This window comes from Aotus nancymaae, unplaced genomic scaffold (assembly GCF_030222135.1).
Source record: "Aotus nancymaae isolate 86718 unplaced genomic scaffold, 86718_ANA_hifiasm-v0.15.2.pri h1tg000003l, whole genome shotgun sequence".
Lineage (NCBI taxonomy): Eukaryota > Metazoa > Chordata > Mammalia > Primates > Aotidae > Aotus > Aotus nancymaae.
The window spans coordinates 54,213,792-54,790,507 of record NW_026988414.1 but is presented as its reverse complement, the minus strand read 5'-3'; the positions used below and the strand labels follow the sequence as shown (position 1 = coordinate 54,790,507).

The 576,716-nt window shown below is 36.6% G+C and overlaps 1 protein-coding gene, 1 long non-coding RNA gene and 1 pseudogene across 8 annotated transcripts; 2 read left to right on the top strand and 1 right to left on the bottom strand.

The window, feature by feature from the left end:
* The first annotated feature begins 143,414 nt into the window (after positions 1 to 143,414).
* CNTLN (centlein) lies at positions 143,415 to 518,037 on the top strand. Of its 7 annotated transcripts, none has more exons than XM_012449978.3 (26): positions 143,415 to 143,807; positions 151,386 to 151,474; positions 222,740 to 222,824; positions 232,164 to 232,298; positions 232,912 to 233,091; positions 279,469 to 279,602; positions 305,434 to 305,596; positions 317,052 to 317,246; positions 341,068 to 341,244; positions 343,030 to 343,155; positions 351,504 to 351,625; positions 352,972 to 353,091; positions 372,919 to 373,019; positions 404,153 to 404,244; positions 411,116 to 411,651; positions 422,959 to 423,136; positions 428,648 to 428,741; positions 428,845 to 429,068; positions 468,517 to 468,708; positions 473,781 to 473,878; positions 475,341 to 475,467; positions 477,068 to 477,205; positions 478,099 to 478,284; positions 499,076 to 499,261; positions 501,791 to 501,868; positions 517,325 to 518,037. In XM_012449978.3, exons 1-26 carry the CDS (start codon positions 143,448 to 143,450, stop codon positions 517,424 to 517,426), a joined length of 4,218 nt encoding a protein of 1,405 aa, XP_012305401.2. In that variant the 5' UTR covers positions 143,415 to 143,447; the 3' UTR covers positions 517,427 to 518,037. The 7 variants fall into 7 exon arrangements, with proteins under 7 accessions (XP_012305401.2, XP_012305400.2, XP_064237373.1 ...); XM_012449977.3 differs by having other exon boundaries at positions 422,956 to 423,136; XM_064381303.1 differs by lacking the exon at positions 517,325 to 518,037 and adding an exon at positions 503,215 to 504,654 and having other exon boundaries at positions 422,956 to 423,136.
* Positions 458,292 to 460,007, bottom strand: LOC105715561 (sorting and assembly machinery component 50 homolog; annotated as a pseudogene).
* A 7,506-nt stretch (positions 518,038 to 525,543) lies between the features above and the next one.
* Positions 525,544 to 573,910, top strand: LOC105715562 (uncharacterized). Its single transcript, XR_001107063.2, has 5 exons — positions 525,544 to 525,619; positions 561,468 to 561,610; positions 561,716 to 561,850; positions 569,955 to 570,055; positions 570,439 to 573,910. It is a non-coding gene; the product is annotated as an uncharacterized LOC105715562 (long non-coding RNA).
* Positions 573,911 to 576,716: the final 2,806 nt, after the last annotated feature.

The following is a 576,716-nucleotide window of genomic DNA, read 5'->3' as shown; positions in this document are numbered from 1 at the left end:
TGGGAAGGTTAGTGGAGGGCTGGTGGGGAAGTGGAGATTGTTAATGGGTACCAAAAAAAGAGAGAGAAAGAATGGATAAGACCTATTTGATAGCACAACAAGGTGACCATAGTCAATAACAACTTCATTGTATGTTTTAAAATAAAGAGTGTAAGTGGGTTGTTTGTAACTCAATGGATGAATGCCTGAGGGGATAGATTCCCCATTCTTCATGATGTACTTATTTTACTTTGCATTCTGTATCAAAACATCTCATGTACCCCATAAGCATATACACCTACTATGTATCCACACATTTTTTTTAAAAGACCTGTATTTAGGCCTTGCATCTTATATATACTAACAGCTAACACTGATTGAGTGCAAACTATGAGCCAGATACCTGTTTAAGCACTTTATAGTTATCACTTCCTGGAATTCTTACATTAATTCCATGGGGTAGGGCCAGTAGTATTATAGCTCAATAGGTTCTTCTTGCCTGCTTCACAGAAAAAGCCAATACACTGAAACAGCAGGCATTGTAGCAGAGAAGGAGTTTCATAATCACAAGGCATCTGAGTGATCTGATCTGATCTGAAATGCCAGTCTTAAGTTTCACAATAGCAATATTACCTATAGGAGGAACTGGGGAAGTTACATATCTTGTGATAACTGGCTATGTGACTTCTGAGCAGTAAGCAATTATAAAACAGCAAGTTAGGGAAAAATGACTGGTTACTGTTTAACTATGCCTATATCTTAGCAGAATTCAGACCTCTATTATAGTTCTAATATTATGATCTTACATTGATTCCACAAATATGGTTTCAGTCCCTAACAAGGGCAGGGTTAGTTTTGCTCTAAGGTTAAAACATAAACTAAATTATTCCCATAGTTATCCTGGCCTATGTAAAAGAATATGCAAAGGTGGTTAGCCTGTGAGATTAGAAGCAAAATGCAGTCAGCTAATTAGGTTTCTCTCATTCTTATAATTTTGCAAGGATTGTTTTAGTATTACCCTCATTATATGAGAAAGTTGAGGCATAGAAAAGCCAAATAACTTGCCTAAGATTTCCTACTTGATAGGGGTAATGGGGTGATGGAAACCTGGGAAGTCTGATACAGGACATTTAATTTTGACCATTTTGCACATTGCTTCTCATTCATTAGTCATGCATCAGACCTACAATGCTGAAAGGACTTTTACACACTTAGCTCAAAATATAAATTACATTTATGTTTAAAATTTACTAAAAGGTAGGAATGCAATATTTTAAAACTAACTTAGGGGAGGAATTTATGGTAGTTTTTTGGGATTTAGTTATTTGTAACCTGTGTTCATTATTCCTTCAATAGTCTTACTCCATCTCTTAATTTAATACAAAAGCTAATGCAACCCCTCCCTTTTTGTTCATAGAATAGGGCTCAAATTTCTTTTCAAAATAATACTTAACTTTTACTGAGCTCTGAACTAGTCAAGTGCTCTACTGAACATTCCATAAACATTATTTCATTTAATGCAGCAAACTTATGAAGGAGGTATTCCTGTTATCATTTTATTGATGAGGACATCTACTTCACATGCCCAAGTTCCAGAGATGGTTAATAGTGCTGTCAGAATCTGAAGCCTTGGTCTATCTCTAGAGCCTATGGTAGACAGAATTTTAGATGGCCCATCTGACCTTTGTTCCCTGGTGTTATTCCCATGATTATGATATATGACATGGCCAAAGAAATTTTGCAGATGTAATTAAAGTTTCTAATCAATTAACCTTAAGCGAGAAATTACTTGAGAGGGATGAACCTAATCACACAAGCCCTTTCAAGGCTGAGTTTTCTTTGGCTGTTGGCAGAAGTTGCAGAGATTCAGCGAGGCTGAAGGACTTTGTGGATTTCTGCTCTAAAGATGGAGGGGGTCACATGGGAAGAGATGTCAATGGCCTGGAAGAGCTATTGGTAACATCCAGCTGACAAGACAGCATAGAAACAGTGACCTCAGACCTGCAGTCCCAAGAAGGCAGATTCTGCCATCAACATGAAAGAAGAACTTGGAGGAAATTCTTCCCCAGCACTTCCCAGCTGATACCTTCATTCTGGTCTTGTGAGACCCTGAAAAAGAAAAAAACCAGTAGAGCCATGCTGGATTGATTGATTGACTGATTTATTCTCATTATCATCCTGTTCAGAATTCAAAACTGCAAACAATTTTCGGAATATTTATCTTTATATCCAGTTATTTGTTTTCCTTTGTATCATAGGCCTTCTCTAGTTAGACTCTTAAGTTTGTTGAGGAAAGGTACCATGTCTATGCGTCACCATTGCCAGCATTGAATAACTATGTTAACCAATGAATGAGGAAACAGAACTATGAAGTTTCTACTTGGCTGATAACTAATTTTCTCTCTCTCTGTCTCTCTTGTCCTCAACACTCTCCTCTACCCTCCCCACCTACACACACACAAAATTGCCAACTGCTACAGAGCCATCTATGAATTCATCTGTGCATTCACTCTTTGTTTTGAATCGTTTTTCTGCCAATTAAAAAAAAACTTGCAAAAGCGGTGGCTAAAATATCACTAAAAATAATAATGTATTGGATTACTAAAACCAACAGGTTAGTTTTAAAAACTTTTAGAAAAGAGTCTTAAATTATAATCATAGAGGAAGTCTTAAAGATTATAAAATATGTAGTAGGTTAGAAAGTAGGAAAACTGAGTTTGAACTTTGGATTAGCCAAAACCATTATTAACCTCTCAGGGTCCACTTGTCAAATTAGAGTTTGAGAATAGATGTATACGAGGTCCGTTTTTAAATCTAATTTCCCAAATTGTATACCTATGACTGCTTAATTTGGCAATACCACTTTGAAGTTATGATGTCGTGGAAGTAATTGTATATGTTTAACAAAAGAATCTATAAGACTAATAATTTGTTTAGATACAACTCCCCTAATAGTAAGGAATGGATGAGTTGTAGCAATGGGGGCATTATGAATTTTTATCAAGCAACTGCTTTTCCTTCATCTCTACTAGCAAATTACGGATAGGACTCACTAGAAATGCCATCTCAAATAATATGAATGATAATACTAAAATATTAATGCTATGTTGAAATAAAATAAAGTGAAAAATATGCAATACTATTTTTACATAAATGTTAATTCTTAGGGAATTTTCAATTCCTTAAGAAATTCTATCAATCCAGCCCATGTTTTTCATCAGTCTCAAATTACCTTATCTCCTATACTGCTTTCAACCAAAGTAATTCCCAACATTTTCCCACAGCAAATGTTTTCCCAGTCTCTTTTGCTCAACTTTTTCTAGTAATCCCAACACAGTTGGAGAATCTGTTTATTAGTTGCATATTCAACAGACATTTATTGATGTTCTACTTTTTGCCAGGTAGAAGAAGATAAGAACATATCAAAAGGAGCTACTTAGTCGTTTATTTATTTATTTTCAAAATAATTTTTTTTTTCTTACTGCCAATAATGGCTAGGTATGGGTCTGACACTCCAGTGTCATCCCTTATCAGGGCTAGTGGATTCTGACTTCCATGCAACTATCCTGGTTAATTTAGTCATAGTGAGCCTTCCTATAAAATATGCTCTGAGACTTGTAGCTGTCTCCCACCAAGCTATCTGACAGTCAGCAGGAAATGCATAGACTTAGAAATATTGTTGCATTTCTAGTATTAGCCAAACTCATGAAGTTTGGTGAGCTGGATGTTTCAGCCAATAATTGGATGTTGCTCATAAGATAGTGGAATAAACCCCTGCTCTCAGTTCAGGCGTATAGTTTAGGTTCCTTATGGTTTCAAAAAAGAAAAAAACTCTGTAAATTATCTTGAGGTAGTTTAAGCAAATAAAGAGGAATTTATTGGAAATAATGTGAAGGTGACGTTGGGCACGGTGGCTCATGCCTGTAATCCCAGCACTTTGGGAGACTGAGACAGGCGGATTACAAGGTCAGGAGATTGAGACCATCCTGGCCAACATGGTGAAACCCCATCTCCACTAAAATACAAAAAACTAGCTGGGCATGGTGTGGAGAGTGCCTGTAGTCTTAGCTACTTGGGAGGCTGAGGCAGGGGAATTGCTTGAACCTGGGAGGTGGAGGTTAAAGTGAGTCGAGATCATGCCACTGCACTCCAGCCTGGCGACAGAATGAGACTCTGTCTCAAAGAAATAATGTGAATATGGGTCATAGAATCCAAGAGCAGAAATGTAGCTAGGCCTAAATGTTTCTGGAACCAAAGTCTGGAAAGACCATCAGGACTCTTTCCTCCTTTGATCTCTGCTGCTTTCTGAGCATCTGTTTTACGATGAACTTTCCCTTCTTTACAATCCACAAGTTAGAGTAATGGCCTTTATGGCTAGCTCTTCAGTGCTGCATCACAGGTCAAGCCACAGGGGAAGAACCTAACAGATTTTATCCTGTTTTCAGTTCCACCTTCTCTGGGAGGGAAATTTGATTGGCTCAGCTTATGTCTGGTGTCTTCCTCCTGCCCAACTGATTGAGAACCATGAGGAAGCCATACTGCACCATATGGTTGCTAGGGGTAGACCTCAAATTTGTAGGGACTGTTATATGTAAAATTTTGATGCCACAAAAGAAATAGCACTCAAAGATAAATCCTCTCAGCAAGGCAGTTTACTTCTATAGAAGGGTGCCTTCTATGGATGGAGCAATGATAAGTGTACACCTGGACAAGGGAAGGAAAGGGGTACTTATTCCTGATGGAGGTTGCCCCTACTGCTGTGTCGTTCCCCTATTGGCTAGGGTTAGACCTCACAGTTTAGACTAATTTTGATTGGCTATTTTAAAGAGAGCAGGGGTACGAGCCTGAGTGGTGGAGTGGGTAGTTTGGTGGGAAAAATGGTTACAGGCAGGTCAATGCAGGTAGCCAGGGGTGACCTAGGTCAAAGCAGGTGACTGGAGCAGGTGACCAGGGCAGGTGACCAGGATGAGTCAAGATAGGCAGGGGACTTGGGTAACAGATGTGAACTACTGATTAGAACTGGTGGAGAAGGTTGTTTACTGAAACTACAAGGACGTTAAACTTTAAAATGGAGGACAAAGAACTGAACATACTGACGTATTGATTCTTTGAAAAGAAATTTAGAACTCATTGTATTCAACAGGACAAAGTGTAGGGAAGTCTAGGCAGACGTACAGTAGGTGTTGACAAGGGGACTCCATGGACTCTGAGTAAGAAACTCACAAATTTCATGGAGTTGGGGAGAGAGTCAGGAAGTGCCTTCTGTTAGCAAACATGCCTTGCTTAATATGCAGGCATTGCCTATAATTAGTGCTGTGATCATCCTGAGAGAGTAGGTGAGAACAAATGGGGAAGGAAAAGATGAAGAGAAGAGGTGTCCAGAGCCCTAATACGTGGGAGGATTTGGCTGACAGAGAGGAATGAACTTGATGTGGAGAATAGGGGTGGGAATAGGAAAAAAAGGACCTGCTGCATGATCTCTTCAGTGTTTCTCATGGGTTCTTCTACCTCTAGGTGAACAGCGGCCCTACATTTGAGCATTTCCTTTCTCAATAGTAATGTGAAAGAGTGTTTCCAGTTAAGTGTGTGTGTGTGTGTGCGCGCGCGCGCGCGCATGCAAGTATAAAAGTGACTATGTATTTTAAGGAATTGCAAATTGCATATTACAATCAGACTATATGCTATTTTAATTTTCTATATGACAACTTGCTTGCGAGCACTTTAAATTCAGTGGTTATTTTCTGTTTGTTCCCCTATCTCTATAGGTTTTTGGAGGAAATATTTTTTAAGTTAATATATATTTCCTTTTATACTTATATTTACTTATATGAAACCTGTTAAGTTTATTTGCATCCTATCTTACCTTCACTTCAGACCTCTTTCCTAGATAGTATGGAATTCTTTGGAAAGTGTTAAGCTTGTACTTAGCCTGTGAGAATTATTATCTCAAGTTTGCGAGGAGAAAAATGTAATTTTAAGAAGTTTAGAATGTTTCAACTCTTTGTTACAAATTAAAGAAACTGGAATTCAAGTGCATAATACATAAGAAAATAATGCTGATGTATGAACTGGAATAGTAACTGGGCTTATATTCTATAAGGAAGTAAGCCCCTATCAATGTTCACTGTGGCTTACTGAACATAATACTGAAAAATTATGGTTAACATTTGTTCTCTCTAAAGAGAATGTATGAAAGAATATGAATTTGTTGGTTGGAAACATTTTCAGTCCAATAATCTCCTGTACACTAAAATTACAATCTTTATTTGATATATAATATTTATTATAATATCTAATATTCATATCCAATATGTTTTTAAATAGAGATAATTCTACAGTAAAAACAGTGTATATGCACTGTTAAAATTTCTGAGAGTACAAGAAAATAAAAGGAAGAAGGGGGAAAAAAACCACATGGACTTTTTATGTTTGGGTTCAACCCAGCTAGCTCGTCACATCTGAAATTACATAAAGGCGACAGCAAAAGCCAAAGGGGGTGTGATTTGCATCATCTATGAATCACTTATTGCAAGAAACACTCCTTCAAGGAATTGTAAATTGCAGGATGTAGTCTTACATTCTGTTTTCATTTTCTATTTGACAAAGTGTTGTGGTCGTTCTTTTTTTCAGTGGCTGTTATTTTCTGTGTTGTTCCTGCCTCTCTATTGATTTTGGAGAAATGGTCCTTTAGACAGCTAAGTAAATACAAAGAAATATTTGTATAGTAAAATGCTATAGTATAATAGAATGTGAAGACACTGTGCCTGTAAGAAATACTTATGAGTACCCTCACTGGTGGCCAAGACGTGATTCACAGAGCTGGCTGAGCAGGCATGAGAGCTCTGGAAGTTGGTTAAAGAGAAAAGCCTGGTATTCTGGCACATTTCAAGTCATGTTCTTCTGTAAATTTCAGCTATATGGTGAGTCTCCACAGAAAGCCTATATGCAAATTTCTTTATATTTACTTATATTGTAACTTAGGAATAAAGTTGATATAAATCAAGCGTAAGTTACATATTTTTGTAGCAGTTAAGAGTTTAAAATTCTTGAAATTCAGCTTCTCCTTTTACGTTGATTTGGTAATAAAACCAAAACTCAGTAATTAACACACAACTTTAATAAATCCCATGTGTAGTCATCCTTTCAAATTCAAAGACATATCAAGATGAGTAAACTTTGGATTTTGGCATATCTATACCCAGAAAGTAGCTGAACTACAGATTTTTAAACTGTCTTTTGGAAATAATTGACTGTAAGCTAGAGATTTTCTTGGCTAAATTTTTCATACAGTCATTTTCTAAACCTCTGAGTTTATAACTGCCAGAAACAAAGAGTAATAAGAAAAGCACTGATGACAGAGTAATTTACAAGAGGAGTATATGGGAGCTGTTTAAACTACAACACCGAACTGGGAATTAGGAATCCTGGGTTTCTCATCAGTCTTGCCACTAATTCTCTTGGTAACCTTGGGTGAGTCACTTGACCTTTCTTGTGGCTTGACTGTCCATTGGTGCACTGAGAGAGAGAAAGAGAGAGGCTTTAAAATAACGAGATGGACGGTGTTAGGAAGGTGCAGAGTATCACCACCTTTCCACCACTCTCTGATTTTACTTTTCATGAAAATTATTAACATTTGGCAAAGAGTCATTACTTGACAATTTATCATCCTGTTCAAATCCAGGTAGGTTAAAAGTTTAAACTTTTTATACCAAAAGTCAAGCCTCTTGTGCTTTATAGAAACCCCAGATACCACATGGTTAAAAAAAAAAAAAAAATTAAAAAGCTCATGAAGTTCATTTGAAAAGCCTTTTTTCTGGCACATAGGCTCTACATTATAATGAAATATTCCATTGAAACGTCTGCTCTGGCATCATGAACGGAGAAAAGTCTTGTGTTTGTATACTCTGTGAAGTTGAACAACAATTTCCAACATATGTTAGGAGAGGCTGCCCTCTTTGGAGATGGGAAAATGGATAGCCCCAGAGGGAAAAGAAAACTGAGCGCCGAAAAGTTTTTGTTAATCTTTTACTGCTGAAACAGAGCTGGGAGCAGATCAGCCTGTTGGCTGCAGAGAAGGCTGGAGCCAAAAGGCCCAGCCCACAGGAAATGAACGCTGTCCTCCTCAGCAAGGCTACTTAAGCAGAGAGAAAACATTTACAGTACTTGTAATTACGATGGTTTTCGGCACCTAAATTGTCATAAATCACATTTATAAAAGCCATCTTCGTACCAGTCAAATTTTGAAAGCTGCAAAATATATTCAGCTGGTGGGTAGTTTGAAACGGTGGTACATATGTTTGGAATAAATACATGTTATAATTATGGTTTTTAATACTGGGAGCTTTCTTATGAGGATTTATACTCACATACTGATGATAGTGGAGTACATTGTGAACATAATAAAGTGGTGATGGGTGGTATTTGTTCCAGCATTTCTGCAAAATACTGCTTCCAACTCTAAGGGGTATGTTCCTATGTAAATCCCCATACATCAAGATAAAAATATACCTCTCAGTGTATTTCCTGGAGCAAACTACCTAGAGAGAAAATACCTGCATTTTCACAACCAATTCATGGATCTTAAAACATAATTATGTCTTATTGCATTGTTGATCCCAGAGCAGTATTTGAATTAAAAAGGAGTGCCAATAGAATTGGTAGAAAGTAAAAGAGCTCTGTTTTATAGCCAAGAGCATGGTGGAGCAAAATCTAGTTTTAATAAAAGACTAGTATCATAATAAACAGATGAATCTAACTGGTAATTAGAGTTTTTATTACATATGTATTACCTAACACCAAAGCCAATTCTACCAAGTAGAAAACGAAAGGGAGAGATGGGTAATGAATTATATAGTCTGGTATGGTCAAGGAGACGTCTGAATTAACTCTTTACACAATTCTGAAGCATTGGACAACTGTACTTTGGACTGGGGACCTGGTTTGAGATATCTTTCTCTATAATAATCTTTCATTCAATCATTTACACATTTGACAAATACTTGCTAAGCACCCCTTGTATGCCAGGCACTAGCCTAGATGCTGAGGGCAGAAATAAGAGTAAGTTAAGGTAGAACCTTTAAAAGTTTCTGCCTTTGAGAGAAATAGAGCCATAAACAAATACTTATGAGACAACATATTCTATCTACAGATAGAGATATAAAGAATAATTTTTGTCTTGGCATGCATTTTCACTGTAAACTCTACGATAGATGACATACATTATGGGTTTGTTGTTGCTGGGCACTGGTCAGAGATCATAGCAGTCTAGGCAAGGAACTTGTTTAAAACTGATCTTGGTCAGCAGATTCAGGATGATAGCCTACAGCTTTTGGTCTTGCTTCATTTCTATAAGCATTTTAAAAATGTGGATCTCTGCTTATTGCTAAGGTATGTATTCCACAAGATCCCTTTTCTGTTTTGAAAGTTTCTGTCTTAGTCCAGAAAATGTGATTAGATGGATGTGTTTACAGCCTACTGTGAGAATGCAGGGCCTTATCACAGGTAAAATAGGCAGTAATCGGGTACAATAGCAGAGTTTGCTTTTTCTCTAAGTACATGTCTGTTTCTACCCTCACGCTGCTACCATGTCAGAAAATTTAATGTAGAGGTTTCATTCCATTAGCTTAAATTTTTATTTTTGCTTTGCTGTAAGTAATTCACCTCCTAGTATAATTGAACAACAGATTCTTTCTTTAGAACAGATTCTAGAAATGAGATTAAGAAGACTATAGGAAGGGGCCGGGTGCAGTGGCTCATTCCTGTAATCCCAGCACTTTGGGAGGCAAAGGTGGCCAGATCACGAGGTCAAGAGATCGAGACCATATTGGCCAACATGGTGAAACCCCGTCTCTACTAAAAATATAAAAATTAGCTTGACATAATGGCACATGCCTGTAGTCCCAGCTACCTGGGAGGCTGAGGCAGGAGAATCACTTGAACCTAAGAGGCAGAGGTTACAGTGAGCTGAGATTGCACCACTGCACTCCACCCTGGTGACAGTGAGACTCCATCTCAAAAAAGAAAAAAAAAGGATACAGGAAGAGTGAAGGGGTTATGTTCAACGGGGATCCTGCAAAAGGACATCAACTGGGAGTTCTGGAGACAAGCCCCATGTTCACTGTTGGCTTGAAAGTGGCCTGTGGTTGAGCACACACACATGCCAGGTTGCTATGCCCAAGACACCCATAACCTTGATTCGGTTTAGGGTAATGGAATATCTTCTTTCTTGTTTTTTTAAGGAAAGTTACAAAGGTTATGTTTTGGAGTAGTACATCACTTCAACATTCATGAAAAAATAGTTGAGGATTAATATGCACCAGGCACTGTGCTAGGAGCTGAAAGTAAAATGGTGAGTAAAGCAGCCTGTGCTCTCATGAAGTTTAAAATCCAGCAGAGGTGACGGTGGCTAAATGCTCTGAAGGAAAGGAACACAATTTGATGATGTAACAGCCAGCAAAATGCATCATGCAGAAACCCTGTTAAGGGAAGCATAATTGACTGATAGCCCATTGCTGCCCTTCTGGACCCACCCCCACATTAGCCATAAGACGTCCCAAGCATTGCCCCCAGCCAGTGGATGAGCACAGTGAGATGCTAAGGCAAGCCTATTCCTATAGCATACACAACTTCTTTTACAGGTTACTTGTTAAAGCTTGAGGATTTGCATCAGCTTGACTGTAACTGTCTTAAAACATTTCTGAGATCTGAGGCTCTTTCTATTCAATCATCCTGGTCTGAAGCTACAGCTGCTTTCTCTAGCTTCCTTCTGCTTAGCCTTCAGAGGCATCTTGTGCACAATTCATTCTTTGGCTCTGCTTCTCAGAGGACCTGAATGAATAAGTGGTGTTCTGAGTCATCTGAGAAAGCAGGTAGTAAGATGAGGAATGGGGACTGCTCACTCACCTCCTGACAGGGAAAGGAATGCCATCTTGAGTGGTTGGTGGGGTATGGATAATCCCTAACGCAAGGTGGTGGCTTGGTTGCAAAAGGTGTGAGCTGCCCAATTTCACTGGTGGTGATCTCTTGCCAGTGGTGAAGGAGAGCATCCTGGAAGGTCCAGTGCCTTAGGCTTTTGACAAAAAATAGAAAGAGAACAATGTCTACAAGGACCATGGAACTGAGTGGTTACTGCTGAATTGTTTTTTTTTTTTTTTTTTTGAGACGGAGTTTCACTCTTGTTACCCAGGCTGGAGTGCTGAATTGTTTTAATACTTGCCAAAGATGATGAGAGAGTGAGGGTTGTTAATGAGGTTAAAGGCTAAATGTGAGAGCCAGAGGGCATCTTTTAGCAGCTTACAGAGAGGCCTTTGTCATTTTTCCAGTGGAAAAGTTGTCGTGGGTGAGAGGCAGATGTGGGATCTGGTAGTTAGGGTTGCAGAGCTCCTGAGCTATTCGATGTCTGAATGCTCCACCTAGGCAGTTCTGTTTTGCTAAAGTCAGATCCCTGGTCAGGAAAACTTGGGCCCCAAAACACCAGATGGGGACACTGGATGAGAACATCTAGATGAATACCCCTGAATATATTGGCTTAAAAACCTCCTTGTCCTTTCAGAGATTGCAGAGATGCCCCACACTTCCCTAGCAAAAGCCAACACTTCTCCTATCATAGGAGGTATGGTAAGACCTCTTCTCTGAAAGACAGCAGGTGTCTGCCTCGGGAGTTGCCTCTATCTCCTCTTCTGGTTAAAGCCAATGACTAAAGTTAAATTCCAGTATAACTGGCTAGAGAGATGTTGGACTTTGTAGGGAGGCAGGAGATTATGCTGAAGAAGCTATATGACCTAGCAAGCCTGCAGTGGCTAGGGAAGATTTTCGGGATTGGATTTTGAAGGCATTTGATCAAGGGAGCCAATATGTATGACTGAATAAGCAAGAATTCATGGACTTCAGGACACAGGATTTAACACTCTGGGGTGAACCCCAGGGAGTAAAACCAATTCACTGCAACTGTGGCTCTTAGAAGGGTAGAGAAAGTGATGGCTAATGCTGAGTGGAAAGAAAATGCCTAAATTGTGCCAGAAGATGATACAGGAAGGAGTAAAGAGCCTGGGGAAACTAGTCATGCTAGACTGGATATATTATGCCAGGTCAAAAGACTTACTAGAGGATTATACTCATCAAGAGGACCCAGAGGACACACCACTTACCAAGGTCATTAGGAATGAACTGGTGAGGCAACCAGCATCACTAAATGTTTAGCGGTGACAAGCCCCAGTGGGAGAATTCAGGACCTTGGGATTCTGGAACAGGCCATGCCATTTGCAGCAGCAGATAATTATATGCCTTCTGATAAACATCCCGTGGTGTGTTACTGTGCCCTGGTAGTGAAACACTTGACCGCAGGACACCAACTGACTATGCACTTAGAGCTGCCCAATATTGGCTGAGTTCTGTCAGACCCACCAAGTCAGGAAGTCAGATTGGCCTAGCTGCAGCCAATTGTCCATTTTAAGATGGAAATGGTATAGCCTGGATGGGCTGCATAGGCAAGTAGCCCAGATCCCTTGTCACTCACCACAGTTATAGTACTCACACCTATGGCTGTATGGGGGTGGGGGAGACGTCCTGTACAACCAGCTCAAGGAGGAGGAGAAAGCCATAGTTTGGTTTACAGATGAGCTGACTCAGTATGTGGGTGCAAGCCAAAAATGATTGGTAGCTGCTTTATAGCCATATTCAGTGGTGTTATCTAAAGACAAGGAAGAGTCGGTGTGTGTGTTCATCCAGGTAAATGCTTATCTGATGTTCAGTGAATAAATGAATCAGTCAATGAATGAACACAGAGCATAGGAGAAACGGAGCTCCATAGATCATTTCTGATCATGTTTCAGTTGGCAAGAAAAGGATCAAATTGTTGCAGAGGTTGGACCTCTAGAACTTCTGGTTTCTATTAGTTAGAACAGTTGAGTAAGAAAGGAAATTTTTGTCCAACCTCTATTATACTAATTCCAGAAAGAGAGGACTCTATCTGGACTATCAGAATGTTTCTTTGAACATGAAGTGCTTTTTGTTAGAATAAATTATATAATAAATATTAGACCAGTTAAAACAAAAGGCTACATTGAAAGCCAGAGTAGGATATACATTGTGTGGGAATCTACTTTCCCACAACTCAGGGCAAGTATTCTAGCAACAATAGAAAGGAGATGAGAGAAAGTCTTTTGGATTAAAAAAAAAATCTACCTTCCTGAGAAATACTTTGCAAAAGGAGTAAGCTATGCAATCAATGGCATTTATTTCAACAACACTTTAAATAATATTTTTGGTAAATAGGCACCATTTAAAAGTAGTTTACACTCAACATTAGTCAAATTCTATCCTCTTCCTTTAAAATGAATGCTGTTATAAGGAGAATGTTAACAAATGTGATCCTGTCTGATTCATTTGTAGGGAGTGAAAAGTCTGTCTTTAAATTGTACCAAACCAAAAAGCAAACAAACAAAAAACTAAGATTCAGACTTACATATGCCACATCATAAATAGCTATTATTATGCTATCTTTTTAAAATGTACTTTACCCATGTACTAGAATAAGAAATATATAAGAAATATGCTGCCAATGTATACTAAAGAAAAGTAGTATTATAAAGTGTATTTTTCTCTATTACAAAACCTGGTGACATTTCTGGTGGGATTATTGTCACAAATTTAAAAAACAGAAAACACTGGTTAGATTATTCCTGAGCTCTCAGAGCAAAAGCATTCTGTAGGAAGCCAAGAAATATAATTTTAGTTGCAATATAATTTTCCAGCTGTTGCAAGTAGGCATATTTTCATATTTTGGTATATTTCAGAACTAGCAAACTGTAAGGAAATGTTAACCAGATGATGGTTGAATCTGTTTTTATTTTTAACGGCTGGGAGACAAGATTTACAAGCCACTGATTCTTATCTTATTTCACAGTACCTTTGCCACAAATAAAGCCAATAACAGTGTCATAAAATCCTAATGACTCTCTAAGATCCTTGAGGCATGTGCATATGAAAATGACTCTCAGGGATCTGGACACATCTCCTGGTTTTTCATATTGCTTTATGAGATCAAGAAAAGATAAAATGTTTATAAGTGTTCATTTTCATTCCACATTTCAAGTAGAAATCTCATTAAACGGGCAAGAGCTGAATATGAACCAAAATCACCTACAAGTCCAAAAGTGATCATATTTGCAGAAAACAGCCCAAATTAGACCCATCTGAAAAATGGTCCCATCTATTCACAGCCCCAATCAATAGAACCTTCATCCATTTCATAATAGCTGAATATAACACCACTTGCGGAGGGTAGAGCAAACCCATTTGGCAGTTTGTTGAAGTTTCTAGTCCTCTTCTCAATGTTTTCAATTCCCATTTAAAATATGTTTATGAAGAATTAAAAAATTACATAGTATTGCAAAGGAAATCAATTACAAAAATATAGTCATCAAAATGTTAAAAAACAATTTTATACAGTAATAAATGTGCTTCCTTATTAATGCATTGAATAACAAGATCTAGCAGCAAGTCTCGTAACTACCGTAATTTCAAAATAGTGGTGAGTATAAACAGTATTTTAAAAATATCTATACTATGTTGTGTTATGAAAATATCTTTGATTTCTTTTAGTGTCAATATCACAGCTACTGTATATACTAACATTGCTTACCTGTACTATTTAATAAATGTGACTTTTCAGTTGGAGGTTAGTGAAAACGGTAGTCTGTTTCACTTTACCAATATTAGTCTGTTTCAGTTTACCGATACCCTGAATTTGAGCCCTGGTATAGAGAATGGACCCAATATTTCAATTATTGTCTCTGTGTTAGGTACTGTGTTAGGTCCTACGCATTCACTTACTTCATCTCACAGAAGCCCTTTGAGTTGGGTAACATTGACCCCATGTTACAACAAGGAATCTGAGATTCAGGTTTCTTGCCCAATGGCTGGAGTTGAAACTCAGGTGTGATTGGTTCCAAATCTGACTGGTCACATGATCTTTTTGTTTTACTATCCTATTTCCCAGTAGAAAATCTTTTTTTTCTGATTAATAACCTCAGGCAAAAAGCTTTAGCTCCTCTGCAGCAATTACCTAGCTCTTTGTTTTATTAAAATGAAGCATGTGTGTGTTTCTTCTAAATAACTGCAACACCTCTGTGGGAGTCTATAGACGATACATGATAAACTAGTCATGTGTTTATCAATATTCTAACTAACCGAGTTCCAGCTTCCTGGGCTACGGAATTTTATTTCCTTCTTCTCTAGTTCTACGTTATCTAAATGGAAATGAAGTTTGGCATTTCTGTTCCCCCAAATGATGAACTTCATTACATTATACTGACAAAAAGCTCTTTCATTTCATTCTCCTTCAACAACCAGCTCTCCATTTGCGATGTGAGTGGGCAGCTCCACCCCACAAAGACCTCCGCCTTCCCCAAGTCAGAAAGGGAGCCAAGAGCTGAAGCCCCATCCTCCAATGGTTTCCAACCTCAGCCTAGCCTGAAAGACTGTGCTCCTTCTAATAAGAGGTCATTCAGTCTCCCTGGGCTCATTGGGAGGCTCCTCCTGATCAGAGGCTGTGGGTTCTAAGCAGCGCCAAATTATGTGGGGTGGTTTTCCTTACTATGCACTACTGTCCACTGGGGACGGAACTGAGACCACTAAAATAATTCTATGTGGTAGTCTAGGTCTAACTCATTTTTAAGAGAAATATTTGGCTACTTGGTGTATTTAACTTTTGGATGGTACTCTTAGCAATTCCCTGATGAAGTAGTTTATGTAACTTAGAGGAATTCTAAACATGATAAATGTATCACACACACATCTTGATGTCAAGGATAGAATTTATCCAATATAAGAGCAGACAAGTTTAATAAACCACTTAAGTGTTATAAGGCATGCTTCATACTGCAATGAATTATGTCCCTATCTGTGGTTCAATGTATATGTTCTATCATTTTGAATATTGAATTAAAAAAAACCTTGTATAAATAATGTGAAAGGTCTGATTTAAAGCAACAAATGCCAATAAAATCAAATTGAAAGCTGACAGAGCTTCAGTAACTCACAGAGATTGCTTAGGAAAGGTATAATAGGAAGGTATTAAAGAGGGTATCTTGGTATTTTCCTTAATAAGTCTGTTCGAAATCATATTAAATATCCAAATTTGTCAAAGTCAAATTCATTCGATTTGCAGAACTTTAAACCTCCACCATAGAGTTCATGGTACCTGTTTTAATAACTAGATTTTACATTCCTGTTTTCCTTAAAATATGTATTTCTAAAAAATTGATCCTTTAATTGAATTTTCATATGACAGCTCTAGAGGTATTCTTTACACTTATAAAGAGTTACATTTCTGCTGGAAGTTCCTGTAAGAAAAATTATTTAAATCAAACCATTCTGATTATTTTTTCATATTGAATCAATAGCACAGCCATGTTATACTGGTTGAGAACACGAAGCCCAGCTTCTTAAAGAAACGACCTCAGGTAAAATTTCTTTGTTAGAATACCTTTAACAAATTGGGAGTTAAGAAAACGTCTAATCAGAGTAAGGATTTGAAAAAAAAAATCTTTCCTTGATCACAGGCAATTTTGAGAATGTTTTTGAGAGACCCAGGATCATTTGATAAATTTTCAGGAAATAGATTTAGCAACATCCGTTATGTTTCCTTCTTGTTACTATCACACATGTCACTGTGGCTACCACGGGACTTAGGGGACAAAGTGTCAGTCCTTTCACTGCCTTCAAGAATCAAAGTCTCTCTGCTCTCTGGAACTGCCACCTCAGCACTTGCTGCTTCATCTTTCACCCTGATGTTATATAAGGCATCACTACCTTTAAAATGCATGAACCAAGCCTTATTTGCATTGAACTTTTCAGCCTTTGATCCTTCATCACAATGTTGTTTCACCATGTAGAAAAGCTTCAAAGCTTTGGCTTGAGTAGTAGCCAAATTCAAAGCTAAATTAGATCCTGACTTCACAAAATCTTCAATCTTTTCCATCTTAGCCTCAAATCTTGCAACTTTATCTGAATTAATAATGGACAGTAACCATCGCTAAACTTTCAGTCATTTTAAGGACCAGGTCTGTAGTATGAATATGAGTTTGAACTAATGAGACTAATGTTTTCAAGGAACAAAACAGAATGGACACTTAGAGAAAGGAGTGTTACTCTGGAAAGTAATCTCTTTGGGAAGTCGTATGCTTAGTCTAATAATGATCTTATTTTTCAAAACACTTTTGGAGTTATTCTTTTGGCGTTCAGAGAGAGAGAGAGTAGTGGTTGCAAAGGTAAACAGGTTTTATTTCTTTATAGCCAAGCAGGTAAAAGTCAGGCTGCAAAATCAGCTGTGCAAAAAACAAATATAACATTATTCTCTAACTGATCATAATTTCAATCAATTCAACCCAGGCTACCTTCTTCGGTCAATAATTTATTAAGTCTGTTCAGGAGTTTTTTCCTTCACCCTTTTCTGCCTGGGTTGCCTCTAAGTTCTGAGGCCTTAAGTCATCATACTTTGGTATCTATAAGGAGGGGGGAACCTTTGTCCTCAGAAAATCTTGTTTATTTGTGATGGCTCTTATTGGCTTCCGGGCATAGTGATCTAACCTTGCTGGTATCCTCAAAATGGCCTTGTTCTCCTCTGAACTCCTGTTTCCGGTTCATACTCTTTGCAAGACTGCTAGGCTGCTTGAGGTCACCCCAGGCTTGTCTTTTGCACCCCTCTTGGGGTGAGAGGACAGGGAAGCACAGGAAACATTCGGATGCCTTCTTATGCTGCTCTGGAACTCTGGGAGACTTGATGGAGCTCTGCCATGCCCATTCCTCTCTGACGTGATCAGCAGGCCCTGCCTTTACTTTCCCTGCCGTTGTGACTGGTGGAGGTATAGGGAGAGAGCAAGGGGAGGCTTGTTGCCCCCTAGGGTTCCACTAAGGAAATGAGGCACAAGTCTCCCTTTGTGTGGATCCCCACACTCCCTGGGGAATTCAGCATTTCTTTGGGGGTATGACACACCTTCCACTGAGATCATGATGCATTGTTTTTCTTCCTTCCTTCCTTCCTTTTTTTTTTTTTTCGAGACAGAGTCTTGTTCTGTCACCCAGGCTGTAGTGCAGTGGCATGATCTCGGCTCACTGCAAACTCTGCCTCTTGGGTTCAAGCGATTCTCCTGCCTCAGCCTCCTGAGTACCTGGAACTACAGGTACCCGCCATCACACCTGGCTAATTTGTGTGTGTGTGTGTGTGTGTGTGTGTGTGTGTGTGTGTGTGTGTGTGTGTATATATATATATATTTTTTTTTTTTTTTTTGAGATGGAGTCTTCCTCTGTTGCCAGACTGGGGTGAAGTGGCGCGATCTCGGCTCACTGCAACCTCTGCCTCCTGGATTCAAATGATTCTCCTGCCTCAGCCTCCTGAGTAACTGGGACTACAGGTAAGTGCCACCACACCCAGCTAATTTTTGTATTTTTAGTAGAGACAGGGTTTCACCATGTTGGCCACGTTGGTCTTGAACTCCTGACCTCAGGTGATCTGCCTGCCTTGGCCTCCCAAAGTGCTGGGATTACAGGTATGAGCCACTGCGCCTGGCCCATTTTTCTAAATCTGTTGCTGTAGCATTAACTTTATGCTCAGAGTCTTTCAGGGTTTCTACTTTTGTCTCTCTGAAACCATTCTCTCAAACTCTTCTCTGCCATGAGTTTCAAGGCATCACAATGTAGTAGTTAGGAGCATGGACTCTGGTGCATGGACTCTGGTGCCCTGTGTGCTGGGTTTGAATGCTGGCTCTACCATGCACTGGTTTTAGGGACCTGGACATGAGTCTGTGCCTTGGTTTCTTCATCTGTAAAACAGGGGTGATGATAATAGTGCTGACGTCATGGAGCTGTTATGGGAATGAATGAGTCAATATTATAAAGCACTTAGAACAGTGCCTATGCACAGTCAACATTGCATATGATTAGCTGCATTTGTAAAATAAATTCATAAACCTCACAAGTGGAATATTAGCTCTCTTTTCCTTTGGTACCTAATGCTGTCTGAGTGGGAGAATGGCAAGGGGCAGGAGGAAAATTTGAAGATACTGTGATGGTTAATTTTATATGTCAACTTGACTAGGCCATGGGATGCCCAGATATTCGGTTAAACATTATTCTGGGTGTGTCTAAGGGTGCTTCAGGGTGAGGTTAACATTTGCAGCAGTCGACTGAGTAAAGAAGACTGCCCTCCCCAATGTGGGTGGGCTGCACTGAATCCATCGAAGGCCTGAATGGAACACAAAGGTGGAGTAAGAGAAATGTGCTCAGCATTACCATCTTCTCCTGCCCTTGCTTTCAGACTTGGACTGGAGCTTGCGTCATTGGCTCTCCTGGTTCTCAGGCCTTTAGACTTGGACCAGAACTGTACCATTGGCTCTGCTGGGTTTCCAGCTTGCCCACTGCAGAAAGTGGGACTTCTTGGCCTCTCTATCTCTCCATATATATGTATATATTCCTATGGGTTCTGTTTCTCTGGAGAGCCCAGATAGATGTATAAAATAACATTTCAAAATATTGACCAGCCTCAATCATTGAAAAATCTCTTTCTCTCTCCTACCCTGTTACCTCCTTATTCCTCTCCCCTACCCTCCTTTTGCTTCATTTCTTTCTTTGCTCAGCTTAGTTTAGCCAACTCAGGCTAAGAGGAGTAATAAATGAAGGAAAGACAGTTGGGCCAGACTAAGTTGGAAGTTTGAGATCACTCATGATACAGGTATCTGTAACTCATAATGGGCATGGCCTGACAGGATCTTAACCCTGAAAGCTGTGGATGTCATCGGTTTATTACCTAGGAGGCAATAGGCTGTGCCTATTCAGAGCTAGCACCATACCCAGCATGATAAGAATTGATTGAGTTAGGCATATTTTAATTGATTTTTGTATTATATATTTTTGACTAAATAGGAGATTTATTTTCAGCAGACACTTGAGATAAATTATGTGGTTTATTTAAAATAGACATTTATTATTGGCAATTTCAAAATTGCTCACATTACAAGTTTCAGGTTCATGAGATCCTATTTGTCAAAGAATATGTTATCATGTAGTTTATAGTGCTTCTGTAATTTACAATGAGGACTGAAATTTAGAATCTTCAGTGTCCTAACCCTCTTTCTAGCACTTTATCTTGTTACGGTCTTCGGCACGTCACTTAATCTCTCCTGGACTCATATTCCCTATTGGTAAAATGAAACCATTAATAATATTTGCTTCCTACAGAATGGTTGTGAAGATTAGTCAGTTAATGTTTGTAAAAATTCTTTAACCATGGAAAGAGCGCTATCACCGTGGACCATTAGAAAGGGCACTGCACACATTTTCCTTCTATTAGATGGTCACTCTTTAAAATATCCTTCAACTGAGTCTTGCAGACCAACAAAATCAGTGTCTGTGTACTATAAGTGGCTACTTTAAAAGCTTTTCTTAAAATGTTTATAAAAGGATTCTTGTGGAAAATATTTCAAAGAGCTCCAGTATATTGGTTCAATTATTCTCCTTTTAAAGATTTTTTTTGTGGTGCTACACACTTATACCCACATGTACACACACACTTACGCATTCATGTATTCTGTAGTTGAATGGTTTTCTGATAATATTTGTAATGTACACTGTGCCCTTGTGTAGATTAGAAATTTTAATTATTTGCCTTACATGTGTACCTGATTTTTCCAGAATCTAATAGGGGATTGTTAATTTGAACTTTTTTGCCTTTTTTTTTTAAAGACCAGGACTCATAGGAACAAAATAAAATAAAACATATGTTTAGGTCTTTGATACATGGAAAAAATGGCATGGGTGACCATTCATCTGTTCCACCTGGAATCATGTAAAAATAACAATATAGAGGAAACTCTCTAAGACAAATTTTGTACCTGATTATCACATTCCATTGGAAGATACTGCTAGATTTCAGTGGACATGTACAAGAGTGTTAATTTCCTTATTCCAAAGAGGTTTTTGAGTATCCAGGGGAGATTGAAATGACAAATAAGCCCAGTGTTTTCCCTAATTCCATTATTTACTGTTTTTCTAGTCCACTACATCGAAGCATCCCATTCAGCATGCTTCCATCTACATCAAATTAAATCAAGGAGGCAGCAGGGGCACATCATATTTTCCCAGTGATAAAAGTTATTATAATTGCCCAATGTTTATTGAAAGGAAAATTTTCAATAAAATGTCAAAATAATACTAGCAAGTGATTATAATATCTTGAGTTTGGAAATGAGGAAATCTGGATAGAATAAAGTACTGAGTAACCACTTTACTGCTAAGTATATTTTTTAAGATAAGACGGTAAGAAGGATTTTGAGTTTATAAATGATACTAAAAAAAGATTGGAAGACATCCACTGCTATAAATCCTCTGGATGGATGAGTTTGAAACAAGGAATGAGTGAAAAGAAGAGTCAGTGGCTTGGAATATGGATGTGGCCTAGGAGTGGAGTAAGTGACATTCTTTCCTAGGTGACTGGCAAAGTAAGAATTACTTATCTGAACATGGGAGTCTACAGGATCCCAGCTTTTTTGTGTTTTCCAGAAAGTTTAAGAGCTAACTGGATGAAATCCTTTCTTCATTCAGCTACAAGTCCCGGAGATACCAGGAAAGAATGAGGCAAGGAAAAGAAACGATATTTGAATTCTTTACTCTCTGGGAGATCACTGATCACCTTCTGAACACCCTTGCTCCTTTCCTCTCTGATTTTCCATCGTTCAGGTTAGAGACTTGGAGGATTGAGAACCATGAGTATTATTAAAAGGTCCTCTTCTGGCTGCTTATCCCACTTTTCTCACAAAGTTTCTCATCCTTCTTCCTTCCCTCCCTCCTGTTGCTGTAGGAAAATCCAGGTTCTTGTCACAGGATCAGGAAAGATTAGGCTTGCAGACGCTTTGAAGGGTGAGGGGGATGAAAATTTATTGGGTGAAAAGGAAAAAGGAAAAGCAATGCAGCAAAGTGAGAGAGGGATCCCAGGTTCCCACACAGGAGCAGGAGGGGCCAGGCTCCTCCCCGCTACAAACGCACAAACTTCCGTGCTTCCACCCTGTTCTCCCCGTGTGCAGGCCGGTTGGAGGTTCTCCAGGGACCTCATTATACGTGGGTGTCTCGCCTACCTGCCTGCCCTGCCTGCCTACCTTCCTCCTTCCCTTTTTCAAAAAATCATTATTATTAATTTGAGTACATACATACACATATCCCAGAACCTGCCAAAATGCAGCTTAAATGTTACCTAAATGTCCCACCTTGAAAGGAACTTTAGAGAATTAAAAACTTTAACATGATTTTCTATCAATTGTCGTTACCTTTTTAGAGATTAGCCTACTCTTCTTACCTGAAGTTTTCATGGTATTTTTTTAAACCGTGACCTTGGAAATTCTCATTTCTACCCTGCTTGAAATAATTTAAAACTTAAAAACCCACTCACAAGTTTTTGAAACTCAAAAAACGTGAATTTGGTCTAATTTAATTTTTCTACACTACAATAAATTTTTAGCTGAAAGGTTGCTAAGGAGAAAGATGTTGTTTCCAGGTTGGGCAGAACTTCAGGAGGATGTATTTACTGCACTTTTCTACCTATACTCCTACCAGGTAAACACATACATAGGGTTAGTGAGTGAGACCCGTCAGAACTCGGAGAAACAGAGTCGCCCTTCCCTTCAACGTGGTTTCTATCAGCCGTGATTTCCTTTTTAGAGATTAGTCTACTCTTCTTACCTGAAGTTTTAAAAACATAAACAGAAGACCACACTCCTGAAAACAATTGCCTGACACTGTGACTGTTGTTGATTTCCTGAAACATAAGTCTGTAGGGGGAGAAAAAAAAAAAACAAAAATAAATAAAAAAAAAAAAGCTCTCCTCATCTCAGTTCTAAAGAAAAGTCTCTGAGTTGGCTAGGAGTTCCATAAGCTTAGCGTCCTCCAGGCCAGACGGAAACATGCGGCTTCAAATGTTTCTAGAGCTGGCTTGGGTCTTAGCAGTCAAATACGTCTCTCAGAAGTGGAATAATTAAGAACAAGTACTTTGAGAGTGCATTCACATCTTTTATCACTTAAACGTAACTAACTGTTCCTTTACAGAGCCATCCTTTTTCTTCTCCCGAACGTGTAATCTGACATTCATTAGGATGAGAAAGCTTAAAATGTGTTCCTGAATGAATAGCGGTTCAGAATTCAGAAGAGGAGACAGGTTTTCACAGAAATGTACTGATTGTTTAGTTGTAAAATAATGAGTCAAGGGAACAGGGACGTATACTGTTCAGTCCAGCTCATAGTGTGTGGCTGCCCCTCACCAAAAGAGATCACATAGTTCGGCCCGGCAAAGGACCAGACCACAGCCAGGGACTGCAGGGGTAGTGAGGAGGGCATGCGGCTGAAACATACCAGCTCCATCTCTGCAGAGCCCAGCAGCTGAATCTGGGAGACTCCGCCGGACAAAGAGCGTTCATTACCTTCCAGCCAAACCACTCTGTGCTCCTCAGAGCCAGCCTGCTTCTGAGCAAGGCCCTTAACACCCCTTGTTGTTGAGCTGCCTCAGCTCTCTCTGGATCCTCTTGGCTTAGCACCTCTCCAGCCCCTCCCAACTGGACCACTCCTGGGACAGCATGTGCTCTGCATGGAATAACAAGGTTAAATGGACAAGGCTAAATGGCCCTGTGATGGGGAGTGCCTTCAAGCCACATGACAGAAATGAAACAGGAGCCATAATGGCCATGACTGGAGGAGAATCAGATTCTGGCCTGGCCTGGTTCTCTGAGATGCCTTGAATCATCCTTTCTGTAGCATCTCTTAAATGTGGGAAGAGAGAAGGAGAGAATTAAGTGTGGGTACAGTCATCTTCAGGATGGTTGATCTCTAAATCTATTCTCGGGCAAAAGTTTAGAGAAACGGTGAATCACTCAGCCCTGAGGAAGCCTGAGGAGGTATAAAGAAGTCTTGGAAATCCCCTAAAAAAAAGAATCAGGTAGACTTTGATTTTTGTCTTTGTTGTGAAATTTTTGGCTCAGTCAAGTTGCAGCAATATGAGAGGTTCCAGGCAGAAAGGAGCAGCCAGTGATGAGGAGGTGGAATTTTACACGTGGTAAAACCTGGTGAGGAAGCCAGAAAAAGGAGAGCAGGCAGGTCTAAGGAAGTGATCCGGTCAGGGAAATCAGAGGGGAGTCCCAACATGGGCCAGGAGGTCACAGTTCTCAGCAAACAGGGGTATGAAATGAAGAAGGTGGTTAGGTGTACAAAATCACCTTAGTGGAACCAGCCCAGGCAGCCTCAGTGAGGTTGCTGGAGAGCTTGAGTATTGGAAGGCAAGGCAAGGCAAAGCAGTTGCTCAAAGCAGACTCCAGGAGGTTATACATGATGCAGAAAAACAAAGCAGCAAGTCACAGACACTGCAAACTTTGCTAAAAGCTGGAAACTGATGTCAGGTCCAGATTTAGGAAGTGGCTGGGAGTGAGACCCAAGGCAAGCTAAAAAGAATTTTTTTTTTTTTTTTTGATATGGCGTCTCACTCTGTCACCAGGCTGGAGTGCAGTGGCGTGATCTCTGCTCACTGCAACCTCTGCCTCCTGGGTTCAAGTGATTCTCCTGCCTCAGCCTCCTGAGTAGCTGAGACTATAGGTGTGTGCCACCATGCCTAGCTAGTTTTTGTATTTTTGGTAGAGATGGGGTTTCACCATATTGGCCAGGATGGTCTCAATCTCTTGACCTCGTGATCTGCCTGCCTTGGCCTCCAAAAGTGCTGGGATTACAGGCACAAGCCCAGCCTAAGCAGCAGACTTTTGGTGATTCTTCCAAACAGGAAGATCTTGATCCCGAGGCAACTTTCACTCCAGCTGGGAAACCTCTTAGACAAGATAAGACTATTCCTTTTTTTTTTTTTAAACAACAAATATGCTACACAATTAAGTTCTGGGAAATGATACATTATTCTCCATAACCTCTTACCTTGACTGTTGCACCAGCCTCTTATCCTGTCTCCCTGCATTTGTTCTTTCTTCCTGACAACCCCTTGCTCATACGGCTGCCAAAGCCATTCTCCTAATACGCAAGTCTGGTCACGTCTCTCTGCCTAAATCTTTCCACTGGCTGACTATTGTCAAAATTTCCTAAAGTTCTTTGGTGAAGACAAGTTCTGTGAATATCGTGTGAGATAATTAGCCAAAGAAGGGTGTGTGGTCAAAAGTTGGGAACTCTACAGGTTATATTCCCTTTCTTAGAGATGTCCAATGGAGAGATGCATTTTAAAGGCTCTGAGAAGTCCTGCAACAACTTGTTGAATGGTAACTCTTTCAATAATTTGTTGAAGGTAATTAAAACCAAATATTTTCAGTTTTTTTTTTTTTTTTTTTTTTTTTTTTAGGTGGAGTTTTGCTCTTACTGCTCAGGCTGGAATGCAATGGTGCAATCTTTGCTCACTGCAACCTTCACCTCCCAGGTTCAAGTGATTCTCCTGCCTCAGCCCAGCTTCCCAAGTAGCTGGGGTTTCAGGCATGCACCACCACCCCAGCTAAGTTTTTAGTAGAGATGGGGGTTCACTATGTTGGTTAGGCTGGTCTCAAACTCCTGACCTCTGGTGATTCACCCACCTCGGCCTCCCAAAGTGCTGGGATTACAGGCGTGAACCACTGCACCCGACCGTACAAAGTTTTAACCATGTGACACCTTCTTTCTTTTTCTTTTTTTTCCCATAAAGTTTATTAACATTGATTGGAAATACTCCGAGAAATACTGAACTATGTTGGTGAGGGGATCCATCTTGCTTAGCATGAAGTATATACAGGTCTTTTTGATCTGGCCTCTCTCTGTGCTGCTCATCTCCCATCAATCTTCTTCTTGGGTTTTATACTCTGGAAAAACAAAGCAGACCATTGTTCTCACACACATCACTATGTTCCAAATGTTTATTCTTTTTAGCAAAAACATTCTCTTTGCATCTTCCCTAACCCCTATCAGTACAATGTTTCTTATTCTTCAAAAGCCTCTTCAGATATCACCTCCATAGGAAGCTGTCTCTCTGCTTTAGAGCAAGAGTCAACAAACTTTTTTTCTGTAAAGAGCCAGATAGAATTTTAAGCCTTGAGACTCACACAGTCTCTGTTGCAACCCTCAACTCTGCCATTGAAAGCTAGAGCAGCTATACACAATCCATACATAAACGGGCATGGCTATGTTCCAATAAAACTTTATTAATGCACATAGGCAGCAGGCTTGATTCGGGCATGGCCTGTAGGTTATTGACCCCTGCTTTAGGTTACACTTTATACATTTCTTGCTGAGGCAGAAGTTAAGTCTCTAGATGTGAAAATCCAAGGCCTCCAGGTGAGAGCAGTATATGGATGTATTTAGTTAGAATGGACACAACATTGGTGATACAGGTGAATCTGCCTAAGGAAGGATATGACACTGCTTAGAGTTATTTTCTTTTATTGATTTTATTTATTTTTGAGACAGGGTCTCACTCGGTCACCCCAGCTGGAATGCAGTAGCACGATGGTGGCTCACTGCAGCCTTGACCTCCTGGCTCAAGTGATCCTTCCACTTCAGTCTCCTGAGTAGCTAGGACTACAGGTGCACACCACCATACCCAGCTGATGTATTTTTGTGTGTCAATACAGGGTTTTGCCATGTAGTTTTGCTAGGAGTTTGAGATTAGCCCAGGTTTGGGCTAATCGCTTAAGCCCAGGCTAGTCTCAAACTCCTGGGCTTAAGAGATCCACCCAGCTGCGCCTCCCAAAGTGCTGGATTACAGGTGTGAGCCACGGCACCCAGCCTAGATTTGTTATTTTAGATTCTTGTCATCCCAGTTAATTGCAAGAACTGCCTGCAAAAAGTAATGTAAAATTAGAGACTCTTCTGTAATGTTGGTTTAGGAATCAGCCCTTGAAAAATATTGCCAAAGGCAAAAATGTCTATTGTAAGTTGGCTGAGATACTATTTTAAGGGAAAAATTATATCTAAAGTGCTAATTCTTCATTAGCTGCTTTAAAGAGAAACTCTTCTGAACTGTTGTCTGGAAAATAAAGTGAACTAGAACTGGTACATTAGCAAGAGAGAAATGTAATGGGCCCAGTGAAACTTACTGCGCCACCTGGACTACAACACAGGATTGGCTGATGGGGATTGTTAGTGTTTGGACAAAAACGGGTGAATCAGAAAGTTGGAAGAGAGGTGGATACCTGTCCTGGAATGGGAGTGACCAGAAAGCATGACCAGGGGCTTTTCCTGGGGAAATAGTAGGTAGGAATCTCTGGTTAATTAGATGCAGGAGGTGAAATTCATTAGATGTCTGAGATTAAAACTAACAGGAACAAACAGGTCACAGTAGGGTTTAGACAGAGGGGACTGCAAAGCATTGCACTGGAAAGCTGAATCTCTTTGAATGGCAAGAGCTTCAATGCCTCAAAATGCCCCCTTTTGCCTTATGTCCTAACTTTCTGTATTCAGCCTGGTAATGGTGAAAATTGTGAATGGCTAGCTATACATTAAATGTTCAGGCTCTCTGTCCATGGTATTGATGGTATAGCATTATTACAGAGACCTAATTTCCTAGCCTTTCTTGCTCATAGATGGAGACATGAAGAGTGAGTTCAGGCCAATGGAATGTAGGTGGAAATTATTTACATCTCTTCTGGGCCTGACCCATAAAAGCTCCCACTGGCTCCTCCACTTTTCTCTACCCCATCTGCTGACTAGATTTGGGCAACTTCAGATATCATGTGTTAAAGGCAGCAAAGCTTCTATAAAACTGAAGTCTCTGATGGATTCTGTAGAACAGAAAGTATCCCTTAACCATTCAAACATGTAAAACTACCAACATAAAGTTCTATTGTGTTAAGCCATTGAGATTTCAGAGTTTATCTGTTATAGGAAGTAGCATCTACTTGACAAGTACAAGCTGAAAAATGAACCTTGCTGTAATAATTAAAGGAACTCCACTCTATAAAGCAATTCTGGATAAGAACATAGAGTCCACAGAACCAGAAAACATAAGGAAGACATATTTCCAAATATGCCATTGTTTCCAATTTTCAGTAAATGTCACTTCCTTTAACAAACCACGTCTTTGGAAACAATTTTTTATGTGAAACACTTTCTCTATTGTCAAATGAATCAACTGAAATACTTCTTTTTGAAGTTTTAGGAAATAAACACCCAGAGGAATAAAAGTTTTAAAAGACACAAACCAAACAAACATGAGAAACATAGATGCTTCATTGCTGAAACCCAAAAAATGAAGTTAAGCCATTTATTTCCAGGTAGAAAATATCAGGAATAAGCCATTTGAACAATATGAGAACATAATTAGCCAGACCAATTATATTGTCTAAGGGACTGTTATCTGCAGGTTGATACAGAAAACTACTCAATTTGCTTATCTATCTGCCAAAAAAGTCATGGTGAAACTCATTGGAAAAGTAATTTAAAATTTTTTAATTAAAAAATTTCATCTCTATTTTTCTTCACAAAGGGGTCATTGGAACAGTGTGATTTTTGAGGAAAGGTTTCCCTGGGTGAGATTATGGTTGTATCTTTATCATGAAGAAAGAAAAATAGAATTGTTCATAGATAATCTATGTAATATAAAATTCAGTTTGATCATTAAAGATATGTTGTTCAGTTATAAATAATCAATCACAACTTATTAGGCCACTCTGGATAAATACAACTTTGAAATGCAATTAAAGAGAAGGTTTCCTAAGATATCCATTATTATAAAAAAGAAGGTTTCCTAAGATATCCATTATTATAATGACATTAAAAATTATGATCATTTTCCATGATTAAAACAGTGTAGTGTGGTGGTTAAGAATATAATCCCTTTTGGACGCTGTGACTCACACCTGTAATCTCAGCACTTTGGGAGGCCAGGGTGGGCCGATCACGAGGTCAGGAGTTAGAGACCAGCCTAAACAACATGGTGAAACCTTGTCTCTACTAAAAAATACAAAAATTAGCTGGGCATGGTGGTGCACACCTGTAATTTCAGCTACTCAGGAGGCTGAGGCAGGAGAATCGCTTGAACTCGAGAGGTGGAGTTTGCAGTGAGCCAAGATTATGCCACTGTACTCCAGCCTGGGTGACAGAGCAAGGCTCTATCTCAAAAAACAAAATAAAACAACAACAACAACTATATATATATATATATATATATATATATATATATATATATAATCACTTTTGTTCATCAAGACACCTTCACAGAAGTGAAAAGGCAAAAGAGAGTGAAAGATGATAATTACGGCAAAGGATTATTTAGGATATATATTTTCTTTTCTTTTCTTTTTTGAGATGATTTTGCTCTTGTCACCCAGGCTGGAGTGCAGTGGTCTGATGTTGGCCCACTGCAACCTCTGCCTCCCGAGTTCAAGTGATTCTCTTGCCTCACCCTCCTGAGTAGCTAGAATTACAGACATATCACCACACTCAGCTAATTTTTATATTTTTAGTAGAGATGGGGTTTTGCCATGCTGGCCAAGCTGGTTTTGAACTCCTGACCTCAGGCGATCCACCTGCCTTGACCTCTCAAAGTGCTGGGATTACAGGCATGAGCCACTGTGCCCAACCAGGATATATATTTTCTAATAAAGGATGTGTGATACATTTATTTAGGGTATATAAAGACTTTTAAAACTCAATAAGCGAAAGATGAACAACCCAGTAGAAAAATGGGCAAAAGATTAAAACAAGGCTGGATGCAGTGGCTGATGCCTATAATCTCAGCATTTTGGGAGGCTGAGGGCAGGAGGATCACTTGTGTCCAGGTGTTTGAGACTAGCCTGGGCAACACAATGAAACCCTGTCTCCACAAAAAAACCCACAAAAATTAACTGAGACTGGCGGTGTGTGCCTGAAGGTTGGTGAGGTTTAAGGATTGCTTGTGCATGAGAGGTCAGCTACTTGGGAGGCTGAGTTACCAGGATTGCTTGTGCCTAGGAAGCTGAGGTGGGAGGATTGCTTGTGCCTGGGAGGTCAAGGCTGCTGTGAGCCATGATTGTACCACTGCATTTAGCTTGGGTGACAGAATGAGACCCTGTCTTAAAAACAAAACAAAGTGATTTACTTAACATTGTTGTTTATCAGAGAAATGTAAATCTAAATCACAATATTATTATGCATCCAGCAATATGGCCAAAAATAAGAAGGCAAACAATACCAAGTGTTGGCAAGGATATGAAATAACTGGAACTCTCATATGCTGCTAGTAAAACTGTAAATTTGTATAAACACTTTGAAAACAATTTGATGTTTTCTAATAATATGAACACGCACATGCCCTATGACCCAGCAATTATACTTTAAAACATATGTAATATGCCCAACAGAAAAATGTGCATATGTGTACCAAAATACATGAATAAGAATCTTTATGGTAGAATTATTTTTCATAGCCCCAAACTGGAAACTACTCAAATTTTCCTCAACAGTAGAATGAATAAAATGTGGTCTAGTCATATATTAGAATACTATACAACACTAACAATAGCATGGCTATTTCTTTATACATGGCAGGCTAACTTTTATAAAAGCTCTTAAAGTTTGTGTATTTCCATCTTCCATGTAATATTAGTACTTGATTTAGAGCTCTTGAAATACTGGTGTCCATATTTAAAACTAGGAAATTTAGTGTTGTATTTCTGTAGTAACCTTGAGTTCCTTAGAGTAGAAGAAGCTCTTAGGCTTTGTGTACTTCCATCTTCCATCATTTGAGCTGTGTGATAATTGTGTTTGCTTTACGAGTTTGTTGTCTGTTACTATTTTTCACGTTCTGTTTACTCATAATGTTGAGTAAAAGAAGCCAGACTCAAAAGAAAAAATATTGTGTAATTCAATCTATTAAAAAAATGAAATTAATTTGTGGTGTTAGGAGTCAGGATAGAACTTTTTTTTCTGGGAGGGGGTAAAAACTAGCAGGGGCACAAACAGGGGGTTCTGGGGGCTGTCATTCTCCATTTCTTGATCTGGGTGCCAAGTGGGCTTTATGAAATTTATGAAAATTAACTTAGCCTCACACTTACGATTCGTGAACTTTTCTCCATGTTGATTGGAAAAGGAGGAGAGTGTAGATTCTGGTGTCGGATTTTCTGGTTTCATGTTATAGCTTTACTCCTTACAAGTCAATGTCCTTAGGAAATTTATTTCACCTTTCTTTGTCTCAGGTTACTAATCTGTGAAATGGGGATTATATGATTACCTTCCTTTGATACTATTAGGAGGATAAATGTGACCATGCACACAACGCTTGTAGAAAAGTTTTGGGCACGTGTTTAGAATGCAGTAAGTGTCAGTTGTTACAATAATTATTGTTAACTCTCAAGAAGACTCGTTGATAAATATTTTCTTACAATGGCACGTGTTCCAAGGTAAGAATAATTAGAGTAACACAGAAAACCATTCGACCATTCGTTATTTTTATTTTGCTTTATTGTTTTTTAACTCCTTGACCTTAAAAAATAGGGAGTTTCTTAAAACCAACATGGACAACTCCCAAAGCAAAAAAAAAAAATTCATTTGAAAACTATGGTACAGTCTCAACCAATACAAATATTATTGCCACAAAGGACATCTGTAAGTAGGTAAAGTGCCTGAGAAGAAAAAAAAGATCAGGTTTCGATTATGTAAGGCATGAATTCTTATTTTAAAAGGCTTAGTAATATAATGATCAGACCTCAAGATGGAAGGAATTAGTCAATTTGTCCTTGTGTGCAATGGGGCATGATTTTTTTTTATTATGTAGATTTTAATATTTATTAATAACATTTAAAATTCTTACCCTTCTGGTATACTTCTACTTCAGTATATAATCTAATGTTTATAAGATCTCTACTATACTTTTGTCTTAACTCTTGATCTCATTTATACACAAATTCATCCTGTGTTTGCTTTTATATAAAAAATTGGTTCAGAAAATTTGAAATTCAAACCACAACTTGGGCTTTTTGTAATATTAGTACTTTATTTAGATCTCTTGAAATTCTGGTGTCTGTATTTAAAATTAGGAAATTTAGTGTTACATTTCTATACTAACCATGGGCACCTTAGAGTAGAAAAAGCTCTTAGGCTTCGTGTACTTCCCTCTTCCATCATTTGGGCTGTGTGATAACTGTGTTTACTTCAAGAGTTTATTATCTGTTACCATTTTTCACTTTCTGTCAATTTCTATTTTCTAAGCGGAAAACCTCAAGAGGAAGGGATCATGTCTGTATTGTCAATTATTGCATTACCAGTGGTTAGCACAGTGCCTGGAACATAGTAAGCGTTGAGTAGATATTTCTTGTAAAAGTGAATTACTGTGAGAATGGGAACCACTCAGCCAAAAGTCTTAAACAGCACATGGCTCAAAAATAATAAATTGAAAATATAAAACTAAAATAATCAGGATTTTGAGTTAAGATTGATTTGTATAGTCTGGTGCTTTAATCGTAGGAAAAACAAGGAAATTACTTCAAACGGTTCACAGATGTGGGATTTTCTTCAAACTCTGAACACTTTATTGTGACCCAAATGAGAGACTTGATGTGAAATGATCCACCAAAGGACCTTGGCTCACCATAGAGAGGAGTGAAGCGCAGCTTTTGTCTTCTATTCCAAGTGTGGAGGTGTCAGTGTGGACAGACATAGAAAGGATGGCTTCACAAAGAGTGGTTCCCCAGGGTAGGCTGTGACAGTGTGGGGCAGAGAGTGGCCAGGAAGCCCTCAGTGAGGATCCTTCATAGCTGCCTGTCACTTCCTGTGTCAAGAAGATGTGGACATGCTTACCAGAAGAATTTTCTGAACAAGGGCCATAATAAAAGAAATTTTGTTTTTAAAATTATAATGTCTTGATATTATCCAATTCTGGGATATTTTGTCTGATCAAGAATTTCTGCTAGTAGATTTTTTTTCTTTTTTTTTATTATACTTTAAGTTCTGGGGTACATGTGTAGAATGTGCAGGTTTGTTACATATTTATACATGAGCAATGGTGGTTTGCTGTACCCATCGAGCTGTCACCTACATTAGGTATTTCTCCTGATGCTATCCCTCCCCTAGCCCCCCATCCCCTGACAGACCCCAGTGTGTGATGCTCCCCTCCCTGTGTCCATGTGTTCTCATTGTTCAACTCCCACTTATGAGTGAGAACATGCAGTGTTTGATTTTCTGTTCCTGTGTTAGTTTGCTGAGAAAGATGGTTTCCAGCTTCATCCATGTCCCCACAAAAGACATGAATTCATCCTTTTTTATGGCTGCATAGTAATCTATGGTGTATATGTGCCACATTTTCTTTATCCAGTCTGTCATTTGGGTTGGTTCCAAGTCTTTGTTACTGTGAATAGTGCCGCAGTAAACATATGTGTGCATGTGTCTTTATAGTAGAATGATTTATAATCCTTTAGGTATATACCCAGTCATGAGATTGCTGGGTCAAATGGTATTTCTGGTTCTAGATCCTTGAGGAATTGCCACACTGGCTTCCACAGTGGTCGAACTAATTTACGCTCCCACCAACACTGTAAAAGTGTTCCTATTTCTCCACACTCTCTTCAGCATCTGTTGTTTCCTGACTTTTTAATGATCTCCATTCTAACTGACATGAGATGGTATCTTATTGTGGTTTTGATTTGCATTTCTCTAATGACCAGTGATGATGAGCTTTTTTTTGTATGTTTGTTAACTGCATAAATGTCTCCTTCTGAGAAGTGTCTGTATCCTTCGCTCACTTTTTGATGTTTTTTTTTTTCTTGTAAATTTGTTTAAATTCTTTGTAGATTCTGGGTATTAGCCCTTTGTCAGATGGATAGATTGCAAAAATTTTCTCCCGTTCTGTAGGTTGCCTGTTTACTCTGATGATAGTTTCTTTTGCTGTGCAGAAGCTCTTTAGTTTAATTAGATCCCATTTGTGTATTTTGGCTCTGTTGCCATTGCTTTTCGTGTTTTAGTCATGAAGTCTTTGCCCATGCCTATGTCCTGAATGATATTGCCTAGGTTTTCTTCTAGGGTTTTTATGGTTTTAGGTTTTAAGTCTTTAATCCATCCTGTGTTAATTTTTGTATAAGATGTAAGAAAGGAGTTCAGTTTCAGTTTTCTGCATATGGTTAGCCGGTTTTCCCAACACCATTTATTAAATAAGGAATCTTTTCCCTGTTACCTGTTTTTGTCAGGTTTGTCAAAGATCAGATGGTTGTTAAAGTGTGGTGTTGTTTCTGAGGCCTCTGTTCTGTTCCATTGATCTATATATCTGTTTTGTTACCAGTACCATGCAGTTTTGCCTACTGTAGCCTTGTAGTTTAGTTTGAAGTCAGGTAGCACAATTCCTCCAGCTTTGTTCTTTTGGCTTAAAATTGTCTTGGCTATATGGGCTCTTTTTTGGTTCCATATGAAATTTAAAGTAGTTTTTTCTAATTCTGTGAATAAAGTAAATGGTAGCTTGATGGGGATAGCACTGAATCTATAAATTACCTTGGCTAGTATGGCCATTTTCATGATATTGATTCTTCCTAACCATGGGCATAGAATGTTTTTCCATCTGTTTGTGTCCTCTCTTATTTCCTTGAGCAGTGGTTTGTAGTTCGCCTTGAAGAGGTCCTTTACATTCTTTGTTAGTTGTATTCCTAGGTATTTTATTCTCTTTGTAGCAATTGTGAATGGCAGTTCATTCTTTATTTGGCTCTCTTTAAGTCTTTTATTGGTGTATAGGAATGCTTGTGATTCCTGCACATTGATTTTGTATCCTGAGACTTTGCTGAACTTGCTTATCAATTTCAGGAGATTTTGGGCTGAGACGATGGGGTCTTCTAAATATACAATCATGTCGTCTGCAAATAGAGACAATTTGACTTCCTCCTTTCCTAATGGAATACCCTTTATTTCTTTTTCTTGCCTGATTACTCTGGCTAAAACTTCCAATACTGTATTGAATAGGAGTGGTGAGAGAGGCATCCCTGTCTAGTGCCAGATTTCAAAGGGAATGCTTCCAGTTTTTGCCTATTCAGTATGATATTGGCTGTGGGTTTGTCATAAATAGCTTTTATTGTTTTGAGATACGTTCTGTTGTTACCTAATTTATTGAGAGTTTTTAGCATAAAGAGCTGTTGAATTTTGTCAAAGGCCTTCTCTGCATCTGTTGAGATAATCATGTGGTTTTTATCTTTGGCTCTGTTTATGTGGTGAATTATGTTTATAGACTTGTGTATGTTGAACCAGCCTTGCATACCTGGAATGAAGCCTACTTGATCTTGATGGATAAGCTTTTTGATGTGCTGTTGTAATCAGTTTGCCAGGATTTTATTGAAGATTTTTGCATCTGTGTTCGTCATGGATATTGGCCTGAAGTTTTCTTTTCTTTTTGAGTCTCTCCTGGGTTTTGATATCAGGATGATGTTGGTCTCATAAACTGATTTGGGAAGAATTCCCTCTTTTTGGATTGTTTGGAATAGTTTCAGAAGGAGTGGTACCAACTCCTCTTTGTAAGTCTGATAGAATTTGGCTGTGAACCCATCTGGACCTGGGCTCTTTCTGGTTGGTAGGCTATTAATTGCTGCCTCAACTTCAGCCCTTGTTATTGGTCTATTCAGGGTTTCGACTTCTTCCTGTTTTAGGCCTGGGAGGGTGCAAGTGTCCAGGAATTTATCTATTTCTTCCAGGTTTACTGGTTTATGTGCATAGAGTGGTTTGTAGTAGTCTCTGATGATAGTTTGTATTTTTGTGGAATTGGTAGTGATATCCCCTTTATCATTTTTTATTGCATCTATTTGATTCTTCTCTCTTTTCTTTCTTATTAATCTGGCTAGTGGTCTATTTTGTTGATATTTTCAAAAAACCAGCTCCTGGATTTAGTAATTTTTTTTGGAAGGATTTTTTATGTCTGTATCTCTTTCAGTTCTGCTCTGATCTTAGTTATTTCTTGTCTTCTGCTAGCTTTTGAGTTTTTTTTTTTTTTTTATCTTGCTTCTCTAGCTCTTTCAATTTTGATGATAGGGTGTTGATTTTAGACACCCTTGCTTCTCATATGGGCATTTCCTTGCTTCTCATGTGGGCATTTATTACTATAAATTTCCCTCTAGACACTGCTTTAAATGTGTCCCAGAGATTCTGGTACGTTGTGTGTTCATTCTTGTTGGTTTCAAAGAACATCTTTATTTCTGCCTTCATTTTATTGTTTATCCAGTCAACATTCAAGAGCCAGTTCTTCAGTTTCCATGAAGTTGTGTGGTTCTGAGTTAGTTTCTTAGTCCAGAGTTCTAATTTGATTGCACTGTGGTCTGAGAGACTGTTTGTTATGATTTCTGTTCTTTTGCATTTGCTTAGTAGTGATTTACTTCCAATTATGTGGTCAATTTTAGAGTAGGTGTGACGTGGTGCTGAGAAGAATGTATATTCTGTGGATTTGGGGTGGAGAGTTCTGTAGATGTCTATAAGGTTTGCTTGGTCCAGATCTGAGTTCAAGTCCTGGATATCCTTGTTAATTTTCTGTCTCATTGATCTGTCTAATATTGACAATGGAGTGCTAAAGCCTCCCACTATTATTGTGTGGTAGTCTAACTCTCTTTGCAGGTCATTAAGAACTTTCTTTATGTAACTGGGTGCTCCTGTATTGGGTGCGTATATATTTAGGATCATTAGCTCTTCTTGTTGCATTGATCCTTTTACCATTATGTAATGCCCTTCTTTGTTTCTTTTAATCTTTGTTGGTTTAAAGTCTAATTTATCAGAGACTAGGAATGCAGCTCCTGCTTTTTTTTTGCTCTGCATTTTCTTGGTAGATCTTCCTCCATCCCTTTATTTTGAGCCTTTGTGTATCCTTGCATGTGAGATGGGTTTCCTGGATTCAGCACGCCCATGGGTTTTGACTTTTTATCCAATTTGCCAGTCTGTGCCTTTTGATTGGGGCATTTAGCCCATTTACATTTAGGGTTAATATTGTTATGTGTGAATTTGATCCTGCCATTTTGATGCTATCTGGTTGTTTTGCCCATTAGTTGATGCAGTTTCTTCATTGTGTCGGTGTTCTTTACCATTTGGTATGTTTTTGAAGTAGCTGGTACTAGTTGTTCCTTTCTATGTTTAGTGCTTCTTTCAGGAGCTCTTGTAAGGCAGGCCTGATGGTGACAAAATCTCTGAGCAATTGCTTGTTCATAAAGGATTTTATTTCTCCTTCGCTTATGAAGCTTAGTTTGGCTGGATATGAAATTCTAGTTTGAAAGTTCTTTTCTTTAACAATGTTGAATATTGGCCCCCATTCTCTTCTGGCTTCTGGGGTGTCTCCCAAGAGATCCACTGTGAATCTGATGGTCTTCTCTTTGTGGGTAACCCGACCTTTCTCTCTGGCTGCCCTTAGCAATTTTCCTTCATTTCAACCCTGGTGAATCTGATGATTTTGTGCCTTGGGGTTGCTCTGCTTGAGGAATATCTTTGTGGTGTTCTCTGTATTTCCTGGATTTGAATATTGGCCTGCCTTGCTAGGTTGGGGAAGTTTCCTGGATAATATCCTCAAGAGTGTTTTCCAGCTTGGATTCATTGTCTCCGTCACATTCAGGTACTCCTATCAAACGTAGATTAGGTCTTTTCACGTAATCCCATATTTCTTGGAGACTTTGTTCATTTCTTTTTACTCTTTTTTCTCTAATCTTGCCTTCTCATTTTATTTCGTTGAGTTGATCTTCAAACTCTGATATCCTTTCTTCTGCTTGGTCGATTTGGCTATTGAAACTTGTGTATGCTTTGCGAAGTTCTCTTGTTGTGTTTTTCAGCTCCATCAATTCACTTATATTCTTCTCTAAGCTGTTTATTCTTGTTAGCATTTCTTCAAACCTTTTTTCAAGGTTCTTAGTTTCTTTGCATTGGGTTAGAACATGTTCTTTTACCTCTGAGAAGTTTGTTAGTACCCACCTTCTGAAGCCTGTTTCTGTCAATTCATCAGACTTCCTTGCTGGTGAGGAGTTGTGATCCCTTGGAGGAGGAGAGACATTCTGGTTTTGGATATTTTTATCCTTTTTATGCTGATTTCTTCCCATCTTTGTGAATTTATCTACCTGTGGTCTTTGTAGTTGGTGACTTTCAGATGGGGTCTCTTGAGTGGATGTCCTTTTTGTTGATGATGATGTTATTTCTTTCTGTTTTTTAGTTTTCCTTCTAACCGTCAAGCCCCTTTGCTGTAGGACTGCTGGAGGTCCACTCCAGACCCTGCTTGCCTGGGGATCACCTGCAGTGGCTGCAGAACACTAAGGGTTGCTGCCAGTTTCTTCTTCTGTTATCTTTGTCCCAGAAGGATATCCACCAGATGTCAGTCTGAGCTCTCCTTTATGAGGTGTCTCTTTGGATAAACAGGGGTTGGGGAGCTACTTGAGGAGACAGGCTGTCCCTTATAGGATCTCAAGTGCTGAGCTGTGAGCTCTGTTGTTATGTTCACAGCTTCTGGGCAGGTGCGTTTATGTCTGCTGCAGTGGAACTAATAACCACCTTTTTTTCCCCAGTGCTCTGTCCTGGGAAGATGGGACTTTATTTATAAGTTCCTGACATGCTCCTGCCTTTTTTCAGAGATGCCCTGCCCAGCGAGGAGGTAGCCACTTACATTCTGCCAGCAGAGGCATTGCTGAGCTTCCATGGGCTCTGCCCAGGTGCTGTGCTGTGTGAACTTCCTTGCAGTTTTGTTTATAGAGGTATAGGTAGAACTGCCTCCGTAATGGCAGTCTGCCTCAGTAATGGTGGACTGTCTCTGTAATAGTGGACTGCCTCAGTAATGGCAAATTGCCTCGGTAATGGCGGACTGCCCTTTGTAATGGTGGACTGGCTCGGTAATGGTGGCCTGCCTCAGTAGTGGCAGACTGCCTCAGTAATGGCGGACACCCTTGCCCCCACAGAGCTGGACCGTCCTGGGTCCAGCTGTGCTTACTGTGAAACTCTCAATCCAGAGTGTTTCAGATTGCTGGTCTTTGTCGGGGTGGGACCTGCCAAGCCAGATCACCTGGCTCCCTGTTTCAGCCCTCTTTTTTTCAGTTGAATGGGCGACTCTGTCTCCCAGGTGTTCCAGGTGCCTGTTGAAACAGTGCCCAGATTTGTCTGAGTTTTTGTGTGGAGACCCACTGTGCCAGCTGAAATAGCCATGCTGGAGACTCGTGATACTTTTCTGCCTGGGAATCTCCTAGTTTGTGGGCAGTAAAAATTCATCTGGAAATGCAGTGATAACTCACCTTCTGCATTTCACTGGGAACTGCACTCCAGAGCGGTTCCAATTTGGCCATCTTGGATCATCTCTCTCTCTCTCTCTCTCTCTCTCTCTCTCTCTCTTTTTAAGAGACAAAATCTCACACTGTTGCCTGGGCTGGAGTGCGATGGCACGATCTCAGCTCACTGCCACCTCTGCCTCCCAGGTTCAAGCAATTTTCCTACCTCAGCCTCCCAAGTAGCTGGGATTACAGGCACCACCCATGCTGGTGCCACGGCCGACTAATGTGTATATATATATATATATTTTGTATTGTTAGTAGAGACTGGGTTTCACTGTTTTGGCCAGGCTGGTCTCAAACTTCTGACCTTGTGATCAGCCTGCCTTGGCCTCCCAAAGTGCTGGGATTATAGGCATGAGTCACTGTACCTGGTTGACAAATGGTAACTTCTTAAAGGCTAGATACATTGCAGAATTTGAAATCATATGAACAAGCATTTATACTGTTTTACATTAAAATCCATTGATCTGTCTTGTACTTTGAGTGAACATTTTACCCATGCTTGATTTCATAACATCATATATTAACTGAGTTAACTGAGTACTTAGGCACTTCTTCTTAATGTTGATGTATTTTATTATACAATATCAAAAACCACATTTATTAATGTTACTGCCAATCTCAATAGCAGGGCCAGGACTAGGGGGAGGCAAGTGAAGCTGGAAAATTAAGGAGGAACACAATCTCAGGGTCGTATATGTACTAACTCTGTGCTTGCGTGACCCTGTAAGTGACCCCTCTTTTAGAATGACCTTCCTCCCAGAGAGTGAAACATCTTTAAATTTCGTGCCCAGGCATCTCTCTTGTTTTACTCCTAGGCCTGGCCTCACTCAGCAGAAAAGTCTTTAAGAATAGTGAAGCTATCAGGGTCACTGTGGTACACATTTCCAAAATTCTAAAATTTTCTTAAATACTTGAATTTTATTGTTGACAACAAATAGTTGTTTACCTTGAAATGACAGGTTCACTTTGTTCATTTTTGAGAAAATGTCTGCTAAATACCCAAGTCTAAAGATAATAGTTTTTCTGTGAGTCAGATTTTCAAGAAAAAAAAGGTGTAATATGAAAACAAAACAAAACAAAGCAAAAAGTGGCTAGTTCAGCTTGCAACTCAAATACTTTCACAAGTGTTTTTCCTGGAGATGATCTTCATGCTTCTTCTTTATACATATGCTGAGGAAGTATTTTACGCATATTTTCCATCTTGTCACACAGACTATTAAAAGACCTACTCAAAGGTCAAGTTTAAAAACATTAATATATTTACTTTTTCATCAAGGGTATTCTTATGTGAAATTGCCTTTGATTTTTAACCTTAAGCATGAGGTTGATGAAGAATACAATAACTGCTAGTAGAATTTTGTGGCACTGCAAATGTTAATGTAGTTGTTCCAGGCTAGATGAAGAGATTTTGAAAGTTATTTGACACTTTGGGTATTTGAGCACAACTGGTCTCTACTCCCTAACATGCACATAAAATAAGATGTTTAATGTTTAGTTGGTGCCAATACTGGACAGATACAAAGAAAACAGTCACATTTGTAAATTCATCCATTTATATGATGAAAGTACAATTTGAAAAAGGTAACTCAATCTTCATATTTCTAACCGAATCATTAATTCAGTGGGTTACTGTTCAAGGAGAAGGTTGCAGTGTCATTAATTAATTTACAATTTTTCATCCAGCAGGCATTCAGCAATTCAACTATTTAAGGCTTTATTGGTTCTCAGTTACTGTGTGTACTCCATCTCAGGTCACAGGATGACTTTCCCTCAGGGGCTTTTTCATTTCTGGTTCAAAAAGCTTTAGCAAACAATTTTTGGCATTCAAAATGTTCCATTTCTTTTTCTTTTTTTTTTTTTTTTGAGACGGAGTTTCACTCTTGTTACCCAGGCTGGAGTGCAATGGTGCGATCTCGGCTCACCGCAACCTCCGCCTCCTGGGTTCAGGCAATTCTTCCTGCCTCAGCCTCCTGAGTAGCTGGGATTACAGGCACGCGCCACCGTGCCCAGCTAATTTTTTGTATTTTTAGTAGAGATGGGGTTTCACCATGTTGACCAGAATGGTCTCGATCTCTTGACCTCATGATCCACCCGCCTTGGCCTCCCAAAGTGCTGGGATTACAGGTGTGAGCCACCGCGCCCGGCCCCCATTTCTTTTTCTTTACACTCTGATAGATTGATCTTAAAATGAGGCTGCACCCTAAGCTGCATCAAAATAATATTTTAAAATACTCTGTTGCCTAAGACATAATAAGGTAAACAATGGTCACCTGTACAGTGGAAGGAAGATAGCTTCATTATATTTTTATTTCTTTTTTTTTCCAGTTTCTCTGTTTCTTTGGTGTAGATGTTCTCCTTTCTATGAGGAAGGAAGCTCTCTGATTTGATAGTCTCATAATTTTCAGCATTTCAAGTCATAGATGGTGCAAATGTGGATTAAATAAGCAAATCCTTTAATTTCTGTTTAAAAAAAATGGCGGTAAAATACACATAACACACAGTTTACCATCTGAACCATTTTTAAGCATTTGCTTTAGTAGCATTAAGTAAATTCACATTGTTGTGCAACCATCACCACCATCTGTTTTCAGAACTCTTTTCATTTTGTGAAGCTGAAACCTGTTAAGCGATCATTTCCTCCTCCCAGCCCATAGTAAACCACCATTCCACTTTCTGTCTCTATGAATTTGACTACTGTACATATTTCATAAGTGGAATTATACAGTATTTGTACTTTTGTGACTGGCTTATTTTAGCATAATGTCCTTAAGTTTCATTCTGACATGTCAGAATCTTTTTCTTTTGAAAGCGTAATAGTCTTCTGTTGTATGTATATACTGCATTTGTTTGTTCATTTATCTGTCGATGGATATTTTGGTTGCTTCCATCTTTTGGCCATCCTGAATAATGTTGCTCTGAACATAGGTGTAGGAGTATCTCTTTGAGCTCCTCCTTTCAATTCTTTTGGGCATATATCCAGAAGTGGAATTGCTGCCTCAAATGATATTTATAGTTTTAAGTTTTTGAGAAACCACAATACTGTTTTCCGTAGTAGCTGCAGTACTTTACATTCTCATCAGCAGTGTGCAGTCTCTTCACACCATTGCCAACGTTGCTTTGTCGTCTTCTTTTTTTTTTTTTTTTGATAATAACCATCCTAAAGGGTGTGGGGTGATATCTCATTGTGGTTTTGATTATCATTTTCTTGATGATTGGTAATTTTGAGTATTCAAGTGCTTGTTGGTCTGTCTACTTTGGAGAAATATCTATTCAATTCCTTTCAATTGAACAGATAGTGAAATTGACAATATTTCATTGACAATGAAAAACATCACTTTATTAACTGAATTATTTATTATTGTTGAGTAATTTCCCTTTGTAAAGCCAGTGACCCATTGTAAGTATTATAACATTTAAAATGGTAACACTTTTACATAAAATTAAAACCTACAAAAAAACTTTGAAAAACAATTTTACATGCTTTTATGAAACAAAACAACAAAATATCCTTGTTCTTATTGTGTGTCTGCACAGGCACTATGATAATTTTGGAAATTAAAAATAACAATTTATTGGATGATAGAGGAAAGCAAGGTTTTAGAGATTATAACAGATATAACTGAAGCTAGCTGGTAAGAGTGTGGTAGAATTTCAGACATGAAATTGAGTTAATCTCTGAAACTCTACACTTTTATATCCTAACTGGCTACATTAGAAAAATTAGAACACACATAAATATCCAAGCACAAATTCCATTCGTTGTGAAAACAAGTTTGTTTTTACATATCATGAAGCCACTCAAAACAGCAATGTATATTTGGTGAGAAAATGACAGTGAAAAATAGTATTATTATAAAAATAGTTCTGACTTTATAGACCCCTTAAAAGTGGCCTAGTGACCTTCAGATTTCCCTGGAACACATCATGAAAACTACTTTTCTAGGTTATCTACTTAGAAATGGAATTTCTGTGTTGTTATGTTATATACCTCTTCAGCATCATTACAAGATGCCAACCTTTTTTCCAAAGTAGTTTTACCAATTTATAATCTCAGGATCAGCCTAATATTGTTTATATTTCCTTATATTGTAATTTAGTGCTATTCTGTGTTAGTTTGGATCTTCTCAGAAGCAGATGTCAAGACAAGATTATAAATTCAGGATACATTGAGTAACGTCTGTGAAACATAATGGAGAAGGAAGAGGAGAAAGCAGGGAGAACTTTTTTGCACCATGATGCAGGTCTGGCACCTCAGAAGGAGAGTGGGAAGGAAAGAGGATTGAGTAGGAAAGCCTCAGAGCTCAGTACCATTCTAAGAAAGCTTCAGCAAGACTAAAATCCTTGAGCCAGTGACCAGTTAAGAGTTCTGCACATCACAGGAATGAACTTGAATTAGTGCCTCTGTGGCACTAATTTAATCATTGACTGGCTGCCACCTGGGAAACTTGGGCTTTGTGGATCCAGAGGGTCACCAATTGGCGTCATCAATCATTTATGCTTCCTACAGATGAGATCTGACTATTTCATGGCCTCCAACCCTTGGTCAAGTTGAGGATCAGATTATATGATATTGTCTGTTTACACTTTGTATTCTCTAATTTCCCATGTATTTTATTTTCCCAGATTTCCATTAGATTGACTTTTTTATTCTTTCAGATTCATAAGGACTTTGTTTGTGTATAAAAACACAAACTCCATATTTTGTCGTATATACCACAAATATTTTCTCAGCTTACCGTTTAGATTTTGTATGTGTGGTATACTTGTCATACAAATAATTTTAATTTCAATATAAATAAATCTATTAACTTTTTGTTTTACAACTTCTTAGCATTTTGAGCTGTTTAAAAATGTTTCCCCAACTTTTCCTCCCAAATCATGCATTATACAAAATATAATTTTGTTTACATTTATGTCTGTAATTCATTTGGATTTTTTTTTTTTTTTTTGGTGTATGTGTACTCAATAAAGTAGGAATTTGAATTTGTTTTATTTTAGCTGGATAGCCAATATATGAGTATTATTCATTAAAGTATCCCTCTTTTCCTATGGTATTGGAATTCCATCTTTATTCTGGTTAAGCTGAGATTCTCTAGAAACATGTAGTTTTGATATCCTTTAGTACAAATATTCACTTTGGTGCCTGGAAGAGAGAAAAACATTCAGCTCTTGCTGAGAAAACAAATGATATTAAGTTGATACTTGTGTGAAGCAAATGCCAATTCAAGTGTTAGTATAAGATTACCAGGCTTATTATAGGTACTGTATTTTTTTTTACAGGCAAAGGAAAAAGTAAGTAAAAGTTCTGCCTCCTAGTGATGTCACAATGATGATTTTAATGTTAAATTTCACTATAGTTTTTTTAGTAAAGAAAAGAAGAATTATAAGCAAAATATATGGGATGATATAAGTTCTCAGCTAAAGAAAATGTTTAATGTATTTGCTACTTCAAAAATGTAAATATTCAAATTGTTTATGAAATATTAGGTAAATATAGTAATATATATAAATTCCCTCCCCAATGAAACAATGATCTGAGTTCTGATCCTGGGTTTATTATTTATTAGTCATATAACTTCATGCAAATTTTAGCTTTTCTTTTTCTTTTTTTTAAATTGCGACAGAGTCTTGCTGTGTCGCCAGGCTAGAGTTCAGTGGTGTGATCTCAGCTCAGTGTAACCTCTACCTCCTGGGTTCAAGTGATTTTCCTGCCTTAGCCTCCCGAGTAGCTGGGACTACAGGCATATACCACCACGCCCAGCTAATTATTCTATTTTTAGTAGGGACGGGGTTTCACCATGTTGGCCAGGATGATCTCAATCTTTTGATTTTGTGATCCACCTACCTTGGCCTCCTAAAGTGCTGGGATTACAGACGTGGCCACTGTGCTGGGCCAGATTTTAGCTTTTCTAAAACTCAAATTCAAATAGTCAGTTGTGATGAATGTTCATTGCAATGTCATCAATAAAACCTCCCTATGCTAAATCTTTTGATCGTAAGTGATTAGGTGATATACTTAATTATGCCATTTATAAATTCTTAGACTTTTGACCCAATGATAAGTTAACTATGCTACCTCCTATATCAATCTGCAGAGACAAGTAAATGCTGAATTAGTGTCCAATATTAATTTTGGAAATTGGTCTCTAAATGTTTTCCCCAATTGTTTGGCTACTACTGGAGAAGCAATTGTCTCACCAGTGGAATGATCACTCTTGAAAAGCAATGCACACTTAATTGACTGAGTATGAAAGGAGCAACCTTTTCAAGGAAATCCCTAGGGATGGATTATTTTCCTAACAAGTAGAGATCAAGTAATGGTGGTTTCTCAACTGACTGGGAGACACTTGGCCAAATGGAACTTGAAAGTTGTGGTTTGCAAGGATGTGTGCAAATCTCAGCATAATGGGTCCTTGTCTGGGTATCTGAACATAACATGACAACCAGTATAATTGTTTTGTGGGTGAAAATACAAAGATGTATATCTTAGCAACAAACAGGAGCTTGGGGAAAATTGGGCTAAACCTTGAATGTTGATGTCATTCTTAAAATACATTTTGATATTCTCTTTAAAGCTACACACAAATGCTGCCTGAAAGTTTCATGAATGCAACTCTCTCTCATGTGCTTCTGGCCTGATATTGAACTAATGCCACAGCTTAGGAGCCTAAGTACCTTTGAATGTTTGAAGAAAATAGGGATTTTCTAGTATTAGAAAGGAGAACTTAGCCCTTTGAAAGTGGTAATGACTATCATTTCAAACTTAATTATTTCCATGCTTTATTCACTGTTAAGTTTCAGTCCAAACCATGCCATGGTAAATGGAGATCAAAATTCAAAATCAGTCTCTTTTAGGGCTATGTTTTTTGGGGATCTAACGCAAAATGATATTTACATATTATGCCAGTGACATACGTTGTCTCACAGGGATCATTTTTCCTGGCTATTCTTTTCGTTTTTGGTGTTTCTTACAAAATTTTTAGGGTAAAGATCATTTATGTATAGAAACTTGACTGTGTTTACATAGCCGCCTCAATTTTAGGTAGAGTAAATGTATATTTCTGCCAATCAAAACACTAGCTTCTCATCACTTAAATACTTTTCAATTTTCTATAAGCAGCTTCATATGTACCCTTACTTTGTGATTTAGCAAAATTTGCACGTAGCAATTAGACCTGACAGGCCATATTTATATAATAAAGTGTTACTTAGCACTTATAATAATATCAGAGAGTAGGAGAGAGGAGTGTTAAACTAACCTCTGAAAAAATAGGGTTGGCAAAATATTAGAGAATTTTATTGTTAATATGTTTGGCTGGTCCATTATTTGTAATAGAGGTTCCATTGGAGCTCCTATTTTTCCTACACTTTAAGGAAAGCACAAAGAACTCCAGGCATTCTCACCTCTGTTGGAATTTTATTGAGAGGACTCACCAAAGTCAGGAATGGTCAATGCCTTCTGTTCCATACCATTCAGAGGACTATGCACAGAGATTAGTCAATATGTTTTCTCCTTTACTCTAGATCTGCTTTCAATCACCACCTCTGTTTTTAACATGGAGAATTTTTTTGTCTGGCCTTAGAAAAGAAGACTGGCTCAGGTGTGGACAGTCATTCTTCCACAGGTTTATTAATCTCAGACTAGAGTGTAACTATGCTAGGCCCTGATGTTATATGCTATATGAGATTATATGCTCATGAGGTTATATGTTGTAGCTGACATAAAGAAGAAAGAAGGGCTTTCTATCTCTTGTCCTAAGGCCTTTTTTTTCTTTTAGTAAAGTACCCCTTCCAAAGGAAATACAATGCTGAATCCTCTAAAGCCTTGCAAAATAATGTGTTTCCACTAAAGTAGTTTTAAAAGATTCTGCAAAGGAACAGAATTACATCTCACAGCACTAAGTAATGTAAAACTTCCTAAAAATTCGTATTATATTGTTGTATTCTTAAAGATTCATTGTCTTAGCGGTAGCTTGTTAGCTCTTTTCCTTATTTTTCTCAAAACTCTGGCTAGTACATAGTCTCTGTTGATTCTCTTTGCAGATTTTTCCTTTCTGGGGTGGCTTGATGCCCTTTCCTATGAGCATTACTCTGCAAATATGCTCCCTGCTTCTCGTGGCTTCAATTCTGCAGCTCTACCCATTACTACAATTATTAAAACAGGGGCCCCAGCCCTGTAGCATGTCAAACAACAAAGAATATTTTCTTCTTGGTAACAGAGAGGGGCAAATTATCATTTTAATAGTTTTGTCCTTGTTATATATGTTGCTGGATGTGTGTGTGTGTGTATAGATGTGTGTGTGTGTATATATATACACACACACACACACACACACACATATATATATATATATATATACGCATATATATATATATATATAAACCCACAGTAGGTGGTACCTTCTGGAAGATGACCTCTTAAGTACTCAAGATAGCCCAGCAGATCAGGAATGAACCAGCACTAGGAAAGTTAATACCTAAAGTTTATCAATCATGATCATAATTTATACAGAAGTGTAGCAAGTTAACAGAAAACCCTGATATTATCTGGAAATACTTAAATCTATACCAGATTTTCAGATGTATAATGAAAGCATTACAATTTGGGAGAAACCAGAGAAAAATGTACACTTTAGGTAAAAATTAGGCAATAATTGGAATTTCGCACTTGGCTTCTTTGGCTGCCAACACTCTGAATGGTGCACAATGAAATCTATAAAACGTGCTGCCAAATCTCTGGTCAGTAAAAACTGCTTCATTTCATTCTTCTCTGGTACAAATGTCTTAATTTTGGTCATGTGATGTTATTTGTCTCATCTGGTTTCTTGGAGACTGAAGGTCTCTTGTTAACTGTAGCAATAAATAGAGAAGGCAGCAAAGGCACTGGGGAAACGATCCAGCAACAACACCCACTGAGGTCACCATGGAGGTGATGACTGGCAACTGGAGGCCCTACTAAAGGTTGGAGAATAAGGAATGTGGAGCTGTTTTAAGGTTGAAAACTAACCGGGAGACTGGCTGGGAAGGAGGGGTATGTGATGCAGTAGAGGGTGCTTTGGAATCACATGGGACAATGTGGCCTTTTCCTGATCCTCCCTGAGCTAGTTTCTTCCACTTTTTTTTTAAATTATTATACTTTAAGTTCTGGGGTACATGTGCAGAACATGCAGGTTTATTACATCATTATACACGTGCCATGGTGGTTAGCTGCATCCATCACCCCGTCATCTACATTAGGTATTTCTCCTAATGCTATCCCTCCCCTGTGCCCCACCCCCTGACAGGTCCTGGTATGTAGTGTTCCCCTCCCTGTGTCTATGTGTTCTCATTGTTCAATTCCCACTTACGAGTGAGAACATGCACTGTTGGGTTTTCTGTTCTTGTGTTAGTTTGCTGAGAATGATGCTTTCTAGCTTCATCCATGTCCCTGCAAAAGACATGAACTTATCATTTTTTATGGCTGCATAGTATTCCATGGTGTATATGTGCCACATTTTCTTTATCCAATCTATCATTGATGGAAATTTGGGTTGGTTCCAAGTCTTTGCTATTGTGAACAGTGCCACAGTAAACATATGTGTGCATGTGTCTTTATAATAGAATGATTTATAATCCTTCCTTTGGGTATATACCCAGTAATGGGATTGATGGTCTTATTCTAGATCCTTGAGGAATTGCCACACTGGCTTCCACAATGGTTGAAGTAATTTACACTCCCACCAACAGTGTAAAAGTGTTCCTATTTCTCCACATCCTCTCCAGCATCTGTTGTTTCCTGACTTTTTAATGATCTCCATTTTAACTGATGTGAGATGGTATCTCATTGAGGTTTTGATTTGCATTTCTCTAATGACCGGTGATGATAAGCTTTTTTTCATATGTTTGTTGGCTGCATAAATGTCTCCCTTTGAGAAGTGTCTGTTCATATCCTTTGCATACTTTTTGATGGGGTTGTTTCTTTTCTTGTACATTTGTTTAAGTTCTTTGTAGATTCTGGATATTAGCCATTTGTCAGACGGGTAGATTGAAAAAATTTTCTCCCATTCTATAGGTTGCCTGTTCACTCTGATGATACTTTCTTTTGCTGTGCAGAACCTCTTTAGTTTAATTAAATCCCATTTGTCAATTTTAGCTTTTGTTGCCATTGCTTTTGGTATTTTAGTCATGAAGTCCTGGCCCATGCCTATGTCCTGAATGGTATTGCCTAGGTTTTCTTCTAAGGTTTTTATGGTTTTAGGTCTTAAGTTTAAATCTTTGATATATCCTGAGTTAATTTTTGTATAAGATGTAAGGAAGGGATCCAGTTTCAGCTTTCTGCATATGGCTAGCCAATCCTTTCCCCATTGCTAATTTTTGTCAGGTTTGTCAAAGATCAGATGGTTATAGATGTGTGACATTATTTCTGAGGCCTTTGTTCTGTTCCATTGGTCTATATATCTGGTTTAGTATCAGTACCATGCTGTTTTGGTTACTGTAGCCTTGAAGTCAGGTAGCGTGATCCCTCCAGCTTTTGTTGTTGTTGTTGTTGTTTTTTAGGATTGTCTTGGCTATGCAGGCTCTTTTTTTGGTTCCATATGAAATTTAAGGTGATTTTTTCCAATTCTGTGAAGAAAGTCAATGGTAGCTTGATGGGGATAGCACTGAATCTATAAATTGCTTTGGGAAGTATGGCCATTTTCAAGATATTGATTCTTCCTAATCATGAGCATGGAATTTTTTTTCCATCTGTTTGTGTCCTTTCTTATGTTCTTGAGCAGTGGTTTGTAGTTCTCCTTGAAAAGGTTCTTCACATCCCTTGTGAGTTGTATTTCTAGGTATTTATTCTCTTTGTAGCAATTGTAAATGGGAGTTCACTCATGATTTGGCTCTCTGTTTGTCTGTTATTGGTGTATAGAAATGCTTGTGATTTTTGCACATTGATTTTGTTTCTTGAGACTTTGCTGAAGTGGCTTATCAGCTTAAGGAGATTTTGGACTGAGACTATGGGGTCTTTTAAATAAACAATCATGTAATCTGCAAGTAGAAACAATTTGACTCCCTCTTTTCCTAACTGAATACGCTTTATTTCTTTTTCTTGCCTGATTGCCCTGGCCAAAATTTCCAATACTATGTTGAATAGGAGTGATGAGAGAGGGCATCCTTGTCTACTGCCAGATTTTAAAGGGAATGCTTCCAGCTTTTGTCTGTTCTGTATGATATTGGGTGTGGGTTTGTCATAAATAGCTTTTATTATTTTGAGATACGTTTCATCAATACTTAGTTTATGGAGAATTTTTAGCATGAAGGGGTGTTGAATTTTATTGAAGGTGTTTTCTGCATCTATTCAGATAATCATGTGGTTTCTGTCATTGGTTCTGTTTATGTGACAGATTATGTCTATTGATTTTTGTATGTTGAACCAGCCTTGCATCCCAGGGATGAAGCTGACTTGATTGTAGAGGATAAGCTTTTTGATGTACTGCTGTATTTGGTTTGCCAGAATAATATTGAGGATTTTCACATTGATATTCATCAGGGATATTGGCCTGAAATTTTCTTTTTTAATTGTGTCTCTGCCAGATTTTGGTATTAGGATGATGCTGGCCTCATAAAATGAGTTAGAGAGGAGTGTCTCTTTTTCAACTATTTGGAATAGTTTCAGAAGGAATGGCACCAGCTCCTTTTTGTACCTCTGGTAGAATTCATCTGTGAAATTGTCTGATCCTGGACTTTGGTTGGTTGGTAGGCTATTAATTGCTGCCTCAATTTCAGAACTTGTTATTGGTCTGTTCATAGATTTGACTTACTTCTTCCTGGTTTAGTCTCGGGAGGGTGTAAGTGTCCAGGAATTTAACTGTTTCTTCTAGATTTTCTAGTTTATTTGTGTATAGGTATTTATAGCATCCTCTGATGGTAGTTTGTTTTTCTGTTGGATCTGTGGTGATATCCCCTTTATCATTTTTTGTTGTGTCTATTTGATTCTTCTCTCTTTTCTTCTTTATTAGTCTGGCTAGCAATATATTTATTTTGTTGATCTTTTTTAAAAAAACCAGCTCCTGGGTTCATTGATTGTTTGAAGGGTTTTCATGTCTCTATCTCCTTCAGTTCTGCTCTGATCTTTGTTAGTTCTTGTCTTCTGCTAGCTTTTGAATTTGTTTGTACTTGTTTCTCTAGTTTTTTTAAAATTGTGATGTTAGGGTATCAGTTTTAGATCTTTTCTGCTTTCTATTCTGGGCCTTTAGTGCTATAAAATTCCCTCTACACACTGCTTTAAATGTGTCTCAGAGATTCCAGTATGTTGTGTTTTTGTTTCTCACTGGTTTCAAAGAACATCTTTATTTCTGCCTTCATTTCATTATTTATCCTGTAGTCATTCAGGAGCAGGTTGTTCAGTTTCTATGTAGTTGTGCAGTTTTGAGTGAGTTTCTTAATCATGAGTCCTAATTTGATTGCACTGTGACCTGACAGATGGTTTGTTATCATTTCCATTCTTTTGCATTTGCTGAGGAGTGTTTTACTTCCAATTATGTGGTCAATCTTAGAATAAGTGAGATGTGGTGCTGAGAAGATTGTATATTCTGTTGATTTGGGGTGGAGAGTTCTGTAGATTAGATATCTATTAGGTCAGATTGGTCCAGAGCTGAGTTCAAGTCCTAGATATCCATGTTAATTTTCTGTCTTGTCGTTCTATCTAATATTGCCAGTGGGGTGTTAAAGACTCCCACTATTAGTATGTGGGAGTCTAAGTCTCTTTGTAGGTCTATAAGAACTTGCTTTATGAATATGGGTGCTCCTGTATTGGGTGCATATATATTTAGGATTCTTAGCTCTTCTTGTTGCATTTATCCCCTTACCATTATGTAATGCCCTTCTTTGTCTCTTTTGATCTTTGCTGGTTTAAGATCTGTTTCATTAGAAACTAGGATTGCAACCAGTGCTTTTTTTTTTTGCTTTCCATTTGCTTAGTAAATATTCTTCCATCCCTTTATTTTGAGCCTATGTGTGTCTTTGCACATGAGATGGGTCTCCTGAATACAGCACACTGATGGGTCTTGACTCTTTATCCAATTTGCCAGTCTGTGTCTTTTAATTGGGGCATTTAGTCCATTTACATTTAAGGTTAATATGATTATGGGTGAATCTGATCTTGCCATTATGATGCTAGCTGGTTATTTTGCCCATTAGTTGATGAAGTATCTTCATAGCATCGATGGTCTTTACAATTTGGCATGTTTTTGGAGTGGCTGGTACTGGTTATTCCTTTCCATGTTTAGTGCTGCTTTCAGGAGCTCTTGTAAAGGCAGGCCTGGTGGTGACAAAATCTCTCAACAGTTGCTTGTCCATAAAGGATTTTATTTCTCCTTTACTTATGAAGTTTAGTTTGGCTGGATATGAAATTCTGGGTTGAAAATTCGTTTCTTTAAGAATGTTGAATATTGGCCCCCACTCTTTTCTGGCTTGTAGGGTTTATGCTGAGAGATCTGCTGTGAGTCTGATGAACTTCCCTTTGTGGGTAACCTGACCTTCTTCTCTGGCTGCCCTGAGCATTTTTTTCTTCATTTCAACCCTGGTGAATCTGACAATTATGTGTCTTGGGGTTGCTCTTCTTGAGGAGTGTCTTCGTAGTATTCTCTGTATTTCCTGAATTTGAATATTGGCCTGCCTTCTAGGTTGTGGATGTTCTCCTGGATCATCTCCTGAAGAGTGTTTTTCAACTTGGTTGCATTCTTCCCATCACTTTCAGGTACACCAATCAAACATAGATTTGGTCTTTTCACATAATCCCATATTTCTTGGAGGTGTTGTTCATTTCTTTTCACTCTTTTTTCTCTAATCTTGTCTTTTCCTTTATTTCATTGAGTTGATCTTCAATCTCTGAAATCCTTTTTTCTGCTTGATCTATTCAGCTATTGAAACTTGTGTGTGCTTCACAAAGTTCTTGTGCTGTGTTTTTCAGCTCCATCAGGTCATTTATGTTCTTCTCTAAACTGATTATTCTAGTTAGCATTTCATCTAACCTTTTATCGATGTTCTTAGCTCCATTGCCTTGGGTTAGAACATGCTCTTTTAGCTCAGGGAAGTTTGTTATTACTCACCTTCTGAAGCCTGCTTCTGTCAGTTTGTCAAACTCATTCTCTGTCCAGTTTTGTTCTTTTGCTTACAAGGAGTGACAAGGAATTGTGATCCCTTGGAGGAGAAGAGGCATTCTGGTTTTTGGAATTTTCAGCCTTTTTGCACTGGTTTTTTCCCATCTTGATGGATTTATCTACTTTTGGTCTTTAAAGTTGGTGACCTTTGGTAGGGCTCTCTGAGTGGACGTCCTTTTTGTTGATGGTGAAGCTATTTATTTTTGTGTGTTAGTTTTCCTTCTAACAGTCAGGCCCCTATGCTGCAGTTCTGCTGGAGTTAGCTAGAGGTCTACTTCAGACCTTGCTTGCCTGGGATTACCAGTGGGGGCTGCAGAACAGCAAAGACTGCTGCCTGTTCTTTCCTCTGGTAGCTTTGTTCCAGAAGGGTACTCTCCAGATGCCAGTCAGAGCTCTCCTGTATGAGGTGTCTGTCAGCCCCTGCTGGGCGGTGTCTCCCAGTCAGAATACACAGCAGTCAGGGAGCCACTTGAGGAGGCAGTTTGTCCCTTATCAGAGCTCAAATGCTGTGCTGGGAGATCCGCTGCTCTCTTCAGAGCTGCCAGGCAGGGACGTTTAAGTCTGCTGAAGCTGTGCCCACAACTACTCCTTTTCCCATGTGCTCTGTTCAGGAAGGTGGGGGCTTTATTTATAATTCCCTGACGGGCTGCTGCCTTTTTTTCACAGATGCCCTGCCAGTGAGGAGGGAATCTAGTGACATAGTTTGTTTGCAGAGGCCTTGTTGAGCTGCTGTGGGCTCCACCCAGTTTGAACTTCCTGGGGGCTTTGTTTACACTGTGATTTTGAATCCCCCAACTCAAGCCTAGGCAATGACGGACACCCCACCCCCACCAAACTCAAAAGTCCCAGGTGGAGCTCAGACTGCTGTTCTGGCTGTGAGAATCTCAAGCCAGTGGATCTTAGCTTGCTGGTCTTCATTGGGGTGGGACCCACCAAGCCTGATCACTTGGTTCCCTGGCTTCAGCACCGTTTTCAGGGGAGTGAATGGTTCTGTCTCGCTGGCATTCCAGGTGCCACTGGGGTATGAAAAAAAAAAAACTGCTGCAGCTAGCTCAGTGTTTTTCCTAATGACCACCCAGTTTTGTGCTGAAAACCAAGGCCCTGGTGGTGTAGGCACTGGAGGGAACCTCCTGGTCCATGGGTTGTGAAGACAGTGGGAAAAGCACTGTATCTGGGCCGGAGTGCAGGGTACAGTCCCTAATGGCTTCCCTTGGCTAGGAAGGGGAGTTCCCTGGCCCCTTGTGCTTCCTAGGTGAGGCTACCCACCACCCTGCTTCGGCTTGCCTTCCTTGGGCTATACCCACTGTCTAACCAGTCCCAATGAGATGAACCAGGTACCTCAGTTGGAAATGTGGAGATTGGCCTCCTTCTGTGTCCATCTCGCTGGGAGCTGCACACTGGAGCTCTTCCTAATGGGTCATCTTGACAGCAATCCTCTTTTTATTTTATTTTATTTTTTGTTTTTTTGAAATAGTCTCACTCTGCTGCCCCAGCTGGAGTGCAGTAGCGTGATCTTGGCTCACTGCAACCTCTGCCTCCCAGATTCAACTGATTCTCCTGCCTCAGCTCCCCAAATAGCTGTGATTACAGGTGTGTACCAGCATGTCTGGCCAATTTTTGTATTTTTAGTAGAGATGGGATTTTGCCATGTTAGCCAGGATGATTTTGATCTCCTGACCTCATGATCCACCTGCCTGTGCTGGTATTACAGGTGTGAGCCACTGTGTGCAGCTATTTTATTTTTAAGAGATAGATTTTTGGTCTGTCACCCTGGCTGGAGTTCAGTGGCGCAATTATAACTCACTGCAGTCTTGAACTTCTGGGAAAAAGCAATACTCCTGCCACAGGTTTCTAAGTAGCTCCGTCTACAGACGTGCAACACAATGCCTGGCTAACTTTTTAAATAATGTTTTTGTAAAAATAGAGTCTGTTATGTTGCCCAGGCTGTCCTGAAACTCTTGGCCTCAAGTGATCCTCCCACCTTGGCCTCCCAAAGTGCTGGGATTATAGGCGTAAGCCACTGTGCCTGGCCCTGTTTCCTCCTCTCTAAACTTGGAATTTTAATGTCAAAGCTCCTCTGCCTGTGAACTTGCAATTGAACACATTTTATTGCTTCTAAGATGTCCCCACTTTCCCCCTTCATTTTAACATCTCTGAAATGGAGTGTGTGTATGTATTTTTTGAGATGGAGTCTCACCTGGTCACCAGGATAAAGTGTGGTGGCACGCTCTTGGCTCACTGCAACTTCTTCCTTCTGGGTTCAAGCAATTCTCCTCCCTCAGCCTCCCAAGTAGCTGGGACTACAGGTGCGTGCCACCACACCCAGCTAATTTCTGTATTTTTAGTAGAGATGGGGTTTCACCATGTTGGTCAGGATGGTCTCGATCTCATGACCTCGTGCTCTGCCCACCTCAGCCTCCCAAAGTGCTGGGATTACAGGCTTGAACCACTGCACCCAGCCACTGGAGTGTGTTTTGTAGGCAATAGTCACCTATAATATCTGTTGTTTCAATGCAGTTATCATTGCTTATATGTGTGTGAACAATGAAACTGTAAAATTGCTGAAGGAGGCTTGGCAGGATATTGCAAATGTAGAGAATAGTGAACATTCTTTTAACTTTTACAAACTAAATGATTTAGAAACTAACATTTAGAAACTAAATGATAATAGGGAGTGGGTGAAGAGGTAACAGCTCAGATGTACGTAGCAGTATCTCCAAAGCTGAAGTCAAAGTCAGCTAACTCTACATAATTGCAAAGCAGACTTAAGAACTCAAACCCAGTGGTTTGATTCTTTATGGGTTCTTTTAAGAAATGCTATATCACCAACACTATTAATGAACAGAGGACAGTATTGCATTGAAAAACATGGGTAACAACAATTCTGAGTGAGTAATTCAGAAAACTCAGCCTCTGAATGTGCAGCAGGTTTAGGACACTTTAACCAATCTATTTTACTTATATTGTCCTCTGTGTGCAGAAGAGTGATATACGGTTTAAAAAGATTGTCTAAGACTGAAGGAGTTTTTCAGTAAGTATAAGATGAACATTATAAGTGACAAGAAAGCACAGTGTTTCTATTTAATTAGAAATACTTTTTGCTGGCCGGGCATGGTGGCTTATGCCTGTAATCCCAGCGCTTTGGGAGGCTGAGGCGGGCAGATCACAAGGTCAAGAGATTGAGACCATCCTGGCCAACATAGTGAAACCTCATCTGTACTAAGAATACAAAACTTAGCCAGGTGTGCTGTTGGGCGCCTGTAATCCCAGCTACTCGGGAAGTTGAGACAGAAGAATCGCTTGAACCCAGGAGGCAGAAGTTGTAGTGAGCTGAGATCATGCCACTGCACTCCAGCCTGGTGACAGAGTGAGACACCATCTCAAAAAAAAAAAAAAAAAAACTTTTTGCTTTTTTATTCTTTAAATATTTCCATTTTAAGAATGTCTTAATATCAAGTTTCTTAAAATTCCAGTGTCTTAATAACAAGTTGCCTTAGATTCAGCAAATTGCAGTATATCAATTCAAATCTTCCTGATAAAGGCAAAGCTTGTTAAGGCTGCCTAACACCAAGAGATGATGTTAGTGGACACTTGTAGAATGACTCTCTTGGTTTTATAGCCAAAAGAGATTGAAAAATACATTGTGGAATCTGTTCATAATTAGAAGAGCTCCTTCATAGGGTTAATATGAGAATCATAAGCAATTTGCAAAAAGATTCTACTCTAGTTTTGTGCAAAATATATTCACAGATAATACTCACTGTTATTAATAAAAGGCATATATTTATATGTATACAAGCAAGACAAAGTGACTTGGGTGAATAAACCGATTATACACCTGTGTGATTCCCATTTAGTTGCAGGATGGTAAAGTGACTTACCCAAACCATAGAGTTTGCTATGCTGGAACCAGGACTGCTACTGAGTTCTGTCTCTTTTTTTCAAAAAAATAAATTTTATTGTGTATATTGAAGGTAAACAGCATGTTATTGTAGGATATACATAGAGAGTAAAAAGGTTACTGTAGTAAAGCAAAGTAACATATCCACAATCTCATGTAGTTCCCCTCTTTTGGTTTTTGTGGGAGGAGCAACTAAAATCTACTAATTAAGTGTGAATCCCAAATGTAACATGATTTTCTTACCTGTAGTCCTCACATTGTAGGTTAGATGTCAAGATCTGCTCATCCTACATGTCTATTACTTTGTAACCTCAGACCTACACTCCCCATTTTCTCCCTACCTAGCCTCTGCCTGCTTCTCTATCTCTGTATATTTGATGTTTTTTTTTTTTTAAGATTCCACAAATAAGTGAGCTCGTGTAATATTTTTCTTTCTGCATATGGCTTGTTTCAGTTAGCATAATGTTCTTCAGGCTCATCCATGTTCTGGCAAATGGCAATATTTCATTCTTTTTAAGGGCTGAGTAATATTCCATTAAATCCGTATATGTATAAATGTGTGTGTGTGTGTGTGTGTGTATATCACAGTGTCAGTAACAGACACTTAGGTTATTTCCATCTCGGCTGTTGTGAATAATGCTGCAATGAACTTGGGAATGTGGATATCTTTACAAGGTAGTGACTTCATTTCCTTTGGGTGTATGCCCAGAAAAGGGATCGCAGGATCCTATGGGAATACTATTTGTAATTTTTTTCAAAACCTCCATACTGCTTTCTACAATGTCTGTACCAATCTACCTCCCCACCAACAATGTTCAGCATTCCCTTCGCTCCATACCCTCAACAACATTTGCCATCTTTTGACTTTTTGATAATGGCCATCTGAACTGGTGTGAGGGTGGTATCCCACAGTGTTTTTCATTTGTATTTCTCTGATGATTAATGATCTTGAGTCCCTTTTCTTATAACTGTTGGACATTTTTGTCTACTTTGGAGAAATGTCCGTTTAGCTTTTTTGTGCATTTTTAATTGAGTTACTTGTTTCTCTACAATTGGGTTACATGAGTTCTTTATAAATTTTGGATATTAACCTCTTGTCAGATATACATGGTTTGCAAATATGTTGTCCTAATCCATAGGCTGCCATTTCATTTTATTGTTTCCTTTGCTCTTCAGGAGCTTTTAGTTTGAGTTCTCTGGATTCTATTTATTTTCATGTTCATTTGCTGAGTGTCTACCATCTGCAGGCCACCTCACTGGGTCTGTGGGTGATACGAAAATGTCTACAGTGCAGTCACGTTTCATGTGCATTTACCTTACCCCAATTCAACTAAGGCCCTGGGAAATGTGGGAGAGAATGCCCAGGCTGGTGTGCAGTGGCGCAATCTCGGCTCACTGCAACCTCTGCCTCCTGGGTTCAAGCAATTCTCCTGCCTCAGCCTCCTGAGTAGCTGGGATTACAGGCACCCGCCACTATGTCTGGCTAATTTTTTGTATTTTTTTTTTAGTAGAGATGGGGTTTTACCATGTTGGCCAGGCTGGTCTTGAACTCCTGACCTCAGGTGATCCATCTGCCTCAGCCTCCCAGAGTGTTGGGATTACAAGCATGAGCCACTGCGCCCAACCAGGAACAATTTAACAGCTAGTTCTGCCTACCTTCCTTCCAATAAGCACAGGTCCAGAGTGAGTGTGGGATGGGAGTTGTGAATATTTCTTTCCCTCAACAGTCTCAGTTCTCAAGTACTTTTCATGATGTGACTATCTCACCTCGCTGCAGATTATCACCATAGACCTTAAACGCAGTCAACTGCCCCACTGAGTCTTCAAAATGGAGACAACAATCTGTTCTAATGCAAGAACAACCAACTACTTTGGGCTTATCAAGAGACGTAGATTAAGCGCACTTACGTGTGCTTGCCAGTATGCTTGCATATATAGTTTATACAGTGCTTCATAGACCAAGATATTTAAGAAATTTTCAAAGGTAACTTTGAATGCATTTTGAAGATCTCAGAGCTTGTAGTGAAGGAAGAATACAATAATGGGTTTGTGGCTGGGGAATTGGCAAGATGGATCAGAGAGGTGAAAGTCTGAAGCAGGCGGACTAGTTAGGAAACTCTCAGTATACTTTGCACAAATAATAGCGGGAGCTTCTACCAGGACAGTGGCAAAGAAACAATGGAGAAGATATAAAGAAGGCAGAAACAACCAGTAGGCAATGACTAGCCATGGAATCATCTAGAGAAGGAGAGGTTAAAGCTCACTTTGAGTTTTCTAGTCTGGGAAATTAGGACAGAGATTAGGATAAAAACGACAACTGCCACAGAGAACATACAACATGGATCATTTTATCAGTTCAAGGGAAGGCTGGGCAGCCCAAATTATAGGGTTAGTTTGGGCTATATTGAGTTGGAAGTACTTGAGTGGTATCCTGGTGAAGCTGTTCAGCAGGCAGAAAAATATGAGACTTGTATTTGGGAGGATTTAGGGCTCCATATTTTGATCTAATGAAAATACAACATGCTTTACTAGGCTGAGATATAGAAAATGAGATCGTATTGAATTTTCATGTCCCAAATTACACTGGCTCCAGCCCTACTGACTCACTGCCCAACCTCAGCTCCACTTTGTCTTACTCTTTGTTCCTCAGAAAGCAAAGGCTGAGGCAAAAGCTTGTGAGGACTTCTTCGTTAGGGACCACAACCCTGGGTAACAGAAGTGGGGTGATGGGGTATTACGGCCACAAAGGTGAGGGGGCACCACAAGGGTGTGCTACTGAGCTTGCCACCCCTTGGTCTCAAGGGAGACTGATTACCTGATCTAAGAATCCTTATAAAAATTAGTTCCCAGGAGAATGCAGTGGGAGGAAGTAGGATGATCTGTTCCCTGGCTCCATTTCACATAGGTCAAAGGTTTGAACTATGGAGTATCTTCCATACTTACAGGTGACACTTGCATAGGTACTGCGGGGTACCACAGCTTCTAAAGCCCGTGCCAATAAAGAAGCTCTGGGGCAGAAGGCAACATGTGGCAGATATGGCATGGGGTGAGGGACTGCTGCTTTTCACCCACAGACTCATGGCTGGTCACCACAGCAATGTCTGGGTGGGAACAAGTTGCTTAAGGCTATGAAGATTGGGAAGGTCAAGCGTACCTGAAGGGTGAATCTCCAACCTCAGTGTGCCCTGGTAAATTCTGAGTCCCCAGAAGGATGCCTGCTATGGGGCCACAAAGCAGCTTTCCCACTTCATCTAGCTCTCGTCCTCCAGCGCGGCTTCCCCAGCTGCTGCTGCTGTTGCCCTGGGTTGAGCAAGGAGATAGCACTGCCTCTGCTGGTGGCAGTCCCAGGAAACAGATGTTCTCTGATGCTGCCACAGTCCCCACTTTGGGGTGTCAGAATTATTCTGGGTCACCGTGGAGGATGGAAAACAGGGCAGAGGAGAAGAAGCCAACCTCTAACCTCCCACTGCATTTTGTCACCAGCCCCTGAAAACTTCGCTCTCACTGGTTCCATGAAGTCCCCCAGGAAAGCTTATTTTTCTTTTCTTCCTCTCTTCTTCTCTCCTCTCCTCGCCTCTCTTTTTCTTTTTCTTTTTCTTTCTGAGATGGAGTCTCATTCTACTGCCCAGGCTGGAGTGCAGTGGCACCATCTTGGCTTTCTGAAACCTCCATCTTCCAGGCTCAAGTGATTCTCCTGTCTCAGCCTCCTGAGTAGCTGGGACTACAGGTGTCCGCCACCATGCCCAGCTAATTTTTGTATTTTTAGTGGAGATGATGTTTTGCCCTGTTGGCCAGGTTGGTCTCAAACTTCTGACCTCAGGTGATCTGCCCACCTTGGCCTCCCAAAGTGCTGGGATTATAGGTGTGAGCCACTGTGCCTGGCCAGAAAGCTTATTTTTCTATTTCTTTTCTTTTTCCTCCCCGTCCTCCCCCTCCCGTCCCCTCCCCCTCCCCTCCCGTCCCCTCCCTTCCCCTTCTCCTTCCCCTTCCCCTTCCCCTTCCCCTTTCCTTCCTTCCTTCCTTCCTTCCTTCCTTCCTTCCTTCCTTGTTTCCATCCTTTTCTTCTTAAATGAAGTCTCATTCTGTCTTCTAGGCTGGAGTGTAGTGGCGCAATCTCGGCTTACTGCAATCTCCACCTCCTGGGTTAAAGAGGTTCTCATACCTCAGCCTCCCAAGTAGCTGGGATTACAAGCGCCTGCCACCATACCCTGATAATTTTTGTGTTTGTAGTAGAGCCAGGGTTTCCCCATATTGACCAGGCTGGTCTTGAACTCCTGACCTCAGGTGATCCACCTGCCTCTGCCTTTCAAAGTGTTGGGATTATAGGCATGAGCCACCACACCTAGCCTTGAAAAGCTTATTTTTCAGTGGATTCCTTCCATTTCTCATCTTTTTCAAACCATCCGCCTCCCTCTGCATGTCTATGTGCAGGATTCCTGCAGGTGATCCAGCAGAGAAGTCCATGAGGAGAAGCAGGAGATGCCTGTTAGGGAGCCACTGTGAGGTGCTGTGGTTGCACCAGTGTGAACCGGGTCACTGTCTGTGAGCACACGGTCACCACAGCATGGCTGGAGGAGAAGGTGGAGGTGAGAGGATCTGAGGGGTACACAAAAGAGGTATCTGACCCAGTGAGATTTCCCCTATGGAGCGGGGAAGAGAGATGAGGCCCAAGACCTGCAAATACTTGGGAGGCTGAAGAAAGACAGAAGGGGCTGAGAAGAAACCAATGAAAAGACATCGAAGAGGTAGGAGGAGAACAGTACAGTAGTAATTATAACCGCTGAAGCCATAACAACAACCTCAGCAGTAGTGGGGATAGTCATAGCCGTGAGCACCGTATGAATGTGGGCTGTGTGGCAGGCACTGTTCTCAGCTCTTTATATATATTAACTCATTTAATGTAGCTGAATGAGATGGGCACAGTTATTCTCCCCTTTTGCACATAGAGTTACCAAGTTACGGAGACATTAAGGTTCACAATTCAGGATTTGAGTCCAGAGTCTGTACTCTTTTTTTTTTGGAGATGGAGTCTTGTTCTATCGCCCAGGCTGGAGTGAAATGGCGTGATCTCTGCTCACTGCAACCTCCGCCTCCTGGGTTCAAGTGATTCTCCTGCCTCAGGCTCCCAAGTAGGTGAGTCTACAGGTGCGCACCACCACGCCTGGCTAATTTTTTGTATTTTTAGTAGAGACAGGGTTTCACTGTGTTAGCCAGGATGGTCTTGCTCTCCTAACCTCATGATCTGCCCACCTCAGCCTCCCAAAGTGTTGGAATTATAGGCGTGAGCCACTGCACCCAGCCCCAGAACCTGTGCTGTTAACCACATCACTCTGTGGACCCAAAGAATATAAGGTACCCCTGAGGCAAGGGAGGACAGTATTCACAAGTAGGGAACAGACAAGGGGGACCTCTGCTTCCTCGGGAGAGAACGAAGGCTAAGGAAAGGAGGAAAGGCCACCTGATGTGAGAACAAGAGGAAATCAGTGACTTTTGAAAATGTAGTGTGAGCTGGGTGGTGAGAACTCAGACTGCAAAAAGCTGAGGACAGTGTGGAGCCCAGGTCAATTTTTGAAGTCCTTTGCTAGTGAAGAGAAGTCAGTGTCCTATTTTAGTGTAATACTCTCATGTCCTGATTTCCTAATGGAAGAGAGGGATCTGGTATCTGGGGAAGGAGAGCGTCATCAGCAGGACCTTAAATGTTACTATGCTTGAGTTGGCACAGTTCTCAGAGGTGCAGAAAATGCCCTCAGGTGGTGGTGTCTCTCACGCTAAATGCTGTTTAAAAAAGTGAAGAAGCAACACAGAACTCATTAGAGACTGAGGAAGCCTTTGGAGACAAGAATAATCAGCATATTTTTCCTCTCATTCTTTACCATTTCTGATTTCCCACAAAATGGCAGAAAGGGACACGCTCTCTTGCCAACCTTCTACTTTCCCTCCTCCTGCCTCAGTATCTGGGCCCAGTCATTATACCACATTTTCTGTGTCTTTGGATAGAAAAGCCAGCTCTTCAAACCATAACATTGGCAGCAATTTTATTCCTACAGTTTGTAAAAATTAAATCACAAATCAAAAGAATATGAGCCAAACATGCCGCAGCCATTTGGAGTTACATAAAAGCGAAGCCATCAACACCTCCCTATCTTGGCTGATGAATGTATCTGATATTTCAGACTTATTTCTTGGTTCTTTCATGACCACAAGACCAAAACTAATCAGTCCAATTAGACAAACTTCCAGATTATAGCTCTGAAGTCAACTCAACAAGTAACATATCCAACTATATAATTTGCCAAGTATAATTTGCTGGATGCAAGGGTGGTGTCGGGCTGGGGGAGTCTGTTCCTGATTTATCAAAGCAGCTAAAGCCATATTTCAGCCTGAATACAAAATAGACAAAGAATGAGAAAGTTAGATTAGGGGCACTGTAACTACTGATCATCATACTTTCCCAATATTTTTTTAAAAATAAAAAAAAAAAGGAAAAGAAAAGCTGAGGTTAAGAACACCATCCAGTAAAAGCCCTCAAAACAGTTGCAAAAATATGTAAAACACATTCCAAAGGAATTAAATGTAAAAAAAATCAAACCTGAAGAGAAGAATATATAGATAAATATTTATCTGATTATAATAGTAGGATGGTCTTTCTTATCATGCAAATAAAAAAAAACTCATGAAGATTAAGAGATTTTACCACATGAATATTTCATTTTTCTGTACCCCACAAAAACTACCATAAACAAAATCAGGCCTAAGACAAATGGAAAATATATTTGCAACACATATGCTAGAAAAATGATTTATAGTCCCAGCTTTATTTTCAACTGATTTTATTGGAATATAATTTACATACCACACCATTCACCCATTTAAAATGGACAGTTAATGGTTTTTAGATATTCACAGAATCGTTCAAACATTACCACAATTAAGTGTATAATGTTTTTATCGCCTCAAAAAGAAACTTTTGTACCCACTAAAAGTCATTTCCCATTTTCTCCCAACCCCCTAGCCCTGGGGGGTTTCTACTTTCCATCTCTATATTTCCTAGTAAGGATATTTCATATAAACAGAATCATACAAAAAGTGCTCTTTTTATGCCTGGCTTTCCTGACACTAGGAGGGAATATACAACTTTCTTGTAGAGTAATTTGGGCATATTCATAGTTTCAAAATTATACAGTGGTTATCTAATAATTCTTATTTCGGGAATATGTCCTAAGGAAATAACACAATAGTTTATGTGCAAAGAGGTTAATAAAGCATTATTTGTAATAGAGAAAAATGGAAAGAATTCAAATGCTCAATAGGAAAACAGAAAGATCCATATCCATACAATGGAATGCTACACCATCATAGATAATTAATTGCTAGAAATATGCAAGGTCATAGGAACATGCGTATGATATTTATTAAGTCTATCTACCTATTAGTCTATCCATTCATTCTCATTATTTTATTGCTGGATGAGGATATGTAAATCTGAATGATTTGTTCTCTTTTTTATACCCCTGTATTTTCTCCAATTTTAAATTTTAATTAACATTTATTACTTTATAACAAAAGCCAGTGAATCATTAGAACAATTCACTGAATTTTAGAATCACCTCATCTAGCCCACTGTCTGATACTTCAGCGTTCCTTATATCAATTAGATTCTCTCACTGATGAATAACAGTTACATTATAGAAAGAAATCCAACTCAAACTGGCTTATGCAATAAAAGACAACTGATTGATTTTTCAGTCATGACTGAAAAATTCACTGGCAATAATGGTTTCAGTCATAGCTGGATCCAGGGGCTAAAAGGTGTCATCAGGAATCAGTCTTTCTCTTCTAGCTCTTTGTTTTCCTCTGTTTGGTTTTATTCTTAGATGGGCCCTTTTTGTAGGGTTGTTCCTAGTAGCTTAGAAACTGCATAAGAGGGAAAAAACTTCCTGTAATAATTTCAGCAAAAGTCTCAGAATTTAGTTTGACTGGACCAACTTGGGTCATGTGCTTATCCTGGAACCATTACTGTGTCCAAGTCTCTATGATGACCTGAATAGCTCTCCATCCCCAAATTATCTGTTAATTTCTTTAGCCAGGGAATAGTTTCACCTTAACTTTATGAACAGAGAGCAGTGGAAGAATGGTTCTCTGAAAGAAAATCAGCATGCTATTGCCAGAAAAGAGAACGAGTGCTTTGCAGCCAAAAAAAAAAAAAAAAAAGTATTTCCCTGGCCATCTTTAATACATGGTCTCCTTACATCTCCAGTGTCTGAAGCAGTTAGCTCCACTGAGTTCAGCTGGATTCATTAGAGTTCTTCCTTGTACCAATCCAATATCTATCTTCTGCTACTTCCACCTGATATGGTTTGGTTCTGCATCCCCACCCAAATATCATCTCAAATTGCAATCCCTGACATGTGGAGACTGGATCTGGAGTGGGTCCTCCATGCTGTTCTCATGATAGTGAGTTCACATGAGAGCTAATGATTTAAAAGTGTGTGCCTTTCTTTACTCTCTCCTGCTGTCATTAAGATGTGCCTTGCTTTCCCTTTGCCTTCTGCCATGATTGTAAATTTCCTGAGGCCTTACAAGCCATGCAGAACTGTGAGTAAATTAAACCTCTTTTCTTCATGAATTACCCAGTCTCAGGTAGTTCTTTATAGCAATGTGAAAATGGACTAATATACCACCTTCTGCCGCTTTTGGTAATTTCTTTGGTCCATATGAATTAAAAAAGATGTATCCACCACCTCTTCTTGGAAATTAATAAACTGATTAATAAATTCATCCACCTCCAGGAGCTGATTACCACTCGTTAACAAATCTTCTCTAGTCCTAGTGAAGCTTCTCTAGTCCTCAAAACAGACAGCCTTATTGTCAGGTGGCCTGAGGCCCTGACCCTGCCTACAGTTGAAGGGAGATGAGAATGGGGAGCCTGTGACAGAATGTAGTGTGGGAGTGGGGTGAAGGCTTTGCGTCTTTGGAAAGGAGGGAGTCTGCAGCCTGAGCTAAAGGCAGAGCAGGATGCTGGCTGTTCTAGCTCAGGTTCTGGAGGAAATAGCCAGCAACATCTTCAGTGGGTGGAGGAGAAGCAGTGTCTATGACCACCTCCCATTTCAATTCATTGTTACTCAGAGTATCATCCTCAGCCTAGCGGTGGTCTCACCATGAACCTCTAACTAATCAGAAAAGAAAGTTGTTTCTTAAAATCTTTAATAGTGAATATTTCCACAAACTTTTATTCATGCTTATGAATAAGTGCTACTTAATGGCAAATTCTAATTATTACTTAAATGTGGTAAGAGAATGAGCAACTGAGGAAAAATATCCCACACTATTTTTGTTTGTTTTAGCGTTTTTTGGTTTGGGGTTTTGTGTTGTTTTGGCTTTTTTTCTCCTAGCTGTAGACTAACCCAAGAAGATTAACGCATCTGCTTCCCTGACATGCTGCTCCCCAAAAAGAGACTGCCAATATGATTCTAAGGTTCTTAGCACACTATATATTACCTCAGTCCTCCTACAAGTAAGTGGAGGTTCAGGGCCATTGAAGGGATTAATAAGGGCTGTTGGGAATTGGAAAGGTCAAAATGGACTGAACTAAAGTAAGAAGGCAGAGACTGATAAAGGGACAATCTCAGGGATTTGTGAGCCCAGCAGAAGCTCAGGTTAAATTTGTTCACTGATGAGGTACCTGCATTGTGTACTTCATGAGGCTTGAAGGCGTGGCTGCCTAGGAGCTGCATGAGACTTGGGGGTCTATGTTAGACCTGAAGGACTGGAGATACCTGCCTTCATTCAAAATGGACTAGGCTGTCTTAGACAGTGTACATCTTGGCAGTGACAATGATGGACCAAAGACCCTCTGTATAAGTTCAAAGACTCTCATTGGACCCTATGAGTAGAGTGAGCCTGCTTTTCTCTAATGATATTCGGCATCTCATCAACCTGGAAAGTAGGGACTTAGAGGTCCCACACTTTAAAAGTGATATAATTTTTCTTGCCTGAAGTGCTGTGGCTTGGATTCATATCATCCTGTTTGGCAGTCATAAATCAAAATTATTAGTGTTTGCTAAAGACTAGTTTGGCATTTTACTTATAAGTTTAGTGGACACACAATAATCCGACTGTTACTCAGTGAGATATTAGGAATTCCTGCCAGTATCATCAGTGTTGACTGGAATTTTTCTGTTGCAAATATTCTAGCTTTTTAGTTACAAGTTACTATTCATTTTCCTTCATCTTTATCATTTTAATTTGCTGTTCAGTTAGGCTGTGATGGTATATATTTTCATTAACAGAGTTTTACCCTAGAACTCCCTGATATATAAATAGATTTTTAGGTATCTGTTGGTAGCTTGAGTATCATTCAGTCCCTAGTGTTCATATAATCAACTGCACCCCCCCATCAGCTTCTAAAGTGGTATTTTATTCTAATCATCAAATTTTTTTTCTGCTAGAAACTCGGAATAAGTGGGGTAAGTGAACTAAGGGGTTCTCTGCTTAGCTAGTGGGCCTTGATCACAGTTTGGCAATTGCTACTTGGAGGTTTTAACATCCCGTAGCCTCTGAGGCCCACGGCTTCCTCCCCGTTTATTCTTTTCCTAATTTTTATCTTTGGAAGTTCTAGAAACAAGAGATGAAATCCTAGTTTATCAGTTTCAGTGTTGGAACCATATATTTTGCAGTTGTTATATGAATATACGAAGAAGTACATGATGATTTAGATATACTAAAAAAAGTATTGACGTGTTGGCAGTAAAAATACAGTAAACTAAATTACCTTTGATGATAATTTATGTTAAGATTTCATTTCTTCCTTGCAAGTAAGTTGTTTTCTAGTATTGATGTTAAATTAGATTTTTGGAGTAATGTTTTAAAACTAGGAAAAACGATTTTTTAATACTTGAACATTCAGAAGCTAGTGTCATAAATGTTGTTGTACCCACCACTTACAATGAATAAATGTTAACATTTTATAATATTACCTTCATTTATATTTTTAAAACTGAAATATTACTGATCCAGCTGGATCCTTTTTGTACCTGGTCCTATTTTCCTCCTTCTCCAGAGACAAGTGTGCTCATGATTTTGGTGTGTATCTAACTCCTAGTATATGCTTATATACTTTTACTACACAAGTATGCCACCCTAAACAAGTGTTGCTACTGTATGTTTTTAATCTTACTTTTCATAAATGATGCTTTTTGAAAATGTGTTTCAAAATTGTAAATTTTCAAAAGCTTAAAACTCATCTTAATTATTATTATTATCCTTATTTGCTAAACAAGGAAACTAAAGTCTGGACAAGTTAAGCGATTTCCCAGAATTACAAAGCTAATTAGTGATGGAGTTGAGATTCAAGCCAGGGTTGAAATGAAAATCCAAACTCTTACTCACAGCATCATTCAGTCCTATAGGTGCCCCGGAAGGAGAATGCTCGTGTGTATGACAGTCAGAGGGGTGGATGACAGCTTTGGAGAATTAGTAAGTCTTGAGTGAAGACATGAATTTTAGCTTAATCTATGAAATTGGGTAGAATAGAGGAATCAGAGATCTTATTTATTTATTCATTTATTTATTTTTCTCTTTAAAATCTTGATTTCTTATTTTTTTTCCTATTTTTTATTTTTTTTAAATCTTACTTTAAGTTCTGGGATATATGCGCAGAACATGCAGGTTTGTTACATAGGTATATATGTCCCGTGGTGGTTTGCTGCACCTATTGACCTGTCCTCCAAGTTCCCTCCCCTTGCCCCCTACTCCCCAACAGGGCCTGGTGTGTGTTGTTCCTTCTGTGTGTTCATGCATTCTCATTGTTCAGCTCCCACTTTTGAGTGAGAATATGTGGTGTTTGGTTTTCTGTTCCTACATCAGTTTGCTGAGGACGATGGCTTCCAGCTTCATCCATGCCTTTGCAAAGGACATGATCTCATTCCTTTTTAAGGCTGAGTAGTATTCTGTGGTATATATGTGCTGCATTTTCTTTACCCAGTCTATCATTGATGGGCATTTGGGTTGGTCCCATGACTTTGCTATTGTAAATAGTGCTGCAGTGAACATATATGTGCCTGTGTCTTTATAGTAGAATGATTTATATTCCTTTGTTTATATACCCAGTAATGGGATTGCTGGGTCAAATGGTAGTTCTGGTAGTTGAGGAATTGCCCTACTGTCTTCCACAATGGTTAAACTAATTTACACTCCCACCAACAGTGTAAAAGCATTCCTATTTCTTCACAGCCTCACCAGCATCCATTGTTTCTTTTTTCTTTTCTTTTCTTTTTTTTTTTTTATTTGAGACAGAGTCTTGCTCTGTCACCAGGCACCAGGTTGGAGTGCAATGGCATGATCCCGGCTCACTGCAATTTCTGCCTCCTGGGTTCAAGCAATTCTCCTGCCTCAGCCTCCTGAGTAACTGGGACTACAGGTGTGCACCACCATGCCCAGCTAATTTTTGTATTTTTTAGTAGAGATGGGGTTTCACCATCTTGGCCAGGATGGCCTCAATCTCTTGACCTCGTGATCCGCCCACCTCGGCCTCCCAAAGTGCTGAGATTACAGATGTGAGCCACCGCACCTGGCCTGTTTCTTGACTTTTTAATAACCACCATTTTGATTGGCATGAGATGGTATCTACTTGTAGTTTTGATTTGCCTTTCTCTAATGATCAGTAATTTTGAGCTTTTTTTTCATATGTTTATTAGCTGTGTAAATGTCTTCTTTTGAGAAGTGTCTGTTCATATCCTTTGCTCACTTTTTGATGGTGTCATTTGTTTTTTTCTTGTAAAATTTTTTAAGGTCCTTAGAAATTCTGGATATTAGACCTTTGTCAGATGGGTAGATTGCAAAAATTTTCTCCCATTACATAGGTTGCCTGTTTACTCTGATGACAGTTTCTTTTGCTGTGCAGAAGCTCTTTAGTTTAATTAGATCCCATCTGTCAATTTTGGCTTTTGTTGCCATTGCTTTTGGCATTTTTGTCATGAAGTCTTTGCCCATGCCTATGTCCTGAAAGGTATTGCCTAGGTTTCTTCTAGGGTTTTTATGGTTTTGGGCTTTACATTTAAGTCTTTAATTCACCTTGAGTTAATTTTTGTATAAGGTGTAAGGAAAGGGTCCAGTTTAGTTTTCTGCATGTGGCCAACTAGTTTTTCCAGCACCATTTATTGAATAGGAGATCCTTTTCCCATTGCTTGTTTTTGTCAGATTTGTTGAAGATCAGATGGTTGTAGATGTGTGGTGTTATTTCTGAGGTCTCTGTTCTATGCCATTGGCCTATATGTCTGTTTTGATACCAGCACATGTGGTTTTGCTTACTGTAGCCTTGTAGTATAGTTTAAAGTCAGGTAGCATGATACCTCCAGCTTTGTTCTTTTTGCTTAGGATTGTCTTGGTTATATGGGGTCTTCTTCGGAATTGGAAATCTTGTTCAAAAATCTTAGTTTGATATCTGCTGTGACTTTTGGTAACTAACAATATTTCTGAGCCTTGTGACAGAAATGAGAAAGACACTCCTCATAAGGTTGGTGGGAAGATTAAATAACATAAAGCTTGTGGAGTATACATATTAACGAGAGTGAGTATTGTAACCTTTATGATTATTGTCGTAGATGGTGGAAAAGGGGTTCATAAGCATAAGCAGAGAAACTTCCTGAGCAAAGTCCCAGTGGGAGCTGTAGTGATGCTACAAATCCACAATTGGTTATTGCTTTCCTTTTTCTTTTTTTCTTGAGATGGAGTCTCACTCTGTTGCTCAGGCTGGAGTGCAGGGGCACCATCTCAGGTCACTGCAACCTCTGCCTTCTGTGTTCAAGCGATTCTTCTGCCTTAGCCTCCTGCGTTAGTGGGATTACAGGCACCCACCACCATGCCCAGCTATTTTTTTTGTATTTTTCTTAGAGATGAGGTTTCACCATGTTGGCCAGGCTGGGCTCTAACTCCTGACCTCAGCTGATCCTCCTGCCTCAGCCTCCCAATATGCAGGGATTACAGGCGTGAGCCACTGCACCTGGCCTGGTTATTGCTTTCAACCATACTGGACAACAGGATGTTGAGGTTTTTTTGACTTTATATGTATTTGACTGGTCTCCAGACTCCGACCCAAAGCTATCCCTAGATGGAAAACTGGGGACATGTGGCCTGTAGTCTGGAGAATTCTGTGCTGCTTTGGAGACCGGCCGATTGGCAGTGACTCGGGGAGGAAGGCAGCAGATGGGGGAGGTGGGGGTGGGATGAAAATACCTGAGACTCCAGGCGTGTGATCTCTGTCCCCCATCCATCACCACCACCAATTGGAGGACTTTACCTAGACCTCCCAGGTTTGCTTCTTTGGGTTTCCTCTCTTGTCCAGACCAGTTTTTCACTTTATTCCCTTAACAGCCCGTCTAGAATTTACCCCAACAATAAATCTGTTATTAACACAATTTCTTTGGGCTGCATAATTTTACTGAGAATGCGTATGCCTATAACTAATTTAAGTAGGCTTGTGTGTAATTTTTCCCTAAGCCATCTCTGACTGAGTTGAAACCCAGTAATAGTGCCTCTCCCTTGCTTGGCATCATCCTTGTTCTGTAAGTCTATTTACCCATTTAATTCTGATGACCTCCCTAAGAGGCCAGCACTGTTGTCACTACAGTTTGACTAACAGGGAAACCAAAGCAGAGCAACACAAAGTACTGTGTCCAAAGTCCTGTTATTATTCAGCAGCAGAGCTGAGATTTGAACCTGGCAATCTAGGACCAGGTTCTAGATTGCTCTTAATTAATGTGATCTTAATGTATACTTAATGCTGTACTGCACCTATAGAGAAGTCAACCAATAACTGTATACATGATGTTTAAGGATGAAAGGTAAATATTATGTAGGCCAAAAAGCTACTTTCTGGCCTGTACTATGGAGCAAGTGGTTTTAGCTGTACCTTAAATAATTTGTTTTGTCTGAATCTTTCAACTGGTGTCTAGAATAAAAGGAAAAGAAAATCCTAAGTCGGTCAATATGTGATTGACTTGTTTTGATTATCCTGTAGCTCTCAGTTTTCTAAGATGACTACTTGGCTTCTGCAATTTCCTGGCACAATGTGAGGGCATATACTTAGTGTCCAGCAATTTGATAGAAAGAGAGAGGACAATGAGAACACAGGTAAAGATAAATATCAAGTGGAGTGAAAGTTTTAGCAACAAAGTGATCAGACCTAAAAGTGTGTAATAGTTACAGAATTTTTGTGCATATATATATATATATATATATATATATATACACACACATATATATATATATATATTTTTTGACAGTCTTGCTCTATAGCCTAGGCTGGAATGCAGTAGCGTGATCTCCGCTCATTGCAACCTCCACCTCCCAAGTCCCAGTTCAAGCAATTCTCCTACCTCAGCCTCCTGAGTAGCTGGGATTACAGGCACTCACCACCATGCCCAGCTAATTTTTGTATTTTTAGTAGAGACGGGGTTTCATCACGTTGGTCAGGCTGGTCTTGAACTCCTGACCTTGTGATCCACCTGCCTTGGCCTCCCAAAGTGCTGGGATTATAGGTGTGAGCCACTGCATCTGGCCGAAATCATTTATATTTTTAAAAATTTAGTAGCAGTAAAAATAAAGACCTCAAGAAAAGATTAAAAACTGAGTGTTAAGCAGATTCGGGGAAATTGCCAATGGCTACCACTTTATCAATGTTCTTTGGAGTCTCCAATGACTTGCTTGATCATTTAACTAATGTCTTCTCATTTATTTTCCAAATAGCCACCCTGAACACATTAACACTGATAATGGTCAGGCCCAACTGATTCAAACTCTATATATTATAGAGCAGAATATTCTGTTAAGGTAACCAGTAAGAAATCAATCTTTAAAATCCATTTTAGTTATCTGCAAAAATAAGTGTTTTTAGGTTTCAGGTATCATAGTTTTTCAACATACACATTGTCTTCTTAAATGGAATTTTGACTTGGGAAACTTTAAAGTAAAATTCATAAGGCTGGAATTATCCAATGGCAAGAGAATTCATTAAAGCAAAGAAAGGAAAAAGCAAATCATGTTCTCTCAATATCTGGCCCAGTTAGGTTGCCAGTTATTGATTTAGTCTGGGATAGAGTAGCATTAAATCTTCCTCATTATGCAAGTCCTGTATATCTTTTAGCTTCTCTACCTATGCTTTAATCTCTGGGTCCAAAATCAAGCACAACATGCACAAACCATTTTAATATATCCTGTGTCACTGGGAACACATTTATTCAGAAAGCTCTCTCCAGCATTATGAGTTTGTTTGGTTTGGAAGGGAATCCTCCTAATAATTAAAGCATCCCATCATTCACCCCACACAGTGACTTGACTGACCCAAAAGCCATTCTAGATCACAATGATTGTGTTTGTGATTTCTTCTTTGGAACACTAAGAAGAACACTAAGAATGTTATTCTTTGAAAAAACCTACATTTTTGAAATCCCCACTGAGAATTATGCATAATAACCTAGATCAGAGTGACTCCTTCAAGTTACCTAGGGCTTGCTACTCAAAAAATGATCTGTGGACCAGCACCATCAAAATTGCTGAATCTCAGGCCCCACCTTCAGCAGACCAGATTAGAATCTGCCTTTTACAAGAGAACCGCTTGAACCCGGGAGGGGGAGGTTGCAGTGAGCCGAGATTGCACCACTGCACTCCAGCCTGGGCGACAAAAAAAAAAAAAAAAAAAAAAAAATTCTGTCTTTTAATGATCTCCAAGTGATTGGTATGTATATTAAAGTATCAGAAGCTCTGCTCTAATAAATGGGTACAGAGGATAAGATCAGTAATTCAAAGCTAATGCAACTAGACAAAGAAGGTATGTTCCTTCGACTCACTCGTATAAAAATAAAACAATTATCCATAGGCAATGCTTATACAAGTTATTAGTTTCCAAACAAATTGTATTCTTAAGTGGCAGTTGTGTTTATTTCCGGACAGGATAGCATGAATAAAGGTGTTAAAAAGGATGAAATGATAAGGTAGTGGGTTAATTTAACTGGAGGAGGTTCAATCTGACCAGGTGTGTGGATAAAATCAAGTCTTATCTTTAGCACACAGATCTACTGGCTTTGGTCTTTATCTGTCACTTTTATTCATCATTTTCTTAACTCCCATTGACAACTCACAGATCACCAGACATGATTAGCTGTTAATTGTTTTGGCAAGATGCTTAATATTACCACTTTGACTGTTAGTAGCATTGATCTAGGAACAATTTTTATTCTTAAAACATTTCTCTCTCATTTTGTAGACTTCCTTTATCTAGATCATCATAATAAGGAACAAGGTAAAAGAAAGACATGTGAATAATTTGGTTTTGTAAATATATTACGCATGCTACATGTGGGCATTGACTTGAAAATATTCCAGAAAAATTGTTTAAGTTGCTAGATTTATGATCATTAATATAATTCTGTCTACTGGACTATAAGCATAATAGTTATAGGGACTATATTTTCTGGACCCAAAATTAGGACAATATATAACCAAGAGCAAAATATTTAAAATTATAAGTATCCTTAGAAATTTGATGAGTAGACTAATACAAAAATGATTTTATAAAATTTACAAATGACAGGATCACAGTTGAGTTAAACAAAACTATTTTGGGATTACATCTCTGATCTTTTTGGGGACTCTCAATAATGTATGTTATGGCTTACATTATTAAGACTTTTAATTAAAGTATAATGCACATGGAGAAAGGTACGTATTATCCTAAGTTTAACACTTGATTCATTTTCACAGAATAAACACACTCATCAAGAAACAGAATAGAGTCAGAACCGCAGAAGCCTTTCTTGTGTCCCCTTGTGTTTCTTTTCTGCTTCTCCCCCCATGCAGGTAACCTCCATCTTGCCAACTTTAACAGCGAAATTTAGTTTTGTCAGTTTTGTACTTTTGTATAATTCAAATCATGCAGCATATTCTTTTTTGTATATAGCTTTTTGATTTCAGTATTGTTTTTGAGATATATCTAATTGCTGTATGGAATTCTACTGTGTGAATGTACCACACTCTGCCTTCTACAGTTGATGGACATGAAGGCGGTTTTAGTTTTGGGATGTTACAATCAATGCTGTACATTCTCATACACATTTTTGGGTGAACATAGATAGGTATTTGTGTTAGATGTCTGTCTGACAGTGGAATTTCTGGATATGCAGTGTTTCACTTTAGTAGATTCTACTAGCTAAAGAGGTTATACCAATTTACATGTCAGTGTATAAGAAATCAAGTTTTTCTACATCCTTTCCAGAAGCTATTGTTGTCTGACTTACAAAAAAAGTTACCCATTCTACATATCTAGTTAGATTTCGATGTGCTTTTTGATATGGCTTACATTTAACCAAGGTTCAAGAAGACTCATGTTGAATCTCTATTATAAGTGGTCATAGTGCTACAAGCGCTGGTCAATTGGGATAAAACTAGGCATGATTTGTGAGATCTAAAATGTGTATTTGCTAAAAAAAAATACTCTATGAGGTTTTACTTGAAATTTTTATTATTGACACGTACCCTTCGTGCTCTTATGCAGCTGTGGACCTCTCGCCTGAGGTAGAGAATTATGCAGCCTGTAGAAATTACTTAAGTCATAACTGAATTCATTTAATTTGATTAACTCATCACTATTATTTATTATGGTGGGAAGATCCTTGAAAAGGATGAGTACACATGATTTTATTGAAGAGTGTTAACTAATGGAACAGGGAAGGTGGTAGGGATATAAGTGCGCAAGGAAGTGCAGAAGTGTCAAGCTCATGGCACTAAATAAATATGTGTGATCTTTGGGAGGTTGGGATGGCCAGGGGGCTTCCCATCATGGGGACAAAGAGTAACCCAAGAGTATTATTGCTTTACTAATCTAGACCATAAACAAATTAGACTTTTACCCATGATTGGCCCTGACTGGAATAGACAGGTGCAGATTATTTTGTATAAAGAGAAAATAGCCATATACTCCTAGACAGCAAATGTTCATCAACTTCAAATTACACCTCAAATGCTGCTGGTGTCTGGACCATTGATGGATGAGATAGGTCTTTCCAGGTCTAATGCTGAGTAATGCAAATTAGATTCTCTTGAGTTATGCCTAGTGCAGCTGGAGGGCACAAAATAGTTGCCAGGGACGTATCTCCATGCCAAATTCTTGCCAATGTAGTTGATAGTATTGTACCCTGTATGTGTGCAAGCACTCTTAGTTTTATTAATGACAATACAATGCTTTTGCCCTTTGTTTCACCTTTTCATTTTTGAATGGAGAATAACTTTGGTTTCATCCTGTTTGGAAAGCAAATGCTAAGTTGAAAGGCATATACACAGTCCATTCTCCTATTAAGCAAGCAGTGAGTGGGATCAGCTCATTTAGACAGCTCTGCTGTTTCTTGTGGATTTTCATGCTATGGTGAATGGATGATGTGAAGAAGAGAGAGAAAAATGCTTAGATCTCCTAGCAAGAGAGGAAAGCAGCCTAATGGGCAGGGATTCCATTTCTGTATTTCTTAGGGTTTGTGGCTGGCCATCTGTTCAACTCAGCCCTTGTCCCCTGATCCAGCAACATCTCTGTAACTACTCTCTAGAAGTCATACAAAGAGAAGTGATGACCACAGAAGCCATGCTAATCACTGGTTATGAGTGAGCATACAGTGGAAAAAGAAGCTTCTTCTCCCTCCTGCAATAAGAGCAGAAAGATGGCTCTAGATTGAGTTGCTCTTGGGTTATGATGTTAGTCTTCAAGCTATAAAGTAACTGTTAAAATATATGTTAGATTGTGGTAGCTCTGATAGTTTTCCTAAGTACCTTTATCATGTGCTTCAAAAGCTCTTTTTAACCACATCAGTTCAATCCAGTTAGTCTCCTCACAAAATATGGGATTACTGGCAAAAATATGTAGTATTACAAAAATGTACTCAATTTGCTTCCCTCAAATCATGTCCTACATACTTTAGATTTCTTTTATAATCTTAGAAATATATTGTCTTGTCAAAAAAATTCTCAGCTGTCTATCATATGCAAATATCTAAAAGGAAACTGTTCCAGTAGAACCTCAGGTGGAACTGATAGCACTGAGACCCACCTAGGCATGCTAACCACTAGAGGGCAATATTGGCCATGTGCTTAGGGCTCTACCGCCACTGAGGAGAGCAGTGCAGCTACAGAACTCTATACGTAGAGTCATTGCTGAACATCCAATATGAACTGGAATACTGGCTTGTGATGTCCATGTACATGAACAAGACTTTATTCTTAATCTTGAGGAGTACATATTTGAAAAGAAGAGATTCTAATCACATATCCATTATGATGAAACATGAATTGTATTTCAAGTTTTATTTCAATACTAATTGATAGATGATGCACCAATTCAATGCTAGTAGCATTAAATAGAGATACAAGTATTGTCACCTAAAAACTATTCAAAGCATAAATGGAATTAATTTGGAGGACAGAATGAACTGTTTTTATTATTCTTCACTATAGAATGATCTAATTTAAACATGTCTTGCTGATTTTTTAATAGGTCAATGATTTCTCTTGTAGTTTAGGTAGACCATTTATTTTCTTTTAGTACGACTCATAATTTTCATTAGTTTAACCAGTAAAAAGATGAGAGTAAGTCCTTACTGAATTATCTATCATTCATCTCCAGAATTAAACATTATTTTTAAATTTAAATGAAATAGCTTAACTGGTTGTTTCATAAGTTAAATGAATGCTGAAGTCATTCAGGATAAAGCCATAATCTTACTACTTTATTGACTTTTCCATTAGCATAAAAAGGTATGTCAGGCTATCAGATATTAAAGTCTTTCTAGATACTTTATAAAATTTCATCAAGTGTAAGTTCTTAATTTTTAACAAGTAGCAGACACAATCTTAGTATATTTATGTGATGTCAAAAAAACTAACCACTTCAGATTAAGACAACATTTGTTTTGTATGTTTCTTAAACATTAAAGATAAAAAGATGTAGTACCATTAAAGCTGACAGCTTTTCAGTCAATATTGATTAAATTAAGCTCAGTTTGGAGAATAGGACATGAAGAAACTAGACTAGAGCAAATAAAAAGTCTCAATTAACAACATTACAGTTGTGACATGTGGACAAAAGCCAGATTAAGCAGATGCTATCATCAATTCATTTGTTGCCATGTTTGCAATGTGGCAACTGGCTCTGGAGACAGAAGATATTGTGGAAGTGGTGCATCCTGGGATGCTGTTTTTTGTTTACTCCACAAATGATCATCAGTCATAATGATGCAGTGATATTGGTCCTCACATCAGAAACTGTCAAAGCAGAAATCAAGGGAGACCAAAGCATTAGTTTTTATTCTATATAAAAACAAAAAACAAAAAACTCAAATATTTCTAGATTTTCCCTAAAGGAAAACAAACTCTCCTTTCCTCTAACAAAGAAACAGAATCTACAAGCATTTTTAATATATTTAGGAACTTATTTATGACATATATACCTTAGGTAGCTCAAGAGACCAAAATTCCATCAAGTGAAGAGATAAGCATGCATTACATGGCTTCTTTATTTAATTACAAAATACAAAAGCCCATTAGCAGAATGGCCTGTTGGCCTGGAGAGAGGATGCTGGCCTGCCATGTGGTGGACCTGCAGTTCTCTCTCCTGCTCTGGCTTGCCAAGTTGGCGGGGGCTTGGAGAGGAGTCACTGTGCACAGAGTCAACCTCAAGAGGGAAATGTGTAATGCTGCTGAACTCTGACCACTTCCTTGTCTTCACATTAGGGAAGTAAACCTATTAAATTCCTGCATAATATGGTTCTAAAAGGCATTTTGTAAATGTTTTATTTATAATTGGAATTTGAACTAAGTCTCTCTAGAAAAAATATTGATGAAATTATAAATATAAACCTATATTCTGGTGTGGATTCTGCCACCAGCTATGTGATAAGGGAAAAATCATTTAAAATAATTTAAAATGTCTGTTTTTTGTATCTGTAAAGGTGATAACTGACCCAACTTAACCATAGGAAGTGTATGTGGATCAAGTGAGATTATGTATGTGAACACCACCATGTACACTGGAAAGCAAAGGTCCTTGTTCTGGCATTTATGGCTGGTTGTAAGGCCTTCCCTGAAATTACTTTAGAAGTAGATGTGAGTGCCCTTATGTTTACTAGGAAGGCTTACATCTACTTCTCAAAAGTGTTTTTAACCCTAAAAAAATTTTGAAGAAAAATCACTGGTGTAAATGTGAAATATATGTAAGTCATCTTATTTTCACCGTCATTCCATTAAATGATTCATTTAAAAATCTTTTCACTCTATTGTTATTTCAGAGTTGAGTGGTAATTTTAATTTCATCACTGATAATTTATTCCCCAGCTTACACATATGCATCCTTCTCAAATGCAAAGAAGACAAATCAATGCTCTCGATGGAAGACTATTATACTTTTCAGGTTGAGACATTTTTATTTTCTTTTTTCTTTTTTGAGACTGAGTCTTGCTCTGTCGCCTAGGCTGGAGTGCAGTGTTGCAATCTCGGCTCACTGCAACCTCTGCCTCCTGGGTTCAAGCAATTCTCCTGCCTCAGCCTCTCCAGCAGCTGGGACTACAGGCGCATGCCATCATGCCCAGCTAATTTTTTGTATTTTAGTAGAGACAAGATTTCACTGTGTTGGACAGGCTGTTCTCTAACTCCTGCCCTCGTGATCCATCTTCCTTGGCCTCCCAAAGTGCTAGGATTACAGGCTTGAGCCGCTGTGCCCAGCCAGTTTGAGACATTTTTAAAATGTAATTTTAAAAGCCTGTAATACCAAATGTCCACTGGAAGGAGGAAAATCTTAAGAGTAGGCAGAAGTGCCTCAGAGAGTGGGGATAGCCCCTCTCCAAGGAGAGACTAGGAGAGAATAAGGGGCATCCCCATTGGCTGGATATCTATCAGGCTTTCTTTTATTTTTGTGTTTATTTTTTGAGACAGTCTCGTTCTGTCGCCCAGGCTGGAGTGCAGTGGAAGCCATCTTGGCTCACTGCCACCTCTGCCTCCCGGGTTCAAGAGATCCTCCTGCCTCAGCCTCCTGAGTAGCTGGAATTACAGGCACCTGCCACCACAGCTGGCTAATTTTTGAATTTTTAGTAGAGACCGGGTTTCACCATGTTTGCCAGGCTGATATGGAACTCCTGACCTCAAGTGATCCACCAGGTTTGGCCTCCCAAATTGCTGGGATTACAGGCATGAGCCACTGCGCCCAGCCCTTTCTTTCTTTCTTTCTTTTCTTTTTTTTTTTTTGAGACGAAGTCTCACTCTGTCACCCAGGCTGGAGTGCAGTGGCACAATCTTGGTTCACTGCAACCTCCGCCTCCCAGGTTCAGGCAATTCTCCTGCCTCAGCTTCCTGAGTAGCTGGGATTACAGGCGTGTGCCACCACACCCAGCTAATTTTTGTGTTTTTAGTAGAGATGAGGTTTTACCATGTTGGTCAGGCTGGTCTAGAACTCCTGACCTCGTGATCCACCCGCCTTGGCCTCCCCAAGTGCTGGGATTACAGGCATGAGCCACTGCACTCGGCCCCCATTCTTTTATTTTTTAGTCTCATTCTGTTTATTGGAAACAAAAAAATCATACTGTTTTTAAATGATAAAATAGTACTTGTTTATGGACATTTTTCAGATAATACAGCCTTGCAGAGTGAAAAATCCTTCATCATCCAATCCTCAACTCTGCAAATGGTCACTTTTATTAAGTGCAAAACAGTTGGTAACATTCTAAAATAATAACCTAGAGTCATTTTTAGATATTATTTGTTCGATAAGTATTTATGGGGTGCTAACCGTATCTCGCTCTCTGCGAGACTCGGGCAGAAAAAGTGAACAAGATGGGTGCAGCTACTGTCCTCATAGACTTGCCAATCGTTAGGGGGCAAATAAAAGCAAATAGGCCATGACAGTGCTGTTAATGAATACTGTGAGAAATTATAGGCAGACCATCTGAGTAAGGGAAGTAAAGCTAAGCTGAGATTTAGAGCAGGAGTGAGACTGCCGATTGGTAGTGGTGGGGGAAGGGAGTAGAGCGGTCATATTTTATTATAGGACATGTATATAAGTAATTTACTCATATAATCAATTTTAGCAAATCTTGTTTTGGAGTCTTTCTGTAAACATCTTATCTCCTCTATTCAATCACTGGCTGGCGTGGATGGTTGTTTTATAAAATTTTCTACACACCTACACAAAATCCAAATTCTATTCACTTTCAGTGGCACCGACCACAGTACCAACTCACCTATCAAAGCTCCCTAATCATTCACATCCACATCCATATTCACCAAGTAAAACAGCATTGAATTAGAGATGGTCATAGAATTTTTCTCTATTTCATATGCAAAAATTTATTCCTCTCAAATAGACTTCAAGCATATTAGGAGCAAGAAACATGTATTCTTCTGTACCCTGTAGCGCAGTATTCAATATTTTGTACTGGAACCCAGAGGAAAAAAATGCAAATTATGTTGAGATTCATTATGTACATATATAATGCACTACGATTTTTTAAATTCAATTCTATTTCATTTTATTTGTGAAAAAAAAAAATGCTGGTTGTGACCCACCATACTGATTTTATGATCCTAAATTGATTTCTTTATGGGTTTCGACCCACAATTTGGAAAATACGTATCTAGAATTTATAGTACAATGTTTGGCACAGACTGGGGGTCAATTAAAAAAAAAAAAACACGTGCTAATTGATGTGTTTAATCAGAATGTTACTTTCAGCCACATAGGAGGGAAGGCCTTTGAACTTACAACTTACATTACCTGGTACAAGGAAGACAGGAAAACTAAAGGGAGCACGACCATTCTTCCCAAGATTGTTATTTTTATTTATTTATTTATTTTTCACTCTTGTTGCCCAGGCTGGAGTGCAATGGCGCGATCTCAGCTCACCACAACCTCTGCCTCCCAGGTTCAAGCGATTCTCCTGCCTCAGCCTCCCAAGTAGCTGGGATTACAGTCATGTGCCACCATGCCTGGCTAATTTTGTATTTTTAGTAGAGATGGGGTTTCTCCATGTTGGTCAGCCTGGTTTCTTGAACTCCTGACCTCAGGTGATCCACCTGCCTCAGCCTCCCAAAGTGCTGGGATTACGCATGTGAGCCACCTTGCCCAGCCAAGATTGTTATTTTTATCAGTCTAAACTCTAATTCCTTTCTGTTGTTGTTGTTTTTGTTTGAGACAGGATCTCACTCTGTTGTCCAGAATGGAGTGCAGTGGTGTGATTGTGGCTCACTATAGTCTCCACCTTCCAGGCTCACATGATCCTGAGTATGGGCACGTGCTACCATACCCAGTTAATGTATTTGTGTGTGTGAAGACAGGGTTTTTCCATGTTGTTCAGGTTAATCTAGAACTCCTGGGCTCACGTGATCCACCTGCCTCTGCCTCCCAAAGTGCTGGGATTATAGGCATAAGCCACCGCACCTGTGAGATCTAATTCTTTTTAACCCTTGCATGGATTAATTAATAAACAAGGAGCAAAATGGAGAGGTGGAACAGTTGTCTTGTTGTCATAAGTCGAATCTTCACAGCATCATTTCTTTTGTGTTGCTTGAAGTGTTTGGCTGGAGAACAAGAGTCAAACATAGATGACATGGCATTATTGGTTATTCTGTTTTATTTTACAAGTGTATAACAAAAATGTCCAGAGCTTCGGGAACACGAAAAGGAAAGGATTCATTCTGCGAGAGTCGTGGATAGGTGTGGAGGCTGCAGAACAATGGTGGGTGGCTTAGGGAGGCTTCACAGAATAAATGAGGAACTTTTTGCTGTGAAGGAAGGGAAGCAGGCACTGTAGAGACAAAAGCATTGGCAAAATCACCATATAGGGTAGTGCCAGGAGGATAAGATGTTGTGACTGATAGAAGAGCCAAAAAAGGGAAGAATCAATGGTAATGTCTTCTGCAATTAAGTGACTGTTGATGACAAGAAAAAGGAACTCAGAAAGAACAGGGCTGAGAAGTCGGAGGAAGATAATGCATTTGACTTTAGACATGCCAATGTGAGGGTTCATTTAAAGTAAACTGGGGACAAATTTACAAAATCAATGAAAATGAAATACAGTGAAAATTATGTAATCTGTTATAAAATTGTGCTACTGCAAATTATTTTCTATACTGTTTCATGAAATTACTTATGAAGCTAGTTTTCAAGTTGATGAAATTATTTATCAAGCTAGTTCAAGTTGGCTAGAATAAGACTACTGTCACTGGTATTAAAAATTGGCTCCAAGGATTTAAGTATTAGTAACAATAAATGATAAAAGGCAATGTATTAGGTACAGGGAGTTGTTTAAAGGTGTGCTTGCTGCAAAGGTTAGCCTTGTTTAACACATTATTAATGAGCTAAAAGAGGAATTTAACAGATGATACATAAGGAAGATTAGAAGGAGAAAACAAATGGATCAATGGGGATAAATTTAAATTATATTTGAAAAATAAGTGTATTTGTGGTTAATGAAAAACACAAATATTCAGTGCCTAGGGGAAAAACCTGTAGAGTTACAAGAACAAAAGAGGTATAGTGTGCAGATAGGCACCAAATAAAACTTATTCACAATAAGACATAACAAAACCAAATGTAATCCATTACAAGGAGGTGTTTTTTTTTTCGTAACTGTGTAGTAATAGTTTTTTCTCCACAGTCTTTGAGAATCTTAGTCTATGTCATACAGAATATTACTAACAATTGGTGAGGGGTATGGAATAACAGGTAACAAAAAACCTGGGCAGCTAGGTTGATTAGGAGTTTTCGTATCTTTGAAAACTTATATAAAAGGCACCATTTTATGTTATAACGGTGTGGCTCTGAAATGAAAATAAAATGTAATTGAATTTTGAAAACGAAGGCTCTTAATTTTTTTTCTAGCATTTTAGATAGCCGTAAGTGTCCAGTGAAATGTTGCTAAAGATGAGGTCTATTGTGAAAGTAAATTTTCCTCTCTGAACATATACAAGAGGAATTATTTCTAGAAGTATTTAAAGAAATCTGTTTCATTTAAAATTAATCTTGGGGTATAAACTAAATGGATGGCCTTTTTTCATCGTTGCTCTATTTTCCTTTTTATGCATATCTTTTGCTGATTGCAAAGTAGTGTTTATTGTAAAAAATGATTTTAAAAAAGCACAAATAAGTGATTTAAATTATTCACAATATATCATCATTTAGGGCCACCCGGAGTTAACCTTTTGGTGTTTATCATCCAATCTGTTTTCTATGCCCATTGAAACAAAATAAAATTGAGAACACATTTCAAATAGTGTTTTGTAAGCTTCTTTTTCATTTAATAATAAATGATGAAAAATTTCCATGCTGTTAAATTGTCTCCTATAACATGATTTTAATGGCTACATAGTGTTCCATCACATGAACATGCCATATTTTATTTAATAGCATTTTATTCTGCATATGAGTTGTTTATGATTTTTAGCTGTTACAAATAGCAGTGATGATCATCCTTTTATATAAACCTATGTTCACCTGATTTATTATAACTAAAGGATATAATATAATTCCTAGGGGTGAAACTAGATTAAAGAGTATTCATGCTTTTTAAATAGCATTGAATATGTATTCCCAATATTCCTTCCATAAAAGTTGTACCAGGGCATGAAGTGTCTATTTACCTCTTCCCCTGCCTAGAAGGCTACTTAGGGAGGATATGTTTACACACAGATAAGACAATAACAATGTGTTTTATGTTTACCTTTTTCCAAAGTATTTTCTAATTTGATTCTAATGAAAACTTGCACAAAGTGTATCACACATCAGGGCCAATCCTGGAAAGCTAGTTAATGCTTTTGCAGGGAAGAACTATATTTAAATGAAAGAAATTTCCATATTTGACATACCTAAAAACAATCTATACATCTGAGCCAGAGCCATGTGGTTATAGAGTTACAAATTTGTGATAGAAGTGAAGCCCAAGAATATTAAGTCACTCTAAGAGAAATCAAAGGTCTGGTCTAGGAAGTACACTGATGGGTCAGATGATCAGCACATACCTGGCAAAGGTCAAAGTGATGCAGGAAAACATAACCCAGGAAGTTAATCAGAAATCAGACTATATGGGTGACATATACAGAAAGCATAATATAGGATGGTAGAAGTGAACTGGACATTTCAGAACCACATTCTGGAATGGATGTGAAATGTTCTGGAATTGGAACGTGTGGGTTTGAGTCCTTGTTCAGCTCCTTATTTATTAAATGATCATGTTTTTCTATAAGCCTCATCTTTCTCATTGGCAAAGTGGGAATCATCATCATAATAACACAAGCTGCAAGTATTGCTCTGAGGATTAAATGAGATAACACTTTTTGTGATACTTTATACTTTTGAAATTACTGCAGAAAGATCAGTTACTTTTGGGGTGAAGAGTGAAGGGAAATTCAGTGAAGCAATGAGCAGGTAAAAAATCTAGGATGTCAGAGAGAAGTTAGGAGACACATCAGACAGGACCTAAAGGACTTCAGAAAGGCAAGGAAAAGTTCCTATGTGATCGTTTCTACATTTTTATTGTTTAAATGTCTATAAATTGTATTATTTTATGATTGCAGAAGCCCTACATACTTATTATGTAACATTTAGGAAATGTGGAAAAGCCCCCCCAGAAAACATTATAACCACCTTTGCTTTCACCACCCAGTAAGAACTGTGTTAAATGCTTAGTTCAGATTCCAATTCTCTTTTACTAAAAATGTAACCTTGGGTAAATTACTTAACCTCATTTTTCTCATGTATAAAAGGGAGATAATAGTTATAATGGTTAACATTTATTGTACAGTTAACATTGCTAGTCCTGCAGTCAGTAATTCATTTATTTATCATTTATTTATTTTTGAGATGGAGTCTAACTCTGTCACCCAGACTAGAGTTCAGTGGTGCGATCCTGGCTCACTGCAACCTCTGCCTCCAGAGTTCAAGCAATTCTCATGCCTCAGCCTCCTGAGTATTTGGGACTACAGGCACGATCCACCACGCCTGGCTAATTGTATTTTTAGTAGAGATGGGGTTTCACCATGTTACCCAGACTGGTCTTGAACTCCTGAGTTCAGGCAATCCACTGCCCTCTCAACCTCACAGAGTGCTAGGATTACAGGCATCAGCCACCTCGCCCAGCCAGTAATTTGTTTAATACTTCCATTGACCCTATGAAGTAAACCTTAGAATTATCCCTGTTTTACAGAAGATGAAGCTGAGGCTTAGAAAGGCTCAGTAATCTGCCTGAAGTTATACATCTGGTACGATCATCAGTAAATAAAATGGGAGTGTAATTACTTGACATTAACAATCATATGCAACCCAAGTGCATGGACAGGACACAAGTGTGGAAATATATATAACCATTTGATGACCATAGCTAAGAAAAGTTTTGGGAAGTGCGCAAAGAGTAGACTTAAGAAATTATGGTCTCTAAATAACACCACAGTCTTTCCTGATGAACTAAAGTATAGTAAATACATGTTATGTGAGTAAGGAATACCCCTGCTACACAAACACAGTAAAAATCACTCACTGAAAGATTAAAAGCAGGCTGAACTCTGTGGCTCATGCCTGTAATCCCAGCACTTTGTGAGGCTGAGGCTGGCAGATCACCTGAATTCAGGAGTTCGAGACCAGCCTGGCACACATGGAAAAACCTCGTCTCTACTGAAAATACAAAAATTAGCCGGGTGTGGTGGTGCGTGCCTATAATCCCAGCTACTTGGGAGGCTGAGGAAGAGAATCACTTGAACCCGGGAGTAGGAGGTTGCAGTGAGCTGAGATCGCACCGTTGTACTCCAGCTAGGTGACAAAAGTGAAACTTGGTCTCAAAAAAAAAAAAAGAAAAAGAAAAAGAAAGATTGAAAGCAACACGGTTTTCCAGGAACTTGCACTCCTAGAATCCTTCTGTATTAGTCAAGATTCTCCAGAGAAACAAAACCAACAGGAGATTCTCTATCCTTTCCTTTCCTTCCCTTTCCTTTTCCCTTCCTTTCTCTCTCGTCTATTTAATCTGGCTCAGTAATTATGAAGGCTGAGAAGTCCCGTGATCTACTCCGCAAGCTGAAGACCCAGGAAAGGCGCTGTTCTAGTTTGAAAGCCTGAAGGCTGGAGAGCTGGTAGTGTAAATCCCAGTCCAAGTCTGAAGGCCTGAGAGCCAGGAACACCAAGGGAGGAGAAGATCGATGTTCAGTCTCAAGCAGTAAGGCAGAGAGCCAATGAATCCTCCGTTTCTCCACATTTTTGTTCTGTTCAGGCCCTCAAGGGAATAGATGATGCCCAACCACAAGGAGCAGGGCAATCAGTCTGCTTTCCTCAGTCCACTGATTTAAATGCTGATCTCTTCTGGAAGCTTACAAACACCCTCGCAGACATACTCAAGGTAATGTGTAACCAGATATCTGGGCATCTTGTTATCCAGTTGAGTAGACACATAAAATTAACTGTCACACCTCCCCAACACAGTGAGCCAGAAAATCACTTCTCCAATGACCAGAGTTAAAGCATTAGATAAAGCCTGTTTGCCTTTCTGGTGAAGACACCATGCTTCATAACATTTCAACTTATTAGGGCAAGGACTGGCAAATGTTTTCTGTAAGAGGCCAGATAATGGGTCTTAATAGGGTTCTATTCAGATCTCTTCCACTCACATGTTATAAATCGGCATTTCCATCAGCCTGATGTGTTCTGCTGTATTTCTTTCTTAGAGATGTTATCACTTGCTTTCAGTCGTGTGGGCAGTACCCTTCCTTTCTATCTACAACTGACATATATCAAGGATGTTTTCCTGTTTTCATATTCCGTCAGTGACCTCTATGTGATTCTGGGGCGGAGGAGCAGTTGAATGCAGTTTGACATTTCGGTTCAGTCTACCACTTTTCTACGGAATCTGAAGAATGATTTTTAAATTTGAGGCTGGGTAAACTACTAGCAGAGACTGTACAGGCATTCCCTATATCCCCTTTTTCATAGTTTTTCTTCAGCCTCTGCTTGAAAGAAACTACCTGATTCTCAGTGGGTAGTTAAATTTAGATCCAGGCTAATCTGGAAAAAGCAGAGGATTAGGAATGGAAACATGATTTCTAGTCTCAAGTCTGTCATCAATTATTTATATGACCTCAGGCAAGCCACAGTTTCTCTAGGCCAGGTTTCTCATCTATATATTAAGAGGTTTGGTCTAGACTGATGGCTTTCAAACCAAGATTCTGTGCAACATGGGCCTGTTACCAGTGTAACTGGGGTTTTTGGACCTTGATATGGGTAATGGCCTGGCTTTTCTTAACTCTCAAAAAAATAAGGTACTAAAGAGACTTTTTTTTTTTTTCTCAATTTAAGGCTCTTTACCCATAAATTTTTCTTAAATCTTTTTTAATTTATGACTATTTGGACTAGTAGGTGAGAAGTGTATGTGAAAAAGTAGTAAATGATTTTCATTTGAAATATTTGGAAACAACCATTTATTTCAGTTTTGAGGAAGTGTGTGCTTGTGGTAGTGACTTTATTTATTTTTAATTTATTTATTTTATTTATTTTGAGACGGAGTTTTGCTCTCTTGCCCAGGCTGGAGTGCCATGGCACGATCTTGGCTCACTGTAACCTCCACCTCCTGGGTTCGAGTGATTCCTCAGTCTCCCAAGTAGCTGGGATTACAGGTGCCTGCCACCATGCCCAGCTAATTTTTGTACTTTTAGTGGAGACAGGGTTTCACCATGTTGGCCAGGCTGGTCTTGTACTCCTGACCTCAGGTGATCCACCTGCCTCAGCCTCCCAAAGGGTAGTGATTTTATATTGTACACATATAGTCATGTTATGTTTAAGTGAAATTGGTCTCAGTTCACATGGTATTAAAATATATCAATATTGTAGTATTCTGAAAAGGTGCTTCCCATGTGAGCAAGTTTGAGAACTGCAATTCATATGTGTGTTTTGGGACTTCATATTCAATACATACAATATAGTTATATTTTCTTCTGGCAAAACTGTTTTCAATTCACATGAAATTAAATTTATCAGCACTTTATAATATATAGCAAAGAATGCCATGGATTTCCAGGTGCTTTCCATCTGGACAAGTTTGAGGATGATGAAATGTTCTGTAAGGTTTCTCCCAGATCTTTTCGAAGCTCTTCATTTTAAAGAGTGTCTCATTAAGTTATGCTTTCTGCTCACCACCCTCTCTTGCCTTTTTTTGTTTGTGTGTGTGTATTTTTAACTAAACAGCAGCTCCTTCAGTATCCTGCCATTATCTGTTCTCTACACATCCAACCGGGGAGAGTTGTTTTGCTAAGAGCATAGCACCAATGGGAAGGACTGCCTGTTTTCCAGAACGTCAGTGCTGTTACACCATTCTGCCATTTAGCCCTAGGCTCAGTCCTTGCAGTTTGATTGACACTCCTGAACAACATGTCAGTGTAGGTTTTAGACATACACGTTGAAAATCAGTCCATAATGGGACTTTTTCTTTTTTTGAGGTCTAAATGGGAGACAAAGATAAAGCCTAGATGTCCTGGAGGTCCCTTCTGGGTTTATCTCTGCCTTATGATCTTTGACAGCAGTGGGAAACTACCTTGTTGTGGGAGTTTTGTACCTTGTGAACTTGGTTAGGTTGGAACAATTTTCCTCTGAATCTCCTTGCCTGTGTGTACTGGGTTAGGGCTGGGGACAAGAGAAATTTGCCCAAGATATGGGAGGGAGCCATTACATTCCGAAGACTGGTGCCTGGCGCTGGGAGCTCCTGCAGTTTGTGCATGCAGCCGCTGGTATTCTGACTCCCATGTGTCTTCTCTGTTTCCTGTGTCACATCTAGTGTATCTTCCCAACTGCTGGACCTACTGACTGACAGTGGCTTCCGGCAGATACAGAGGCCACATCCTTCCATAGATTCAGCCACTCCCACAATTACGTAGGTTCTAATTTCTATAATAAACTCCTGATTCCACAGTGATCCTGCTTGCCTGATGGAACTCTGTGTGATCCACTTGCCAATGGCACTGTTTGCTATTTCAACTTTGTTTTACCATAAAGAGGTGTGAAGTGGAGGAAGGAACATATATATGCCTTTTCTTTAGTTGATTCTGCTTCTCTGAAGAGCACTGCTGGCTGATAATAACTCAGAGCAGCACTATTTAAAGGAGACATTGAATAGATGAAATGGATAAAAAGATGGAAAGAAAACGCATCCACTAAAAAGGTCATCTATGCCTCTGGCATCAAATTTATGGCTCACCTCCACTCGTTTTCAAAATGCCGCCTCAGTTTGGTTTTATAATTTCTGTAGTGCCTTAAACCTCAGAAACTAAAGACCAGTGTGTGTTCTAGATAAGTCAATGATTATTTGCACAAGTCACTCTATTATTCTATCCTAAATGGAACTCTGCTTCTTTCTTGTTCTATAAAGAGTTGAAATTTTGATGCAAGGTTCATGGAGGTCATTATTGCTTTTCCAAGCAAACAACAACAGAAAACAGGACTCTTTTTCTGTGGTGAAGTTCCCATTACCACCCTGAAAATAGATCAGGACTGTGACTCTCTACCTACATGGGAGACTAGAGACCAAATATCAAAAATGCTTTTACTTTCAAGGAAGCCTAGAGTTCAGAGATCTTTTTTTTTTTTTTTTTTTTTTTTTTAGCTTTTAGGGTTAGTGCTAATGTGTTACTCTGACACTTTTAGTAGTAAGTCCTGGACTCAACCTCCTTGTGTCAGATCAGTGTTTTACAAAGTCCACTTATTTGTTTACCCACCTTCATAATTTTATACACTTGGACTATTATTAATTTAATAATTTTTACTTAAATATATTTACCATATTTCTTTGAATCTTATGTACTATCTACTGTAAGATGCATCCTTATCTTTTTTTGACCACCAAAAAAGAAAAAAAACCTGCCAACTAAATCATAACACATGCCTTCTTATCTTAGGAGTTTTACTTTTCACTTATTGAAAAGGCTCACTGGCCTGTCTGGGCAAGGTGGCTCCTGCCTGTAATCCTAGCACTTTGGGAGGCTGAGGCTGGTGGATCACCTGTCTGAGTTTGAGACTAGCCTGGCCAACATAGCAAAACCCTGCCTCTACTAAAAATACAAAAAATAGCCAGACATGGTGGCACGTGCCTGTGGTCCCAGCTACTTGGGAGGTTGAGGTGGAAGAATCGCTTGAATCCAGGAGGCGGAGGTTGCAGTGAGCTGAGACTGCGCCATTGCCCTCCAGCCTGGTGATAGAGCAAGATTCCGTCTCAAAAAAAACCAAAACCAAAAACAAACAAACAAAAAAACAAAACAAACAAACAAAAAAATTACAAAAATTAGCACATGCCTATAATCCCAGCTACTCAGGAGGCTGAGGTAGAAGAATCGCTTAAACTGAGGGGGCAGAGGTTGCAGTGAGCTGAAATTGAGTCACTACACTCCAGCCTTGGAGACATAGTCAGACTCCATCTTAAAAAAAAAAAAAAAAAAAAGACTCACTTAGACTTCTCCTTATCCCTGGATGAGTTTCTGAACTATTTCCCAGTCAGTTTTCTAAAAGTCTTTTTGGTTCTGCATCCAAAGCTATGAATGTTAATAGAGTCATGGCCCACATAAATCTACCTTGCCTTGCACCGGTCTTATCTAGTGTAAAACCCCTGAGTTTTTACACTAGATAACATAAGCTTAGCAGTTGAAGACAACTCCTAGGGTTGGGTTCAGGAGAGAGGTGAATGGGACAAGGAGACTGTGTGGGCTGGACCCAGGAGGGCAGGGCAGGGGAGTTGCTGAGTACATTCCTTTTTTGCTGCTGGGCTCTGCTCTGTGGGGCAAGAGGGCAGCCAGAGACAGTGAAAGCCAAAACATTATGAGACACATCCTGATTTTAGAAATATCAAAACATGGGTGGGAAAAGTTTAACTGAGACTGAACAATATGACTTCTTAAAAAAGAAACTTTATATTGCCACCCAAACTAGAAAGCTAATATAGCTTGCCAGAAGTATAAATGGAAAATAATACAATAAAGTATATGATATTAAATTCTAGCTGGATACTATGACTATGGAGGGCTCTCCACCTGAGGCAGGCTCCAAAAGGAGAAATTTGTTAGTGTTGGATAGGTGTTAAATAATATTAGTATCTAACAGAGACTTTCTTTATTGAATTAGAAGGATTGGAGAATTAATGCTAGGTGCAGGAACCATCTAAAACCATATTAGTAGATACCACCAGTAGTTCGCAGCTTACACCTCGGAAAACATAGTGTAAGTAAGTACTGCCCTTTAAAAAAATTTTTTTTAGATAATTTCGCTCTTGTGGCCCAGGCTGGAGTGCAGTGGTGCAATCTCAGCCCACTGCAACCTCCGCCTCCCAGGTTTAAGTGATTCTACTGCCTCAGTCACCCAAGTAGCTGGGATTATAGGCACTCACAGCCACATCCAGCTAATTTTTGTATTTTTAGTGGAGCCAGGGTTTCACCATGTTGCCCAGGTTGGTCTTGAACTCCTGACCTCAGGTGATCCACCTGCCTTGGCCTCCCAAAGTGCTGGGATTACAGGTGTGAGCCATCGTGCCCAGCCTGTCTTTGATGTATTCTGTTTTTTATCTGTCAACAAGAATGCAAATAAGTAGATCAGGAAAGACCAAACTAAAGGTGTAAGTCAGATATAAGCAAGGAGGAGGGGATACACAGAGATAAGTCAGAATTGAAAGTCAGAATTGAAAAATGAACAAAAACCAAGTCTTTCTACAAAATCAGAATTGGCAGAACAATCTGCCAATCTGAATGTTCAGAGGCACTGTTCTGTAAGTTTTCTATCGCTTCCTAACATAAGCTTAGCAGTTGAAGACAACACCTGTCTGCTAGCTCCATTCTGTGGGTCAGAAGTCCTGCAAGGCTCAGCAGGGATTTTTGTTTAGGGCTCTTGCAAGGTACGAATTATGCTGAGCTCTTATCTCACCTCTCTGGGGAAGAATTTGCTTCCAAGCTCATTGAAGTTGTTGTTGGTATTCAGTTCCTTGTGATTGTAGGATTGAAGTCCCTATTTTCTTCCTGGCCATGGGCTGGGGGTCAAGTTCAGTTCCTAGAGGCCTCTTTTTGCTCTGATCCTTGCACAGGGATGCTCCGTCTTCAAAGCTAGCAATGGCATGTTGAATCCTTCAGCTTTAAAGTCTGATTTCTCCTTCTGCAACTAGTCAGAAAAGTCTCTACTTTTGAAGGACTTGTGTGATTAGATCAGGATTTTCCATCTGCAAAATCCCATTTCGATTGAGTAATGAGAGTCAAAAATCTTGGTGGGCCATCCTTAGAATTCTGCCAACCACAGTTTTCCTCCAGAGTCAAGCTTGATTGTACAGAAATGAAATGGAGACCCTTGGGAAGTTTCAGTAGTAATTCTGGAGAGAATTAAAGGACCTTAAACTAAAGTCTGCCTTCTAGTGGATAATGTTACAGTAAGGCTCCAGAGTAAATCACCAACCATAACAAATACAGAAGAGTTAAGCTTCTATTTATTTTTACCTGAACACAAACCATTTCATGGTGATCTGTAAGTGAATTTCACTTAGACGTAACAATTTGACAAAAAGATAAAATGTCTAACCTGTAAACACTGAGATACCCTTAAATTCGAATAGAGGTTTTATTCACCGAATTTTGTTGTTAATTCTCTCATCCTTTTAAAACTAGTGTATGGGTTGAAAATACTGATATTTAAATATGTGAACTACATACACATACACATACACACACTTTTGTCTGATTCTACTTAAAAGTTAGAACCATCAACGGCTGACTCCCACTTTATTATTCAGAACTCAATCACTGTAGGAAGGCAGATAAGTTTAAAGATACAACAGGATTCTGGAGCCAAAATACACTAACTTCATCCTACTGAAAGGAGACAGTTGTGTCCCACTGAGATGATGGAGTTCAGGCTGCAGTGAAAGTTCAGGCAGGCCGGCTGGAGCACCTCCCTGCTCTGCAGCGTGCAGCTTCTATCTGGTGCTCCTCAGAGCTGGGAATTTACCACAAATACCACCTTGGGGAACAGTGTTAGCAGCTGAGAAACTGCAGAAACAAGCTGCTTCTCAGCGACTCCCAGATACTATCAGAATGCTAGAAAATAATTAAAATCCTAATTAAGTAGTTTCTCATCTGGCTCATTTGAAGACGCTCCAAAATGGTCAGATTTAAGGCATGGTAAACAGCTGAAGTGTTAAATTTGCTTGGTAGTTAAAACCTTGGTAGTTAGAGGTCAGGTTTACATAAAGAATGTGAAATGGAGAATGAGGCAGTATTTGCATAATTCAAATGCAGAACAATTTTGCTTGAGTTATTTGTATCTTTCAAGCACAAACCTATCTTTTATTTTACTTTTTTGGTATCCATACGGGTTCCTTCTTGTTTTTAGCATAGTATTGTGCAAAGAATAAATTTCATATTTTAAATAATATAGAAAATATGGAGACAGGTTGAAAAATCCTAATACAATGAGATTTTAAATAACAAATTTGTTTAAATTTTTCTAATTTTGACTTTTATTACTTATAAAATTATAAAGTTATACGTTTTACTACCTGGTATTAGTTTTATGCAAAAAAAGCTCTTATAAAATAAATAAAATCTATGTACATTTATAAATGAAATTTAATTGTGGCTTTGTATTTTGGAAGATAATTTTCTTCTGATTACCTTCTCTCAAGTTTATTTTACTTTTCCTTTTGTGTGGATCTAATAAGGGCCAAACATCACTGTGTTTTCCAGAGACATAGTTTGTCAGGAGACATCTGTTAAAATTATAGCATAAAGATGCATCCAAGTCTAAGCATACTAAACCTTTGAGCTCTATGTGGGGGTGTGTGTGTACACATACTGTACAGATTACTCAGTAGTCATTTGTCATGTTATTATTTTGAAATTGCTGTTTAGAAGTGACATGCAGCTGGGCACGATGGCTCACGCCTGTAATTCCAACACTTTGAGAGGCAAAGGTGGGCAGATCACCTGAAGTCAGGCATTTGAGACCAGCCCTGCCAATATGGTGAAACCCCATCTCTACTAAAATTATAAAAATTAGCTGAGCATGGTGGTGGGGACCTGTAATCCCAGCTACTTGGGAGGCTGAGGCAGGAGAATTGCTTGAACCTGGGAGGTGGAGGTTGCAGTGAGCCAAGATTGCACCACTGCACTCTGGTCGGGGTGATAAGAGTGAAACTTTGTCTCAAAAAAAAGAAGTGACACGCACATACCAATATCTAAATTTTTAAGTATATTGATATCATAATTAATGTTAGCTTTTGGCAAATTTTTAGATAGAGCTATGTGTCTCCTGTGATACTCACCCTTTTACATGTTTTACTGCTGCCGAAATTTGCCTCTGGAACTCTTATTATTTCATTACCTGCTTTCCTCTGTTTCTTCCTCCTAATCTTCCTCGCTCATCCAAACCTTTTGATTGGAGAAAAGTGTAGTGCTTGAAAGTGTTAACTTTGGAACTGGACTGTTTTGAATCCCCCCTGTGCCACTTATAAGCTATATGGTATTGGGCAAGTTACTTAATCTTTGGTGCCTGTTTTCTGAACTGGAAGATGGCAATAATATTAGCATTTACCTTATAATATAATTTGAAGAATGAATGAATGAAGCACATAGAATGCCCTTTATAATTGTTAGCTAATATTATTTCCATTATATTATTACTACTGGAACATGGTCTACCTTAAACAAATCCCCTTATTTCCTTAGCTGTTTCATATCCTTTACCTCTTGGCCACAATTGAAAGTTAGATTTTTTTCTAAGGACAACTCTAATAACTGAAGCAAAGGAGGCCCTTTCTGCCAAATCTAGCTTTTCTCGATTACTTCCAATCTAGTGTTCTTGACCTATAAGCAAAATTTCCTCCTCATTTGAAGCTTCTATCAGTATTTGCCTTCATCTACCTTCTTTCTACTTAGGCTTCCACGTTTATTGACTATTTGACACTTAGGTCATAGTTTTCCTTTCTTCTGCAAGTCAACATACTGGCTAATTTCAGTGTCCATGCAGCAGACCCAGCCAACACTCCAGCTTCCCAATACAGTCTGCCCCGTCTTATCTGTAGTTTCACTTGCCCTGTTTCAGTTACTCATAGTCTACTGCAGTCCAAAAATATTAAATGGAAAATTCCAGAAATAAGCAATTCATAAGTTTTAAATTGTGAACCATTCTGAGTACCAGAATGAAATCTTGTGCTGTCTTGCTCTGTCCTACCCAGGACATGAATCATCTGTTGGTCCAGCATATCCTTGCTGTATACACTTCCTCACTTAGCTGTCATTGCCTTGGTTATCACATTGACTGTCACAGTGCCACAGTGCTTGTGTTCCAGTAACCCTTATTTTACTTCCTAATGTCTCCAAAGTGCAAGAGTTGTGATACTGGCATATTGTTATAATTATCCTCTTTTATTATTAGTTGTTGTTGTTAATCTCTTACTGTACCCAATTTATACATTAAGCTTTATTATAAGTATGTATATATAGGAAAAAAATATACTATATACAGGATTTGGTATCATTCATGGTTTCAGGCATTCACTGTGGGTCTTGGAACATATCCGCCAGGGCTTAGAAGGGACTAATGTAATTGATCTCCTTATTCTGATGACCTTCACCTTCTTAACACTCCAGTCTCACCCTAAACATTATTCTCCCAGATCTGCTCTATCTCAGAAATCATATACTTAGATATCATATTATTTAACCACAATGATGGTCAGTGGAAAATGCTAAATGAATGACTGCTCTACTTAGACTGTAAATTAGATTCTTGACAATAAGGCTTGAGTCTTTTTTTTTTTTTTTTTGAGAGTCTTGGTCTGTTACCCAGGATGAAATGCAGTGGCATGATCTCAGCTCACTGCAACCTCCACCTCCTGAGTTCAAGAGATTCTCCTGCCTCAGCCTCCCAAGTAGCTGGGATTACATGCTCCCACCACCATGGGTGGCTAATTTTTGTATTTTTAGTAGAGATGGGGTTTCATCATGTTGGCCAGGCTGGTCTCAAACTCCTGACCTCTGGTGATCCACCCGCCTCCACTTCCCAAAGTGCTGAGATTATAGGTGTGAGTCACTGTGCCCAGCCAAGGCTTGGGTCTTATGCTTGCTTATATGCCTTCCCTACAAATCACATAATAGGAGATTAAGATCCTGTTTGATTGGCTTATTTATTCATACTTTTCCAACCTACTGAAGTAAACCGATACCTATTCCCTTTCTTTCTCTTAATGGAATTGGAAATAGAAGTTCTTATTACATGTAGTCAATATTTAGTAATAGAGACTATTATGTCACCTGAATATAGGTGTGTGCAATACTTTCTGAAGAACTAAAGTATATTTTCATGGAAATATTCTGATCTCCTTTGCTAACTCTCACTGAGGAATTTCCAGACCAGTTAGATTACTTTCAGATAATTCTGGTAGCTAGTCACAATTCTAGGAGAAATGTATTGGAAAGGATAAAGGCAAAAGAGATTATATGCTTGAAGGCCATTTCCACACAATATTCTAGATTAAAAGTAAGAAACCTCATGTCCATTTGTAAAATTATACACCAACAGCATCTTAGTTTTCAGAATCCAAATTGCAGGACCATATCCTTACCTGTATTTTTTGCTTCTTATAATAAATTTTTATATTACAAAAGCAATACATGATTATTTTTTAAATATTTGAAAAAAAGAAAAGCAATGAGGAGAAAGAAATACCACCTGTAACTCCACATCATATGACAATATAAATATCTTTCAGTGTAAGAGCATAAATATCTTTTGCTAGGTACTTATTAATATATAATACATGCAGATATACATGTTCTCTTTTACTAACAAGGAATCATCAGTACTGTGCATAATATTTTGTAACCTCTTTCCTACTTAGTAATATACAGTTAGCTCTCCATATTCCATGGGTTCCACATTGGTGGATTCAACCAACTGCAGATCAAAAACATTTGGAAAGGCCAAGTGCAAGGACTCACACCTGTAACCCCAACACTTTGGGACGTTGAGGTGGCTGGATTGCTTGAGCATAGGAATTTGAGACTAGCCTGGGCAACATGGTGAAAACCCATACTACTAAAAATACAAAAATTAGCTGGGCATGGTGGCATACACCTGTAGTCCCAGCTACTTGGGAGGCTAAGGTAAGAGGATTGCTTGAACCTGGGAGGTTAAGGCTGCAGTGAGCCGTGATCATGCTACTGCACTCCAGGCCGGACATCAGAGCAAGAACTTGTCTCAAAAAAATTTGGAAAAAAAATTGGATCTGTACTAAACATGTTTAACTTGTGATTATACCCTAAACAATACAGTATAACAACTATTTGCATAGCATTTATATTGTATTCGGTAGTATATGTAATGTGGAGATGATTTAAATTATATATATTTGCACAGGATATAGGCAAATACCACATCATTTTATACCAGGGACTTGGGCATCCACAGATTTTGATATTGCAGGAGGTCCTGCAATCAGTCCCTCATGGATACTGAGGGACAGCTATATATTTCATTTCTTTCCATGTTAATAATTATACTGTTTGCTATAACATCATTTTTAATGAGCCTGTGGTATTCCACTGAATAGATGTAATATACATTAACCAAACTACTATTGTTGAACACAAAGGTTGTATCAAAAATACTAGGTTGAAGTCTTTGTATACTTCCTTTAACTATTTCTTTGGGCTACATTCCTAAGTTAATTCCTAGATCAAGTTGCATAATACTTTAAAATATTTTTTCTTAAACATTACACAAAGAATACATGCTAGTTGTTTAAAAAATCCAATTCAGCCATATATAGATTCAATGTGCATTTGTCTAGTCACACTCTTCATATTAAATATTGCTAGAGTGAAATTTTGCAAGGATAGTTAATAATTTTCTTAGACTAACTTCTAATGTCATGTTGCTGGATCTCAGGATGTGCATTTCTAAAAGCTCTTGACACACACTGTCCAATTGTCTTGGAGGAAGGATGTATGCTGCTTTTGGCCATGTAGGAGAGTCCTGCTTTCTTCTGATATAGTCCAACACTAGATATTATCATTACGAAAATCTGTCAGTTTGGTAAGTGAAAAATTGTAACTCCTTTTTACAATTTTTAACTTACCAAATTACAGTTTGGGAAGTGAAGTTGCAGTTTGCAAGTGCTTTGCAGATTTGAGACTGGGTGCAGTGGCTCATGTCTGTAACCCAAGCTCTTTGGGAGGCCGAGGCAGGGGAATGACTTGAGGCCAGGAGTTCAAGGTTACAGTGAGCTATGATTGTGCCACTGCACTCCAGCCTGGGCAGCAGAACAAGACCTTGCCTCTCTAAATAAAAAATAAATAAAATAAAATTTACATTTTGATTCATGATGATGTTAAATACCTTAAAAATAATGATTGGTTTTACTTCATTTAAGTTTTCATATACTTGGTTTGTTTTTCTATTGACTCATGCTTCAAGGACTAGCTAGTTGTTCAGCAAAACTATTTCCCTTTCCTCCTAAGCACACAGCTAGACTACATTTCCCAACTTTCCATGTACGTTTATATGGCACTTGACTGCTTTCTCCTTCAAACTGTCATAAACCTCTAGGAGGCCACAAATCCTCTACAAGTCTCACCAGGCTAAAATCAAAGCATCAGTAGATGCTTTGTGTTCTTTTCTGAAGACTATAGGGGAAAATCTGTTTCTGTGTTCATTCCGATTGTTGGGAGAATTCAGTTCCTTGTGGTTGTAGAATGAAAGACTGTTTTTTGCTGGCTCTGAGGTAAGGACTGTTTTTAGCTCCTCGAGGCCTCTTGCATTTCTTGGCTTCAAAGGCAGCAGTGGATCTAGTCCCTCTCAGCTGTGAATTTCTCCTGCTGCATCTCTCTGACTTGTGATTCTACCTTCCTCTTTTACTTTAAAGACCTATATGATTGAACTGGTCCCATTCAGGAATAATTTCCCTACTTTAAGGTCTGCTACTTACCAATCTTTATCTTCTCTGCCACCTGATTTCCTTTTACAATGTAAGGTACCGTATTTATAGGCATATACACTAAGCCAAAGATAATAAGAGCCAACATTCACTGACCATAACACATACTCTCTTTTTCTCCCCCTCTAGAATACAAGGTTTAGGACAGATATGGTTGATATTTGTATTCCTTGAGTTTAGACCAGTGATTGCCACAAGTAGTATAAATAAGGCTATACTGATAATACAGGAACAAAATTTCCATCCAATAACCTGATTAAACTGTACCACTAAGCTCCATTCCAGTATCCTTATATTTGAGTGCCTGTTCCAGGTGGATTTAAATATTTCTGAGAAGATGATTTTGGCATAAATAAATAACATCTATCTTCTAAAACATACCATTAACCTTTTTCATAATGCCACTTTCCCTTATTTTGTATGTAATGTTCTACACTGACCTTATTCTTCTTAATAACTCCTTTCATTTTCCTTCTGCAAGGCTTCTGTGGATGTGGAAAATACAACCACTGCCAAATGGGAATGGAGGTATAGAATATTTATGTGATTCTCAAAGATAAGCACCTTGTATAGACAGGACTATAATGACTGCACAGCTAATTCTTTGTGGGTGTCCTCATCACAGAACCAAATAATCTCTCTCTTATTCTCTTATTGCTGTAAAATAAATGTGACATAAAATTTGCCATTTTACCCATTTTAACTGTGCAATTCAGTGACATTAACTGCATTCACACTGTTGTGTAACTTTTTCACCAGTTTCCAAACTTTTCCATCACCCCAGCATCACTCTACCCTTAATCTCTTTGAAAATCTCTAGTTTGCTAATTTCAATATTTACTTATTTTGTGAAATTTAAATATTTCTACTCCTAAGAAAAATCAATGCCATTTTGTCATTAATTCAAAATACTCTCAGCTCAGTGCAGTGGCTCACGCCTGTAATCATAATGCTTTGAGAGGCTGAGGCAGGAGGGTCACTTGAGGCCAGGAGTTCCAGACCTGCCTAGGCAACATAGCAAAACCCTGTCTGTACAAAAAATTTAAAAATTAGTTAGGCATGATGCTGAGGCAGGATTGCTTGAGCCCAAGAGTTTGAGGTTACAGTGAGCTAAGATTGAGCCACTGCACTCCAGCTTGGGTGACAGAGCAAGACACTGACTCGAAAAAACTCAATTGTAATAATAATAATAATCTTATCATTAGCAATTTAAACATGGAGATAATAAAATGTATTATTTTCCAAGATTCCTCTGTACTGCAGGTGATTTTTGGGCTAATATTCTTGAATAGAAACATAATATTCTCTAGGCAAATACTTAGAAAACAACTACTTTTTGCTAAATAAACACAACAGAAAATAATATTTATAAGACTTTAAAATATATTTCTAATACTAATGGCCAGTGTACTTTAAAAAAATCATTTGATAAGTAGATTTAGAACACATTTGCCTGGCTATCACCCACAATATAAGTATAAGTGACAAACCTCAATATAACTTCATTTGTTAAAGAACAAATTTCAATAAAAGTATGTTATAGTTACATGATATTTAATGGATTTAAAATACAAAATTGCTGTAAGAATCTCATTATAAGTTTGTCTTTCCCATATGAAGGCCCTATGAATTTCTTTAAAAAGTTCTTGTGATATTAGAAATGCTAATTATACATTATTATAATAAATACAGTACACAATTACTAGTGTAAAAGTAATTTGTGGTAGAATGATTGTTAATTACAAGTAATTTGAACTAGAAAATTATTCCTACCGAGTAATTTGAGAAGTAATAAGATCTCATCTCGTTCTTCCTTTTTCAGAAAAATTTGACTGTAAATATTTTTCTACACATTTGCAAATGTGTGCATATACAAGGTAATGAATCTGAATCTTTGGATTAATTGTAGTTTGAGTATTATAATGTCTCTTTGTGTTTTATTCTTTCAGGGTAATGTATTATTATTTCTGATACTTCTTGAAAAAAGATCGAACTTAGATTTTATTTTTAGAAGACGGTCCTTATGACTAGTTTAACAAAAACAATTTCTTTACGTGCCTAGAATAGATTTGAATCTTGAAAGTAACTTTTCTGTTATAAAGGCTTCTTCTTGGGGGTTCTATTAACAAAGATATGGTTGTTAAGTTTTTTTGCTTTTAATTTTTATGGGGTTTTTTTGTATATTTTTTATTAACTTCCCCAGGCTCATTTTTTTTTTAAGGTCACCTTTGAATGGCATTACAGTGATCATTATAAACTAATTCAAATGGGGTATAATACAATAGGTGTTAATTATTATTATTTGTACTACAATTCTGGTTAGTTTAAATACATTTAATATATGAATTATGATACCTTTTTCAAGGGATTCGATATGTTGTAAATTCCAATATGTTAAATATAACAGTATAATTCCCATGTAGCATTATTACCAGTATTTCTAAATCATGAAAACATTATTTTTGACTCAATAATTTGCCAAATTTACTAAGATTAAAAAAATTCAAGTAGTGTCAGAAGAGAAAATGGGTTTCTCTTCACAGATCTTCACCCAATATACTAAATAAGTTATAAAATTTATTTTAGTGAACTGAATTCTATTATCTGTTACTCTGGAGTAATAGTCACATTTAATTTGCCTTATTAAAATGCACTTTTAGTTTACTTATCGATGGCTCTTGAAACAAGATATTAGTTGATTCATTTCAATGAATCTAATTAAAAAACTGTGATTGAGAAATGCAAGTGAGAGAGTCTTTTTCCCCCTAACATGTAAACTTTATTAATGTCAGAAATGCTTGTAGAAGGATGTGATACCATGAAAGGAACATTTAACATGTAACTTAACAGAAGAATAGAAGTAGTTTTATCTGCAACAAAATGTTCTAATTTATTTATATAACTAAATATGCAGTAGACAGCTTCCCATGACAGTTGGTGATCACAGTATACAATTCAAGAATTTACAGATATTCAGAATAGGTCAGTTTGACAAAAGCCTTTTTTTTTCTTAATCATATGCCTCCTGAATCTTATTATCTTAATATATTTTCTATCATCATTTTGAAACTATCTTCCTATGAAAAATATTTTAGTCTAAAGATGTAATAAATAAAGATTAACACGCTCAAAAGAAAATGTCAAGACAAACTTTCTGATCAATATTAAAGAAAATATTTAGAGAAACCACAAGGAGACTGGAAACGGAAATTCCCAGAACCTGTACAAGTAGGGGGAGAGTTAGAATAGTTGGTTTTGGGATAATATGAAATTTATACTCCATAAACAACAGAGAATCAGGATACGGCATTGATATTTTCCCACTGCTGTTTTGTTGTACTGCTCTTAACATTCATGTAAATTTTCTAATCCTTCCTTAATCTTCACCTGTTAATGGAGAAAATGTTTGTTGCTTTTGTAATATTAAAGAATTATAAAAACATTCTCCAATTCTGCCTTCTTCTCACTCTTAATTTAGGGAGATAGTATCAAAGCCTTGAGGAAAAATCAAGGAAATCTGTTTTCTTTTTTTAAATTCAGTATTATTGACAGGGATTAGATTTAAATTTGTTTTGCAGGGTACCTCAACATTGTGTAAAGTGGTTTAGTAGTAAATCAAATTCATTTACTAGTTTGGGTTACACCACGTTAAAAGTATGAATATTTAGTTGTTATCTGTAACGAAGCGTATGTATATCTAGAAAAAAATTTTGGGGTATATTGAACAACGAAAAGGTAAAGAAACTTTGGTTGTTTCTTAAAATAATGGACAAGCTTCATTTCATCAAGTATGAGGAGATGGATTCTGGTGGCATTAAAGAAGAAAAACCTATTTCATTCCAAATGCAGCTAACATGTGAAACATAAACTGGCTCCCTCTCTCCACAGATGCCTCCTTGGAGTCAGAGGACAGAATATAAATGGGGGTTTTGGTGGTGTAAGATGATGGATGAGGGTCTCTTCTGGTTGCCAGAGGATCTGTGACCAGCACAAAAACTGCTTGGTCTGGGTTAATTAATTGCAGGAACAGTTTATTCAGATGCAGGGCAAGCACCTTGGCTAAAATCTCAGCATCTGTGTTGATTAAAGATCTGAGGCTGAAGAAAGCACATAGTTGGGGGTCTTAGATAGGTTTGGGAGCCATATGGACTTCTTTTAATGAGGGAGGGCTTTTGTGATCCAAGTCTCAAAGCTATGTTGTTCTAATCAGCATTTATGGAATATCCCCTGCCCTGTACCAAGTCACTTCACAGTACTATCAAGGCAATATTTTTTTCATGGTTATTTGTTTCAATATTTTATTCAGAATCTCACCATTATTTTTCATTTTCTACAGACCTGGTGATAAAACATGGTGTAAAATCTTGCTGGATTTGTTTAAGTCCGGGGCAGTTCCTGAACAAAAATTTATTTCTTTTAAAGGTCATTGCCAATGAAATGTCCACAAGGCTATCATGACATCTTTAGGATGTGAGTTGTAGAATGTATATTCTCTGAAATTTTATCTTGCGGATATTATGTCTGTAATCAGTTTTTCTTGGTTTTGACTTTCTTTTTATTATAGGCATGGAAATGAACTCAGAGGTTCAAATGAAAAGGGAATAATGATAAAAATGGAAAAGTATAAGCTGCATCAAAAACTACTGTAGGCTGCACAATACTTTGGACATTCATAATTTGATAATATTATGGCTCCATTGCTTACAAAACTGTGGAGTTTATCGAAGGATCTCTCAGAATTATAAAGTTAAACTACCCAAGGATCTTAAGTCAGTTGCAAGTTTAGGCGCTTACTTAGGGAAACAAAACTTGAGTCTTGAGCAGTATTTTTTCTCAGGTGTTTTGTTCCTTTTACACAGTTTGATTTTCAGAGATTTAGGTCAACTGCCTGTCTTAGAGTCTATTCATTTAAGTCATGAGCCTGACGCACATTTTATCCTGCTTTTTGTTATTTTTAAACTTTTTTTTTTTTTTTTTTTTGAGACGGAGTCTCTCTGACACCCAGGCTGGAGTGCAGTGGTGCCATCCCGGATCACTGCAACCCCCGCCTCGCCTCCCGGATTCGAGCAATTCTCCTTCCTCAGCCTCCCGAGTAGCTGAGACTACAGGCACGTGCCACCATGCCCAGCTAATTTTTGGTATTTTTAGTAGAGACAGGGTTTAACCATGTTAACCAGTATGGTCTCAATCTCCTGACCTCGTGATCTGCCCACCTTGGCCTCCCAAAGTGTTGGAATTACAGGTGTGAGCCACCACACCTGGCCGTTTTTAAACTTTTAAATTTCGAAATATATCATAAGTACATGGAGATACACAATGTACAGGTAGATTTTTTAAATAATAATAAATTAAGCATCTGTTTTCCCCTCATCTTAAGAATTAGTACATTAGTTCTTCCTGGTGCTCTTTCAAGTCTGTCTCTTCCCACTCCCCTCAGTATACATTTATGTGATACTTTCCCTTCTTTTTCTTTTAATTTTTTAAGTTACATATGTTTCTGCACTATATAAAAGTTGAAGTTATATTGTATGTTTTGTTCTGCAACTTGTCTGTTTTGCTCACTGTTATGCTCCAGCAATTTATCCATGTGGATATGTACAGTTATGGTTCATTTATTTACAATGTTGTTGAGGAATTCATTAAATGAATATACCATAAGTTATCAATTCATTCTACAGATGAAGGTCTTTGCATGGCTTTAACTTTTGCTGTTAGAAAGAGAGCAGTTATGAACACGTCTTCTGGTACAAGTGGGCAAGAATTTCTGTAGATAGACCAAGGACTGGAATTATTGGATCATGAAGTATGCATGTACCAGATTCAAATTTCTAGGTTATGCCTAGTTGTTTCTCAAAGTGAATTTCACCAGTTTCCATACTCACCAGCAACGTATGAGAGTTCCTGAGGCTCTAAGTCTTTCCTAATGTTTGGTATGGTGTGTGCGTGTGTGTGTATCATAAATGCATAAATAGATATATTATATATATAAAATTTGTAATCCTGTTGTTACGATATGCTGTACTATAATTTTAATTAGTATTTTGCTAGTTACTAATAAGATGCAGCACATTTTTTTATGTTTATTGGCCATTTGTCATCTTCTGTGAAGTCTCTTTGCCATTTTTCTGTGGGAAAGAAATGGGTTGTTGGTCATTTTCTTATTTCTTATACTTTACAGTATTTATAGTAATCCATTGTTACTAAGACAAATATCTTTTTCTGGTTTGCGGTTATCTTTTCACTGCCCTTTTTTTTTTTTTTTTTTGAGACAGAGTCTCACTCTGTCGCCAGGCACCAGGCTGGAGTGCAGTGGCACAATCGCGGCTCACTGCAACCTCCGCCTCCCGGGTTCAAGCAATTCTCCTGCCTCAGCCTCCCAAGTAGCTGGGACTACAGGTGTGTGCCACCACGCCCAGCTAATTTTTGTATTTTGGTAGAGACGGAATTTCACCATGTTGGCCAAGATGGTCTCGCGATCTCTTGACCTTGTGATCCGCCCGCCTCGGTCTCCCAAAGTGCTGGGATTATAGGCGTGAGACACCGCACCCTGCCCTTCACTGCCTTTTTTATTCATATTGATGAATAGGAGTGCTGAATATCTTAAAAGTTTCATCTTGAGATAATTTTAGATTTACATACAGTTATAAGAAATAATACACAGGGATCCATATGCCCTTCACTGAGTTTCTCACAATGATACCATATGGCTTAACTATAGGACAGTGTCACAACTAGGAAATTGACATTGATATCATTCATCATCAACTTCATTCAGATGTCACCAGTTTTGTACACACTCATTTGTGTGTGTGTGTGTGTATTTAGTTCTATGCAGATTTTATTACTTGTAGCTTGGTATAACTACCACCATGTTCAAGATAAAGAACTGTTCCATCCCAACAGGGCTCCCTCATCTTTTTTTAAAAAAAATGTATTTAATGTACAAAGATCTAACATGGTTTCTTTCATTGGGTAGGTGGCTTGGGTATTCCATTTAAGGAAGATCACTTAGTATAGCTTAATAAAACCTATATCCTTTGCATACTGACAAAAACACAGGTGGCACATATTGAGGCCCTATTTCCAGATCGGACCAGGCTGGTTTGAGCAGACCGGACAGAGAGTCCTGGCCAAATTTTTGTAGGTGGCTCCAGTAGAGCTCAACTTCTTTATAGTCATGTTCATCACCTTTCTTCCACCATCCCTAACTCCTGGTAACCACTCATCTGGTATCCATATCTACAGTCTTGTCATTTTAAGAATATTATATAGAATTATACAGTGTGTAAGTTCTTGAGATTGGCTTTTTTTACACAGCATAATTCCCTTGATATCCATCCAAGTTGCATTTGTCAACAGTTTATTTTTCTTTGTTGCTGAGTACAATTCCAAGACATGGATGTACCACAGTTTGTTTACCTGTTGAAGAACATCTGAATGTTTCTGGGTTTTGGCTATTACAAAGTTTTGTAAGAATCTGAATAGCAAGCAAAGTTTTGTGAGAACACTTAATAGGCTTTATTTTTTAAAGAGGCTTTAGTTTTACAGAAAAAATGTGCAGAAAGTACAATGAGTTCTCATATTTCCCTCCTCCCATAGTTTCCTATTTTACTGACATCTTACACTAGTGTCCTACATCTGCTACAACTGATGAGCCAATATTGATAACAGTAATATTACCTAACTTTATAGTTTACATTAGAGTTCACTCTTGGTGTTGTATATTCTATGGGTTTTGACAAATGTGTAATGATATGTTTCCACCATTATATTAGCATAGAGAATAGTATCACTGCTCTAGAAAGTCCCAGTGATGGACCTATTCATCTCTTTCCACTTCCCCTGAACCACTTATCTTTTTATAGTCTCTATAGTTTTGCCTTTTCCAGAATGTCATATAGTTGGAATCAGAAAGTATATAGCTTTTCAGATTAGCTTATTTTACTTAGCAATATGCATATAAGTTCCTTTTGTGACTTTTTCTGACTTGATAATGCATTTATTTTTATTGCTGAATAATATTCCATTGTATGAATTGTACTACAGTTTATTTATCCCTTCATTAACTGAAGGACATCATGCTTGCTTCCAGGTTTTGGCAATTATAAATACCACTGCTGTAAACACTTACATGCAAGTTTTTGTGTGAATTTAAATTTTTAATTCATTTGAGTAAATGCCAAGTAGCACAGTTGCTGAGTCCAATGGTAAGAATATATACAGTTTTGTAAAAAACTACCAAACTGTCTTCCAAACTGGCTGTACTGAACCCAAGTTTTTATTTCTCTGAGACAGGTTCTCAAGAGTACAATTGCTGTGTCATATGGCAAGTACATGTTTATTTTAATAAGAAACGAACATATTCTTTTCCAAAGCAGCTGTATCATTTTACATTCCCACTTGAGTGAACCAGTTTTTTCAGATCTTCAGCAGCATTTAATGTTACCACTATTTTTTATTTTACCCATTCTTATAGATGTGTAGTGATGTCTCATTATGATTTTAATTCATATTTCTCTAATGATTAATGATGCTGAGCATCATTTCATAAGTTTATTTGTCTAACAACTCTGCTTAATCTAGGTACCCAAAATTTTCTATACCTTTTTTCTTAAAGTCTTTTAGTTTTATCTTTATTTTTCTTTTCTTTTCTTTTTTTTTTTTTTGAGACAGAGTTTCGCTCTTGTTGCCCAGGTTGGAGTGCAATGGTACCATCTTGGCTCACTGCAACCTCCGCCTCCTGGGTTCAAGATTCTCGTGCCTCAGCCTCCCAAGTAGCTGGGATTATGGCCATGTGCTACCACACCCAGCTAATTTTGTCTTTTTAGTGAAGATAGAGTTTCACCATGTTAGGCCAGTCTCAACCTCAAGCGATCCACCCGCCTCAGCCTCTGAAAGTGCTGGGATTACAGGCATGAGCCACAGTGCCTGGGTGTTTTATCTTTACTTTTAGCTCTATCATTTACTTTAGGTTTTATTTAAGGTGTGAAGTTTGGGTTGAACTGTTTCCCTCACCATGGATATCCTTTTGCTCCAGTACTACTTGCTGAAAAGGCTATGCAGAATTTTAATGTAGTAAAAAGTATCATTTTTTGTTGTTGTTAGTGCTTTTAGCATCTTACTAAACATCAGGGTAAAAAACAAATAAAAACTCCTATGTTTTCGCTAAGTATCTTAAAGGTTTTTTAAAAAATTAACTTTAATGAGATAAAGCATATGTACAATAAGATGCACACATTTTAAGAATACTGTTAGATGACTTTTGACAGATGAATATTCCTAGGTAACCATCAGTACAATAAAGACATCGATCATTTGCATCACCCCAAAAACTTCACTGTCCCATTTGCAGTTAACCCTCTGCCCACCCTCAACCTGAGACATCAACTACTTTTATTTCCGTAAGTATAAGTTAGTTTTTCCCACTTGTGTCTGATTTCTTTTGCTCAGCATAAAGTTTTTGAGATTCATCCATGTTGCTGCATGTATCAGTAGTTCATTTAATTGCCAAGAAGCTTTCTATTTTAAAGAAACACCAACATTTGTATTTCCATTGATACATTAATGGACATTTGGATCATTTTCAGTTTCGGGTTGTTAATAAAGGTGCTATAAACATTTGAATACAAATCTTTGGGTGAATGTATGTTGTTTTAAATATTTTTTTCCATTTTATTTAAAAAGCAGTTCCAAGTAACACTAAGTAAAGTTAAAAAAAATCAACTCTGGCTGGGCGCGGTGGCTCACACCTGTAATCTCAGCACTTTGGGAGGCTGAGGCGGGTAGATCATGAGGTCAGGAGATCGAGACCATCCTGGCCATGGTGAAACCCCATCTCTACTAAAATACAAAAAAAAAAAAAAAAAAAAAAAAAAATTAGCCGTATGTGGTGGTGCACGCCTGTAGTCCCAGCTACTCAGTAGGCTGAGGCAGAGGAATCGCTTGAATCCGGGAGACAGAGGTTGCACTGAAACGAGATTGTGCCACTGCACTTCACATGGTGAATGAGCAAGACTCCGTCTAAAAAAAAAAAAAAAAAAAATCAACTCTTGCAGGCCAAACAAGGTAGAATGATACTTAAGTAGGTATAAAAAACATGGACTCCAGGGATATCCCAAGCAGACAGTAAGTACCTGCCTACAGCAGGGAATTCTATTCAGGGGTTCTTTCTGTGTCAGTGTTGCCTTTGGCAGTCTGGAGAAATCTATGGACCCTCTTCAGAATAATCTTTCATTTTTCCTATGTTCTTATTTCTCAGGCTGAGTAAATATGCGCAAATGAAAATACTGGATCATGTAGTAGATGTATTTAACTTAACATATGAAACTTTAAAAAAATTTCTAAAGTAGTTGTACCATTTTACATTTTGCCTAGAAATATAAAAAAGTTACCTCACATGCTTGCCAATATGGTTAGTCTTTTTAATTTTAACCATTCTAGAAGGCGTGTAGTGGCATCTCATTGTGTACATGTTTTCTAAAATACACTTTTGTTTTTAGAGCAGTTTTACTGCAAAATTAAGCAGAAAGCAAAGAGAGTTCTCATTTAAGTCCCCTGCCCTATACACTCATAGCCTTTTCCACTAACAACATCCCACACCAGAATGGTATACTTGCTACAATACGTAAACCTACATTAATACATCATAGTTACCCACAGTCCATAGTTAACATTAGGGTTCACTCTTCTTGTAACTTCTACGATTTTGACAAATGTACAATGACACGTATTTACCGTAGTACTATCACATAAATAGTTTCACTGTCCTAACAATATTCTATACTCTATTCATGCTGTCCTCCAACCTAACCCCTGAAAACCACTGATCTTTTTACTGTCTCTATAGTTTTGTCTTTTCCAATGTCATACACTTAAAATCATACAATATATAGCCTTTTTAGATTGGCCTCTTACATTTATAATGCACTTAAATTTCTTGTCTGATATTTAGGATAACTGTCCTAATACATGTCCTAAATTTTGAATAAATGTCCATGCCTTTTCATGGCCTGTTAGGTCTTTTTTTTTTTTTTTTTTTTCAAAGAGAGCTAAATAATATTCCCTTCTATGGGTGTACCACAGTTTATCCATTCACCAACTGAAGGACATATTGGTTGCTTCTAGGTTTTGGCAATTGTATTAGAGTATTTGCATCACAGTCTATGTGATGCAAATCATTTATGCACAAATAAGATTTATGCATCACATTGCTATAAAGAAATAGCTGAGGCTGGATAATTAATAAAGAAGAGAGGTTTAATTGGTTCACTGTTCTTCACGCTGTACAAGCATGGCATTAACATCTGCTCAGCTTCCTGTGAGGGTCTCAGGCAGCTTACAATTCTGTTGAAAGCCAAAGAGGGGGCAGGCATGTCACATGGTGAGAGCAGGAGCAAGGGGCAGGGGAAGTTCCCAGACTTTTAAACAACCAGAAATAATGTTTTATGTTGGGAACCTCTTAACCAGTCAAGTTGACACGTATTAATAAAATTAACTATTGCAGTTAGATACGTAATTTGCAAATATTTTCTCCCAGTCTGTAGCTTGTCTTTTCATTCACTTAATAGTGTTAGACCAAAAGTTTTAAGTTTTAGTGTAATTTACCAATTGTTTAGTAATGGATAGTGCTTTTTGATCATACTTAAGGACTTTTTGCCTAATACAAGTTCCCAATTATTTTCTCCTAAAAGATTTATAGTTTTATATTTTATATTTAATTCTATGGTAAATTTTCAGTTAATTTTTATATTGTATGAGGTATTGGTTGAGTTTATTTTTTAACGTATATTTGAGGAGCAACATTTATTGAAAAGATTATTCTTTTTTCACTGATCTGACTTTTCATCTTTATCAAAAGTTGATTGATGGTCTGATGTAGTGGCTCTTGCCTGTAATCCCAGTGCTTTGGGAGGCCAAAACAAGAGGATTGCTTGAGGCCAGGAGTTTGAGACCAGCTTAGGCAACATAACAATACAATTAAAATTTAAAAATTAGCTGGACATGGTGGCATGTGCCTGTAATGCTTGCTACTTAGTAGGATCACTGGAGCCCAGGAATTTGAGGTTACAGTGAGCTATAATCACACCACTGCACTTCGGCCTGGGAAACAGACTAAAACTCTGAAAAAAATAAGATTCGTATTTATATGAGCCTTTTCTGGATATCTTTTCTGTTCCTTTGATCCATGATCTGCCCTTTCTCCATTATCACACTGCCTCCATTATTGTAGCTTTACATTAAGATTTAAAATCAGCGCGTGTGAGTCTTCCAATTTTGTTCTATTTTTCATAATTGTTTTGTTTGTTTTGGCTTCTTTGCCATTTATATAAAGTTTAGAATTGGCTTTTCTATACTTACAAAAATGTCCTACTGAGATATGGCTATGGTTTAAATGTTCCCTCCAAAACTCATGTAGAAATTTAATTGCCATTATGATGGTATTAATAGATGGAATCTTTACAAGTGATGAAGTCATGAGGGTTTCGCTCTCATGAATGGATTAATGCTATCATGGGTGTTCATTCCCCATTTTCTCTCTCTGTCTTGTGCATGCACTTCTGTGCCATGTGATGCCTTCCATCATGTTATGTTGCAGCAAGAAGGTGGACTCCCCAGCCTTCAGAACCATTACCCAAATAAAAGACCATTTTCTAATTTTATTTATTGAGAGATAGGGTCTTACTCTGTTGATCAGGCTGGAGTGCAGTGGCATGATCATGGCTCACTGCAGACTCTACCCTTCCCTCCCCATCAGGCTCAAGTAATCCTGCCTACCTCAGCCTCCCAAGTGTCTGGGACCACAGGTACATACTACCACTCCTGACTGATTTATTTTTATTTTTACTTTTTATAGAGACTCGGTCTCCCTATGTTGCCCAGGCTGGTCTCAAACTCCTGGGCTTAAGTGATTCTCCCACCTCAGCCTACTGAAGTGCTGGGATTATAGGCATGAGCTACCACACCCAGTCTTTTCTCTTTAAATTACCTGGTTTGTGGTATTCTGTCATAGTAGCAGAAAATGGACTGGGACCAACATTGACCAGGACTGTGTTAAATCTCTAAAGTTTGGGCATTGTTGACAGAGTAACTAAACTGAATCTTTTAAATCATGGGCATAGTAATTTTTATTGGTTCGTTTAGATCTTTGAATTCTTCTATCAGCATTTTATAGTTCTTAGCACTTATCTTGTACATCTTTTTTAAGATTCTTACCTAAGTATTTATTTTTTAAACTATCTTTAATGGTAGTATTGTAAAATTTTGGTTTTCTTTTTTTTTTTATTGCATTTTAGGTTTTGGAGTACATGTGAAAAACATGCAAGGTTGTTGCATAGGTGCATACGTGGAAGTGTGATTTGCTGCCTTCCTCCCCTTCACCCATATCTGGCATTTCTCCCCATGCTATCCCTCCCCAACTCCCCACCCCCTCGCTGTCCCCCCCACTCCCCCACAACAGACCCCCGTGTATAGTGCTCCCCTCCCTGTGTCCATGTGTTCTCCTTGTTCAACACCCGCCTATGAGTGAGAACATGTGGTGTTTGATTTTGTGTTCTTGTGTCAGTTTGCTGAGAATGATGGTTTCCAGGTTCATCCATGTCCCTACAAAGGACGTGAACTCCTCGTTTTTAATGGCTGCATAATATTCCATGGTGTATATGTGCCACATTTTTCCTGTCCAGTCTATCATCGATGGGCATTTGGGTTGGTTCCAGGTCTTTGCTATTGTAAACTGTGCTGCTATGAACATTCATGTGCATGTGTCCTTATAGTAGAACAATTTATAATCCTTTGGATATATGCCCAGTAATGGGATTGCTGGGTCAAATGGAATTTCTATTTCTAGGTCCTTGAGGAATCGCCACACTGTTTTCCACAATGGTTGAACTAATTTACACTCCCACCAACAGTGTAAAAGTGTTCCTATTTCTCCACATCCTCTCCAGCATCTGTTGTCTCCAGATTTTTTAATGATCGCCATTCTAACTGGTGTGAGATGGTATCTCAATGTAGTTTTGATTTGCATTTCCCTAGTGACCAATGATGATGAGCATTTTTTCAAATGCTTGTTAGCCTCATGTATGTCTTCTTTTGTAAAGTATCTGTTCATATCCTTCGCCGACTTTTGAATGGGCTTGTTTGTTTTTTTCTTGTAAATCTTTTTTAGCTCGTTATAAATTCTGGATATCAGCCCTTTGTCAGATGGGTAGGCTGCAAAAATTTTTTCCCATTCTGTTGGTTGCCGATTCACTCTATTGACTGTTTCTTTTGCTGTGCAGAAGCTGTGGAGTTTGATTAGGTCCCATTTGTCTATTTTGGCTTTTGTTGCCAATGCTTTTGGTGTTTTGGTCATGAAGTCCTTGCCTACGCCTATGTCCTGAATGGTTTTGCCTAGGTTTCCTTCTAGTGATTTTATGGTGTTAGGTCTTATGTTTAAGTCTTTAATCCATCTGGAGTCAATTTTAGTGTAAGGTGTCAGGAAGGGGTTGAGTTTCTGCTTTCTGCCTATGGCTAGCCAGTTTTCCCAACACCATTTATTGAACAGGGAATCCTTTCCCCATTGCTTGTTTTTATCAGGTTTGTCAAAGATCGGGTGGTTGTAGATATGTTGTGTCACCTCCGACGCCTCTGTTCTGTTCCATTGGTCTATATCTCTGTTTTGGTACCAGTACCATACTGTTTTGATTACTGTAGCCTTGTAGTAGAGTTTGATGTCTGGTAGTGTGATGCCTCCCGCTTTGTTCTTTTTGCTTAGAATTGACTTGGCTATACGGGCTCTCTTTTGGTTCCATATGAAGTTTAAGGTGGTTTTTTCCAGTTCTGTGAAGAAGGTCATTGGTAGCTTGATGGGGATAGCATTGAATCTGTAAATTACTTTGGGCAGTATGGCCATTTTCACGATATTAATTCTTCCTAACCATGAACATGGAATGTTTCTCCATCTGTTTGTGTCCTCTCTTATTTCGTTGAGTAGTGGTTTGTAGTTCTCCTTGAAGAGGTCCTTTACGTTCCTTGTTAGTTGTATTCCTAGGTATTTTATTCTCTTTGTAGCAATTGTGAATGGCAGTTCGTTCTTGATTTGGCTCTCTTTAAGTCTGTTATTGGTGTATAGGAATGCTTGTGATTTTTGCATGTTGATTTTGTATCCTGAGACTTTGCTGAAGTTGCTTATCAGTTTCAGGAGATTTTGGGCTGAGATGATGGGGTCTTCTAGATATACAATCATGTCGTCTGCAAATAGAGACAATTTGACTTCCTCCTTTCCTAATTGAATACCCTTTATTTCTTTTTCTTGCCTGATTGCTCTGGCTAGAACTTCCAGTACTATATTGAATAGGAGTGGTGAGAGAGGGCATCCTTGTCTAGTGCCAGATTTCAAAGGGAATGCTTCCAGTTTTTGCCCGTTCAGTATGATATTGGCTGTCGGTTTGTCGTAAGTAGCTTTTATTATTTTGAGATACGTTCCGTCGATACCTAGTTTATTGAGGGTTTTTAGCATAAAGGGCTGTTGAATTTTGTCGAAGGCCTTCTCTGCATCGATTGAGATAATCATGTGGTTTTTGTCTTTGGTTCTATTTATGTGGTGAATTACATTTATAGACTTGTGTATATTGAACCAGCCTTGCATTCCCGGGATGAATCCTACTTGATAATGGTGGATAAGCTTTTTGATGTGCTGTTGTAATCGGCTTGCCAGTATTTTATTGAAGATTTTTGCATCTATGTTCATCATGGATATTGGCCTGTAGTTTTCTTTTCTTGTTGAGTCTCTGCCAGGTTTTGGTATTAGGATGATGTTGGTCTCATAAAATGATTTGGGAAGGATTCCCTCTTTTTGGATTATTTGGAATAGTTTCAGTAGGAATGGTATCAGTTCCTCTTTGTATGTCTGGTAGAATTCTGCTGTGAACCCATCTGGACCTGGGCTTTTTATGGGTGGTAGGCTCTTAATTGCTGCCTCGACTTCAGACCTTGTTATTGGTCTATTCAGGGTTTCGACTTCTTCCTGGTTTAGGCTTGGGAGGAGGCAGCTGTCCAGGAATTTATCCATTTCCTCCAGGTTTTCTAGTTTATGTGCATAGAGTTGTTTGTAATAATCTCTGATGATGGTTTGAATTTCTGTGGCATCTGTGGTGATATCCCCTTTGTCATTTTTTATTGCATCTATTTGGTTATTCTCTCTTTTCTTTTTTATTAGTCTGGCTAGTGGTCTGTCTATTTTGTTGATCTTTTCAAAAAACCAGCTCCTGGATTTATTGATTATTTGAAGGGTTTTTCGTGTCTCTATCTCCTTCAATTCTGCTTTGATCTTAGTTATTTCTTGTCTTCTGCTAGGTTTTGAGTTTTTTTGATCTTGCTCCTCTAGCTCTTTCAATTTTGATGATAGGGTGTCAATTTTAGATCTCTCCTTGCTTCTCATGTGGGCACTTATTGCTATATATTTTCCTCTAGAGACTGCTTTAAATGTGTCCCAGAGATTCTGGTATGTGGTGTCTTCATTCTCATTGGTTTCGAAGAACGTCTTTATTTCTGCCTTCATTTCATTGTTTATCCAGTCAACATTCAGGAGAAAGTTGTTCATTTTCCATGAGGCTGTGCGGTTCTGGGTAGGTTTCTGAATTCTGAGTTCTAACTTGATTGCACTGTGGTCTGAGAGACTGTTTGTTATGGTTTCCATTCTTTTGCATTTGCTGAGGAGTGATTTACTTCCAATTATGTGGTCAATTTTAGAGTAGGTGTGATGTGGTGCTGAGAAGAATGTATATTCTGTGGATTTGGGGTGGAGAGTTCTGTAAATGTCTATTAGGTTTGCTTGTTCCAGGTCTGAGTTCAAGTCCTGGATATCCTTGTTAATTTTCTGTCTCGTTGATCTGTCTAATATTGACAATGGTGTGTTGAAGTCTCCCACTATTATTGTGTGGGAGTCTAAGTCTCTTTCTAAGTCTTTAAGAACTTGCCTTATGTATCTGGGTGCTCCTGTATTAGGTGCATATATATTTAGGATCGTTAGCTCTTCTTGCTGCATTGATCCTTTTACCATTATGTAATGTCCTTCTTTGTCTCTTTTGATCTTTGTTGCTTTAAAGTCTATTTTATCAGAGATGAGAATTGCAACTCCTGCTTTTTTTTGCTCTCCATTTGCTTGGTAAATCTTCCTCCATCCCTTTATTTTGAGCCTTTGTGTATCCTTGCATGCGAGATGGGTTTCCTGGATATAGCACACTGATGGGTTTTGGCTTTTTATCCAATTTGCCAGTCTGTGTCTTTTGATTGGGGCATTTAGTCCATTTAAATTTAGGGTTAATATTGTTATGTGTGAATTCGATCCTGTCATTTTGGTGCTAGGTGGCTCTTTTGCCCTTGGTTGATGCAGATTCTTCATTGTGTTGATGCTCTTTACCTTTTCGTGTGTTTTTGGAGAGGCTGGTACTGGTTGTTCTTTTCTATGTGTAGTGCCTCCTTCAGGAGCTCTTGTAGAGCTGGTCTGGTGGTGATGAACTCTCTGAGTTCTTGCTTGTTCACAAAGGATTTTACTTTTCCTTCACTTATGAAGCTTAGTTTGGCTGGATACGAAATTCTGGGTTGAAAGTTCTTTTCCTTAAGGATGTTGAATATCGGCCCCCACTCTCTTCTGGCCTGTAGGGTTTCTGCTGAGAGATCTGCAGTGAGTCTGATGGGCTTCCCTTTGTGGGTAACCCGACCTTTCTCTCTGGCTGCCCTTAGTATTTTCTCCTTCATTTCAACCCTGGTGAATCTGATGATTATGTGTCTTGGGGTTGCTCTTCTAGAGGAATATCTTTGTGGTGTTCTCTGTATTTCCTGGACTTGAATCTTGGCCTGCCTTGTTAGGTTGGGAACGTTTTCCTGGATAATATCCTGTAGAGTATTTTCCAGCTTGGATTCATTCTCTTCGTCACATTCAGGTACACCTATCAAACGTAGATTAGGTCTTTTCACATAGTCCCATATTTCTTGTTGACTTTGTTCATTCCTTTTTACCCTGTTTTCTCTAATCTTGCCTTCTCGTTTTATTTCATTGAGTTGATCTTCGACCTCTGATATCGTTTCTTCTGCTTGGTCAATTCGGCTGTTGAAACTTGTGCATGCTTCGTGAACTTCTCGTGTTGTGTTTTTCAGCTCCATCAATTCGCTCATATTCCTCTCTAAGTTGTCCATTCTTGTTAGCATTTCGTCAAGTCTTTTTTCAAGGTTCTTAGTTTCTTTGCATTGGGTTAGAACATGTTCTTTTAGCTCACGGAAGTTTCTTATTATCCACTTTCTGAAAGCTGATTCTGTCATTTCATCACACTCATTCTCCATCCAGTCTTGTTCCCTTGCTGGTGAGGAGTTGTGATCCCTTGTAGGAGGAGAAGTGTTCTGGTTTTGGGTGTTTTCATCCTTTTTGCGCTGGTTTCTTCCCATCTTTGTGGATTTATCCACCTGTTGACTTTGTAGTTGTTGTCTTTCTGATTTTGGTAATTTTAAGTCTGCTGTGGTAGAACTCATAAACCCCCTGCTCTTCCCCCCAGGTGTTCTGTCCCAGGGAGTTACGGTTTTATGATGTTCCCCTGTGCGGTTGCTGTTTTCCCTGCCCACAAGGTGGCAGCCTAGTCACACTCAGGCTGCAGAGGCTTCGCTAAGCTGCTGTGGGCTCCACCCAGCTTCCGTGTGAACTTCTGGGTGTAGTTAGAACTGCTTCCGCTATGTTGGCCCGCCCCTGTAGTGACGGAGTCTCTGTAGTGGCGGGTTGCCTTGGTAGATTGCCCTGGGAACAGCAGGGTGCCTATGGAGAACGCCCCTCCTCCACAGAGCTGGACCGTCCCGGTTTCAGTTGTGTTTGCAGTGGCACTTTTTTTTTTTTTGCTCGGGAATCTCCTGTCTTCACTCCCTGTTTCAGGTCTTCTTGCTGGGTAAGAGGGGACACCGTCTCATCTGATCTGCCTCCGGAGCTGCTGCGTTGGCTAAAGCCGTGGCTCTGAGATTCGTGGCGCTGGCCTGGCTCCCTGTTTCAGCTCCCCTTGCTGGCTTATAGGGGACTCAGACTCTCTCACTCTGTACAGTGAGCCGTTGCCTCAGGGTGCCGGCCCAGCGGCTGCGCCGTTCAAACCAGCGGCGCTGGCGACCCGTGTGGCTTCTCTGCGTGTGAATCTCCTGGTCTGTGGGCAGTAAAAATCAGTCTGGAAATACGGCGTCCACTCACCCTCTGTGCTTTCTCTCGGAGCTGCATTCCCGAGTTCCTCCTAAGCGGCCATCTTGGATCGATCTCCAAAATTTTGGTTTTCAATTGTTTGTTGCTAATATATACTTACAGAATGGATTTGTATAAGTTTTGTTTTTTGTTAAAAAAATTTCCCCAGCTTTATTTACAAATAATTAGCAAATTAAAATTGTATATATTTAAAGTAACATATTTTCATATAAGTTATACATTGTGAAATAATTACTGCTGTTACACTAATTAACATCAATCACCTTGAATTATTATTTATTTATGGTGAGCAACTTTTTTGGTGAGAATATTTAGTATTGTCTTAGAATTTCATTTAAAAATAATGATAATTTATTTCACTTTAAAAACTTAAATGTTTTTCTCATAACTTTTGCTTTAACTTCTCCTCCCCCTACACTTTTTGTTATTGATGTCACTAATTACAGTTTTTACATTGTGTATCTATTAAGAAATTATTATATTTCTAGTTACTTTCTTTTGTTTTTTAACTCTTATACTAGAGTTAATAGTGACTTATGAACCACCATTGCAGTGTTGACATTTTCTGAACTTTACTATCTTTACCTTTTACATTAAGTTTTATACTTTTACAGTATTAGTTGGCATCCTTGTATTTCATCTTGAATAATTTCCTTTAACATTTTTGTAAGGCTAATCTAGTGATATACTCCCTGAGATTTTGTTTGTCTGGGGAAGTCCTTATCTCACCTTCATTTCTGAAGGATAGCCTTGCCAGGTATAGTATTCTTGGTTTTCAGTGTTTTTCTTTTATCAATTTGAATATATCATTCCACTCTCTTTTGGCTGCAAGATGTCTCTTAAGAAATCTACCAATTGTATTACGGGAAATGTATACTTTTACAACTAGTTTCTTTTCTCTTATTGCTCTCAAAATTCTCTGGTTTTGACTTTTGAGAATTTTATTATGATGTGTGTCAGTGAACATTTCTTTACATTTAATCTGTTTGAGGTTTCATGGATCTGGATGTTTTATTTCACACTCCAGTTTGGGATAGTTTGATATCATTATTACTTTAAATAAGCTTTCTACTGCTGTCTCTTGTTCTCCTCTTTCTGTTACTTCTATAATGTGTGTATTGGTTCTGCTGATGATGCCCCATTAAGTTATATAGATATTCTTTACTCTTTTCATTCTTTTTTCTTTTTGTTCCTCTTACCAGGTAATTTCAAATGACCCAGTTTTAAGTTCACTTATTCCTTCTTCTGCTTGATCCGGTCTATTGTGGAAGTTCACTTGTGTTCTTCAACTCCAGAATTTCTGTTTGCTTCTTTCTTATGGTTTTTATCTTTTTGTTGAACTTCTCAATTTCTTCATATAGTGGTTTATTTTATTTTTATTTTTAAATTATTTATTTACTTTTTTTGAGATGGAGTCTCACTCTTGTTGTCCAGGCTGGAGTGCAGTGGCACAATCTTGGCTCACTGCAACCTCCACCCCCCAGGTTCAAGCACTTCCCCTGCCTCAGCCTCCCAAGCAGCTGGGACTACAGGCATGCACCACCATGCCTGGCTAATATTTTTGTATTTTTAGTAGAGACAGGGTTTCTCCATGTTGATCAGGCTGGTCTTGATCTCCCAACCTCAGGTGATCCTCCTGCTTCAGCCTCCCAAAGTGCTGGGATTACAGGCGTAAGCCACCATGCCCAACCTCATATAGTGTTTTCTTAGTGTTATTGAGTTGCCTGTGTGTCCCTTTACCTCATGTGGACCCCATTTTTTAAAGGTCAGTTACTGGTGCTTTATTTTATTCCTTTCGTGGTTTCATGTTTCCCTAATTATTCCTGATCCTTGTAGCCTTGAATTGGTGTCTTTGCATTTGAGGAAGTAGGCACTTAAGTCTTTATAGATTGGCTCTTTATAGAAAGCCCTTCACCAGTCAGCCCATCCAGAGATTCTGGGCAAGCCTGTTCTTTGGATCTGCTGGTGGGTGTGTCTGGCACCTGAGTCCACAGGGGCTAGTCTGCTTCTGGGTCTGTGGAGGCAGACCTGGAGCTAGGTCCACTGGTGGGTCCTGCAGCTTGTGTCTGTACAAGCAGGCCTGGTGCTTCGGGCTATGGAGGCCAGCCTGACACTAGTGCCTGGAGATGGGGTTGATGGAGGCTAGCCTGGTGCTATGGTTCACTGGAGTGGGTCTGGTGCTGTGGTCTGCAGTAAAGTCAAGTGCTCCCTTTACTCTCCTTTCTCCGTGTTGGAAATATAAGCATACCTCATTGTATTGTACCTCACTTCATTGTGCTTCATAGATACTGTAGTTTTTTTTTTTTTTTTTTTTTTAGACATAGTCTTACTCTGTTACCAGGTGCCATGCTGGAGTGCAGTGGCGCGACCTCAGCTCACTGCAACCTCCGCCTCCCGGGTTCAAGCAATTCTTCTGCCTCAGCCTCCCGAGTAGCTGGGACTACAGGCATGCGCCACCACGCCCAGCTAATTTTTTTTGTATTTTCAGTAGAGACGGGGTTTCACCATGTTGGCCAACATGGTCTTGATCTCTTGACCTCGTGATTCACCCGCCTCGGCCTCCCAAAGTGCTGGGAATACAGGCGTGAGCTACCGCGCCCGGTCGATATTGTAGTTTTTACAACTTGAAGGTTTGTGGAAACCCTGCATCGAGCAAAACTGTTGGCACCATTTTTCCAACATCATTTGCTTACTTTGTGTCTCTGTGTCAGCATTTTTTAGCAATAAAGTATATTTTAAACTAAAGAATACATTGTTTTTTTAGACATAAAGCTATTGCATACTTAATAGACTACAGTATAATGTAAATATAACTTTTATATAAACTGGGAAACCAAAAAATTTGTGTGACTTATTTTATTGTGATATTTATTTTATTGCAGTGATCTGGAACTGAACTTGCAATTTCTCCAAGATATGTCTGTATCTCTCTCCATGCTGTGCTGCATGGGCTTGGGGAGGGAGGGGTGATGTGGATAATTTGAAATTGTCCTTGCTGCCTCTTTAATGCATCTTTTTTTGCTCCACCCAAGTGCTGTAATCTCTCACTTGACTTCTATCTTTTTGTTCTCCAGCTTTTATGAAGCTATTTTCATGTGTGGGTAGTTGTTCAAATTCATGTTTTTTGAGGGAACAAGTGGCTTGTTTGTAAGTTGACTTGTGTATCTTTTTACATCTGACATTTTATCTTGTGATCTTACTAACTCAGGATGTTTTTGTAGATTCTTTGCAGTTTTCTAAGTGGAATAACCATATTATCTTTATTATTTCTTTTCTTCTTGATTTGGTTTTAATTTCCTCTTCTTTTAACTTGTTTTCTAAGATAGAAACTTAGGCTACTGATTTGACACCCTTATTACTTCATAACATATGCATTTGATTGCATAAATTTTCCTTTAAGTACTGCTTTAGTACACCCCACGAATTTTGATACGTTGGATATTTTTTATATACTGTACTATATCTTCTAATTTTCTTTTGACTTCATCTTTGACCAATGAAATATTCAGAAATAGATAATTTCTAAATATTTGGGGGATTTTCTACATATTTCTCTGTTACTGGTTTCTAGTTCAATTCCACTATGGTTAGAGAACACACTTTGAATGTTTTAAATCTATTAAGATTTGTTTTATGACTCAAGACACAGTTGATATTTGTGAATGTTTCATGTGCACTTGAAAACAATGTTTATTCTGCTTTCGTTGGGTCAAGTGGTCTGAAAATGGGATTTAGGTTAATTTGGTTCATAGTGATTTTCAGGTATTATATACCCTTGCTGATTCCTGCCTAGTTGTTCTAATGATTACTAAGAGAGGAGTGTTGAAATCTCTAACTATACTATTATTTTTCTATTTCTACCTTTACTTCTGTAATTTTTGCTTTATGTATTGTCACAATATTTTGTTAGGTGCATGCTATGTATTTTTGGTAGATTGGTACTTTTAACTATTATACAATGTCCCTCTTCGTCTTTGGTAACTTTCCTTCATTGGAATTCTATTTTTTTGATATTAATATGACAATCCCAGCATTCTTTTGGTTAATATCTGCATGGTATATCTTTTTCTATTATTTAGCTTTTAACCTAGCTGTGTGTTATTATTTAAAATGGGTTTCCAGTGACTAAAAATCATTCTAATCTTAATAGATTATCTAATAACCCAATTATCTCTCTGTTGGCTAAACTCAGTCATGGGATAGAACCTACTTTCAAGGAAGGTTGCATATTATAGTCCTTTATCTGGGCATGTTGCCTGCACACTTAAACACAAATATACATCTGTGTATACACACATTCACATACATCTGTGTTTTGTTTCTAAAGAAACGGCGAGAGTGGGTGTTTGTATAAGCATCTAGCTATTTCTGCTTTAATATGCTTTTGGTATTTGTAAACTGTCTTTACCTATACAATAAGGATATTTCTAATCATTATTTCCCTTCTGGAATAATTAATCAATTTATTTGATCATTTTATATAACATTTTACATATTGTTAACTTTTTTGTTTAAGTTATTCAATGTGTATTGAATATAAAAACATCATTTCTAGTGAATTATAGAGAGATAATTTTGTCTTTGTTTAAAAAAATAAGCTTGCTTTGTCAAGGGAGGATTAATATTTCAAATTTCATAGCAGCCATTTATTGTCAGCAACTTAAAGACTGTTTCTATTTTAAGAATACATTTTTCTTCAAAATAAAGTCAGAAATTGGAGCATTAGCCATATTACATGCCTCCCCATGCATTATAAATCAATTTCCAGACTTCTAGGGACAAACTTTCATCCTAGAAGCCCAGAGTGTCAGCAGTGAGCTAGGGAGAGCAGTGGGCTGTTATATGACACCACTGTTGGAAGCATCAGGTCATATGTAGCACTATATGTGTGCCATTCCCCCTTTCCTGACTAAAACAAACTATTTAAATACATTTCTAAAAAACCAAAGAATACAAAACACTCTTTTAATACAACATGCATGCATGTTTACTACAGCTAAATATATTATGCATCTTCCTGTTAAGCAGCATCCAATGTGGTGAAATGAAAAACAGTAAATCTGGAAGTTACATATCAGCATTTGTGCTGCTTATTCCTTCTGTTTAGTTATTTGCCTCTAGACTGAAGCATTCAAAACAGAAAATTATATTCCAAGTAAAAACCCTTAGCTGGATAATGGAACCTATCATTTTAGGTTTTTCCTTTATTTCCTAAAAATACCTATATTAGGTATACTTTTTCCAATATCACTCCTTATCTTTGACTTAGTCCCCCTTCGTTTTTGATTGTCATTGTGCTCTCAGCTACACCTGAAAATTTCTCTGATTTTTCCCATTGGGAAAAATCACTTTAAAGTCCATTAAAGTTTGAAACTATTTTTCCATTGTCTTGTGGTTTTATTTGTACATTTTAATTTACTGTAATTTAAAAATATGTCTTTCTAGTTTTGACAAATATCATACTTTTCCTTGGAAAGTTAAAATCTACCAAAAAATTACTTCTTAAGATACATTTATATATCTTAAACATATATGTAGTTCTTCATAGTAAAAAAAGATATTTGGTTAATAACTGATTTACACATTTGCTAAAACTGCTCTAAACAAATTTACAAATATGCTAGGTATAGTGATTTAGAAGTGGAGGAAGTTTACAGTAAGATGGCAAGAAATAGGCTGGGCGTGGTGGCTCATCCCTGTAATCCCAGCACTTTGGGAGGCTGAGGCAGGCAGATCATGAGGTCAAGAGATCGAGACCATCCTGGCCAACATGGTGAAACCCTGTCTCTACTAAAAATACAAAAATTAGCTGGGTGTGGTCGCATGCACCTGTAGTCCCAGCAATCTGGGAGGCTGAGAAAGGAGAATCACTTGAACTCGGGAGGTAGAGGTTGCAGTGAGCCAAGATCATGCTACTGTATTCCAGCCTGGCGACAGAGTGAGACTCCATCTCAAAAAAAAAAAAAGAAAGGAAAAAAACGATGGCAAGAATTAAACCCAAAAGAGTCATTTCCAAAACTCATGGATTATTACCAAAATCAATGTGTTTAAATTCTCGTTTCCATTTTAAATTATGCTATTTTATATATTTCTTCATACATAGAGATAAAATGCACAAAATGAAGATATAGCATGTAAATTGCAAAGAAATTTGCTGTTCTGAAGGTGTAGAATGTTTATTAAAGGTGAGTGAGATGCTTAAAATTTCATAACCTGGAATGAGAGATAAACAAAAAGATAAGTGGGTGACAGAGGACTACTTACAGCTATGGCCTCAGCCTCCTAATATTATTTTCAGTTAATAAAATTCAGACAGAAGCAGAAATTTTTAATTTAGAACATAGAAACAAATCAAATGGCATGAAACAAATGTCATACAAAATAATTACTGGATGTCATAGCAAGTAAAAATTTTATGCAGCTCTGAATTGACTCTGACTTAAATAAACACAGGAAGATATAAAAAAGGAAAGTCCAAGAGAAAGTGATCAGCACATAATTATTATAAAAGCAAGGCAGGCTTTTAAATAATTGCCCTGCCATGAAGTAATTTCCATTATTTCACAAACATTTAATTAGTATTTTCCCTAGCATAACAATGGGCTTATAATGACTGCCTCTTATACACTGTTATTTTGTTTGGGTTAGACAGTAATTATGGGAGGTAAAATTTCACCCAACATGATAAAAGTTTATTCAGCTGAAATTAAATAAGGATGCTGTTAAAGACTTGCTTCTGGAAAATGCCAAAGCCGAGAATGTCTAGACAAATCTTGAGAGAACGCATAATTTTCTGTAATTTTGCACATGTACAGCAGAGGGCACTAATATAATTATAGTAGTTAGTCCTTATGGGAGTAATTATCTGTGATTCTGGGATTCACCGGAAGTAGTAAACTAGAAAGTTTTTCTCATCTTTATCAATGAATAGTTTCCTCCTATCTAAATAGGGAAATTCTTTGCATGAAATTTACTTAATTTTTATAGCTAAAGGGCCATAATAATAGAAAGTTAATGCTGATTATTCCCTAAGAAATCAACAACACAATGAGTGATCTTTGAGCATCATAAACCAGCTTCCTCAAAAGGCCAATAACACTCTATCAACCTTTCTACCACTTCCTCTTGCTCTCACATAGGTACACTCACCTAACTACATCTTCTCCCAAAACACCATCCGAGAAATCTGAAAGTGGAAAAACTTTTGGCTTTGTTAGCAGCTTTTTATGATACAGTTGAAGCACTGTTTGTAATGATCTCCACGCGGTGATGGAAACTTTGAGACAAGTGGAAAAGAAAAAGACCAACAATTTGCTGTTACAAAAGAATAAGAAAACTAACCAAAATCATACTCAAAAATGTTTCATCACAAAGTGGGAGAACAGATGGCCAAACAGTTTGTCACTTTCCAGGTTAAATTAATAGAATAATTGCTATCCTATGCAAAGCACAGAATGTGTATAATAGAGAAAATTATCAGTTGCTTTATGAATTTAGTGTTAGATGCATGGTAATACAGACGTGATCATAGCATGTGCCCTGCTTTCCAGAGCTGAAAGTCTAGTGGTAAACAGCAGACATACTAACACACAATCACTTATAAATTAGGTAAAATGTGGTAAGTCCTGAGAGTGCAGAGAATAGAATATGACTCTGGAAACCCTAGGAGCCAGAAAGGACATGCAGAAACAATGACATTTAAATTGGGCTTTAAAGGCTGGGTAGGCATTTTTTTAGCTAAAGAAATGGTGGAAAAATCTACCAGGAAGGTAGAAACTGCTCGTGCCAAGGCTTAGAGGCATGAAAGGCTAATCCTAAAATAAATACATCTCTAGTATTCAAGGGAACATCTAACTGGAAGCCATGATTCTATATTAGGTGGAAAGTAATTTTATTATGCTATTAAAGTAATTCACTGTGGATGCTTAAGAAATTTAAGAGGGGAGTTAGCTTTGAATTTTAACAGAAGACTTTGTTATTCCCGGAGTGTCTTTAACTGTATGTGGGTATATGGGAGTAGGGAGAGTATTTGTTTCAGTGCTTTTTACTACAGCATTTCCTATTTTGAGAAGCTGACAGGAGTCAGGAACTTGGCAGCTTGTTTCTGAAAGATTGTTGCTCTTGATTCTAGAAATTTCTGATTACTAGTACTTAGTTGATGTTGTGGTACATTGACTCTGGGAAACATTTTATTTTATAACCAGAAATTATAGAGATAATATATATTATTTTCATTTCCTTTTTTTTCTGGTTACTGCATTACTGTTGAAAAATTAGTTATGGTCAGTTATATGGTCAGAAGCAAGTGTCCTCAGAGGGTGAAAATGAGAATTATTTTGAGGTCAAGAATTATTGGCCGGGCGCGGTGGCTCACGCCTGTAATCCCAGCACTTTGGGAGGCCAAAGCGGGTGGATCACGAGGTCAAGAGCTCGAGACCATCCTGGTCAACATGGTGAAACCCCGTCTCTACTAAAAATACAAAAAATTAGCTGGGCACGGTGGCACGTGCCTGTAATCCCAGCTACTCAGGAGGCTGAGGCAGGAGAATTGCCTGAACCCAGGAGGCGGGGGTTGCGGTGAGCCGAGATCGCACCATTGCACTCCAGCCTGGGTAACAAGAGCGAAACTCCGTCTCAATAAATAAATAAATAAATAAATAAATAAATAAATAAATAATTATGACAGAGCCAGTTACCCATATTTAAGGGCCTACAAAATATTTGAGACCTGAAAAATAATTTATTGGCCTTCAAATACTCAAAAATGGCAAAATAAAAAGTAATATGTGTCTAATTAAGTGTACATAAATAAGACTAACCACTCAGCTTCATAGGCCTTTCCTAGCTATGTAAAACATTTTAATGTGGGATCTAATGCATTTTGTATGCTTGATGTGATTTTAAGAAAGGCCTCTAAAATTAAGTGTTCATGGTCTTCAAGCTCTTCATATTTACATATCTCTGCTCATTCTAGTCATTGCAGCCACATCATTTTACATTTGCATACTGTTCTGGGAATCCTTAATTACAAGTATCTACCAACTCGTGTGTGTGTGTGTGTGTGTGTGTGTATACATATATTTACACACTTGTAGATATTTCTAATTTATATATATAAATATATATATATAAAGGGGAGTTTATTAAGTGTTAAGTCACATGATCACAAGGTCCCACAATAGGCTGCGTGCAAGCTGAGGGGCAAGGAAAGCCAGTCTGAGTCCCAAAACTGAAGAACTTGGAGTCCAATGTTCCAGGGCAGGAAGCATCCAGCATGGGAGAAAGATGAGGCTTAGAAGCTAGGCCAGTCTAGTCTTTTCATGTTTTTCTGTCTACTTTATATTCTAGCCATGCTGGCAGCTGATTAGATGGTGCCCACCCAGACTGAGGGTGGGTCTGCCTTTCCCATTCCACTGACTCAAATGTTAATCTCCTTTGGCAACACCCTCACAGACACACCCAAGATCAATACTTGGCATCCTTCAAACCAATCAAGTTGACACTCACTATTAACCTTCACAATACCTAATTTATTTTAAACAAAATTTCAACATTGTTAAAAATATAGTCTCTCCCAAAATAACTAAAAGAGAGACTCAGACAGCTACTTAAATACCAGTGTTCTTAGCAGCATTATATGCAGTAGGCAAAAGATGAAGACAACCTAAATATCCATCAGCAGGTGAATGGATAGAGAAAATTTAGTATATAAAGATAATGGAATGTTATTCTCTCTTAAAAAGGATTGACATTTAGATGCATACTACAACATGGATAAACTTTGAAAATATTGTGCTAAGTGAAATACTTCATACATCAAAAGACAAATATTTCATGATTCTTCTTATATAAGGTACCTAGAATAGATAACTTCAAAGGGGCAGTAAGTGTAAAACAATAGGAATTGGGGAAAGCGGGTAATGGGGAGTTATTGCTTAATGGATACAGAGTTTCTCTTTGGGATAATGAAAAAGTTCTAGAAATTGATGCTGGTGATGGTTGCGCAACATTGTGCATATACTTAATGCTACTGAGTTGCACACCTAAAAGTGGTTAAAATGGTGAATTTTACGTTAGATATGTATCATACCACAATAAAAAAAGTTAGTTTCCAAAAATAAACTCTTCCTTGAGTTCCATCTCCAAAAACCAGGAGCCTAGCTTCCCAAATATGGAACAGGGAAAGATGTTTCCAGCAATTGTAGTGATAGTAGGGTTTGGTATAAAATAGAATTTTACATTTGTCTAATTCTGTGTGTCTAATGAAAATGTAATAATTTATACCAGAATTAGAGTTCATACTTTATAAGTGTAGCACCCAGAACCATGCCCCATGCTAGCCTTTCATCTCCTTTCCCAGTACCCTCTGTTTCTGTCTGCAACATCACTAACACTGCAGGAAAGAGGGGTTGTCCTACCTGGTTAAGTGAGAAGAGTAGGAAAAATGGAGTAATGGGAAAGTAACACTATGGCCAGGACTATGTGCGAGCTGTGATTTGAAAGCGTGAACTGCCCCTGCTTTTGTTGTTTATTTAGTGTTGAAAAGATGGAGGTGAAATCAGGAATTAGAAGAATTATAAGTAAAATTTATCTGACTGTGTGTGTTTGATACTGTTGGTTGCCATTGTAGCAGACACTTTAGGCTATTTTGCTAAAATGGCCTCTCCTCCTCTTTCCTATTAAGAGAACACTGATTTTTGTTTGGGATCATAATATGTTCACTTAAAAAAAACCTTGCTTTTCCATCTCTCTTTCAATTAGGTGTGGCCTGATAATGTAGTTTGGTCAATGAGATGTAAGTGGATATCTACTAGGGAATTTGGGGAAAGCATTTGCTTTTATGATGTAAGTGCATGCCTTTCCTCTTCCCCTTTGTCTAGCCAGGCAGGAAGGTGTAATCCTAACAGTTATAACAACTTGTTTTCATTAAGATGAAAGTCATTTGCTCAGTTCAACAGAGTAAGAATTTAAGAGCTAGCTGGTGTTCTTCGTGACATTGAGTAGTGTGGATTCCCTAAATCTGGGTTTCTTATAAGGTGAGAAAAAAAACACATATGTATTTAAGCTACTGATAGGTACAAGTGGCATTCATCTATTGGGGAAGGGCAGAGATTCCAGATAAAAGGAACAGAATCCAAAGATCAGAAGTAATGGCTGTGTAAGGTAGAGGGTAGGGCTGGAGAATAAATGGTTTATTTTGGTTGCAGCATAGAATATGGAAGAAAAAGTAGGGGGAAATAATGTTGAAAAACAGTGTTGAGTCAGAAAGTAGTAGAAAGCCTGACATACTAGGTTAAATAATTGAATTTTGTTATGAAAGCAGTAAGGAACCACAGAAGGTCTCTGTATTAGTCTGTTCATATGCTGCTGTGAGGAAATACCCGAGACTGAGTAATTTATAAAGAAAAGAGCTTTAATTGACTAACAGTTCCACATGGCTGGAGAGACCTCAGGAAACTTAAAATCACTGCAGAAGTCACCTCTTCACAGGGCGGCAGGAGAGAAAATGAGTGCCAACAGGGAAAATGCTTATAAAACCATCAAATCTCATGAGAACTTACTCATTATTATAAGAACAGCATGGGGGAAACTGCCCCCGTGATTCAATTACTTCCCTTCAGGCCCCTCCCACAACACATGGGGATTATGGAAGCTATAATTCAAGATGCGATTTGGGTGCAGACCCAACCAAACCACATCAGTCTCTGTTCTGCAATGTGCCATACTGAGAGCTATGCTTAGTCAAGCAAGGACTGGCTGTAGTAGTTCAAGTGGGTGAGAACAAGGAGGAGACTATTTTACTAATCTAGGTTAGAATGAATGAAGGTCTGAACTGGGGTAGGGGTGGTAGGACAAGATGAGAACTGTGGGTAGTGGGCAAAATATTTAAGGCAAGAATGGACAGATATTGATATGTGGAGTGAATAGAGGGAATCTTGCCTACCTCTGACTTTCATATTTTGATAATTGAATAGAAAATATACAGACTGGCTTGGCATCCTGATTTCTTTCTTTTAGAATAAAACAGAAAAAAGATACTATAGATGAAGATTTCTTTCTAAAGGCGAAAACCCTGATGTATGACCTGTATTTGTCTTCTTCCTGGTTTCAAAATTACTTTGGTCAAGATTTTAACGAAACAAATGCTTTGGAACATAAACTACAAGAGGTTAGAGATGTTTTTTTCACTGCTGTTTCTCCAGCACCTAGAAGACTGGCTGGCACATAGTAGTCCTTCAAAAAGTATTTGTTGAATGAATAAATGGAGTATTCATTATCTTTGGAATTTTTTTAGAAATGCAGTTGTTTTTTATTTAATTATATTAGTGATTTTTAGATCAGAAAAGGAGTCTAAGGATTGCCTGATCTAGTCTGTTCGTTTTAAACAAAAAGAATTGGATTCACAGGGAATTATGGTACACAGATATTATAATTTTGCTTGTGTATGTGTGTTACATTTCTAGGGACCAGTAAGCCAAAAAGAGAAAATAATCAATACCTATGTGCAAATTCTGTCTAGGACCATCTTCAAATTAATAAGTACATGTTTCTTGTCTTCTGTATTTCTCATACTGTTAAAGATGTGATAGGACATTTTAAAAGGAGACTGAGACCTGAATCTTATCTTCAAAGAAATTACAGTTTAGGGAGAGAAGATTAAGGCATATGAAATATCTAGAATGCACTCAAGAACTATAATTGGGTAGGGCTGGATAGGTGAGTTTAGGAAAGGGAGAGAGTAATGTGTCTTATAGACTGTTCTGTAAAAATTTTAAAAATATATTTATATAAGAACATAAAATGATGACATTTATCACATAACCAGCTAGTATAAAGCTGAGCAGAGCAGAATTCAAAATGAATTCAAAAACAGTGGGGTGAGTGTAACAAGGTGAATTTAAATAATAGCTTAATAATACTTAATAAGAATTTAATGATTCCTAACACTTATTGAGCATCTACTATGAAACACGGAAAGAGTAAAACAGTGTTTACTGACATTGTTGCTTTTGATCCATACTGCCCCATAAAGCTTGTTTTAATCCTTATTTTTAGGTTAGGTAATGTTCAAAAAGTTAAGTGATAGATAAGTCATGAATCCATGCTTCAAATTCAAATTTAAACTCTTACTACTATATCACACTGCCTTAATAGCTTTAAAAAGGATAAATGTAACCTTCTACATTTATATATTTAGTATGAAGCACCTCATCAGTTTGGGGTACAAATATGGTCATTTATCCTTATGATAATCGAAGTAAATATTCAAGACCTCACCAGCACAGTTAACGAGATGTTCATTCTCTGTTTTGGAGCTTCCCCCTTATGTAGTCTAGAGTCTAATTCTGACTAAAAAAGCTCATTATGATTCTAACAGCCAGAGGAGAAGAGGCCTGGAAATGTTCCTATTCTGAAAGTTCTGATTTCCACCTGTCATTGCTTCCATGGCATCTTTGTCTGTGGCTGAGAACTGGCCCTGTATGTTGGACTAACTTTCTTGTCTGAAGTAGTAATGGCACCCGTCCTGGTACAGAACCCTGCACAGGTCGCATCCATTCACTTTAGGGGAAGATTATCCCACACTCTCCAGCTGCATGCTGGACCAAAGGCAGTTAACCCTCGAACTTCCAAGTTTACAGCTCTTTGGCTTACATTCAGCTGCTCAGCCATTGTGCTCAAACAGATGTTCGGTGACAAGAGTCAACTTGAATTTCCAGTGCAAGTCATGCACTATGGTCAAAACTGGCCCTCACTCTATAAACTCTTTCAGTTAACTACTCAATCTGAGGCTACCAGTCCAGACATTCCCTTCTCTCATGGGCCCATTTCTACCACTGGGTCTCAGTCAGGACCATCTCAATTCATTAGATCTAAAACAATGTTTAGGTCAAGCACAGTGGTTCACATCTGTAATCCTAGCACTTTGGGAGGCCAAGGCAGGAGGATTGCTTGAACCCAGAAGTTCAAGAGCAGCCTGAGGAACATGTCAAGACCTCATCTCCATAAAAAAATCCTAAAGTTAGCTAGTTGTGGTGGCATGTGCCTGTGGTTCCAGCTACTCTGGAGGCTGAGATGGGAGCATTGCGTGAGCTTGGGAGTTGTGGCTGCTGTAAGCCATGATTGCACCACACCACTGCACTCTTGCCTGGATGACAGAGTGAGACCTTGTCTCAACAACAACAACAAATAAAACAATGTTAAATCTCTAAGAAGAAGAGGACTTGGTGCCTTTCCTTCAAGACACTATGTCTCATGCATATTTATCTAACTACTACATACCAATAGGTTCTACACACCTAACCAGATATATGCTGATGACTTCTGAATGTATATTTTGAGATCCAAGAACTTCATATTTGCATGTTCTTTTGCCTACTCACATCTCTAATTAGAAGTCTCTTAACATTTCTAATTCAGTATATCTCAAAGGGAACTTTTTTCTTTTTCTGAGACGAAGTCTCACTCTGTCGCCAGGCTAGAATGCAGTGGTGCCATCTTGGCTCACTGTAGCCTCCACCTTTGCAACCAGTTGGGTTCAAGAGATTCTCATGCCTCAGCCTTCCAAGTAGCTGGGACTACAGGCATGTGCCACGTGCCACCACGCCCAACAAATTTTTGTTTTTTTAGTAGAGATGGGGTTTCACCATGTTGGCCAGGATGGTCTCAATCTCTTGACCTTGTGAACTGCTTGCCTCAGCCTCCCAAAGTGCTGGGATTACAGGCGTAAGCCACTGAGACTGGCCTTTTTTTTTTTTTTTTTTTTTTCTGAGATGTAGTTTTGCTCTGTCACCCAGGTTGGAGTGCAGTGGCTCAATCTCAGCTTACTGCAACCTCTGCCTCCCAGGTCCAAGCGATTCTTTTGCTTCAGCTTCCTGAGTAGCTGGGACTATAGGCACGCGCCACTACACCCAGATAATTTTAGTATTTTTAGTAGAGATGGGGTTTTACCATGTTGGCCAGGCTGGTCTCACACTCCTGACCTTAGGTGACCCACTCACTTGGCCTCCCAAGGTGCTGGGATTACAGGCGTGAGCCACCACCTGGCCTCAAAGGGAACTTTTGATTTCCTGCTTCTAATCCTGTTCATCCAGTAGTCTTCACCACCTCAATTTATGGTACCTCCAACTATTCAGATTCCCAAACCAAACTCTGGCAGACTGGGTCCTTCCTTTGCTGTCTTTCACACCCAATCCATCAAGAAGTCCTGTCAGCTCACCCTTTGTAATACATCCTAAATACCACCATATCTCTTTTCCCCTTGCAAACTCCCTGGTCCAAGCCACCATCATCTCTTGCTTGGACTGGTCTTCCTGCTTCTGTTCCTCTTCCCCCAACCCCATAATCCATTCTCTCCACAGCAGAGTGGTTTTTCATTAATGTAGTGAAATCGTATCTCTCCTCTGATTAAAATCTTTCCATCATTTCCTGTTCATCTTAGAATAAAGCCCAAACTCCTTCCTTCATCTTACACCATATTTCCTTTCACACTTCCTAATTCTAGCCATACTTGCCTTTGTTCTGTTTTTAGAAGACACCAAGCAACTTTGTACCTCTGTTCTTTTGTATTTCCCATTCACACCCCAGACTTTCTGAACAGTTGGTTCCTTCTCATTTTTCAGAGTTCAGCTCATATTCCACCTCTTCAGAGGCCCCCCGCCCTGCTTTAATTGACTTAATGAAAGTAGTCCCTGCCCAGATAGTCTCCATCACACCACCCTTTTCTTTCCTTTTTAGCACTTACTACACTCTCTATGTTGTTGTTGTTGAAGTTGCTTGCTTGTTTGTCAATTTACTTTCCCCATATGAGTTCAAGAAGGTAGGAATCGGTTGATCTTGGCTTTTCTGTATCTCCAGTGTTAAGCTTCTAGCATGTATTAGATATTGCACACATAATTTGATTAACTGTTGACTAAGTGAATAATTGTGAGACATCTTTTGTGCATCCCAGAAGTGCAAAAGCATGGCATATTTTTTGACAGCTTAACTCAGTGATTCTCAATTCTGGTTGCATGTTAGACTTATCTGGGGAACTCTTGGAAAAAAAAAAAAAAAACACAATGCTGGGTCCCATATCACATCCATTGAATGATAATATCTGGAGATGGAACCCAGGTAACATTCTTTTAAAAGTTCCTTTATGTGATTTTTATCTACAACCATCACAAGGGAACTGGGGGTAACCATCATTCATTTTTTCTTTAAACTGCAGGTCAGCTTCTTTATCTTATTTGAGACTTTCAGCGTGATTTATATGTGGGATTTTCTTGTGGATTACAAAACTTGTTCCCTGGCCATGTGGATATTTTATCCACTTGGGAATCAGCTTCTTTGAGATTGCAGGATAACAGACATTTCCTGGGAAATGGGTGTGTTATCCCTCACAATCTATAAAGCACTGCAGTGTTCAGATTTCACTCAAGCTTTTGCTTTACGTTTATACCTTCAATGTCCTCATTGTCTGATACTCTCCCAGATAGGTCCATGGTGTGCTTCTCAGTCAGTTGAGGTGTTTGCTTATTCTTTATTAGAAATGCTTTTCTTGACTACTCTACCTAAAATGGCACCTTACCATTGTTATTACTCACTGTTCTTCCTTGCTTTTTAAAATATATAACATTACTAATTAACAATATATTTATTTGTTTATGATATGTTTTCTCCTAGTAGAGCATAAACTCTGTAAAAGCAAGAATTGTGACTGTTTTGTTCATTGATATATTCCTAGAAGTGTTCAATAAATACTTGTTAAAAGGGTTAAGGAATGAGTAGGCTGGGCGTGGTGGCTCACACCTGTAATCCCAGCACTTTGGGAGGCCAAGGCGATCACCCGAGGTCAGGAGTTCAAGACCAGCCTGGCCAACATAGCGAAACCCTGGCTCTACCAAAAATATGAAAATTAGCCAGGCATGATGGTGGGTGCTTGTAATCCCAGCTACTCAGGAGGCTGAGGCAGGAGAATCACTTGATCTCGGGAGGTGGAGATTGCAGTGAGCTGAGATTGCGACATTGCACTCCAGCCTGGGCAACGGAGCCAAACTCAGTCTCAAAAAAAAAAAGAAGATATAAGGAATGAGTAAATGAAAATGAGTTAAGGAATGAGAAATGAGTGTTCTAGCAAGGGGTCCCTGAATTGAATGCATTTATCCTTTTCTGCTTTTTTATCTTCCCAAGGAATTTGCTGTAGAAGTTTGCTACATCAGAAAACATTGTTTGGAAACAGAAATTTTGGTAGCACCAGGAACCATTTTATCCAGGATTTAACAGTCTCATTTCCCACCAATAGTAGTTAGCATACTGCTACTATGTGATCTATTTATCTCAAATACTAATTTTGATATCTGATACTCCACAAAAATATTCTCTGTTCACAGCAAAGCCCTGTCTACTAAGGTGAGATATTAATAACTACTGTGAGGAATATCTATTAATTGCTGATGGCAAGAATTTCTGTGGCTTATAGAAAGCTAGCTGATAGATATTAAGCTTCCTGTGTTAGGCAATTTTGATAGGTAACATGAGTGATGAGGAAAAAACAGGCATTTTCTTCCACCTAGGATCATATAATATCTAAATATATAAATAATATAGAACTACCAGTCACATTAAATGAAATGTGAGAATAATACAATTATAAAAGAGATGTAAAATATGAAATTAATGCAAAATACAAATTAAGTATAAATTATCTTGGAATATATAATATTTAGGATAATCAGAATTACCTAGTATAGTCCAGACCTTCTGGAAACTGGGTTTAATGAAGAATGTGAAGATGATAAAAAAGTACATAGACACATTCCCTTTGGGACTGGTAGAGGGGTTTCTGTTTACAAGCCTAACTCTGCTTAATTCTTGCTTGAATTCTGTTCCCTCTACTTTTTAGTGTGTGATTCACTTTTTTCTATTTTGTGGGCTTGTTGTCAATTAATGTCCAACCACCTTCCATGAGAAAGATGTAAGAGTTGTTACTTTGAATCATTTATTGTCTATAATAGGATGCAATTTGGGCCACATCCCAATTGTTGCTTATTAGACTACCTTGGCCTTTTAAGCTATATACCTCATGTTTGCCTCCCCAGATTGTTTCCCGATGTTTCCCACCCTGCTCCATGTCCTGGTGGGCTGACCTGTAAGAACTGGTTGGGTTCAGCAAGTGGGTAGCACAGGAGGAGGCAGGTATGAGAGAAGTTGGAGCATTTGTTCCCCTGGCTCTGAAATTCCATAGTCTGTGCCTCTCACCAGGCAGCTCTCTATGCCCAGCCCTTCTGTCTCCTTGTAACATTAGCTGCTCTTTCTCTCATGCCTTCAAGCCTAGAGTGATAACATTTCTCATCCTTTAAGAAGCCTCCCAAGGCAGGCGGATTACGAGATCAGTGGTTCAAGACCAGCCTGACCAATATGGCGAACCCCCCGTCTCTACTAACAATACAAAAATTATCCAGGCATGATGGCATGTGTGCCTGTAGTCCCAGCTACTCAGGAGGCTGAGGAAGGAGAATCACTTGAACTCGGGAGACGCAGGTTGCAGTGAGCCAAGATCGTGCCATCACACTCCAGCCTAGCGACAGAGCGAGACTCCGTCTCAAAAAAAAAAGAAAGCTCAGGGTACAGTGTGTTTCCCTCCGTCCTACTCTTACCTTTGCAATTAGTCTTTGTTTTAACTGTTTCTTGAAGTACTCAGTATGAGTTGCCATCAACTTCTTGTTGTACTCTGATTGATCACCTCACCAAGCAGAAAGGGAATTGACCCTCTGATGGTAAGGTGACATATATGTTTCTCATCCTTAAGACTGGAATCAGTGCCTCTGTGTGGGTTACTTAAACACATTCAATAGAAATGTGATTCTGCCATTCAATATTGCTGCCATCTCCTTGGGCATTTGATAAAATTTATCTCCTATTGCTAACATGGAAGATGAGGATAAACAGTCAATTACTAATAGGGATTTGGAAAATCAGAAAAGTCTGGAATTGGCTGCTGCTATCGAAAGTCTGCTATGCATCATAAGTGGGTATGTGACACATTAGGATGATGTTGGGTTGGGAAAAAGTGCTATTTCTCTGGTTATAGAAGCCCTCTTACTAAGGCAAAGGAGTGGTGGTGACTGAAGACATGGCATTCTGGATTTTCAAGAGACAAAATGCTTGTGTGTATAAGTGTGTGAGACCACTGTAATGTGGAATAAGTAAGAATCTTCAGGACAGAAATGTCAAACCAGGTCATTGGCAGTGGAAAAAGAAGGCCTTCATGTTTAGGATAAAATCAGGGGAGAAAAGTGCTGGAAGAACTGGAGTACTTTTGCAGTACTGCCTCGAGGATAAAGAACAGTCAATTAGAACACCTAGGACCATGAATGTATAATTCCATCTATTAGGGAGGAGGAAATTTAAATATAAACAAGAAGGCTGAAAAAGTAGGGTGTTGCCTCACTGTGGTCATGTGTTGAAAAGGAGTGCTGAAACTGTGCAACCCTGTGTTTTGTGGAACCAGCTGAACTTCTCAGGGAACCTGGGACTATATTCCAAATTTTGCTGAACTAAATAAACTGATACAAGTTACTCAAACCTAAGGCTTATAGGTTACTTCCACACCCCCCCCCCGCCCCACCCCCTGCCGAACAACATACATACTTAGAATTGGGGTTCAGTGGAGATAATTTTTGCTGATAATTAGAAAAAGCAACAGTTGTTTGAACACTTTCGGACTGTTTGGCAATCTTTGGAGATGAAAATGGAAAATGAAATTCTGCTGCCATAGCTCTGTTGGATCATAAGTTTTGAATAGGAGCTGATGATGTCTCCTTGTATACCTATAATTGTGACCTAGAGCATTCTTAGGACTGATCAGGGTATCAGTAGTTTCCAGGAATTGCTCAATCAAAATTGCAGTAATTGAAAGCACAGAATAACCCTATTTATTTACTTCTGCTAACTTCTGGATTGAGATTTGTCCATCACTGCTGTCATGATGCATCTACTACTGATTCAAGTACCACATCAGCACATTCTAGCTTATGGGTTTCTCTTTCGATGCTGAAGCAAGTGATTCTTGATTTAAATCTCTAGGACATGGCAAACACTAAAAACTGAGATAAATTTTAAAATCAAAAGAAAAGAAATCTAAGATGTTTGAGGTCTTGACAATACCTAATAATGTTTTAAAACTTAATTAAATTCTGCTGTCCAAATAAAGATTACACAAAATTGGTAAAGCAGAAATACACAGGTCTTAAAATTCTGCATTCTTTCTGGAAGCAAAGAAACATAAAGGATGAGAAACTGCTGATACATTTTTTCTCTTTTAAAACAGAAGTTAAAAATAAATTTTAAAAATTAAGGTAAAAGAGGAAATTTAAGTACCATATTAATTTGCACATTTCTTTCATTATTTCCCAATATTTCAACTATACAATGTTGATATTGAGAGAATTATGCATTTCTCTATTCTAATATACTTCATCCTCAGCAGACACCATTATGTATTTCTTCAGAACAGATACTATCACTTTTAAATGTTTAGACAAAGAATTGAACAGGAGAAACAGCTTGATTGTTTTGCACATTTTTATTCATGTAGCAATGCAGATATTTAACTTATCCTTCTGAGTCACAAGTGTTTGTATTTAACATTTCATTCATTTCTGTCATTTCAGCAAATAACTAATACAAAGAAAGACCTCCTATGTATACTGCTGGAAATGTGCACTTTTCTTTTCTTTTAAAAATTGTCTGCCAATAAAGAACTTTTATACTCTACAACAGGAAGACAAATAACCCAATTAAAAAATAGTCAAATAACTTGAATGAATAGGTATTTCTCCAAAGGAGAGAAACAAATGTCCAACAAATTCATGAAAATATGCTCATTGTCATTAGTTATGGGGAAAATGCAAATGAAAACCACAAGGAAGACAGCACTTTATACCCACTAGATGGGCCATAAAAAACAACGCAAAACAAAAACAAAACTAAGCTTTGGTGAGGATGATGAGAAGTTAGAATGCTAATACCTTGCTTATGGGAAGGTAAAATGGCACAGCCACTGTAGCAAAGAGTTTGGTGATTCCGCAGTAAATTAAACATATGATCCAGACATTCTACTCATAGGTATATAAACAAAAAATTGAACATAAGTGTTCAGACAAAAACCTGTACATGAATGTTTATAGCAACTCTATTCCATTCACAATAGGCGAAAGGTGGAAAGAACCGAAATGTCCATTAACAGATGAATGGATAAACAAAATGTAGTATATCCCTACAATGGTATATTTTCAGCTATAAAAGAGAATGAAGTACTGATACATGCTACAACATAGATGAACTTCGAAAACATTATGCTAATAAAAGAAACCAGACACAAAAGGCCAAATAGTATATGGTTCTATTGATATGACATATCCGAAAAAGACAAATCCATAGAGACATAAAGGGAATTAATGATTGCCTGGGGCTCGGGGGTGGTGAGAATGTGGAGTGACTAATGTGGGTATGTGGTTTCTGTTTCTGTTGATGAAAATGTTCTGGAACTAGATAGTGGTGGTGGTGGTTGCCTAACATGGTGAATGTAGCTAATGCTGCTGAGTTGTTCTTTATTTGTAGCCATTTCATTTATTTAGTTATTATTTTTATTTTTTGAGACAGTGTCGCTTTATTACCTAGGCTGGAGTGTAGTGGCATGATCTCGGCTGACTGCAACCTCTGCCTCCAGTGCTCAAATGATTCTCTTGCCTCAGCCTCCCTAGTAGCTGGGATTACTGGCATGCACTACCACTCCCAGCTAATTTGTGTATTTTTAGCAGAGATGAGGTTTCACCACGTTGTCCAAGCTGGTCTTGAACTCCTGGCCTCAAGTGATCTGCCAGGTTCAGCCTCCCAAAGTGCTGGGATTGCAGGCATAAGCCACCACAACTGGCCTATTTGTAGCCATTTTAAATGGCTGGTGCATAATAGAAGAGATTTCACTGCTTTTCAAAATAACCTTTTTATGATTAGGTGAAATGATGTCCTTTGGAGTGAATGACATATAGCAATTAAAAATGTGCATTAATACTGATTTGGGGCCAAACATGTAACTTATGTGGTTAGACTTCCCAGTCTTAACTCCAGTAAAATCTCATAGGCTATGAAGGCCAAATGGTATTTCTTTCTTTTTCTTTTTCTTTTTTTTTTTTTTTGAGACAGAGTCTTGGTCTGTTGCCCAGGCTGGAGTCAGTGGTACGATCTTGGCTCACTGCAATCTTCCCCTCCCAGGTTCAAGCAACTCTCCTGCCTCAGCCTCCTGAGTATCTGGGACTACCGTCATGCACCACCATGCCTGGCTAATTTTTGTATTTTTTAGTAGAGACTGGGTTTCACCATATTGGCCAGGCTGGTCTCGAATTTCTGACCTCATGATCCTCCTGCCAAGGCCTCCCAAAGTGCTGGGATTAAGGTGTTAGCCACGGTGCCCGGCCAATGCCCTATTTCAAGTCATAGGTGTGGAGTCGGGGTAGATATCAAAGTACACATTTTCAGAGTTAAGTGGAATTCAGTGAATTCAAATCCTGGCTTTTCTGGTAACAGACGTGGAACTTCAGGGAAGTTACAGTAACCTCACAAGTGTTTCCTCTCTGGTAAAAAATGGACATAGATAATATCTAATTGAAGGTGACATATGAATTGAATGAGTTCGTGTATGTATATGAAAAGTGCTTAGGACTGGACTCAGCATATGGCAAATGTTCAGTAGGTTAGCGAGTTCTAAGACAAGGCTTATAAACATACTTTTTCTAATGTATCCTTTTATAAATTTTTGTGAGGAATTCACCTTCAGCGAGAAGGAAGTCCACTTATCTTGCTTGCCTTGGCAGGATTCTAATAGGAAGGGTGTCTTTTGGCATCCTGACTAGAATCTCATGCAGAGATGGTAATTTTTTGATTAAATGAAGTCAATAGTTAAAGTGGTCATCTCTCTACTTCTACAGTCCCTCAACCCCCATCTCAGCTCTCCCCAAGTATTATGGAACCCTTTGGGCAGAAGAGGGCAGTTCTAGCTTTCAGGAATATTCTGCCAGCTCAATATGCATCTCCTTACTAATCTTATCAATAGTAAGAAAGAGCATTTGAAGGATAAAGAAAGAGAAGATTATTGCCTATTTGAAGTTTAAAAAGAAAGCCAGAAGAAAAAAAGAAAAAAGAACAAAAGATAAAGTAGATCTTGTTTCTTCAACCACACTCCAAATTACTGATTTCAAACTGCTTCCAAGGACCGGAACTGTTCAGCAATGTGGGCTCCGCTCTCTCTAATATCCAGCCAACGCATGAAGAAGCTGACATAAAAACTCAAAGGAAATCATGACTCTTGCAAAACAAAAGACAAAGGGTGTACAAAGGATCATCATTCAAGTGGGAAACCTGCTTGATAGTCCCAGCTCAGCACAAGGCTTTCCACGTCTCCTTGACATTAGTCAGCTGGATGTCAGCTGTGCTAAAGCAGTTTTGCCAAGGGGTGTGAAGAAAACACTTAAGTGTAAAACTTATTCCTTGATCCTCAAGGAGCTTACAGCAGCGTTGGAGAGATTAACCATGTAACTGACACTCCAGGGCGGTCAATGAAATGTGACACACGAGTTGGCAGGGGCCTTGAAGGAGGGAGTTTTCACAGTTAAGGATCATTTGGGGCTGGGGGCTAAAGAAGGCTTTAAGAGGTGGGATGTAAGTGGCGGGCAGGGCTTAAGGTGGGCGGGAAATCCAGGCGATCCTAGCCAAGGACTCAGGCACAGCACGTCCGAATGGCCCGCCCGGCTGACCCGCCTCATCTTTTCAGGCCACGGCGCGTGCGTATCCCAACGCTCGCGCTGGGCGCAAGGCCCACGGGAAGCCAGCCAGGGCTGGAGAACACGAGACGCCGCGGGCCAAGGCGGGAAAAGACTCGCGCATGCGCGGCTCCGCGTTGGCGTTCCGGGCTCGCCTGGTTGGGAAAAGGGAGGTGGAGTTTCTAAGAGGGAACTTGACCCGTTAGCAGCCGCAGCCATGGCTGCGCGTTCGCCTCCCTCACCGCACCCTCCGCCCCCAGCGCGACAGTTGGGCCCCAGGTCACCACTTGTTGGGCGGGGAGCTGAGGTACACGCAGTGCGCGGCGAGGCCTCAGGTCTTACCGGCTCAGCGCGGGAGGTGGTCGCAGACAAAAGTGATATAATCTGGCTGGACGAACAAGGGTCAAGGGGCCAGCAAGGGCCTAGGGGGGCAGCTCCGGCTCATGCTTCCCTCCTCAGCGCTCCCATGGGGTCCAGGCGGCTAGAGGGCATCTCGGTAGAGGAGGCGATGGTGACCCGGACGCAGCTGCTGGAGGAAGAGCTGAGCAGCCTAAAGGAGGAGTTGGCCCTGTGTCAGGTATCTGAGGACTCTCGCGCCTCTGGCCTTTCCCCGTCACAGCGGGACCGGGACCCGTGGGGGAGGCGCTCCCTTCTCCCTCTGCCTTGGGACCTACCCAGCCCCGCCCGGCGACGCTCCCTCGCGGTTCCACACCCAGCTCCACCCGCGGCCCGGGTCTGGAGGGACGCGGTTGCGCCCCGCTCCCCGACCCCGAGCCCGTGCCCCTTTCTGAACAGCGGCCAGACAGGTTTCGCTTCCGAGCCTGGATTTTGTTTTGGCCACTTGGGTACACTCAGCCGCATCCCCTCCGCTTTCCCCAAAGCCCAAGTTCTTGGTAACAGTAGCTGATGCCTGCCTGGGGCCCAGGAGTGGCGTGCAATCCACTAGTTGAAATGAACAGGAAAGTAAACACTTGTTAAAGTAAAATCCATTGTTGAAGGCTCATGTTTTTAAAATTTCAAACCCAAACTTGCTTTTGTTTTTACCCAGTCAAACTGAAGTTTTAAACACAGACCAGTCACGTTTAGAAAGTCCCTGACCTGGGAACTTACAAACAGATAATAGTTGGTACTTGTTTATTAACCAACTGTAGTAAAAATGCGGTCCTTGAGTGAGAAATCCCATTTTCATGTGATCTTGCCGGTGAAAAGCATTTGCTAAATCAATTGCATTAGCATTACTTTCCTGTTTGTAGAGTTTTTGTAAGGATGGACTTGACTGTACTCATGTTCAAAGAGATTGAATTTTCCTTTAGTTTTGCATCCTTGCTATCATCTCTTCTGATTTTACCAGAACCTTTAGATAGGGTTGGGAGATTGGGTGTTGGGAACTCACTCAACAGTAGGTCTTTAAGTCACTCTGTCTTCAAGGTAGAAACCCATTAGGAACTACTGAACACCAGAGTAACTTTGTGAACAGTGTCATCAGTTTAATAAAACAATTCATGAAATTCATTCTCTTAGAGTTTGTTCTGTTGGATTTTTTTTGCCCGTTTTATAGGTCCTTGCTGACTGAGTGAAGGCTGTAAAAATTGGACCATCTTCAAATTGATTATGCCTTTGGTTAAACAAGGTTGGGACATTTTATGTGGTGCCCTCTTTTCATCTTTCCCATTTTTCTTTTCTTTGTTGGATAAGGAACAAAGAGATGAGTAAATGACGCCAATGAACTGAAGCATTTGTCGTATGCAGACCTCACCCTTTGGCGAGTTTTAAGATGTGAACTTATGATAAAGGCCTTTGATACTTTTGAGTCTTAATCTAAGATACTCTTTGGCATATTTTCCACACTCTTTCCTCTTCCGTCTGGCTCCCTGCATAGTTAGGCCTTTAGCTGGCTAAGGAGCTAAGATACTTACTTTTTACGAGTGAATTAGTTAAGGAAGTCAGTCTGTTGGAAACAGCCTGGTGAACCTCTTCCCCCAAATACTTAAATATTTTAAGACTGTAGCTCCAAACATGGCACCACATTTTTACATGGAGCCAAATGTGGCTCCAAACATGGACTAGGAAAATGATTGAAATACTCTTGGCAAATGTAAGAATACACAGATGCTTGTAATAGCCTAGAATGATGATTTCTTAGAATTCGTAATATTAATACTCTTATACAATTGTAGGCAGTATCCCGCACCATGAAAATCTTAGTCAAATCAGACTCCTGCTCTTGGGGAAACTTGGGGAAAAATAGCAATTAAACTCCCAATTGTTTTGTAAAAAAAAGCATTTAGGTAATTAAATAATCACTTTCATATCTTTTAAAATATATTATCCCACCTGTTTATTCAACTAGAAATCACAGTACTGAAGACTATGGAGTATTAAAATTGCTTAAAATTACAACTCAGAGTGAAATTTGTTTTGTATCTCAACCTAGTAAGTACACACACACAAATACATGTGTTTTCAGAAAGAATACATACACTCACACTATGTCTGCTGATATTTTTTCAGTTCTATTCCTTTAAAAAATCCTGTCCAGATCTAAATTAATTTCAGAACCCAACAATGCTTGAAACATTCAGTTTGGGAAAAAGAACACTGCTAATTAGTCCATGGTCATAAGTAGTAGCTTCATTTAATTTGTTTTGCTTTCACATTCAACTTACGAGAATTCAATGATATGTGTTTGGTGAAGTTTGAGTAATTCCCCATACCATTCTACATAACTGGAATGCCTCAGAATAAGTGTGTAATAGAAAGCAATCAAATGTTTCTCTTAATATCAGCATCTCATCCCACTCTATGTGATTGTATTATCTAATTAAACTTGAAAAAATACGGCCCCTAGATTAGCAAGTGAACTCTAAGTAATGCTTATCTGAAGAAAAAGTGATTAATTTCAATGAGGGAAGAAAAGCTGTCTGTATTTGAGTTACTGAGTATAGTAGGTTAGCTTCCAAATGTAGCTTTTCCCTAAGGAATTTTTCAAGGGTGTTCCAAAGGGTAATTTTGCATCCATGACATTTATGCCCTATTTCACTAATTTAGAACCTAACTCCACTACACTTTTAATTTTGATTATATGCATCAAGAATGTGTTCTGTTTATGATAAAGGGTGCTAGGGCATGTGTATGTGCACATTTATCACCATTTATAGAGTCAGATCAGAAAAAGTGTTTTGTTTACCTAGAGTAATACTATGTTTATATAGTGTTTATAAAGGTTACTTTTTGGTATCAGGTAAAAATATTTACTAAACCTATAAGCCAATTTTAGGAACAAACTTGTTTAGGGTATTTAAATGAAATATGAGATAAATTAGTTTCATCATTAAAGCTCATCAACTTTAATGATGAAACTAACTTTTGAAGCAGGTGATGTTGGAATTATACATGATCAGAAAAGTCAGCCAGTTATATTTTATGTTAGAAATTTGGGTGTGTTGAAACTTCATTCACAAAAACAAATTTGAGAAATTACTGTGTAATTAATTCTTCCAGTTGTTTGTAGCTGTATTCTACTTGGCGAGTCTTTTTGTGAAATTATTTTTCATGCTAATAATTTACTAAGTGGCTACTTGGTGCTGTATTTTGTAAGTAAACTCTTGACATGATTTTCCCTGAGCTCTGATGACCAAATTATTTGTTTAGATTTAGGAAACAGTTTCAAGTGTTTGTTCAGTTCATTCCTCCAACAGAGGTCAATTGAGGGCCTAATATATTGCCAACACTAAATTATTTCTTGTGAGACTAGGTACCCAATGAAAAATGGCAATTTTGGGTGTCTGTGTTTGTATAGATGGTATCTATTTCCATGCCAGTTGATGAAAGAGAAAACCAATCCACCTCAAGGAAATTTAGACCTAAGTCACCTAGTATTTAGTCAGCTGTTTCATAGCCTGAGTTTAATATACTTTGTGAAAAGGAGTAGGAATCATCATTATTATTTCATTATTATTTTGAGACAGATTTTTGCTCTGTCACCAGGCTGGAGTGCAGTGGCACAATCACAATCTTGGTTCATTGCAACCTCCACCTACCAGGTTCAAGTGATTCCGCTGCCTCAGCCTCCCAAGTGGCTGGGACTATAGGCACACGCCACCACACCTGGCTAATTTTTTGTATTTTAGTAGCCGCAGGGTTTCGCCATGTTGACCAGGATGGTCTTGATCTCCTGACCTCATGATCTGCCTGCTTCGGCCTCCCAAAGTGCTGGGATTACAGGTGTGAGCCACTGCACTCGGTCATTTTATTTTTTAATTTTTAAAAATTATTATTTAATTTTGTTTGGAAGTTCTATAGTGAGAATAAAGAATTTTATGATAGTACTTTGGGAGGCCGAGGCAGGCGGACCACCTGAGGTCAGGAGTTCGAGACTGGCTTGGCCAACATGGTGAAATCCTGTCTCTATTAAAATATAAAAATTAGCAGTGTGGTGGCATACACCTGTAACCCCAGCTACTTGAGAGGCTGAGGCAGGAGAGTTGCTTGAACCTGGGAAGCAAAGGTTGTAGTAAGCTGAGCTCATGCCATTGCACTCCAGCCTGGGTGACAGTGAGACTGTGTCTCAAAAAAAAAAATTTGTAATAAGTAATTTTAATAGGTTTTTATTTTTTGTTCTCATTTTATTTGTGACAGTCTCCCTCTGTCACCCACACTGGAGTACAATGGTGTAATCATGGGTTATTGCATAGTTGACCTCCTGGGCTCAAAGGATCCACCCACCTCAGTCTCCAGAGTAGCTGGGACTACAGATGTGTGCCACCATGCTACGCTAATTTTTGTATTTTTTATAGAGATGGGGTCTCTGTCTCCCTGTGTTGCCCAGGTTGGTCTCCAACTTCTGGACTTAAGCCATTCCTCCATCTCAGCCTTACAGGCATGAGCTACCACATCTCGCCAAGGTTTTAATTTTTATTACTTAAAAAGAACATCTTTAAGTGCTTGAAGATAGGGAAAATATAAAGAGAATATGAGTGATTGACAATAGTTTTCTTGTATTAATGTTTGGAACAGTTTGGAGACCATCTCTGTGTTTTTTTGGGGGGACTTAATTTTTGTATATGAAGGAGTTTTAGTAATTCTAGGTATAGTCCAAATTGAACATAATATAGCATTTAAATAAAAAACTCACAAAACTCATACATAACATAGTTCCACAATCCATTTGTAGCATTTTATCGTTCACAAAAGAATTTACTTTTTTTAATATCACCAGCCTTACCGTACAGCATGGTGGTATAGTTAATAGGTTGTGTACTTGAAAATTACTAAGAGAATAGATTTTAAGTGTTATCACAAAAAAATTGATGAGTGTATGAGGTAATGGTTATGTTTTTTTCTTTGTTTTTTGAGACAGGGTCTTGGTCTGTCACTGAGGCTGTAGTGGAGTGGCACAATCATTGCTCTCTGTAGCCTTGATCTCCCGGACTCAGCAATCCTCCTACCCTCAGCCTCCTGAGTAACTGGGACTACAGGCGCATTTCACTACAGCTAGCTAATTTTTAAGTTTTTTGTAGTGATGGGGATTTCACTGCGTTGCCCAGGCTAGTCTCAAACTCCTGGACTCAAATGATCTCCCATTTTGGCCTCACAAAGTGCTGGGATTACAGATGTGACCCACTGTGCCAGCCCTAATGGTTATGTTAATTAGCTTGATTTAACCATTCTAAAATGTATACATAATCAAAACATTATGTTGTATGCCGTAAATATATGCATTTTAATCTGTCAATTAAAAATATTAAAAAAACAAAAATTCCAGAAGAAAAAATGGGTAAATACATTTCTAATCTTGAAATAGAGGAGGCTTTTCTAACTAGTACATAAAATCCATAAGCCATAATGGAAAAGATGGATAAATTTGAGTATGTAAAATTAATAACTTTTTCAAAAAAATCATCATAAATAAGCAACAACAGACTGGGAAGAATATTTCTAATAGTGGGTAGACACAAGTCTAATTTTAAGATGTCCTTTAAGTTTCCAACAACGCTTATATTTTATTGGCAGAACTTAGTCACATAATCCATAAGGCAAGAGAGGTTGTCTGTTAGTTGGGCAAAATTGTTTCTGTAACTAAAAAGAGACAATGAATGATAGAGACAGAGAGTAGTTGAGATATCTGTCACACAAGTAAAACCAAATAACCGAACATATAGGATTATTAAATGTGTTGTGAAAAAAACATTAAAATGGGAAAAGGGGTTACTAGAGACTTGGAAGGGGGTTGGTGGCTATTATAGTAGTCAGGGAAGAATTCACGAGGTATTATTTAAGCAAAGACTTGAATAAAGTGAGGGAATAATCTATATGAATATTTGACAGGTGATACCGTATGTGCACGGGCCCTGGTTCAAGTAGAGTAAGAAAGTCTGTGTGACTAAGGAAAAAAGTGACAGATGAGGTTGGGGTGGCGTATATGGGCCAGGTCGTGTGGAGTCTTGTAGCCATGACACAGAGTTTGGATTAGTTTCCTAATCTGATGGAAACTCACTGGAGAGTTTTGAGTTGTAAGGCTATGAGACCATGATAGAGGGCTGGGCAAGAGATGAAATTGACTTGGATTAGGGTGATAGCGGTAGAAGTAGTGAGAGTGGTCAGAATTTCCCTGTAATGTAGATAAGGACAGTAGGGTTTATTGATGATTTGGATATGAAGTGTGAGGAGAAAAGAGTAACTAAGATTGACTCCTAGGTTTTAGATCAACCTAACCCCTGGCCCATGGGCCACATGCTGCCCAAGTTGGCTTTGAATGTGGCCTAACACAAATTCATAAACTTTCTTAAAACATTATGAGATTGTTTTTGCAATTTTTTTTTTAGCTCATTAACTATTGTTAGTGTATTTTATATGTGGCTCAAGATAATACTTCTAATGTGACCTAGGGTAACCAAAAGATTGGACACCCTTGTTTTAGATCTTTGAATAAATTAATAGATGGTGGTATCAATTTCTAGGAGGGAGAGGGGCAGGTTTGTGAGAGGGTAAGGAACCAATAATTTTATTTTGGACAAGTTAAATTTAAGATACCTATTAGGCTTTGAAGTGGAATTATTGAATATGCAATTAGAGATGTAAGTCTGGACCTAAGAGTAGAGGAAATGGCTCTAGATAGAAATGTGGGAGTCTCAGTGTAGAGTTGGTATTTAAAAACATGGGCCTGATATGAGGTCACCTAGGGTAGTGGTTCACAATCCAGAGTGCACTGATTCACTTGAGGCACTTTTAAAACATACTGATGCTTGGATCTAACCTAAGACCAATTAATCAGAGTCTGAATTCATTCCTATCTTTTTAAAAGCTCCCGAAAAGGGATTCCTGTCAGCCAGGGTTAATAACAACTAACCTAGGTAATAAGGACTGAAACTACCCATTGTCCTTTAGATTTGGCAATATAGAGGACCTTGAAAAATGATTTTAGCATAATGGTAGGGAGAAAAATCTTACTGGGAACCATTATAGAGTGAACAGGAGATAGGAGATGGACATAGTAATTGCTGACAAATCTTTTTTTTTTTTTTTTCTTGAAATGGAGTTCTCTTGTTGCCCAGGGTGGAGTGCAATGGCATCATGATCTTGGCAACCTTGCAGTGGCAACCGCACCTCCTGGACTCAAGTGATTCTCCTGCCTCAGCCTTCCAAGTAGCTAGGATATAGGCATGCACCACTATGCCTGGCTTTGTTTTGTATTTTTAGTAGAGATGGGATTTCACCATGTCGACCAGGCTGGTCTCAAACTCCTGACCTCAGGTGATCCTCTTGCCTCGCCCCCACAAAGTACTGAGATTACAGGCATGAGCCACTGTGCTCGGCCTAGGCAACTATTTCAAGAAGTTTTGCCAAAAGGGGAGCTGATAAATGGAGCAGCAGCTGGAGGGAAGTTTCCTTTTAGAGCAAATTTAACTAGATATTTAGCATTTCAACAGTTGCATCACCAAATATCGGTGATAGAAATAGTAAAAGTGAATGTGGATTACCTGTGTAAAAAATTTTTTAAATGAAGCTTTCTCCCATACTTAAAAAAAAAAAAAAAATCAATTGATGTAGTTATAGAACTAGGGATCAAGTAATTTATTTTTATTTTAAAATTTAATATAGTATCTTCTCTATCACTACAAGGCAATGCATCTGAAGTCTCTTTTATTTCTTTAAGGCTGATAAAGAATTTGTATGGTCTTTGTGGAAACGTCTCCAGGCGACAAACCCAGATCTCACACAAGTGGTCAGTTTGGTTGTGGAAAGGTGAGCTCTCAAATTATTTTTTCATGAGTATTTGGTGTGTGGAGTTTGTTTCTTTTCATTATTAAAATTAATACTTGTCATTAATTTCCCAAAGAGATTCATTTCATTTCTAAATAAATGTGGAGCCAAAAATTAAAATTGTTGAATTTATTATAAAGGGTGCCAGTTCACCAAATAAAGGTAGGCCCTGTTTCCTATTCATATTCTGACATATTTGGAGAGTGTGTTGCTAAGAGATAAAACTATGTCTTTAATACTGTGTGTGTGTGTGTGTGTGTGTGTGTGTGTTGAGCTGTTATAGCTCAACTTTAAAGATTGGCAAAGTCCCTGTTGTTTGACTTTTTACTCCATAGACTGCCTCTATAGGGAACTTACTAAATGTGACTCAGTTTTCCTCTAAGATAATTGCAGTATGCAATTGAAAACCTGGGATGACCTTGGCAGTGTAGAGTAAGTGTTCTGGAATAGGTTGAGGGATTTTACTTAGCACTCCATATTATCCTGTAGGGGATGCCCAGTCATTTAACTGTAGATTATTGGGCCTCTCCTTGGTCATTAGAAACAGTGGAATGATGCTGGTTCTCCCTATCAAACATTTGGTATACAGTAGTCCCATGACACTTAGCACAGCAATTAAAACACTTGCTTTCCTGTTACACGGATTTCATTATACCTCTTAAATGAGAAGCTAAGCATATGGATACCTTTTCCTTTTCCTTTTTTAAAAATTGAAATGATGATCATATAATCTGAATATCATTTTTTATTACTTGAATTATATTCACCTTTGTAGTCTCTAGTCCTGGGATCATTCCAGTGTTGTCTGGAATTTGACTTGTTAAAAATCTATAATACATGCTTGAGTATGTCTAATTTTACTATCTTTGGTTATTATGAACACTTAAAATAGTATAATCAGTTTCTTCTCATGTTGCTTGTATGTCTAATTCATCAATCATTTTTTTCCTCTAATGATCAGAATTTAGTCTTCTGTTGAAGTACCCTTCTTACTTCCTCAATCATTTTTGAGATGAAATGTGATAATTCTCAGACTCCCTCTGTTTTTCAAGTAGAATAAGTCTTCTAAAGAAGCCGTGGGACTTCAGTTGTCATTTCTGTGATTCATTTTTTATACTCCCCTCTTTTTATTTGTTATTTTTTTAAAACTTTCTAAACCTATCCATAATTTTTACTTTCCTCTTGGTTAAACAGAAGCAGATATTAAATTATTGTTAGGTCATTTTCCTTATCCTTTCCAATGTCTATTTTTCATATTTATAATATACAAAATATATATTCATATAACATACAGTTTATAAATAAATGTGCATGCTGTATATTAGAGTTAGGTACTCAAAAGTCTTTTGTTGATAAGATGTGTTATGAGAAATTTGGAGATTACTGCTTTATAACTATGATTCAAAATTTAGTGTGCACAAGTTATACTTGGATAATTTATTAAATGAAGATTTCTGGGACTTTCACTTGATATACTGAATCTCTAGGGGTGATCTAGGTTTGAAATAAAGTTTAAAATAATGTTTCCAGGTAATTTTGATGTCTGTAGGTTACATCGTGAGATACTTTGGATTTTGAGTTTAATTTTGAAATTGGAAACTATAAGTGGCATTTATAATTTTATGACTATGTAAATATTTCCTAGAGAACCATGTAGTATGTTCACATCCATTGAGAAGTGCAAATGATATGCCAAGTATTCAACCTTTGTCTGTTAAAAGTGGATTGATATTCTAAATATCAAGGTCAAATAGATTATCTTTCTATATAGTCTATTAATTATCCAAAATATGATCCATTTAGGTCTGTTTAATTTTTAAACCATGGACTTCCTGGACAGCATATCCCCCTTGGAATTTCTCATTGCCCTTCTCTTTACTTTTTCTTATAAAGAATGTCTATGTTAATTGTCCTCTTTGCTTTTTCTTATAAAGAATGTTTGTGTTCTTTGTCAGATGTTTGTATACTAGGCTGAGGACTTTTTCTTTGTTCTCTTTGGCTTATGGTATGGATTTGGACAAATGACTTTCTAAACCTACTTACAGTTGTCATCGTAGGTTTTCTTTTCGTTGTACAGCTGAACTTATTCCACAGTTTCTAGGATGCCAAAACGTCCTTTTCTTTTTTGTCAGATTATTTTTTCAAGTATTTTTTTTCACAGAAAGGATGGTACATTTTCTGACTCCTATATGACTGAAAGTATCTTTCTCTTGCCCTATGCTTAGTTGGCACTTCAGCTGAACATAATATTTTATGTCCATGTAGTTTGCCTTGGATTTTTGAAAGCATAGTTCTGTTATCCAATTCTAGCATGTAATAATGCTGCCAAAGAGTCCATCAGTGTGATTCTTGTTTCTTCCTAGATACTTGCTTGAAGCGTGTAGGATTTTTCTCTTTAGATGCACTATTATTGTAAAATCTCAACATCATCTGTTTATTTGGGTCCTTTGAAAATTTATCTTTCTCAGCCTTTGGTGGGCCTTTCCATCTGAAAACTTAAGATTTTCTTTTGATTGAGAAGATGTTCTCATATTTTTTCTTCATTGTATTATTTGTTTTAGCACTCTGTTAGAAGTTGGATCTTATGGATTTAACCTTCTTTTCTCTTTCTCTGTTATCTCATGTTTTCCATCTTTTTATCTTTCATTGTAGCTCCTGAATGGCCTTCCTACTTTTTGTTGCTTCAATAAGTGGAATTCTTCTGTTTGTTCTATGCTATGATCTGAATGTTGATGTCCCCCCAAAATTCATATGTTGGCCCCTAATACCCAATGTGATAATATTAAGAGATGAGACCTTTTGGAAGTGATTACATCATGAGGGCTCTGCCTTCATAAGTGGGATTAGTGCCCTTATAAAGGGGTTTAAGGAGCCTCCTCCTTCTTCTGCCATGTGAGGATACAGATGGTGTCATCTACAAGGAACAGACCCCTCACCAGACACCGAATCTGCTGGTGCCTTCATCTGGGACTTTTCAGCCTCCAGAACTGTGAGCAATACATTTCTGTTGTTTATGAATTACCCAGTCTAAGGTATTTTGTTATAGTAGCCCAAATGGATGAAGATTCTCTCATTTTTTGAATTTTTAAATTTTAGAAATCAAGTTTTTACTTCTAAGAAATTACTTATTTGATTTTTCCTTTTTCAAAACAGCTTCCTTTAATAGAATAACTTTTTAATCTTTCTGATTATAATTTTTAAGTTATTTTCTGTTTCTTGAATTATCTTTGTTTTCTGTCGGGTAACTTGTTTGTTCTTCCTAGTCTTTCTCTTTTTTAAATTAAAAAAATTTTTCTCACCTTTCTCTTTGATGCTGTTGATTTTCTTCAAATGTATGATAACCTTCACTGCATTGCTTTATATAGGTATATTGCTCATATGGGTTTGCTTTGTTTTTTGTATATCTGTTTACCAGGTTTCTCCTTTGAATGTAAGGATTGCCTATGGGCTTTTTGTAAGGCCTGGGGAGAGGCCTATTCACAGGCTTTCCTGAAAAGTGTGTAGTAGATAGACTTCATTGTAGTGAATGAGAGTTAGGTCCTTTAAGTCAGGCCCTTTTCTAATTCTGTTGCTTTCCCAACATTCGGAGTAGGGATCTTTGCCAGGCAAATGGTTGTTTTGAAAGCATTTTTGGGCATTTGGTATAGGCAAATGCTGCAGGTAGCTGTTCTGAACATGGATGAGTGGGAGGCTCAGCTTTTTTGGTAAATGGTTTCTTATTTAATTGTCTTGATTTCTGTGGGCTTCTGCTGTCTGTACTTACTAATTTGGTACTTATAGCCTTTCTGGGGCCTCTTCCACGAAAAACAGCGTCTTCTTCTGTAGACTTCTATTTAGGTTTTGGATTAATTTTTTCCTTTGGTTTATTTGTCTCTATGAGTCTGTGCTTCTGTTTTTAAGATATTTGTCAAATTTATAGTTCATTTATGGCTGCTTCTCTTGTTTCCCATGCTGATAAGGATTTATTTATGTGGTGTGACTTGGGGTTGTCAGTGTTGTGTTGTTAGTTCATCATCTCAGAAGTATATCATTTTTAGGGTTACAGTGTATTCTATTATTTAGATATAACATATTTATATTTAACCATTGTAATTTTGTTGTACATTAGGGTTATTTTTAAAAATAGTATAATAATGCTGTGATGAATGGCTTTTTGGATAAAGTTTTGCCTGTATCATTGGTTTCAACCAGTTGTGCTACTGACCTAATGAATAGAGGCTGAGATTGCTAAACATCCTGAAATGAAAAGAATAATCTTTGCCTAATTAAAGAATTATACTACTGTACTCTATGTGTTGTGTGTATATGCTTTACTTTTTATTATGGAAAAACTTTAATTAGATGCAAAGAGAGAATACATTATTCAATGCTCATGTATACCCATCACTCACCTTGAACAATTATCAACACAAAGCCTATCTCATTTCATCTATAAACCTCTCTTTCCTTCTATTACTAATGTATTTTGAAGCAAATCCTAGATGTCATGCTATTTTACCTACAATTACTTTAGTGTTTACAGACAATTCTAGTTATTAACAGTAATGTTCTATATAGTCACTATAAATACTTAATTAGCTAACACTGATCTATTGCTTTTAGAGGAAATAAGGGGTTAGGTTCCTGTGAGCCTCTGATCACAACAATTTTGTCAACAGATCAACACATAGCCTCATTTTATGTGTGTTTCTGTTTAAAGATACTTCAGATATTGTTGATTCATTGACATTGAACTCATGGCCAACAACACTATAACTCATGGCCTGAACAAAGCTTATTTAACACACTGTTTTCTCCTTAAGACATGTCACAACCTTCTTACAAGTTAGGAACACTAGCCAACACTTCAGCACTGTGCTTGATGATCATTTCATAGGAGTGAAGTCATCAAAACCAAGTACCAAAATGTGTGTGACAAATGTGGTAAGGACACTTGTGTTTATACTATAAGAGCTGAAGCAGAGTGTCACCTTATTTGACATCAGTTGGAAACATGTAGGTTGTATGACTCAAATTTTTTGCCACTTTGTGTGTGCCTGCAAATGACTACAGCAGTGCCACAATTATTGAGTTTCATGTTAACAAATAAATTTTATTGAGGAAGCCAGTTTATAAATTCTGAATCCATGAATAAGGACTATCTCTGAAAGATAAGGGGTCTTTTAACAAAACCATGATATCATCATCATACTTAGAATTCTGTAATTATTCCCTATTATAATTAAATATCCAGTTTGTTTTTACATTTCTCGGATTGTCTAGTACCTTTTTAAAAAAAGGTTGGTTTTTTCCTAGGAGGATCAAACATGCATAGTCTACCTGCTAAATATATATGTTCATTTTTTTCTCTTCTGCTTTTCTCTTAGTCTTTTTTTTTTCTTTGCAGTGTATTTTTGTAATAACTTGGGTTTTTTATTCTGTAGCATTTCCCCAAGTCTGGCTTATTGTGTACTGTGTACACTGTAGTTGCCATAAGCTTGTAGTTAGAACTAGAATCTTATTCAGATTCATTTTTGATATTTTGGCAAAAATAATCTTTTTAGATGTTACTGTTTACAAGGCTTACCATGGAGATATTACAGCTTCAGTTCCAGACCACTCTAATACAGCAAATATTACAATAAAGCAAATCATGCAACTTTTTTAGTTTCCCAGTGCATATAAAAGTTATATTCAGGCTGAGCGCAGTGGCTCATGCCTGTAATCCCAGCACTTTGGGAGGCCAAGGTGGGCAGATCATGAGGTCAGGAAATTGAGACCATCCTGGCCAACATGGTGAAACTCCATCTCTAGTAAATATACAAAAATAAGCTGGGTATGGTGATGCATGCCTGTAATCCGAGCTACTTGGGAGGCTGAGGCAGGAGAATCACTTGAATCTGGGAGGCAGAGATTGCAGTGAGCTAAGATAGTGCCACTGCACTCCAGCCTGGCAACAGAGTGAGACTTTGTCTCAAAAAAAAGTTATATTCAGAATGATTTAGAATTCAAATAATAAAATAGAATTGAAAGCACTGTATATTAACTAGCCTATGGACTTAATCCTTTGGGGAGCAATGTAATTGTGTAAAGCAGCAATTAATGTTGCTAGGTACAAAGTCGTATTAAATTTGTAATTATGTAGAACTGATATCACACTATGTAGAAAGATACTGGAGGCTGAAGTGGATACTACAACAAATAATATTAGTAATAACACTGCCTACTCTCTCTTGGATAGAAAATAAAGAAGGGAAGGAGAATGCAACAAAACATTGGGATCTGGGTTGAGTGTTAGTGTGGCTCATTGAGCAACTTCAGCCAGCATATTTTGAGAAGACTGTTTTTCTGACACTATTTGGCCTGTATCCTCATGCTTTAGTTAGTGTCATGACTTACCATGTTTCAAAACCATAGCCTAATATATTTGCCAATAACAATCAATATGTACCAAATATTAGTAATGATTTATCTTTTTCCATTAGAGAGGCTTTAGGATTATCCTTTGCTAATGCCATTACTTTTTACTAAAATTTCATGTACTTTCCTGAGTGAGAAGTTATTTAAAGAATGATAAGATTGAAGCATGGTGAAGGTAGAGAAAAAGGGGTGGGGTAAGAGGAGGAAAGAAGAGAAAAGAGCATTTCCCCAATGTGAAAGTTAATTTTGAGTATTGATTTGACTGGGCCATGGGATGTCCAGGTATTTGGATAAACATTAGTTTTGGATGTGTCTGCAGCAGTGCTTCTGGAAGAGATTAGCATTTAAATTGATGAACTGAGTAAAGTGGACTGCCCTCTCCAATGTGGGTGGTCATCTTCCAGTCATTTGAGGCCTAAAGAGAACACAAAGGCTGAGGAAAGTCTGCTACAATGATAATTGTCTTTGCCAAGCATGTCAGACATGTATGTCATATTTTTTACTAAGTAGTTACATGTGAATAAGTGTAAGAAAATGATTGCTTATCAGTAGTACATAAATTCAGATTCAGGAAGGATGGTCATGCAGAGCAGCCACAGGTTGTCCACATGGGTAGCTGAGATAGTGACACTTTTGCTTTCTGAGGGATCAATATTCACAAACTTTGTTTTATGCACACAATTATTAAGTATTAATTAAAACTATCTTCAGGCTATGTATGTAAGATATATGTTAAACATAAATCAATTTTGTGTTTAGGCTTGGTTCCCATTCCCAAGATACCTCATGTATATGAAAATATTCTGAAATCGAAAATTTGAAACACTTCTGATTCCAACCATTTCAGTTATTTAAAGAATGAGAAGATAGAAGCATGGTGAAGGTGGAGAAAGGGGTGGGTAACAGGAGGGAAAAAGAGAAAAGAGCGTTTCCCCTATGTGAAAGTTAATTTTAAGTATTGATTTGACTGGGCTTTTTCATTTTCTTTGCTTGTTACAGGTTGATTCAGATTTTCTACTTTTCTTGAGTCAGTTTTGGTGGTTTGTGTCTTTCTAAGTATTTTTACATTTCTTCTAGGGTATCTAATTTGCTGGGTATAATTGTTCATAGTATTCCTTAAATTTTTTTTTTTAAAGATTGGTAGTAATATCCCCTTTTTTATTTCTGATTCTGATAATTTTAGGCTTCTGTTTATCGTGATCAATCTAGCTAAAGGTTTGTCAATTTTGTTGATCTTTTTGAAGAATCAGCTTTTGACTGTATTTTTTTTCTTCTGTTTTTCTTTTCTCTATTTTATTAATTTCTCCTCTAATTTTTATTATTTCCCTCATTCTGTTTGCTTTAGGTTTAGTTTGCTCTTATTTTTCCAGTGTTATTGACTTGAGACTGTTCTACTTTCTTGATATAGGCATTTATGGCTATACCCTTCCATTTTAGCACTGCTTTAGCTACATTTCATATGTTTTTATACTTTGTGTTTTTATTTTCACTAATCTCAGAATGATGTCCTCTTTGACCTGTTGCTTAGAGTGTGTTGTTTAATTTCTGCATATTTGTGAGTTTCTCAGCTTTCCAATTTTGATTTTGATTTTTGATTTTGTTCCATTGCATTCAAATTTATTGAGATTTGTTTTATGGCCGAGCATATGGTCTACTCTGACTAGAACTTCTAAGCTTGAACTTCTCTACATTGTGTTGCAAATGAAGTCAGTTTCTTTGGGAAGAAATTAGGCCTTGTTTGACATAATGCTTTTCCTTTCAAGGAAATCTCTGAGTCAGGCCTGTGGAGCTGAGGATGTGAACAATATTATGCTTCTCTTTGAGTGACCCCCTACTCTAGGAGCTGATTGCTTAGTGGAAGGGAGGCCACAGCCTAAGGTTCTCTTGGCTTGCCTCTCCTGGCATGAAACCCTTGCATCACAAGCTGGGATCTCAATATGCTACACCCAAAGTTGAATCTATATTCCGTAATTTGGAGCTGGGCAGAAGAAAGGAGTCCCCACCACTCAAATGCACTTGGGTTGGTCTTAGCCTTAACAGCAATTAGCTGGGGGCAGGATGAGAATTGCTGATATCCTCTTCTTCCTGGAAAGAAAACCCTCCAACTGGGAACAGGAGGAAGAGGGAGCCCTGTGTTCTTGGCTGCAGCTGTCTTGAATGGAATCTACACCATGCTGAGCAGGAAAGGTGGAAGGAGGGAGTGGTTTTGGTTTAGACACTACAAACATTGACTTTCATACTTACTTACAGATTTTCTTGGATAGATGTTTCTTCATTTGCTGTTTGATTTTAGGACGATTTTTAGAGGCATTAAGTGGTTGTTGTTGTTAAATCATTTTCACCAGTTTCACTGGAGAGTGGGTCAGAAGAGCTTTTCAATCATCATCTCTCAATGTTTGTTGTTTTAAACTGCTAAATTTTGGAGTAATTTGTTATACTTCAGTAGATAAATACTGGATCGAAAGATACAGTGGCAATTGTGATAGAGATTATGAAATCTCTGACATTAGGAGTTGTATCAACTTATACTTCCACCAGAAAATACATGAAGATGCTTATTTTCCCTACATTCCTGGCTATCATACTGTTTTCAAGCTTTTGTATTTTTTCTTACCTAAAATGTAAAAAATGGTATCCTGAATAGTTTTCACTTGTATTTCTCTTACTACTTGTAAGTGAAGTCTAAAAGCCATTTTATATCATTTTCTGTGGAGTTTTTCTTTTATCTATCTTTCTATATCCATTGTCATGGCATTTCTAATTCATGTCCTGTGGTGCCCTTCAAACTCACTGTATTATGTAAACAACTTACTGGCTTCTCCTTTGAGTTATTTTACTACCTTTCTCACTATCACAGGCAAGCTGTTTTCTTCCTTTTCTTTAAATTTCTCATCTTGAGGGTAATCTTTGATACCTTTTGGACTCTTTGAACAGAAAATCAATTCCCAAGTTCAGTCACTTCCTCTTTTACAGTGTCACTCAAATTTAGTAATTCCTCTGTGTCCTTAACTTCCAAATCCTGTATCTTGGTTCTTAGTAGCTCAGCTCTGAACATCTTATTGATTTCTTTTCCAAACATCAGTTCTGTTTTACATCTTTACTTTGAGACAAAGGAAGATATAAGACACCAAAGAAAATAATTTGTAAAATTTAGGTTAAAGGTAGCCAATGAAAATTCTAGGACTTTCTTAATGGGTATCTAGAGGAAGCTTATAACCTTTAAGCTTGGATGCCTGGGGGATACTTCATGTTGCAAAGAAACCCAGCTGTGAGATTTAGACATGCATGGCCATCATTAAAACAGATCTGTCCACCACATTTACCCATTCATCAGGGATCAATTCAATGTCATCTGATTGTCGGACACTCTGCTAAAAGTTAGAGAAAGAGATAACTCTGCATTTAGCTATTAAAGAATATTGTCTAATAGGAAAGACATTTGTAGACAGAGGCAATTTATAATAAGAATTTGATAAATACTATAATAAGGATATTCATATTAATGTAATTATTTTATCTCTGGAAAAAGTTAAAAAATGTTCTCATCTCACTAATTCTATTTTAAGTAATTAAAAGTTTATGTTATTGAAAATCAAATTTTAATTTCCCTAGTAGAATAATATCATACTAGAAAATATTTTTATAATATTATTTTATTCTTATAAATTTGTAGAAAATGTTTTCTGTGATATATAGATATTTAAGTATACCTGTCACTTTATGAATTTATTATAAATTACTACTGGAAAAAGGACATTTTGAATATATCACTTGTTTATTAGCTCTACAAATCTAATTTCCTTGCTACTATATATAAACTCTCACTTTAGATTATTGGTATCAAAAGAGTACAACCACTGTATTTTATCTTTAAATGCATAAAAAACATAACCTCAGGAGGCAGGAGTAATAAACATTCATGAAATAGTAACATAGAGTTTCATAGAAATATTAATACATTAGGAGCCATAAGAGCTTGAATTGTTCAACTTTTCTTTGGATTACTACAAACGTGTGCCAAACTCCAGTATCTTTGCCTTAGACACAAATTTTATCTTGGCTTTAAAAATTAATAATACATTATTTTTTCCATAAAGAACTTTATTTTGAGTTTGGAGTAAAGTAACAGCAACTGCTATTATTTTGCATGCTAAAATTATATGGTGAATAATTTTGTAGGCTTATCCGACAAATGTGCTGTCCTGCATTTTGTGTAGCCCTACTTTAAGGTACTGTAGCTTGTGATCCACCTACTGTTCACAGATAATCTCAGGAAGTAAATTATTGTGTGTCTTTGCTGCAACAGATCCATCCAGAGTTGGGTTATTAATCTGTTTCCTCCAGTCCTTTTTAATTCTTTACATTTGCTTCTATGGTTGATCTTTTTTGTGTTACTTTGTTTTTTCTATTCTATTAATAGTTACTTGACATGTGTTTGTCTTAGGGCAGTGATCTCAGTATGGTCTGTCTGAAGGTGTGCTAGTAAGCAAACAGTAAGGAGAATGTGCCAGAATGTATATCAACCTTGTGGTCTCTTCACTGCTAACGTTTTGATACTTGTCTTGCTTTCTTTTATGGCCAACTAGTAGCAACCAGTTCACAGTACTGCAGTTTGAATAGCACTGCTTTAAGTTTCTATACTTCGTTACACACCACTTTCACTAGAGATACACTAAGCTTTGTTGGTAGAAAAGAATACAGTATGAAGAAAACTGGAATAGTGGTTTTTCAGGGAATCACCAAAAGCTCTTGAGGCCCTCATTAAACATATAGATGGTGTAATTAATTCTTTTTCCATCTGGATGTTTACCTGAGTTGTTGCATTTACTTTACTTTTATTGCACATGAGGATGAATGGAGGGAGGTGGTTTGGTGGGCTGGAGGGTGCACAGACTATGGGGCATAGAACAGTTACCGTAAAGTCAGTCAATGGAAACATTTCTAACTGGGCAGGGTAAAGATTTTTTTCATTTTGGTTTCAATGGATGGAATGACTTCTCACACTAATTACTGATTTGAAATTAGATGGGAGAATATTAAATATATTTTTAGGTAGATTTCTGGTTTTGATGATGTATTAATCTGATCTCACACTGCTAATAAAGATATACCTGAAACTGAATAATTTATAAAGAAAAAGAGATGTAATTGACTCACAATTCCAGATGGCTGGGAAGACCTCACAATCATGGCAGAAGGCGAATGAAGAACAGAATCACATTTTACATGGTGGCAGAGAAGAGAGAATGTGCGTTGGACCTTGCCTTCATAAAACCATCAGATCTTGTGAGACTTACTCACTATCATAAGAACAGTGGGGGAAAGACTTGTCCCTGTGATTCAATTACCTCCCACTGTGTCACTCCCACCACATGTGGGGATTATGGGAGCTACAATTCAAGATGAGATTTGGGTGGGGACACAGCCAAACCATATCAAATGATATATGGAAGTACTAATGCATTGTTTTATTTTCATGATAATTAAGCTCTCTTCCCCCCATTTTTAGAAATTATTTCAGAAATAAGAGTATAATAAAGCACAAGTTGATACTGTATTTTTGTGAATCATAAGCGAATCAAATATAGATAGGTCTGTATTTGATTTGAGACTATAGAAATATAGAAATATGGTCTCTTGAATACTGCTTTAACAGCATTTATATTTCATTGTAATTGTTTATATGTGTCAATTTGTTGCCTTTCCCATTGAACAGTGTGAGGACCATATTGTGCGTATTTTCCGTAGTACTTATTACAGCCCCTGGCACAAAGGCACTGAATAAATGAATGAATAACTGAACAAGCAAATGCATGATATTATAATACAAGGTAATGGAAACTAGTATCTTGAAGATAAGAATAAGTATATTTACATATTAAAAATGTTGATCTGGATGGGCACAGTGACTCATGCCTATAATCCCAGCACTTTGGGAGGCTGAGGCACGTGGATTGCTTGAGCTCAGGTGTTCAAGACCAGCATGGCTAACACTGTGATACCCTGTCTCTACAAAAAATACAAAAATTAGTTGCTGGTGGCGCACACCTGTAGTTCCAGCTGCTTGGGAGGCTGAGATGGGAGCATGGCTTGAGCCCAGGAGGTGAAGGTTGCAGTGAGCCAAGATCATGCCACTGCACTCCAGCCTGGGTAACAGAGCAAGACTCTGTCTCAAAAAAAAAAAAAGGGCCAGGAACAGTGGCTCACGCCAGTAATCCCAGAACTTTGGAAGGCTGAGGCGGGTGGATCACTTCAGGCCAGGAGTTTAAGACCAGCCTGACCAACATGGCAAAAACCCAAATCTACGAAAAATACAAAAATTAGCTGGACATGGTGGCATGTGCCTGTAATCCCAGCTACTTGCAAGCCTGAGGCAAGAGGATCACTTGAACCCAAAAGACAGAGGTTGCAGTGAGCAACCAGATATTAATCAAGTGTAAAATCATAGTAAAGACATTTTCTGTAATATATGGTCTCACATCTCTCATGTACATATTCTTAGGAGGCCACTGGAAGATGTGTACCATCAAAACAAAGAATATACCAAAAAAGATAATAAGTTGAGATTGAGGAAATGTGAGATCCAACACATGAATAATATAAAGATATTCCAAGGTGGAGATAAATGAAGTCTGAGAAGACCTGATAGCAGTAGTTCAGAATGAAGCAGGAATACAACAGTTCTTTAAGAACGATGGCTCTATGAAAAAATTGGCACTGACAGATTGTAATGTTTTTGATACAGATGTTTCATACTTTGAGAATTCTAGAAATATGTACCCAAATTTAAGAAATAATGTAAGTAATATATGATCTAACGAATACATTTATGGATGGTATTTGGGACTGCTTTTTTGGTTGGTGGTGTTTTTTGGTTATGTCTTAATAATTATGTGTAAGTTGAAAAATAACCTGTAACTTGGATGAAACTAATAATTAAAAATATGTGACTATTCATGCTGATTCTGTATGAGATCTTTGATTAATTTGAAAGTTGCATGTAAGTTAGCATAGCAGATTTTTAGACCATTTATTATTTTGAAATTCTTAAGTTTGCTTGTTGAATAAATGTCCTGTATAGCAACATTTATTAACCACCGGTATCTATTTATTTTGTTACACTTTATATACCATTTATGACAAAGATCTTTTTTCTTTTTCCAGTTTTGGTTTATTTGAAACCACAGATGAGTCTATTGAATAAGGGTTATGAATGAGTGGGGTATAGTAGAGTAGGGTGATGAATTGTGAACTTTTGTGTTGGTTGTAGTGAAGGTGGTAGTTTTACCAAAAGACTAGGTCAGCAACAAATTACAGGGGCAGGCAGGAGTTATGGAAGGTTTGTTCACTGCCATAGTTTGGCATGCATTTTTTTTTTTTTATAACTTTGAGTAGATTTAGACTCTTTTTGTTTTTTAAGTGACCACATCTTGCTTTGTCACCCAGCATGGAGTACAGTGGTGTGATCATAGCTCACTGCAGCCTCAAATCCCTGGGCTCAAGTGGTTCTCCTGCCTCAGCCTCCCAAGTAGCTAGGACTACAGGTGTGTACCTAATATGCTTGGCTAATTTAAAGACATTGTGTACATGTAGGGTCTTGCTGTTATGCCAGGCTGGTCTTGAACACCTGGGTTCAAGCATCCTCTTGTCTCAGCCTTACAAAGCACTAGAGTTACAGGTCTCAGTCACCACACTCAGTCTTAGAATCTCAAGTAATCCTAAATCTGATAGAACATAATGACAGCTTTGTGAATATTTGGGGTCTCTTTTGATTGCTCCAGATATCCCTGGTACATTCTTTTGAGTTGTTGAATATGGTTCTCATTCTAGTTCTATAAATTGAAATCAAATATAAACGAGATTATAAAATCATGGACAAGACCAATTTCAAGGAGTTTTTTCCTTTTTTTTTTTTTTCTAGTTTTGTGATTTTGGGTCTTATGATTAAGTTTAATCCATTTTGAGTTAATTTTTGTGTATGGCATAAGATAAGGTTCCAATTTTATTCTTCCACATGTAACTATCTAGTTTTCTTGGTACCATTTATTGAAGAGATTTTCCGTTGCAAATTGTGTATTCTTGTCACCTTTGTTGAAAACTAGTTGACCATTCGTGTATGGTTTATTTCAGGGTTCTCTATTGTGTTCAATTGGTCTGTTTATCTGTGGTTATGCCAGTGTGCTGTTTTGATTATTATAGCTTTGTAATCTGGTTTGAAATCAGAAAGTGTGATGCTTCAGCTTTGTTCTTCTTGCTTAAGATTGCTTTAGCTATTCACGATCTTTTGTGGTTCCATGTGAATTTTATGACTTTTTTTTTCCTTTGTGTGAAAAATGCCATTAGAATTTTGATAGGGATTGCATTGCATCTGTAGATTGCTTTGGGTAATATGAATATTTTAGCAATAACCATCCTTCTAATCCATGAGCTGTTTTTCCAGCTATTTGTGTCTTTAATTTCTTTCATCAGTGTTTCATAATTTTCAGTTATAGATCTTTCATGTATTTGGTTAGAAATAAATCTAAATTTGGTTAGATTTATTTCTAACCAAATACATGAAAGAAATATTTATTTATTTATTTTTATTCTTTTTTGTTTTTGTTGAGACAGAGTCTTGCTCTGTTGCCCAGGCTGGAGTGTAGTGGTGTGATTTCAGCTCACTGTAATCTCTGCCTCCTGGGTTCAAGTGATTCTCCTGCCTCAGCCTCCCAAGTAGCTGAGATTACCATGCCCAGTTAATTTTTATATTTTTAGTAGAGACAGGGTTTAACCATGTTGGCCAGGATGGTCTCGATCTCCTGACCTTGAGATCCGCCCACCTCATCCTCCCAAAGTGCTGAGATTACAGGTGTGAGCCACCACGCCTTGCCATATTTTTTTATTTTTGATACTGTTGTTAATGTGATTGTTTTCTTAATTTCTTTTTTTAGAGAGTATGTTTTAGTGTATAGAAACACAACTGATTTTTATATGCTGATTTTGTATTCTGAAACTTCACTAAATTTGTTTACTAGTTTCTAACAGTTTTTTTGTTTTGGAAAGAGTATAATTTTCTGTATATAAGATTGTGTTATCTGAAAACAGTGACAGTTTCACTTCTTCCTTTCTAATTTGGATGGCCTTTATTTCTTTTTCTTGCCTAATTGCTTTGGGTAGGACTTCCAGTAGTATATTGAATAAAAGTGGCAAGAATGGGTTCTCTTCATGGTGTTTCGTAAGTATTGTAGGCTTTCTTTACTTTACTTTTTTTTTTTTTAATATTCTTTTAAATGTAATGAGTAATTTCAAATTATCTGTTTTTGAGTTCACAGATTCTTCTGCTTGATTAAATCTGATGTTGATACTCTATTTCATTTTGCATTTCATTGTATTCAGAATTTCTGTTTCTTTTTAATGATTTTTCTCAGTCTGTTGTCATTCTTGTTTTGTTCATGTATTTTTTTCTTTAATATCATTGAGTCATCCATCTATGTTCTCTTGTAGCTTGTTGGGCTTCCTTGAAGCAATTGGAGTCATTCTCTTCATAACAATGTTTTGGTCAATGATGGGCTACATATCTGATGGTAGTCCCATGAGATTATAATACCATATTTTTACTGTACTTTTTCTATGTTTAGATATGTTTACATGTGCAAATACTTGCCATTGTGTTACAGTTGCCTATAGTATTCAGTACAGTAACATGCTGTACAGGTTTGTAGCTTTGCAGCTACAGACTCTACCATATAGCCTAGGTGTGTAGTAGGCTATATCATTTAGGTTTATGTATGTACACTCTATGATACTTGCACAAGGACAGAATCACCTAATGATGTATTTCTCAGAATGAATGCTGTTGTTAAGTTACATATGACTGTGTTTTGAATTCTTTGACAATTAAAAGATCTCCATTTCTTTTAGATTGGTTATTAGAAAATTGTCATTTTGTTTTTTGGTGACATGTTGTTTTTGATTTTTTTGTGTTTGTTGCCTTGCATTGATATGTGTGCACTTGATGGAGCAGTCACTTCTGGACTTCATGCACTAGTTTCCTGGCTAAAGACTTTCCTCTACAGATGAGTACGAAAGTGCTGGCTTGATGATGTACCATGGTTCCAGCCTTGGTGAGGATATGGTGGTATAGTCTCCATGTAGTTTTGTCAGCTGAAGTCAGTATCATATGGGTCATATGATTGTTATAGTCTTACTTTTTTTTTTTTTTTAAAGTCTTACTTTGTTAAGAAATTGCCAAGCTGTTTGTCAGAGTGTCTATACCATTTTACATTTTCTCCAGCAATGTGTGAGTAATTCAGTTTATCTGCTTCTTCACTAGCATTTGGTGTTGTCACTATGTTTTCTTTGCTTTTTTTTTTCTTTTTTTTGAGACAGTTTCACTCTTGTTGCCCAGGCTGGAGTGCAATGGTGCGATCTTGGCTCACCGCAACCTCTGTCTCCTGGGTTCAAGCAATTCTCCTGCCTCAGCCTCCTGCATAGCTGGGACTACAGGCATGTGTCACCATGCCCAGCTAATTTTTTTGTATTTTTTTTTAGTAGAGACAGGGTTTCACCATGTTGACCAGGATGGTCTCTATCTCTTGACCTCGTGATCCACCCGCCTCGGCCTCCCAAAGTGCTGGGATTATAGGCGTGAGCCACTGCGCCCGGCCTGTCACTGTTTTCTTTTAGCCATTCTGCTGATGTATAGTTATACCATGTTGTAGCTTTACTTTGCATTTCTTGTGGTTAATGATGTTGAACATATTTCCTGTATTCATTTCCCATCTGTATATCCTCTTCGATGAAATGTCTTTTCATGTCTTTTACCTATTTCCTATTTGGATTTTAAAAAATTACTGCTGAGTTTTGAAAGTCCTTTACATATCCCAGATACTGGGATACTGGTATTTTGTCAACTATGTAGTTTGCAAATATTGTCTCCTAGTTTATAGCTTGTGTTTCCTCCTCTTAACATGGTCTTTTTTAGAACAGAATTTAAAATTTTGATTAAGTCTAATTTTAATTTTTTCTTTAATAGATGTGTTTTGGTGTCAAATTGAGATTTTGTTTTTGCCTACCCCTAGAGACCAAAGATTTTCTCTTATGTTTTTCTTAAAAGTTTTATAGGTTTTTTTTTTAAATATACTAGCAACAAATGCTTGGAAAGTGAATTTTTTAATTATTATTATACTTTAAGTTCTAGGGTACATGTGCAGAACGTGCAGGTTTGTTACATAGTTATACAGGTGCCGTAGTGGTTTGCTGCATCCATCACCCCGTCATCTTACATTAGGTATTTCTCCTAATGCTATCCCTCCTCTAGCCCCCCACCCCCTGCTGTCTCTCCCCTAACCCCCCACCCCCTGACAGGCCCCAGTATGTGATGTTCCCCTCCCTCTGTCCACGTGTTCTTATTGTTCAACACCCACTTATGAGTGAGAACGTGTGGTGTTTGGTTTTCCTGTTCTTGTGTCAGTTTGCTGAGAATGATGGTTTCCAGCTTTATCCATGTCCCTGCAAAGGGCATGAACTCATCCTTTTTTATGGCTGCATAGTATTCCATGGTATATATATGCCACATTTTTTTAATCCAGTCTATCATTGATGGGCATGTGGGTTGGTTCCAAGTCTTTGCTATAGTTTTATGTTTCATACTTAAGTTCACAATCCATTTTGAGTTAATATTTGTATAAGAAGAGATTTAAGGAGGCCAAGATTCTTTTCTTTTTCTGCCTGTGGATGTCTAATTCTTCTAGCACAATTTGTTAAAAGTATTGTTCTCTTCCCATTGAACTATTTTGCATCTGTGTCTAAAATCACATAGGCATATTTGCATGGTATATTTCTTTATTCTGTTCTGTTGATTTATGTGTCTATTTTCTATCAATATCATACTATCTTGATTACTATACCTCTATAAAACATCTTAAAATCTGCCAGAATGATTTCTCCTACTTTTTCAAAATAGTTTTAGCTCTTTTAGTCCTGTGCTTTTCCATGAAGTTAAGACGACTCTTGTCTCTATTTAAAAAAAAATCTAGACTGGGTGTGGTGACTGAGGCCTGTAATCCCAGTACTTTGGGAGGCAGAGGCGGGTGAGCCAGGAGGTCAAGAGATCAAGACTATCTGGCCAACATGGTGATACCCTGTCTCTACTAAAAATACAAAAATTAGCTGGGTGTGGTGGCATGTGCCTGTAGTCCCAGCTACTCAGAAGGCTGAGGCAGGAGAATCACTTGAATCTGGGGGGCGGAGGTTACAGTGAGCTGAGATTGTACTATTGCACTCCAGCCTGGTGAGAGAGTGAGGCTCCGTCTCAAAAAAGAAATAAAATTTAGCACAGGTTTTGAGTTGAACCCAGGTATCAGTTTTGGGGAGAATTGGCATGTTTGTTGACTCTTAATCCATGGATATAAGAATAAGATTTCTCTTTGTTTATTTAGATTTTCTTTGATTGCTTTCACTACCATTTTGTAAAGCATACAAGTCCTGTATATCTTTTGTTAGATTTACACCTGTGTATTCAAACTTTTTTGTATGCTGGAAAATGATACTGTATTTTTATGTTTAGTGTCCGTGTGTGCATTTCTAGTATATAGAATAATGATTTCTGTGTGTACTTATTATTTCTAAGATTTTGTTTTTAAAGGATCCCTTGATTTTTCTACAAGATAATCATGTGAGTTGTAAGTAAGTACAGTTTTCTTTCTTTCTTTCTGATCTATGTGCCTTTTATTTTATTTTTTCCTTTATTGTGCTGGCTGTATTTTCCAGTATTATGTTGAATAAGAGTGGTGAGAGTGAACCTCCTTGCCCTGTTCCTATTTTAGAGAGAAATCAATCTTTCACTAAATGTCCCCTGCAAGTTTTTTGTAAACGTTGTTTATCAAGTTGAGGAAATTTTCTGTTCCTATATTGCTGAGAATTTTTTAAAAATCATAAATGGAATCAAATGCTTGTACTGCATCACTTGATACCAGGAGATTTTTCTTCAGACTGTTGAAATGGTAGAATTCATGGATTTATTTTTTGAATATGAAAACAGCTTTGCCCACTGGAATAAATTTCAGTTGGCCATGGTGTAGAATTATATTTATACATTGATAAATACTATTTGCTAATGTTTTGTTAAGTGTTTTTTGCATCTCTAATCATGAGAGATAGTGGTGTACAGCTTTCTTTTATTGTACTATCTTTGGTTTTTGTATCTGAGATAAGGGGAAATGCTACTTTCTCTTCTGTTTTCTGGAACAAATTGTGTAGAGTTGATGTTACTGTTTGTCACATGTTTGGTGGAATTCTCCAGTGAAATCATCTCCACCTAAAGAGTTCTTTTCTGGGAGTTTTCAAATTGGCAATTCGATTTCCTTAATAGTTATAGGATTGTCCAGTTATCTGTTTCATATTGGTGAAGTATGGTAGTTTGTGCATTTTGAGGAATTGGTCAGTTTTTCTACGTTGTAAATTTATGTGTGTAGAGTTGTACACAGTTTTTTCTTGTAGTTTTATGTCTGCAGTGTCTGTATTGATAATCCTGTTTCTTTCTTGATATTGGTAACAGATGTGTCTTTTTCCTATTTTTTTCATTTGTCAGTCTTGCTAGAAGCCTTTTTGAAAAGTTGTGGGCTTTCGAAAAGTTAGTTCTTAGTTTCATTGATTTTTTTCTATTATTTTTCTGTTTTCTATTACTTCGATTTCTGCTTATTATTTCCTTTTTGTTCTTATCTCTGTGTCAATAATTTTCATTTTCTTAAAGTGGAAGTGTAGATTATTGATTTGAAGTGTTTCCTCATTTGTAATGTACCTGTTTAATTTTATAAATTTCCCTCTCAGCTGCTTTAACTTCATCCCTCATAGTTTGATATGTTACCTTTTAATTTTTATTCAGGTCTATGTATTTTAACTTTCCTCTAAGACTCTCTATATGACCAAGAATTAATTTGAAGTGTGTTATTTAATTTTCAAATGTTTGGAGATTTTTTTCGTTGCCAAATTTTTAGTTTGATTTTATGTGGTCAGAGAATGTATTCTGTGATTTAAATTCTTTTAAATTTGACAAGGTTTGTTTTATGGCCCAAAGTATGGTTTATCTTTGTATAAATCTACAGGCATTTGAAAATAACATATATATGCTGATGTTGGTGGATTGTTCTATAAATGTTGATTAGATCCTATAGGTTGATTTTGTTGTTGAGTTCTTGTGTATCCTTAATAATTTACTGTCTAGTTCTGTTCATTGTTGAGAGAGGCATTTTGAAGTTGTCAAACAAAATTATTGACTTATCTATTACTCTTTTCCGTTCTATCAGTTTTTCTTTCTGCATATATTTTTGAGCTCTAAAGTTTGGTACATAAACATTTAGGATCACTAAGTCCTTTCTTTTACCATTGTATAATGTCCGTTGCTTTCCCTAGTAATTTTCTTTGCTCTGAAGTACACTTTATTCAATGTTAATATAACCACTACTCATTGTTTTTGAAAAATGATTACATGACATATCTTTTTTCCTTCCTTTTACTTTCAACTTACCTATACTGTCATATTTGAAATGAGTTTCTTTCAGCTACTGTATAGTTGCGTAATGTTTTAAAATCTGATCACTTTTAATTTGTATATATTAGATTATTTTCAGTTTAATTATTGATACGTTATCACTTGTGTGTCTTTTTTTTTTTTTTGCTGTCTCTGTTTTCTTTTTCTGCCTTCCTGTTGGCTATTGGAACACTTAGAATTTCATTTTGACTTATCTGTGTTGTTTTTGATGGTATCTCTTTGTATATATCTTGTAGAGGTTGCTCTATTATATATACATAACTTGTTAGAGTCTACTGGTGTCAGTATTTTACAACTTGAAGTGACATGTATAATAGAAACCTTTCTCTATTTTCCTTTTCTCTCCCCTGTATAATATAGTTGCCGTGAATATTTTTTGACACACATATTATTATACTTTTTGTTTCAGCCATCAAACCTAATTTAGAAAACTGAAGAAGACAAGGAAATTCTGTTGTATTTACCCAGATTTTTGCCCTTATTCTTTTCTTTCTTCGTTCTTGATGTTCCAGGATACATCCATTTAAAATTTCTTTTCTATTTAGAAAACTTACCTTAGCCATTCTTTTTTGGTTGACTTCTCGACAACCAATTCATAAATTTTCCCCCTCCTTTTTTTTTAAGAATGTCTTGATTTTCTTTTATTCCTAAAAAATGTTTTCACTGGTTGTATTATAGAATTGTGGGTCCTTTTCTTTTGGTATTTGAAAAATGCTGTGCCCTTCCTTCTGGTTTTGGTGGTTTCCAGAAAAAAAATCAGCTATCATCTGGATCATTGTTTTTAGGTAATAATGGTATTTCTGTGTCACTGTCTTAAAGATTTTTTCTTGGTTTTTAGATTTTAGAAGTTTTAGTGTGATATGACTTGGTGTAGATTTATTTGAGATTATTGTGTTTGGGTTTGCTCAGCTTCTTGAATCTGTATGAGTATGTCTTTTTGCCAAACCTGATAAATTTTGAGCCATTATGTCTTTGTGTATTTATTTACCACTGCCTCTTTCTCTTCTACCTGGGCTCAGGTGTTATAAATATTAGATCTTTGACAGGCCTCTGAGGTGCTGTTCGTTTTGTCTATTTTCTATGTTGTTCCAATTGGGTAAATTCTGTTGTTCTCTTTTGCTTTTCACTGATTGTTTCCTGTCCTCTCCAGTTGTCTGTTGAACCCATTTATTCAGTTGTGTTTCGTACATTTCAGTAATAAAATTTGCATTTGCTTTTTCTTTGTGTCTTCTGTCTCTTTGCTTAGACTTTCTGTTGAGGCTTCCAGTTTGTTTCTTTTACTTTCATAACTGCTCATTGAAGCATTTTCATTATGGCTGCTTTGAAATTGTTGTCATACAATTCTGACATCTCTGTCATCTTGGCATTGGCATCTGTGGATTTTTTTTTAACAATTCAATTTGAGATATTACTGGTTCTTGGTGTAACAAGTGATTTTCTGATTGAATCTGGTTGCTTTGGGTATTACATTTTGAGCTCTGTATCTTATTTAAACCTTCTATTTTCTCTGGCTTTCACTGATACCATTCTATCAGAGGAATAGGTAGCCCCTCCTATTTACTGCCAGAAGAGTTCAGAAGTTTAGGTTCCTCTGGTCTCTGAAGACACCTGAGGAACGTGATGATGTTTCTTCTTGCTGGATGGGTATATTCTTACCCTTTATTAGGCCTTCCCTGGAAGAGGCAAGAATGTCTCCCATGTGGCTTCCACTGACATCACGGGAGGAAGGGAGCCTTGTTATTGCCGGGTAGAGGTGAAAATTCTGACTCTTCCCTGGCCTTCTCTGACACAGTTGCAATGGGGAGCAGGGGGCTGGAGGAGTGGGTAGCCTCATTGCAGTATGGTGAGTATGAATGTTCTGGCTCTCCACTGTCCTTCTCTGAAATTCTTCTTGTAGCAATTAGGCAGGCTGGGAAGTCTAAGCTCCCCTCTTGGCCTTTGCTGGCATGAGTGGTGGTGGGGCCACTTTTTTTTTTTCCTTTGGTACTTTTCAGGAGTAGAGTGGTTAATGTCTAAAAGTTTTGTGTTTACTAGGCCAACCCTTTCCTGGTCTTTAGGGTAGAGAGCAGACTTTTGTTGAGGCTTTTTTTTCCCTTACTTATTGGTGTTTCTATGTTGTCAGCTTTTCCTGTTCCATATCTGCTGTGCATATGGCGAAAAGAAAACCCAGGGAACTTACTGCTATTTAATAACAAGGTCCCAAGGTCTCTAGCCAGTCTGCTGTTTTTCCCCCACCTTCAGAGTTTTCTTGTGTTTATTTTATATGTAATATTCAGGGTTTTTATTTGTGTTTTGAGGGAGGAATCAGGAAAATACTTTTAATTCATTTTCCTGGGAATGGAAGCTGACCATGCTGCAAAAAAATGATTTTGTCATTGTATTTGGTGAGTTAATTGAAGTAGGTAACTTGATATTGTTTAAATTTACAATTCAGAGTAAGATTGAAAAAGTTTGATAGATGAACAGTTTACCCTAGAGGGAAGGTGGCAAATACCTGGTCCTTGTGCCACCCCTCTTACCCTTACATGCGTGGCAGTCTTTACTGATTGTTCTCCATTCTTCTTCCTGTTGAGTCCTGAATTAAAACAGCACTCCAGATAGCACATTTTTAGGGTTTTGCAGAGGAGAGAAAACATATTTGCCATACTTTCCATGAAGCTGTATTCAGTTGGGAATAATTAGTCATGTGAATTCTAATAGGAGGGGCCCAGTTGTGATAGGTTCTAGTGTATACAGAATTGATGCAGTTACTCATGAAGCCAAGTGAAACAGGTCATTAGTTGTTACTGGAGGTCTGTGTCTTCAAAGTGTGTTATCTGCATCTGTGTAGATAATAGTATGATAGAATCTGTATTTACTAATGATTCTAGTAATTAAGTGTGGACCTTCAAGTTTTGTCATCAGGACTTATCATTTACATATTTTTTTGAGGGAGGATAAATTTATAATTAGTAAGGTAAAATGTTTTAAAATTCATCTGTAAATCAAAACTATCTTATAGACGTGAATGGGACATATCTACTTTGTCATCTGGAACTATCACAGAATAATTCTCATTCTTTTAACAAATTTATCATTTTATAAGGTTATTCAGGAGAAAATAAACCTAGAAGAAAAGAGTGTCCATAAAAACTCATTGAATAGGATTGCAGTCTTATATGTAGACTTTTGAAAACTATCTTGTTGCATTAAAAATTACTTTATGAACACTTTTTTGTTTTTTTTTTTTTTAGAAATAAAGAGAAGCATATAAATGTTTAAATAGAATTGCAAGCAATAAAAATGCAGTTATGGTAACTTTAAAATGTTCACGTGAAACACTAATAATAATCTTTGGCCATTCAGTAAGATTGATAAAGTCTTGCCTAGTCCTTTCAATGCCTTTGGTAAATTTTTATGTTATCATCAAAAATAAATGTTTCAAAGGCAAATGAACTAGATATAATTATATATAAACAATGCTGAGATCAATAGTATTTAAAGTAGTTAGGAAGTATACTAAACATGAAATACACTTCTGCATCCACTTACTTGAAAATACCTGGAGGCCTTTTCTTATCCCAAAGGCATTTCTAATTTGCATAGCAAAGATAATATTATTTGTATTTTTCTTTAATATTCAGATATAGTTACATTCACCAGATAAGAAATGTACCTACCCTGTGAAAGCTAGTATCTAAATTTGTTTTTAAGAACCAGTCAAGTATAAAGTAAATAACTTCTGGTTGAAATGGAATATAGTGAGCTTTTTAAAGTTCCACATTGAGGTCATGAGATAATCTGATTTATGATAGCATATGAGAAGCAACAAATAATCCCAAATGTTCATCTCACACTGTAGATTAAACTGAGTTTCAATAGATATAATTTTGAGAAAGATTTTTGTGAAATATCTTTAAAGTAATTGGTGATTTTATCAGCAAAAGGACTTATTGGAATCATAAATGAACTCAATTATTTGAAAATTATCAAGCATGTATATGTATAAAAATGCTTACTATTTTGGAATTTGAATTTTCAAGTCATATAAGCATGAATATTTATTATAGAACATATAACACATTTTTGTAGTACTATTTCAACTAATTTCAAATGTTTTAATTTTAGTAGTTAAAATACAGTAGGATTTTATTTTAAAGTGCAATACTTAATACTTATGATAACTAATTATTTCAAAATTTTACATTATGCATAAAGTGTTACTTTTCAAGAATGAACATTAATGTAGGGAAGGAATACTATGAAAAGGTAAAACCAGATACTCTTCCACTTGAGAATGTAGATAGATGTGAGGTAGGAATTTGCTTTTAGAATTATGAATTGTATTGAGGGAGAAGTGGAGAGTTACTCCTATGATCATGACTACAGTTACCATTGCCATTCTGAATTGGCTTCATTAGGGTTCAATCCAGCCATTTTAGCAGAATTTCTAGTAGCATAATTGCTATTGCAGGATTAATGTATTAAGACAACAATAGTAATACTCACACAGTAACCATATTCAGAAAATTAACTCCTTTGAAATAAGCGTGTCTTTATTCAAAACCTGGTAAGGACCGAGGATCACTTAGGCAAAAATTTGAAATAGTAAAGTATGCATAAATTATTACTGTATTTTTCTAAAGGATTGTGGGTTTGAGTGAATTATGATATAAGCAAATCTGGTATTAAAACTAAACTCACAGTGCATCTTTTGTATATCTTCTAATTAAGTCTCAGAATTTTGTAAAAGCTTTAACCAAGTAATATTTAATTTATATACTCTTGAAGTCCAAATAGAATGTTCTAGCCAAATGTTGCATTGTTAGAGATTCTTAAAGTTAAGCTGGTATGAAGATTTTCATTCTATTGGAAAATAGAATTCTTTTGGAATTCTAGAAATGAAATTTTCTGTTGAAACCTGTCTTCTGGTAAAACATTCAAATACATTTACAATTTATATTCCAAGGTGAAGTGTGTGTTCTTTAATTTCTAAGGAGGTTATCAGTTTTATTGCAATAGATAATATGTCTAAAACATGAGTAAATCAAAAGAAAATCAAAAGTCAGTCAACTTCTGGTACATGTTCACTATTTTGCCAGAAACTGGATGGCTCCAAACAAACATGACATTTACTTTCAAAGGGTTTATTAAAAGGTAATGCATTCCTAAGTAGCATGTTGGCACAGCATTGTTTCTAAGATACATTACTATTTGTCACAGCAAATGTTTTCTTTTTAATTGTATCTGGCTCAGATCTTTCTGTGATTGCCTTTAAATTTATGCTAATTCTTCTAGCTTACTTTTTTTTCGTCTAGTTTCCTTTTCTCTGTTAATATCTCTTGGTTTGTGAGTTTGTGAATGATGGGTGGGATCTACTCTGAGGGTTCCCGAGAACAGTGAAGAGATTTCAGAGACCAATGAGGTGAGGGAGATGCAAAAGACATGGAAAGGTCTTGCCGATGCCTTGCACATTTCACTTTGCTAGAAAGGCTTTTCTCTTATCTCTTTGCTTTTTAAAATGTTTCCCATTTGTGTGTGTGTGTGTGTGTGTGTGTGTGTGTGTGTGTGTGTGTCAGGGTCCTGATCTGTCGCCTAGGCTGGAGTGCAGTGTTGAGGTCATGGCTTACTATAGCCTCTACCTCCTGGGTCAATTAATGCTCCCACCTCAGCCTCCTGAGTAGCTGGGACTACAGGCATGCACCACCACGCCTGGCTAATTTTTAAATTTTTTTGTAGAGACAGGTCTCACTTATGTTGCTCAGGTTGGTCTTGAACTCATGAGCTTAAGTTATCCTCCTGCCTTGGCCTCCCACAGTGCTAGGATTATAGGTATGATTATAATTGTATCTAGTGGATTATAGTCACTGTGCCATGCCCTCCTGTTCTTTAGTTATCAGAATTAGTGAAACTTCTTTATATATTCCAACTGAGGGTAATTTATTTCATCTTGGACTTTGTTTATAATTTTCTTATAGGACTTTCCATATTCTGCCATGTGTTCATGCACACTGAGTAGATATGAATTCCTTGAAAAGAGTCTTTATCTTTGAATCACTGGTAATACATAGTATATATAGTACCTTATTCATATTGTGTAGTGTCTGTTCAGTGCTTTTTTAGAGTTGCTCTCAGCATGTCTCTTTAGAGACTGGGTAGTTGTAATGTTAAAAGTATCTCTGCAACAAAATAGGATTCATGTTGGTAGGCATTAGGAAGTATTGGGAGCAGATAGTAGAATTTATCTTGGTTTTCTCAACTGAGAACGTTTGTTAACTTTAAGGTTATCAATCTGTTCTTCAAAAATATTTATTGAATGTCTACATTGTATATGATTTTGGATTAGAAATCCTTGCCAGGTCACCTTGCTAAGTGTAGTTTAATAGGAGGGGCTCACTTTTCTATCTCAGGGCTGCAGCTGTTACTAGTTTTTTTTTTTTCCTTGTTTTTGTGATTTTTAGTTTACAGCCCACTTTTAGCTGCCAATTATGTGTATATATTTAGGTTCTATTACCATTTATAAAGCATATTAAGCAAACATTACCTTATTTAATTTCGATACTTATTGCCTAAAATGTTTCAGAATATCATTTGATCCTCTGTGTGTTCTGATGAGTAGTTTCTTTTATTCATATTTAATATAAATATTTCTATCCTTTCTATAGAGTGAGTCCTACATTTTTTACCCTTACAGAGTAGCTACTTAATTTTTTATATGCAAACTTGAATTTGATGGAATAACATTTCTATGTAAGATTTTTGGATAGAGTTGCAAATTGTTTTAGTTTTAGACTTGTGTCTTTGGTTCTTGATATATTGTCTACATTAATACTTTACCTTGACCAGTGACATGATTTCTGACCCCTGTATTGTCAGAAAGATTGTGTCATAAAGTGGAATGAGTTCAGATATGGAGTAAAAAACATGTGTTTGAATTTTAGCTTTGTTACTTATTAGCTTTGATTTTGCATAAGTTACATAATTTCTCCTAATTATTATAAATTTCCAAATCTGCAAAGACAAGTATCTGCTTTACTTTCTGTGTTAATAGGAGCTAATTTGAAAATGTCAAACTTCTTTGTAAATTATTACATACTATATAAGTTTAAGTGACTGTCAGTATTTTTTCTAGCTAGTTCATTTGATAGCAGTCTTAGTTTATTCCTATGCTTTCATGTTTTTAAGGATGAGGAAGTAAGAGTGTCAGAGAAGGGTTTAATTTTTTTTATATATATATGAAGACATAGTAATGGGGTCATTATAGAAAATTTGAGAAAATAATCATAGACCTACTATCTAGTGATAACTTATCTGATAGTTTACATATTTTTTTCTGGTTTTTTTTTTTTTTTTTTTTGAAACAGAATCTCGCTCTGTCACCAGGCTGGAGTGCAGTGGCGCAATCTAGGCTCATTGCAACCTCTGCCTCCTGGGTTCAAGCGATTATCCTGCCTCAGCCTCCCGAGTAACTGGGACTACAGGTGTGTGCCACCATACCCAGATAATTGTATTTTTAGTAGAGATGGGGTTTCATCATGTTGGCCAGGATGGTCTGATCTCCTGACCTCGCGATCCGCCTGCTTCAGCCTCCCAAAGTGCTGGGATTACAAGCGTAAGCCACCATGCCTGGCTTCCCCTAGTATTTTTTTTGTGTAAATATATAATTTACTTTTGTTTTGTAAAAATTGGATCATGTTTTTATATTGTGCTACTACACCACTAGCATTTTCTTATTTTTCCCCTGGTTTGAAAACTTTATTTTTCAATGCCTAAGTATTTCACTTTATGAATTTAACATAATTTATTGTTATTGTTTTGATATTTAGTGAATGTCATATTTTTACTATTAGAAATATTGCAGTGATGAATGGATTTTAACATAAATCTTTATTTGAAGATCTTGAGTCCAAGATTGGAACTTTAAAGGAACCTGTATAATATGTAACCAGCAGCAATTTATGAGACCTTTTGTGGCATCCTCTCCAGCTTTGTGTGGGTTTTATCATGAAATATTTTGAGTGTGCAAAAATGTATAAAGAATAATTTAATATTTATATACTACTTTACTCAATATATATATGCTATATATACACCATATATATATACACACACCATATATATGTATATATATATAAATTGTAATCTCCTTTGAATTCTTTACTAGTCCATTTTTTCCTTCTGCAAACTTTCATACCAGAAGAAGACAAAAATAACTGTGCTTAGCAAAGTATAATGTCAATTTTAAATAAAGAACTTGCTAGATTTTTAAGAATTCTGAAGGATTATTTCTATAAAATATAAATGTCCCATTAATGTTTGTCAGAGAAGAAAAGGCATGGAAAAAGTTATCACATGTTTACATTTATTATTTGTGTTTCTGTGTGAAATTCTGAAGATAAGTCCAATTCTACCATGAGGGTATGTATCATGGAGTATATTTTTCATAATGAGGGCAAAGCAAAGGTAGTTTTCAAAAATTATGACCCTTACATTTATATTGACAACATCTGTAGACCGTAAAAAAAACCCATTGTCTTTTTTTTGACATTCTTTTCAAATGATTTGTTTTACTGATAAGAATTGCTGGTGATCCAAATGAATATAACATTGTTTAGGCACTATGGTTTGGGAAAGACTGTGATCCTCATTTATAAAGCAGTATTTCAGTGAAAGGATCTTAGGCGATGGGAAGCAAATAATTCAGCTCTATTTTGAATAATTTTTATTCAGTGGTTTCAAGTTTTCTGATTTTTTTTTCTGTACTGTTTAATCTCCTGTTCATCCTTTCTAGTATATGTTTCATTTAAGATTCTATAGTTTTCACATCTAGAAGTTCCATTTAAAAAATATATATTCACTTTCTCTCCATTATGTTCATTAAATTATTGAGTATCTTTTAAATATTTATAAAAGCCATTTGAAGGTTTTTGAATTCCTTAATTTCATTATCTGAATTACTGACTTTTTTTTCTGTCCAGATTGTGGATTATGTGTTTCTACTTCTTTGCATGCCTGGTGATTTTTGGTTGAATACTTGGCATTATGAATTTTATCTTGCTGATTGTTTGATTTTTGTTGTATTCCTTTAAGGAATGATGGATTTTTTTCTTCCATGCAGTTAAGTTACTTGTTAATCAATTTGAGCTTTTTGGGACTTAGTTTTAAGCTTTATTACTGTAGGCACAGAGCAGTAGAGCAGCTTTTTTTCTAATCTAGGGTGAATTTAATCCCACTATTAAGTTTTTTGTTGTTGTTTTGTTTTGTTTTGAAATGGAGTCTCACTCTGTCACCCAGGCTGGAATGCAGTGGCAAGACCTCGGCTCACTGCAACCTCTACCTCCCGGGTTCAAGCGATTATCCTGTCTCAGCCTCCTGAGTACCTGGGATTACAGTTGCCCACCACCATGCCCTGCTAATTATTTTGTATTTTTAATAGAAACAGGTTTCATTATATTGGCCAGGCTGGTCTCGAACTCCTAAGTGCAAGCTATCCACCTGCCTCGGCCTTCCCAAGTGCTGGAATTACAGGCGTGAGCCACCACACCTGACTTCACTTTGAAGTTATTGTTCTGGGGACTTTACTTAATTTCCTGAATATTACAAGGTCTTTTCACTATGACTGATGGAAACAAGAACTATTATAAGCCTTCTGTGACCTCTAGGAATTTTTTAGTCTACTGCTTTCCAATGACTCCTTTCCTTTGTCAGGAGTAGCTTTTCTCTCAGGCATGGATTGATTAATACTCAGAACTTCTGGAACTCTCTCTCTCTCTCTCAGTGCAGCTCCATCCTCTAGTATTTTGCCCTGCAAATTCTGCCTGCCTTGACCTTCCTGACTCTAGTCTATGTCTACTCAACTTAATGAGACCCAGAGCTCTGTTTGGGTCTCTTCATCTGTCGCTGTAGCTGGAAAACTGTTTCTATCTGGTAAGCCGGGGGCAATCATAGAACCTACTTCATTAGTTACCTTTCTTCAGGGATCATAGCCCTTTGTTACCTGTTGTGTAGTGTCTGAAAATATTTTGTATATTTTGTACAGTTTTCAGGTTTTTTAAGGCAACAGGGCAAATCAGGTTCCTGTTACTCCCTGTTGACAAGACGTAGAAGTTAATTCAGCTTTGTATGCTGAGGAATGACCCAGAACTTTCAGAGGAATGGCTCAGAACTTTCAGATAATTTAATACATATTTTGCATTGTGAACAGATAGTAACTATTAAATTGTAATTGTGCCAAGAAAGGATTTTTTTTTTATTTTGTGAGTTTATAATTTTCACATGGCTATTAAAAATTTTCATTTAAACTACCATATATAAAAAGTTTAGCACATTTTTGTTGTTGTTATAGTGAGAATTTCAAATATCCACCTCCTAATGAAGTTGACTGACTCATATAGGTAGTGATCTTTATATCTGGAATTTCTTAGTGGTCAAAACTTTATGCAAAAACATCTCTATTTGAACTTGAAGGTACGTGACTTATTTCTCATTAACTGAGTTGTCATATTCTTATACTCTTTCAATTTTAGACTTAAAGAGGAAGGTATGAGTCTGATGAAATGCTGAAAATGGTACAGTAAGAAATGAGATTAAAGTTGAGTGAGTCTGTAGGAGAATTATAATTATAGCAATTAAGAATTACCAGGGAGTTGAAAGACTTTTTGGTAAAGATCTGTTACCATAACTGTTGCAATTAATAACTCTCCACATATTATAATTCTTAGTCATTTAAAAAATAGATCTATTTTCTTTAAAGATTAACTCAGGGATTCCTAAATGTTTTCCGTTTATAATGCCCTTAGTATCTCTGTAATTTTTTCATGATGCCTCAAGGCAAAGCGAAATACCTAAGTTCCAGTGATTAAATATTTATGTCCTAAGAACTTAGTAGCCATTAAAAGTATATGTATAAATTAAAAGAAAATAATTATTTTCTTCTTAAACAGCTGTAACTATTTGCTAATAGTATATGTGAGCCTGTTGGGTACTGGACAGCTTCTCATACTTTAAAATCAGTTTGGACGCTGCCTCCCTCATTTCCTTGGCTCTGTGTTTGCTTTTTATCACAGCAATTGTTAAATACCCAGCTTCACGACGCCACACAAGAAATGTAATGCAATCTAACATTGAAATCCTAAAGTTCCTTTTGCTGGTAGTGCAGTGTCCAACAGATGTCAAGTATTTCTGTTTCTCTCAGACCCTTAAAATATTCCATAGTGCTTTTGTGTATCTGTTACAGCACCGCTGGGAAACTTGACACACATTCTGGGTACTGTGGGATTAACTGATTTTCTTCTATTGTTTATCACTGTTTTATATGGCGTTCTGGCATAATTAAGGTCCTAATTTTTTTATTTGGAATAGAGAAGTTTTTTTGATCAGTTTCTTAAGAACCTCAGTTATTAATGGTTAAGTAAAGGAACAATATATGATATTTCTCTTGATAGAAAAATGCTTACAGCAGAGGCTTAATGGAAAAGTATTGAATAAATTGTTTTGTGTAATTTTACAAATAATTTCAAATATGAAGAGAAATAGTGAATAAATATTGAAACATGATATTTAATAGGAAAAGAAGGAAAATGAGGTGGGATGAATAAACAGAAAAGAAAAATGTGAATTTTATTGTGAGGATGTATAAGGGAAAATAATTAAAACTATCTGTGCTATTATTTCATTTCTTGACATTAATTTTTGTCTTGTAATAGACTAAGGATGTGGCTGAGTGATCCTTACAGATACTTACGCACTGAACCGTACTAAGCTGTTTACTGACTCAAAATGATTTTTTAGAATGATACATTTTACGAAGAAGTATATTCTACACCTTATGGGAAAATATTATTCTTATATACCATAATAAGTATACATTTGCAATTCCATGTATTCATAGTTTGATGTGCCATAGAACATAATTATACACTCAATATATATTAGCTATTGCATAACCATAGTGTTAAGTAATAGCTAATATATATTGAGTGCTTATTATGGGCCATACACAGTTCTTAGTGATTTTTATATATTAACTGAATTGTTACAATAGCCCTCCCCAAGATAGGCCCTATTCTTATTTTCATTGAACAGATGAAGGAACTGTGGTACAGAGAACGTGAGTAATGTGCTCACAATCACAGAGCTAATGAATGGTGGAGTCAGAATTTGAAATCTGGCAGTATGGTTCCAGAACCCCCCTTTTTTAATCTACTATTTAAGGGGAGAATTAGCTTTCACCTAAGTGTCAACAAAGAAACACTAGTCAAGAAAAAGAAGACAACAAATGAATGCAATCTAAATTTATTTTAAGATCCTAGACTTATTAAAATCTTTTTTTAATAGATTGATTCAAGGAAAGTAAGCTGTATTAGTTTGTTTTTACGCTGCTGATAAAGACATACCCAAGACTGGGAAGGAAAAGAAATTTAATTGGACTTACAATTCCACATGGTTGGTGAGGCCTCAGAATCATGGTGGGAGGTGAAAGGCACTTCTTACTTGGTGGCAGCAAGAGAAAATGAGGAAGATAAGAAAGTGGAAATGCTTGATGAAACCATCAGATCTTGTGAGACTTATTCATTATCATAAGAATAGTATGGGGTTCATTACCATAAGAATAGTATGGGGAACCTCCCCTGCCACCACCATGATTCAGTTATCTCACTGGGTCCTTTCCACAACATGTGTGAATTATGGGAGTACAATTCAAGATGAGATTTGGGTGGGGACACAGAGCCAAACCATATCATTCCACCCTTGGCCCCTCTAAATCTCATGTCCTCACACTTCAAAACCAGTCATGCCTTCCCAACAGTCCCCCACAGTCTTAACTCATTTCAGCATTAACCCAAAAGTCCACAGTCCAGTCTCATCTGAGACAAGGCAAGTCCTTTCTGCCTATGAGCCTGTAAAATAAAAAGCAAGCTAGTTACTTCCCAGATACAATGGGAGTACAGGTATTGGGTAAATACCGCCATTCCAAATGAGAGGAGTTGACCAAAACAAGGACCCATGCAAGTCTGAAATCCAGTAGGGCAGTCTAATTTTTAAAATGATCTCCTTTGACTCCAGGCCTCACATCCAGGTCACACTGATGCAAGAGGTGGGTTCCCATGGTCTTGGGCAGCTCCACCCTTACGGCTTTGTAGGGCACAGCCTCCCTCCCAGCCGCTTTCATGGGCTGGCATTGAGTGTCTGTGGCTTTTCCAGGCAAATGGAGCAAGCTGTTGGTGGATCTACCATTCTGGCATTTGGAACTCACAACTCCACTAGGAAATGCCCTAGTAGGGACTCTGTGTTGGGGCTCTGACCCCACATTTCCCTTCTGTGCTGCCCTAGCAGAGGTTCTCTGTGGGAGATCAGTCAGAATGGTGGGAGAAATTTTAGAGAACATAAACCTTCTTGGAAGGCCGGAAGGTTTTGCAAAAGCCTCAGAAGAAGGTTATGGCTGAAGGCAGCCTAATCCTCTTACCTTGAGCTAATAGCGTAGAGTACATAACAAGGGAATATAGAGAGGAGTTTATCTAAATAGCTTGTTTACTCATGTGGTACTAAGACTGACCTTTGAACATTTGCAGGCAGAACTGCTCTCTACTCGGGCGATTGGTGATGTTAATTACCCCCAATGGTGTTTACGTGACACCTTTGCCATTTACTCTGTAGTAAATAAATGCAAAGGCTGCCAGCTTATGGGGGCTGCTGCTGACTTTGGCAGAGGTTCCTTGGCTGCACTGACTGTCAAGCCCGTGTCAGTGTATGTTTTTCATCCATTGCTCAGTTGAGTCTGCCAGACAGACTCAATAGTTCTCCATGAGTTCCTACCCCTGCAGCAGACTTCTGCCTAGGCATCCAGGCATTTCCATACATCTTCTGAAATCTAGGCAGAGGTTCTCAAACCCCAATTCTTGACTACTGTGCACTTGCAGGCTCATCACCACATGGCAGCTGCCAAGGCTTGGGGCTTGCAACTTCTGAAGCCACAGTCCAAGTTCTATATTGACCCCTTTCAGCCACAGCTGGAGCAGCTGGGGCACAGGGCATCAAGTCCCTAGGCTGCACACAGTACATGGATCCTGGGCCCAGCCCACAAAACCATTTTCTCCTACGTCTCTGGGGCTGTGATAGGAGGGGCTGCTGTGAAAACCTCTAACATACCCTGGAGACATTTTCCCCATTGTCTTGGGGATTAACATCTGGCTACTTGTTATTTTTGCAAATTTCTGCAGCCAGTTTGAATTTCTTCTCAGAAAATAGTTTTTTCTTTTCTATCACATTGTTAGGCTGCAAACTTTTCAAACTTTTATGCTCTGCTTCCCTTATCAAACTGAATGCTTTTAACAGCACCCAAGTTACCTCTTGAGTGCTTTGCTGCTTAGAAATTTCTTCCATCAGATACCCTAAATCATCTCTCTCAAGTTCAAAGTTCTGTAAATCTCTGGGGCAGGGACAAAATACCACCAGTTTCTTTGCTAAAACATAACAAGAGTCACCTTTGTTCCAGTTCCCAACAAGTTCCTCATCTCCATCTGAGACCACCTCAGCCTGGTTTTTATTATCCATATCATATCACTATTCAGCATTTTGGTAAAAGCCATTCAACAAGTCTCTAGGAAGTTCCAAGCTTTCCCACAGTTTCCTGTTTTCTGAGCCCTCCAAACTGTTCCAGCCTTTGTCTGTTACCCATTTCAAAGTTCCTTCTGCATTTTTGGGTATCTTTTAAGCAACACCCACTTCACTGGTACCAGTTTACTGTATTTGTCTGTTTTCACACTGTCAATAAAGACATCTGAGACTGGGAAGAAAAAGTTTAATTGGACTTTTATGAATTCAAGTATTTGGATTATAGCAAGTGGTTATTGGAAGCTAAGTCTGTTTGTGAGTTTTACATGGCTGGGGAGGCCTCTGAATCATGGCAGGAGGCAAAAGGCACTTCTTACATGGTGGCAACAAGAGAAAATGAGGAAGATGCAAAAGCTGAAACCCCTGATAATACCGTCAGATCTTGTGAGACTTATTCATTATCATGAGAACAGTATGGGAGAAACTGCCTCCATGATTGAAATTATCTCTCACCAGGTCTCTCCCACAACATGTGGGAATTATAGGAGTACAACTGCAATGAGATTTGAGTGGGGACACAGCCAAACCATATCAGAAGCTAAACAGAAAATCTTGAAACTATAAAGTAATATGTTACTTGGTGTTATTTTATTCCATTTATACCATGATTAATTCAAGATTATATTGGAAAGTGTTTCATGATGAGTTCAAGGAATTGGATTATAGCAAGTGGTTATTGGAAGCTAAGTCTGTTTGTGAGGTCATACTAATGATTTTGGGAGGAAGCATAACCATGCTTCATAATAATTTTGACCTATAATATTGCTGGAAATGAAAGATAATTGGTTTAGTAGGTCAGCAGTGTGACCTTTTCCTTGTATCCTTTGCTTCTTGATGAAGACTGTTTTTTTTTTTTTCCTTTTCTTTTTGATACACTTTTCCATCTCGGGATGAATACCATTCAGTTATTACCTGGTTTTATTGTGTTGCATCTTCTTGAAACTTGTCTTTATGAGTTTTTAAGTTCTAGGTTTATGTAGATTGTAGTATCGTTTGTCTACTTATAGGTACTTAATAAATCTAAATTAATTCAGAATTATTTACTGAATGCCTAATATGTGCCAAGCATTCTGCCACTAGTGTGCCCGGAGAGAGAATCAGGGGAAGGAAAAGAAAATAGCCCTTTTTGTGAAGGTGGTTTTGGTAAAAAATGTAATCATTAACTGAAAAGTGGTCTTCCTTGACCTCCCTTGTTGACTAAAGGAACTCTCTTGTCTGCATTTATTCTCTGTCTCCACTTCTTGGCTTTATTTGTAGTACTTGTTAAATTAAAAGGGTATTTTTTCTGTGATGCAAATTTTACTATGCATGTTAATTTATTACAGCTTTATATGAAATCAGAACTTCTGATGATCTATGTAAGATTAAATTTTATTGTAAGGAATTTTGAAACTGACAGTAAAGATGGTTAGGAGCACAGAATTAGAAGTCATACAGATAAGAGTTTTTTTTATTTTTTACCATTTCGAGATGGTGTCTTGTCCTGTCACCCAGGCTGGAATGCAGTGGCATGACCTTAGCTTACTGCAGCCTCCATTTCTGGGGTTCAAGCAATTCTCCTGTCTCAGCCTCCCAATTACCTGGGATTACAGGCGCCTGCCACCATGCATGGCTAATTTTTTTATTTTTAGTAGGGACGGGGTTCACTGTGTTGGTCAGGCTGGTCTTGAACTCCTGACCTCAGGTGATCTGCCTGCCTCGGCCTCCCAAAGTGCAGGGATCCCAAGGTGGGCATGAACTGCTGTGCCCTGCCTAGATCAGAGTTTATATCCTTAAATATTTCTGATTTCCTTATACTTTAGATGTCAGTTTTCACATTTTAAAGGAGTTTTTATAAAGGGATTTTTCAAGAATTTTAGAAAATGTACATAAAAATTTAGTTTAAAGCTTCTCCAGTAATAGGTACTCAAAAATGGCAATGATACTTTAAAAGTTCTCTCAAGTGGTCAGAATTTTATCAGGAGATGTGTGAGGAATGATATTTAGTTTTAACCACTGAAGACTTTAAAAAATAAGACTTATATGAATATTTCCTTCATTGAGTTCTGGATTCACTTAAAAGGTTATTTAAAAAAGTTTTAATTTATATGGGTATATAGTAGGTCTGTTTATCTATGGGGTATATGAGATATTTGGATACAGGTATACAATGCATAATGGTCCCATCAGAGTAAATGGGGTATACATCACCTCAAGCATTTATCCTTTCTTTGTGTTACAGACAATCTCAGTATATTATTTTAGTTATTTTAAAATGTACAATAAATTGTTGTTGACTGTATTCACCCTGTAGTGCTATCAAATATTAGATCTGATTAAGTCTATCAAAGTGTATTTTTGTACCCGTTAACCACCTTCCCGTCCACTACCTTTTCCAGTCTCTCTTAACCATCATTTTACTTTCTATCTCCGTGAGTTCAACTGTTTTAATTTTTAGCTCCCCTAAATATGTGAGCAAATTAGTTACACTCTCTCTGTACCTCAGTTCCTTCATCTTTTAAATGAAAATTATAAAAGGGCCTACTTCACAGGGCTATTGTTTAATAAGAATTCAGACAATACATGGAAAATAGGGGATTTAGTTCTTTCCATATATTCACATTTCTAATTTACAAATTCCCCAACAGTATATATACAAGAGTTCCCTTTTCTCCATATCCTTGCCAGCATTTGTAATTGCCTGACTTCTGGATAAAAGCCATTTGACTGGGGTGAGATCATATCTCATTGTCATTTTGATTTGCATTTCTTTGATGATCAATAATGTTGAGTACCTTGTTATATATCTGTTTGGCATTAGTATGTCTTCTTTTGAGAAATATGTATTCAGATCTTTTGTTAATTTTAAAAATGGATTATTACATTTTTTTCTATACAATTTTTCGAGTTTCTTATACTCTGGTTATTAATCCATTGTCAGATGAGTAGTTTGCAGATACTGTTTCCTGTTCTGTGGCTTGCCTGCTCACTTTATTGATTGCTTCCTTTGCTATGCAGAAGGTTTTTATTTTATTTTATTTTATTTTTATTTTTTATTGCATTTTAGGTTTTGGGGTACATGTGAAAATCATGCAAGGTTGTTGCATAGGTACATGCGTGGCAGTGTGATTTGCTGCCTTCCTCCCCTTCACTTATATCTGGCATTTCTCCCCATGCTATCTCTCCCCAACTCCCCACCCCTGCTCTGTTCCCCCCACTTCCCCCCAACAGACCCCAGTGTATAGTGCTCCCCTCCCTCTGTCCATGTGTTCTCATTGTTCAACACCCACCTATGAAAGAGAACATGTGGTGTTTGATTTTGTGTTCTTGTGTCAGTTTGCTGAGAATGATGGTTTCCAGGTTCATCCATGTCCCTACAAAGGACGCGAACTCATCGTTTTTGATGGCTGCATAATATTCCATGGTGTATATGTGCCACATTTTTCCTGTCCAGTCTATCATCGATGGGCATTTGGGTTGGTTCCAGGTCTTTGCTATTGTAAACTGTGCTGCAGTGAACATTCGTGTGCATGTGTCCTTATAGTAGAACGGTTTATAATCCTTTGGCTATATACCCAGTAATGGGATTGCTGGGTCAAACGGAATTTCTATTTCTAGGTCCTTGAGGAATCGCCACACTGTCTTCCACAATGTTTGAACTAATTTACACTCCCACCAACAGTGTAAAAATGTTCCTATTTCTCCACATCCTCTCCAGCATCTATTGACTCCAGATTTTTTTTTTTTTTTTTTTTTTTTTTTTTTTTTTTTGAGACGGAGTCTCGCTCTTGTTACCCAGGCTGGAGTGCAATGGCGCAATCTCGGCTCACCGCAACCTCCGCCTCCTGGGTTCAGGCAATTCTCCTGCCTCAGCCTCCTGAGTAGCTGGGATTACAGGCACGCGCCACCGTGCCCAGCTAATTTTTTTGTATTAATAGAGACGGGGTTTCACAATGTTGACCAGGATGGTCTCGATCTCTCGACCTCGTGATCCACCCGCCTCGGCCTCCCAAAGTGCTGGGATTACAGGCTTGAGCCACCGCGCCCGGCCGACTCCAGATTTTTTAATGATCGCCATTCTAACTGGCGTGAGATGGTATCTCAATGTAGTTTTGATTTGCATTTCCCTAGTGACCAATGATGATGAGCATTTTTTCATATGCTTGTTGGCCTCATGTATGTCTTCTTTTGTAAAGTACCTGTTCATATCCTTCACCCATTTTTGAATGGGCTTGTTTGTTTTTTTCTTGTAAATCTGTTTTAGCTCGTTGTAAATTCTGGATATCAGCCCTTTGTCAGACAGGTAGGCTGCAAAAATTTTTTCCCATTCTGTTGGTTGCCGATTCACTCTATTGACTGTTTCTTTCTCCATGCAGAAGCTGTGGAGTTTGATCAGGTCCCATTTGTCTATTTTGGCTTTTGTTGCCAATGCTTTTGGTGTTTTGGTCATAAAGTCCTTGCCTACATGATTATCTCAATTGATGCAGAGAAGGCCTTCGACAAAATGCAACAGCCCTTTATGCTAAAAAACCTCAATAAACTAGGTATCGACGGAATGTATCTCAAAATAATAAAAGCTATTTATGACAAACCGACAGCCAATATCATACTGAATGGGCAAAAACTGGGAGCATTCCCTTTGAAATCTGGCACTAGACAAGGATGCCCTCTCTCACCACTCCTATTCAATATAGTACTGGAAGTTCTAGCCAGAGCAATCAGGCAAGAAAAGGAAATAAAGGGTATTCAATTAGGAAAGGAGGAAGTCAAATTGTCTCTATTTGCAGACGACATGATTGTATATCTAGAAGACCCTATCATCTCAGCCCAAAATCTCCTGAAACTGATAAGCAACTTCAGCAAAGTCTCAGGATACAAAATCAATGTGCAAAAATCACAAGCATTTCTATACACCAATAACAGACTTAAAGAGAGCCAAATCAAGAACGAACTTCCATTCACAATTGCTACAAAGAGAATAAAATATCTAGGAATACAACTAACAAGGAACGTAAAGGACCTCTTCAAGGAGAACTACAAACCACTGCTCAACGAAATAAGAGAGGACACAAAGAGATGGAGAAACATTCCATGTTCATGGTTAGGAAGAATAAATATCATGAAAATGGCCATACTGCCCAAAGTAATTTACAGATTCAACGCTATCCCCATCAAGCTACCAATGACCTTCTTCACAGAACTGGAAAAAACCACCTTAAACTTCCTATGGAACCAAAAGAGAGCCCTCATAGCCAAGTCAATTCTAAGCAAAAAGAACATAGCGGGAGGCATCACACTACTGGACATCAAACTCTACTACAAGGCTACAGTAATCAAAACAGCATGGTACTGGTACCAAAACAGAGATATAGACCAATGGAACAGAACAGAGGCGTCGGAGGCGACACAACATATCTACAACCACCTGATCTTTGAGAAACCTGACAAAAACAAGCAATGGGGAAAGGAATCCCTGTTCAATAAGTGGTGTTGGGAAAACTGGCTAGCCATAGGCAGAAAGCAGAAACTCGACCCCTTCCTGACACCTTACACTAAAATTGACTCCAGATGGATTAAAGACTTAACACCATAAAAACCCTAGAAGAAAACCTAGGCAAAACCATTCAGGACATAGGTGCAGAAGCTTTTTAACTTGGTATGGTCCTATGTATCCGTTTTTGCTTTGGTTGCCTTTGCTTATCGAGTATTACTCAAAAAATCTTTGCTCAGTCCAGTGTCCTGGAGAGTTTCCCTAATATTTTCTTTTAGTAGCTTCATAGTTTGAGGTCTGAGATTTAAGGGTTTAATCTGTTGTTATTTGATTTTTGTATATGGTGAGAGATGAGGGTCTAGTTTTCATTCTTCTGCATATGTATATCTAGTTTTCCCAGAATCAAGTTTTTGAAGATATTGTCCTTTCCCCAGTGTATATTCTTGGTATCTTTGTTGGCAATGAATTCACTGTAGATATATGACTATATTTCTGAGTTCTCTATTTTGTTCCATTGGTCTATGTGTCTGTTTTTATGCTAGTGCCATGTTTTGATTACTGTAGCTTTGTAGTATAATTTGAAGTCAGGTAATATCCATCCAGTTTAGTTCTTTTTGCTGAGGATATCTTTGGCTATTTTGGGTCTTTTTTCTATTTTTGTGAAGAATATCCTTGGTATTATGATATGGATTGTACTGAATCTATAGATGGCTTTGGGTAGTGTGGACATTTTAATAATATTTATTCTTCCAATCCATGAACATGGAATTTCTTTTCTTTGTTTTGTATTTTTCCTCAGTGTCTTTCTTCAGTGTTTTATAGTTTTCATTGCAGAGAACTTTCACTTCTTTGGTTAAGTGAATTCCTAGGTACTTAATTTTATTTGTAGCCATTGTATATGGCATTACTTTCAAAAGAATAAAGAAGAGGAGGAAAAAGGAAGAAAAAGAGAGACAGAGAATGGGAGTATTGCTTTCTTGCCCAGACTAGAATGCATTTTAGTAATGGGTATTGAAAACCTCTTTTACACCAATATTTATACTTGATGTAAACAGGAAGGAATAAGGGAAGAAAATAACAAACGAGCAGCCAACCAATATTTCATTTAAACCTATGAAATGCTATGCGATTACTGAGGAGTGATTTACTTCCAATTATGTAGTCACTTATGGAATAGGTGTGAGGTGGTAATGTATGTTTTATGTATTTGAAGTGGAGAGTTCTATAAATGTTTATTAAGTTTACTTGTTCTGGGTCTGAGTTCAAGTCCTGGATGTCCTTGTTAATTTTCTGTCTCGTTGATCTATAAAATCATTAGCTCTTCTTGTTACATTGATCCTTTTGCTATTATGTAATGTCCTTCTTTGCCTCTTTTGCTCTTTGTTGCTTTAAAGTCTACTTTATCAGAGGCGAGAATTGCATCTCCTGCTTTTTATTTATTTGTTTATTTTTACTCTCTGGTTGATAAATCTTCCTCCTTCTCTTTGTTTTAAGTCTTTGTGTATCGTTGCATATGAGTTGGGTCTGGATGCAGCATAGCAATGGGTTTCGGCTTTTTATCCGATTAGAATATATATAACTTTAATACTGACATTTGATGCTAGCTGGCTGTTTTGTCCATTAGTTGGTGTAAATTTTTCGTTGTGTTAATGTTCTTTTCTTTTTGATATATTTTTGGAAAGGTTGATATTGGTTGTTCCTTTATATGTATAGTGCTTCTTTCAGAAGCTCTTGTAAAGCAGGCCTGGTGGTGGTGAACTCTCTAAGTACTTGTTTGTTCGCAAAGGATTTAATTTTTCCTTCAATTATAAAGCTTAGTTTGGCTGGATAGGAAATTCTGGGTTGAAAGTTCTTTTCTTTAAGGATGTTAAATATTGGTCCCCACTCTTTTCTGGCTTGTAGGGTTTCTGCTGAGAGATCTGCTGTAAGTCTGATAGGTTTCCCTTTATGGGTAACCTGACCTTTCTCTCTGGCTGCCCTTAGTATTTTCTCCTTCATTTCAACCCTAATAAATCTGGCAATTATGTGCCTTGGGGTTGGTCTTCTTGAAGAATATCTTTGTGGTGTTCTCTGTATTACCTGGAGTTGAATATTACCCTGCCTTGCCAGGTTGGGAAAGTTTTCCTGAATGATATCCTGAAGAGTATTTTCCAACTTGGATTCATTCTCTTCATCACATTCAGGTACACCTATCAAACATAAATTAGGTCTTTTCACATAGTCCCATATTTCCTGGAGACTTTGCTCATTCCTTTTCATCCTTTTTTCTCCAATCTTGTCTTCTCGTTTCATTTCACTGAGCTAGTTCTCGACTTCTGATATCCTTTCTTCTACTTGATCAATTCGACTGTTTAAACTTGTGCATGCTTCGCGAAGTTCTCGTGTTGTGTTTTTCAGCTCCATCAATTCACTTATATTCCTCTCTAAATTGTCCATTCTCGTTAACATTTCGTCAAACCGTTTTTCAAGGTTCTTAGTTTCTTTGCATTGGATTAGAACAAGTTCTTTTAATTCACAGAAGTTTCTTATCACCCACGTTTTGAAACCTGCTTCTGTTATTGGAGCACACTCGTAATCTATTAAGCCTTGTTCTGTTACTGATGAGGAATTGCGATCCCCTGTAGAGGGAGAGGCATTCTGATTTTGAGTATTCTCTGCCTTTTTACACTGATTTCTTCCCTTCATTATATATTTATCCATCTGTTGTCTTTGTAGGCATTACTTTCTTGATTTTTTTTCTTTTAGATTGTTTGCTGTTGGCATATAGAGATGCTATGGATCTCTATATGTATTTTTTTTTTTAGCTTTAAGTTCGGGGATACATGTGCAGAATGTGCAGGTTTGTTACATAGGTATACATGTGCCAGGGTGGTTTGCCATACCTATCAACCCATCATCTAGTTTTTAAGCCCTGCATGCATTAGGTATTTATCCTAATCGTCTCCCTCCTCTTACCCACTACTCTCCCCCCACCAACAGGCCTTGGTGTGTCATGTTCCCCTTCCTGTGTCCATGTGTTCTCATTGTTTAACTCCGCTTATGAGTGAGAACATGCAGTGTTTTCTGTTTCTGTGTTAGTTTGCCGAGGATGATGGCTTCCAGCTTCATCCATGTCCCTGCAAAGGACATGAACTCATTCTTTTTTATGGCTTCATAGTATTCCATGGTTTGTATGTGCCACATTTTCTTTATCCAGTCTATCATTGATGGATGTTTGGGTTGGTTCCAAGTCTTTGCTGTTGTAAATAGTGCTACAGTAAACATGTGTGCATGTGTCTTTATTGTAGGATGATTTATAATAATTTGGGAATATACTATTTAATGGGATTGCTGAGTCAAATAGTATTTCTGGTTCTAGATCTTTGAGAAACTGCCACACTGTTTTCCACAATGGTTGAGCTAATTTATACTCCACCAACAATATGAAAGCATTCCTATTTCTCCACAGCTTCTCCAGCATCTGTTGTTTCCTGGCTTTTTAATAATCACCATCCTAACTGGTGTGAGATGGTATCTCAACATGGTTTTGATTTGCATTTCTCTAATGGCCTGTTATGATGAGCTTTTTTATATATGTTTGTTGACCACATAAATGTCTTCTTTTGAGAAGTGTCCGTTCATATCTTTGCCCACTTTTTGGTGGCATTGTTTATTTTTTTTCTTGTAAATTTGTTTAAGTTTCTTATATATTCTGCATATTAGGCCTTTTTCAGATGACTAGATTACAGAAATTTTCTCTCATTCTATAGGGTCCTTGTTCACTCTGTTGATAGTTTCTTTTGCTGCACAGAAGCTCTTTAGTTTTATTAGATCTCTTTTGTCAATTTTGGCTTTTGTTGCCGTTGCTTTTGGTGTTTTAGTCATGAAGACTTTGCCCGTGCGTATGTCCTGATGATATTGCCTAGGTTTTCGTCTTGGGTTTTTATGATTTTGGATTTTACATTTAAGTCTTTAATGCATTTTGAGTTAATTTTTGTATGAGGTGTACAGAAGGGGTCCAGTTTCAGTTTTCTGCATATGGCTAGCCAGTTTTCCCAGCACCATTTATTAAATAGATAATCTTTCCTATTACTTGTTTTTGTCAGGTTTGTTGAAGATCAGATGGTTGTAGATGTTTGGCGTTATCTGTTCCATTGGTCTATGTATTTGTTTTGGTACCAGTACCGTGCTGTTTTGGTTACTGTAACCTTGTAGTATAGTTTGAAGTCAGGTAGCATGATGGCTCCAACTTTGTTCTTTTTGCTTAGGATTGTGTTGGCTATAAGGGCTCTTTTTGGTTTCATGTGACATTTAAAGTAGTTTTTTCTAATTATGCAAATAAAGTCAATGGTAGCTTGATGGGAACAGCATCGAATCTATAATTTATAGATTCGATGCTGTTCCCATCAAGTAGATTGAATCATTTGAACCAGCAGTGAATTGAATCAGCATTGAATCTATAAATTACTTTTGGCAGTAATTTATAGATTCAATGCTGATTCAGTTCAATGCTGATTCAAATGATTTAGTTCAATCATTTCCATGATATTAATTCTTCCTAACTATGAACATGGAATTTTTTTTCCATTTGTTTGTGTTCTCTTTTATTTCCATGAACAGTGGTTTGTAGTTCTCCTTGAAGAGGTCTTTCACGTTCCTTCTAAGTTGTATTCCTAGGTATTTTATTTTCTCTGTAGCAATTGTGAATGAGAGTTCACTCATGATTTGGCTCTCTGCTTGTCTGTTATTGGCCTGTAGGAATGCTTGTGATTTCTGCACATTGATTTTGCATCCTGAGACTTCGCTGAAGTTGCTTGTCAGCTTAAGGAGTTTTTGGGCCGAGGTGATGGGGCTTTCTAAATATACAGTCATGTCATCTGCAGAGACAATTTGGCTTTCTCTCTTCCTATTTGTATATACGCTTTATTTCTTTCTTTTGCCTGGTTTCCCTGGCCAGAACATCCAACACTATGTTGAATAGGAATGGTGAGAGAGGCCATCTTGTCCTGTGCCAGTTTTCAAAGGGAATGCTTCAAGCTTTTGCCCCTTCAATATGATATTGGCTATGGGTTTGTTGTAAATAGCTCTCATAATTTTGAGATATGTTCCATCAATACCTAGTTTATTGAGAGTTTTTGGCATGAAGGGATGTTGAATTTTATAGAAGGCCTTTTCTGCATCTGTTGAAATAATCATGTGGTTTTTGTCATTGGTTCTGTTTATGTGACGGATTACATTTATTTATTTGCATATGTGGAACCAGCCTTGCATCCTAGTGATGAAGGTGACTTGGTCGTGATGGATAAACTTTTTGTTGTGCTGCTGGATTCAGTTTCCCAGTATTTTATTGAAGATTTTCGCATCGATGTTCATCAAGAATATAGGCCTGAAATTTTCATTTTTTTGTTGTGTCTCTGCCAGATTTTGGTATCAAGATGATGCTGGCCTCCTAAAACGATTTAGGGAGGGGTCCCTCTTTTTCTATCATTTGGAATAGTTTTGGAAGGAATGGTACCAGCTCCTCTTTTTACCTCTGGTACAATTTGGCTGTGAATCCATCTGGTTCTGGGCTTTATTCTGGTTGGTAGGCTATTAATTGCTGCCTCAATTTCAGAACTTGTTATTGGTCTATTCAGGGATTCAACTTCTTCCTGGTTTGTTCTTAGAAGGGTGTATGTGTGCAGGAATTTATCCATTTCCTCTAGATTTTCTAGTTTGTTTGCGTAGAGGTGTTAATAGTATTCTCTGATGTTAGTTTGTATTTCTGTGGGATCAGTGGTGATATCCTTTATATAATATTTTATTGTGTCTATGAGTCTTCTGTTTTTTCTTGATTAGTCTAGCGAGTGGTCTGTCTAATATGTTTTTCAAAAAACCAGCTTCTGGATTCATTGATTTTTTTTTGAAGGATTTTTTGTGTTTCTGTCTCTTTCAGTTCTGCTCTGATCTTAGTTATTTCATGTCTTCTGTTAATTTTTGAATTTGTTTGTTTTTGCTTCTCTAGTTCTTTTAATTTTGATGTTACGGTGTCGATTTTAGATCTTTCCAGCTTTGCAGTGTGGGAGTTTGTGCTATAAATTTCCTTCTTAACGCTGCTTTAGCTGTGTCCCAGAGTTTTGGTACATTGTCTCTTTGTTCTCATAAGTTTCAAAGAACTTACTTATTTCTGACTTAATTTCATCATTTTCCCAGTAGTTATTCAAGAGCAGGTTGTTCAGTTACTTGTGGGTTTTGAGTGAGTTTCTTAATCCTGAATTCTAATTTGATTGCATGGCAGTCTTTGTTATAATTTCTATTATTTTGCATTTCCTGAGGAGTAATTTACTTCCAATTTTTATGTGGTCAATTTTAGAAAAAGTGCTGTGTGGTGCTGAGAAGAATGTATATTCTGTTGATTTGGGGTGGAGAGTTCTCTAGATATCTATTAGGTCTCTTTGGTCCAGAGCTGAGTTTAAGTTCTGAATATCCTTGTTAATTTTCTGTCTTGTTGATATGTGTAATATTGCCAGTGGGATGTTAAAGTCCTCCCCATTATTGTGTAGGAGTCTAAGTCTCTTTGTAGGTCTCCAATAACTTGTTTTATGAATTTGGATGCTCCTGTATTGGATGCATATATATTTAAAGTAGGTAACTCTACTTGTTGCATTGATCCCTTTACCATTATGCAATGTTCTTATTTGTCTTTTTTGATCTTTGTTGGTTTAAAGTCCATTTTATCAGAGACTAGGATTACAACCCCTGCTTTTTTTTTGCTTTCCATTTGCTTGGTAAATATTCCTCCATCCCTTTATTTTGAGCTTATGTGTGTCTGCACATTAGATGGATCTCCTGAATACAGCACCCTGATGGGTCTTGACTGTTTATTCAGCTTGCCAGTCTGTGTCTTTTAATTGGGGCATTTAGGCCATTTACACTTAAAGTTAATATTGTTATGTGTGAGTTTGATCCTGTTATTATGATGCTAGCTTGTTATTTTGCTTGTTAGTTGATGCAGTTTCTTCATAGCATCAATGGTCTTTGCAATTTGGTGTATTTTTGTAGTGGCTAGTACCAGTTTTTGCTTTCCATGTTTAGTGCTTCCTTTAGGAGCTCTTATAAAGTAGGCCTGGAGGTGACAAAATCTCTCAGCATTTGCTTGTCTGTAAAGGATTTATTTCTCCTTCGCTTATGAAGCTCAGTTTTGCTGGTTATGAAATTATGGGTTGAAAAATCTTTTCTTTAAGAATGCTGAATATTGGTCCCCACTCTCTTTTGGCTTGTAGAGTTTCTGCTGAGAGATATACTGTTCTTCTTATGGACTTCCCTTTGTGGATAACCTGATCTTTCTCTTTGGCTACTCTTAACATTTTCTCCTGCATTTCAACCTTGGTGAATCTGACAATTATGTGTCTTGTAGTTGCTCTTCTCAAGGAGTATCTTTGTGGTGTTCTCTGTAGTTCCTCAATTTAAATGTTGGCCTGTCTTGCTAGGTTGGGGAAGTTCTCCTGGATAATATCCTGAAGAGTGTTTTCTGACTTTTTTTCCATTCTCCCCGTTACTTTCAGGTACACCAATCAAATGTAGATTTGGTCTTTTCACATTGACCCATATTTCTTGGAGGCTTTGTTTATTTTTTTACTCTTTTTTTTCTAATCTTGTCTTCTCACGTTATTTCACTGAGTTGATCTTCAATTTCTGATATCCTTTCTTCCACTTGATTGATTCGGCTGTTGATACTTGTGTATGCTTCATGAAGTTCTTGTGCTGTGTTTTTCAGCTCCATGAGGTCATTTATGTTCTTCTCTAAACTGGTTATTCTAGTTAGCAATTTGTCTAACTTTTTTCCAAGTTCCTAGCTTCCTTGCATTGGGTTAGAACATGCTCCTTTAGTTTGGAGGAGTTTGTTATTGCCCACCTTCTGAAGCCTACTTCTGTCAGTTCGTCAAACTTATTCTTCATCCAGTTTTGTTCTCTTGGTGGTGAGGAGTTGTGATCCTTTGGAGAAGAGGAGACATTTTGGTGTTTGGAATTTTTAGCCTTTTTTGCCGGTTTTTCCCCATCTTTGTGGATTAATCTACCTTTGGTCTTTGATGTTGGTGATGTTGATACTATTCCTTTCTGTTTGTTAGTTTGCCTTCTAACTGTTAGGCCCCTCTGCTGGAGTTTGTTGGAGGTCCACTCCAGACCCTGTTTGCCTGGATATCACCAGGGGAGGCTGCAGAACAACAAAGTTTGATGCCTGTTCTACCTCTGGAAGCTTCTTCCCAGAGGGGCACCTGCCAGATGCCAGCCAGAGCTCTCCTGTATGTGTTTTCTGTCAACCCCTACTGTGTGTCTCCCAGTCAGTATACATAAGTGTCAGGGACCCATTTGAGGAGGTAGTCTGTTCCTTATCAGAGCTTGAACACTATGCTGGGAGAACTGCTACTCTCTTCAGAACTGTCAGGCAGGAATGTTTAAGCATGCTGAAACTGTGCTCACAACCTCCTCTCCTCCCATGTGCTCTGTCCCAGGGAGCTGTGGTGGTCTCTGCCCAGTTCAAACTTTGTGGCAACTTTGTTTACACTGTGAGGGTCAAACCACCTACTCAAGCCTCAACAATGGCTGATACCCTTCCTTTCCACTAAGCTTGAGCACTGGAGGTCAACTTCAGACTGCTGTGCTAGCAGCGAGAATTTAAAGCCAGTGGATTTTAGCTTTTGCAGGGCTCCATGAGGTTTGGACTTGCTGAGCCAGGCACCAGAGAGACTCTCCTGGTCTGCTGGTTGCTATCACCATGGGAAAAGTGCAGTATGTAGGCCAGAATGTACCGTTTCTCCTGCTATAGTCTCTCGCAGCTTCCCTTGGCTAGGAAAGGGAAATCCCCTGACTCTTTGCACTTCCCTCAACCTGCTTTGGCTGGCCTTCCATGGGCTGCATCCACTGTCCAGCTCATCCCAATGAGATGAACCGGGTATCTTAGTTGGAAATGCAGGAATCACCTGCTATCTGCGTTGATCTTGCTGGGAGTTGCAGAATGGAGCTGTTCCTATTTGGCCATCTTGTCAGCTATCTATTGGGTGTGGCTTTTATTAATTGTGCTTTTAATTCTCCTGTGCTTATCCTGTATCTGTAATTTGTATCAACTATGCCTTCCCTATATATCTATAAGAGTATTTTCCTAAGTTGAGTATCATATTGAGGCTGAATGTGGAGGAAAAGTTAAATATTAAACTTGAACTCAATTGAACATGGACACAGACAATCATCACTATGTCCCAGAATGGGTTGTGTGATATCACCCCTCGAGGTGATAATTCAGCATTGTTTCAGAGAAATCTCTATTTCAATCTATTCCTATATGTTAGTTATTGAAAAACAATAGAGAGTCACAAAAACAAGTTGCTTTTTGTGTTCCTTGAGTCCAGTCATGAAGTGCCCTTGTGACTGGGCCTCATGCCAAACAACTTGTTAGAAGAAGAGCTAGGGTCCCAGATTGTACCAAAACTTCATGAGACCTCTCTTTATCTGTGCACCGATGAATGGCCGACTCTGGAGCTCAGGCTCTTGCTTCTTAGTCTGGTGGTGAATTCACTATAGTCTGGTGAGTATGGTATCTGACTCTGGTGCCCAGCCTGTTGCTTCCCAGTCTGGTGGGGAATCCTCCATAGATCTCTTTTCCTTCCTCTGTTTCCATTGCAATTTGTTTATTATATAGTTTGCTTATATAAATTTGCTTATATCTGCATTGCCATTTATTGGGATAAAGCTTATTTACCCTTAAAGGTATTGTGTGTGTGCCTTTTCTTCTCCCCTCATGCATTTCCTGCACAGAACACAGGCACCACTGGAGTATGAAGAAAACTCCTGCAGCTTGCTTGGTGTCCGCCCAAACAGCTGCCCAGTTTTGTGCTTGAGACCCAGGTCCCTGGTGGTGCCAGGGACCCTGGACACTGGTGTCCCTGGTGCAGTTTTATGAAATGCTTTTCACATGAGGGAATCTCCTGATGTGTGGATTGCAAAAACCGTGGGAAAATTGTAGTACCCAGGCTTGGAATCACAGTCTCTTATGGCTTCCTTTGGCTTGGAGAGGAAGGTCTCCAGCCCTTTGCACTTCCTGGATAAAGTGGTGCCCCACCCTGCTTCTGTTTGTCCGCTGTGGTTTGTACCCACTGCCTAACCAATCCCAATGAGATGAACTGGGTACCTCAGTTGGGAATGCAGACATTGCCCACTTTCTGTGTTGGTCTCACTGGAAGCTGCAGACCAGATCTGTTCCTATTCTGCTATTGTAGCCCCTCCCTTGTATGCTGATTTTGTATCTTGCAACTTTACTGAATTTATCAGTTCTGATAATTTTCTTGTGGAGTCTTTAGGTTTTTCCAAATATAAGATCATACCTTCTTGAAACAAGGATAATTTGACCTCTTCCTTTCCAGTTTGGATGTTCTTTCTTTTGTCTGATTGCTCTTGCTAGGACTTCCAGTACTATGTTGAATAACAGAGGTGAAAGTGGGCATCCTTGTCATGTTCTAGATCTTAGAGGAAAGACTTTCAGTTTTTCCACATTCAATATGAATACTAGCTTTTGGTCTGTCATTTATGGCTTTTATTGTGTTGTGGTATGTTTCTTTTATATCCAGTTTTTTGAGGGTTTTTATCCTGAAGTAATGTCCAATAATGAAATGCTTTTTCACCATCAATTGAAATGATCATGTGGTTTTTGTGCTTCATTCTGTTGATACGATATATCCCATTGACTGATTTGCATATGTTGAACTATCCTTGCTTCCCCAGGATACATCTTACTGGGTCATGATGAATGATCTTTTTCATATGTTATTGAATTTTGTTTGGTAGTATTTTGTTTAGGATTTTTGCATTAATGTTCATCAGGGATATTGGCCAGTGGTTTCATTTTTTGATAAGTCTTTGTCTGGTTTTGGTATCAAGGTGAGAGTAGCCTTGTTGAATGAAATTGGAAATGTTTCCTTCTTCTCTATTTTTCAAAATACTTTAACTATGATTGGTATTAGTTCTTTAAATGTTTGGTAGAATTCAGCAATGAAGCCATTGGGTCCTGGGCTCTTCTGTGCTTGAAGACTTTTTTTATGGCTTCAATCTCATTACTTGTTATTGGTCTGTTCAGGTTTTAGATTTCTTCATCATTCAATTTTGGTAAGTTGTATGTGTCAAGGAATTCACCTATTTTTTTTCTAGATTTTCCAATTTATTGGCATAGAGTTGCTCATAGTAGCTGCTAATAATGCTTTGAATTTCTGTGGTATTGGTTGTAATGTCTCCTTTTCATCTCTGATTTTATTTATGTGTCTTCTCTCTTTTCTTGTTAATTAGTCTGGCTAAGTATTTGTTGATTTTATGTATCTTTTCAGAAAACCATCTTTTTCTTTCATTGTTCTTTTTTTGTTTCAATTCCATTAATTTATCCGCTGATCTTAAGTATTATTTCTCTTCTAATTTTGTGTTTCATTTGCTTTTCCCTTTCTAGTCCTTTAAGATCAATGGTTAGGTTGTTTATTTGAAGTTTTCCTACTTTTTTGATGTAGGTGCTTATAGCTATAAACTTCCTGTTAGTACTACTTTTGCTGTAGGTTTGGTATTTTGTGTTTACATTATTATTTATTTCAAGAAAATTTTCAATTTCCTTCTTAATTTCTTCGTTGTCATTCAGAAGCATATTGTTCAATTTCTGTGTGTTTTTATAGGTTCCAAAAGTCCTCCTGTTAATTGATTTCTAGTTTTATTCTGTCGTAGTCAGAGAAGATACTTGATATAATTTCAATTTGTTTGAATTTTTAAGGCTTTTTTGTTGTATCACATATAGTCTGTTCTTGGTAATGATCTAAGTGCTAAGGAGAAGAATGTGTATTCTGGACTGGTTGGATGAAATGTTCTGTAACTACCTATTAGATCTATTTGTTGTGTAGTGCAGATGAAGTCCAATGTTTCTTTGTTGATTTTCTGTCTGGATGGTTCTGTCTAATGCTGGAAGTGGGGTGTTGAAGCCTGCAACTATTCATGTATGGGGTCTTGCTTTTTAGCTCTAATAATATTTTCTCTATATGTTTAGGTTCTCCAGTGTTGGGTGCATATAAAATTACAATTGTTATAGCCTATTGCCAGATAGACCCCTTTCTCACTGTGTAATGAGCTTCTTTGTCTCTTTTTATGGTTTTTGTCTTGAAATCTGTTTTGTCTAAGTATAGCTACTCCTCATTTGAGAGATTCTTGAAGTATAACTATAATTCACCCATGACTTCTATAAGGATGTGATTCACCAAGGTTTAGGATGAGATTGAGGTATCTGCATTTTAAAACAGATTCATAGGCAATTATGACATTCACCTTAAAGAAAATACTGTGATTTTACAGAATAGAATCTAAACTTGAAAGTAAAATTTTTCCATCTTTATGTATGGAGAAACCCAAGATCCAATATTTAACAGTTTTAAAGACTACCAAAAAAATTTATACCTCTTTCATTGTAACTTGCTTAATGCTTAACTCTAACATTTGGAAAGAAGTTATTTTTAATAATTAGGGGTTAAGAACACAAGCTGTTGAATCAGGCAGCTGGATTTGTAATCCTGGTTTGCTAGTTGTGTGACCTGGGAAAAAATGTTTACTCTTCTATGCCTTAGTGTTCCTTTTTATTAGATATAATAAGTATAGAGTTGTTTTGAGTTAATGAATACAAGGATTATAATGTCTAGCACATAGTAAGTGCATTATTATCATTACTATTTCATGTTACAGTTTAAGTTTCTTTTCAGTTTATTTTGTAGTCTTGTGAAAAATCAATTAGTATCTTCTATGTAATAGTCTTCTAAGAGTAACTCTCAGTATTTTTTTTTATATATCTTATTTGCAGTTTACTAATCCTAAAAATAATGTGTATTGTACTTGTATCTGAAAACTCAAATGCAGAAATATATCTGAATTTCAAATGAAAGATATTCATGGCTTACCAATGATAATACTTTTTGATTTTCAAATATGCATATTTCAAATGAAGCATATGCATAATTTCTTTGTTTTTGTATTGTTTTTACATCTAAACACTATATATTGTATAAATTTTGAAGATGTGGTTTGCTTTCTTTTTAATATTCTGTACTTTTTTTGTAGACTTCTTAATACTTTTTTCTTGTGTTCACTTTCCTGTTTTCAGTTCTTCTTTTCTTCTCTCTGGTAGTGAAAACTCAATTCTGGAAAATCAGAATGGAAAAGGGAATAAAGGCAAGATGATTTTTAGATTTTATTGACATGTTTTTATTGGCATGTTTATTAAGTTTTTATTGACATGTTTATCAAGGATATGTGTGTTATATCCTTGATATACTTGTGTTCAAAGATTTAATTTCATAGGAAACAAGAGATTATCTTATTTTAATGTCTATTTTTAGGGTTAAAGTTTACATGCTTGATAAGGAGATTGTTTCTATAAGGTTATGTTATATTCTCTCACCAGTGGGACCATCTCCCTCCTGCTCTTTTTCACTCCTAAACACATGGTTGTACACTATCTCATGTGTATTAAGCCAACACAGTCTGCAAAGGGGTTGCACTTTGAAGCATGGTAGTAGCATGGCTGTTTGGAGACCCCAGAAGTGTAGCTGCCAGAATTATGCCATCTGGTAACAATGCTGCCAGGCAATTCCACCCAGGGCATAAATATATTTTTGCTGAGCATTTTTCCTGTTGCAACAGCCATGAATGGCTAGGCAGAGATATGGATGGATGGTCATGGGAACTAACTGAAAGGTGTTTAATTGGAACCACTCTAATGTTCAAGGTGAAACAACTTGCAATAAAGCATGAAGAAACACATTCGAACCTTTACAATAGATGCAGGAAACTTGACCAAATAGTCTTTTAACTTCTATGAAGATTTTTAAATTAAATAATCATGAGATTATAGTAAGGAATGGTTACTTAAAAAATTTAGTGTTTATACACATGGCAGAAGGTAGTACAGAAACGTAGCTTTTGTTTTTAAGGTAAAATAATTGTGATCACCTTTATTTGGTGAGAGTTTATTTCTGATTTCTTAAAAATTTCTAGAACATTGAACATAAGTCAGCATTACATGGAGAAGAAAGTATTATGCAGCTTGTATGTGTGCATATCTGCATATCGGAGCACAAGATATTGACATGATAATTGTAGTCAAGCCTGAGTGAACAGTGGCCTGTGGGAATTCAGCTGGTGGTGTACCAACTGGATGGCTGCTCAGGACACAGTTTGAAATGCAAGGTGCAAGTTAGCACTTTATTCAGCACAGGCAGGCATCATTTAAAAATCCTTGGGGGCAACCCTGGTGATGTGCAGATGTTGAAACAGTCTGTTCTGAAGTGCTGATATTTTCGAACACTGGAAGAAACTTCTAGATTCTGGGTGAAAAATATTTGCACAATTACAAAAGGCATATAATACACAATCTTTTCCAACTCTTTTATGATGTTTTACATAATAATTGTTGAGTATATGCAGAAATATCTGGACAAGTAGTTAAAAGAGATGAAATATAAACCAGGAAATATTAATTTCTAACTATAAAACAAAAAGGTTTTGTTTTGAGTTTTATCTTTATATATTTAGAAATGCTGTTGAATAAGTATCTGATATATAAAGAGTATTTGGTCTTATTTAGTAATATATTTAATATAAACAACTGTGTTCTATTAAATTGTTGCTTCTTTGTTTAGAGTTCATCCGTACTCCATAATTTACAGATTCAGATTCAAATTCACATCTTAGCCTGATGGTCTTCTGCATTGTAGTCTGACTGAATAAGGAAAAAAAAAGTCAATCATTTGTCATTTCTCAACTCCTCCAGCACAAGTTTTGGCTTTCAAATATAATTTTAAGCATGTGTTTTATACTGGAAATTATAATAGTTCTAAATTCTGGATTATACTATAAAAACTAAGTTCTGTATAAAAGCAAAGTAGATATATTAACTATACTTGAGCCTTTACAACATTTTATATCAAAGTTTTTATATGAATTAGGATTTATTGAATTATTTTTATTCCATATATTAAAGTTTTCTTTTTCAAAATAGTTGCTTTACTGTGAAGTAAAATGTGTTTGTACAATATTTTTGCAACCTCTTTTTCAAGTTTTGTTATTGGTATCTTGTTTATAGATGCTATTCTGGTAATTCACTATGCATATTCATAATAAGAAAATACTTATAAAATAGTTCATGAATAAATGGATAAATAATTTGATGATGGTATAATTCTGATTTCTCTAACCTTCTATTATTATGTCTTACTGTTGTAGAATCTTAATCTTATAATTATGTTTGCTAGAAATTGGGAATGTGTTTAAATTGTAAGCCATTTGATATGTATAAAATCTGCATTTTAATAGATTCTCTACTCAAATGAAAGAAAACATTAGTCCAACTAGTTTTATTTTGTGCATTATTTAAATCTGTAAATTAAAAATAACCAACTTCAGAAAGTTTTGCTTTTTTATTTTCTTTGTTTATAAATTCAGACTAATATCACTACCTCATTTATAAAATTTTTTTTAGACTCTAATATTTCATTTTGACATCTCATTAAAAGTGGGCTCAAACCCAGAAAATATGATCCTGTTGTAGTGTATAATATATGGCATGGTCTATAATGTAATACAATTTTGTTTAATAATTTAGAATAATTTCTCAGAGTTTTGAGTTTAGAAAAATAGCAGAAAGTTAGCGTGGTAATTCATGTGGCTAAGTATGGCAATGTTGAATGTTTAAATGGGAAGTACTCTTGGGAAAAATGATTGGTGCTTAAAACTTGTACAGATTTGACAGCCTCTCTTCACTTCATTTTTCATCCTAAAGAAGTCTGCAAATATTCTTAGCTCACATCATTATTGCACATCAGTGGTTCTAATTAGCTAAACAGGAGTTTGTCTCAGTCATTGATCATCATCAGCTTTCTGACACTGTCTTTATTTTTTTTAAGGAAACTTTTTTTTATGTCTTGTAAGTACATAGAAGTACATGTATTAATTGAATTGACCAGATAGGTTGGTGACATTATAAACATGAAACAACATTTAAAAATCTTATTTTTTCAGGTAAAGAATATTGTATTCCTGTTACAGCACCATTTAATCTTGGGAACATTTTTCTGTTATGAAAATATTAGACATCCCATGCCACCAGGAGGAGCTGCTAGACAAATTGCCATATTTTGAGTTGTGATTATATTTTAATTTCAAAATTATAACATAGTAGTCAATTTTGGAGGCTTTTGGTTATGAGATATACAAAATATACTATTCAGGTATATTTTTGAAGTTTTTATTTTATATGACACTTTATGACCCAGTTTTTCAATATTATGTCACTCAGATTAATTTATTGAGAAGTGTTACTGTTATTTTGGTGACTCTCACACTTTAGCGTACATCAGAATCGCTTGAGATCTTGTGTCTTAATCAGTTCTGGCTGCTAAAACAGAATCCTGGGTGGCTTAAATATTTATTCTCATAATTTCAGAGGCTGAGAAGTACAAAATTAAAGTGCCAGCTGATGTGGTTTCTGGTGAGGGCTCTTTGCAGATGGCTGCTTTTTTGTTGCATCCTTATATGGCAGACAGAGATCCTCTCTCTAGTGTCCCTTCTCATAAAGGTGCTACTCCCATTCATGAGGAAGTAATCCTATGACCCTAATTGCCTCCCACAGGCCCTACCTCCAAATACTATCACATTGGTTATTAGGGCCTCAGTGTATTAATTTTGAGGAGACACAAACCTTCAGTCCATAGCACCTTGTTAAACAGATTGCTGGGCCCCCACCCTTAGAGTTCTTGATTCAATGCGTCTGGATTGGGCTGAAGAACATGCATTTCTAACCTAGGGGATGATGATGCTAGTGCTCTGCAACCTAACCACTAGTTAGACTGTGAGTATGTGTATGTGAAATACTTGTGTTATAGGAGAGAATCAGCCTAGTATCAAGCTCATTTGGAAGCTGTAATAATGCTTTTGTTTGGGTTTGGTAGCACATAATCTAGTATTATCCCTACCCTATTAAAAGGACCACCAGAATTTATTTGGACATTAGTGGGGATCTTAGGCTTATTATAGAAGAGGGGATTATAAAGACTAACCCTACAATTTGTTTTTAACATTTATTTTAAGGTTAGGGGTACATATACAAGTTTGTAACATAGGTAAATTTGTGTCATGGGGATTGGTTATACAATTTATCACCCAGGTATTAAGCCTAGTACCCATTGGTTATTTTTACTGATCTTCTCCCCCCTCCAATCCTCTTCCCTCTAATAGGACCTAATGTATGTTGTTCCCCTCTATTTGCCATGTGTTTTCATCATTTATCTCCCATTTATAGGTGAGAACATGTGGTATATTAGGTTTTCTGTACCTGCGTTAGTTTTCTGAGGACAATGGCGTCCAGCTCCATCTGTGTGCCTGCAAAGGACATGATCTTATTCCTTTTTGTGGCTTTGCAGTATTCCATATGTACCATGTTTTCTTTATCCAGTCCATCATTGATGGGCATTTCTGTTGATTCCATGTCTTTGCTATTGTAAATAGTACTGCAGTGAATATATGGGTGCATATGTCTTTATATGGAATGATTTATATTCCGTTTTTTTTGTTTTTTTTTTGAGACGGAGTTTCGCTCTTGTTACCCAGGCTGGAGTGCAATGGCGCGATCTCGGCTCACCACAACCTCCGCCTTCTGGGTTCAGGCAATTCTCCTGCCTCAGCCTCCTGAGTAGCTGGGATTACAGGCACGCGCCACCATGCCCAGCTAATTTTTTTGTATTTTTAGTAGAGACGGGGTTTCACCATGTTGACCAGGATGGTCTCGATCTCTTGACCTCGTGATCCACCCACCTCGGCCTCCCAAAGTGCTGGGATTACAGGCGTGAGCCACCGCGCCCGGCCTATATTCCTTTTTTAACCTTATAAATTAAACTAATTCCTGGACCGTTAAAAGTAGATTCATTGTACGTCCAGAAAGGAGCTTACAGAGGAAATATCTGACTGTAGTTAATGCTTTAACTTTCATGATCTAGGTCTTTGTCCCTGGGTAAACCCTATCATGCCCTACCTTTTGGTATCTGACTATTTTCCTCTTAATGTATATACCTCTAATAGATTTAGTATGTTTTTGTAGTACTTATGATTTTATAATGGTAAGTTAAACATTCAAGTGGTAATTTGAGGTAATATATTAGTGACAAATTATAGGCCAAGTGTATATATTTTTAACTTGAAATAGTTGTATAAATCAATAAACACACTAAAATATAAAATGGCAGCTACACTGATAGACAATGACAAAACAGAAAACAAAAAGGGGTAGAAATTAATCAATTTTTGAAAGTACATTTTATTATTAATACAAGAAAGAGAGGAAGTCCTAGTTATACACAATGGATTGCAATTATATATTAAATGTGCTATTAATGTATGGTAAGTAGAAAATAAAATAATAATGCAAGATAAAGTGCAAATGGTAAGAAGAAATCATCGTAATATATATGTTTGTAAAATTTCCAATGTGGTTTATTCCAATTCTCCACCTTTTGTGTGCCTACCTCCAAAGGGCTAAACTTGGCTTGAGAAAAACCCTGAACCATGGTGACAATGATCTTACATTAATTTATGACCACTAATTTTAAGTGGTCCTTAGTAGTACTGCCTGGTCATAATCCTACTTTTTCCTGGCCCACTTACTATCTTAATAAACTAGAATGTTTCATGTTTCCTTTCTTCTCAACTTCCAACACTTCTTTTCCCATTCACTTTCAGCTGTTGGATACCCTTGCTTTCATATACCATTGAGAAAATGGAAACTCTTAGAAGAGAGGTTTTATTCCTTCCCATAAGTATATCTTCCAACATATTTGAATCTGTTCTCATATTCTCTCTTTTTATTTCTTTGGAAGAACTGTTTATATTTATCTAAAGCCAAACAAGCTGTGTGTATGCTTCAAGCCTGAAGGATTCAAAGATGTTGGACTGCAGTTCTCTCTCTCTCTTTAATCATCAGTGTCTCTCACTGCCCTGAATAATTCCTATCAGCCTACACACAAGGCTGTCTTATCTCCCATGTTAAAAAAAACTCTTGTGATTTCATGTTTCTCTTGAAGTACTCTGCCATATCTCTGCTCCTTTCTATGCAAAATTCCTCTGAAGAGTACTTTTCAGTATTCCTGTGTTTTTCTTTCTCACTTGAACTTACTCTAATTAGGCTTTGTAATCACCATCCTTCTAAAATAGTTCTCGTTAAGATATCACTACTGACCTTAATTGATATGGTTTAGCTCTGTGTTCCCACCCAAATCTTATCTTCAGTTGTATTTCCATAATTCCCATGTGTTATGGAAGGGACCTAGTGGGTGGGAATTTGAACCATGGGGGTGGTTTCCCCCATACTGTTTTCGTGGTAGTGAATAAGTCTCAAGAGATCTAATGGTTTTATCAGGGCTTTCAGCTTTTACATCGTCCTCATTTTCTCTTGCTGCCACCATGTAAGAAGTGCCTTTCACCTCCCGCCATGATTCTGAGGCTTCTTCCCCAGCCATATGGAACTGTAAGTCCAATTAAACCTCTTTTTGTTCCCAGTTTCAGGTATGTCTTTATCAGCAGTGTAAAACAGATTAATACATGAATATTGCTAAATCCAGCAGTCGTTTCTCCATCTTTACTTTCTTTAGTGTGTTTGTAGCATTTGATACACTTGATCATTCCTTTCTACTAGATTCTATTAGCTCTTTCTCTTAATTCTCCTCTCAAATTACTGGCTTATCCTTCTTAGTTTCATGTGATGTTTTTTCCTTATCTTAATAAACTCTAAATGTTGAAATGTTCCAGGACTCAATCCTCATACTTCTTTATCCAAAATCACTCCCTAGGCAAACCTGTCTACTCTTACGGTCTTAAAAATACAGTAGTCTGCCTTATCCATGGGGAATAGGTTCCAAAGCTCCCAGTGGATACCTGAAACCATGGACAGTACTGAACCCTATGTACACTGTGATTTTTCCCACACAGTAACGGGCAGGTAGTGTTTATAGCATGGATACTTTTGACAAAGGGATGATTCATGTCCTATGTGAGTCAGAGTTGGACAGTGCAAGATTTTATCATGCACTCAGAACTGCACTGCAATGTAAAGTTTATGGGTTGTTTATTTCTGGAACTTCTTATTTAATATTTTTGGATCACAGTTGACTGCTAGTATCTGAAACTATGGAAAGTGAAACTGAGGGTAAGGGGGAACTACTGTATTTGAATGACTCCTAAATTTGTATCTTCAGCCTTAACTTTTTTACTGATTCCAGACTTTTTAATCCAACTGCCTACTCCTTTTGGATATTGATTAGGCATCTCAAACTTAGTATGTCCATATTTGAAATCCTTGTGTCTGACAGTTTTCTTTCCATATCTCAGATAATGTCTACTCCATTCTTCCAGTTGTATAGGCAAAAGCTTTGGAGACATTCCTGACTTTTCTATCCTATTAGCTCTACCTTTAAAATATCCAAAATTTAATCACTTCTCAATATCACTGCATCTACCTATCTTGTACAGTTCACCTTCCTTTTTCACCTGGCTGTTTCATTTTGTTTCTAACTTGTCTTTTTTCTTTCTCCCTTGACCCTTAAGGTCTGTCCTCAACTCACCAGCCATTGATACTCTTAGAATGTTATATATTATTTCTTTGCTCATTGCCTTTCCATTTCACTTCAATTCAAATTTCACAAAGCCTAGAAGGCCATATATTATTTTATCCCCAGTGACTTCTCTGTCCTTAGCTATCATTTCTTTACACACTTTACTATAAATGCATGTACTTCTGTGCTGTTCTTCGAATATGCCAATTGCTCTTGCCTTTGTGTCTTTGATCTTGCTACTAGTTCCATGACTTGGAGAACTCTTCCCTAGGGTCTGCATGACTCTTCCTTCCTTTAGATCTCTTCTCAAATGTAATATTTCCTTTAAGAAGAGTTATTTGTTAACTATCCTATATAAAATAACAGCAACCTTCGTTTCTCTCCTAATTTCTTTAGGATTGGGCATTCCTTTCTTGGTTACCCTAATTTATTGTCCTTATTACACTTATAACTGTTTGACATACTATGTATTATTTATTTTCATTACCTCCGTACTAAAATGTTAATTCTATGAACGCAGCAATTTGGCTTATTTTGTTCCCTGTAGCATCTCTAGTCCCTAGTCCAATGCCTATCATATAATAAATGTGCAATAAATACTTGAATGAATGATGAATTAATGTGTTAGATATAGCTTTCCTTTATTCTGGTAGGTATTCTTTCAATCTGAGAACTTTTCTAAAATATTCTTAGCAGTTACCTCCTGAAATATTGCTTTATTTTTCATCCCATAGTTAGTACCCTGGAATGTTGTAGGGATATATTAGAGTTTCCCAAAGAAACTTATATGTCTAAACTGTGTTTTCATGTTTTTAATCTCACTGTTTTCCTATGTAGGGTTCTGGATGAAGCCCTCATTACTATCCCTCATTTCAGTAATCTCTTTTTGTGTCTAGTTTTGAGCTTAGTCCATTTCATTGTTTTTTACTTCAGTGATTATAATTTTTTACCTTCAAGATTTTAATAGATTCCTTACATCTACCTGATTGATTTTTTTTTCTCATTTTTACTTTTAACATTACTTATTCTTTTGTCTTTATGGACCTTTAACTTACTTATTTTAGTCTTTTTCATTGTATTCTGTTATTTTAATTTTTTTTAGAGGATTACATCTTTTGACTTGCACTAGTATGTCAGTGTATGTGGGTTTATGTATTTTGAATTTTTTGGGGGAGGTCATAGATCAAGAGGGAAGGTTGCTGTTATTGTTTACATCCTTCTTTTTCTCTACCACCACGTCCTTTTCTAATGCCTTTTTCCCTAGAAATTTTATAGTTGCCTTTAAATTGTCAATCTCACCCAAGTCTCTCTCCTGAAATAGGTTTTATAGAGGTTTTGCTATACTTGGCCTCAGCTGTAGGGTGTTTTAGCTAAACTCTTGATTGGGGAGCTACATTAATAAACTTTTGCCTGTATAGACTTGGTTCTAGGCAAGGATGGGTGAAAGCTTTTTTCCAGCTTCATTTCATGAGTTAGCATTCCCATCCCACACAGTGAGCCTGGTTGTGCTTCTGCATACTGGGTAAGGCATTCTTATTCCCTATTATCCCCATAAGTCAAGCTCCCTTCCACCGCAGCCTGCATCTTGATCTGGGGGGGACGGTGAACAGTGGCTGTATCCCCATTTATAGTTTTCTATTTTGTTTAATTTGTGATTCTCCGAGATACAGATTTGTTTGTTTAATTTTTTTGTTTTTCTATGAATACCATGTATTTTGTTTGTGACATTTTCAAAAAATGTAAGTCAGTGTCCAATAAATTTCCTCTTATTTATTATATAAATTGACTGGTATTAGCCTGATTATACAATCTCTTCAGACCTTTGTTCCTTCCTTTCCTTTTCCTCTGTTTCCTTTTTAAAGCTATATTTATTTTTAGAAGATAGTCATTCTTTACAAGTATTGTGATTTTCTGCTCCCTAGAGAACTATGCTTTGATTATACAACTACCATTTAGTTAGATAGTAGTATTCTCAGAGACTAGAAATGTGTAGGAAGGTGTCAGAAATCCAAAAAGTCTAGTTATAGGATATCGACTATAAGTAAATCTCTGTCACTGTCTGTTTTGAGACTTTTACTTAAAAAAATGGTAAATTTGGGGAGAAGATCCAGGATGGCCAATTAGGAGCAGCTCAGGATTGCAGCTCCCAGTGAAAGCACAGAGGGTGAGTGGACGCTGCATTTCCAGACAGATTATTATTGCCCACAGACCAGGAGATTCCCCAGTGGAGGAACCCCACGGGTTGCCAGCGTGGCTGTTTTGGCCAGCGCAGCTGTTTTGCCAGCGCCCCAGCGCGGCGGTACTCCATACAAAATACACTGATCAGGGTGCCCTTTTAGCTGGCGATTGGATCTCCAGGAAGGCAGAGTCACCCATTCATCTGCTTAAAAAGGGGACTGAAACAGGGAGCCAGGCCAGGAGATTCCCTGGCAAAAAAGCACCATGAATCTCAGCGCCGCTGTTTCAGCCAGCGCAGTGGGTCACCGCATGGGAAATCACACAGATCCCAGTGCCTTTTCAACAGGCGACTGGAACACCTGGGAGAGAGTTGACTGTTCAACTAAAAAAAAAAAAAGGCTCTGAGGCAGGGAGCCAGGTGATCAGGCTTGGCTGGTCCCACCACCACAAAAAAAAAAACAGCAATTGGAAACGCTCTGGGTTGAGAGTTTCACAGCAAGCACAGCTGAACCCGGGACGGTCCAGCTGTGTGGGGGAGGGGTGTCCGCCATTACCGAGGCACTACACCACTACGGAGGTAGTCCGCCATTGCTGAGGCGGCCCGCTGTTGGCAACGAAACCCCCTGTTGCCGAGGCAACCCACCATTACAGAGAGAGTCCGCCATTACAGAGGTGGGCCACCATTGACGAGGCAGTTCTAAGTACACCCATATAAACAGGGCTGCAGGGAAGTTCACATGGCAGCTAGACAGAGCCCACAGCAGCTCCGCAAAGGCTCTGCAGGCAGACAGTGACTAGGCTGCCTCCTTGCTGGGCAGGGAAGCCCTGAAAAAAAAAGGCAGCAGCACAACAGAAACTCATAAATAAAGCCCTAAGTCCCCAGGACAGAACACCTGGGAAAAAAAAAGGGGTTTATGAGTTCTGCTGCAGCAGACTTAAGCGTACCTGCTCAGCAGCTCTGAATGAACAATGAAGCTCACAGCTCAGCACTTGAGCTCCTATAAAGGACAGACTGTCTCCTCAAGCAGCACTCTGACCCCTGTGTATCGAAAGAGTCACCTCATAAAGGAGAGATCAAACTGACATTTGGTGGGTATCCTTCTGGGACAAAGATAGCAGAAGAAGAAACTGGTAGCAACCCTTACTGTTTTGCAGCTGCTGCAGCTGATCCCCAGGCAAGCAGGGCCTGGAGTGGACCTCAGCAGTTCTACAACAGAGGGGCCAGGCTGTTAGTGGGAAAACTAAGAAACAGAAATAACTTCATCAACAAACTGGACGTCCACTCAGAGACCCAATCTGAAAGTCAGCAACTACAAAGACCACAGGTGGATAAATCCACAAAGATGGGAAGAAACCAGCGCAAAAGGATGAAAACACCCAAAACCAGAACACCTCTCCTCCTACAGGGAATCACAACTCCTCACCAGCAAGGGAACAAGGCTGGATGGAGAATGAGTGTGATGAAATGACAGAATCAGGCTTCAAAGGTGGGTAATGAGAAACTTCTGTGAGCTATAAGAATATGTTCTAACCCAATGCAAAGAAACTAAGAACCTTGAAAAAAGATTTGACGAAATGCTAACAAGAATGGACAACTTAGAGAGGAATATAAGTGAATTGATGGAGCTGAAAAACACAACACGAGAACTTCACAAAGCACGCACAAGTTTCAACAGCCGAATCAACCAAGCAGAAGAAAGGATGTCAGAGGTCGAAGATCAACTCAATGAAATAAAACAAGAAGGCAAGATTAGAGAAAAAGGGTAAAAAGGAAGGAACAAAGTCACCAAGAAATATGGGACTATGTGAAAAGACCTAATCTACATTTAATAGGTATACCTGAATGTGACGAAGAAAATGAATTTAAGCTGGAAAATACTCTTCAGGATATTATCCAGGAAAACTTCCCCAACCTAGCAAGGCAGGCCAATATTGAAGTACAGGAAATACAGAGAACACCACAAAGATATTCCTCAATAAGAGCAACCCCAAGGCTCATAATCGTCAGATTCACCAGGGTTGAAATGAAGGAAAAAATGCTAAGGACAGCCAGAGAGAAAGGTCGGGTTACCCACAAAGGGAAGCCCATCAGACTCACAGCAGATCTCTCAGCAGAAACCCTACAAGCCAGAAGAGACTGGGGGCCAATATTCAACATCCTTAAAGAAAAGAACTTTCAACCCAGAATTTCATATCCAGCCAAACTAAGCTTCATAAGTGAAGGAAAAATAAAATCCTTTGCGAACAAGCAAGTACACAGACATTTCATCACCACCAGGCCTGCTTTACAAGAGCTCCTGAAAGAGGCACTACACATAGAAAGGAACAACCAGTACCAGCCACTCCAAAAACATACCAAATGATAAAGAGCATCAACACAATGAAGAACCTGCATCAACTAACGGACAGAACAGCCAGCTAGCATCAAAATGGCTGTATCAAATTCATACATAACAATATTAACAATAAATGTAAATGGACTAAAGGCCTCAATCAAAAGACACAGACTGGCAAATTGGATAAAAAGCCAAAACCCATCAGTGTGCTGTATCCAGGAAACCAATCTCACATGCAAGGAAACACAATGGCTCAAAATAAAGGGATGGAGGAAGATTTACCAAGCAAATGGAGAACAAAAAAAAGCAGGAGTTGCAATTCTCATCTCTAATAAAATAGACTTTAAAGCAACAAAGATCAAAAGAGATAAAGAAAGACGTTACATAATGGTAAAAGTATCAATGCAACAAGAAGAGCTAACAATCCTAAATATGTATGCGCCCAATACAGGAGCACCCAGATACATAAGGAAAGTTCTTAATGATTACAAAGAGACTTAGACCCACACAATAATAGTGGGAGACTTTAACACCCCATTGTCAAGATTAGACAGATCAACCAGACAGAAAATCAACAAGGATATCCAGGACTTGAACTCAGACCTGGAACAAGCAAACCTAATAGACATTTACAGAACTCTCCACCCCAAATCCACAGAATATACATTCTTCTCAGCACCACATCACACCTACTCTAAAATTGACCACATAATCGGAAGTAAATCACTCCTCAGCAAATGCAAAAGAACAGAAATCATAACAAACAGTCTCTCAGACCACAGTGCAATCAAGTTAGAATTCAGAATTCAGAAACTAACTCAGAACCGCACAGCTTCATGGAAACTGAACAACTGGCTATTGAATGTTGACTGGATAAACAATGAAATGAAGGCAGAAATAAAGATGTTCTTTGAAACCAATGAGAACGAAGACACAACATACCAGAATCTCTGGGACACATTTAACGCAGTCTCTAGAGGAAAATATATAGCAATAAGTGCCCACATGAGAAGCAAGGAGAGATCTAAAATTGACACCCTATCATCAAAATTGAAAGAGCTAGAGTAGCAAGGTCAAAAAAACTCAAAACCTAGCAGAAGACAAGAATTAACTAAGATCAGAGCAGAACTGAAGCAGATAGAGACACAAAAAATTCTTCAAAAAATCAATAAATCCAGGAGCTTGTTTTTCGAAAAGATCAACAAAATAGACAGACCACTAGCCAGATTAATAAAAAAGAAAAGAGAGAATAGCCAAATAGATGCAATAAGAAACGATAAAGGGGATATCAGCACATATTCCACAGAAATTTAAACCATCATCAGAGATTATGACAAACAACTCTATGCACATGAACTAGTAAACCTGGAAGAAATGGATACATTCCTGGACACTTGCCTCCTTCCAAGCCTAAACAAGGAAGGAGTCAAAACCCTGAATAGACCAATAACAAGGTCTGAAGTCGAGGCAGCAATTAAGAGCCTACAACCCATAAAAAGCCCAGGTCCAGATGAGTTCGCAGCCGAATTCTACCAGACATACAAAGAGGAGCTGGTACCATTCCTTCTGAAACTATTCCAGATAATCTGAAAAGAGGGAATCCTTCCCAAATCATTTTATGAGACCAACATCATCCTGATACCAAAACCCGGCAGAGACTCAACAAGAAAAGAAAACTTCAGGCCAGTATCCATGATGCACATAGATGCAAAAATCTTCAATAAAATACTGGCAAGCCAGTTGCAACAGCACATCAAAAAGCTTATCCACCATGATCAAGTAGGATTCATCCCGGGAATGCAAGGCTGGTTCAACATACGCAAGTCTATAAATGGAATTCACCACATAAACAGAACCAAAGACAAAAACCACATGATTATCTCAATTGGCGCAGAGAAGGCCTTTGACAAAATTCAACAGCCCTTTATGCTAAAAACCCTCAATAAACTAGGTATTTACGGAACATATCTCAAAATAATAAAAGCTATTTACGACAAACCGACAGCCAGTATCATACTGAATGGGCAAAAACTGGAAGCATTCCCTTTGAAATCTGGCGCTAGGCAAGGATGCCCTCTCTCACCACTCCTATTCAATATAGTACTGGAAGTTCTAGCCAGAGCAATCAGGCAAGAAAAAGAAATAAAGGGTATTCCATTAGGAAAGGAGGAAGTCAAATTGTCTCTATTTGCAGATGACATGATTGTTTATCTAGAAGATCCCATCGTCTCAGCCCAAAATCTCCTGAAACTGATAAGCAACTTCAGTAAAGTCTCAGGATACAAAATCAATGTGCAAAAATCACAAGCATTCCTATACACCAATAACAGACAAAGAGAGCCAAATCAAGAACGAACTTCCATTCACAATTGCTACAAAGAGAATAAAATACCTAGGAATACAATTAACAAGGAACGTAAAGACCTCTTCAAGGAGAACTACAAACCACTGCTCAACGAAATAAGAGAGGACACAAACAGATGGAGAAACATTCCATGTTCATGGTTAGTAAGAATCAATATCATGAAAATCACCATATTGCCCAAAGTAATTTACAGATTCAATGCTATCCCCATCAAGCTACCACTGACCTTCTTCACAGAACTGGAAAAAGCCACCTTACACTTCATATGGAACCAAAAGAGAGCCCACATAGCCAAGTCAATTCTAATTTGCTATTGTAAACTGTGCTGCAATGAACATTCATGTGCATGTGTCCTTATAGTAGAATGATTTATAATCCTTTGGATACATACACAGTAATGGGATTGCTAGGTCAAATGGAATTTCTATTTCTAGGTCCTTGAGGAATCACCACACTGTATTCCACAACAGCTGAACTAATTTATACTCCCACCAACAGTGTAAAAGTGTTCCCATTTCTCCACATCCTCTTCAGCATCTGTTGTCTCCAGATTTTTTACTGATTGCCATTCTAACTGGTGTGAGATGAAGCTATCCCCATGAAGCTACCACTGACCTTCTTCACAGAACTGGAAAAAACCACCTTAAACTTCATATGGAACCAAAAGAGAGCCCACATAGCCAAGTCAATTCTAAGCAAAAAGAACAAAGCGGGAGGCATCACACTACCAGACTTCAAACTATACTACAAGGCTACAGTAATCAAAACAGCATGGTACTGGTATCAAAATAGAGATATAGACCAATGGAACAGAACAGAGTCCTCGGAGGCAACACAACATATCTACAACCATCCCATCTTTTACAAACCTGACAAAAACAAGCAATGAGGAAAGGATTCCCTGTTTAATAAATGGTGTTGGGAAAACTGGCTAGTCATGTGCAGAAAGCAGAATCTGGACCCCTTCCTGACACCTTACATTAAAATTAACTCCAGATGGATTAAAGACTTAAACATAAGACCTAACACCATAAAAACCCTAGAAGAAAATCTAGGCAAAACCATTCAGGACATAGGCGTAGCCAAGGACTTCATGACCAAAACACCAAAAGCATTGGCAACAAAAGTCAAAATAGACAAATGGGACCTAATCAAACTCCACAGCTTCTGCATGGCAAAAGAAACAGTCATTAGAGTGAATCAGCAACCAACAGAATGGGAAAAAATTTTTGCAGTTTACCCATCTGACAAAGGGCTGTTACCCAGAATCTACAAATAACTAAAACAGATTTACAGGAAAAAAACCAAACAAGCCCATTCAAAAGTGGACAAAGGATATGAAGAGACACTTTAGGAAAGAAGACATATATGAGGCCAACAAACATATGAAAAAATGCTCATCATCACTGGTCATTAGAGAAATGCAAATCAAAACTACATTGAGATACCATCTCACACCAGTTAGAATGGCAATCAGTAAAAAATCTGGAGACAACAGATGCTGAAGAGGATGTGGAGAAATGGGAACACTTTTACACTGTTGGTGGGAGTATAAATTAGTTCAGCTGTTGTGGAATACAGTGTAGTGATTCCTCAAGGACCTAGAAATAGAAATTCCATTTGACCTAGCAATCCCATTACTGGGTATGTATCCAAAGGATTATAAATCATTCTAATATAAGGACACATGCACACGAATGTTCATTGCAGCACAGTTTACAATAGCAAAGACCTGGAACCAACCCAAATGCCTATCGATGATAGACTGTACAGGGAAAATGTGGCACATATACACCATGGAATACTATGCAGCCATCAAAAACGATGAGTTTGTTTTCTTTCTAGGGATATGGATGAACCTGGAAACCATCATTCTCAGCAAACTGACACAGGAACAGAAAATCAAACACCGCATGTTCTCACTCATATGTGGGTGATGAACAATGAGAACACATGGACACAGGGAGGGGAGCACTACACACTGGGGTCTGTTGGGGGAAATAGGGGAGGGACAGTAGGGGGTGGGGAGTTGGGGAGAGATAGCATGGGGAGAAATGCCAGATGTAGGTGAAGGGGAGGAAGGCAGCAAATCACACTGCCACGTGTGTACCTATGCAACAATCTTGTATGTTCTTCACATGTACCCCAAAAGCTAAAATGCAATTAGAAAAAAAAAATAAAAAATTAAACTAACCTTATTGGGCAACCAGTGATAAAATAGGACTCTCAGACCAGTTTGCATGGGTCACAGCATACATCACCAATTAATATTTGATTTGTAGAGAAAATATCTTATTTCCCCTACTATGATGCATATTTTTAAAAGACAATATTTTTGGTCTTTAGTGTATGCATATAAGAAAATCTATATGGGAATAAACTACCATTTATTCAGAAAAAAAGATAAATTTTATCCTCAATATAATTGTGTAAATGAAAGCTTAAATTAACAAGAACATGTTTACTTATTTTTAATTATTTTCAAATTGATGACATGGTTATTACAATCAAGGTTAAACCATGTTTTATGTAATTTTTATCATACATCTAAATCTGGAAATGAAACTGTTCTTTTAGTGTGAAGTTGTGTTAGTTTTCAGCAGTTGTGAGTTGCTGTCACTTGCCATATGGTTTCTGATTAATTCTGAAAGAGCTGTCAACTCAAGATGATTTAAGTTCGTATTTGGGATATGAAAATTTAAGGTATTAGCTACCAATTATGACTAATAAATTCTATATATTTTTGTATCTAGAGAAAAACAGAAATCTGAAGCTAAAGACAGAAAAATTCTAGAAATTCTACAAGTCAAGGATGCCAAAATACAAGAATTTGAACAGGTTGGTGTTACAATAAAAATATTGGAAATTACTATATTTGTTTTGGGTAGTAGATCTTGAAAATTATTTTTATTTTTTTGCAGTAGTGTTTATGGAGACTATTAGGGTCCTTATGTTAAAGCATTACTATTTTGAAGTCACTCTTAAGATTATTCTTTATTGTTAATGCTTTGCTTGTACCCTGTTATTTGTTTTCTGAATTAATAGGCTTTGACTCTATCTGATGTTAACAGTTTTATAATAGTATCTGGTTGAGATAGTTTAACTTCTTAAACTTGTAAATTTTCAGAATTTCTAGAAAAGATAAAAATTGAGATGATATTATTTATACTTTTAAAAACTTGTATTTTTGTATTAGTACTCTATTAGGCTATTCTTCCAGTGCTATGAAGAAATACCTGAGACTGGGTAATTAATAACAAAAAAGGTTTCGTTGGCTTATGGTTCTGCAGATGGTACAGGAAGCATAGCAGTGTCTGCTTCTGGGGAGGCCTCAAGGAGCTGTACTCATATCAGAAGGCAAAGCAAGAGTATACACTTCATATGATTATAGCAGGAGCAAAAGAGAGAGACAGGGAATGGTGAGAGAGGTGCCACACACTCTTAAACAACGGGAACTCGTGAAAACTCACTCACTATGTAAAGTCAGCACCAAGCCATGAGGGATCCACCCTCATAACCCAAATACCTCTCACCAGCCCCCACTTTCAGCTTTGGGGATTACAGTTCAATGTGAGATTTCGGCAGGGGCAACTATTCAAAGTATATCAATACCATCCTATCTCTTATATATAATCAGTAAATTACACAATTACATATAATTATATGTATATATAATATGTAAAATGATGTGTGATTATATAATCAGTATATAATTACTACAAAAGTACATGTGGTCATGCTTCCTGGAAGAATTTTCAAGATATAAACATCTTTAAAAAGAAGTAAAAGAAATTTAAGAGTTGCTAATATTGTTATATAATATTTAAATTCATTTTATACCCAATTGCTCATTATGGAGCAAATTAACTATAATTTTTCTTTGGAGGTACCTTTTTGGCAACTATACTTTTTTGACATTTGAATTTATTTTCATTTCTAACCAATTAAAGGGTCGTAAGAACTTTGATCTAGGGTCAGTTATTGTTACAAAGTTGTTTTATGAAAGGACTAAAAGTTCTATTCCCTACATCCACATCAGTTCTAAAAATGAATAGCGATTCCAATATAACATATAAATGTGAAATTTATACATTTTCCAAAGTTGAGTTTGTCTTATAGAAAATGTCATAATTGGTACTATAATGAAAAGAATAACATTTTGGTCAGTTTGTTCTGGAAACAAACAGTTGTATTTACCACCCAAGTATTAAACAATATTAAAATATACTCTAAAATAGGTAAATATTGTCATGTGCTTGGTATATTAATTGGATTAGGCTAAGCTGCTTAGTAAGTACAACCTTACGACCCAGACGTGGCAGACATCATTTGTATTCACATTTTACTGGAAAAAATCTGGCCACTCCAAGATTCAGGTGATTTGAGAAAATGTGAATACAAGTTTAGCAGTCTCTTCCTCAGTTACACCTCTATTCCGTTAGAGAAGGAAAATGGGTTTTGGCACTCTTTTTAATATCCTTAGGCATTAAGTTTGCAATGCTCTAATGAATGCTTTTCGGTTTACCATCTTTGAATAACTATAGCATACCCTTTGAAAATTTTGTTTTTTTTAAATGAAAATATATATTCCCCTTTTATTTGCTAAATTCCTTGTTTACTTCTGCATCCTTGAGTAGAGATTATTTCATTATTTATCTTTTTGAGTGAAATCACATAGCTTATGTATAACATATTAAACTTCCATAAGATAAATTATTTGCTTTGTAGGGACCCAAATTTCTTTAGGTTTAATTATTTCATTTTTGTGTAGTGATGGTTATAAGTTTCTACAAGGTGTATTTTCAGTTAGGTTTAACAAAATGTTGTATTAAATGTATGTATTATCCTGTGATGGTGTAGTAGAACATTCAGTTACATTTCTTGCCTTTAATGCTTTTTAAATTAATGATGATTAGGTGAGGATAGAAGTAAGGTGGCAATAGCCATATTCTCCTACACTACTTTGTATTTTCTATGAGGGCAGAGTCTATTTCTCTCTCATCCACTTGTCAGTCTCATACAGATGACTATATACCCAGCGCCTAATTATTAATAGTTATTTCATCATCAAGTCCACTGACATGGACCGGAATTATTAGGTTGGCAGGAATTAAAGGTATGTAAATGGAATTGTAAGGACTTGATAGTCACTTTGAAAATGACTCTTAGGTTTTCATTTAGAGAAACCAGGAGAACAGTCGGATTATTATCAAAAAGAGGGTTATCTTCAGGAAGTAAAATTGTTTTGAAGGTAAGGTTTTGAGCTTCTTTTAGATACTTTGTGTTTTAGGTGTTGATGGGAATTCCAGTTAGAGATTTTAAGCAAACTGTTGGAAGCATGAAGGAGTTTTGACCTGGATATGTGGATATATAATGGATTAATTAGAGGGAAGGCTTTAAGCAGTGAGAGTTTTGAGAACAAGATATTTGCTAATATTTTTAATGAGGAAGGAAAAATTTTAGTAAAAGAGATGGAAAGACTTTAGGGAAGTAAGGAGAGAGTACAATGCAGTGTCTCATAAATTGAGAAAAGAGAGTTTCAAGAAGCAAAAGGTTGTCGTAAAATGCTACAAAAAATGGAATAGGTTTTTGAAAAAGACATTACATTCAGTAGTCATGAAATTTTTAAATGAATTTTAGAAAGCAATACAAGGGGGATGGCATGTGAAATTTTAAGAGATCATTGAATTCTGACAACGTAATGAAAAGGAGTGAAGAAATGTGACATTATGGGGTAGGGAAAGAGAGGGATGGATTGATTGACTGATTTAAGTAATAGCTCACACAGTTGTGGGCTGGTGAGTAATTGCAGGGCAGCTTGGCAGAATGGAGATCTAGGGAAGAGTTCATGTTACATTCCAAATCCTAAGGTAGTCTGGAGGTAGAATTTCTTCCTCCTCTGTGGATTATACTATTTTCTTGAAGCCTTCAACTGATTGGATGAGGCCAGCCCACATTATGAAGGGTAATCTGCTCTTTTCAAAGTCCGTCAGTTTAAATGTTAACCACATCTAAAGAATACTTTCACAATAAATAACATCTAGACTGGTGTTAGATAAGAACTTGTGTACCATGGGTAGCTTAGCCAAATTGACATATAAAATTAATCAAATGGGTAAAAGGAGCTGGGGTAAATAGGTTTTAGGTTTATCTGGCTAGAGATTACACTGTGTCCATTGTTTGCTATGGTATGAGTTAGAGGCAAAAGTTTGGTATTCTTGTTTTTTATTTGAAATTTTGTAGATACTTTGTAAATATCCTTGATATGTATAGTTCTTTCAGTTTTCTTAAAAAGAAAAACCTTACACAAATTAAATTCATTGTAGTTTAATTGAACTGAAAAAGAATTCATGAGTTTGGTAACACTCAGGACCAAAAGTGGTTCAGAGAGCTCTGCTCCACAGTATGGCCTGGGACTATGTATAGCCAGAGAATGGAAGTGAGAAACAGAAATAGCCAGATTGGTTACAGTTTGGTGTTTGCCTTATTTGGACATGTTTTGGCAATTTGCACTTGTGATTGGCTGAATGCTTGGCTGCTGTAATTGACTGAGACTCGGCTACTATACAAGAATATACTCTCAAGTAGAGTTGTGCTTGTTTACATATTGTTAGGTTATAGTTAGCTACCTACAGAGGCAATTTAATTTAATAGTTGCTATTTAAACTGCATTTTTTCGGTCAAACCTATTGATTATACAATAGCCCTATTGATATGGTGGTAGGATGTTGGAGGAGGAGAGGAAGTGGTCTGTAGTGTTATGTTTGGATTTCAGTCTTTTGGTGGGCTGTGCTTCTGGACTGTGACGTTCAAAATTCTTCTCAGTTTTTTTTTTTGTCTCCCCCTCCCCTTACCCCCTTAGGAGAGATAGGAAGGCTAGAAGGTGCTAGATTTGGGTATTTCCCTTCCCCAAGTTGGTTAGTTAGGCTCAGGTAAAATCCCATGAGTCTGGGCTCTGGTAAAATAGGTTTTCTTGATGGCAGACCTTGGTAAGAAGAAAAGAATAGTCTCAGTGTGTTTAAAGATGATTACTTTCTCCCTCCACATATTGGAAACAGGAAGGAATTATTGTCCCATCTTCCTTGTGACAACATGACAGGGGTCCAGTAGGTTAAACTTATGAAAATGTGTCACCTCTTACTATTTGATGGTTCCTCTGAGTGCTGTTTGCCTCCTTCACCTAATGATGACTGGGCCATCCTTGAGTTTTAAATTCTCAGACTTGTCCATATTGATCTTCTAACAATTCATTAATTACAAAATAAGTTTTTCCACCCTGGTGCTGGCTCCTGTGGAAACATTTTCTCCTGGGCATCTGTTCCATTAAGTTGTTATTCTATTTGCCTGTCTGTCTTTTCAATTTTGGGAGCTTTGGCTTGCTGGATAATCTCAGTTCCCTAATGGATCTAAAAAGAGTTCTTGATTTTCAGTTTGTTTAGCTTTTTTTCTTATTGTGTAAATGGGAAAGATGACTTCCAAGTTCCTTACATGCTGGACTGTTAACCAGAAGTCCCTCCATTGAATTTTTGTTGTACCACTGAAAAATATTAAATAGCTCCTAATTTTCAAGTTTTATAGCTATAAGATAGAGTAAGAATTAGAATGACAAATCCTTTAGCTTATTTAAATCTTCTGTATCTAGTGAAATTACTACAGAGTTACAGGCTTTTTTTAAGCTGATTGGAGAAAATCTTTCATAGAGTGCAATCTAATAATTATTAGTGTAAAGAATTGCCATTTTTTTTTTTTTGGTAAGACTATGTTTTAGCTTTGTCACTGTTATAAAATAATGTAATACATTTCCCTTCTAGTATTGTGCTTAACAGCATGACTCATGATAGTCTAGTATATTGTATTTAATTAGATGATGATTGCTTTTTAACATTATGTTTCCTTTTTTCCTTACCTTCTAGGAAGCTCAAAAGTTTCATTTCCTAATTGCAGTTGCTTTTTTCATCCCTTCCTTTTTCTCCTCTTATCACTGTTTTAATTATATTGTGGCTTAATTACTGCTTTGTTTATTTTTTTTTTTGTTAAAACTTTCATGTCCATTTTGAAAATAGGTCAGTATAAATAATAAATTAACTATGCTGAAGTATTGCCTAACAGTTTGGGCCTTAAGCTCCTTCCCCACCCCCTACACATTTTTATCCCTGCTTCATACTCACTATTATTCTCTTGTTACTCTATAGACTTCTCTAGACCATTATTTGAATTATTCATTTCATGGATTATCTGTAATAAATTATTTGTTCCAGACATTCTCTCTCTTGTCACCCTTTATTGCTTTATGGTTCCTTTGAGTTGTCTTTGCTATTTTAATATTATCTCAAGTCAGACTATTAAGAATTTACCTACCTCTGTTCAGAAAGGTTTGTTGAAAAATATTAATAAAGCTAAATTATAAAATGAACTTTAACTGTATATATCTGTGCTTTCATTATTTAGATTATCGAGGGTATATTTTATTAGGAAATTATGTTGATTTATACAAAATTTTACACTTTTTAGAGTTTATCAGTGCTCTTGTATTGGGAAAGAATCTTTGTCTAACTTATTACTTTAATAATTTTGTGATACAAGAAACTATATTATGCAATGTAATATTAAACTAATTCTCAGAATATGATAGTTCTGGTTAACCAACTTTTTTCCTTATTATGTTTTTAAATTTACAAACTGAATCTGTGTTTGTCCTTTTGAATTACTATTCTAAGTTAACTTAAATGCCCAAATCTAATTTATTAAATAATTTTCATGAAAGGACTCGCTATTGATAACATTTATGTTATCAGTGCCTGTTAAGTTTAGTTCACTTTCTTGGGAAAACCCTTTTAAAACTTGTCGGTTGGTCAGTGTTCTCTCCTTCCTAGAGTTTAATTTCTGGAATAGACAAGAGATGCTCAAATTTTGTCATTTCTCCTTCAAAGCATAGGCTTATGGGTCTTTTACAAACAGTTTTAATGCTTTTATTACTGAATTTATTATTTAGTGTCAATCTCATCTGTAAACACTTAACAATCTAGTTTGGAAGATACTATGAGTAGATAGAGAGATAGCAACACTAGGTAGTTTGTTATGTATCAAATGAACAATATAGATAATATAAAAATTTAGAAATGGCAAGAATTACAAAATATTGGGATAGTAAGGGAACCTTTTATCGAGGAGGTGGAAATTGAATCTTAAAGGGGCACAAGACTTAGCTGAGAGTAGAAAAATTGATTATAAATTGTGGATGAGCCATTTTTATGCCTGTATTTTTATGCTACTTGATTGATGTCAGGCACATTTTGATATGGCCTAGTAATTAAAACAGGACATAAAAGTTAAAACTGAGATGCCATTTGTACTTACTGGATTTAAAAAAATTTCCAACCCTGAGAGTTAACTGTTGGTAGGGAGGTAGAGTAATGAAAACTCTTGAAGTGCAAATAATCGTTGACTTAGCAATTTCATCTCTAAGTGGATATAATCCAGAGAAGTGTTCTTCATACTTTTATTAATATGATCCTCACACTGAAAAAAGTACATTTTACTTCATGACCCAGTAAACACACATGAAATAAAAATTTCATGTAATAATAGTTATTTTTACTACATATAATTAAGATAAACATACGCAAATGTTTATCTCAAATGTGAATTTACTAATATTTAAATACAATAAAAATCTTAAACATAAAAATTTAGAAAATAATTATAAAGCATGTCTGTTTCGTAAGTTTATTCCTGTAACCATAGTTTCTTTGCTAAGAATGTGCGGCTATTAACTTGATACTTTCTGTTGTATTATATTCCATTAAAAAAAAAATACTGATTATGGCCAGGCGCGGTGGCTCACGCCTGTAATCCCAGCACTTTGGGAGGCCGAGGTGGGTGGATCACGAGGTCAAGAGATCGAGGCCATCCTGGTCAACATGGTGAAACCCCATCTCTGCTAAAAATACAAAAAAAAAAATTAGCTGGGCATGGTGGCGCGTGCCTGTAATCCCAGCTACTCAAGAGGCTGAGGCAGAATTGCCTGAACCCGGGAGGTGGAGGTTGCGGTGAGCCGAGGTCGCGCCATTGCACTCCAGCCTGGGTAACAAGAGCGAAACTCCGTCTTAAAAAAAAAAAAATACTGATTATGGTAACTAAATTGATTTAATGACCCATTACTAGATGGTAATCTGTAGTGTGAAAAACACTGCTTGGGAGAAATTCTTGGTCATAAATACTTGGAATCATGCTTAAGAATGTTCATAGCAGCATTGTTTGTGTACCCCTTTACCTCAAATGGGAAACAGCTGAAATACACAACGATAAAAAATGGATAAATATAGCATATTTTTCTGATGGACTAATACTATATATAAAGGTAATTGAACTACAGTTGCATTCATTATTATGAACAAATTTGGGAACATATATTGAGCAAAAATAACAAGCTGTATAATATGTGTAGTATGATTTAACTTAAATTTAGAAATAAGCAAAACTATACAGTATTTTAAATAGGGACATATTTCTGTCTTTGAACTATAAAGAAAAGCAAGACAAAGATAAGAATCAGGGTTTCAGGATAATGCTTATTGTTGGAGGGAATAGGAGGTATTAGAGGATAAAGGGATATACATGAGATATCAAAGATAATGATACAATTTTGTTTCCTCGCTGAATGTTGGTATGTACAAGGCCCACTCCTTTTATTTCTTTTAAGTATAATAAAATCAATAGTATTATGCCTTTAAAAATTAAAGTATTGGGGTTAACTCAGCGGGCTGAGCTGGGAAGACTGCTTGAGTCCAGGAGTTTGAGAAGGCAACAAAGTGAGACCTTATCTCTACGAAGAAAATTAAAAATTAGCTGGGTTGGTGACACATACTTTGGTCCTAGCTACTTAGGAGTTTGAGGTGGGCGGATCCCAGGAGTTCCAGGCTGTAGTGAGCCATGATTGTTCCCCTGCACTCCTGACTGTGTGACATAACAGAGTGAGACCCTGTCTCTAAAAATAATGAAATAAATAAAATATAATATTGGATATATTTTCACCTTGTTCCTAAAACTCAATCCATTTTTCATTCTGCTCCTGAATCTTCCCCTCATTTTTAGTTTATTTCCAAGTCCTTTGGAGACAATTTGATAAAGAGGAAATAGGAGAGTATAAAAAAATTGATATTTAGGGATCAGCATCAATGATAGCTCAGAGATGGAATAAAGTCTACTGAGTGTAATACTTAAAAAAATGTGTTTCCATCTTGATGTGTCTCTTTCTTGGTTGACAGACAAAAGGTGTTATTGAGTCTGACTTGGAGGCTTCCAGTAATTGCATCAGGCTGGATAATATGTGCTTAATAAATATTATTTAAAAGAAATGGATGGATTGATAAAAGTTGAAGAAGTTTAAGAAAGAGATGAAATCAGGATATGGATTTCATTTTTAACAAGTTAGTTTGAGGTAGTAGACAATCCAAAGGGGGAGCTCTTGTATAGCTGGAAATATGAGACTGGCGATTGGGAAGGTGAGGGCTGGATTATAGATTGGATAGTCTTTCAGACAGAGGTAAGATTAGCAGCCAAGAGAGGCACTACAGTTTTTTGGAGAAAAGATATACGGAGAAACAAGGGAAGGTAAAAATTGAGTCATGGGTACATCTACCTCGTAGGTGTAAGTTAGGTATCTCACAGGTGAAAAGAATGTTCAGTTAAAAATTATGGCAGTTTTAACATTCTAAATATTCTGTCTACAGAATAACTTCCCATTAAAAAAATTTTAAAGTGATTTATGCTTTCACAAAATCATAGGTTTTCAGAAAAGTTTCTTCTAAATGACATTCAAATAAAATAATAAGGAATTATGTTAGCTATAAATATATTTTCTTTAATTAGAATGTTTTGTAAAAAATCTTGTTTTTCTCTGTTACACACCAGAATTCTGAAAGCTTGCTTTCTGAGTGTGGCTTAATATTTAGTGTCCAGTTTTTATGTGTTCTTCAACATAAATAGGCCCTGTACTTGTACATTTTAGTTAAAAATTAATGGGCATGTCACAGGAAATGAGAATTGTGGTGATAGACATTATTATGAAAGCTAGTTAATCCTAACATTAGCAAATCAAAATCTAAAACCTTTAAAATAAAGTATTTATTTTCTTAGGAATAATAACTCACCAGTAATTTAATTTTTTTTCCACAGAGAGAATCACTACTGAAACAGGAAATAAATGACCTTGTGAAACGGAAGACTGCAGTAGATGAAGAAAATGCTTTCTTAAGGAAAGAATTCAGTGAGTTGGAGAAGAAATTTAAAGATAAAAGTCAAGAAATTAAGGTGTGTTGACCTGTACATAGTTTTGTGGGACTGTTGCTTTGAAGTTCTGCTTTAAGCTTTGTTAGCCTTTGTGGCACAGGAAGTGACAGGTTTGGAGGCAAAATTGCCTTAGGCCCTGCTGTACCATACAGTTTTCTCACATGCAAAAACTCTGATAAGGATGCTTTAAAGCTAGAACTCCAAGCTTTATAACTTTTAGATAAATAGTTAATGATGGAAATGGAGCTAAGAAAGTAGGAGTGTGAATATGTGGCTTCTTGTAATTAGATTCTGATGGGACTGGCATTATTAATTGATAAAACCCAGGTCTGGGAGGATATGTCTGTATGGGTCTCAAAAATAGCTGGGGACAGCATCAAAGGCAGCTTGATCAATTAATGGGCTCTTTGCAAATGTGTACTCATCAAAGCTGTCATCCAGTGAAAAAATATGACCCATCCACCTGCATGAAAAGAGGCCCATAAAAGTACACAGGTGACCTTGGCTATCAAATATAGAAGAAGCTGCTATGAGGGTAAAACCGCACAGTTTGTATTTGCTGATTAGTTCTCACCATTTTTTTGGTTGTTTTTTTGGTTTTGTTTTGTTTATTTGCCCTTGTGGTACTCTACAGGACACTAAGGAGTATGTACAGAACAAAGAAGAGCAAAACAGACTAGTTATAAAAAATCTGGAGGAGGAAAACCAGAAATTAAGTACCCGCTGTGCTGACCTGCTAAATGACCTGGAGAAACTTAGGAAGCAGGAAGCACATTGGAGAAAAGAAAAATATAGCACTGATGCAAAAATAAAGGTATACAATGGGAATGGAATCCATACTCCTCTTTTGAATCTAACTTTTTCTAGGAAGTTGAATACATGTTATTTTCTTTAAATAACGAGTTATATATTCAAATCCACCATTGGGGCCTAGCATTAATTTATGTTCTTTCACTTAAGACCCATAGCTTTTTAAAAATTAATGTTGCAAAGCAGGAAACTGACTTCAAATGGTTATCCTAAAATGTAATCATTAAAAAATAAAGGCTATTGCATTTTGAAATAAAATGTGTTTTCAAAAAACGTATTTAGAATCATGGGTTTTAACTTTTTCACTTAAGGCTTAAGCTTACAAATATAGCTATAATTTATTGTAATATAGTTTTTAAGACTATTTTCTAGATCCTTAAAAATATAAAGTGTAAAAAAAATACCAAGCAGTTAAACAATACAAATATGTGGTTCTATGATGGTGCTTTCTTTGACTTTAAAGGGCCTTATTTATGGGAAAATTTTATTTTTATAGAAGATAAAGGTTACAATCAAGCTTTATATCTTATATCCTTTTTAAAAGCCTAGTCAAGTGAGGCAGTGGTTTCTTACATTTTTTTGATTAGTATATTTCAAAATAATACTTTTGTGGCATTCTCTTTGTCTTTAGAGGGTTTTGCTAATTTCTTTTCTCATTAAATTATATGCCTTTTTAAAAATAATAGGTTTTGATGAAAAGGCCAGACACAGATTTTAGTACTAATAAGTATGGTGGTCTCTCCATGCATATGACCCTAAAAAGAAAATACACACACACACACACACACACACACACACAGACACAGCTATTCACCAACTGTAAGCAGTTGACCATATGTATCTGCAGGTTCTGCATGGGTGGATCTAAGTATTCAGAAAAAAAAACACACTTAAAAGTAGCGATATAATAATAAATGATACAAGTAAAAAAATATATTATAACTTTATATTATATTTGGTATTTTAAGTAATCTAGAGATGATTTAAAGTATATTGGAACATGCATGTAGAGTATTCACAAATACTGTGCTGTTTTATATCAGAGATTTAAGCATCCATGGATTTTGGTATCTGTGGAGAGTCCCAGATTCAATCCTCCAGGGGTACTGAGGGACAATGGTAATATGTATGGATGTATGGGTGTGTATATGCATGTGTGCAAGAATATTTAAGTTAGGGAGAAGGATATATCTTTCTCGGTGTATACACCTTTTGTAGATTACTTAAGTCTATTAGTGCACAATCATGGGATGACTTGAAATAATTGAATTCTGGTGCATTTTCTTAATTTTTGTGTCAGTTTCTGCTTCTATGCAAGGTTTAAACAATTTAGAGATGTGTTAAATCACAGCTACATAATTATTTGGTGGTAATTTTTATTTCCTTATTTAATTTGAATAATCATCTCTGGGATTTGCTGTGACTTGTAGTTGTGTTACTTTTTTTTTTCTCATGAGGTTATTGTTTTTTTCTTAATTGCTTTTTGCGCATTCACTATTTATTTTGGATACTAATGCTTTGTATCTTATAAATACCTTCTGTTCTACATACCTTGAATAAGGAAACTAGACTTTCAAAAGTTTGTGAATTTTCGTAATCATTTTACTATTTTCTTCTCAAATGTTTTTGCTTTAAAAGTTTTATATGATAAAGCTTTCCTCACCCCAAAGTCTTTAATCTAATTATAATTTATTTTTGGATGTGATGGTCCACATCATTTACTCAATACCCACAGAAGCAGCAAGATTGTTCACTGATCTCCCAGCTTTCTCTCATGAAGCATGATCATAAAAGAATTCTCATAGCTACCTTCCCGGAAAGTGGATCTTATGACCCTCATTCAGAGAGGTCCTGTCTCGTAACTAGAGTCTAAGAAGAATCTGAACAAACAATCCTTTCTAATAAGTTTACTTTACCACAGGATCATATGCCGTTGTACTCCAGTCACAATTTTACATGACTGTCCATAAAAATACACAGTTTTTCCTAGGTCTTTGGGTCTCCATTTCTGATATCTACTGTGTCATTTAAAACTTTGGTTAAATAAATTTGTTATATTTTTCTCTTAGTAATTTGTCTTTTATTACCGGGATGTCAGCCATGAACCTTGCCATGGGTAAAGAAAAAGATACTACTTTTTCTTTCCTACATGTACATATATTTTCATTTCTCTTGCTTATATACTTAGGAGTGAGGTTATTGGGTCATATGGTAACTGTTTTTAAGCTTTTGAGGAACTGCCAGACTATTTTCCAAAGCAGATGCACCATTTTTCATTCAGACACTATGTTTAAGGGCTTTGATTTTTTTCCGTGTTCTCACTAACACTTGTAATTGTTTACCCTTTTTGTTATAGCCACCTTATGGATGTGAAGTGATATCTCACTATGATTTTTTGTTTGTTCATTTGTTTGTTTGAGACAGAGTCTTTCTCTGTCACCCAGGCTGGGGTACAGTGGCATGATCTCAGCTCACTGCAAACTCTGCCTCCTGGATTCAAGCTATTCTCCTGCCTTAGCCTCCCAAGTAGCTGGGACTACAGGTGCATGCCATCGCATGTGGCTAATTTTTGTATTTTTAGTAGAGACAGGGTTTTGCTATGTTGGCCATGCTCATCTGGAATCATTGTGGTTCTGATTTGCATTTTCCTGATGGCAAATGATCATGAGCATCTTTTCATGTATTATTATCTTTGGAGAAATGTCTATTAAAATCCTTTGTGTATATACTGGATCCACATTCTTTATCAGATATATACATTGAAACTATTTTTTCTTAAATTCTTTGTTATTTTTTACTCTCTTGATGGTGTTCTTAAAAATACCAGTTTTTAATTTCGATAACATTTTATTTACCTTTTTTTGGTGTTGCTCATGCTTTTGATGTCATATCTAAGAAACCATTGCTAATCCAAAGTTATGAAGATTGACACCTTTATTTTGTTCTGGGAGTTTTATAGTTTTATGTCTTACATTTAATTCTTCGATACATTTTGAGTTAACGAGTTAACGTTTGAATATGATGTGAGATAGAGGCCTAATGTCATGCTTTTGTATGTGTTATTTAGTTGTTTCAGCACCATTTGCTGAAGAAAATTCTTTTTTCCCCACTGAATTGTCTTGATGCCATTATTGAATATCAGTTGACTGTAAATATAAGGGTTTATTTCTGGACCTCAGTTCTGTTTATTTGATCTATACATCTATCCTGCCTATGCCACACTCTCTTGATTGTTGCAGCATTGTAGCAAGTTTTGAAATTGAGGTTTATGTGTCCTCCATATTTATCCTTTTTCTAGACCAGCTATTTTGGGTCTCTTAAATTTTCGAATGAATTTTAGAATTATCTTTTCTCTTCTGGCCAAGAAAGCCATCTGAGAGTTTAATAGAGATTGCCTTGAATCAGTAGATCAGTTTGGGGAATGTTATCTTCTCAATAATATTAAGTCTTTTGATCCATGAACATGTGATGTTTTCCATTTATTTAGGTCTTCTTCAATTTTTTCAATTGTTTTGTAGCTTTCAGGGTATAAATTTTCACTTCTTTGGGTAAATGTATTCCTGAATATTTTATTATTTTAGATGTTACTGTAATTGGAACTGTTTCTTAATTTTCATTTCATATCATTCATTCATAATGTATAGTATAGATACACAATTGAGTTTTATATACTGATCTTGTATACTGCAACCTTACTGAATAGGTTAACTAATTCTGATATTTCAATTTGTAAATTCCTTAAGACTTTCTACATATCATATCATGACATCTGCAAATAGACATAGTTTCATTTCTTCCTTTCTAATCTGAGTGCTTTTAATTTCATTTTGTATTTTTCTGCTAGAACCTCTGGTACAGTGTTAAATAGAAAAAGGGTGGATATCTACATCTTATGCCTTATTTCAGGGGCAAAAGATTTGCTCTTTCACCGTTAAGTATGATATTACCACTGAGGTGTTTTGTTGTTGTTATTTTATTAGATGGAGGAAGTTCCCCTCTAGTCTTAATTTAGTGAGTTTTTTTTAAAATATTTATTATTGTTTTGTATTTTATGGGTACAGAGTAAGTGTATACGTTTATGGGGGTACATGAGACATTTTATCAGGCTTATAGCACATAATAATTATGTCAGAATATTTGGGGTATACATGAACTCATTCTTTTAGTTATTTGACAATGTATAATAAACTATTATTCATTGTAGTAATCTTGTTGTGCTGTCAAATACTAGATCCTACTCAGTCTAATTATATTTTTGTACCTGCTAACCATCCTCACTCTCCCTACAGCCTGTGCTACCCTTCCCAGCCTCTGCTAACCGTCATGCTACTCTCTGTCTCCATGAGTTCAATTGTTTTAATGTTGAGCTTGCACAAATAAGTGAAAACATGCAAAATTTGTCTTTCTGTGATTAGCTTATTTCACTTAATGTGTCCTCCATTTCCATCCATCTTGTTGCAAATGACATGATCTCATTCTTTTTTTATGTGAGAATAGAACTCCATTGTGCGTGTTTACTACATTTTCTTTATCCATTTGTCTCTTGATGAACACTTAGGTTGCTTTCAAATCATGGCTCTTGAGAACAGTGTTGTAATAAACACGAGAGTGCAGATATCTTTTTGATATACTAATTTCCTTTCTTTTGGGTATATACCTAGCAGTGGTATTCCTAGGTCTTATGGTAGCTCTATTATTAGTTTTTATAGGAATCCTCAAACTGTTCTCAAAAGTGGTTGTACTAATTTACATTCCCCTCAACAGTGTACAGAAGTTCCGTTTTCTCCACATCCTTGCCAGCATTTGTTACTTGTTTTTTGGATAAAAGCCATTTTAACTGGGATAAGATATTATCTCTTAGTAATTTTGATTTGCATTTCTCTGATGATCAGTGATGTTCAGTACCTTTTCAAATACCTATTTGTCATTTGTGTGTCTTCTTTTGAGACGTGTATTCACATCTTTTGTCCTTTTTAAAATCAGCTAATTAGATTTTTTTTCATATAGAGTTGTTTGAGCTCCTTATATATTCTGGTTATTAATCTCTTGTCAGATGGTTAGTTTGCAGATACTGTCCCTGTCTGTTCACTCTGTTGATTGCTTTTTTTGCTTTGCAGAAGCTTTGTAACTTGATGTGATCCCATGTGTACATTTTTGCTTTGGTTTCCTGTCCATGTGGGGTATTACTCAAGAAATCGTTGTCCAGTCCTATGTCGTGTAGTTTCTGCAGTGTTTTCTTTTAGTAGATTCATAGTTTGAGGTCTGCGACTTAAGTATTTAATCCATCGTGATTTGACTTTTGTACATGGCAAAAGATAGGGGTCTAGTTTCATTCTTTTGTATATGTATATCCAGTTTTCCCAGCACCATTAACTGAAGGGACTGTCTTTGCTCAAATATATTTTCTTGGCACTTTTGTTAACAGAGTTCATTGTAGATACATGACTATAGTTCTGAGTTCTCTGTTTGTTTCATTGGTCTATGTGTTTGTTTTTATGTCAGTACCATGTGATTTTGGTTATTATAGCTTTGTAGTCTAATTTGAAGTCAGGTAATGTGAGTCCTCCAGTTTTGTTCTTTTTGCTCAGGATAGCTTTGGCTACCCTGGGTCTTTTGTGTTTCCATCTAATTTTCAGATTTTTAAAAAGAATTTTGCAAAGAATGTCATTAGTATTTTGATAGAGATTGCACAGAATCTATAGATGGCTTTGGGCAGTATGGACATTTCAACAATATTGACTCTTTCAATCCATGAACAAGATATTTCTTTCTTTTTTAAAATTATATTTTAAGTTCTGGGGTACATGAGCAGAATGTGCAAGTTTGTTACATAGGTATACACGTGCCACAGTGGTTTGCTGCACACATCAACCTGTCATATACGTTAGGTATTTCTCCTAATGGTATCCCTCCCCTAGTCCCCACCCTCAGACAGGCCCCGGTGTGTGATGTTCCCTTCCCTGTGTCCATGTGTTCTCATTGTTCAACTTCCATTTATAAGTGAGAACATGTGGTGTTTGGTTTTCTGTTCTTATACTAGTTAGCTGAGAGTGATGGTTTCCAGTTTCATCCCTGTCCCTGCAAAGGACATGAACTCATCCTTTTTCATGGATGCATAGTATTCCATGGTATATATGTGCCACATTTTCTTTCTCCAGTCTATCATTAATGGGCACTTGAATTGCTTCCAAGTCTTTGTTACTGGGAACAGTGCTGCAATAAACATATATGTGCATGTGTGTTTATAGTAGAAAGATTTATAATCCTTTGGGTGTATACTTTAGTAATGGGATTGCTGGGTCAAATGGTGTTTCTAGTTCTGCTTCCTTGAGGAATCGCCACACTGTCTTCCACAATGGTTGAACTAATTTGCACTCCCACCAGCAGTGTAAAAGCATTCCTATTTCCCCACATCCTCTCCAGCATCTGTTGTCTCCTGATTTTTTAATGATTGCCATTGTAACTGGCATGAGATGGTGTCTCAATGTGGTTTTGATTTGCATTTTTCTAATGACCAGTGATGATGAGCTTTTCTTTGTGTGTTTGTTGGCGGCATAAATGTCTACTTTAGAGAAGTGTCTGTTCATATCCTTTGCCTACTTTTTGATGGGGTTGTTTTTTTCTTGTAAATACAAGTTCTTTGTAGATTCTGAGTATTAGCCCTTTGTTAGACGGATAGATCGTGAAAATTTTCTTCCATTCTGTGGGTTGCCTGTTCACTCTGATGATAGTTTCTTTTGCTGTGCAGAAGATGTTTAGTTTAATTAGATCCCATTTGTCTATTTTAGCTTTTGTTGCCATTGCTTTTGGTGTTTTAGTCATTACGTCTTTGCCCACGCCTATGTCCTAAATGGTATTGCCTAGGTTTTCTTTTAGGGTTTTTATGGTTTTAGGTCTTACATTTAAATCTTTGATCCATCTTGAGTTAATTTTTGTATAAGGTGTAAGGAAGGGATCCAGTTTCAGCTTTCTGCATATGGCTAGCCAGTTTTCCCAACACTGTTTATTAAATAGAGAATCCTTTCCCTATTTAATAAGGATTCCCTATTGCTTATTTTTGTCAGGTTTGTCAAAGGTCAGAAGATTGTAGGTGTGTGGCATTATTTCTGAGGCCTCTATTCTGTTTCATTGATCTATATATCTGTTTTGGTACTGGTACCATGCTGTTTTGGTTACTGTAGCCTTGTAGTATAGTTAGAAGTCAGGTAGCATGATGCCTCCAGGATTTTTCTTTTTTCTTAGGGTTATATTGGCTATGCAGGCTCTTTTGGTTACATATGAAATTTAAAGTAGTTTTTTTCCAATTCTGTGAAGAAAGTCAGTGGTAGCTTGATGGGGATAACATTGAATATACAGATAACTTTGGACATTATGGCCATTTTCACAATATTGATTCTTCCTAACCATGAGCATGGAATGTTTTTCCATTTATTTGTGTCCTCTCTTATTTCATTGAGCAGTGGTTCTCCTTGAAGAGGTCCTTTACATCTCTTGTAAATTGTATTCTTAGGTGTTTTATTCTCTTTGTAACAATTGTGAATGGGAGTTCACTAATGATTTGACTCTCTATTTGTCCATTATTGGTGTATAGAAATGCTTGTGATTTTTGCACATTGATTCTATATCCCGAGACTTTGCTGAAGTTGCTTATTGGCTTAAGGAGACTGTGGGCTGAGATGGTGGGGTCTTCTAAATATCCAATAATGTCAGCTTCAAACAGTGACAATTTGACTTCCTTTCTTCTGATTTGAATACCCTTTATTTCTTTCTCTTGCCTGATTGCCCTGATGATAACTTCCAATACTATGTTGAATAGGAGTGGTGAGAGAGGGCATCCTTGTCTTGTACTGTTTTTCAAAGGGAATACTTCCAGTTTTCGCCTTTCAGTATGATATTGGGTATGCGTTTGTCATAAATAGTTCTTACTATTTTGAGATATGTTCGATCAGTACCTAGTTTATTGAGATATTTTTAGCATGAAGGGCTGTTGAATTTTTTCAAAGGCCTTTTCTGCATCTATTGAGATAATCATGTGGGTTTTGTTATTGATTCTGTTTATGTGATAGATTATGTTTATTGATTTGCATATGTTGAACCAGCCTTGCATCCCAGGGATGAAGCTGACTTGATTGTGGTGGATAACCTTTTTGATGTGCTGCTGGATTTGGTTTGCTAGTATTTTATTGAGGATTTTTGCATTGATGTTTATCAGGGATATTGGCCTGAAATTTTCTTTTTTTGTGTGTGTGTCTCTGCGGGGCTTTGGTATCAGGATGATGCTGGCCTTATAAAATGAGTTAGGGAGGATTCCTTCTTTTTCTATTGTCTGAAATACTTTCAGAAGAAATAGTACCAGCTCCTTTTTATACCTCTGGTACAGTTTGGCTGTGAATTCGTCTGGACCTGGACTTTTTTTTGGTTGGTAGGCTTTAATTACTGGCTCAATTTCAGAACTTGTTATTGGTCTCTTCAGGGATTTGACTTCTTCCTGGTTTAGTCTTGGAAGGGTATATGTGTCAAGGAATTTATCCATTTCTTCTAGATTTTCTAGTTTATTTGTATAGAGATGTTTATAGTATTCTCTGATGGTAGTTTATATTTCTGTGGGATTGGTGGTGATACCCCTTTATCATTTTTATTGTGTTTATTTAATTCTCTCTTTTTTATTAGTCTGGCTAATGGTCTATCTTATATGTTGATCTTTTGAAAAAATCAGCTCCTGTATTCATTGATTTTTTTTAAAGGGTTTTTCATTTCTCTATCTCCTTAGGCTCTGCTCTGATCTTAGTTATTTATTGTCTTCTGCTAGCTTTTGAATTTATTTGCTCTTGCATCTCTAGTTCTTTTAATGGTGATGTTAGGGTGTCAATTTTAGATCTTTCCTACTTTCTCTTATGGACATTTAGTGCTATAAATTTCCCTCTACACACTGCTTTAAATGTGTTTCGGATATTTTGGTACATTGTCTCTTTGTTCTCATTGGTTTCAAAGAACTTTTTTATTTCTGCTTTAATTTTGTTATTTACCCAGTAGTCATTCAGGAGCAGGTTGTTCTGTTTCTATGTAGTTGTGCAGTTTTGAGTGAGTTTCTCAATCCTGAGTTCTAATTTGATTGCGCTATTGTCTGAGACACCGTTTATTATGATTTCTGTTCTTTTGCATTTGCTGAGGAGTGTTTTACTTCCAATTATGTGGTCAATTTTAGAATACATGTGATGTGGTGCTGAGAAGAATGTATATTCTGTTGATATTGGGTAGAGAGTTCTGTAGATGTGTGTTAGGTTTGCTTGGTCCAGTGGTGAGTTCAAGTCCTGGATATCCTTTTTAATATTCTTTCTTGTTGATCTGCCTAATATTGACAGTGAGGTGTTAAAGTCTCCCACTATTATTCTGTAAGAGTCTAAGTCACTTTGTAGGACTCTAAGAAATCTCTAAGAACTTGCTTTATGAATCGGGGTGCTCCTATATTGGGTGCATATATATTTAGGAGAGTTAGCTCTTCTTGTTACATTGATTTCTTTACTATGTAATGTCCTTCTTTGTCTCTTTTGATCTTTGTTGGTTTAAAGTCTGTTTTATCAGAGCCTAGGATCGCACCTCCTGCTTTTTTTTTGCTTTCAATTTGCTTTGTAAATATTCCTCCACCCTTTATTTTGAGTGTCTTATGTGAGAAGAGTCTCCTGAATATAGCACACCGATGGGTTTTGACTCTTTATCCAATTTGCCAGTCTTTGTCTTTTAATTGGGGAATTTATCCTGTTTACATTTAAGATTAATATTATGTGTGAATTTGATCCTGTCATTATGATGCTAGCTGGTTATATTGTCTGTTAGTTGATGCAGTTTCTTCATAGCAGTGAGGTCTTTACAATTTCATATGTTTTTACAGTGGCTGGTACTGATTGTTTCTTTTTATGTTTAGTGCTTCTCTCAGGAGCTCTTATAAGGCAGACCTGGTGGTGACAAAAATCTCTCAGCATTTGCTTGTCTGTAAAGGATTTTATTTCTCTTTTGCTTAGCTTGGCTGGCTATGAAATTCTGGGTTGAAAATTCTTTTCTTTAAGAATGTTGAATATTGGCCCCCACTCTCTTCTGGCTTATAGGGTTTCTGTCTAGGGATCTACTGTTGGTCTGATGGGCTTACCTTTGTCGGTAACCCGACCTCTCTCTCAGGCTGCCCTTAACATTTTTTCCTTCATTTCAACCTTGGTGAATCTGACAATTATATGTCCTGGGTTTGCTTTTGTTGAGGAGTATCTTTGTGGTGTTCTGTGTATTTCTGAATTTGAATGTTGGCCTGCCTTGATAGATTGCAGAAGTTCTCCTGAATAATATCCTTACGAGTGTTTTCCAACTTGGTTTCATTCTCCCAGTCACTTTCAGGTACACCAGTCAAATGTAGATTTGGTCTTTTCACAGTCTCGTATTTCTTGGAGGCTGTCTTCTTGCTTTATTTCATTGAGTTGATCTTCAGTTTCTGATATTCTTTTACTGCTTGAGTGATTTGGCTATTGATACTTGTGTATACTTCATGAAGTTCTCGTGCTATGGTTTTCACCTCCATGAGGTCATTTATGTTCTTCTCTAAACTGATTATTCTAGTTAGCAATTCCTCTTAACCTTTTTTCAAGGTTCTTCACTTCATTGCATTGGGTTAGAACATGCTTCTTTAGCTCGGCGGTGTTTGTTATTACCCACCTTCTGAAGCCTACTTCTGTCATTTAATCAGTCTCATTCTCTGTTCAGTTTTGTTCTCTTGCTGGCGAGGAGTTGTGATTCTTTGGAGAAGAGGTGTTTTGGTTTTTGGAATTTTCAGCTTTTTTGTGCTGGTTTCTCCCCATCTTTGTGGATTTATCTAACTTTGGTCTTTGATGTTGGTGACCTTCAGATGGGGTCTCTGAGTGGATGTCCTTTTTGTTGATGTTGATATTATTGTTTTCTGTTCGTTAGTTTTCCTTCTAACTGTCAGGCCCCTCTGCTGTAGGTCTGCTGGAGTTTCCTGGAGGTTCACTCCAGCTTCTATTTATCTGGGTATCTCTCATGGAAGCTGCAGAACAGCAAAGATTGCTGCCTGTTCCTTCCTCTGGAAGTTTTTTCCCAGAGGAGCACCCACCATAGTTAGCCAGAGCTCTCCTGTATGAGGTGTCTGTAGGCCCCTACTGGGAGGTGTCTCCCAGTCAGGATATACAGGGGTCGGGAACTCACTTGAGGAGGCAGTCTGCCCCTTATCAGAGCTCAGATACTATGCTGGGAGATCCACTGCCCTATTCAGAGCTGTCAGGCAGGGCTGTTTAATTCTGCTGAAGCTGCTCCCACAGCTATCCCTTCCCCCAGGTGCTCTGTCCCAGGGAGATGGGTTTTTTTTCTATAAGTCTCTGTCTGTTGTTGCTGCCTTTTTTTCAGTGATGCCCTTCCCAGAGAGGAGGAATCTAGAGGGGCAGTCTGGCCATAGTGGCCTTGCTGAGCTGTGGTGGGCTCTGCCCAGTTCAAACTTTTGGGTGGCTTTGTTTACACTGTGAGGGTAAAACCACCTACTCAAGCCTCAGCAATCGTGGTCACCCCTCCCACTATCAAGCTCTAGTGTACCAGGTTGACCTCAGACTGCTGTACTGGCAGAGAGAATTTCAAGCCTGTGGATCTTAGCTTGCTGGGCTCCGTGGGGGGTGGGACCTGGTGAGCCGGACCCCTTGGCTCTCTGGCTTCAGCCTTTTTTCCAGGGGAGTGAATGGTTCTATCTTGGTGGTGTTCCAGGTGCCACTGGGGTATTAAAAAATAATTCCTGCTGCTAGCTTGGTGTCTGCCCAAATGGCCAGCCAGTTTTGTGCTTGAAACCCAGGACCTTGGTGGCCTAGGCACCTGAGGGAATCTCCTGGTCTGCTGGTTGAGAAGATCGTGGGAAATTCAGTGCAGTATCTGGGCCCTAATGCACCATTCTTCCTGGTACAGTCTCTCAGGGCTTCTACACACTGCTTTAAATGTGTTTCGGATATATTATATACCTAGGAATTAACCAAAGTAGTTAAAGATCTCTACAATGAAAACTACAAAACATTGATGAGAGAAACTGAAGAGGATACAAAAACTTCCCTCCCCCTTGCTTTTCTCAGGTGAGGCGATGCCCCACCCTGCTTCAGCTCGCCCTCTGTGCACTGTACCCACCGTCCAACCAGTCCCAGTGAGATTAACCAAGTCCCTTAGTTGGACATGCAGAAATCACCTGCCTTCTGTAGACTGGAGCTGTTCCTATTCATTTATCTTGCCTGAGCAAGGTTTTTTTTTTTTTCAAAATTTTTTTGTATCCTCTTCAGTTTCTCTCATCAATGTTTTGTAGTTTTCATTGTAGAGATCTTTAACTACTTTGGTTAATTCCTAGGTATATAATTTTATTTGTAGCTATCATAAGTGGGATTACTTTCTTAATTTTTTCAGATTGTTTGCTTATAGCAGTACTACTGATTTTTGTATGTTGATTTCGTATCCTGCAACTGAATTTGTTTATTCATTCTAATAGGTTTTTGGTGGAGTCTTTAGGTTTTTCTAAATATAAGATTATATCATCTGCAAACAATGATGATTTGACTATTTCCTTTTCAACTTGGATGCCCTTTATTTCTTTCTCTTGTCTGATTGCTCTAAGGCTTCCAGTACTGTGCTGAATAACAGTGGTGAAAGTGGGTATTCTTGTCATGTTTCAGATTTTAGCATAAAGCTTTCAGCTTTTCCACATTCAGTATGATACTAGCTGTCAGTCATTTATGGCTTTTATTGTTTTGAGGTATGTTCCCTCTATATCCAGTTTTTTGAGAGTTTTTATCATGACGTAGTGTTGAATTTTATCAAATGCTTTTTCACCATCAATTGAAATGATCATCTGGTTTTCGTTTTTCTTTCTTTCTTTCTTTTCTTTTTTTTTTGAGATGGAGTCTTGCTCTGTCACTCAGGCTGGAGTGCAGTAGTGTGATCTCAGCTTGCTGCAGCCTTCACCTCCTGGGTTCAAGTGATTCGTCTGCCTCAGCCTCCTAAGTAGCTGGGATTAAAGGCATAGGTCACCATGCCCGGCTAATGTTTATATTTTTAGTAGAGACAGGGTTTGCCATGTTGGCCAGGCTGGTCTCTAACTCCTAACCTCAGGTGATCGCCCACCTCAGCTTTCCAGGGTGCTGGGATTACAGGTTTGAGCCACCACACCTGGCCAGTTTTTGTTTTTCATTCTGTTGATATGATGTATCTCATGATGTATCCCAACAATTGATTTGCCTATATTAAACCATCCTTGCATCCCTAGAATAAATTTCACTTGGTCATGATGAATGATCTTTTTGATTTGGTGCTAGTATTTTATTGGGGATTTTTGGCATCAGTGTTCATCAGGAATATTGTCCTGTAGTTTCCTTTTTTTTTTTGATGTGTCTTTGTCTGACTTTGGTATCAGGGTAATACTGGCCTTGTATAGTAAGTTTGAAAGTATTCCCTTCTCTGTTCTTCCAAATAGTTTGAGCAGGATTGGTGTTAGTTTTTATTTAAATGTTTGGTAGAATTCTATAGCTGGGAGACTTCTATACTGGGAGACTTTCTATTAAGGCTTCAGTCTCATTACTTCTTATTCATCTGTTTAGGTTTTGCATTCTTCATGGTTCTATCTTAGTAGGTTGTATGTGTATATGAACTTGTCTATTCTAGATTTTTAAATTTATTAACATATAGTTACTGATAGTAGTCATTAATAATCCTTTGAATTTCTGCAGTTTCTGTTATAATGTCGACTTTTTCATCTCTGATTTTACTTATTTGGGTCTTCTCTCTTTTTTTCTGAGTTAATTTGGCAATGTTTTGTCTATTTAGTTTATCTTTCAAAAAACCAAGTTTCTCTTCATTGTTCTTTTGTATTGTATGTTACAGTTTCATTTATTTCTGCTCTGATTTTTATTATTTTCTTTTGCTGATTTGGAGTTTTGTTTGCTGTTGCTTTTCTAGTTCTTTAAGATGCATTGTTAGGTAGTTTATTTGTTAGGTGCTTTTTTGATTTAGATGCTTATAGCATAAAATTCACTTTTAGTACTGCTTTCACTGTAGCCCATAGGTTTTGGTATGGTGTGTTTCCATTATCATTTGCTTCTTGGAATTTTTCAGTTTCCTTCTTAATTTCTTCATTGCACTACTGGTTATTCAGGAGCATGTTGTTTAATTTCCATGTGTTGCATCATTTCCAAATTTTTTTTTGTTACTTATTTCTAGTTTTATTCCACTGTGGTCAGAGAAGATGCTCGATATAATTTTGGTTTTTTGAATTGTCTACACTTGTTTTGTGGTAAACATATGGCCTATCCTTGAGAATGATCTACATGTTGAGAAGAAGAATGTATGTTCTGTAGCCATTGGATGAAATGTGGTGTAAATATCTATTAGACACATTTAGTCTATAGTGCAGGTGAGTCTGATGTTTCTTTGTTGATTTTTAGTCTGGATTATCTATCCAATGTTGAAGGTGGGGTTTTGAAGCTTCCAGCTTTATTGTATTGGGGCCTCTCTCTCTTCAGCTCTAATAAGGGATTTTCTTTATATATCTTGATGCTCTAGTGTTGGGTGCATATATATTTATATTTGTTTTATTCTTTTGCTGAATTGACTCCTTTATCATTATATATTGAGCTTCTTTATTTCTTTTTGTAGTTTTTGTCTTGAAATCTATTTTCTCTAGTAGAAGTATAGCTACTCCTGCTCTTTTTTGGTTTTCATTTTGTATGGAATATTTTTTTCACCCTTTTGTTTTCAATCTGTAGGTATCTTTGTAGGTTAAGACTGTGTGTGTGTGTGTGTGTGTGTGTGTGTGTGTGTGTGGTTTGACACATGGTCTCGCTCTGTCACCCAGACTGGAGTGCAGTGGTGTGATCATGGCTCACTTCAGCCTCCATCTCCCTGGCTCAAGCAGTCCTCCCACCTCAGCCTCTCAAGTAGCTGGGACCACAGGCATATATCACCACATCTGGCTAATTTTTTGTTTTTTAATTTTTTGTAGAGATGAGGTTTTGCTGTGTTGCCCAGGCTGGTCTCAAACTCCTAGGCTGAAGTGACCCTCCTGCCTCTGCCTTCCAAAGTGCTGGGGTTACAGGTATGCACCAACATGCCTGGTCCCCTGAAGTTTATTGTAGGCAACATATCATTGAGTCTTGTTTTTAAAAATATATATATGTAGAGAGTTTGTCCCATTTACCTTCAGGATTATTAGTGAGATTTGTTCCATTTATCTGCAGTATTTTTATTGATAATTAAGGACTTACTCTTGCCATTAGTTATTTGCTTCCTGGTTGTTTTGTGGTCTTCTCTTCCATTTTTTCTTCTTTCTGGTTTCCTTTTAGTAAAGGTGATTTTCTCTGGTGGTATGATTTAATTTCTTCTTCTTTATTTTTTGTGTATCTATTGTATGTATCTTGATTTGAGGTTACCATGAGGCTTGCCCATATTATCACCCATTATTTTAAAATGATTACATCTTAACACTGATTGCATATACAAACAAATTAACAAACACTCAAAGAGAAAACTAGGATAAACTCTAATCTTCATCCTGTTTTGTAACTTTTTGTTCTTTTTATTTATATTTTATTGTACTGTATATGTCTTGAAAGTTGTCACAGTTATTTTTGATAGTTTATCTTTAAGTCTTCTTACTCAAGATATGAGTAGTTTAATCTGCAATTACAGTTTTGTAATACTCTGTATTTGTCTGTGTACTTGATATTACCAGTGAGCTGTGTTCCTTTATATGACTTCTTATTGCTTATTAATGTCATTTTTTATTTTTTTTCAAATTGAAGAATTGGTTTTTTTTAACCTTTCTTGTAGGACAGATTTGGTGTTGATGAAATCCCTCAGCTTTTGATTGTCTGGGAAAGTCTTTCTTTGAAGGATATTTTTGCTGCATATACTATTCTATGTTAAAAGTTTTTTTTTTTCCCCCTTCAGCACTTTAAATATGTCATGACACTCTCTCCTGGCCTGTAAAGTTTCCACTGAGATATCTGCTGCCAGATGTATCAGAGAGTCTATTGTATGTTATTTGTGTGTGTGTGTGATTTTTTTTTTGCTGCTTTTTGTATTCTTTCTTTGTCTTTGGCCATTGGGATTTTGATTATTAAATGACTTGAGGTAGTTTTTCTTTGGGTTACATCTACTTCATGTTGTATAACCTTTTTGTTCTTGGATATTGATATCTCTCTAGGTTTTGGGTGTTTTCAGATATTATCTCTTTGAATAAATTTTCTAGCCTGACTTCTGGCTCTACTTCCTCTTTAAGGCAAGTAACTGTTAGATTTGCCCATTTCAGTTTATTTTCGCAATCTTGTGTGTGTACTTCATTCCTTTTACTCCTTTTTCTTTTGTCTTTGTATTTTTAAATAACCTGTCTTCAGTCTAACTAGTTCTTCTGCTTGATCAGTTCTGCTTTTTATATTTTTCATTTCCAGAATTTCTGCTTTATTCTTTTTAATAACTTCAATTTCTTTGTTAAATATCTCTGATAGAATTCTGAATTCCTTATCTGTGTTATCTTGACTTTAACTGAACTTCTTCAAAGCAGCTATTTTGAATTACCTGTCTGAAAGATCACATATTTGTGTCTCTCCATGATTTTCCCTTGGTTATTCATTTAGTTCATTTGCTGAGGTCATGTTTTCCTGGATAGTCTTGATGCTTGTGGATATTCGTTGGTATCCAGGCATTGAAGAGTTAGGTATCTATTGCATTCTTTGCAGTCTGGGATTGTTTGTACTCATCTTTCTCAGGAAAGCTTTCCTGATATTTGAAGGAATTTGGGTGTTGTGATCTATGTCTTTGGTCATTGTAGCCTTATCTGCATTAGAGGGCACCATAAGCCCAGTAACACTGTGCCTCTTGTAGACTAATAGAAGTGCTGCCTTGGTGGTCTTGTGTGAGATCTGGGAGAATTTCCTGGATTACTGGGCAGAGACTCTTACTCTCTTCCCTTACTTTCCCCCAAACAAATGGAATCTTTCTCTGTGATAAGCTGCCTGGACTTAGGGGATGAGTGACACAAGCACCCCTGTGACCACCAACGCTGGGAATGAGCTGGGTCATACTCGAAGCTACTGTATCACTGGTTCTCACCCAAGGCCTATGGATCTCACTGTCTGGTTATTGCCTGTGTTTACTCAAGGGACTAGGGACTCCACAATCAGCAGTTTGTTAATCCAGCCAGACAGACCTGTGTCCTTCCAATATGGCAAGGTTGCCCTGGCCATTTATAGAGAAGCCATCTGGGAGTCAGGGCCTGGAGTCGGGAAAAGTAGTAATCTACCTGATGCTCTGTTCCACTGTGGTTGAGCTGGCAGCCAAGCCTCAATACCAAATCCTTCCCACTTTTCTCTCTCCTTTCCTTAAGCCGAGAAGTCTCTCCACATGTCCATCACCCAAGGGCTCTTTAGTCAGCCGGAGATGAATCCAGTTGGGACCAGTTCTTTCCCTCAGAGGAGTATGTTTTTTTTTCTGGTCCAGGGTGTGGTTAGAAATGTTGTTCAGGAGTTAGGTCCTGGAATGGATGCTTCAGGGCACTCCCTCATGCTTTATTGTACTTTGGCTCAGCTGGTGTCTAAGTTGTGAGACTAAGTCCTCTTTATTCTCTTCTCTTCTCTAGCAGAAGGTAGGAGTCTGCCCTGGAGCTGTGAGCTGCACTGCCTTGGCTTGGATGAGGGGTGATACAAGTACTCCCTTTGCTGCCCTGGGTGGTGTTTTTACTGGGTCACTTGCACCTCACGTCCACCAGCTCTGAGTCTAGCACACCACTAAGACAGCCTGGGAATTGCAGTCCTTGTGGCCTAGACTGCCTTTAAAGTTTATTTAGGACCTCAGATCACTTTATTTCATTGTGGCAGGGCTTGCCTGAACTCGGGTTCCAACTGTTGGGTTGGGAGACTTCCTTCTGGCTAGGGCTGATCTAAATGCTCCCTCCATGGTGCCAGCTGAGTTCTGCCCCATGTTGCTTTCTACTATGATAGAGTAGCACTGATTTGCAGTACAAAGTCCCTCAGTTCCTATGGTCTACCTCTCCCAAGAACACAATTTCTGTCTTTGCACCATGCAGCTACTGCTGGGGTATGGGGAAGGGGTTGTGTGGGTGTCTTGAGATTGACTATCCTTCCTTCTTCAGTGCCTCTTTCTTTAATATGATGTTAAAACCAGTTGCTCTGATTGCTCACTTGAGTTTTGGTTCTTAAGAAGGTGCTTTTTGTGTTGTGGATAGTTGTTCAACATGGTGTTTGTGCATGAAGGATGATTGCTTGAGGCTTCTATTTAGCCATCTTGTGCCACCTCCTCCCATAAGGTGTTTTTCATTATGAAGGAATTATCGTATTTTGGCAAATTCTTTTACTTTTTTTTTTTTTTTCATCTGATGAAATGATCATGTGGCTTTTCTCTTTTTTCTTTTCTTTTCTTTTCTTTTTTTTTTTTTTTTTTTAACAGGGTCTCACTCTGCCACCCAGGCTAGAGTGTGGTGGTGTGATATGGCTCACTGCACCCTCTGCTTCCCAGGTTCAAGCAGTCCTCCAGCTTCAGCCCTTCAAGCCACTGGGACTACAGGCGTCAGCTACCATGCCCTGCTAGTTATTTGTAAAGACAGGGTTTTGCCATGTTACTTTGGCTGGTCTTGAACTCCTGAGTCAAAGCAATTTACCTGCCTTGACCTCCCAAACTGCTGGAATTACTGGCATGAGCCACTGCACCCAGCCTTGTCTTTGTCTTTTATTATACTGGTGTGATATATTCTATTAATTGATTTTTTGGTGTTAAACCAAACTTACATTACTGAAATATCTTTAATTCACTCTTGCTTTGGTATCAGGATTATGCTGTCCTTACAGAATGAATTAGGACGTATTACATCCTCTTCTAGTTGTTATTACAGTTTTAGAGGGTTTGGTATTCTTCAGATGTTGGGTAGAATTCACCAGCGAATCTGCCTATTTCTGAATTGTTCTTTGTTGGAAGGTTTTGATAACTGATTTAGTCTCTTCATTTGTTCTATTGGTTAAGACTTTTCTTCTTGAGTCAGTTTAGGTAATCCAGGGGTTTCTAGCAATTTGTCGACTTTATCTAAATTATTTAATTTTGATGGGAAATTATTTATAATTTATAAATATTATATTTAATAATATATTATATAAATAAAGCATATATATGAAACAAATTGAATAAAAAGGTATCAGTAAAAAAAATCAACTAAGGGCCGGGCGCGGTGGCTCATACCTGTAATCCCAGCACTTTGGGAGGCTGAGGCGGGTGGATCACGAGGTCAAGAGATTGAGACCATCCTGGTCAACATGGTGAAACTCCGTCTCTACTAAAAATACAAAAAATTAGCTGGGCATGGTGGCGCGTGCCTGTAATCCCAGCTACTCAGGAGGCTGAGGTGGAGAATTGCTTAAACTTGGGAGGCAGAGCTTGCAGTGAGCCTAGATTGTACCACTGCACTCTAGCCTGGGTGACATAGTGAGACTCTGTCTAAAAAATAAAAATAGTTAGAATGGTGATCATTAAAAAATCTGGAGACAACAGATGCTGGAGAGGATGTGGAGAAATAGGAACACTTTTACACTGCTGGTGGGAGTGTAAATTAGTTCAACCATTGTGGAAGACAGTGTGGCGATTCCTCAAGGACCTAGAAATAGAAATTCCGTTTGACCCAGCAATCCCATTACTGGGTGTATATCCAAAGGATTATAAGTCGTTCTACTATAAGGATACACGCACACGAATGTTCATTGCAGCACAGTTTACAATAGCAAAGACCTGGAACCAACCCAAATGCCCATCGATGATAGACTGGACAGGAAAGATGTGGCACATATACACTATGGAATATTATGCAGCCATCAAAAATGATGAGTTCGCGTCTTTTGTAGGGACATGGATGAACCTGGAAACCATCATTCTCAGCAAACTGACACAAGAACACAAAATCAAACATCGCATGTTCTCACTCATAGACGGGTGTTGAACAATGGGAACACATGGACACAGGGACGGGAGTACTATACACTGGGGTCTATTGGGGGGAAATGGGGGGGACAGCGGGGGGTGGGGAGTTGGGGAGAGATAGCATGGGGAGAAATGCCAAATATAGGTGAAAGGGAGGAAGGCAGCAAATCACACTGCCACATATGCACCTATGCAGCAATCTTACATGTTTTTCACATGTACCCCAAAACCTAAAAAATAAATAAATAAATAAATAAATAAATAAATGGGGACAATTTGGGTGTCAGTTGGACATAAGAGTAAGAAAGCCTTATAATTTTAGTTTATCTGAGAAATAAACGCCCTGGGTATTTATCAATGAAAAATAAAACTGGATAGTTGGGAAAAAATAAATAAATAAAGAAAGAAAGAAAAATCAACTAAGAAAAGCAATAATAGAGTAAATGAAGGACAAATATGCTGTTATATAGAGATAGAAAATGATAAAATGGCAGCTTTCTTACTAATACTCTATCTAATAATTGATTGTTTAGCATCATGCAATGAGTAACAAGACCAGTAATGAGTAGCAAGATTGAGTCAGTAACAAAATGTCTCCAAACAAAGAAAAGCCCAGGATCAGATGGATTCGTTGTAATATTTCTAATAATTCTTTTTGTTATCTAAGAATCCTTTTTATTTCTTTATTGTTAATAGTAGTATTCTCATGTCATTTCAGATTTTAGTTATTTGTATCCTTTTTTTTTTTTTTCCCCTTTAGTAGTCTAGCTAAGGTTTGCTAATTTGGGCATTCTTTTCAGAAAATAACCTTTTGCTTTAATGATTGTCAGTTGTTTTTCTATCCCTTCTCCTTTTCAAATTTCCACTCTCATATTTGTTATTTATTTTCTTCTTTCTTTGAGTTTAGTTTGCTATTCTGTTTCTGGGTTCTCAAGATACAAACTTAGGATATTAATGAGATACATCTTTTTAAAATGTAGGCACTTATGGCTATAAATTTCCTTCTGAGTAACTGCATTTGCTACATGGCATAGTTTTGGTATGTTGTATTTCTTTAATATTCATCTCTAAATATTTTCTAATTCCCTTGTGATTGCTTCTTTGTTCCATTGGTTCTTTGAGTGTGTTTTTAAATTTCCACATACTTGTGTATTTTTCTTCTGCTGTGGATTTCTAGCTTCATTCCATTGTATTTAGAGAAGATCCTTTGTGTTATGTTACTGTTTTAAAATGTTTTTGTCAGTTGTTTTATGGCTTAAGTTATGGTCTGTCCCAGTCAATGTTTCATATGTACTTTGAGTAGCATTTTTATTCTGCTGTTTCGAGGTAGAGTTTTTCATATACGCCTTTTAGGTATAGCTAGTATATAGTGTTGTTTATACTTAATAACCTTCCATGTAGACACTTTTTCAATTATTTAATGTGGAATATGAATTTTCAGCTATTATTGTAACATTTTCTATTTCTCCGTCAATTCTTTAATTGTTTGCTTTTTATATTTTGGGGCTCTGTTGTTTGGTGCATACATGTTTATTGTTATATCCTCTGGATGAGTTGATTATTAGGTCTCTTGTCTCTTGTAACAGTTTCTGTCTTAAAGTTTCTTCTTTCTGATATGATTATGTATACCCTAGCTCTCTTTTGGTTACTGTTTGCATGGAATATCTTTTTCCATCACATTCCTGTCAACCTGCATATATCTTTGGATTTAAAGTGAGATTTTGTAGACAACATATAGTTGTAGAATGTTTTTTGTCCCTTGTGACAATCTTTTTTTTTTTTTTTCTGACTGGAGAATTTAATTCATATATATTTAGAGAAATTATTAATGAGAAAGAACTGACTTCTGCCATTTTTCTTGTTACACCTTTTTATGTCCCTCATTTCCTCCACTATTGGTTTCCTTAGTTGATTTTTCTAGTGACACATTTTGATTTTATTTGTTAGTATATATGCTACTTATAATTTCTCTGTGCTTACCATGTTGATTACACATACCTTTCCAAATTTATAGCAATAAAATTTGAATTGATATGAAGTGTTTTTAATAAATACAAAGCTCTTCTCCTCTACAGCTTTGTCCATCCACTTTATGTTATTTTTGACACAAATTATATCTTACACGTGTACTCAAGGTATAAATAATTTATACATTGTTTGTATAGTTTTTATGTAGTTTATATTGTTTTTTATGTATTTGTTTTTGAAATCATGTAGGAAATAAAAAAGACAATTAGAAGCCAAATAGATAACAATACTGGCTTTTATATTTGCTCGCCTATTTATCTTTACTAGAAGTCTTTATTTCTTCATATGGATTTGAGTAACTGCCTTCATCCTTTCATTTCAATTTGAAGGGCTCCATTTAGCATTTCTTGTAATGTACGTGAAGTGGTAATGACTTCTCTCAATTTTTATTTGTAAGTATCTTAATTTCTTCCTAATTTTTAAGGATAGATTTTGCTGGATATAAAATTCAAGGTTAATATTTGTTTTTTTTCCTTTAGTACATTAAATATGTTGTCTCACTGCCTCTGTACTCCATGATTGCCGGCAAGAAATCAGCTATTACTCTCATTAAGGAGCCCATATATGTGATGAGTTACTTCTTTCTTACTGCTTTGAAGATTGTCTCTTTTTTAGGCTGAATTTCATGAGTTTGATTATAATGTATCTCAACATGAGTCTATTTGTGTTGATCTTACTTGGAGTTTATTGAGGTTCTGGATTTGTAGATTTATGTTTTTCATCACATTTTGGAAGTTTTGGGCCATCATTTATTCAAATAGTATTTCTACCATTTTCTTGATCCCTTCTCCTCTTGGTATTCCGGTAATGTGTATGTTGTTCTGCTTGGTGGTATCCCACTGGTCACTTTTTTCTTTTTCCTTTCTTTATTGTCTTCAGACTCAATAATTTTAATTGTTCTATCTTCTAGTTATCTAATTACTTTTTGTGCTGAAATCTGCTGCTGAACAATCTAGTTAATATTTTATTTCACTTGTAATTTTTAGCTCCAGAATTACTTTTTTTGTGGGTATTTTATTCCTTTTTTCCCTCTTTAATTGATACATAATCATCTACCAATTTATGGATTATATGTGAGTGTTTGTTGCATGCATATGATTTGTAATCATGAAGTCAGGATATTTGGGGTCTGCATGACCCTGAGTTTTTATCAATTATATGTGTTGGTATCATTTCTAGTCTTCTCTTTTAGTTGCTTTGAAATGTACATGATATTGTTCCTAAGTATAGAAACCTGAGTGTGCTATCAAACACTAGAACTTATTTCTTCCATCTAACTGCATATTAGTACCAATAACCTTTGTACATCCCCACTGTCCCACTTTCCCTTCCCAGTATATGGTCTCTATCATTGTATTCCTAATCACCATGAGATAAGGTTTTTTAGCTTACAGATGTGAGTAAAAATATACAATATTTGTCTTTCTCTGCCTGAATTATTTAACATAATGACCTTCAGTTTCATCCATGCTGCTTCATGTGGTATGATGTCATTCTTTTTTATGTCTAAATAGTATTCCATTAGTATATATACCACATTTTCTTTCTTTTTTTAAAATTGTACTTTAGGTTCTGGGGTAATGTGCACATCATGCAGGATTCTTGCATAAGAACATACATGGCAAGGTGGTTGGTTGCCTAAATCCCCCCGTCACCTATATCTGGCATTTCTCCCTGTGTTATCTTGCCCTAACTTCCCTACCCCACTGCTGTCCCTCCCTTAGCCCCCTACAACAGACCCCAGTATGTGATGTTCCTCTCCTTGTGCTCATGTGTTCTCATTGTTCAATACCTGCCTATGAGCAAGAACATGCAGTATTTGGTTTTCTGTTCTTGTGTCAGTTTGCTGAGAGTGATGTTTTCCAAATTCACACATGTCCCTACAAAGGACAAGAACTCATCGTTTTATATGGCTGCATAGTATTCCATGGTGTATATGTGCCACATTTTCTTTGTTGAGTCTATCACTGATGGGCATTTGGGTTGGTTCCAGGTCTTTGCTATTGTAAACAGTGCTGCAGTGAACATACGTGTGCATCTGTCTTTATAAAAGAACAATTTATAATCCTTTGGATATATACCCAGTAATGGGATTGCTGGGTCAAATGGAATTTCTATTTCTAGATCCTTTAGGAATTGCCGCACTGTTGTCCACAATGGTTGAACTAATTTACATTCCCACCACCAGTGTAAAAGTGTTCCTTTTTCTCTACATCCTCTCCAGCATCTGTTGTCTCCTGATTTTTTAATGATCACCATTGTAACTGGCATGAGATGGTATCTCAGTGTGGTTTTGATTTGCATTTCTCTGATGACCAGTGATGATAAACATTTTTTCATATGTTTGTTGGCCTCATAAATGTCTTTTGAAAAGTGTCTGCTCATATCTTTTGCCCACTTTTGAATGGATTTGTTTTTCTCTTGTAGATCTGCTTTAGTTCTTTGTAGATTCTGGATATTAGCCTTTTTTATGGGTAGATTGCAAAACGTTTTTCCCATTCTGTTGGTTGCCGGTTTACTCCGATGATTGTTTCTTTTGCTGTGCAGAAACTCATAAGTTTAATTAGATCCCATTTGTCTATTTTGGCTTTTGTTGCCATGGCTTTTGGTGTTTTAGTGATGAAGTCCTTGCCTATGCCTATGTCCTGAATGGTTTTACCTAGGTTTTCTTCTAGGGTTTTCATGGTGTTAGGTTTTATGTTTAGATCTTCAATCCATCTGGAGTTAATTTTAGTGTAGGGTAGAAGGAAGGGTTCCAGTTTCAGCTTTCTACAGATGGCTAGCAGTTTTCCCAACACCATTTATTAAACAGGGAATCCTTTCCACATTGCTTGTTTTTGTCAGGTTTGTCAAAGATCAGATGGTTGTAGATGTGTGATGTTTCTTCTGAGGCCTCTGTTCTGTTCCATTGGTCTATATGTCTGTTTTGGTACCAGTATCATGCTGTTTTAATTACTGTAGCCTTGTAGTATAGTTTGAAGTCAGGTAGTGTGATGCCTCCCGCTTTGTTCTTTTTGCTTAGAATTGCCTTGGCTATGTGGGCTCTTTTTTGGTTCCATATGAAGTTTAAAGTGTTTTTTTTCCCCCAGTTCTGTGAAGAAGGTCAGTGGTAGCTTAATGGGGATAGCGTTGAATTCATAAATAACTTTGGGCCGTATGGCCATTTTCATGATATTGATTCTTCCTAACCATGAGCATGGAATGTTTCTCCATCTGTTTGTGTCCTCTTTTATTTCCTTGAGCAGTGGTTTGTAGTTCTCCTTGAAAAGGTCTTTTACATGCTTTGTTAGTTGTATTCCTAGGTATTTTATTCTCTTTGTAGCAATTGTGAATGGGAGTTTGCTCATGATTTGGCTCTCTGTTTGTCTGTTATTGTTGTATAGGAATGCTTGTGATTTCTGCACATTGATTTTGTATCCAGAGACTTCACTGAAGTTGCTCATCAGCTTAAGGAGATTTTGGGCTGAGATGATGGGGTCTTCTAAATATACAGTCATGTCATCTGCAAATAGAGACAATTCGACTTCCTCTTTTCCTAACTGAATATCCTTTATTTCTTTTTCTTGCTTTATTATTCTGGCTAGAACTTACAATACTATATTGAATAGGAATGGTGAGAGAGGGCATCCTTGTGTAGTTTCAGTTTTCAGAGGGAATGCTTCCAGTTTTTGCCCATTTAGTTTGATATTGGCTGTGGATTTGTCATAAATAGCTTTTATTATTTTGAGATACGTTCTATCAATACCTAGTTTATTGAGAGCTTTTAGCAAAAGGGCTGTTGAATTTTCTTAAAGGCCTCTCTGCATCTATTGAGATAATCATGTGGTTTTTGTCTTTGGTTCTGTTTATGTGATGGATTACGTTTATAGATTTGTGTATGTTGAACCAGTATTGCATCCCTGGGATAAAGCCTACTTGATTGTGATGGATAAGCTTTTTGATGGGTTGTTACATTAAATTTGCCAGTATTTTGTTAAAGATTTTTGCATTGATGTTCATCATGGATATTGGCCTGCAGTTTTCTTTTTTAGTTGAGTCTCTATGAGGTTTTGGTATAAGGATGATAATGTTCTTATAAAATGAGTTAGGGAGGAATTCCTCTTTTTGTATTGTTTGAAATAGTTTCAGCAGAAATGGTACCAGTTCCTATTTGTATGTCTGGTAGAATTCAGCTGTGAACCCGTCTAGTCCTGGACTTCTTTTGGTTGGTCGGCTATTAATTCCTGCCTCAACTTCAGATCTTCATTCTTACTGGTTTCGAAGCACATCTTTATTTCTGCCTTCATTTCATTGTTTATCCCATCGACATTCAGGAGCAAGTTGTTCAGTATTCATGTAGTTGTGCAGTTTTGATTGAGTTTCTTAATCTTGAGTTCTAATTTGATTGCACTGTGGTCTGAGAGACTGTTTTTTATGATTTCCATTCTTTTTTTTTCTTTTTATTGCAATTTAGGTTTGGGGGTACATGTTAAGAACATGTAAGATTGTTGCATAGGTACACACATGGCAGTGTGATTTGCTGTCTTCCTCCCCATCACCTATATCTGGCATTTTTCCTCATGCACTCTCTCCCCAACTCCCCACGCTCCGCTGTCCCTCCCCTATTTCCCCTGATAGACCCCAGTGTGTGATGCTCCCTTCCCTGTGTCCGTGTGTTCTCATTGTTCGATACCCGCCATACTGTGTTTGATTTTCTGTTCTTGTGTCAGTTTGCTGAGAATGATGGTTTCCAGGTTCATCCATGTCCCTACAAACGACGCGAACTCATTGTTTTTGATGGCCACATAGTATTCCATGGTGTATATGTGCCACATTTTCCCTGTCCAGTCTGTCATCGATGGGCATTTGGGTTGGTTCCAAGTCTTTGCTATTGTAAACAGTGCTGCAGTGAACATTCGTGTGCATGTGTCCTTATAGTAGAACGATTTATAATCCTTTGGATATATACCCAGTAATGGGATTACTGGGTCAAATGGAATTTCTATTTCTAGGTCCTTATTCTTTTACATTTGGTGAGGAGTAATTTACTTCCAATTATGTGGTCAATTTTAGGGTAAGTGCAATGTGGTGCTGAGAAGAATGTATATTCTGTGGATTTTGGGTGCAGAGTTCTGTAGATGTCTGTGAGGTCTGCTTGGTCCAAATCTGCATTCAAGTCCTGGATGTCCTTGTTGATTTTTTTTTGTCTTGTGGATCTGTCTAATATTGACAGTAGAGTGTTAAAGTCTCCCACTATTATTATGTGGGAGTCTCAGTCTCTTTGTAGGTCGTTAAGAACTTGCTTTGTGTATCTGGGTGCTCTTGTATTGGGTGCATATATATTTAGGATAGTTAGCTTTTCTTCTTGGATTGATTCTTTTACCATTATGTAATGTCCTTCTTTGTCTCCTTTGATTTTGTTGGTTTGAAGTCTGTTTTATCAGAGACTAGGATTGTAACCCCTGCTTTTTTTTTGCTTTCCATTTGCTTGGTAAATCTCTTCCATCCCTTTATTTTGAGTGTATGTGTTTCTTTGCTTGTGAGATGGATCTCCTGAATGCAGCACACTGATGGGTCTTGACTTTTTATCCAGTTTGCCAGTCTGTGTCTTTTGATTGGGGCATTTAGCCCATTTACATTTAATGTTAATATTGTTATGTGTGAATTTGATCCTGCCATTTTTTTACTGGCTGGTTTTTTTGCCCGTTAGTTGACACGGCTTCTTCATCACGTTGGTCTTTACCATTTGATACGTTTTTGTACAGACTGGTACTGTTTGTTCCTTTTCATGTTTAGTTCTTCCTTTAGCAGCTCTTGTTAGGCAGGTCTGGTGGTGACGAAGTCTCTCAGTAGTTGCTTGTCCATAAAGCATTTTATTTCTTCTTCACTTATGAAGCTTAGTTTGGCTGAATATGAAATTCTGGGTTGAATGTTCTTTTCTTTAAGGATGTTGGATATGGGCCCTCACTCTCTCTGGCTTGTAGGGTTTATGCTGAGAGATCTGCTGTGAGTCTGATGGGCTTCCCTTTGTGGGTGACCCGACCTTTCTTTCTGGCTGCCCTTAGCACTTTTTCCTTCACTTCAACCCTGGCGAATCTGACAATTATGTGCCTTGGATTTGCTCTTCTTTAGGAATATCTTTGTGGTGTTCTCTGTATTTCCTGGATTTGAATGTTGGCCTGCTTTGTTAGATTGGGACATTCTCCTGGATAATATCCTGGAGAGTGTTTTCCAGCTTGGATTCATTCTCCCCATGACATTCAGGTACACCGATCAAGCATAGATTAGGTCTTTTCACATAATCCTATATTTCTTGGTGGCTTTGTTTATTTCTTTTTACTCTTTTTTCTCTAGTCTTGCCTTCTCATTTTATTTCATTGAGTTGATCTTCAATCTCTGATATCCTTTCTTCTGCTTGATCAGTTTGGCTATTTAACCTTGTGTAGGCTTTGCAAAGTTCTTTTGCTTTGTTTTTCAGCTCCATCAGGTCGTTTATGGTCTTCTCTAATGTGGTTATTCTAGTTAGCATTTCGTCTAACGTTGTTTCAAGGTTTTTAGTTTCTTTCCATTGGGTTAGAACATGTTTCTTTAGCTCAGAGAAGTTTGTTATTACCCACCTTCTGAAGCCTGCTTCTGTGAGTTTGTCAAACTCATTCTTCATCATGTTTTGTTCCCTTGCTGGTGAGGAGTTGTGATCCCTTGGAGGAGGAGAGGCATTCTGGTCTTTGATGGTTTCATCCTTTTTGTGCTGGTTTCTTCCCATCTTTTTGGATTTATCTAGCTTTGATCTCAGGGAGCTGCTTGATGATGTAGTCTGTCTCTTGTCTGCCTGCAGAGGCGCTCCTGGGCTGCCACTGATGCAGTCTGACTGCTGTTTAGGCTTCCTGTGTCTTCTGTTTACACTGGGAGATTGGATCCGCCTCTGTATTGGTGGATGCCTAGGAAGCTTGATCCTTCTGGGTGGAGCTCGAATTGATGTACTGGCTGCAAAACCCTCAAGCGAGAGGCCTTCAGCCTGCTGGGCTTTGTGCGGGGAGGGACCTGCCTAGCCTATGGCCTGTCTCCCTGCTTTTAGCACTCGCTCTCTCTGGCGGGCTGGTAGCTCTGTCATGCGTGCTCCCCTGGCCAGCCAATGCCTCTGCCTAGATCTGTTCTGACAATCCCTGGCACCGACCAGGGATGCTGTTCAGCTCTATGCAGGTAACTTGGGTGCTTTTCAGCCCGGTGAAGATGTCCTGGTCTGTGAGTTCCAGAGGCTTTGGGAGAAGTGCAGTATCTGGACCAGTGTGCTGGTGGGTGGCGGAAGCCCCCGATCCTCTGATCAGATGCCTTTCCTGGGTGGAGCAGCACCCTACCCTGCCTTGGTTAGTCCTCTTTGCACTATGCCCACTGTCCAACCAGTCTGATTGAAATAAATTTTGTACCTCATTTGGAGATGCGGAGATTACTCACTTTCTGCATCTCTCTCACTGGGAGCTGCGCACCGGAGCTGTTTCAATTTGGCCATCTTAGTCGAAGTTCCCATCACGTTTTCTTAATGCATTGGTTTGTTTGTGGATACTTAGGTTGATGCTGTATATTTGCTATTATGAATAGTGGTGCAATAAATGTTCAAGTGCAGCTACATATCTCTTTGATACACTGATTTGTTTTCCTTTGGATTGATACCCAGTATTGGGATTGCTGGATTGTACAGTAGTTCTGTTTGTTTTTTTGAGAAATCTCCATACTGTTTTTCTTAGTTGTTAGACTAATTTACATGTTCACCAACAGTGTATGAGAGTTCTCTTATATACCCTGTTGCATTCTCACTAGCATCTGTTATTTTCTGTTCCTTTAATAATAGCCATTCTAACTAGGATATCTCATTATGGTTTTGATTTGCATTTTCCTGATAATTAATGATGCTGAGCATTTTTAATATACCTATTGGCCACATGTATATCTTCTTTTGAGAAATGTCCATTTTTATTTTTTTGCATATATTAAAATGTGATTTTTTTTCTTTTTTACTGTTCTTTGAGAGTTTCTTGTAGATTCTAGTTACTAGTCCCCTGTTGACTGAGTAATCTGCAAATTTTTTTTTTTTTTTTGAGACGGAGTTTCGCTCTTGTTACCCAGGCTGGAGTGCAATGGCGCGATCTCAGCTCACCGCAACCTCTACCTCCTGGGTTCAGGCAATTCTCCTGCCTCAGCCTCCTGAGTAGCTGAGATTACAGGCATGTGCCACCGTGCCCAGCTAATTTTTTGTATTTTTAGTAGAGACGAGGTTTCACCATGTTGACCGGGATGGTCTCGATCTCTTGACCTCGTGATCCACCTGCCTCGGCCTCCCAAAGTGCTGGGATTACAGGCGTGAGACATATTTTAACTCATTCAAAAGGTTGTATCTTTTTTTCTTTTGATTCGCAGAAAGTTTTTATTTAATATAGTTCCATTTGTCTGTTTTTATTTTTGTTGCCTGTGCTTTTGAGTTCTTAGCCATAATATCTTTGCCTACACCAATGTCTTGGAGAGGTTTCTCCTAGTATTTTTATAATTCCATGTGACATGATTAAGTCTTTAATCCATCTTATTTTTAACATGTTGAGAGATGTGTCCAGTTTCATTCTTATACATATGGTTATCTCATTTTTCTGGCACAATTTATTGAAGATGTCCTATTCTATCCTATTCTCAATATATATTCTTAGTAGCTTTGTTGAAGATCAGTCAGCTGTGAATTTGTGGATTTACTTCTGAGTTCTATATGTTGTTTCATTGGTCTGTGTGTCTATATTAATCCAATACCATGCTGTTTTGGGTAATATATCCTTATAATATGTTTTGAAATCAGGTGTTCTGATGCATCCAGCTTGGTTCTTTTCCTCAGAATTGCTTTGGGTATTCAGGCGCTTTTTTGGTTCCATGTCAATTTTAGAATTGTTTTTTCTTTTTCTGTGAAAAATGATATTGGTAGTAATAGAGATTGCGTTGAATCTAGAATGCTTTGGGCAATTTGGTCATTTTGACAATATTAATTCATCTGACCTATTAGCGTGATGTGTCTTTCCTCTTGTTTGTATTCTCTCCAATTTCTTTCATCAGTGTTTTCGTTTATTTTGTAGAGATCTTAATCCTCCTTGGTTAAATTTAATTCTAGATATTTAATTTTTTTATAGCTTTTGTAAGTGGAATCGCTTTCTTGATTTCTTCTTCAGCTATTTCATTACGGATGTATGGAAATGCTACTTATTTTGTACATTGATTTTATATCCTGCAACCTTACTGAATTTATCTACCAATTCTGAGAGTTGTTTTGATAGAGTCATTAAAAAAGACATAAGATCATATTGTTTGCAAAGAGGGAAAGTTTGACTTCCTCTTTTCTAATATGATGTCTTTTTAATTTTTTTTTCCTCTTGCCTGGTTGGTGTGACTGGGACTTCCAGTAGTACATTGAATAGAACTGGTGAAATTAGGCATTCTTGTCTTGTTTAAATTATTAGAGGAAAGGTCAAATTAGTAACATGACTTCTTTTCCTATTTGGATGCCTTTTATTTTATTCTCTTGACTTATTGCTCTGGCTAGGACTTCCAGTACTATGTTGAAAGAAGTGGTAAGAGTAGGCATGCCTTCTAATTAAAGAGCTTCTGCACAGCAAAAGAAACTATCATTAGGGTGAACAGGCAACCCAGAGAATGGAAGAAAATTTTTGCAATCTACCCATCTGACAAAGGTCTAATATTCAGAATCTACAAAGAACTTAAACAAATTTACAAGAAAAAACAATCCCATCAAAAAGGGCAAAGAACATGAAGAGATACCTCTTAAAAGAGGATGTTTATGATGCCAACGAACATATGAGAAAAGCTTATCATCACTAGTCATTAGAGAAATGCATATCAAAACCACAATGAGATACCATCTCAGACCAATTAGAATGGCAGTTATTAAAAAATCAGGAAACAACAGATGCTGGCTAGTCTGTGGAGAAGTAGGAATGCTTTTACACTGAGGGTGGGAGTGTAAATTAGTTCAACCATTGTGGAAGACAGTGTGACAATTCCTCAAGGATCTAGAACCAGAAACACCATTTGACCCAGCAGTCCCATTACTGGATATATACCCAAAGGATTATAAATCATTCTATTATAAAGACACATGCATGTATATGCTTATTGCAGCACTATCTACAATAGCAAAAACTTGGAACCAACCCAAATGCCCATCGATGATAGACTGGGCAAAGAAAATGTGGCACATATATACCATGGAATACTTTACAGCCATGAAAAGAAGGAGTTCATGTTCTTTGCAGGGACATGGATGAAGCTGGAAGCCATCATGCCCAGCAAACTAACACAGAAACAAAACAAAGCACTGCATGTTCTCACTCATAAGTGAGAGTTGAACGATGAGAACACATGGACACAGGAAGGGGAGCATCACACACTGGGACCTGTCAGCAGGTAGGGGACAAGGGGAGGGAGAGCATTATGACAAATACTTACTGCATGTGGGGCTTAAAGCCTAGATGACGGGTTGATGGCTGCAGCAAACCACCCTGGCACATGTATACCTATGCAACAAACCTGCACATTCTGCACATATATCCGAGAACTTAAAATAAAAAAAAGAGGGCCGGGCGCAGTGGCTCACGCCTGTAATCCCAGCACTTTGGGAGGCCGAGGCGGGTAGATCACGAGGTCAAGAGATCGAGACCATCCTGGTCAACATGGTGAAACCCCATCTCTACTAAAAATACAAAAAATTAGCTGGGCATGGTGGCGTGTGCCTGTAATTGCAGCTACTCAGGAGGCTGAGGCAGGAGAATTGCCTGAACCCAGGAGGCGGAGGTTGTGGTGAAACGAGATCGTGCCATTGCACTCCAGCCTGGGTAACAAGAGCGAAACTCCGTCTCAAAAGAAAGAAAAAAAAAGAGTGGGTATCCTTGTCTTGTTCCAGTTCTTAAGGGGAATGCTTCTAGCTTTTGCCTGTTCAGTATGATGTTGGTTGTGGGTTTGTCATAGATGGTTCTTACTATTTTGGGGTGTGTTCCTTCAATACCTAGTTTGTTGAGACTTTTTATCATGAAGGGATGTTGGATTTTATCAAAAGCTTTTCTTTGTCTATCCAGATGATCTATGGTTTTATTTTTTATTCTATTTTATAGTTATTTGAATTTTCTCTTTTTAAATTTTATCCAAAGGTTTATCAATTTGTAAAGATCTCTTCCAAATGTAACTCTTTTTTTTTTTTTGGTAGCTAAGTTCAGCTTTTAATTATATGTATGTGTGTGTGTGTGTGTGTGTGTGTGTGTGTGTGTGTATATATATATATATATATATATAATTGTACTTTAGATTCTGGGGTACATGTACAGGTCATGCAGGATTGTTGCATAGGTACGTACATGGCAATGTGGTTTGCTGCCTCCATCCCACCCGTCAACTATATCTGGCATTTCTCCCCATGCTATCCCTCCTTAACCTCCCTACCCCCAGCTGTCCCTCCCCTAGTTTCCTCCAACAGACCCCAGTGTGCAATGCTCCCCTCCCTGTGTCCATGTGATCTCATTGTTCAACACCTGCCTATGAGTGACAACATGCGGTGTTTGATTTTCTGTTCTTGTGTCAGTTTGCTGAGAATGATGGTTTCCAGATGTATCTATGTCCCTACAAAGGACACAAATGCATCATTTTTTTGGCTGCATAGTATTCCATGGTGTATATGTGCCACATTTTCCTTGTCCAGCCTATTATCAATGGGCATTTGAGTTGGTTCCAGGTCTTTGCTATTGTAAACAGTGCCGCAGTGAACATACATATGCATGTGTCTTTATAATAGAACAATTTGTAATCCTTTGGATATATACCCAGTAATGGGATTGCTGGGTCAAATGGAATTTCTATTTCTAGGTCTTTGAGGAATCGCCACACTGTCTTCCACAATGGTTGAACTAATTTACAATCCCATCAACAGTGTAAAAATGTTCCTTTTTCTCCACATCCTTTCCAGCATCTGCTGTCTCCAGATTTTATAATCATTGCCATTCTAACTGGCATGAGATGGTATCTCAGTGTGGTTTTGATTTGCATTTCTCTAATGACCAGTGATGATGAGCATTTTTTTCATATATTTGTTGGCTTCATATATGTCTCCTTTTTAAAACTGTCTTTTCATGTCCATCACACACTTTTGAATGGAGATGTTTGTTTTTTTCTTGTAAATCTGTTTTAGTTCTTTGTAGATACTGGATATTAGCCCTTTGTCAGATGGGTAGGTTACAAAAATTTTTTCCCATTCTGTTGGTTGCTGATTCACTCTAATGATTGTTCCTTTGCTGTGTAGACTCTGGAGTTTAATTAGATCCCATTTGTCTATTTTGGCTTTTGTTGCCAATGCTTTTGGTGTTTTAGTCATGAAGTCCTTGCCTATGCCTATGTCCTGAATGGTTTTGCCTAGGTTTTCTTCTAGGGTTTTTATGGTGTTTGGTCTTATTTTTAGATCTTTAATCCATTTGGAGTTAGTTTTAGTGTAAGGTGTCAGGTAGGGGTCCAGTTTCTGTTTTCTGCACATGGCTAGCCAGTTCTCCCAACACCATTTATTAAACAGGGAATCCTTTTCCCATTGCTTGTTTTTGTCAGGTTTTGAAAGATCAGTTAGTTGTAGATGTGTGGACTTGCCTCTGAGGTCTCTCTTCTTTTCCATTGCTCTATGTCTCTATTTTGGTACCAGTACCATGCTGTTTTGGTTACAGTAGCCTTGTAGTATAGTTTGAAATCAGGTAGCATGATACCTCCAACTTTGTTCTTTTTACTTAGGATTGTCTTGGCTATATGGGCTCTCTTTTGTTTCCATGTGAAGTTTAAGGTGGTTTTTTTCCAGTTCTCTGAAGATGGTCATAGGTAGCTTGATAGGGATAGCATTGAATGTATAAATTACTTTGGGCAGTATGGCCATTTTCACAATATTAATTATTCCTAACCATGAGCATGAAATGTTTTTCCATCTGTTTGTGTCCTCTCTTATTTTCCTGAGCAGTGGTTTCAGAGAAGGCCTTTGACAAAATTCAACAGCCCTTTTGCTAAAAACTCTAAAGAAACTAGGTATGGATGGAACGTATCTCAAAATAATAAAAAATATTTATGACAGACCCACAGCCAGTGTCATACTAAGTGAGCAAAAACTGGAAGCATTCCCTTTGAAGTCTGGCAGTAGACAAGGATGCCCTCTCTCACCACTCCTATTCAGTATAATATTGGAAGTTCTAGCTAGAGCAATCAGGTAAGGAAAAGAAATAAAGGGTGTTCAGTTAGGAAAGGAGGAAGTCAAATTGTTTCTGTTTTCAGATGACATGATTGTATATTTAGAAGACCCCATCGTCTCAGCCCAAAATCTCCTGAAACTGATAAGCAACTTCAACAAAGTCTCAGTATACAAAATCAATGTGCAGAAATCACAAGCATTCCTATACACCAACAACAGACTGATAGATAGCCAAATCAAGAGTGAACTGCCCTTCGCAGTTTCTACAAAGGGAGTAAAATACCTAGGAATACAACTAACAAAGGATGTAAAGGACCTCTTCAAGGAGAACTACAAATATTACTCTTGTGTAAAATTTTTTTTCTATTATTTTGCTATTTAATGACTAATCCTTCTTATTTCCTTTCTTCTACTAACTTTTGGTTCAGTTTATTCTTCTAGTTGTTTCCAAGTTATAAATTTATGTTGTTGAGATTTTTCTTCCCTTTTAATGTACTACACACTTACAGCTGTAATCTTGCCTCTTATCGCTCCTTTTTCTGCATCCTATAAGTTTCGGTATGTTTTCTCAGTTTTATTTATGTCAAGGTATTTTCTAATTTCTTTCTTGATCTCTTCTTTGGTCTATTGGTTGTTTAAGAGTGTTTTGTGTACTTTCCATGAAGATGAACATTTTCCAATTTTCCTTCTGTAATGGATTTCTAGTTTTATTACATTGTGATCAGAAAAAATACTTTATGAAATTTTATTATTTTAAAATTTGTTGAGCCTTGTTTTATGTTCTGTTGTGGAGAATGTTCCATGTGCAGTATGAACAGTATGTTCCATGGGCAGTAAAATGAATGTGTATTCTGTTGAGTGGAATATTTTGTATTCTGTTAGTTCCACCTGTTCTATCGTGTTGTTCTACTCCTCTATTTCATTATTTATTTTGGTTCCAAACCACTACAATAAAGGGAATATTGTAATAAAGTGAGTCACACATGTTTTTTTGGTTTCTGACTTCATGTAATTATATTGTACGTTGGTTGTAAGATTTATTTCTGCCTATTTTGTGTTTCTTGTTGGTATTATAAATGTTTAATTATGTAGAAAATTATCTGAGTTTTGCACAGTTGACTTTTACAGTGTCGCTCAACTCTAGCCCTAAGTGTTTACACTTTTTTTGTTTTCATTTTTTTTTCTGAGTTTTGCATAGTCAACTTTTATAATCTTGTTCAACTCTAGGCCTAAGTGTTTATACTTTCTTTTGTTTTTTTCTTTCTTTTTTTTTTTTTACGTGTTCAACTCTAGCCCTGTTTATAATTTCATTTTTTTTTTTTACCACTAAAAAGAATGGTTTTCTTTTCCTCTTAATATTTATATATTTAATGTCTTTTTGTTTTTTTCCCTTCTCTTAGTATATTACCTAAAATCTGAAGGACAATTTTTATATAAAACAGGTTTGTTCTTGATTTTTTAATGAACATTTCACCGTTAATTATCATATTCACAGATATTTGGCATTCTTATTAACAAATTAAGAAAATTTCTATATTCCTATTTTGTTGACAGTTTTTTGTTTTTAAATCATAATGTGTTGGATTGTTTTGGGTGGTTTTCCTGACTCTATTGGCATGTTCATATTTTTTTCCTTTAATCCCTTACTGTGGTAAATTATATGAATAGATTTTATTTTTATTTTTTATTAATTTTATTTTTTTATTTTATATTTTAATTAATTAATTTATTTTTTGAGACGGAATTTCGCTCGTTACCCAGGCTGGAGTGCAATGGCGCGATCTCGGCTCACCGCAACCTCCGCCTCCTGAGTTCAGGCAATTCTCCTGCCTCAGCCTCTTGAGTAGCTGGGATTACAGGCATGCGCCACAATGCCCAGCTAATTTTTTGTATTTTTAGTAGAGATGGGGTTTCACCATGTTGACCAGGATGGTCTTGATCTCTTGACCTCGTGACCCACCTGCCTCGGCCTCCCAAAGTGCTGGGATTACAGGCGTGAGCCACCGCACCCAGCCTATTTTTTTATTTTTTATTTTTTTTATTGTATTTTAGGTTTTGGGGTACATGTGAAGAACATGCAAGATTGTTGCATAGGTACACATGTGGCAGTGTGATTTGCTGCCTTCCTCCCCTTCACCTATATCTAGCATTTCTCCCCATGTTATCTCTCCCCTACTCCCCACCACCCACTGTCCCCTCCCCTGTTTCCCCCCAAGAGACCGCAGTGTGTAGTGCTCCCTTCCCTGTGTTCATGTGTTCTCATTGTTCAACACCCGCCTATGAGTGAGAACATGCGGTGTTTGATTTTCTGTTCTTGTGTTAGTTCACTGAGAATGATGGTTTCCAGGTTCATCCATGTCCCTACAAAGGACATGAACTCATCATTTTTGATGGCTGCATAATATTCCATGGTGTATATGTGCCACATTTTCCCTGTCCAGTCTATCGTCGATGGGCATTTGGGTTGGTTCCAGGTCTTTGCTATTGTAAACTGTGCTGCAATGAACATTCGTGTGCATGTGTCCTTATAGTAGAACGGTTTATAATCCTTTGGATATATACCCAGTAATGGGATTGCTGGGTCAAATGGAATCTCTATTTCTAGGTCCTTGAAGAATCGCCACACTGTCTTCCACAATGGTTGAACTAATTTACACTCCCACCAACAGTGTAAAAGTGTTCCTATTTCTCCACATCCTCTCCAGCATCTGTTGTCTCCAGATTTTTTAATGATCACCATTCTAACTGGCATGAGATGGTATCTCAACGTAGTTTTGATTTGCATTTCTCTAATGACCAGTGATGATGAGCATTTTTTCATATGTTTATTGGCCTCATATATGTCTTCTTTTCTAAAGTGTCTCTTCATATCCTTCACTCACTTTTGAATGGGCTTGTTTTTTTCTTGTAAATCTGCTTTAGTTCATGGTAAATTCTGGATATCAGCCCTATGTCAGATGTGTAAACTGCAAAGATTTTTTCTCATTCTGTTGGTTGCTGATTCACTCTAATGACTGTTTCTTTTGCCGTGCAGAAGCTGTGGAGTTTGGTCAGGTCCCATTTGTCTATTTTGGCTTTTGTTGTCAATGCTTTTGGTGTTTTGGTCATGAAGTCCTTGGCTACGCCTATGTCCTGAATGGTTTTGCCTAGATTTTCTTCTAGGGTTTTTATGGTGTTAGGTCTTACATTTAAGTCTTTAATCCATCTGGAGTTAATTTTCATGTAAGGTGTCAGGAAGGGGTCCAGTTTCTGCTCTCTGCACATGGCTAGCCAGTTTTCCCAACACCATTTATTAAACAGGGAATCCTTTCCACATTGCTTGTTTTTGTCAGGTTTGTCAAAGCCCAGATGTTTGTAGATGTATGGCATTGCCTCCAAGGACTCTGTTCTGTTCCATTGGTCTATATCTCTGTTTTGGTACCAGTACCATGCTGTTTTGATTACTGTAGCCTTGTAGTATAGTTTGAAGTCTGGTAGTGTGATGCCTCCCGCTTTGTTCTTTTTGCTTAGAATTGACTTGGCTATGCAGGCTCTCTTTTGGTTCCATATGAAGTTTAAGGTGGTTTTTTCGAGTTCTGTGAAGAAGGTCATTGGTAGCTTGATGGGGATAGCATTGAATCTGTAAATTACTTTGGGCAGTATGGCCATTTTCACGATATTGATTCTTCCTAACCATGAACATGGAATGTTTCTCCATCTGTTTGTGTCACCTCTCTTATTTCGTTGAGCAGTGGTTTGTAGTTCTCCTTGAAGAGGTCCTTGACGTTCTTTGTTAGTTGTATTCCTAGGTATTTTATTCTCTTTGTAGCAATTGTGAATGGCAGTTCGTTCTTGATTTGGTTCTCTTTAAGTCTGTTATTGGTGTATAGGAATGCTTGTGATTTTTGCACATTGATTTTGTATCCTGAGACTTTACTGAAGTTGTTTATCAGTTTCAGGAGATTTTGGGCTGAGACGATGGGGTCTTGTAGATATACAATCATGTCGTCTGCAAATAGAGACAATTTGACTTCCTCCTTTCCTAGTCGAATACCCTTTATTTCTTTTTCCTGCCTGATTGCTCTAGCTAGCACTCCCAGTACTATATTGAATAGGAGTGATGAGAGAGGGCATACTTGTCTAGTGCTAGATTTCACAGGGAATGCTTCCAGTTTTTGCCCATTCAGTATGATATTGGCTGTTGGTTTGTCGTAAATAGCTTTTATCATTTTGAGATACGTTCCATCAATACCTAATTTATTGAGGGTTTTTAGCATAAAGGGCTGTTGAATTTTGTCAAATGCCTTCTCTTCATCGATTGAGATAATCATGTGTTTTTTGTCTTTGATTCTGTTTATGTGGTGAATTCCATTTATAGACTTGCGTATGTTGAACCAGCCTTGCATCCCCGGGATGAATCCTACTTGATCGTGGTGGATAAGCTTTTTGATGTGCTGTTGTAATCGGCTTGCTAGTATTTTATTGAAGATTTTTGCATCTATGTTCATCATGGATATTGGCCTGAAGTTTTCTTTTCTTGCTGAGTCTCTGCCGGGTTTTGGTATCAGGATGATGTTGGTGTCATAAAATGATTTGAGAAGGACTCCCTCTTTTTGGATTATTTGGAATAGTTTCAGAGGAATGTTACCAACTCCTCTTTTTATGTCTGGTAGAATTCGGCTGTGAACCCATGTGGACCTGGGCTTTTTTTGATGGTAGGCTCTTAATTGCTGCCTTAACTTCAGACCTTGTTATTGGTCTATTCAGGGTTTCGACTTATTCCTGGTTTAGGCTTGGGAGGAGGGAAGCGTCCAGGAATGTATCCATTTCTTCCAGGTTTACTAGTTCATGTGTATAGAGTTGTTTGTAATAATCTCTGATGATGGTTTGAATTTCTGTGGAATTTGTGGTGATATCCCCTTTTTCATTTTTTATTGCATCTATTTGATTATTCTCTCTTTTCTTTTTTATTAATATGGCTAGTGGTCTGTCTATTTTGTTTACCTTTTCGAAAAACCAGCTCCTGGATTTATTGATTTTTTGAAGGGTTTTTTGTGTCTCTATCTCCTTTAGTTCTGCTCTGATCTTAGGTATTTTTTGTCTTCTGCTAGGTTTTGAGTTTTTTTAATCTAGCTCTTTCAATTTGATGATAGGGTGTCAATTTTAGATCTCTCCTTGCTTCTCATGTGGGCACTTATTGCTATATATTTTCCTCTAGAGACTGTGTTAAATGTGTCCCAGAGATTCTGGTATGTTGTGTCTTTGTTCTCATTGGTTCTGAAGAACATCTTTATTTCTGCCTTCATTTCATTGTTTATCCAGTCAGCATTCAAGAGCCAGTTGTTCAGTTTCCATGAAGCTGTGCGGTTCTGAGTTAGTTTCTGAATTCTGAGTTCTATCTTGATTGCACTGTGGTCTGAGAGACTGTTTGTTATGATTTCCGTTCTTTTGCATTTGCTGAGGAGTGATTTACTTCTAATTATGTGGTCAGTTTTTGAGTAGGTATGGTGTGGTGCTGGGAAGAATTTATATTCTGTGGATTTGGGGTGGAGAGTTCTGTAAATGTCTATTAGGTTTGCTTGTTCCAGGTCTGAGTTCAAGTCCTGGATATCCTTGCTGATTTTCTGTCTCGTTGATCTAATCTTGACAATGGGGTGTTAAAGTCTCCCACTATTATTGCGTGGGAGTCTAAGTCTCTTTATAAGTCATTAAGAACTTGCCTTATGTATCTGGGTGCTCCTGTATTGGGTGTGTATATATTTAGGATCGTTAGCTCTTGTTGCATTGATCCTTTTACCATTATGTAATGTCCTTCTTTATCTCTTTTGATCTTTGTTGCTTTAAAGTCTATTTTATCAGAGATGAGAATTGCAACTCCTGCTGTTTTTTTTTTTGCTCTCCATTTGCTTGGTAAATCTTTCTCCATCCCTTTATTTTGAGCCTTTGTGTTTCCTTGCATGTGAGATGGGTTTCCTGGATACAGCACACTGATGGGTTTTGGCTTTTAATCCAATGTGCCAATCTGTGTCTTTTGATTGGGGCATTTAGTCTATTTACATTTAGGATTAATCTTGTTATGTGTGAATTTGATCCTGCCGTTTTGATGCTAGCTGGCTGTTCTGTCCGTTAGTTGATGCAGGTTCTTCATTGTGTTGATGTTCTTTACCATTTGGTATGTTTTTGGAGTGGCTGGTACTGATTGTTCCTTTCTATGTGTGGTGCCTCTTTCAGGAGCTCTTGTAAGGCAGACCTGGTGGTGATGAAATCTCTGAGTACTTGCTTGTTCGCAAAGGATTTTATTTTTCCTTCACGTATGAAGCTTAGTTTGGCTGGATATGAAATTTCTTTTCTTTAAGGATGTTGAATATCGGCCCCCACTCTCTTCTGGCCTGTAGGGTTTCTGCTGAGAGATCTGCTGTGAGTCTGATGGGCTTCTCTTTGTCGGTAACCCGACCTTTCTCTCTGGCTGCCCTTAGCATTTTCTCCTTCATTTCAACCCTGGTGAATCTGACGATTATGTGCCTTGGAGTTTCTCTTCTTGAGGAATATCTTTGTGGTGTTCTGTGTATTTCCTGGACTTGAATATTGGCCTGCCTTGCTAGGTTGGGGAAGTTTTCCTGGTTAATATCCTGAAGAGTATTTTCCAGCTTCGATTCATTCTCTTTGTCACACTCAGGTACAGCTATCAAACGTAGATTTGGTCTTTTCACATAGTCCCATATTTCTTGTTGACTTTGTTCATTCCTTTTTACCCTGTTTTCTCTAATCTTGCCTTCTCGTTTTATTTCATTGAGTTTATCTTCGACCTCTGGTATCCTTTCTTCTTCTTGGTCAATTTGGCTGTTGAAACTTGTGCATGCTTCGCGAAGTTCTCGTGTTGTGTTTTTTAGCTCCATTAATTCATTTATGTTCCTCTCTAAGTTGTCCATTCTCATTAGCATTTCCTCAAATCTTTTTTGAAGGTTGTTGCTTTCTTTGCATTGGGTTAGAACATGTTCTTTTAGTTCACAGAAGTTTCTTATTACCCACCTTCTGAAGCCTGATTCTGTCATTTCATCACACTCATTCTCCATCCAGCCTTGTTCCCTTGCTGGTGAGGAGTTGTGATCCTTTGTAGGAGGAGGAGTGTTCTGGTTTTGGGTGTTTTCATCCTTTTTGCGCTGGTTTCTTCCCATCTTTGTGGATTTATCCACCTGTGGTCTTTGTACTTGCAGACTTTCAGATTGGATCTCTGAGTGGACATCTAGTTTGCTGATGATGAAGTTATTTCTGTTTCGTAGTTTTCCTTCTAACAGTCTGGCCCCTCTGCTGTAGGACTCCTGAGGTTCACTCCATGTCCTGGTTGCCTGGGGTTACCTGCAGTAGCTGCAGGACAATAAGGGTTGCTACCAGTTTCTTCTTCTGCTATCTTTGTCCCAGAAGGATGCCCGCCAAATGTCAGTCTGATCTTTATTTTATGATGTGACTCTTTTGATATACGGGAGTCAGGTAGCTGCTTGAGGAGACAGTCTGTTCTTTATAGGAGCTCAGATGCTGAGCTGTAGCTCCATTGTTCATTCAGAGCTGCTGGGCAGGTACGTTTAAGTCTGCTGCAGCTGAACTCATACACCGCTTTTTTTCCCTGGGTGCTCTGTCCCGGGGTGTTAGGGCTTTATTTAGGAATTTCCGTTATGCTACTGCCTTTTTTTTCAGGGCTGCCCTGCCCAGCAAGGAGGCAGGCTAGTCACTGTCTGCCTGCAGAGGCTTTGCTGAGTTGCTGCGGGCTCCACCCAGCTGCCATGTGAACTTCCCTGCAGTCCTGTTTATATGAGTGTAGTTAGAACTGCCTCGGCAATGGTGGCCCGCCTCTGTAATGACGGACTCTCTCTGTAATGGCGAGTTGCCTCGGCAACGGCAGGCTGCCTCAGCAATGGTGGACTGCCTCCGTAGTGGTGGAGTGCCTCAGTAATGGCGGGCACCCCTCCCCCACAGAGCTGGTCTGTCCCAGGTTCAGCAGTGCTTGCTGTGAAGCTCTCAACCCCGAGCATTTCCAATTGCTTTTTTTTTTTTCGTGGAAGTTGTACCACCTGAGCCTGATCACCTGGCTCCCTTCCTCAGAGCCTTTTTTTCTTCTTTTAGTTGAATGGTTGACTCTCTCGCCTGCTGAAAAGATGCCAGGATCTGTGTGCTTTCCCATGCGGCGACCCACTGAGCTGGCTCAAACAGCGGTGCTCAGATTCGTGGAGCTTTTTTTTTTTGCCTGGGAATCTCCTGGCCTAACTCCCTGTTTCAGTCCCCTTTTTTAATCAGATGAATGGACAACTGTGGCTTCCTGGGCCTCCACTTGGCAGACCCAGACCAGTGTGTTTTTTACGGAGAACCGCCGCACCAGGGCTCCGGCAAAACAGCTGTGCTGTCCAAAACGGCCACGTGGGCCAAAACAGCCGCACTGGTGACCCATGGGGCTCCTCTGCCTGCGATTCTCCTGGTCTTTGGGCAATAAAAATCTGTCTGGAAATGCAGCATCCACTCACCCTCTGTGCTTTCACTGGGAGCTGCAATCCTGAGCTGCTCCTAAGCGGCCATCTTGGATCTTCCCTGAATCGATTTTCTAATGTTAAACCATCTTTATATTTCTGGAACCAAATATCCTAAGTCAATAACCCAAATCTTTCTTTGATAGTTTTTTGGCTTATTTTGGATTTTCTGCGTTTATGCCTAAGTGATATATCCCTGAAATGTTCTCTTTTTTGTCCTTCCCTTTCTGACTTGGATAACAGGTCATGCAATTTTTATAAAATGAATTGAGAAGATCCTTTTTAAATTCTTTGTAATGTTTCCCACAAGATGGAGGTTGTTCACTTATTGAAATGTTTAAAGACCTTTCCTTTAAACCTTTAGGACCAGATAAGTGGTTTTTGTGAGTCAGTTTTATATACTTGATTAAATATGTTGATATTTGTAACATTTTGAATTATCCTTTTGAAATTTTCTTCTTTTAAATTTTTTTCTTTTTATTTTTTTTCTTTAAAATTTTTAATTTTAGAATGTGTAATATAGTTTCATGGCACAAAACTGAACAATATATAGTAGGAAACAATAAAAACTTTTACCGTAATTTTATATTAATGTCAAGGGGACTTCAGAGAGGAGCTCTATTGTTGTTTATTACCTTGGGAGTATTACTTGTGGGGACCCACCATAAGGCATGTCCCAGATTTGTGGTTCACTAACCTTTCAAAAATGGGAACCCAGGCTGGAATTCTGTGTGAGGGCTAGCTTTAGGACTACGGTATTGAGGGGTGCATTTTTCTACTATGTTTTCTTTCTTTCTTTGCTTAGTATTACAAATGAAGTTCTACTATTTATTCTTGTTTGCTAGTAATTTAGGTTTCTCATGAAAAATTATTCTAGGTTTTTATACTTCTTGGAAAATTTGTTCTAGTATTTTCTAATGATTAAAAATATATCCATTGGAAGCTGACCTTTGGATTTTTGTTTTCAACCTATGTTTTTTTTCTAGTCTGCTTTATCCTGATGAATGGACCTACCATTCACCTCGTTGCTCCTAGGCTATATCCCTGCAAGAGATCTTTAATTCCTGTCTTTATCTTGCAACTCCACAAACACTTATCAACAGGTCCTGTCATTTCTACCTTCAGAATCTATCTTAAATTTGACTCTTCACCTCTGTTGTTACTTATCAAGCTACCATCAGCTTTGGCTACATTATTTCAATAATTTTTGATTTGGTTCCTCTGTATCTACTCTTTAGGTCAAATAGTATTTTTTTTTTTACTTTAGCTGCCTGGTAGTTTCATTTTTGTTTCATAATATTTGTCTATTTTAGTATATTCTGTATATTTGTAGTTCTTTTGAATTGGTTCCCATATTTGTCTTCACTAGGATAGTGTTTATTTCTTATTGTTCACTTCATTGACTCTCCTTTTGAAGGTTAGATTTTGAAGCGTTTGTCTTGATGGGAATGTTTTACTGTCCTCTATTTACACCCTAGTGTTCTTTTATCCCTTTCAAGCTATTTTGAGGTTCCTGGTACTTTTAGGTAACTCAGTCTGAAGCCAGATCTTTTTTCAAGCCTGAGCCATCTTGTCCCTCCCTGATATTTGGCATAAATCAGATTGAATTTTGAGATCAGCAGCTTTACACATATCTTATCTGTGGTATGTTAAAAAATTTCTTCTAGGTCTCCCGACCACAGTCACAACCTGGTTTTGGTTTCTTTTTAAGAGTATTACAGCCCTTCTGTAGTCCCCAGTTTCTTTTTTCTGAGTTTGGATTCTTTCTACTGCTAAGCATAACAATGCTTTTAGTTGTAACTAACTCTCAATAGTTGAACATCTAGCCACCTCTATACATGTTGGACACAAAGATACAGTAAGTTTTTAAAAAGTCTTGCTTTTCTTCTCTCCCTCCTTCCATCTTTCTTCTCTCCTCCCTCTATCTTCTTCTTCCTCCATCTATTTGTCTACGTTCATATCTGTCATTGTCTTTTTTACAAATAAATGAGAATTTCTAGTGCTTATCTAAATCTTGGTATTTATGTTTGGCAGTAATGTATGGTATTTATGTTGGCATACTTTATTTAGATATATATTTAGTTATTTGCAAAAATAATTAAAATTAATTTTATATTCTTTAAAATAAAACATCAAATTTTAAAATTCTTTCACAATGAGAGAAGATTTACAGAATGATCAGGAGAAAAATATCAACTTTCAAGTACTTTAGATAAATTTCACTGCAATTAAGAGAACTGAGCATGATCTGAGTGTCAAACTTTGAAAAACTTTTTTGATGTCTTTGTAGTACTGTTGTTCTTGGAATGTATCTGTGTATGTGCAGTTCAAACAGAGAAATAAGTAAATGTCTATGATTTGTTCTGATTAAGTAAATGAGTTCATTTTTGTTCATCTCATGAATTACTTTATTGTACAATGTATTATATTCATAACTAAATTTGTTATACATATCTTCAAGTTTATTTGCTTCAAAAATCTGTTACTAGTATAAGTTATTGTTTGTGTTAAAAGTATTTTAACTAAGTGAAAAAATTAAAATAGTTTTTCTCTGTCATTTCGTAGAATAATTAAATATAACAGATGTTATATTTAGTATTATGTTTGATTATTGATATAAGCGCTCTAATTTTAGGCCTTTGAAGACAACTTAATTGAAGCAAGGAAAGAAATTGAAGTATTACAGAGTAAATATAATACTCTATCATTACAGTTGAATAATAAACAGACTGAACTTATCCAGAAGGATATGGATATTACCCTGGTCAGGCAAGTATATTGTTTTTAATTTAACATTATAGAAATGTCATTAGTCATTCAGAATGACAGCATTTATATTTATTATTAACACCCTAAAATAAAACTATGTTTTCTGTGGTTATATATGTTTGTGCATTGAGAATCTGGAGTTATTTACACTAAATGGAAAAATTACTCGGGAGAATGAGTGGGTCTATAGGATTGGATGAGCATGGTCAAGGGGTACCCTAGTTCAGGTTTTAACAAGGACATTGCAATGCTTTCATTCATTGTTTTCTTCTAACATTTCTAGGTATGTGTTATATGGTATTCATATTGCTACAGAGAACAATAATAACTGAGAAACACAATTTTGAGTTTTAATTTTATTATGTCCTATATAGTTTCAGTTTGTGACACAGTCTTTCTGTATCAACATAATTGATTTTTAATACTATTCATAAAATTGGATTACTTGAGAAAATAAGCATGATACACTTGTGTTTCTAAGTGTTTTTGAAGATGTTGAAAATGTTAATTTGCTTTATAATTACTGTTTTCAGAAAGTAGTATGAGAGAAAATAAATTAGCTTTTCCTTGCTTCATAGACTAGTGCCTCTCTCTCTCTCTCTTTCTCTCTCTCTTATCTGTCTACCTGTCTATCCACACACATGAATGGACATGCATGGATATTTGTATGTATATGTTTATTTATTTTGGTAGCACCAGAGCATGGAATTGAAGGTATGCTTCTAGACGTATATAATAGAATTTCACTTTATAATTTACTGTAATTTAAAAATAAGTAATAAATAAATGATAGGTATGTTACTGCCATTCTGGTACACATTGGGTGGAGTTTCTTTGGTAAAATTTGTCTGTGATTTTTCTTTCATGTTAGTGGGCATTGGTAAGGGGGTCAAGTTAGTGCTATGTATCACGTACTTTTTATAGTTCCATTGGGTAAAATATAGTTTTATAAATTTAAATATAGCATTATGTATTTAGTTCAAATGAGAAACTGTTTACTATTACTGAAGCCAATAAAATTGAAGTGAATTAGAACGTTAAAAGATTCCTTGTATCAGATTTTAAAAAGTTTCTCATCATAAGGGTCAGGAAAAGTAGAAGCTTTATAGATGGTAGACTGGTTGACATATCAATTCATGGTGTAATTACTTTTAAAGCAATAAGGAAGTCAGAAAATAATTTAAATAGGAATAGAATCTTAGATTTGAATGAAATTTAAAAATTGTTAGTTATTCTTATCTTCTTCCTAATAAGGTAGTATAGCATTTAGTCTTTTCTTGAAATTTTTAGTTTGAAAATTTCTCATGCTTTTCAAGACTGCTATTTTCATTTTATATTGTTTAAATTTTTGAACATTGTTTTACTTGTACTTAGTTGATATTTGCCTTTTTTACAATTACCACCTATTTATTGTAGTTCTTTATCTGGAGAATCTCAGAAACAATCTAATTCCTATTATGTAACATAGCTCAGTGGTCTGAGGCAGTTATCAATGACAACATTTTTTTTTACTAATTGTTCAACTCCTCCTATTTCTTACATAAGCTCTTTATGTACATGTTTCACAGATGGTATCATGTTTTGGGTTACCTTTTTGACTGTTTTCCATATTGTCAATCTGCTTAAAATATAACATCTAGAACTACATAAAATATTTCAACAAAGACCTTTCCAGTTTAGAGTATGATGGTGCTAGGCTATTATAACAAATATGGTGTCCATTCTAGGATACAGTGCAGTGTTAAGGACATGGGATGTAACAACTATGTTTTCTTCTACGTTTTGCCTAAGTTTGTATATTTAAATGTAGTGTATTGCAGGAGCTGTAAGTTATTATAAATAAAGCAGTAATATTCACAGATGCGCTTTTTCTTATACAATAGTAAAAGAATAAAAGCTAATGAGCCATGTGTAATTGTAAGAGTCTGATTATAAGGACTCATAGAGACATACGGCCTATGTAAATGCAGGAACAAAACACCAAATGCTTCATGTTCTCACTTATAAGTAGGAGCTATACATTGAGCACCCATTGACATAAACATAGGAGCAGTAGACACTGTGGACTGCTAGACAATGAAGGGAGTAAGGGTCCATGGGTGGAAAACCTACCTATTGGGTACTATATTCACCACCTGGGTGACAGGAATCATACTCAAACCTCAGCATCAAGCAATATAGCCATGTAACAGAACTGCACATGCACCCCCTGAATCTAAAATAACAGTAGAAGTTTTGAAAAGAAGGACTCACAGAGAAGGATAATAGCATAGAGTTGGTTGTTTGGTGCAGCAGACTTTGTCTTGAATCTTCATTATAGGGTAGTAGTCGAGATGTCTACAATGTTTCTCCTGAGTTATCTTGTATGAGGACTATGGTTGGATGTACTACGTGTCTTGTGTCTTTCATCATTATTTCTCTGGCAGAGGGTGGTTATGATATACCAGTCCCAGTTTATTGAATCTTTATGTTGTACTCAAGACATACAAAGCCATAATTGTGGAAAAAGTAGTCTAAGTACTTTCTTACTTGGATACACTTTTCCTCACTGATAAATGATGGAGCTACTGTTTTTTTATGGATTTTCTTCTTTGGAGTTCATAGTCATTTATTTATTTATTTATTTATTTTTACACTTTATCTAGTTTCTTTTAATGGCAGCATTTTGCAAAACTATAGTACAATATTACAACCAGGTTATTGACATACAATCTACCAATCTTATTCAGATTACTCCAGTTTTACCTGTATTTGATATGTGTGTGGGTGTATGTACATTTTGTTGTGTGTGTATACATATTCAGTTATATGCAATTTCATCATGTGCAGATTTGGGTCTTCACTACCACATTCAAGACGCTGAATGAGGATCTCTTGTGTTGCCCTTTTATAGTCAAATCCACTTCCTTTCACCTTGTCCTGTCCCAACCCGTGTCAGCCACTAATCTGTTATCCATTTCTAAACTGTTGTCATTAAAAAATGTTATATGAATGGAATTCTATAACATGTTACCTTTTGGAATTGGCTTTTTTTCACTGAATATAAATCTCTGGAGACTCATTCAAGTTCTTTGCATCAAAAGATTGTTTCATTTTTATTACTAAGTGTGTACAGTCATGTACCACATAACATTTTTTCAACAATGGACCACATATACGATGGTGGTCTCATAAGATTATATTTGTGCATTTTTACTGTTCTTCTTCTCTATTTAGTTATGTTTAATTAAACCAATATTTACCACTGTGTTGTAGTTGCCTGGAGTATTCAGTACAGTAGCATGCTATACAGATTTGTACCCCAAGAGCAATAAGCTAAACTATAGAGATTAGATTATAGTAGACTATCCCATTTGGTTTGTGTAAAAACCCTCTACGATGTTTCGACAAAAACAAGATCACTCAACAATCCATTTCCTAGAATGGATACCTGTTGTTAAGTGATATGTAACTATGTGTATTACTGTACCACAGTTCGTCTCACCATTTATCTGTTGAAGGACATCTAGACTGTTTCCAGTTTTTTTATTATTATGAATAAAGTTGCTATGAGTATTTGTAAATAGAATATTTATGAACATAAGTATTTATTTTTTGGTGATAAATGTGTAAGTGTGTGATTTCTGGTTTGTAGGATAAGTGCATTTAATTTTACCAAAAACTTCCAAGCTTTTTTTTACAGGGGCTATACCATGTTACATTTGCACCAGCAACGTGTGAATGATTTAGTTTCTCTGCATTTATGCTGGTAGTTAATGGTATTACTGTTTTTTATTTTAGCCATTCTGATTGGTATATAATGAAATTCCATTGTGATTCTAATTTGCATTTTTCTGATGGCTAATGAACAATTTTTTATGTGCCTTTGTCATCTGTATATTCCCTTCTTCGAAATATCTGTTCATATATTTTATCCATTTTCTAATTGGATATTTTTTTTTAATTGCATTTTTTTTTTTTATTGCATTTTAGGTTTTGGGGTACATGTGAAAAACATGCAAGGTTGTTGCATAGGTGCATACGTGGCAGTATGATTTGCTGCCTCCCTCCCCTTCACCTATATCTGGCATTTCTCCCCATGCTATCCCTCCCCAACTCCCCACCCCCCCCGCTGTCCCCCCTCCCCCCCAACAGACCCCCGTGTATAGTGCTCCCCTCCCTGTGTCCATGTGTTCTCCTTGTTCAACACCCACCTATGAATGAGAACATGTGGTGTTTGATTTTGTGTTCTTCTGTCAGTTTGCTGAGAATGATGTTTTCCAGGTTCATCCATGTCCCTACGAAGGATGTGAACTCCTCGTTTTTAATGGCTGCATAATATTCCATGGTGTATATGTGTCACATTTTTCCTGTCCAGTCTATCATCGATGGGCATTTGGGCTGGTTCCAGGTCTTTGCTATTGTAAACTGTGCTGCAATGAACATTCGTGTGCATGTGTCCTTATAGTAGAACGATTTATAATCCTTTGGATATATGCCCAGTAATGGGATTGCTGGGTCAAATGGAATTTCTATTTCTAGGTCCTTGAGGAATCGCCACACTGTTTTCCACAGTGGTTGAACTAATTTACACTCCCACCAACAGTGTAAAAGTGTTCCTATTTCTCCACATCCTCTCCAGCATCTGTTTTCTCCGGATTTTTTAATGATCGCCATTCTAACTGGCGTGAGATGGTATCTCAATGTAGTTTTGATTTGCATTTCTCTAATGACCAGTGATGATGAGCATTTATTCATATGTTTGTTGGCCTCATGTATGTCTTCTTTTGTAAAGTATCTGTTCATATCCTTCACCCATTTTTGAATGGGCTTGTTTGTTGTTTTCTTGTAAATCTTTTTTATCTCGTTGTAAATTCTGGATATCAGCCCTTTGTCAGACGGGTAGGCTGCAATAATTTTTTCCCATTCTGTTGGTTGCCGATTCACTCTATTGACTGTTTCTTTTGTCGTGCAAAAGCTGTGGAGTTTGATTAGGTCCCATTTGTCTATTTTGGCTTTTGTTGCCAATGCTTTTGGTGTTTTGGTCATAAAGTCCTTGCCTAAGCCTATGTCCTGAATGGTTTTGCCTAGGTTTCCTTCTAGTGTTTTTATGGTGTGAGGTCTTATGTTTAAGTCTTTAATCCATCTGGAGTCAATTTTAGTGTAAGGTGTCAGGAAGGGGTCCAGTTTCTGCTTTCTGCATATGGCTAGCCAGTTTTCCCAACACCACTTATTGAACAGGGAATCCTTTCTCCATTGCTTGTTTTTGTCAGGTTTGTCAAAGATCGGGTGGTTGTAGATATGTTGTGTCGCCTCCGACGCCTCTGTTCTGTTCCATTGGTCTATATCTCTGTTTTGGTACCAGTACCATGCTGTTTTGATTACTGTAGCCTTGTAGTAGAGTTTGATGTCCGGTAGTGTGATGCCTCCCGCTTTGTTCTTTTTGCTTAGAATTGACTTGGCTATGCGGGCTCTCTTTTGGTTCCATATGAAGTTTAAGGTGGTTTTTTCCAGTTCTGTGAGGAAGGTCATTGGTAGCTTGATGGGGATAGCGTTGAATCTGTAAATTACTTTGGGCAGTATGGCCATTTTCACGATATTAATTCTTCCTAACCATGAACATGGAATGTTTCTCCATCTCTTTGTGTCCTCTCTTATTTCGTTGAGCAGTGGTTTGTAGTGCTCCTTGAAGAGGTCCTTTACGTACCTTGTTAGTTGTATTCCTAGGTATTTTATTCTCTTTGTAGCAATTGTGAATGGCAGTTCGTTCTTGATTTGGCTCTCTTTAAGTCTGTTATTGGTGTATAGGAATGCTTGTGATTTTTGCACATTGATTTTGTATCCTGAGACGTTGCTGAAGTTGCTTATCAGTTTCAGGAGATTTTGGGCTGAGGTGATAGGGTCTTCTAGATATACAATCATGTCGTCTGCAAATAGAGACAATTTGACTTCCTCCTTTCCTCGTCGAATACCCTTTATTTCTTTTTCTTGCCTGATTGCCCTGGCTAGAACTTCCAGTACTATATTGAATAGGAGTGGTGAGAGAGGGCATCCTTGTCTAGTGCCAGATTTCAAAGGGAATCCTTCCAGTTTTTGCCCATTCCGTATGATATTGGCTGTCGGTTTGTCATAAATAGCTTTTATTATTTTGAGATACGTTCCGTCGATACCTAGTTTATTGAGAGTTTTTAGCATAAAGGGCTGTTGAATTTTGTCAAAGGTCTTCTCTGCATCAATTGAGATATTCATGTGGTTTTTGTTTTTGGTTCTGTTTATGTGGTGAATTACATTTATAGACTTGCGTATATTGAACCAGCCTTGCATCCCCGGGATGAATCCTACTTGATCATGGTGGATAAGCTTTTTGATGTGCTGTTGTAATCGGCTTGCCAGTATTTTATTGAAGATTTTTGCAACTATGTTCATCATGGATATTGGCCTGTAGTTTTCTTTTCTTGTTGAGTCTCTGCCGGGTTTTGGTATCAGGATGATGTTGGTCTCATAAAATGATTTGGGAAGGATTCCCTCTTTTTGGTTTATTTGGAATAGTTTCAGTAGGAATGGTACCAGTTCCTCTTTGTATGTCTGGTAGAATTCGGCTGTGAAACCATCTGGGCCTGGGCTTTTTTTGGGTGGTAGGCTCTTAATTGCTGCCTCGACTTCAGACCTTGTTATTGGTCTATTCAGGGTTTTGACTTCTTCCTGGTTTAGGCTTGGGAGGAGGCTACTGTCCAGGAATTTATCCATTTCTACCAGGTTTTCTAATTTATGTGCATAGAGTTGTTTGTAATAATCTCTGATGATGGTTTGAATTTCTGTGGCGTCTGTGGTGATATCCCCTTTATCATTTTTTATTACATCTATTTGGTTATTCTCTCTTTTCTTTTTTATTAGTCTGGCTAGTGGTCTGTCTATTTTGTTGATCTTTTCAAAAAACCAGCTCCTGGATTTATTGATTTTTTGTAGGGTTTTTCGTGTCTCTATCTCCTTCAATTCTGCTTTGATCTTAGTTATTTCTTGTCTTCTGCTAGGTTTTGAGTTTTTTTGATCTTGCTCCTCTAGCTCTTTCAATTTTGATGATAGGGTGTCAATTTTAGTTCTCTCCTTTCTTCTCATGTGGGCACTTATTGCTATGTATTTTCCTCTAGAGACTGCTTTAAATGTGTCCCAGAGATTCTGGTATGTGGTGTCTTCGTTCTCGTTGGTTTCGAAGAACATCTTTATTTCTGCCTTCACTTCAGTGTTTATCCAGTCAAAATTCAGGAGAAAGTTGTTCAATTTCCATGAGGCTGTGCGGTTCTGGGTTGGCTTCTGAATTCTGAGTTCTAACTTGATTGCACTGTGGTCTGAGAGACTGTTATGGTTTCCGTTCTTTTGCATTTGCTGAGGAGTGATTTACTTCCAATTATGTGGTCAATTTTAGAGTAGGTGTGATGTGGTGCTGAGAAGAATGTATATTCTGTGGATTTGGGCTGGAGAGTTCTGTAAATGTCTATTAGGTTTGCTTGTTCCAGGTCTGAGTTCAAGTCCTGGATATCCTTATTAATTTTCTGTCTCGTTGGTCTGTCTAATATTGACAATGGTGTGTTGAAGTCTCCCACTATTAATGTGTGGGAGTCTAAGTCTCTTTGCAAGTCTTTAAGAACTTGCCTTATGTATCTGGGTGCTCCTGTATTAGGTGCATATATATTTAGGATCGTTAGCTCTTCTTGTTGCATTGATCCTTTTACCATTATGTAATGTCCTTCTTTGTCTCTTTTAATCTTTGTTGCTTTAAAGTCTATTTTATCAGAGATGAGAATTGCAACTCCTGCTTTTTTTTGCTCTCCATTTGCTTGGTAAATCTTCCTCCATCCGTTTATTTTGAGCCTTTGTGTATCCTTGCATGTGAGGTGGGTTTCCTGGATACAGCACACTGATGGGTTTTGGCTTTTTATCCAATTTGCCAGTCTGTGTCTTTTGATTGGGGCATTTAGTCCATTTACGTTTAGGGTTAATATTGTTATGTGTGAGTTTGGTCCTGTCATTTTGATGCTAGCTGGCTGTTTTGCCCATTGGTTGATGCAGATTCTTCATTTTGTTGCTGCTCTTTACCATTTCGTGCGTTTTTGGAGTGGCTGGTGCTGGTTGTTTTTTTCTATGTGTAGTGTCTCCTTCAGGAGCTCTTGTAAAGCTGGTCTGGTGGTGATGAAATCTGTGAGTACTTGCTTGTTCACAAAGGATTTTATTTTTCCTTCACTTATGAAGCTTAGTTTGGCTGGATATGAAATTCTGGGTTGAAAGTTCTTTTCTTTAAGGATGTCGAATGTCGGCCCCCACTCTCTTCTGGCCTGTAGGGTTTCTGCTGAGAGAGCTGCTGTGAGTCTGATGGGTTTCCCTTTGTGGGTAACCCGACCTTTCTCTCTGGCTGCCCTTAGTATTTTCTCCTTCATTTCAACCCTGGTGAATCTGATGATTATGTGCCTTGGGGTTGCTCTTCTTGAGGAATATCTTTGTGGTGTTCTGTGTATTTCCTGGACTTGAATATTGGCCTGCCTTGCTAGGTTGGGGAAGTTTTCCTGGATAATATCCTGAAGAGTATTTTCCAGCTTGGATGCATTCTCTTCGTCACATTCAGGTACACCTATCAAACGTAGATTAGGTCTTTTCACGTAGTCCCATATTTCTTGTTGACTCTGTTCATTCCTTTTTACCTTGTTTTCTCTAATCTTCCCTTCTCGTTTTATTTCATTGAGTTGATCTTCGACTTCTGATATCCTTTCTTCTGCTTGGTCAATTCTGCTGTTGAAACTTGTGCATGCTTCGCGAAGTTCTCGTGTTGTGTTTTTCAGCTCCATCAATTCACTCATATTCCTCTCTAAGTTGTCCATTCTCGTTAGCATTTCATCAAGTCTTTTTTCAACGTTCTTAGTTTCTTTGCATTGTGTTAGAACATGTTCTTTTAGCTCACAGAAGTTTCTTATTATCCATTTTCTGAAAGCTGTTTCTGTCATTTCATCACACTCATTCTCTGTCCAGTCTTGTTCCCGTGCTGGTGAGGAGTTATGCTGCCTTGTAGGGGGAGAGGTGTTCTGGTTTTGGGTGTTTTCATCCTTTTTGCACTGGTTTCTTCCCATCTTTGTGGATTTATTCGCCTATTGACTTTGTAGTTGCTGTCTTTCTGATTTTGGTAATTTTAAGTTGCAGCAGCTGAACTCATAAACCCCCTTTTCTTCTCCCCAGGTGTTCTGGCCGAGGGGGTTAGCGCTTTATGCTTTTCAGCTGTGTTGCTACCGTTTTCCCTGCCCACAAGGTGGCAGTCTAGTCACACTCAGCCTGCAGAGGCTTTGCTGAGCTGCTGTGGGCTCCGCCCAGCTTCCGTGTGAGCTTCCCTGCAGTCCTGTGGGTGTAGTTAGAACTGCTTCCACTATGCTGGCCCGCCCCTGTAGTGACGGAGTCTCTGTAGTGGCGGGTTGTCTTGGTTACGGAAAATTGCCCCGGGAACTGCAGGGTGTTTCCCGATGGAGGACGCCCCTCCCCCACAGAGCTGGACCGTCCCGGGTTCAGCCGTGTTTCCAGAGGAGCCCTCTTTGCCCGATAATCTCTTGGCTTGCCTCCTTGCCACAGCTCCCCTTGCTGGCCCAGAGGGGACACAGTCTCATTCACTTTGCTCAAGGAGCCGCTTCTCCCCACCTCCGGTGCAGGCTGAGCTGCTGCTCTGGTCCAACCAGCGGCGCTGGGAACCCGTGGAGCTTCTCCGCCTGTGAATCTCCTGGTCTGTGGGCAGTTAAAATCCGCTGCCCTGTGTGCCGCTGCGTCAGCCGAAGCAGCGGCTCTGAGATTCGTGGTGCTGCCTTGTCCGGGGGTCTCCTGGCTTGACTCCCTGCTTCAGCTCCCCTTTCTGGCTCAGAGGGAACTCTGTCTCTCTCGCTCTGCATAAGAAGCCACTGCCCCCCGCCCCAGGGCGTAGGCTGAGCGGCCACACCGCCCAAACCAGCGGCGCTGGCGACCCGTGGAGCTTCTCCTCCTGTGAATCTCCTGGTCTGTGGGCAGTAAAAATCTGTCTGGAAATGCGGCGTCCACTCACCCTCTGCGCCTTCTCTCGGAGCTGCAATCCCGACTTCCTCCTAAGTGGCCATCTTGGATCCAAAAGCCGTCATTTATTTTTTATTGAACATTTGATCCATGTCACCCCATTGTGCTAAAGGATATTTTTGTGAACTCTACTTCAAATGATTTTTGCCCAGGTTACAGTATAAATAAGTATATACAGTCATTCCTTGGTATATGTGGGCGATTGGTTTCAGGCCTCAATGTAGATACCAAAGTCTACAGATGCTGAAGCCCCTTATATAAAATGGCAGTATTTGCATATAATTTATGCACATTCTCCTGTATACTTTAAATCATCTTTAGATTACTTATATTAAATATATCATACAATATAAATGCTATGTAAATAGTTGTTATACTGTATTTTTTGTTTGTATTGTTTTGTTTTTATGTATTTTGAATTATTGTTTTTGATCTACTGTTGTTTGAATATGTGAAAGTAGAAACCACAGATACGGAAGTCCAACTCTATGCATAAATAATGATGTACATGTCTGTAATCTATATAGAGCATGTTAATATATTTACCTAGCCATTGCATAAAAAGGGATAACCAATTAAATTGCCTACCCAAAACTTTGCCTGAATAGGTAATGGTTCTACAATTAAGGGTGAGAATTTTTGTTAGAAATTGAGTCAAGACAGTGCAGTCATGATTTTGGTTCGGAGAATCTTCAGACAAAATCCTGAAATTGGATTAATACATCTGGATTGCTGGTTTTCCCAGGTACTTAGCAGAAGCAAATGAGTTTTCTTTCGAGAATGATAAAACAATCTGGACTTAAATTATATCTAAAGTTTTACAAAATAAGGTCTAGCAGATAGTCAGAAATAACAAGTATGTAGTAAGGAAAGAATAAAAAGATATGAGAACTAGAAATGAAAGAAGAAATCCTAATTATTTGCTAAAACATGATTGATTCGCATAGAGAATGCAAAATAATTTATATATAGTTTAATAAGTAAATTTATCATGCTTGGTGGATACATGATCAGTATATAAAACTTAATTGCTTTTTTTACACCAGCAAAATATATTAGGAAATTAAAAAGAATTTAATTTACAGTATTACTGGAAGTATGAAGAGCAAATATAATGAAAAATGTGTATTACCTCTATTCAGAGAATTCTACAAACGTTGAGAAAAATAAAAGGTCTGTTATGTGCAGGGAAATAACAGCGTTCATGATTTGGAAGATTCACTATGATAAAGATGCCAGTTCTCTCTGAATAGATGTTAGATTCAGAATAATACTGATCATGGATGATCAACAACAGGAAACCATTACCACCCTTATCCAGAAGGGACAAGAATTAGTATTCTGTGACAGAGGCTGCCCAATAAAAGCAGTAACCTTAGACAGAGGAACACACGCACTATCAAACTGTAGCTCAGCAGAGAGTGAGCTGGGTAAATAAGTATCTTGACCTCTTTCTCTTTTTTACTCTGGAATCACCATCTAGTGCCTCCAACTGCTGAAACTCAGTCAGAGCCAGAGAACAAGAAGCAGTATAATGTAGTCTGTAAAGAAGCTGGTCTCCTAGGCTAAGCAGAGTAGAGATGATGAAGATTGGCCTATTCTTAGTTACTACTCTTTTTCAGAACTTTTCTGGTCATTATTCCCTGTTAATTTTTGCATATGAACTTTAGAGTAAACTTGCTTATTTTTTCTTTGGTATGTTGTTAGCACATAAAATTTATAATAATCTAAGAAGAATTGACATCTTTGTGATGTTCTGTCTTCTTGTCCCAGAATGTGGTGTGTCATTCCATTTGTTTCGGTCTCTGTGTCTTTCTCAAATAGATTTTGAACAATTTCTCATTAAATTTATTCCTAAATCTTTGATGTTTCTTGTTACTATTTTAAATGTAATTTTTCCTTCTCATAAAGCTTTCAAATGATTTTTCTTTTATTGCGTATAGTTTTATTGTGCGGTTTTTTGGGGTGGATTAAGTATTTTGTTTTCACTGTGAATCGTGCTATGATTATTTTGGTATAAATGATAAATGTGAATTATATAAAAATAAATGCATGTAGTACAGGAAAGTACAAAGAAGGTGAAAGAAAAAAAATTACACTAAAAATGCATCCCTAGAGAAATAACAGCCATAAAATTTTTTGAGCATTGTTCTAGATTTTTCTCAGTCATTATTTATAAATTGAGGATTGGGTAGACAGACTTTTTAAATAAAAAAGACTATTTTGCACATGTTCTTTTGGTAACTAATAACTTTAGTTTTTTTTTCATATAATGAAACAATATGACTGTGATGTGAAATTGAGATTATTACATCTTAGATAATTATTTTTTCTCTATAAGGAAAACTATCTTTCTAAAACTAAGAACAAACATATGAAAAACCTTGGAGATTTATGTTATTATGTTTTTTTAAGCTACATTTCATCTTTAGCTGATTTTTGTACTCTGCTATGTACACTCTGAAATGAGCACATAAATTCAGCCATTTTGACTCCCCACAATTTGTGTCTTAAGAATTATAGCATTTATTTCCTCTTGTATAATCATAGTGAATGCAGATGTTTAGGCATAATTCTATATAGTACTTCAGTGTTCATCATTAAACTTTTTACTCTTGATTTGTTCATTCCATACTGTTTGTTTTGACTCATCTCATGAGCCCATCTTTACCAGGGCCTTCCCTATTGCTACGTTATGGTTTCTGTCCCTGTTGGCATCCATTTTAGTCATGTGACTTATTTTGGTCAGTGGAATGAGAGTCCTGTCAAATGTTTTAAAGGAGCCATTGCTTGATTTGCCTTTGCTTTTTACCTTTTTCCAGAATAGCCTATTTCCACAACAGTCTGATGCTCCAGTTTGGGTCTTAGAATAAAGAAAAGCAAATGTAATGTGAACAAGCAGTAAATCTTTGTTTTTGTAAGGTGTCAAGTTTTTTTTTTTAAGCTGTAGAACTAGGTAGATAAGCTGTTCGAAACCCTCTATTAGTGTTTTCTACAAAACCTGATTTTTAAAAGGATATTCCTAATTTATCACCTGGCCTATTCAATTTTTTTGATAGCATCACTGCTATGGTTTGAGTATTTGTCCCATCCAAAGTTCATGTTGAAATTTAATCCTCGGTGTAGCAGAATTGGGACATTGGGACTTTATAAGGCAATTGGGTCATGAGGGCTCTGCCCTCATGAATGAATTAATCCACTCTTGTGAATGAATTAATCCACTCATGTATTAATGGGTTATCATGGGAATGCAACTGTTGGCCTTATAAGAGGAAGAAAGACCTGAGCTAATATTCTCAGCTTTATCACCATGTGATGTCTGGTACTGCCTCAGGACTCTGCATAGAGTCCCCATGAGGAAGAAGGCCCTCACCAGATGGAAACCTTCAACCTTGGACTATTTTAAGAATAACTGCAAGAAATAAATTCCTTTTTCTTTATAAATTACTCAGTTTTAGGGATTTTGAGTAACCAAAATGGACTAAAACAATCGTTAGACTAAAACAATCACTGAATGATTATTAGATTTATATTTCGGCAATACGATATAATCTACAGAACTTAGCATCCCTCATGAGATGGGAAGCATTGCTGGTTCTCAGCATCTTCTCTTTCAGCGAACCCAGATTTTCTTTAATTCCCTTTGATACATATCTAGAGGAACTTCTCAAGTTTGAACTTAACAATTTTGTGCTGTATAATTTTGATTTTGCTTATAACTACTCTCATTATGGATTTAAAGCTATGGTGACATTTTTTTTGATATCAGTCCTTTTTTGTTATCTTCTTCATTTCATTCATTCAACAACCATTTTCAAATAGCCTAGTAAACAGAGCTTGAGTCAGGGATTACATACTGATTGCTTACTTGGGAGATTCACTTCCAGTACAAAGTGGGTAAAAGAACAAGAATCTGAGGCAGGAAAGAATAAAAAGTAATTGGAGGTAATGCATTGTTCTAGCCACTGCTTCATGATAAACCATGAAGACATCAGGTCACTGACTTAACCACCCAAGAACAGAGAAACTGTGCCCTGGAGCAAGCTGTCAGATGGAAGAAGATAATTTATCTTTCTTGTTTCCTTTTGCATTTTGTCTTCTATTTGTTCAAGTTTGTTGTTGCTCATACTGTCTCCTGTATAGTGGCATTGTTTATCCCAGTCTGGAAAAGTTAACGAAGAAAAAGACTCTAGGCATGCAGCTGGTTATCCTCGAGTGATGGAGTCATGTGAGCTGTATATATTTGGTAGGCTGATGTAGCAATTAGTAGGCTGAGGCAGAAAAATGGACTCAAAATTCTAGTAGCTAGATGAAGTTGAATCTTAAAAGATGCCTAAGATGTGTCCCATGCAACAATAAATATTTAATAAGAGACAGGAACTGTCCTAGGTGCTTTGTTTATAGCACTGAACAAAGAAGTCCCTGCCCTCACAGAGATGTCCTTACATCTTTGCTTTCTATTGCTTTTTCACAAGGGCATAATGTCTTATTTTTTGTACTTTTTCTTCACTTTTCTTCCAAGTTCTTATGTTACTTCTACTCAGAGGTATACATTTCCTCTGAGTATGCACAATTACATTTCTTTTTTTTCTTAAATTTATCCCACCCCTTTTAAGATATCATATTTTTCTTTTTAAAAATAATTTTGTTTTAAGTTTCAAGATACATATGCAGGATGTGCATGTTTGTTACATAGGTAAATATGTGCCATGGTGGTTTGCTGCACCTATCAATCTATCACCTAAGTATTAAGCCCCTCATATATTAGATATTTATCCTGATGCTATCCCTTCCCCTGCACACCACCTGCCCACTGACAGGCCCCAGTGTGTGTTGTTCCTCTACCCTGTATCCGTGTGTTCTCATTGTTTAGCTCCCACTACATGTGGTGTTTGGTTTTGTGTTTCTGTGTTAGTTTGCTGAAGATAATGGCTTCCAGCTCTGTCCATGTCCCTGCAAAGGATATGATCTCATTACTTTTTATGGCTGTATCATATTCCATGGTGTATATGTACCACATTTTCTTTATCCAGTGTATCATTGATGGGCATTTGGGTTGATTTGATGTCTTTGCTATTGTGAATAGTGCTGCAATGAACAGAACATATCCATATATCTTTATAATAGAATGATTTATATTCCTTTGGTTAGTAGGCTATTTGTTACTGTCCCTTCAGAACTTGTTATTGGCTATTCAAAAATTCAGCTTCTCCCTGGTTCAGTTTTGGGAGGATGTATGTGTCCAGGAATTTATCCATTTCTTCTAGATTTTCTAGTTTATTTGCATAGAGGTATTTATAGTATCTGAAGGTTGTTTGTATTTCTGTGTGGGTCAGTGGTGATATCCCCTTTATCATTTTTTTAATTGTATCTATTCGATTCTTCTCTTTTCCTCTTTATTAGTCTAACTTGTGGTTTATCCATTTTGTTAATTTTTTCAACAAACCAGCTCTTGGATTCATTCATTTTTTTTGAAGAGTTTTTCATGTCCCTTATCTCCTTCAGTTCTGCCCTGATCTTGGTTATTTCTTGTCTTCTGCTAGTGTTGTAGTTTATTTGCTCTTGGTTCTTTAGTTCTTTTAGTTTTGATGTTAGGATTTCAACTTGAGATTTTTCTATTTTTTTGATATGGGCAGTTAGTGCCATACATTTTCCTCTTAACACTGCTTTAGCTGCATTCCAGAGACTCTTGTATGTTGTCTATTTGTTCTTACTGATTTTAAGAACTTCTTGATTTCTGCCATAATTTCATTATTTACCCAGGAGTCATTCAGGAGCAGGTTGTTCAATTTCCATGTAGTTGTATGGTTTGAGTGAGTTTCTTTATATTGAGTTATAATTTGATTGCGCTGTTTTCTGATAGACTGTTTATTATGATTTCAGTTCTTTTGCATTTACTGAGCAGTGTTTTTCTTCCAATTACATGATCGATGTTAGAGTAAGTGCTATGTGTCACCAAGAGGAATATATATTCTGTTGTTTTTGGATGGAGAGTTATGTAGATATTTATCAGATTCACTTGATCCAGAGCTGAGATCGAGTCCTGAATGTCCTTGTTAATTTTGTTTGATGGTGTGTCTAATATTGACAGTGGGGTGTTAAAAGTCTCCCACTATTATTGTGTGGGAGTCTAAGTGTCTTCGTAGGTCTCTAAGAACTTGTTTTATGAATCTGGGTGCTTCTGTATTAGGTGCATATATATTTAGGATAGTTAGCTTTTCTTGTTGAATTGAACCCTTTACCATTATTCAATGCCCCTCTTTGTCTCTTATGATCCTTGTTGGTTTAAAGTCTATTTTGTCAGAAACTAGGATTGCAGCCCCTGCTCTTTTCTTCTTTCCATTTGCTTGGTAAATTTTCCTCCATTCCTTTATTTTGAGCCTATGTGTGTTTTTGCATGTAAGATGGGTCTCTTAAAGTGAGCACACTGATGAGTCTTGACTCTTTATCCAGCTTAACATTTGGTGTCTTTTAATTGGGGCATTTAGCTCATTTACATTTAAGGTTAATACTGTTATGTGTGAATTTGATCCTGTCATGATGCTAGCTGGCTATTTTGCAGACTTGGTGATGTAGTTGCTTCATAGTTTCATTGGTCTTTTTACCTCCGTGTGTTTTTGCAGTTGCTGGTAATGATTTTTTCTTTTTCCATATTTAGTGCTTCCTTCAGGGGCTCTTGCAAGGTAGGCCTGGTGGAGGCTAATTCCCTCAGCATTTGCTTGTCTGAAGAGGATTTTATTTCTCCTTCACTTATGCAGCTCAGTTTGGTTGGATATGAAATTCTGGGTTGGAAATCCTTTTACTGGCCCCAATCTCCTCTGACTTGTACGGTTTCTGCTGAGAAGTTCCCTGTTAGTCTAATGGGTTTCCTTCTGTAGGTGACCTCACCTTTCTCTCTGGCTGCTGTTAACATTATTTTTCTTCATTTCAACCTTGGAGAATTTGCTGATTATATGTCTTAGGGTTGATCTTCTCATGGAGCATCTTACTGGGGTTCTTTGGATTTCATGAATTAAATGTTGGCCAATCTTGTTATGTTGGGAAAGTTCTCCTAGATGATATCCTGAAGTATGTTTTCTACCTTAGTTCTGTTCTTCCCATCTCTTTCAATTATCCCATTCAGTCATATGTTCGATCTTTTTACATAATCCCATAGGTCATGGAGGTTTCGTTTGTTTCTGTTTATTCTTCTTTCTCTCTTATCTTGTCTGCCTATCTTATTTCAGTCTCTAAGCTCTGAAATTCTTTCCTCCGCTTGATCATTTTGGCTATTGATACTTGTGGCTGTATTGCGAGGTTCTCATATTGTCTTTTCAACTCCATTAGGTTATTTATGTTCCTTTCAAACTGGTTACTCTGGTTAACAGCTCCTGTAATGTTTTATCATGGTTCTTAGCTTCTTTGTATTGGGTTAGAACATGCTCCTTTAGCTCAGCTAAGTTAGTTATTACCCACTTACTGAGGCCTACTTCTGTTAGTTCATCCATCTCAGCCTCCACCCAGTTCTGTGCTCTTCCTGGAGAGATGTTACGATCATCTGGAGAAGAGGCATTCTGGCTTTTCGAGTTTTCAGTGTTTTTTCCTTGATTCTTTCTCACCTTTGTGAGTTTATCTAGCTTTGATCTTTGAGTTTGTGGGGACATTTTTGTTAATGCTGTTATTGTTGTTGCTGTTTGTTTGTTTTTCTTTTAACAGGCCCCTCTTCCTTAGGGTAGGGCTGCTGTAGTTTGCTGGGGGTCACTTCAAACCCTATTCACTTGGGTCCCTTCTGCATCTGGAGGTGTCACCAGTGGAGACTGCAGAATGGCAAAGATGACTACCTGCTCCTTCCTCTGGCTGGGATGTTTGTCCCTGAGGGGCAGCAGCCTGATGTCAATGGAATGCTCCTCTATAAGCTGTCTGGTTTCCCCTGTTGGGGGGTCTCACCCAGTCTGGAGGCAGGGGATCTGGGATCTGCTTAGTGAAGCACTCTGGCTGCCCCTTGGCAGAGTGGGTGCACTGTGCTGGGGGGAATCCCACTCTTCTGGACTGCCCGGATTCCTCAGAGCTAGCAGGGGGAAGGTCTAAGTCTGCTAATCTGTAAGACTGTGGGCACCTCTCCCCCTAGAGGCTCAGTCCTAGGGAGATCAAAGCTCTGTCCCTAAACCCCTGGCTGGAGTTGCTGAAATTGCTGTAGGGAGGTCCTGCCCAGTGAGGAGGGATGGGTTAGCGTTCCGCCTAAAGGGCAGTGTGGTCTCAATCTGCCATAGCCACTGTGGCGTTCTGTGGGGAATTCCTTCTGGGTCCAAACCATCCAGTCTTCCTGGCACTGGCAAGGGAAAACTGACAGATGGGAGCTGCAGCAAAGGCTGCTGCCCATTGTCCCTGCTCCCTGGAAACTCTGGCATCTTAGGCAGCAGGCAGCATGGCCGCCTCTTCCACTGGGAAGTTGGTAGTCTTGGGTAGTCTCCAATCCAGTGGCTGCTGAGAGGCCACCAAGAGACTGCCAAGAATCTGGACAGCTCTGCACTTGGAACCCAAGGCCCTGGTGGTGTGGGCTCATGAGGGGGATCTCCTGATCGTGGGTTACACAGATCCGTGGAAAAAGCATGGTTTCCCCAGCAGAGTAACCCAATCACGCACCATTTTTCTTGGCGGTGGTAGGAGATCCCGTTACCCAGTGTGGCTCCCAGGTGGGCCACTGCACCACCCTGCTTGTCCTCGCTCTCCGTGGGTTGTGCCAAATACCTTGTCAGTCCCAGTGAGAGAACTTGGATACCTCAGTTGACAGTACAGGATTCACTAGTTGTTTTGGTTCTTCTTTGTGCAGGCCTCCTACCACAACTGTTTCTAGTCCGCCATCTTGGCCCCTCCTGTTTTACTTTACTTGTTTTCAAATGAGGAAAGGTCTAAACAAATTCAGGGCTTTCCCTGAGCCTTGCTTGCTTTTTGTATTTGCAGATTTGGTGTACATACCGTCACTTCTACTTTTCTGTGGTGGTGTGGGAAGATAGAGAGAAATAAATGTATCTACATAGTATAAGATTATGTTTCAGTTCCACTTATTGAGAGCATGCCCAGAAAATGGCATGAGATGGTAGAGAAAAATGTGCTTTTTCTCAGGTTGATTTTTAATTTGCAAAGCCTTATAATCGTTTGAGCATCATCCTACTCTTCAGTGTGTTTCTTATCACTAAAGATACATATATTTTGTTGTACATTGTCCTTAAATACAGAACAGCTACTGACTGATTTGGGCCTTCACAATAAGAAATACCAGATGTCTTCTAACATTGGAATATAAATAAATTTCCTGTGTTTTACACTGTATTGAAAGATAATATGTTTTATCTTCATCATGTCTCCTTTCTAAATGCAATGTTTTTTTTAGGTCCCCTGGCTAACATGTCTTAATTACGATCAAATTTTCTCCTGTACTGTTGGGTATTTCCTTTGACAATTTTTGCTAATATTATTCGTGAAAATGGCAATAATCATCATACATTATTACTAGGGTCTTTTTCCCCCCTCTTCGTGTATTACATTTCCTGAAGGCATTGTGCCATTATTGGTTTTCTTCTCTTTGCTTCTCCATTTTTGACTGCTATTTTCTGTGTGTTTCAGTTTTTTGAATAGTTACAGGAAAATGGTATATGTCCATGTATCTGTATGGATGCAGGGGTTGTGGTTTGAGAACATTAATGTTCTAAATCGGTAAAGAACAGAACTATTTGCTCCCATACTAATTTTTTTCCATCTTCAACAACTGCCTGCTTATTTCTTTTATTATTTCTTTGTTTTAAGATTTATGTGAATGAACGAGTAGTTAAAGGTTATAGGTAAAGAAAAAGTTTCATTAAGAAATACAATCTTCAAGACTGTATATAAAAAAATATATAGGCTGGGCGCGGTGGCTCAAGCCTGTAATCCCAGCACTTTGGGAGGCCGAGGCGGGTGGATCACGAGGTCAAGAGATCGAGACCATCCTGGTCAACATGGTGAAACCCCGTCTCTACTAATACAAAAAATGAGCTGGGCACGGTGGCGCGTGCCTGTAATCCCAGCTACTCAGGAGGCTGAGGCAGGAGAATTGCCTGAACCCAGGAGGCGGAGATTGCGGTGAGCCGAGATCGCGCCATTGCGCTCCAGCCTGGGTAACAAGAGCGAAACTCCGTCTCAAAAAAAAAAAAAAAAAAAATATATATATATATATATATTTTGGAACTTGATCCAAGATGGCCACTTAGGAGGAAGTCAGGATCGCAGCTCCGAGAGAAGGCGCAGAGGGTGAGTGGACGCCCCATTTCCAGACGGACTTTTACTGCCCACAGACCAGGAGATTCACAGGAGGAGAAGCCCCACGGGTCGCCAGCGCCGCTGGTTTGGGCGGTGTGGCCGCTCAGCCTACGCCCTGGGGCGGGGGGCAGTGGCTTCTTATACAGAGGGAGAGAGACAGAGTTCCCTCTGAGCCAGCAAGGGGAGCTGAAGCAGGGAGTCAAGCCAGGAGACCCCCGGACAAGGCAGCACCACGAATCTCAGAGCCGCTGCTTCGGCTGACGCAGCGGCACACAGGGCAGCGGATTTTAACTGCCCACAGACCAGGAGATTCACAGGCGGAGAAGCTCCACGGGTTCCCAGTGCCGCTGGTTGGACCAGAGCAGCCGCTCGGCCTGCACCGGGGGCAGGGAGCAGCGGCTCCTTGAGCAAAGTGAACGAGACTGTGTCCCCTCTGGGCCAGCAAGGGGAGCTGAGGCAAGGAGGCAAGCCAAGAGATTCCCGGGCAAAGAGGGCCCCACTGGAAACACGGCTGAACCCGGGACGGTCCAGCTCTGTGGGGGAGGGGCGTCCTCCATCGGGAAACACCCTGCAGTTCCCGGGGCAATTTTCCGTAACCAAGACAACCCGCCAATACAGAGACTCCGTCACTACAGGGGCGGGCCAGCATAGCGGAAGCAGTTCTAACTACACCCATATAAACAGGACTGCAGGGAAGCTCACACGGAAGCTGGGCGGAGCCCACAGCAGCTCAGCGAAGCCTCTGCAGGCTGAGTGTGACTAGACTGCCACCTTGTGGGCAGGGAAAACGGTAGCAACACAGCTGAAAAGCATAAAGCGCTAACCCCCTCGGCCAGAACACCTGGGGAGAAGAAATAGGTGCCCACATGAGAAGAAAGGAGAGATCTAAAATTGACACTCTATCGTCAAAATTGAAAGAGCTAGAGGAGCAAGATCAAAAAAACTCAAAACCTAGCAGAAGACAAGAAATAACTAAGATCAAAGCAGAATTGAAGGAGATAGAGACACGAAAAACCCTACAAAAAAATCAATAAATCCAGGAGCTGGTTTTTTGAAAAGATCAACAAAATAGACAGACCACTAGCCAGACTAATAAAAAAGAAAAGAGAGAATAACCAAATAGATGTAATAAAAAATGATAAAGGGGATATCACCACAGACGCCACAGAAATTCAAACCATCATCAGAGATTATTACAAACAACTCTATGCACATAAATTAGAAAACCTGGTAGAAATGGATAAATTCCTGGACAGTAGCCTCCTCCCAAGCCTAAACCAGGAAGAAGTCAAAACCCTGAATAGACCAATAACAAGGTCTGAAGTCGAGGCAGCAATTAAGAGCCTACCACCCAAAAAAAGCCCAGGCCCAGATGGTTTCACAGCCGAATTCTACCAGACATACAAAGAGGAACTGGTACCATTCCTACTGAAACTATTCCAAATAAACCAAAAAGAGGGAATCCTTCCCAAATCATTTTATGAGACCAACATCATCCTGATACCAAAACCCGGCAGAGACTCAACAAGAAAAGAAAACTACAGGCCAATATCCATGATGAACATAGTTGCAAAAATCTTCAATAAAATACTGGCAAGCCGATTACAACAGCACATCAAAAAGCTTATCCACCATGATCAAGTAGGATTCATCCCGGGGATGCAAGGCTGGTTCAATATACGCAAGTCTATAAATGTAATTCACCACATAAACAGAACCAAAAACAAAAACCACATGAATATCTCAATTGATGCAGAGAAGACCTTTGACAAAATTCAACAGCCCTTTATGCTAAAAACTCTCAATAAACTAGGTATCGACGGAACGTATCTCAAAATAATAAAAGCTATTTATGACAAACCGACAGCCAATATCATACGGAATGGGCAAAAACTGGAAGGATTCCCTTTGAAATCTGGCACTAGACAAGGATGCCCTCTCTCACCACTCCTATTCAATATAGTACTGGAAGTTCTAGCCAGGGCAATCAGGCAAGAAAAAGAAATAAAGGGTATTCGACGAGGAAAGGAGGAAGTCAAATTGTCTCTATTTGCAGACGACATGATTGTATATCTAGAAGACCCTATCACCTCAGCCCAAAATCTCCTGAAACTGATAAGCAACTTCAGCAACGTCTCAGGATACAAAATCAATGTGCAAAAATCACAAGCATTCCTATACACCAATAACAGACTTAAAGAGAGCCAAATCAAGAACGAACTGCCATTCACAATTGCTACAAAGAGAATAAAATACCTAGGAATACAACTAACAAGGTACGTAAAGGACCTCTTCAAGGAGCACTACAAACCACTGCTCAACGAAATAAGAGAGGACACAAAGAGATGGAGAAACATTCCATGTTCATGGTTAGGAAGAATTAATATCGTGAAAATGGCCATACTGCCCAAAGTAATTTACAGATTCAACGCTATCCCCATCAAGCTACCAATGACCTTCCTCACAGAACTGGAAAAAACCACCTTAAACTTCATATGGAACCAAAAGAGAGCCCGCATAGCCAAGTCAATTCTAAGCAAAAAGAACAAAGCGGGAGGCATCACACTACCGGACATCAAACTCTACTACAAGGCTACAGTAATCAAAACAGCATGGTACTGGTACCAAAACAGAGATATAGACCAATGGAACAGAACAGAGGCGTCGGAGGCGACACAACATATCTACAACCACCCGATCTTTGACAAACCTGACAAAAACAAGCAATGGAGAAAGGATTCCCTGTTCAATAAGTGGTGTTGGGAAAACTGGCTAGCCATATGCAGAAAGCAGAAACTGGACCCCTTCCTGACACCTTACACTAAAATTGACTCCAGATGGATTAAAGACTTAAACATAAGACCTCACACCATAAAAACACTAGAAGGAAACCTAGGCAAAACCATTCAGGACATAGGCTTAGGCAAGGACTTTATGACCAAAACACCAAAAGCATTGGCAACAAAAGCCAAAATAGACAAATGGGACCTAATCAAACTCCACAGCTTTTGCACGACAAAAGAAACAGTCAATAGAGTGAATCGGCAACCAACAGAATGGGAAAAAATTATTGCAGCCTACCCGTCTGACAAAGGGCTGATATCCAGAATTTACAACGAGATAAAAAAGATTTACAAGAAAACAACAAACAAGCCCATTCAAAAATGGGTGAAGGATATGAACAGATACTTTACAAAAGAAGACATACATGAGGCCAACAAACATATGAATAAATGCTCATCATCACTGGTCATTAGAGAAATGCAAATCAAAACTACATTGAGATACCATCTCACGCCAGTTAGAATGGCGATCATTAAAAAATCCGGAGAAAACAGATGCTGGAGAGGATGTGGAGAAATAGGAACACTTTTACACTGTTGGTGGGAGTGTAAATTAGTTCAACCACTGTGGAAAACAGTGTGGCGATTCCTCAAGGACCTAGAAATAGAAATTCCATTTGACCCAGCAATCCCATTACTGGGCATATATCCAAAGGATTATAAATCGTTCTACTATAAGGACACATGCACACGAATGTTCATTGCAGCACAGTTTACAATAGCAAAGACCTGGAACCAGCCCAAATGCCCATCGATGATAGACTGGACAGGAAAAATGTGACACATATACACCATGGAATATTATGCAGCCATTAAAAACGAGGAGTTCACATCCTTCGTAGGGACATGGATGAACCTGGAAAACATCATTCTCAGCAAACTGACAGAAGAACACAAAATCAAACACCACATGTTCTCATTCATAGGTGGGTGTTGAACAAGGAGAACACATGGACACAGGGAGGGGAGCACTATACACGGGGGTCTGTTGGCGGGGAGGGGGGACAGCGGGGGGGTGGGGAGTTGGGGAGGGATAGCATGGGGAGAAATGCCAGATATAGGTGAAGGGGAGGGAGGCAGCAAATCATACTGCCACGTATGCACCTATGCAACAACCTTGCATGTTTTTCACATGTACCCCAAAACCTAAAATGCAATAAAAATATATATATATATTTTATATATGTTATATATTTAAATACATATATATTTTTTGATTTTTTAAATTTTGTTTTGTTTTGAGATGGAGTCCTTCTCTGTCGCCAGGGTGGAGTGTAGTGGAGCAATCTTGGCTCAGTATAACCTCCACTTCTTGGGTTCAAGTGATTCTCCTGTGTCAGCCTCCTGAATAAGTGGGATTATAGGTATGTGCTACCACACCCAGCTAATTTTTGTATTTTTAGTAGAGACGGGGTTTTACCATGTTGGCCAGGATGGTCTCCATCTCTTGACCTTGTGATCTGCCCGCCTCGGCCTTCCAAAGTGCTGGGATTACAGAAGTGAGCCATCATACCTGGCCCAAAATATTATATAAGTACAATCAGCCTTTCATATCCATGGATTCATCCAATCACATATTGAAAATTCAGGGGAATAAAATGAGTGGTTGCATCTGTACTGAATGTATACAGACTTTTTTCTTGTCATTTTTCCCTAAAGAGTACAGTATAACATTATTTACAGAGCATGTACTTTGTATTAGGTGTTATAAGTAATCTAGAGTATTTGGGAGATTGTGCATAGATTATGTGCAAAACTGCATCATTTTATATAAGGGACTTGAGCATCTGTAAATTTTCGTATTCAAAGTGGGTCTTGAAACCATTCTCCCATAGATACCAAGAGACTACTGTTTATAGTGTATTTTGATGAAATAGAGCTTTATAAATATTTTACTGTTCAAATTAAATATACAAAAGAATTTTCAGTTTCGTATGATCTGTATCACACAGGATTCACTACCACAGCAATCTGGAAACCTCTATCTCTAAGGTGCTGTTCTCCTAGACTCTTAGTGCCATCATTGCCATCACCAGTTCGTTTGTCCTCCTGTTTATCGGTTTAATCCTGGGTAGGTTAGAAGGACTGGAGTTTCCTTGTGACTTTCTGACTTTCTTATGTCATCAGTTCCTTCAAGCTGGATTAGAGGAGTCACAGGAATCCCAGCCCAGGACCCTTAGCTTACAAACTAGAATTGACAGTTGTGCTTTAAGGAACTTTGGTTTCAAAACTTAAATATGCCCTTTGGGATTCTTTTTAATATATTTAAAGTTCTGTATAATAATATAAGGGTGATGTCCCCTTGTTCAAAACTGTCTAATAACCATAGTTAACCTCACTACTTGTTAATTCTTGAAACTGAAGCATTTACTTAATTTAAATAAAAGGTGGTACTCTGTGTATCCAGGGTTTTTATTACTATCAAGCTACAAAAAAATTAATATGTATCTGGCTTTGAAAGTCATAGTAGTTCTATCAATACTTTCTATGTGTATGTGATAAATATTAAATACTTTATTATTTGTTTTATAAATGTTTGCCTGCAGTACAAATGGTAGATGAAAAGTAGAATGCCAATCTGTAACCTTAGATGAACACAATTATTTAACTGAGATGATCTTTATCCATACTTTTCTCTGTTTATTGCTTGCTTTGCACAGGAAGGAATTGCAGGAGCTGCAGAATCTTTACAAACAGAACAGTACACATACAGCCCAGCAAGCGGAGCTGATCCAGCAGCTTCAGGTTCTTAATATGGACACACAAAGTGTACTGAGAAATCAGGAAGATGTTCACACAGCTGAAAGTATATCATATCAAAAAGTATGCTTTTATTCTGTACTAAAGATGCAAATGTATGTCTATGAACTTATAAACATATAGAATTTAGATTTTTTCAAATTTCAGCATTTCATTATTACTTCCTTATACATATGTTTCCTGAAATTAGAAGTGAATGATGGTTCAATTTGGTAAGACTTAAAATTTTGTGAGTTTTCTTTATGGTTTTTAGAGCTGATTCACTTAAAATATAGATACAAATTTACTCTGTAAGGTATTATTTTTATAAAGTGGTATTGAGATAGCTACTGTGAAATATACTAAGAGTATAGTCTCAAAACGGTAAAGGATTTGGAGAATGGAATTCCTCAGCCTGCTGTTATAAGAAATTATTTTGTCAAGTACCATTCTAGTTTATGACTTAAGGCAGACTTTCATTATAAAATTTGTACTTTTTTTTTGGCAAATCTTCACAAACACAAAGGGGATTACTGAGGAGGTCTTTAGGATCAATATTTTTCTCTGTTTATTTTGTATGTTTCCGTGCAGTAGTCTTTTACTTTACAGTTGTTTTAGGAACCCTTCAAGAAGGTTTACACAAGTATGTAGTTGTGCTGACCAACTCAGCAGCAATAATTTTATCTAGTAATTAAAAAAAATACCTTTATAGAGTTTTTCCTATGTTTTGTGTAGAGTGCTAAATTATTTACATACATAATTTATATAGTGTTATTCTCATTTAATATTAATAGTTGAGGTGAGTGGGGCTTAGAGAGGTTAAATAATACAGTTCATATTATTTCTCTAAAATTATTGGATTTTTCCTTTTGATCTTACTCTTGTTCTAAAAAAAAATCAATGAATATCTAATGTCTATAATTAACATGGTATAAATTACCTTAAAACTTAAACACATATTTTTAAATGATGCTTCGTAACAGTGGTTTTCAGTGTGTTTTGTGTTCCCTTTGTGTTTTCCCTAGATAATACCAAGCAGGAAGATACAGTCTATTCTGTCCACTTCAGCTACAGCAGTGCCACCTTTTTGTTTTACGGGTGGGATTGCCCACTGTGTTTTTTGTTTCTAAACCAGGCTTCATTGCTAAAAGGATTTGCAACATTATACCTTATTAATAATTTTAATTTTTTTCTCTTTTTCCCCCCTTGATAACTTTCTGTTGTTTGAAATATTTTTTTTTCCCCTCTTGGCTTCCAGTGTACTATAACTGTGTGGTTTTCTTCCTTCAGTTTCTGACTGTCTCTTTTTAGCTTCTTTCTGGTCCTACCCAGTCTCCATGTCATGTAAATGTTAAAATGTCCCAGGCCTCAGTCTTAGGATCTCTCCTTTTTTTTTTTTCCTGTTTAAATTCACACCCTAGGTGATTTTATCTAATCACCTTGACTTTCAGAATTGTTCTACAGGTTGAGTATCCCTCATCTGAAATGCTTGGAACCTGAAACCAGAAATATTTTACATTTTGAGTTTTTGGGATTTTGGAATATTTGCATTACATTTACTGACTGAGCATCCCAAATCTGAAAATTTGAAATCTGAAATGCTCCAATGAGCATTTCCTTTGAGCATCATACTGGTGCTCAAAAATGTTTTGGATTTTGGAGCATTTCAGATTTTTGGGTTTGGATGTTCTACCTGTATCTATAGACTGATGATTCCCAAATTTGTTTATCTACCTTGGATCTCTTCAGTGTATTCTAAGAAAGAGTATATCTAATTGTCTACTTAGTGTCTCTTCACTTGGATGCCTAATGGGTGTCTAACTTGGAACGTGTTCAGAACAAAGCTGTTGCCTGTTATGTTTTCAATACAGGTGCAGTATTCGACTACTTCCCATTGCCCTCGTTTCACCATTCTGTCCAGGCCACTATCATGTATTACCTGGATTATCGTAGTAACTTGCTAGTTTCTTTGCTTTGATCTTAAGCCTTTTGAGTGTTCCAAACATAGGTGCCAGGTTATTCTTGCTGAAACTTTGTGAGTCAAATCAGATCACTCCTCTCTTCAAGTCCCTCCACTGGTTTCCCAGATCATTAAAAATAAAAAACCTAAGTTCTTACAACAACCTGTGGGACCCTACATGTTCTGGCTCTACATTACCTCTCTGATCTCATCTTTGCCTTCTCTTTTTATTCGGTGTACTTCAGCACCACAAACCATGTTTTTGTTCCTTGAAAATTTATTTAACCTTTTAAGGTACACTTTCTTCCAGTGCCTGAAAGCTTTCCCGCCCAGTTATCTGCATATATACCATTTTACTTCCTTTATTTTACAACTCTTACAGTTTAAAATTAGTTGATAGCAGACATTAAATGGTAGAAGTAAGAATGATGTGTGTTATAATAGTAGTAGAAGGAAGTATGGGAGCATAACTGAGAGCCAGTTCCAAGACTAAGGATAAAGAAAGCTCTCCTTGAATTGCTTGAACTTGGAAGGTGGAGGTTGCAGTGAGCCAAGATTGCGCCACTGCACTCCAGCCTGGCACCTGGCGACAGACAAGACTGTCTCAAAAAAAAAAAAAAAAAAAAAAAGCTCTTCTTGATGGTATCATACTAGTAATACTTTTCTGAGACTATAAAATATCAAAGAGACAAATTAATTTCTCATAGCTTTTCCAAGTGAACTCTTGTTCAAACCATAAATTCCTTAGTGTATACTTTTACTAAATTTGGGAAGTAGAACTTGTATGCCCCTATTTGGAGAACTTGCCATAACCTAAATTGTGATCTGGGATACATTTTGAAACTTTACACACATTTCCTCTGGGATTATGTTTATCCCTTCCAAGAATCATTATAGAAAATGAAAGATGTAAATGATGGGGGTATGTTGTGTTTGTGAATAGTATTGAGGCAGAAAAAAAAAATAGAAGACAACAAACTGAGATGTGCTACCTTAAATAATTGGTTTGCTTTTCCTTGGGTTTAGTCTATTTTTTGTCATTTTTTCTCTAGATGGAATTTCATTTTTTTTTTTATTTTTGTTTCTCAGATATTACCTTGGGTAGCATGGGAGTTGGGGGCTTCACTGATACTTAAGATGATACTCCCTTTCAAATTGTAATTCCCACAGTCATATTTTAATTTTGAAGTTTTTTTAGATGCTTATAGTTGTTCATAAAGTTTTCGTTAGTATCCTCAACTGGACTCAATTTGAAAATATTTTCCTTTATTTATTCTTTACAAATTTTGTTTACAGTTAGTAGACATTACAATTATTTTGGTAGCTATATATAGTTATTTAAAAAAAAAACCCACAAAGTCTTTTATAATTCCATCTCCCAGAGGTAAATACTGTGAACCTTTTTGAATATTTCAGTTTTAAAAATGCATGTTAACATGTCTGTGAGCACACTAGTATTTTTCACTTTAACATTATATTTTTAAAAATCATAACATATAACTATTTTAGACAGTCATAATTTAATTATTTTTCTAGTGTTATATATGTTGTTCAAGTGTTTTACTATTGTAAATAAAACTGCAATAAACATCTCTTTGTTGTCAGTTCAGATTATTACTATTCATTAGAGTGCATTGACTACACATATGTACACACACACATACATGCTCACACTGACCTACCCCCTACCCACCCAGGGAAGACTTCTTTTTATGAAACTATAACATTGTATTAACCATGAGCAATTCACTTTTTTTGTTTGTTTATTTTTTGACAGGGTCTCACTCTGTCGCCTAAGCTGGAGTGCAGTGGCCCGATCTCAACTCACTGCAACCTCTGCTTCCTGGGTTCAAGTGATTCCCTCACCTCACCCTCCCCAGTAGCTGGGACTACAGGCACGCGCCACCACACTCAGCTAATTTTTGTACTTTTCGATAGAGATGGGGTTTTAACCGTGTTGGCCAGGCTGATCTCAAACTCCTGACCTCAGGTGATCTACCTGCTTCAGCCTCCCAAAGTGCCTGGATTATAGATCTGAGCCACTGTGCCTGGCCCAATTCACTTTTAATTAGTTCTTACATAACATATTCTTTTAAAATTATTCCATAATAAGAATGTATGGGGGTCATGGATTTTAAGGGGACCTGCCTACTACATGATCAGTAAATGTTAAGTTACTGAACCTTGAGACATTGCATGTTATGGTGTCCCACTTTGGATATGCAATTTAAAAATCATAAATGTAAGAGTATTTTAAAACTTTATGGCAATGTTTATATTTTAATTTAAATATTACTCTGGTCCATTAAATGGACTAGAGTATTATTAAGAGTATTAAGTCCATTAAATGGACTAGAGTATTATTTAAATTGCATATTACCAATGGATGAATGGTTCTGTGGTGATGAAAAATGTGGAGAAACAAGTGAGAAGTCCTTCCAGTTCATAGTTATAAAGAAAGAATGTAGGGCTGGGCGCGGTGGCTCACGCCTGTAATCCCAGCACTTTGGGAGGCCGAGGCGGGTGGATCACGAGGTCAAGAGATCGAGACCATCCTGGTCAACATGGTGAAACCCCATCTCTACTAAAAAATACAAAAAATTAGCTGGGCATGGTGGTGCGTGCCTGTAACCCCAGCTACTCAGGAGGCTGAGGCAGGAAGAATTGCCTGAACTCAGGAGGCGGAGGTTGCGGTGAGCCGAGATCGCGCCATTGCACTCCAGCCTGGGTAACGAGAGCGAAACTCCGTCTCAAAAAAAAAAAAAAAAAAAGAAAGAAAGAATGTAAAGTTGTACTATAAGCCAGGGAGAATCTGAGTTTCCGTTTATACAAATAATTTTAGAAATGTATTATGTAAAGTGAGGTAAAAATGTAAGTTGCTCCCAGTAACCATATAATAATAATAGTTAACATGTTTTAGCTTATTGCATATCAGACACTGGCAATAGGTCTTTTGCCTCATTGTTTAAGCCTTGCATCAACCTGATGTGGTATTGTTATTTTTATCCCTGTTTTATAGATCAGGTAACTGAAACTTATGTTGTCTAAAGTCAAACAGCTACCTGTGTAGAATTCAGATGTAGGTAATCTTGGGTCCAGAATACAATCCTTAAACTTTATTAGAAAGCCCATAGTATAGTTAAGTTTTAAATGGAAAGATGATATCTTATTCTTAAAAGCTTTATTGAACAGATTCTACAAACTTGCATTATCCATTCTCATCCAAATTTTTTCAATGCTTAATAATTTCTAATGTTGGAATATTTATCCTCATATCTACATTAAATGTTATTCAGAAGATTCTACTACAGTGTTTTTGGTGACCAGAGTATAGCATGTTACCTTCCTCTGTGAAAAGACTTTCATCATTCTCTAGCCATTGTTTCTCCTGATTGTACATATTTGGTTTCTTTTATCTTGCTATTACATCACACTTTTTAACTTTTTGAGCTCCCGAAGATTTTTTACTGACCGTGTTTTTTTCTCCTCAAAAATGTAATAGTTGTGTAGTGCAGGATTTTAAAATTTGGGAATGATCATACTGCCTTGTCAGGTGTGCTATTGTTCAGACTTTTAGTGTTCATTTATATCAGATTATTCATTCTTAATCTAGAGCATTATATGTAGTAATTATCTTTAGTCCTTGTCTACACATATTTTTAGATTTTTTCCCAACAAATTTGAATAATAATCCTTGCAATAGTGAGATGAAATTATTTACTCAAAATTTCAAATATATTTTCATATAGATTTATTTTAATATTTTCAAATAATGAGATTTAGCTGTAAGACTCAAGTGAGTTGAATTTAAAAATATTACACTAACAATTTATCTTCAGTTCTTATTAAGCTTCTTTAAGTGTCAGGTCTTAGTTACTATTTCTAATGAAGTTTGTTTTCTCTGTTCTCTTTCTCTCAATTCTTCACCCCTTTTTCTTGCCCCTTCCATTCCCTATTCTTTCTCATTTATTAAGTAGATATGTATAATAATATCTGTTTAATTATCTGAAAAGATAAAAACAGTTGTCCCAAGTGGTAGAATGCGGGAATTGGGGAGGGTAGACAAAGGTAAAGAAAGAAAATTGGAAAAATGTTTTGAGCACAGAAAAGAGGTGAGTCATGTTTTCCCAGAGCTCTCCATAACAAATCATTAGTCTCATACACGAATCTACCAGTCATATAGTGTGGGAGGCTCTTCTAGGAGAAAAACACCTGTCAAGATAAATAAAAGTAATCTAGGGTGTTCTCTTCCTCTGAGCATGTAGCCATTCATATAATTTTTAATATTTTAATATCTCTGCACAACCTTTCTATCCATGTTTATGATTTAAATATTGATAGGGAATTATGTCAGCATTTATGATTTCTAGACCATCTCACATGGTTGGGGTACTAACATGTATTTTATACCTTTTGTTCTATTTGGTGACCATATTACTCAAACTGTTATCAAACTAGGAAAATAAGGAGTTAGCATATTAAATTACATGTTAAATTAGTCTTCTCGTTTTTGGCTATAAATAGTACAGTTTTCACTTGAAGAATTTATTGTTTCAGTCAGTGTTGCAAATATAGTTGGCACTCTGTATCCACAGGCTACATCCCCATTCAAAGATTCAACCAACCATGGATTGAAAATATTTGGGAAAAAAAATAAAAAATAGCAATACAACAATAGAAATTAATACAAAAAAACTGTATAACAACTATTTACATAGTGTTTACATTGTATTAGGTATACATAATCCAGAGATGGCTTAAAGTATACAGGAGGATGTACATAGTTTATAAGCAAATACTATGCCATTTTATATAAGGGACTTGTGCATTTGCAGATTTTTGGTATCCACTTGGGTCCTGGAAACAATCTTGTGGATACTGAGGGAATGACTTTAGTATATTTACTAAATTTGGAAGATTTTAATCCTTAAACAAATTATTATTATTGGGTAACAGAACATATACATTTTCAAAATTGCTAAGATATATAAAATATCATCTAGTTGTTTAATAAAAATATTTGAAAAGGAGCTCTTCAGTCTAAGCCCCCGAAAATGAAAGGAGTTGGAGTTTGAAGTCTTATTTCTAACTCGCTTTCTATCTCTTGACCTTTTTAACCTTTTTCACTTTAAATTCTTCAACAGAAAATAGCATGAAGAATAGTGGATAATATATTACATATGAATTATAGTGATTGATGCTTCTAAAGTATATAATGTAATATATGATTACATTTTACAGTACAGACTCTTACAAAAAAATTCTAATCAACTCAAGCTTTTTGGATTATTAGAGGAAAGAAATTGTAGAGAAAAGAGCCTCTCTGAAAACTGTTGTAAGGAATCTTGGCCCCACCGCAGCACTTTGGGAGGCCGAAGTGGTTGGATCATGAGGTCAAGAGATCGAGACCATCCTGGCCAACATGGTGAAACCACGTTTCTACTAAAAATACAAAAAAATTAGCTGGGCGTGGTGGTGCACACCTGTAGTCCCAGCTACCCAGGAGACTGAGGCAGGAGAATTGCCTGAACCCAGGAGGTGGAGTTTACAGTGAGCTGAGATCGTGCCACTGCACTTCAGCCTGGCGCCTGGTGACAGAGCCAGACTCTGTCTCAAAAAAAAAAAAAAAAAAAAAGGAGTCTTATTGCTAATAGGGAAAAAGCTAACTCAGGATGCCTAAAGCAATGTGGATGAATGTGTTTATCATACTCCCTAATTTACTCACTTGAGAACTTTTTTTTTTAACTCTGCTTTTATTAATTGAATGAGAATAAGATGGAATCTACCCAGGGCACTGGAACATCCTAAGCTTTTGCCTTCTTGCAGGATCTCCTAGAGAAATAAACATTTTATTACCCAGAGGTTTTGCCACCACAAAACACTTTAGAAATAAAGATAGATTTAACCTTGTTGAAGGCTGTTTTAACCAAGTTTACTGCTGAACTGAGGCCTAGAATTAAAAATGGCTGGAGGACTATCTTTGCTTCCTGTGCTCTAAGTTCATAACCGAGTGATCTCATTACTATTAAATACATGAAATCCAGTCAGCCAACAAAGAAAACAGGCAAGTAGGAGATGTATGTTTGGAGTAAGCTAAGGAATAAGTTTGTCCCAATACCTAGAGCAAAGCTGGTCTAATTTGATATGGACTTTCTCAGTTCTTTTTCACCTGCTGCTTGGAAGGATGGATATTCAGTGCAAGACATAGAGTTTGTCCCAGAGTAATTTTACTCACCCAGTCATATCACATCAAGTCAGGGCAACTTCTGAATAGGAATGCAACTGCTTAAACTGCATGTCAGAGAGAGCAACATAGAGAATGCAAGAAGAGTGCTATTAGTCCTCTATTTTATGAAGCAAGACAGAAGTTAGACTAAGAGAGGAGATACATTAAGATAGAGCCTTCTTCCATAAATGAATAGACTGAGAGTCCTGTATTTGTGGTAGAAGGTCCCAACATGTGACACCCAAGAGTAAGGTATACCACACTCTTGGCACTAGTGGCCAGTAAATTGGTCCTCAATCCTGACCATACCCTAGCATCATGCCTGTACCTTGGTCATTAGGAGGGAAGGTATGTGGTTTTCTTTGTCAGCACTTACCAGTGTCTGTGGGATTCTCAAATATTTAAGCTATATGAATTCTTTAATAATATCTTCTATTATTTACCTCAGAGGGATTAATTTGTACTGATTGGGTAAACATTGGTTAGTGTAAATAAAGCCCCTGAGATTAGAAAGTGGTTAAATATTCACTGAAAAAGTGACTGCAGTGAAGAGAAGATCCTCGCTCATAGTTTCAACTCTCCCTAGCCAGTTTAGCTCGTATGCAGGGTTTGCTTTTTTCTTTTCTATCCTGAACCCACTCATGAGAGGAGCAGCACAGTACAGATAGGCACTCTGACCTCTTCATTGTCTCTCAAAGCTGTCAGCTTCCTACTCTATCTTCCCTCCTAGAATATCTGATGGTATCAGCTGTGGAAAGGACACTGGACATACTCCCTAGTATAAAGGTGTAATGGGAAGGGAAAGTATAAATTGATGTTCTAATTTTTTAAATAAATCATATAGGCAACACTTTTAAAAAATTGCTTAGACTTTGGCTATGAAGTGAAGTGGATTATATATCTCCACAGTAATATAGATAGATAGGTAATTTTATTTTATTTTTTTAAGACAGAGTCTCCCTCTGTCACCCAGCCTGGAGTGCAGTGGTACAATCTTGGCTCACTGCAGCCTTGACCTCCTGGGCTTAAGTGGTCTTCTTACCTCAGCCTTCCAAGTAGTGGGGCTACAGGCACACGCTACCACGCCTGGGTAATTTTTTGTATTTTTGGTAGAGACGGGGATTCGTCATGTTGCCCAGGCTGGTCTCGAACTCCTGAGCTCAGGTGATCTGCCCCCCTTGGCCTCCCAAAGTGCTAAGATTACAGGTGTGAGCCACCATGCCCAGCCAGAGATACAATTTTTTAATAAAAGGTATGTTGAGCTAATTATATGCCAGTGGTGTGGAACTTTGGAGGATCTTATTTTTGTGATAAATTATGTTTCCGGAGATGTATTAATGAAAGGTTTTACAAGCCTTTTTAAATTTAAAATTTTTTTCTTTTTCTTTTTTTTTTGAGATGGAGTTTCGCTCTTGTTACCCAGGCTGGAGTGCAATGGCGCGATCTTGGCTCACCGCAACCTCCGCCTCCTGGGTTCAAGCAATTCTCCTGCCTCAGCCTCCCCAGTAGCTGGAACTACAGGCGTGTGCCACCACGCCCAGCTAATTTTTTTGTATTTTTAGTAGAGATGGGGTTTCACCATGTTGACCAGTATGGTCTCGATCTCTTGACATCATGATCCACCCACCTCGGCTTCCCAAAGTGCTGGGATTATAGGCGTGAGCCACCGCGCCCGGCCTTAAATTTTAAATTTAAAAAACGGAGGTATAACATGCATACGGAAATGTACACAAATCCTAGGTTTCTAGATGAACTAAAGGTTTATAGTCTTTTATGTCTGTGAGTTTCTTCCCATGAGGCAAGGCCGACTAATGGAAGATGTTCTGTATCTTTAATTAAATGAGCAAACCTAAAAACTTACTGTAGCATCTACACAATTTTGAGATTTTCCACTTGGGGATTTTGCTCTTATTATATGATTTTACTATTAGCCTTTAAAACCACACACACACACACACACACACACACACACACACACACACAGAGATATCTTCACTCAGGTCACTTTTCTAGTGTCAGCTGCAGATATACATACAGATTGTGTATGTAAATCAACTACCACAGATTGAATTATATCTCATTAAATCACAATTATACATTAGGATTTTCATTACCCAGCAAGTTTACAAGTACTGGAGGCATACCATTGTTAACCCTATATTATTCTCTATATGATAGCACTTATATGTCATATGTTGTCTCACAGTTTTAATGGGCTTCTTTTAAATTTATCTAATGCATATTACCTTAACTTAAAAAGGTTTTAAAGTTATTGATCAAGCCTTCAAAATGTTGCTTCTAGTTTTTCACACTGTTTAAGGTTTTCAGTAACTCCCTGTTGTCTACAGAACAGGTCCATCCTCTTAATCTGTTATTGAAGAGCTTTTACATTCTATCTACAGTCTTATTGCTTGACTTTGTCTCTTTTAAAATTTATTTTATTTAATTAATTAATTTATTTATTTTGAATCGAAGTCTCACTCTCTTGCCCAGGCTGGAGTGCAGTGGCACAATCTTGGCTCACTGAAACCTCCACCTTTGAGGTTCAAGTGATTCTCCTGCCTCAGCCTCCCAAGTAGCTGGGACTACAGGCACACCCCACCATGCCCAGCTAATTTTTAAATATGTTTTAGTAGAGATCGGGTTTTGCTATGTTGGTCAGGCTGGTCTTGAACTCCTGACCTCGTGATCTGCCCATCTCTGCATCCCAGAGTGCTGGGATTACAGGCAAGAGCCAACACGCCCAGCTGACTTCGTCTCTTATTATTCCTTCTGCTCCTCCTAGCAGTAGGTTACTTAATAAGAATGTAGAATTCAACATTAATTAACACTTAATAAATTTTGTTTTCTTTCAAATGTATGTATTAAGTCCAATTAAACTGATAGCCTTAGCTCCTTTCTGTCCTTTTCTATCATTGTACATAATTTTTTTCACATTTCTTCTATCTTTAGAATTTTTGTTTTTGGTCAATTCCAATTATATTGTCATGGCTCAGATCAGGTCCTTTTTCATAATTCCCTCCATGATTAATATAGCTAAGTTAAAGTATTTTCTTTCTCGGAAATTTGGCATTTTTTTCCTAAATTACACTGGCTAATATTACATTTTGCCTTTCTTACATCTTTTTTAATTATTAATATGAAATTTTAAGTGTTAAAAAATTAAATACTAAAAATTATATAATTTAGTTTTTTTGTGTTTATATCTTCTTTCTCTCTCAGACTATTAAAATAACCTGAGGGCAAGGACTATGTTTACACAGTTCATGTATATATATACACACATACACACACAAACACAGACACTAGCTTTATTGGTTATTAATACAGTTTGGATATATTTTTTGAAACAGCTTTACAATGAGTTACATATTTGTTTTGAAACCACAAAATCAAATGAAGCTATGCTCCGGCAAAGTGTTGTTAATCTTCAGGATCAGCTATTTCAAAAGGAGCAAGAAAATGCTAAGTTAAAAGAAAAACTTCAGGAATCACAGGGAGCACCTCATCCTTTACCTCAAGAAAATGATCCAGACTACTCAGTGCAGGTGAGTAACATTTTCTACAAATGTTATTCAGTGTATTATCAAATTAAATCATCTATCTCCTACAACTGACTAAAACATAAAATTTAAATATATTTGCATTTATTGGAGTATAAGAAGTGTGCAGATAATTTTGCATTATACTATTTTTATACTTTTTGTAGGCATGAATATTACAGTACAACTTCATATAGAAGTGCATGTGGAAGTACAGGGTATAGCAAATATTGTGATGAATCATTTGACTGTTAGACATTATGGAAAAGCAAATTAATCGGTCATGCCCATTTTGAGACTTCATAACTAAATGAGCTAATGGAATAGAAAGAGTAACAGTATGTCTCGTAAAGTACTTGCCATATTGCCTGGTATGCAGTACTTAATATCCAATAGTCCTACTCCTGTCACTACCTTGATACATGATTTTGAACAGATCATATAATGTTTCTTACTATTTTCTGTGGTAAATGAATGTAGTATAAATGTGTAGATAAATATGTAGGATCTGGTTTCAAATAAGCCTCGGATAAATTATAGCTCTATGAGCTTTGTGAACTTAAACATGTTTCTTATCGTTTTTATTCAAAGTTTAATCATATACAAAATTATGAGGAAACAATTTATTGTTTAGTCATTCATAAAAATGATATGATATGTTATATGGGGTTAGGCAATTTTGACTCATCATTATGTTACAAAGATTTATCCATGTTTTTTGGTATAGCTGTTTTTACCACTTAAAAATATTCTGTTATATGTGAGTATATCATAACTATTTTTACATGTGTCTCTAGATGAGTACTTTGGTTATTTTCATTTTTGCTGTTATGGATAGTATTACTGTTGACATTTTCACACGTTTCATGATGTATATGTGCATACATCTTTGTGGGTTATATATCTGGGAATAGAAATTCTGGAACAGAGTATGAAAATATTACTTTTACACAATACTGATCACCTATGTTTCAAAGTGGTTTTATCAGTTTTACTATCACCAACAATATAAAACAATCTGGCTGTTTCCTGTCCTACTTAACACTTGGTGTTAGCAGACTTCTTACTTGCCAGTTGAATGAGTATAAGATAATATTTTATTTCGTTCATTATGTACATATCACTGACTAGCCAGTGTGTGTCTTCTTTTGTGAAATATCTGTTTATGTCTTTTGTTCAATCTTCTATTGGACTTTTTTCTTACTGATTTACAAAAGCTCTTTATATGTTCTTGATATTAATCCCTAGTAAGTTAATATACAGCAGATATCTCAGTGGGTACCTTGGCTTTTGATTTTCCTCAACGTGTCATTTGATTAACAAAAATTAAATTTTTTTCTTAATTTTTTTTTTTTTTTTGAGACAGAGTTTTGCTCTTGTCGCCCAGGCTGGAGTGCAGTGGTGTAATCTTGGCTCATTGCAGCCTCCACCTCCTCGGATCAAGCGATTCTCCTGCCTCAGCCTCCCAAGTAGCTGGGATTACAGGTGCCTGCCACCATGCCCGGCTAATTTTTTGTATTTTTAGTAGAGACAGGATTTCACTATGTTGGTCAGGCTGGTCTTGAACTGCTGACCTCAAGTGATCCACCCGCCTTGGCCTCGCAAAGTGCTGGGATTACAGGCATGAGCCACTGTGCCAGGCCACTTCTTAATTTTAATTCAGGCAAATTAATCATTTATGGCTATTGCTTTGGTATTTCATTTAAGAAATCTTTCTGTCCTCCCGAAGACAGAAAGATTTCCAATCAAAATCCCAGGAGGGTTTTTTTTTTTTTTTAAGAGAAAAGATCTCAATCAAACTCCCAGGAGGCTTTTTTTGTTTTTTTAAGAAACTGACAAATCAATTCTAAAATTTGTAGGGAAATACAGAGAACCTAAAAGAGGAAAATTAAGTTTCATAAAGAACAAGTTGGAGGACTTACACTCCCTGATTTGAGACTGACTTACTGAGCTAAAATATCTAGATAGTATGGCATTAGCATAATAATTGACAAAATAATCAATAGAACAGAGTCCAGAAATATGCCTACTCATATATGTAGCTTTATAGTAACTTTTGAAACAAGGGTAATATGTTACTTTATTCTTTTTGAAGAATATTCTGTATGTTCTTGCTCCTTTGCTTTTTTGTAGTAATTTTACTATGAGCTCCTCAATTTCTTTATTATTATTATTATTATTATACTTTAAATTCTAGGATACATGTACAGAATGTGCAGACCTGCCATGGTGGTTTGCTGCATCCATCAACCTATCATCTACATTAGATGTTTCTCCTGATGCTATCCCTCCCCTAGCCCCCCATCCCCTGACAGGCCCCGATGTGTGATGTTCCCCTCCCTGTTTGCATGTGTTTTCATTGTTCAACTCCCACTTATGAGTGAGAACATTTGGTATTTGGTTTTCTGTTCTTGTGTTAGTTTGCTGTGAATGATGGTTTCCAGCTTAGCATTCATTTAGAAATGTTTCTGATTTCCCTTTGGATGTTCTGTTTGACTCTTTGGTGAATGTAAGTGTCTTATTTACTTTTGAAATATTTGTATATATGTGTATGTTTTCTGTTTATCTTATTGTTACTGACTTCTAATCTACTTCCATTGTGGTCTTATCTTACTGTGTAAGATTACTGTATTTTGATATTTATTGAGACTTGAAGCTTATGGGTTTGGTGAAAGTACTATATGTACCTGAGAATAATTTGTATTTTGCAGCTACTGGGCAGAGTGCTCCTTAAATATCAATATTAATTATATCATTGCACCTGATAGTGTTCAGATCTTTTATGTCTTTAATGATCTTTATGTTTTTAATGATCTTTATGTTTAGTTTTTCTATCAGTTGCTTAAGAAAGGAATGTTAAAATCTCCCATATAATTGTAGATTTTTGTTTCTCCTTTGAGTTTTCTCAATTTTTGCTTCATGCATTTTAAAGCTGTTTTATTAGTTGCATGCATATTGATGATTGTTGTGTCTTTCTGATTCATTGAACCCTTTCTCATTATAAAAAGTCATTTTTAACTATAATATTTTGTTAGCTTGAAATGCACCTTTATTATGTCAGTATAGCCAATTATTCCCTTGTATGATTGTGTTTTACATAGTATACCTTTCTCATATTTTATTTTCAGCAAATAGGTTACTGTATATTTAAAGTGTATATATTTGGATCCTGTTGTTTATAATTTATTCTGACAATCTCTTCCTTTACATTGCAGTGTTAATTCATTGAATCGTAACATAATTATAATATGATTCAGTTTAGGTGTACCACATTATCATGTGTTTTCTGTTTATCCTGTCTTTGGTTCCTCTCCCTCTCTTTTTCTTTCTTCCTTTTGGATTAATTAACTGGCTTTAAAAGAAAAATTAAAAATTTACTCTTCTATCCTCTAGACTCACATTTGCTGATGGTAATTCAGCAGAACTCATTTCATTATTCACTTAAATGTAATGTGTCAGTTTTCTCTGGGTTTTTTTTTTTTCAAGATTTTCCTTTTGACTATAAGCATTTAAACTATGAGATTCCCAAGTTTGATTTTCATTATATTCATCCATCTTGCAGTTTGCTGAGCTTCTTGATTTTCATAATTTTAAAACCAAACTGGAGAAAAATTTTGACCTTACTTTCACAAGTATTTTTGATTCCTCTTCTTTCTTTTCTCCTTTTGAGACTCCTATTTCACCTATGTTAAGCTTTTCACTGTTGGCCCACAGATTAGTAAAGCTCTTTTAATTTTAGTTTTTTTGGTTACAGACTCTTGCTGTGTCTGTCACCCAGGTTGGAGTGCGGTGGCAATATGTGGGCTCACTGCAATCTCTGCCTCCTGAGTTTAAGCATTTCCCCGCCTCAGCCTTCCAAGTGGCTGGAATTACAGGAATGAACCACATGCTTGGCTAATTTTTGTAGTTAATAGAGACAGGGTTTTGCCATGTTGGCCAGGCTGGTCTCAAACTTCTGATCTCAGGTGATCCACCCACCTCGGCCTCCCAAAGTGCTAGGATTACAGGTGTGAGCCACCATGCCTGGCCAGCTCTGTTTATGTTTAAAAAACTGTTTTATATCTATATTATTCAGATTAGTTTCTATTACTTTATATGCAGTTTAACTGAAATTTCTGTTATCTCCAACTTGCTCTTAAGTCTTTTATGTGAATTATTCAGCAAATATAGGTCCTTATTATAATAGTTAAAATAGCTCCTTTAAAATCCATATTTTCTTTATCTATTGGGTCTTCTTGGGTTTGATCACTATTGTTTTCCCTTTTCTTTTGAATATGGATCATATGTTGTTTCTTCTAATTTGGAAATATATGGTGTATATTGTAAAATATATGTCATAGAGACTCTGTTCCTGCGGTGTTACTCATACAAGTGTTGAAATAAACATATAAATCAGAATTTTAACTAGATCAGACTTAAATTCCAAGCCCTGCTTCCCATCAGGTGGGTGGCAGTAAATTGCTTTTCAGTTCTTTAAATCTTATTTGGATTGCTTAGAGGTCTGCTCAGTGAATGAATAGTTCAGTTATGAGTTCTTAGTTTTTACTCTTTATTTTCTGGAACTTTTTTTTTTTTGAGACGGAGTTTCGCTCTCGTTACCCAGGCTGGAGTGCAATGGCGCAATCTCGGCTCATCGCAACCTCCGCCTCCTGGGTTCAGGCAATTCTCCTGCCTCAGCCTCCTGAGTAGCTGGGATTACAGGCACGCGCCACCATGCCCAGCTAATTTTTTGTATCTTTAGTAGAGACGGGGTTTCACCATGTTGACTAGGATGGTCTCGATCTCTTGACCTCGTGATCCAGCTGCCTCGGCATCCCAAAGTGCTGGGATTACAAGCGTGAGCTACTGCGCCCGGCCCTTCTTTTCTGGAATTCCCTCCTCAATTTGTAGCTACAGTGGTATGACTGAACTTTGTCTTCTAGTTCTTCAAGCCATTAATTAGTTCTTGCAAGGTTCTATTGGAATTTTAGTCTCCTAACATGATATCTGTTGTGGGCCTCGCTAAGGTAAAAATTCATCCAAATGGGTAACTTAGCCAATGCTGTTCCATTTTCCAAGTACACTTCTTATCTAGATTCTGCTTGCATTTGATCACTCTCTGTTGCCTTCAGGTAGCTGTTTTATAATTTGCTTAGAGTTTAAATAGTCGTGTGTGGTAAATGTATTCTGATAGGATCTACTCTGCCATTATTGTAAGTGGAACTTCCCAATCTTTGACTTTTTAAAGCCTATTTTAACTTATTTTTAAAAAATCATTTTCTAAACAATTCAGGGAACTTAATAGACTATAACTTGTTTATCTTGTCGCCTCTTAATTGTCTTACATTTTAATTATGCATATATTTTTACTCTATAAAATAATATTGTTGTGAAAAATCAATTGGATTTAGAAGTTTTACACATTTTAATCTTCTTTGTTCTTTTCTGCAATTCTGTATTTCCCACTAGGATCTTTTGCCTTAAGCACTCCTTTTAGTATTTATTTTACTGGTCATCATCTCACAGTGAATTCTCTCATTTTATTTTTTTGGATAATGTCTTTCTTTTGCTTTTAATTCTGAAGAGTATTTTCCAGATGGATGGAATTGTTGATTTGCACTATCTTTTCTTTCTTTATTTTAAAGATGATATACTTGTTTTCTGTATTTTGTATTGAGAAGTCATGTCTCTTATTGTTGGAGCTTTAACAGTAGTGTGTCCTTTGTGTGTTTACTTTTTATAGTTTCTCTTTATTTTTGGTTTCCAGCAATTTTTATATGATTTAAATGTGGTAGTGTTTTTCCTTTTTCTGGTTTTTTAGTTTTTAGAGCTTTTTTCAGCTGTGGCCTATGGTTTTGGTTTTCTTTATTCTTAGAATATTTGTGGTAAAAATGTCTTCAAATATGACTTGTACATATTCTTTCTCTCCTGTCCTTGTGAGATTCCAATTACACACATATTTCACTCTATTCCATATATTTTTTGAGCTCTTTTTTGTATCTTCAGGGTTTTTTCTCTCTTTGCTTCAACCGTGATGTGTCCTTAAGTTCATACGTTCTCTCTTCTGTTGTGGTTAGTCTGATGTTGTACCCATCTATATTGAATTCTTGGTATGTATCCTACTTTTGTGGGTAGAATATTCTTTAAGTGTTGTTTAGGTCAAGTTTCTTGATATCATTGTTTAGGTCTTTATCTGTATAGATTTTCTCTACTTGTTCTATCAGTTACTAAGAGATATGTTGAATTTTTCCAACCATACATGTAGGTTTGTCTATTTCTCCTTTCTGTTCCATTCTGGTTTTTTTAGGTCCAATTGGCTTGTAATGTTCTTCCAGTCTTCTGTTTCCATGCTGGTCTTCTGTCTAGTATTTTTCCCATTATTATTGTTTAATTGTCTTTTTTTCTCTTTAATTCTATCAGGTTTTGCTTTACATAATTTGGGGTTGTTAAGTACATTTACTTTTATAATTGTTATCTCTTCTTGATGAATTGATTCTTTTATCATTATAAAATGTTCTTTAGTGGCAATTTTTGTCTTAAAGTCCATTTTGTCTGACATTATAGCCACCCCAGCTTCCTTTTGGTTACTGTTTGCATGTTATATCTTTTTCCATGCTTTTACATTCAGTATGTGTGTCTTTTAATCTAAAGTGTTTCTCTGTAGACATCATATAGTTGAAATATGATTTTAAAATCTATTCTGTCCTAATCACCTTTAATTTGAGGGCTTAATATAATTACAGATGCTTTTTAATTTATGATGGGGCTATGTCATGATAAACCTGTTGTAAGTTGAAAATATTGCAAGTTGAAAGTGCATTTTTGATATAATATTTTCAGCTTATAATGGGTTTATATGGATGTAGCCGTATCATAAGTCAAGGAGTGTACTGAATGTATATTGCTTTCACACCATTGTAAAGTTGAGAAATCGTAAGTTCAACCATTTGAAGTCAAGGACTGTCTGTATTGATAAGGTAAGATATAAATCTGCCATTTTGCTAATTTTTATATGTGTTATGTCTTGTTCCTCTTTTCCTCCATTACTGCCTTCTTTTTTGTAATATTTTCTGGTGTGATATTTTAATTCCTTTGTTTTTCTTTTACTATATTTTTTTTCAGTTATTTCCTTGGTGGATACCCTGGGAGGATTAGAACTAACAGTTTAAAGCAATCTCATAGAAATTCATATGAACTTAATGTCAGTACAAAACATGCTCCTATGTACCTTTGTTTCTCCCCCTGCTCTTTATGCTGTTATTGTCACAAATACATCTTTATACATTGTATGCCATCATTACAGATTTATAATTATTTCTTTATACAATTGTCTCAAACCAGACAGAAGAAAAAATGTTTTTTTTCCTTATTGTTGAGAAGATATCATGTCACTATCATTGGGTTTGCATAATTTCTGGTGAGAAATCGGTTGTAATTTTATAATTGTCCCTTTGTGTATGTCATACATATGTGGAGTTTGAAAATCGTATGAATGAATATTAGATAGATATTGTTAAGCATGTTTCTCTGAATAAGAATCTTTGTGTAGCTAATAAGGTGACCTTAAAATAAGTACATTTTATGGATTGATTAAATAATGACTCTTAGGTTATATGGAAGATAGATAGATAGGAAATTTGAATTTAAAGTATTTTTTTTGTAAAATGTATAATAAAATGCAGGAATCATACTGTTAACTGCAACTCTTCATTAATTAATATATCTAAATATATTTTCCACCAATTTTTATTGATATTCTACTCTGTGTTAGGTGCTATTCTTGGTGATGAAGAAATATTAGGAAACAAAGCAAGGAAACAATAACATAGCACTTATTACCATGTGTCATGTGCTTATCAGACAGTGACCCTCTGACCTGAATGTATGCACATGGAGAAAAATAATACAGCATAAGTTGGAGCATGATGGAGAGTGATAGTGCTCTTTTGTGTATGGTAGCAGAAGAAATCATTCTGATTAGATGACATTTGAAAAGAAATCTAGAAGAAGTGAATCATTCAGATATTTGATGAAGAGCATGCTAAGCAGAGAGGACAAATGCAAAGCTTATGTATCAGGAGCTTGTCTAGCAAGAAGGTTAGTATGGCTAGACTGAGAGTTAGGGGAAGAGAAGTGAAAGGTGACCTCAGAGAGATAAATGTGGGGCAGGTCTCCTCGGGCCTTGTTAGGCTACTATAAGGATATAGATTTTACTCTGAGTGAAATGGAAAGCCATTGGTGTGTTTTTTGTAGAAGAGCAACATGGAACCTATTGGGTTGTCTTAATCAGAAGAGTGGTGAGATCTAACTGAATGTTTTAAGAAGATCACTCTGGATGCATTGCAGAAAACGTAATATAGGAAGGCAAGGATGAGAGTAGGGAGACCAATTTAAGAGGCAATTGTAATAATCCAGGTAGAATTCAGTGGATACTTAGACTATGTTATAAAAATAATTCAAAGGGTCATAAACTTTGATATTGGCTTATATGTGAAATATGAGAAGAAAGGATGAATTAAAAAAGAATCCATGCTTTTCAGTGCTAACCACCTGGACAAATGGATTTGCTATTTTCTGAGGCAAGAAAGATTATTCTCACAGCTCTCCTAACAGTAGGAGGACACTGAAGTTAGATAGAGGAGAGATGTGGAAGTCCTGAATTAGGGAAGTAGGGCTGAAGAGAAATGTGTGACTCAAGATTTCTACCAATTAGTAACATATACGTTATCATGCCGATACTCTCATTTTAGGATTCAGTCCAACTAGACTCACCTCTTCATCCTTTTTTTTCCATCCATCCATCCATCCATCCATGCATCCATCCATCCATCCAGTATTCATTTATTCAATCATATAGGCAATATTTATTAAAATCCCATTGTATTTTGACAGGGGATACAAAACTGAACAAGAACATTTATGTTTCTATGAATCTTACAGATAGGTATTCAGGTAAAAAATAGTTACAAAATGTGCTGTAATTGAAGTATGAACCAAATAGGAACCTGTGGAGAGAAGCTTTTCAAGGAGCATGTTTAATGGAGAGGAAGAAATTACCAAAACTTTCGCAGAGAAAACAATTTATGCCAGTTTGTTAAAGGCTTTCTAGTTTCAGAAAGTGCACTTGTCAGAAGTGCACTAGCATAGGTCCAGAGTGAGAAAGTAGGTGTATCCTAGATAGTGAGAATACTTTGGGTAAATACTTCTAATCTACATCCAAGCATTTTAGGGTGGGAGTAGTCATGATTCTAATTCAGTATGTCTGGGCTGGGGCCTGAGATTCTGCATTTCTGTCATGTTCCAGATCAGGCTGTTAGAGCTGGTCGTAGGAGACTAAGTGGAAAGTGAAATACATAATTGAGGGGAAATGGTAGGAAAGTTTTATTCTTTCAATTTCTCTATTTCTAAATTTTTAAATACTTCTAGTGAGACTTTTTTTTGTGCAGGATTGTGGGGGTGTTATTTATGGAGTAATAGATAAGAACATAGATTCTGGAGTCTGGATGCATCGATTTGGATCATAGACTTGAGCACTTAATTGTGTGACTTTGGGCAAGTTACTTCTCTAAGTCAACTCAATTTCAACGTTTATAAAATAGGTATTATAATAGTACTTACCTGATTAGAGTTTCATTAAGATTACATGAGACAATGAATGGTGGACATTTAGAGTAATAAATGTTAGCTCTTAATTTATTATGCAGAGAAGACCCTTGTTATATTAGTAAATTTGAGATTTTTTTCTCATATTGGTGGGGATTTATCTTCCTTTCTTCTGATTTCAACTTGTAATCCGAATTATTGGTGAGCTGACAGTCTTTGCCCTGGAAAAGGGCAAAGCTAATTGGTTCATATGGGATTGAAACGTGTGACCCTTGATTTCTAAGCACTCTGCTCTTAACTAGCTGAATTCTGAATGACTGCCTATTCTTATCTCAAAGCGATTGTTTATCTTTTTCATGCAGAAATAATGTTTTTTGCCTTGGAGGAAAATCTTGCAATAGAGGACAAGAGAGAAAGCCAACCATTAAGTTTGCTATATTTATCTGTGAATGAGATACATGCCATGTGGCTAATGGCAAGACCACAAGATCTGAGTTGCACGTTTTAACCAGTCTTGTTGATTTTTATTTCTTTTCATCGTTACTCTCTATTCCTTGCTTTCCTCAGTTGAAGAGAATTTTCTTTAGCTGTTTTCCTTATGTTCTTGCTTTATTTTTATAATTTTTATTACAAAATATTTGCAACCTATTGAAGAATAAATATAATGTTGGTATACTCACCAGCAGCTGTCACAAATAATCTTGATTGTATCTATGTACTCTTTCCTGATCTCATCTTTCTTTTTTTCATGAAGGTGACGACTGTGTTGGATTTTTTGTTTATGAGTTCCTACCTATTAAAACTATGTTTTCTTAAATAATATATTGTTTAGTATTGCTTTTATTTAAACCTTAAAAATATCATCTACACATATTATGCTCTGCGAGTAAGTCTTTTTGTAGGGGAATTTATTGTTGCTGAGTGTTCCTGTAATTCTTTCCCCCTCTGTGCCACAGTCTGTTGTATGAATAAACTACAATTTATTTATGGAATAGTCTGGTTGTATTCCTCACACTAACTCATACCTGAATTCTAATCCCTAATGTGAAGGTATTTGAAGTGGGACATTGGGAGGCTCTGCTCTCATGAATGGGATTAGCACCTTTATAAAATAAGAGGCCTGAGAGATACCCCTCACCCCCTCCACAATGTGAGGATATAGCAAGCCAATTCTGTGTATGGACCAAAAGGCAGCCCTCCCTGGACACCAAATCTACCAGTGCTTTGATCTTGGACTTCCCAGTCTCTGGAACTGTGAGGAATACATTTCTGTTGTTTATAGGATACCCTATTTATGGGAACCCAAATAGACTAAACAATCTATTCTTTGTCAGTGAATTTTTTTGTGTTTTTTGTTTTTTCAGCTATAAGAATTTTTACATACCGCTGCTGTGATTTTTGTATGTACCACAAAGATTGTATGTGTGTCTTCTGACACACGTGCAAGACTGTCTCTAGGACTTATTGTTAAGGATGAAATTGTCTGACAGATATGCAAATGTTCAGGTTAATAAGAAAATGCCAAATCGTTTGCCAAATTATAGACTGCTTAGTTGTATTTTTAGAGATAAAATATCTCATTGTAGTTTCATTTTGTATTTCTTTGATTTCTAATGAGTTTCAGTTTCTTATGTTTATGTGTGAAATATTTATATCTTGTCTATTTTTCTATTAGGATGTTTTTCTTTTCGTTGAAGTTACTTATTTTGGATACTAATCGTTTGTTGGTTGCTATATTATTTAACATAATGTCACCTTCTGAAAAACATAGACCTCAAATCTCTGTGGCTTAAAATAATTTATTTTTTATTTACATAACAGTCCAATATAGGTATTACTTGTACTCCCAACTTCCAAGCAGTGACTTACAGACCCAAACTCCTTTTATCTTTTGGATGTACTATCTTCAAACATGGCTCCCAAACTTTTGGGTCATCTCTACTTCAGCCAGCCAAAAGAGAAAAAGAGTATACAAAATCACATTTAGGAAGTTTTATGAATCTGGCTTAGAAATGGTATATATCACTTTGCCAGCATATCATTGGCCAGAACTCAATTCTCTGTCCACATGTTATGTAATTGCAAAGAAAATGGGGAAATTTGTACTAATTTCCAAAAAGAGGAAACGAGTTTAGATGTCAGACAACAGTCTTAGCTCTCAGTTAGTTAAAAGTCTCGCAAATATCTTCTTGTTTGTGGCTTTTCCTTTTCACTTGTTCTCTGGTATCTTTAAAAGTGAAGTTATTTTAATAGAATTAAAATTTTCAATATTCTTTCTTATAGTTGGTGTATATTGTATCTTATTTAAGAAGGCCTTCCTCATTCTAACACTATAAATATATTTTCCTATATTTTCATCTAAAGTGTAGTTTTGACTTCCACTTATAAGTTCTTAATCTGTGGGATTTATTCATTTGTTTGCTATAAAGAATGGAATTCAATTTAATTAAAAAAATCTGAATAACTGTTTGTCTCAGCGTATCTATTGTGTTAATAATTATCCTTTTTCAGTGATGTACAGTGCCACCCCTGACATTTATTATTGCATGCATTTATGGGTTCATATTTATATGGGTCAGTTTCTGGGCTCCCTATTTATTTGCACTGGGTAATTTTTAAATCTTTGAAACAGCAACACTGTGTATATTATTATAGCTTCATAATGAGTCCTGATAATTTTAGGGACAAATCTTATCACCTTATTCTTTCTCCAGTATTTTGGACATTGTTGATTATTTCAATATAATGTTATAAACAATTATCAAGTTTCCTCAAAAACCCTTTGGGGATTAATTTGAACAGAACTGACATCTTTACCATTTAAAATATTTCTATAAATGAAAATAATGTCTCCATTAATTTATGTCTTCTTTAATGTATTTAAATAAAATTTTGCAGTTTTATCCATAGGTTCTTCCATATTTTAAAATTAGATTATTTCTGAGCAAGTTGTGTTTTTGTTGGTATTTTAGCTATTTGCATTTTATTACATTTTCTATTTTTTGTGTGTAGAAATGCAATTGATTTTTAAATATTTATCTTATATCTAGTCACCCTGTTAATCTCCTATTAATTCTGTATTTTTAGATTCAACTGGGTTTTTTTGGGTAGACAGTCATATCATCTATAAATGTTGGCAGTTTTGTTTCTTCCTTAAAAATTCTAGTATATTCTACCAATCATTATATATTTTACCAGACGAAAGTTAAGCAGAAGTGGTTAGAGTGAGTGTTCTTGTCTTGCTCCTAATTTTAAAGGGAATTCGAATATCTCATCATTGGGAACGAAGTTAACCATAATTTCTCATAGATACCTTTTTATCAGGTTAATGAGCTCAATAAACTAATACGATTGAGTCATAAATTTTATAAAATGTTTTAACTTTTCATACCTGGGCTTTTCCATCCTTTTGAAATTCTACTTCATTTTACTGTTATTTTGTTTGCTTTTTTCAAATCTCTATTAAGGAATAAGATTGATCTTTTGGGTAGCTTTCTTGTACTATCTTTATCTAGTTTTGGTACTAAAAATAGCCTTACACAATGAGTTATTGAGCCAAAGAATTAGAAAATTGGATTATAAAGCTGATAAAATTACTCAGAATGTAGTGCAGACACACAGCATGATGGAAACAATGAAAGAAGTGAGTAGACATGGAGGGAGAAATGAGAAGTTCAAACCCTATCTAATTGTAAAAGCTAAAATAGAGAATAGGGGGTGGCAGTAGATATTGTGCTGTATATTTGTTTTTTTTTTTTCAAATCTATGTTCAGTTTGACTTTAAATCTACAAGCTCTTTGTTTATTTCTTGAGTTTCTTTCTTTTCTTTTTAAAAATCACTCATAGCTAGTGTGAGTATGATAATTTTATAAGAATTAACATGAGAATCAGGGATCTTTTGGTGACTCACATAAAGAGGAATAAAAGATACAGTGAGCTTAGTACTAGTGAATTCAAGGCAGATAGTCGTGGCAAGGTATTTGGAAACAAAGGGTGCTATGCCTAGGGTTTCTTCTTGATGTCTCTAGATCAAGATGAAGAAATCTAGAGAAAGTAGGTCTGAACCTCAGTGCCTCTCCTTCAGCCCCATATGATGGTGGATAATCTAAGGAGAGGCATGATCTTAGAGCCAGAGTGTGCTTTCACTCTTAAACTTTACATGTGGCTCTGTGTGTGTGTAAAAAGGATAAATAAAGTAAATGGGGAATGTAAATTCTATATAATTGGAATTATACGGTTTATAAATTTGTATCTGCATGTGCAATTACCATTTCATTACAATATAATTTAACATTTGAAACATTTTTTTGACTGCCTCATATTCTAACACAGGAATGTACCTTTTTTTTTAACCTAAACTTCCCTAGTCTGAGACATTTTACATATTTTAATTTATTTTATTCCAATGCCTTTTTTTTTTTTTAAAGACAGTTTTGCTCTTGTAGCCCAGGCTGCAGTGCAATGACGTGATCTTGGCTCACTGCAACCTCTGCCTCCTGAGTTCAAGCGATTCTCCTGCCTCAGCCGCCCGAGTAGCTGGGATTACAGACATGCACCCCCCACACCTGGCTAATTTTTGTATTTTTAGTGGACATGAGGTTTCACCACGTTGGCCAGGTTGGTCTCAAACTCCTGATCTCAGGTGATCCACCTGCCTCAGCCTCTCAAAGTGCTGGGATTACAGGCGTGAGCCACCACGCCTGGCCTCATTTGTATATATTTGTTCTCATTCCTGGTTATTTCCTCAGGATGAATTCTTAAAAGTAGAATTACTTTGTTAGAGATTATGAACCTAAGCCTTTTGAATATATATTCCCTGCCAAACTGCATTCCAGCAAGATTATACTAAGTTATCTTCTCACAGTGTATGAGATTGCCCACATTTTGTGTTCTTTTGAGTATTTATTATAATTTAAAAACAGCCGTTTGTTTTTCAAAACAGATTTATTCTTTTATTTCTCATCTCTTTGGAAACTAGTGAGGTTTTTCACTTTGACTTTTCATGTAGTTTTCTTTTGTAAATGTTCTGTCAGCTTGTATTTTTATCTTGTTTGCTTACTGATACATATGACCCTTTAAATACATGTTAGGGACTGAGTGCTATGTAATGTTCATCACAGTGTATTATTTGCCCACCATGTTAATACTTTCTAGACCTTCTAGACTCAATTCAAAGATAATTGAGAGCTTTTTTCTGAAGACTTTTTCTTAAGATTGAGCTCCATGTACCTCTTTCTGCATTAGCAGGTATTAAACTAATTGTTTTCCTTGTGTATCTCCATCTCTAGACTCTGAGCTCCTTAAGGGCAAGGGGAGTTGATGCCTTATCCTTTACTCCCCACTGCCTTCTCCAGTGATTGATAGTCTAAGTTCAATAAATGCTTTTTGAATTAACACATGAAAATTCTTTGACATAACAGTTGTAGGAAGTAGGAAGTAAGAACAATAAAGAGTTAACTTTTGTAAGGGAATGTGTAATTGTGATGTGGAGAAAAAATGTCAGTAGTAGTTAGCTTTGTTTTCTTGCCAGCCAGAGGGTCGGTATTGATGGTGACTGTTTGCCACTAACTATAGTATTTCAGTTTCTCAGGTGGAAGGGAGAAGATCAGATTGTAGTACCTTAATTTGGGCTCAGAATGCTGTTAATCTTTGTCATACTTTAGTTGGAAAGTATTATGCCAGAGTTAATAACTGGTTTGCTTTTGTTTGGCTTTTTACGATTTTTACATTTTCATTGTTTCTATTTCATTTTTTCTCATTTTCAGCATGGAAGAATGTCAGTCTTATACTTTCTCTAGGTATCTTATTGTTCAGGATCAAAATAATTTTCAATATATTAGGTTAAGGTGCCACAAATATAGTACTTTCATATTATGCTTATCATCATCTTTTTTCCACACTTAACTAGTTTCGAGTTTATATCTGTAAGCTTAATTTGAAAAGCTGACTTGACTTATTCTACAGCATTATTTTAAATGAAAACTGCCTTGTAATTTGTTTCTTGATTTAATTATATTCAGTAATTAATATGTTAAATTCAGTTGTATGTGTAAATATGGCCACACAAATATATGGGAATTTGATATTTGGATATTTGATATTTAATCAATTTTCAGGAGCGAACAATTAACAGTAAAATATAATTTTATGATATAATTTTTAGCCTTACTAAATGAAAGACTTTAAAAGAAAAATTTGAAGTCTTTGTCCTTTGTAAGTCTTAACTATAAACTATTTTTCTTTGTGAATTATGTTCACAAAATTTGAACTTGTTATCATACAACTCCACTATCCTGCATGAAAAATAAACCATTTCTGCTATAAAAAGAAGGCTGCCAATAGATATTCTAATATTTCAAGCCTACTTTAAGTTCCAAGCAGAATGGAACAGCCTAAGATATTAAAATCTAGAAATTTAGCATATCTAATGGAAACTGCAACTCAACTTTAACTACTCTATAGTGGCACTTCTCTTGCTGCTATAATAAAACTTAAGAATGTTTAGCGATTTTTTTTCCCTACTATTATTCAAAATTACGTTACCCTTACTGAAATCTGAATGGCTTTTAGTGGATTAATTAAACTGTAGCTGGTTTGCCATCTGGGTGCAGCTTGTTTAGCTGCCTTTCCACAGAAAAATTTCTCATGGAGTAAAGAGTATTTTTTGTTAGAATACAGCTGCTAGGCTTTACTTTCTAAAAAAACAAATAGTTTATACTTTCATACATGAGACTTGTGATGAAAATTAATTTGTAAAATATAAAACCTATAAAACCTTTAGAAATAATACAACACAAGCTTTTTAATATTCTTTATAAATTTGTAAAAAATATATTGTATGTCTTGATAACTTGTAATATTAAATATAATGCTAGGTTTAGGCTAAATATGAAAAAATGGGAAAGAGGGAATTAACTAAATCTGATTTTTATGGCTCAAGTGGTTTCATTAAATTAGAGTGCTCTGTGTTGTTCATTAATGAACTTGTGCCATATGCTTTAACTGTTCTGGTCAATAGCTGATAAAGAAAGGCTTGTGGATTTGCTTTTTTTTTTTTTTTCATATAAAGCTGGATAAAAATATCCATGTGATGGGCTTTTATCAAAGGAGTTACTTTGAATTCAGTAACTACTACTGAGGCAATATGGCTTGCAATTTGCAACCCAAAGGTAGTCATACATTATTGGAATACAGCCTACTGCGCTTCACATTACACAGATGTGAAGGCCTGATTATAGCTGCTTCATAATTAACAGTGATCCGATTTGTTTTGTGGCATAAATGGTGCATGTGTAGAACATTAGCCATGGCACTCTCATTCAAATTCAACTCAAGGGCTCAGCGGCAGGCGGGTCACGAGCTTCAGGGAGTAGAAGCACAAGCTCCTCCATATGTTCTTGCTGCATCTTACTATGGCTATGAGTGCAAGATAAGTTCCCCAAAGAACCTAATCGTGTTCTGTAATTACAGCGCGGCTTTCTGCTGGCTAGAAATGAGGGAGAAGCTAAAACACTCCCTCATCAGATAATTTGTAAATTACTTTACATGGCGGATGCCTAACTCAGTTGGTTTTCAACTGCTGAAATTATAAATAATTGTAACAGATGTGGCAATATGGCTGGCCTCCAATAAATGAGGCCCTTGATAATTTGACCAACCCTTTGACAGGCCAATTTAATAAAATGTGAACAAAATCTTCTTGCTAATAATTTATCATCCTTTTTCCCAGTAGAATAAATTTAATTACCCTAGCAGTTAACAAGGTCACACCCAGATGCCAAACTCGGCTACAGTTTTGATAATGCAATCAGGAATTGAGAGGTGATGACAGCGTTGTTGTTTTTTTCATTACCTGGCTTCACATAAACACAGGTGGCGTAGCTTTCTTGTCAGTTTTTAATAATTACAGGCTATTATGGAATGCATAGTTAGCAGATTGAAAACCACACTTTAGTGAATTTGTTTGAGTATGATTGAGGTTTTAATGTATAGAGATGATAATGTATAACAAGCATAGTCCCTTGCTTATACCATTACTACACAAATTTTGGTTGTTTTACTGGTGACATAAGTGTTAAGTGTTTATAAAACTTAGAGTATGTATTATAGTAAGTAGTGGATTATACCCCGAAGTCACATGTTGAGAGATACACCATAAAGGAAGTTTAATTCCATGAATTTTAGAAATTCATTTTAGGATACCACTAACAAACATTTTAAATAGCCAGATTTGCAAATTCTGGCAGAATGTGAGGCTTATAATGTATTTTGGAAAAATCTGAATGTGTTTTATTTTGCTATTTATGATTTTAAAAATCTATAGAAAAATCAGTCTTTTCATTCTAGTTTTTAAGTATAGCCAGGATTAGTTTACTCTTCGGATTATAATCTGTAGATAATTTCTATATTAAGAAGTTAAGACTCTAAGTACTCTTCTGTGACATGTAGATATTACTAATTTTTATCAGTACAGTGGGATATTTACATGTCATAGAATAAATACTTAGCTTGTAGTTGCTCAATTTGTACCAAAGATGCTACTGTCATGTACTGGATGGATGTACAAGCCAGTTATTGTCATATACTGGATGTAAGTGTAATCAACTTGTAACTCAGTCAGTGTTAAGTTTTATGTAGTATATGGAAGAAGTTAAAGTTTTGGAATTATTTTTTTTCCATTTTTATTTTGCTGTTCAACAACTTGACTGTACCATATGCGTATTTAGATACTGAAGGAAAGCTAAATTTGACTATTGTTTAGTACTGAATTTTGCTATAATGTAATAGTGTTACAAGAAGAGATAGTGATAATTTATATTTTACTCAAATGTAGTAAATACTTTCTTTTTATTTGTGAATTACAAATGATATCTGAAGATATTTGGGTTAAAAGTGAGTGGATGGAAGAAATGCAAATATCTATATTTTTAAAAAGAGAGTACTAGCTGAATTTGTTGATATTAGACATTTTATTACTCAATATAATGGTCTTCCTAAAAATAAAGTATAAGTTTAAATTAGTACACTAAGCTTTATTTGTGAATTTTTATTATAAGACTATTTTGATTTATAGTATTATGTTGAATTGATATTATTATTTTTTCTTTTTTTTCCAAGAATATGTGACTATAATTAAAGTCATTTATTTTCCAGTGCTAGATGATTCAGCTAACAATGTTTATTAATTGGTAATAGACATATTTCTGCATATCTGAAATCAATTTTAAATATAAAGTCTATCTCTGAATACAGAGATTCAGGCATTTCACAAGAAAAGTGTGTGTGTATGCATGTGTATGTGTAGTGTATGTATGTGTATGTATGTATACACAGACACTTATACACTCTGTTGTATTCCAAGAGGATTTCAATTAGTTTTAGAGAACAGTCATTCAAGTAGTCAGTTTTTCTAATACATATGTATATGTTAGATATTTTATATACACATGTAACATTTTACACACACACACACACACACACACACACCCCTGACCCGTACTTGGTTTTCAGTGAGATACTGTTTTAGGAAAAAACTATTTGTTTTGCTGAGGTATCATGTCCTTTTTAAAATGTTTTTGTTTTGCTATAGGCTGTGTTATGTGTTGACAAGTTTAGAATTCATAAATTTCTTAAAACAAGTGAGATAATGTATGTAAAATGCTTAGCCAGAGGTAGGAACTAAACACTTTTTTGGTAAATGCTAGTTGTTATCATCATTGCAATGTAGTAGGAAAAATATATTTAGTTATAATTTGCTAATAAAACAATTTAACTTACAATTTTTGAAATTATTATAGCTGTGAAACAATTTTCTGTGTATTAGGCAATATTCAGTTGGCCTCCACTGTAATGGTGCCCTACAGTATTTCTTGGATTTAATGCAACATGACTAGATATTTAAGTTGTATAATTTAAAAAATAGTAATTTAAATTAAAAAATATACCTAAAGGCCCCTCCCCCATACTTCTATTTTATTTAATATATATCTTCTACAGACCTTTTCAATCAAAATTAGCTCTGTGAGTCAATGTGAAAAATAAAGTTATGTATTAACAATGGCAATTTAAAAAGATTATTTCCACCTTGGAGCCTTGAGAGGCTACCATGGGAGACTACCTGGGAGACTATCATGTAGTCAGTCCACTAATCATTTTCCATCAGATTAATTATGGTATAGCACCATACAATTATATTCCAAGAATATATAAACTAAAAGGGAGCAAAATATTTTTAATATTAGATTAAAAATTTATTTATAAAATATGAATAATTGTTAGGAAAGTTAACTTTTCAAAGATTGTAGGATTTTAAAGGTAATAGAATAAACTTCAACAGAGAGGGGAATTGGTTAACTTGATTTTGCTATGCATGTAAAGCAGCCCTTAAAATGGATAAAGATACATAATGATATATAAAGATCTATGAGAATATAAATATATACTCATATATTTTATTATGTATACATATAATAATTATATATGTATGTATTTGTGATTATTATGTTTTTAAAAAGCAAGTAAAAAAGTACAGTATGATTGTGGACAAAATAATAGCTTTACAAGTGGAGTAATCTGACAAAACTCTATTTTAGCCAGGTGATCAAAGTGAGTATCAACAGTAATAAATCAAGTTGATAGCATATACCCTTGATATGATGTGATGAAAATGGCACTTTACCTCTATGATCTTCCTTCCCAAAACTCATAACCCCAGCATAATCATGAGAAAAACATCAGACAAATCCCAAAGGAGGGGCATCCTACAGAAAACTGTCAAGGTCATGAGAGACAAGGAAAGTCTGAGAAACAGCCATGAGGAGCTTAAGCAGATATAACAACTAAATGTAATGTATCTTAGAGGGGATCCTGAAACAGAAAGATGACATTAGGAAAAAACTAAGGAAATAAGAATAGACTGTGTCCTTCAGTTACTAATAATGTATGAATATTGGTTCAGTAATTGTAACAAATGTTCTGTACTAATTTAAGATGTTAATAATTGGGGAAACTGATGGGTGGGGGTAGGAGGTCAGGGAGAACTCTATAGTATCTGCTCCATTTTTCTGTACATAAAAAACTTGTAAAAAATAAAGTCTATTAATTTTGAAAAAGTATGTTAAATGACAAAACTATAATAGTTTTCTTTTTTAATTAAAGTCTGGGAGATATATCACAATCTTACTAGTATCAACTTTGAGGGATGAGATTGTGAGATTTATTTATATTTCCCCTACCTATATTGAAAAATTTATATTGAACTTTTAGTCATTTTATTGGCAAAAAAATAAATATTTTTATTTTGAAAAGCATTTGGCTGGGTGCGGTGGCTCACGCCTGTAATCCCAGCACTTTGGGAGGCCAAGGCAGGCGGATCATCTGAGGCCAGGAGTTTGAGATCAGCCTGACCAACCTGGTGAAACCCTGTCTCTACTAAAAATACAAAATTAGCTGGACATGGTAGCTCATGCCTGTAATCCCAGCTACTCAGGAGACTGAGGCAGGAGAGGAGGTGGAGTCTGCAGTCAGCTGAGATCGCACCATTGCACTCCAGCCTGGGCAACAAGAGTAAAACTCTCTCTCAAAAAAAAAGGAAAAGAAAAGAAAAAGAAAAGCATTTAGTGACATGTTCATTGTAAAATCTTTAAGGAATTCAGATAAGTACAAAGAAAATAATTCCCCTTATAGTCTGTCTGCTTAGAAATCACACTAACACTTCAGGGTTGTTTTTTACCTTATGCATGTTTGGTGAAATCTATTTTTATATAGATTTAATAATGTACCCTTTTGTGCCCTACTTTTCTCACTTAATTTATTATGGATATCTTTCCATATTAGCCTTCAGCATAATTAGAAGTAAATTAAATGTTTGGTACATTTTTATGGGTTTTGATACATATTTCAGAATTTCTCTAGAAAATTTATAACAGATTATACTTCCACTACCACATTCTCAAAGTAACCCATAAACTGGATCCAACCAACCTTTGAAAATATGGACACTCTCCTTAGAAATCCTAATTCTTTGCTTTTCTTGAAAAATCAGTAAATCTAGCAACATTGGGCACATTCTTCCCTGAAAACAATTGGCTGGAGTTGAGCAGCAACTGCCCTAAAATCCCTCCTTACTCCTCAGCAGTGAGGCTGAGTGTTGACACTTCATTTTGCCCATATTTAATACTTAAAAAAATGGTTTTATTAGGAGAAATGTAAAACACTTCTTGTAAACATGTCTCTAACAAAGTGATAAAAGGCACGAGAGAGAAAACTACACTTAAAGAAAATAGGAACATGAATAAGTTACTTTGTAGAGGGGAAGGACGCATCTGCATCATTAATAGGTATGCAAAGTGCCTCTGTTGGATGAATTCTAAAGCTGTTATTTGAAAACAAACCGAACACATTTTTATTTGCATTATCTTCCTGGCTTCTATTTACTGCTTTCATAGTATTTTGATGTTCTGTTATTGTTTATTGAGGAATTTTGAAGGAATGCTGCCTAAATATCCTTTATTAGCAAAAATATTAATAGAAATATTAGAAATTAATTCATTATTATTATACTGACAGTATCCACTGTTGGAGCATTATTAATGTATTCTTGAATATTTGAGTTATCATTGTAGCTTCTTTACTGAATATTAATTTTATAATATTCCTAGCTATAGCATTATGATCCATTGATGACTTAGGAAGTTCATTTATTGAAGAACACAGGTTTGTTTATTCGATATACCAATAAAGTAAAATTATGTTTTTCTTGTTTTAAGTTTTTGTTTGACCTTAAATTATTTATTTAAATTTTATTTTGTATATGATAGGTGTTATGTATCATTTATAATTTTATTAAAGGAAACCTAGACAAGAGCAGGTAGCCTTTTGAAATGTAAGCTTGGCAGCCCAATCAAAGGAAATATTTCTAAACATCATAAATTCGATTATAACACAGGAGAAAAAATAAACAAAAGTTACACAATGATTAAAATGGTGATAAAACAATAGGACAAAATCATTTAGACTTACTGGCATATAAATGCTTAAAATATTTTAGTTTGATGTTCAAAGCATGATAACGAAGTCAGTAATATATTGTAAGTATGCTAACAATACAATATAAATAATACTTTGAGGAAGATAGTCATATAGAAGAATAAAGGTTGGAAACAAATGAGGTGATTTAAATATAAGGAAAGTGTAATAGTATAAATCAAATATGGCCCCTCTCATTATACAAATTGCACGTTAGAATTAGGAAAATTTTGCATATCCTCTCAGAAAAAAGCAGGTACAATTGGAAAGGATTGTACCTTTGTTGGTTCAAACAAAGTTAACCCATGTATATTTTTCTCTTAGTACTTAGGAATATCATTTAGGAAGGATGGGGCTCTTCATAAGTTTATGTGCAAATATTTTCAGGGTTACTAGATCCTTACTGATAATGTTAAGCATCATAAGATTTGACATTTGTTTGCCTGTAAGTCATCAAAAACTGTTTCCATGTGATTCTGTGTCTTCATTTTTGTAAATGTAGTTGTTGATTTGCAATAGCATATTTTCATGGGTTTTAATGGCCTCAAGTGCATTCAGTGGAGACAGTGGTCAAATTTTGCAGAAGTCTAGTTTTCATGAACAGTTTTCCTAAAAGATTAGTTTTCTTTTGACTTCTGTTGTTACAATGTGGAGCTTACCATTAGCAGTTTATCTGAAACATGAATAAATTTCAAAGGAGAATGCTATAAACTATATTAACTTAAAATTATCACAGTTCTTTGAGGAGTTGTTATTAAATTAGGACACAGTAAAAGCTAATTGTACTTATAGTGCTGTTGGTTTCCTTTTCCCAGGTTTATATTCTATGGTATTGTATGATGCTTGATGTCCAGATGGTGGATTGATTATTTTGTGAGGGACTATATGTGTGTATAATCAGAAATTTGAAATGACCAATTGATAGATGAGTGGTGTGTATCATGCAGCCATACTTTAAATTTTTTCTTTTGAAAATCTACATGACAGCATTATTTATGAAAATACTTGCATATGGACTCTTGGTTATTTTATTGAAAAATCCTATTCTGTGGAATGAAAAGGTTCAGCTTATGCTAGTTAATTGTTAGAATGAAATTTTCCTTCTCTTAGTATTTATAATTTCTATAATGTAATGTTATATATAACTATTTGCATATATTTATAAATAATGTAAGATACAATCATACATATATATTTACACATATACTTTTAAAATCAGGTACCTCATCACCCATCTTTATCAAGTTTAGAAACATTAATGGTTTCACAGAAGTCTGAAATCGAGTATTTACAGGAGAAACTAAAGATAGCAAATGAAAAACTATCAGAAAACTTATCTGCCAACAAAGGTTTCTCAGAAAAGAGCATCAGGACAAGTGCTGAAGGAAAACATAAGGTAGGGACATTTTGTCATTTTGTGAATTTGCCAAGTTGAGGCTGGAAAGACAAGAGATGAAGTTAAAAAACAAATGGCAGCATTTACTTCTCTGCTTACATTTCAGGAAGCTTTCGAAAAATATTATGTACCAAACTCTTGATAAAATACCTCTTAGGAATAAGGAGTTTTCCCTTTTTAAAAACTGAATTATATTCCCAAATTAGTTAATATATTATTAGTACTATAGCCATTTTGTCAGTAAATTAACATTCTTATATTAAAACTTTTGATAAGTTTTCCTCATCTCTCTGATGTATGAATCTATCTGATTAAAATTTTATTTTTAAATGGTGTTTACTCACTTTTCTAATTTCAATGAAAATAAAAATATATCTAATACGTCTTTCAGATATGGTGTTTAAAATACTGTCTGTGTGGAAAATAAAATGTTAAATGAATTTTAACACTAACATCTGCACTTGTTATATATTTTTATAGATTTCAAGGGATAGCAGTAGAAAAAAGCAAATTTTACAAAGCATGTTTCTCATTTATTAATGTCTCAATTTTTTTCTTTTTTTAGTATTACATATTTGTGTTATGCTGTAAAAGATTCTACGAAACGTTGACTATTATAAAAATTCCATAATATCATGTAGTACCTATATTATTTTTAGATAAATTGAAATAACATTTTCCTCAAATTAAGAGCTTCAGCATATTTTTCATACACTTGTTACTTCAGCAATAGAGGAATAATTTTTTTTTATAATGGGAAACCATGTTGTTAAAGTAATAGTTTTTGTTTCTTTCCTTTTTTTCCTATGAGTAGAACAAACTATCTTAATAAAGGAAGTTTTTAAAATTTGAACCATGTTTCTGAGGTACTGTTATTCAAGTTCTCTAAAATTATTAGTAATTTTCAGAAAATGAGATTTATTTATTAAAACATAACTGCCTTATATAGTTCTTGCCATTTTGAAGTAGTTTCACAAGCACTTAGCTTTATTTAAATGAAAGAAAACATTCCTAAAATTGAAATGTAGCATTACCAGGCCTAATTTGATTGCTTATTCAATTGCCAAAGTTTAAAAATATATTATGATTTTTGTCTGCTTTTAATAAAAGTCAAGAAAAAGAGAGGGGTATCTTGACCAAAATTTTCTTTCTTTTTATAAGGCCATGCAGTAAGATGAACACTGTGTTACCCAGCTTAATAGATGCTTTCACATATTCTTTCTCCAGATTGGTATATGAAGCTGTACATAATATAAACATATTCTTGTCTCTAGTTAGCCACATTATAGTTAATGACCATATGGTCATTATGGTATAAGATCTACTGTCTGTTGTATTTATATTCCTCAAGCATATTGTTCCTTCAACTTCACAGTGTGTTAAACTATTTCAAAGGGAAAAAAATCCTTTCCCTCTTGTTTCTGGTTGTCCTATCAAGTGTAACCTTGGACCCTTATAGAGCAATTAGACCAGCCTCTATCCCCTCCTTTGTAATGAGGTTTCTTGCATTTCTGAGTCTATAACCCTTTAGTCTTCCCTAATGGGACATCATTATTCTGAAAGAAACAATGTAAATGTAAATGAATATTCTCATTAACGAGTCACAGAGAAACCTTTAGCGGTAGCACTGTGGTAATTCCGCTTGTTATTTCTCTGGTATTCCATGCAGGATTTTTTTTTTATAATTCATTATTAGTATTCAAAATTACTTGTTCTTTAATTTTGCATGTCTTTCATAATCCAGTGTTCCAACTAGTTCAACCATGTCCTTGTTTTATTCTCCAGGAACCACCTGTGAAACGTTCAAGGTCTTTGTCCCCAAAGAGCTCTTTCACAGACTCAGAGGAGCTACGGAAGCTGAGAAAAGCTCAAAGAAAGATTGAAAACTTAGAGAAGGCACTACAACTAAAGGTGAGCATTAAATCATTTCTTTAGTAGTAACCTTGCAAAGATAAAAATATATCAAAGTAAACATACAGTTCACAAATTACTAGTTGTCATTTTTCTTTCCTGAATGTAATTGCCCGTATAAAAGTGTATAATCAGTTCATCTTTTTCTGAGGATTATAAAATAATATAAAATATTTGCTACTTGAAAACTAAATATTTATTTACTACTTTCAAGTTACTTGGTAATATTTTGTCTTAAAATTGGGAATAAATTTCGTACACTTTCTCAAAGGCAAAAAATAGAATTGCAGCAAGTGGAAAGAGAATTTCTTGATTTTTATATATAGTAAACATATAAAAATAAAGGTGAGTTTAAAAGCATATTAACCTAGCTCAGATCACTTACAATTATCCTTTATTGAAAAATCACATTTAGTCAAAATGAGAAATACATATTTTTCATTTCAGCTGAATTTGTCTCAGAACATATGACATTTAAATGAACATTCTACCCATGTTTAAGAAACATATATGTTATTGGTCTGTCTTTGAGAGCTTATATTAATACTTTCTAATTCATACTTTGTGAATTCTCTTTCTCCGAGAAGTTGTTCATGCATGTTGAACCCATTTTGTGTGACTATATTGAGAGCTTTAATTTTTTCTCTGACTTTCATTCTTCATTTACAATTACCTGAAGCTGTGTCCTATTTGAAGTTTAATCATATAATTCTTGAATAGTTTTATGACATTTTGTAAGTCCAGTGCTTTACACATTATTAGAATTTAGTACATTTAAAGCTCAGATACTTTGTCGTATAATATAGATTACTCTTAAGGAGAAAAAGGTTTGGTTTAGATTATGTGGGTAATAGGGTTTAGGGGTATAGTTACCAATAAGCTATAATTAATCATTTTAGTCTGCCTTTCCCTTTTTTTTTGAGATGGAGTTTCGCTCTTGTTACCCAGGCTGGAGTGCAATGGCGCAATCTCGGCTCACCGCAACCTCCGCCTCCTGGGTTCAGGCAATTCTCCTGCCTCAGCCTCCTGAGTAGCTGGGATTACAGGCACGCACCACCATGCCCAGCTAATTTTTTGTATCTTTAGTAGAGACGGGGTTTCACCATGTTGACTAGGATGGTCTCGATCTCTTGACCTCGTGATCCAGCTGCCTCGGCATCCCAAAGTGCTGGGATCACAGGCGTGAGCCACCGTGCCAGGCCTTGCCTTTCCCTTAAACATTAAGTTTTAATTTATGTTTATTCATTGTTAAACTATTCTAAAACATGAAACATTTCTAAATGAAACTATTCTAAAACATGAAAATCTACTGTTTCTACCAAAAATAAAATGTCCAGATGACCCCAGCTAGCATTTAGCCTACTTGAAATTTATAAGGAACTTAGATAAACACCTAGGTCATTTTCTCATTCGTTTCCTCAATAGCAATTGCTGAGCATTGCAATTAGCCAAGCATCTTACTAGTCACTTGTATAACAGGAGACATGTTGAGTTGCTATCCTTCAAGACTCTTTCTCTAGTTAAGAAGTTATGATAAGTAAGTAGTTAGAATCTTGTGTTAAGTGTAAATATGTGGTTAAGCACAGGGTATTATGGGCATTTTTAGGGAACCAGTCTGTCATCTTCCTCCTTTTGCATATATATATTTTTTTCTTGAGGCAGTCTTACTCTGTCACCAAGGCTAGAGTGCAGACACGATCTCAGCTCCTCCTCCTCCCAGCAACCTCTGCCTCCCAGGTTCAAATGATTCTCCTGCTTCAGCCCCCGGAGTAGCTGGGATTACAGGCGTGTGCCACCATTCCCAGCTAATTTTTGTATTTTTAGTAGAGATGGGGTTTCACCATGTTGGCCAGGCTGGTCTTGAACTCCTGACCTCCAGTGATCCTCCTGCCTCAGCCTCCCAAAGTGCTGGGATTACAGGCATGAGCCACTGTGCCCAGCCTTTTTGCATCATTCTTGAAATTTGTTTCCTGGATTCTTCAGCGAAACAGAACCAGTAGAATACACACACACAGAAACACATACATGCACATGCGCATGGAACAATTATTTACTTTATTTGTATGATTCCTTATAGTAAATTACATTACATTATGAGATTTCATATAAGGAATTGGCTTACATGATTATGGAGGCTCAGAAGAATAAGATCTACAGTTGCTCAGGGAATGCTATGCAGCCATAAGAAAGAATGACATTCTGTACTTTGCATCAACATGTGTGCAGCTGGAGGCCATTGTCCTATGTGAACTAATGTAGAAACAGAAAACTAAATATCTTATGTTCTCCTTTATAATTGGGGGCTAAATCCTGAGTGCACATGGACATAAAGATGGGAACAGTAGACACTTAGGAACTACAAAAGGAGTGGAGCGAGGGCTATAAACCTTCTTATTGGGTACTGTGTTCACCATCTGGATGATGGGATCAATAGAAACCTCAAACCTCAGCATCCTGCAATATACCCTTGTAACAAACCTGCACATATCCTTCCTGATTCTAAAATTAAAAAATAAAAAGATCTTCAGTCTGTGAGCTAGAGATCCAGGAGAGCTGATGGTATAGTTCCAGTTTGAGCCCAAAGACTCTAGAACCAGGAAAACTGATGGTATAAGTTAAGTTCAAATCAGAAGACAAGAGAAGATGGATGTCCCAGCTCGAAGGCAGGCAGAGAGGAAGGAATGTTTCTTATTCAGCTTTTATTCTATTCAGGCTTTCAACAGATTAAATGACTTCCATCCATATTGGAGTAAGCAATCTACTTTATTCATTTTACTGATTAAAATATTAATCTCATCCAGAAACATCCTCACAGACACACCTAGAAATATAGTTAACCAACTATTTGGGCAGTCAAGTTGACACATAAAATTAACTGTCACATATGTCATTCAGTAGTAGCAGATCTCTACCTGTTTACCTCAAGAAATCTGTAAGACTGACAGTTTGTTATTTTTGGCAGGAAGAAGAACAATTCAAAGATATTCTTAGATCTGTTCTCTCTCCATCCACTTCTTGAATTCCTTGTTTCAGAAAATGTCTCATAAGGATTATATTAATTTATTTCCTCATTGTTTTTTTATGACAACAGCTTTCTGTGATGTGATCCCAAGTTTATTTTCAGAGTAAAGTCCTTTTTTTCCACAAAATTTCTTTTTTTATTGATAGTTTTTTAATAGTCATAGTTTAAGTCAATTGATGATAATCATGAATTTCAAATATATGTCTTTTAGCAGATTTTCAAGATGAGGAAAAAATGGGAGCAAATACTTTTCTTGTATTATATCATTTAGTAGGAAAGGATTATTTATTTTAAAGGAGCCATAAAAAAGTCCCATAATCTAGAACATTTAGCAAAAGAAGTAGGTAAACAGAACCTGTAGAGTAAAGCAATTCCTAAGAGAATAATGGAGCCCAGAGTAATTGACTTTAGTCTAGTAAGAATAAATATCCCATTTAGTGAAGACCAAAGACTTCATTCCAACTCCCCTTTTTATGCTGTGATTATACTTATTGCTATTACTAAAGCACATGTGAGTATAAAGTAGTAGTTAATAATATTTCCTAGGGCTGCTGTAACAAAGGTCCATAGCCAAGTGGCTTAGAACAATAGACATTTATTGTCTCAAAGTGATGGAGGCTAGTAAAGTTCAAAATGAAGGTGTCAGCAGAGTTGGGTCCTGAGGACTGGGAGGGAGAATCTGTTCCATTCCTCTCTTAGTTTCTGGGAGCCTCAGGTATTCCTTGTCTTATAAATAGCATTGTCCTTGTGTCTTCACATTGTCTTCCCTGTATGCATCTCTCTTCCTTTGTCTATATTTCTGTTTTTGTAATTATCAGTCCTGTTGGATGAGAGCCTATCTAATGACCTCATTTTAACATGATTACTTCTGCAAAGATCCTATCTCCAAATAAAATCACATTGTGAGATACTGGGGATTAGGACTTCAACATACTTTTAGATGGGGGTGGTGGGGCACAATTTAACCCATAAAATGTGTCTTATGGTTTTTAAGATACATTTGTTGATCTTAGTGCTCCTTTTGTAGACCATTACTTACTAATGCATGTTGAATTTTTGTCATGGCCTTTGGTGTTATATGGAACACTTCTCTGGCAGAAGCTAATAGGAGCGTGATAGATAAAAATATTCCATGCTCAAGTGATTATTTTAAACAGTGGATTAAAAGGTTTCTTTTTTTTGTGAGCCTTTAACATATTCATGAGTTGTGAATCTATAAAAAGGCATAGACACATCTTTTCCCTGATTTGCTTGGTTATATTATACCTATTAATATTAACCAAAAGGCTGTTGTTGCATGAAAAATACTGTTGGAAATGCTGAAATAAAGACAAAGGACTTGCTCCATGGCACAATAGGTAGCTTTAGGGTCCCAAGTTGATTACCAAGGTGGATTGAAGAGTGAGAGGAACAAGTAAGTTTCAGGAGTAGCCCATGGAACATACACTTTGATACTTTGAAATGATGCTGTTTGTTCTATCAACAGTAAGTTATGCACATTAAATGATTCTTGTTATGAATTGTGTATAAATATTAACACAGTATCTTTCTGAGCTTACATTTATGGTTAGTTTTTTGTGTTTTCAAGATAGATAACCAATGTTGTAACAAATAGCCAGTAGAAATGGAAGAAATGGAAGCTATTTTTATAAAAATCCTACCCTTGATCCTGATTTGATTAATGTAATGATCTAACACTTATAAAGTATAATTTGGAAACCAGTACATCAGAGCTTTATGAAATCCACAATAATCTTGACTAATGTGGTGAATTTCTGTTTTACTGACTTTCATGCATTTGGCAACTTGATTCTATTAGTACTTTTCAATGTTGTTTAATAATATTAGTATGTCTTTTGAATACAACCTATATGTCTTTTATTTTTCAGTGGTCTGGTACACATCAACTTTATACATTCTGCTGAAATAAACATCTGTAATGGAATCCTTGGTATTTTATAAAAGATTTTTGGCTTTTTTTTTTTTAACTTCTTTAAAACCTTGCTCTTATTTTCTGAAGATTGAGCCACAGGTTTATGAACAATGTTTATGCTTTTGGTTTGCCTTATTCTCATTAAGGAGACTTTGTCCAAACCAGAAGATTAGATAAAAAGTTATTTATGTTTTTATGAATTTAGAATTAGAATTGCAAAGATCTTTGAGGAAAAAGTCAGTTGATACAATTTTTCCTGTTTTCTATTTCCTAATGTTTCATTCATTCATACTTGTTTATACACAGAAAGAGCCTTGCTAGGCACAATGACTCAGGCCTATAATCCTAGGAAATTGGGAGGCCAACATAGGCGGATAACTTGAGGCCATGAGTTAGAGACTAGACTGGCCAACATGGCAAAACCCTGTCTCCACTGAAAATATACAAAAAAAATTAGCCAGGTGTAGTGCTGCACACCTGTAATCTCAGCTACTCAGAAGGCTGAGGTGTGAGAATCACTTGAACCCAGGAGGCAGAGGTTGCAGTAAGCTGAGATGCCGCCACTGTACTCCAGTGAGTCTCTGTCTCAAAAAAAAAAGAAGTTAGAGCCTCTAGTTTAGCTAGTTTAAATGCAAACTCCAAAGAAAGTACTTAGTAAATGTTTTAAGAATTGATCTCATTCAGTAGCTGCCAGTGGAATATTTTTGTGTGTATCCTGTAGGAAAATGTATTAATTAGTGGTATAAAATACATTTTTGAGTCCATACACTTGATTTGTTATAAGATCTTTGGTGGTAATATTTCCCAAATAAAGTACTATTATTTTGCCTTTGCCTATTATATGTCAAAATTTGGATCATCATCCAAACTACAGTTAACTTGTGTTTGTTAGAAGGTTATAAAGAAAGCATTTAGATATTTTGAAAAATATTTCTTTTAAGATATCCAACTTTTGATGGATGGCTTCAGCTAGATGTATTCTGGCAGTTTTAAAATGAAGAAATGTTTTTCTTTCAACTATATCTATCTATCTTAGATTTATATTTTTATAAAATTTTACTGTCTATTGCTGAAGTAGGATAAAAGAATAATAGTCTCTAGAACTAATTTAATGCATGATTTACACTTTGACAACAGCATCCCCAAAGCATAAATCTTTGGATGAAACTACATTTTAAAAGAATTATTCTTATAAATTATGTCTGTCCAATGATTTGCAAATGATATCTAGTTGAGTTTTATTTTTAATCGTTTAGATTTTAATAATTTTATAAGAATTATGTAAATACCCTATTGTTACATATAATAAATTAAGAAGCAAGTAAAATTAAAGCAGAAAGCTCATCTGTAAAACCATTTTTATAAATTATACTTTAAGTTCTGGGATACATGTGCAGAACATGCAGGTTTGTTACATAGGTTTACACATGCGATGGTGCTTTGCTGCATGCATCAACCTGTCACCTACATTAGGTATTTCTCCTAATTCTATCCTTCCCTTACAGGCCCACCCCTTGACAGGCCCGGTGTGTGATGTTCTCCTCCCTGTGTTCATGTATTCTCATTGGTCAACTCCCACTTATGAGTGAGAACATGTGGTGTTTGGTTTTCTGTTCTTATGTTAGTTGGGTGAGAATGATGGTTTTCAGCTTCATCCATGTCCCTGCAACGGACATGAACTCATTCCTTTTTATGGCTGCATAGTATTCCATGGTGTATATGTGCTACATTTTCTTTATCCAGTCTATCATTGATGGACACTTGGGTTGGTTCCAAGTTTTTGCTATTGTGAACAGTGCCTCAATAAACATACATATGCATGTGTCTTTATAGTAGAATGATTTATAATCCTTTGGGTATATACTCAGTAATATATTATATATAATATATAATATATTGAGGTGATTCCTCAAGGATATATATATTATATATATCCAAGGATTATATATATATCCTTGAGGATATATCCTCAAGGATCTGGTTCTAGATCCTTGAGGAATCACCATGCTGTCTTCCACAATGGTTGAACTAATTTACACTCCCACCAACAGTGTAAAAGCGTTCTTATTTCTCCACAACCTCTCCAGTATCTGTTGTTTCCTGAGTTTATTATGATTGCCATTCTAACTGGCATGAGATGGTATCTTATTGTGGTTTTGATTTTCATTTCTCCAATGACCAGTGATGATAAGCTTTTTTCATGTATTTTTTGGCCATATAAATGTCTTCTTTTGAGAAATGTCTGTTCATATTAAAATATTTGAAATTCTCATGAGGAAAGAAACTCAAGAAGTTACTTATTTTACTTTGAGAAACACCATTTATAGTCATGTGCATGTCTTCTGAGGACTAAGAATTTTGTCTTTATAAGTTCATTTTATGTATATCTTAAAATGAAAATTGATCTCATGTGCTATATACATTTAGAAGTAGTCAACCATGCCACACATGGTGGCATATACCTGTAATTGCAGCATTTTGGGAGGCTGAGACAGAGGATCATTTGATACCAAGAGTTTGAGACCAGCCTGGGCAACATAGTGAGACCCTGTCTCTACAAAAATAAAATTAAAAACTTAGCTGGGTGTGGTGCTGCGTGCCTGTAGTCCTAGCTACTTGGAAGGCTGACATGGAAAGATTGCCTGAGACAGGAGTTTAAGACTGCAGTGAGATAAGAACTCCAGACTAGGCCACACAGGGAAGCCCTGTTTTCAAAAAAATAAAAATAAATAAAAAAGAAGTAGTTGATTACAATTGTTTAAGTTAGGTGTTGACACAACAAAGTAATGTTTGGATGACTTGTTTTATGATCTTATTAAGAGTAGTAAGCCTAGCTTTCTCATTCCAGTTCTTCATGGTACAATCCCAGAAGGTTAAACTATGCTCCTTCTAACATAGGTTCAGTCTCATTGTCTTTCTTATATGTGATCCTTGTGCCTTACTACATTTTAATTATGAATTCTTGTGCTAAAGAATTGTTCTTACTCTGATTAATGTTCTTATACTGATTATATTTGCACTTTAACAAAATAATCATGGTTTATGTATAGATAAAACCTTATGCTGAAAAAGAAAACAATTAAAAATATGGAAGATAGGCTTATTAATGTATATTAATTAACAACAAGTAAAGGAATGAAACTATCTTAATGGTAAAATTTTGAAATTATGTGATCAGCTTAAAAAATACATTGACTGAGTTGAATTTATGAAGCAAATGTATTCTCTGACTAGAAGAATTCTTTTTTCTGCTTAAATACATATTATAGATTTGTTCATGTTTACACACTATTTTCTTTCAAATTTCATATTTAGATGGGTAACCTTTTATTTGAAACATTATATTAATATTTTCTTCAAACTTATATATACTTGCTTTTTTGTGTTCTACAGAACCAAGAAAATGATGAGCTAAGAGATGCCCATGAAAAACGCAAGGAAAGGCTACAGATGTTACAGACCAACTACAGAGCAGTAAAAGAGCAATTAAAACAGTGGGAAGAAGGCAGTGGCATGTGAGTTACATAGCTCATAAAGGCATTTCCCTAAATATTAAATGGAATGGAGTAGCATTATATAGGTGTCTTAATGGCTTTTGTTTGGTTTTAAAGAAATTATTTGGTAGTCAAATCTTTATTGTGAATTTTTAAATGAAGACTCTAACAAATGAAAACAGAAATGTGTTGGTAATAACTATAGACTTTCTTTACACTTGCAGATATTAGCAGTCAATAATTATGAATTATTGTACACATTTGTAATATCAATGGAATAACAATAAAAGTATGTAATTTAAAGCAAAAATGGTTAATATCCATGCGATTGAAAAAATTGCTTTTAAATTAATAAAATACAGCTGTTAAAATGTTTATAACCCCAAAAGTATTTTAAATTTTAATGGAAAGACTAGAGAAATATGAAATTCACATATATAGTTAACTATCTTAAAACTATTTCAACCTAGTATGCAATTTGAAGATCTTTACTATCCATCAGTTTGTTCTCCAGCTTATCCGAATGAATTGGCGGTCTCAGTTCAATTGCTCTGAACAGGTGTTCATATCTTGGTTAGTTGTAAGTGGCTCCCCTGTTAACAGTATCAGCAGAGGGCAAAGGACTGAATGAGTACAGAAAATCTACTACCCTCTCATCTTTTGAGATGGATCCTTTAGGGCATTGTTGATGATACACATTGGTCTGTTCTATAGAGAAATACTGTTTCTAAATTGGCCAGTAAAGCACTTTTACAAAATAAAAATTAAGAGTTTGTTTTATGTTCAGAAAATGAAAATGTAAAGGGCATTTGGCATCACTTATAGATAATTGTCACATCTAATTTTTTTCTTTGATGAGTGGAAGTGTTTCATATCCCTTGTCAGTAAAGCAGTGATAAAGCAGTTTGTCCTACATTTATTCTCTGTTCATCTAACTTTTAACTAATCACTAGAAGAGTGAAATCTACTTTCTGACATATTCACTGGTAATAGTTTTTTTTTTTTTTTTAAAGATAAAGGCATGTATACCACATTCATATTGGTTAGCAGCAAATTCTAGATAAGTTGTTTGCTTATAGATTTTTTGGGTGGGGGGGAACCACTGAAATTCTACAGTGTCTATTTTTATTACTACAAGACTGAATGAGAGCAATAGACCTTAGGCTATCATGCGTCTGCTTAAAAGTTTCCTTTCCATAGTAGCAAATTAGCTTCATGCTTAGGTTTTAGAAAATTCATCCAATAATTGGTCAACTCGAGTTAGAAGTTTGGTCAATAGATACTTTTAAATGTTAAGAAATGTATACAGTAATTTTTATTGCACTTCAGACATGTTAATGAAAAAAGCAACTTTGTTTTAAAAATAGGACTGAAATCAGAAAAATAAAGAGAGCAGATCCCCAGCAACTTCGACAAGAAGACTCTGATGCTGTGTGGAATGAACTGGCATATTTCAAAAGGGAAAACCAGGAACTAATGATTCAAAAGTGAGTTTCATTTTTAACAATATGGACTTAGACAAAATATTTGGGATAAATTTTTTTGTGGATTAAAGGCCATTAAAGAAACACTTTATAAAATTTGAAAATGAAATAATCTGATTTTTGCCAATGAAAGTAAAGAAAAAAAGACGAGCTTTTAAAAATATATATGTATTATGCAATAACAAGTTGCACAGTTGCTAGCTCTAACAGAAACTGTATAATATGATCTAGGGATTGTGTTAATTAGTGTGGCTCTCATCTGTTGGAGGTGTCGCTCTTCATTAGCCTGTATTTTAGACACTGCCGTGCTTCATTTTTGGAATGAGGTGGAGAGGGGATAACCTAGCCAGCCATCCTTGTTTGATCTCCTAGATACATACGCAATGCAGAATGCCTGAGCTCTCTTGGTTCCCTGCCCTGTCCTGCTAATCCCAGCTGAGCTCATTATGGTGTAGCCTTGCTGCTACTCTTGGAGCCGGAGCTGTCCAAGCTAATTACTGGTAGCAGCAGAACTGCCTGTTAAGGGTCTAGTGTAGATCTGCTAACATGGTCCTTGGTAGTGACCTGCAAAAGACACGAGGGAATTGCCTTCTTTCTTGCTGTGCACTGCCTGTCCTTTGGGCTTACTGCTGATTTTTCCACATAGGTCTTTTAGCTGCCCTAAGTATAAAACTTGATGAAGGATACTCATATTTTAGAAAACATACAGTTGGTCACTTGATCTTATAATTCACAGGCTATTGTATTCAGCCTGACAAAGAAAGAATACTTCTTTTTTTTTTTTTTTTTTAAGACTAAAAGGGATTAGACCGATATAATTAACCTCTTCTACTACTTAACTATTACTTCATTTAGAGTTAATTTCTGACACTCACGCATACAGTTTTTTAAAGCCTAGATGTCTTTTAGATTGCTAGAATTTAACCTCGTATGACATAATGTAATTAAATGTCACTTAATTTTCTTAGCTGTAAATGAGAAGCTTGTTTTATATACTATATGATAACATGTATAACTTTTGTTTATAGCTTTTTCTATGTAAGGATAAACTTTTGAGGAAATAACCAGACCATATGAGATTTAAATGTTATATACTCCCATTTACCTCTTAAAGTGCAGTATACTCTATTAGTTTTAAATATTTGATGCTATAATGAAGTCTCTTGTCTTGAAAACTATTTTATGGACTCATAGATTTGTCCCAGAGGCATTTTCTAATAATTTCAGTAGCTTTATTGAAATATAACTCACAAGTCATACAATTCACTCATATAAAATATATAATTCAGTGGTATATTCAGAGTTGCACTACCCATTATCACAACCAATTTTAGAACATTTTTGTCATCCCCCTACTCTCCTCACCAAAAGCCCACACAACTTTGCTGTCATTTCCCAACTCTCCCATCCATTCTGCCTAGCCCTAGGAAACTACCAGTCTTCTTCCTGTGTTTATAGATTTGCCTATTCTAGACATTTCATATAAATGGAATCATTTAATATGTGGTCCTAGACTACCTTCTTTCACTTAGCATAACATTTTCAAAGTTCATCTATGTTGTAAATGTATCAATGCTTTATTTGATGATCTTTAATGACCTTTCTGTCTCCAAAAAAGAAAATAATTTTGAACAAAGTAAATTAGTTGAGAGACTGAATCTAACTATTCAAGAAAATTTAGGAAAGATTACCTGTAAGTGGTTCATTTGGAGTTTATTTTATTCGCTAATGAAATAGAATTAAAGAAAAAGTAATGAGGTATTTTTAAAATTAGAGAACTCAGAATCCTGATCTGTTCACTCAGCAGTATTTGCACTTTACAAATAGCTCTTTGAATTAAATGCTGAGTCATTATTGAAGTGTGGAACTTTTCCCTGAAATATGTTGATATTCATTAATGTGATGGCAATTTGTGAAATAGTCATTTTTCAGTTAAGTCTTAATTTAGTAACAGGCAATGCAATTTTTTTAAAAGAATTGAATAAATTTTAACGTAAACTTTTCAGAGAAAGGTTGCATTATTTATTTAGGTAACAAAACATTTATTTAGGTAACAAATGTGTTTGAGTGCTGTGTGATAGTCACTGTGCTGGGTGAATTAAATGAGAACACTAGACAGACTTTCTACTCTCAGGGAACTTGCTTGGAAACATGTTTAGTATTAAACATTCTTAATGAAATGTGATGTTAAAAATAAATGTCAAAAATGTTAAAAACGAACGTCAAAAAGTGTCATGATAAAACAATAAGACATTAAATATCATTGCTACAGTCATTGAAATTTGTTCTGAGGAGAGAAAATTTTTTAAAGTTGTATGTAGTACACTGAATTTTTAATGTGCAGTTTCATGAGTTATATATATAAATTTGAGTAGCTGCCACCACAGTCAGTATACAAAATAATTCTATCATCTCAAAAAATTTCCTCGTCCTGCCCTTTTGTAGTCAAATCCTCCCACTACCATAACACCTGATTTATTCTTCTTCCCTATAGCTTTACCTTTTTCAGACTGTCATATGCGTAGAATCATACAGGCTGTAACTTTCTGAGACTGGCTTCTTTCAGCATAATGTCTTTGAGATTCATTTGGATTGGTTAATCTAATGTGTTCCTTTTTATTGCTAAATGATAATCCATTTTATGGATGAACTACTTTATCCATTTACTGAAGAACATTTTTTTCTTGTTTTTTGCAATTATGAATAGAGCTGCTAATCAGAGGGTTTTGGGTGAATGTAACGTTTTTATTCTTTATGAGAAATGCCCAAGAGTTGCATTGAATTCCGTAAATTGCCCTTTCATTCTCCTACCTATGTCTTTTGAATGGCAAAGTTTTTAATTTTTATGAAATCTAGTTTCAAACTGTATCATTTTTAAATTTTACATTGCTAGTGTATGAACATTTTGCATGCTGATGTTATATCTTGCATTATTGATAGTTAGAGCTAAGTCTGCCACGTTATTATTTATTTTCTGTTTGTTTCCTCTGTTTCTATAGAGTTTTTGACTGTATCTCTTTGAATAGTTTTTTTTAATTGTTTGCTCTTGGTATTATAATACATACATACCTTATTACGGTCTACTGGTATCAACATTTTATTAGTTGAAGAGGAATCTATAAACCTGAGTTTCATTTACATACATTTACCCTTCCCCCTTGTGATACAGTTATCTCAATATTTTCTCTAATTACCTTGATAACCTCATCACATGATGTGATAGGTTTTGCCTCAACTCTCAAACATAATTTTAAACCACAAAACATGGGTAGTCCATTATGTTTACTTATAAGTTTATCCATGAGAGATAAATAATTTACGTATGGGTAAATATAGTAGAGGTATTATTTATCCTTTTTCTACTGTCCTTATTGGTAGCCTTCCAAGTTTCTTCTTTTATAATTTTCTTTCATTTTAAAGAACTTCCTTTAGAATTACTAGAATAGGTTAGCTGGCAAGAATTCTCTGTTTTCTTTTAAAATGTCTTGATTTCTCCTTCATTACCTGTATTATTCTGTTTTCAGACTACTATAAAGAAATACCTAAGACTGGATGATTTATAAAGGAAAGTGATTTAATTGACTCATAGTTCCACATGGCTTGGGAGGTCTCAGGAAACTTACAATCATGGTGGAAGGTGAAGGGAAAGCAAAGACTTTCTTCACACAGTGGCAGGAGAGAGAAGAGTGAGGAATGAAGGGAGAAGAGCCCCACCTAAAACCATCAGATCTCACTAGCACAAGAACAGCATGGAGGAAACTGCCCCCATGATCCAATCACCTCCCACCAGGTCTCTCCCTGAACACACAGGGATTATGGGAATTACAATTCAAGATGAGATTTGGGTGGGGACACAGCAAAACCATATTACTACTAAATGGTATTTTCATTGTATGTAGAATTATAGCTTAGCAATTTTTTTCTTCAGCACTTGAAAAATTTTCTACCTTTTTTTGGACTCTATTGTTTCTGATGCAAAATGCACTGTTGAATCATTGTTTCACCATAGGTAATGCATCATTCTGTTTACTTGCTTTCAATCATTTGTCCTTTTTCTTTATTTTTCAGAAGTCTGATCATAACATGTCTTGGCATAGCTTTGTTTGGGTTTATCCTATTTGAGTTTCTGTTTCTTGAATCCCTAGGTTTGTGACTTTTGTCATATTTGGGAAATTTTTGTCATTAATTCTTTAAATCCTTTTTAAACCCTACATTTCTTTTCCTTTGACGACTCTAAAGACATGAATGCTAGATCTTTTATTATTGCCCTACAAGTCACTGAGGGTCTCTTCAATTTATTTTTCAGTCTTTCAGCCCATTTTATCTCTGTTATTCAGATTTAGTAATTTCTATTGTGTCTTTAAGTTTACTGATTGTCTCTTCTCTCATGAGCTTACACAGCAAGTTTTTTATTTTGGCTTTATAATAATTTTTTAGTTCTAAAATTTCTATTGGGCTCTTTATGTAAAATTCTTCTTTATTTGCTTAGAGTTTCTCTTTATTTTAAGAATGTTATTTAGTGGTTCACTGGAGCATTTTAATCATGGCTACTTTAAAGTTCTTATCAAGTAATTCTGACATATGTGTTATATCATGGTAGTGGCATCCTTTGAGTACAATTCTTCCTTTGATTATAGATTTTCCTTGTACTTGGTATGATGAATGATTTTTTAAATTGTCTCCTGGCCATTTGGACTGCAGATACTTCTCAACATACCATAGGGTTATGTCCTGATAAATCCATCATAAGTTGAAAATGTCATAGGTTGAAAATGTGGCCAGGCGCGATGGCTCATGCCTGTAATCTCATCACTTTGGGAGACTGAGGCAAGTGGATCACTTGAGGTCAGGGGTTTGAGACCGGCCTGGACAACATGGTGAAACCTTGTCTCTACTATAAATGCAAAGATTAGCCAGGTGTGGTGATGCACACCTGTAATCCCAGCTACCCTGGAGGCTGAGACAGGAGAATCACTTGAACCTAGAAGGCGGAGGTTGCCGTGAGCAGATATTGTGCCATTGCAATTCATCCTGGGCATGGGTGACAGAGTGAGACTCTGTCACTAAAAAAAAGAAAAAAGAAAAAGAAAATGCATTGAGTGCATGTAAACTACTGAATATCATGGCTTACTCTAGACTACCTTAAAATGCTCAGAACACTTACGTTAGTTTACAGTTGGACAAAATTATCTAATACAAAACCAATTTTAAAATAACGTACTGAGTATCTCATACATCACATATTACCACACTGGGTAAAGATCAGAATTCAAAATTTGAAGTACATTAAAATTGCGACAGTTTTACACCATCATAAAGTTGAAAAATCATAAGGAGAAGCATTATAAGTCAGTGACTATCTGTATTATATTTTGAGACTTTGGATCTTCTTTAAATCTTTTATTTTAACAGGACTCTGATGATATCATGCCTGAGGGAGAAGGTCACCTCATTACTACTAGGAAAAGGTGGGAATCTTACTCCTCCCTTTTACCTCTTAAGTTTTCCTCTGCTAATATTGCATTGAGGGAGTGTGAAGGTGTTACTGCTTAGTATTGGTGAAAGTACAGGCTTCTCACTCTGCTTTTTTTCGTATTTTTTTTTTGAGATGGATTCTTGCTCTGGCGATTTTGGCTCACTGCAGCCTCTGCCTCCTGAGTTCAAGTGATTCTCCTGCCTCAGCCTGCTGAGTAGCTGGAATTACAGGTGCCTGCCACCATGCCTGGCTAATTTTTGTATTTTTAGTAGAGATGGGGTTTCACCATGTTGGCCAGGCTGGTCTCAAACTCCTGACCTCAAGTGATCCACCTGCCTTGGCCTCCCAAAGTGCTGGGATTACATGCGTGAGCTACTGCACCCAGCTCTCACTCTGCTTTCATTGACAGAGCATGGCTGATTTTGTTTTCTTTTTCACCCCCCAGTGATTATGGCTAGAGTAGGGTGGGCATGGTGAGCAGGGTTTTTGTTTTACTGGTCCTCCCCTTTCCTGGTCTTTTGGCTAGAGAGAGTATGCTTTCCTTGAAGCATTTTTTGTTTGTGTTCATTGGCACTTCTAGGTGGTGATTTCTCTAGTATCTAGTTTGGGGTATGTAGGAAGAAAGAAGAAAACTCAAGGAACTCACCATTGTGAGTCACTTCTCTAATGTCGTTCCTCTACTCCTGAGCTCCCTATTCTATCCTTCTTCTTTTCCCTGCCTTTCAAAGTCTCATGTTTGTTTTATTATTATTTTCTGGGTTTTTATATTTAATTAGCAGTAGGAATAGAGATAAATACATCTACTCCTTGTTGGGAAACAGAAGTTTCAGCTTATTTTACTATGGGCCAGGAAGTCTTATTTTTGATTCATTCATTAATATCTAGTTTCATACTCAGTCTTAACTATTTAAGTAATAAGATTTACCCCTTTTTCTGTAGCAACATAAGATTTTAAATGTAAGGTTAGATCTACAAAAAAGATATATTCATAATACTACTTTTAAACTGAATTTAAATAGTACTTTGAAATCCAATCTTAAAAGTTAACTTTTTAAGACTTTAATAAAACATTGTATGGCAACTCTATATCAATTTATAAAATATAGTTAAAAATATAATGCTGTCACTGACTGAGATTATGTGTTTCTACCATTGAATATGGTAAGAAATATTAGTTGCTGCTATCGTATAAGAACCTGAGAACTTGAAACAACTTACATGGAATATAGTTCCTATAATATTTCATTTATATTTATAGCTATAATATCAAATATATATATTTATTATAAGCATATTTTAATAAAAAGACCAAGAACTTAGTAATCTATGAACTGATAAATTGGTTCCTTCAGTATTTAATGAGCATTCATATGTTCATGTATTCATTCAGTATTTAAACAATATAATTCAGAGCCAGGCACTAACTAGGGGCTGAACAAAAAGTAAAGATTAATAGTTTCAAGCTCTAGGAAGGCTTATTTAAATAGGAGTATCTACTATTTGCTAGTAAGGTGAAACTACTCTTTGGAAGCTAGTTAGTAAGCACCTAGCTTTCAGAAATGCCGGCAGGCTTACTCAACTTTCTCACTCAGTTGAAGTTGGTAATTACCAATGCTAAATTAGATAGAGTAGCCAACAAAGTCTAACATATGTTAACATTCTCCCAAGTGAAAGTATTAGTAAAAAATATTTGTGTATATTCTTTCAGAATGGTGATATAAAACTATAATAAGGTGCTCAACTGCAGCAGAAAATTAAGCTTTTCTAATCCAGCAAATTATATATTACACATTGTCAACCACAGCTGTTTCTTCTCTCTAGGAATCCTGGGTGTGCTGACATTCATTGTGTGTTTTCTGTGTCCTTGGCTAAATAAATCAGAATGTATAGTGGTTTAGTAATAGGTCATTCTCTCCTAATCTGTAGCCTATGTAAAATGCTTCAGCTGGATACTTTTCTAGGCAAAGGTAAACAAAGAGAAATAATACGTTGGCCCTTTTATCAAGTCATCATACCTTAGCAGATAAGACAAGCGAAAGTATGATTAAAAGCAATAAGATTAGTAGGGACATAAAGCAGGGAAAGCTCTATTCTGCTTGCGAGTGGGAAAAGAGCTAAAGCAAATCTCTTGATGATGTTACAAAATGCCATAAACTGGGTGACTTAACAGACATGTACTTCTTGTAGTTTTGGAGGCTGAGAAATTCAGGATCATGGTGATGATGGATTAAGATCCTGATGAGGGCTCTCTTCCCTGGCTTGTAGATGGCTGCCTTCTCAGTGTATTATCACATTTCAGAAGAGCTCTTTCTCTTTCTTGTCTTAAAAGCCACTCAGTCCATCATGAGGACCCCTTTCTATCCCTAATTGCTTCTCAAAGTCCCCATCTCCAACTATCATCACATTAGGGGTTAGAGTTTCAGCTGAGTTCAAATCTGATGTATGAACTCAGTTATAGCTGACTGATATATGTGATACATGTCAGATATGTCACATGGATTTTGAGGTGACATAATTAAGTTCATAGCAATCAATATTTTAGATTCCGATTTGTTAAGGATAATTAAATCAAGGACAGAAAAATCTGGGTGAATTGTTCAATAACCAGGAGGTAACTAACGGATACTTATCTTGTTCAAATTCTCACCAGTATTTGAAAAAGCTGGTCACGCTCTCTTTGAAACAATTTTTTTCTTCAACATTCTGGCACCATTTCTTCTGGTTTTATCTCTGTACCTCTGGCCACCTATTACATTCTCCTTTGCCATGTTTTCCCCCTGAAATCGGCTGTTTACTGTTGCTGTATTTTTGGACTTTGTGATAGGCATTCTCTGTACTTCATTTATATATTGGCCTATGACAATCTCATCTATCATCCCATGATTTCAGTCATTTCCTGCCAGTTGACTTTCAAACCTGTATATCTAGCATAGACTTCTTTCTGAACTGTAACTAAGTATATCCAAATGTCTACACAGCATCTCCTTTTGGATGTCTCATTGAGATTCAACAAGTTTGAAACCAAATTTAGGATCTCCAAATTTACTCCTATTATTCTAAATCTTAATAAATGGTATTGTAATCTATCAGTTTATTCAAACCGGAAAGCTAGGGTGTTATAAGTTTGCTTATTATTTTTTTCTGACCTCCTCATTGAATTCCATACTAAGCCTTAATATTTCACATCACAAACATTGCTAGGATGTATCTTATTTCTTTCCATCCTCAGTATTAATGCCCTTATCCATACCACCACCATTCCTTCCCTAGTCAACTAGGATAAATTCATAAATATCTGCATCCACTCTTCTCCCTTCAAATCTGTTTTCAACAGTGCTGCTGACTGATCTCTTAAAATATAGTTTTGAGAATGTCCCTCATTTGTTTAAAAACTTTTAGTATCTTTCTATTGCTCTTTAAACAAATCTAAATTTATTATATAACACACTTGAATATCAGGCCCCTACCCCCATTTTTTTTTTTTTTTTTTTTTTTTTTTACAATTTCTGCTTTTCGTATCTAAAAATAAGCATGAGAATACAAAGTAATTGCACAGAATTACTAATGTTTTCTTAGTTGATACTGAGAATTCTGGTTAGTACATTTGTCAATGAAGTCAGCTGAGCTGGAGTCAGTAGTAAAGGGGTTTTGAATTTGTAATCCAAAAACTTCAATTTTATTTTATAGAAGTAGGAAATTTTACCCCATATATTATAAGTAGATATATCTTCTTTATTTCAATGATTTTTTGACCCTTTTTCCTTAATGATAAAATGTAAGCTACAGATCAGTGGCATAGCTCAGATTGGAGTTCTTCTTCTCTTTTGGGTTAAATATTAAATGTATGTAGGCCATAGTTTTAAAGAATATCTTATAAAAATCAACAATAATTACTCAAGTAGCTAAAATCAAAATATTATCCTAAGAAAGTTCAGGAATTTTTTTTTTCTTCTACAAAGCAAGACTCCCAGTCTTCTCAAGCTAGAATGTAATTTGTTTGTTATGTAGAAATGAGGATTTTAGAAACTATATTTCTCTGAAATAGAAATAAAATACTTAGCAAAAAATGTCTGTCAATGATGACATATTTTGAAGACAAATGTATTTTCAGGTAACCATTAACTATATATAAATTTTGTATTAGTTGTATTTTAAAGAATACAATTCAGTGGCATTTAGTGCCTTCACAATGTTGTATAGCAGTGACCTTTAATTCAAAAGCATTTTCATCACCACTGAAGAGACCCCATACCCATTAAGCAGCCAGTCTCTGTCTCCCCATTTGTCCCGTTTTAAAATTGCTGGCAACTGCTAATCTGCTTTATGTTTCTGTGGCTTTACCTATTTTGAATATTTCATATAAATAGATATGACCTTTGCATCTGGCTGCTTTTACTTAGCATAATGTGTTTAATGTGTTCAAGATTCATCTATGTTGAAGCATGTATCAGAAGTTCATTACTTTTTTATGGCTGAATACTATCCTTTTGTATATGTATACCACAGTTTGTTTCTCCATTAATCCCTTATGGGACATTTGGATTCCTTCCACATTTTGGCTACTCTGAATAGTGCTGCTATGAACATTTATGTACAAAGGATTGTTTGAATACCTGTTTTCAATCTCTAAATATATATCTAGATATATATAGAGAGATAGATATCTAGATAGATATATATATATCTAGATATCTATCTGTCTGTCTATCTATCTATCTATATATAGAGAGAGAGAGGTAGAAAGTAGACAACATAAAATTTACAGTTTTGATCATTTTTAGATAAATAGTTCAGTAGCATTAACTACGTTCACATTGTTACTACCTTTGCCACTACTATCTTCAAAACCTTTTCATCTTCTCATATTGATACTCAATACCCCTTAATTGATAATTTCTCATTTGCTAGTTCCCATAGCCCCTGTCTGTTTCTGTTTTTTGTCTCTATGGATATGCCTATTCTAGGAGCCTCATTTAATTGGAATCATATACTATTTGTCTTTTTGTGTCTGGATTATTTCATTTACTATTTCTTTAAGGTTTATCAGTATTGAACCATGTGCCAGAAGTTCCTTCCTTTTTAAGGCTGAATAATATTCCATCTTATGTATATACCACATTTTGTTTATTCAGCCATTGATGGACATTTGGGTTTTTTCTGCGTTCCAGCTTTTATATTTTTTATTTGTAATCTAATTTGTATTTTGCTATAAAGTCAACAAGATTCTTTGTATCCTCCATAGGCAGATATTTCACTTGAATAAATGGCAAGTATATTTTGGAATTTTATTTTGTAACTCTTGAGATTAGCTTTCAATGTTTAGCCCTTAGGTTGTTTTCAGGCATGAGTCCATATACATAGATATTTATTTTTTGAGACCATGCATATATTATTCTAAATTTATTTACTACTATAATTTGTTTCCACGTATATTAGGCACTATATATATGGTATTTTAAATTTTTCTTAAAGAATTACATAGAAAAATCTTGAGTGTTGTAATCATTTGACTTCTCTGTTAAAAGATATCAAAGTTACTTTCTGTAAGTCAGTTTTGTCATACGAACTCATTCTATTTTATAACACTTTTTCTTTTGTGAAAATAACAATGTTGAGTTTGAACATCTGAATTGAATGCTAATGACTAAATAATAAAATTTATTTTGAATGACAGGAAACTGATACAAAGGGTTTGCTTAGTTTCCTGATACAAAGGGTTTGCTTAGTCTGGAAAGTATTTCAGGCTTTAGAATAGTTTGTTTTCAGTGTCGATTAGTTGCTTCTTAAGTAACTTTGTTCTGAAGAAAGGAATGATACGTAATCAAATGTAGGAATGTTACAGTTAAAGTTATCTTCAGATATAAAAAGGTTTTAAATTTGGTAATACATTTTCCAGTATTTGTAATTTTATCTAAGAAACATAAAAACTTGTGAGAGAAAAATTTTACTCTTAAAGAGATTCTTATGATTAAAAAAATTTTTGAAAAAAGTATACTTTAAGCTCTGGGGTATATGTGCAGAATATGCAGGTTTGTAACATAGGTATACACTTGCCATGGTGATTTACTGCACCCATCAACCATCATATACATTAGGTATTTCTCCTAATGCTATCTCTCCCCAAAATCCCACCCCCCTGACAGGCCCCGGTGTGTGCTGTTCCCCTCCTTCTGTCTATGTGTTCTCATTGTTCAGTTCCCACTTATGAGTGAGAACATGTGGTGTTTGGTATCCTATTCTTGTGTTAGTTTGGTGAGATGATGGTTTCTAGCTTCATCTATGCCCCTGCAAAGGACATGAACTTGTCCTTTTTTATGGCTGCATAGAATTCCATAGTGTATATGTGCCACATTTTCTTTATCCAGTCTATCATTGATGGGCATTTGGGTTGGTTCCAAGTATTTGCTATTGTGAACAGTGCCTCAATAAACAAACTTGTGCATGTGTCTTTATAGTAGAATGATTTACAATCCTTTGGCTATATACCCAGCAGTGGGATTGCTGGGTCAAATGGTATTTCTGGTTCTAGATCCTTAAGGAATCACCACACTGTCTTCCACAATGGTTGAACTAATTTATACTCCCACCAGCAATGTAAAAGCATTCCTATTTTTCCCCATCCTCTCCAGCATCTGTTGTCTCCTGATTTTTTAATGATTGTCATTCTAACTGGCATGAGATGGTATCTCAATGTGGTTTTCATCTGTCAGTGATGATGAGCTTTTTGACATGTGTTTGTTGGTTGTATAAATATCTTCTTTTGAGAAGTGTCTGTTCATATCCTTTGCCCACTTTTTGACAGGGTTATTTGCTTTTTTTCTTGTAAATTTGTTTAAGTTCTTTGTAGATTCAGGATGTTAGCCTTTTATCAGATGGGTAGATTGCAAAAATTTCTCCCATTCTGTAGGTTGCCTGTTCACTCTGATGATAGCTTCTTTTGTTGTGCAGAAGCTCTTTAATTTAATTAGATCTCATTTGTCAATTTTGGCTTTCTTTGCCATTGCTTTTGATATTTTAGTCATGAAGTCTTTGCCCATGACTATGTCCTGAATGGTATTACCTAGGTTTTCTTCTAGGGTTTTTATGGTTTTAGGTCTTACGTTTAAGTCTTTAATCCATCTTGAGTTTTTAATTTTTTTAGGGTATTGAAACAGGATATAATGAATTTGTTAATAGTGAACAATTAGAAGCAATCTAAACATCTATTAGCAATTAATAAAAATACATTATGATATATTAATATAATGTGATATGCTACTGCATTTAACATGCATAAACAAGATCTAAACTTATCAAAATGGAAATGCTTAAAAAGCAAAAGTTGATTTAAAAGAAGTTGAATAATAGTATCTATACTATGATATAATTTCTAAAAGTTTAAAATTTTTAGAAATCATAAAATGATACTATATATTTTGCAGATGTATATGTGGACATACACATTCATAGAAACATTGTTACATATAACTACACACATACATAGACAAATACATGTGTGTATGTACTACATACACAGTATACACATATATGTACACTGTATATTTATATACTACATACATATACAGTATTAAAACATGGACCAGAAAGATAAACACAAAATTTTAGATACTGATTATTTTCAGGGAAGAACGAAGGTAGATTATTGTATGGGGCAATACTATTTACAAATTCTTTTTTTTTTCAAAAATAAAAATGAATTAAATATGGCTTAATATGAGTGTTTTTTTAAATTTAGTCAGTTGTTACATTAATGTTGTTTATATTATTCTCCATACTTTTTTAATGTTTGGAATATGCTGTTTTTAAAGTATGTACTAAATAACATAATAATTAAACTTTTAGTTAGAAACACTAAAAGGAATCTTTTAAATGAGCACATATACAAAAATGCTCACTATAGCATTGTTTGTAATTATGAAAATTTGAAAACAACCACAATAGCAGATGATATAACTACATAGCTAAAAATCCAAAAAAAACCTATTTAATAAAATATTTTACCCAACACCAAGCTTAAAAGTCAATGATAGATTGATTATAAACTAAACGTGAAGGGTTAAGCAGTAAAACTTTTAGAAGAAAACATAGGAGAACATCTTTGTGATTTTGTAGTAGGCTGGGATTTCTCTCTCCCTCTCTCTTCTTTTCTTTCTTTTTTTTGTTTTGACAAAAGGTCTTACTTTGTCACCCCACTGGAATGCAATGGTACAGTATCAGTTTACTGAAGCCTCAACCTCCTGAATTCAAGCAGTTCTCTCGCCTTAGCTCCCCAAGGTAGCTGGGACTACAGGCACATGTCACCACTCCTGGCTGATATTTTTTTATTTTTGTAGAAATGGGGTTTTGCCATGTTGCCCAGGCTGGTCTCAAACTCCTGAGCTCAAGCAATCCACTTGCCTTGGCCTCCTAATGTGCTAGGATTATAGGTGTGAGCTACTGCACCTGGCCAGTTTCTTAAGCCAGACATAAAAAGCACTATTAAATAGAAATGAAAAATTGACAAATTGGCCTATATTAAAACCAAGAATTTATATTCATTAAAAGATACCATCAAACAAATTAAAAGGCAACTTTTAGAGTATGAAAAGGTATTTTTAGTATATATGTCCAGGAAAGGAATGGTACTCAGAATATAAGAAGAATTCCTATGACTAAATGAGAAAAGGATAGTCAACCCAATAGAAAAATGAGCAAAACACTTGAACAGATATTTCACATAAGAGGACATCCCAGTGGCCAATAAACATATGAAACAGTGTTCATCTTGATTTGTCTTCTTGTCCTAGATTTTTAGATTGGAAGCTTACATCATTATGGATATTTCTTTTTTTGTAATTTAAGTGTTACATGTTGCACCATAGATACTTATCTAAGCATTGCTTTTGCTGTACCTTACAAATTTTGAAATGTGTTTTAAATTTTTCTAAGTTCAAAATATTTCCTAATTCCTCTTAGATTCTTCACTGAAAGTAGAACTATTTAGTTATAGAAAAACATCATTCAATGAAACTTGTTAAAGTTTGGTAAAGAGGACTTCATTCATGACCATCATGATAGGTAGGGACCACTGCAATCGGATTTTGCAGTTGGGGAGAAAGATTGGACTCAACTCCTAATACAGCATGGGCAAGTGGGAATTTATTGCTAAGGTAGAGGAGGCCAGTGGATTGGAAAATTACTAAGAGGAAGCATCAAGGGTAAGGGAGATTCTGGCTAACCTGACCTTATCAGGGCTTTGACTGAGGACAGGCCAGGGTGATCAGATACCACCTAGGGGATGGTCGAGGATGAGGAACCCAATTAGATATTGACCTTGATTTAGATATTGGGGTAGGGTTCTTGCTAAACTGACTTAGTGGAGTTTCTTGCTAAAACTGGATTTTACAAGGAAGTGCACAGATGGGCTTCGGAGCTTCTCCGAAGCCCATCTGTGCACTTCTTCTTTGTCAGAAATAGGTTCTTTACTTTCAAATATTTTCAGATTTTGCAGACATCCTTCTGGTATTCTTAATTTTATTATTTTATTATGGTCATAGAAGATGCTTTGCATGATTTTAAAATGCTTTCAGCTTTATTGAGAATTGTTTTATGGTCCAGCATGTGGTCTTATCTTCGTGAATGTTCCATGGCACTTGAAAAGAATGTTTGTTTTGCTGTTCTTGGGTATGAAGTGTTTTATAAACGTTCAGTTAGGTTTTTGATAGTGTTTTTCAAATATTCTGTATCCTTACTTGTGTCTGTCCACTTTTTCTATCAGTTGCTGAGAAAGGTGTGTTAAAATCTGTTTAAATATTTTTAGTTTTTAAAAACACTTTTTTAACACAAGTTTAGAGTATCATTTACTAGAGGCTTATCTCTACTCATTAGAATTACCCTTCTGTGTTCTCTACTGAATGTCCCTGATGTTCAACTAAGATTCTCTCCTCTCTGACTGATCACAACTCAAATGTATCTCAATCCTGTGTGAGAAATATTCTGGGAATATTGTATTTAATGTTACTATTGTTCTTTGCCTGCCATTGTTGTGTTTAATACTATGCATATGCAAAAAAAAAAAAAAAAAAAAGATTAGCCACATACTCAAAGGAATTCTTATACAGATTTCTTTTGCTATTTTCCACTGTAGATTCCCCCTCATTGGGTAGTGTGCCTCACAAATTCTAGCTGTTTAGAGTTCCCAAACTTCAGTCTCTTGTTTCAACTCAGTGAGACTGTTATATTCTTCTTGGTGCCCCTCTTCCTGCATCAGGGTCTGGAAAGTGCTTCCAGGCAGAAATCGAGCTATCATTAGGGACTCTCTGTTTATTTGCTTTCTCTCAGGGATTACAGTTCTGCACTGCCTGTTGTCCAGTGTTTGAATACAGTTGTTTTATATCATTTGTCCACTGAGAAATAGATTTGAAATTGTGGTCCTCATACCAGAGTATAAGAAACACCAGTGCAAGTGGATAGTAAATCAGAGTTAGTAGATAGCCAGTGCTCATCCTGGTAGGGGCTACCAGGGCTCTGACTCTGTCAGCTCCTCCTGCAAACACCCACTAAGATGTGGTTTGCTGGTGCTTAGTTTGACTCAAGCATAATGTGGTTCCTGATGTCTATAAATATTTTTGAAAAGTAGGGACTGTGTGTGTTCTTTCCAAAACAAACAAGCTGTAAGTATAAAGTTCCTTTTAAGAAGCAAGAAATAACTTTTCCAACAACTGCCATACTACCTTCTGTTGGGTTAGTGATCTGAGAGCCAAGCAAAACTAAGTTGAGGTAAGTTACATCTGCTTTTTCTTTGTGGAGCCATCTTGCTTCAGTATGTTCCACGTTCTTAGCTAAACAAATCAGGAACCTAATTCAAGCTTAATCATTGTGTGGTTGAGTGTATGTGTGTACTCCTCCTATCAATCTGTAATGGACCAGGGAAACTGCCAATATATATTATAGGATCCCAGTTTTTAAAATCCTCATGTATGTGTATTAATGTTTATAATATATGAACAAAAAATGAAAGTATACATGTCAAAATATAAACATTTTTTTATCCAAGAAGTAGACTGAGTGAGGGAAAGCAAGACTACCTAATTTTTACTTTAAATAACTTTAATTTATTGTTTTAATAATTATAACAATGATTATAACAACTTATGTTGTTGAGTACATAAAAGTCTAGAAATAATTTATTTTCCTGGTAAATCATTTATTTGATCATTGTGTAATAACTATCTTTAATTTTTTTCTAGTGTCATTTTATTTTCTTAGGCTCCTTTTGAAAAATGATTTTCTTGTCTTTGATTTGATTAATCACAGTTTTTTTTCATTTCTCTTCTGACCTCTAATTTTTTATTTTTTGTTTTTCATGCTTTAGGTAATTATTCTTGAAATTATGACCATCATTTATTTGACAAAGTCTAAAGTTCATCAGTAGCTCTATAATCCTATAATACCAGGAGCTTAAAATGTTTAACTCTGGTCTGTTTCATGATCCGGAATCATTTTGTTGCTGAGAATGTTAGTTCTACCTTATTTTAGCTCTATCTTCATTCAGATATTGTTTTGATTGCTTTACATAATAAATGTGTATTTAATTCCTTGTATATGTTTGTTAGTGTCTTTTCTCACTGCTTATTTTGTTTTATAACTTGCTTTTGAGTTTACTTATTTTCTTCTTAAAATATATATTTTAATGATTTTTTCATCTAGGATCTATGAGTAGTAAACCTTGGCATGTGGAAGATATTACATATTTTCCTTCTGGCTTTTCTTGTTGATATGAGAAATATGCTGTTATTCCAGAGATCTTTAGTTGTTAGAAATGTTTTATTCTCAATCTGGTTGATTTAATGATTGTCTGTTTCTTTGGTGTCCTGAAGTTTCACTATGATACTTCTAAGTGTGAGTAGAGTTTTATTTATACTCCTTGCAATTTTTTGATGTTTTTAAAATGTTAATTCATATCTTTTATCAGTTCTGAAATTCTGAGCTATTAATATTTTGACTGTCATCTCCCATCTCTACTTATGGCCTCAGTCTTTCAATTCTCTCCTTGAATAATTTCTGTTAGATGCTTTCTGGACTTCTTATTCCAATACACTGTGTATACTTCTACTGTTTTCCTTCCTTTACCTCCTTCTGCTGTCTTCCATTTTATCAATTTTCATTAGCTTTTTCTACTTGTTATTGAACCCATCCATTGAGTTTTAAATTTCTAGTATTATGTTATTATTATTAATTTTCATTGCTTTATTTCATCCATTTAGATATATTATTTGACTCTTTTTATCTATTTTCTGTTTTATAAGCCCCTGTCCTTTTTTTAACATATGTTTATCCCTTCTTTGTTTTTTAAAAAATTTTTAAAAACTCTAATTGTGAAAGTAATTTTGATTGTTCTGTTATCTGTGTTTTGTTGTACATTCTCCCATTTTGGGCAATGGGATATTTAGATTATCATTCATGGCTTTGAACTTATTTATATACTTATTATTACCTCTATGCTTGACTTCTTTGAGAATTATTTTCTATGGTGGCTTTACTCCCGTACATTTGTTTAGCTGTGGAAACCTCCCTTTAGGTATGATTGTGTCTTCCTGAACCCTTCAGTATACACTGGCCATATGTCCAGTTTTTATATTATTGTTGATTCTTCATGTTTCTGCAAATTACATACCTCAGTTTTGGACCTATTTATTTAGGCTTAGGATTCTGATATCATGTTGTTGACTCTATCCTGTCCCCATACTAGGGCAGGAGAACAATTTTAGTGAAACTCTAATCAGATAAGCTCAGATATTCATGTTTTCCTTCAGCAAATTGTTATCTCCCAGTTTCCTATAGTTAGCTCATTTTTGTCTGTCAGCAAGGTAGGACCATGGGTCTAAAAGTCCATCTGATATGGTTTGGATGTGGTCCAAATTTCATGTTGCATTGTAATCCCCAGTGGTGAAAGAGGGGTCTGGTGAGAGGTGACTGGATTATGTGGGTGGACTTCTCCCTTGTTTTTCTCATGATAGTGAGTGAGTTCTCACAAGATCTGGTTGTTTAAAAGTGTGTAGCACCTCCGCCTGTGTGCTCTACCTTCTGCTCCAGTCATGTAAGACCTGCCTGTTTCCCCTTCACCTTCTGCCATGAACGTAAGTTTCATGAGGCCTCCTCAGCCATGCTTCCTGTACAGCCTGTGGAACTGTGACTCAATTGAACCTCTTTTCTTTATAAATCAACTAGTGTCAGGAGGTTTTTTATAGCAAAGTATTTGATCTTGGTCAAATACTCACCATGGTAGCTCTGTTCTGTTTTCCTGGGAAGTCTTTTTGCCTTTATTTGGCAACTAGGAATTTACCATTCTTGTTTTCAGCTTTATGTATTAACATTTTTCATTACTAGTTTGCCTAGAATATCTGTGTGTTAGGATGTGGTTGAATAGGCCGGGTGTGGTGGCTTATGCCTGTGATCCCAGCATTTTGGGAGGCCAAGATGAACAGGTCGCTTGAGTCCAGGAGTTCAGCCTATGCAACTTGGTAAAATCCCAACTGTACAAAAAATTAGCTGGGCATGGTGGCACATGCCTGTAGTCCCAGCTACTTGGGAGGCTGAGTGGTAGGATCACCTGAACCTGGGAGGTAGGGGCTGCGGTAAGCCATGATTGTGCCACTGTACTTCAGCCTGGGTGACAGAGTGAGACTTTGTCTAAATACAACCAGGAAGTGGTTGAGCAACCAAATACATAATTTAAAAAATTATGTAGTCTGTATTTTAAGTGTTTAGCATGTTTATTGAGATAAAGTTAACAGGAATTACTTACTTAAAACATTTGATTTTCCAGATCCTCAGTAAATTCAATTGTAACTTTTAGGATTTGTGTATATTATTATTATTATTATTATTTTTATTTTTTGGACACAAGGGCTTACTCTTTTGCCCAGGCTATAGTGCAGCAGTGAAATTATAGCTTACTATAACCTTGAAGTCTTGGGCTTAGGACTGCCTCAGCATCCCAAGTAGCTAGGACTGCAGGTGTACATAACTATGATGGTCTAGTTGTTGCCATTATTATTATTATTATTATTAATGTAAAGACAGCATCTGTCTGTGTTGCCCAGGCTGGTCTTGAATTTCTAGTCTCAAGAGATCCTCTTGCCTTGGCTTTCTAAAATGCTGGGATTACAGGTATGTGCCACCTCACCCAACCTGTGAATATTATTGATATATTTTTGCTTTTATTTTACTATTCTCCATTTTATATATTTTAAAATATCTTTACTGACTTTGTTTAATATATTATTTTAAAAATGTATTTAAATATATAGATTTGATGTGTTTTTTTAATAAAACAATATGGTTTTAAGTAAATGTTTATTGCTTTTTCATAGGATGAATCTTGAAGAAGAATTAGATGAACTTAAAGTACATATATCTATTGATAAGGCAGCAATACAAGAATTGAATAGATGTATGGCAGAGAGACGAGAAGGTAAATTTTCAGAAAATGAATATTTAACAGAGGAAATTTAAAATGATCTAATTCTTGGTGTTTTAGTTTCAATTTATTTTAAGAATCTTACTCTTTTTATGCCTTTTTTCAATACTTTATTCATTGTTAACTCACTAACATTTTCATCATGAGAAAATTAAATAAATAGAACATCTAAAAGTTAGGTTTATAATTTATTTAAAAAATCTAGGGGAGAAGGCGCCACAAGATGGCCAAATAGAAGGCTTTATTCTGTGGGAACTCCAAATTTAACAACTATCTACAAACAAAAAAAACACCTACATAAGAACCCAAAATCAGATGAGCACTCACAGTACCGGGTCTTAACTTCAAATGGCTGAAAGAGGGTAGAAAAAACTGTCTTAAATTACTAATGCCAGCCTTCCCTGATTTCCCGGCCGTGGCCACATGACATAGAGAGAGAACTGTACACTTGGGGGAGGGAGAATGAAGTGACTGTTGGACTTTGCCTTGAACTCAGTCCTTCCCTGTCACAGCAGAGAGCAAAACTGGGCTGAATGCGTCTGATGCCTGCCCACAGAAAGAGCATTTAGACCAGACCTGTCCAGAGGAGAATCTCCCATCCCAGTGCTTGGAACCTGAGTTCTGGCAAGCCTCATCACCACAGGGCTCTACGGCTCTATGTAAACTTAAAAGACAGTCTAGGCCACAGTGACTTCAACTCCTAGGTGAGCCCTAGTGCCGAGCTGGGTTCAGAGCCAGTGGACTTGGATGGTATGTGACTTACTGAGTCACCAGCCAGGGAAGCTCATGTGATATTTGTGCTACTGTTCTCCCATCCCTGGGCAGCATGGCTCATGGCTCTAAAAGGAACCCCTTCTATCTGCTTGAGGAGGAGAGAAGAAAGAGTAAAGAGATCTTTGTCTTGCATCTCGAACACCAGCTCAGCCACAGTAGGATAGGGCACTAGTTAAATTTATGAGACCCCTATCCTAGGCCCTAGCTCCTGAATGACATTTCTAGATACATCCTGGGCTAGAAGGGAACCTGGTGCTTTGAAGGCAAGGACGCAGTCCTGGCAGGATCTATCACCTACTGACTAAGGAGTCCTTGGGCCCTAAATAACCAGCAGTGATACCCAGATGGTACACTGTGGGTCTTGGCTGAGACTCTGAGATGTGGTGGCTTCAGGTGATACCCAGTGCATCCCAGCTGTGGTGGCTGTGGTGAGAGACTCCTGCTTGAGAAAAGCAGAGGGAAAAGTAAAGGGTAATTTGTCTTGCACCTTAGGTACCAGCTCATCCACAATGCATTAGAGCATCAAGCTGCTTTTGGGGTCACTGATACCAGGCCTTGGCTCTTAGTTGGCATTTCTAGACCTGCCTTGGGCCAGAGGGAAGCCCATTGCCCTGAAGGGTGAGTTCCAGGTCTGGCAGCATTTGCAACAAGCTGACTGAAGAGACCATGGGCCTTAAGGAACATTGGCAGTGTCTTGGTAGTATTCCCTGTAGGACTGCAGTGGTGGTGACCACAGACAGAGACTCCTTTGCCTTTGGAAAGGGAAGGGAAGAGTGGGAAGGACTGTGTCTGGTGGTTTGAGTGCTAGATCAGCTGCAGTAGACTAGAACACCAGGTGGATTTCTGAGGTTTTTTAGTCTACCCCCCAGCTCTTAGATGGCATCTTTGGACCCATCCAGGGCCTGAGGGATCTCGCTACCCTGTAGGGAATGACACAAGTCTGGCTGGCTTCACAGTCTGCTCTTTGCAGAGCCCTAGGGCCTTGAGCAAACATAGGTGGTAACCAGATAGCAGTTACATTGAGCCTTGGGTGAGACTCAGGGATATACTGGTGTCAGGTCTGACCCAGCATAGTCCTAGTGATGGTGGCCACAGGGGTGCATTTGTCACTCCATCTCCAGCTCCAGAGGCTCAGCAAAGAGAAATAGACTCTGTTTGGGAGAAAAAAAAAGAACAAGAGTCTCTGCCTGGTAATCCAGAGAATTCTTCAGGATGTTATCCAAGACTTCCCAGGCATTCGTTCTAGAAGTCTACAAGAACCGCAGTGTTACTGGGCTTGGAGTGCCCACTAATGCAGATATGGCTTAGATCACAACACCCAAGTTCTTTCAAATACCTGGAAAACCTTCTCAAGAAGGATGGGTACAAACAAGCCCAGACTACAAAGACTAAAATAAGTATCTAAGTTTTAAATTCCCAGACACCAGCAAACATCCACAAGCATCAAGACTATCCAAGTGATATGGTTATGCTTTGTGTCCCCACCCAAAACTCATCTTGAATTATAATGCCCATAATCCCCACATCTCAAGGGAGAGACCAGGTGGAGGTAATTGAATCATAGGGGTGGTTCCCCCGTGCCATTCTCATGATAGTAAGTGAATTCTCATGAAATCTGATGGTTTTATAAGGGGCTCTTTCCCCCTTTGCTTGGCATTTCTTCTTCTTGCCACCTTGTGAAGAAGATACCTTGCTTCCCCTTTGCCTTCTACCATATTGTAAGTTTCTACAGGTCTCCCCAGCCATGCTGAGCTGTGAGTCAATTAAACCTCTTTCCTTTATTACCCAGTCTTGAGCAGTTCTTTATAGCAGTATGAAAACAGACTAATATACCAAGAAAACATGACTTCATCAAAAAAATTAAATAAGGTACCTGGGACCAATCCTGCAGATAGAGAGATATGTAGCCTTTCAGACAGAGAATTCCAAATAACTGTTCTGAGGAAACTAAAAGAAATTCAAGATAACATGGAGAAGGATTTCAGAATTCTATCAGAGAAATATAACAAAGTGATTGAAAAAATAAAAAAGAATCAAGCAGAAACTCTGGAATAAAAATTGCACTGGAGTCTCCTCATAGCAGAATTGATCAAGCAGAAGAAGGAATTAGTGAGCTTGAAGACAGGCTATTTGAAAATACACAGTCAGTGGGGGCATCTTGGCTCATGCCTGTAATCCCAGCACTTTGGGAGGCTAAGTTGGGAGGATCACCTGAGGTCAAGAAGTTGAGACAAGCCTGGCCAACATGGCAGAACCCCTTCTCTATTAAAAATACAAAAATCAGCCAGGTGTTATGGCCCATGCCTGTGATCCGAGCTACTCAGGAGGCTGAGGCAGGGGAATCACTTGAACCTGGGAGGCAAAGATTGCCGTGAGCCAAGATCATGCCACTACACTCCAGCATGGGCAACAGAGTGAGACTCCATCTCAAAAAAAAAAAGAAAAAAAAAAAAAGAAAAGAAAATACACAGTCAGAGGATACAAAAGAAAAAAGAATAAAAAGCAATGAAGCATGCCTACAAGATTTATAAAATAGCCTCAAAAGAGAAAATCCAGGAGTTATTGGTCTTAAAGAGGAGGTTGTGAGAGAGATGGGTACAAAGTTTATTCAAAGGAAAAATAACAGAACTTTTCAAATCTAGCAAAAGATCACAATATTTAACTGTGAGAAAGTTGTAGAACACCAAGCAGATTTAACCCAAAAAAGACAACCTGAAAGCATTTAACAGTTAAACTCCCAAAAGTCAAGGATAAAGAAAGGATCCTAAAAGCAGCAAGAGAAAAGAAGCAAGTAATGTGCAATGGAGCTTCAGTACAATCACAGCAGACTTTTATGTGGAAACTTTACAGGCTAGGAGATAGTGGCATGACATATTTACAGTGCTGAAGGAAACAACAACAACAACAACAAACTTTTGCCCTAGAATAATATGTCCTGCAGAAATAACCTTCAAACATGAAGGAGAAATACTTTCACAGACAGATAAAAGCTGCAGATTTCATCAACACCAGACCTAACTTATAAGAAGTCATAAATGGAATACTTCAATAAGAAAAAAGGATATTAATGAGTAATAAATAATCTGAAAGTACAAAACTCGCAATAGTAAGTACACAGAATGACATACAATATTACAGCACTGTAACAGTGGTATAGAAACTACTTGTATCTAAAGTAGAAAGACTTAAAGATGAGCCAATTTAAAAAAACTGTAAAAGGTTTTCAAGACATAGTACAATAAGATATACACAACAAAAAATTAAAAAGAGGCTGGAAAAAGTTATATAATTTTTATCAGCTTTTCTTTTGCTTGTTTGTTTATGCAAACAGCATTAAGTTATCAATCTGGTTAAAATAATGGGTTATAAGATAGTATTTGCAACACTTATTGTAACCTCAAATGAAAAACCATACAATGGCCCCACACAAAATAAAAAGGAAGAAATAAAATCTTCTTTCTATTTTAGGAGAAGAAGGTAAGAGAAAATTACCTTCACTACAAGGAAAACAAGAAGGAATTAATGAAGGAAAAGAAAACTACAAAATAACCAGGAAACCAGTAACAAAATGGCAGGAGTAAGTCCTTACTTATGAGTAATAATATTGAATGTAAGTGGACTAAACTCTCTAATTGAAATACATAGAGCAGCTGAAAGGATGTAAAAATCAGAGCCACTCTTTGTTGTGTCCAAGAAACCCTTCATAAATAAAGAGACATATAGGCTGAAAATAAACAAATGGAAAAAGATATTCCATGCCAGTGCAAGCCAAAGAAGAGCAGGAGTAGCTATGCTAATATCAGACCAAATAGATTTCAAGCAAAAACTATAAGAAGAGACAAAGGTCATTATATAATGATAAAGGTGTCAATTAAGTAAAAGGGTATCATAGTTGTAATTATATATTCACCCAACACTGGAGTACCCAGATATATAAGGCAAATATTATTAGAGCTAAAGAGAAATATAGACCCTAATTCAAAAATAGCTGAAGGCTTCAGTATCCCAGTTTCAGCATTGGACAGGCTTCCAGGCAGAAAATCAACAAAGAAACATTGGAATTAATTTCTACTGTAGACCAAATAGAGCTAATAGATATTTACAGAGCATTTCATCCAGTGTCTGCAGAATACACATTCTTTCCCCTAGCACATGGATCATTCCAAAGGATAGACTATGTGTTAGGCCACAAAACAAGTTTGAAAACATTCAAAAAAATTGAAATAATATCAAGCATCTTCCCTGACAACAATGGAATTGCACTAGTAATCAATAACATGCAAAATTTCGGAAGCTCTACAGGCATATGGAAATTAAACAATGTGCTCCTGAATGACCAGTAGGTCAATGAAGAAATTAAGGAGGAAATTCAATCATTTCTTGAAACAAATGATAATGGAAGCCCAACATACTGAAAGCTATAGGATACAGCAAAAGCCAATACTAAGATAAAAGTTTATAGCTATAAATGTCTACCTCAAAGAAGAAGAAAAATTTCAAATAACTTGATGTATTTTGAAGAACTAGAAAAGCTGGAGCAAACCAAACACAAAATTAGTAGAAGAAAAGAAATAATAAAGATCAGAGCAGAAATAAATGAAATTAAAATGAATAAAACAATATGAAAAAATCATTAAAACAAAAAGTTGGTTTTTCAAAAAGCTAAACAAAATTTACAAATCTTTAATCAGACGAAGAAAAAGAGAAAATAAATAAATAATATCAGGTGAAAAAGTAGACATTGTAACAGATACTGCAGTAATTTAAAGCGTTGTTAGTTGTTACCTTTGCCAACTACATATCAGCTATGTACCAATAAACTGGAAAATCTAGAAGAAATAGATACATCCTTATACAACCTACCAAGATTATTGAACCATGAAGAAATCCAAAATCTGAACAGAACAATAATAAGTAATGAGATTGATGCCATAATACTTAGTCTCACAGCTAAGAAAAAACTGGGACCCAGTGACTTCACTGCTGAGTTCTACCAAACATTTAAAGAAGAACTAATTCCAATCTTACTCAAACTATTCCAAAAGGTAGAAGAGGAGGGAATACTTTCAAACTCATTCTACATGGCCAATATTACCTTGATACCAAAACTAGGCAAAGACACATCAAAAAAAGGAAACTATAGTTCAATATTCCTGATGAACATTCATGCGAAAAACCTCTGCAAAATACTAGCAAACTGAATTCAACAACACATTAAAAAATCATTATGACCAAGTGGGATTTATCCACAGGTTGCAAGGATGGTTCAACATTTGTACATTAATTAGTGTAATACATCATATCAACAGAATGAGGGACAAAGCCCATATGATCATTTCAATTGATCCTGAAAAAGCATTCAGTAAAATTCAACATTATTTCGTGACAGAGTCTCTTAAAAAACTGGTTTTATTGGAACAAACATACATCATCATAGTAAAAAGCATATACGACAGAGCTATAGCTGGTATCATACTGAATCAGGAAAAGCTGAAAGCTTTTTCTTTAAGATTTGGAACATGACCACAATGTCTACTTTCACCACTGTGATTCAACATAGTACTGGATGTCCTAGTTAGAGTAGTTACAAAATGAATGAATGAATGAATGAAAGAAAAGAAAGGAAGGAAGGAAAGAAGGAAGGAAGGAAGGAAGGAAAGGGAGAGGGGGAGAGAGAGAGGAAAGAAAAGAAAGAAAGGGCCTTCAAATTAGGAAGAAGTCAAATTCTTTATTTACTGATGATATGATGTTACATTAAAAAAACTTAATTCTCCATCAAAAAACTATTAGAAAGGATGAACAAATTCAGTAAAGTTGGAGGATACAAAAATCAGTATCATTTCTATGTGCCATTAGCAAACAATCTGAAAAAGAAATCAAGAAAGATAATTCTATTTACAGTAGCTACACGTAAAATTCAGTACCTAGGATTTAACCAGAGAAGTGAAAAATCTTCCTACATTGAAAACTATAGAACATTGATGAAAGAAACTGAAGACACAAAAAAATGGAAAGACATCCCCTCTTCATGGATTGTGAAAGTCAATATTGTTAAAATGTCCATATTACCTAAAGCAATCTACAGATTCATTGCAAGCCCTCTAAAAATACCAATGACATTCTTTACAGAAATAGAAAAACAATCCTAAAATTTATGTAGAACAAAAAAGACCCAGAATAGCCAAAGCTATTGTAAGCAAAAAGAACAAAACTAGAGGAATCACATTTCTTAAATTAAATTGTACTATAAAGCTATAGTAACTAAAACAGCATGAAAATTGACACATGGGCCAATGGAACCTAATAGACAACCCAGAAATATGTCCATAAGTCCATATGAACTAATTATTTACAGAGTTGCCAAGAACATATGTTGGGAAAAGGATAGTCTCTTCAATAAATACTTCTGGGAAAACTAGATATCCATATGCATAAGAATGAATCTAGTCCCCTATCTCTTGCCATATACAAAAATCAAATCACACTTAAATCCCAGACCTCAACTGTGAAATTACTAAAAGAAAACACTGGGAAAACTCTCCAGGATGTTGGACTGAGGAAGGATCTTTTGAGTAATATCCTACAAGCACAAGCAAACAAAGCAAAAATGAACACATGGGATTATAGCAAGCTAAAAACCTTCTGCACAGCAAGGAAACAATCAACAAATCAAAGAGACAATGCACACAGTGGGAGACAATATTTGCAAACTGCTCATCTAACAAGGGATTAATAACCAGAATATATAAGCAGCTAAAACTACTCCATAGGAAAAATTTAATAATCCAATTAAAAAATTAGCTAAAGCTATGAGTAGACCCTTCTCAAAAGAAGACATACCATTTGCAAATAGATATATGAAAATCTGTTCAACATTATTGATCATCAGAGAATACAAATCAACAATAAAATTAGATATCATCTCATCCCAGCCTAAATGACTCTTATCCATAAGACAGGCAATAAGAAGATGTGGGTAAAAAGGGAACTCTTCTACATTGTTGGTAGGAATGTAAATTAGTATAACTACTATGGAGAATAGTTTGGAAGTGACTCAAAAAATTAGAATTAGGCTGGGTGCAGTGGCTCACACCTATAATTCCAGCACTTTGGGAGGCTGAGGGTGGGTGGATCACTTGTGGTCAGGAGTTCAAGACCAGCCTGGCCAACATGGTAAAACTTCATCTCTCCTAAAAATACAAAATTAGAGAGGTGTGATGGCACAACACCTGTAATCCCAGTTACTTGGCAGGCTGAGACAGAAGAGTTGCTAGAACCCAGGAGGCAGAGGTTGCAGTGAGCTGAGATTGTGCTATTGTGCTCTAGCCCGGGTGACAGAGTAAGACTCTGTCTCAGAAAAAAAAAAAATTAGAAATAGAGCTGTGATATGACCTAGCTGTCACACTGCTAGGTACGTACCCAAAAGAAAGGAAATCAGTATATTGCAGAGATACCCAAATTCACATGTCTATGGCAGCATTATTCATAATAGCCAAAATTTGGAAGCAACCCAAATGTTCATCAACAGATGAATAGATAAAACAGATGTGATACATACACAGCACGGAGTACTATTCAGCCATAAAAGAATTGAAATCCTGTCATTTGCGACAAGGTAGATGAATTTGGAGGTCATTGTGTTAAATGAAATAAGCCAGGTACAGAAAGACAAACCTTGCATGTTCTCACTTATTGATGGGAGCTAAAAATTAAAACAATTGAACTCGTGGAGCTAGAGAGTAGAAGTATGGTCACCAGAGTCTGGGAAGGGTAGTTGGGGGAAGTGGTAATTAATCCATAATTAATGGATTAAAAAGTTGGGGGAAGTGGTAATTAATCCATAATTAATGAATTACAAAAAAATAGTTGGAAAGAAGAAATAAGACCTGGTAATTGCTAGGATGACAGGTGACTACATTAAAAAATAGTTTAATTGTTGGAGTGTTTGTAATGTAAAAGTGTTTGAGGTGATGGATGCCCCATTTACCCTGATATGATTATTGTGCATTGTGTGACTGTATCATATGTCATGTACCCTATAGATACATCTACTATGTACCCACACACAAAAATTCTACAGACATTTTATAAGGATAAATGATACTCATTTTTATTATTTATTGATAAAGTTTTCCTAGTATTTTTTGTTTACAGTTTAGTGGGTACTATAGTGCTCAATATCAATAATCCATTAATATTTTGGTTTGGCATTATAATTTTTGGGAAATCATTTAGTTCTCATTGTTTCCTTAGAATCAAAATCTTAGCGTTAGAAGGAAACTTGGAGAGCTTCAGATCTGCAACCTCCTTGACAACTAACCTAAAAATGGCCAGTAATAGGGAGTGTCTCACTGCTCAAATTGCAAGAGGATTATTTCTTTATTAGGCTCAAGATAACTATATTTCCTATATAGCTTCAGTACCTAATTTGAAAAAATAAAGAAGGTTGATATGACAGGATTTTTTTTTATACTTTAAGTTCTAGGGTACATGTGCAGCTTATGCAGGATTGTTACATAGGTATCCACATGACATGGTGGTTTGCTGCATCCATTCCCCCATCATCTACGTTGGGTATTTCTCCTAATGCTATCCCTCCCCAATCACCCACCACTGCTATCCCTCCTCTTGCCTCCCCTCAGTGGGCCCTGGTATGTGATGTTTCCCTCCCTTTGTCCATGTGTTCTCATTATTCACCACCCACTTACGAGTGAGAACATACCGTGTCTGGTTGTCTGTTCTTGCATCAGTTTGCTGAGAATGATGGTTTCCAGCTTCATCCTTGTCCTTGCAAAGGACATGAACTCATCCTTTTTTTTTTTTTTTGATTGTATAGTATTTTATGGTGTATATGTGCCACATTTTCTTTATCCAGTCTGTCATTGATGGGCATTTGGGTTGGTTCCAAGTCTTTGCTATTGTAAACAGTGCCACAATTAACATATGTGCACATGTGTCTTTATAATAGAACTATTTCTAATCCTTTGAGTATATACTTAGTAATGGGATTGCTGGGTCAAATGATATTTCTTGTTCTAGATCCTTCAGGAATGGCCACACTGTCTTCCACAATGGTTAAACTAATTGACACTCCCACCAACAGTGTAAAAGCGTTCCTATTTCTCCACATCTTCTCCAGCATCTGTTGCCTCCTGATTTTTTAATGATCACCATTCTAACTGGCGTGAGATGGTATCTCAATGTGGGTTTGATTTGCATTTCTCTAAATGACCAGTGATGATGAGTTTTCATGTGTTTGTTGGCTGCATAAATGTCTTATTTTGAGAAGTGTCTGGTCATATCCTTTGCCCATTTTTCGACAGGGTTGTCTGTTTTTTTTCTTGTAAATTTGTTTAAGTTCTTCATAAATTCTGGATATTAGCCCTTTGTCAGATGGGTAGATTGCAAAATTTTTTTCCCATTCTGTTGCTTGCCTGTTCACTCTGATGATAGCTTCTTTTGTTGTGCAGAAGCTCTTTAGTTTAATTAGGTCCCATTTGTCTATTTTGGCTTTTGTTGCCATTGCTTTTGGTGTTTTAGTCATGAAGTCCTTGCCCATGCCTATGTCCTGAATGGTATTGCCTAGGTTTTCTTCTAGGGTTTTTATGATGTTAGGTCTTAGGTTTAAATCTTTAATCCATCTGCAGTTAATTTTTGTATGAGGAATAAGGGAGGGGTCCAGTTTAAGCTTTCTGCATATGGCTAGCGAGTTTTCCCAATACCATTTATTAAATAGAGAATCCTTTCCCCATTGCTTGCTTTTGTAAGGTTTGCCAAAGATCAGATGGTTGTACATGTGTGACATTACTTCTGAGGCCTCTATTCTGTTCCGTTGGTCTTCATCTCTGTTTTGGTACCACTATCATGCTGTTTTAATTAATGTAGCCTTGTAGTATAGTTTGAAGTCAGGTAGCATAATGCCTCCAACTTTATTCTTTTTGCTTAGGAATGTTTTGACTATGTGGGCTCTCTTTTGGTCATATGAAGTTTAAGGTGGTTTTTTCCAGTTCTGTGAAGAAGGTCAATGGTAGCTTGATGGGGATAGCATTGAATCTATAAATTACTTTGGGCACTATGGCCATTTTTACGATATTGATTCTTCCTAACCAGGAGCATGGAATGTTTCTCTATCTGTTTGTGTCCTCTTTTATTTTCTTGAACAGAGGTTTGTAGTTGTCCTTGAAGAGGTCCTTCACATCCCTTGTTAGTTGTATTCCTAGATACTTTATTCCCTTGGTAGCAGTTCTGGATGGGAGTTTGCTCATGATTTGGCTCTCTGATTGTGTGTTATTCATTTATAGGAATGATTGTGATTTTTGCACATTGATTTTGCATGCTGAGACTTTGCCAAAGTTGCTTATCAGCTTGAGATTTTGGGCTGAGATGATGGAGTCTTCTAAATATACAATCATGTTGTCTGCAAATATAGAAAATTTAACTTGCTCTTTTCCTAATTGAATATGCTTTATTTCTTTTTCCTGCCTGATTGCTCTGGCCAGAACTTCTAATACTATGTCGAATATGAGTGGTGAGAGAGGACACTCTTATCTTGTGCCAGTTTTCAAAGGGAATGCTTCCAGTTTTTACCTGTTCAGTATGATATTGGCTGTGGGTTTGTGATAAGTAGCTTTTATTATTTTGAGATATGTTCCATCGATACCTAGTTCATTGAGAGTTTTTAGCAAAAAGGGCTTTTGAATTTTGTTGAGGGCCTTCTCTGTGTCTATTGAGATAATCATGTGGTTTTTGTCTTTGGTTCTTTTTACGTGATGAATCACATTTATAGATTTGCGTGTATTAAACCAGATGAAGCTCACTTGATCATCATGGATAAGCTTTTTGATGTGCTATTGGATTTGGTTTGCCAGTATTTTATTAAGGATTTTCGCATCAATGTTCGTCATGGATATTAGTCTGAACTTTTCTTTTTTAGTTGTGTCTCTGCCAGGCTTTGGTATCAGGATGATATTGGTCTCATAAAATGAGTTAGGGAGGATTCCATCTTTTTGTATTGTTTGAAATAGTTTCAGAAGGAATGATACCAGCTCCTGGTATCGTTTGTACCTCTGGTAGCATTCAGCTGTGAACCTGTCTGGTCTTGTACTTTTTTTGGTTGGTAGGCTATTAATTGCTGCCTAAATTTTAGAACATCAGAACTTGTTATTGGTCTATTCAGGGATTCAGCTTCTTCCTCGTTTATTCTTGGGAGGGTGTAAGTGTCCAGAAATTTGTCCATTTCTTCTAGATTTACTAGTTTATGTGCATAGAGGTGTTTGTAGTAATCTCTGATGGTAGTTTGAATTTCTGTGAAATTGATGGTGATATCCCCTTTATCATTTTTTATTGCACCTATTCAATTCTTCTCTATTTTCTTTTTTATTAGTCTGGCTAGTGGTCTATTTTGTTGATCTTTTCAAAAAACCAGCTCCCGGATTTATTCATTTTTTGAAGGGTTTTTTTTGTGTCTCTATCTCCTTCAGTTCTGCTCTGATATTAGTTATTTCTTGTCTGCTAGCTTTTGAATTTGTTTGATCTTGCTCCTCTAGTTCTTTTAATTGTGACATTAGGTTGTTGATTTTAGTTCTTTCCTCACTTCTCCTGTGGGCATTTAGTGCTATAAATTTTCCTCTAGACACTGCTTCAAATGTGTCCCAGAGATTCTGGTACTTTGTGTCTTTGTTCTCATTTGTTTTGAAGAACATCTTTATTTCTGCCTTCATTTCATTATTTATCCAGTAGTCATTTAGGAGCAGTTTGTTCAGTTTCCATGTAATTGTGCAGTTTTGAGTGAGTTTCTTAATCCTGAGATCTAATTTGATTGAACTGTGGTCTGAGAGACTGTTTGTTATGATTTCCATTCTTTTGCATTTGCTGAGGAGTGATTTACTTCCAATTTTAGAGTAAGTGTGATATGGTGCTGAGAAGAATGTATATTCTGTTGATTTGGAGAGTTCTGTAGATGTCTGTTAGGTCAGCTTGAGATCGCAGATCTGAGTTCAAGTCCTGGATATCCATGTTAATTTTCTGTCTTGTTGGTCATCACAGAATTTTTTGTTGTTTAACCTGCTACATTCTAACCACGTACTTTTAGGTTTTGGCAATTTATACTTAATAATTACTTTTCATCTGCCCCTCACTTGGCCTTATGTCCCACTTACTCTTATGACTCCAGTTGCTCACACTTAGGTTACTGTTGACTTGTTAAGGCCAATATTTCAGCCTCTTCATTTTACACCTTTAATTTTCATTGTATTTCAAGCTTATTTTTTAATCAGCTTCTGAATTACTTTGTCTCATTTTACGTTCTACTCTTGCTGTTATCTTCCTGTCTCTTTCCATGGAACATCTTTTCATTTACTTCTTAATAATTAGGGTTCACTGAAACTTTATCCTTGGTTTCCTTTTTCAAAATTAATAACTTTATTGTTTTTTGAAAAATGACACATACTTACAAACATTCAAGCAGTAAGAAAGAATAACAAGAAGAAAGCAAAGAAAAGACTAGTTAACAACCTGTTACAGATTAAAATCTTTAATATTAATGATCATATAACCATCTCTTAATGGCCAGGCAGGGAGAAGACTAGATGGGTAGATTAATTATATAAGAGTGTCATATTTTTGAAAAAGAGATTAACATTTATTTGGAGTCAACTAAATGAAGAGTAACTGAAATAAAAGTAAATGAGCTGTAAAACTTTAAATAAATGTTTTCTCTGCTTCAAAAGAATTAATTTCTTTAAGGTTAACAGAACAGTTATAAAAAGAAATGAACACCTTGCTACACAAGATGGAAAACCTAGGATTTTTACGAAACTCAGCTGGGGAAGCCAAGACAGGTGGATCACCTGAGGTCAGGAGTTCGAGACCTTCCTGGCTAACATGGCAAAACCCCTGTCTCTACTAAAAATGCAAAACGGTTTACAGGGCACGGTGGTGCATACCTGTAAACCCAGCTACCTGGGAGGCTGAGGCAGGAGAATTCTTTTAACCCGGGGCAGAGGTTGCAGTGAGTGCCCCAAGATCGAGCTACTTTTCTCCAGCCTGGGTGAAAGAGCAAGATTCTGTGTGGGAAAAAAAAAAGTATTTTTTTCAAGAAGGAATGAAAATAGCCATATTTGTAAGAACATAGATGTTTGAGAATATGATTCAACTGTCTTTATATTCAAGGGATTAAATGGGCTGGACATAATTTTATTGGATTACACCTTTTTTCCCTCAGAATTTTCTAGATGTTATTCATTTATAGAATTGATGGTTGCTATGAGGATGTGTTACAGATTTTCCCAACCTCCCCTGCATCACCTCCTGCTGTGGATGTTACTTACCTTTGCTAAGAGGATTCCTGAAAATTTACTTTTTTCAACTTGATATTCAAAAACTTAAGTAGACTGTGTCTTAGTATAATTTGTTCTATATTACATTTTCCTGAAATATCTGTGCATTTATTATTTGTCAATTAAAATACTACTTTGTTCCAAGGATTTTTTTTTTTTTAATTGCATTTTAGGTTTTGGGGTACACGTGAAAAACATGCAAGATTGTTGCATAGGTGCATACGTGGCAGTGTGATTTGCTGCCTCCCTCCCCTTCACCTATATGTGGCATTTCTCCCCATGCTATCTCTCCCCAACTCCCCACCCCCCGCTGTCCCCCAATTCCCCCCAATAGACCGCAGTGTATAGTGCTCCCCTCCCTGTGTCTGTGTGTTGCCATTGTTCAACACTCGTCTATGAGTGAGAACATGCGGTGTTTGATTTTGTGTTCTTGTGTCAGTTTGCTGAGAATGATGGTTTCCAGGTTCATCCATGTCCCTACAAAGGACGCGAACTCATCGTTTTTGATGGCTGCATAATATTCCATGGTGTATATGTGCCACATTTTCCCTGTCCAGTCTATCATCGATGGGCATTTGGGTTGGTTCCAGGTCTTTGCTATTGTAAACTGTGCTGCAGTGAACATTCGTGTGCATGGGTCCTTATAGTAGAACAATTTATAATCCTTTGGATATATACCCAGTAATGGGATTGCTGGGTCAAATGGAATTTCTATTTCTAGGTCCTTGAGGAATCGCCACACTGTCTTCCACAATGGTTGAACTAATTTATACTCCCACCAACAGTGTAAAAGTGTTCCTATTTCTCCACATCCTCTCCAGCATCTGTTGTCTCCAGATTTTTTAATGATCACCGTTCTAACTGGCGTGAGATGGTATCTCAATGTAGTTTTGATTTGCATTTCTCTAATGACCAGTGATGATGAGCATTTTTTCATATGCTTGTCGGCCTCATGTATGTCTTCTTTTGTAAAGTATCTGTTCATATCCTTCACCCACTTTTGAATGGGCTTGTTTGTTTTTTTCTTGTAAATCTTTTTTAGTTCATTGTAAATTCTGGATATCAGCCCTTTGTCAGATGGGTAGGCTGCAAAAATTTTTTCCCATTCTGTTGGTGGCCGATTCACTCTTATGACTGTTTGTTTTGCTGTGCAGAAGCTATGGAGTTTGATTAGGTCCCATTTGTCTATTTTGGCTTTTGTTGCCAATGCTTTTGGTGTTTTGGTCATGAAGTCCTTGCCTATGCCTATGTCCTGAATGGTTTTGCCTAGGTTTTCTTCTAGGGTTTTTATGTTGTGAGGTCTTATGTTTAAGTCTTTAATCCATCTGGAGTTAATTTTCGTGTAAGGTGTCAGGAAGGGGTCCAGTTTCTGCTTTCTGCATATGGCTAGCCAGTTTTCCCAACACCATTTATTAAACAGGGAATGCTTTCCCCATTGCTTGTTTTTGTCAGGTTTGTCAAAGATCCGATGGTTGTAGATATGTTGTGTTACCTCTGAGGCCTCTGTTCTGTTCCATTGGTCTATATCTCTGTTTTGGTACCAGTACCATGCTGTTTTGATTACTGTAGCCTTATAGTATAGTTTGATGTCTGGTAGTGTGATACCTCCCGCCTTGTTCTTTTTGTTTAGGATTGACTTGGCTATGCGGGCTCTCTTTTGGTTCCATATGAAGTTTAAGGTGGTTTTTTCCAGTCCTGTGAAGAAGGTCATTGGTAGCTTGATGGGGATAGCATTGAATCTGTAAATTACTTTGGGCAGTATGGCCATTTTCATTATATTGATTCTTCCTAACCATGAACATGGAATGTTTCTCCATCTGTTTGTGTCCTCTCTTATTTCATTGAGCAGTGGTTTGTAGTTCTCCTTGAAGAGGTCCTTTACGTTCCTTGTTAGTTGTATTCCTAGGTATTTTATTCTCTTTGTAGCAATTGTGAATGGCAGTTCATTCTTGATTTGGTTCTCTTTACGTCTGTTATTGGTGTATAGGAATGCTTGTGATTTTTGCACATTGATTTTATATCCTGAGACTTTGCTGAAGTTGCTTATCAGTTTCAGGAGATTTTGGGCTGAGACGATGGGGTCTTCTAGATATACAATCATGTCATCTGCATGTTGTTCTTGCCTGATTGCTCTGGCTAGAACTTCCAGTACTATATTGAATAGGAGTGGTGAGAGAGGGCATCCTTGTCTAGTGCCAGATTTCAAAGGGAATGCTTCCAGTTTTTGCCCATTCAGTATGATATTGGCTGTTGGTTTGTTGTAAATATTGGCTGTTGGTTTGTCGTAAATAGCTTTTATAATTTTGAGATATGTTCCGTCAATACCTAGTTTATTGAGGATTTTTAGCATAAAGGGCTGTTGAATTTTGTCGAAGGCCTTCTCTGCATCAATTGAGATAATCGTGGTTTCTGTCTTTGGTTCTGTTTATGTGGTGAATTCCATTTATAGACTTCCGTATGTTTAACCAGCCTTGCATCCCCGGAATGAATCCTACTTGATCATGGCGGATAAGCTTTTTGATGTGCTGTTGCAATCGACTTGCCAGTATTTTATTGAAGATTTTTGCATCTATGTTCATCATGGATATTGGCCTGTAGTTTTCTTTTCTTGTTGAGTCTCTGCCGGGTTTTGGTATCAGGATGATGTTGGTCTCATAAAATGATTTGGGAAGGATTCCCTCTTTTTGCATTATTTGGAATATTTTCAGAAGGAATGGTACCAGTTCCTCTTGTATGTCTGGTAGAATTCGGCTGTGAACCCATCTGGACCTGGGCTTTTTTTGGGTGGTCGGCTCTTAATTGCTGCCTCGACTTCAGACCTTGTTATTGGTCTATTCAGGGTTTTGACTTCTTCCTGGTTTAGGCTTGGGAGGAGGCAGCTGTCCAGGAATTTATCCATTTCCTCCAGGTTTTCTAGTTTATGTGCATAGAGTTGTTTGTAATAATCTCTGATGATGGTTTGAATTTCTGTGGAATCTGTGGTGATATCCCCTTTATCATTTTTTATTGCATCTATTTGGTTATTCTCTCTTTTCTTTTTTATTAATCTGGCTAGTGGTCTGTCTATTTTGTTGATCTTTTCAAAAAACCAGCTCCTGGATTTATTGATTTTTTTGAAGGGTTTTTCGTGTCTCTATCTCCTTCAGTTCTGCTCTGATCTTAGTTATTTTTTGTCTTCTGCTAGGTTTTGAGTTTTTTTTTGATCTTGCTCCTCTAGTTCTTTCAATTTTGATGATAGGGTGTCAATTTTAGATCTCTCCTTGCTTCTCATGTGGGCACTTATTGCTATACATTTTCCTCTACAGACTGCTTTAAATGTGTCCCAGAGATTCTGGTATGTGGTTTCTTCGTTCTCGTTGGTTTCGAAGAACATCTTTATTTCTGCCTTCATTTCATTGTTTATCCAGTCAACATTCAGGAGAAAGTTGTTCAGTTTCCATGAAGCTCTGCGGTTCTGGGTTGGTTTCTGAATTCTGAGTTCTAACTTGATTGCACTGTGGTCTGAGAGACTGTTTGTTATGGTTACCGTTCTTTTGCATTTGCTGAGGAGTGTTTTACTTCCAATTATGTGGTCAATTTTAAAGTAGGTGTGATGTGGTGCTGAGAAGAATGTATATTCTGTGGATTTGGGGTGGAGAGTTCTGCAAATATCTATTAGGTTTGCTTGGTCCAGGTCTGAGTTCAAGTCCTGGATATCCTTGTTAATTTTCTGTCTTGCTGATCTGTCTAATATTGACAATGGTGTGTTAAAGTCTCCCACTATTATTGTGTGGGAGTCTAAGTCTCTTTGTAAGTCATTAAGAACTTGCCTTATGTATCTGGGTGCTCCTGCATTAGGTGCATATATATTTAGGATCATTAGCTCTTCTTGTTGCATTGATCCTTTTACCATTATGTAATGTCTTTTGTCTCTTTTAATCTTTGTTGCTTTGAAGTCTATTTTATCAGAGATGAGAATTGCAACTCCTTCTTTTTTTTGCTCTCCATTTGCTTGGTAAATCTTCCTCCATCCCTTTATTTTGAGCCTTTGTGTTTCCTTGCATGTGAGGTGGGTTTCCTGGATACAGCACACTGATGGGTTTTGGCTTTTAATCCAATGTGACAATCTGTGTCTTTTGATTGGGGCATTTAGTCCATTTACATTTAGGGTTAATTTTGTTATGTGTGAATTTGATACTGCCATTTTGATGCTAGCCAGCTGTTTTGCCCATTGGTTGATGCAGATTCTTCATTGTGTTGATGCTCTTTACCATTTGGTATGTTTTTGGAGTAGCTGGTACTGGTTGTTCTTTCCTGTCTGTAGTACCTCTTTCGGGAGCTCTTGTAAAGCAGGTCTGGTGGTGATGAAATCTTTGAGTACTTGCTTGTTCACTAAGGATTTTATTTTTCCTTCACTTATGAAGCTTAGTTTGGCTGGATATGAAATTCTGGGTTGAAAGTTCTTTTCTTTAAGGATGTTGAATATCAGCCCCCACTCTCTTCTGGCTTGTAGGGTTTCTGCTGAGAGATCTGCTGTGAGTCTGATGGGCTTCCCTTTGTGGGTAACCCGAGCTTTCTCTCTGGCTGCCCTTAGCATTTTCTCCTTCATTTCAACCCTGGTGAATCTGACGATTATGTGCCTTGGGGTTGCTCTTCTTGAGGAATATCTTTGTGGTGTTCTCTGTATTTCCTGGACTTGAATATTGGCCTGCCTTGCTCGGTTGGGGAAGTTTTCCTGGATAATATCCTGAAGAGTATTTTCCAGCTTGGATTCATTCTCTTCATCAAATTCAGGTACAGCTATCAAACGTAGATTTGGTCTTTTCACATAGTCCCATATTTCTTGTTGACTTTGTTCATTCCTTTTTACCCTGTTTTCTCTAATCTTGCCTTCTCGTTTTATTTCATTGAGTTGATCTTCGACCTCTGGTATCCTTTCTTCTTCTTGGTCAGTTTGGCTGTTGAAACTTGTGCATGCTTCGTGAAGTTCTCATGTTGTGTTTTTCAGCTCCATCAATTCACTTATATTCCTCTCTAAGTTGTCCATTCTCATTAGCATTTCGTCAAGTCTTTTTTTGAGGTTCTTAGTTTCTTTGCATTGGGTTAGAACATGTTCTTTTAGCTCACGGAAGTTCCTTATTACCCACTTTCTGAAGGCTGATTCTGTGATTTCATCACACTCATTCTCCATCCAGTCTTGTTCCCTTGCTGGTGAGGAGTTGTGCTTCCTTGTAGGAGGAGAGGTGTTCTGGTTTTGGGTGTTTTCATCCTTTTTGCACTGGTTTCTTCCCATCTTTGTGGATTTATCCACCTGTCGGCTTTGTAGTTGTTGACTTTCTGATTGGGTCTCTGAGTGGCTGTCCTGTTTGTTGATGATGAAATTATTTCTGTTTCTTAGTTTTCCTTTTAGGTGTCTGGCCTCTCTGCTGTAGGACTGCTGAGGTCCACTCCAGGCCCTGCTTGCCTGCGGATCACTTGTAGCAGCTGCCGAACAGTAAAGGTTGCTACCAGTTTCTTCTGCTTTGTCCCTGAAGGATACCTGCCAAATGTCAGTCTGAGCTCTCCTTTATGAGGTGACTCTTTGGATATACAGAGGTCAGGGAGCTGCTTAAGGAAACAGTCTGTTTTTAATAGTAGCTCAAGTGCTGAGCTGTGAGCCCCGTTGTTCATTCAGAGCTGCTTGGCAGGTAAGTTTAAGTCTGCAGCAGCAGAACGCATAAACCCCTTTTCTTTTCCAGGTGTTCTGTCCCGGGGAGTTAGGGCTTTATGAGTTTCTGCTGTGCTGCTGCCTGCTTTTTTTTTTTTTTTTTTTTTTTTGGGCTGCCCTGCCCACAAGGAGGCAGCCTAGTCACTCGCAGCCTGCAGAGGCTTCGCTGAGCTGCTGTGGGCTCCGCCCAGCTGCCCGGTGAACTTCCCTGCAGTCCTGTTTATATGGATGTAGTTAGAACTGCCTCAGGAACAGTAATGGCGGTTTGCCTTGACAACGTGGAATGGCGGACTGTCTCTGTAGTGGTAGAGTGCCTCCGTAATGGCAGACGCCCCTCCCCCACAGAGCTGGACCGTCCCTGGTTCAGCTGTGCATGCTGTGAAAGTCTCAACCCAGAGCGTTTCCAATTGCTGGTTTTTTGTTTTTGTTTTTGTTTTTGTGGGGGTGGGACCAGCCGGGCCTTATCACCTGGCTCCCTGCCTCAGAGCCTTTTGTTTTTTAGTTGAACGGTCGGCTCTCTACCAGGTGACCTGGTTGCCTGGTGAATAGGCGCCGGGATCTGTGTGATTTCCTGTGCAGCGACCCACTGAGTCAGCTGAAACCGCGGCTCTGAGATTCGTGGCACGTTTTTGCCTGGGAATCTCCTGGCCTGGCTCCCTGTTTCAGCTCCCCTTGCTGGCTAAGAGGGGACACAGTCTCGTTTACTCTGCACTGGGAACCGCTGCGCCGGGGCACAGGCAAAACAGCCGCGCTGGCCAAAACAGCCACCCTGGCGACCCGTGGGGCTCCTCTGCCTGGGAATCTCCTGGTCTGTGGGCAGTAAAAATCCGTCTGGAAATGTGGCGTCCACTCACCCTCTGCGCTTTCACTCAGACCTGTAATCCTGAGCTGCTCCTAACTGGCCATCTTGGATCTCTCTCTCTCCAAGGATTTCTCTTTTGCATTTATTTTTGCATACCTTTCTAATCCACTTTTTATACTCTAATTCAAATAAGTTGTCTTTATGCTAGATTGTTTTTTGTCTGGTCTTTATATCTATTTTTTTTACGATTCTTTAATCTTTTGTCTTTTTCTTCTGCATTCACTTTATCTCAAGACTTTCCTTCATCAGTAACTCAATTTTTAGCCATGTGTAATCTTTCTTTTGTTCTTTTTTTTTTTTTTTTTTTTTCTGAGATGGAGTTTCACTCTGTTGCCAGGCTGGAGTGCATTGGTGCAGTCTTGTCTCACTGCAACCTACAACTCCCTGGTTCAAGTGATTCTCCTGCCTCAGCCTTCCTAGTAGCTGGGATTACAGCAGGCGCCACCACACCCAGCTAGTTTTTATACTTTTTTAGTAGAAGCGGGTTTCACCCTGCTGGCCAGGATGGACTCGATCTCCTGATCTCCTGATCTCCTGACCTCCTGAACTGACTGCCTCAGCCTCTCAAAAGTGCTGGGATTAAATGCATGAGCCACTGCCCCCGGCCTTCTTTTGTTTTCCTTTCTTACATTTCTGTTTAATCTTTAGTAATGTTCTTTGTTGTTGTTCTCAATTTATTGCCTCAGTTCTTCAAATTCTATTTTTTGGGGGAGGTGTTTTATTATTTCTTTTCTGAACTTGTATTTTTTTCAATTCAGGTTTTTGGCAAGTTCTTTTCTTCCTTTGTGGCTTTTTTTTTTCAGTTCAGATTCTAAATTTGTATTTTGTTAAATGTACACTTTGCTCCACCAACTACTGAGTGTTTTCTATTCTAGAAGGCGTGATCCATGGTTTCAAATTGTTGTCTGGTTTTTGCAGAGAGTGTTGGATCTAACCAGACCTGGTAGTTCTCAGTGTTTTTTTGCTAAGAACCATTTCTGCTGCTCTTCATTCATTTCTGTAGATCCATATTTCCATCTGGTATTACCTCTTTCTACCTGAAGGACTTCCTTTAATATTTCGTAGAGTACATATCTCCTGGTAGTGAATTCTTTTGGCTGTTGTACACCTGAAAAATACCTGTATTGTGCACCTGAAAAATACCTGTATTTTTGCTTCATTTTTGAAAGGTATTTTCAATAAGTATAGAATGCTACCTTGACAGATTTTTTTTCCTTAGTAGTTAATTACTCCACTGTCTTCTAGTGTGGATTGTTTCTGATAGGAATTCTGCTCTCATTCTTACTTTGTTCATCATTATATAATATGCCCCCCTTTTTTCCCTCAGCTAGTCAGAGCCTGAACTACTATTGTACCTGTGTGAGCTTTGCAGATTGTTTCCTTTAAGTTTTCTCCAATCCTTTTGGGTGGTTTTTTTCCTCTTAAACCTGGGTAGTTTCCTTATATGCATGCACTGACTAGTACTTAGCTGAAGACTTGAGGTTTTCAGCTCTGTAGATCTTCAGAGTTCCCTCTATATCTGGGTAGATCTCTCCTCTATGACACTTTGCCCTGCAAACTCTAGCTCCATTGGTCTCCCTGTAATCCAGGGTATGTCTCCTTAATTTTGGAAGATTACTGGACTCTATTTAGGTTTCCTGTTTCTGTGCTGTAGCTTGGAAGCTCTCTGTAAGCAGTAAGCTAGGGTATTCATAGAATTCATTTTATTTGTTGCCCTCTCTTAGGGATGACATTGTCTGGTGCCCAGTATCTAAAAACCATTTTTGATACATTTTATCTATTTTTCAGTTGCTCCATATAGAAGGGAAAATCTGGTCCCTCTGACTTATTTTTTTTTTAATGGAACATGTTTTCCCTGGATTAAATCTCGAATCTATAGAAATAGTAACCTCTTTCCATATTCCAAATGTATATTTCCTATTTTCTGATACCTGTTTCCTTCTGGCTGTTTTTATAAGTATCTTAAAAGTTAAGCATGTCATCCAAAAAAAACCCTTATTGCCTTTTTTCTCAAATGAGTTCAGTCTCTCCTAGGCTTTCCAAATGAATACCTTAAGTCCCTACCATGCTAAATTTCTCCTTACTGAAAATTGCAATTCATAGTGTAATGAATCTTGAATATAGTCCCACAATACCTTTGTTAAGAGCTTAGCTCAACCAAAGAGAGCTGAAATGCCAGGTGTAGGAATAGCTGCTCTAAGACAACAAACCAAAATGAAAGTTACAGCCACCTTTAATTAATTACTGAGATAGTTTAAGCAAGAGGCTAAAGTGGAGAAAGTGCCAGCTCCCCATATTTTATTTTCCCCCATTGGTCCAGTGATCAACATAGAAGTGAGGGTTGTCTCATGGCTAGTGGATCCTCAAACAAAAGATTCTTGCCATTTGATAGACTTGAGGCATGGGGGAAGGTTGTGGGAAGATGATTGGGAGAGGAAAAGTATAGAGTCTGAGTCAGAATGAGGACAATCTTCAAGTTTACTGTCTCCTCCCAGTCTCCTAAGGAGGTTTCTGCAGAGACACCTAAGCAAGCCTCAACCAAAGGCACCCAATGAAAAGGCCTCCGTATTGAGACATCTATGGTAGAGATACAGATACATTTAAGAGTGTGATTGGCCAGGGAAACTAGTGTCCTTGACCAGGGGAACCTGAGTCCTTGAGCGTAACTCCCTTCAGAGACTGTAGTCCATTGACTGTACAACAAGTCTGGTTAGGGAGGGCAGCATTCCCCCATGAGGAGTGCCAGATAGAACCTTTGGAATTACCTATGGTCAAGCCTGAAAAATCACATGTAAGCTTTGGTCAGGAGCTACGTTTTTCAATCTTTACTGAGTTACAAGTACATGAGTATGTTCACAAAACCATTTCTTATCGTGTTTGTCATTGAAAGTTGAGGGCTTGTGTATTAGACATTGCAAGAAACAAGCAAATGGGAAAACTAATTCATAAACAATAGCAAGCATTTATTTATTGCATATGGGTCTGTGTGTTGGCTGAAGGAGCTCTTACTACTGCAGGTTTTCTGGTCCAGCTCTGTTTTAGGCCGCAAGTCAAGTCCACTTCTGCTCTATGTGTCTGATTCTTGAACACGGCAGAAACAAATGTAAACATGGAGAGTTTCTTTTGTCTATGTTTGAAACTGGCACACTGTAACTTCCACCTGAGATTTCTTTGGCTAAAGCAAGTCTCCTTATTAAATAAAACCAACAATAATTCATTGTCAGTATTAGTTTCTATGGAGGATTGGGGGAATATTTTTAGGCCTTTACCCAGAATCTACTAGGCCTTGCATTATTCCTTTCAGAAATTATTAGCAACAGACATGACAGCCAAATCCTGAGCCATGTTTTAATGTCAACATCTGAGATTTGGCCTTTATGCTGCCAGTGATTCAGTGTCCACTCCTTTGATATGGTGACAATTCCATTTTCCAACTCTAAAACTACTGGAACTTACACACTTCCCATGTATCAATGGTCAGTGCCTTTCTGAGCTTGGATCTTTCTTAGAGTAGCTAGTCAAATGCAACCAGCAATAACCAACTCATACTATCAGCATTCTGCACCAAACCAAACTCATACTATCAGCATTATGTGCTTCCTCACTCAGTGTAAAATTTATTGGGTGCATTTTTTTGCCTTCCAGGTTATGCCATGTGGCAGTTTTCCAAATGTTCTGTAACTACATAACATGGGTCACTATTTTCTCAGCATCCTGTAACATATTTTGCTACCTGCCACCCAGTCCCCAAATCAATGCCACATAATTCAGTTTTTTATCATAGCAGTACCCCACTTATAATTACCAATTTCTGTATCCCATCAGTTTTTCCTACAGAATAAACAACCACAAAATCACAGAATCTCAATAGCATGCAGTAATAAACATTTATTTCTTGCTCATGAGTCTATCAGCTGTGATAACTGTGCTGCAGTCTGCAGGTCTGTTGGTTGGCTGGAGTGTTTCACCTTGAGGCAATATTGAATTTAGGTCTGCTCCATATTTCTTAATCCCAGGCCAGGCTGAAGGGGCAGTGACTACCTGAACATGTTCTTTTCGAGGTGGATGTTGCAATTTCCAGGGGGTGATCATAAGCATACCATTTCTTAAGTTCCAGGCTCATAACAAGTGTGCTGTCATTTATATCCATGTTTCCCTAATCCAAGCAAATCACATGGCTAAACTCAATATTAGTGGAGTAGGGATCTGTATTCTATCTATGAAGGTATCCATGAGAGGAGTAAGCATTTGCTGACTAATAGTCCACCACAGTATGATATAAAAGCATAAGCCAGTGAGCAAAAGTATGCTGGAGCTGTTAGCATATGTTATGATTATACGGCTTTCTAGATAGTCTGACCCAATCCAGAAATAAAGCATCTAGAATGGAGTAAATGGATTGCAGATTGTCCTTATTAAATGTTACTTTAAAAATATCACAGGCTTTCATAATAGTTGAGCAGCATACAATTTAAGTTCAAGATTTCTGGCAAGTGTCTCAAGTTTACTTACTATTAAGAATAGATTGTGTTGGATGCATACCAAGAAGAACATGACCGAAAAATCAAGCGTTTGGAAATGGTCATCCTACTTTAACTTAGAGGCAAATCAAGGAAACATATTGGGAACAAAAGGGAAATCCTTTGAGACATATTCAGGTTTTCTCCAATAAAGCCAAAAACCTTTCAACAACAATAAAAATGTTAAAATAGTTACTTCTCGGAATGATTAATATTAACTAATTTTTTGTGGCCATAATTTAATCCAAAGTCATCAATCTATTGAGCATATACCTATTACCTAAACATTTAAGGAGAATAAACAAAAATTATTCTAAATCCATGCAATATGTTTTATAAAGAAAGGAAGGTCAGACTGCAGTTTCGTTTTATACTAATTATAATTGCTATCCAATCTAGCATAAGGATATTCCTTTTAGCCCTAATCTTGGTATGTTAACATTTCTGATCTTATATTACTCAATTATTTAGTGACTTCCTGCTAATAACAGAATAAAGCCCAAATTTCTTTATCTCACTGAAAAATAGCCCTTGCCTACCTCATTAGCCTTATTTTTTCATACGTTTAGCATTATTTTTTCCTCCCCGAAACTGAAATCAGCAAAATAAAACCCCATATGTGCTTTAGCATTTAATACCTCTGGACCAGTGTGCACAGTACTGTATTCCTTTCTTTTCTTGTCAGTTCCATGTAGAAAAGACCTACTGATCTATGTGACCTCCTATCTAAAGCCGTTTTCTGTTCTTTTTTTGTACCCTCACGTGTATGTTAGTGTGTGTGTGTGTGTGTATGTATACACACACATATAATATATATTTTATATATACACATATAGTGTATATTGTATTATGTATATGTGTGTATATATACATATATATTATATACTCATATAATGTGTATAATATATATACACACATATATATTATATATAAAACATGCAGGCGAATCGTTTGAATACAGGAATTTGAGACCAGCCTGGGTAACCCTATCTCTACCAAAAAAACACAAACAAACAAACAAAAAACTTCGGTATGGCAGCATGCAGCTGTAGTCCCAGTTACTTGGGGCACTTAGGCTGGAGGATTACTTGAGCCCTGGAGGTGGAGCAAGCTGAGATCGCGCCACTGCACTCCAGCCTGGGTGATAGAGCAGGCTGTCTAAAAAAAAAAATAGAAATTTTAAGATTAAAAATTATTTTTAAGACAAGCCAAAGGAATAATATTAGGAATATAGAGAAATACTAAAGTAAATTTGAAACAAAATTTAATTGTAAAAACTGTGTAACATGAAATTTATATGAAATCAGAAGCACAGTTCCAGTCTTAAACTTAACAAAGCTAGTTCATTTAATATAAAAACAGAAATTAAAATATAAAACACTTGGAAGTAGAAAATAAACAGTCTAAAATATTTTAAAAGTATGTGCTTAAGGAATAGCGTAAAATCATAAGAGGTTGTTACACATGGCTTCCAAGCTAGCTAGAGGAATTAAAGATACCATGTTCAAATCCCCATAATTCATCCATGTGAGCTAATGGGATTAAGTCCATTAAGTCCCCGGCTTAAAGACATTTTATTTTTAAGGCAAGGAAGCCTGTTTATTGGGCATAGTTTACAATGAATAAAATGAAACAAACAAACCCTACTTATCCTTCTGTTTTTCTACCTCTCTTCCTAGAAAAAGGTACTTACATTGTTCTGGCAACTTCCTTTTTAGAATATCTGTGGCTGGTAACAAAAATGGGCTACTTGTCTTTCAACTTTTACTGATTGAATAGATTCTTCCCAAGCCTCCTGCCCAGGTAAAGTCAAAGGGGATGGTCTAGGTCTCCAGAAAGAGGTGCCAAGTGTGACAGTCATATCAAATGATTGAAATTCTCTCTTACTCATCAGAAACAAGATTTATTTCTTGCCATTTCATTTATCAGAAATGGCAACTTCAGTTTTCATTGGCCTATGGTTACTTCTCAGAGGAGATGTGTTTTAATTATAGTTGGCTGATCTGACTTTTTGTTGCCTAAGGCAACAATGTTTAATTAACACAAAAACCAAAAACTTTTTAATGGCAGGTCTTGCTGATTGTTGCCTATTTATCCGCAATTCACTTGTCTGAAACAGCATTCAGAGTTATTTTTACTCACAATACTTCTGAAACCAATTGTATGCATTTTTTCTTCCACTCAACAACCAACTCTTTGCTTCTGCAAGTTCCAATTGGGCAATTCAGTTCAATTCTAACTACTTAGAATTAGTGCAGACCCTACTGATTAAGGACTCAGTTCCACAAGACTGCCCCATTTTAGATGCCAGAATGGAGTAAATGGATTGCAAATGTCAGATTGTCCTTATTAAATGTTACTTAAAAAATAACACAGCCTTTCATAATAGTTGGACAGCATACAATTTAAGTTCAAGATTTCTGGCAAGTGTCTCAAGTTTACTTACTATTAAGAATAGATTGTGTTCGATGCATACCAAGAAGAACATGACCAAAAAATCAGGTGTTTGGAAATGGTCATCCTACTTTAACTTAGAGGCAAATCGAGGGAACATATTGGAAACAGAAGGGAAATCCTTTGAGGCATATTCAGCTTTTCTCCAATAAAGCCAAAAACTTTTCAGCAGCAATAGATACCAGTCACAAGTCCTAGGTTTCCACCTGTATTTCTGACCAACTGACTATAAATTGGGGGTTCCCAGGAGCCCTTCCTCAGATTTGGTAATTTGCTAGAATGGCTCAGAAAACTTTTCTATTTACTATTACTGGTTTGTTTTAAAGGATACAACTCAGAAACAGCCAAATAGAAGAGTTGCATAGTTCATGGTATTCAGGAAGGAACAGGAAGCTTTCTTGTCCTTTCTGAGTGTGCTACCTTCAGCATCTCAAAGTCTTTACCAACTTGGAATGTCTCCAAACTCTGTAATTTTTATGGAGCTTCCATTAAGTAGGCATCATTGATTCAATCATTGGCCATTGGTGATTGAATTCAATCTCCATTTCCTCTTCCCTCTGCAGAGGCCTGGTGGTGGGGCTGGATGTTAAAAACCATCTAATCACATGATTACCTCCTCTTGCAGCCAGTCCTTATCTTGAACCTATCTAGAGACTCACCAGGAATTATCTTATTAAGCATAAACACTGGTATGGTTGAAAGGGGCTTGTTATGCTTTGCTTGTAATAACAAAGGATGCTCCTATTACTCAAGAAATTCCAAGGGTTTTAGAAACTATGTGTCAGGAATTGGGGACGAAAACCAAATATAGTGGGCCCTCTGTATCCATGGGTTCCACATCCCTGGATTCAACCATTTGTAGATCAAAAATATTTGAAAAAAAATTGCATCTGTACTGAACATGTACAGCCCTTTTATATTGTTATTATTCCTTAAACAATATAGTATAACAACTATTTACATCACATTTACATTGTATTAGTTATTATAAGTAATATAGAGATTATACAGGAGGATGTGCATATGCAAATACTACACTGTGCTACATCAGGGACTTGAGCATGGTTGGATTTTGGTATCCCAGGAAGGTGCCTGGAACAGGAATGACTGTATATATTTCTTATTGTGTCACAAGTACCTTCTGAAGTAAAACATACCTACTATGATTCTCATTTTCTTTCCCTAAAAGTGAAATAAAAATAGCAATATTCTTTAGGAAATTGTCTATACAATAAGTTGATAACTATTCTTAATCTCCCAAATTGATATAATCACAAACAGACTTTTAGGGAAGTTTGTGTGCAAAGCTTCATATTAAGATCGGGAAAAAATACTCATAATAGATTTTTTAAATAATTTGTTAAAATAATTAAAATAAAAAATCTAATAGGAGAATACAAAGTAAAAGATTGCAGAAAAATTTAAATTATTTAAGAAGATTAAAAGAAAAAATATAGAAAATAGAATATACCGGGTACAGTGGCTCACGCCTGTAATCCCAGCACTATGGGAGGCCCAGGCCAGTGGATCACAAGGTCAGGAGTCGAGACCAGCCTGACCAACATGGAGAAACCCCGTCTCTACTAAAAATAACAAAAATTAGCCGGGCATGGTGGCGCATGTCTGTAATCCCCGCTACTTGGGAGGCTGAAGCAGGAGAATTGCTTGAACCCAGGAGGTGGAGGTTGTGGTGAGCTGAGGTCATGCCATTGCACTCCAGCCTGGGCAATAAGAGCAAAACTCCATCTCAAAAAGAAAGAGAATAGAATATAATAAGCTTAAGTACTATGAATAAGCAAAATGAAAAGTTAATAAGAAAGAAAAAATGGAGAGAAGAAACTCCTGAGAAAGAATATAAATTAGAATGAAGGTTCATACTAGTAGAAGAAAAGCATGTAAAACTAAATATTAAAAATAAATATCCAGTAAAGTGAAGCATATGCTCACACATCTACCATACAAACTTGAGCAGATAAGCACAGCTGAACATGGTTAGCCATTCCACCAGTGGACCTTGCACACATCCAGGAGCAAACAAGCAGCAGACAAATTCATTTTTAAATCAGTCTTCACCATTTACTTTATTGGAATTATTTAGCTATTGTTGGCATCCCATACTCTTTGAACATAGAACTGTTATCTTATTTTTAAGATTAAATATTTCACTCAGAAGTATAGCAGATATTTGAATGATGAGAAAAGATGAATTGTATTTGCATATTATTTCTATATTGCTGAAAGATTGTTGTAAATGAATTCAACACCATGGTGTTAGGGGACTAGAAGAAGAAACTTGGGGAACTGATAGATTATTATCAAGGTAAAGGTACTTATTCCCCAGGTGGCAAATTCTACCTATCCTAGCTTTTATTATCCTTAGGATAGTGTTCTATTTATTTCATAAGTACAGAAGTTTTAATTGGGTATGTCATTTTTCAAAGACAAAAGAAATGCCTAATTCACTCTAACAAACTTGTTAGTCACTGTTTATACCAGGAGGATTTCTACTCTACAGAGAATAATATTGTTTTCTTTTTCCTTTGTTGAGAAATCAAAGTTTTACACTGACCTACAGCAGCCAAGCATATTTTAAAGCAGAATCATCTCAGGCTAACACAGATATGTATCCTTTTAGCTTTATGTATTATTTTTTGTCCCTTTTTATTCCTTAAGAAAAGTTATATTCCAAAAGTAATTCAATAAGAAAATGTTACTAAAATTTGTCATAGTAATTTATCTGATAAGAAAAAAGTTATGTATAGGATTTGATATATTTTGCTTTTAATATTAACTGAAGTTTTATGATTTTGTTTTTTCTTTAAGGTTGTTAAGTTACTTGTAGGTTTCTGGCTTGGTTGAAAAGGTTTTGGTAGTCAAATGTATAGCTAGTGTAGGAATGATTTGTAGATATAACCTATCCCATATACCTAGCTTTCTATTTGTTACGAAGTCACAGTATTTCTAGAAGAGTGATTTTTATGGTTTACCTTGCCCAGTGCATGATCTTTCACTTGAAAAAAAGGTTGTGGTAGGGGGTGTTACGATTTCAATCCACCCTAATTCTGTTACTGTTTGCTTTGTTCAGCAATCACTGTGATCCTCCTGGCAGGGAACAAGATCCAGAGAACAAAACTAGTAGTGACTGTGTAGATAAAAAGGCAATGAATTCTGCTTTTAAGGCAAAGGGGGAATAGTCTACAAAAGAATGAAAATAGGAATAAAAGTGTAGCATTGTTAACCCGCAGATCTATTGTACTTTTGAAAAATCTTACACTGTAAAAAAAAAAAAAAAAGGTGACACTACAAAGATACATAATTATGTGGATAAAAATCTTGAAAAGGGTCATTGTTTAGTTACTGGCCAAATACTTGACAAGTAAATAGCCTAGATTATTCATAATTGAAAAACCATAGAACTCTTTTTTTTTTTTAATGACGGGACAGTATTTCAGCAGTACACATGGTACTATAATATATTATTTATTCTCTACCAGAACAGCTCTTTAGATCTGGTGAAGATGATGAGGTCAAGAAAAGTACTCCAGAGAAGAATGGAAAAGAAATGTTGGAGCAGACATTACAGAAGGTAGTCTAATCTTTAAGATATTGAGCTGAGCAAGTTAAATCTGAATTTTAACATAAAGGATTATATTTTAAAGCAAGGGCTTATGAATGTAAACCTTGTGTGAATCCTTAATTCAGATCCATAATTCAAAATCATTGGCTTGCCAAAATGGGGTAAAAATAAAATCAATGTTAGTGAAATAAATGTGTAAACACTTGTGCTTCCATTGACATAGATTAAAATTATTTTCAAAAGGTGAAACGGAGAGAATGAAAAAAATAGAAACTATAGAAATGTAGACTGTATGTGCTTGTTAGTTATAACTTAGCAGTTTAAGTTTAAAATATATTTTAATAAGGCTGTGCTATACTTCCACAAATACAGAGATTTATAATATTTGAACTAAAACACTGAGCATAGTTACAACTTTATCACAGTAAAATGGTAATATATTTATAGTTTTAATGTTAAACTTGAAAAAATACATGACTCATCTCATTTTAGATAAAAATTTATACCAATATGATTTAGTACAGCATTTTATGTTTCAATAAGGCCATCCATGTAAACCCTATAGTCATGTTATAACATATCTATCATTAATAGTAAAATACTATTTTAAAATAATAACATTTATCTTTATAATTTTATACTTAATTCATATTTTTACATATACATTGTTATCAAGTTCAATTAAGTGGATCTAATTATTAATACCTTATGTTATACAGAAAATAATCTTTAAATAGCTTGTTCTCATAAGTGATTGTCAGTGGCTACATTAGATTGATTTTATAATTAGATAAAGCTGAAAATGTACAAATACATAAACAAAAATGTTAACATAGTTGCTTTTTTTTTTTTTTTGCATCTCTGAATTGACTTGTAGGAAATCTAGTGATTTATAGCAGATGATGTGATTGTTCATACTTCTAACACTTGCCATATGGTCTAGTAACAAAGGCTGTCATCTCATTATTACTGAATGACACGTATAAAGTTAATGTAATAACACAGAACTAGAAATGCTTACATTTATATATCTTTAGGTAAAATGACTAATTGAATTAATCTATGCACTACCAGCTAGAATGTCATACAGTTCACACTAACCTAGCATCTTTTTGTTCAGAACAATGTTTTTATTTGCCAGGTTTTGTATAATTTTTGTATCTATGGATAAGTAACTACTATTTCTTGCCTTAGGGTAGAAACCCAAAAGTAAGCCTTTATTTCATTCCATCTGCCATAAATGAATACTACAATAGTAGATCCAGACATCTATTTTAAGACCTGACAACCAATATATTTTCACTGGACGTATGTCAAATTAGTATGCTATTTTTTTGTATTTACCTAATGCAATTTTATCAATCACAAGTTAATTCCTCATGGTTGAATTTCCTTATTTTAAAACTTTTATATGAAACTCACTCAAAATTAATTTTAAAAATAGTAATAAGATGAAAATAGTATTTGTATATAGTAGAAATGAAACATATGAACAGATTATTTTTAAAATAATAACATTTCACATTGTGATTGGCACAATTGTGTTCTTGCCCCCAAATTTATATGTATATTAAGAGTCTTAATCTATATTATCTCAGAATGTGACCATATTTGGAGACAGGATCCTTAAAGAGGTAATTAAGTTAAAATAAGGCTATTAGGGTGAGCCCTAATACAACATGACCAGGGTCTTTATTTAAAAAAAGGAAATTAGAATACAGACAAATACAGAGGGAAGTCCATGTGAAGACACGGGGAAAATATAGCCATTTACAAGCCAAGGAGAGAGGCTTCAGAAGAAACCAACCCTGCTGACACCTTGATCTTGGACTTCTAGACTTCAGGAATGTGAGAAAATAAATTTCTGTTGTTTAAGTCACCTACTCTGTTATACTTTGTTATGGCAACCCTAGCAAGCTAATGTACGTGCTTCATAGCTTCATAATGCCAGGTGTTTTATTTCTGTTTTGAAAAGAGCCTCCTCTTTTTTTTTTTTTTTTTCCAGACAGAATCTTGCTCTGTCATCCAAACTGGAGTGCAATGGGTGATGTTGGCTCACTGCAACCTCTGCCTGCCGGGTTTAAGCTATTCTCTTGCCTCAGCCTCCTGAGTAACTGGGACTACAGGTGTGCACCACCATGCTTGGCTAATTTTTGTGTTTTTTGTAGAAATGGGGTTTCATCATGTTGGCAAGGCTGGTCTCTAACTCCTATGTACAAGTGATCTGCCCACCTCAGCCTCCCAAAGTGCTGGAATCATAGATGTGAGCCACTGCACCTGGCCTAAAAAGAGCCATCTATTTGGTATGGTATTTTAAATTTCAGTACTGTAAGAAAGTATGGGCCTGAGCTGAATTATAACCCATAAATTGAACACCTTTATCAGTTCCCCAGACTTTCATTCTCAAATATGTATTAAAATTTATTTTTCTATTTTTGAAGGATTAAAATCAGTTTAACAGTTTTTGAGAATATACCTTGAATAACACTTTAATAAGTGCTATGGATTTTCCCTTTCAAAATATTTAGAAGTAGTGTCTCTGTTTTGTTATTTGTCCTCCAATTTAAACTTAAATAGTTTTGACCACTTCTCATGATTAAACATAGATTCACATTAGGCAGTTAACAGACGTTAAAACCACAGACATCTTCAATTGGTATGCATATAGGGGTGGAAAGGTGTGGTATCTTTCCTCGCCCATCATAAGGGCCACAGTTGACACTCCTATAATAAAAGGCAGGTTAATATGAGAAAAACATAACATTTATTTAATCAAAGTTTTATGTGCCACAGGAGCCTTCAAAAACAAAGACCCAGAGAAAATTGTCTGTTTATATGCTGAGGTTCCATAAATAAAGGATAGCCATGTAGAAATGTGTTTGCACAGGGGCCGGGCGCGGTGGCTCACGCCTGTAATCCCAGCACTTTGGGAGGCCGAGGCGGGTGGATCACGAGGTCAAGAGATCGAGACCATCCTGGTCAACATGGTGAAACCCCATCTCTACTAAAAATACAAAAAATTAGCTGGACATGGTGGCGCATGCCTGTAATCCCAGCTACTCAGGAGGCTAAGGCAGGAGAATTGCCTGAACCCAGGAGGCGGAGGTTGCGGTGAGCCGAGATCGCGCCATTACACTCCAGCCTGGGTAACAAGAGTGAAACTCCGTCTCAAAAAAATAAAAAAATAAAGAAATGTGTTTGCACAAATGGGTATGATCTATGGTAATAGACTGAGGAGAGGTGAGCCCAGCAAGGCCTGTCTGCTCAGATTCTTCTTGCCCCCTGTGTAGACTTCCTTCCTTCCCAGGTAGGGGACCAGACCTCTCTGGAATGAAAGTCTTCAAGGGAGAACCAAGAAGGGAGAAAGTGACTTTTCTTGGTTTTAAGCCTTGCTTTTGGGGAGAGGAGTTCTAGTTTGTATGACCTGCTTTAGGAAAGAGGAATTATGTTGATTTGACTGACTTCAGGGGAGAAAAAGGGGTGAGTGACAGGAAGGCAGGAATCTTGTGTCTGAGGCACTTCCAATGACCTTCAATTCAAGGTACTTGGCAAGCCAAAGTGCCATACTTTGATGTGTTGTGTTCTGAGCACCAACCTAGTAAAATTTTAATCAGTTTTCCCCAAACTCATTTGGATTTTAGTCAAAAAAATATATAATGCTAATTTTCAGAATCGGCATCTCAAATTTAAGATGTTTATTTGTTGTATTTGTTTATAACATATTTTAGTTTAGTTGAAATATAAAGTTGATTTAATGGCTACTTTGGAATATTCAGCACAAGTAATTATATTTTAGTTACAGCAATTTTATTAGGTAGGTGTTAAGATTAATGATAATAGAAACAGTAATAAGGATAATGTTAATAAATTGTTTTCTTCAGGAATTATGGTTTATGATCACATTTAATACTCCCAACAAAACTGCAAGGTGTAGGTATTACTATCCTCATTTCACAGATGAGGAAAGTAAAGGTAAAATACCTTAAATATTTTACCAGCTAAAGCGAGTAGAGTTGGAAGTGAGATATAGACCTAATTCAAAATTCTGCTTCCCCTAAAACACACTGCTTCTTATTAATATTTTTGTATCACCAAAGTCACTTTTTAAAAAAAATGTGCGGACTAGTCAAGGCAACACAGTGAGACTCCGTCTCCACAAAAAATAAAAAAATTAGCCAAGTGTGTTGGTGCATGACTCTGGTCCCAGCTCCTTGGGAGGCTGAGGTGAAAGAATCACTTGAGCCCGGGAGATCAAGGCTGAAGTGAACCATGATCGGGCTTCTGCACTCCAGCCTTGGCAATAAAGTGAGACCCTGACTTTAAGAAAATATAATTGCTTGCTTGCACCAAATATGTATTTAAAAAATAGATTATATTTTACTTACTTCTCTTTGGAATCTAACATGCAAAAGTATTTTAAAATATATTTGTGAAAAGTATACTGATTTGGGCAGTGAATGAAAATCCTTCAATAAAATTTAGAGGTAGAGCAATTTGGAAAAAATAAAAAATACTCTGCCATAGATTTTTTTCTTGAACACTGTATTTTTTGTCACATTAATCATCTCCCCAATAAAGTGCTTACATTGAGAAGGAACAGTACAATCTCTTTCACAGAAATATGCAGAAGTCTACAATAGTCTGGTACAAAATTTTTCAGATACCTTTATTCCAGGTCATGAGTAGATCCTATAAGGACATAAGTCCAATAGTAGGTTAATATATCATACCATGGAATAGAAGTGATTAAAATTAGGTGATATTCCTCATACTGTACTGAGAAATTCCCAAGCCCCAGGATAGCCTAGTCACTTAGTAAATGAATGTTGATTAAAATGAAAGAGGTTGAACGTGTAAAACAAAAAGGTAATACAGAAGGATGTGTAAATCAGACATGACTGAAACTCATGTTTAGGAAACAACTTACTTCTTCACCATTATAAGTAAAGTTTAGTAAACTGGAAAGTGTTAAGAATATGTGTGTTTTGGCTGGGCGAGGTGGCTTACGCCTGTAATCCCAGCACTTTGGAAGGTCGAGGCAGGCAGATCACAAGGTCAGGAGTTTGAGACCTGCCTGGCCAATATGGTGAAAGCCTGCCTTTACTAAAAATACAAAAATTAGCCGGATGGCACGTGCCTGTAGTCCCAGCTACTTGGGAGGCTGAGGCAGAAGAATCACTTGAACCCAAGAGGTGGAGGTTGCAGTGAGCCAAGATCCCACCACTGAACTTTAACCTGGGCCACAGAGCAAGACTCCATCCCCCGCCTGCCGCCAAAAAGAATGTGTGTTTTATTTTGTATACTTCTGAAATATTATTATTTTGAATCAGAGGTTGTTGTCTTCGTCTCTTCAGTCAGCTATAAAAAATACTAAAACTGAGAGGATTATAAATAATAGAAATTTGTTGTCCAAGATCCAGGTGCCTAAGATTCAGTGTCTTATGAGGACTCTCTTGGTTTATAGATGGTGCCTTCTTACTGTGTCCTCACATGGTCTAAGGAGCTAACTAGCTTTCTGGGGATTTTTATAACAGCACTAATTCCATTCACGAGGGCCCCACCCTCATGATCCAGTCACCTTCCAAAGGCCCACCCCATCGTAACATCACACTGTGATCAGGTTTCAACATATGAATTTTATTCAGACCATTGGAGTTGTCAGTATATCAAACATGTTTCTCTTTGAAGAATTTTGTTTTAAAAGTAAAAATGAGTTCATATTCTTTTCCAGTCATTTAGATTTTTTGTCTCCATTTTGCTTGTCTCCAGTTTTTTCTTGACTCCAAATCTTTGTTCATTTTTCATACATGTCTGAGTAATTATTCTTTCTCCTATGGCTTGTTGCATAGTGGGAAGGGCACAAAATCCTGAATTTGGATCCCAGTTCAATCCAGGAAAGGTTTACCTCTGTGAAATTTAAGTTTTCAGAACCTCTCTTTCCTATTCTGGAAAGATAAATTGTTGGTTCTATCTACATATCTCATGTTTTTGAGATGGCCAGAAGAGATCATGTTTATGAAACTATTTTGTAAATAGTAAAATGTACTTTACAAACAATAGTGCTCATTATTAATTAGCCCTAATCTAAGTCAACTCCTCCATGAAATATTTGAACTCATGAATTAGAATTAATTGCCCAGACTTATGAAACTTACATTATATCCTTTATTAGGTTTATGTATGCAAATGTCTGTCTTTCCAAATAATTTGGAAATTCCTTAAGATTAGGAAGTGTGTGTTACCATTGCTATGTCCTACAACATGAGCACTGTTTATTGAAATAAAAGGGAAAATTTTAATTTATATGCAATCTTGAAATCATTGTAATTTAAAATGTTAGTCTTTATTATTTGGTAAACTGTTCCTTTATCACATAAACTGAGGACCATATGACTACTAAAATTACATTTTTCTAATTTAGAAAAAAAGCAACCTCAATAGATTACTTCGTATTGTCATTCCTTTTTCATGATTATTGAATATTGAATGAAAATGTTATTAATACAATTTATGTATCTACTTTTAGACTTTTTATATAAATTATTTTTCTCTGAAATTTTTTTCCCACAATGAACAGAATGTATAGCCAAGGCACTTATGATCTCAGAAGACACTGCAGTTTATTAGCATACTTAGTTCTGTTACTTTGTATAGAATTTTGCCTTCTTTTACCATCTGTTCTTTATTCAACAGATGTATTATTGCATTTTTGAATGTATTCATCTACACCACTTTAGAATTATCTAGAAATTAAGTACTTTAGGTCTGTATTGTCCTTGTGCTAAATGTAATTTTTATTTCATAAGTTAGAAATGATAATAAAATATAGTAGATTATGGTTTTAGATTCTTAAAAGAATAAATCAAACTCTTCTGTTTAGGTCATTGAGTTGGAAAATCGGCTAAAATCCTTTGAGAAAAGGTCAAGGAAATTAAAAGAAGGGAATAAAAAATTAATGAAAGAAAATGATTTTCTGAAATCCCACTTAAAAGAGCAACAAGAAGATACAGAAACCAGAGAAAAAGAGCTAGAACAGATAATAAAGGGGAGTAAAGATGTAGAAAAAAAAAATACTGAACTTCAAGTAAAAATCAGTGAGCTGGAGAGAGAAGTCACTTCCCTGAGGAGACAAGTGACAGAAGCTAATGCATTGAGAAATGAAAATGAAGAGCTGATGAGCCCAACGGAGAAATCACAACAGTCAGCAGACAAAGCTAAATCTGAGATGGCCACCACGGAAGTGAGATCTGGACTATATGATTGTAAGACAACTACAACCAAGGTTAAATTTAAAGCTGCCAAGAAAAATTGCTCTGTGGGTCGCCACCACACTGTTCTCAATCACTCCATCAAGGTTGTGAGCAATGTGTTTGAGAACCTCAGCAAGGACGGCTGGGAGGATGTGAGTGAAAGCAGGTAAGGCTCTCATTAACTTAGCTCTGTGGTGGGGACACTGTGCATATGTAAAGCACTAGCAAATGGAGATTGAATTTCAAGTACTGTCGATTTGGTATTCAGAAAAAATACTGTCAGATCCTTTGAAATATCTTGGGAGGTCTTGTTCTGAGCTTATTGACTGAAATTTGCATGCAAAATTAGCCACAACTGCATGAGTATTTGAATAGGTGCCAGGAAATCCAAAAGAAGGCAATGCTTGATTTCTTCCAGTGATGCTATTTTCATGCAGTCATGAGGCTTGAAATTGACAGTTTGGCAGGTTGATTTAATTTGCTGGCCCTTTGCATATTCACCACTGACAGCTAAGGATTCCCAGGCAAGCCTACTAAGTCGGTTTAGTTATCTTGTGACATGCCAACCTGGGAGGAGAAACAATTTTCCCCCTTAATTTAGTTAGATAAATTTTGAATGACCCATTTCAGCTTGTTACCAGATGTCTACAAGCTGTTTAACATCCTTTAAATTAAGAACCATCTTCACTAATTATTTGATGTATTATGCAAAGTCATTGTACTAACTTTATGTACAGTGTAATGTATTATGCAAAGTCATTGTACTAACTTTAATTGAATGGTGGTTAAAATTTAGTTCTTTAAAGTTATGGCTCTACAGATTCCTAGTCTTAAGATACATAACCCTAGTGAACAGCAACAGGAGGATACTAAAAGTCTGTAATACTTCTTTCTCTTACCCCTGGCTATACATTCATATATGCACTTGAAACATATCAGTAAAACTGTCAGAGGCATGTGAACCAAAGCAACTCTGTCTTAAATAGGAGCTGGGTAAAATGAGGCTGAAACCTACTGGGCTGCATTCCCAGACAGTTAAGGCATTCTAAGTCACAGGATAATATAGGAGGTTAGTACAAAACACAGGTCATAAAGACCTTGCTGATAAAACAGGTTGTAGTAAAGGAGCGTGCTAAAACCCACCAAAACCAAGATGGCCACAAGAGAGACCTCTGGTTGTCTTTGCTACTATACTCGCACCAGCGCCATGACAGTTTATAAATACCATGGCAACATCAAGAAGTTACCCTATGTGGTCTGAAAAGGGGAGGTGTGAATTATCTACCTCTAGTTTAGCATATCATCAAGAAATAACCATAAAAATGGGCATCAGCAGCCCTTGGGGCTACTCTGTTTATGGAGTAGCCATTCTTTTATTCCTTTACTTTCTTAAAAAACTTGCTTTCACTTTGCACTGCTGACTTGCCCTGAATTCTTGTGTGAGATCCAGGAACCCTCTCTTGGGGTCTGGATAAGGACTCCTTTCCTGTAACAAAACCACCGAGACAAATGAATGATAGAATACCTCTTTTTTACATCTAGACAGTAGAGAAGTTCAGTGTTGCCGTAATTGCTAACAAATTGCCCAATTTGCCATAATTTTAAAAATTCTGCCTTGTTCTATAATGACATATGTCCTTTGATTTTCCCTAGTTTTTTATTTTGTTTTGTTTTTAAATTCCTAATAGTGATTCTGTTTTGGATTTGGGATCCCTCTGGGTAGTTTTTCTAATCACAGACATAGAACTGAAAATTATCTTAAAATGTGGTTCCCAAACTTGTTTGCATATTAGAGCACCTGGAGGTCTTATAAAAATTCCAAAGGTTAGGTTGCACCCCAGACCAATTAAATTATAATGCTTGGAGTAGGATACAGGCCTAAGCAATTTTTGAAGTTTCCCTCTTGAATCCAGTGTGCAGACAAGTTCGAAAAACACTGTTTTTAAACATCATCTACTCAAGTCCCTTGTCCTCAGGCAGTTAAAGAAACTCAAAAAACATAACGAAGGAAAGGCCAAAGGACCAAATCTGCATTTTTATTTCCATGTTACCCAGGTTCTTCTTTCTTCCCTCATAGCAATTAGAGATAAAAACTTATTTCACACCCACTAAGCACTTGTCTATATCTTCAAGGAAATTCTAGTGCTAGCTACTATACTATCTTAACCGCTTGGTACTACCACACTATTCATAATAAAGTGGTGCCATTCACTTATGTGCAAATATGTATGTATGAATAAATAAGCAACAGGGAATATACTAATATACTCTTTTAATTTTATTATATTACTGTTACCAGAAATGGGTCCCAATTCAGACCCCAAGAGAGGGTTCTTGATTTCTCACAAGAAAGAATTTGAGGCAAGCCCATAGAATAAAATGAAAGCAAATTTATTAAGAAAGTAAAGGAATAAAAGAATGGCTACTCCATAGGCAGAACAGCACCTGAGGGTTGCTGGTTGCCCATCGTTATGGTTATTTCTTGACTATATGCTAAAGAAGGGATGGATTATTCATGTATCCCCTTTTTAGACCACGTAGGGTAACTTCCTGATGTTGCCATGGCATTTGTAAACTGTCATGGCACTGGTGGGAGCTTAGCAGTGAGAACGACCAGGGGTCACTCTGATCACTGTCTTGGTTTTGATGGGTTTTATCTGGCTTCTTTACTGCAGGCTGTTTCATCAGCAAGGTCTTTATGACCTATATCTTGTGCTGACCTCCTATCTTATCCTGTGACTTAGATTGCCTAACTTACTGGGAATGCCTCCTGGCAGATCTCGCCTTATTTTACCCAGTCTCTATTCAAGATGGAGTTGCTCTGTTTCAAATACCTCTGACATTAGTGCATGTGCACAAGGTCACATATTTTGAGAGACATACCATACAATATCTCTTAAAATATAGAACTGCCATTTATGTTATTTAGCAGTAAAACTCAATTTTATACTATGATTAGCGTTACATTTCCTGCCTGACAGAATGCCTTCAAGAGTCCCTTAGCTGCAAAGAATTCTGAAACAGCTAGAAATTCTTGCAAGAGAGCTTTAGGGACTTCAGAAGATTCTTTCTTTTAGATTTTTATAGTATAAAATGTAAGAGTTACTTGGATATTGAAAAAAACAACTTCATGTGTATATATAAAATGTAAGAGTTACTTGGATATTGAAAAAAACAACTTCATGTGTATATATGTATAATACTATATTGTATGACTATCACCTTATTCATATTTATTTCTCATAGTTGAATAGTTATTTACAAGAGCATGCCTTTTCAGTGATGGGTTTTATCAGGAGGGTTTGTTTATTCTTTCAAGAAGAAAAACAGAATTTCAATATTCCAAGCAAATTAAAGAGAGAGAAGTGAAGTTTGTAGTGTTATTAAATAAAAGGGGCTCTTTGCCTTATGTTAGAAGTCAATACTATGACATTGAGTTTTTGAGAAAAGAAAAGCTTTGTATTGTAAGTTGACTCACAAGGAGACAGGAGTGTCAAGCTCAAATCTGTCTCCCCAGGCTGGCTTCAAAGCAGTATTTTCAGAAAGTGATACGGGGAGGGGAGATGCTGAGATTAATAGGTGATTGGTGGAAGGAAAGGGGAGATCTGCAAAGTCCTTAAGGATACAAAGATGCAGTTATCTCTTCATGCTAACTCATAGGTTGCATGTGCAATTCTGGGATAGTATGAAACATGCAGTGGAATTTCAGGCTGTGACGTCAGCAAGCTCATTCTGTGCAGACTCCAGTCGACCATGTTGGTTCCAACTGATTTCAGCTAGATGTTTTTATCTCATAAGCAGAGGGAGTTTCAGTAAGTTGTTTCTTTTTTAATCTGCCATCCTGCAAACTCAAGAATTTCTGTTAATCATTAGTTTCTTTAACTTTTTGAGGCATCGTTTCAGAAGCAGAGAGGGAAGAATTTATTGAGTAGATTATAAAGGGTTGCAGAACAAGCCATGCCAAAGTATGTAGTTTTGGCATAAGGATTATTTCAAACTGAAGTCAGTTCAGAAAAAGCAGATACAAGAAAAGCTCTCTTCTCTCCCCCTAAAAGCAGTGGATACATTTACAAAGGCATACCTTCTTCCCTCTCTGCCAAAAAGGGATAAAAGCTAATCACTGGAGACAACTTGAGACCTTAATGAGCCTGGAGATAGCACCAGAGAAATCTACGTAACAAATTTTACCAACTAGCCTTCATCTACCATTAGTTTTCCATGTATTTGCCTTCCTACAATTTGCTGCCCCTTAGGGCTCAAGTCCTTTTCCTTTGCTTTATCACTTCTTTAAATATTTATTTTCTTTGTTGAAGATGCTATATAAACTGGAGTTCTAAGCCACCTCTTTGAGTTACTCACTTCCAGATAGTCCCATGTATTATATGTATGATACACATGTTAATAAACTTGTTTTTCCTTTGTTAATGTCTTCTGTTACAGGAGTCTCAAATGAGAACTTAGAAAGGTAGAGGGAAAAACATTTGTTTTCATCCCTACAGTTATACTTTCTAATTCCATTTTCTCCTATCTAAGTTATTTCTTTAATTGCTTGGTCACATTTTCCAAACACAACATAAACTTTCGTGATTCTATGTGTTTAGCCTGTCTGACTTCATGTCTCTCCCTGCTTGTGCGTTTTATTCTCATTCAAAATTATTTTACAAGAAACTGATAGTCTTTGACTTTTCTTTTTCTTTTTGCTTCAGGAATATGGCATTTTTTTAAAGTTTTCAACCTTAGTCCTAAAGCCCTTTCCATCTTTCTTCCATTTTATAAAGCAGTATATTCATTCACATTATCACCTTTTATAAACAGATGATAACACCTGATGGGGTTCAGGACATACTACTCCCAAAATATAGCTGAAGGAATTTGAAAAATTGCAGGTGCTAGAAGAACTCTGTGACCTTCTCCCTGAAACAGATTGTAAGATCTTCATATGAGAGGTGGCTTCTTTATACTAGAGTAAAGGAACATCCTTATGTCAAAAGACAGAGGAACCCCAGGATGAATCTGAATGAACAGCCATGCTAAGTGTCCCCTAGTTTACTATACTTAGCTCATACTCTTATCTTACCACATTTTCCATGAATTCCTATTTTTCATCAAACCTCAGATGTAACCATTTCTTCAGGTCCTCATTTCCTTATGAAGCCTCCCTTGTCATGTACAACTTATATTAAAGAATTTCATTTGCTTTTCTCTTAATCTGCATTTTTTACAGTGTCTCGGTCAAGAACATAAGTTGGATAAAAGAAACCTATTTTTTTCTCCCCAACACAACTCTCCCATTATTTAGAGTGTATCTTAGGGATTAGGAACATGGAATCTGTGACCAAACTGCTTTCATTCAAATCCTAACTCTAACATCCTCTAGCTGTGTGACCATAGGCATGCTATTTAACCTGTCTGTGCCTCAATTTCATCACCCATAAAATAGGTATATTGATAGGATCATATTCATAGATACACTGTGAGAAAGAAATAGGATAGAACGTTAAAATAGTACCTAAAACATGTTCAATACTGTATGTTAACTATTATAAGGAATTATTTTCTTTGGCTATCCAAAATATAGATTTTTATGGTCTAAAATATAAGAGTTACTTGGATATTGAAAAACACAGAACTTTGTATGTATATCTATAATTTAGTACATGTAAAACACTATATTATATGATTATCGCATATTAATATTTATTTTCCATAGTTGAATAGTATTTATAAGAGCATGCCTTACCCCATCCTCAGTGTATTTTTATATATGTGTGAAATATATATGTTAATTAAGTCATTCATCCCCAATTATGGTCAAGAATATGAAAAATTCTGCAATGAAACAGTATAATCTCACACAACAAATATTTATTTTTCAAATTGTGAGTACAGGTCTTTTTTAGGCCTGCATTTTGTTGCTGTTTATAGATTCTACACACAAAGGTTCCATGGACATCTCTTCATAAACTTGTTTCAGCTAAAATTATTTGTTTCTCAAGCTGATTTTAATTCTACCCAGTTTTTTTTCAGTAGAGTTAGTGGAACGATTAGTTTTATGATTGAAAAGGTTTTTAATCTTGGAAACTTTTATATTGCTATTTTTAAATGACCTATGCATTCATTTTATCCTCATTGAAGTCCTGATTCTACTGTGTTTTCCACTAAATTGATCAAAAATAGGTTTGTCTGTACTTTCCCAAAATAGCAACCTTGCTTTGGGTTCCTAGCATTTTATTCCCAGGTTACTGTAGATCTAGATTCTATAGAACTTTTCATGTAGTTAATCTCTTGACACAGTATCTTAGGATGAAGTAGTAGAGTTCCTTTCATGTTGTTAAGTTTTTGATGGAAGACCAGACTATATACATAGTAGACTGTGAAGAATAAGTGAATAAATACATTTGTTGAATCATTAAACAATATTCATTGTCTGACTACCTAATATGGTACAGTACGTAAAAGCAAAGTCCATATAGAGAATTTTTTTTAATGACATAGAGTCATGCTCTGCTTCCCAGGCTGGAATGCTGTGGCACAATCATGGCTCACTGCATCCCCGACCTCCTGGGCTCAAGCTACCTTCAACCTCAGTCTCCTGAGGACCTGAGACTACAGGCATACAGGAGCTGAGACTACATGCCACCATGCCTGGCTAATTTTTAAAATTTTTTTTTAGAGATGAGATCTTGCTACATTGCCCAAACTAGTTTTGAACTTCTGGTCTCAAGTGATCCTCTTGTCTTGGCCTCAGAAAGTGTTTAGATTACAGGTGCAAGCCACTGTGTTCAGCCTAGATTTGAGGTTTAGTGAAACAATGAAAATTTTACGAGTATTATAAGAAATTACAAGATTACTTGTTTATAACTTTGGAGCATCTCTAGAAAGTATACTTAAGCAAAACATGAAAAAGACACACCATTAGAAAATGGGCAATGCTATGGACAGGAAATATTAATGACTTGAGCAGATGACTTAGTGAACTAAAGATTATGAATCTATCTGTAGCAGACAGAGATGGTACGTGGAACCTCTGACAAGCATGACAAGAACCACATGTAGACACATAAGGCCATCAGATTTCTGTTGACAACTATTTTCTATTTAAAAAGCTACTACTGCTGGGAAGAGGCTGCAGCAGTGGCAGATTTTTTATTTTCACAAATCCCCCGTCAAAATAAACAAAACAAATAGGAAGGCATAGCCAAAATCTCAAGGATAGCATCTACAATAGAATTGGTGACAAACCCAAAATATGAACAGATAGGGACAGCCGTCAACAGCTGTACGATTTGCATTGTATCAAGAGAGAGAAAATTGGTGTCCTGAGAAAAGACAAATATTAAGTCCCTAAATAGACAATGATTGGAAAACACAGCAGGACAATATAAGAATGGCAACAGAAACTAAGAGAAGACACTGTAGGATCCCATTTGCAAGTGAATGTCAAGGAACCATTATAATGTCTGGAATGCAGAAAAAGGGTTTCTTCTATGAACTGTCTACACCAAAAAACCAGAACTTCCCTACTGAACCAAGTACCACACACAACACTGTGAAAAGAGACTGAGTGTTATAGGGACAGTAGCCTCCGCTGTTGGTTAATTTTATGTGTCAACTTGTGTGTTTTGGGATGAGGTTAACATTTAAATCAGTGAGCTTTGGATATAGCACACTGCCACATTGTCCTCCAGAATGGAGATGAACCTCATTTAGTCTGTTGAAGGCCTGAATAGAATAAAAAGAATGACCTCTGTGAGCAAGAGGGACTTTTCAAGAAAATTGCCTTCAGATTTAATCTGCACCATCAGCTCTCCTGGGTGTCTAGCCTGCCAGACTTCACACTAGAACTGGAAAATTGGCTTTCCTGGGTTTCCACCTGCTGGCATTTGAACTGAAGCTGCACCAGTAGGTCTGGGCTACACTGGGCCATACTGTAGATTAGGACTTCCCAGCCTCCATAATCCCATGAACCAATTCCTGAAAATATATGCATACATGCATACATCCTGTTGGTTCTATTTCTCCAGAAAAACCCTAACTAATCCACCTCCCCACCTCCCACTCCCACCCCCACCAAGCCTATTTCAGCTTCTATCTTACTCTTTCTCAGTAATGATAATACTATCTAAATTTACAGTTGTGCTGAGCAAAAGCTTGATATTGTCCTTGATTCCAGTCTTTCTGTCCCTCATTTATCTACCCTATCAGGGAATCTTGGTGGATTTCTTTAGAAAAATGTCCAGAAGTTAGCCTTTTCTCATCACTTTGGTTGTCATCCCCCTTATATCTATCATTATCAGTTGCCTGAAATACAAAAAGAACTTTCCTAAACACCCTTTCTGCTTTCAAACTTGTCTTTAGTCCATATTTACTGTGTTCTACCCACACTGTATTGATTGTTGCTTCTTAAAAGCAGGAACTTCTGTCTTAGGGATTTTAGTTTGATAATGTCTTCTGCCTGGAATGTATTTAGCCAGATATCCAAACAACTAAATCCCTCTCCTCTAAATTCTTGCTTCATTATTACTACTGATCAATCTACTTCAAATTTCAACCTGCCGCCATTTTACCTGCCATAATTTGGATTCCTTCCTCTTATCTTGCTCATTTTTTTCCAGTGGCACTTAATAATTTATAACATACTACATCGTATTTCAAAATTATTGTGCTTATTGTTTTCTTAGTGGATAGACTGTAAACTTCATGATGGCAGGGATATTTGTAGAATTTGTTCATCCATTCTTTCACATACATAGGGCATAGTAGACATTCAATAAATGTTTTTTGAATAATCAATGAATCAAGAATTATAAAGAGAAGGAAGTCACTCTTCCCCATCACTAAGACACACCTCCCTCCTGCCGCCCCTCTCCCCCCACCAAGGGCTCTCTTACTACTAAATAAGCATATTTCTTTTTTTTGCCAAAACTTGGCAGAAATTCAATATGTAATGCCCAAAATGGTATAAAAAGTATCATAAAAAGCAGCATATTTAGTAATAAGACTATTTAGTAAAAGCTCTCATTAATAGTCTTATTTAGTAAAAAGCTTTCTTAATAAAGCATATTTAGTAATAAGAGAGCTTTTATTAATAAAAGCTCTTAATAAGAGAGCTTTTTACTAAATAAGACTATTTAGTCTTTTTTTTTACTAAATAAGACTATTTAGTAAAAAGCTCTCTTATTAAGCATATTTAGTAATGAGAGCTTTTATTAATAATAAAAGCTCTCTTAATAAGCATATTTAGTAAGAGAGCTTTTACTAAATAGTCTTATTACTAAATATGCTGCTTTTTATGATACTTTTTATACCATTTTGGGCATTACATATTGAATTTCTGCCAAGTTTTGGCAAAAAAAAAGGAATAGAACACAAAAAGGTAAACAATTATAGTAGAACTTGTAAGCAAATAGAGTATTCTGATTCAGAAATAATGAATTCTAGTATATCAGCATAACTTGAGGATTTGATCAATGGCTATCGGTATTTTGAAGGAGAAGCCAAATGGTATGAGAATATAGGAAACAGGAAGGTGTAGTAGTGATAGTAGAAAACACAAAGAAGGGTAATTCTATAGTTGGTGTTTTTGAAATAAATCCTAAATAAGGTTCTAGGACATTATAAAAGAATAGTTTGTGAATGTTTTTTAAAAAGAAGTAGTAATTTCTCAAAGCCAGTATGGATTCTTCAAGGGAAATTCTTATCAGACTAACCAATAACCTTTTAAAATATGATAACAGTAAATACAGAACATCTGAATTCTATCAAAGCATGTTTATCTAATTGTGATTAACATGACATTGAAAGAGATGCAAAATACTTCACACAATAGAATCAAGATCCCCAAAGATCTCAATAGACTGGGATGATAGTTACACAAACATCTACAGGTAGTTTACTTGGCTATAAAATACCAGTTGCACTGTACAATGGGAAAAATATGTGGCTTTAATAGTTGTTTGCATAGAAATACTTTAGGTGGTTTTGTTAAATCTTATTTGAGTCTGTAGTATGATGTACATGCCGGAAAAGCTTACACACTTTTAGTCTGCATCTACAAAGAGTTTTACTCAGTACATCTCATAGTGTCCCAGGAATATGAAACTGAATTCTGGACACGATGATCCATCATGATAAGCTGAAATACATTCAAAACTGACCAGGGAGGCTGGGCGTGATAGCTCACCCCCGTAATCCCAGCACTTTGGAAGGCCAAGGCAGGCGGATTACCTGAGGTCAGGAGTTTGAGACCAGCCTGACCAACATGGTGAAACCCCGTCTCTACTAAAAATACAAAAAATTAGCTGGATGTGATGGCAGGTAGCTGTAATCCCAGCTACTTGGGAGGCTGAGGCAGGAGTATTGCTTGAAGCCAAGAGGTGGAGGTTGCAGTGAACCGAGATCGCCACCACTGTACTCTGGCCTGGGCGTGATGGAGTAAGACTCCATCTCAAAAAAAAAAAAAGTCTGACCAGGGAAATAAAGCATCTCAAAAGCATATAAGCATATATGTTAGGAACATTTGAACAAGCTCGGGATGTTATTCTTCATGGTGTCTCAAGCAGCATGTAATGATGTCTAAATAGTTAAAAGGCCCATTCATTTGGTAAAGGGGCTTACTTGTATGTTCCACACAACCTCAATACTTCTATCTCCTACCTTTGTTTATTTTTTTTCTCTTTAACACATCACTATTAACATACTATGTATTTTACTACTTCTTGTTTCCCGTCGCTCTACTCTTTCCAGGATAAAGGTCACATGAGGGAAGGGATTTTTTTTCCGCTTTGTTCACTACTACCTTAGCCTTTATGCCCAGAAAAGTGCCTGGGCCCATAGGTGGTGCTTAACAAGTATTTTGTTGAATGATGAATGGCAATAAGAGATGGAACTAGAATCAATGGGTGAAAGAATCTAGAAATGGAACTAGAATCAATGGGTGAAAGAAACTAGAACCAATGGGTGAAACAAAATTTCAGAGATTGAAATTTTGAAAAATTAAAGTTCTGATACAACTTAATAATTCCTACTACTGATACATCAAGGCACCAAATGTTTATCTATTTAGTATAAATCAGTGAAAAATTCAGATATTGAAATTTTGTTTCAGGTGAAGGAAAAACTTTATTGGAAATATTAAACCTTTGTGGCCTTGTTGGGAAAGTAGTGCGTGCTCCGACCCTGGAAGCATTACAGCAAATGCTTTCTGAGTTAACACTTGGTAGAAATACTATAGACATGATGTTAGTAGGGATTTGATGTTAGATAATCTGTTTTCCTGATGGGATTCTATAATTTTGTAAAATAGATTTAGACTGATTTTCCCTTTTACATTGAGAACCTGTAAATGCCCACATTAAACTTGCAGCTTCATATACAATCTATGCTAAAACATTATTTTGTCTTGAACTTAACACAAGTACATGTAACAACTTTTATTCTTGGGTTTTATGTCCCCACTTTTTCCTAAAAGCAGTGATTCTGAAGCACAGACCTCTCAATCTTTGGGAACTATTATTGTAGAAACATCCCAGAAAATAAGTCCTACAGAAGATGAAAAAGACCAGAAAGAAAGTGATCCAGCAGAAGATAGCCAAACACAAGGAAAAGAAATAGTACAGACATATTTAAATATGGATGGCAAGACTTCAAAGGTATCTGACACAATTTTACTTAATTGTATGCTGTTTTAAATTTTGTCTTATTCTTTTTAAGTAAATAAATTTTACTATTGATTTAATTTGAATGCTTAAAAGTTGTCTTCTTTGAAATATACAGTGAAAATATTCACTTTTAAATAATTTTCAAGTTCTTATTTGTAACAGTCTTTTGCACAGATGAAAATGGAAATAAATACTATTCTTATAAATATGAATCTTAAGGTATTTATATCTCAGCAAAAAAGTGATAATAGGCTTATTATTGTTTTCAGGTATATGAAATATTCCAAGTGAGGAAACTTCTTTTTTAATATTAGCCTTTGCAATGATAAAGTCATTTAGTCTGACTAAATCTTTAAATTACTTATTTCTAACCCCTCAATGTATTTTAAATTTTGAAAAATTGAAGTTCTAATACAACTTACTCAGTAATTCCTACTACTGATACATCAAGGCACCAAATGTTTATCTATTTAGTATAAATCAGTGAAAAATTAAGGAAAGTTCAGTTTTATTTTGTTGTAAAAAATTGGGTTGTCTTTGAATTAACCTGTAAGATTCTTTTAAAGCATAATTCAAAAACTTTTTTTTTTTTGAGATCTTGCCAGCACGTTGGAGGAAAGGTCTCCTTTAGTTACTACCAGAATAAAGTTCAGACCAAGAATTATATGCTAAATGCTTGCTGATTGATTGATAAATATATTTTATAAAAATTTTTGCTGCTCTTTATTGATACTTGGTAGTTTAGTTTTTCTCGTTTCAGCTACTTTTGTGTGTATGTTGAGGTATATCATTGTGAGTTTAAGTTTCTGTGATTACTAATACAATATTGAGTACTTTCTCATAGTTATTGGCCATTAGTATTCTTTAGTAAATTGCCTCTTCAGGTCTGCCCATTTTACAAATGAGTTGTCTGTATTTTTCTTACTGGCTTAGGAATTCTTAAATACTCTATCTATGAGTCTTTTGTTGGTTATATTAGGTATCTTTTCCTACTCCATGGTGTGCCTTTTTACTATCTTACTGGAGTCTTCTGAAGAATATAACATCTCAATTCTAATGTGGCCAAACATCAATTTTTTTGTTTATTAATAGCACATTTTGTCTTCTGTATAATGCATTCCTTACTGCAACTCAGATGTATCCTATACTACCTTCTGTGTTCTTTCCCTATATTTTTCTGATTTACTGTTTTGATTTTCACATCAATGTCAGCATTGATTTTTGCATGTGACATAAGATAGGGATTAAGTTTCCCATTTTTTTCCCTAATATTTGTCATGAACTTTTCCTTACTTTATTCAAAGGTATCTTTATTGTAAACCAAATGTACATAAACACATGGATATTTCTGTAGGCTCTTTCTTCTATTCCTTCAGTAAATGTGTTAGTATCATGCTGTCTTAGTTACATTTTAGTAGTGTTGATTGCTAGTAGAACAAGTTTCCCACCTTCTTGTTTATCAAGAGTCTCTTCTTGGTCCTTTACTCTTCAAAATGAATTTAAAATCAGCTTAAGTTCTACAAAAACTTTTTTTGGGGACTTTGGTAGTGACTCTGTTAACCTAAATTAATATAAAACAAGAAGACACTGAAAGGTGGAGAGGAGACAGCAGACCAGCTAGGTACCCCAGGACTCAAGGAACAACATGGTAGTAAGTTCTCTGGGTTTTCATTTTGCTTCATATATCCTGGCCTGGATACCTGGTATCCCCCAACAGGAAACCCCAGTAGGTCAGACAATACAGGCCCTGGATAAAACCATTATTTTAACCAAAGAATTGGGAAGAGGCCAGCCTAGCAAGACAGAAAAGTTTACATAGTAACTGTCCTATTTTAGGCAAACACCACAGAAAAATTGTAACCCTATTCCAGTCTCATCTGTAAAGGCCTAGTGGGAACCTAGACTTTCACTCTCACCTGACTATAAGTAGGCACTCTTCACGTCTCCTCCTAATATCAGGTTGTTGCCAGAGAAGACCAAGTAGGGAGCCAGTGATAATGACTCCCTCCTGAGGTCTCCAACCCCTGGGCTGCAGACCGGTACCTGTTGTGGCCTGCTAGGAACTGGGTCACACAGCAGAAGGTGAGAGGTGGGTGAGCCAGTGTTTTGGCCTGAGCTCTGCCTCCTGTCAGATCAGTGGAGGCATTAGACTCTCATACAAGCATGAGCCTTATTGTGAACTGCACATGCAAGGGATCTAGGTGGCCACTCCTTATGAGAATCTAATGCCTGATGATCTGAGGTAGAACAGTTTCATCCTGAAACCATCTCCACCCCCCTACCCCCTCCACCACTTTCCATGCAAAAATTATCTTCTACAAAGCTGGTCCCTGCTGCCAGAAAGGTTGAGAGCCACTGACTCTCTCCTTTCCATGTCATTGGAGATCACTAGGGAACCTGGATATTTATCTCCATTCAGCAGTGAAATGCCTCTTTCCCTTCTGAGCAAGATAATTTCAGAGGCCAAGTGCAGAGATGGGGAATTTAATTATCACTCATACCTAACAAGCTCCCCACCCCCTCCCCATGATGTCAGTGGAAGCCAAGTGGGGAACACCAATGAGGTCCCCCTCTATTATCCAACCATGATGGTATCAGCAGATGCCTATTGGGTAGCCTGAAGTTCTGCCCCGACCAAGCAGTAATAAGGTGACCCTCTCCAACCAGGTTGTCAACTGAGATTGGATTTCTACTTCCAACTGGCAGTAATTAGATGGTGTACTCCTTGCCCATCAGCGTGGTGTCAGCTGAGGCCTGTTCAAATAAGATTCAAGCAAGATACAGAACCTTGACCCACACAAGTATGAACAACTGATTTTTGACAAATGTGCAAAAATAACTCAATAAAAGAAGGATAATCTTTTCAAAAAAACAGTGCTGGAGCAATTGGATATTCCAACGTAAAAAAGGAATCTGCATATACACTTTACACTTTATGCAAAAATTAATTTGAGGTAGAACACATATAAATATAGAATATTTTAAACTTTCAGAAAGAAATAGAGAAAATCTTCGGGTCTTAGAGCTGGGTGAAGATTTTTTAGACATGATACCAAAAGCATGATCCATAAAAGAAAACATCAGTAAATTAGACTTCATTAAAATTAAAAACTTTTGCTCTTCAAAAGACTCTATTTAGAAGTTGAAAACACAAGCCACAGAGTGAGAGGAATATTTAAAAACTATGTGTCTGACAAAAGTCTCATAGCTTAAATATATGAAAAATGCTCAAAACTTAACAGGAAGAAATTAAACAATCCAGTTACAAAATAGGCAAAAGATATGGGCAAATATTTTCCCAAAAAAGGATATATGGATGGCACATAAGCACATACAAAGTTTTTTAACATCACTATTAGGAAACAGCTAAAGTAAATATTAGTGAAAATACCATGTCCTGACCCAGGGTGCAGAGGGACTGGATCTCTCATATTGTTCACGTGAATATAAAATTCTACATTACAGCACTCTGAAAAACAGTTTGGTGGTTTCTTAAAAAACTAAACTTACCATACAACCCAGCTATCATACCCTTAAGCACTTATCCCACAGACTTGAAAATATATGTTTACCAAAAAAAAAAAACTTGTACATGAATAATCATAGCTCATTTACTTGTAAAAGCTGAAAACTGGGACCAACCAAAATTCTCTTCAATAGCTGAACAGCTAAACAAACTGGTACAAAAAACTACTCAGCAATGAAAAGGAACTAACTATTGACATATTTAACGTCTTAGCTTTGTGACCTCAAATTTCTTGTCTTGAATCGGGAACTAGGCTTTCTTTCTTGCCTTTTGCATTCTGTGTTGCTATTTAAGTGGAATTTCAAGGTCACAAGGGATTGTTTGTTCTGCATTTTGCTGGTCACTTTTTTGTCTCTCTGATTTTCTGCTTTCACTTCATTTTTGGTGTCTGGCATTTCCTTTATATTTTTGCCATGTTAGAAACTCTAAAAATATTTCTTTCATAGTATGAGAGTTTTCTTGAGTTCGTATTCATTAATAGTACAGGAAACAGAAGCCTACTTCTTTGTAATTTAATTTTAGCTACAGTTAATTTGATACCAAATCTGGTGACTGGTATGAGTAATTCAATTGGTAGTTGTGTTTTGGACCTTTTTTTTTTTTAACAGTGATTAGTATGTGGCTGATACTTAAATACTAATTAAATCTTAATAAAGGAATGAAAAATTTATCTTATATGCCAGTTCTGAAGATAAGTTCAAATGAAGCATTTCAAAAATATTTTGAGAAATGAAACATTGTTAAGGTTTTATAATTTCTGAAAGTAATTAATTTAAAGGAAAACTGTATTTTAGATATAGACTTCTGGCATATGTATTAAACGGTTTCATGACTTTAGGGCTATTTGCTGCAAGATTGGGATCTTTGAAAAGGTTCTTAATATAAGAAATAATTTTCTAGATGGAATATATCCATGTTTCCCAGCCAATAAATTATTAAACAAGACTGGACACTGTGGCTCACGCCCATAATCCCAATACTTTGGGAGGGCCAGGTGAGTGGGTCACTTGATGCCAGGAGTTTGAATCCAGCCTGGACAGCATGGCGAAACTCCATCTCTACTAAAAATATAAAAAGTAGCTGGGCGTAGAGGTGTGCACCTGTAGTCTCAGCTACTTGGGAGGCTGAGGCATGAGAATCACTTGAACCTGGGAGGCAGAGGTTGCAGTGAGCTGAGATTGCACCACTGCACTCCAGCCTAAGCAAGAGAGCCAGACTCTGTCTCAAATAAAAAACAAAAATACAAACAAAACCACACACACACACACACACACACACACACACAAACTTAAACAAGACCATGTGTTTTACTGCTAATATTTACATGTTTAAATTGGTAAAACATTTTGAAACAAAACGGCTTCATTTTATTCAGCCTAAGTGTATTAGAATGCCATGAGGAAAACATACCACTTCAGGAAAAGATATTTTATTATTGTCAGAATTATTTTTAGCCTTATTTGTCAGAAGGTTATTTGCTTCATTTGTCTGCATATAATAGAGAAAAGTATTTGAGAAAAGGACCTATATTTTCAGAGAATGTTATTAATTATTCACATTTTACTTTTGTTACTATTACCATATTTACTCCTACGTTTTTAAGCTATCCCTAGATTAAGTTTCTACTTCTTTGGAGTTGATTTTGTATCTGTATCTTCTGCCTGCTAGTTTAAGTTCAGTGTATATAATAAGTTCATTTGTAGGTTCTTGGTATCAGTTAGAGAATTCTATTATCTAGAGTTTAAAAAAATATTTTGTTCAGTTTTTTTTTTGGTAAGAGACAGTCATGCTATGTTGCCCAGGCTGGCCTCAAACCCCTAGCCTCAAGCAATCCTCCTGCCTTGGCCTCCCATAGTCTTTTTAAAAACTTCTTCATAAAATAATTGTATTTTTAAGTAAAGAGATATTACTTATATCAGTTTACTTGATGTTGTTATTTAATAATAATACAATTTTTATGAAATCTTCAAATTTAGGACTATTTTCATGATAAAAATGCCAAAAAAACAACTTTTCAAAAGAAGAATTGTAAGATGCAAAAGAATTCACATACAGCAGTTCCTACTAGAGGTAAGAATGTGTATGCAATTAACAATATGTCTTTTAAATTTTAAATCTAATTTTTAAAATATTAGATTTAAATTTTAATAATTTTAATATTATTTTTATATAGTCAACAGAGAAAAGTACAAAAATATAACTGCCCAGAAATCAAGTAGCAATATTATTTTATTACGTGAACGGATTATATCCTTGCAACAACAAAACAGTGTACTTCAGAATGCCAAGAAAACAGCAGAATTGTCTGTTAAAGAATATAAAGAAGTTAATGAAAAGCTCCTCCATCAACAGCAAGTATCTGATCAACGATTTCAGACAAGTAGGCAGACAATAAAGGTAAAGAGAACTTTCAGATTCAATAATAGTATACTATATTATAAAAGTAGATATTTTGTTTTGCATATATTGTTTAGTTCATATTTGTGTTAGGTCTATGAGTTAAAAAAAATTACTGGACTTCTTTAATAAGGCCCATATTAAAGGCTGACTAACATACACGAGGGAGGGAAATCTGAATCAAAAAGACACTTTACTAGCATTCCTGTTCTACTTAGTTTTTCTCATCTTTGAAATATTTTTATATATTCTGTATTGTGTTACATCTTAGCCTTTAAAAGCCGACATCATACATGCATATAGCTTACCCATTTGCCTATGTTTAAAACTTTGTGTTTATGATGTTATATTATTAAACTAATATATTCCTCAGTTACTCTTTGCCCAAATACTAGTATAAAATGTGAGGATTTTAATGTGAGTATCTGTTTTAATGTATTCGAATAACCTATCCATGGTTCTTTTCACTCAGGCAAATGGAGCTTTCTATAGCAACTTTATTCACATTATACATTACTCCTGGTAATGTAATCTTAAAGCACAGGTTTAACTTACACTTTGAGATGAACTTAAAGCAAATGAAAAAGAAAAGATTTTTTGTTTTTTAGGTCTCTATTCTTTACGGTATTTGCTTGTGAAATGATTGCTCTTTGTTAGAAAATTGCCATTTTGCACAGAAAAAATTATTTCATTATTTTAGAAAACAATCTTTAAATCACTATCATACATAATTTTAAATTATACTTAAATTCTCTAATTCTAATATCTAGTGCTTTGATTCAGACAATATGTATAAACATCTTAATGGTGAAGGATTAATCCGGTTAAGAATTGTGTTCTGACTTTATTCCCAGAGTAGCCTTATACCCAAACCTTAACTGCATTCCAAACTTGGACTAGAAGTTTCAGTATAGGCTTGGCCCTTGGAAATATGGCAGTGGGATACCAGATGAGACTGAGCTCTGTGTTAGAATTTAGACAAAGCCACTGATACCACAGCCACTGTATAGAAACCACATTTCCCAAAATGATTTGATCCCATATACATTTTACTGGCTAGACTTTTCTTTTCTTCTCTTTAATATTCTTTGTCTCTCTTTCTTCCCTTTCCTTTTCCCCTCTGCTACTCTTCCTTTCTGTCTTCTGTTGTTAAATGACATTGTTTTATAGCACCATGATACTATAAACTATATACATTCCTAAGTTTTTTGTGCAAATAGCGAAGTGACATGAAAGAACATTTTTTTAAAAGAAGAAAGAAAGCATTCTTAACTTTAATTGTTCAATCTTATACAATAAATATTTGAACTTTTCAGTTTCTCTTAAATAATATACTAGAGAATTGGCTTTTCATAAGAGTAAATTCTAATACTGTTAGAGGAAAGTTGTGAAAGATTAGCGTTGTTACAAAAATTATTTTCCTCATTCTCTTTGGAACAGGAATTTTCTCCATTGAGGGTTTGAAACGTAGTGGTACAGTTACTTCTTGGGTGTTCCTTAAATTGCATAACTATGAGAAAAATAAAAATAGTACGCTAGGGATTCAACTAAAAATCTGTGTTAGATATACTTTTTTGCCTGTTTCACAACCAATTTTAATTTCCTTTCTTACAATGAGGTGCCATACTGGGTAGTATCAATTAAGAAAATCCACATTTTAGCAGAGATTTCAACTACTTGCAAAGAGAAAATTAGGAGGTATAAAAAGCACTTCAGTTACTGCATGGTTCATGTGCATTTTAGAGAGAGTATGGTATGGATGATCAAATGAGTTACTTTAATATAAATTTCTCCTTGAAGCTACCCTCAATTCTAGCTATTTCAAATCTCATCTACTCCAAGGTAAAGGTCATACTTTTGTTATTATGTTATAGGTGTAACTTGTATTTCATTGTTATATGTTACTTTATTTTTTAATGTACATTTTCTTTAGATCATAGAAAGGTCCAAGAACATCTAATAATGAAAAAAGCATTTCAGAAAAGGATAAGAATCAGAATTTAGAAATTTTCCATTTTAAAAATCGCTATGAACTCAAATAAATGTAACCAGTGATTAATTAAAATTAGATTTCATTGGCATATTCTGTACATACAGAGAAATAACTGATATGGTAACTAAACTTAGAATTCTCTACTGATAAAGTAACTTCCCAAATATTACATAGATACAGACAAATTATCTTTAGTTAACACATTAGTATAGTCTTTGTGAGCTCTATCATAATAAGCACAGCTTGGGATGGAAGATATCAAGATCTCAGTTTCTCATTTACTGAGAAATTTTTCAGGTTACCAACCTGAGGATTTGGGTAGCATCTGTTGATTTCTGTGATATTTTTAATAATGGAACTTAGGAAAACAGATTAAGTTTAATCTTTCTTTTCCTGCCTATTTGTGATAGAATTCCTATATGCTTGGCAACTACTTTAATTATTTCATATCTGTATCTTGTGATTTTAAAAGCCTCAACATTTATTTTTTATTCCAAAGTATTGAATCAGGCATCAATAGGTTTTGAACTTATAGGCCTTAAATTTATTGTGCATTAATAACTAATATTTAAGACAGATTTCAATGTTTGGACAACCTCCATACTTCAGATATTACTTTATATTCAGGAAAACTTTTCAAAGATTTTCAACTTTTTCATGTGAAATTAAAAGTACCATTGTTTGTTAGGAGGTTGATAAGAGGAACACAAAGTATCTTTTGGCATTTTTTCCCCTATCAGTTTCATTGCAGTGTATTTTAAATCATTATAGAATTTCCTTAACAAGGCTTAGAATAAGAAATTTAAACTATATAAGTGAAACCACTAAATTTTGGAATAAAAATTTTGACCAGAATAATAGATTTTTTACATGTTCGGGCTGAGCTGTAACTTTATTCTTTTTTGTTTGTTTGTTTTTTTACATTTTGCCTATTCTCAAGATATGTATGACATATAGATCGTATTTTGCAGCTATGAGCTAAGTAGTATGCTATGTAAATGGCAAAGATTTATGATTTCCAAAAGCAGGTAGTGTAAATGTTGTTGTAAAATATTCTGAATCTATTTTGAAATATACTGTAGCCCTATACTAAGCATTATTCTATAGATGGAATATATATATAGGCATCTGCTATTTTCAAGAAAAATTAACTATAAATCTTTATGCTTTATATTTTATACATTTGTTTAAAGTATGTATACATTGCCACAGTTGTAAAGATATGAGTAAAAACATTCTAGCCCTATTCTTTAGAGTTTCCTTTTAATATGAGAAAAGTCTGAAACAGAGCAATGTTTAATTTTATAGATTTATTTATGTTTCTCAGGTCATACACTAATTTAGACAAAAAGTAGTAAAAGAATAATATTTTATCAGACTGGGCATTCAAACATGAAAAATTAACTTTGTTTTCTATAAAGGATTTTAGGAAAGTTAAGAGATACAGAAAAATATAAAGCATATATAAGAAATACCCTTATATCCTTAAGAAATTAACATTTTGGCATATATTCTTCCACTGTGTATTTTAAAGATAGAAAATGTGATAAATAAAGCAAAATTTTTATTTAATCATTATCTACAGCCCCATCTTCTTCCACTCATCCCTGGAGACACTTTCATGAGTTCATGCTAATTTTCCAATTATTTTAAAAAGTTTTGCAAATATACGTACATTGATAAATAATATATAGGATTATTTTTATTGTAGCATAGTTTTTTGTTTGTTTGTTTGTTTTTGAGATGGAGTCTCTTTCTGTCACCTAGGCTGGAGTGCGGTGGCACAATCTTGGCTCACTGCAACCTCTGCCTCCCAGTTTCAAGCAATTCTCCTGCCTCAGCCTCCCGAGTATCTGGGACTACAGGTGCTCACCACCACACCCAGATGATTTTTGTATTTTCAGTAGAGTCAGGGTTTCACTATGTTGGCTAGGGTGGTCTCGACTCCTGACCTTAGGTGATCCACCTACATCAGCCTCCCAAAGGGCTGGGATTACAGGTGTGAGCCACTGTGCCCGACCTTGTAGTATTGTTTTTGTGTATTTCAAAATCAATTAAATTTGATTAAAAAAATGTTATATTTCATCATTACTCTATTCATGGACATTTGAGTTTCCAATTTTTTTTGCCTTTACAGACAATTCTACATTGAGTCTCATTATATGTATTTCCTTGTGTTCATTGAGAGAAGTTCTCTTAAATAAAGATCCAGAAGTAGAATTGTTGGAGAATATAGATTGGACATTTAAATATTTATTGTCTGTCAAATTGGTTCTAGCAGTTTTCTCTCTCATTACAAAACTTTCAGCATGCCACTGCTTGTATACTCACCAATACTTGATATTGTGAGACTTAAATGTTTATAAATCTGCTGGTAAGATATATGTTATTTAAAATTTTTAAACTATTTCTTAATACTCTATTCTCATTATTTTACACAATAATTCACTGGATCGTTTGTATGCAAATTGACCTTATAAATACTTGTCTAGAGCCAAATGATAGAATTGCTGATATTCAAATATGAACTAGAATTTAAATGGTTTCATATAGCCCTTAATGGCCTTCTGTCAACATATTTTCAACAATTTTTACTTTTAATTACCTTGAAAATCAACACTACATAGATTGCTTTGAGTCTGTTCCTTCATAGGAAAGGCTGAAGATTTTATTAAGAATTTCTTTATAACTTACTACAAATTGATAACATACCCAGACTGGAAAGAATTTAGATATTTTTGAATTAAAAAATTAAAAGTTGAGTTATAATTATCATATTATAAAATTTACCCTATGCAGGAGCACAATTCAGTAATTTTTAGTATATTCTCAATGTTGTACAACCATCACCGTCTAATGCCAGAACAGTTTCATTATCTCAAAAAGAAATTCCATACCTATATTAGCATTTATTCCCCATCCTGCCCCAATCCTATCATTTACCAATCAATAATCTACTTTCCATCTATATGGATTTGCCTATTCTGAATATTTCTTATAAATGGAATCATATAATATGTGACCTTTTGTGACTTGCGTCTTTCACATAGTGTAATGTTTTCAAAGTTCATTTATATTGTAGACTGGACTCTATTCTGTCACAGGATCCTCTGGGTGTCGCTTCACCAGCCAGAAACCTCTGTGGCCGGTGGCACCTCTGTTTGAGTTTTGCTGGTGCCCACTGGGCCAGTTCCATCCACTTGGCCTGGCAGGGTGTGCTTGGCTTGTGCTACCAGCCTGATCCCATGCCCACGGCGAGCGAGCCAAGTTCAGAGCTTCGAGGGATGTGTGAGTGAGCAAGTGTGGGGTCTGGCCACTGCCCATAGCTAAGTGTACTGTTGGCTGTGGTGGGGAGGGCAGCCACAGGTGCTGGCTCTGTGTGAGGCTGTGGCTGGACTAGGACTACTGCAAGTGGGTTCTAGCTATGGGTGCCAGTATCTGGATGTGGGAAATGTGGTGGCACCCGAAAGCTCGGAGACACCAGCAACCGTGAAGCCCCAAGGAGGTGGCAGGGGATAGCTACAGCTCTCTTGTTTCCCCAGCTCTGTAATTGGGAGGTGGGGGGAATGTTTCACCTCATTCAGTCCCGTCTCCTTGCTCTGGCCTGCAGCTCCCAGACTGGCCTGGCTCGCTGTGCTTGCCATTACATGGAGTAGCTGACACTGGCAGAGGGTGGGAGGGCTATAGTGTTACAGCTCTGGCTTGGGGAATCCAGAGGTCTGGGCCTCCAGAAAAGTCACTGCTCTTTACTCCCACAGTCTGATGAACAGGATCATGTCACTGCTTGCTGCTCAGCAAGCTGGCCTGCAACATGTTACAGCCCCTTACCTCCCGCTCGGAGCTGGGCAAGATGGCCAGGAAAGTTTTATAGCCCGCTTCATTTCCACTGTTCAGTGGGTCCCAAGTTCTTGTCCCATCTCCAGGAAGAATGAGGTTATGGGGATAGGAGAGGAGACCTGAAGTGGGTGGCTCCTACCAGCAGGCAGGTAGTCCCAAGATGTGGCTGAATCCTGCGGTTTTTATGGACTCAGAATGAAGTGCATGCTTAATGGTCTATGGGTGGCCCTGTAAAAATCACCATTTGGCTGAAAGACATCAAGGAAATTCTCACTCTGGGTCATAGATTCGGCCTGGAACTGGCAGCCTGGTTTTCAGACTTCGGGATGTCTTTTGCTTGAAGATTGTGTTTCACCAGGGACTCACCCTTTCCTGCCTAGGAATTTGTCTGCTTCCTGCCACTCTCTCTTCCTTTTAATGCCTGAATAATATTCCACTGTTATGTATATACCTCATTGCCTATCCATTAATTTACTGATGGACATTTGGACTATTTCTGTTTTGTTTTTTTTTGTTTTTTTTTTTTGACTATTCTAAATAATGCTGCTGTAAACATTTGGGTAGAGGTTTTCTGTGGGGATGTATGTTTTCATTTCTCTTGGGTGTATACCTAGGAGTGGAATTGCTGGGTCATATGGTGATTTTACCGTTATCCTTTAGCGGAACTGCTAGACTCTTTTCCATAGCAGCTATACCATTTTATTTTCCAATCAGCAGTGTATGAGAGGTCTGGTTTCTCCACATCTTCACCAACACCTATGAAATTCCTTTTCGACTCTTTTTTCTTGAGTCAGTTCCAGTAGTTATGAATGGTGCCATTTTCACCTACATTACATAATTTGTGGGCATACAATTTTTTATAGTATCCAATTATAATCTCCTAATTGTTATGAAATTTGTAGACATGCGCTCTGCGTTATTCCTGATTTTAGTAATTTCTAACTTTTCCTTTCTTGGTCAGTCTAGCTAAAGGTTTGTGGCTTTTGTTGCTTTTTTTTTTTAAGAACTGACTTTTGTTTCTGTTAATTTTCTTTATTTTTTAATTCCCAATTTCTTTCATATATTTCTGTTCTAATTTTTGTTATTTCCTACTTTTACTTTTGGTTTAGTTTACTCTTCTTTGTCTATTTTCTTAAGGTGGAAGTATACATTATTGATTTGCACACTTTCTTATTTTTAATATAGGTTTACAAGTGTAAATTTTATTCTAAGCACTATCTTAGCATGACATCCTTTAAGTTTTGGTACGTTGTGTTTTGATTTTTATGTATCTCAAAGTATTCTCTAATTTTTAAATTTATTTTTGATCCATTGTTTATTTAGGAAAGTATTGTTTAATTTTCACAGATTTGTGAATTTTTCAAATTTCCTTCTGTTAGTGATTTTCAGTTTCATTCCATTGTGACTAGGGAACATACTTTTTATGATCTTAGTCTTTTTAAATGTATTATGACTCTCATGGCCAAAGGGTAAATCCTGGGGAAGGTCATGTGAGTAATTGGGAAGAATGTATACTCTGCTTTTGTTGGGTTCAGTGTACAAATTATCTATTAGGTCTATTTGGTTGATGGTAATGTTCAACTCTTTCATATCCTTGCTGATTTTCTGTCTAGTTTTCTATGAATTATTGAGTGGCGTGTTGAACTCTCTCATTATTAGTATTTTTTGGTAGTGGTTTCATTAATTCACATACATTACAATTCTCTCATTTAAGGTCTTTAATTCAGTGGTTTTATTATATAGACAAAGTTGTACAACGACCACTAAAATAAATTTTGAACATGTTTATTACCTCAAAGCCTTATCATTTTTTTAATTTGTACATATATATATATATATATATATATATATATAATTGCATTTTAGATTCTGGGGTACATGTGCAGAACATGCAGGATTGTTGCATAGGTACATACATGGCAATGTGGTTTGCTGCCTCCATCCCCCCATCACCTATATCAGGCATTTCGCCCCATGTTATTCCTCCCCAACTCCCTACTCCCACTGTCCCTCAATGTAGTTTTGATTTGCATTTCTCTAATGACCAGTGATGATGAGCATTTTTTCATGTTTGTTGGCCTCATATATGTCTTTTAGAGAAAAGTGTGTTCATATCTTTTGCCCACTTTTGAATGGGTTTGTTTGTTTCTTGTAAATCTGTTTTAGTTCTTTGTAGATTTTAGATATAAGTCCTTTGTCAGATGGGTAGACTGCAAAAATTTTTTCCCATTCTATTGGTTGCCAGTTCACTCTAATGATTGTTTCTTTTGCTGTGCAGAAGCTCTGGAGTTTAATTAGATCCCATTTGTCTATTTTGGCTTTTGTTGCCAATGCTTTTGGTGTTTTAGTCATGAAGTCCTTGCCTATGCCTGTGTCCTGAATGGTTTTGCCTAGGTTTTCTTCTAAGACTTTTATGGTGTTAGGTCTTATGTTTAAGTCTTTAATCCATCTGGAGTTAATTTTCGTGTAAGGTGTCAGGAAGGGGTCCAGTTTCTGCTTTCTGCACATGGCTACCCAGTTTTCCCTACACCATTATTAAACAGGGACTCTTTTTCCCATTGCTTGTTTTTATGAGGTTTTTGAAGATCAGATGGTTGTAGATGTGTGGCGTTGCCTCCAAGGCGTCTGTTCTGTTCCCTTGGTCTATATCTCTGTTTTGGTACCAGTACCATGCTGTTTTGATTACTGTAGTCTTGTAGTATAGTTTGAAGTCAGGTAGTGTGAGGCCTCCAGCTTTGTTCTTTTTGCTTAGAATTGACTTAGCTGTGTGGGCTTTCTTTTGGTTCCATATGAAGTTAAGGTGGTTTTTTCCAGTTCTGTGAAGAGTGTCATTGGTAGCTTGATGGGGATAGTGTTGAATCTATAAATTGCTTTGGGCAGTATGGCCATCATGTTATTGATTCTTCCTAACCATGAGCATGGAATGTTTCTCCATCTCTTTTTGTCCTCTCTTATTTCCTTGAGCAGTGGTATTTCTCCTTGAAGAGGTCCTTTACATCCTTTGTTAGTTGTATTCCTAGGTATTTTATTCTCTTTGTAGCAATTGGGAATGGCAGTTCGTTCTTGATTTGGCTCTCTTTAAGTCTGTTATTGGTGTATAGGAATGCTTGTGATTTTTGCACATTGATTTTGTATCCTGAGACTTTACTGAAGTTGCTTATCAGTTTCAGGAGATTTTGGGCTGAGACGATAGGGTCTTCTAAATATACAGTCATGTCATTTGCAAATAGAGACAATTTGACTTCCTCCTTTCCTAATTGAATACCCTTTATTTCTTTTTCTTGCCTGATTGCTCTGGCTAGAACTTCCAATACTATATTGAATAGGCGTGGTGAGAGAGGGCATCCTTGTCTAGTGCCGGATTTCACAGGGAATGCTTCCAGTTTTTGCCCATTCAGTATAATATTGGCTGTGGGTTTGTCATAAATAGCTTTTATTATTTTGAGATATGTTCCATTGATACGTAGTTTATTAACAGTTTTTAGCATAAAGGGCTGTTGAATTTTGTCAAAGGCCTTCTCTGCATCAGTTGAGATAATCATGTGGTTTTTGTCTTTGGTTCTGTTCATGTGGAAATGGGAATTTTATCTATAAGCCCCTGACGGGGGCTGCTACCTTTCTTTCAGAGATACCCTGCCCAGAAAATAGGAATCTAGAGAAGCAGGCAGTCTGGCTACAGTGGCTTTGCTGAACTGTGGTGGGCTCCGCCCAGTTAGAACTTCCCAGCAGGTTTGTTTACATTGTGAGGAGACAACCTCCTACTCAAGCCTCAGTAATGGGGGACACCCCTCCCCACACAAGCTTGAGTATCCCAGCTGGACTTCAGACTGCTGTACTGGCAGCGAGAATTTTAAGCCAATGGATCTTACCTTGCTGGGCTCTGTAGGGGTGAGATCTGCTGAGCTAGACCACTTGCCACCTGCCTTCAGCCCCCTTTCCAGGGGAGTGAATGGTTCTGTCTTGTTGGTGTTCCAGGTGCCACTGGGGTATGAAAAAAATTTCCTTTAGCTAGCTCAGTGTCTGCCCAAATGGCTGCCCAGTTTTGTGCTTGAAAACCCGGGCCCTGTTGGCATAGGCATCTGAGGGAATCTCCTGGTCTGTGCGTTGCGAAAACCATGGGAAAAATGTAGTATTTGGTCTGGAGTGCACAGTCCCTCAGGGCTTCTCTTGGCTAGGGGAGGGAGTTTCTGGATCCCTTGCCCTTCCCGAGTGAGGCAGTGCCCCATCCTGCTTCCCACTTGTCCTCCATGGACTGTACCCACTGTCTAACCAGTCCCAGTTAGATGAGCCAGGTACCTCAGTTGGAAATGCAGAAATCACCCGCCTTCTGCATTGATCTTGCTGGGAGCTACAGACCGGAAGTGTTCCTATTTGACCATCTTGCCAGCCACCTCCTTAATGCTGGAAATCCCTACAGGATGGGATGTTTCTGCATGTGTTTACAGTTTTGATATTCAGCTCAGCTTTAGTGGATATGTTTTTGTCTGTGGTAATTCCTTGAACCCTGTCTTTGGAGAGCATTGGTCCAGACTGTTTTCAGTTTGCTTTTGCTACCCCTCAGTCCTTAATATTTATGTTCATTCTTAAGAGTTAAGGATTCCTGACCCACACTGAAAAATTCAGATTTCAAACCCACATGAGGTAAAGTCACAGACATAAACATTCCCATTAGAGATAACTGAGAATTTTTGTACTCTGCCCTGGTTCCAGTCAAACAGACAAACTTCTTTATTACCTTTTTGTCCTAGCAATATTTTTTAATCTACCCTTGAACTGAAGTTGTAGCCCTCCAGAGGATCCTCAGATTTGGCCTCTCTAGCCCAAGGTCAAAGTTTCAGCTCCTGCTCCCACAATTCCTGAAGTTGCTGGCCCTGGTGATTTCCATGCAGCAGGTGCTACCACACTTCCAGTCACATGCTTGCTGCTTTGCTGCTGGCTGCTCTCCAAAGATGGCTATGATTGAAGCCTTGAGTAGCTCCTTTTTTTTTTTTTTTTTTTTAAGATTTTCAGCAATACATCAAAAAGAATATTTGATGTCATATATTTTCTAGATTTTCTACATGACACAGAGGGTTTTCAGGTTATATTGTCTTCCAGACTGCTGGTCTTTAGATAGTTTTTAAAAATTTTAACTGTATTTCCTGTCAAATACGGTATCAAAGATTGAGCAAAATATTTAAAATTTCATGAGTAAAGACTACAGTGGGTGTATTATAGCCTATAAATCTCACATGAACTTTCAGTGGCTGTTTTCTTATTTTTCTAAATTAATTAAAACAACAAAGACAAATCATACTAATGACAGTTCAGTACTATTCCAATTCCTTTTTTCCTCTTAATATTTTTCTTCACTTCATGATTATGTGTATTTGGTGGCTAAGGCAATTGAAACTACAAGATTTAAGGATTGATCATTGAGAATACTATTGCCCTTAGTTGGAGTAAGCCAGTGTTGGGGCTCTCAATGGCAGAATTATCACATCTGTACCATAGTAGTCATCTTTTCTTTTGTCTCAGATTTCCAAATTTGGCTGCATAGTAACTCCTTAAGATCATTCTTTCATTCATCAAGCATCGATTGTGTACCTTCTGTGTGCTAGGGTCCATGAAAGATAATGGGAACACAACAGAGAACTAGACACAGGTATGGTTTTACTCTCATGGAACTTATTTGTGGTAAGAGACAGAATATAATAGCCATGCAACAGAATAAGTAAAATAATTAAAGATTACAGAGAGTTCATTGTAATTAAGGATAAATGGAGAGAAAGGTTGACTTTAGATCAGCCTTGGTCAGACAATGGCATTTCTGAGAAGGTGACGTTGACACCAAGGCCCAAAGAATGAGACGTAGTGTAACAAAATAGCAGAATCACTTTCGGGTTTGCTAGGAGTCCTCTTGCACTTGTCAAGCTCACGAGTACACTGCCCTGCAGTACAGAGGAAGGATAATAAATATTAATGGACAAAAGTTACTCCAGACAGATTATGATAATAATAGTGAGAATAGCTAACCTTTATGTGCTTACTATGTATAGGGCATCTTCTAAGCACTTTATGTGGTATCATTCATTTAATTTTCACAACATCCCTTTGAGATAAGATAGTGTTATTATCTCCATTTTACAGAAATTAATATGGATAAGTTCATATGCCTACTGAATGACTACTCATGTATGCCTTCCCAAAAGTTTATTTTGATTTGTTGTATTTATTTTTTGAAAAAGCTGATGTTATTTTTCAGTAATGAGATTAGGTTATATTAGCACAATGGAAACTTTTGCAAACAGTATTTTTCTTATTTGATTTTCATAACCTGTGATATATTCTCATTTTAAAAATAATTCAGTTGAGATCCAGAGAGTTTAGTTAACTTGTTCATGTTTACTTCACTAGTTTGTGTTAGGTCTGTTGCTCAAATTCTGATGTTCTGATTCTAAATGTTATGCCTTCTTTACTATGCAATGTTTTAAATAAATGCATTCTCAAGGTCACAGTAATACACAATTATAGAAAGGAAAGTTATTTTAGTGTTCTAGAATCAGAATAGCACATATATTAAATGATTAAAAACTTTAATCATTGGATGATCTTTATTTTCTTTTTAAAAAAATATATATTTATCCATTAATTTATTCCAGCTCATTCCTTGAAAGATTTGAGGCAGTTATTATCTATTGTCATGAGTTATTTTTATAGATTATTTGAAAATAGAAAAATGCTCTGGAACTATCAGATATTACATATTTGGCTTTGTATATTTATATAGATATTTTAAATAAAAATACCACTTTATAGTAATAAATAAAAACAAATTTGCTGGCCTGGCCCAGTGGCTCACGCCTGTAATCCCAGGACTTTGGGAGGCCGAGTGGGGCGGATCACGAGGTCAAGAGATTGAGACCATCTTGGCCATGGTGAAACCCTGTCTGTACCAAAAATACAAAAATTAGCCGGGCATGGTGGCACACACCTGTGGTCCCAGCTACTCGGGAGACTGAGGTGGAAGAATCGCTTGAACCCAGGAGGTGGAGGTTGCAGTGAGCCGAGGTTGCGCCACTGCACTCCAGCCTGGCGACAGAGCAAAACTCTGTCTCAAAAAAAAAAAAAAACTGCTTAAATCTCATTATATGAGCCAACTGTGGAAGCAGACAATAAAAATATACATAAGTGGATTCATGGTAGCAACACCTTATTTATCTGAGCTTGTCTTTTCTCAACAATGCTAATATGTAAGACTTCGCTGTAACAGAAGTTCCCTGAGTCTCCTTAAATATAACGGAAGTTCCCTGTGATAGATTCAAGAATTGTTAGCAGAAGCTATTGTAGACTGTGGCAACAGTTGTAAGACATATTCGCTACAGCTGTAATTGTTGCCTAACGTACACAATTAATTGTGTATGTTAGGAAACATTCTACAATTAATCATCTCCAGAAGAAGGGATATTACACTCTAGAGTGTATAAATAAAGTATTTGAGTATGTATTTATATTTTATATCAAATGAAATTTAAGACATTTAGAAATATCATAACATTTTTATGACACTTTAACTTTGCAGAACATTTTCACATACTTTCACAATTTGAGAATTACAGAATATCCATGAGTTAATTGGATAGGAATTATTATCCTGTTTTTATACAGAAAAAAAACAGAGACTACATGGGTAAATGACTTATCCAAGGATCATGGTTAGTAAATAGTAAGTCTGAAACTTGAACATTGTACTTTGACTGTAGAGTCATCTTTCTCTAATCATCCTGCACAGATTTTTAAGAAAATAAAAATACCGACATATTTTACATTTTACCCCTTTTAAGTATAGTAGATTTTTTCAAAATTACATTTAAAATATAATAATTTGACTTCAAAAATTTTAGGCTCCCATACAGTTATGGTTAGCCAAGCAAAAGAATTTTAATGCCCTTACTAGTTTCATTTGAATGGACATTTAATATTTGGAAAAATATTCAACTTCAGAACACTGTGAACATGTATTCTGAAAACTTACCATATTGTATTTGAATTGATTGTTCATCTATCTGAAGAAAGTATGAAGTTATTGATGTCAACTTGTATATTTAATCTTTGTTTTCTAGTCTGATTCTACAACATTTAAATATACCTAATATAAAATAAAGAATCTCTTCTTCTCAGGCGTGTGATTTTCTATGTCTTCTAAAATTCTCCCTAGACTCTTTCTGAGAATCATATTCCTTTTCCAGTCTGTGTTATCATAGCTTACTTAAGATTTCCTAGAATAAACTACTCTTTTCAATTGTCATCTGTTAGGAATTAATATCACTAATATTACAAAAATTACCTATCTTTTAAATCGTACTGTTTATCTGAAAACTCTCTAGTATTCTGTCACACCCTTTATTACCCATTTTAAAATTATTGATACATAATAATTGTTCATATTTATGGGGTCTATGTGATATTTTGTTACATGCACACAGTGTGAAATATATGTGTTGTATGAGTAATTGGAATATCTGTCATCTCGAAAATTGGTCATTTCTTTGTGTTGAGAACACTACTGATCTTCTCTTCCGGCTATTTTGAAACAAAATAAATTCTTGCTAACTTTAGTTGCCCTACTGTACTATTGAACATCAGAGCTTATTCCTTCTATGTAACTGTATTTACGTACACATTAACCAAGCTCTCTTCCCCTCACCCCCAACTCCTGCCACCCTTTCTAGCCTCTGGTAACTACCATTCTACTCACTACCTTCATGAGTTCAATTTTATTTAGCAGGTGCATATGAGTGAGAACATGTGATATTTGTATTTCTGTGCCTGGCTTATCATAATGTCCTTCAGTTACACCCATCTTGTTGCAAATGACAGGATTTTATTCCTTTTTCATGGCTAAATAGTATTCTATTGTTTATATATATCGCATTTTCTTTATCCATTTATCCGTTGTTGGAGAACTAGATTGATTCCGTATCTTGGCTCTTGTGAATAACGCTGCAATAAACATAGGAATGGAGATATTTCTTTGACATACCGATTTCATTTCCTTTAGCTATATACCCAGTAATGGGATTGTTGGATCATATGGTAGTTCTGTTTCTAGTTTTTTTGAAGAATCTCCATACTCTTTTCCATAGTGGCTGTACTAATTTGCATTCCCACTAATAGTGTATAAAAATTCCCTTTTATCTACATCCTCACCAGCATCTGTTAATTTTTGTCTCTTTGATCATAGCCATTTTGACTGGAGTGAGATGATATCTCATTGTGGTTTTGATTTGCATATCCCTGATGGTTAATGATATTGAACGTGTTTTCTTATACCTTTTGGCCATTTATGTCTTTTTCTTAGAGAAATGTCTTTTCAAATCTTTTACCCATTTTTAATTGGATCATTTGTTTTGCTATTTATTATTTGTGTTATTTGTATATTCTTGTTATTAATCCTTTTCAGATGGATACTTTGCAAATATTTTTTCTCATCATTTAGGTTGTCTCTTTGTTGATTGTTTCCTTTGCTGTGCAAAAGCATTTTAGCTTGACATAATCCCATTTGTCTATTTCTGTGTTTGTTACCTGTGCTTTTGAGATCTTACTCAAAAAATATTTGCCCAAACCAATGCCCTGAAGTGTTTTTTCCCGGTGTTTCTTCCTTGTGGTTTCACAGTTGTGGGTTTTATATTTAAGTCTTTAATCCATTTTGATTTATTTACTCATTCCTGAGACTTCAGTGAGCCATTAATGAGCAGACCTAGGAACATTGTTTAATGTGTGGAAGATTAAGATCTGTACCCAGCTACATCAATTACTAGGTATAACACCTGAAAGAAGCAACATGTTTTCTAAGTAATTAATTCCTTATCTTTAAAAAGGTTAAAGATCGAACAAATATATTTCGTAGGAAAACTATGAAGCATCTTATTGAAGCACTTCTGTGCATGCTTTGTGATACTGATAACTCGTCTGCAAAACTATTCCTTTACATTCTACTGTGTAAATAGTAGAATTGCTGGCTTTTTGTTTTCCATATTAAATCATTAGTTTTAAGGTAAAGTTATTTTCATCCTTATGATGATGATGATCTTTTATAAATGTGAGAGACCCAGTACTTTGAAAAATGAATGAAATGAAGTAAATCTACACCTGGAGAAATCAGGGGAATAGCAGACTATTAGAGACAAAAAATAAAATTTAGCAAGGCACTAGAAAAAAAAAAAACAACAAAACAAGCTTTCAATGGAATGAATGAATGACAGTTAAACTATCAGCCAACATGCTAAAAAATATTTGTAAAGCACAAGAAATTACAAGTGGTCTGATATATTTGAAAAGAACCATACAGAGTGTTTAGAAGTGAAATCATACAGTAAGTAAAATTAAAACTTTACTGACTATAATTAGATACAGGAGAAGAGTTTCATTATTAGTTAACTGGATGAGGGAGTTACTTAACAAGATGATAGATAGAATAATTTATTAAGAATATGACATAGAGACAAAGGAATGAAAAACACAGAAGACATATGAGTTATGAAGAAATAAAAAGGGTCTATCATTAATTAGGACTCCTGAATGATAGGAGATTAAATGGTGAAAATTTTTTTTTCAAGAAAAGTTAGAATGGCAACTGACTTCTCAAAAGCAATAGTAGAAACCATAAGACAGTGGAACAGATTTTCAGTGTGCTGAAATAAAATGCATCAGTATAAATTCTATTCTCTGTTAAAATATTTTTTAAGATGAGGATCAGGCCAAGTACGGTGTCTCATGTTTGTAATCCCAGCACTTTGGGAGGCCAAGGCAGGTGGACCACCTGAGGTCAGGAGTTCGAGACCAGCCTGGCCAACATGTGAAACCCCGTCTCTACTAAAAATACATAAAATTAGCTGGGCATAGTGGCACATGCCTGTAATCCTAGCTACTTGGGAGGCTCAGGCAGGAGAATCGCTTGAGCCTAGGAGGCAGAGGTTGCAGTGAGCTGAGATCGTGCCACTGCACTCCAGCCTGGGTGACAGAGCAAGACTCTGTCTCAAAAAAAAAAAAAGATTATGATCAAAATAAAAATATTTGACCTCCAAATCTAACAGCATTATGCACTAAATTCCTCACTAAAGGAAGTTATTTTAATCAAAAGTAAAAATGATCTGAGATATAACAAAACTGAAGAGTAAAAAACATGACAAATAGCTTGGCTTATAAAGTAGTTGGCTTGGGGATGACTGTCTTTAAGGTTAAGCTTTAAGTATGTTGCTTACTGTACAGACTGGAGTGCAGTGACGTGATCATAGCTCACTGTAACCTCAAACTGCTGGGTGTGTGTCACCATGCCCAACTATTTGAAAAATTTTTTTGTAGAGATGGGATCTCACTTTGTTGCTCAGGCTTGTCTTGAACACCTGGCCTCAAGCAATCCTCTTGCCTTGGCCTCCCAAAGTTCTGGGGTTATAGGCATCAACTACCATGCCCAGCCTGTTTTTAATAAAGAAAAATTGTTTAGTCAAATAATGTTTTGACATTTATGGAGATAATGAGGGTTTTTTCCCCCAATTTACTCTGTTGATATAGTGAATTACATTAGTAGATTTTCTTATGCTTACTTATTCTTATATTCTGGGGGTAAACTCTACTTGATGATATTGTTCTCTTATTAGATTATATAACTGCAAGATGTGTAGTGAGATTTCCTGTTTCATTTCTGATAAGAGGATTTGTGTCTTCTCTCTTTTTATTTTTCTTATTCTTGTTAGAGACAATTTTATTGATTTTTTTCAAGAGCCAGCTTTTTGTTTCATTGATTTTCTTTGTTTTTCTATTGTCAGTTTTATTTATTTCTGCTCTTATCTTTATTAGTTTCTTTTTTTTTCTGCTTGCTTTGGGTTTATTTTGCTCTTTTTCTAACTGCTTGCTAGAAGATCTTAGAATTCTCTTTTCTAATGTGACTATTTAGTGCTATAAATTTCCCTTCCATCACTGCTTTAGCTGCATCCCATATTCTTTTAATATACTATATTTTACATTTCATTACATTCTTGCTTTTTAAATTTCCTCTGAAACTTCCTCTTTGACTTGTGTATTATAATTTAAATATATTATTTAATTTATGAGTGTTTGCAGATTTTCCTATTGCTTTTTTTAAATCATATTGTAGTTTGATTCCATTATGATCAGAGGCTAGTCTATGTATATTTCCAAATTTGTTGAGGTTGGTTTTATGGTCTAGATATGGCCTATCCTGGTGAATATTTCATGGGAACTTAAACAAAATTACAATTTCAGATGCTGCTGAATAGAGTGTTCTGTAGTATTTGGTAGCAATGTAGTATCTTTAATTAAGGTATGTACTTTTTAAAATAGATTGTACTTAATTTTTAATAGTACTGTACTTTTTACTTAATTGTACTGTACTTTTGTACTTAATTGTACTGTACTTTTTTTAATAGTATGTACTTAATAGATTGTCTATGAAGTTTCTCTTTTTTGAAGCATATAGAATTTGCAGTCAACAATTCTTTTAAAAAAAGTTGTTGTTATTGTTGTTGTTGGTTTGAAAAACAGTTGTGCCACTTTTCTTTTGGTCTCCATAGTTTCATTTAAGAAATCTACTGTCATTCAAATTAGCATATCCCTGTAAGTAATGCATTATTTCTGTCTGGCTACTTTGAATATTTTTTTGTCTTTAGTTATTAAAAGATGGCTTTTAAAAGTAGTCTATTACTTAAATTTTGATTTCTTCAAAAACAAGTTATTAAGAATATCTTCTATATTGCAAAGATAATATATTGTCTATCTGACTGTACGAAACGGGAGAAACTGTCTTTAATTAATTGCTCTTGGCTTATTTCTGCCCCCCTTTGCCTCACTTCTGGAACTTAGTGCCTAGAGTTCTGCTAGGAATATTCAGTGGTTATTTTTGTTGTTGTTGTTTGTTTCTAAGAGATATTTTTAGAAAGAGAGGCACTCATTCTGGTCTCATCTGCTTTATAGTTTCTACAAAGCCCTTGCTGTTCTAATAATGCTTTCTGGACTTTTTTTATTTTTATGAATTTATTTTTATACTACGTTTGCATTCTAGTGGTGTAACTGCCCCTCCGAACATGGAACCTTTTAAACATTTATTTAAAGATTATGTACTGTCACAATGGCTGTTAAGACTATAATTAAAAGATGGTAGGAGGAGCATTTTGAAATATGAAATGAGATTTGGCCTTAGAACATGAAAGGTAGTGAGAGTAGTCAAAGGGTGGCTCCTATTGTTTTTTGTTTTGTTTTGTTTGAGACGGAGTTTTGCTCTTGTTGCCCAGGCTGGAGGGCAATGGCATAATCTTGGCCTACTGAAACCTCTGCTCCCTAGGTTCAAGAGATTCTCCTGCCTCAGCCTCTTGAGTAGCTGGGATTCCAGGCATGTGCCAACACGTCCAGCTAATTTTTGTATTTTTAGTAGAGACAGGGTTTCACCATGTTGACCAAGCTGGTATAGAACTCCTGACCTCGGGTGATCCACCCACCTCAGCCTCCTAAAATGCTGGGATAACAGGCTTGAGCTTCCACACCTGGCTAGAGGCCACGCTTCTTTTTTATGGGCACACTTCCCATCTGACTGTCAAAGTAACAAATGCCCAACTCTGGTCCACCCAGCTGCTGTTTCCAGATCTTTATGTTAGAATGTAGCTGTGCCTCTAAGCTAGGGGATATAAGAGAAACAAATAAATGTATTTCCTTATTCTTATCCAAATGGTGATCTAGCCTCCTTTTGTGATATCTATTTATCTTTTACATTATAAACAATTTAAAAGCAAGAATATGTTTTACCTAACTTTGTATGTTCTATAGTGTCCACAGCATAATTTGATAAAAATTACATATTTTCTCAATATTCATAAAAATGTTATAAACATATACTGCTGTTTACTTTATGACTAAACATCATTATCTTTTTTGATTTCTTGATGAATTATTGATTCCCCTACCCTCTGAGTCAGATCTGGCTAAATTCTGCAATAGCACATTTTGTTTCAGAAACTTTTTGGCAATAGCAATCTTAAAGCAATTTTCTTTTTAGAATTTGAGTTTTCAAGTTTGCTTCATATGTTGTCCAATTACGTTAACCAAATAATCTTAAATTAGTTTAATCAAGCCTCAAATAAAAGACTTTTACCAAGTGTCAGAATTTAGAATTAAAAACAACAGAGCACAGCCTATCCAACAAATGCCTTGGGTTTTGAGTTAATCTAGCATTTAAACATTGAGCATAAAAACTACTAAGTCTGAAGAGACCTTAGCAAACTCTTTAATACTAAAAGAGCCTTATTTCATGGATCTCCATTTAAAAAATTCATGTATTTAGCGTTATGTGATTGTTATTGTATCCAAACTTATATTTGTCCTTTGTTCATATTTATTTACAGAATTCTTATATGAAAGATTAAAGGTATTAAACTGTATGGGAGTCATTTTTTTTTCCTGTCGGGAATTGCAGAATTTTAAATAGCGTCATTTCCATTTTTGTTATCTGTGTTCACACCTCTAGTAATAATGAACTAGAAAACTACTCTCTTTTTGCACCTTATTGCTAATCTCCAGAGTTTTACCTTACCCCAGTAGTTTGTGTATTACACATTCCTTGTAGGGTATTCAGTTTATATATGTCAGATTCTCTAGGGCCATGGCTTTTGCTAGATGAAGCACTTTTGATTTTGAGGCTGATGAAACACAGTGCGGTTATTGATCTGTGCATGACATAGCCTGTCTCTCTCCTAGCAGAGTGTAGCAACATTTATCCAGGAATTTGTGAAATGTCACTCGGATCATGTTCGCAAGGTAAACTGTGCAAAACCCAGGATCAGAGCTGAGAATCCATGTGGAATTGGACGTGACTGTCTTATTCCTATGTCCTATCTTCCGGGTGAAGCAAGTGATATTTGTTAACAGAATGTCTGTGTCCTCTATTAGACTTTGTAGGAAACTATGATTACCACTTATACCACTGTGTACTATAAAATTATGTTTCTTATACTCTGTTTTTAGATTCACTTCTTATCTTACCAAGAAAATATGAATGTAAGAATATGTGATATGAATAGCATCAGTTAGAAATTTCTGTTTAAAATAAAGCAGTGCTATAATATATTGCACAGTTTTAAATTTCTAGTAGTATTCTCATTCTTTACATCAACATACTTTCAGGTAGGTATGTCTCATCTATATCAGTATTTCAGGAAGTGAAAAGTTATAGCATATTTGTCACTATTGAATTGATATAATATTTATGCATATATTTTAGAGTTTGGTTTTAAATGACTAGAATATTGGTAAGCACATGGATAGGTATGTTTGTTACAGTTCAGTTTAGTTTAATGTATCTAACACATGTAAAGCTCTATAATAATGGAATATTCAACAGTGAATTAAATATAATCCTTGTCCCCTATAATAACAGAGTTAAACATGTGTGTAAAAGGAAATTGTGAGATATAGACAAATATGTATATGTATGTGTGTGTATATAGACCATCGATATTTAAATGCGTGTGGAGAGAGAGAGTCATTCATTACTGTCATTCTTGATTAAGACTTTTGAAGGAGTAGCATTTAGGCTTAACCTTAAGGTTTGGTATGATTCTGGAAGTTGTGTACATTAGCAACGTCATTAGAAGAAAGGAAAGCTTCAAAAGACATCTAGCTGACATAGCAGTTTGTTGAGAACACTGAATAATCTGGTTTGGCTTTGGTTTTCAACCCTGACCACTTTATTATCCTCACCTGGGGAACTTTGAAAAATACTTATGCTGAGGCCTCACCCTAGACCAATTAAATTTGAATATCTAAGAGTTAGGCCCTGTACCTTGTTAGTTTTTTAAAGCTCTCAGGTAATTCTAATGTAGAATAAGGACTGAGACTAAGGCTTGAGAGACTAGAGATTGAATGCAAGTAAGTTGATAAAAGATTGTTTAAATATCAAGGCAAAAGATGATTAGGAAGAGAACTAGACAATAGAAATAGAGTTGTTTAAAAAGCAAGAAACTTGGCAGTGTTATAACACAAAGTTTGATGACTAATTATATATGGGAAAGTAAAGAAAAAAGGTATTTAAGATATTTTCCAAGTTTTTAACAAAGTGAGTAGAAAATTGATGATAAAAGAACTATATTTGTGACAATGTAATGTACTAAATATTGTGGTGAGAAAGTACCAATAAAGTTGAATAAAATATAAGAAAGAGCCTCATAAATGCATACTAGAACTTTCAAAAAATAAAAAAGAAACCTAAATCCTTAGGATCCAGAAACAACAACAGCTTATTGTTTGTAGTCAATTGGTATTTTGTTAGTGAACTGAATATCAAGTAAGTAGTAGGATATATGAGTTTAAAATTTAGGGGATAGGCCTGGGCTAGGCATATAAATTTTGCTGCCATGAGTATGTAGGTGGCATTTAAAAATGAAGCTGAATGAAATCACCAAGGGAGTGGAGTTAGGTAGAAAAGAGATAATGTCCCAGCTTTGAGTTCTAGGCCTTCCAACATTTAGAATTTGGACAGATGAGAAAGGACCAGAAAGGAGAGACCAGTGAAAGGGAAAAACAAGAGAAAGGAGTATCTTAGAAGCCAAATGATTAAAGTATATCAGGAAGGGAATGATATGCTTTATCATTCTCTATGCCAGCTGCTGCTTATTAGAATGAGTTCATAGGAAGAATTGAGGAATGGGAAAAGAAAAAGGGGAATTGGAAGATATAATTAAATATGCATACATTTTAGAGTTATTTTGAGGAGGTTTGCTGGAAAAGGGAGCAGAGAGCCTCTAAAATGTAAACACCTAATAACTTAAGCTCAAAATAAACAATTCATGTATTGATAATGTCAGTACTTTTAAGTAATGCTGACAGAAAGTCATTAGAGATATACATTATTTGAACAGAGCAATAAAATGTCTTTCTCTAAGTATTTATCAAAAATGTTCACATAATTAGGCCACAAAACAACATACCACAAATTTCAGAGGATTTGTTTGATATAAATAATATTGTCTAACACAACTGAAGTACTTCAAAAGTTACTTAAAAATATCTGATGCAAATTTATAGAGGCATTTCTAAAAAACTAATGGGTCAAAGAAGAAAACAAAATGAAAATGAAAAATACTTCAGATTGAATGACAAATACACATTGAAACTTTTAGAATGCAGCTAAGGTGGAAGTCAGATGGAAATTCATATCCTTAAATACTTGTAGTAAGACCAGAAGAAGTCTAAATTCACAGAGCCAAATATTTTATTTAAGAATGAGAAATTGAATAAGCCCAGTGTTGTACACTAAATATATGTGTTCCCCCATAATTCATAACCCCCAATGTGATCATTTCAAAAGTGGAGACTTTGAGAGTTAATTAGGGTTACATTGGTTCATGAGGGTGGGGCCCCCATGATGGGATTAATGCCCATATAAAAAGAAGAAGAAACAGGAGATCTCTCTCTGCTCTCTGCTATGTGAGGATAGATGAGAAGATGGCCATCTGCCAACTTGGAAGAATGATCTCACCAGACACCAGATCTACCAACACCTTGATTTTGGACTTCCCAACATCCAGATTATGAAAAATAAATGTTTGTTGTTTAAGCCACCCAGTCTATGATAACTTATTATAGCAGCCCAAACTAAGACACTCAAAGAAAATAGAAAAAAATATTAAAATAAGGGCAAAGTTGGTATTATAGAAAGTAAAAATGCAGCAGACATGATCAACAAATCCACAAGCTGGATCACTAAGACTAATAAGTTGACAAACATTAGTGTTAATAAGGATATAGAGAAATTGTAACCTTCATACAATGCTGGTGGGAATGAAAATGGCACAGGTAGTTTTGGAAAATGGTTTGACAGATCCTTGCAAAGTGAAACATAGAGTTAACCAAATAACCTACCATTTCCACTCTCAGATATACATTCAAGTGAACTGAAAACATAGGTTCACATAAAACATTCTACATTAATTTATAGAAGCATTATTCATAGTAGCCCAAAAGGGGAAACAACATGTGGATTCATCAACTGATGAATGGAGAAAAAATGTGGTGTATCCATATAATGGATTATCATTCATTAATAGGAATAAAATGCTGACACATGTTACAATATGGATTAATCTTGAAAGCATCTTGCCAAGTGGAAGACGCTAATCATAAAAGACCATATACAGTGTGATTCCATTTATATGAAATATCCAGAAAAGGCGAAATCCATAGACAGAAAGTGGATTCAGTGATTGCTTAGAGACAGGGTTGGGAAAGAGTTTCTGTAAAGGGGCAGGAAGTTCTTTAGAAGTACTCTACAATTAGTCTGTGGTGATAATTGCACAACTCTGTAAATATACTAAATGTCCTTAAAGAAGCGTACACCTTAAAAAGATGAAACATGCCAACCAAGAATATTGTGTCTGACAAAACTGTCTTCAAAAATGAAAGTGAAATAGAATTTCCCAGACAAGCAAAAGCAGCGGACTTCATCATTACTAGACCTTTCTTAGAAAAAATACTAAACTGAGTTCTTCAAGTTGAAACAAAAGATACTAAACAGCAATACTTAAAAGCATGTGAAAGTATAAAGGTTGCTAGTAAAGGTAAATAGTGGTGTGTAATCACTTTTTATTCTGGCATAGAAATTACAATAAAAAGTATAAAAATTATAACTAAAAATGTGATAACAAATACCTAATATAAAAAGATGTAATTTCTTTCACCAAATTACACGTGAGGGGAGAAGTGAAAGTGTGGATTCTGTATGTGATTGAAGTTACATTGTTAACAGCTTAAAAGATTGTGGTAAACAATATATTTTATGTAAGCTCCATGGTGATCACAAAGAAAATACTTATAGAAGATACACCAAAAAAAAATGAGAAAGGAATCAAAGCATGTCACTACAAAAAAAAAAAAATCAGTGAAATACAATGGAAGATAGTAACAGAGGAAAAGAGAGATATAAGAGCTATAAGACAGAAAACAACAAAGTGGCCATGGGAAATTTCTTCACCATCAATAATTAAATATAAATGGATTACAATTTCCAGTCAAGAGATGGAGAGTTGCCGAGTGACAAAAACAAAACAAAACAAAAAAAAAAAAAACCAGAATCCAACTATATCCTGTCTCCAGGAGATTCACTTTAGTTTTAACAACACAGGTTTATAGTGAAGGGATGGAAAACAATATCCCATACAAAGGGTAAGCAAAGGAGAGAAGGGGTGACTGTACCAATATCAGATATTAAAAACTATTAGACAAAGACATTCACCTGAAAGAAGGGCCTATTCACCAAGAAGATAAAACAGTTATAAATATTTATTTGTGCACCACACCTCAGAACTCCTGTATATGTCGGAAACAAACTTTGACAGAGCTGAAGGGAGAAATAGGCAGCAACACAATAATATGAGATTTAAGTACTTCACTTTGAATAATGGATAGAACAAGATTAATATGGAAATGGAGGACTTGAACAAAACTATAGACCAACTGAACCTAACATCTGTAGAGAATACTCTACCCAACAACAGCAGAATATATTTGCTTCTCAAGTGCACATGAAGTATTTTCCAGGATAGACTACATGTTAGGCCAAAAACATATCTTAGATAAATTTAAGAAGGTTGAAGTAGTACAAAGTATCTTTTCTGATCATAATGGTATGAAACTAAAGATCAACAGCCAAAGCACAACTGTAAAATCCATAAATGTGTAGAAATTAAACAAAACACTCTTTATTTTTGAGACAGAGTCTTTCTCTGTCACACAGGCTGGAGTGCAGTGGCATGATCTCAGCTCACTGCAACCTCCACCTCCTGGGTTCAAGTGATTCTCCTGCCTCAGCCTCCTGAGTACCTGGGATTACAGGTGTGAGCCACCACACACACCTAAACAAAATGGTTTTAAACAACCAATGGGTTAAAGAAGATGTCACAAAGAAAATTAGAAAATACTTGGAGACAAATGAAAATGAAAACATAACATACCTGGATTTATTGGCTATAAGCATAAGCAGTGCTAAAAGTGAAGTTTATGTACTGTACTGTACACTTGAAAATTTGTTAAGAAAGTAGCTCTCATTCCTTTTTTTACCACAATAAAAAATGTAAAGAAATTTTTTGATAAACACCTGTTCATGATAAAAATTATCTTAGCAAACTAGTATTAGCAGAGAACTTTCTTACTCTGTTAAAAGGTGTCTACCAAAAACCTGAAACATTTCTGTTTGAAGATGTTTACCAAAAACCTGAAATAGCCATCATACTTAATGATACAAGTTAGATGCATTCTTTTTGAAATCAGGAAGAAGACTTTTTATACCTGCTATCATTGTTTGTCTTTGATGTTGTACTTGAGTATCTAACCAGCACATTAATATAAGAGACAGAAGTGAAAGTTAAATGTATTAGAAATGAAGAAACAAACCATCATTAGTTCCCATACACTATGCTTGTCTCCACAGAATCTCAAGACAAATTACTATAATTAATAAGTGATTTCAATAGGATTGCTGGATATAAAATCAATATATGCTAAGATAATAGGACTCATATTCACCAGCAATCAAAGAATATGCAATTTAAAAGAAAAATATTATTTAAATAATAGCAGGTGTTCTGTGGTATCTAGGAAGGGAAGTCATATTACAATTTTAGGGATTTGTTAAAATGTGAAAAAGGAGTTTCTTTATCTCTTTGGGGAGTCTGTATCTATATTCTAAAAGTATAAAGAAAGATAGGGGAAAAATAAACACCAAAGTTATTAGTTATTCAAGATAGTGATTATTTATGGTGGGTCAGGAGAGATGTTCATAGCCTTCAACTGTATTGGTAATATATTGTCTTAGTTGACTGGTTAGTATGTGGGCATTCATTGTATTTTTCTTTATATACCTATGGTATATTGAAATATTTCATTAAAAATGAAGAAGGAAATCTACTGATGTCATTAGCCCAGAGAAAGAGTGCTGAAAGTGGAACAAATCTTTGCAGCAAGATCATAAGTTTACAGGTAGCGATCTGCTATATAGGCAAAGAGGAGTCAGAGAAGAACCAAAAGAAGTGTACAGAGAATGTGGAGGAAAAATTGAGCACTTTAATAAAGAAACAAGGGAGAGGAAGTTTTTAACAAGAAAAAGAAGATTTGATCAACAGTGTCAGATCCTGTAGAGGAACTCATAATAGAAAACTGAAAAGAGATTGTTGGACTTTACTAAAAAGACTGTATTAACAAGACTTTCTTGATACCAAGTGATAGAAACAAACTTCAAACTAATATTTTAAAAACACCACAAAATCAAAGAATGAACTGTAGATCATAGACTTGATAAAGGTACCAAAAATTGGAAACAGACACTTTAATGTTTTTAATGCTTCTATGTCACATCTCTTCATTCCAGACCAGACCAGCTTTCTCCATGCAGCCCTGGCCATGCATGCTGGCCATGTGGTAAGCTTACATTCTTACAGTTCTGTCTCGGAGAAGAAAAGAACTACTCATTCTCATCTTCTAGTCTTCCTCTAACTTACAAAGTAGTTGAATTTCGGGAGCCACAGGAATACAAATACTTTGTATGTAATTTTGAGTTGGGATTTAGGTTTATTTCCTTATATGTTTATTTTCACCTACATGAATAATTGACAGGAATTTCAGAGTCATGCCAAGATAAAGAGTAGTTTCTATTGGGTAGGACTGATTTACACATTGCAGTACTTAAGTATTCTTTGCTGTTACCCACTTCAGTGCCAATCATTGTGGCACTCAAAAAGTGTCCCAACAAATTTCCAAAATACACATCTAGACAGTATGTACTCTTTGAGAATCACTGATTTAGGAGAAAAGCAGATCAACCAGCTTGATTAATAAAAATGAAATAACTCCCAGACTTACCCTATTACTAAATATCTACATGAATCATTGTCCTTGATGTAGCATAATTGCCTGAGAGTCAGGTATTTATTTGACTTTATTTATTGAGTGATCTACTTTGTTAGGTCAAGCCTTTTTACTTGAAAGAATATGATAAACAGAAAACAATTCTGAATAGAAAATGGAACAGTGGTGGTAGAAGTTCTTATGTGGAATTTTGTGTGTTAGAAAAAATAGCTTTTCAGTGAAATCTATAAGAAATTCCTTGAATAACATAGTTTAGGTCGAAGCTTTGCAAATATCTTTTTTCTATATAAAACAAATTTCTACTCTATCCCGTGAAAGACATTTTTTGGTAATTTTTCACATATGCTAGTCCTTAGCTTTTTTAAAATCCCATTTTAAATGGTATCAGTAACTTTTTATCAAATCCGTCTATTTAAAAAATGTTCACTTTTTACTCTCTTGAATCTTACGAAATTTATACAGGGAAATGAGAAAAATATTATTGTTTCTCTTGAGAATTCTTGTAGGGTATGTTTATAAGTGATCAACATCATATGAATACTTAGTACTGCTGCTGTTAAATTTGTAATGAGTTGTAGGGTTTTGAAATTCCCTGACTGGCTTTCATCCAAGTACTTTATTTGCAAGGCTTAGATACAGTACAACCAATGAAAGACATACAGTTAACTATTGACCCTATAATGAAAATATTTCAGTTTCTAAGAATTATGATGTTACTCATATTTAGGATATATTTAATAAACATATATCTTTCACTAGCTTGAATGTATGAATTTGGAGCCACAAACGATGATCTTTAGCCTTTGGTTCTATGGCCCCCAAAGTTGGTCATATTAATTTAGATTAATGTGACAATATCTTCTTCCTAAGAACTGATTCAAGTGTAATTTAAATAATGTTTATATTCATGCTTTTCAGAGGCTTATTGAGAAATTCTTTATCTTATAAAATATAAATTTCAGAAATATATCATGGTCTGTTATAAATTTTTAGAAGTCAAAAATTATTCTAAGGAATATTGATGCCTCTCTTTTGAAGCCTACATAGGAATTAAGTATTATGAGCAATTTAATACTATACATGGATATTCATTTCCTCTGGCTAGTCCACAAAAGCCTTTTTGAGCAATAAAATACCTTAAAATAAGAAGTAATACTATTGTAATAGCACACCATGAGGACAGAAAAACAGTCAAATAAAAGTATTGAAATCCGATTTTTAGGAAAACCAAGTTTAATCAGACATGAATGAAGCAATCTTCATGAGACTTCCGCAGGTATCTGCTAGTCTGTTTCTGATAATCGTTATAACTGCAGTTGAAAATTTATGGCTTTTTTTTTTTTGTGTGTATGTCTTTAAAGTTTATAAATGGGGGTTTTCATATAGACTGCGGTCAAAGAATCTCTCATCTGCATTTACTCTGAGAGAAATTGCATGGTGGGCGACTCACTGCCGCCAGGGTCCCAGAGCCTCTCCTGCTGGGGTGTCAGCTACAGGAACCTTACCCCAGCTCAAAACTAGATGCTCTCACATATCCTGTTGCCTGTCTGCACTCCCATAGGAATACAGTATTTAAGTTTCAACAAAGCCATTTTGCCAAGCCTAAAGACAATCCTGGCACCATAAAACCAGCAGATACATTCAGCCTGCTCAAGAATACACTTTGGGGCCCTCCCCCATAGTTGAGGTTTCAGAGGTTTCCTGTGTTGAGAAAAAAGTGTTTGGAAAAGTTCTTCTAAACTGCCTTGGCCTGGCTCTAAACTTGTTGGGATATACAGATGCAGGCCGCTGGCTCAGTGTACTTCTCCACCTAGATGGTTGCCTGCACTCTGCTCCAGTGCTGTGCATGCTGAATCTGTGAACACTTGTCCATCCCCCAAGGTAAAACTATCAGCTGGACTCATGGCTTATCACCATGAGTGCAGACATCCCACCTTAGACATGTGCTGAAAAAATGAATCTGATATGAATGGTTTATTCAACTGAAGTTCAAAATCTTCTTTGATGAAGCTTACATCCCTTGCAGTGTAGCCTGTCAGTTCCTGGTTAACTTTCTGCAAAGCACATTTTCTTGGTAAGATGGAAGAATTCTGAAAATCAATGACTATGGCATGTGAAGGAGATGATTTAAGTGAACGTCGACTTCCCTTTCAAACAGCAAATGATGCTGTCCTTGAGTGGCAGCCCAGGTCTCACCACACACCTTTCCAACTGATGGTGTGGCTAGTTTTCCATATGGAAAAACTACTTGGCTGATACTCTTCTGTTCATCTCCCAAAGTGAGCTGCAAGGGAACTGTTCAGTAACTTATATAAGTTTACAGATAAATTTCTTTTTAAGTTTCTGGGCCCTGGTTTGAAGGACAGGCCATAGGAAGTTTCTTTTGTTCCATAGAAAAACTGAAAAGCCACCTTTTCTGCATGACCTAGAAGATTAGGGAGTTTGAAGCCAAGTACCATACTCCCTTCATCGTTTCCAACCATGGTATTTTAACTGCCCATTAATCTCCTTAATTCAGTTACTTCAAAGGTAGCATCTAACCCATTTGGAAATGCACTGTCACCTTGACACGTATCAGTCAAAAAATCCACTTGTCTAAAAATTCCTCAATGAATAACTTTCTCACGAGCTTCATGAGATTTCCACATTACCTCAATGAGGTTTTTAGCCATAAAAGGATCTCCAGTTTTACAAATGATGATATTATCTTTATTTAGTCCATCTAAGCTCATCAAAATGAGCATGTTGAACAGCCAAATCTGGTTTGTTGTTGTTGTTGTTGTTGTTTTGAGACGGAGTTTCGCTCTTGTTACCCAGGCTGGAGTGCAATGGCGCGATCTCGGCTCACCGCAACCTCTGCCTTCTGGGTTCAGGCAATTCTCCTGCCTCAGCCTCCTGAGTAGCTGGGATTACAGGCACGCGCCACCATGCCCAGCTAATTTTTTGTATTTTTAGTAGAGACGGGGTTTCACCATGTTGACCAGGATGGTCTCGATCTCTTGACCTCGTGATCCACCTGCTTCGGCCTCCCGAAGTGCTGGGATTACAGGCGTGAGCCACCGCGCCTGGCCCCTAAATCTGTTTTTAAGAATTTCCTGTTTAGCTTCACTTTCAACTTTAGCAAATTCAGTTTCATCTTCTGATGCTCCAAAACCAGATCCCCTGGGTGGAAGAGGCTCCAAACTCTGTGTGTACAATGTCCCCATGCTTCCTTCTCTTGATGCCACCTCAGAGAGCTCCCCAGGCCTGACCAAGCCTCGGTTAGTGAGGGCAAAAGGCTGCCGTTCTTTACTTAGATACAGATATGCTGTTAATATCATCATGAAACATCAAGTATTATTTTTCTTGACCTGACATGTTCATTTTTAGTCTTGGTTCTTTGGACATTCACGTAAAGCATCTCTTAAATTGGGGTGGATTCTTTTCTTCATGCTGCTACTCAACTCTAGTAACAAAAAAAATATTAACAAAGGGGGTGGAGGAAGAATGTAATTAAAGTGGTGAATAGTATATAGGACATATGAGGTATAGATATTTCTATGTTGAATCAACTGAGTTTAAGCAGGAGAAGGAGAGTAAAAAAGAGGAGTTCAGAAAGACATTGTACAGTTTCTTCTTTAGGACATCAAAGAGCACTACCATCTTCTTTGTTTCCTATTGAGGAAAGGAGTCAGAATGGATATGCATGGCAACCTCATAGTCATTAGTAAGCATGTCATGTGTAAGTCAAGTGTTTAGGAGGGTTGCAGCTGAATTCATAATATTACCATATAAACATTGGAAAATCATGTTGGTAATGATGTTGATGAATTATTCTGGATGTACTTTTGGTTTCTGTTATGTGTCCTAGTATTTAGTAGCTGGTATTTAGTTTTCAAGAGCGGTTTTCTTCTCCTGACTTCAACAGATTCGAAATAACAACAAACCAACAGTCAAACACTTTTTTCTGTGAATAGACAAATACATATTTTTCCCATGAATACTTGAAAATCAATTATGTTAGCAAACTTTCTAAATTTCACATATGACGTGTTTTTACTATATATTATTTTCCCCATGCTTATGGGAGCAGAAGGTTAAGTGATGTGGTTCAACAAATCCAATTAAAATACATTTGTTTAGTTATTCAGATTATTTTGAAAGAAACTACCTTGCTAATATCACATAGGTTAAAATCTGCTACAAAGGCATATAATATTAAAACTATTTGTGTAAATTAAAAGTACTTGTTAAATGTTTTGAGTATTTTTGGTCTGCTTTCAGAATTAAAAGCATTAGTAAACTGTTTTGAATAATTTGACACTTAAAATAATAGTGTTGATTTTTGAGAAATAATATCTAAACATATTAACAAAATAATTTAATTGGACATTTGCTAGAATTTATGTTGTAAAGTATAAGGGCACTGAAGTAATTTAACTCCTTGTAAATGTTATTGAGAGTAGTGTATCTCTTACCCATATGCAGATATCCATATTTCTCTGATAGAACCTAATTTGAACACATCAAGACAGATTGGCATTTTCAGTCTCATAAAAAACTGCTTTGTTAATTGCAAACCATATTTAGTATGACCTTACAACAAAGTAGTACCTTAAGTGCCATGCTTTGTCTTTAATGTGAATACTGGAGCTGGGTTCGTCTGTACCAGACAACTACACTTCATGAAAAGAGTTTTTTTCTTGATAGGCAATTAGCAGTAATTAGGAAGATTCACCTCAATAAGATGTCAACATGAGATTGTTTAAAAAAGTTGAATGTCAGTGACTTAAAAAAGAAAGTTCTTCTGACACCTATGTATGGCATGTGAAACATGAAATGTTAATTTAACTTTTCTGCTTATTATTCATGCACAATATTATTTTGTCATTCAGACTCTGCACTGACAGAGTGTAAGGGTGTTAAAATAGTATTGCTGGAATAAAAAGAGGATTAATCTACCATTGGCCAATTAGCCAAAAGGTACTTAATGGTCTCTAAAGGCTACTGAAGTCTAACTACTAGCAAAAGCATTGGTGAAAAGTCCTCTATATTACCTTCATTGCTTGACATTTTGTGAAACATAGTGTAGGCCTTTAGTAACTGCAGTTGTCAGAAAGTAGTTTATAAGTGAGTGATGCAGTAACTCAGTGGTTTTTTCATAAGAAATTTTGTTACATAAATAATTACATCTCTGTCTAAGATCATTTTTGGTTATTGTTTTTTAATTTTTAATTCTTTCTCTTGGTGATATCAAGTATCATAACAAAATAAAATTAATGTTTTAAATTTAAAAGTCTTGTTACTAGGAAGTTATTAATCTGAACTATTTATCTTTTTAAGTCTTATATGGAAAACATTTGTTAGTGACATAGAAAATGATGGCATTGTCTTGATAACTCATACATTTTAATTAGCTGTGAATTTAATCCTATACCTGGACAACATACAGAATTTTATTTCTTTGAGTTTTATCCCCTATAAAAGTATAATATTCTCAATAAAAGAAGATTGATTCTATTCACAAGAGGGAGAATATCATTAAGATTGTGGTGACTTTCTAGGGAGTTCTTGCCTATAGAATTTACATATATCCTGTTCAATTAGAATTTTCTCTCAAGTTTCATTTATTTACATTCTGGTAACAAAATTTATGTTCACCTCAATAATTTTTAAAATTATTTTTAAAAAACAATAATAAGATTTTTAAATTGCTGTTTCTACTTAATTATGAATCAGAATAATCAGATTGTGAGAATGTAAATGAACTTATTTCTGTATTAGACATTAAATAGTCTTAAGTCAGTCCTAAGCAGAATTTAACATGAGAGATTTTGGAGAGGTTATTGGAAACAGATCATTCTTGTTTAATGATTGCTTTTCTCTTCTTGGATTGTGAAGTCCTTTGGCTTTCAAAAGGAGAAAGAAAAAGTGGAGAGCACATTATTGTTATAGGTGGAAACTAAGCCTTACTTTTTACTCTGGTTACTGATTGACCTTTTTCAATATTCAGCATCTCAAAGCTGCTCCAGCATGGATGCAAACCACCAGCTATTTCCTCCATGGGCCTCCCAGAAATCCTGATCCAGTGTCTCTGGCATTCAGCCTCACATTTGGCTGGATTTTTAAAGAATTTCTTTGTCTTTATGTTTCAGACTCCTCTATCCCAACTAAGAATCCTTCCGAATTTTTTAAAGGGTTTGTTACTTTAAGTTTTTAATTCAGTGGTAAAAAAACATATGGGAAAGACTGAACTGTGTCTTTGAATGCTATAGGATGGATATTGTCCAGAAAAAAAAACGTAGGTCGGAATCACTTTCATTTTAGACGTAAACAGATATACCCCATCCCGTTCATTTCCCTTGGAGCACTGCTTCTAAACTAGTTGGATACCCAAAAGCATTTTCTTTACATGTGCTACAACTAGCAACATGTTCGTCGAATAGGCAGATATCGAGTATTTTATTCTTTAGAGACATCAAGATCAGAGAGTATCTAAAAATATATTGTTTGGGGAGTAATTAGGGAAATGGTTTTCTCAGCTTTTTTTCTAAGCCCTTTATTTCTCATTATTGGGCTTGAAGAATATTTTCCAAAAGCCTTGTTTTATTTTTTTCTGATATGCATTCCTGAACATTAAAATGTTTACTAAGTCTCCCTGATGAGAAGAGATGCCTGATGTCCTCACACTGCCTCCAGTTTACTGACCAGTGATTTGGCAGCTACCTTCTCTTGAGTAAAAGTTGGAAAGCAGAGTGGTCATAGGTCTAAGCTAGAACATTCAATGCTGTGCTTAGCTTCTATGACACATTTTACAGAACAAATCAGAGTAATACGGGGAGGGAAACAGGCTCTAGCCAGCATTTACCAGACAGGAATTGAAGGTAGCAGCAGTTCCCTCAGCTTCCTATTTTGTTTCTTCAGAGCACTTACTATAGTTTATTGTTACGTATTTCTGGATTATAGACCAGTAGCTACCTAAAGGCAAGGATTATTCCTTTTTCTTATCATTGAAAACAGAGAACTAGTATAGTTCCAACTACATAGTATGTATAAAAAGAATAAATGATAGGTATTGAATCAGGTTCTGAATCTAGGTATTCTATATCTAAATCTTCCAGCAAATGTCAAGTTGGGGCCAAGAATAAAAGCAGTTTGTGAATGAAATCCCATATAAGAAAACAAGGGAAAATAGACCAGGGGAGATTAATTTATCCGATTGTGGGATTCTATAGTTACTGTTGAGGGCAGCAAACAAAAGCTTCTGGCCAGAGGCTTTTTGCTTGTCAGTTTAACTACAAAATGCAGATCTGGTACAGGCAATTTATATTACTAGCAAGGAAAATGAAACATACAAATAAACTGAAAAAGAACAAAAACATTAAAAAGAAAATGGGGGTTAGGCACAGTGGCTCATGACTATAATCCCAGCTTTTTGGGAGGCCGAGGTGGGAGGATTGCTTGAAGTTAGGAGTTCAAGACCAGGCTGGACAACACAGCAAGATCCCATATCTACAAAAAATTTAAAAATTAGCTGGGCATGGTGGTAAGTGCCTGTAGTCCCTGCTACTTGGGAGGCTGAGGCAGGAGGACACCTTAAGCCAAAGACTTTGAGACTATAGTGGGCTATGGATTGAGCCTCCAAACTCCAGCCTGGGCAATAGAGCAAGATCTCATCTGAAAAGAAAATAGGACAATTTATAAAGCAATTGGATAAATAAAATGAATACAAAATTATGGATAGAGAAAACAGCGTTAATCCAGACAGAGTGGCAGTAACAGAACAAGAAGTAGGTTCTAGAAAGAGGCTGATTAAAAAAAAAATCAGAACCCATATTAATTTTCAGTGGTAATTGATAAATTACCACAAATTTAGCAGCTGAGAAACAATATATACATTCATTACCTCACAGTGTCATTGGGTCAGGAGTCTGATACAGCCTAGTGGGGTGCTCTGCTCGGAATGTCATAATACAATCAATGTGTTAGCCAGGATGCCTTTTTTTTTTTCCTGGAGCTTAGGCTTCTCTTCAGGCTCACGTTTGTTGGAAAAATTCAGTTCCTTGTGGGTATAGGACTGAGGTTCGTCATTCTCAATTCCTTGAGGCTTCCCTTAGGTCTTGCCTTGTAGCTCCTCTCATAACACAACAACTTACTTATTTAAAGCCAGCAGGGGAATCTCCATTACCTCAGAGAGCACCTCTGGGCTTCTTTGAAAGGGCTTATCTGATTAGGTCAGGACCAGCCAAGAAAAGCTTGCTTTTGATTAGCTCTCAGAAACTTGATTAGGGACCCTGACCTTAATGACATCTACAGAATTCTCTTTGTATATAACATAATGTAATCATGGGAATGATAGTCTATCATATTTCTGGGTCCCATCCAAGGGGAGGGTATTGTACCAGTGCTTGGGTCATCCGAGAATTGTGTCTACCACATGATGTTATACTGAAGAGTAAGTTTTTCAGTACATTTTTATTTCTTCTTACAGTCACTTAGAGAGTTCTTCTCTTTTCAGAGATCTATGCTTCCTCAATGTTAAATTTAAATAAATTATTAATAGATAGTGTCTAGTTTAAAAATTTTATAGTGTTAAGTTCTATTTTATAACCTTTGGTTAGACATAATTGACTACACATAAATCAATACAAATCTCAGTACTTATTCTTATTGAAGTCAACTTTTAAATTGAAATAGATGTTTAGGACACTGTGGACGGATTACACTGTGGGGGATATAGAGTCAGAGGAGCATATCTGCCTTCAATACCTGTGTAGTGTAGGAAGGATCCTAGATTGATCCCAGTCAAACAAGTAAGTATGACTTAAGACAAACTGAAGTTTCTGTCATGAGAGAAATTACCAGGTTATTATGCATAAACATGTTAAAGTTTTATTAATCTAGCTCCTCAGCCTTTAAACACACTTCTCAGATGCTATATGGTAGCCTTTACCACAAGATCACAATGCCGACAATAATGCAGCACATTGAACATCTACTACATGTGATCACAGACGTTTTAAGATTCTTTCCTCAAGGTCACCTTTGTTAGGTAGACAAGCACCACCTCTTTTTAAATGAGGAAACAAAGCCATGTGTTTGTGCAAGCTCACTCAGCTGCTAAGCAGTAGACCCAGAGAATTCAAATCCAGAAATTATGACTCTTCCATGTGTGTTTTGTTATCACTTGTTCTTAACAAAATGTGACTTAAGTGCTTATAAATCTTTGCTTACAGGTGGAAAGGTAATAATGGAGAAATAGGAATTATGCTGCTAATAAACAAGAAAAATCACAATTTTAGGAGTAATCTTAATTTATTGGTAGATTTTATAGCACAGTCTCTTTCAAACAAGGTTACTCACAAAACTTGTCTCACAGCCTAGAGCAAATGTAGGCAAAAGAAAGTTATTTATACATATTTTTCTCATCTATAGCTTTCTCAAGTAAGAAGTAGAATTTTTAGACTGAGAGACATTAGTAGTAGAGCTCCAGTTATTTGTCCAAAATGCTAAGGAGAACCAAAGGGTTCCAAACTGATGGAATGTATGATTTGCATATTTCCTCTATTTCAACAGATGCTGTGTAGCATTTCTATGCATATATAACTAACACTGGAAATAGGCTTTCAAGATTGTAGATTTTAAATATTGTTTAATCAAAACATTATTTATATTTTAATAAAGTACAAGTCATTTAGTTTACTGCCTCCATAATTCCAGTATTTCTTCATTTAATACATTTTTATATTGTTAAATTGAAGTTGAAAGTTACATATGCATGTCTTTTAGAAGAATATATTTATTGACTTTGTCTTTCCTAAGTGGAGACACATTTATAGTGTCAGGATCTGCCAGGTGGAAGAATAGACAGAAATCTAGTGGCATACAAGTATAACAAATGAGAGGATCCACATAAGCTATTCCAGTAAGAAGAAAGAACAAAGATGGCTTCATGAAGGAGGAAATACTAAGTTGCCCTTTAAAGATGAGACCCATTTCAGCAGAAAGAAACACCATGTGTAGAGTCATCAGTGTAAAAATGGCAGGCAGATTTGAGGAATGGCAGGCAAGTTTGGCTTCATGTGATGCCTGACTGAAACACAAATTGAAGCTTAATCTTAGCCTTTTTATCCACAAACATTTGGGCTTTATTCTATTGGAATGAAGAACCCATGAAGGGCTTTGATTAAGGGAATAATAGGTCAGTTTTGTTTTAGGAAGTTGTATAAAGAGTGGTATGAAGATAGGGCAAGATTGACGGGAGAGAGATGGTTAATGTAATAGTCTTAATGAAATAATGAGGGTTTACGTTAAGAGAGTGACTGAAAGGAATGAAAATGAGAAACACTGTTATTTGTAGAACTTGAATATTGATTGGACATAGAGAATAAATAAATAGAGAGGAAGATGGATTCAAGCTTGAATATCAAACGGGAAGATTTCCAGGCTTAAGGAAATTAAGGTTTACTTTTAGATATTAATTATTAGGTACTTTTCAGACAATGAACAAATTTCATTGAACAAATTTCGTAAACAATTTCCTGAAAATATGTAGAACCATACTTTTGGATTATAAGCTAAAATATAGCCAAATAAATAGTTTTTTTTTACCACAGCATACTTTTTAGGTTGCCAAAACATAGTTTAATCTCAAGTATATCAAGTTCTAGCTTTGAATCTATGATCTGAAATATTTATATTTAACAATATACACATACACATATAAAGACATATATAAGTATGGTATAGTTTCTAGAAGTTGAGTTTTAAATATAGTGTTAATAAGTAAAACGTTTCATGTTTATCTTACTGTACACTTTAGCTACATCTTTTACTATTTCTAATTGGAATTCTTAACAAAGAAAAAATTTTTTCCCCCTCTGAGAGATTTCAGTATCATTTTGTCTAATTGTACCTTATGTTAAGCTACCACATTATAAGCTGCTTTGGAATAATAACGTAGTAATGCAGGTACCCTCTTAAGCAGCTCTGAGTTGTTATGCCATTATAGTATGGTGACATTCTGCTGACTATAGATTGGTGAATGAGAAGGGCCAACATTAAGCTGATTTCTTTTACTCCTTCATAAAAACATTACTATTATGTCATTTAGCAAAATGTTTATGTTAATAAAATTCAAAATATAAGGAGTTCAGTGCAATTCTGCCTCAACATTAGAAATAGGACTTTTCAACAATCAAGTGCATAAAACTGAGCGAGTTTGTTTGCGCACTATTTATTTGAACTAAATCTCTAACAAGCCTCGTCTGCTAATTGGACTTAACATTTATGTTGCTAAATGAGAAGCATTTTGGCTGCTATATAGGGTAGTAAGACCTACCCAGTGGAATAAACAGCTAACATCTGTTATCCTGTCCTGCTCCAGCTTGGCTTTTCCCAGTTAAGTACTACATCAGCCCTGAAGTCAAGGTTATCAAATATGTGAATCTCTGGCTCACCCATGCATGTGTGAAGGTAAAGAAATAGTGCATCATCACTTAGGACCAGCCAACCAAAAGATATTGAGTACAGCTGGTTCATTTTGTTTTAACTTTGCAAGCCATGCTACTATAAGCAAGATCTAATAGAGGTTAAGATTTTTGTAAAGTTTAATATAACTATAATTAATTTCAGTTCTTTTTAGTATTTTCCTAGCTGTAGAATTTTATGTTGATAACTGTTAGATTAAGCATAGTTACTTTTATATTTATATTTATTTTCTTTTTTGAAAAACAGAAGCTAAATTTGGATTTGGCTGGGCTTCGGAAAGAAAAAGAAGATTTACTAAAGAAATTGGAGTCCTCATCTGAAATCACAAGTTTGGCAGAAGAAGTTTCCCAAGTAACAGTTCCACGGATACAAGTTACATCACTTGGTCCTTCAAGGAGCATGGATTTGGAAATGAAGCAATTGCAGTGTAAACTAAAGGTGATTATAAAGTTTACTAAACATGAAAACATATGTTATGCTACTGAATCCTGCAAGACATATTTATATTAACACTAATTTATTGTAATAAAGGTAAATTATGATATAGATAATCCAAAAATTATTAATATTACCTTCATCATTAATTTTTAGCCTGGTAGATTCTTATCTGGTAATGAATACTACCATTCTCTGAAAAAATGACAAGACACCATGAAATCCTAATTTAGGAACTGGTGTAAACTGGCCAATATCTGCTACTCTAATACTCCTTTCTGTCCCTATGCCTCCCTCCAGCTGAGCAGAATCCTTTCAGAGATATAATGTGTCAACATAAACAGAATTGCTTTTCTCTACATACTTCCTACTATTTTAATTTGGTTGTTGGCTGGAAACAGAGAAGGAGGAGATAAGTGGGAGGGAGAAGCAGAGAGCAAAAATGGGTTGGTTTCATATATTTCAGCAAGTTAAACTTGAGAGTGAAAATAAAAAGCAGTGTTCCTTTTGTTATAAGTCCAGGTGAAACTCTAACAACTTAAAAGTAAGTCTGTCCTTAGTTTAAGTAGAATTACCTTGTAAGAAATAGGATTTGTGAGTGAGTTTTAATTGGAAAGTTCATTTTCATGCTTCTTAAACCCATTTATTCCTCACATAGTTAATTATTTTCTTCAGTGGGGATTGCTAGCTAGAAGATAAAAAGGGCAGTGTATATGGGACCACAGCTATAATGCTAGTCACTAGAAAGAAAATCCTGATTGTAAATGCACAGAGTACATTAGAAATGGAATAATCATGCCTGTTAGGAAGGTATTGGAATACTGTGTTGAATTGTCAAATAGACTCATCATTGTTTTCAATCCCAAATAGGATATGTGCACTCTTAAATATTGTGCATTTTTAGTGCAGAATAACTCATAGGATAAATAGGATAAAATTTAAAATAAATGAGTTTATTATTGCTTGAATATAATTTGCTTTATTACTGGGATTCTTCTTGAATGCCATCTTCTTTAGATAATTTTTATGTGTAAAACTTGCCTTGATCACATTTTATAAGCTTAAATAACTTACATAATATTAGAAATGTGAGGGAAAAGTGTTGCACAATTTGGGGGCATGAATCTTAAAATGTGTCTCTGAAAACGTGGGGTAAAATGTATAAACTGAACATTTCAGCGATTAGGTTTCATATAGAGAAGATAAAATCATTGAGATATTCTGTGATCTTATCTATCACATAGACTTTAATTCATACTTCTGTGATTCTTCATGTATTTAAGTCCTCATGATTCTGATATAACTTTGTTTTTCACCAAGATAAAATAGAATACTAGATCCAGTATTATCTAATCTGACTTCTAGAAGACATAGTTTTAAGTTGATTTATACATAAATCATAATTTATGATTTTTACATAAACATTTTTAGTTGATTTATACTTATTTTACTTATCACAGATGTTAATAATTTTTGGTAATAATAGATCCATGTGAGTGTCTGTAAGTTTTTTGCATTATGGTTTTTCATGGTGTAAGCTTTTACCCACATGAAAATCTCTCTCCTGCTTTGGAGGAATGTGTGAGTCAGAAAGGGAACAAAAGAAATTAGTTTGAAGTGATTGTCCATAATCTAAACTAGAGTATTGGAACACTGACCAAACTGCATAGGGACAGATAGGATAAATTTTTACTTTTGTCTTGTTTCATGTTTTTATATAGAAATTTCCCAGAAGATCGAGTACGTTTAAGTACATAATACTCTCTGCCACTAAAAATTTTTGTTTTGATACTAGTTTGTAGAGATTCCATAACAAAATACCACAGACTGGTTGTCTTAAACAGCAAACATATATATTATTCTCACAGTTCTGAAGGCTAGAAGTCTAAGATCAAGGTGGTGACAGGTTTCATTTCTTTTGAGGCCTCTCTCGGTTTATAGATGGCTGTCTTCTCCCTGTGTCTTCACGTGGTCTTCCTTCTTTGTGTCTCTGTGCCCTAATCTCTTCCGATAAAGACACCAGTCATACTGAATTAGATTCCACCCTAATAACCTCATTTTTACCTGAATTATCTGTTTAAAGGCCTTATCTCCAAATACAGTCACATTCTAGAGTACTGGCGGTTTGGAGAGAACTTCAACATACTAATTTGTTTAGGGAAAACAGAATATAGCCCATAACAGATATCCAACTGCTAATATAGTGATTTTCTAATAAGTAACTTATTTTGTACTTAATGTTTTTAGATTTAATTGAGAAAATTGGTTAGATTAGAATATACTAAAGGTTTATATATACCTTTTCTATACTATCCAGTTAATATTAGACTTTTCTATGTAATTTTATGTATACTTTTCTGATGTCCCTGGTTCATTTACAGCTGAGAAAACTGAGACAAAAAGAGTAAGTTATTTGTCCAAGATCACGCAGTTACTGTATCTAGAGCTGAGATTAGAACTCAAACCGTCTGGCTACATAGTCCATGCTCCTAATTATTATACTATGCAAGTTAAAAAAATATTTAATAAACTTAATATGGTATGGCTCTAACAGGGATGACTTTTTACCATTGTGACATCTTTGATATGTGTGTTTTACACCAGATTTTAAGTCATGTTACAGATAAATATTGTATAGTAGGGAATGGAAAAGGGACAAAGGATCTAGGTTTTAATCGCTTTTTGGCCATTAACTCATTGTGGACCTGGTCAAGGAAATTACTTAACTTCTCTAGAGGTCTAAAGCAGGGATACCCTTCTGGTAAGAATTTTTGAGGATCAAATGAAATAGCTGTTAGATTTAGAGATCTTGGCCAAAGTGTATCTTAACCTGGCGTTGTTTTATTTACTATAAATTGCTTTTCTCTCAGTTCTGTAAGTCAGAGTTAACAGCATTTTCAGCTACATAAAATACAGCCTTAAGTCTAAAAACAGAAAAGAATTAACTAGTTATCTTAATATCCACTTAATTCATTCCATTGAAGATATTGTCAGGCTTTATTTACTGCCTTTATCTTTTATTTTAAATACAATTCTAAGTTTATTTATTTTAGTTCTCATCAGAAAACACCTTCAGTGCAGCACACTAGAAGTATGCATGTTATGGGGCAGGATGATTACTTTTAGGCAGGAATAATGACATAGAAGCAAAAATTGCAACCGACAGATTGCAACCGACAGAAAAAAAGGAAATATGAAATGTTAAGGTAAATACAAAATTAGAAAAGCACAATCTGGAACCACGTAGAGGAGGAATAAGTAGACATTTATATCACAGTGGTCCCTAAAGCTATCACCATATTATAGTATAGTGGTAATATAATACATATTATTAATATATATAATTTATAATTATAGTATTTATAACATATTATATTAACATATCACTATTAGCATAATCATGGATGTTCATATTTCTAACTGAATGAACGATCATTAGAGAAAGAATTGAAAATTAATGATTAAAGCAAAAGTTTCAATTATTTGATACATTGACTAGTGTGGAACATATTATTCAGGCAGTGCTGGAAATAAGACACTATATCACTGTAAATATGCAAAACATGGTAGAAATTTTGATTGTATTATACACACATTTGATCAAAATATAACATTCAAAAGAGTTACTATGTTGAGGTAGCCTTGGGTTTTTGAGAAGAATTAATATGTTTCATATAAAAACTAAAATTATTTCAAATGTTCAGTTTATATGTTATACCCATGAGATATTTAAAGTCAATCTGATGAGTTACTATGTTTACCCTGGGTAGTTAATAGTTTAGTCTTTTCAAATTCAAATTATTTGTAGCATGAGTCAAACATCCAAACCTAGGAATAGTTCTAATAGAAACAATTTATTGTAGTTTAAAAATATGAGCTAAATAACTATTCCAAGTATTTTTAAAGCTATTATATTTATTGTATTTATATTCATTTAATACTTTTAAAACTTAACAAATGGATTAATATGTCAATACTATCTTGAGTGTAGAAAAACTAAAATACTGAAAAGACTAAGTGATGTTTTAGATTATACATTTAGTTGGAACTAGAGTCAAAATTGAAAGGTGTTCTAACATTCTAGTTACTATCTCTGGCTTCTAGACTGTACTGACAACAAATACCACAAAACTGTTTTGCTTTGAAAACAATAATTATTTATAAATAATTTAATAAGTAGCATTATTAGTAACTTCAAGTAAAGAAGGATTGAGTATTCATGAGGTTTTCTGTCAGTTATCGTTATTCTCTAACAAACTATCCCAAAACATCGTGGCCTAAAACAACAGTTTATTATTTCTCATGATTTGGTGTGTTGACTGGGAAGTTCTTTTCCTGGTCTCTTCTGGGCTACATCATATGCCTGCATTTTTTTAAACCAAAGATTTTCCTTGCTGGAAGATACAAAATAGTTTCACTAATAGATCTGACAATGGGTCTACTGCCTGTCAGTTGGAGTATCTTGGTACTCTTCCACATGATACATCAACTCTCTTCCTAGCAAGGGGATCCTGGAGCAGCATTCCAAGAAGGCAAGGAGAGAAGTCACAAAGCTTTAAGACCTGGGAACTGAAATTTACACAGTGTCATTTCTGCTGCATTCTTTTGGGCAAAGCAAGTCACAAGCCAGATTATATCCAGAGTGTTGAGAAATAGATTCTACTGCTTGATGAATGGCAAAGGATTTGTGACCATATTTAATCTAAGATGTTAGTAAATCCAGCATTCATTTTAAGTGATCTTCTTGAATCATTAAAATTCTTACTTATTCACATATTTTCATTTCACCAGGACAATTCATATTTTCTGTAAATGTATTTTGGATTACTTACTCTTTGTAATTGTTAAATGATTGTGTTGCTCTATAGTTTGGCATGTTATATAAAAGTTTTAGTATTACTATATTATTTCTATTACAGCATACAAAAAGCATTTAAAATATTAAAACATTCATTTTAATTGTTTACCATAATTATTGTAAATGTTTTACTCTTCTTTAGAATGGCATTTATTTTTATGCTGCTTTAGACCAAGGTTGAAAGGTATATTTACATTTATTTCTATTTTTAATCTAGAATGCAACTAATGAGCTCACTAAACAGTCATCAAATGTGAAGTCTTTGAAATTTGAACTCCTAGCAAAAGAAGAACACATAAAGGAAATGCGTGAAAAGTATGGTCTTTGTAGTTCTATCCATTGTATTTGGTGCCACCTAGTGACAGCCAACTCTATTAAACGTGCCCCAAGAAACTGCTAATGTTAATATTTTCCTTCCCTAGTTCATGTTTAAACCCATGTAAGATGAAAGTTTAAGGAATGCTACATATAGCATGATTGATGGCAAGCTATTTACTGTTTTTTAATTAGGATAAGGATGAAGTTAAATTTCTCTTATTAAATGTTTAATTTTGAATAAATATAATGACTTCAAGAATATGAATGAAAAACTTTACAATGTGGCAGTTATTTGAGCCCCCCCAAATATATAGATTAATATTTATATTGGATTTAATGCCTAAGCTTATAAAGCTAAGGTGGGAAAAGGAAAGTTTTGTGTTGAAAATAACTGGAGATTATGAAAATTTGTACTTTTTGTGTTTATTAATAAAAAGATTTTAAATGCTGTATCCCACTGGATCAAAATTATTATTTTCTGTATCTTTCAAAGCTACACTATTGCTTAGAAATAGTAAGTTGTTTAGATAGAATTCTGGTTGTCACCAATACATTTAAGATATATGTATCTCACAAACACACCTGTAGACCTCATTGTAAGTGAAGAGCACTTAAAAGTAATATGAATAGATAAAAGTATTAGACAAAAAGGTCGCTTAATTTTTTAACTGAGAATATCTTGAAGTTTATTTATTGATTAAGTCTTGCTTATTTTAACAGGGCTATAGATTAACTCTCTTTGAATCCTGGCTTCCTCACCTGCTAGGCCCAAGTCTCAATTTAATAATATTAATTCATAAGGTTCTTATGAGGAATAAGTGAGTTAACACATGTAGAGCACTTATAACAGTGACTGGAATGGAGTAAGCATTCGACACATGTTAGCTATGGTCTTTCTCATTTCAACAGTAGTAGCAGTAGCAGTAGTAGTATCTCTCACTGCATTTACCATTTTATACTTAATATTTAATCAACTTATGCTAAACAGATGTGTGGATTTAATCTCAAATTATATTAAATTAGAAGATATTATGCCTAATTTAGTTTCATTACAAGAGTTTACATTTGTTTACTGAAGTATAAGATTTTTTCTTATCATTGTTATACTTTTGATTATCTTTATATATCACTTTGATTTTTTCACAGCAATGTAAAAATGTAATAGTTCTAAGTTTTCATAAGTGTTACTAATTTTTCTGTTCTTATGTTTTTTGTTTTAATGCATACATGTAATTCTATAATTACCAAGTCACAATAAATTACAGATTTTACAAGTGCTCAAAATATTGAAAAAACAGTATCTTATCCAGTGCAATTCATTTTACTAATTTACAATGTCATTAATATCACATAGCATTTAAAAACTAACAGTAGGCATGATATTGCATAAAATGTAAGATATCACCACTGTTAAGGTATTTTCTATCACTCTTGATATTACCTTTTTTTTTTTTTCAAGGATGTCTCGAATGGAGAGGGATATAACTATGAAAAGACATTTGATAGAGGACTTGAAATTTCGACAGAAAGTGAATTTGGAAAGTAGTGAGAGTTTTAGTGAAATGTTAGAAAATCTTGATAAAAAGGTATCCATTTTTATGTTCACTGACACTAAAAATATCACTTCCCATTGTATTTACTCTCTTACCATGACTATTTAATCCTAATAAATGTGTAGAAGATATTGATAGGATATATATTTACTGTTACAAAATTGCAGTATTTTCTCTGAAAGTACATTATTTATTTTAAAATTCAAGTCTCTAAAATCTCATACTTAATATGGCCACATATTCTGTTTCTATTTATAAATATCCCATGAAAAGATTAAAAATCCTCAAATTTCTAAGATCATAATTAAATTTTTTCAGTGTTTCATTTTATTCATAACTATAATTTATGGTAGAAACAAGCTTATATTTCTTTGAGACAGAGTATTGCTTTGTCACCTGGCACCAGCCTGGAGTGCAGTGGCAAAATCTTGGCTCACTGCAATCTCTGCCTCCTGGCTTTAAGCAATTCTCCTGCCTCAGCCTCCCAAGTAACTGGGACTACAGGCACGTGCCACCACGCCCGCCACCACGCCCAGCTAATTTTTGTATTTTTTAGTAGAGACGGGGTTTCACCATGGTGGCCAAGATGCTCTCAATCTCTTTACCTTGTGATCCGCCCGCCTCGGCCTCCCAAAGTGCTGGGATTACAGGCGTGAGCCACCGCGCCTGGCCACAAGCTTATATTTCTTAATGAAAACTGATTACCAATAACTATCAGAAGTTCTTTAAAAATGTACTTTCTTCTTTTATACCCTTAATGCATTTTACATGGGAAGGGAGTTTACATGCAAAGGGAGTTGTATTTAAAGTAGTTATATAATGTCTGACCCCAAAGTAGAAGGTTTTGTTGTTTTAAAAAAAGGTGCTATTTTCACAACTCATAAAGTAGCCTGTGCTTTGGCATTCACTGAGTGTTATCCACACCTGAGAGAAAATCTCCTTTACTTCCCTTGTTGAAAATGAAAGTTTATCTGTTAGGTCAAATGGATTTAAGAAAGAAACTTTTACATGAGCATGATGAATCCATATGGATTTTCTTTCTCTTCTCCTCCACTTCCTATAGGCTTTTTCAATGTTATCCTTTCAATGTTGCTAATTTTTTAACTTCAATAATCATTTCAGATACAGCCTTGGAATCTTTATATAAATAACATTTTTCTGTTATACTTTTATATATATATATATATATATACACACACACACATATTATATATCTCATAAATAATATATATATCCTACTATTTTATTCTATCTAGAAATGGGTATGTAATACTTACTTTGGGGAATACAATGAAAAGTTATATATAACTTGGCTTGTTTCAGAATCAGAACAATGGAAGTTTAGGTTAGTAATTCATGGATATGTAGTTAACATTAATATTGTGTTATTGGGTGCAAGGATATACATACCAGTATTCATATAGTTTGTGTGCAATTTTGGTTTTTGTTATTGATTTAAGGATTATTACTTTCATACAAAATATGAGTTCTGCAAATATACTTGAATTTGATAGCATTATGAGAAAATAAATGGAATTAGACTCATTCACTCATTTACTTTCTGTTGGAACAAATGCAGTATATTACCAGAATGCCTTTAACAATAATAATTACCTTTATGCTTTTAATGTAGGTAAAGACATTAACTGAAGAATGTTCCAACAAGAAGGTATCAATTGATTCACTAAAGCAAAGACTTAATGTTGCTGTAAAAGAAAAGTCACAGTATGAGCAGATGTATCAAAAATCTAAAGAGGAGTTAGGAAAAAAGGTATGTTTTTAAAAAGGACATTTTAGCTTGGAGATGGGATATAATGGTGTTTGTTTCATTTATTTCTTATATTTCTTTGTTCTAATTTTATTTTTTTTATTATACTTTAAGTTCTGGGGTACATGTGCAGAAAATACAGGTTTGTTACGTAGGTATACACATGCAGTGCTTTGCTGCACCTATCAACCCGTCATCTACATTAGGTATTTCTCCTAATGCTATCCCTCCCCTCGCCCCCCGCCCCCCGACAGGCCCCCACCCCCCAACAGATTTCAACTGGTGTGACAGTGTGATGTTCCCCTCCCTGTGTTCATGTGTTCTCATTGTTCACCTCTCACTTATGAGTGAGAGCATGTTTCATTTTTAACATCGTTGTTTTCCTTCTCAAAACCACAAGCTACTTAAACGCTTCAGATAATTGCAAAGAGGATTTGTATCTTTACACGAAGCACTAAATATTTGTTTAACATTAAAGATACTTCTGTATTCTTCTGTATTAGAGAAAACAGGTGTCATTTGTCTTGATGGTTTTTAATAAATAAAAACTATTATTAATCACTGGTATTTATACAAGTAGATATGAATTTTTTAGGCCCGCCTAAACTTTCAAACTAAATGTTTCTATGTTATATAGAGGATCTTTTGGTCTAAAATAGCTTCTATGACTTTAATTATTTGTAATCTTTAAAAACCATAAACTAATTTTGATAAGTATATGAGAATATGTGCTTAGGATGTTTTATTGAAAATTAATGAAAATAATCACTAATTTTACCCAAATAATAAATATGTATATAGAGAGAATAATAAAATATTTTCCTTATTTGACATGTATAACTAACTCTTCTGAATATGTTTATAAAATATCTTTTATGACTGCTGATCTTTTGCAGGATCTCAAGCTTTCTCTCCTAGTATCAAGAATAAATGAGACTGAATCTGCAATGGCAGAAATTGAAACAGCAGCATCTAAGCAGCTTCAAGGATTAGCACTGCAAAGTGAACAGGTCCTAGAAGGTGCACAGAAGAAATTGCTGTTAGCCAATGAAAAAGTGGAAGAGTTCACCATATTTGTGAAGGTTTGAATTATTTGTGGTTTACTAACTTGTACTTTACTTCAGGTAGAGTAGGCAGTAGCCTACTTGAGATGATTTGGGGAATAAAGTTTCTTTCTGAACTCACAAAGCATCTTCTAACCTATTTATCACATTGCTAATAGTTTCTTCATAAAGAATTTGTTTTTATAGTTTAAATTTAAAATTTTCTACCATCTTATTAATATTTCTTTATTAATATCAATTTAGTTATGAAATTATACTAGTGAAGTAATCTGGACAGTTTTTAAGTTGAAAGAATTAAGCCATTCCCACACTACTCTCCTTTTGAAAATCGTTCAAGCAGGAACAACCAGACACTTGCTCAGGGTTCAGTGATGCTAAGAGACGTCTGAAGCTCAGGCCACAAACTATCAAGACATGGAATAGACAGAGGAATGGCAAATGACAAGCAGAACAAAGAGAAGACAGACTTGAGTATCTGCAGACGTGTACCATCTAGAAATTATCTAAAAGCTGAAAAGCCCTAGAAAGCCTTCATTCCCCTAAACACAGACGTTAATAACATTTTATGCCACTATTAAGAGTACTGCACTTATAGGAAATTTCTTACTTTGTTTCTTTGGAAAGCATAGATACCTCGAGAGTTTTCTCATTTTAAAAATATCTACAGAATGAATTTGATACAACATTTCATCTTCTTTATCTCTTTTAATGAAGATTTCAACTGGTGTGAAGTCAAGCCAATAATGCCCGCCTTTGAGGATCCTAAATGATTGCAAAGTATTAATTTTAGTAAATGTAATTTACCTTTTCCAGATTCAAAACATTATTTTGAATGCTTGTTGAATAGTTTCACTGTTTTACTTATAGTGAACACTTTCATTGAACGCTGTGACTTATACATTGCTGGTGGGAATGTAAATTAGTTCAGCCACTGTGGAAAGCAGTTTGAAAATTCCCAAAAAAGTGGAAAACAGAACTACCATTTGACCCAGCAATCCCATTATTGGGTACATAACTAAAATAATATAGTCCTTCTACCAGAAAGACACATGCATGTGTATGTTCCTTGCGGCACTGTTGATAATAGCAAAGACATGGCATCAACCTAAATGCCCATCAACAGTAGACTGGGCTAAGAAATTGTGATACATATACATCATGGAATACTATTCAGTCATAGAAAAGAATGAGTTCAAGTCCTGTGCAGCAACATGAATGGAGCTGGAGGCCATTATCCTAAGTGAACTAACACAGGAACAGAAAACCAACACTACATGTTCTCACTTGTAAGTGGAAGCTGAACACTGAGTACATATGGACACAAAGAAGGGGACAGTAGATGTTGGGCCTACTTGAGGGTGAAGAGTGGGAGGAGGGTGAGAATTGAAAAACTGCCTATTGGGTACTATGTTTATTACCTGGGTGATGAAATAATACATACATCAAACCCTTGCAATACAAACTTTATTTATAAAACCAACCTGCACATGTATCCCTGAAACTAAAATAAAAGTTAAATATATATATAGTTATTATTTTACTTATGATGTAGAACCATTTTTATTATAAGTGTTAGCTTCATAAACCTTGGTTTTTGTTTTATATTCAACTTGGCATTTTGTTAGTGGAGCTTTTGGCTAAGATATAAAATATATATAAACGATGAGATTTATCCAAAATGCTAATCATTGTTTTCCCTGAAATATTTTTTGAATGTGGCACTTTAGAAAAGAAGAATGAATGAGAATCAGAAGTTTTCACAATAGAAAAATGAATTTCATGACTGTATATCTGATGATCATATGCTTGATGAAGTTTCATGACTTTGATACATGGAATTTCTCCATACAAATAGTTTAGCAAAAATTATATTTAAGAAACTTTTTATTTATATCCAGTGATATGAATAGTATTTAATGACGAAGTGAGTATCTAAACTCCAGTTATTCAAGGGTAATGTTAGTCCTTCATGTTGTTCACCAACAATGATATTGAGTAGATGTCATAATAGATGAATTCAGGATTGCTGTGGTTTCATGACTTTTTAATTTGAATAATGTTTTAAAGATTATATAATAGGGAAAGATGACAAATATGAACAGACTGTCTTCAGTACTCTTTCAGAATTTTCAGAATTTTTATTTCAGTTCGGTATTTAGATTACCTATGGAGTCTCGCTCTGTCACCCAGGCTGGAGTGCAGTGGTGCGATCTCAGCTCACTGCAACCTCCGCTTCTGGGGTTTAAGCAGTTCTCCACTGCAGCCTCCCGAGTAGCTGGGATTATAGGTGCATGCCACCATGCCCGGCTAATTTTGTGTATTTTTAGTAGAGATGAGGTTTCACCATCTTGGCCAGGCTGGTCTTGAACTCTTGACCTCGTGATCCACCCACCTCAGCCTCCCAAAGTGCTGGGATTACAGATGTGAGCTGCCACACCTGTCTCAGAATAATGTTTTTATTGCATTTAAATATAATAAATAATATTGGGCTCCAAACCTATTCAATCAAATCCTGGTTGGAGTGGAGCCCAATAATCTGCATTTTACAAGTTAACTAAGTGATTATTATACATAATAAAGTTTTAGAAATAATTCCTTACATTGTTTTTAAGAATTATATTCAAATAACAACACATATCAATTTGGCATTTAGTAACACCATTTATAATGCATGACTTCCAATGGCAATTGACATTTGCTTTTCTTAACTGTGTTTTAGTGCCAATATATAGTTGCTATTGGCACCACTTCTACTGTATAAGCTATTTTTCAAATAAGGAGCCATCAGCAAATTAATGCCCAAACCATATATTGATGGCAAAGACTGGATATTTGGGTCTTAAGGCATGATTATCAGTCTTTCTCTTCCTTGCACATATGGCCCTAGGTCTAGGCAGAAATGCTTAGGACCCGCCATCTGAGGCAGCATATTATCAGTGACTCCCTAAATACGCTTCCTCCCTTTTTAATACTTAAGACCTTGTATAACTGGGTGTTATCCCAATGAAGTCTAATCTTCTTTCACACTACTCTTTCACCCAAAATGCCTTTCCCTCTTTGTTCTCTCTTCAGATTTAATTCTGGGCCTTCCTCTTTCATGAATCTGTCTTTTAACTCTGTAGCTAAGAGGACAGAGCCCAACTCTGCCATTTACTAGCTCTCTGACCTCAGGATAGTGACTGAATCCTCTGTGCCTCAGTTTCCCCATATATAGAATGACTATAATAATAGAACATATGTGAGGTGAGGATTTAAATGTTACCATAGCTAAAGATCAGAACAGTTCCTAACTGCTATCTCAGTATCAACTATTATTATCAGCAGTGGTAATAGCAGTAGTAGGACGGCTCTGACTTGTTTCCTCAACATTTATTATATGTACCACATACATTAACACAATTGTAAACTTGTATTTTTCTTTCTGTTTCAAGTAGATTATAGTCAACTTGAGGAAAGGAACATTGTCATTTGTTGTCTTCAGGGTACTGGCACATAACAGGGCTCATTAAATTCTTGAGGAATTGATTTATATCTGCTTCAAGAAGGGTACTGGACATATAGTCACTGCTCAGATGGAAAACTCAGTGAACAGTGAGGACTGTGCACATTCTTTAGTAAGCGTAGTTAAGGAATGCACATGGTACCTACATGGAACATTATGATCAACAGGACTCATTCTGTGCAGAGCTTATTAGGGTATCATGTACACAAAAGTACTTAATAAATATTATTAGTAGTATTAATAGTAATAATGTTTGTTCTGGCCCTGTTGTGGAATCTATGTTCCCTTTAGTCTTTTCATTTATTCACAGGGCACAACCAGATTATGGAAGAGGTGGAGTGGCCATCTGTTCTAGATCTAGTCTTGAATATGGAATTTGGCCCTGGGGTGAAATCAAGTACTTTGAGCATCTGGGCTGGATATATGTGGCAGAGCTGAGGCTTTGAATTCTCCTAATAACTCAATAAAACACACAAGGGAAATTTCTAGAAGTGTTTGCTCAGTTTGACTCAGCCCTGATATAGGCTTGTTAATGTGCCTGTATGTGAGAGTCATATGCCAAGCTCCATCTTTTCAGTGGTTTTTGTTAGCTATGAAATAAATACTAGCCAAAAACCAATATTCAGCTGGAAGCATAAATGGCTTCATTATCAATATGAACTTGATTTGATAAGATTTAAAATTTCTGGCTTCTTAGGTAAAAACATTTGTGGAGCATTAGAATTTCATTTTTACACATACAATTGTTAATACTTTGGGACTGCACTCTTAATTAAGATTTATAAACAGGTCTATGATACATTCAACTTGAGTTAACTCTTTAGTCATTACTGAAAAAGGAAATCACAACTGTGTTTAAAGAAAATTTTCATAATAAAATACATTATGTCATTATGTAAATTATCTCAAGAAAGCTGTTTAAAAACCTGTTTTTAAAAAATTCATTATTTATCCCAAAAACCATGATGGCAGTAATGACTCCAGAGTATCTGAGCCACCAGTTATCACCTTCCTTACAATGTAATCTTACTGAAAAGAGTCTAAGCGATCCATAATGATTCAATGAAACTAAAAATTATATGTAACTAGCTATACAGACAAAGACTCATGATAAAGACTGGAAAACTCAATCTAATAAGACAGAAATGGAACTGCTTACTATATTTTTTGCAAACATTATTGGTGGCTGGTTACAATTAATTATAATAATGGAAAAGTAAAGTAAATTTAAGTTGATACGTATATCCAAAAAGCATTCATATTTTGACAACATCCTCAGATATTGGGATAATTTCTAGCTCACGAAATCCCAAGAATTGCAAGAAGGCCGACCTTAGGTTTTGGAAATTGAGTTAACAGTTATTGAATCCTTACTTTGTGCCATACAAAGTTTTTACTTACCTTGATAACAAATGTTAGCTAAGGAACATTATTCAACTGATGTGAATAGAGTGACACTTTTTAAGACTTACAGTGTTTTTAGCAAATGATAATTTAAAGGGTTTTTCAAAACCCTTTGGGGGCTTTAGAGTTGCTCAGAGAGTAACTGAGCAGATTTTGAAGTGGTAATAAGAAGGCAATTTTGTAACAGTAAGAGGGAAGTAAAGATAAAAGCCAGATGGAAGTAGCACCCAATGTTGAAAACACGCTGATTTATTTTTTTTAAAAAAAGAGGAAGTAAAACTGAGACCCAACATGTAAATACAAGGCAAATGTGATCTTATAAAAATAAAAAGTTGGCCGGGCGCGGTGGCTCAAGCCTGTAATCCCAGCACTTTGGGAGGCCGAGGCGGGTGGATCACGAGGTCAAGAGATCGAGACCATCTTGGTCAACATGGTGAAACCCCGTCTCTACTAATACAAAAAATTAGCTGGGCACGGTGGCGCGTGCCTGTAATCCCAGCTACTCAGGAGGCTGAGGCAGGAGAATTGCCTGAACCCAGGAGGCGGAGATTGCGGTGAGCCGAGATCGCGCCATTGCACTCCAGCCTGGGTAACAAGAGCGAAACTCCGTCTCAAAAAAAAAAAATAAATAAAAAGTTAGCTTTGATATATGTGTGGAAGGTAAAACAGTTCGGTGTACCTAGCGCAATGAAAGCTCTATTATGTCTGAAAGATACACTTTGGAAGGGAAAATGATTGTTCATGCATTCTGAAGTATATTTCAACCAAACAACATAATATTTTCTAATAATCAATGCACTGGAATTGAAGGCATGTGGAATATATCATATAATAACTACACTACTCATTATGTAGGCCACCTAGCATTGCTTCTACTTCATTTAGGTACCTCTTTTTATGACACTTAAGTGGTACATGAGGGTTGCTCCTGGGATTCCTGTATTATTCATCCCTATTTAGAAATTCTGTTGGGTTGGTAAGATTTAGGAATGAATATTAAAATAGATCAGAAGCTAATTGGAACATATTAGAATCACCTACCCAAATTATTTGTATCTCATTTTAGAATGCCAGTCATACAGCTTAGCACCCAGATTATTATCTTTCTCTCCAACACAATTTTGTTATGACTCTTGGTGACTTCATATCCATGTAAGCCATCCAGTACCCTATTGGATATTCCCTTTCTATTCTTCAGCATCCTCGTTTCCAATGATTATTCTCATCATCATACCCCTGATCTATGGTTCTCAACTATGGACCACCACCTACCTTAGGGAAATGTATGTGGGTGCTTTGTGTTACACTGACAGGTAGATGCTACTAGCATTCAATACTCAGAAGCCAGGGTTGTTAAAAGTTCTGCTTTGGGAAGAAAAGTCTCATACAGTGAAAAATTGATATTTTTCCCAAATGCCAAATATGTCCCCACTAAGAAACACTACTCTTTGCCTTGTCATTACGGATAACTATGTGAATTCCAAAATCTCCATTTCCAGCATTTTATTCTTTGACCACTGTTTCTTTTTGTGCTCATGGTACAACAATTTTTGACCTGATTATAACCTCAAATTTACTGGCCTTGCTACTTTCTCACTAATTACTACCACCCTCCTTCCCATTGTGCCCTTGCTTCCCTCCTCATGCAGCATGGATTCTATGTTGTATCGTAGTCATTTTCTTGCATATATCCTCAACTTCCTCCTTTGTCCCTTTGTCATATTCCTGTGGAAAAAACTCAAATCTACTTTATTTTGAATCTCTGCCTAGTTCTCACCTGAATCCAAGGAAGTGAATGTGATTAAATAAAAACATAAACATGCTGATTCATCTTTATTTAAACAAATAACCAAGAACTTCAGGTGGGCTCTCAGCACTATCAGATAATCCTATTATATAGTTCCCAGTTCATTCAGGCTCCATGTTTCCCAGTCATTCTGCTGCCTTCTCAAACCTTCAGCATCCCCTGCTTAACCACTCAATCTTGTTGGCTGCTTACTTCACTGAGAAAACAGAAGCAACCCACAGATAATTTCCTCCTTTTTTCATTACCTTTATTTTTCACATTCCTCCTATATCTGTGCCCACGTACTGTCACTTCCCTCATATTACTAGGAATGAACCATCTGCACGCCTGTCTAAAGCTAAAACCTCACTTTGCATACTGGATTTTATCTCCTCATATTCCCCAGGACTTTGGCCCTGTAATTTTAACCCTACACTTTGTATCACCAATATTCCCTCTATATTGGATCACTTACATTAGTAAACACACACCATTTACCAAAAAAACCTTTACTGGACTCTCTAGCTACTCTAACTCATTTTTCTTCTCTTTCATGTAGCAAAACACCACAAAAGTGATACCTATTCTCTGCCCACTTTCTTATCTTCCATTCTGTTTTGAACCTTCTCCGGTTAGGCTTTCAATTTTATTACTCCTCCAAAGTACTTTATTCAAAGTCACCAACAACCTCCATATTGCCCAATCTGTGTTCAGTTCTCAGTTCTTATCTTATTTGAACCCTTGGGAGCATTTGAAATTCTTATTTTTGAGTCGGAGTTTCCCTTTTGTTGCCCAGGCTGGAGTGCAATGGTGCGATCTCGGCTCACTGCAACCTCTACCTTCCAGGTTCAAGTGATTCTCCTGCCTCAGCCTCCAGTAGCTGTGATAACAGACACCCATCACCATGCCAGATAATTTTTGTATTTTTAGTACAGACAGGGGTTTCGCTATGTAGGCCAAGCTGGTCTCGAATTCCTGACCTCAAGTGATCCACCCGCCTTGGCCTCCCAAAGTGCTGGGATTATAGGCATGAGCCACTGTGCCCAGCCAGTTTTTCTTATCACATCTAGCTGATCTTCTCTGACTTCTTTGCTAGTCCTCATTCTCTTCCTGACAAACATAAGTGTTGGAATTTCCTAGGGTTCGGTCTTTATACCTTTCCTCTTCATTATCTATACTCACTTTCTAGACAGTCTCTTCCAGCACTGTAATTTAAAATGCCATATTCTGACCTATGACTCCCTAATATATGCCTGTTCCCATCCTGTCCTTGAAACTATGGATTTTTAAATCTTCCTGCCTAATTGTGATTTTTTACTTGGATGTCTAATAAGCATCTCAAACTTAACATGTACAAAAAAGTTGAAAAAAAATTATTTTGCTTCTCCTGGCTTTTTTTCTCTATCTCAGAAAAATTTCTTCACCAGTCATCGATGGTTAGGCCCCAAATCTGTAATCATCTTTGGCTCTTCCCTTTCTCTCACATTGCATTTCAAATACTTCAAATCTTGTCTGCTGTTATTTGAAAATAGGCCTAGGATTCTGCTACCTGTCACCACTGCTACTCTCCTGGTTCAGGTTACCATCATTTCTTGCTTGTACCTATGCATTAGTCTCCTCCTTCAGCTGTTGACTCAGAATAGTCTTTTCTCCATCACTTGGCAGAATGATCCTTTTAAAATGGAAAACACGGCCAGGCACAGTGGCTCACACCTGTAAATTCCAGCACTTTGGGAGACCTAGATGGGTGGATCACTTGAGGTCAGGAGTTCAAGACCAGCCTGGCCAACATGGCAAAACCCCCTTCTTTATTAAAAATACAAAAATTACCCAGGTCTGGTGGCAGGAGGCTGTAGTCCCTGCTACTTGGGAGGCTGAGTCAGGAGAATTTCTTGAACCCGGAAGGCAGAGGTTGCAGTAAGCTGAGATCGTGCCACTGCACTCCAGCCTGGGTGATAGAGTGAGACTCCATCTCACATGATTCTTTATTACTCAAGAAAATAGAAAACCTTGTCTCCCCATAAAGGACTTCATGATTAATTTTATTGTTACTTCTGCAACTTCACTTTCTACTACATTTTACCTCACTTATTCCACTTTAGCGTTTCTTTCTGATTTTCTTGCTCTTTTTTTGAACACTGTGGGCCCTCTTCTCTCTCAAGGTCTTTGTCCTCTTCTTCTATATATTCAAGTAGTTTATCTTGTCACTTCTTCAGATCTCTCTGCCCTGTCAACTTTTGAACATATGAAACCATGGAAAATGAAGAAGCTAGTAGAAAACCTGCAAGCCGGTTAAATCTAAATCATTGTTGACCTTAATGTTTACAGTATTAGAAATGGGGGTAATGGGTTCGTTGGAAGAGTTAAGTTTCTTTTTTGCTTTGGTGGAACAATATGGAGTATAAGAAACTCTAGATATTGATTCAAAAGATAATATTAAATATATATTTGAAATGTTTAAAGTTGACTGTAGGAATAAAAATATTTAATTTGTAAAGAATCTGATGAAAAAAAAGGAATAAAGAAAGCTCCATCAATCTGACACAAGCCAGGAATTAAAAAAGAAGGGAGAGAGGGAATGAGCAGGGAAAGAAGGAAGGGAGGGGAAAAGAATAAGAAACCTGGTAAATAAAAAAGATAGGATGTAGCTGTTCCTTAAATACAGACATACCTGATTTTATTGTGTTTGCTTTGTTGCACTTCTCAGATACTGTGTTTTATACAAATTGAAGGCTCGTGGCAGCCCAGTGTCAAGCAAATCTATCAGCTCCATTTGTTTTTCCCAACAGTGTGTGCTCACTTTGTGTCTCTGTGTCACATTTTGGTAACTATTGTAATATTTCAAACTTGTTCATTATTATTATATCTGTTATGGTGGTCTGTGATCAGTAATCTTTAATGTTATTGTTTTAATTGTTTTGGGGTGCCATGAGCTGAACCCATATTAATTAGGCAGTGAACATAACTGATAAATATTATGTGTGTTCTGACTGTTCTCTCCCAACTGTCTTTTTCCCCATCATACTCCCTCTCCCTGGGCCTCCAGATTTCCTGAGACTCAACAATATTGCAGTTAGGCCAACTAACTAACTATAGTGACCTCTAAGAGTTCAAGTGAAAGGAAGAGTCACATGTCTCTCACTTTGAATCAAAAGCTAGAAATCAGAAGCTAGAAAAACTTAGTGGGGAAGGCAGGTCAAAAGCTGAGATCGGCTATAACTGGGCCTTTTGCACCAAACAGCCATGTTGTGAATGCAAAAGAAAAGTTACTGAAGGAAAAGAAAAATGCTATTTCATGAAAACAAAAATGATAAGAAAGTGAAACAGCCTTATTGCTGATACACAGAAAGTTTTAGTGGTCTGGATAAAAGATTAAACCAGTCACAACAGTTTAAGCTAAAGCTTAATCCAGAGCAAGGCCCTAACTATCTTCAGTTTTACAAAGGATGAGAGAGCTGAGGAAGCAGCACAACACCTTAAAGCTACCAGCAATACAAGGAAAGAAGCCACCTACATAACATAAGAATACAAGGTAAAGCAGCAAGTGCTGATGTGAAATCTGCAGCAAGTTATCCAAAAGATCTAGGTAAGATCACTGATGAAAGTGACTACATTAAACAACATATTTTCTTTTTAATTACACTTTAAGTTCTGGAAAACAAAGAAGCTAGTAAAAAAACCAAACACGTGGTGTTTGGTTTTCTGTTCTTATGTTAGTTTTCTGAGAATGATAGTTTCCAGCTTCATCCATGTCCCTGAAAAGGACATAAACTCATCATTTTTTATGGCTGCATAGTGTTCCATGGTGTATATGTGCCACATCTTCTTTATCCAGTCTATCATTGATGGGCATTTGGGTTGGTTCCAAGTCTTTGCTATTTGAACAGTGCCACAATAAACATACGTGTGCATGTGTCTTTATAATAGAGTGATTTATAATCCTTTGGGTATATACCCAGTAATGGGATTGCTGGTTCAAATGGTATTTCTAGTTCTAGATCCTTGAGGAATCACCACATTGTCTTCTACAATGGTTGAACTAATTTACACTTCCACCAACAGTGTAAAAGCATTCCTATTTCTCCACATCCTCTCCATCATCTGTTGTTTCCTGACTTTTTAATAAATGCCATTCTAACTGGCGTGAGATGGTATCTCATTGTGGTTTTGATTTGCATTTCTCTAATGACCAGTGATGTTGTGTATTTTTTCATGTTTCTTGACTGCATAAATGTCTTCTTTTGAGAATTGTCTATTCATATCCTTCACCCACTTTTTGATAGGATTTTTTTTTCTTGTAAATTTGTTTAAGTTCTTTGTAAATTCTATATTTTAGCCTTTGGAGATGGATAGATTGCAAAAATTTCCTCCCATTCCGTAGGTTGCCTGATAACAGTTTCTTTTGCTGTGCAGAACCTCTTTAGTTTAATTAGATCCCATTTGTCAATTTGGCTTTTGTTGCCATAGCTTTTGGTGTTTTAGTTATGAAGTCTTTGCCCATGCCTATGTCCTGAGTGGTATTACCTAGGTTTTCTTCTAGGGTTTTTATGGTTTTAGGTCTTACGTTTAAATCTTTAATCTGTCTTGAGTTAATTTTTGTATAAGGTGTAAGGAAGGGATCCAGTTTCAGCTTTCTGCATATGGTTAGCCAGTTTTCCCAACACCATTTATTAAATAAGGAATCCTTTCCCCATTGCTTGTTTTTATCATGTTTGTCAGATCAGATGGTTATAGATGTGTGGTGTTATTTCTGAGGCCTCTGTTCTGTTTCATACGTCTATATATCTGTTTTGGTACTGGTACCATGCTGTTTTGGTTACTGTAACCTTATAGTATAGTTTGAAGTCAGGTAGTGTGATGCCTCCAGCTTTATTTTATTTTATTTTTTTCCTTAGGATTGTCTTGGCTATGTGGGCTCTTTTTTGGTTCCATATGAAATTTAAAGTAGTTTTTTTCCAACTCTGTGAAGAAAGTCAATGGTAGTTTCATGGGGGTAACATTGAATCTATAGATTACTTTGGGCAGTATGGCCATTTTCATGATATTGATTCTTCTTATCCATGAGCATGGAATGTTTTTCCATCTGTTTATGTCCTCTCTTATTTCCTTGAGCAGTGGTTTGTAGTCCTCCTTGAAGAGGTCCTTCTCATCCTTTGTAACTTGTATTCTTAGGTTTTTTATTCTCTTTGTAGCAATTGTGAATGGGAGTTCACTCATGATTTGGCTCTCTGTTTGTCTGTTATTCATGTATAGGAATGCTTGTGATTTTTGCACATTGATTTTGTATCCTGAGACTTTGCTGAAGTTGCTTCTCAGCTTAAGGAGATTTTGGGCTGAGATGATGGGATTTTCTAAATATACAATCATGTTATCTGTAAACAGAGATTATTTGACTTTCTCTACATATTTTCTATGTAGACAAAACAGCCTTCTATTAGAAGAAAATGCCATCTAGGAGAAAGCTAGAAAGGAGAAGTCAGCGCCTGGCTCCAAATCTTCAAAGAACAGACTGACTTTCTTGTTAGGGGTAATGCAGCTGAGGACTTTAAGTTGAAGCCAATGTTCATTTAATATTCCAGAAATCCTAGGGTCCTTAAGAATTATGCTAAATCTACTATGCCTGTGCTCTATAAATGGAATAACAATGCCTAAATGACAACACATCTATTTACAGCATGGTTTACTGAATCCTTTAGACCCACTGCTGAGACCTGCTACTTAGAAAAAAAGATTTCTTTCAAAATATTGCTGCTCATTGACAATGTACCTAGTCACCCAAGAGCTTTGATGGAGATGTACATTGAGATTAATGCTGTTTTCATGCCTGCTAATATAATATCCATTCTTCAGCTCATGGTTCAAGGAGTAATTTCAACTTTAAAGTTGAAGACTTTAAAGTCTTATTATTTAAGAAATAAATTTCACAAGGCATAGCTTCTGTAGATAGTGATTCCTCTGATGGAGCTGACCAAATAAATGGGAATCCTTCTGGAAAGGATTCACCATTCTAGATGCCATTTAAGAACATTCATGATTCATGGGAAGAGATCAAAATAGCAACATTAGCAGGAGTTTAGATGAAGTCGATTCTAACTTTCATGCATAACTTTGAGGGGTTCAAGATGTTAGTGGAGGAAGAAACTACAGATGTGGTAGAAATAGCAAGTGAACTAAAATTGGAAATGGATCCCAATATATGACTGAATTGCTGCAATCTCATGATAAAACCTGAATGGATGAGGAGTTGCCTCTTAGAGATGAGCAAAGAAAGTGGTTTCCTGAGGTGAAATCTACTCCTGGTGAAAATGCTGTAAACATTGTTTAAATGACAACAAAAGATTTAGAATATTCCATAAACTTAGTTGGTAAAGCAGTTCCAGGGTTTGAGAGGATTGACTCCAGTTTTAGAAGAAGTTTTACTGTGGTAAAATGCTACCAAACAGCATCACATGCTATAGAGAAATCTTTCATAAAAGGAAGAATCCATGGATATGGCAAGTTTCATTGCTGTCTTAAAGAAATTGCCATAGCCAGCCCAGCCTTCAGCAATCATCACCCTAATTTGTCAGCAGTTATCAACCTTGACGCAAGACTCTCCACTAGAAAAGTTATTACAATGTGCTGAAGGCTCAGATGATCATTAACATTCATTTTTCATTAAGGTATATACATTTCTTAGACATAATGCTATTGCACACTTATAAACATAACTTTTACATTCACTGAGAAACCAAAAACATTGTATGACTCACTTTATTGTGATATTTGCTTTATTGTGGTGGTCTAAAATGGAACCCACAGTATGTCTGAAGTATGCCTGTATTTTGGATATTAACCTCTGTCAAATATGTGACTTGCAAATATTTTCTTCCATTTTGTAAGTTGTCTTTTCACTGTTGTTTGCTGTGTAGAAGCTTTTTAGTTTGATATAGTCCTACTTATTTATTTTTGATTATGTCAACAAGAAGCAATTCTAGAGCCTAGCCAGCAGCCTTATCTGACTGCAGAGCTCAACCAGTGACCACCTGACCTTATCAGTATGGACAGCAGCTCTGCCCAACTAGAGAGCCTGACAGCAAGTAGTGCCTACCTACCCATGGATGTTGTCTGCTAGCCTGTTCAGATCCAAAGGTTGGACTGACTAGTGAACTATTCCTGCTGAAGAAAACCTGTAAAGGCTAGAAGAAGTGGCTGCTTCCTTAAATGTGCTAACACGAATGCAAGGATACAGGGATTATGAAGAATCATGGAAACATGACATAATCAAAGGAAAATAGTAAAGCTCAAATAATTAACCCTAAGTAAATGAATATATAAAAACTGCAACAAATTCAGATTAGTCCTCTTAAAGTTCAGTCAACTATAAGAAAACATGATGGACAGCTAAATGAAATTAGGAAGACAACGCATGATTAAACTCAGAGGTTCAACAAAGAAATAGAAACCATACCAAAAAAAAAAAAAACACAGAAATCCCAGAGATAAGAATACTATGACTAAACTGAAAAATTCAATAGGGATCTTCAAAGGCAGACTTGATCAAATGTAAGAAAGAATCCGTGAACTCAATGGGAGGTCATTTGAAATTATCCAATCAGAATAAAGGAAAGAATGAAACACATGAAGAAAGCCTACAGGAACTATGGGACGCAATTAAACAATATGTGCATTATAGGAATTTCAGAAGGAGGAGAGAGAAAAGACAGAAAGTCTCTTTAAAAAAATAATGGCTGAAACTTCCCAAATTTGGTGAGAGAAATGGACATGGAGATTCATGAGACACATTATAATTCCCAAAAGTTAAAGACAAAGAATTTTGAAAGCAGCCAAAGAGATTTATCACATACAAGGAAGCACCCATAATACTATTGGTGGATTTCTCAGTAGAAACTTTGTAGGCCAGGAGGGTGTGGCATGATATATTGAAAGGAAAAAACCCTGCCAACCAAGAATACCATAGTTAGCAAATCTGTTCTTCATAAATGAAGGAGATAAAGACTTTCCCGAACAAATGAAAGTAGAGGGAATTTATGGCCCTTATAAGGAATGCTGAGGAGACGTATTCAAGCTGAAAGGAAAGGACTCTGATTAGTAAAGCTAAATATAGAGTTAAAATCAGAATCCTCTAATATTGTAATGGTTTTGTATAAATCACCTTAACTCTCATATAAAAGTTTTAATAAAAATATTAAATATAACTGTAATTACAATAATTTTTTGTGAATACACAATATAAAAAAGATATAAATTATAACAAAAGTAACCTAAAATGTGAAGGAATTAAAGGTAAAAGTATAGAGATTTTATATGCAATTAAAGCGAAGTAGTTAACCGCTTAAAATAGGAAGTCCTAACATATTTTATGTAGACCTCATGGTGGCCACAAAGGAAATGTCTGTAGTAGATCTAGATATACATAAGTTTAACTGAAAGGAATCAAAGCATACCACCACAAAAAGTCATCAGATCACAAGATAAGATAGAAAGAGAGGAATAAAGCGCAAAGAAACTACAAAACAGTAAGAAAACAATTAACAAGATATAAATAGGGAGATAGGGAGTCCTTCCCTGGTAATAATTTTAAATGTAAATGAATTAAACTCACCAGTCAGTAGACAGTAGCTGAATGGATGGTTTTAAAAATCCAGTAATTTGCTGCCTATAAGAGTCTCAGTTCAGCTTTAAGGACCCACATAGACTAAAAGTAAAGGGGTGGAAAAAATATTTCATGCAAATGATGGCAGAAAGAGAGCACAAGTGGCTATACTTTTATGAGGCAAAATAGACAAGTAAAAAACAGTCACAAGAGACAATGAAGGCCATTATATAATATTAATATAATATAATATTAAAGGTGTCAATTCATCAAGAAAATATAATAATTATAAATATTTATGCACCGAATTTGGGAGCACTTAAATGTATAGAAAAAATACTAACAGAACTGAAAGGAGAAATAAACTGATACAATAGCAGTAGGGGACTTCAATACCCTACTCTCAGTAATGCATACATTATCCAGAAAATCCATAAGGATATAGAAGATTTGAACAATGCTATAGACAAAATGGACTGAACATATACAGAATATCCCATCCAAAAGCAGCAGATTTGTATTCTTCTCAAGCCTGAAGAACATTTTCCAGGATAGACTGTATGTTAGGCCACAAAATATCTCAGCAAATTTAGAAGATTGAAATCATGTCAAGTATCTTTTTTATTATAATAATATGAAACTAAATATCAATTCAATAGGAAAATTGGAAAACTTATAAAACTTATTAATATATGGACACTCTTGATCAACCAATAGGTCAAAGAATAAATCAAAATGGAAATTAAAAAATATCTTGAGAGAAACAGAAATGGAAACACAACATACCAAAATTTACAAGGTGCAACAGGAGCATTTGTAAGAGGAAATATTATAGGTGTAAACACCTACATTAAGAAAAAGTAAGCTTCTCAGATAAACAACTTAACTTTATGACTCAAAGAACTAGAAAAAGAAGAACAAACTAAGCTCAACTTTAGCAGAAAGAAAGAAATAATAAAGATTACAGTGGAACTAAATGAAATAGAGACTGGAAGAACAATAGAAAAGATCAGTGAAACTAAGATAAGGTTTTTTGAAAAACATAAATAAAATTGAAAGATGTTTAGCTAGACTAACCAAGATAAAAAGGGGAATGGAGCTTCAATGGTTTATGACATTTCTATACCTGGCTTGCTTCCAAAGAGAAGAGGCAGGGCTTAATGAAGAGTAACACAGACAAGGCCAATCTGCAGGAAGCAGCATTTCTCATCAGCCAAGAAAATATGTTATTTACTTGTAAAAACAACAGCAAAACAGTTCTATAACAAAAATAGCCTGGCTAATGGAATTCACCAGTAAACAACTCCTAAATTTTTATGTAATATTTGAACAGCATAGAAAATAGCCCAAGCCCCTCTGCTACATAACTTTCTATAAACAAATGGTCCAAGAAAAACTTCTTTCAAAAATGAGTCCTGAAGAAGGAACCAGTACAGTATCTGTACAAATATATTAGAATAAGGATGGAGGAAAGAAATAGGAAAAGTAAAGGCAGGAAAATACCTTTCAACAGAGATAAGTTGCAACAGAGCAGATGAAAATATTTTACTATGAATTAAAAATGTTAATGAAATAATTTTCTCTTAAAAGTACCTTTGCAAGACGTAAATAAATGTAAAAAATTAGGGAAAAGATGGTGAGACAACAGGAACAGATAAAAGGATGCTGGCAGATGAAGTAATGGAAGTAAAAGAAAATAAAATCTCAAAAAAATGTTTTGATGGTTTCGTGTGTATATATTAAAGCTGATCAAATTGTACATTTAAATATGTCAAACTTATTACATTTAATTTTGCATCCTACAGTAAATAAAAGAAAAACTTACAGATACATATGATAATGTGGATGAATCTTAAAACCACCATGTTAATTAAAAGAAATCAGACATAAGAAGAAATGAAATAAAATGCACAGGACTTAAGTATTCAGTTTAATGAGGTTTTTGATAGCTGTCTGGATATGTACGCACCGCCTCGCTCACAATACATCTCAACTCCAAAGCTTCCCATAAGGTAGTTTGAAGCCTCTTTTGAAACTGCCATGCAGTTCAGCTTCTCCTTCTGCCCAGTCCTGCCTTCCTAAGTTTCCTACAGGTGTTGTTCCTAAGTGTACTCTCCCATAGACATCCTGCACACAGATCTGCATCTCAGAGTCTTTTCTTCAGAAATCCTACCCGAGACACTCCAAAAAGAAAACCTCAATTATTCTGAAAGGTCAAAATAGCATGGATAATATTCTATTAATAGTATAAATAACATCAATATTTATAAATACTATGCATAAATAGTAGAGATAATGCAATGAAACTACAATTTATTACAAAACTGGAAAAGGTAAGTCACTACCATGTAGATATTAAACAGAAAAATGCTTTAAAAGTTCTTAGGTTAAGGAGAAAATCTGAGCACGTTACAGAATATCCCTAAAAGAATAATATTCTGGAATTATTGGAACCCATAGGATAAAGCTGAAATGGTGATCAATAAAAAATTTGTAGCCTTATATATTTAATAAATAAAAAATCAGAATAAACATTCAGCAAATGAATTAAGAAAAATAACCAGAATCTAAAGATTAAAATAGAATTTAAAATTTGTAAAATTAATCAATGAATACAAGATTTGTTGGAAATAAAATAAAAAGCAATAAAATAGATAAACCTTTAACCTACCTACTTAAGAAAAAAGAAAGCACAAAAGCAGAACCATACAAATAAGAAGTGATAAGTGAGCGTAATCCTAGACCTAGATGCAGGAAAAAAAAAATCGTGGCAGACTACTTAATTCTCTTCAAATAAATTCGAAACCCTGAATGAAATGGATAAATTTCTAGGAAAATATAATGCACCAAAACTCACTCCAGAACAGATAGAATATCAAAACTAATTGTCAAAAAGCTGCCTTCAGCTGTAATAAATACAAGGCCAAATGCAACTAAGTGATACCACATCAATAAAGAGCAGATAAATTCAATCTCATTGAAACTACTATAGAACATGGAAAAAGAAAGATATATTCCAAACTTTTCTGGAGGATTGCATAAAATAAAAATGAACAAATCTCATATTAGTGCAGAAAATTTAGATAAAATATTAGCAGATAAATTTGGCGGCACACCAAAAAATTGTGCCATCACCAGGTACAGTTTATTCTAGAATGCAAGGATAATTCAATACTAAGAACGTTACTAATAATCCTTTTAATAGATTTATGATAGAAAACAATGATAGCCTATATGGATGCTAGAATGGATACTTAAGAAAATGTATTCATTTCTGTAGGAAATAAAATATAGTTACTTCCAGTTACTTTCTTAGTATATTAAAATAGGCTAAATCAAATCAAAAGCTGGTATAGTGTTTTCCAGGAAACAAAAGAACTTCACTAAAATCAGGAACAAGTCAAGTATGTCCATCCATAAGACTATTTAATATCATTCAAGGGGAACTTAATAACCAGGGAAATAAGAAAAGAAAAGTAAATTAGAGGTATAAAGATAAAAGAAAAGGAGATAAAATTATCAGTCTTTACAGTTAGTTATTTGAATTCCTAGAAACAGGAATCAACTGAAAAACTCCTATAAAAAAATAAGAAAAAATATATAAAATAAAATGCCCAGAAATAAACTAGATCTATACAGAGCAAACTTTAAAACAATCCTTTGAAACACAGATAAAGATGTAAACAAATAGAAAAGAATGCCATATTATTTGATTAGGAAGACACAGCATTCCAAAATGTCAACATGATCCAAATGAAATTTAACATGATGGAAATAAAATTACCAGTAAGATATTTTTAAGGGGCAGAGAATCTACACAAGCTGAATGTGAAATCCATATGGAAAATCAAACAAGCAAAAACACCAAGAAAAATCTGATGTAGAGGGGTAAGAAGAGAGAGATAGCCTTCACCAATGTTAAAATTTAAAATACAGCATTATTAGTTAAAATATACTCAAATGTAAAACTTAACTAATAAAAAGAGATGGAACAGAATAGAAAGCTCAGACACTGACATAAAGATTTATGAAATCACTGGGAGAAAGATGGACTATTTGCCAAGTGGTTATGGGACAACTGAGTATGATTTTATGTAATAATCTTCTAAATGATTACAAAAGGATACAAAAATTTTAACTGAAAAGTAATAAAAGCAAAACAAAAGTTGTGGTTTGAAAGTATTTTCTGTATACTTCATTGTGGAGAATGCTTTTTAAAGTATCCCACTAAATTCAAAAGTGTGAGAAAGGGAAAGTTTCATTAATTTGAGTACATACAAAATTAAAAATATTTTTCTTTGACACTACTGTCAAAAGAAAAAGAACAAATTATGAAAAAATTGAAATATATACAATAGGCAAATATGATTTCTCTAATATATAAAAAACTCCTGTAAATCCCTAAGAAAGACAAAAAAATGACAAAGAAAATATAATTTCTTAAGGCTGATGCTCAACTTTGTTTATAGTGAGAGAAATGAAACTTTAAAATACAGTGAAAAAACAAACTACTCTGAAATAACATAGTGGTATTTTGCTAATCATGTGGAGAAACAGATACTTTCATTCATTCTTTGTGAAGATATATATTAGTACTATTTTGGATGGAGAACAGGGATAGAGTTAAGTAACAGCTGTCGAAATTATACACACCCTTTGATCCAGCAGTTTCAATTCTAGCCATATATCCTAGAGATGCAAAATTAATATCTAAGTGCCATTATTTATTGTAACACTGCTTATGCTACCAAAAGATCAGAAACAGCCCAAACATGTAACTAACCTGTTCAAATTATCACAAAGCCATGAACTGAGGCACTCTTTCCAACCAGATTAAGGAGCAACTTTTTGTTACCCACACGTAAGTGCAGTATGGGCTAGCATTGACTGATTTCTCAAAGGGGCAACTTAAAGGCTTGTGAAGCAATCCTTGATTTTTTAATAATTTTTCTTCAATCGTTTATTGTTGTCTTGCCCACAGATAAGTTACCACACATAATTAAACTTTGACCCCATTTGTCTTTCTCAGCTTCTTCTAAAGCATTTCTAATCTAGTATCTATAAAATAGAAACAGTTCTTTCTTCAGTAGTCTTTCATTGGTTTATGTAACAATTAAATGAATTATGCAACTAACCTGTTACAAATAATATATGCACATTGAGGAATAAGTAGAACCTGACTCTTGGTGTTAGGTCAACTAGTGGAAGTAGTTGTGCTTTGGCATGATTAAAAGTAGCCTGCCTGCTGTAAGCATTCACCAAGTAACATATCATTGGTATATCTGAAAGAGGGGTGGGGGGGCTTTGTTTAATCCGGCAAGTTGGTTAAGTATTTATTGAAGAGAATTTTTATTGCACACTGACAATAAGTAAAGAGCAATCCACTGTATTCCAAAATAATTAAAATCAGAGTAATCCTCGTAAAAAATGATTTGTTAGTATCTTCACATGTTTATGTTATTACTGCTTTGACTTTATTATGACTTCCATATAAGCTCAATTTCTTTCCAATATGTTACAGGCTTTGGCCAAAGAGTTACAAAATGATGTCCATGTGGTAAGACGACAAATAAGAGAGCTTAAAAAAATGAAGAAAAACAGGGACATCTGTAAAACCTCAACCCATAAAGCCCAGACCTTGGCAGCTTCTATCCTGAACATTTCACGGTCAGATCTAGAGGAAATATTAGACACAGAAGATGAAGTGGTAAGATCAGTTAAGTATTTATTAGTAAGGGGTTTATTGCACATTGGACTTAAGTACATATTTTTATTTGTTTATATCTTGTAATTTCATCTTTAAGATAGTATTAATGAAGATAAGATTGTTAAAGTGCCAATGAAAGATATATGTTAAGTATTAATGAACTCAAAAAGCCTTTAAAGAAATTTAACTGTATATTATAGAAATAAACTAGTACTTATCACCTTTTGAATTACTTGTTATTAAATTCAGTTATTCTTTCCTATCTATTCCATTTTCTTTAACTTACTTAATCATATTATATATTGTGTAAGCCAGTATACTTAATTAAGCTAGCTTGAATGGATTTGGTTAAGCTGAGTCTCCATTGATTTGAAGTTTTCTTCTCCTTGTGAGATTTTTTAAAAAGTGCTAAATCTACTGCTTTCATAGCTAAATTTAAAATTATTATTCATCAGTATACCTTTTGAAAATATATTGTTGAAAAATATTTATTTCTTAAAATTGGGCAAAATACTTCTGAGTGAATTTATATGCATAAAGGTATAGTCTTTAATAGTCTTTCAGCACCTCCTGGGGAAAACTCTGCATTTTTGACATAGTCACTACCTCATAAACAGCAGAATCTCATCCCATGCAGTCTTTTGTGAAACATGTGTGGGATGTCATTCCTACCCTACTATACCTCTGAGCTTTAATTCATGCATATTAGATTTTTATCATTTGGAATGGTAAAAGATGATGGCAGCAGCTTCTCAACAAATATTTGTTCAATAATAGACTTGGGTGTTTGTATGAGATCATCCTGTAGCCCCCTCATCAGCTTTTGAAAGATCTCTGGAATAGAGCAAATCTACAATATGCAAAGATTTTTGAACTGCCAAGAATCGTTAGAAAATAGTTCAAAGGAATACTACAGGTATTATTTTCATCCCATGGGTGACTTACCAGTTTTTGTTTTCAGCAGCTATGCCAAAATGTCTATTACTTTTTATCAAATTCTAAACTTTGAAGTGTAAGAACAATATCACATATAGTATCAAATGTAAGACACATGGAAATAATATTACTTTTGGCAAGAGTGTTAACTAAGCCTTATTATAGGCATTTAATTAAAATATGTTGATTGATGAGAAACCTAACAAAAAATTAAGAATAAGGCCTCTACTGTTGACTAGGAATTTTAAAACACTCAGATTTAGCATAGTCCCTCATATGAGTATGTCTGTATGCATGTATGTGTTTATACATGCACACATATACTTATGCTATCACATGTACATAATTCTGGAACACAGAGCCACCATTTTTTTTCTTTTTTGAGAAAAAGAAGTCTCTAAAATGAGGCACTCTATGGGCTAAGAAATTAGAGAAAAACACCCTTTTTGAGTAAGTAAATTAGAAATGTTGTCCTCTTTGAATATATGAATTAGAAAAGGATCTCTCTTGATAGCCCCAAAGACTAGATGGCGCATGTCTGTGAAGAAATGGCACCTCTGCCTCTGGGTAGGTAGAGTCTGAAGACAGAGTACACAGCACTGTAACATGCATTTCACACAATCTTAAATCAAGTCCCTCCTGGAAGAAAAAGAGATATAAACCCACTGTTCTGAGAGGGATAGGTATATTTTGATATATTTACTAGATTTCTTTATAGACCAGAGCTTATTTAGACTGATCGTGACATCTTCTAGAGGTCCAAGGATTTGCCCAGGCAGAGCGCAGATCACTTGATTTATGTTCTTTACACTATATTGAACTATGGTAAATTCACATCAAAACTGTGATAGCCTATCTAAAGTGCCTAGCATGATGCCTGCCATACAGTAAATTTCAATAAATAATAGTTTCTCATGCCCTTCCTTTCTTGGAAAGTCTATTTTTTTTTTTTGTAAACTGAATTACAATTTCAAGTGAATCATCAACTGCACATGTAAATACATTTTAATTCCAGCAATATTCTATCATGATAATTGATTGGTTGAAAATACTTCATGACTTACAGCACTTTAAGTTGGTATGTCCCTTGCCTATCAGTAGATTATTGGATAGTTTGAATCAACATGTATTTAGATATACCAGAGTCACGCCATGTTCTATTCTATTTGTAATTATAACAATTATCACTTAGTTATCTGTTGACAAGTCAGATGTCAGATTTTGGAATATTAGGTTTTGTGTTATCTCACGAGGGTCACCTATAAATGATTCTTTTATAAAACTCCATCTTATTTTTCATTTTAATTGCTTTCACTCCCATATTAGCCCCTACTTTGAGCTCCACTGTGAAGGTAAAAATTAAATATTTCTGAATTACTGTGAAATATATAAATATAGCTTTATTTTCCATAGTATGTATTTATAAATTAAATTTTAAAGAGCATGGATTTAAATATTTCTAATTGAAAATGACAGACTGTTCTTTGTTGACTCTAATTCTACTGATATTACTCTAGACGTACTCAGTATCTAATAGTATAATCAAGTTCATATAAATTCTATTAACACCAGTGTTTTATTTTCTTTCTTTAGGAAATTGAAAAAACAAAAATTGATGCTGAAAATGACAAGGAATGGATGTTGTACATTCAGAAACTTCTTGAAGGACAGGTATTTCATTTTACTGTTTCATATATTAAACTTCCAAATAAGAATTCCAAGTCTTACATTTTCACCAGCCATCTAACTTTTGTAAACACTTCCCTATTATTTACTTCTGTTAGATAAAGAAGTATTCCAGTAGGTAGAAAGGAAAGTTAACCCTCTATTTGTACTTTTGGACTTAACAAATGAAACAAATGCCTTGGGACAGAGCCAACATGGGTCTTAGCAAATGCATTAATTAAATTATTGAATCAACCTCTGTGCTTGCTAGACTGAAAAGGATCCATTCTCTCAGACCTCTTAGGAAAAGAGATTCTTTATTATGTGTCTTTAAAGTTAGTAGTTGATATGGACACCTGAGGAGTTCATGAGTTTCAGTGACCTTTTACTATGGACCTGTTTCCAGTCAATTCATGTTTTCCTCACAGCCAGACAGCTGTTTATTACTGTGTCTTCCCGCATTCTCTACAATATTTTCTACTGAGACCTCGAGCAGCTTGTTAGTGGGAAGTAAATATTGATTTGGCATCCTGTCAATGCAGAAAGAATGAAAAAATTTCCACCAGAGGCCCCTCAAACATTTTCCTATCGACATTTTCTGGGCCGAGTGGAAAGCTGCATAGAGGATGACAAGGCCAAGACGAGTTGAAATCCCTTAGGGGTCTATTGAGACTGCTGCTGTGACCTGTGTGATACTTTTTCTTCTCTTTCAAGTATTTTTTTAATACACATATAGTCTGTGGGGATGCGCCCCTCTTGTAAGTGATCAAGGGCAGTTTATTGGCAGGTGAGAGCCCTGCTTTTCTAGTCATAGCCAGCTTTTGTTTTGACATCACTGACAGCATGTAATGTATTCTAAAACTTTTTCATTATAGTTCTTTTGGCTCAACCTAATTGTTTATTTCTTTAATGGACTGGAATAAATAAAAGCCAAAACATATTTGTCAAAATATCTCCAAAATTGTCCTGTGATTTTTGGAAAAAATGTTTTTGTGTAAAGTTTAAAATAGAAACTGATATTAAATGCAATTATTTTATATTTATATTAACAAGTATTAGTTGCTATGCTTTTGGTAAAGTCAAGAACAAGTAAATAGTATATAAACTATTCATATTAATATCAGTGTGATATATTTTTGAAACATTATCTAGAATCACTTTAATAACAATAGAAGTTTGCTTAAAGTTGTTTAAGTGTATATGTGCAGGTGCTAGACAAAGCCTTTTACACTGACTACTTGCTTTTGAGAACAGAATCCATTTCTTAATCGTGTGGTATTCCCAGAACCTAGCTCAGTGACTGGTGCATCAATGAGTTTAGTAATGATTTAATGAGGTTTTTTTTTTTTCAGATTGAAAATGAAAAAATGAACTTTTAAAGGAATGTTTAAAATGTTCACTTTGTAAACAAGGCCTGTATTTATTTGAATTAGAAATTTTATCATCAATTATGAATATAAAAATAATAAATCTGTATGTGTAAAGCTTTGTTAAATTTTACAAAAGCTGTACTGACACTGGACCTGGGTTTTCTTGGTGAACACATGGAGAGGTACATACACACATTCTACATTATCTGAGTATATGCTTAGTCTGTCCAGTAAGTGTAAAAAGATCCTGTTGAAAATGTCATCAGACTGCTTAATACTGCAGCTTGATATAGTACCTTTTTGTGCCACTGAGCCTGGATTCTGGAATATAATTGCCAGGCAGTATTGATTTAATTGCCCAGGTTTATTTGTGGACTCCTAATTATTGACTGGAGGTAAATTTAATGGAGCAGCCTTTATGAACACTGCGAAACCGCTGCTGTTGCTGTTATACATAATGAACTGCATCATGTGCCTTTAGATCATTTTTCAAGCTAATTTTATTCCACTGTGACAGTATGATAACATTTAAAAAGTCAAAGACTTTTTATTTTTATTACTGACATAGGTGGTTTTGCTGATGGCTTTGAATTTTGTGAGAGAAAAAATAGGTACTTCATTGGTTGCACTTGAATGTCACTTTATAATTACACCCAAGAGAAAAATCTATAAAATAGAAAACATCTTTTTTGTTAGCCTACTTTTCTTCCCTCTCAATCCGAGCAATTGTATTTGTCCTGAATTTTAGAAAAGATTTTCTTTGCCCACCAGTTTTTTTAGAGTCTGAGTTACACTCACAGGATTGTGTAGGCAAAAGTGTAAATATGTACATTCATACATTTTGTTTAGTTTATGACTTATAGCTCCTTGAATATGAGCTTATGTGATCTTTACGATGTGGAATAACAAGACATTTTCTTAAAAAAGTACTAATTGGTCCAATATTGATGTTTTATTATTCAAATATTTTGATAAAATTATTGGTAAACTTATCTTTTATGTCCTCTCTGTGTATTGGGTGCTGTATGTGCTCGAATCCTGAGATTGTCACGGTGAATCTGGCCCTGTGATTTTGTCTTTTGTTTGATTGGGCCACAGAATTGCTTTCTGTTAAAAAATATATTTTTTTCTGCTTTTGACTGATAGAATGTCATATTGATAAAATATTCACCACAAAATAAAAAGCTGTTCTTCCATGTGGCAATGTGGAACTAATAATAATATAATACCTACTCTTGCTGTTAGCCAGAAGTAGATGAGAACTAAAGGTCTAAAATTTTAACTTATATGTATTTGATACAGAACAAAATATATATCATTATTTCAAGTAGTTGTGATGCTGTTGGTTATTTTTGATATTTGATATTTATCTGCACCTTACCTTTGTCCCCACAGATTTCTAGTAATAAGAAGAACACTGAAAAACTCTTACTAAGTCTACTTTTATCTTTCTATGGCATAGCTGCCTTTAATTTCTTTGAACATTTTTATTTGTATAAATTTCTCTTTTCACAATCATATATTTTTTAAAACTTAATTTATGGCAGAGACAAACAAGCAAATTAATAATTAAAGTAGGAATGGAGAAACTACCAAAATTAGTTTTTCTAAAACTAATTTTGTTTTTCTAAAACTAGTTTAGGAAATGGGAGAAAAATAGGAATAGGAAAAGTAGGCTGAGACCAAATTATAAAAGCTTTTGAGCAGGGTAGGAATGTAATCAGAGTTGTGCTTTAGGAAAATGCATTAGAGCAGTATGTAGGATGGTTGGAGAGAGGAGACTGGGAGCAAAAAGGTGTTCTAGGTGAGGGGCAATGAGAGTCTGGATGTGGCCTGACCGTAGAAATAGAAAGGCTGGAGACAGAGGTGATCTACATTATAATGAGTGAATAGATAGCAGTAATGAGATTAGATGAAGGGGTCTGGGCAGGAACCAAAAGATGGGTGAGATTAATATACTACAGGAGGAGAGTAAGATAATGATGCCTTTAGAGGTTTAGAGAACAAACGAGGTAAAGCAGTTTTAGTTAAATGAAAGAAATAAAGCCAGGCATAAAATGTTATATATTGTATGATTCCATTCACACAAAATGTAAAAATAGGCAAATCTATAGACAGTAGATTTGTGGTTGCCAGAGGCTGAGGGGTTGCAGAGAGTGGCTGCTTACGGATATAGTTTCTTTGAGGATGATGAAAATGCTCTGGAATTACTAGTGATGGCTACACAATCTTGCGAGTATACTAAAAACCAATGCTTTATACACTTTAAAATGGTGAGTTTTGCTATGTGAATTATATCTCCACTTACACTTGATAATGGGACATATTATAAAAAGAAAAAAGAATACATTTAAAAGTAAGTTTAATAAATTACTTATTTCACATGTGCTTTCCCCCACCATTAGCACAGATTTCTTTAAATGCATTTGAACTTGAATTCTGTCTACTGGCTATAAGTATGAGCAAATGATATAAATTATTTTATTTTAAACTCAGTAGTTTCCTTTAAGTTGATACCTAAGGAGATGTCCCACCTTTATACTTTAATTGATCTTACCTGCTCACATATCCAAACAAGCAGTCAGTTTTTTAAACGTTGCCCATTAAAAAACATTTTTTATCTGTTCTGCCCATTCTGGTTCCCCAAACTGAAATTATAATAAAAGTCAGTTTTAGGCCTTAATAATACCTAAAACAGTTCTTTGTACTTGTGGCTTTATAAAGGCAACGAAAATAATTAGTGGAAGTTAAACTGAGCCTGTGCTCTGGAATTCATTTAAAAAAACATACATGAGTACCTTCTACCTGCCAGATATTATTTCAGGTTTGGAGAATATGGCAGTGAACAAAAGAGATAAAAATTCACTACTCTTATAGAGTTTACACTTCTGGGGATGGAGGACAATAAATAGTTAAAATGTATAAACTATGAAATTTACTAGGCAGTTAACTTGAGAATTATGGATATATTAAAATGTGTATATATGTATAAAACAAATAATACACAGTTATAACCAGAGTGTGGGTCTTTACTAAGATTTCTATTAAAACCCTTAGACATGAATGGCTAGAAAATGTGTTCTTGATTTTGTGGTGTGTTGCTTTATTCTTTGTTATTTGCTAACCCTTTTTTAGGTTTCATTTTGTCCATTTAGTCCACTTTTTATAGATCATTTTCTTCTATTGGAACTCTATCAAAAATTCTATCTTTTTGCCTTCACTTTTTGAGAATTTAAAGTGTAGACTTTGATCAGTGGCTTTTCTTTACCTTTAAGTATTCCTGTTCCTATTCGTTGCATCAGAACTTGCAAATGCTGAAATTTAAAATGACTAACTTTCCCCAGTGTCCTTTCTGCAAAATATGCTTACCTTCTATAGAATGCCTTGCAGTGTGGCAGTGGGAAGGGTTTTATAAATCTCCCTGGCTTTTGCAAATAGAATATACTACTAGCCTGAAGGTTAACTGAAAGTTTCTCCTTGCAACTCTGAAGACATTTACTCTGTGGTTATTTCCTATGTTGCACTTATAACAAATGCATTCACAAACTGACATACTCACACACTCACTCTGTCTCATACATATAAGCCTACACACTAAGTAACCCACACAGAATTATTCCTCACATTTAGATGAAGTAGCAAGAGTTTAAAATTCTCCACTCACAGCTTTGCTGTTTTGTTTTTTTAATTTAACAATGTAAGCCTACATTCATATCACCAGAATGTGATTAAAGTTAAAGGGACCCTTTTAATAAAATAACTAAATTTAATTTGAATCTACAAAGAAACTCCTTTTTCTTTTTTTCATTTTATTGTTTTCTTCATGTAGTTTTATCTCCTGTAATATATATTCTTGTGCTGTAAGAAAACAAAGAAGTTTATAACTAGTATTCTAAAATTAAGTCTCAACCAAATATAAAAAGATTTCTGCCTGGAAGTTCTTTATTAACAGTTAATTCATTTTCTATATATATTTGAAGTTAGTAATACTATTTATTCAACAAACTTTTATTGAGTGCTGATAGTATGTATAAGTGCTAGTCAGCATGGGAAACAAATGGGACAGTTCAGGTCTTTAAAAGGCTTAAACTCTAAAGTAGGAAATATTAAGTGTTAGTGAGGATGGGGAGAAAATTGTGCACTTGTAGGTTGCTAATGATAATGTAAAAGGGTGCTGTTATTGTGGAAAACGCTATGGCGGTTCCTCCACACATTAAGCATAGAGTTACCATATTATCCAGTAAGTCTGCTTCTGGGTGTATCTCCAAAAGAATTGAAAACAGGAACTCAAACAGATATTTGTATACCAATGTGCAAAACAGTGTTGTTCACAATGGCCAAAAGGTGGAAATGATCCAAATACTCATTGATGAATGAATGGATAAACAAATTGTGGTTTATGCATACAAATTATTATTCAGCCTTAAAAAGGCATGACATACTGATACATGCTACAATATGGATGAACCCTGAAGACATTATGCTAAGTGGAGTAAGTCAGACACAAAAGGACAAATACTCTGATTCCACTTATTTGAGGTACCTAGATTAATCAAGTTCATAGAGACAGAAAGTAGAATGGTGGTTGTCAAGGGCTGGTGGAACAAGGGGAATGGGGAGTTATTGTTTAATATATGTGGAATTTCAGTTTGGAAAGATGAAAAGGTTCTGGAGATAGAGGTGGTGTTGGTTAGACAACAACATGAATGTAATCAATGCCACTGAGTAAGTGACTTAAAATGATTAAAATGATAAAATATTTGTCATGTCTATAACATGAAACGATTTTTAAAGAAATCTAAAGTAGGATTTATAGTCAGTAGATGTGGGAACACAGGTAATGTTCATTTCCATTATGATTTAATTGATTTAAATTACAGAGGGTAACCTTATCTATTTCCAAAACATTATGAAGCTCTTATTAATATAAGAGGCAAATTAGTGTAGTCAAATGTAGTATGGGACAGTTCTGCCTTCTGGATAGACAGGTTCCTTGAGAGCACAGCGAGTTATCTTTTATCTCCTATGCCTTGCTACAGGAAAACAAAAAGTCAGTTAATTGTGCCCTATAAATATGGATTACCCAGAGGATCAGTAAAATCACTCCTATTCTTACACCTTGAAAAGCCCATCCTGTGTCACCCCATTCTGTTTTTTGTAACTTTCAAGGGATATTAGCAAGAACATTTTTCATCTAGATTTAGAACTAGATTTTTCCATGGCTGCAGAAAATAGAGCAAGATACATGAAGCACAATGAGTGATAAAATCCCGTGCTTAAAATGTTTACATTATGAAATATCTAAGCCAACCACTCTTCCAGAGCATGAGCTCTGCCTTGCGGAATAATAGGAAACTCTGTAACTTCTGGAGAAATCCATGCTTAGCATCACGTGCCTGAGATTCATTCAGTTTCTCCTTATATTGACCAGAACTCTCTCCACACAGTAAACTTACAATGGCTTATAGTCAGAAGACCTGGGGTTGTGTTCTTTCTCACGCTAGCATGTGAAGCAGTTAGCTCAAGGCAAGTAACTAAAGCCTCTTTAACTCAATATAAGATAGAAAAATACCACCTGACAGACTTGGAATGATAAAATAATGCATGCCAAAATGCATTCTCCCTTGTAAAAGTGTTTTGTCACCCTTAAAAAGGATAGTAACAATTTGAGGCCTATAGAAAATAGATAAAATTTAGTATGCTAGTGATTTCTTATGTTTTAATTATTTTTAATTTATTTTAAAAGCGTATCTTTTTGCCAGATTTGCTACTAGTCTCCCAGAAGATGCCTAGCCCCTTGTCTACTATATAGTAAATACAGTCATGCACATTTTGGCCAATGACAGACTGCACTAGACAGTGGGTGGTCTGGTAAGATTATAATGAAGCTGAAAAATTCTTTTTTTTTTTTACCTTTTATTTTAGGTTCAGGAGTACATGTGCAGGTTGTTATATAGGTAAACTAATGTCATGGGGGTTTGCTCTAAAGATTATTTCATCACCCAGGTACTAAGCCTAGTACTCAATAGTTATTTTTTCTGATCCTCTCCCTCCTCCCACCCTCTACCCTCCCATAAGCCCCAGGGTGTGTTGTTCCCCTCTATGTATCCATGTGTTCTCATCATTAGCTCCCACTCATAAGTGAGAACATGCAGTATTCGGTTTTCTGTTCCTGCGTTAGTTTGCTAAGGATATAATGGAGCTGAAAAATTCTTATCACCAAGTGACATGGTAACCATCCTAAGGTTGTAGCACAACACATTACTCTTATTTGTGGTGATACTGGTGTAAACAAACCTCCTGTGCTGCCACTCATAGAAAAGTATAGCATATACAATCATGTACCGCACATAATACTTGATAATAAATGTCTATGTTACTAGTTTATGTATTTACTATGCCATACTTTTTTTTTTTGTCACTGAGTCTCGCTCTGTCTCCCAGGCTGGAGTGCAGTGGTGCAGTCTTGGCTTACTGAAACCTCCACCTGCCAGGCTCTAACAATTCTCCTGCCTCAGCCTCCTGAGTATCTGGGACTACAGGTGTGCACCACCGTGCCCAGCTAAATTTTTTTTTATTAATTTTTGGAGAGATTGGGTTTCTCCTTGTTGCCCAGGCTGGTCTCGAACTCCTGAGCTCAGGTGATCTGCCTGTTTTGGCCTCCCAAAGTGCTGGGATTACAGGTGTGAACCACTGCGCCCAGCCTGCTATGCCATGCATTTTGTCATTGTTTTAGAGTATACTCTTCTTATTTTTTTTTAAAGTTAACTGTAAAACAGCCTAAGGCAGGTCTTTCAGGAGGTATCCCAGAAGAAGGCATTGCTAACAGAGGAGGCGACAGCTCCATGTGAGTTATTGCCCCTGAAGACCTTCCAATGGGACAAGATGTGGAGGTGGAAGACAGTGATAGTGATGACCCTGACCCTATATAGGCCCAGGCCAATATGTATATTTTGTGTCTTATTTTTTAATTAAAATGTTAAAAAATTAAACATAGAAAAAGCTTACAGAATAAGGATATAAAAATATATTTTACAGTTGTACAGTATGTTTGTATTTTAAGCTAGATGTTCTTACCAAAGAGTCAAAAATTAAAGTTTACAAAGTAAAGTTACAGTAAGCTAAGGTTAATTTATTACTGAAGAAAGAAAAAGGTTTCTTAAATACATTTAGTGTAGCCTAAGTATGCAGTGTTTATAATATCTACAGTCGTGTACAGTAATGTCCTAGGCCTTCACATTTAATCACCACTCACTCACTGACTTGCCCAGAGCAACTTTCATTCCCACAGGCTCCATTTGTGGTGAGTGGCCTGTTCAGGAGTACCATTTCAAAAAATCTTTTATATCATATTTTTACTCTACTTTTCCTACATTTAGATATACAAATTACATTTGCCTACAGTATTCAGTGCAGTAACATACAGTAACAGGTTTATAGCCTAGGAGCAATAAGCAATAGACTGTTGCCTAGGTGTGTAGCAGGCCGTACCATCTAGGTTTGCACAATGACAAAATCGCCTAACAGTGTATTTCTCAAAGTGCATCCCTATTGCTAAGTGATACATAATTGTATTTGTGGAGTACTTTCAATGGGGAGGTATAAATCACTATCCACATTCATCCAGATTCTGGGGTGACATATTTAAGTCAACATTCAGTGACACAGTGATAAACAAAAGACTGAATAATTCCGTTCTCTTTTGGATCTTTCCCAATCCCTTTATTTTTCCTACCTGTACAGTTAAGTGTTCTCTTAGTCATTTCAGGCTGCTATCACAGAACACCATAGACTGGGTGGCTTAAGCAGGAAACATTTATTTTTCACAGTTTTGGGGTCTGGGAAGTCCAAGTTCAGGAATTGGCCATAGGAGCATTCTTCCTGTTTTGTAGATCATGGTCTTCTCATTGTATTCTCACATGGCAGAGCGAGCAAGCTCTCCTATCTCTTTTTATAAGGGCACTAATCCCATTCAGGAGGCTTCCATCCTCATGAGACCTAATTACCTCCCAAAACCCTTACTTCTTAATACCATCACTTTGGGATTTAAGATTTTAACATACAAATTTTGAGGGAACACAAGCATTTAGTTAATAACAAGAGTCTACCTGCTAAATACTTTTTATGTCAGTTAAGCTTTCTTTTCTGGAACTCGGAGTTTGTATCCATGTGATAAACACTGGAATTCATACCTAGTCCTATTGAGCCCCCAAATTATTTCTTTAACGTCTACATAAAAAGGGACTCCTTGTTACAGCGGACTGTAGGCTCTTAAAAGTGTTCTCTCTAGCATGTATATCTCACCTAGTCATGAAGGAGCATGCAAGGAATGGACATATCCCCCTAAAGTATATATACTACACAGTTCCTGGCATTTAAGAAGAAAGTGAGTCATATTAGGATAGTCTGAATACCAGTATTAAGATGTATTTGTCATTATGTGTGCTGGCTTTGTGAGAAGACAACTAGGATTCCAAAAAGGTCTTGCAGGTGGTTGGAGAAGGTGGGATAAAGTAGTAATGTGTCAGGCTCTGTGTAAGACCAGTGTTCACAAAGTTCATAGGGGTCCATACTGATGTCCAGGGAAGTTTAGGGAATTCATTTCCTTTTTGTGCTGGTATCATTGCCCAAAGTGTTGTCTTAAAGGTGAGCGCACAGCAGTAGTCTGATCTATGAGAATACTGGTCATCAGTTAGGGAAAAGTGACTTGATAGGAGTGGAAAATGAGGGAAGGAAGAAACTCCCAGCTACTGAGGAACCAGTGGCAAGAGGTTAGCCCTATCTAGGCAAGTTTTGGAGATGGGAATTATAGTGTCACTCAGGAACCGGACAAGAAGCCTAATCACAGCCTAGAGGTGCTTCTGGGTTTGAAGGGAAGTCTACAGCTAACTTAAATTTCTCCATTTCTCTTCTATCTTATGTAACTTACCATAGCCCTAAAGAACTTGCTGGCAGTTCATTTTACTAAATCCTGAAGTATCTTACCAAGTGTGTCTGCAACCCCAAGGACTTTATAAATAGAATAGATCACCCATTTGCCTTAAGTGTTTTGGAAGCACTCCTTGAGGCAAAAGAACAAAAGAAATAATTAATTATTTCAACTCTTTATTCTTCATTCTGTCTTACAACTTCTAGAGTAAGGTTCAAAATTAAAGAGAAAACAAATTGTAGCCTTCAACAGAGTTATGAAAGCAGCAGGTACAGCCTTCTCTGTGTCCATTTTTAGCATAGCTCCAAGAGTTTTTATATCTACAAGGATATGCAGCAGAAATAGAAACATTTGGGAGCCATAACTCAAAATTTAGTGCCAAATTTAAATTACAAATAAATTGTTCCTTCTAATAGCATTCTTGATTGTTTTAAGAAGTTCAGTCTTTACAAGATAATAGAGTGGATGCTGACCACTTAGATATGTGTGTGTGCTTGTATGTATGTAAATAAATGCATATACCAAATGTTGAACCTTTAATTTTAAAATAAACTACATTATCCTTTCTTATTAAAGTCTCAGTCTCATTAGTTCGGATCATTTTTTAAGAGCAGATATAATTCATAAAATTGTATATTCTTCACTTTCGATATGACTCTAGATAAAAGTCAAATTTTATTTTATAAGCAACATCTTTTTGGTTACAGTCTTCAAACAGAAAACAAGAATAAAAATGGCCAAATTGTTAATTTTATCCTTTATACTTAAAAATTATCCTTATTTCCATTTTTTCTTTCAATACAGAAGAATTTTAATTTTATATTAAGATCATATTCCCATTAATGTTGATGTAATAAGTTATTTATATGTTTTGCAATCATGGACTTTAAGCTTTGCTATTTTTCTAAGATAGTTCTCAAACATCTGCAGTCATCATTTATATCATTTATATCTCACCTCTAAAGAAAGCCACAATTTTAAGTGTGAGTAATAAATTTAATGTTGTGACAGTTGCATACCAGTTCCTAAAGGTAAACTTTACATCTGTAGGTGTTTGTTTATATGTCAGAGAAGCTGAAAACCTGTGTGAAATCAGGGGAAATCCCTCCAGTAATAGAAATCACTCTTTGTAACAGGAACAGCCAGAATGACTAGGAAGATCTGCCTTAAGACTACCTATAGACCAAGCCAAACTTAATTGTCAGATATCCCAGTTAAATTTCTATGCCAAGAAGTTTCACTCTATATGAAATCTTCCCCTGTCCATTTTTCTGTTTATGCTGAAGAGTTCAACCATGCATAACTCTGCACTGATATGCCTAGGAGTATCATCTCTCCTTTTTTATCCAAGAGAGAAAAAGAAATCATGTAATCCCTGGCAAATACCGTCTGAGATGAAGCCCACAACAGCATAATTGTTGGGTTTGTTGTTTCAGATATATTTGATAGGGAGCAAGACGATCTTTGCTGTGGTCAGTCAGATTGCCACTTCTATCCAACTCTAAAATCCTATTAGTAAAAGGTCAGCTGTGCCTTTCTGTACCTCAGAGATTTCTAAGGGAGACTTAGCCCCTTCCAGAATGCATAAAAGATAATATAATTAACTATAAACTCCTTGTATGAAATAAATATCCATTTAATCTGGACTTCAAAGTAGAAGAAGGTTTGGGTCTCTTGTTCTTAGTTTTTTAAAAAACTTTTTGCACTTAAAAAATATGGCAAACAAAAAAGCAGACTATATGAATTTTTAATGTGCTTTCCAAGGTATGCCATATTTTAAGTACAGTTTCAGTCCTAACTCTGACCAACCTAGGGCTATATGCTGAGAATTGATGTTCATGTGGTACTGTAAGATTTTGAAGAGCTTTCTTGAATGACTGAAGATTAAATTATGTTCCATCTAACTTTCCGGTTAACTATAATTTGTGATGTTTAAGAATTAGTATGATCTAAGTAATAACTCTCAATTAACCAAAATAGCCAGTTAACTTGAAAATTCCACTCATAACCATTTTTACAAACAAAATCTTTTGGTAATTCATTCTAGACTAAGCAGAATTGTTTTGTGTACAATCCATGAAAAGGTTTGCTAAATAAATGAATAGTATAAACTTGTTAAAACCAAAGTTGTTAGTGCATTCATTATCTGAATACATATTGAGTCTGTTCCATAAAGCAAGAACTATTTGTAAAGCAGGAAGGACAGATACTTAAATTTTTTTAGTTGACAGTTACTCTAAGTTGTATTCATTTGAAAATAGTAAGTATATTTTACAAAATGTTTTGTAGTTCTGACTTTTTCTTTCTCTAAATTTGTTTCAAATATTAACTTTTATTATATTTTCTGTTATAAAATTACCTTAATTATGACTGAGACTTATGTATTTAAAAAATAATTTTTGAAACACCTCTTTGAAAGCTGAATTTACAGTTAGCAATAATCCAGAAGGTATAAACAGCAAGTAGAGTGAGCACTGGGTTTAGAGGAAAATGTTGTCAATTGGTTCATAAAAAGGGAAAATAGGAAAATTGAATTAAAATAAAAATTTTAAATCTCACACTAACTTGTAAGATATATGAACTTTTGTCTAAAATTATATAATGACAAATACTATGTTACTTCTAATCCATTGTAGACAAATAGGTTCCTTGCAAGGGGAGTAGATGTACACATACTATGCACTTTGATTTAAGCGTTGTACTGCTTTTGGAAATCCAAAATGTGTTAGCCTCTATAGAAAGCTTAAAGGAAACTTACAATCCAGTAAAACACTGTTGGCATACAGTTGTGTTTAACTTTGAGGCTTTTCGTTTTATTGGGAACCAGAGCAAGAGAATAAAGGGAGTTGGTAATAAATTAGTAAATGGACCTCCTGTTCCATTTTGGAGGCTTTCTGGAAGAGTTCTTTGAGCTTGACTTTTTAAAGGTAATATCTATGTTGAAAATTGTTCAGATCACAAGATAATAAGAGTAGATTTAGATTTAAACATGAAAATGAAATTTGCAAACAAGATAATTAATGCCAACACATTCTGGCCTGGTGAGAGGTCTATGATATTATTACATAGGAAATGATATAACCAGTATGTTCTCCAAACTGTGTTTCACAGACCACTAATTCAGCCTGATAAATAGATCATGAGAAAAGGATGGACAAATGAATTTAGAAATAGAATATGATATTGCCCTCTTGGAGAAACACAGTGCCTGTTAGCCTCTTAAAGACTCTTAAGAGGTCCTGAACTAAAGGAAGTACTTAGAAGTTTGGTTTGTGACCCAAGTTTATTTGATTAAAGAACAATTTTAGAAAATGAAACACTCACTTCTGCTTTGTTTCTACAAGTAAGGGATGGGAAATTACTCCCATCTTTTATCTTCCTTTTAGATAGGAATGCATGTGGTACTAAGTGACATCATTTAAATAAAAATTGCCCAGTAGTTTTGTCATTTTTTGGTGCATTTCTTTCACACCTAATATTAATGCTCTCATTTATTTGCGAAACTGGCATCTTTGTCAAATGTAACTCTTTTTCACATCCAAAAAGAGCAATTTGTCAAAATTAAAATGTACCGCTTTTATCATTACCCTTCAGAAGAGAACTGATCATATTCTTTTTTCTTATTTCTAAGACACTTTTCCCACTTCTTCACATTCCTGAAAGTGGGATGCATATGCAATAAGTGTATGTTTGATGTGGTAGTTTTTCCCCCCTAGAAAAGCTATTTTAAAGTCAATGTATATATCTTCTGTTCATCTGTATCTTAAAACTGAAGAAATGTGCTCTTTTAGCATCTTATACTTTCCTCAATGGTAAGTTTCAAGAAAGACAAATACATGAAGCTCCTGTGTTTCTGAGGAAGAGACACAGACTCAGGCTACCTTAAGGAGAAGGTGGATTACTATAAAGATAAGAAGGGACTTAAACTAGAATGTTCTTTGGGTCTGAGACAGTTCTCTGGATCAGCTGTGGTCTCTATTTCTCCTTCATGGCTTATGTGGTCTATTTGTTCTGCCTATCTGCTCTTTAAATTCTACTACTACAGCCCATCTTTTCTCTTGTCACCTGTCCAAATTTAGGAAAGAGCCATTCTGATTGGTGTAACTAACTATAGAAACCTTAGTGGAGCATAGCTGAGCACCCAGACAAAGGCCATGAGGCCACCCTGAGTCAGATGCCAACAGTGATGCTGTCAGTGGTCACCCTAGCACAAAAAAGGTCCTATTGCTACTTCCCTGTAGGGAAGGGGGCTGGGCATGCTAATCATTCCCATTGACATATTCAAGGAAACAAGAATTAGTTTATCCCTGGTTGATCTAAAGGACAAGTCCAAGAAATGACTTAACAAACTTCTTAATTATAACAGACCTCTTATGTGAGGCTAGGTAGCTGAGAATAAGGATAAGAGAAAGTTTCTAGGATTCAGAAGTAACTGGGGCTGCATTTCAGATGGTCTTTTACTTGCCACCTATAACTGTAGAATTGTATTGGATGAGTTTTGGAGTTCTACAGGCAACTTAGTGAAGCAGAGGGAACAATAAAACTTGACCAGAAAAGTTATATAAATTATGAAATTTAAAAATGTAGTCTACATTTCATAAACTCAGCAGTTTGCAACATGTGTATTACACTTTGATATTCCAAACAACTTTTCTATAACAACTTAATCAATGGGTATACTTTTGCCATTTTTTTCTCTGAAGTTTTTACTCTACAACTCTTGAGATGTTCGGCTCTAACACAGACATGTGGATTGATGGTTCTCTCTCATTCTTTTATGAGTGATGAACATACAGTACTACTTCTGTGGGCCTGTGTGCCCTAGAGATGACTGTAACCTGCTATCGATCAGCTGATTGAAGATAAATGGCTTAGCTGCTTGTATTGCAGATTACATCATTAACATGGTCAGTAAACCATGAATTGTTCAATAAGGCGTTTATCTTTTTTCATTTTACTTCTGCTCTTTTATCATTTTTATTAGGAAAGACAAAATTACCCACACTAACCAGCAAGATCAGTAGAAAAGAGATCCAGTAGGGTACCATTATGGCTGCAAAGTTGCAGACATCTAACTTCTAATGGTTTAATGATATTTAGTATATGTTTTTGAACTGAAGAAAATATAGAGTTTTAATAATCGTTTTTGTGTTTCTTTTACAGCTTCCTTTTGCCTCATATTTACTAGAAGCAGTACTGGAAAAACTAAATGAAAAAAAGAAACTAGTTGAAGGATATTTTACAATTATGAAAGATATTAGATGATATTAGAATGGAGAGCTTTATTACAAATGTGAAAACTTTTTATGTGGTGTGCTTGGAATATATGCATTGCAATTCTGATACAATTATCTGCTCCAACTATCAATAGTCAGGTTCAATACCAAAACAGGAAGTCTCTGAAACTAATTAATTGCTGAACAAGTGAAACTAATTAAGTGCATAGCCATTTAAAAGGAAATAGTGTAGCATTTGATTGTTGAATACAAATATTGTCACAAATCAATGCAAACTTTAAAATGGTTTTCTTCTAGTGCAATAAAAGAAACTGAACAGTCTTGGCACACACAAATTGGTCTGAGCACAAGAAGAAAAAGTATCAACTAAGGATTTAATGTTTTAAGTTTCATAAAGAAACGAGATTTTTTACATAAAACTGCTATAGATGGCTTTAAGTGGTCCAGGGAACAACAGATTTGTATTGTGAGCCAATATAAAATGAAGCATCATAACTTGAGCATTTATTGAAATAAATTGTATGGTCCAATTGAATCTATTCTTACTGATGTGCTGGTTTATGTAGGAGATACTGTGTGTTTCTGTAACTATTTGGCAAAAATAAAAACATTTTCTTCTTCTCTTTCTTAAATTCACAATATTATACTTTGTGTAGTCATATAAATTCGCAGGGGACCACAAACCCAGTGTATAAAATTAGGCTCTACTTAACAGAACTCCTAGTGTGGTCAACTAATTAAAGTTACATTCTTAACCATGATTCCTGAACATTCCCACCTCATTTTACCTCTTCACTGTGTTCCTGCCATACCCTTTTTAGTTCCTCTAATTCACCAAACTGATGTCTGTCTCCCACATTTGCTCTTCGTCTTCTCTCTAGAATACTCTGCATTCACCTTTCCTCATGACTGGCTCCTTGTCATCATTCAGGTCCACCTTTCCCAGTCCCTCAGAGACACAGTCTCTGACCAGCTTACTATTTTATTTCCTCATAGCACAAAATTACCTTGTATCTGTTCATGTATTTGTTTTCTTGTTTATTTTCTTCTTCTCCCTCTTTAGTATATAGGTCCCATGAGATTAAGGCAGAGGTTGGCAGATTATAGCCTGCAGGGCAAATCTGACCTGCCACCTGTTTTGTATGGCTTACAAGCTAAGAATGGATTTTGCCATTAAATGATTTTAAAAATCAAAAAGGAGAATAATATTTTGTAGTATGTAATTTTGGTGTCTGTCAATAAAATGTTGTTGGAGCACAGTGGTGCTCATTCATTTCTTTATTGTTATGGCTGCTTTCACACTATGTTAGTGTAGTTGAGAAGTTACGGAAGAGACTGTGCTGCTCTAGTAACTTTGCACTACTGCTTGGAATACTACAAATCACAATGACACAGTTGCAACTTGACAGAATTTTAAGTGACACAAATACTGCCTTACTGCTTATTAAAAAAAAAACCAGTACACACTTTTCATGTCAAAACAAGAAAAGAAGAAACAAATGACCATCGAATGTCACACACTTAAGGCACAATGAAGTGCGGATTTTGTTATCGAATTAGATGGCAAAACATTGTGTTTATTATGTGACTACACTATATGCCAAAAGAATACGATTAAAACATTACCATACTAAGCATTCATCACAGTGTTCCCAACTCACAGGAAAGAAAGAGTAATAAAAATGTACAAAACTTAAAATGTAATACCTCATTACAGCAGAATTTTGTTACAAAGATAAAAATGAGACTGCATAGTATGACCTTGATACCAAGACCAAACAAAGACAGTACAAAAAAGAAAATGTGGTAGACTGAAAAATGGCTCCTGAAGATGTTCACTCCTTAATTCCTGAATCCTGTGAATGTGTTACTCTATATGTCAAAAGGAAATCTGCAAATACGATTAAGTCAGGATCTTGAGTGGGAAGATTATCCTGGATTACCGACGTGAACCTGATGAAACCGCAAGTGTTCTTATGAGAGGGAGGTAGGAAAAGTCAGAGAAAGAAAGAGTAATGCTACCAAGAGAAGCAGAAAAAGAAATTTGAAGATGCTACACTACTAGCTTGAAATATGGAGGAAAGTGCTATGAGCCAAAGAATGTGGATGGCCTTTGGAGACCAGAAAAGGCAAAGAAACAGATTCTTCCTAGAGCTTTGGGAAGAACTGTCAGCACATTGACTTTAGCCAGTGAAACTGATTTTGGACATCTAGAATTGTAAGATAATAAAATTTATCTATTTTAAGCCAATAAGTTTGTGGTACTTTGTGACTCCAACAATAGAAAACAAATACAACTTGCCAAAAATCTGTTTAGAATTTTTACATCTATGTTCATGAGGGATATTGGTGAAAAGATACAAGATTAAGGCTGTTTCAATATTCAAAAATCAGTGTAAACCACCATATTAACAGGCTTCAAATACCATGCAATCATAAAATTTGATATAGAAAAAACATGTAACAAAAGTTGGCATTCATTTATTTTAAAAAAAGACTCAGAAAACTAGAAATAGGAACTTCTCAATTTGATGAGACCATCTCTAAAAAGCCTACAGCTAACATTGTGCATAATGATGGGACCAAATACTTCCCCCTATGACTAGGAACAGCATGAGGATTTCAACTCTTACCACTCTCACTGAACATAACATGGGAAATCTAGCCAGCCTAGGAAGGCAAGAAAAGGAAATAAAAGGCATCCAGATTGGAAAGGAAAAAATATTTTATAAAATTAATGACTTCAGCAAGATCTCCAGATACAAAATCAACATAGAAAAAATAATTATATTTCTATACACTAGTAAACTAGTAAAAAAAAAATGTGGAAACTGAAATTTAAAATACAGTACAATTTACGATTTCCCAAAAACCAGAAATACTTAGGTATAAAACTTGACAAAACATAGGTAATACTTGTATATGAAAACTATAAAACACTGATGAAAGAAATAAAAAAGAGCTAATAAATTAGGAGACATAGTGAGAGCATGGGTTAGGATACTTACATTAAAGATGCCAGCTGTCTCCAAATGTATATAGAGATTTAACACAATTCCCATCAACATCACAGCAAGAGATTTAGGAAATAGAGAACATTTTTCTAAAATGTATATGGGAACTCAGAGAAACTAGAATAGCAAAGAACACCCTAAGAAGCATAACAGTGGGAGGCATCACTTTACCCAGTTTCAAGATGGATTATATAGCTACAATAATCAGGAGTGTGTGGTGCTGGCAGGCAGAGGGTGGGACAAATAAATCAATGGAACAGAATAGAAAACCAAGAAATACACCTAAGCAAATATGCCCAACTGATTTGAGACAAAGATTCAAAAGCAATTCAATAGAGGCATAATAGCCTTTTTGACAAAGGGTCCTAAAGTAGTTGGACATCTGGGTTAAAAACAAAAAAACAAAAAAAATTGGCATAAACCTCACACATCACACATTCAGACATAAATTAAAATGGGTCAACATTTAAATGTAAAATGTAGAATATAACATAGAGAAAATCTTCCGGACCTCAGACTTGCTGAAGAATTTCTAGCTGTGACACCAGAAGCATGATGCAAAAAAGAAAAATTGGTAAGTTTTATTTCATCAAAATTAAGAACTTTTGCCCTGGGAATAGACAAGCTGCAGACTGGTGGAAAATATTTGTAAATCACATATCTGATGAAGGAGTCATATCTCAAATAAACAGTTCTCAACACTCAACAGTGAACTCAACAACAACAAAACAATCCTCTATAAGTAACATTTGTATCCTGGGAGATTATGAAATAAGCTTGGGGCTATGGCTGCTATAAGTGGAAGTTGTCATGTTTATGTGTGTTTCAGAATATGAGACAGCAGAAAGAGTGAATTTCACTCGTCAACACTAGTCCTTAGTCATATATTGAAAGCTTTGCCTATTTTAATTTCTCCTTCAAATTATGCAGGATTCTTCCCAGTAGCACAAATGACCTTTGCATTTAGAGGGTTGAAAGTGAAAATTATTATAATGAATTTGTAGCCATAATGAGAAAAGCTTACTTAATGCTCCCAAATAACTGTAAAACCAAACGAAATGTATCAGAAAACATTTTGAGAGAGCCCTTTATTGGCCTGTGTTCAGAAGGGGTCATGAGATTTGTGGGCAGAAGAGTTGCTATTTTTTCTGTCTTTTAAAAAATTTTGGCTGGGCGCGGTAACTCACGCCTGTAATCCCAGCACTTTGGAAGGCCGAGGCAGGAGGATGACCTGAGGTCAGGAGTTCGAGATCAGCCTGGCCAACATGGTGAAACCTTGTCTCTACTAAAAATATGAAAATTAGCCGGGTGTGGGAGTGGGTGCCTATAATCCCAGCTGCTGGGGAGGCTGAGGCAGGAGAATTGCTGGAATCAGGAGGCAGAGGTTGCAGTGAGCCGAGATCGAGCCACTGCACTGCAGCCTGGGTGACAAGAGAGAGACTCTGTCTCAAAAGAAAAAAAAAATTTAATTGATACATTAAAAATTTTACATAAGTGTGGGGTAAAATGGAATGTTGCAATGCATGTGTACGTGGTTGATTATTAAATCAGGGTAATTATATCTGTCACCTCAAACATGCATTACTTGGTTGTGGTAAGAACATTCAAAATCCTGTCTTTATTTTATTTTATTTTAGATTCAGGGGGTACGTTTGTTTTGCTAAATGAATACATTGCATGATTCTGAGCTTTGAGTTTCTAATCTCGTCACCCAAGTATTGAACGTAGTATCTGATATGTAATTTTTCAACCCTTTCCCCTCCCTTTCCCCACTTTTGGAATCCCCAGTGCTTATTGTTTCCATTTTTGTGTTTGTGTGTACTCAATATTTATCTCTCACTTTTAAACGAGAACTTGAGGTATTTTGTTTTCTGTTTCTGTATTAATTTGCTTAGGACAATGACTTCCAGCTCTATTCCCACTGTTGCAAAGGATACGCTTTTGTTCTTTTTTATGGCTGCATAGTATTCCATGGTGTATATATTTACCACATTTTCTTTATCCAGTCCACCATTGATAGGCACCTGGGTTCTATGTCTTTGCTATTGTGAAGAATGCTGCAATGAACATACAAATGCAGGTATCAGTAGAATGATTTACTTTCCTTTGCATATATACCTACTAATTGGGTTGCTGGGTCAAATAGTAATTCTGTTCTTAGTTTGAAGAGTTGCTATTTTTAGTTCCTACATTCCAGTCACATAACTGACTTTGATATTAACACAAATTTATATGAGTGGCTTAATATAATGGGATAAAAATTACTTTTTTTGTTGCCTGTGATATGAAAGCTTTCCTCTAAAAGATGATTTTTTTAAAACCTCTTGACTTACCTTTTAATTTTTAAATACACAAAGACATATTTTATTAAAATTTTTTTTTCTGCTCACTGAGGAATGGTAGACATTACAAATGCTTTTGCACTTAGTTTAATCCTCAGTGTCCTTCTTTGTCAACACACGCAGTCTACAAAACCACAGTTTTGACATCAGCTCCTTCCAACACTATTGCCACATTCAACTTTCCTTTCACCTAGGAAATGATCATTACGGATAATTTAAAAGAAGGTGGTGCCCTCCTGCCTTCTGTACTCTTATATTTTATGATAGAGAAAATGTCGCTCTTTGTTAATGCTGACCCTAGCACAAAGGCTTCAGTCACTGAGAGAGAAGTATTAGAGACTTCCCTGGGTTCATGCCCCACCCTGTAGGTTAGAATCTGGAAAAATATATCTTTAACCTACCTGAACCTACTTAAAGCACTATCAGCATATATTGGGAGTAGATTTAATAAAGAGAAAGTGAAAGATATAAATGAAGTTTCATTTTTCTACCACATCTTATCTCAAGCTACTACTATTCAGCTAGAGGTGGCAGAAAAATCTTCCAGTTCTTTTGATGTCTTTCTGGCTTGGGTTCTAGTTCTTTGGCATTTAATCCTCATTATGTTCTCTATTCTAAAATATCTGATTGTATATTCCCTATCCTAGAACTGTTTTAGCATACACTCCTTCCTGTTCCTCCTTAGTGCACCAATCATGACACTCTCCTCACGAATTCAGTGATGGACTCAAGCCAGAAAAAGAAAAGCATAGTCAAGACATTTTTATTTTTATCTTATTTTATTTTATTTTGAGACAGAGTCTTGCTGTGTCGCCCAGGCTGGAGTGCAGTGGCACAATCTCAGCTCACTGCAACCTCTGCCTCCCAGGTTCAAGCAATTTTCCTGCCTCAGCCTCCCAAGTACCTGGGACTACAGGCGCCCACCACCACACCCAGCTAAGTTTTGTATTTTTAGTAGAGACAGGTTTTCACCTTGTTGGTCAGGTTGGTCTAGAACTCCTGACCTCAGGTGATCCACCTGCCTCATCTTCCCAAAGTTCTGGGATTACAGGCGTAAGCCACCATGCCTGGCCTTTTTATTTTTATATAACTTTTTATTTCAAAATAATTTAACATTCATAAGAAGTTGCAAAAGTGTAAGCAGAGTTCTTGAATATACTTCACCCAGATTCCCTGAATGATAACACCTTACATAACCATAGTACACTGTCCAAACCAGGAAAATGCCATTGGTGCAATATTTTTAACTCAAATATGGACCATAGATGGATTTAAGTTTTTACATTCACTTTGCTGGAGTATTTTTAGGACATTTTGTCACATATATAGATTTTGCAAGCATTACCACAATTGAGATACAGAACTGTTCCATCAGCACAAAGAATATCCCTCATGTTACCCCTCAGTACTCACACCCTCCTCTTAACACTAATCCCTGGCAGCCACTAGTCTGTTCATCATCACTATAATTTTGTCACTGCAAATGTTATATAAATGGAATTATGGAACATAGAGCTTTTTGACATTGGCTCCTTTCACAGAGCATAATGTCCTTGAAATCCATGTAAATCATTGTATATATCAATAACCCGCTTCCTTTTAACCGAGTATCATCTCATTATTTGGATATAACACAGTTGGTTTATTCATTTACTTGTCAAAGGACACATGCAATTACATACCACTCTTGATGGTCAGGGACAGGGAAATAATGTGATTGAAAAATTGGTGACAAGGAAATCTGGAGAAGAGGTTTGTAGATGGACCTCTCTGAGTGAGCAAATAATGTGAAGATATTTACGTCCTATGTCATGCTCACCAAAGTATGACCTCAGCAGAGAAGGATTTTAATACTCAAGTCGATAGGATAGGATAACCTGTTCTGTGGATGCCAGTCAGCTTCTTTCTTCAACCACCCCTGTCTTTGCCCAATGGGCTCCTGAGCAAAGTGGACATGGTGGCAGGGATAGAAATTATGGAATGTACTCAGAAACATGGATTTTTACTCACCAAGGCTGACCTGGCTATGGCCACTACTGAGTGCCCAATCTGTCAACAGCAGAGACCAACATTCAGCCCTTGATATGGCACCATTCCCTAGGGTGATCAGCCAGCTACCTGGTGGCAGGTTGATTACTTTGGATCACTGCCATCATGGAAGAGGCAAGGTTTTGTTCTTACTAGGATAGACACTTACTCTGGATGTGGATTTGCCTTCTTTGCCCAAAATGCTTCTGCCAAAACTACCATTTGTGGACTTACAGAATGTCTTATCCACCACCATGGCATTGCACACAGCATTATTTGTGATCAAGGAAATTACTTCATGCAAATAAAGTGTGGCAATGGGCCTGTGTTCATGAAATTCACGTTCCTCACCATCCTAAATCAGCTGGTTTGATAGAATAGTGGAATGGCGTTTTGAAGACTGTTACAGTACCCACTGAGAAGGAAATCTATACAAGGTGGGGAAAATTTCCCCAAAAGGCTGTATACACTTGGCAATCAGTGCCTAATACATGGTGCCATTTCTCCCATAGCCAGGATTCATGGATCTAGAAATCAGGGGGTGGAATTGGGAGTGGCACCACTCATTATCCCTAGTGACCTACTAGCAAAATGTTTGCTTCCTGTTCTTGTGACCTTATGCTTTCCTATCCTAGAGGTCTTAGTTCCAAAGAGAGAGATGCTTCCACCAGGAGACACAACAATGATTTCATTGAACCGGAAATTAAGACTGCTGCCTGGCTGCTTTGGCCTCCTCATACTTCCAGAGCAACAGACAAAGAAGGGAGTCCACATTGCTGGCTGGGGTGATTGATCCTGACTACCAAGGGGAAATTGGACTACTACTCTACAATGGAGGTAAGGAAGAATATATCTGGAATACAGGTGATCCTTTACGGTATCTCAGTATTACTATGTCCTGTGGTTAAAATCAGTGGAAAACTACCACAACCCAATTTGTTCAGGACTACTAGGCCCAGACACTTGAGGGGTGAAGGTTTGGGTTGCCCACCAAGAAAAGAATTACAGCCAACTGAGGTGTTTGGTAAGGGCAAAGGGAATAGGGAATAGGTAATTGAAGAAAGTAGTTAGAAATACCACATAACCACAGTGACCATATGACCATAGTGACCACATAACCAGTTACATAAATGAGAAATGCAATTATTCGAGTATTTCCTCCATGTTTTGAAGTGAATATGTTTGTGTATGTGTGTTCAGTTGACAAGGGTGGACTTAATGGTTAATTTTATGTGTCAACCTGAGTGGGTCATGATGCTCAGATATGTGGTCAGACATTCTAGATGTTTCTCTGAGCATGTTTTTGGAGATTAACATTTAAATCGGTGGACTTTAAGTAAAGCAGATTGCCCTCCATAATGTGGGGTAGGCCTCATTCACTTAGCTGAATAGAACCAAAAGACTGACTTCCCCCAAGCAAAAGAGAAATCTGCTAGCAGTTTGCCTTTGGACTTGAATTACAACATTGGCTCTTTCTGGGTCTCCAGCCTGCCTGCCTACTTTGAAGATTTTGGACTTGGTAGGCTCCATAATTCCATGAGCAAATAAATCTCTCTTTCTCTCTCCCCATATTGGTTCTGTGTTCTGAGAGAACCCAAATACATCAAGTTTTGACTGTTGCATATAATGTTATCATAAATATTCAAGTACAGGTTTTTGTATGAACCTATGTTTTCACTTCTCTAGAGGAAATACCCACAAATATGATTGCTGGGTCATAGAGTAAGTGTGTGTTTAAATTTATAAGAAACTGCAAAAATGTTTTCTAGAGTGCATATAACACTTTACAGCCACACCAACCATGTCTGAAAGATAAAGTTGGTCTGCATCCTCTCCAGGACTTGGTACTGTTAATATTTTTAGTTTACAGTTCTAATGGGTGTGTGGTAGAGATATTTTTCTTTTTAAGTTCTATTCCAGCTTTACCATTCTCAACCCAACATTTGTCATCTTTTGTTTTTCTATCTCCAAAACCTGCTTATGTGGTCTTTTTAGAAAGCATGGGATGATGAGGATAGGTTGATTGGGATTGAATGGGACATATATAACTCTTCTCCAGAACTATTTCCTGGAAAAAACACCTCCCAGCAATCATGATGGGTTTTACAAAGAACTTTGAAAAAGCAGGTGTCATGGTCTATTGCTGCATAATAAATTTCTCTAAAACCTAGTGGCTTAAAACAACATTTATTTGGGCCACTTTCTGTGGGTCAACACTCTGGATCCTCTGATGTTGGATTTCTCACAAGGCTGCAGTCATTGCAAGACTTTGCTCAGAAGGATTCACTCCCTGGCTCTTTTGTATGGCTGTTGGCAGGATTCATTTCCGTACAGTTCAGTTGTTCTCGGTTGGGCTTAGGGCTTCCTTGCTAGCTATTGGCTGGAGTCTGTCATCAGTCCTTTGCCACACAAGTCTCTTCAGTATGGCAACTTGCTTTATCTCACATACTCACACACACACACACATACATACTGGGAGGGGATTACACAAGAATGCGAATAACAGTTGCCGGGAATTATTAGGAGCCATTTCATGAGCTGCCCACCACAGCAGGTATTTAATTTTGGTGCTCTAGATAAAGGGGAGGCTACTGGAGAAATTGCCTTGAAGCTGTCTACAAGGTAGGATAGAGTGGACTTAGAATAAATATTTATTTGTGATGATTTGGGGGAGGAAGACAGATGGAGCTTATGGGTTGCAAAATTGCAACTATCTCTTGGTACCACCATAGAATATACATAAAAAGAACCCTACCTAGAGCGAGATCTGTCACATAAAGATGCTCTACATGTGAAATTAAGGAGGCTAATTTAATACCATTTCTAGACTTGAGCTCAAGAGGTTGTGACAGCACAATTATTCTTCCACAGGAAATGAAATAAAACCAGTGTCAGAAATCTACAAATTTAAAAGGCTAACTAAGTCTATTCTGTGGACCTTTCTCAGATTTGAATTGTAGAAACAATGTTGAAAGCAGGAAGCAGGCAGTGTAAAGCATTAGAGATTCAAAACCAAAGGAGAATAAGCCTGGGACCCCTGAAATCTACCAAGCCATATCAGTGGCCTTAGAAGGCGTTTTAACAAATTAAACTGAAGCTAAGGAATACTTTTCATGCAAAAGAATGAAATAACTTCCTTTGCAGCAACATGGATGAGTTGGAGGCCATTATCCTAAGTGAATTACTGAAGAAACAGAAGATCAAACACCGCATGTTCTCACTTAATAGTGGAAGCTAAACAGTGGGTCCACATGGACATAAAGATGGAAACAGTAGACACTGAGGACTACAAAATAGGGGAGGCAGTAAAGGCGCAAGTGTTGGAGAAACTATCTGTTCCATACTGTGTTCACTATTTGGGTGACTAGTCCTCTAGAAGAGCAAACCCCAGCATTACATAATACAACCATGTAAAGAACTTGCATGGGTTTCCCTCTGAATCTATAATTGAGAAAAGAATAGAGTTTAAAAAAAAAAGAGTACTTTTCAAAACACATATTTTCACAGAACATTCATACTCCTTGTAAGGTTTAAATGAAGCAAGTGAGGTTCGAATGAGGCAACTGAGGCCAGTTATTGAAAGAAATAAATTTAATCAGCTCCTGGGCGAGGTTCTGTGGTCCGACAGGAGGGGCTGGAGAAGTCGCACTTGACTCCTTTTGGGTGTGGGGTTTTATAGGGAGTGGAGGCGTCCTGATTGGTTGTGGGGAAACAGGACATGGACAGGGGCAAGCTGCCATTGGCAGGTAGGCAGGATTTCCGGTGAGCATGCCTCCCAGGGGGAGTGGGACCTGGACGGGGCAAAATGCTATTGGGCAGGTTCTGGCGGCGCTTCTTTTAAATTTTGGCGGGGTTTTTCAACGGTCGGCTAGGTGCTGAGTGCAGAGGCTAGTGTTGAGTGTAGATTTGCATGCTGAGTGCAAAAGTGGGCGTGGAGTGGTGATGTGGTTTCTAGGCGGGGAGGGGGGGGGTGGGCGTGTCTGAGCTCCTGGCGAGGCGACCGGCCTTACACTCCTAAAAAGAAATACCAGAATCTGGTAAGATTAGTTACCACTGGAGAGAGGACTGAGAGCTCTGTGCTGGGAGACACACAGGCCTCTTACATTGTATCATTTTATACTGGGTGAATATGTTCCCATGGGCATAAATTAAAAGAAAAATAAAAGGCAAATACTTTTAACTTAATAACAATTTTAACTCTTGTAAACCATCTGTGAGGCAATAATAAGATGGAAATGGCAAATGATCTAGAAAATAATGAAAATGAGAATACTTTTTTTAAAATGAAAAAACCTATGGGACATAGATAAAGTTGTATTTAAAAGAGAATGAATAGCTTCAAAAGTGGTCATGTTAAAAATGAACTGAAAATAACTAAATATACAACTTAAGAAATAGAAAAAACCATGCCAGGCATGGTGGCTCACCTGTGTAGTCCCAGCACTTTGGGAGGCCGAGGCAGGCAGATCATTTGAGCCCAGGAGTTTAAGACCAGCCTGAACAAAATGGCAAAACCCCTGTGTCCAAAAAAAAAAAAAAACAACTAGCCTGGTGTGGTGGCACGTACCTGTAATCCCAGCTACTCAGGAGGTTGAGGTGGGAGGATAGAGTGAACCCAGGAGGTCAAGGCTGCAGTGAGCCATGATTGTGCTACCGCACTCCAGCCTGGGCAACAGAATGTGACCCTGTCTTTAAATAAATAAATAAATGAATAAATAAATAAACAAACAAATAGAGTAGGAGGAAAGAATTCATAAAAGTGAAATTAATTTAAAAGGAAAACAACTAAAAAAGAGATATAACAAAGCTGATCCTTATAATTAAATTAACTCTGGTAAGTCTAATTAAGGATAAAAGAGAAAAGTTAAAACATGAAACATTAGTAATTAGCAAAGATGCAAAAGAGGCATTCCAAAAATTGTAAAATAATATGTACAGGTCAATTTTAAGGCAATATATGATTTTCTAGCAAAATGTAAATAACCCAGATTCACTTAAGAAGTGGTAGAAAGTTGGCCAGGCACAGTGGCTCACACTTGTAATCCCAGCACTTTGGTAGGCTGAAGTAGGAGGATTGCTTGAGCCCAGGAGTTTAAGACCATCCTGGGCAATATAGTGAGACCCCATCTCCGCAAATAATTAAAAAAAAAAATAGCTGGACATAGTGACATATGCCTGTAGTATCAGCTACTGGGGAGGCTAAGATGGGAGGATCACTTGAGCCTTTTGAGGCTGCAGTGAGCTGAGACTGTGTTACCACGCTCCAGCCTGAGTGACAGAGCAAGATGCTGTCTCAAGCAAAACAAAAGAAGTGGTAGGAAGTCAAATAAACCATTACACGTAACAGAAATTAGAACATAGATAAAGACCTGCCATTTAGAAAGGCATCAGGACCAGATGACTTTGACATCCATCTAGCCTCAAAAACCAGACAATTCCTTTTCTTATAACTACTCACAGAAAAAGATGAAAGGATCCCATAAGTGATAGTATGAAGGAAGGATAGGCTAAATAACAAAATCAGATAAAAATACCTAAAAAGAGAACTATAAATCGATATTTACTAATATAAATGTAAGTATTTGAAGTAAAAATAGACATTCTAGTTTATTCAAATAACAGCATACCTGGCCAAGTAGATTTTATTCCAGGTATACTGGTTTTTGAAGGAAGTCCAGCCTAGATCAGCTGATTGTCAGCCAAGCCATAGACTCCTAAGCAATATTAATGCTTACTGTGGCATGTCACTGATATTTTGTAGTTGTTTGGCATGCAGAATTATTGTGATCATAACTCTAGTTAACTATTATAGTTAGCTCCTCTGGACCATGTGCCTTTATGACCTTTTCTACTTGTTCCTTCATGTTCTCTTGTAGAAACTAAAGCCATCATTTTGAGGCTAGAAGCCATGTGCTAGGATAAAGGAAAAGAACAGAAAGCTAGAAGGAACCTGGGTCCTAAATTACCACAGAGCTACCATATAGCCCTGGACTACCTACATTCAGATGTTTTTATGTTTAAGCCATTGTCATTTTTGGTGCTGTGGCATATGAAGTCAAACCAAATCCTGACTCATATACAAATGGTTTGTACATTGCCAAATCCTATGGCCAGTTTTCAGCCTTTCTCCTGCTTCATCCATCAGCAATATTTGGCCCGGCGGGTCATGCTTTCTTGAAAGTCTTTCTTTGCTTTGCTTCTTGGACCCCACTCTTTCTTTTAACTCATTGGCTACTCCTTCTTAGTCTCAATTTCTAGATTGCCCTTATCTTGCTTAATTCTAAATGCTGGGGGTGCTACCAGACTCACTTTTAAGAATCTTTTTTATTTTAATTGATACTCAGTGTGTAGCTGATCTTAACTAATCCCATGACCTTAATTACAGTCTGTAAGCTGTTGACTCCCAACCTTATTTTCCAGCCCTGACATCTCCCCTGATCTCATCTTACTGTTTATTCAACATCTCCACTTGGTGGTCTCATAGGTATCCCAGACGTCACATGTCCAAAACTGAATTTGTGCCGCATTTCCACCACTCCCCCAGGTCTGTAAGTGACAACGTTAAACTTCCATTTTGTTAGGCCAAAAAGTCTCAGCATCATCCTGCCTCCCGTTTTTACTTACACCCCAATCAGTCTATCCAGAAATTCTATTGACTCTATCCTCAGAATGTCCAGAATCCAACAGCTTATCACTGCCTTCCCCATTTTTACTCCAGTTAAACCATCAACTAAACTACTGCATCGCTTTCATTGGTCTCCCTGCCTCAGCTGTTGCTCTAATACAGCATATTCACCACCTCGCATTCATTTAAAACACATGAGACCATGTCATTCCTCTGCTCACAATCCTCCAGTCACTTCTCATTGTACTCAGAGTAACGGAAGAGTCTTTCCTGCAGACTTCAAGGCCTGCATGACCTGGCTACCAGTTCTCTATCACACTTTATCTTCTTCCTCTCCTTATAACTCACTCAACATCACTGCAGTGGCCTCATCAACCACACTCAACCTGTGCCCAACTCAGGACCTTTGCACTGCAGTTCTCTGTCTGGAACTCTGTCTCCCTGGTAGCCACATGATTTTCTCCCTCCTTTCATTCAAACCTTTACTCAAACTCACCTCTTTAAAGAGGCTTCCCCTGACTGCATTCTCCACAGCAGCATATTTCACATTGCACTCTCTATCATCTACCCTGCCTTATCTTTCTTCTTAGTGGTATCATGTTGTACATATCTGTGTATCCTCCATCTCTCCTATAGACCGTAAGTCACATAACAGTGTGGGGGAGAAAAAGCAATACCATTCCTCAACCATCGCAAGGGTTGTGGCTGACACTCCTGTAACAAAAAATTAACAAGAGAAAAGCATAACCAATTTATTCAACCAAGGTTTTATGTGATATGGGAACCTTCAGACATCAAGACCCAAAGACCCAGGGAAAAGGGTATAACTTTATGCTTAGGTTCAATGAAGAAGGAACAGTTGTGCAGAAATGTGACTGGACAAAGGGGCAGTCTGACCTGATGGCAACACACTAAGCAAAACTCAACAATCCCTGTTTGTTCAGACTCTTGGCCCCTCTGGGTAATATGCCTTTACTTTGGGCCTACGGTGGGATACCTGTCACATCAGGGTCCTATGGTCTAATTTCATGGAAGACAAGTCAGAGAACCCCTTTATGGCCAGCTCTCACATAAACAGGTGGAAGGTCAGAGAGTGGCCTTTCCATTTCTGCTGTTTTCTCAGTTTCCAATGTGCTATATTTTGGGGTAATGTTTTCTGAGCCCCAACAACAGCAAGAACTTGATCCAGATTTTGTCTGTTTTGTTCTTATAGATGTAATCCTAGTGCCTATAACAATGCCTGACACATAGTAGGGATCAAATAAATATGCATTGAGGAAAGAATCTTTCTATCTTGAGCACAATCTTTCTGTCTCCTGGAATGCAGTGGGCACTGCAACAAATGTTACATTCACAAAGTAATGGGATCAAAAGGCATCTTGAGTTGAATCGTGTCCCCTAAAGATATGTTGAAGTCCTAGCCCTCCTGTATCTTATTTGGAAATAAGGTCTTCGTAGATGTATTCAAGTTAAGAACAGATCATACTGGATTAGAGTGAGCCCACATTCAATACCTAGTGTCCTTAGGAGGAGAGGGAGATTGGGGGACACACAGATGCACACAGAGGGAAGAGGACCATGTGCAGACGGAGGTATAGTTTGAAGTTAGGCTGCCTCGGCTGAAGGAAGGCCAAGGACTGCCAGCCACCACCAGGAGCGAGAACAGGCCCATGGGTTACATTCTCTCCAGCAAGGCCATCAGAAGGAATATGGTTCTGTGGGCACGTTGGCCTTGGACCTCTAGCCTCTCGAACTGTGAAGGCATACATTTCTGTTGTTTTAAGTCATCCAGCGTATAGTCATTTGTTATGGCAGCCCTGGGAAAGTCCTACAAAGGGTGAGGAGAACTAGGCCTTCCTTCAGTGTGATCAGTTACCTCATCTCATTAAATGCCAGAGTTAGAACTCAGGCCTCCTGACTCTCCAGTTCAGTGTGCTTTCCCCGGACCAGTGCTTCTCAACTTTGTTTCCATTAACCACCCCCAAGGAGCCTCTTTAGGCCTTCTTTTTCCCTAATCACCTCCTACCCCCACCTCCATAAACTTTTAATACCACAGCTATACAGTATACTGTTTATATGCCGTGGCCCTTTGCAGGGCCATAGACCATTAGAATATTTAAGTTTTAAGATTTTGCCTCTCCTCCCACGAACTCCAAATTTTTACCTCCTGGCAGAAGGAAGTGTTTTGGCACTGATAATGCATGCTTTTAACTGAAATATTATCTGATAATGGCCATAAATGAAATATTTATTTTTCTGCTATCAGAAAAAGAACTGTAGGTACAGCTTGTGCATACATACTCCAGGTCTCCCTCTGTCCTCTCTCAGAAGTGAAGTGAAGCCATGTGACTTGTTTTAGGTGATGAAATGTGAGCGTAAGTGCCATGCGTTACCCTCAAGTAGAAGCTCTGAGATATCGCTTAATTCCCTACCTTCTCCCTCCTGCCCCTGTAATTGTGGAAACACAGGTATGATGGAAACTTCATGAGCTGGGACCCCAAGTGACAGTGATGAACAGAGCTTTCCTGATGGCTCTCAGTGCACCATGTCTATGAATGAGAAATAAACTTCTCTGTGAAAAGCCACTGAGATTTATTTATTTTATTGAGATGGGTTCTCTGTCACTTAGGCTTTAGTGCACTGGTACGATCACAGTCACTGAACCTCTGCCTCCCGGGCTCAAGCGATCCTCCTACCTCAGCCCCCTGAGTAGCTGGGACTATAGGTGTTTGCCAGCAGGCCTATTTATTTATTTATTGAGTTGAGACGGAGTCTTGCATTGTCTCCCTGGCTGGAGAGCAAGGATGCCATCTCAGCTCACTGCAACCTCCGCCTCCCGGGTTCACAAATCTCCTGCTTCAGCCTCCTGAGTAGCTGGAATTACAGGCACATGCCACCATGACTGACTGTTTTATTGTTTTTTGTTTTTCTTAGTAGAGATTGGGTTTCACTATCTTGGCCAGACTGGTCTCAAACTCCTGACCTCGTGATCCGCCCACCTCGGCCTCCCAAAGTGCTGGGATTACTGGTGTGAGCCATTGTGCCCGGCCATTTATTTATTTTTTAAAGAGAGTTAGGGTGTCACCATGTTTCCCAGGCTGATCTCAAATTCTTGGGCTGAAGCATTCTGTCCACCTCAGTCTCCCAAAGTGCTGGATTACAGGCGTCAACCACTGCTCCTGGCTACTACCGAGATTTGTTTTTTTGTTTTTGTTTTTTTTTTAATCAAAGAAAAACCTATTCCATCCTAGCAAACATAGTATTGTATGAGGGAAAAAGTCAGATGCATAAAATTAACCTTTATTTTAATAATTAACCTTTCACCTTAATTTTAATTTAACATGGTACTCACAAGGGAAAATAAAAACTCCAATAATGTTTTAAAATGTAATTAAATAGAACATTTCTAAGCTTCTTGTTTAAAATTTAACTTTTCACTCATTATATATTAAATTTTGAAACATAAATAAAACAAAGGTTCACTGCTCTAGAACTCTAAGTTAGAACTTCAATTCAAGTATAGATTGACCTATTGTAAATACATGGGATGCAGGGAGACTTGCCAGGACTGAGGGCTCAATGCTTTTTTCACACTTTCTTTGCAAGATATATGATGCTAAATCATGGACTTCATCACCGATGAAAAATAAAATTATGTGTTTATTGGATTTGTGTGACCTTTTCTTCCAACAGTCTCAGGGCACCAAACTTTTAGCACATCCACTCCTTAAATAATTTTAACATGCAGAGAGGATGAGAAGGTCAAACAATTACAAGAAGTCTGCTAGCCAATGTCAGCGGAATGCATTAGGTGTCAGTAGAGTTTCTATTTCAGATATTAACAAACAGGACATAAAGCTACAGTATAGCTGGGGTGAAGCAAGAGGCATGCCGGGGAATGTGCTAAATAACCCTCAGGAACTGGGCAGTGCAGCCAGCCTTCTCAGAGAGTACAGGAGAGGAAGAAGTAAAAGGCAATGTTTTTAAAACCGAAAGCTAAGATTTTTATCAGGAAAGATGCCTCACAGTGGAGCCTTACCCTCTTCAAATATTTATGTTGCTCGTGTGAATTCAGTCATTTGTAAAGGTAGAAAACTCTGTTTTCCATTTGCTCCGTTAATTACTGTTTGCCTCCTTTCACTGAACAAATTTTGCAGGATTTTATGAAGTGTTTTCTTTGTCTGATCTTCTGTAATAGCCACCTATAGTTTTTGGTACCAGAAGTAGATTCAGTGCAGAAAACAGACCCACTGCAAGTGTTACATGAGTAAAAGGATGTAATATAAGATTTAGGTTTACACATATGTGGGAGAGCTAATGGCAGGGTGGGGCTGAACAGCAGGCAGAGGATCAGAGAAACAGTCCCTTAATAACTCCTGCCTGAAGAGCTCGAGCAGGAAGGGAAGCTATTCTGGCCACCACGTCCTCCTGAGAATAATGGCTCAGCTTTGCAAATCCCACGCAAGTTCCTCTCAGTGGCAAAATCAAACCCTGAATTGTATGGAAAGGGCATTCTGAGAAACATGTCTCCCACCTTGGAGGTGAGAGGTGGTACTACTCAGATGACCAAATGCAATCCGGCATAGTTAATTGCACAATGAAAAGGGTACTCTATTTATTGAAGTTGGGTCTGTTTATTTTAACTGATAATTGGGGTGCAAGCTAAAAGTACGAATTCAATTCAGTACATTGCTCTGTTAAGAACAAAATATCAGCTGATGTATTTTTAGTTTTTCATGAAATGGTTTTCATCACATTTGAGATGTGTGTTTGCAACAAAGAAAAGCGCTAATGTCAGTGGTCAGGGCAGCATCCCCACCCTGCCTCGATGCCTAGGCGATGGAGGCTAGACAGTGGCAATGTCTTGAGTAGCCTATTTTGTCTTCATCAAGAAAATAATTGAAGCTGCCTCTTCTTGTGGTTCTTAAACATAATTCAGGTCTGAAGCATGTAAAATTCTGTGGACTATTACTTGCATTAGAATTGAAAACTGTCTTGTAATATGAGTTTATAAATAAATAAATGAGCATTTAAACTGTTTATCTGCAAGTAATCTAAATAGAGAAGGCACGAAGTAATTGTCAAAGTGAAGTTTTAAAATGAAAAAGAAAACCCACAGGCTTTGATTAAAGATTCTGCAGTATTTAGGATTTGATTTCCAAACCTTCAGGGTTCCCAGAAGACAGAAAAAGAGGCCCCTGTGGCTTAGGAAAGCTAGCGAGAGAGAAAGAGAGAGAGAGGAAATGGAACATAAAGAATGGTAAAGGAAGCAGCAAAGGCACTAACAGAGCAATCGTAGGGGTAAGTGAAAAAAGAGAATGCTCCTGTGATCAGGTCCTGTAACAAGCTGAACAGAAGGAGATTTAGCTGGCTCTAGAAAAGGACAACTAGCAAGAGACTTGCTCAATTAAATAACTCTTTTTTTCCTCCTAATTCACTCTTGAGTACGTCTGGTGTGGATAATACTTGTTTAATTTAATTGCCTAGTTTTTAGCCATTTTTACATAGAGAAACCTATTCCTTGAACAAAAGCCAGCATGCATTTTTGCGGCTTATTTCATATTTAGGGTCACCCTTTTCTCCTAGATGGTGTGGAACTCTACTATCACCAGGTGGCAACTCACAGCTTTGCAGGTGAGAGACAAAGGTGAAAGGAAACTCCTCCTTTCAAGTGCTAAACAGCATTGCAATTATGTTCATTTTCGACATTAAAGCCATAACTGCCAGGACAAAATGCATTTCAGAGTTTGGGCTGCTTCAGCAAGTCCTGAAAAATTAGTTACTAACAGTTTCTTTCAGAGATACTCTAAAAAATTGCAAATGCTGATTGATTCATAGCTACAGCATTTCAAATATTTTATGGTTTCCCCTTAAAATTCCTGTCAATACTGGGAAAACCTGACTGTAATTCTGTATGTGTGTATATATATATATATATATATATATAATCATATTGGGTTTTAGAATCATGACCTGTTAGCTCAAATAGGAATTAGCAACTACTGTTTACAGTGAGACACCCCACCCCACCTCTGCATTTTGTGCTAGACTTTGCTGCGATGGTCTTTTTCCAGTCTCGTGTCTCCTATGACATAGGACTACCTATCTCCCAGGGATTTTGTAAGGATTAGGAGGCAATAATGGCTAGTACAGTGCCTGCCACATAGTAGATGCCGTATAAACGTCAGTTGCTGTCCCCCGCCCATACAATTTAGGTGAGTATAGGATGACTACTGATTGTTGAGCTGTGCATCTGCCATTGTGCTAACCAGTTTCATTCCTCAAACAGCCCTATAAGGAAAAGGAGGCTCAGCCACTAACTTGCCCAAGATTCCACAGCAAATACCTGGCTGACCTGGAAATTCAGCCTCAGGACTTTCAAACCTTTTCCTGGTATGCCATCCTGAGCTTGGTTCTTCAAACCAAATATGAAATCCCATGATACCTCATTCAAACTTTTCATCACTTGGAGGGCTGGGCTTCTATGGGAGAAAGATTCTTGTGGTTTTACAACATTTACTTTTTGAAAATGCAGTATAGCATTGCCAGGCTCTAAAGCCTGAGATTGACACAGAGAAGCACACTTGGCTGGCCACACCTTCCCCCCAAGCTACAAGGATATTCAGGCCATCTAGCCTTTTGTATGACACATGTGAGAATAAACTAAAAAAAAAAATACTTTTTTAAATTTTAAAAAATTCTTCTATTCCAAGGCTTGATGCCTTAAACCACCATGCCCAGCCCTTATATATTTCTTCAAGGTTCCTTACCTAGTGAAAATAAAAATATATATAATTCTACCTTGAGTTTTCACAGTGGAAAAATGAATTTGAAGATTATCTTATGGATTATTTGCTTTGTTTTTATTTGTTAACAGTAGTACTATATGAACTTCGCCATGTGCAATCCTTTTTTTGTCATTTGCTTGATATCTCTGAGACTTCTAGAACTTTTACACTAATATCTCAGGAAGTAGAATAGCTGGTATCTTTTGAAACTCTTAAGGGGGACCCCATAAAGAAGCTTGGTCCTATAAAGAGGAATCAATTAAAGCTTGCATTAAGGAGCACTCATCAATTGAACACTTTTCTCCATTACAGGGTTGACCCCTGTGGATCTGTAGAAATTTCTTTGGTCAAAAAACGTTAAGAGCAGTTTTCACTAATAAATCCCTTGCTCTTCCTCTTGGAAATATCCCTTTACTCTTATGTCAAATGTGTGAAATGTTTTCTAAAATGGGAAAGGTTCGAAAATGACTATTTGTAAATTGACTACCTGTATATAAGCTTTCTGTGTATACCAGTTAATGGTAATTTGATATTTAATCAGAGTTTTCCAGAAAAGCAGAACTAATATTCTGTATGTGTGCATATGTATGTGCATACATATGTGTTTTATTTATTTGTTTGTTATTTAGTTATTATAAGGGATTGGCTCATGGGATTATGGAGGCTGAGAATTCCCAAGATCTGCTGTTGGTAATGGAGACCTGGGGTAATGGATAAGGTACTACCAGTCTAAAAGCCTGTATTTCAGTTTGAGTCTGAAGGCAGGAAAAGACTGATATCCCAGCTCAAGGCTATCAGTCAGGGGGAGTTTCCCTTAGCTTTTTTGTTGTATTCAGGTCTTCCATTGATTGAATAAGGCCTTCGCAATAAAAGGGAGGGCAATCTGCTTTATTCAGTTTACTGATTCAAATGTTCAAATGTTAATCTCACAGACACACCCAGAATAATGTTTGACCAAGCGTCTAGGTACTGGATGTCCCATTCAAGTTGACACATAAAATTAACAGTTACAATAATCCATTGCTGATAACATTGAATACATCTTAAACTTTCATTCATTCTCAGCTTATATTAAGGTTAAGAACTTGACTATTTGTTGTAAACTTTAAATCCTGCTATTTGTTAATTATGATTCAGTAGCTCTATCAAAACACATTTTATGTGTGCTTTAAGAATAAAACCTTGACCTGTATAATACATATATTTCCAAGTTTAGCCTCCAGAGAGTTACAAAGAAAGAGAAAAGCAGCCCCTGATGGCTGGGAGGTGGCTTCTTACTGTCCACTTGGCCTGTTGTTGCTAGGAGCTAGCCTTGCTATTTTCCTCTTCAACATGAACAATTTCACGGAATATCAAAATCAGATAAGACCGCTCTGTGACCATCAGAGATAAAGACAAAAACAAGGCCACTCTCAAATCATGTTTGAACATAGACAACAACAGGAACATTGTTGGACATTTTACTAATTTGTTTCATTTCTAAAAGAGCCCTATTCGGAAAATGAGGCTCAGCTGCTAACTTGCCCAAGATCCCACAGTCAAAACATTACCCAAACCATAAAAATGACCAAAACATCCCTCTATCCTGATTAATATGAGTGACTATTGTAAACTTTAAAACTTAACGGATGAAAAAAAATCTTTCAGTCATTTTTTAAGTATTGCAGGAATATTAAGTACAGGTACAGTAAAAATTTTCTAAAAGAAAAGTTATTAAATGATGTTTCTCTTTGTAGATACTGGAAAATGTTTTTATAGCTATGAGATAGAACAGATTTTAACTTCAAAATAAAAGGGAATTTTGGCATGATTCAGAGTTTTTAAAAATTAGTTTACCATATAAAAATGTTGTTAGCATAACATTTTGATTTGTTCAAGACCAGTGTTATTCCTCATAATTCAAACTTTCCTACATTGATTTTATGAGTTAAATGATCTACCAATGTTTCCATAGCTTGTTTTAAATTTAGAAATTATATACATATAATTGTATTCAACTAAATAGAATGATAGTAAATATCCTTTTAAAAGACTTAATTTTATGAAAATATATAATACTGTAAATAAAAAATATGTTAGCTAAATTGAAATTTCCAGATCCTTCACTAAATTTAAGATTGCAGAGAAATGACTGAACTCATTAAGAAAAGATCTTTGAAGGCCTAAATAATTTCTAAATAAATTTTTAAAAACACACAAAACACTGGTTATGAAACATAATTTGACCCTTATTTCTTAAAATAACAATAGATTAACAAAGCATACAAATGTCTTTGGACATTTTTTATACATTATTTTCCTATTCAAAATAGCAAAAATAATTTGAAATAAGTTCTCATAGAGCAATAAACAAGATTGCTTAGGTTTGTCTAAAATTCTCCAAACTTTAATTAAGTAAATTATTATAAGAGACTTTGTCTACCAGAGTTAGTATAAAAAACTGACAAATTATAAAATTTAACTTCTTTTGATAAATAACATAAGTTAAATATGCCAACATAAGTATCTTTCAATTACTGAATACTTCCTAGTTAAAAGGAACATCTCATGCTAAACATCTCAGGGCACGAAGACTGATAAGACTGATACAATAAATGTACACCAAAATATTTTCCATAATTCCAAATTTGCAAATATTTTCCCCTTTTACTCATAAAGGGTTTGTACATATTGTAATGGGAATCATTTGAAACGTATTGGTTCTTTCACTCTTTCATTAGCCCCAATAGCCGAGTCATATGTAGATTCTCTAAGACCTATAATAGCAATAGCAAAACATGTAAAAAAAAATCAATTAATTTAGCTCTAGAGTTTACACTAAACAATGATTATTATGCTTTACAAATTCTCTCTCTCTCTCTTTTTTTTTTTTGAGACAGAGTCTCGCTCTGTCGCCTAGGCTGGAGTGCAGTGGTGCAATCTCAGTTCACTGCAACCTCTCCTTCCTGGGTTCAAGTGATTCTCTTACCTCAGCCTCCTGAGTAGCTGGGATTACAGGCATGCACCCAGCTAAGCTAATTTTTGTGTTTTTAGTAGAGACAGGGTTTCACTATGTTGGCTGGGCTGGTCTTGAACTCCTGACCTCAAGTGATCCGCCTGCCTCAGCCTCCCAAAGTGTTGGGATTACAGGCATGAACCAACATACTCAGCCACCTAACTTCTTATAAAAAGCTGTTGCTTCTCCCTTGGCATATCATTGTCTATTACTGTGACACTCCAAATTCAGCCATCCTCCATCCTTTACCTGAAAAAGAAAGAAATCTCATTGTTCATACCCTGCACAGCCTTTCTACAGATTCCCCCTAAATAATCCTGATTTGATTGTCTTTGTTACTTGTCTATACTTTACTTAAAAACAACAACTAAAACTTTTCAAGAAGGCGATACTATCAGAGACTTAAATTTATCCTTAAAATAGAAGCTCTCACTGTACTCTAGTTGATAAAGTTGTTTCCCATGGAGTACACACTGACAATTCTGATACTGTGATACATGTGTACTGGAACAGAAGAATTTGGTAAATGGATGGCAGACAGCAGGAGCTAGGATTCTCACTGGTGGAATGGGAACTTACAGATAAGCAAAGGGAGGAGAGCAGAGTGATGTGTGTGGTGATGAATTAGAGTTGGCAATATCAGCATGAACTCAGCTGAGCGAGTCTGGAGGTCATGGCACTGGAATAGCAACGTGCACACCTGGCACCCAGATCTTGGTTTCCAATAAAAGGAACCAGGGCTCTTGGGATAAATGGCTGATTCTGGAATTGGGACAGGAAATATACAAGATGAGCCTGGAGTGTTGTATAGTGCCAGAAGGTAAGGCGGTAGAAAATCCTGCATCAATGGGGGTGTGTTAAAGGGACACAGGAGCCAAGGGAAAGAGTCCCCAGTGGCTAAAGCCGGAACAATTTGATCAGCAAAATAAATATTTCATAGCCCAAACTATAAAATAAAGATTCATGAGTTCATACTGACACAAATAATTGGTTGAATAAAGACCTAAATGTATGGAGAAGAATAGACAAGTCTCCCAAGCAGAAGAAAATAAAGATAGCAGAAACATAGATACGTTTCCAAGTAATTGATGTAGATACTCTGCCTTCAGGAGGGTTCGGGAAATCCCCCTACTCCTTTTGTGTGGGTTGCATGTAGTGACCTTTTCCTAAGGAATACATTGTAGAAAGTTGGGGGAAAATAGTAGCTGTACCCTGGAGAAACCTGACAAACACTACCTCAGCCAGTTGATCGAGGTCAACAACAGTGATAAGTCTCATAAATAATACTGTGTGGACCTTCACACACTGTGATGAAAATGGAGCTTTACCTCTGTGAGTTTTCTTTCCTCGAATCCATAATCCCAGCTTGATTATGAAGAAGACACTAGACAAACTCCACTGGAGAAGCATCCTACAAAATACTTGACCAGTGCTCCTCAACTGTCATGCTCATTAGAAACATCTGAGAAAATGTCCCACCCAAAAGGACACTGAGGAGCTATGACAGCTACATGTAATATGGTATCTGAATGAGATTCTGGAACAAAGAAAGGATACTGGGCAAAAACTAAGGAAATCTGAAAAAACTATGGATGTTGGTTAATTAAAATACATCAGTATTGTTCATTCATGGTAACAAATGCTCTATACATTAAAAAATCCAGAGCTAAGCCCTACTTCCTTGAGCCTTGCATGCTGTAGTAAGTCCTTTCTGACACATTCTTAACGAGATGCCCCGTGTGGTTCCCCATGAAGTGTGTCCTCTCTCATTGCAACGTATAATAACACAACACAGGTGTATTTGTAGTGCTTTTGGTCATTGGCAAAGCCATAATTCAATCAAACCATGATGACCCTTAACATCTGACAATGGCAAGTTTTAGATTTGTTTTCTTAGAAGAATTCACGTTTTTGACTTAGTATTGTCGTTCTTGTTTTTATTTTTTAAACTTTTATTCCAAAATGTCATGCTCTTTTTATACAGTATAGATTCTTGAAAAGACTAAGTATTTCTCTAATTGACCTCAAGATGGCAGACTTGAATAAAATATATTTCCATTTTAAAGTTCGGGATTTCTCAAAAGTTCTCTTTGAATTTGGAATTACAAATGAATGGTGTTTTCCTCACTCTTTATAGGCTTTTTTTTTTTCGGTATTTGTTTTGTTTCTTTTATGTTTGTTTTCTTAATTGTCTCCTAAGGGGCTATGACATTTTATTCAATTTTTTTCCTTAGAATATCAAAAACAGTCATGAGAATCTGCAGATTATCTTCATTCTTTAAAAAAAAAATGATGATAAATGGAAGAGGTACATTTAGGCAAATGTCGTCCTAGGATGAAATCAGTGATACACATTCCTACACTGCCCCATGAGAATGCTAAATTATTATTATTGTTTTCCCTTTATAAAAATTTTACTTTAAGTTCTGGGGTACATGTGCAGAACGTGCAGGTTTGTTACATAGCTGTACATGTGCTGTGGTGGTTTGGTGTACCTGCCAACCCATTGTCTAGGTTTTAAGCCCCGCATGCATTAGATATTTGTCCTAATGCTATCCCTCCTCTTGCCCCCCAACCCCCAACAGGCCCTGTGTGTGATGTTCCCCTCCCTGTGTCCATGTGTTCTCATTGTTCAACTCCCACTTACGAGTGAGAACATGCGGCGTTTGATTTTCCTTTCTTGCATTAGTTTGCTGAGAATGATGGTTTCCAGCTTCATCCACATCCCAGCAAAGAACATGAACTCAGAGAATACTAAATTATTATTGCACTTTAATTGTAAAAAGCCTTGCAATATTAGTTCCAAGTTACCATTGTGCATCTATAATAATTTTATACTGGAGTTTTGGGGGATGAATTTTATCTACTATACCAGCAAGTCATTGAAAAAAACAGGCTAATGTGGGAACTCTAACCAGTGGTTCTATAACATTGTCATGTCTAAAATTCTCCCAAAGTAAGTAAAACAATATTTTGATTCTATTTGGTCTTTAAAAAGTGTATCACGTATTCCTTCCTTCTTTCTCCTAATTTTATTAGAAAAAGCAATATAGTACTGTAGTTAAGTACTTAGGTTTTAGAGCCAGACAAACTCAAGTTCAGGTCTAATTCAGCCTCTTATTGGCTGCTTCTTTCTTCTTGGCCAGGACGCTACTTAACCTCTCTGAATCTCTTCTGAAAAATAATATTTCTCACAGGGTTTATGAATGGAAAGCACTTAGCACAGTTGAATAAATGACAGGCATTATTATTATTTGGGGAGAAGGAAGGAAGGGTGAAGTGAGGAGTATCACCAAACATACTATGAGTTGTGAGTTACAACTCTGAGGACATTTATAAAATTACACGAATTTTTTAAAACTATGTGAGAATCCATGAAAGCTCAGAAGACCCACCTTTCCATAATGATCCCACTAAGGATTTGCTCAGAAGTTCAAAGCAAATTATCTAATGACTTTAGGACTCAGTTTCCTCATCTGTTTTCACAGCATGTCTGTGACCACAGATATGGATCAAAGGCCAGAAGGAATTTCCTGAATGTTCTGTGCTGCCTAAGACTCCTCAGACTCTCAGTCAGTTCTGAGGTTAGGGTGAGGGTTGGGTCATAAGAAACCCCGAGAGCAAGCCTGATTGAAAGCCTCACCAGCCCCACGGGACTGCGGACCAGAAAAGCTTCAATTTAATTTAGAACAAATATAGTATTTACATACCTAATGATAACAAATTCACATTCATTCAGAAACACAGACACAGATTTCTTTTATATTCATTATATGGCCTTGTGGCCCTACAGGAGTAAAGAAAGATATTGGTTTGTTGAGTGTACTTGGTGACTGAGCTTAGCTGATGGGACACCTGCTGAAAATAGAGGAAGATACTTCTAAACCTAACCCGGACCTTTGGGCAGCAACTGGTGACAAAAATTGACATAGGATTCACAGGAATCTAAGGAAATACCTTAATACCATTTAGATCTACCTGTTGTACTTTTGGTGAATAGAATACATTCTCTACCCCTATCAGATCTCTCACCAGAGATGTTAACTGGTGACCAGTTGATGGTTAATTGCCTCTGTCAACCCCCAGAGCAGAAAATGCTAAGAAATAGCCAAGAGCAGTGTAGCCAGAGGAGGAGGACAATTAGGCCTTTGTTTTAGAAATTTCCCTGAGTTGTTTTCACTGGGAATTAGGGGTGCTTTCTCTTTTCCAAACAGTATCCATTTTGAAATACTCTAACAGGGCTGAATACTCAAAGCAACCCCTCTGATTACCCAATCCTGACTCAGGTTTGTTGTGTTCCAGGTGTTTTGCTGTTGCCTTAATTTTTAGGCTCACTATTCTGAATACCACATTTTCAACGCAGGAAGACAGAATTCACTGAACAGTGAGCAATGCAAGCCATTTTTACTAAAAGTGAAAGAAAAGTCAAGAAGTCACCACCAGGGCTCAGTTCTTTCCAAATAAAATGCACGTGTCAATAACAGCAGTGGACACAGGGGGGCAGTAACACACAACACACGCAGCCATTTTTTTTTCCTTGAATTTATTAATTAAATTGCATAAATTAAATAATGGTTTTCCAAGTCCCCACTTTGAAAAAGGAATTATCCCAATAGTGTCTGTTGATCAAGAGATACTATGTAGAGATACATGATTCAAAATGTTGTCTTTTGAATCTTAATCAGAAGATCTGATTCTGTTTGTGAATCCAGTAATTTTGCCATTTTACTTCTTGGACTCGAAATTAGGACAGACTATCTTTTTAAATTGGCTTTTACTATTTTGTCTCATCTCATGGGAGAATGACCAAAAGCTGTATATAATTTCTTTTGTTGTTGTTGTTGTTGTTTTGTTTGTTTTTTGATTTTTTTGTTTATTTGAGACGGAGTCTCACTCTGTCCCCCAGTCTGGAGTGCAATGTCACGATCTCACCTCACTGCAATCTCTGCCTCCCAGGCTCAAGTGATTCCCCTGCCTCAGCCTCCCGAGTAGCTGGGTTAACAGGTACACACCACCACACCCAGCTAATTTTTGTATTTTTAGTAGAGATGAGGTTTCACCATGTGGTCCAGGCTGATGTCGCATATAATTTCCTATATCCATGTTTGTAAGTCAGACCATCCTAGCTTGAGAGGAGGACAGACTGGGCCCTGAGGTTGTGTGCAGTCTGTTCCCCTGGCCATGGTGATGGGCTGGAGTGCAGCGGCAGGGGGATGGAGCTTCTGTTCAACAATTGTTTTAGGGCCATGGTCATCTTGAGTGACAAAGGCTGGCCATGGTGATGGGCTGGAGTGCAGCGGCAGGGGGATGGAGCTTCTGTTCAACAATTGTTTTAGGGCCATGGTCATCTTGAGTGACAAAGGCTCCCTGGAGAGGTGAGGTGAAGAGACCTAGACGTGCCAGGGGTTTGAGAACAGATGGAGAGCAGGTGAACCTGGAGCTCACCTTCCTTGGGGCTGGGACAAGAGGAAGGCCATGTGTGGTGCCCCTGTGCAGAGCTGGCTCCTGTGGGACACACAAAGGCATCCACGGACTAGGAGTTTCAGCTTTTCTCAAGTGCCACCGACAGCTTCACTCTGCCAGCTGCTCCTGCTTGTCAGACTCTAGGGACCTGTGGCAAGATCGCTGAAGACCAACCAGAAAAGGAGAAGACTAAGGCCTCAAACTTTTGAAAGCTACTGGCCGTATTTTTATGGAGCACAGAAGAAAAACAAATCCTGAAGTATCTGATACTGTTGAGAAATAAGTACAAACTGCAGTTCATCCTGAAAAATAGCTAAATAATAACAGCTGACTGTATATAGTACTTAAGGGGGTTGGCCACGGTTCTAAACTCATTTAAGTCTTATAACGACCCTATGGGGCATGTACCATAATTATCCCAGTTTTATAGATGGGGAATCGGGTGCACAGAGGCTAAATGACTCTGCTAAGGACACTTGAGCTTTTAAGAATTGGAACTGGGATTTGAACCCAGGTAGTCTGGTACCGGAGGCTACACTCTAAATTACGCTCTGATGCTGGCAAAATGAGAAATGCAAACTTTCCTCCTGTAAATGAAAGCAAAGCAAACCCTTACTTTGAATTTCTGTAACTGGATTTGGAGTTAAATTACTTGAATACATATATGATAAATTATCTGGATGAAAAATACTCTTTTACACTGATACTTAACTCAGTTAAAACTTATAAAGGGATTTTTCTTTTTAATTATTTTAATTCCACTTCCTGGTTATAGCTACTTAAAAGAAAAAAAAGCTTTTATACACCTCTACTAGAAATCAAGCATCCCTAGAGAGAAATCACGTCTTTTTCATTACTTTTTTAGCATTTGGCATATTTAGCATGGGGTCTAACCCAGAGAAAGTATTCAACAAATATTTATTAGCTGCTTGAACAGCTTTAATAACTATTCTTGCTTCAATAAATATTCATTATGGGTGAAAAGTACACCTACCAGAAGCTCTTGTTTTACTATACATCAAAATAGGAAAATAAATTTATGAGTTTCTAAAAGATGGAAAACATTTATAAGCTAAAATATGTCTTAATCAGTAATGTATTGCTAGGAATCATTGACAGTTTCTTAATTGTTAATGCACCCAAGAGGAAAGGGAGAAGTAATGGAATTATGAAAATGTCAAATTCAGGATTCTTAAGAGAGCTAAGATTATATGTCAGGCAATAGGCTGGGCGTTTTTATAATTACTTTTTTTGGCTTCTTTGAATTGTTAAAAGGCTACTATATTGTTCCCATTTTCCAGATGAGGAAGCTGAAGGTTAAGGAAGTAACTTCCTTTCCAACTAGTCAGGATTTGAATATGTCTGGTTTCAAAATCCATACTCTTTCTATTATACATTATATCAATCAAGAATTCATTCTATAGCAATAGAATTTGTTGATGTTGGTTTAAAACTGAGGGATTTATTTTCTTGCATGAAAGGTAGTGTGGAGACACCTGGGTGTTGGCAATGGCCCAGTGCCCCAGTGACGTCAGAGCAGTAATACTGTGATGTTCCTGGCCTTTCCTCATGGTTGCAAGACTCAAGGGAGGAAGATGAGAAAGGGAAGTAGGCAACACTTGCACCCAAATCCAAAAGCTTTCTTAGGAACCTCATAGCAGATTTCATTTATGTCCCATTGGCCATGATAGGGTTAGAGAAGAGGATAATAAAAAGTTGGACAAGCCAATGAACAGTGTCTACACATTCAGATTGTGATGTTTGATAGTAGATTCTTTGACGCTGTATCTGTAGGGTAATAGTTAAATGATCAAGCAGCTCCTCTGAGCTCATCTCTGGCGGGTACACTCTGGGTCAGAAGAACTGAGGTTTCAAGTGCATCTGAGGTATCTGGTCACTTTTGCTTCTGCCAACATAGTCTTGTCTAGTGTCACAGAGAGGACAAGCTGTTAAGTGCTGCCACTTTTCATGTGCTTCCTACAAGTCCCATGTCTGTAGCTCAGTGCTGTAAAACTGGGGCACTGGGTTTTTCTACTTTCTGTTTTTTTTGGGTTTCAAATAGAAAGAGCATCAGACAAAGAGTCAGAGGCTTGGATTTGAGTCCAGCTTTGTTACCCGTGGAGTGACCTGGACTAAATCCCTGAAGCCCCATGGGCTTTTATCTTTTTTGTCTACACAGGATGGTGATAATATTCTTGGCTGTTTGCCAGGATTATAGATTGTACCAGTAAGCATTCTGAAATCACTATGGTCTTATATAAATGAAGGTGTCATTACACTTACTAGGTCCAAAGGGACCCTCTGGTTCTGAGGATTTCAGCGACCATCTTGGATTATGAGGCTGTAAGATCCCAAAGGCTGGAACCTCTGTCATCCCTATTTCTGTCTTCCCAGAATTAGCACAATACCTGCACTTACTAGCAACTTATTAAATGCTTATTCAATGAGGGGGTGAGTAGGTGAACGACTGTCTGAATTTTAAAAAATGAATGAAGGCTGATGCTGTGACAACAGACTTATTGTTGACCTTTGGCTCTGCCTATGCTCTTGTGTGTCTGTCTGCCTGCTGGAGGTACTGCCTGAATGGCCTTCCTGTAGCATCCAAAAGTGATTTTACCTCCAAGGTACGGTAGCTCTCATCTTCTGCTCAAAGCTGTAGGACTTCTTATTCCTGCCACCACCATCTCTCTTCTCCAGCCCTTGAGCATGCAGTTCCATTATTTATCTCTCTGTTTCCTCTCATTCTCAAATCCTATCATTTGGCAAGCCTTCGAACAGTACTGTACTTCTGCAATATTCAGGTGTGAGACAAACTTCAGCCAACATGCAGTTTTGCAAAGAGCTGCTCCTAATCGTGAGACCCTCTCTTCTTTCATTAAGTATTGATGCAGCTGTGGCAAAGCCTGATTTTGGTTACTGAGATGGCTCAGTGGGGCCTTTGCTTTGAGGCAGAGACTGGGCTGGATGGTTTTGGACAGTCCCAGCCTGTATTAGGGGCCTTGCCTGTGTGGCTTTGATGCTTCACAATCAAACATTGCCAGCAGCAGACTTGAGTCTACATTTTTTCAACTAGAGAGCCATGGGTTAGACAATGATAGCATGTGTTCAGATACAGCACTGAAAAATTGTACACTCTGTTTGGATTGGGGATTCCTTTTCACTTTCACCATGTGTAAAGTACCATCTTGATTAAGATATAATTCACATACCATTTAATCCACTCATTTAAAATGGATTATTCAGGCTTTTAGCATGTTCACAATGTTGTACAACCATCACTACAATGTATTTTAGAACACTTAACTCACTTTACCACCTCCCACCAAAGAAACCTTACCCATTAGCAGTCACTTCCCCTCTCTCTTCCTGTTCCCCACTCCCCCACCCCTAAGCCTAAGAAACGACGAATCTGCTTTTGGTCTCTATATATTTATCTTCTCTGGACATGTAAAGTAAATGGAATCTTAATCCTATGTGGTTATTTTGTGACTGGCTTCTTTCACTTGACATGATGTTTTCAAGGTTCATCCTTGTTGTGGCATGTATTATTAATTCATTCCTTTTTATGCTGAATAATATTCCATTGTATGGACATATCACATTTTATTTATCCGTTCATCATTGATGGGAATTTGTGTTTTTCTATTTTGGGGCCGTGATGAATAATAATGCTGCTTTAACCATTGGTGTATAAATTTCATGTGGACATGTTTTCATTTCTCTAGAGCAGATATCTATGAGTAGAATTGCTGGATCATATAATAATTCTATGTTTAACCTTTTGATGAATGGTCAGACTGTTTTCCAGTGCAGATGTGCTGTAACTCTGGGTTTAATTCTGTAGCCCTTTTTAACTCAAGGACAGTTTTAGCATCAGAATAGAGATGGGCATTTCAACTGAGAGTGATAACCTGCTAAGATTTTAACCTGTCAAAAGAAACACAGTTTTATTTTATTTTAAAGTACTGTGCATTTATAACTTGTGTCCAAGTCACTATTAGCAAATCTTCCAGGAGGCAAGATTGCATTGTGCCATCTAGCTTGTCCATGGCAGAGGTAACAACATGCCTGGTTAAATATCCTTGCATTTAAAGTCACCTTCACTGGAATGTGGTCTTGAACCAGAATCTTTCCTGCCACACCTTGTGCCCCTTGTCAGGGACATTCAGCCTCAGTCTAGCGACTGTTGTGGTCCTTGTGTATCATTCCTGGATTCCATGCTCAGCACAATCTTTTGTCCATGGATCTTTTTCTATAGTGGGTGACTATGGTATGGTAGAGAATTGTATCACAGAGGCAACATCGTGATCTACCAGTAGAATGCAACAGAGAAAGAGAAAGAGGAAGAGAAAGAGCGTTGCTAGAAATAGGGCATTATCCCCACAGTGGTTAAGGAAGGTGGAGGAGAAGAAAAATCTGTTTTCGTGACTTTAAGATTTTAGATGGTATGTTCTAGAATTCTGACTACATAAAATGTAAATGCTATCGCTCTGGGTTTAATTCTGTTGGCTTGCCTTCATAATTTAAAAAAATAATGTGGAAGGACAAGACAGAAAAATGTATCATTGTCAGTTGAGTGTAACCTTTTTTAGACTCTATATCTCACCTCTGGTATACTGAAATTACATGAATTTCTTATTTTAGCAAAGAGGAGAAAAGTGTTTTTCTAAGAGACTTAAATGTCTCTTTAAAATAGTACTGGTAGTCGCTCCCTATGTATTTCTTCTTCTAAAGAGTTAGGATTCAATGGACACAGTTTTAGGAAACTAGTAAGTTTTAAAACATACAGAATGTTGGAAGTAGAGGAGAGACAGCTAAAGAATTTGATGCCCAGATAAATCAAACTTGGTGCTCCAAGTCTCCTGGTCAGCCGTAGCTCTGAACCACAGCTGGAGCGTTGACCCTCAGGCAGGGGCTCCTTACCTGTACACACTGCCTCAGTCTGCCCTGGCTGTCCTGCACATGCCAGCCTGCTAGCTGGCACACCCAAGCTCCTGTGCCCATATGTGCTGGGGCTCAGTGGCAGCCATTATAGTACAGGGTGGTGGGGTAAGAAGTTCCAGCTCTCATATCTGATCCTCAATCTTGGCCACTACTGTCACAAACAATCTCATTGTGTGAATTAGAACAACCCAACATTCCTGAGCGTGGTTAAGCCCCACACTGGGGCTTGAGAGTGGCCCATAGGCACCATCTCGCCCCCACTTGTACCTTTGCTTGGGAGGTCACCCGCAGGGCCTAACCCACACAATCGTGTAGGATGATCCCATTACCCTTGAAAGCAGGTCGCTTTCCTCACCCACAAAATGATCAATCACATCAACCACATGAATAATAAGACTCCTCTAGTAAGGATTTGTGATGACTGAATAAGACCCTGTTGGTAAAAGTGCTTTGTAAATCAGAAAAGATAACCAAAAGATAAATATCATAAATGTTTGTGCAGGCACATGCACATGCACGCACGTGCACGCGCACACACACACACACAATACACACATGCGGCTTTTGTTATTTTTAAATAGGAAAGATCTTCAATCCTTTAACCTCGTAAACAGGCCTTCGTAACCAGTGAAAATGCCCTTGGTTCTTGGTACCAGAGAGAATCTCAGTAGATATCTCAGCAAAACATAAAGAACAAAATGAAAGGTATCCCCTGATCCAGTGTTTCTCAAACCTGGCTGCATATTAGAATAACTTGGAGAATTTTCAGAATGCCCAGGTCTTAAGCCAGAAATTCTGATTCATTTATTTGGTAGGTGTAGGAAGTGGGGAGAGGCAACCATTGATAGTTTTAAAGCTCCCAGGTGACAGTAATGCACATCCAAGATTGAGAAAAACAATTCTATACCCACCGTCCTTTATTCATCTTTGTTCTAGTTCCATCCAAGCCTTGTGAGGCCAGGCAATGTTGCAATGGCCAAGCTCAGGTGTCCTCTGATGTTGCTGGAGGCCCAGTGGCCTGATCTAACAATCTTAGACCTGCAATCAAATAAGAAGCCAGGGGCCACGGGATCCTAGCCATCCATATCTGAAGAGATCATTGAAGTGACTGTATTCGTTTGCTAGGACTGCTATAACAAAAATCCCACAGACTGAGTGGTTTAAACTACAGAAACTTATTTTCCCATAGTTCTAGAGGCTGGAAGTCCAAGATCAGATTCCTTCTGAGGTCCTTCTCCTTGCCTTGCAGATGGCTACCCTCTTGCTGCTTCTTCACATGGTCAGCCCTCTGGGCCTGCATACCCTAGGCATCTCTTTTTCTATGTCCAAATTTTCTTACTTTCTTTCTTTTTTTGAGACAAGTTCTTGCTCTGTCACCCAGGCTGGAGTGCAGTGGTGAGATCTCAGCTCACTAGAACCTCTGCCTCTCAAGCTGAAGTGATTCTCCTGCCTCAGCCTCCTAAGTAGGTGGGACTACAGGCACACTATCATGCCCAGCTAATGTTTGTATTTTTAGTAGAGATGTGGTTTCACCATGTTGTCCAGGCTGGTCTTGAACTCCTGGCCTCAAGTGATTCACCCAACCTGGCCTCCAAAAGTGCTGGGATTACAGGTGTGAGCCACCACACCCAGCCCAAATTTTTGCTTTTTATAAGAACACCACCTAACAGCCTAATTTTAACTTAATTACCTCTTCAAGGATAATTAACTTATGGTCAGATGCTAAGATACTGGAGGTTAGGACTTCAGTATATGAATTTAAGAGGAAACACTTAGCACATAACAGTGGCCCCATTAAGGAAACTGATGGTGTGTCCAGGACAAGGGAGCCCCATGTTGGCCCCCTGTAGAGTGCCGGCCTCCGGTTGCACCCAGAACTGGGACCAAAAAAAGTGATGTGCTCAAGGAGAGCATTAAAGTCTAAGAAGCCCTCGTAATCTTTGAGGAACCTAGTATTTCTTTGGGGATAAGTAAGTATTCTTTTATTTTAAAAGTATTACATGTCCTTTTAAAAATGTTTTGGTGGTTGATGTTTTTAACTTTTGTTTTGGCAAATGATTTAGAGGAAAAGTCAACTCTTGTTTTTGGTATGAGAGCAAATACGTTCATTCAGACACAAAGACCAGAACCTCATGTCTGCGGTACGTGCTTTTAACCACGCCAAACTTTAGAGTTAGAGGCACATGCCCACTGACCTCCTATTCTTAGATGAATTCTGTGAACTAATAACAAAAGAGTATATATACTACAAGTAGGTCTCACCTGGTCATCTTGAGACAGGATCCATCGTGAGCTCTCGGGTCTATAGAGAGAGCCCATTGCTAGGGACCAGTAGGCAGCTTAAGCTCCAAGCAATTGATAGAGCATTGGAAATACAGGATCAGCTGTGGTAGAGAGGGGTTAGGTGTCAGGACTCAACTTGAGGGTGTCCCACCCCTTCAGATCCCAGAATCAAACTATCGGGGAAATCAAGGAAAAAAACCTGGCCCTGCTTCTTACTCTTTGTATGGCCTCAGGAAACCTGCAATATTCCCTCTATGCCCAGTTTCCATATGTAAAATGTAGAGAATATACTGTCTTAGAATTGTTGTGAAGATAATCATAGTATTTCATAAGATTAATGTGAGTAAACAGAAATACAAACAACTATCAGAGAATACTATAAACACCTCTATGCAAATAAACTAGAAAATCTAAAAGAAATGGATAAATTCCTGGACACATACACCCTCCCAAGACTGAACCAGGAAGAAGCTGAATCCCTGAATAGACCAATAATAAGATCTGAAATTGAGGCAGTAATCAATAGCCTGCCAACAACAACAACAAAACCCAGGATCAGATGGACTTACAGCTGAATTCTACCAAAGGTGCAAAGAAAAGCTGTTACCGTTTCTTCTGAAACTATTTTAAACAACTACAAAGGAGAGACTCTTCCCTAACTCATTTTATGAGGCCAGATTCATCCTGATACCAAAACCTGGCAGAGATATAACAGTAAGAGAAAATTCGGGCCAATATTTTTGATGAATATCGATACAAAAATCCTCAGTAACATACAGACAAACTGAATCCAGCAGCACATCAAAAAGCTTATCCACCATGATCAAGTTGGCTTCATCCCCAGGATGCAAGGCTGGTTTAACATACACAAACCAATAAATGTAATTCATCATGTAAACAGAAGTAAAGACAAAAACCTCATGCTTATCTCAATAGATGCAGAAAAGGCCTTCAATAAAAGTCAACATCTCTTTATGTTAATAACTCTTAATAAACTAGGTATTGATGGAAAATACCTCAAAATAATAAGAGGAATTTATGACAAACCCACAGCCAATATCATACTGAATAGACAAAAACTGGGAGCACTCCCCTTGAAAACCAGCACATGACAAGGATGCCCTCTCTCACGACTCCTATTGAACATAATATTGGAAGTTCAGAGCAATCAGGCAGGAGAAAGAAATAAAGCATATTCAAATAGGAAGAGAGGAAGTTAAACGGTTTCTGTTTGCAGATTACATAATTCCATATCTAGAAAACCCTATCATTGCAGCCCAAAGTTTCTTAAGTTGGTAAACAACTTCAGCAAAGTCTCAGGATAAAAAAATCAATATGCAAAAATTACAAGCATTGCTATACAGCAACAATAGACAAGCAAAGAGCCATATCATGAATGAACTCCTGTTCACAATTGCTACAGAGAATAAAATACCTGGAATACAGCTAACAAGGGAAGTGAAAGACCTCTTCAAGAACTACAAACCACTGCTCAAGGAAATAAGAGAGGACATAAACAAATGGAAAACATACCATGCTCATGGATAGGATGAATCAATATCATGAAAGTGGCCATCCTTCCCAAAGTAATTTATAGATTCAATCTATTACCATTAAACTACCATTGACATTCTTCATAGATTTAGAAAAAAGACTATTTTAAAATTCATGTGGAACCAAAAAAGAGCCTCTATAGCCAAGACAACCCTAAACAAAAACAAAAACAAAAAAAACAAAGCTGGAGGCATCACGCTACCTGACTTCAAACTATACTACAAGGCTACAGTAATCAAAACAGCATGATACTGGTACCAAAAACAGATATATAGACCAATGGAACACAACAGAAGCCTCAGAAATAACACCACACATATACAACCATCTGATCTTTGACAAACCTGACAAAAACAAGCAATGGGGGTAGGATTCCCTACTTAATAAATGGTTCTGGGACAAGTGGCTAGACATATGCAGAAAATTGAAACTGGACCCCTTCCTTACACCTTATACAAAAATTAACTCAAGATGGATTAAAACCTTAAATGTAAAACCCAAAACTATGAAAACCTTAAAAGAAACCTAGAAGAAAATCTAGGCAATACCATTCAGGTCATAGGCATGAGCCAAGATTTTATTACAAAAACATCAAAAAACAATTGCAACAAAAGCAAAATTGACAAATGAGACCTAAACTAAAGAGCTTCTACACAGCAAGGAAACTATCATCAGAGTAAACAGGCAACCTACAGAATGGGAGAAAATTTTGCAATCTATCCATCTGATAAAGGATGATTATGCAGAATCTACAAGGAACTTAAGCAAACAACCCCATCAAGAAGCGGGCAAAGGACATGAACAGGCACTTGCAAAAGGAGACATTTATGTGGCCCAAAAACATGAAAAAAGCTCAACATCACTGATCATTAGAGAAATGCAAATCAAAACCACAATGAGATACCCTCAGACAAGTCAGAATAGTGATTATTAAAAAGTCCAGAAACAACAGATGCTGTCAAGGCTGTGGAGAAATAGAAATGCTTTTACACTGTTGGTGGGAATGTAAATTAGTTCAACCATTATGGAAGACTGTGGTGGTTCCTCTAAGACCTAGAACCAGAAATACCATTTGACCCAGCAATCTCATTACTGGGTATATGCCCAAAGGAATAGAAACCACTTGATTATAAAGATTCATGTATGTGTATGTTCATTGCAGCACTATTTATGATAGCAAAGACACAGAATCAACCCAAATGTCCATCAGTGATAGACTGAATAAAAAAATGTGGTATATCTACATCATGGAATACTATGCGGCCATAAAAAGAAATGAGATCATGTCCTTTGCAGGGACATGGATGGAGCCATCATCCTCAGCAGGATGATGAACAGAAACAGAAAACCAAATATTGAATATTTTCACTTGTAAGTGGGAGCTGAACAACGAGAACACATGGACACAGGAAGGTGAACAACACACAATGGGTCTGTCAGGGGAGGGGTCAGGGGAAGAGAGAGCATCAGGAAGAATAGCTAATGCATGCTGGGCTTAATACCTAAGTGATGGGCTGGTAAGTGCAGCAAACCACCATTGCACACATTTACCTATGTAACAAACCTATACATCCTACACATGTATCCTGGAACTTAAAATACAGATTAATGTGAGTAAAATGCTTAGCACAGTGTTTGGCATGTTAGAAATGCTTGATAAATATTGATTATTATTTTTATCATTAATATGCAAAATACTTTACAATAACTACATTCTAGCTCAGGAGTGCTGTGAAAATTATTTATAAGAATGGGCTGATGTTATTTAACATGGGACCTATAAAAGAGAGCAGAAGTTCACCTCCCTAATCTACTTAAATACTCACACAGAAGAGCTAAAACATTTGAACATGAGTTAGCTGGGAGTTGAGATGGTGAATCATTCTCCCCAATGATCTGTAGTGATAGCTAAGAACCACCTCTAAAGCCTGGAGGCCTAGGGTACTTACAAAATAGGTGGGGAGACCCTATACTCAGAAAGAGAGGATGGTTCCCCACCAGGGTAGAGGGTTTAACACCTGGACCCAAGAGTCACAGCAGTTTATCATGACTACAGCCAGATTTCCTGCTTGTAAACTGAGCAAAGGCTTTAAGTCATTCTTTCAACAAGTATTTAATGAGCACCTACTATTTTCCAGTGGGAATATGATAGTTAGCTCAAACTCCTGGGCCCAGGATTCATGGAGCTCACAGTCTAGAGGTTCATCCTTGGAAAACCCCAAGTTAAGCAAGAACAGTCAGAGTTTCCTATCCTCTTCCCTTTAAAATAACTTTTTACCTCCAGGGAAATGATCTTTTTACAAAAGTATTCCCCAAGTCTCTGGCTTTGTCTTTAGTTTGTATTTAAATAAACTTGGAGAAAGATCTATCATGGAATAAAAAATAAGAAGACTTAACAGGCTGTTGAAGCGAAAACCCTCAAAAGAGGTTGTTTCAACCAGACTTCCCTTTCTGATAAAGCATTGAGACTGCCTAAACTGAATCCCATCAGTCCTCTGTCCTCTGCTAGCCCTTTGCCTTAGTCCACTTGGGCTGCTGTAATAAGAATGCCATACACTGGGTGGCTTATAAACAATAGAAATTTATTGCTTACAGTTCGGGAGGCTGGGAAGTCCGAAATTAAGACACCTGAAGCTGCTGTGTCTGGTGAGGGCATGCTTTCTGCTTCATAGATCACACCTTCTAACTGTGTCCTCAAAGGGTGGAAGGGGCTAGCTTTCTGGGTTCTCTTATAAAGGCACTAATCTCATTCACAAGGATGGAGCCTCATCACCTAAACCCGCTCCCAGAGACCCTCATCTTGTAATATTGTCACATTGGGGATCAGGTTTCAACTTACGAATTTTGGGGGAACATAAACATTCAGATCATATCATCGTTCATTCCCCACATTCTCTGCAACTTCTTCCCTAGTTCATTTCCAACTGCTCTACTGTCCCTGACTACCTGTGACAGTTAATTTTAGGTGTCAATTTGACTGGACTAAAGGATACACAGATAGCTGACAAAACATTAATTCTGGGTGTGTCTGTGAGAGGGTTTCTGGAAGAAATTAGCATTTGATTCAGTAGACTGAGTAAAGCAGATCACCCCCACCAATGTGAGTGGGCATCCTGCAATCCGTTGAGGGCCTAAATATTAATAGAAGAAAAAGGCAAAAGAGGGGCAAATTCACTTTCTCTGTTGGAGCTGGGACATCCGTCTTCTCCTGCCCTCAGATATCAGAACCGCTGGTTCTCAGGCCTTTGGACTTGAACTGAATTATACCACTGGATTTTCTTACTCTCCATCTTGCAGACAGCAGATCATGGTACTTAGCCTCCATAATCACATGGGTAAATTCCTATAAATAATAAACCTCTCTCTCTCTCTCTCTCTCTCTCTCTGTGTGTGTGTGTGTGTGTGTGTGTGTGTGTGTGTGTGTGTGTGTGTTTCTTTGGAGGACCCTGACTAAAACATTACTCAAGACTGCCTTTTCTTCATCAGATGTGTTGATGCAGGTAGGATGAAGTGTCAGCAAACCAGCATATTCTAATTTACTCTTTCACTTTAAAAAACAAAACCAAATAATCATGTCAAGAAACTCTCCTTGACCCTCTGCATTTCTGTCTTATTTCTTGTTTCATCTGTAATCAAAATTCTCAAGAGTTGTCTACATGCTCTGCCTCCAGTTTTGCATGACTCATTCACCCTTCAACCTCCTCCAACCTGGCTTCTACTCTCTCAGCTCCACCCATGACATTGGTTGAAGCCGTAAATTACCTTCAGGTAATCAAATAAAATAATTTGATATATTTCTTTTTAATGAAATATAACAAGCACATAGAAAAGTACAAAAAGTGTAAGTATACAGATTGACGATGTTTTTGAAGATGGTCACATCCATTGAACCATCACTAAGGCCAAGAAGAAGGAGTGTGTGTCTTAAGAAAACATAACATGAGATTTATTATTTTAACATATTTTAAAGTGTGCAGTACTGTACTGTTAACTATAGGAACTATATTCTACAGCAGATAATAAATTCTGGAGAACTTATTATCTTGCATATTTTAAACTTTGTATCTATTGAGGTCTATTTTTTGAAATTGGGATTTACATCCTTTTCTAATTTATTTTTTAAGATAATTTACATTTTATGAATACAGTCTTTTGTGGTTATATTAATTTCAAAATCTTCAACTTTGTGGCTCTTCTCTTAATAATTTCTTTTTATGTATACATTATATCTCTCTATTTAAATCTTCAATTTTTCTCAGCAGTATTTATAGCTTTATTTTGGAGTTTTATACATATCTTTGGTTTATTTCTATGCATTTGATATTTGTTGATGATACTAAACACAACCTCTTTTTTTCTTTTAGAATTTCACTGTTTATTGCTGGTGTACAAAATTAAAATTATTTTTATGTATTAACTTTTCATCACCCATATTCCTAAATTCACCTATTAATTCCAATAAGCATTAATTATCTGAAGCTTCTTTTTTGTTTCCTAGGTATACAATAATTTTATATGTAAATAATTTGTTTTATTTCATACTTTCTAATCTTTAATACCTTTTATATTTTTACCTTCCCTTTTGTACTGGCCAGTAGTACCTCAAATAAAATTTTAAATAAATGTAGTAATAGCAGAAATTCTTGTCTTATTCTCATTCTCAAGGAAAGCATTTTTGATAACTATGATATTTGCTTTGTAATTTTTGTAGACATAGTTTATCAGACTTAAAAGTTGTCTCCTATTCATAGTTCGCTAATGCTTTCTTGTTGTTAATAATTTTTCATCATAATGTTTAACTCTATTCTTTTGTACTCATTAAAACAATTATTTTTCCACCCTTTTGCCTCTTAATATGGTTGATTGATGTTTTTAAATGTTAAACCAACCTCATATTCCTAGAACAAACCCAACTTGGTGGTCATATATTATTGTTTGCTACATTTTATTTGTTAATATATTGTTTAGGACTTTTTGCATCTATGTTCATGAGAGAAATGAAACTGTAATTTCCCCTTCTTACCAGGCTTTGACATTCAGGTCATCTCACCCTCATAATGCTTATTGGGAAATGTCTCCCCAGACTCCTAATTTTTATTTATTTATTTATTCACTTAGAGACAGAGTCTCACTCTGTCACACAGACTGGAGTGTAGTGGTGTGATCATGGCTCCCTGCAACTTCAATTTCCCTGGCCCAAGTGATCCTTCCACCTTAGCCTCCTGAGTAGCTGGGACCACAGGCACATACACCATCCTGGCTAATTTTTCTTTCTTTTTCTCCCCTGTCCTCCCCTCCCCTCCACTCCCCTCCCCTTTCCTCCCCTGACCTTCCCTCCCCTTCTCCCTTCTTCCTTTTCCTTTTCTCTCCTCCCCTCCCTTTACCCTCCCCTTCTCCTTCTCTCTTTCCTCTTTCTCTCTGTCCATTTCTCTTTCCCTCCCTCCCTTTTTCCTTCCTTCCTTCCTTCTTTCCAGGGTCTCATTATGTTACCCAGACTGGTCTGGAACTCCTGATCTCAAGCGATCTTCCCACCTTGGCCTCCCAAAGTGCTGGCATTACAGTCATGAGTTACTGTGCCCAGACACCCTGATTAAAAAAAAAAAGTCCAGAAGAATTTGTGTAAGATACTTTGGAATAGCTCACCAGTGATACTATAGGAACATGAAGTTTTCTCAGGAGGTTTTAACCAAGGATTCAATTTCTTTAAAAGATAGTACTCTTCATATCATTAGTCAATGGTGAAACGCGGGATGTAATGACTTTATCAGGTTAAAGTTTGGAAGTTCACTCTGGCCTCACTGCAGAGGATAGATTGAAGGCAGACAATGTTGGACAGAGGCAAGTGAGGAAACTGACAATAGTTACTTGTTGACATCAGTACTAGGCAGTGGCAGAGAGCTGAAGAAGCGGGAACAGGTGAAAATAAATACTTACATATTTTTTAAGGAAATGACTTATAAAAGACAGTATGGTAAGGATGGTCTATTTTAAAAGTCTGAGTTTACTGTGTGTTTTCTCTCCTTTTATAAGCAGAATCAGAGAGCTGGGACCATTTCAGTAGGTCCTTGGGCTGCCTGAAAACTATGACCCTGGAGCATCATTTACTCAAAATGCTCATCCAAAATCAGGACATCAAAACTAGTCACTCTTCACCTTATGGAAACGAATACCCTAAGGTAATATGGTATTATTATTATGATTTCTGATTGGCATATAGCTCTGGTGAGGGTGTATTTTACACTCATGCTGTATCCTTCCTGTCTCTCCTTTCCCTTCTGTAGATTTCCTCTGGACACTTTCCACACATCCTCATCTGGCCCCTGCTCATGAGCAAGTTGAATTAGGAGGTGGTGCGTGGCAGTTCCTCCTCTAATTATCCAGGGAAGACAGAAAAAGAGGAAAACAGGAGTTGAGAGGTAAAGCTTAGAACAGAGAGATAACCATTAACTAGAAAGGCCTAATAGATGAGTCAGAGAAAAGATAACACAAGAGGCAAGGAGAGCATGGTGAGCCAGGGAAGGGGTGAGGGAAAGAGATTGAAGACTCAACTCTACCAGTGTGGGATCAGCTTTAGATGTGGACTCTGTTGTGTCTTGGGTTCAGGTTATTTAAGAAGCCTAGTCAGCCAGATGGTCCCCTCCTTAGCGTCTGGTTTTGTCAGGTTGTAACTTGGCCTTTCAGTTCCCTAATAGCTCACATTATCTCCTCTTCCTCCTAGGCCTTAATCACTTCTTACCTTTTTACCTCCCAATTGGTTGATATTGACTTCTTATTAAATAAAATGTCTTTGCTCTTAAGTTAAAATTCTGATGGGGAAAGAATGTATACACAGAAAGAATGTCACAACTATTTATGTTAATTAAAGAAAATACAGACCAAGGGCACTGAGTTCAGGCAGTTGAGATATTCCGGAGAAGGGAGTTTCCTTAGGATATTGCCGCATGGGCTCACGTGCTCACTGTGGTACAGAAACACCTGGAGACTTTTCTTTCATGTAAGACTTAGAGGCAAAGTTACTGTGATCAAGAATATGTTGTTAAGAAGGCCTGGTATTAACACTGTCATTGGTAAGCATTTTGTAACATATAAAGCAGACCTTGGGTTTTCAAGACAGTTTATCTGCTAATTGTCAACAAAATAGAGCTGAGGTTGCAATGTGTCAGCAAGAACGTCAAGGAGGAAGTCAGAGGGTCAAATCAGCTGGGCTTGGCCTGTTTGCCGTAGGTGGTGTTCTTAGAGACTCAGTGGTTCATTTTGTTTGGCGGCTTAAAGAGCCATTTAGGTTCAGAACTAAAAATGTGTGGGCCAGGAAGAAGGCAGTGAATGACTGTGATCAACTTGCCAGTGTCTTCCAGGGGCACTGGTTCAGATAGCTGGAAGTCTCTCTCATATGCATCCACTCCCATAAGCAGCTCTTGGCAAGATTGGAAAAAAAAAAAATAGCTTCTCACTGTGTTTCTTAACTGTCACTTTGCCTAAGAATCACATGGTGCTTGTCAAAGTGCATATTCCTGGGCCCTACTTCCAGACATGTACTTGTTACTTTCTGGGACTAGGCCCAGAGGTCAGCATTTATTTTTACAGGCACACCAGGTATTCCAGAATAAGATGCTCTGTGGACCACATTTTCAGAAATGCTGCCTTAAAGTCTTCCACATTTCCCAGCTATCTAATCACTGTATGAGGGGCCATGATTTAATCTATTTCCAAAGAAAGGGGTCTGGAAGTCGTTTTTCTCCTCCTACATTCCATCTGTCATCTCCTTCTGCCACTCTGTTCTAACATTTCCTTTATGTTTGGGCCCTCTCCTCAAGCTTCTCATCCAAAAGCACTGTGTAAGCTGGATGCATTGCACACAAGAGCTTCTGTAGTTGCGACTGCTTAAGTTAAACCAGCCTCCTCGAGGGTGTCCAGCGGAGAGATGCACCTGAGGGATTAGGGCAGCAACGTAGCTCCGGCCTCAGCTACTGCAGAACTCAATTTGTCAGAGGTGCCAACATAAAGACCAAAGGTTGAGTCTTACACAGGTTTTCCTTTTTGTTTCTTTAAAACTTGGACTTTTTGTCAGTATTTTTAAATGGGGGGTATTTCTCATAAACATCCAAATTTCTGACTGTTCTTAGAATATCAGATCTGGCCAGTTTGGCCAGTTTCCCTAAGGGCAACAGTCAGCTGGTTGAGGAGAGGCTGCCTTCTTGAGACACTGTACCAACCCCACCAAGCAGAGGTGCATATTTTCTGAAGATAAGGAAGCTAACACGTTAAGGCCTGCTCTTTCAAGGCCCTTGACCCAATTCTGTATTTGCAATTCTGTGTTGTTTTCTTAAAGAGGCCTCCACAATTATATATGTTTCTGATTCCAGGAAACCTGGATCTGCTCCTGCAGCTCTGCTCTATGGACTCCCCACACTGAGGTCAAGAGCAGCTGCCATTCATTTTAAGACTTGCCAGTGGATTTTCTTTAAGTAGAGAAACATTTCTCTAAACTCATGGGTCTATAGAAACAAACGAAGAAGGCCTCGGATTTCAGGAAGGAGGGGAGAGAGCCTGTCTCTTTGTGGATGTGATCTGGCCTGCATCCCTGGCCTTTGAGTTCATGATCCCTGGCTGCACTGAGGTCTCCATCTACAATTCATGATTCCTTAAATTCCATGGAGTTGGAACAGCCTTTTCGTACATAGACTTGCTTGTTTTCTTCTCCATTTCTTAAAAGACATATTTAAATCCCATCAGTTTAATCCTCATTTGGTAAAGTGAGGCTAGGAATCACCATGGTGAAGAAAAAGAAAAAATAGAGTCTGCCCGTAGAAAGAGAATGAGGTGTACATCTTGCTCTTTTGGAATGGAATGTCCTATGTGAAAGGACTGGATCGTTTCTGTAATTTTTAATGCAAGTAGTTGCAGGCATGGCTAAATACTCCCTGAGAACTCTATAGATATTCACTGATGATAAGACATGTATAAAATAGATTAAAACATATGTTCTTCAGTTACCTTCTAGGGTATTTTTTAGTGTATTGGTCACTGCTTGAACAGATCTTTCTATCCCACCATTTTAGAGCTCTGTGGAAATACAAATATTTTTGTTGTAACAATATGCTGTGATATTGTGAATTCAGTCATTGCCTTTTCCCCTCCCAAGATACTTTTTGCTTTACATTGATATTTCTTATTGTTCACAATGCTGTTTTAAAGCCTCATTTTTCACTCTTGAGATTGTTAAGGACTTGGTGATGTTTTCTGTGAATATATTTTTTACTCAGGTGCCATGTCTCTGCTTCTCGTCTGGAAAGGAGGAAAACTGGCATACATTATAGATCATCTGGCAGGGAGTCTTCCCGAATGATTTATTTGAATCTTATTTTAGCATTCTCCATTTGTACAGACGTTAGTCTTCTCTTCTTTCTAGATAATGTCTTATTAAAAGGAAACACCTGTTTAAACATGTAAAAATAAGACAATGTAAACAAAAGGATTTTTTGGTAAATGTGGCATTTGCCATATCTAGTTTCTAATTTTTCCTGTGTGGAAGTGGGCTGGGGGATGTGATTTATTACTCTCGGTAAGACCCATTAGCTACTTTTTCTGCAAAATAATGGTGTGTCCACCAGGCCAGTATGGTCTGTGGGTCATGACTGTAGAACTAGGAAGAGGTTGATTATTTTAATGATATCATTAATAACATGAGCCTAATTTTTCAGTAGTTTTTCATCTAGTTGCCTACGTAAATGTCAATCTAAATTTATTTTTTCTACTTATTCTAGCCCTCTCTATAACTGCAGCCCAGTTTTGAATCATTTCTAGTCCTAAGATAGTATTAAGATGATTCCAGAAGGCTTGTGCCTTCAGATATCTGAAAGAATCAAACAGAAATCCTGAAAATCATATTACAAGAAAGGAAAGCAATAGGCCAATTACTCTTAGGAACTTAGATGCAAAAATCCAAAGCAAAATAATAACACACCTAATCCATCAATGTATCAAACGTAAATATACATATGACCAAGTTGTAGTTTTCCCAGGAATGCAATGTTATTCAGATATCTGCAGATCAATCAGCCACATAATAAAGGAGAAAAAAAATAACTATATCAATAGATGCAGCACAAATATTTGATGAAATTCCACCATGTTAATAATAAACTCTTAGCTAACTAATAGTAGATAGAAATTTCTTAAATAGAATAAACAGAATACAAAACAGCATAATAAACAGAGTACTTAATAAGAAAATACTGAAAATGTCTTTCTGAGACTAAAAGAAGAAAGGATGCTTGCTATTACCACTGTTACACTGCTGTAAATCAAGGAAAAGAAATAAAACATTGGAAAGGGGGGCCGGGCGCGGTGGCTCACGGCTGTAATCCCAGCACTTTGGGAGGCCGAGGCGGGTGGATCACAAGGTCAAGAGATCGAGACCATCCCTGTCAACATGGTGAAACCCCGTCTCTACTAAAAAAATACAAAAAATTAGCTGGGCATGGTGGCGCGTGCCTGTAATCCCAGCTACTCAGGAGGCTGAGGCAGGAGAATTGCCTGAACCCAGGAGGTGGAGGTTGCGGTGAGCCGAGATCGCGCCATTGCACTCCAGCCTGGGTAACAAGAGCAAAACTCCGTCTCCAAAAAAAAAAAAAAAAAAAAAAAAAACGTTGGAAAGGGAAGAGTAATTACCATTTAGGCACCCCCTTTGCATACTACATGTTTGCATTCATAGAAATCCAAAAGAATCCTTAGATCAACTATTACATTTAGCAAATGGATTTATCAAGGTCATTGCATAAAAGTTCAGCATATAAATTGTATTTTTACATACTAGCTCAAACAAATAATGAAAATTTAAACATACCTAGACATAGAGCTAACAAGATAAACCAGAATGCAGCATGGAGAGATAAAAGGGTGAAAAATACAATGGAGAAGATAAAATACATACAGAAAGAGTAAAAAAGACTGAAGCTATGAGTAATTTTAGTCCTAGAGGGAATGTGACAGAAGCAGCACTAATTAAACAGTTCATGGCTAAGAAATGTCCAGTACTGGTGAAAGAATCAAGACACAAACTAAAAAGTCCAACAAACTATAAATAAGATAAATAAAAAGAAACTCATACCTATGCATCACAATTAAATGTCTGTAAACAAATAACAAAGAGAAAATCTTAAAAGCAGCCGGGGGTAGAGTGAAGGAGGAGTGAAGACAAATTACCAAAATTAGAGTGAGCTGACTTTGTACGAAAAATAATGGCAGCCTAAAGATGATGAGAAAATATCTTTAAAGTACTTAAAAAAACTGCCAACCTAAAATGCTATTTTCATCCTCAAAAAAAAGCAATTGAAATGAGGACATTTTCAGATGAACAAAACAGTGGATTCATCACCAGCAAACCTATTCTTATGGAAAGCCAAAGGATATTGTTTAAGCAGAATAAAAATATTCACAGATGGAAGGTGGGAGACCTAGGAAAATTGAAGAGCAATAGAAAGGGAAATGTATGGCCGGGCACAGTGGCTCATGCCTGTAATCCCAGCACTTTGCAGGTGAATCGTGAGGCCAAGAGATTGAGACCATCCTGGCCAACATGGTGAAACCCCATCTCTACTAAAAAATACAAAAATTAGCTGAACATGGTGGCGTGCCTGTAGTCCCAGCTACTCAGGAGGCTGAGGCAGGAGAATCACTTGAACCCAGGAGGTAGAGGTTGCAGTGAGCTGAGATCATGCCACTGCACTCCAGCCTGGGTGAAAGAGCAAGACTACATCTCAAAAAAAAAAAAAAAAAAGGCAAATTTATGAATACATCTACATGAATATTGGCTGTATGAAACAACAATAAAAGTGTCTTATAGACATAGGTCAGGAGTTAGGTAAATGGAGTTAAATTCTGTTATAGTCCTTACATTGTCCAAGAGAACAACATCAATAAACATGACATTCTAACCAGTTAAAAATATGTTTTGCAATATTAAGGGCAATTATTAAAAGAATAGACAAGCATTTATTTGTAACTTTGAACCTAATATTAGAAAAAAATGAAATAATAAACATTGAGTCAATCTAAAACAAGTTAAGAAAATCAAGAAAAAGAAACATAAATCAGGTAGAGCAAATAAAAAATACACAGTAAGATTATAGTCTTAGATATAAGTACATCAGTAATTATAATAAATATAAATAGACTAAATGCTTCAATTAAAGAAAAAGCATTTCAGAATGGATTGAACAGATTTTATGAGGTTTGTAAAAGACACACTGAAAACATAAGAATATAGAAAGGTTGAAATGCAAAAATTAAACAAAATAAAGCTAAACACACAGAACATTTACAAAAGTTCACCATACGCTGGTCCCTGAAGCAAATCTCTAGTACCAAAAAATTCAAATTAAACAGAGTATGTTAAAGCTAGAAATCAATTACAAAGAGATATCTACAAAATTTTCATGTACTTGGAAATTAAGCAGTATACTTTTATGTAACTCATGCATCAGAGCAGAAATCATAAAAGAAATTAGAAAATACTTTGAACAGAAAAATTCTTCTTAAAACCTGTGGGATACTGGCTCAAACTATGCTTAGAAAGAAATTTATAACTTTAGTTGTGATGGATGTCTGAAATATCAATTTGCTTACTATTTATTTCAAAAAGTTAGTAAATTATATCAAGTCAAAGTAAAAGGAGGGAAATAATAAAGATAAGAGAAATTAATGATATGGAAAACAAAAAATAGAGAAAACCAATAAGTCAGATATTGCTTATTTGAAGAAATTAATAAATCTGAGAGACATCTGCTTAGACTGAGCAAGAAAAGGAAAGAGAAGTAAAAAAATCAATGTCAGGAATGAAGGGGGCACATCATTAGACACTAAGAATATGAAAATATAATTAATAACTTTATGCCAATATATTTGAAAATTTAGACAAAATTTATAAATTCCTTTAAGAACAGAACAGATATGATACGAGGGGAAATAAATAGTTCTGAAACTAGTGAAGATAGTAAATCTGTAAATTAAAAATCTACCTCATTGCAGGGAGCTGAGATTTTACCACCACATTCCAGCCTGGGTGACAGAGTAAGACTCCATCTCAAAAAAAAGAAAAACAAAAACAGTGTACCGCAAAGAAAACTCTGGGCCTTGAGGCCATTAGTACTGAATTCTACCATTCATTTTAGGAAGAAATGGCACTGATATTATGTGAACTCTTAAAGGGAATAAGACAAGAATAAGCATCTTGTCTAGCATAATTTATGAACCCAGTACAACTTGGATACCAAAACCTATAAAGACATGATGAAAAAGGAAAATTATAGGTCAGTCTTAATCTTTACATTTTAATTTTTTTAGAGGCAGGGTCTCATTCTGTCACTCAGAGTGGAGTGGAGTGGTCTGTTCACAGCTCACTGCAACCTTAGACTCCTGGGCTCACGCAATCCTCCTGCACCTGGGATACAGACACATACCACCATGCCTGAGTAATTTTTAAATCTTTTGTAGAGATAGGGACTTGTTTTGTTGCCCAGGATGGTCTCAAACTCCTGGCTTCAAGCAGTGCTCCTGCCTCAGCCTCCCAAATTGCTAGGATTACAGGTATGAGTCATCATGCCCAGCCTAGGTCAGTCTCATCCTTCAACAAAGACAAATAGACTAATGGAGCAGAGAAAAATTCTCGGTGACGTATGTAACTGATAAAGGGTTGATTTTGGACTATACCTAGACTGTCTACAAATCAGTAGGAAAAGACAACCCAGTAGGAATATGGGCAATAGATTTGAATGGCTACTTCACAATAGAGGATTTTCAAATGGTCAGTAAATATATGAAAAGATACCTACAACTTCATCAATAAGCAGAAGAATAAAAAATTAAATCATGAGATATGACTACACACCTGCCAAAATGGCTAATCAAAAAGACTGATAATACCAAGTTCCAGTGAGGACATGGACAAAAGGGACTGTCAAACACTGGTGTTTGATGAAAGTGTAAATAAGGACAACCACTTTGTAAAGCTGGTATTATATCCTGGCATTTGGCATTATATCCTAAAGTTGAAACATACACTATCTTGTGACTGAGCAATTCTACTCCTGGAAATACCCAGTAGGTATGCTTGCACATGTGTGCCAAGAGTGTTGCATACAAGAAAGTTTCAGTAGAATTATCAGAATAGTCCCAAACCAAAAGCAGGGCAAGCGTTCATCAATGACAGAGTAGAAAAATAAATTCCTACTGAGGAATCCTTTATATAGCAGGGGCCATGGAATTTGAGCTGGTAAAATAATAAATCTCAAAGTCATCCATTCCATGGTGCAGACAAACTTGGGTGCATAGAAATCACATTAATATGGAGAGGATCCACATCAGCAATTGCTCTTCACAAGAGCCATCTAGTGAAAATCTCTACAGCACATGTGATCCACCCCACAGGACCACCTGAAAGCTTCATTCTTGTATGTCATCAATTTAGCCCATGGCAGAATTTTCTTTTCTAGCTTTTATTTATTGATTTTCTCTCTCCAGGATGACAAGCATCTGTCCTGGACCCAGCTCTGAGGTGGGCAAAGAGACCTTAGAAACATAAACAGCAAGGTTTGAATTCCAGCTGCATCTCTTATCAAATGGTAAGCATGGGAAAAATTACTTATCTATCCAAATCTCAATGTCCTTATCCATAAAATGGGTATAATAACATGCATAATAACATACAGTTATATGAAGATCAAATAATGTCTAAAAAATTTCATGCAAAGAAAGGTGCTCCAATGGTAGCTATTAGTAGCTTATGTTGATTCTGACTAGCTTCCATTTCAGTATGCCACGATTTTAATGTTTATTTACCTCCAAAATTCATCTTGAAACTTATTCCCCAATGCAATAGTGTTAAGAAGTGGGGCCTTTAAGAGGTGATTAGCTCATGACGGGCATTCACTCATGAATAGGATTCGTTCCCTTATAAAAGAGGTATTGCATGGTGCTCACCCCTTTTGCCCTTCTGCTCTTCCAGCATATGAGAACATAGCATGTGTCCCAGCTAGAGGATGCAGCAACAGGCACCATCATGGAAACAGAGAGCAAACCCTCACCAGACTCCAAATCTTGGACCTGGCAACCTCTGGAAGTGTGAGAAATAAATTACCCAGTCTGTAGTATTTTATTATAGCAGCAGGAATGGGCTAAGACAATGTGTTGTGATATTAACTCAGACCTTGTCTTTTCTCCTCAATACAATGCTAAGAACGCCAAGAGTGAATCAACTGGTTCAAACCAAGCATAACTGCACCAGAGGAGTTGTGCATATTCCCAGCTGACTGCTTGGGAAAGGCATTTGTGTTGTGTGTCACCTGAATGAAGGCTGATTTCTATAGGCAGCAGCCAGAGGGGCAAAGAGGGAGGAACAAAGAGGGTAGGGAGGATATCCAGGCAAAGAGAATGAGATGAACATCTGGATTCTCTTTTGAAATCTAGACTCTGATGTTGGGGCCAGAAAACACTATTGAGTGTTGATATCTTTTCTGTACCTTGCCAGGCAACCAGAATTTTCTTTACCTGCTTTCTTCATCCTCTATGAAGGGAGCTCTATTTTCACTAGCTCAGTTGTGAGGTGTGTGTGATGCATAATCAGGCAGTGTGCACAGAAACACAAACTAGATTCTGGGAAGGCAAAAGAATAGGAGCAGACAGAAAAGAACAGGGAAGGGAGACAACAGGCTGGGCACTGAGGAGAATATTATTCAGCACTGAGAATTGTAGAAGGGAAGGCATTTGGGGTAAGCAACTGATGACCACTTTGGAGAACACTGTAAGTGGCAGAGACGATCAAATAACCACAAAGTGGTAAATCTGCCTTGGAATTTAATTTGGAACCAGTTCTGTTGGATCTGGAGTTCATTCTAGCAAGCTCCATGCCCTCCTGTAACAGCAAGAGAGAGCCAGGGGCTTTTCAGAGAGATGACAAGGGCTATGGGTTTCAGATCTGCATGGAAGGCATTTTTAGACACACAAAGCCAGGCATGATTGTAGCTGAAAAGGAACAAGGGGGAAAGGAAGCAACTAGAATTGCATTTTTCATAAACATTGCCTTTGGTCTGCTTCACATAGGTGACTAATGAATATGTTGACTATTGCTCAATGAAATATTTATTATGTGTTAACTTTGTTTCAAGACTTCCTGATTTACTCTGATATGTTAAATTATTGAACATTTGAATTATAGAGCTATCTGAATACAAATCTTTGTCTCTGAGGATTTGTTCTACAAAATTGCTTCTGTGTACTTGATCTTTGTTATATATAAGCCAGCAATAGATCTGGAATTAACTTAATGTAATATACATAAAAGTCATATATATACAAATAATTTTTCTGGGATATTACCTTAAGCTTAAGGTATAACCATAACCACAGTCATACATTATCTTTTATATGATAGTTGTTTTGATTATATGGATTCCTACTGAAGAGAATTTAGATAATACCATAAATATAAATTAGGAAAAAATCACCCATAGATCTTACCGTTCAGAGATAATCATTACTCATATTTTAAAATATTTTTAGCTACTCTTTTTTTATGCCTATGCAGACAGTTATTATTATATAACTGAAATTATTGTGGCTTTTTACTTTTACATGCTGCTGTTGTTAATTAATACTATATTCTGACAAGTTTAAGATACCAAGAAATGTTCTTTAGAAATTTAATATATAATGGCTATGCTCTATTCCCACATGTTGAATACATCAAAATTTATTTAAACATTCCTTAATGTTGGAGTTTTATGTTGTTTTCATTATTTTCCTAGTATCTAATGTTGTGATAACTGTCTTGATACAGTACTAATATTTGCCTGAACTTTTGCTTTTATAACAACTTGTTTGAGATCTAAATCACATACCAAACAACTTATCCACTTAATGTGTACACTTCGGTATCTATTAGTATATCCACAGCCAGGGGTATCTTTTGCCAACATCCATTTTAGAACATTTTCATTATCCCCAAAAGAAACTCCACCCCCTTTAGCCATCAACCCCCAGTTCTTCCATATGCCCCACTTGCACTGTAGACAACCACAAATCTATGTTCTGTCTCTAAAGATTTGCCTATTTTGGACATTTTGTATAATGAACTCATATGATATGTCGTCCTTGTGACAGTCATCTTTCATTTTGCATAATTTCAAGGGTGATCCATGTAGTATAGTAGCATTTATCAGTGCTTCATCCTTTTATTGCCAAATAGGATCACATGTGTGGTTATACCACATATTACATATCCATTCATCAGTTGGATATTTGGGTTGTTTCTGTTTTTCAGATATTATGAAATAATGTTTCTATGAACGTTCATGAACAAATTAGTGTAGACATATGTTTTTATTTCTCTTGGGTATATAACTAGGAGTGGAAATGCTGGGTCCTGTGGTAACTCCATGTTTAATCATTTTAGGACTTGCCAGACTGTTTTTCAAAGTGTCTGTGTCATTTTATATTCCTGCTAGAAATGTATAAAGGTTTCAATTTCTCTACATCCTCACCATTTGTTATTATCTATTTTTAAAAAATTATAAGCATCCATTTGGGTTCAAAGTATCATCTTGTGGTTTTGATTTGCATTGTCCTGATATCTGAATTTCTATTTAATTAAGATACTTTTTGGATATAAAGTTACTGAATTAAGAATACGGTTTTTAAAAAGTTAATGTATAGTGCCAAACTGTTTTCACTAATTGTGTGAATTTTACTCTGTGTGGAAGTATGTAGGTCACTTGTTCCATAAGATTTTCATCACAGTAAATATTTAAATGGGTATCACTTTAACACCGTTTCTTATGACGCTGGTCTTTTCATATACATAATGATTATTTATGTAACTCCAGTGAGCTACCCATATTCTTTTATTCTTTGTCCATTTTCCTATTGGGTCTTAGTTTTTACTTTTTATTAAGTTATATACATTTCTTATATTAGTCATATTTTTCATGAAGTATTTTAGTGTACATTTGTTTTGGAAATTTTTCTGAAAATAGCCTACATTCATCTTGAATAATTTTTGTTAAAAGGGCAAGTTTTTGAGTAAGTCATCACTCTAAGGTAACTGAAAAAGTTAATATTTCAGAGTCTTTGTGATAACCAATCAGAACAATCATTTCCAAAGAATTAAAAAAGATTTTGAAAATTTAAAAATTTGTATTTGTTTACACAATACAAAATATGACTGAGACATAGCGCTTTGATTACATGAGACACATTCATGCTTCTCCCTGAATCTAATTGAAAATTAAAATATACTTTACGTTCAATGAAATACAGGAAATTAGAAGTGATAATCACTTGGGGGTTGATCCTTTTCATTTAGTTTCTCTGACATTTTAATTACATTTGTGGAAATAACTGGAGTTAAAAAAAATATGTTGTTCAATGTCAATCTCTCACTGTTTACTTATATTTAAAAAACTGTCACAATAAAATCTAGGACTGAGCAGTCTCACTTTTGGTTTGCAAAATTCTTAAACAGAAATCACTGCAAGTATAACGTGTTCTCTGGCTAATCGTGCTTCCAGAAGGCTGTGAGAGATGAGATGTGTGAACACCAAACACCTTTCCCCAGTTCTGCTTAAAAGTCAGAATTGCTCGTAAGTTGATTACAAATAGCTCTAGTTTTCCTTTACAACGATCTACGAATCCCAAATGGTCACTGTTGAGTGGTTCGGAGTTTATGGTCTTTTGAATTTAAGCACTATCTTTTCAGGCCTAATGAGTCTCCCCTTCTACCCAGAGCTGGTTGGTTACTATGGCTGAAGCCAGAGGTAGCACAGAGTAATGTGAGATGGATGACAGATATCATATTCTTCTCTCTAAACTATGTGCTTCAGTGGCTGAATATTGATCCATTCAAGAGGAGGAAACTGCCTGTATTATGTTTAAATGTACCAGATAAGGAATGGAGAAGAAAGGTATAAGAAAATCTCCTGCGTTAAAGTATGTAACCACCATTGGTCTGGGGGGCACACATTGTGTGATGGGAGTAATTTATCCCTTCTTGTTACTTTTTCTTAATGGTGGCACTAAATAAGGAAATGTGCCAAGTGTCCCAAGTGTCCCGGTGCTGCTGTCATTAAGAAGGTATTGTAACAAAATGCTAAGGACTGAGATGCACTCTTAACAGGAGTCCTGAGTTGGGCCCTATTGTGGATTGAATTGTGTCCTCCAGAAAGATTTGTAGAAGTCCTAATCCCCCAGTACTAGAGAATAAGACCTTATTTGGAAATAGGGTCATTGCAGATGCAATTAACTAAACTGGGATGAGGTTACACTAGAATTGGTTGGGACCTTAATCCAATAAGGCTGGTTTCCTTATAAGAGTGAAACTTAGATACAGATACACACGGAGAGTAGAAGGCCAGAAGACAGAAGCAGAGATTGACGTGAGGCATCTCTTAGCCAAAGAATGCCGAAGAACAGCAGCCATCACCAGGAGCTACAAGAAAGCCATGGAAGGGTTTTCCTCCAAGTCCTCAGGAGGAACCAACCCTGCTGACACCTTGAGTTCAGACTTCTGGCCTCCAGAGCTGTGAGAGAGTAAGGTTCTGTTGTTTCAAGCAACCCAGTTCATGGGCCTCTGTTATAGCTGCCCTTGCAAACCAACGCAGGCTCCAAATCTCTAGCCAAACTGCTTAATCATTTTGCCTCAATTTCTTTATCTGTGGGACAGAAATTATAATAGCAGCCCATTGGGATGATCCAATAAACGTCTTCTATAAGGGGAAAGCTTCTATTGGCTACCTGGGGCTTCTGGCCTTACGCCTTGGACCCTTCTCCATCGGCACTACTGCTGCAGTTTAGAGACCAGTGGCTGTTAAACTGCAGTGCACATCAGAATCACCTGGAGGGCTTGTTAAAACACAGGTGGCCTGACCCCGCCTCCAGAGTTGCTCATCTAGGAGGTCTGAAGTGGGGCATTGCTAACTTGCGAGTCTAACACATTCTTAGGTGATACTGACGTTGCTGGTCCGGAGACCCCACTTTGAGTACTATGGAATTAGACACTTGGGAAAGTTTTATGGGGAACAAAGTAACAAGGCCAGCCTTAGAGAGAGTTCTGAAAGGGCGGGAGGCTTTGCATCACATGCAGTAAGCCTTATTCTTGTCATCACAATGGGTCTCAGCTACCCTGCCCTTACCCTATGCTGTAACACATGGACATTTATGCTATCTGATTGGCTACAGGTTCTTTTCCAATCTTCATTCTGAATTTGGAAGTTATTTTCTTGCACATTCTGGGCTTGGACTTGAATATCTACCTATTTTTCCGTTTTGAACTTCCCAGAGTGATGAGATTTGAGATCTGATCTAAAGTTAGTATCAGGATCCTTTTGTCTTGCCTCCCCCATGAGCTCTTTTCTCCATGACCTCCTCTTTCCTAACACAGACTTTCTTTCATTTTTTTTTTTTAAGATGGAGTCTCGCTCTGTCACCCAGGCTGGAGGGCAGTGGCACCATCTTGGCTCACTGCAACCTCCTTTGATTATTAGGTGCTTAATCATACATTCATCCATGGAACCAGTTTTCATGTGGTAGTCACTCAGAGACATTCCTGTTGATTTGTAACCACCCCACCCCCACCTCACTCTGATCATGTTCAGCTAGACTTAGAAAGCTAGGCCATGATTGATTCTCCAAAACACTTTAATTTCTTTTAAGTTTTACTAAATTTCCCAAAGCTTTTCTTCCCATTCATTCATTCATTCATTCGTGAAATGTGGAACACCTCCTGCGTGCTCTCAGTGTATGCTCGGCATGCAGTGGTGAACAAAACTTAATGGTCCATGCCCTTAAGGAGTTTGCAGAATAGTGAGAGAAGTGAGGGAGATATACATTTAAAAGAAATCACATTAATACATGCAAAATCATAGCTGTGACAAGTGCATCAAAGGAGAGTAGTACTTAGCTCTACAGGACTATACTGGTAAAATTTGACCGTGTTAGGAAGCTCAGAGAAGTCTTTTAAATGGAGTTCTAAAGGGCATGCAGAAAAGTAGCCAGGTATAAAGTATAAAATGGTCAGGCAGAGAATAGTGTGTGCAAAGCTTGGCCAGATGAAGGCGTATACCAGAGATCAACCTTTAGTGTGGGCATCAGCGTATATGAGAGCTGCTGGTGCTGTATGGCTGAACAAGTGGGGAAGTGCCCACAGTGCATAACATGCCTCAATGCTGAGTTCTCATTCTGAACAGGTATGAGCCATCAGGCATCTTCCTTGTTTCCACTGGCTATTTTCCC

What these genes read in the sequence shown, in the direction of transcription:
- CNTLN (XM_012449977.3), top strand. Translation starts at nt 143,448, where the DNA reads ATGGCTGCGCGTTCGCCTCCCTCACCGCACCCTCCGCCCCCAGCGCGA. An exon ending in GAGGATGTGAGTGAAAGCAG is followed by an intron (nt 411,652 to 422,955) that starts GTAAGGCTCTCA and finishes TTTTCCTAAAAG; the next exon opens with CAGTGATTCTGAAGCACAGA. An exon ending in TAGAAAATCTTGATAAAAAG is followed by an intron (nt 475,468 to 477,067) that starts GTATCCATTTTT and finishes CTTTTAATGTAG; the next exon opens with GTAAAGACATTAACTGAAGA.